General features: G+C 39.1%; 3 protein-coding genes, 1 long non-coding RNA gene, 1 other non-coding gene and 1 pseudogene across 12 annotated transcripts; 3 read left to right on the top strand and 3 right to left on the bottom strand.

Moving 5' to 3' along the window:
• Positions 1-43,579: 43,579 nt before the first annotated feature.
• On the bottom strand, positions 43,580-55,665 carry LOC123791976 (uncharacterized). The gene is made up of 5 exons (XR_006779564.2): positions 55,468-55,665; positions 53,230-53,360; positions 49,737-49,808; positions 47,987-48,216; positions 43,580-44,591 (listed from the first exon to the last, which is right to left on the bottom strand). It is a non-coding gene; the product is annotated as an uncharacterized LOC123791976 (long non-coding RNA).
• On the top strand, positions 55,086-192,163 carry SGCG (sarcoglycan gamma). 4 transcript variants are annotated; one of them, XM_045797102.2, is made up of 10 exons: positions 55,089-55,320; positions 80,647-80,927; positions 88,629-88,808; positions 103,834-104,028; positions 143,978-144,079; positions 148,471-148,558; positions 156,498-156,617; positions 166,135-166,207; positions 187,863-187,986; positions 190,195-192,163. In XM_045797102.2, the coding sequence occupies exons 4-10, from the start codon at positions 103,834-103,836 to the stop codon at positions 190,366-190,368; spliced, it is 876 nt and encodes a 291-aa protein (XP_045653058.1). In that variant the 5' UTR covers positions 55,089-55,320; positions 80,647-80,927; positions 88,629-88,808; the 3' UTR covers positions 190,369-192,163. The 4 variants fall into 4 exon arrangements, with proteins under 4 accessions (XP_045653055.1, XP_087721364.1, XP_045653058.1 ...); XM_045797101.2 differs by lacking the exon at positions 88,629-88,808 and having other exon boundaries at positions 55,093-55,320; XM_045797099.2 differs by lacking the exons at positions 80,647-80,927; positions 88,629-88,808 and having other exon boundaries at positions 55,086-55,320.
• On the bottom strand, positions 116,647-116,751 carry LOC148109388 (U6 spliceosomal RNA). The gene has a single exon (XR_015726002.1). It is a non-coding gene; the product is annotated as a U6 spliceosomal RNA (small nuclear RNA).
• LOC123791787 (protein SDA1 homolog pseudogene) lies at positions 149,797-154,019 on the top strand (annotated as a pseudogene).
• Positions 192,164-195,184: 3,021 nt separating the features above from the next.
• SACS (sacsin molecular chaperone) lies at positions 195,185-285,805 on the bottom strand. 3 transcript variants are annotated; one of them, XM_087865236.1, is made up of 11 exons: positions 285,698-285,805; positions 271,622-272,115; positions 242,158-242,308; positions 237,884-237,971; positions 236,856-236,941; positions 230,679-230,790; positions 223,984-224,130; positions 220,308-221,790; positions 219,590-219,681; positions 212,012-212,038; positions 195,185-208,075 (listed from the first exon to the last, which is right to left on the bottom strand). In XM_087865236.1, the coding sequence occupies exons 2-11, from the start codon at positions 271,639-271,641 to the stop codon at positions 196,518-196,520; spliced, it is 13,764 nt and encodes a 4,587-aa protein (XP_087721362.1). In that variant the 5' UTR covers positions 271,642-272,115; positions 285,698-285,805; the 3' UTR covers positions 195,185-196,517. The 3 variants fall into 3 exon arrangements, with proteins under 3 accessions (XP_087721362.1, XP_087721363.1, XP_045653053.2); XM_087865237.1 differs by lacking the exon at positions 212,012-212,038; XM_045797097.2 differs by lacking the exons at positions 271,622-272,115; positions 285,698-285,805 and adding an exon at positions 242,423-242,614.
• A 123,608-nt stretch (positions 285,806-409,413) lies between these two features.
• On the top strand, positions 409,414-495,513 carry TNFRSF19 (TNF receptor superfamily member 19). Of its 3 annotated transcripts, none has more exons than XM_045797095.2 (11): positions 409,414-409,859; positions 428,658-428,762; positions 430,165-430,275; positions 443,102-443,280; positions 452,453-452,538; positions 485,280-485,444; positions 485,893-486,018; positions 489,832-489,934; positions 490,530-490,926; positions 493,622-493,669; positions 495,375-495,509. In XM_045797095.2, the coding sequence occupies exons 2-10, from the start codon at positions 428,694-428,696 to the stop codon at positions 493,658-493,660; spliced, it is 1,275 nt and encodes a 424-aa protein (XP_045653051.2). In that variant the 5' UTR covers positions 409,414-409,859; positions 428,658-428,693; the 3' UTR covers positions 493,661-493,669; positions 495,375-495,509. The 3 variants fall into 3 exon arrangements, with proteins under 3 accessions (XP_045653051.2, XP_045653050.2, XP_045653052.2); XM_045797094.2 differs by lacking the exon at positions 409,414-409,859 and adding an exon at positions 418,057-418,251; XM_045797096.2 differs by lacking the exons at positions 409,414-409,859; positions 493,622-493,669 and adding an exon at positions 418,057-418,251 and having other exon boundaries at positions 495,375-495,513.
• Positions 495,514-513,838: the final 18,325 nt, after the last annotated feature.

Genomic DNA, 513,838 nt, shown 5'->3' with positions numbered 1-513,838 from the left:
ATAAAGACCATATATGACAAGCCCATAGCTAACATCACGCTCAATGGTGAAAAACTGAAAGCTTTTCTTCTAAGATCAGGACAAGACAAGGATGCCCATTCTCTTCACTTTTATTTAAAAGTGTACAACTTCCAGTAATACCGAATCCTAGCTGGAGCAATTAGGCAAGAAAAAGAAATAAAAGGCATTCAGATTGGAGAAGTAGTGAAAAAATCTCTGTTTGCAGATGACATGATTAGCAAATACAGAAAACCCTAAAGATTTCAGGGAAAAAAAAAAGTTGTTAGAAATAAAAAACAAATTCATGAAGTTGCAGAATATAAAATCAACATGTGGAAATCAGTTGCAATACTACACAAAATAATGAATAATCTAACAAGGACATTAAGAGAGCAGTCTCATTTACAACAGCATGAAAAAGAATAAAATACTCAGGACTAAATTCAGCCATGGAGATGACTGACTTGTACACTGAAAGCTACAACACATTACTGAAAGAAATTAAAGATGATACAAATAAATGAAAGATATCTCGTGTTCATGAATTGGAATACTTTATTTTGTTAAAATGTCCATACTATCTAAGGTAATCTACAGATTGAATGCAATTCTTATCAAATTCAAAATAAAAATTTTTATGGAAATAGAAAAATAATCCTATAATTTATATGGAACTACAAAGGACTCCAAATAGCCAAAAACAATATTGAATAAGAAGAACAAAGCTGGGGGCCTCCCACTTTCTGTTTTCAAAATGTATTATAAAGCTACAGTATTTAAAACAGTATGGTACTGGCATAAAAACAGACATCTAGAGCAATGGAACAGAATAGAGAATGCAGAAGTAAACTTAATGCACGTATAGTTAAGTGATCCTTGATAAGGTTGCTAAAACTACGCAATGAGGAAAGGATGGTTTCTTCAACAAATGGTGTTGGGAAAACTGGATACTTACATGCAAAAGAATAAAATTGGACAGATCTCTTACCACCACACACAAAAAAATGAACTCGTAAGGAATTAAATACTTGAAAATATAAAACTCCCAGAAGAAAACAAGGGAAAATCTTTGTAGAATTGGTCTGGCAATGATTTTTTGGCTGTGACACCAAAAGCACAGGCAACAAAAGCAAAAATAGACAAATGGGACTATATGAAACTGAAAAGCTTCTGTACATCAAAGAAAACAATCAACAGTGTGAAAAGGCAACCTATGAAATGAGGGAAAATATTTGCAAACCATGTATCTGATAAGGGATTAATCTCCAAAATATGTATTTTTTATAATAATTTTTTAAAACTCCTATAATTTAATAGCTAAAAAAAACCCTGATTTTAAAATACGTGAAGAAGTTGATTAAACATTTGTCCAAAGAAGACATACAAATGGTCCACAAGTAAATGAAAAGATTCTCAACATCACTAACCATCAGGGCCCTGCAAATCAAGACCACACTAAGTTATCACCTCATACAGTTTAAGATGGCTATTATCAAAGACAAGAGAGAACAAGATTTCAAGTTTTAGTATGGATATGGAGAAATCAGAGCCCTTATACATTGGTAGTGAGAATATAAAATAGTGCAGATACTGTAGAAAACAAAAAATTTAAAATAAAGGTTCTTCAAAAAAAATTAAAACAGAACTTCCATGTGATCCAGCAATTCCATCTCTGGGTATACACTCAAAAGAATTAAAAGTATGGTCTTGAAGAGATATTTGCTCTCTGGTGTTCATTGCTTCATTATTCTTAATAGCCAAGAGGTGGAAAAACCTAAATTTCCATTAACGGATGAATGGATAAAGAAAATGTGGTATATGCATACAGTGGAATATCTTGAGCCACAAAAAAAATAAATAAATAAAATAAAATAAAATAAAATAAAATAAAATAAAATAAAATAACGAATAACGTGCATGCCACAACATGCAAGAACCTTGAGGACATTATGCTGAGTGAAATAAGCCAATCACAAAAAGAGAAATATTGTATGATTCCACCCATGTTTGGCCTCTAAACTAGTTTAACTCAGAAACAGAAAATAGAATGGCAGTTGCCAGGAGCTAGGAGGAGGGAAAAATAAGGAATTTGTGTTCAATGGGTAAAGAGTTTCTAATCACACAAGATGAAAAAGTTCTAGAAATCTGATCTAAAACACGGTGCTTATAGTTAACAATACTGTACATTCAAATTTTTGTTAGGATGGTAGATCTCATGTGTTTTTTACTACAATAAAGAAAACTTAAGGGATGTCTGGGTGGCTCAGTCAGTTAAGCATCTGCCTTTGGCTCAGGTCATGATCCCAGGACCCTGGGATTGAGCCCCAATATGGGCTCCTTGCTCAGCAGGGAGCCTGCTTGTCCCTCTGCCCCTCCCCCGACCCATGCTGTCTAGCTCTCTCTCTAACAAATAAATAAATATAATCTGGGAAAAAAAAACCTTTAAAATATTAGGTCAAGTCTCCTGTTAAAAAAATAAAACAAGTTATGTATATCAAAGTGCCCTGCTGATACCGTGTGCTGAGAAAGTAAAAATCAGCTGCATTCCTTGTACTTTTACGTATTAGTCTTCTACCTTTTACTAAAGGATTTTCCATCTCAATAAATACAGGAAACTCTATTGGAAATTTAGAAAAGATTTAACTAAGGTCTATTTTAATAATAAGGAGATTGAGGTTTAAATGAGCAACAGAAACTTCCCAAGAATGTGTAACCCTTTAACAGGCAGAGCACAGACTCAAACACAAGCTTCTTGATTCCACATCCTGAAAACTCATAAACAAAGCACATGTGTGGATCCGGATCTTTAAAGACACATACTCCTAAAAGAAGCTCTAATTTTTAACCTACCACATATGAATAATTCTTTACAACAGTAAGAGTTAGTAACAATTCTCTTCTTCATTATTAGCAAGATAATACCTCTGCTGATTTAGTTTGATTTATGTTCTCTCAGGATAAATTCCTTTCCCTCTTCCATTATGTTGTGATACATTACTCCAAGTAGTCTTTGCATAAACACATCAAGAGCCAATTTGGCTGGTGTGGGAAATTGTTAGGGCTGATAGGAGCAGAAATACCTGCTACAGTTCTTTCTAATGTGCCCTAATTTAAGACTGTCGGAATCTTGCCTCAGGTGAAATCAGACGGGAGAAATGTTCCAACAAATCCAATTGGGAAGACTGTCAACTGGTAATAGGTGAAAATTGTATCTTACATCTAGAGGAGTTGGACATCTTAATGAAGTACTCCAGGCACTTTCCCAAATGTGCTGTGACTGCATCATTATGCCCCTTGAACACATGGGTGACATCCTATAGCTCCATGGGCCCGTGGTTAATTTAGTGAATAATGCAAATGCTTCTATCAAGAAAGAATTCAGCTTTACTCCAGATTTCGAGTATTGAAACTTCTTAAGGTAAATCAGTACTTCACAAAAGCACATTTAATTTATTCTCATGATTTTAAAAATAACATCAAAATTGCCAATTTAGTAAAAGAGATAACCGGATGACAAATTATTTCCGTAAGAATTTTATTTCAAGAGAGTTAATAATACACCAGTGTAACACTTCAGTTTGTTCTGCCTATAGATTTGAATCCAAGAAACACAAAAATTTTTTAAAGAAGTTTTTTTTTTTTTTATTTGAGAGAGAGTGAGAGAAAGAGTGAGAGAGCAAGAGTAAGGGGCAGGGGACAGAGGCAGAAGCAGACTCCCCGCTGAGCAGGGAGCCCGATTTGGGGCTCCATCCCAGGACTCTGGGTTCATGACCTGAGCCAAAGGCTGACAACCAACTGAGCCCCAAAATTCTTTAATCTAAATAATTTGATATTTAGGATGATTTTTAGAAATATATGTTAGTAATCTAAAATTCAAGAAATATGGCTTTACATAAGTTGTTTAAAAAGTCACACTCCTAGAACCTTTTCTGAAAAAGCATTTTATACCTCAACATTCAGATGGAAAATGAACAAGAAGCAAGACCACACCAAGTGGCTAAGATGATGTCAAAAGGGATAAGAATATGAGCAACATAGGGCACCTCGGTGGCTCAGTTGATTAAGTGTCTGACTTCAGCTTAGGTCATGATCTCGGGGTCCTGGGATCTGGGATCTGGCTCCGCACTCAGTGGGGAGTCTGCTTCTCCCTCTTCCTCTGCCTGCGCCCCCCCCACCCGTCCTGTGCTCGCAGGTGCACTCTCTCTCTCAAATAAATAAAATCTTTGAGAAAAAAAAGAATATAAGCAACATTATGAGAAATCTAAACTCACATAAGAACATGAAGTCACTACATCGAAAATTAATGCTGTACTGTATGGTGAATAACATAACATAATTTAAAAAATTAAAAAAAAAACAAAAAATGAAGTCGAAATATAAATTTGGGTCATCTCTTCTTCCCTCAACAAGTGGTTTTACATAATAATTCTACTTTTATTTTCAGTGCATGCAACGCTTGAATCCAAGTTTAATGCCTAATAAATTTTAAAATGTAATGAAATCAAATTATTACCCTGCTAAATGTTAGGGGCAATTAACAAAAACTTGATATTGTAAGTTTTAAAAGGAAAATTTTCACTTTTGTTGGGGCTATATGAGAAAATAGGAAAGTAGTACTCATTTGTTGTATCTTCTTTTTTTTACAATAAATTTTTATTATGTTATGTTAGTCACCATACACTATATCCTTAGTTTTTGATGTAGTGTTCCATGATTCATTATTTGCATATAACACCCAGTGCACCATGCAATATGTGCCCTCCTTAATACCCATCACCGGCCTATCCCAATCCCCCACCCCGCTCCCCTCTGACGCCCTCAGTTTTTTCCCAGAGTCCACAGTCTCTCATGGCTCATTCCCCCTTCTGTTTATCCCCCCTTCATTCTTCCCTTCCTTCTCCTACCGATCTTCCTACTTCTTATGTTCCATAAATGAATGAAACCATATGATAATTGTCTTTCTCTGCTTGACTTATTTCACTTAGCATAATCTCCTCCAGTCCCATCCATGTTGCTGCAAATGTTGGGTAATCGTTCTTTCTGATGGCTGAGTAATATTCCATTGTATATATGGACCACATCTTCTTAATCCAGTCATCTGTTGAAGGGCATCTCGGCTCCTTCCACGATTTAGCTATTGTGGACATTGCTGCTATGAACAATGGGGTGCATATGGCCCTTCTCTTCACTACATCTGTATCTTTAGGGTAAATACCCAGTAGTGCAATTGCTGGATCATAGGGTAGCTCAATTTTTAACTTTTTAAGGGACCTCCACACTGTTTTCCAAAGTGGCTGTACCAACTTGCATTCCCACCATGAGCTGATGAGTTTTTCTTCCATAGTAGTCTAGTCTGGTGTTTATCTCATCCAGTGAAATTTTTATTTCAGATTTTTTTTTTAGTTCTAGAATTTCCATTTGTTTCTTCTTATATATTTTATTTCTCTTGATATTATATTTTTATTTTCCTTTAATTTGAGCATATCTTTAATAACTAATTTAAAGATCTTGTAACTAATGTTATTATTTGTTTTATTTCTGGATTTGTTCCTATTAACTATTTCTCTCCTGTATGTAGGTCACATGTTCATATTCTTGCAGTGTCTAACAGCCTTTTTTGGAAAATGGACATTTTATATATTATTTATCCAATGCTGGATGTTTTTATTTCTTCATAGAATGTTGGACTTCTTTCTGGCAAGCAATTATATGATTTACACAGCAAGTTAACCCCTGACATTTATTAATCTTTTAAAGGCAGGTTTAGAGTATCATCTAGTATCTCCCCTGAGTGCCCTGGGTGTTCACTCTGATTTTTTAAGAGGAAAGTTATTCCCACTTTGTGTGAACTCCAGGAATTATTCAACTTACAGCTCCCCAGTCATTCCTGGAGCTTCACCTTACATATGTGCATGGCTTACTATTCAGTAATAGGATTCAATATACAGGATATGTGGTTGAAGAATCCATTTTTGGTTTGCCCAGAAAGAATTTATTTGTGGATATAAATGGTCTATAGAGCTATTGGGAGGACTTCAGAAACAGACTCCAAGGTGAGCTTCCAGGAACAAATCCTTAAAATGTCCTTGGCCTGCCCTCCCCATGAGAAGGACAATTCCTCAAGTCTGAGTTATTCAATCTGGAACATGCATTTTTAATGGAGTGATATCATCTTCAAAGAGGCAAAAAGTGGGTCTTGTGGGGGGGGGAGGCAAAACAAACCTTGGATATTACAATGTTTTTGTTTCTGCAAAGCTCACACCTACCCAGCAAATCTTATCCCTCAGAATTTAATTTGTCTTAACTCCATTTTTCTCCATAGGCAGTGATAAAAAGGTGTGGGAGAGTTGCAAAAACTGACTTAGAATGAATGTTGTCTGTGCCATGTGTTTTGTACTGTTTCATGAGTTAGTGAGTCAGGGGTAGCCACAAGAAGGTATACAGAAGAGGCACAAGAAAACAAAGTTTATTTTACACAGAGGTCCTAAGTAATACGGTTTAATGCACAGCTAATATAACAAACTATTTACAAAGCAAGAAGTAGGATAAAAACATCGTATTCAGTAAATAAAGTGTTTATGAGTATGAACTCTAGGGTTGGCTTTGGGAATAATGGAATAATAACTAAATAGAATAACAAAAATATGAAAAATATATCAAATACTTTAGGTAAGTTTTAATAGATTTTTTTTCTGTGTTTTTACTGAAAGAGAAAGGAATATGATGCAAAAATTTATGAGTCCAGCAATTAGCACATTCCACATGACATGTTCTAGTAACCAAAAGAATATACCACAATGGGCAAGGGGAAGAAGTCCTCAATATGAGTCTGGGCAGATAAGCAGGGCCACATTCTACAGGACATTATAAGCCATGTTAAAAATGTTTATCTCTATCATAAAAGAAATGGAAACATATTGAGAAGATTTAAGTAGAGGAGTGGTACATTATATTTGTATATTTTAAAAGTTCCTTCTGACTAATAATCTTGGAGTATCAAGCAGAAGTTGATAAGAATAAATGCCAGGATTTTTTCTGAGGTTATTTAAATAAGAAATGATAAAATCTCAGGTTAAGGTGGTAAAAGGCGAGGTGACAGAAATGAGCATTTAAATATTTAGTGGAAGGACTGCTTTTTGGAATACAACGGTGAGCTCCAATCACATGTTAGAGATCACTAAAGTCATAGGAGTAGATTAAACCACTAGAGTGTGTAACAGGTGGGGCCCAGGACAAGCCTCCACTATTCCAAGTGGTAAAGGAGAATGCGAGGCATGGTGGAAAACCGGGCAGAAAGCTAGGCGAGTGCCATATCCTATTTACCAAGGAAAGTTGTTTGTAGAGAATTTGGTAGTCAGAATGCTGCCGATAAGATAGCAGGAAAAAACAAAAGCTGAATTCTTGTGTTTTTTCTTTTTTCATTTTTCTTACTAAGTAGGGAAAACAGTTAAAGGCATACATTTTCACTGGAGTCCAATGTTTGCTCTATCCTATAAAGTTTTATATGCAGTATTCTCCTTTATCTTATTAACCCTCCATGATTGTAGTTACTTCTTCTCTACCAAATCATTATTTTAGAGAATATTATATTAATTTTCCAGTGATTGTATTTTTGTTTCACTAGACATCATTGTACAGGAAGAGGATTTGTAGAATTCTTTTGAGGTCCCTTGATTATATGATTAATTTTTCCTTCCTATGGCGCTGTGAATTGGGTTGACTTTTATTTCACACTGACTCCACCTAGATCTTAAGTTGAAGAAATTCGGCAAAACTCAATGTCACATTTCCCCTCTCTCTAGTTTCTAGCACTAAGATGGGGATTCCTTTATTTTCAAACTTCTTTCATTATTTTAGTCGGAATCCGGAAACACTTAGGTGTGTGCTCTGACTATATGACCTGGTTCAGAAGCCAATCATAGATACTAGTTCAGTTGCCTGATGCTTTAGCTCTCTTACACTGTAAACTACTGTATTATTTTTGTTCTCTTTGCTCTCTCTCCAACACAGTGTTTTTGTGATCAGAACAATGTCAATGTCAGGGACATTTTTATTTGTTTGTTTGTCTGTTTGTTTGTTTTTAAAGATTTATTTGTTTGAGAGAGAGTGAGCAGGTTAAGGGGAGGGACAGAGGGAGAGGGAGAGTCTCAGGCAGACTCTGCTGAGCATGGAGCCCCACATGGGGTTTGATCTCAGGACCCCGAAATCATGACCTGAGCCAAAACCAAGAATCAGAGGTTCAACCAACTACACCACCCAGACGCCCCATCAAGGACATTTTAAATTCCTTTTGAAACCACTATCTGCTTAGAATTTAAGTTGAAAACCAACAGCAAATTTCCATTTGATTCAGCCATGATTTTCTTTTCCTACGTAATGTGATTACAGCACCCTCTGGCAACAATAACTCAAGAGTAACTTGAGAATATGTCTGTGTAATTGCTTTGCATCCAGAGTCACATAGTCGATAATAACACCGCAAGAGATGTGAGAGATCCTCTAGTTAGTATACCCCCTTGTTTCGTAAAGGAGGAAAATGAGTCATGGCTAAGACCTTGCACACTGTTATTTAGTGGAAAATTTGCATTCATATTTACACAAAGAGCAATGTCTGACATAACAGAAAACTAACAACTTAGTATGATTTGTGGAAATATAATTTTTAAAAGGGTTATCCATAACCTCGGGTTCTTTAGAAACTAGGTAGAATAGAAATGTCTTTTTGTCAGCCTTTTAAAATAGCTATTAATTTACTATTCTAAATGTCGGCAGGGAAGTTACTCAACAGAGTAGAGCACAAAATGCGCCCAAAAGATATGAGAAGGTTTATGGTTGAGATTTTATATTTCAAACCAAATGGAATTTCTTGACTATGAAGACATGTGATATTTGTAAAACATCTACTTATCATTTAAAGGCAGATACATTCTGACTTACTATGTGTGTTAATGTAGTCTCCACATAAATAATTGTCATTTACTGTGGACTCACCCATTTTGCTGTGATTTCTGATCTCCCCTTTCTTTATCTTTCTTCCAAAATTTAGACATGGGGTTTCACTGGTGGGCCTAAAGCCAGCCCAGTAATAATGCTAATACAAATGTTCATACTACTTATATCCTCATCCTAATTCCAATTTTAATTCTAATACTAATACCAGCTAATGGCTATTGAGTGCTTACTAGATATCAAGCTCTTTCCTAAAAGCTTTACATCTCTTTTAACACAAATAATAACTTATTACAATTATTTTTATTTTACAGATTAGAAAACTGAGGAACAGGGTGTTAAGTAACATAGCCAAATTGCAGCCCTATGCCATCTACTAGGCAGTCTGGTCTGGAGCCTGGAGTCCGGTTTTAAACACTGCTTGAGTTCTACTGCTCCACTGAGGAGCTCATGTGGGTATTCAGGTCATGCCCAGGTAAAAAGGAATTCAGACCCTTCCCCAGCTACAAATGGACATTCTCCATGGAACTTGTCTGTCTGATATAAGCTATAGGTAACCTGCTCACGTTTGACCATGTTTGCTGCAGAAGCCCAATGACAGTCACACACATGAGTAGAAGAGAGAAATGTGCTGCATAAATCATACCCTCCAGTTCATTTTTTGAGGAGAAAAAGACCCAAAAGGAAAAGCAGACTCTGTTCAGATGTTTTACATTTAACTAGTGCTATAATCCAGTGATGAAGGACAGAACCAAACCTACACGTGTTTTTTGCAGATGGTTATTTCTCAGAGGAAAATGATGGATCTTATTTGGTACTTTCTTCTTGATCTCATAACCTTCTCTTGCCTGCAATTCTGAGTAGTTATACCCATTGGTGTCAGATGCAGTTCATTGAATTTAACAACTAGAAGTTCATGAGTGGGGATAATTTCAGTGACTTTGTGAAGGCTGAAGCAGGAATCAGTGGACTCAGGAAAAGAACACTCTTTTAGACTCCCATTTTGTAGGAGATGGAGAAAAATAGCTCTTAGTTAACTTTGATAGTTAAATGAAGAATTAGATTAGAGACAAAGAATACATGTTTTTAAATTCTTAAACATAATTAAATAATAGTGTGACAAAGGCTGTAAAGAGGAAGAAGACAAAATAATCAATAGGGCAGGCTCTAAAGGAATCAAGGGCATATGGACAGGACAGGGAGAAGACATTTCTCTGACTGAAACTGATGGGAAGGGGATGACCAAGGGATAACATGGGTAAAAGGCTGAGATAAGGTCCCCCCATAGCCTTCATTTTCCTCTGAGGTCTACAGGGCTTGGGCAGTATTCACTGATTTCAGTGGTATTAACTGGTAGTTAAAATGCTATTTTTAATTTCAAATGAGATATCCTAAAATAAATACTAGAGTATGTAGAACAAAATTGGTCAAGACTTTGTCTGGGATGGGAAAGGACAGAAAAGTTAGAAAGGAAAAGGCAATAAAATGGCCCCATTTAAGATAATTTATATTTAATACTTTAAAAGAAACACAATTTGAAAATCTCAGTGTAAAATTATTAAGTTGCTTCATATGCTATACGTATGTTATATAACCATGTCAGATTATTGCTACCATCTGGAAGTTATTTTTGCTGTCTCTTTACTTTGATAAATTCAGATGAAAAAAGAAACACTTCTTCAGTTCCAATGTCCTGCAGTCCGGTGATCCAAGTTTAAAGTCATGCCGAAGATAAAAGAATACAAAAATCTACAAAGAAAGAAAAACGAAGGAAGGGAAGAAGAAATTGAAAAGAAACATTCCTTAAAAGAGTAAACAGAGAAGTGTATTAATATTTTTTTTATTTTATTTATTTATTTTGAGAGAGAGAGAGTTGAGGAGAAGGGGCAGAGGGAGAGGGAGAAGCAGAGAATCTCAAGAAGACTCCACTCTGAGCATAGGGCCCGACTCAGGGCTCAATCTCACAATCCTGGGATCATGACCTGAGCCGAAACCAAGAATTAGCACCTAACAACGGAGCCACCCAGGCTTTCCTCAATATTTTTGATATTTGATATCAATATAGCAATATCAATATATTTAATATCAGTATTTTTGCCCCATTATGGCATTCAAAACTTTTGACATCTTTGTGACAGATGAAAATAACATTTTTAAAAAGATTTATTTATTTATTTTAGAGAGAGAGACCATGTGAGCGAGTGGGGGGAGAGGCCGAGGGAGAGAATCTTCAAGCAGGCTCCCCACTGAGCACAGAACCCAAGGTGGGGCTGGAACTTAGGACCCTGGGACCATGACTAGAACAGAAAACAAGAGTTGTATGCTTAACTGACTGAGCCACCCAGGTGCCTCTGAAAATAACATTTTTAAACGTCTGAGTGTATTTTTTTCAAACATCAAAAGCAGCTGAATTTAATGGTGAAGCATGTACTGATTGAGGCTATAAGATCTTTTCCACTTTCAACTCTCAGACTAAGCCTGTATTCAAAGCCAGAACAGCTGCTTTGATGAGAGTACTTCCTAAATCTTGCCTTTCGGGGTCATCAGACAGAGAAATCTTAATCACGCGAAGAAATCTTAACTGCAGCTCTGACACGTTCATTTCAAAATACTTATAACGAAGACCTTCTAAGTGAAAACCAATATATAAACCTTTGCTTGACTTAAGTGAAATCTTGTTCATGACACATATGCACTCTTGTTTTTCTGAGTAACTTTCCAGATTATAAAGTTTTCAAATATGGAGACTCAACCAAATCCAACACACATTCATAGCTTAAAATAGACATTAAATTTTTTACACCTCTAAGCAAATGTTTTAACTAATAATAAATAATGTCTCTTTTCAGTTGGTTTTTTTTTTTGCAATCTGTGTGCAGTTTTATTCACACACTATTCCAAGAGTTTTTGAAATTATAATGTCCTAACAACTATCAGCTTTATCAATCCTAACACCATATATGTTTGAACAGATCCGATTTCCACCAAACCTCCCTGTTTACTCATTTCACTCTACTATAAACACTAATGCTCAGGCGCCTTCCTCAGCCCTGGTTTATGCCATAATGTGAAATTACAGAGCTTCCTCCTCAATGATGGTAAAGAAGAGGCTGTCTATTCACAAGAGAAAAAAATCTCCAGCATTTATTGTAGGATTATGTGCTAAGAACTGAGCTAACTTTTTTACACAGATTATCAATCTTTACAAAAACCATTAATAGTATCTTCATCCCACAGATTAGGAAATTTAGATACAGGGACACCCCTAGGAAGGCTGTATCCCCTCCCATACTTGATGACCTCATTGAGGAAATGAAACCATCCAATTGTAATGTTCCTGTCCACCCTTCATCTGTGTGCAAATGATCAGCCCTTCTCCTGATACCAAGAAAGAAGTTTCTCTGATCCTTTTTGAAACCAGTCTTTCTGCTTAAGCACTGGATCCTACCCTCCCTTCCTTTCTCAAGAAATATAGGCAGCCATTAAATTATTTCTCTTCTGCATCCTTTTTTACTGGATCATTCCCATCAGCATATAGACCTGCTCTCTTACCTCCCAGTTTTGAAGAAAACTTCCTTGGCCCCTTACTCCCCTCTGGCTATCTCATCCCATACTTCTGTTCTTTTCTATATCCAATTCTCAAGTGAGTTGTCTATGTTGAACACCTCAATTTCCTCATCTTTCATTCACTTTTTAACCCATACCAATCTGGCTTGTGGCCTTGTCACTTTTCAGACTCACTTATCTATAGTCTCCATGTAGTCCAAGTGCAGCGGGTGTCTCTCCTTACCTCAGTTTACTTGGCCTCTGGACCTGCCCTAGAAGCCAACCAACAGCAGAGTCCTGAGGATTCTCTGTTCCCAAGAAAGGCCTCTATATCATGTGTAGTGGCTATGAACATAAAAATGAAATCTTTGCACATGGAATATATTTTATAACTCTGTCTAATCATAGATTCTGGGTGGGTATTTTTTTTCTGCCTTTATAAAATCCTCAGTCTAAAACCTACTAACCCAAGAACTATGCACCATAAGCGATCTTTGCTTTTAAGTCTCTGTCAAAGACACTCAACATGTTGGGTGCATTCAGTCTGAAAATTATGACCATGTTAAATTTTGTTAATCCTTTTCCCCCAAAGGCCATTATATTTTTTACACCTAGAAGCAGGAGGAGGGGGTGTATATATATATATATATATATATATATATATATATATATTCTGCAACCAAATCTCACTTGGGTAACTACCCAGTAGTAGAATTGTTGGATCATATGGTATTTCTATTTTTAATTTTTTCAAGGAAACTCCATACTGTTTTCCACAGTGGCTGTACCAATTTGCATTCCCACCAACAGTGCATGAGAGTTCCTTTCTCTTCATATTCTCAGCAACGCTTGTTATTTCTTGTCTTTTATATTGTAGCCATTCTGACTGGAGTAAAGTGATATCCCATTATGGTTTTAATTTGCATTTCTTTGATGCGTGATGATGAGCATCTTTTCAGGTGTCTGTTGGCCATTTGTATGTCTTCTTTAGAAAAATATCGATTTAGGTCCTCTGCCCATTTTTTAATCAGGTTGTTTGTGTTTGGGTATTGAGTTGTATAAGTTCTTTATGTATTTTGGGTACTAACCTCTTATATGCTTGAATGAGTCCTGGGAATAAAAGGTAAGCATACGGAATATAGACAATGATATAATAATAGATATAATAATAGCTACACTGGTGGTGTGCATAGCGTAATGTATAGAGAAGTTGAATCAGTACATTGTATACCTAGAACCAACGTAACATGTGCCAACTATATTCAAATTTAAAAACTTTAAAAAATATCTCACTTGGATGGGTATTAAGGAGGGCACATATTGCATGGTGCACTGGGTGTTATACGCAAATAATGAATCATGGAACATTGCATCAAAAACTGGGGATGTACTGTATGGTAATATAACAAAATAAAAATTATTAAAAAAATATCTCACTTGGGACAAAAATTATACTTCCCAGCTGGAGCCTTGAAATACCCTATTTTACTTGTTAAAAGCAAGGCAAAAATATTTATCATTTAGGGCAAAGATCTCCAAGCAATGACATTTTTTTGGAGTGTCCTTTGTTTCGATTGTGCTTAGTTTGGCATTGGCTTTTTGGTGCATCCCACCTTCCAGCCATTCTTATTTGCATTTCTATGTTCAGGTTTCCAGAACGTTAAGCCCAGACACTGAAAGTCTCCTGTGGTTACGAATTCTTTGAAGAATAGTGTGTGTTCGGCTATGCTATTGGTGCTCAATATGTCAATATTAGAACCTCTGTTGTCTGTAAACACGGTTACTTTCCCTCAAATTTACCCTGAGATCATCACATGGGGCATGATCTTGCCACTAGAAAATAATCTTCATACTTTCTTCCAGAGGAATTGCGGAAACTATCCTAGAGCTGCTAACTTAGGATGATGCGGGTTGTAAATTGCTGGAATACAGGAATACTTTCCTAACATATAAAATTTACACAAGGAAGCAAAGCAAATAGATGGAGATGTAAATAAAAATCCTTGCCCTCATGGAACTTCTAGAGAAGCTTCTGGTGAAACATAAAGATGAGTAAATACATAAAGCCATATATAGCAATAAGTGATACAGAAGACACAGTCAGGGAAGGGTTAGGGGGGAGCAGTGTGGATGTTTGAGAGCGTTGCCTGGGAAAGCTTACTGAGAAACTGCGTTTGAGGAAAGACTTCAGTGAAGTGAGGGGTCTGTGTGGATATTGGGAATTGTTTCAGGCTGAAGGCATGCAAATGCAAAGGTATACAAATGCCCTGGGAGGGAGCAGGCCTGGTGTAATCAAGGAACTGCAAGTCAGCCGCTGTGGCCACAGCACAGTAAGTAAGGGAAGCACGGTAGGCCTGAGGTTTGACAGATCACCTAGCACAGGCTCACACAAGGCCTCATGGTCCCATTGGAATTACTGGGCTTTACTCTGAATATAGTCAGAAGCTACTGTCATGATTCAGTACAAGGATGGTGTGACATGACTTAAGATTTTAAAGGATAACACAGACTGCTGTGCTGTGAACAGACCACAAGGAGACAAGGACAGAACTTACCTGTTGGGAAGCAATTTTAATAATCCTAGCAGAGGGGAAAGGAACAAGAGGGCAAGAGAGAAGGGACAGAATTCTGAGATGGATTCTGAGTTAGATTTGCACCAGACTGGATGTGGAGTATGAGGAAAAATTCCAGGATGACTCCAGCAGTGGTGGTGGCTTTGTGTGTCTTCTCTTGCTTGTTTGTCTTGTTTGAGTGGCTAGAGGGATGGAGTTACTATTAATTAAAATAGCTAAGTATGCAGAAGGAAAAATGAATTGCTAAATGTGCTGGTAAAGTCTTTCTCCATTCCATTAACTCAACAAATAAAAGTTTATTGATCGTCAGTTTCACATGATGCTTTGTGATGGATATCAGAGACAAAGCTGTCCTTTCCTCGAGGAATTCACAATCCAATGGAAGACCAGACGTGTAAGACTGTGTTTCAAATAATGTATCCTCTATTAACAGGAAGAAATTTGTTACCATGGAAGATAAGTGAATGTATTACCCCACAGAATATGACTAAACAAAACCATTCCCCTGCCCCCATTTACTAGGACAAAGTAATATAACGAAGTTCTATAATGTTAAGTGGAAAGTTAAAATGTCATCACCCTGAGCAGGTCCTAAAGCTAAATTCTAAGTTTGGGTCAGCGTTCACATCACCTCTTCCCTAAGCTGGGAAGCAGACGAATCTGCATGAAGAGAGCCAGGTTGACAGAACAGCTCTATGTTTCTATTTTCAAAATTTTCCTTTATCTTGCAGCATCAACTCACTGTGAGAACCCAAGAGGACAAAAGAAGATCTAGGAGTAAATCAATCTAGAATAAATGGACATGTTCTTCTGAACACAGAGCTTTGGCAAATTGGAGGGAAAGCGTCAACTGTGAAACTCAAATACCTTATTATCACTCTGGATGCATTGTTGGTTTTGGAATCAAAAGATGTTAAGATTTTAGACTGGAGAACATGAGAAGTATGATCACACTGTTTCATTTTGAATCACTTATGCATGCCATAATCTTTTTAAAGTTGTACATACAATATCATACATTGTAGACATTCTTAATTTTACCTGCAATTTTCAGAAATCTATCTTTTCTTTCCAGTGCACATAGACTGTAGACTTCAGTTTATGTATCTTCAACCTGAGTTGAGTGATTTTGTGTGGATTGTGCAAATACTTTGCATCTTTAATTCCCTTCTATTGCTAAATTTGGTCTATTCTAAAATTTGTGATATCTCTGCATGTACACAAAAGAGGACAAAATCAAATTCAATTTATAAATATTCTTAGCAAAATGATTTAGCAGGTGGAAAGTGGAAAGAACTGAGCTGTTACAGATTTTTTAAACTATACGAGTTCCTGATGCAGTCTCCATGCACTCAAAGAAATTCAAATTTACCAAGTCCTTCCTACCTGTAGCAAAGGAAGAAAGCTTTAAAGGGAAAAAATGTTGAGGATGCTAGTGAAGTTCCAAGATGCAAAAGGTACCACATTGTTGGCCGGAATGATGGACAGATTGCAATGTGATCTGAGTTGTCCATTCATGTTGTTAATTAGCAATGTAAGCTTGAGAAACTTCCTTAACCTTTCTGAGCCTAGGATTACAGATTATTAAATGGAATGTGGTAAGTATGAGATAAGATGTTTATAAAGACCCTATAATTAGAGATACAATTGGTAGCTATTGTCAATACTTTGGTGTACATGTTGGAACAATAGTGATCGTTTCTGGGCAAGAAAACCTTCAAGTAAGGAATGTAGTTTTTGAGGGCTAAGCAATTCCCACGTTCAGTTGCTAATTCTAGAGGAATGAGAGATATTTCATGTTTGTCAAGGACTCTGCCTCTCTCCTTTCTACTTTCCAAATGCAAGTGCTTTTTGAATCCAGACATGGAAGAATGTAGTTGGTGATTCACTAATTACTCTCACCTACTACATGACTTTTCTTTCACATACAAATGTGAGCAGAATAATAAATCTATGTTCTAAATGACAGAGGATCAACAAGGCCATTTGGTGGTTTTCTACAGTATGCTGTATGCAAATCACCACCAGGGTGGTCCTGTCTGGAGGCCACCATATTCATACTCAGTCCGTTGCCTCACCATAGAATCTGAAACCCCACTCTCTATCCAAAAGACACTGCTGTCAGCTGAAATCCAGGTTTACTCAATACCTATACCCCATTTAATTTTCTTCCCAACATTTATTACTCTTCAAAATTACAGCATCACCTATTTAGTTGTCTGTCTCCACACACTAGCATATAACTCCAGGAGAACGGGCGCTTTGCTGGCTTGTTCAGCACAGTATTTCTAGAACAGCACCTGATGCAAAGATGGGCATCATGTCACTTACCTATCCGTGCCATCACCTACAGTGTGACACTTACAGACACCTCTCCTTTAGTGGTGAAACCACAGCAAAGACAGAGACAGACTGACCTGCAGACTCTTGGGATATACTATTGATTCATGACGCATATGTGCATCACAAGCATTGGATAAGGTGATGTTTCCAGCTCGGCTCAGAGGATGAACACAGCTCAAGCCCTATGTTACTGAAACATCACTCTCAATTCTCTCTCATTTTTCTCTATCACATCACTATAGTAACAACATCCCATAACAATGGGGGGTCTTAACTGGGAGAGAGGGAGATGGGCTCTCCTGTTTGTCTTGATGAGGGGTCTCTTTTCTTGATCTCTGGGTTTCTTGCTGTATGGAGGTGTTCAGGATCAGAAAGTCAGCTCTGAACACCCATATGAAGCATGGTGCTTTAGATATATGGAGACAACAATTCATAGATCCTATGGAGAAACATGGAGAAGGTGAAGAATTCCACTCTGTCTCTTCCCTGACTGCTACTTATCTAAGTAGAGGCCAAGTTATCCTGGCTCCAGCACATGTTGCAGGCTCAGGAATTTAAAATGTTGCCAGACCCCTCTCCCTCCCGCACAAGGATTTCTGAGAGTCATGGAGGATGTTTCACCTTCTCTCAGAACTGGGTTTCCACCATAACCATCTTCCACTCTTCCACTCTGCTGGGCACTGCACCTGCTGGAGTTGTCATGACCCTGGTCTCAGAGGGTATGGTCATCCCTGTGGCTGCAGCCTGTGCCCCACGAGACCCACCTGCCTTGGACCCTGACATTCTTTGCCAGAGGCCACCTTGGCTCTGCCCAGCCCTGTGGACACCAGACACATACAGGACTAAAAAATGTACAGGAATGGGTTTGTACATCTCTTTGGGATCCACCCTTTGATGTGCCATTAAGATCCTGCTGCCACTGTGCCATCTGCTCCCCCACTCCTACCCCACCCTGAGCAGCTGGTGTGCACCTGTCCGACTGCAGATACCCCCTGTCCCATCCTTCTCTCACACCCCAGAGCTGGCATCCTGTGCCTCAGAGCTCCTGAGTTCAGTATATCAGTTCTTTCCATTTTTTAACAGACCTCACTGTCCCCTGATCCCAGATATGTCTTTGGCTGCCTGGGGACACTTTCAAGCAATCACCAGCACTCTCGGACTTCTTACTCCGTTCACCCATGATGTTGTACTGCATCATTCTCACAAGCCTGGATCGTTTTTGGTCAGGTTCTCCCCTTGAAGGTTTTACAGCCAGACCCTCCCTGCCCACAAACAGACCTCACAAACTCAATAACCCACAGCAACGGGCATGGCTTGAATTCTTTCTTAGGTGGCTCCTCAGGGCTTCCACAAAGCAGTTTCTTCCAGAGATGACTGTGCCACCATTTTGGCAAAAATGCTCGAGAATTCTTGAACTCAAGCAGTGAGCATTAAGAAGTTGTGTTTCAGTCTGGGAAACTCACTAGGGAGATTGGAGGAAATTCAGGCTGGAACAGAGCATGCCCGAGTAGTTTCCCATACCACTGGACAGCCAGCCTCCTGACAATCTGACATATGTGAGAATATGCTTCTGAAAGTCACCCTCTATCTCTAAACATCTTGATTGAAAATAATGTATCAGTTGCAGGACATTAAAGGAATAAAGACTTTGGGGAAAGAAATTCTGAGGTGTGTGCCCCACCAAGAGATAGCAGAGTAAAGGGGAAGGAGGGAGGGAAGGGGCCACAATAGAAAGGTTTTTGAGAAAACACAGTAAACTGCATTCAGGCCAAAAGTTGCAGTAGGGTTAGGCCAGAAATTACATTGCATTTCAAAGTACTTTGATAAATCAGACAGCAGATAAGAGCAATAACTAAACTTACTGTCATCAGTAATATATTAATTTTACTGTACAGTAATATATTACTGTGATATATTAATATTATGTCAGTAATATAATAATAATATACATATTATTAAATTATTCTACTATTCTATTGAAAAATTCCTTAGTTATTTATAGTATCATTATCTTGGGCCAGTTTTCCCAAAGCTCCCCTAGGTTAAGCTGATCATATTTCATTTCTAGGATGAATTAGAAACAAATTCTAAGAGCAAACCTGTGGTAAGAGCAAATTTATGCCAGTAACCCATTTCCGGTGCACATCCTTTTTATGCTAACATTTCTACTGTGCTTCTAAAAATGAGTGTGGCTAATTCAAGTTGAGGCACAGTGAGTATTTGGACTAACAGTATCCAAGCCCCTACTCTACTTAAAGTATAAAGAAAAGAGAGGGATTGATTATACCAAAAAGTAATAGCTATATGTAATTTTGAATGAGGCCACTTATATCTTGGAATGAATACCCTTTGGCTATGCCTGTCCTGCCATTGTTTTGAAATGAGTGTGACTATGTGTCTATGAAATGATTTCAAATAAGCAAATAAAGACAAAAAGTGAGCATTGAGGAATCTATGAAACATTGTAGATTCTCTTCCTCGACTTTATGTTTGCATCTGACCATGCTGGCAACAGAAAACATAACTCTCATGCTGAGGCAAAGTTTCAAGCAAAGATGTGCTCCCTTCTCTTCAATCTATTCAAAACCTAGAAGCTATTCCCTGTCCTCAAAAGCAAAGTTCAAGAGGAAAAGAACCATAATTATTCATTTTTATATCCTGGTGTCTGATACACAGTAAATCTTCAACAAATGTGAGCAGATAAATAAAGGAATTAACCAAGTCATTATTTTCAGTTTGATAACTAAATAATCTATAGCTAAAAGGATTTTCACACAAGTTAAGGAATGACCACCTGATGTATGAATGAAGCAAAAGTGATCAAAGGAAATAACAGTCTTAGGTAGGAGAAACTTCTTCAGTTGATAATTACTCTAATACATATATACCAGAGAATAACTTAGTGAAATCTAAACTTATTTGATAGTAGAGTAAAATATTTTAGATGCCATTTGAGAAATACTTGCAAAAGAAAAAACCCTATAATTCTAAAATGGATAGATTTGTATTAGAGAAATCAGGGTACCTCATTTAGTATGATGTTTTGAGGGTTAAATGATATAATACATGTAAACCTTATAATAGTGAGTGAGATCTAGTAAGTGCTTTCTGTATGTTGAGTGGTAGTAATAGTAGAGGGAATACTATCAGCACTTAAATTGATCAAACCTGGAGAACTATCCATTTGAAATTGTAATCAAAGAAACATTTATCAATCACCTGCAACTTGCCAATTCTGTTCAAAATACTAGAAACCGAGAGATGAATGAGACATGGTTTCTGCTTCTAGTGTGTAATGGTGAGGTAATCATAAATAATTAAATGGAAACACAAAAGGAGGTATCTGGGAAGGGCTTTCAGAGCTCTTGACGACAGAGGAAGATAAACAACTTGACTATTGATTCCTAGACTCTAACCCCATCTAGAAGGGAACAGGAAGACTTCACAGAGCCTTGAATACCAGAGCAGGGGAGGACTGAGCTTCCAAACTAACATAATATAATAAAAAAATATTATTATAATTAAAAAAAAACAAGCAGAAAAAACTGATTCATTTTCATTTGAACATAGAAAACATAGGACAATGGCCTTCAGTAAGATTAGGAAGATAGCAATGTTAGAGTGTGAAAGGCCCTGCGGGTTCAAATTTTTCTTTTTGTTTTCTGTGTTTTCTTAGAAGATTTGATTTATTTATTAGAGGGAGAGAGAGAGCACACGTGCATGCTCACGAGCAGGGGGAGGGGCGGCGTGGGGCAGGAAGAACAAGCAGACTCCGCACTGAACACAGAACCCAACTTGGGGCTCAGTTTCATGACCTGAGGTCATGACCTGAGCTGAAACTGAGAGTCAGGTGCTTAACTGACTGAGCCACCCAGGTACCCCTAGAATTTTTCTTGTAGGTAATGTAGAACCCACAAAATTTTGAAGTATACCATAGCCTGAAATATATTTTAAGATGCATTTGATTAAATACTTTGGAAACCTTATGTGACCTGAGCCATTGGAAAAAATACAGAACGGAGAGGTCTGAAGTGTTTCAGAAGACAGACACTAGCCCGGCCGGTGTCACTCCCTGGGAGGCACTTGAAGAAGCTATAATGTTAGCAGTTGCACTCCAGTGAATTGTAAGAACTTAATTTAGTATCAGGGACTAATTAAGGCATTGGAAGGAATCTGGCTCATTGCCCCTGACCAAGGTCATTAAACAATGCTATTTTTGCATATTATATACAAAGCTAAGATTAATCCTGATTTTCTTATATTTTAATGTTTCATCTCATAATTGCATATGCAGAGGCAAGAGAAAAACTGAGCAAACTCCAAGGCAATTAACTAGAAATAGGAAAAACTCTCCTGATTTCTTTCTTTCAATACTCTATGGAAGCTCTACTGACAAAGTGTATGATGGGCTTCATGTGTGAACCCTTCTCTCTAGAAATGAAAGTACCTATTAAAAGTTTAAAAGTACTGACTATTATGAATATAAATGGGATTTCAAATACTACGGGCTTCAAAATGATTCTATCCTATGTGATAAGAAATGAAAGCCTCTGAGTCCAAAAGTTACGTTTCGGAGGCAAGCATTTTATACTTTCTATATCCATTATTACATTTTATTATGGGAGGAAGTCTGCTTGGAATAATGCAACTCTATGTCCTACATTTGGTAAAAAGCTGTATCTAGATATTGATAGGGAGTTGTTTCAATAGATCTTTATTATTATAGATTTTCATGACAACTACTCTGAGTTCATTCCGGATTCTCTCTAGTACATTCAAATTTGGTGACTTGGCTGGTCACAGCATTAAATGTGTCTTCCCTTTTCCTCAAGAAGATTTGTACATGTTTTGATGGACCCTTAGTGTCATGCTGAAAAATAAATGGTCTATTTTTCCTCTCCAATGTCAACAGTTTTGGATGATTATATCCCTTCTGAAATTGCTGTTGTTCTGTGGTTGTTTTCAAGGTCCACTTAAGTACCTAAATCTGTTCACATTTTTATCCCTGGTATTGCAGTTTGGAAAAATGTAAAACAGTACACAGCAAAATGAAGGCTGTCTTTAAAGGAAAATGGCAATTTTTACCTCCACTTAAAGGAAAGTTATAGAACTTTTAAGCAGCTTGGAAGCCTAGGGAGGTTAAATAATTTATCCAAGGTCACATAACTTGTAAAGGGCAGATCTGCCAGACCCCAAACTTCAGCCTCTGCTGACATCCCAGGGCCTCTGTTCATATGACTATTAGGCTAACTGATGTTTCAACATGTGTTTCCTGAGCACCTGGACTCAGGCAGATGAGGAATTAAAATGTACTTCTCTATGTTTATTCATTCAAATGACTTTTTTCAAGCACCTGGTGCCGGGCCTTATGTTTGCCAAAAATAAATTAAACATTGTTCTCGGCCGGAGGAGTGCTTAGCCTAATTAAGGGGGAAATCTCATGAATTAAAGAAAGAAAGGAAAAAACACTGTTATGTTAACTGCTGTTAAAAAGGAAGGTGAAGAGGAGAGGAGAAGGAACAGGATCTGCATCATGGTCACAAGGCGCAGTGGTAGGGCAGAGGAGTGGGTCTGGGGACCTGGCTGCTCCCAAGATATTTACGGAAGAAGCAGGCTGACTGAGGAAGAACGGCTCACTACTATCAAGTATGCAACAAAATTCAAACTTTTCTTTTAAACTTAAATCCTGGATAGAACTCAGACCCCTGATGTTCATTTGACCTCTCATATCTGATAAGCTACCTAGTCCTACCCAGATTTCTCAAATCCCACCTTCTTTTTCAATTCTCAGTTTCACCATCCGAGCTAAGCCTCCAGGACTAATGAAGTGTTACAAGGATGGAAATTACCTGGCCCCCCAGCTTTTAGTCTCAAACCCTACTTCTAGCTACTAGAGCTCTTTTTGGCAGGCATACTTGGCCAGATTACTCCGAAAACTTTTTGCAATCCACCCAATTTTTGCAAGTGAAATCTTAAACTTAGATCTCCAATAACTAAGGCATGTTAAAACATAACTTATTTGCATAAGAATTACTCCCAACCCCATGGGCCTCTGGGAAACATAGTTTAAAAATACTTAAAAGATCATGGGGCACCTGGGTGGCTCAGTGGTTAAGCGTGTGCCTTCAGCTCAGGGCATGATCCCGGCATTCTGGGTTCGAGCCCCACATCAGGCTCCTCCTCTGGAAACCTGTTTCTTCCTCTCCCACTCCCCCTGCTTGTGTTCCCTCTCTCTCTGGCTGTCTCTATCTCTGTCAAATAAATAAATAAAATCTAAAAAAAAATACTTAAAAGATCAAGAAGCACCCCATGGCACAGCCTTCATAGGCATCGTGACTACTAACTACAAGTTGGAGTCTTGCCACAGGCTGGAAGTATGGTGCCACCTGGGAACACATGATAAATGCTGAATCTCAGACCCACCCCAGAGCTCCATCAGAAGCAGTACCTTCAGGAATGCATATGTACTTTCAAGTTTGAGAAACACAGTCTCAAAGTACTGTAGCATTTTGCAGTGTTTGCCTGATAATCCTTGAATGATTTCCACCATCCACTCTCTTCCTGAAGGGGAACATCTAACAGCATTTGTTTGCTACTTCATGCCTCACCTCTGCAGGTGCAATGGACACCCCTCCCACTATGTCATTTCACCATCGGGGTTTACCTGCTGGGCCTATTTCCTACCTTCAGCCTCTGAGAATCAGAACATGATTGTCCTTGAACACGGCACTAGGGTTCCCACACGGCTGGGGCCTTTCCCATCCCCCAAACAGATGTAATCCACTCTCTTAAGACCCTGTAGCACTCAGTATCATTCTCACTCAATGAGTATTCCATGCTTTGTTTTCCAGCTAACCTGGCTTTCGTTTTCTTTAACACCAGAATGAAAGATTTCCAGGGTTTGGGGACTATAGATTCCTTAATACTTATATATAAGTGTGAAAAAAGTATGTCCAGAGTGAATTAATGATTGTGGTGAGAGAAATAGATAAAGGGGAGTGAGTTAAGTCAAATGACCCAAGTTCTATTTTCACTCTGCAGAAAACCAATGTACCTTAGTCAAGACACTTATGCTCTGCAATTCAAATTTCCCTTCTGTTACATGACGAGTCCCTTCCAACTCTCAGATTATATTATTTGTGGGTGGCGGTGGTGGTGCTGGTGGTGGTGGTGGTGTGTGAAACATCTGCCAAGACTATAAATTTCAAGTGATATTCATTGGAATTACAAAACTGAAATCCATTACATATGTAGGCTTCTTTAATTCCTTAGCATTCTACAAGTACACCCTATACTATAAAAAATGTGGAAAATAAAAATTAAGAAAATCAGCACTTCCAAACAAAATTCCATGGAGTTATTAGATTTCAGATGACATAAAAATTCATCTTTAAAGGAAGAAAATTTACTCATGAAATCAGGATTTAAATTAGATTATTTTATTTATTCTCTTAAAATTCTCATTTCAGAAAAGTTTATAAGAAGTTTATAATAAAAGACTTAAAATACCACAAAATGATGAACTAAAGTAAAGAAAAATAAGAGCAGTAATATGAAATGCAACAGAATGAGGCCCAAAGGTGAACTTTTAAGGCATTTGCTTTGCCTTTTCCTAATACACAAGTAGACAATGGAGATCCTGAAGTTATTCTGTGCTAAGCTTTCAGCAGCCAACACAGAAAGGAAAATTTTCCCAGGTAAATGACTCATATCTGCCACATAGTATGGGCTGTGTCATTTTTGTAGTCAAGATTTGTTGAATATTGGAAAGGCAGTTAGAAAACATTCTTCCAATAAATGTTTGAAAAAAGTGCCTATTTGGTAGGCATTTTTTTTTTAATTTCAGCTTTATTGAGGTATAATTGACGTATGAAACTGTAAGTTATTTAAAATATACATAGTGGTGATTTAGATACACATACATACATTGTGAAAAGATTCTCTCCATTTTTAATTAACACATCCATCCCCTTATTTTTATGGGTGTATGAGAGGGAACGCTTGAGTTCTACTCTCTTAGCAAATTTCAAATATACAGTACCGTTTAGTGTATTGTATAGTTGAGTGAAGACATGTATGTCTGAAGAGACAATAGATCTGTGGTTGCGTTGGCCACCTTTTGTGAAAGGCAAAGATTCTATTAAAACACTGTAACTTGCCCAAATATAAAGCCAAAAGTGTATTAAGACAATTACTTTGCATCTTTTCAAAGGCACAGACAGACAATGAGAACCTCAAAGTTATTGTTCACTGTGTGAGTCAAATAATTTTAACCTTGAAAAATTTAAAGGGTATAACACAGACAAGCACTGAGTACAAAGGGAAAAAGAAATGTCTCAATACATATAGGGAATAAAAGAATTTTATTGTACCTAGATTTAACTTAAATAAATGCTTTTAACTGTCTCCACAATGACATTTGTCATTTGGCTAGATGGAATGCTGAATGGAAAATCTTAATAGAGACAGTTTTAAAGGTATAGAAAAGAAAAAGATGGTGCACAAATACATTAAAATGCTAGTAATGTTGGGGTTATAGCTAGTGTTAATTTTTCTTTATATCGTGTTTTTCACAATTTTTACAATGTATGCAAATTAGTATCACAATCATAAATACAACAACATATATTAAATAATGATAAAAATACAAAGGAAAAAACCATGCTATTCCATTGCAAGATGAATGAAGACTGCTTTCAAAAGAGTTACCAGATGTATAATTCTGCAGTCGGCGGGGAGTCTGAATTTCTTGGCCAAAATATCCTGGCCATTTTTGTAAATTAGTAAAGATAAATTGCCTAGAGATAGATTTTAATGAAAGTGAACAAAGAACAGCGGCATATTTATTACCTTGAATTGGTGATTTAACAGAGGCACATCTGGGACTGGAATACATACTGTTTAAACTTTCTCAGCACATCTGGTCTTATTAAACAAATAATGTAAATCCAAGTATAATTGAGGACCTCTTCATATTCATGGGAACTATGATGAAAAAAAAAAAAAAAACCCTTTCCAAATAGCAACACATGCAAGGAGACACAGAAACACCTACAGAAAAACGCATATTAATATTCAAATTAAATTAGGCATGTGTTGGACCATGGATAAATCTGGAAAATGACAAGCACAATTCAAGACATATTTTGTTTCCAAAAAACAATAGAATTGTAAAATGGAAAAGAGAAAAATAAATGTATAAATACATTCTAAAAAGCCAATTTTAGGTTACAGATCAGACAGGATCATACGTTTACCCATGCCTGCATGTATTCATTAGCTAAAATTGCATACGTGCTTTTATGTGCCAGTTTCAGTCCTGATGGGGCACCGGTGATCAAGTGCTGACCCCAACAAGCACAGAGCTTCAGCTCAAATGGGGGAGCAGAGAGCACACGTATGCATGACTTGTGCCATACAGGGAAAGCATCTTAATATTTCAGAGAAACCCCCAAACAGAGAGAGAGAGAGAGATCTGTCTAATTTTAGACCTCAGCTGCAGCTGAACTGCTAATAATCCATATGCAGCCCCCATAAGTAAAATCAGTCCATTATGAACTCTCCAGTACACTAGCAAGCAGAGGTTTGTTCAATTGAGATTTACTAAATGAATTAGTTGATGTTGAGCCCTTACCTTTCTCTATCTTGTTCTTCACTCTATCTGGCCCACATTAACATTCAATAAATAATTGTCAAGTGAATGAATTAACTGTTCGGTAAGGGATAGTTTATTTGAGGCCTTAATGTTACTTTTCAGTGTTTCTCTTTAAGAGATTCACAACAAAATTTTCATATATCCAGAAAGCTTCAAAAAAGGTCTAAAATTTGCCTTGGAAATGAACTTAAATTGTTTAGGCCGTTGGAATCATACAAAAATCATCACAAAATGTAATTAAGTAATTTAAATCATTAAATTACAACTCCTATAAACATCACCAGGCATGCTGACCCGAGTATCACGCTGCCAGAGGGCACTCCATCTTGCTGCATCATGTTTTGTTTGAATCTGCATTGTATTTTTAGAATAAAAGCATACTGTAATTACTAGGAATGTTGTGTTGACATTTGTTCAGAAGCGTTTTTCCCGTTTTCTGTGTGATTTTATTTTATAGAGCAACAAAAATATTCCAGTGAAACACATCTCTAATTTAATATTATGGGAAAATCTTTTAAAGAAAGATTATTTTTGAAAACTGTTGAAACAAATTATTCTTCAAAGCAAAGAATCATCCATACAATTTATTTTAAAAGTGTTTTTTATTTCGCATAAGCAAAATATCTAACCAAAACCTTGACCACTTCTTATCTCAATGTTTTTAAATATTTTATTTATTTATTTGGGAGAGCGAGAGCATAGGAGAGACAGCAGCAGGCTCCCTGCTGAGCAGGAAGCCCAACACAGCTCTCAATGCCAGTGTACTGGGATCATGACCTGGGCTGAAGGTTAACACTTAACTGACTGAGCCACCCAGGCGCCCCTCAATATTTCTAAGAATAAAAAAATTAAAGGCATGGTTACTGCTCTCAGTGAATTCACAACCTAGCCAGGTAAACACATCAAAAGAAACTATTAATATAGTAAAATTGATGAACTACTTTGTGAAATATACAATAAAGTCTATAATAACAAAATCACATGATGGAAATAATTAGTAAATTGCTCAGACGTAAGACCCTCAGGAAGTGCTAGAGGAATCCAAAATGATTCGGTGGAGGGGCTTGGATCTGGGAAGAGCTTGAAGGGGCGGGATTTCATGTGAAAACACAGAAATGGAAAAGCCTTCTAGACAGGAGAACGTTCAAAGTCAGTACAGGGTGGTGGATGGAAATTTCCTAGGAAACTCTTTATTGCCCCTTCCAGCTCTGTCTAATCAGACTAAAAGAGCTATTCTATGCAAAAATAGAGTTCAAAGGAGACCTATACATAAATACATAGGACAGTTACATACAAAATGCATATCAGAAGGATATATATATATATATATATATATATATATATATATATATATATATATATATAATCCAATGGCTATCTATATGTTGTATCTGAGGAATATATATTATGGCATATATATGTATTATATTATAACAGGGGGACTCAAATCCTATCTATGAACACAGATTGCTCTAAGACCTAAATTCCTAACCCTCAAAGTTTGCTTTTCCAAAAAAGCCCTTCAAAGAAAATGGCATCTATCTTTCACATCCACAGATTTCAGTCCCAGTAAGTAAAATCATCCCATAACCAGCCAGTTACGAAGCTCCAGGATGCAACTTCTCCCATAATCTGACCCATTAAGCCCCATCACCTCTTGCCTGAACTATTGCAATAAACTTCTGCCACATTGCCCCTGTTATTGCAATCTATGGGTGGTGTAAACAACAGAAATTTATTTCTCACGGTTCTGGAGGCTGGAAGTCTACAATGAAGGGGTCAGCAGGTGTGGTTTCTCCTGAGGCCTCTCTCCTTGGCTTGCAGATGGCCACCTTCTCCTTGTGTCCTCACATGGCCTTTCCTCTTTTCCTCACACACCTACTGTCTGTCCTATGTTCTAATCTCTTCCTCTTATGAGGACACAATTAGACTGAATTAAGGCTCCACTCTTAGGACTTCATTTAACCCAACTGCCTCCTTAAAGGCCAAATCTCCAAATATAGTCACCTTGACAGTCAGAGCTTCAACATGTGAATTGGGGCCGGGGAGGGGGTGCACAATTCAGTCCATAACTGTATCATTCAATGGTTTCCCATCACACCTAGAGAACAAGCCAATGTCTTTTTGGTGGCCAGCAAATGGTACTTGATCTGGTATCTTCATTTCCACGCTCTCCTCAGCTACTGTGCTCAAGTAAATTGGCCTATTTGCTGTTTCTAGAACCAACAAGCACCCTCTTACATTTGCTACTCCCCCTTTTACACAGTAATCTTTCTGGTAGGTTTTTATTAAAAGGCCACTTCTCCAGGAGACCTCCCTACCTAATTTACAATCTTGATCCTTGGTGCCCATCTACACATCATGACCACCTTTCCTGCTTTATTGTCTATCAAGGCATTTACCACGATCTCTCCCAATATTGACATGACATATATTTTACACATTTATATGTTTATTGTCTGTCATTAAGCTTCATGTTGGCTGAGGTCTTTGTTGTATTCGGTGCTATTCTCCATCATCTTAAACAGGAGCAAACATTCCCCTATCAAGGTGACAGAAATTCATGACTGTTTTCAAGGGTATTCTGCTGATGGGAATTATAAACTATTTCTAGAACATACTTGGTCTTGACCAATAAGTGACCTCCACTTTCCTCTACTTATTAATAAACTTTTACTGGTTCTTGGACATCTTTCTGGCTGCTGATTTTGCACAGCTACTCAAAATCCATTATTATTTCTTGTTTCCTTGCTTGTATACTTAGAACATGCTGAAATCAGCACATATGAATTCATAAATTCAAACCTTAAGGGCTTTTCTATGAAAGCCCATGGTTTATTGAGGTGTTAACACAAACACTAGTACTGCAAACAGAAATTCTAGATTAAAGAACAGAACATTTATTGAGAGCCTCCCATGCACCAGACACTTAATAAATACACAATTTCATTGAATCCTTACAAGTCTACACATTTCTAATACACTAGTATCAGGTCTAATGATTTGATTGTCTCCTTTCAAACACAAAGGCTCTCTATTCCTTTAATATAACAAAATCTGCATTTTGTTTCTTCTGAGTGTGCCAAATTTATTTACAACCTTTGAAAATTTTATATAACTCAATCTATATTTTACCTTCTCAAGCAAGCTAACATTCTCCTGCCCAGATGCCCCTCTAGTCTCACGTTTGTACACTTGAAAACACCCCAGACCTAGAGGCTCAGTTTAAGCAGGAACTCAGGAAGAGAATAACAGGCACGTACCCTCATCCAGCTATCTCTGGTACAGAGGTTTGCAAATGGCATTCCTCAGGAGGATTCCTTGGAAGTCTTCAATAATTTTCAAAATGCAGCATAAAGGAGTCATTAAGAACATGGACTGTTGAGTTCAAATCTCCACCCTTCCATTCTCCAGCTGTATGTCTTAGGAAAACACTTCTCTATAAAACAGGATGATGTTGATGAGAACGATAGACAGTACTGACAGTGGTGTTAAGAGGATTAAAATGAAATAATACATGGAAACAACTTAGAATTGGGCCCACAACATGTAAGAGCATTCAATAAATGTAAGTTGTATTTTGTAACTTGCTGTTCTCATTTCTTCAAACACATCACAAATTTTTCTTTCTCCTGATGACAAACATTTAGTTGATGTCTAATCTTTTACTTTAATAAACAGAGTCACGCTAAACATTCTCACAATGTTTCCACAGGTTTATGTGGAAATTAGTCTAGTGTGTACACACAAACAGAGTTTGCTGTTTGGGAAGTGTTCATATGCATATATCTGGATATTCCAAAATTGTTCTCTAATGTGTTTGTATCAACATTTATTGACCCCAGTGGTATGGGACACCCTCACTGTCATTTGATATTGTCAGGCTTTATGAATGTGCCTCTCTGATGTATGTGAAATGATGTCATCCTTCCACTTCCATTTCTGTGATCGTTAGCAAAGTTAAATATGTTTTCATGTATCAGACTTTCAGATTTCCTTCTCTACCAATTGCTTATCCACCATGATTTCTGCTGCATTTTATTGGTCAAGGAAATTCATAAAACCAGCCTACATTCAAGGGGAGAAAAAACAGAGTCCATCTCTAAATGGGTAAAGCACCACACACACACACACACACAGATGGAAGGAAGGAATGAGTGGCCATGTGTCACAAACTATATGGCACCTTTATTGGTTGTACTGTTTGTCTTTTTCAAGTTTTTTTTTAGCTAATTTAAGAGGCGTTATCTATATCTTCTAATTAATCATTCTTTGTAGGTTATGCATCACAAATATTATTTCCCCACACGTGGCTGTTCTTGTCACACTTCACAGTGTCTTTGACTCATGGAAGTTTTCAGTGTTGCTGCTAGTACCCCATCTTTAATTATTTTTTATTTAGGAAAAAGTTACAGGATTCAAGTTAGGTCTCAAAATATCTGTACAACTCCTTCAGCTTACTCAAGATCAAGCTGAGTAATACCAAACTGTTTCATGACCATGTCCCAGTGAAAAACACAAAATTACCTTGAAGTCAAAATCTACTCCAAATCTGACATATTCAATACTAAATCTAATCATAGTCAATGTCCTTTTTACTTTACTTTTTCTCACTGCATAACATCCTAACAATATTCTTTTAAAAATTCCTTATAGGAAAGCTGACAGCACCTCTCATTTCCTTATGCTTCAAAGTGAGCTCTTAATTCAGCTTTAAGAAGTTCTTCATGCAGAATGTCTTTTTGTTTTTCTTCTCCTGGCTGGCACATTTCTTGACATAAAGTAGGCACGACTTGACTGTTTGCTTAATTGTATTTAATTGAATATATAAACCCAGGTTAAAGTGGTTATAAAAGTTTATGAAGGATTTTTTTTAAGATGGCTCCTTTTTTTTTCAGTACTATCTGTGCTTTTATCTTTTTTATTTTAAATTTTATTTATTTATTAAAGTTCCATGATTTATTACTTGCGTATAACACCCAGTGCACCATGCAATACGTGCCCTCCTTAATACCCATCACCAGCATATCCCATTCCCCCCCCCTCCCCTCTGAAGCCCTCAGTTTGTTTCCCAGAGTCCATAGTCTCTCATGGTTCATTCCTCCTTCTGTTTACCCCCCTTTCTTCTTCCCTTTCTACTCCTACCGATCTTCTTACTTCTTATGTTCCATAAATGAGTGAAACCATATGATAATTGTCTTTCTCTGCTTGACTTATTTCGCTTAGTATTATCTCCTCCAGTCCTGTCCATGTTGATGCAAATGTTGTGACATCGTTCTTTTTGATGGCTGAGTAATATTCCATTCTATATATGGACCACAACTTCTTAATCCAGTCATCTGTTGAAGGGCATCTCTGTTCCTTCCACGATTTAGCTATTGTGGACAATGCTGCTGTGAACATTGGGGTGCATATGGCCCTTCTCTTCACTATGTCTGTATCTTTGGGGTAAATACCCAGTAGTGCAATTGCTGGATCATAGGGGATGTTTAACTTTTTAAGGGACCTCCACACTGTTTTCCAAAGTGGCATTCCCACCAACAATGTAGGAGGGATCCCCTTTCTCCACATCCTCTCCAACATTTGTTGTTTCCTGCCTTGTCATTTTTTGCCATTCTAACTGGCATAGGGTGGTATCTCACTGTGGTTTTGATTTGAATTTCCCTGATGGCTAATGATTTTGAACATTTTCTCATGTGTCTGTGAGCCATTTGTATGTCTTCATTGGAAAAGTGTCTGTTCATATCTTCTGCCCTTTTTTTGGTTTGTTTATTTGTTTCTTGTGTATTGAGTTTGAGAAGTTCCTTGTAGATCTTGGATACCAGTCTTTTATCTGTAGTGTCATTTGCAAATATATTCTCCCATTCCATGGGCTGCCTCTTAGTTTCTTTGACTGTTTCCTTGACTGTGCAGAAGCTTTTTATCTTGATGAAGTCCCACAAGTTCATTTTTTCCTTTGTTTCTCTTGCCTTTGGAGGTGTGTCATGAAAAAAGTTGCTGTGGCCGATGTCAGAGAGGTTGCTGCCTATGTTCTCCTCTAGGATTTTGATGGATTTCTGCCTCACATCGAGGTCTTTCATCCATTTGGAGTTTATCTTTGTGTATGGTGTGAGAGAGTGGTCAAGTTTCATTCTTTTGCATTAGCTGTCCAATTTTCCCAGCACCACTTATGGAAGAGACTGTCTTTCTTCCACTGGATGTTTTTTCCTGCTTTGTCAAAGATTAGTTGCCCAAAGAGCCAAGGGTCCATTTCTGGGTTCTCTATTCTGTTCCATTGGTCTCTGTGTCTGTTTTTGTGCCAGTACCATGCTGTCTTTTTGATCACAGCTTTGTAGTACAGCTTGAAATCCAGCAATGTGATGCCCCCAGCTTTGTTTTTCCTTTTCAACAATTCCTTGGTGATATGGGGCCTTTTTTGGTTCCACACAAATTTAAGGGCTGTTTGTTCCAGTTCTTTGAAAAATGTCATTGGTATTTTGATCGGGATGGCATTGAAAGTGTAAATTGCTCTGGGTAGCATAGACATTTTAACTATGTTAATTCTTCTGATCCATGAGCATGGAATATTTTTCCATCTTTTTTTGTCTTCTTCAATGTCTTTCAAGAGTGATTTGTAGTTTCTAGAATATAGATCCTTTACATCTCTGGTTAAGTTAATTCCAAGATAACATATGATTTTTTATTATTATTATTATTTATTTATTTATTTATTTTATTTATTTATTTCACAGAGAGACAGGCAGCCAGATAGGGAACACAAGCAGGGGGAGTAGGAGAGGAAGAAGCAGGCTTCCAGCGGAGGAGCCTGATGTGGGGCTCAATCCAATAATGCCAGGATCACGCCCTGAGCCAAAGGCAGGCACTTAACGGCTGTGCTACCCAGGCGCTCCAACATATGATTTTTTTTAAATCACTAAAGTTGAAGCTGATGAAGTGAGAGTTAAGACTGTAAAACATCTATTTTACTCCATCTAAAAAATTCCTAGTTATTCTGTTACAGATTATTGCAAAGTATTTTAAATGATTTAAACAACAACAGCAAAGAGCACAAGGGTGAAATTTTTAAGTATAGACCAGGAATTTGAGCCAATTCAGATTTTATTTTATCGCTAAAGTTAATGAACCTTTTAGTCTGTAGTTTCAGTATGAAATTATGATACTATTCTTGAAATCTGGTCATGACTATTCATGGTGAAGAAGTTTTAGGTTCACTGAATTTACATGTTGCAGAAAGTCACAGCTTGAAACCCCATAGCTAAGAAACCTTGTGACTTCTAATTCAAGTTAATTTATGTCATGAATTTCTAGATATGTAAATCTGTAATGGGTATTTTTATCTACAAAGACTGCAATAATGAGAGTGACAACTGTTTGTTTTCTACCTGACTAGTGCCAGTTTCTGGGTTAGCACATTTAACAATGTTTTTATACATTAACAAAATAGTTTAGGGCCTCTTTATGTTTTCTCCAGTGTCCTAAGCCATGACTTCTTAAATTTCCAGCATAGTCCAGGCTCCAAAGACTTTAATATATTTAGTATATTTTTTAAAAGGATTATTAGAAATGTATCTGAAAGATAATCTGACACCGTGGATATGAAGTTATGGTAATCAAGGAAGCTTTTTGAGACTCTTATAAAGGTCACAGACACTGTCCAAACCCATGAACACCTACACAAAATTTTGTTTATAATCAGGAATTTCAAAGAATACTGAGGTCCAGCTCTTAGAACCCAGGTTAAGAATGTTTATCCTAGTCTAATCCCTTCATTGGGAACCAAAGCCCAGAGAGAAACAGGACCCAACAGTTCAGTGGCCGAGGTGGACTGAAATCCAAGCCTTTGCTGCCTGAAGTCAATACTGTTTTTTTCTGCACTGCACTCAGACTTAAAGGAGGTTACTAGAAACAAGTCACAGGATTATAATTCAAAGTTCTCATTAGCTATGAAATGAACTCTAAATGAGATAAAAATTATTGGTGTAATCACTGTAGCATAATATATTTAGAAGTGGAAGATGACCAAAAAAAAAACTATCAAAAGTGATAGCCTAAGCATGAGTGGCCAAAATAAATCCCACCAGCCAAGCTGGGGTTATCAATAAAGGAGACTGATGGAAGGAAGGAAGGAGAAGGGCAGATTAAGGAAGAGAAGGCAAAAGGAGGAGAAGGGAGGGGAGGGGAAGAGAGGGCAGAAATAGGAAAAAAAGAGGAAAAACATGAGGTGCCAGAGAGGTGGCAGAAGGACTCTGTTTCTTGTAGTTATCTCTTCCTCACAACCATTATATCTTGAGATGGTTCTAAAACTCCCAGAATGTTTACCATGAGTGGTTGCTTTATGGAAACCATTGGATGGACTAAATGCTTTTTCAGGGCGATGTAGGGGTCAAAACAAAACTGTAGGGTATAAGAAAACCTTCTCTGACAACAGCACATAAAACAGTCCCCCATTATCTATGAGGATATCTTCCAAGACACCCAATGGATGCCTGAAACCATGGATAGTACCCAAACCTATATACACTATGTTTTTTCCAGTACATGTCTATGATAAGGTTTAATTTATAATTTAGGCATTGTAAGAGATTAACAATAATAAGAAATAGAGCAATTATAGCAACATATTGTATGAAAAATTATGTGACTTGGTTTCTCTCTCTTTCTCAAAATGTACCATACTGACTCTTATTGTACCATACTCACTCTTCTTCTTGTGATGATGTGAGATGATAAAATACCTGAGTGATGAGATGAAGTGAGGTGAATAATGTAGGCATCGTGATGTTACTATTGACCTTCTGATGATAAATCAGAAGGAGGATCATCTGCTTCAAACAGAGGTTGACTGGGGATAACTGAAACCGTGGAAAGCGAAACCACAAATAAGGGAAGACAGCTGTATTTCCAAAGAAAGTTACAGAATCTTGTCTCGCAATGTTAGGATTAAATTAGTTATCCAAGACATTGAAACGATGTAGGAATAAAACTGACTGAAGTCATCAAAATCTGCTAAATATTTCTTCAGTATCTTCTAACCTGTGGTTCTTTGGTTTTTATTTGTTTTCTTCAATACCCTTCATGTTTTAAAATATTAGACACCATTAGAAAAAAGAATTTCAGGTACTGAATTTAAATATATCTGTGAAATTCACTCATGCACATGGATTTCATTAAGTTCAGTGAAGCAAATAAAATCTGTTGTTATGAAAGGGGCCTCTGACAGCTCATAATTACATAAAAATAAATGCATCACTTGAAGAGTAGAACAAAATTAAGATGTCAGCATTGATGGATCTCATAACTAAAATTTTCAAGAAGCGCATTAAATCTCAGTAATTTCTTCCTGTTTTGTGTAGTTCTATTAAAATGGTAACAATTTTGCAGCAACTTGACAGTATTTAATTCTTAACACATCATGAAAGTTAATTTTTAGAAATGATAGACTAAAATATATTATATTAAAATCTGCTTAGTTAATTAAGCCATGAAAGACTAAGATGGCAATTGCGACAGGAATTCAACTTAATTCAAAACCTGGGCTAAATGTATAGATTATAAGTAAGTGATTGGCACTAATACTTATAAATGAAGATTACAATATTAAAACTTAAAGTGTCATTATATAAGTTAAATGTTCATCAAAGAAATGGAAATTGATATCTTCTAATGAGCTGTTCTAGTGGGTCAGTCAAGTTTGGGTGGGAAATTTTATAGACAAAGAACTTGAAGACTTGATGCAATCATGTCAGTGCAGTAATTCAATGATTTTAATGCAATAATTCAAGTCCTACCACCAAAGAATAATGTAGGAAAATAGAGGAAATGCTTGGAGTTGACTTAAACAATCATCTAACTTTAGATTCTGTTTACGCTGAGCTCTGATTAGGAATCCGAATACTTCAATTGTGAAACTAAAGTCCACATTTCGGATCAACAGTTACTGGGGTGACTCTAAGCTTTGACATTTTCCCCTTCTTTCCCCTGCTTGTACACTTTCCCCATGCCCACATCTTTCTTGTTCAGAATACCTTCTTCCATTCTTCTGAGGCTAATTTGTTGGCCCTTGTCAGTCAGCTGTCAGGAGGCCTGATTGGGAGGTAAATTAATTTCTAATCCATAAATAATTCTACCCAAACCCAGCACATCCCCCCTTTGTAACCCCACAGCTGTATCTCAGAATGTCACAGACACAAAAACAGCCTGATGATGCTTGAACTTAACTGAAACCTCTGGGGAAATAATGATCTGAAAAACAAATAATTTTCAGAGAATGAAACTTGCTGAAGACAAATTTAAAACATGACTCATAATATTTCTATATTTTTATTTTCAGAAACCAGTACCCACTATCTGTAAAATGATTATAAGCAAGTAGCCTTTCAGGTATAGATTTTATAAACATCAATTAATTATATATTTTGCTAACATTTCCACGACACTATCAGGATTAGATTGGATTGGATTAGATTAGATTATCTGTGCATATAAACTTCAAATGCATATTTTGTTATTTAATCTTAATGAAATTATCACCAAAGTTATCATTAGAAACATTAATTAATGTTCTTTGTTGTTTTTGCTACAAGTCTTCTTTCATACTATGTCTTTTGAGTGACTTGAAGGATAGGTAGGATTTTCCCAGTTCAAGAAGGTAGTGTAGGATATTCTAGGTTGTCATAGTAGCAAGATTCTTTTTGGTAAATATTGGTAGCCAGCAATAGTCAGGATAGATAAGTATTATAGGTTTCACTTAAAACCTAGTCTCAGATCAAAATCTGTCACACATACATTCATTACAGAATAGACATGAAATGGTTCTATAGCCAGGTCTGTAAATTATTTGAAGTTTGCAGCACCTTTCACAAAGGTTCACCCAAAGCAAACGTGACAATATTCTCATTGTAGAACGTTGTTAACCATATTTCACAGTCAGGCATAGATTATCTTCCAAATTGGTGGCTGAACATGAGACCACTTAGCAACCCAATCCAAAATTCCATTCTTGGCTACTTGACTTTCAACATTCTAGTGTTCTCATGCGATTCTGCAAATATGCTTAAAATGTTTCTAGTCGATCTATATATCTTAAGCAATGTGAATTTCACTGGTAAACACCATTTCCATAACCCATTTCTCTTACCAACAAGCCACAGTTTTCACCAATAGAAACCCATTTCTAAGACCCATTATGTTACCTTACTGGCTGAATAGAGAGACAGCTGAAACACCGTGGTAGCTACTTCTTAAATGTGATAATTCGGGGGAGGAAAGAAACACAGTGAAGGAGGACAGACAAAAAAGCCAGACCTCTCTAAATACCCCCTTAATTTATAGATTTGGCACTGGAATTGTGAATTTGATTTACATATTTGGTAAAAAAAAAAAAAAAAGAACCTGCCAAAGAACCTTACCCTGTTCTCAGTAACCATGCTGCTGATAAAACAATCGGTACTAGGATCCTGAAACTGACATTATCCTGTATAAGCCAATGATCACAATCTTTGGTACACGTGCCACAGAAATGCTTGCACAGTGTCCCAGAAGACATGTACAAGATTATTCATAACCAAAAGGAGGAAACAAGACAAATGTCCATCAACAGTAAAACAAATTGTGTTCAAACTATCCAATTGTAATACAAAACAACAAAAATGAACTGCAGCTATATGCGACAATACAAATGAGGTTCATAAACAGTAATGAGCAGGGAAAGCCAAACACAAATCTACCTATCATCTACCTATCTCTCTATCTTTCTCTCTATCATCTCTCTATCTATCATCTATGTGTCATAGGATTTCATTTAAAGTTCCCAAGACAGAAGGAACTGAACTTTTTCTTCTTGTTAGAAATCAAGATAGTGGTTGGCACTAAGAAGGAGGGAGCCGTACCAGAGAATGAGCACAAGAGAGTTTACTAGCATGCCCATAAACTTCTGCTTGCTGGTCTGAATGTCGGATATGTGGACATTCACAATGTGATAACTCATTGAGTTTTACATTTATGCCCTGTGCTCTTTTCTGTATTTTATTTTATTTAAAATTCTTTATAAGGAAACAGCTGCATTGATTTACATTAAAAATGTTCAAATTTGTTATAATATAATAAAAAATATTATTAAAAAATATGTAAAATCAGAAAGTAACACAATGCTTTACACTACAGTTTATGCAGCATAGTCATAACCAGCCAAATCAAAACTGGAGTTGTTTGTCAAGCATGAAAACTGCATGTTGTAATTAAAAAAACAAAAACAAAATAAAAATAAACAAAATTTGATTTAAAAGAGATTGTAGATTTTAAAACCAAATTGTTAGAGATTTTAAGATAGAATCTACAATATTATCAATTCATACTCTCATCAGATGCAGCTCTGAGAATTTTCTAAAGGAAATTTCTAAAGAAAATATTTCATCACCTAAGGAAGAGCATATTACACAATCACTGCCCCAACTTCACAATGCAGTGTATTATACTTCTCCTGGATGTCTACTTAACTAATATGATTATTTAGTTTAATGACCTAATAATAACAATAATATGCAAAATTTGCTGCAGCTTATAGCCAATACAGAATAGAAAAATGGAAGCAGTTGTTCAAAGTAAAATAGGAAGAATGAACTCTGGCCAGGGTTACTGTCTGAAAAGTAATATACAAGAGTCTTGTTCACTTAAAGGGTATTCTACTCTAGGCTTGTAACTTATAGACATATCTTGGCAATTTTACTTCTTATTCCTATGAAAATAAATGAATAAAAAACTGAGAATCTTAACAGAAAGTTTGGTGAAAACTTTCGAAGTTTTCCATTAAATGGAGGAAAGACGCTGCTCAGAGACTCTGAGCCACTGGGTCTCCTCTTTTCTTGGTGAAAATGTCACCTTTCTGACTTTAAGTTTGGTTCAAGAAACAGGATAGCTTAAAGTTTATTTACCCTAAAAGGTAAATATTAGGTAGAGAGAGGCATTAGTTCTTCTTGAATAGTGCAGAAAATCCACGTTGAAAGGATTATGGTACAGCTCAGAATGAAGCTTCTCCATTCCCACCTCACCCAGATGTCCAGCCACCTGCATCTGTGCCCTCACCTGTATTTCAAACACCCCACCTGGGACCTTGGGCAGCAACGGTTGGAAGAAAGCATGCTGAGAGCCACAATACATATGCCTGAGTTCTGTGGTTGCTGCACTTTTGTCAACTTCCAATAGGATGAATCTTACAACACATGATGGGGTGAGTGGGACCTCTTCTGTCTATCTCTGTCTACCTCACAAGTCAGCAATTACCACAACAAACTGAGCCTTGAATAAAACTCACACAGTGGAGAACGTGTATTAACAAAACTTTATTATCTCCCTGTTGCTTTAAAGTACCCATGGAAACAACAAAACATATGATATTTGACCAGCTGTCTAAAGGTCTCAAAGCTGTGACCTTTTGAGTATTAATTATTTCTTACATGATTTCATGTTGTAGTTCTTCTTCCATAACAAACGAACATGGCTCCTACTCAAAGTGAAGATTACCCAGGGAATCCCATGTTGAGGGTGTAAGTAAGGTCAAGCTCATTGTCAGCGCAGTGATGGACTATGAAATACATACCACCTCTATATACAAAAAACAGTGGGCACTCCTGCAATTTTTCCTCTTTGGATTGTTAACAAATGTTACTGATGAGATTGCCTACAACTGTGATCTTGGTAGTTATAACACTTTCAATGGAAATGAAAGATGGAATTATTGCCTAAACCCTACCAATTCATTTTTTTTTTCTGGCTGAATTCAAGACTGGTGGAATTGCTTCCTGGTGTGAATGGTGGCACAGATATAAAGTTGAAGTACTCACATCTTGCCATCACTACAGTGTTAATCTATGTGGGAAAAGGAAGGACATTTCTCTTTTAAAAAATTATTCTAGATAGCTGGAAAAATTGGGTTCATAATAATAGATATGCACACAAATATTTAAACTCTGGAGAAGTCTACACAGAAGAACTAACTAGAATGAAACTCTGAAAACGCTAGCAATGGTTGTATTAGGTTAATGGGTGTTCAAATTTGTTTCTATGTCTCTATTTTCCAAACACCCTATAATAAGATTAACTTATTTTAATGATTTAAAAAATAAATATGCTAGGAGATATTATATATGAAAAATATATTCTAAGAATAATGGAATCAAAATTACATGTCTATATGCCCATATATATAAATATAAAAATATATGTAGTTAGTATGTTAACATCATTTCACCTGAATAGTAGAAAAGCAGGCAACCTTTTCTACATGAACAAGTAGAATCAGTATCCTAATTTTAGTGCTATCTTTGATAAGTCATTTTAGCTTTTGTTTCAATTATTTATATGAAAATAATTGCTTCACATATCCACCTTTCATAATCATCTTTTAACATTATATTGATGTTTTGTTATATCTGATGAATTTAATTGAATTGGTTGAGTTTTTAAATTTTACATTATTTTAAAATATGTAGTATAGTGATTTATTTCCCAATAATGTATAGATAGAATTCTGAGAATTCAAATTGTATCTCACACAATGATTTAATAACAGGAAGTTGTTAACTAGTAACTTGTTTTTTCAAAAGTACTAGAAACTTTTCCCCTTATTTAACATTCAGAAAGCAAAGCAAAGAATAAAGAAAAATTATTTGACTTCACACACCCAAGAAAATAGTTAGTTGCATATTCTTCAAAACTTTTGGACTCACTGAAAAAGGCATATTTATTTTTTAGATAAAAGTTATTATTCTATAAGACTGCTGTATATTTCCTTTTTTAAATCAATAATAGATCATGGACACATTTTTAAGTCAACATAAACTTACCTCATAATTTTAACAGATGACTGATGTTTTACTGTACAGGTATATAATAATTTATTTAATCAATGCCTTATTGAATAGAAATTTCAATTGTTTACTAATTTTCAGTACAATCAACAATGCTATGACAATCTCAAAGTTCATCTTTTGCAACATTGTCTAAATGTTATTTTAAGAAAAAATTGTAGTAGCAGAATCATTGTTCCAAATGAGCATAAAGTTTTTAAGTTTTTGACAGCGAATACTAATTTGTCTTCCAGAAATCTTGTGCCAATAAGAAACTCTCATTAGCAGTTTATGAGATTGTCACTTATCAAAAACCTTTATAACACAGAATGCTGTATTTTTTCAGTATTTGCCCATCAGAAGAAAAAATACCTTTTTTTATCCTCAATTTATTTGTTATTAAATGATGGAATATTTTTCCTTACAGTCATTGACCATTTATGCTTCTTTGTGTATATATTGCCTATTAGTGTTCTTTGCTGTTATATATATAGTTTATGATTGCAAATTTAATTTCCATTTTTAGCCTTATTCTTTAAAAATCCCAAGTGTTTAGGACAGTGTTTCTCTGGCACCCAGGAAGACAAGTCTTCATTCAGAAAGATCATTTACGTACTTCAGGATATTTATCACATGAGGACCTTAAATACCACCAGTGCTCCAGGCTCCCTAGCAACCAAAATGCCCCCACTTACTTCCAAATACTCCCCAAGAAGGAAACAGTACTACCCCTTTTGTTGAAAATTATTTAACTGGATACTTCTGCTATCCTTTTACTTTTAATTTCTAGTTTTATTCCATTTGTATTGACAATTGTAAATAAGATTCTTATTATTACTGTTTAGCTGTCTGTGAAAATGTGGGTTCATTATTGAATTCACCTTATAGCCCAGTACAAAAATAAATTCAAAATAGATTAAAGACCTAAACGTGAGACCTGAATCCATAAGATTCTTAGAAGAGAGTACAGGCAGCATTTTCTCTGACAGTGGCCGTAGAAACATTTTTCTAGATATGTCTCCTGAGGCAAGGGAAACAAAAGCAAAAATAAACTATGGGAACTACATCAAAATAAGAAGCTTTTTAAAAAAAATTTTTTATTATGTTATGTTAGTCACCATACAGTACATCATTAGTTTTTGATGTAATGTTCCATGATTCCTTGTTTGTGTATAACACCCAGTGCTCCATGGAATACATGCTCTCCTTAATACCCATCACTGGCCTATCCCAATCCCCTACCCTCTCCCCTTTGAAACCCTCAGTTTATTTCCCAGAGTCCATAGTCTCTCATGGTTCATTCCCACTTCTGTTTAAAAATAAGAAGCTTTTATCATATGGTTTCACTCATTTATGGAACATAAGAAGTAGGAAGATCGGTAGGAGAAGAAAGGGAAGAAAAAAAGGGGAGGTAAACAGAAGGGGGAATGAAGCATGAGAGACTATGGACTCTGGGAAACAAACTGAGGGCTTCAGAGGGGAGGGGGGTGGGGGAATGGGATAGGCTGGTGATGGGTATTAAGGAGGGCACGTATTGCATGGTGCACTGGGTGTTATACGCAAATAATGAATCATCGAACTTTACATAAAAAATCAGGGATGTACTGTATGGTGACTAACACAATATAATAAAAAAGTATTATTAAAAAAAATAAGAAGCTTTTGCATAGCAAAGGAAACCATCGACAAAACAAAATGGTAACCTGGTGAATGGGAGAAGATATGTGCAAATGATAGATTCAACAAGGGGTTAATATCCAAAATATATAAAGAACTTTAAAAACTCAACACCAAAAAATCAAACAATCTGATTAAAAAATGGGCAGGGGTGCCTGGGTGGCTCAGTTGGTTAAGTATCCAACTCCTGATTTTTGCTCAGGTCATGATCTCAGGGTCGTGGGATCAAGCCCCTTGGCAGGCTTCCTGGAAAGCTCTGCACTCAGTGGGGAGTCTGCTGGACATTCTCTCTCTCCCCCTCCTTCTCTCTGCCCCTCCCCCTGCTTGCTCTCTCTGTCTCTCTCTCTCTGTCTCTCTCAAATAAATGAGTAAATCTTAAAAAAAAAATGGGCAGAAGGCCTGAGCTGACATTTTTCTGAAAAAGACATACAGATGGCCAACAGACACACGAAAAGATGCTCAACGTCACTAATCTTCAGGGAAAAGAAAATCAAAACTACAATGAGATATCACCTATACCTGATGGCTAAAATAAAAAAGACAAGAAATAAGCGTTGATGAGGATGTGGAAAAAAAGAAATCCTGGTACACTGTTGGTGGAAATGTAAATTGGTACAGCCACTGTGGAAAACAGTATGGAGTTTCCTTGAAAAAATTTAAAAAAGAAATGCCATATGATCCAACAATTTCACTATTGGGTATTTACCCAAAGGAAAAAAAAAATCCTCTTTTTTTTTTTTTTTAATGATCCATGAGCATTCAAAAGCATGTGTATTTTCTGATGATGGGGTATCACTTCATCAAATACATTATTCAGGTCTCCTCCCATGATCCATGACAACAAACCAAGTGGCCTGGGTCCAACTTCTTTCCTCAAGTGGCTGACTCAGTGCCACATCAAAGATTCTATGGATGACTGCACTTACATGATTATTGGCACCTAATCACATTGAGACACCAGCTTCAGCATAGTATGGAAATCTAATTTTCAGCTTTTCCACATCTCTGTGAGAGAAGAGGATAGGAAAAATGTGAGTTTGCAAATCCAGAGTCCATTATATCCTCATCGTACTTTTTTTGTTTCTGTTAAATTACATTTCTCTTTTAATTAAAAAAAAACTTTAACATATTTAGTTTGTTTCATTATTTCCTTCACTTTTTCCCTCAAATAGCCAAAAACAATCCTGTTTTTGGTGATTTAGGATTTTGAAGTTATACAGCTAATTTTATTCTAATGATTTTATCATTATAAAAAATTACCTTCTCTGTCACCATGAGAAACAAATAGTTTTTGTAGACTCTCCCATAAGAAACAGAAGTTTATCATATTTTTATTCCTTTCATTACTCCCTTTCAATATATAATATTTTTCTTAAATATTCAATATTTCTAGAGATAAGACATGGTGGTATAGTTTTATAGTCCTCACACATTTGAAAATATTCCTTTTGCTGTTTGACATAAATGTTATATTAGCAGAAGTCAAATTCTACTAAATCATAAATCTGAAAATGTGTTTATTATCTTCCAATATTTAATATTAACAAAAAAATTCTAAAGCTGATTCCATCTCCTTACTAGCCATTTATATTTCTTTCCAGATATTGTCAATAAATTATCTTTTTCGTTGAAGTGTAGTTGACATGCAATATTATATTAGTTTCAGGCATACAACACATTGATTTGACATTTATATACATTATGAAATGCTCACCATGATAAATGTAGTCACTATCTGTCACCATACAAAGTTATTACCATATTATTGACTATATTCTCCATGCTGTACTTTATATCCATGCAGCTTATTTGTTTCATAATTAGAAGTTTGTTTTTGTTATTCAATTTTTTAAAAAATTATGATCTCTTTAATTCTGCTTTATTTTTTTAAATAATTTTTTATTATGTTATGTTAGTCACCATACAGGACATCCCTAGTTTTTGATATAATGTTCCATGATTCATTACTTGTGTATAACACCCACTGCACCATGCAATACGTGCCCTCCTTAATATCCATCACCGGCCTATAATTCTGCTTAATTTTTTTAATTTTTTTTAATTATGATATGTTAGTCACCATGCAGTACATCATTAGCTTGATGTAGTGTTCCATGATTCATTGTTTGCATATAACACCCAGTGCTCCATGCAATACGTGCCCTGCTTCAAACGTGGTAAAATTTTAAGTAAATATCCACAACTTTCTTCATTTTAAGAGAAATTTTCTCACTTTTCCCCACTGCTACATCTCTCCCTCCATCAGGCCCATGTTCTTTCTCTTACTCCCATTATGGACTTATTGTATCTTCAGAATCTATCTCCTAAGAAGTTTGCCTTTCCTTCCCAAATTACTCTTTATTTCTTTTATTTCTATGTTATGAGAAGAATTTTTCTCTTCTTTTGCCATACATTTTTTTGTCCTTTTTACGTAAGTGCTGGTAATACTTGGATTCATCACTTATTCAAAGACTTTAGGCCTCTCTTTTGGTCTGTTAAGTTTTATTTTTTTCAGATGGGCATAACTGAGACCTACTAATGTTCAAATCATTCCTCATGCTAGATGACACAAAAGAGATTTTGATGAATTGTTTTGTGGAATTAATAGTGAATGATTGAAAAAGAAGAAAAAAGAAAATTTTAGAAGTGAAAACATCAATTAAAGAAAAAAATCTGAAATGAAATGAGATGAGTAAGTAGAAAAGAAAAACAGATGTTGGACAGAAGCAAAAGAAGAAAAGTTGATGGAAAGAAAAAGAAAGTGAAGAGAAATCACAAAGTAACACAAAACAGAAAAGAGTAAGATAGGGAGAGAAAGAGAAAGTTGAAATAAAAATGTCTGTTAATATAAAAAGGGGAAAGAGGAAAGAGAAGAGAGTTGAGAAGGACCGGGAATCACATTTAGTGTATAACATTACTATGCCTCTGGAAATTACTTTATTACAACATTTTGTAAATTATATTAAAATTGATTAAATTAGGAGTTATTGAAGTTTCATGGTGATACAAGATGATGGTCATCATTTTAACTATTCTAAATTAAGGTTATTAATTCTAAGAAATGGATAGGAGTTTCTTCTGTGAAAAATTCAATGAAAATATACAGTGAATAAAGGATAAGAAATGTAGAAAGCTAACAGGAAAGGGACTAACGATCTATTATACTATTAGATAAATAATCGTCAGGAATAACATATTCTGTCAGGCTGAAATTATTACTTTTAGACACTGAGGCACACTTAATGTACTGAAAGAATAATACACAAATGATATTAGGGGCATAAAGAGTCCATTGCATTTCAGAATATGCCTGACCACTCCCAACATGTTCATGCACTGGAAAAAATCTGGGCCATTAACTTTTATTATCACATAATCAAAATGATTTCAATAAAGTGAAAGCAAATAGAAGAGATTTAAAGAAATGTCAGGGTGCATTTCAAGGAAACTTCAAAGTCTATTGCTACATAGCAAATCATTTAACAGACCATCTCTCATGGATGTTATGAGATTAGAAATGAAAAAATAGATGTGAAAGCTTTGAAAATGAAAATCATCTATAAAACCAAATGTTACTATGGCTAAGGAAATAAATTTCAAAGAGAAATTGGAAATGTTCACTACAGAAAATAACTGAATTGAACAAAAGAAAAAAGCAAGTGACTATGTGATCATTGCACACAGTACTTGTTATTAATGATAGCCTGTTGGAATGCCGAAACAAAATTCCATTGCATTGCTCATTGATTTCATTAATGATAGTAAAAAGAAATATTTCGAAATAACTCAAGTTTATAAAAATTAAGAGTATGTAAAATCATCTGGAATATCCATCATCTTTGATAGGTGCAGCAATATTTTTTAAAGTATTCTTATTTATTGTTTAATATGTTTGTTATACCAATAAAATACTATAGAAATAGTATTTGACTTTAAAGAGACATCTGTCCCTGGGAATCATGATTTATAATGTGATATGCAGATTTAACAAGATTATCGTGCAGAATATACACATAGATAGTCATGAATCAATTAGGGAGCTGTGTTTCTGAGTCGGTACCAAGTGATCCAGAGTTAGGGGAAGCATGCCCCAGGCTAAAAACCCAGTGTCCCAGCAAAAGAAAGAAAGTGTAATTGTTGTAAATGTGAAAAAGTGTCATTCCACATGAAGTCATTTAATCAAATCACAAAGCATAAGTCTTTTTGTTTTGAAATTATGTAAAACTGGCTGAGTTTTTAAGGTAGAAAATGAAAACTCAATAATAAAATCGGGCACTGTTAAATTTTACTACGTCTTAAGTTAATCAATACTCTACCTGTGTGGTAGATTGCATTATTGTTCCAAACTATATGTTTTAGACTTTAGACTCCAAATAATGTAGGGGATTATGCACACCCACCTATGAGCAAGTGACCTGCAGGGTTTTGTGAGGCATAAGCATATGCATTGAGGGTCCGCTGATGTGAGGTCTGGGCAGGTGACTTCCTTTGGAAGTTGAATGCACTTGGGTTGACATGTGCCAGGTTGAGACAGGAGCTTTGAGATACATTGCGTGTTTCCGTCAGCTCTCTTGATTTTTTCCTTAAGGACGGCTTGCCTCCAATAAGGGCTACTCCTCTAGCCAGGATCCTGGAATGAGAAAACCTATGAGACACAAGCAGCAGCGGCAGCCCAACTACAATGCTTGACACACAACATGAGAGAAAAGTAAATATTTGTGTAAGTCACTGCCTTACAAAAATAATAACAATGCTATTAAATCCCACCACTAATATTTCTGGGTCCTCCTACACACCACTGACCACTTTCTCAAACCACACTTATGCCAAGTATCCTGGACAAAATAACATGAAAAGAAGCATCTTAAAAGTACCCCCACCTTCTTCTTTTGAGACTTTTACAAATACACAGAAATTTCAATCAGAAACATGAGTGGTAAATACTCTGATCCAAGAATATACGGCCCAAATATGATTGGCTATGACTTGTATCAATGCTTAAGCCCCCTTTCCATCTGCCAAGATTTCTTGGACACTTGGTCCGACTTGTACCTATAAAGCAGTGTGTCACCTGCAGTCACTGTGATGCACCCAGCCTGTTTTCCCCAGCTTGCATTCAACCATGTCAAGGGACATGCCTCTGACTCTCCCTCAGCTTCTGGTCCTTAGGGCTTCAGGATATCAGTGGGACCCCCCCTGCAGGAAGTTGGTCAACTTTGGGTCACTTAGTTACAAGGCCCTGGATTGATGGTCTTTGGGCATAAACCCCCAGAACGTCTCTTTTGAATAGTTTTATCATCTTTTGCCTTGAGAAAATTTTTGACACTACATGAATAAGGGAAAAAAAATCAAGGGAAAATATTAATTTTTCTAATAGTCTAATATTAAGTTTAAGGAATATATTTTATTTTGAAATTATTTAATGTAGTTGGATATTAAAATAACCTTCTTAATGAAATATTAGATAGTAATACAACAGAAATTATTGTTTTAATGATTCTTTTTCACAAAAGAAAAAATATAACCTCATACATAGTCCTAGATTGTTGAAATTGAAATTTTACTGTCAAAACTCCGGCCCACACAAGCAGAGTCCCACAGTATTATATGTGTCTAACCATTTTTTCTCATAAGCTCATTGAGTGTTGCAAAGATCCACTACTCTATTTAAAGCATACCACATCACATGTGTATTTTAAATTTTATGTTATGTGAGTGTGAACATGGTATTTAAATATTATATACATATGAATATATACATACATATGAACATGAAGCAATTTACAACAAATGTCAGGTAGTTAGGACATTCAAAAGTATCTTCCTTACTCCTAACGTTTTGTGGAGTAGCCAGGGAAAAGCGGCCCATCTTAGCATTGAAAAAAAGAAAAGATGGCCTACCTAAAAAATAACTTCCTAGATGCTAGGAATCGTGCTCTGTGTTTTATAAACGTTAACTCATGTATTTCTTACAACATTCCTATGACTTAAGTTCTAATTTTTACCCTCATACTATAGACTAGGAAGTGGAGGTGTAAGACTTTACGTAACTTAACAAAGGTCTTACAGTGACCAGCAGAAAGAGATCACAGCCCATGATCTCTGGGCCCAGATAGACTCTTCACATGACACGAGACTGCCTTTACGTACCCAGGTTAGGGATGTTCACAATCAGTCACTTGTAGAACAATAGTGATTTTAGGTGCAGGGAGGGCACATGGCCTACAGGGAAGAAACACAGGCACATTCAAAACTCTAGCCTTTCTTGGGACACAATCATCAATACAGAAAATTGAACATTTAAAATAAAACAGAAAAAAGCACTTTTAAAGATTAATTTAATTTTATTTCTTTTTAAAGATTTTATTTATTTATTTGACAGAGAGAGCAACAGCCAGCAAGAAAGGGAAAACAGGCAAGGGGAGTGGGAGAGGAAGAAGCAGGCTCCCAGTGGAGGAGCCTGATGTGGGGCTCAATCCCAGGACTCCGGGATCACGCCCTGAGCCGAAGGCAGACACTTAATGACTGAGCCACCCAGCCGCCCTTAAAGATTAATTTTAAAAAATTTTAGGGATCATTTTGTGCAATAGTCTCAGTCATAGATGAAAAGCATTGGGCCCATGCAGATAGCTCTCACTACAGAAAAGATGGCTGGGTGTAGGAATTAAATTTAAATTAACCAGGACCCTTGGCACAAAGTTCAATGTTCTTTTATCACATCATGGTGTCCCTCTGAATTTTAAAGTCACAATTGATAATTCTGACACATACACTGTACCAATTTACACATAAACACAGTCACAGAAAGAACCCTTGGCTTACAGTCTGTCTTATGAAATATAGTGCAAAGAAAAAAAACCAGGGACATTATCATAGAAGTAAATATGTCAGAAAGGGAATGGATTTTATAGAAGTGACCTGAAACCTTATTCTCATTTAGTTTTAATTACAGAAGAAAAGGTAAAAGCAGAAACAATGGCTACTTGGACCTGTCTCTCCTCTGACTTCTGCCCAACATCATGGAAGTGTGTTACTATTTTTATTTTTAAGCACTTTGTTTAGTAGCTTTATTCAGATATAATTAGCAGATCATATACATTTACCTTACTTAAAGTATACAATTAAGAGACTTTTAGGGGTGACTGGGTAGCTCAGTTGGTTAAGCATTTGCCTTTGGCTCAGGTCATAATTCCAGGGTCCTGGGATGGAGCCTCGCACCAGGCTGCTTGCTCAGCGGGGACCCTGCTTCTCCTTCTGCCTGCCTCTCCCCCTGCTTGTGCACTTGTGCAAGTGTGCTCTCTCTCTCTGTCAAATAAATAAATAAAATCTTTAAAAGAGAGAGAGAGAGATTTTTAGTATATCCACAGCGGTGTGCAATGATCACCACAATCTCAGTAACAGATGATTACCCCTCAGTGTCTTTTCCAGACATTTCACATAAGTCGAATAACACCGCATGATGTTTTGTGACTAGTTTCTGTCAGGCTGCATGTTTTCAAGGTGCATCCATATTGTAGCACGTATCAGCACCTCATTCCTTTTTACAGCCGAATCACATTCCATTGTATGGACAGACCATATTTTTTAAATGCATCCATTAGTAGATAAACATTTCCGCTGTGTCTGGATTTGGGCTCTTCTGAACAATGCTGCTGTGAACATCTGTATACAAGTTTTTGTGTGAAAATATGTTTTTATGCCTCTTGGTGTACTAAGAATTGCCCCACATCCTTGCCAACATTTGCTATTACTTGTCTTGTTTTGTTACAGCCTTTCTAGGGGATGTGTAGTGGTTTCTCATTTTGGTTTGTATTTCCTTAATGCCTAGTAATGTCGAGCATCTTTTCATGCACTTACTGGTCATTTGTGTATTTTCTCTGGAGAAATATCTATTCAGATCTTTTGCTTATTTTTTGTCGGGTTGTCTTTTTCCTGCTGAGCTGTAAAAGTTCTTTATATACCTGGTTATAAGTCTCTTGTTAGATATATGATTTGCAAGTATTTTTCTCCTGTATATGTTTTTTTTTTCAGCTTCTTGATAATATAATTTGCAGGACAAACATTTTTAATTTTGGTGAGACCAAATATGTCTATTTTTTTCATTTGTTGCTTGTGATTTGCCTCACCCAAGGTTACAAGGATTTACTCTGATGTTTTCTCCTGAGAGTCTTTTCTTCAAGCTCCTGTATTGAGGCCTATGATCCATTTTAAGTTAACTTTTGTGCATGATTTAAAGAAGGTAACACACTTCATTCTTTCATATTTGTTTGCATATATCATGTATATTATATAATTTGTCAGCATACAGTTGTTCACAATATTCCCTTATAATCCTTTCCTCTAAGGTTGGTAAGGATAGTCTCTTATTTCCAACTTTGGGAATTTGAGTCCTCTTTTTTCTTTCTTGGTCAGTTTAGCCTTGGAGACTTTTTTCCCTGACATCCCTATTAAACTTCTGCCTGTTCACCTCTGTGAATATCACACTCAGTTCTGAGCCTCCACTAATTGCTAGTGGATTTCTGTGTTATTTTTACCAACACCTGGGCATAACTATTTCACTGTTAGATCCAATTACAGTCCAGCCCCTTTGCAAGTCTCATAGCTTCTTCCACCCCAAGAGGGCTCCTTTCTCTTTCCTGGTTTTCTCTGTTAAATTTCTAGCTGGTCTACCACTTATTTAGCTTTTTGCTATCAGGGAGCTACCATCCTTCTCTTAATTGCTTATTACCAAGATCTCCAGTGTTTCTGACAGTGCCCTTAGGTATGAACTTCCCCACTGTCTCTTCTAAATAAAATTAGTCTTCCTAGGGAGAGCTAGGGGGGTATGGTACAGCCTGTCTTTCCCACAGCACAGAACCTCTGCCCCACTACCCCCAAGCTAGAGCTGCTCTCTGAGCAGAGGTCTTAGATTGGGGTCTGAAGCCCTTGGTATTCTGTTCTCCTCTCCCAACATGGAACCTCCACCCTATGAGTGAGCTATGGCGGGGACAGCAGTAGTAGCCCGATGTTCTTAACTCCTCTACACCTGGGGTAGAGTTTCTACCTCACAGTGGTGGCTGGGTAGGTGGAAAGCCCCACACTTCTCAGTCACATCTGCCTGGAATAATGTTTATGGGGGATTGGGGCTGAAAATGGAGGACTGCCCCTCCCAGGGAGAAGCCAATATCCCAGACCCAGAACTGGGGAAGAGAGGCCATCTTCTCAGCTGCGCTCATTCAGACTGGAGCTTCCTTGCGTGACATTGAACTGGGAGCTGGAAGAGTGGGTTGTGGCCCAGATTTTTGCTCTCTTACCAAGATTTAGTAGATTTTCATGAATAAATATTTCTTCATTTGATGTACGCCCTTGGGGCAATTTCCAGAGACTTTAATTTTTTTTTTTTTAATGCTTTCACCACTTATGGTTGTTTCATTGCGGAGAGGGTGAGTGGAGATTCTCATTTCATTCCAATACTTTTCTTATTTGTATGTACATTTATCTTTCCTTTTAAATTCCTATTTGTTTTATAATGTAATGTTAATTTTATGCATACAATATAATATATTGTCAGAAATGCATATAATTTACAAATAAATATCCATGTACTGGGTTGCTCGAAATATTTTTTACTGATAAGGTGCTCAATCACACTGAGCCTTCATACCCTGTACACACTCCTGGTTTTTTCCCCTGTACTGCTTTGGATATATTTCACTTTTCTGCCAGGAGAATTATGGCAAGTGCTCTGGATCCTCGGTGTTCTCATCAGCCACAGCATTGACCAGTTACTTCTTTCTAAATCAACAAAAGAGAAGTCCTGACTCAGATCATGCTAGTTTTGGCAATTAAAATACATTAATAGGCTGGTGATAGGTAGTAAGGAGGGCACGTATTGCATGGTGCACTGGGTGTTATACGCAACTAATGAATCATGGAACTTTACATCAAAAACCAGGGATGTACTGTATGGTGACTAACATAATATAATAAAAAATATTATTATAAAAAATAAAAAATAAAATGCATTAATAACTTTTGAATTCTTTGACACAAATATATACATGGAAACCTTTACTAGATAGTAGGGACATTTTTAGAGCAACAAGTCACAGTTCTTTTCATTATGCTGCCTGTAAAATAGAAAATGATTAATGCATCCTTAAGAGTATATCTCAACCTATGTCAGTCTTATCTGTCCTTGTGAGAGTAAAGTTTTTGAAAGAAATAGTTGTCACTATCACATATGAGGTAGAGAATAATTAATGAAGGTTTTCATTGGACTTCTCTGGGAAACTGACTTATCCCCTTTTGACTTCTACCTTTGAAAAAGTTTGCTTTGATGCAATCTAAGCGTTGTAAACACTTATGCCTTGCAATTATCCATTTCGTTACATGAAAAACATGTGTAAATTCTCCAGCATTTTTATGTTTCCATTTGGTTTCAAACACAGTAGCATATCTCCATCTAAAAAATCATAAAGTACACCAAAATGATCCTTTCAGGAATGAGAGAATTTACCTCCGAGCACATTCACCAAACATGTTCAGATACCCGTACCATTCTGCAGACACAAAACTGCTAAAACCAAGTCACTCTCCTGTGTAGGTGAAGGCGTCCAAGTGTACATGTGGATGTCAACCAAAAAATAAACAATTGGAATACACAAGCACTAATAGGATAACTATATGCCATATAAACACAGTTGAGCGAACCTCTTCAGGCCTTGAGAAAAATAGAGTAAAAGAGGCTTCTTAAAAGTAATGGGTCAGCACTCACTACTTCGGAGCCTGATTCAAAGAGCTAATAAAGTGTGGCAATATTTTTGCCACCGCCAAGTTTCTGCAAATCCCGAGGGATGCCTCCTAGCGGCGGGACCTCGCCCTTGCTTTGCAAGAGTCTCGGAGGAAACCGCGCAGCTTCTGAAGCCCAAGTGGTTCTTGGCCAGACTCTAGAACCTCGTGAATGGAACCATTCCCTCAACAGGGACGCCCTAAAACGCCTCAAATTAGGAAGGCGCTGACTGTTTTAATTGCAAGGGACTAGGAGCCCAGGTGGGAAAATGAGTTCTTCCCCCGAGCTCCAAGCCCGGGATGTATTAGGCAGACGCAGTTGGACCGAAGGGGAAAAGATGCAGGCGCCCCCGCGGGCGGCCAAAGAGGAGCCGATTGCGAGCCGGCGTGTGCGAGTGCCCTGCTCAGCGACCCGCGCGTGCGCGACCGTGGGGGCCGAGCAGAGGGCAGGGAGGCCGGGGTGGACGCGAGAAGAGCGCGGAGACAGGAGGTCCTGGACATGGAGGGGCGTGGGACGGAATGGGGATGCAGGGATCGTAGCGGAGCGCTGGACGGTGGGACGCGAAGGACGAGGGAGTCATGCAGGGGTGCGGGCCGTCGTGGGAGGGGCAGAGGGGCGTGGGGGGAGCGCGGTGATGGGGCTGGAAGGGGGCGCAGCAGAGGGAGCCCGCGGGGTTGCCCAGGGGCGGTGCCGTAGCCGGGCCGAGTCTCCCCCGGGGTGTCTGGCCTCCGCCTCCGCTCGCGCCCGGGCAGTGGCGCCCGGAGCCCGGGCGGGGATGTGGGCACCCGCGGCTTGGGGGAGCGGCTCCCCCGCCCAGAAGCAGAATAGTCGCTGCGGTCGCCGAGCAAGGAGGACGGAGCCGAGGCCCGCGCTGTCGGGAGAGAAGAGAGTGGTCTCATCCCGTTGGGAATGAAGGGAAATACAGTGGCCGTTTGCTCACCCGGACCCCAAGAAGTACAGCAGGTAAAGAGAACGGTCACGTACCACCACTTCCTTCTCAGTTCCCCCAATTTCCGCGTCCTTCCTTCTCTTCCAGCCCCCTAAACTAACTCCTCCGTTGTTAGGATCCCCTGTCTCCTCTGCAGCCTATCCCCAACACCCCAAACCTACCTTCCCACCCTGCGTCCTTTCCCTCTGCATCTTCTCTGCCCCAAACAGGGTTTTCCTTCCTCGTCTGCCGGTCTACAAGGGCTCTGGGGCAAGTATGAAATGTAGTTTAGACAGTCGGCCTTTCTTTGCCGGAAAAACTTTGCTAACTGATCAGCACTCTGACATAACACTTGAATAACTTCGTCTTGTGGGGAGTAAGGGTAGGGACGGAGGGAGGGGGTGAGGGAGAGAGAGGAGGGCAGGGGGGGGGGTGCGGACGAGAGAGAACGAAAATAAGAATGAGCTTGTTTTCTGTAAATTGATTTTGCCAAAAACATTGCCCTGGATTGCTGACTACTCTGTCCGTTGACATTGAGTGAGCAGAGTGGCTGCACCAGGAAGTGCAAAGTTGCACAGGGTTTACTTGGGCATTTTAGAGGGGAAACAGAAATCCTTAAAATCACCGGCGGCTCACACAGTCTTGTGTGATATAACTTGATGATCTCCCCTTATACCCACTACCCTCTAAAGTTCCCATGGTTGGTATTTATGTCTTTGCATGTTATTTGGTTAAACCAGAGTCAGGCAGTTGGTAAGTTTTAAATCACTACTGGATGGTCTGATGTTTATAAATAGTGGTACAATTACTTACAATTTTTCCGTGAAATAACTCAAGTGATACCAAATGTTGTACAAGGAGATTTTTAGTGATGACACGCTATATATGTATGGTATTTTTGCATGAATGCTGCTGGGTGTTCCTTAAAACAGGTAAATCTGTGTTTGTAAAGCCATGGAATTGTGTTTATTTTTCACTTAAAGCAGATCTTTTTATATGGCTCTCCTTGTGCTTTTCTTCCTTTAATATGAGAAGGCTATAAAAAAAAACCTGAAAAACAGATTTTACAATATTACTCAAAAATATATGTAAGCTGATCTCTTGGGTTTTGGTAGTGGAATATTTTACCAAAAGGTTCAGTGTCTCTGGTATGAGAACTTCCTCTCTAGAAAAAGGGCTTCCAAAGTGATTAGCAAACTGACATCCACTCCACATGTGTAAAAATATCATATAGTAAATTTTTAAAGTTATTGAATCATGTTTTCAAATATCTTTCTGTGCAAATCCTTATGCTCTTTTGATGTTTAATGTTTATTATTACTGAATCGTTAGGCACAATATTTAGTAGATATTACACCTAAATCATTAATGCACATAGTATATCTCTACTGTGGGCTTACAAGTAGAGAAAAGTTGTCCTGCACCATAATCATAATCTGTAAGATACCTCTTTAATCTTGGGAAAAATATAGTGATGAACAATCCGTTTAATAAATTAGACATGCATAAGTAGACTATAAATCAAGAAACTTTGACATTTAACAATTTGTTTGTTTTTTTAAAACTATTAAAAAAACACCTCTCTCAGTGTTAATGAGGATAATAATACTCATTAATTGTGGCTGGAGGATATTTCATATGTATATATGTACAGTATTACATTTTAATCAGCATCATTTCATTATCTTGGGTATGACTTTCATCAGACCCTCATTCTGATGTTTAGTTGTTAAGATTGTGTCCTTCAAGATCTCCTAATGTTCTTTTGGTAAAATGGACAGATATCTATGGACATAGTTATAGTTAAGCAAAAAAGTAATGCTAATTTTATTTCTTTCTCTAGAGTTGTACTGTTAGAAAGTGATTTATATGGACATGATGATCATAGTATAATAACCCAAACATTTAATTTCCTAAGGACTTAGGTGATGTTGCTTTGTGATTTTTCAAAAAATGCCATTTCATTATGTCTTCTGCAGTTGAATTTATGTGAAGTAAACACAACTGGTTATGTGTTGTGAGTGGTGCAAATACAGGGTTATTTGTATAGTATCCCTTCTTTGAAGTGTATTTGCATATAAATTTCTGAACATACCTTCTAAATTAGGAAATGAAATAGCTACATATGACAACTTGTCTTTTTAGCATATCATTTTGTTAGGTATGAGGGAAATATTTGTGTTGGAATAGGAGACAGCAGGAGAAGGAAAGAGATAGTAAAATAATGCTTCCTAACTATCTTAAGGTCATGGATTCCTTTGAAAACCTGGAGATAGTTCTAGATCTGCTACTTGGACCGGATTTCAAGAGGTTAACAGTTCTTGAAGCCAGATCTGGACCCCTGGCTGAGGTCACCTAAATTAGATTCTCAACATGTAGGTGAGCTTGGTTGCTGCACATACAAAACCCTGAGTCAGTCCATTATAATAAAGTATGATGACATTAATACTTACATTAATAATAAAACAATGAAAACTTAATTGGAAAAGTAACATGAGCCAGGTATTAATTTATAGAAATATGCTTGTGATATTTTGTCTAGTAGACTTTAATATTTGTTCCTAAATTCCTTTTTAAAAAATAACGTACAAGTGAACGAATGAAAAAAGGGAAAATTTAAAAACTAGGAAACCTTAACTAAAATCATATTGCATTGAAGACAAAGGCCCTTAGTAACGGGTATAAAAAGGCGAAGGCTGTAAAAAAGTTGTGTTTTTATAAAGAATGTCTTTATGAGTCACTGGATTATTTACATGGAATTCTGTGGGTTGGATTATAATTGAGGCTGTCTTGCATTTCGAAGGCATGAGGTGCAGCTGCCCTCTGTATATAAAGGACCGTTTGCTTTGTTTTTCCTCCCAGCTCCCGCTAGGCCACGCTGTCCTGACCAATGGCCGCTCTTGGGAGCCATGGTTCCTCCTCTGTGTCCTTCTTCCTTAAGATTCTTGACTCAATCTGTTTGTTTATAATCCCCCTTAATCCAAAATGATTTGAGGTAAATGTCTAACAAATTATTCTCCAGAGAATTTCCTCCTCACATGTGGAGCTTGATACTGTCCACCTGACTTCTAGCACCTGCTCTCAAAAGGAAAGTGCTGTGTGCACCCCATTGACTGAGCTCCTACTTAAAGCCTGGCATGGCAGGCATGCGTTACGTTTCATCCGTCTTCACAAACACCCTGTGAGGGGGGACCCACTTAACACAGATGGAAACTGGGCCCAGAGAGGCTATCATTTGCTAAGGTGATGGCTCAGCAGACCTGACACCAAACCCATGCTTCCCACCGCAGCAGAGCGCCCAAGAAGACTGCTCCAGTCAGTCCTGCCTCTCATTCTTCTTGTGAATGCAAAATAGCTCAAATGAGTAGACCACATGACTAGTGCTGGGAATACTTCAAATCAAGGAAAAAGAAGGCCATCACATTTAAGTTTAACATTAACTCGTGTAAAGCATGAGCACTGGGAACCTTGGTGCCCTTAAAAAACTCAGAATTCTTTGGAAACTCTGCGGCGAGTCTTCTTGAAGGCAACTCTGATGTCTTCGTTTTTCTAATTAAATATTTTTCTCTGACTTTTTACTAAATCGGGCAAATACAAAAGGCCAATAAAATAGATAAAATAGTATCTTATGAACACAGTATTCCACTAGCAAGTCTCGAGATGTGTTATAGTGAGATGTTGACTAGCCCACTGGTACTTTCTGTTTTATGAAGATTTTCATTGTATTCATACTTACCTGAAGCAACAGTTCTGTCATCCTTCACATATCATCATATTGTACGGCCTCATTTTTGCCTTTCTGCCTTTCCCCCCCTTTCCTTTTTCTTTAAATATTTTTTTATTATATTACATTAGTCACCATACAGTACATCCCTGGTTTTTGATGTAAAGGTCGATGATTCATTAGTTGCATATAACACCCAGGGCACCATGCAATACATGCCCTCCTTACTACCCATCACCAGCCTATCCCATTCCCCCGCCCCCCTCCCCTCTGAAGCCCTCAGTTTGTTTCTCAGAGCCCATAGTCTCTCATGGTTCATTCTCCCTTCTGATTACCCCCCTTTCTTTATCCCTTTCTTCTCCTACCGATCTTCCTACTTCTTATGTTCCATAGATGAGAGAAACCATATGATAATTGTCTTTCTCTGCTTGACTTATTTCACTTAGCATTATCTCCTCCAGTGCCGTCCATGTTGCACCAAATGTTGAGAACTCATTCTTTTTGATAGCTGAGTAATATTCTGTTGTATATATGGACCACATCTTCTTAATCCAGTCATCTGTTGAAGGGCATCTCGGCTCCTTCCACAAGTTAGCTATTGTGGACAATGCTGCTGTGAACATTGGGGTGCATATGGCCCTTCTCTTCACTACGTCTGTATCTTTGGGGTAAATACCCAGTAGTGCAATTGCTGGATCATAGGGTAGCTCAATTTTTAACTTTTTAAGGGACCTCCACACTGTTTTCCAGAGGAATCCATCAAAATCCTAGAGGAGAGCATAGGCAACAACCTCTACCTCGGCCACAGCAACTTTTTTCATGACACATCTCCAAAGGCAAGAGAAACGAGAGAAAAAATGAACTTGTGGGACTTCATCAAGATAAAAAGCTTCTGCACGGCCAAGGAAACAGTCAAAAAAACTAAGAGGCAGCCCACGGAATGGGAGAAGATATTTGAAAATGACACTACAGATAAAAGACTGCTATCCAAGATCTACAAAGAACTTCTCAAACTCAATACACAAAAAACAAATTGCCAAATCATAAAATGGGCAGAAGATATGAATAGACACTTTTCCAATGAAGGCATACAAATGGCTAACAGACACATGAAAAAATGTTCAAAATCATTAGCCATCAGGGAAATTCAAATCAAAACCACAGTGAGATACCACCTTATGCCAGTTAGAATAGCAAAAATTGACAAGGCAAGAAACAATTGTTGGAGAGGATATGGAGAAAGGGGATCCCTCCTACATATTTGGTGGGACTGCAAGTTGGTACAGCCACTCTGGAAAACAGTGTGGAGGTCCCCCTTTCCTTTCCAATATCCAGACTTGGAGGTGTATGTAAGTGGGGAATGGTGAGAACGACCCAACTGAAATAATAAAAGAATGATCATCAGTCCCTTCATTTGACCTGTCTCAAGCCCCAGGTAACTGTCCCACAGTGTCTGCTTAGGGTTCTGCATGATTCTTCCAGCTGACACTTTGTACATGTCTGGAAAAGTAGATGTCACTATCTCTTTGAAAATTGCTTCAATCTTGTTTATTTCTCCTTCTCCTTCTCGAATTCCCACTAGAGGCATTTTGGCCTTTCTCATTTCCATCTTCCATTTCTTCTCGGGCTGCTGATTGCATCATTCCACATCATGATAGTTCGATTGCTCCCGTGATTTGTAATTATTTTGTGTGAGCTCATCTACACTGAGAATTATTCTTAGGACTTTCAAATGCAGCAGGCGTGAAAGTGTCTCTAGGAGTGGTTCCGCTTGGGCTTCTGCTGGGATACCAGGGGTTTTATGGGTCCCAAAACAGTTTTTATGTAAATTTCATGGTTGGGGGTTGTAGCAGCACATATTTGTTATAAATTTGGACAAACTGTCACCTGTAAATGGTACAGGTTTGTGGCTGATGCAAGCTTATGATTTTGCTTTCTATGCAGTGGTTTGTCTTTCTGTCCACAGCCTTAGAGAGGGAGGGATCTCTTTTTGTACTTCTTTTGTATATGGGAGCTCTGGCTTTGCTCTAGACAGAGGCCAACTCTCCCATCTCTGTCGGGCATTAAGATTCAGGCTCAGTCTCTAGGCCCATAAATGGGTCTAATAACCTGCATACTATGTGTAGCATGACCCCCCAGTTATCTCTGGCTTTCGTTTCCATCCTTTTTTCTAGGCTCGAGAATGTTCCATTCTTTCCTGTAATTTTGACTACATATTTTTAAAGTATTACATTTTATGCAGAACTGTATCTTGGTGGTACAAATGGGGCTCTCTCATGTCTTCTCAGTCCTTTATATTAGAAGACCTCTCTATGTGTGATACTTTTCATTATTTGGGGGGAACATTTCCTATGTTTCCTATTTTTAAAGACAATTATGAAACAATAAAAAATACATTGTACGTCATACTCTGAGATAGATTATAAGAGAGCTCCATGACATTCATTTATCTAAATTTTAAATAAACCAAATTTTAAACAACTTCTGGAATTTTAAAATGAGCAATAAAGTCATTATATAAATTAATTGGTGTATTAAATGATGTTATATTACAATGAAGATAATTCTTATTTATGTTAATTATGTAATCTGTGGATTATTTAAATTGGCTATCTAACCCATTGATTATTTATTCTTGGGCTGTCTATGTCTTTACTACTAAATTTTGTTTTTATTTATTAATATCTCTACCAAATATTAGTTGGAAAGTAAGGATAGATATCAGGACAGTTTTGTTACTGATTAGAGTTTGAGAGATTTGTTGCTTGAAACTAATAAATTGAGGTTTGAGTATTTTATTTGTCTTGTGACATAAAACTCAGAACTTAAATATGAATTTGTAATCAGAACAGGTACTCAGGGAAGTACCAGTTGATTTCAAGGCTTTTTTTACTTTGCAACAGGGAGTGAAAGGGACATAAGAATGTAATATAATTATCAGATTCACCTCTTGGATTAACAATGATAATGAGACAATAAGCTTATTTTTAAAATAGTAAAACCTAACTAAAATATGACTTGCCTATCTATAATATAATCTATTTCCAATGAGATATATCAGGAGTAGGCAAACCTCATCTATAAAGGGCCAGATAATAAATATTTTGGACTTTGTGGGCCGTAAGATCTCTGTCACAACTACACAACTGGGCAGTGGTAGCAGACATAGACATTGGTAAACAAGTAGGCACCGCTGTGGCTTAGGAACACTCTACTTGTAAGAACAGGTGAACGGTCTTGACACACAGGCCATCATTTACCAAACCTTGATCTATACTAATGAAAGCAAGCAGTTATAAAGAAATAACTTTAGCTGTGAAAAATTTTCCACATAAATTGATACTGTCAAACTTAAAAATTAACAAAGCCTACCAAGCAGCAAATTAGTTTACTTGAGAATAGAGAAATTGCAATTTGGGACACGTAAACTATGGGGAACCATAGGCAAGTCCGGAGAACAGGGAAGAACATCCTTTTGTAGAAGAAAGAAGGAAGTTGGGAGGGGTTGTTTTGAACGAATGTTCCTTGGAGGAAAGTGAGAGTTTGAAGTCGTAGTGGCTTCTCATTGGCTGCAGGTGACTGAATTGTGGCAGCTTCTCATTGGTTGCGAGGAAATCTTACTCCCTCCTGCTGGTCTGTGTAGGCTGTGAGGAGCAGTAGTGCAAGAGAGCCCCTGCCCAATGACTTCTGACTCCTTTTTGAATGAGGTTGCCTTTGTTCATTTTCCCAACAGATGCACAAACACTATTTATCACTTCATACAAAATACTGATCCATTCATACTCAAAAGTTTTAGGAGAGAAGGAATTGGTCCCTTTTTATTTTTTGCTTCACCATCTTTACTTCGGGCAATGACATAATTCACAAACTTAAAAAAATGTTGCTTTCCTCTCTGGAGCTGAAATTTCAAACTGAGTATGTGACTGTAAACTACCTTAAATTTATAAAAAGTAGAACAGTGAGATTTTTTTAAAAAAAATATTTTAATATATGCATCACCATGAATATGTTGTATACATTACATTACATTTAAGGATCATCCTTGAATTTTGTCACTATACAAAACTGCTGCAACAGCCCAAAATATAAAAAATTAGAGAAATGTTTATATGTAACCCATATTTTAAAATGGAAATTGTAACCCATCAGTAAGCCATGATCACCTGGTTTATGATTTTGTTTCTACATACAGTAATGAAATGGAGGTGAGCCAGAAGGGTCATTTTCCTTTAAGAGATAAGAAGGATTTATATAAATTGGAAATAAGGGGAAAAGCCTAAAAATTATTTTAACAAGTTTGCCTCTTTTGGCATGTAAATATTTTACAGTTTCCTTAAACTATGTAGTTTCATAAAGTATTCTTAGTTTCATACTGGGAAGGACTCCAGATTTTTCTATGTTGCTTATTTTAAAAATATTAACTACATATTGAAAAGTGATGTTGTCTTTTATTTGCTACACATTAAACAGTCGATTTTCGTTATTTGTGGATAATTTTTTCAAATAAAATAAAAGGTGGCAATCATCTTGCAGTGCATCAAATCAACATGTTGTACCCCTTAAGCTTTTACAATGTTATCTGTTAAACAACTATCATATGATTTCTCTCATCTATGGAACATAAAAACTAGGAAGATCAGTAGGAGAAGAAAGGGATAAAGAAAGGGGGGGTAATCAGAAGGGGGAATGAAGCATGAGAGACTATGGACTCTGAGAAACAAACTGAGGGCCTCAGAGGGGAGGGGGGGGAATGGGATAAACCGGTGATGGGTAGTAAGGAGGGCACGTATTGCATGGTGCACTGGGTGTTATACACAACTAATGAATCATCAAACTTTACATTGGAAACCGGGGATGTACTGTATGGTGACTAACATAATATAATAAAAAAATCATTAAAAAATAAATAAATAAATAAATAAATACACCCCAATAAAGCTGGAAAGAAAAAAAAATTAATGGAACCCTTCTCATTCACTTCAAAAAAGAAAATACTCTTATATTGATGGTTCTATATCACTATATATGTGTCCAAACCCATAGAACATAAACACCAAGGGTAAACTCCAGTTTACTGAAAAAATCACTTTCAGTGATTATGATGTGTCAGTGTAGTTTCGTCTTTGATAAAAAATGTACCGTTCTGGTGAGATATATTGGTAATGGAGGAGGCTGTGCCTGTGTGGGGACAGGACGTATATGGCAAATTTCTGTACCTCCCTCTCAATTTTATTTGCTCTAAAAAAATAGTCTCTAAAAAATTAAGAGTGCATACATACCCCACATTTTCTTTATCTGTTCATGTGTTGATGGACACATAGTTTGTTTTCATACCTTGGCTATTTTAAATAATGCTGTGGTGAACATGGAAGTGAAGATATCTCTTCAAGATCCTGATTTATTTCCTTTGAATATATACCCAGAAGTGGAACTGCTAGATCATGTGATAGTTCTATCTTTAAACTTTTGGAGGAAGCCCCACACAGTTTTCCATAGTGGCTGCATCATTTTACATCCTCACCAATAGTGTGTAAGTGTTCCCATTTCTTCACATTCTTGCCAGCACTTGTTATCTCCTGCCTTTTTTTGAGAATACCACTATAACAGGTGTGAGGTATATCTCATACTATTTTGTAGACTTGAAATTTGCTAAGATGGTAGTATTTAGGTGTTCTGACCAGGGAAGGAAGGAAGGAGAAACAGTAACTATGTGAGGTGATGGACGTGTTAATTAACTTGACTGTGGTGATCATTTCACGATATATGTCAAAACATCAAGATGTACACCTTAAATGTATATAGTTTTAATTTGCCAATTGTACTTCAATAAAGCTGGGGAGGGGAAATGGGACTGTGGAAAATTTTCCATAGGATATGCTTTTGATATGATTTCTGTGTTACATCCAGAATGTGGCTGACTCCTGCCCCCATTAAACAAACAGATTTTTAAAAGTTAATCTGCTGCATTTGGAAAAGAGAGGGAAAAATTCAAAGGCCAGACTTTCATTAGCAATGGTATGAGTTGTAGCACTGCAAACTTCTTATGGCTCCCTAGCCCTAATCTCAAACTGCAGACGAAGTACCTCCATCCAGTAGTTGCACTCATCCCACATTCTTCGTCTGTCCAAAATGGGTGCTTCATTATTCACTTCAAACCATTCCCGCTCTGGTTGCTTTTCATTCCATTGATTCTCCCACACAGCCAGGTTAAAACCTTTCCCATGTCCATCCAAGTGGATGCTAAGTTCCATTAAAGGCTCGCTCGACACGGCTTCCCAGTTTCCTGAATCAGGGTCCCGTGGTCTCTGCTTCCTTGATGCTTAGACAGCAGCTTGGTGTCTGCCACCATCTGGGGTTGCTCAGCAAATTATTGTGGAGTTAGGCTTAATTTTTTCATCCTCTCAAGTTTGAGCACAGAAACCTGCCTTGAACTTCCTTTGCACGTAAGAAATGTCATGAAGAAGCCCAGGCGGGCCCTACCCCTCCATTTCTCTCTTGGACTGCTGTCCGTCAGCCTCCTCCTCCCGTTGGCATTTCCCTTCCCGCACAGCTGGACTCATGTTGATGGCCTGAGCTTCCTTGGCCTGACCAGCATCGTCAGCTTCCGCCTATCCACATGTATCTGCTCTGTCACTGAGAAAATTCCTGCCACAGATCAGTCCTATAGTGTGATTTTCCTATTCTTATCCCAAAAATGTTTTTAAAATCCTGTAAGTGTTCAGTGCTGAACATTCACAACCTCCAGCCTCAGCTGGAAGGACCCTTAGCCTCATGCTGTGATCATTCACCTTCTCCCATCCCATTGGGAGCCATTCCAGACTTCCTCTGCTGTCTTTACCACCCTTAGCAGATGACCTCTCTCCCTCTCAGCTGAGACAATGAGGCATTCAGGTATGCACTGCCTCAGCTTCCTGTTCTCCCCAGCCATAACATTAACCATGCCCCCATCTATCCTCCCCTCTTCAAATCTGATTGCCTTGGGTCCTCGCCTCCTGCTTTCTCCTTCACCTTCTTCAGGTCATTACATTTCCATGACCCTCCCCACCATGGGTGCCTTCCTCTATTTATGAATTAGTGCAAGATTAAATGCATGTGTAAGACTTACGTAAAAGAAACACCTTTATAGAGAGATGGTGGCTACACATATGACTGGTTTATTAAAGACAGAAAATTAATTATTATCAGCCTACTTATGAGCTATTTAAAGCAATCCTGCCTGTTTTGAGAGAGTTTTTGTTTGAAAATTTTAATCAATGTACTCCATTACAATATGAAAAAATTGGGGCAAAAATGATTTAAGATAGTTTTTGAACAATGAAAGAACATAAGATGAATATTATAGCATTATCTTCAAATCAATAATTATGTTATTTACTAACGTCATCCAGTAAATACCTGATATTTCTTGGACTAAATATTGAAGTACAAATGTTGGTATTTTAAAAAGGAATAAAATGATAGGGGATGAAAGGTAAAAAATATTTATTTTTTAATATATTTTTAAATTTAAATTCAATTAGCCAACATCATTAGTTTCAGATGTAGAATTCAGTAATTCATGAGTTGTCTATAACACCCAATGCTCATCACATCACGTGCCTTCCTTAATGCCTGTCACCCTGTTACCCCATCCCCCCCACTTCCCATCCAGCAATGAAAGATAAAATTTTTAAAAGACTAGAGAGAGGGGGAAGTTTTAGGTTCACAGCAAAATTGAGAAGAAGGTACAGAGATTTCTCATATTCCTCCTGCCTCCCCCACAGCCTCCCCACTATCAACATCCCCTCCTACAGTTGTTACAACACTGTTAACCCCCAAAGCTCACAGTTTACATCAGAGCTCACTCTTGGTGTTGTACATTTTCTAGGTTTGGACAAGTGTGTAACGACATGTATCCCTCATCATAGCATCATAAAGAATAGTTTCCATGCCCTAAAATTCCCTGTGTTTCACCTGGTCAGCCCTTTCTCACCAGACTCCTGGTGAGTGCTGATCTTTTTATTGTCTTCATAGTTTTGCCTTTTCCAGGATGTCATATAGTCGGAATCACATAACCTTGTCAGATTGGCTTTTTCCACTTAGTAGTAAGCATTTAAGTTTCCCCTACATGTTCTAATGGCTTGAGAGCTCATTTCTTTTTATTGCTGAATAATATTCCATTGTCTGAATGTACCAGTGTGTTTATCCATTCAGCATTACTTAGGTTTGTGTAAAACCTTTTTCTTAATTTTTTTAATAATTTTTATTTTGTTATATTAGTCACGATACAGTACGTCCCCAGTTTTTGATGCAATGTTCCATGATTCATTATTTGCATTTAACACCCAGTGCACCATGCAATATGTGCCCTCCTTAATACCCATCACCGGCCTATCCCAATCCCCCACCCCCCTCCCCTCTGAAGCCCTCAGTTTGTTTCCCAGAGTCCACAGTCTCTCATGGTTCATTCCCCCTTCTGTTTGTAAATTCTTTTTAAAGGCAAAAATTATATGACTTCCTTTTCTAAAAGCATTTCTAAAAGTATGTTTTTTCATACCACCAAACTTTTTTGTATTATTTATGATGTGGGAAGACAAAGACCTAGATTTACTTCTTCAGAGCGTACAATACAAATAATTGGCTGTGTTCTAGAAGTTTGTTTGCAAATCTGAGTATATTTTCTCAGAAATGTATCTTATATCTGTTATGTTGTATGAATGCTTTGCAAATGCTTCTTTAAGCCTAATGCAGTTAAATAATAATGTTTCTTGTTGCACAAAGCCAAAACATTATTCAGAGTATCAGTTCTGTGTTTCAGTTATTAAAACCAAGAATACATCAGAATAAGTGATGCTTAGGATATGCCCAAAGAATAAGGATTCTTTCCTGGGCACATAAGTGGGATGAGTTTTCAGTGACAGTTTCAGCAGAAAGGAACCAAGTGTGGTCCTGGGAAAGAGGAGGATTCTGCACACAGCAGGGTGCAGGAAGATTCTAGACATAGTGGGGATGAGCTCACAGCCACTTGGGGACATGCTGACGTGTGAACCCGAGCAGGAATTGTTACCAGCCATATCTATAAACCAGTCGTAGACTTTATGTTCACACAGCATAGTCTAGATGTGAAGAAAGCTTAACTATTTCTTTCAAATATACAAAAAAAGAAAAAATAGAAACAAAGAGAGAGACAGAGTGAAAGAAAGAAAGGAAAGGAAAATTCTCACTTTGAGAACCTAAAGCAATTACTTCATTCTATTGAGTTGAAATGAAATGTCAAAAATGACTAAGCTTTCAGTTATACTCCTGGGCATAAAGGTGAACTGAAACAGAATCATGTTCCAAAAGAGAGCTCTCACATTGCCAGGGATCGAAAGTGGGGTAAGATCTGTAGAGGAACGGGAATCCTGAGAGTCGGGCTCAAACCAAGGCCGTGGAATTGTCCTCGATTCTGCGCTCTGTTTAAGCTTTTACTGAAGCTGAATTCGCTATTTTCCTCTTCTTTGGTTATCTAAGATTGTGTGAAAGACCAAAATTCTTTCAAGACAAAGGATCCACAGAAGGATACCCATGGTGCCTACCAGTAGTTTTCACAAGTAGCTAACAACCCTCTGAATCCCACAGTGAAGACACACATGGGTGACAGACTTCCCCATTGAAGATGGTAGTGCGAGGGTAGTATTTACACAGCACCCTCCTGAAAATCATTCAAAAGCAGCAAGGCGAGTGAAAAACTCAAATTCTATGGTAGGCAACACCAGGAGACAACCAAAACCGAAACCACAAAATTCGTGGAAAGTTACCCAAAAGAGTGGGGATTGAACAGGTGTGTGTCTGAAAGAATACTGAGAGAAGTCATCAGAGCTGCAGGCTCAGAAAACCCATCTCTGTGTGTGTTTCAAAGGTGAAGAGTGTGCCCTGTGTGGTACAGTCTGCACATCTCACGTAGTGGGAGGAGGAGATGAACGAGCTGACAGCAGGGGAGCATTTGCACCAGGCTCTGTGCCAACATGCAAAGGTAGGCAGATGAGGAATCACACAGATAAGTCCCATGTCAGGAGACAGTCTGTCTGTTGACGCTAGGCATAGGACAGATCTTGTGTTATGAAAGAAAAGGGAAGGGGGGCAAGAAGGGAGGGAGGGAGAGAGGGAGGAAGAAAGAAGAAGAGGGAGAGGAAGAAACCAAACAAACAAAAAACCTGAGAAAGGAAAACTAGACAAACACAAATACTTTGGGGTAATGAAGAAAATTCCAGTCAGACCAGAACATACCTCATCCTGGCACAGACCTCCTGAGAGTAGCTGGTCAGAGAGCAGAAAGGAGAGGCAGAGAGTGACAGCTCTATGGAAGGGGCTTGTTAGAAGAAATGAGAAGTATTTCATGGATAATGTCAATGCTTTTCATGTAGTTCTACATCTAGTGTTTGGAATAAGGTCTTCTTCTCTTACAGGGGGCTATTGATATGTTGTTTTGCAGCTGTGATTATCAACCGTGGCGGCCCATTAGAACTGCCTAGGGAACTTGACAAATACCTATAGCAGGGCCTGTGTCATACCAAATACATTGGAATTTCTGGAGAGGATCCTAGGCAATGGTATTATTTTACCCATCTCCTGGTTGGTGCTAACGTGTGGCCACAGCTGAGAACCACTGCTCTTCACGCCTCATTCTCTCTGGCCTCATCTGGCCTGTTCCGTGTACGACGTTGCCACCCCCTGGGCTTTGCTTGTGTCACTTAAACATAGATCATTCCTTCCCCAGGACCATTAGATGGGCCATCTCCTGCCTGTATCACACTTTGCCCTGGTCTTTTCATGATTGCTTCTTTCTCATTCAGGTCATCCCACAAAGGCCTGCCCTGACCATGTACTTAAAATAAGTCTCCCCATCCCCTGCTTACTTTCTTAGTAAACTTGCCACTGTGAGAAATCTTCTTGTTTATTGTTTTCACATTGATTGGCTGTTTCCTGTCAACTAGATATAAACTCTGAAAAGGTAAGACCTCCTTCGTCCTGTGCACTCTGCTATCCTCAGCATCTAGAACAGTGTTTGGCACAGTTTGTGTTCATTGGATCAAAAACAGCAGAAGTGGTTTCAGCAGGATCCTGGTAGCCTTTGTGTATAACCGGTTCATATGAGACAAACCAACTCAGCATCCCAGAAAAACAGTTTCAGAGAAAGTCAATCATTAATTCCATTAAGCAAACTCTATATACAATAAGAAGCATTTCCATACAGCTACCTAAAAAGGCATTGCTTTTCTTAGGCAATTATGGAGACAAGAACTGAATTTCTCATTTATTCTAGCAAACATAAAAACAAGTCAACAAAAGCAACTCATGTGCATGACAGAGATAATCCTTGATGAATATTATTTAAATAAATCATGAATGACAGATAACTGCTATTATCATTCAGTTCATTGTGCTGTTATCCTATCTTGCCAAATCTACAATGCCCATTTTTTACATCTTAATAGCTCTTAATTGGGATGCATATTATCATTAGTGCCAGATTATAGTTTAATTTGCAGAGGTACTCCTTACTGACACAAAAACAGTGGTGGTCTTAAAATCATCAGTCTTAGCTTTGATGAGATAATAGTATATGAGAAAGTCAGGGCTTTTTCATGAGATTTCCTTGAATCATTATTATGCCTATCTTTTTTTTTTTTTTAATTTAGAACTACCATCTTAAATCTTCCCACTGGTCTTCTCTTGCCAAATCAAGTTATCTTTCTCTGTCCTCATCTTTGACCTCCCCAGAGCATTTGGTAACCCTGAATAGCCCCATCATTCATGTATGCCAGCACAGAGAACATGGATTTCTGTAAGCTCCAAGTTCTGTTTCACAACTGCTGGTAAGGAGTTGTTCACGTTTGTGTTCATCACCTCTCTTCATTTTTTGAAACTTTACTCTTGGTACTGTCACCCCCTCATTCTTTCACACCAGGAACTAAGTGAATTCCTCCTCCACCACCACCACCACCCACAGGGAAAAAAAAATTAAAGCAAGTTCTTTATTGCATTGGTTTGACTAAAACTTATGTTAGATTTTTATGTTGCAAATTATCAAATACCAACTCCACAGTTTTGAATGGAAGAAAGGCAATTTATTGGCTGATGTAATTAAAAAGTACAAGATTAGAGCTGATTTAGGCATGCCTTGATTCACGGGCTTGAAATTACCATGAATTTGACATCATCTCTCAGCTCCAACCTTTGCTACGTTGTGTTGTGTTCATGGCTGCTCACTAAGCAGGCTTGATTCGCTATCAAATTCAAGTCAAGCAGAAAAGAAAATCTGTCTTGTCAGCCACTGAAACAAAAGTTGTGGGATTGCTCTGAGTGAGGCTGGTTGGCTTGGATGGAATCGTTCTAAAATAACCTCTGGCCAAGAGAATGCCACGCTGTGCTCAGCCTGGCCTAAATCACGTGACCTGCCACTCAACCTGGGAATGGCGTTGATCTGATGACCAAACATACAGACTGAAAGCAAGGTAGGGGTGAGTCTCCAAAAAGAAAATCCAAGGGTCGTTTCCAGAAGTGAAGTTAATGATGTTGAGAAACAAAAAGCATGTATTCATATACTTTTTGGAACCAACATGTTCATTTTTGACATTTTTTAAGTTTTTCATCTCTCATCTTTAAATGAAAGAACATTTGTTTCTTCTTTAAATATTAGTAAACCAATGGGATTTTTGTGCTATAGTGAAGAAACCGGATTTTGTGCTATTGTGGAGATGCCAGATTTTCTTCTTGTTGCTGAAATTATACAGAATCTAATGCTTGATTATCAAACAGCTTTCTTTCTTTCATGCTAAGTAACTGGACTCAGTCATACATAGGATGTGCTTAGGCTGGTGTCCCTCATTTTTTTTTCCCTTTAATTGTAGCCTTCCTTTTCCAAATAAATTTTTTTAAAAAAAGGACTTTTTGATCATTGGCTAATACACACACTACTTGAAGTAATTTACATGAAGCTATGGAAAGTTTCTGCCACGGCCAAATGGCAAATGACAATGTCTTTAAGCTAAGAAAGAGAACAGAAGAGAAGTTTTGGGGAGAAGTGGGAGGAGTAATTAAAATATGTTGAGTTTGCAACATGATGACTTTGAAATACCCACACCTATAAGTCATGAAACGCAAGGGACCCAAACCAACTTCACTGTTACATCTCATCTCTCAAGGTCATTGTCTTCACCACTGTCTTTTCTCCCAGGCCTCAGCATTGAATCTTGATGTCACCTCCATGACCTCATAACACAGCATTTGTGTTGTTATGAGCCCTCTAGCATCCAGCTTTCACATTTTCAGTGGAAAGAAGGTTTTTGAAATAATAAGATTTTGAAAACTTTTCAGTAGATTAGGTGAAGGTCAGAGGTCAGGAGCTCAGGAACCTCAGGAGGACACAAGCAGAACAATGGTCAGAAGCAAGTCAAGTTCAGCTTCATGGGATCTCCAGTATCTTTAACTTTCAGACTGTAGAGTATCCCTGTGTGTTTGTCAAGACTATTAAACTGTAAATATCATATACAAGGCAAGTTGCTGGCAAAAGACATGGATACCAGAAAACTAAACTGTAAGAAAAAAGTGATAATAATGATTGTGTGAAAGTGCTATTACTATTAACTTTCACTATTACTGTGAAAGTTAGTTACTAGCTGAGCACATTAATGATTAGGCATAACATCAAGTCAGAATGTACCATGAAGTAAGCGAAAATATGTTTGTTGTAAAGGCTGCATATGTCATAATCTGTGATTCATGTATTTTATTTCATTTTGAAAAATTCACTCACAGCATTAAGAAATAATTATAATAGCTGCCATTTATATGTGTTTTCCTATGTGCCAAGTGCCTTTGGTACATTATCAAATTTAATTATTTTACTAGCCTTAAGCAGGGAGTTGATATTATCCCCAACATTAATAGCAGAAAACAGACCATTAAGAAAATAACTAAGTTACCTAACATTATACAAGCTATTAGTTGTGAAAAAGCTGAATTTAAAACTCAGTTAATTCCAAAGCCTAGAATTTGGGGACATTTGTTTATATTCTTTCTAGGGAAAGAATAAGTAAGGAAGATTTTTAAATTAACGCTGTGTACTGTTAGTCATAATCAGACTACAGAATACAGGACTTTCGCCAAGCTCTCAAACCATAGAGGCTATCAGGTATCTGCACCTGATTTGGGGAGGTTTAGGGGGTTGAACTAAAGTCATCAATATTGTAACTGTTTCAAGGTTTTGGTTCATGGTCTCAAAACTTATTTGTGAGTCAATAAAAAAAACATAGCACTTAGGTCAGTGACAGGTACATATCTCAATATGTGTTGACTCATATACATTTACAAATTATGTTCACACACTATTATGTCAATATATTGAATACATTTGAAACAGGCACAAATACTGGAAATTTCAAAAGACTAAAGTAATGTTTATTTCTGCTGTTGGAGAATCAACTACCACTAATCCAACTACCATCTCTTCCAAATACAATTAATTTTTCCTTTATGTGCTTCCATAACCTTTGGCTCATACCTACACTGTTATGCTAACCACATTATTGAATATTTAACTATCTGCCCTCTAAGCTGGAAAGAAACCTACATAAGCACAGAAACTGTGGTTTACTTGTTAAACTCATTGATTTAGCAGATATTTAATGAGTACCTAGAGGCTAAGGAAATAGAGGTATAAAGACTCAACCCCTGCCACCAAAGTTATGATCAAATGAAGGATAAACAGGATTTAGGGAAGTAAATAAGCAGTGACAGATTGGTCTGCATTGAATGCTGTGAGGACCACAGAGATATTTAGGAGGGTCCCAGGCTTGCAAAAAAGAGGAAGTTGGAAGAGAAGAGTTAGGGAAGTCTCGGTACTAATACAGAATAGCCCCTGCTGTGTACTAACTCCTCAGAAGAGATGTGTGGCTGTTAAATGCTGATTTTTTTGAGTTTGAGAAGATTGAGAAAAATTACTTCTCTGTTTACTGCCCCAGTTCTGAACCACCTGAGAGACAGAGAGATAAGGCAAATGAAGGTCTAAATGTCATTTTTATTACAAATAGAGCTGTTGGAGGATGTGTTCTAGATGCACAGCAACAATGGGTTTGCTAATGGTTACATCACATCTCCAGCAAGAACTCACCCATGCCTTAGGCAGCTCTAGACGATCACAGGTCCTTCCCAGGGGCTGAAGGATCAGTGTCAAAAATGTACTCTCTGCAGACGTGAACGTCCCTGAAGAGGGAGGAAATGGACCATACAGACCCACTTTCCTATTCTAACTCATCAACGAGGAGAATTAATCCACTTTCCTTGGGATGAAATGAGTAGAAACTAGAGAGAGAATCTAGAAATGTTACTACACTAGGAGAAACCTTATAGAAGGAATAAGTGTTCCTTTGTAAGTGACTATTCTTACAAATTTCAATGTCTGGCGTACTTTTCAATGTCCCTGGGCACAGATCTTCCTATTCCCCCGTCTACAGATTTCCAATATTCTCGATTTTGGTTTTTTTTTCCCAACCAATTTATTTTATATCACATATCTTCCTTTTCATAAATCACTTGCTCTCTAGTTCTGGGTCAGAAATTTCTAATCAGGATAAAGAGATTTTAAAAACATTCATGAAATACATCAAGTATTCTCACTTGATGATCACTTTTCAGTAAGAACAAATACACTTACATTTTATAAATGGACAGTACCTTCTCTTTGATCGAATCGGATATATGAAATGCTAGATGAATGCAACAGGAAATAAACTAGCGAGACTATTAATTTTACCAAAAAATACAACGGGTACCTTTAAATAGTAATGTACATTACTCAATGTAAACTAGAAACACAAATCAGACTAGAATTACATTTCTCTGCAGGAACTCTTAATGACAGATGTCAGTGGAGCAGGGACTTCAAAGTTTAGTCTGAAATTATTTCAACCTAAAATTTTATACTAAATGAAACGATTAACCAGTTTTGGAGCAGAATAGATATATTTTCAGACATAAAAGGACTCAGACAATCTACTTCCCGAACATTGTTTCTGAACGATTATTTGACAGTGCAGTCCATCAAAGCAAGGGCTTATATGAGGAGAGGATGTGAGAGCTGAGTCAGGGAAGATTCACCCAGCTCAGGAGAACAATGAGATCTAAGGAAGACAGCACCTGTGTGGGAACCTGGCTCGGCAAGATGGACTGGCATAGGAGAGGGGGAGCCTGGAGTACAGGGTGCTGAAGAAAAATGTGATCCTATACAATGGGTATTAATATCAGAAACTCAGCAGAAGTTTGACAATGTGGTAGAGGTAGAGAATGAAAGAAACAAAGACCATCGGAAAGTAAGGGGGCTGAGGTGAGTCCTACAAGAAAACCATGATATAAACCACTTAAATTAGAAAGGAACAGTGCGTTTCAAGAAGAAAAATGACATTAATTCCAAATAATAGATTAAAGGAATAAAAATAAGAGACAACCAGGATAAGCCGAGGAAGGCAAATTTAGCAAAATTTCTTAATTTTACAACAACAACAAAAGTGGTATTCAGGAACTCTAACAACAATAGCTGTCTGGGAAAGGCACAATGTCAGTACGAAGCAATTAAAATATTTGGAGGAATATTTTTTTTAAAAAGATTCCATTCCAACTGATAATAGAAGCATTGAGGAGCACAGATATTTGTCTCTGAAAGAGAATATAATTAGATCATTGGGTAGCTAGTTGTAAAAAGGTGAACGCTGTGTATTGCATTCTTTTTTTAAATCAACCTGATCAAATCACAGGAGATACAGGAAATTATAGTTTCAAAGTGGAAGGTAAATATGACCACTTTGAGCATGTACAAAAAGTACAGGGAAAGGACAAAGGGTTGGAGATAAGAGTGGCAGGCACTGGGGCGCTGCATGGCTCAGTCTGTTGATCTTTGGACTCTTGATTTCGGCTCAGGTTGTGATCTCAGGATGCTGGGATCACGCCCCGCGTCAATCCCCACATTGGGCTCCACACTCAGTGGAGGGTCTGCTTGGGAGTCTTGCTCCCTCTCCCTGTGCCCCTCCCTTTCCCCACCCTTTAAGATTAATAAATAAATCTGTAAAAAAAATGTATGATGACCCAATACAGTGATTACCAATGAATAACCTTTGAAATTACAGGTAGTCCCATTTTCTCTTCTGAAATGTAAGTTTTCTTTTTTTTTAAGTCTTCTTATTTTTCCAGCATCCCACTGTTTTCTTTCCCGTCATCCCTGAAAACACTGAATTAGCTGTTTATACTAAACAGTGACTCCTAAATCTTCCCCAACGTACCACAAGAAACCACAAAATGCCTACATTCAGTAATCTAGTGATCAATTTAGTTATTGGTACAGCAACTCCGAAGGGAACATGAATTATCTTTCTAAAATGCATACAATTGCATGATCTCTATCTAAAAATAATCAGAGAATTTGTGTGGGAAGCATCCAAGTGCTTACGTTAATTACATTCCAGATTTGAACTGTATTTTCATTTGTGTAGAGAGTCATTTCATTTTGCTTATGTGAAAGGTCTATGGCCACCTCTCTGGAGGAAGTTGTAGCTTTGATTGGAGGGGCAGATCATTGATGTGGTTATTTTTTAATGCTTGAAACTTTATCTCTCACAAAATATTTTATTTGATTTCACATTTCATTTGCCCAGAAAGCAAATACGTTTATTACTGTTATACTGACCTCTTCTGGAAAAGTCTTATAATGTCATCCTGATCATATGTTAGCTCTTTTTTTTTTCTTTCTTTTTTTCTTTCTTTCTTTCTTTCTTTTTCTTTCTTTCTTTCTTTCTTTCTTTCTCTTTCTTTCTTTCTTTCTTTCTTTCTTCTTTCCTCTTTTTTTTTTTGTTACAGTGCGCTGTGGAATTGATATCATAAAAAACATTGAGTTTGGTGTGACTATTCAGAGTTCAGTTAATTGAAGGCTAACTACATGCGGGTGCTGAGCAAGGAGTTCATTGTCTAGTAGCAAGAATATGTATATAAAGCAATGTTGGCGATGCAAATACAAATAACTATAAGTTTATAAACACATATAGAAAGCTGATAGTGAGATATGAACAGACTTTTAAAAGTTAAAGACTCGTTAGAAAGAAAAGGATGGGAGGTAACTCGAGTCAGATTTAGTCAGGCACCCAATGGCATTTAGTTTCTTACAGAACCTAAAGGATGGGGCAGGGGAGACAGACAGGGCCCAGTTGTAACGGTGTGTGTACCCTGTCAAGAATGTGGTACCCCATCCTGAAGGGTCGTTGAAGGTCTTTAAGCTGGGGCGTGAATGGGGCAAGAATGACCTGTTCTCGGCGTTTTTCCGGCAATCCCAGGAGTCTAGAATGGAACGTGGCAGAACCTGAAAGCAGGGCAGCAGGTACTGAGCACCAGGAGAGACCTGCTGGTGAGCCCCCCAGTCAGATGGGGACCCAGAGAGAAGGGAGCAGGCAGAACAGGAGACACCGCGGCTTAGTGACTGGTGGGCTGGTTAGTCAGGGAGGTTCCCAAATCTAGTGAGCGGTAACTTTGTGGAGGATGGAGTCCTAAACTGAGAAAGGAAGGATGAACAAAAGAGCAGGTTTGGGGAGGATGATGAGTTTAGTTTGGGAGGAAAGTGTGAGGTGGTCTGGGGGGATTTCGTCATAGGAGCTCACATCTACAGTTAGTATCTAAAGTCTCAGAAACTATTAAAATAGGACCACTGTATATTGATCAACTTGGGCTGGGTCCAAACATTGTCTAGTATATTTCACTAGTACATTTACTCCCCAGCTCTTCACTATTTCTCTCTTCAAACTTTCAACTGTCTCATCCCCCATTATCCCCTATATCCTTCTTCCAGAGGCAAACTTACCTTTCACTTCAAATCAAAAACAAAAATAATTAGTCCAAAATGAACGGTATCTCTACCAGAAATACCTTGTTTTCACTAGATCTAAAAGTGGTCTCCCCAACCCAGTGTCTTAGGCAGCAGGACTGTCTGCCCCCAGGCAGAAGTGAGGTAAGAGGGCAGCATTGCTCACTGAGGAAAGGGGGAAGGATAAGAGTGAATCCCAGAAGGATCCTATAGTTATGTAAGACCTTGCTAAACTTAAGAGCCTAAGGACTTTCTTCTTTTTCTGTTTTTTTTTTTTAAGATTTTATTTATTTATTCGACAGGATAGAGACAGCCAGCGAGAGAGGGAACACAAGCAGGGGGAGTGGGAGAGGAAGAAGCAGTCTCCTAGCAGAGGAGCCTGATGTGGGGCTCGATCCCATAATGCCGGGATCACGCCCTGAGCTGAAGGCAGACGCTTAACCGCTGTGCCACCCAGGCGCCCCTTTCTGGTTTTTTTTTTATTTATTTTATTATGTTCAATTAGCCAACATATAGAACATCATTAGTTTTTGATGTAGTGTTCAATGATTCATTAGTTGCGTATAACACCCAGTGCTCACCACAACACGTGCCCTCCTTTATACCCATCACCCGGTCACCCCATCCCCGCACCCCCTCCTTTCTGTAACCCTCAGTTTGGTTCCCGGAGTCCAGAGTCTCTCAGGGTTTGTCTCCCTTTCTGATTTTTTCCCATTCAGTTTTCCCTCTCTTCCCCTGTGGTCCTCTGGGCTATTCCTCATATTCCACATACGGATGAAACCATATGATAGATGTCTTTCTCTGCTTGACTTATTTCACTTAGCATAATCCCCTCCAGGTCCATCCATGTTGATGCAAATGGCGGGTTATTCATCCTCTCTGATGGCTGAGTAATATTCCATTGTATATAGGAACCACATGTTCTTTATCCACTCGTCTATTGATGGGCATCTCGGCTCTTTCCACAGTTTGGCTATCGTGAACATTGCTGCTATGAACATTGGGGTGCAGGTGCCCCTTCTTTTTTTTAAATTGAAGTACAGTTAACACACAATGTTACATTAGTTTTAGGTGTACAACATAGTGATTCAACAGTTGTATACATTATACAGTGTTCACGGAGATACCTGTAGTCACCATCTGTCACCATACATTATTACAATAGTACTAAATATATTCATTATGCTGTACTTTTCACCTCCGTGACTCATTTACAACTGGAAGTTTGTACTTCTTAACCCCCTGTACCTATTTCAGCCACCCCCCTCCTCCCCTCTGGTGACCACCAGTTTATTCTCTGTAGGTATGATCCTGTTTCTGTTTGTCTGCCATGCCCAAATCAGCTCTATAACCTTGAAAGAGCTATTTTACATCCAGTGGACTATTTAACTAGATTGTTTCCTTTAAGGTCTCTTGTAGATTTAAAATGCTATGAATCCACTGAAAACATATACACCGAGATGTGTATAGGTGAGTTATAAGCTAAACCTAGCCTTACATTAAAAACTTTGAAGATCTTGTTTTAATAATTTCAACTATTCTATAAAATGAAAGATGATTTTCTCTAAGCCCTCCCCCTGAAGGACTGAAAAGAAAAGTTGGTAGTATTAAATGTATCTGTAGATGTGAATGGAGATCAAATCCATAACTTGACTAACATTTTTACAAAGCAGTCCACAAAACATTGAAAAGTTCATCGCTATAAAACCAATTTACTGATTGATGAAAAGGTCCCTCAATATGTAACCTTTAAATGTGTGACATTTCAACCAGAATATTGAGTTAGGAGTTTCAAATTTTGACTTTTCAGACACCTACTGATACAAACATACATCTCATATCATCATCGTTAAGTATTATATATATATTATATATGTATATGATAGTTGTGCTGTAATTTTATATCTAAATTGCTGTGACAGGGAAAATATTAATGTGCAGAGAGTTCATGAAAGATTTTTTAAAGTCTTATAAATAAATGTGTGATTAGTTGAAGCTGTATCAGCTTTTAATTTAAGGCCTGCAGCTGTTGGTATGAGAAGCATCAAATGTCAAAAGAAGTTAGAGTTATGAATAAATAGATTAAGAGAAAAGGTCTCCTGAGAAGAAAATAAAATAAATATTAAACATGTGGATTATCATTGCACTACTTCTCCTATTCAACGTTTAGTGTTAAAATACAAATTTCAAATGTATCATTTAATCTGTTAATTCATGCTGCTCACCAGGCTATATAAAAATAATGCAAAATAAAAAGATGATTAAAAAGCTTGATATTTCTTTTTTTTTTACATCTTATGAAAATGAATGATCTGCTATTCTTTTTAAATAAAGATAAAACATCAAGATTGCATTGTTACAGTCACATCCTTTGTTAAACATAATATAAATTTGATTTACTGGAAAAGAACTGTCATAATTTTAACAGGCAGAATTGATTTACCTTCTCTTTCTTAGATGATCATTACTTAAGGCTTTCTTCTCAACTATTAAAGTTTTTTGCTTAAAAAGAGGCCTAAAGAAAGTAATTTTTAAGGAGTGAATTTAAGGAATTTAATACTAATAAAGTCCTAAGTTCTAAATGTTGCATGTTGATTTGAAATGATTTCCAAGAGACTTTGTCAACATTAAATTATACTGGAAGCTAGTCCGGTTTTTGCTATTCATTTAAGGTAAAGTTTATTTTAGAAAGTTATAATTACATAAGACTATCATGATTCAGGATTTAAATGTTGGTTTTGTAAGAACTTTTTTTTTTTTTTTTGGCCCACTTAGAGCTGTGTCCTGGAATTGGTGCCCAAACAATTTTAAGTGTGGTATGAGCTGTTTATGTCACTGAGTAAAATTAGATACGCCTGTTGCTAATATGAGGGGATGAAACATGAGACAAGGCCAAGCACGTGAGAGCCTTTTCTTCCATGCATAGTCCGTGAAGCCTGAAGCCCCAGATCCTTCACTCATTCTGCAAGTACGGGGAAACTTGGAAACATTGTGTCTCTGGTAGAGCTGGAGCTGACTGTGGCTACTTCCCCAGTGGGCTTTTTAATACCTCTAAGGTAAGTCATCAGTTTTAACTTGGATTTTAGATCATTACAATGCACAACTTAAAAACCAAATAGGTACAAGAGTTCTTGGCTTTTTTCTCTTCGTAGGTGACATAATAGTTAATAAATTCCATTTAAAATGTTGAATACATTTCTCTCAAAATGATTATATAGAAGTATCAATAAAATTTAGTATAACTTCTCACTTCCACTCTTTGACTACTAACATGCTATGTATTTTTCACACAATTTGTATTTCTAATGTTTCTAATTTTTAGAATTCCATGATAGCATTTCTCTGTTATTGGGCATTAAATTGTATACTATAGTTAATCTAGAGAAAATATAATCTTTAAGATGACCTGTTTCTAATTCTAGTTTAAACTTTTGTGGTGGAACCACATTTCATTTACATTTTGCCTACGGTTCTGTCACAGGCATTAAAAACTAGATTAAAATGAATGAGAGCAAAAGTCCCAGTCGCTTGATAAATTGAGAATAAGCAAAACAAAAGCAAATTACCAACTTCGGCTTCCCAGCTATTCTTGGAGTAAAAAAAGGAAAGAATAGTTCTCTCCTAAAACCTGGAAAACAAAGTGTTGCTCAAAATCCATATCAAAAAGTTAATATAGAGTAAAAGGTAAACATGTGCCAACACTTCGGCCTACTAAAGTTGTCAGCTCTTTGTGTTTCCTAATATGGAGCAATTGGAAAACAAGTTTAAAGGGAGACACAGAAGAAGATAATAAGGGAAAATAGAGCTCAACTGGCTGAAAGATGTGCCAGCAGGATGGAGTAACTCACTAGTACAAAATGTACTGTTTAGTTTTACTTATTTTCTTGGAAACATTTTGCAGAAATAGGTACAAAGAGGCACACTCAGAGAATTTCAAGACTAATGGTTCAAGTTGGTGTTAGTTTTATAGGTTCTAGAATTTATCTAAGGTTTTATTTCAAAGCCAAATGAAAAGTAATATTTCAGCATATTTAAATGTCAAATTCCAAAGACTGACAAATCCAAGTTTCCAAAAGAGGCTGGCTAAGCTTGCAGTTGTAGGTGCCAAGGGCAGGCCACCCCCAAATGTAAGAGTCACTTAAGAAACAGCCAGTGAAAAAACAATCTGACCCCCCACTCCCCTGCATTTGTCTCCTGAAAGCAAGAAATCAGTCTCCCATGTGAAAGGTGCCCTCCCTGTAGCAGGAGATAAGGAGACCTCCTTATCACCAGAGGCGGGGAACTGAAATCCAAGAAGTCTGTACAAAAAAACCCTTATTACTTTCTACTAATTTACTCCCCCAGCCCAAATTCTGTTTAGAATTCCTTAGTAATGGAAGCTCCCAATGTTCAGTTTTCTTTGTCCTGTCAATTCCCTGCAGATTTATGGTCCCTTTCTCTAAAAAGTATAGAAACTGCCTGCCTGGGTTGTTTGTTTTTCTTTAAAAAGATTTTATTTATTCATTTGACAGAGAGCAAGCACACAAGCAGGGGAAGCAGGAGGCAGAGGGAGAAGCAGACTCCCTGCTGAGCAAGGAGCCTGATGCGGGGCTTGATTTCAGGACCCTGGGATCATGACCTGAGCTGAAGGCAGATACTTAACCCACTGAGGCCACCCAGGTGCTCTGGGTTTTTTCTTTAGTTCTCCACCTTGTTATTGGGCCTCCGTGTGCATGTAGTAAACCTCGGGCTTTGTTTTGTTTTTTCTGTTAATATGTCTCATATCAATTTAATTCTTAAACCACCTGGAAGACCTTAAAGGGTAGAAGGAAAAATGTTTCCTCCCTACACAATTAAAATGCCGAAAATAAAATGGCTCCATATTGCCTGTGAAAATACACACTTTCTAGTCATTGCATTGCTGTTGACTATGAAAATCAAATAGTAATTGTAAATTATGAATGGGTGTCCATTTAGTTTAATATTGCATATTATGTAGGACCTGTGGTTCTCCCTTTGCTCCCTCTTCTGCTTGGCTTCTCACAGACCCTTGCTGCTTCTCAAATGAGCCCAGCCCAGCTAAGGGCTAAGCCCTCCATTGGTATGGTTTCCTCATGAGAGGGAAAAAACTACAGTCCCAAGGATGATTTTGCTACTTGTCCATTCTTCAGAACCTGCCTCTACTCTTCTGCCCTTCCCTCCCCCTCTTCTTCCCCACCTAAACAGCATCTGCCTTGCTTTGTGCTTCTCTGGACTTACTGCGAAACCAGATATTTCCATACTGTCCCCATGAGTGTTGTGGTTTTCCTCATCCACTGGACTGGCCATTTCAGACTGCAACTTCATTTTCAATTTTATATGTGTTTATGCCCTAGCAAAATTTATGATACAGAAGTATTTAGTAATTTGTGGCTTTGCAAAAGTCTCAAGACTTCTCTCAAAATCCCTCAAAATATCAAAGTCTACTTGACGTGGGTATGACAGGTGTGCAGCGTACTATTGATGAAAAATCAGCTTGGGATGGCAGGAGGGTTTGCTTACGCCCAACGGATGTGTGCTTCATCCTAAAGCCATGAGGTGCCATTTGAGCATTTACAACAGAAAAGCAGCAGGGACAGATTTATTCTTTGGGACACTCACTCTGGTTGCCATGGAGGGAGGAGTATGGAAAGTCCAAAGACAGCTTCTACCGAGGACTGAGGAATGAAGGGAGCCCAGGAAGAAGCCATTGCTGTGGAGATGGATACCTTGAAACCTACCCTCACCTTTGTGACTATGTCAACTCTCTTTGGCACATTCTCAATTGGTTTTGCTTGTGAAACGTCCCTGAAAAACATACTATTGATGAGGAGGCAGTGAATACAAGTTCAGGCTGTGGAGTCAGAATGCCACTTTCCAGCCATATAACCTTGTTTGTGTGAATTGCTTAACTACCCTCAGTCTCAGTTTCCTCATTTGTAAAAATAGGAATAATCAGTTTCTACCTCCTGACATTATAATGAGTATCAAATTCAGCTCATACGAAACATGTAGAAAGTGTCTGACTTGTTGGTAAGCAGTAGCTCTCCTCATCCTCCTCCCGCTCTCACACCTTCTCAGCATCACCAATAATGAGGAAACACATCATCTCTTATGCTCACCCCCACTAACGGGGGGTCAGGGAGGAACCTCAGAATGGTGAGTATTGGGATTTCGAACCTGCTTCTCCTGGACCCCCAGCAAGTCACCACAAGCCCTCTATAGAAGATACCAGACTGAGGCTGTTACCCCAGTAGGAAATGTTCTCTACACACAGTCAGGGGTGCTAAGGAGGAAATGTGCCTTCCAGAACACAAATAGAAAACCCTCCCTGATACTCTCACTAATTTACTAGAAATCCTTGCTGCCTTTAGTAGTTCTGAAGGAAAAAAACTCAACCGACTGTTTGGGTTTCCTATGAACATTTTCCTTTCATAAAACATTTTAGATCTTAGTGAAAATTGTATATAAAATATTCTAAAATGTTAATCTTGGTAAAACACAGAAGTCTGCTGTCCCTGTACTGGCCTGTATTTGAATATCACTTTAAATCCTCACATTTCAATCCTGAAGAAAAGGTGTCTACAAAGATAGAAGTGAATCGTGACCTTGAAGTTCTCTGAAACTTCTTAATGAACTGTCAAAGCAATCAGAAAATTGCATATACACCACATTTGATAAGAAACTTAATTAGGTCTACCTCAAGAATCCCTTTTTGCCCTAAATCTTTCATATGGAGACTTGTAACTATAAAGTATCTCTGCTTGATTGATACATTTAAATAACTTTCTTTTCTTAAAATTTGTCGTTAATTTTGTGTGGCTATTTCTCAGAGTTAGCATTTAGTTAAATGCTATTTTTAGGGACTATGCAAATAGGTTTTGAGGGGAAGGGGTTATAGAGCTTCTTTGCCTGAAATTTTCAGTTCAGTTATAAAACTCCAAAGACTTAACAACATAGATGACAGGCTTTTTTATTCTGTTTCGTTAAATGCAGCTTCCATGTGTAAAATTTAAGAATATTCTGAACTCTGTATTCCTTTGTAAACAATGTCAAACTTAAGAGTCCTGACTATACTAGGGTGAACTGAGGTCCCCCTCACAGGGCTGGCACAGGGACTGGCTACTAAATGGCTAGTAAGTGTTTGCATACTTCTCTAGGCCATTGCCCACATCTCAACCCAAATCTTTGTGTCTAGCTTCTTCTCCCACCCTAATCAGCTGCTCTCATTGCCTGACACATGCCTCTCAGAGAACATTCCCTTAATAAATCACTTGTATGAGAATCCTCACCTCAGGTTCTACTCAGGGAAACTGACCTAAGATAGATAAAGTTGAGCAATGTTCTACTGAGAAATCCATCGGTGTATCTGACTGTTCACTTGTTAAAATCCCAATTTTTCCAACAGCCGTTGTTTAGACAGGCTTCCCCAGGAAACACTCCTGAGCTGGAGATTTACATGCCAGTTCACGCGAGAACATCTTCAGTAAAAACACCTGTAGGAAACTGAAGGCAGCCAAATTGGGGAGAACAACTGAGTGGCAATGTAGTTGCCACAGAACTAGGATGGCCCTCAGAGTTGTCCTGGAATTGAGGAAGGGGCCTCGGCTTTTGCACCCCTGCTGTGATCAAATAGTAGATGTGGAACATATGGTAGGTGGGGCGGCTCAGTGCCATCAAAAGTAATTCTCATCATCCGTTCTCACTCCTGGCAACTGGAAGAATGAGGGCCTTGGTTCTGGTGTGACCAGGGTGTCACACCCCTATTGTTCACCCTGGCATCACTCAGATTACTTCATGTACCTAATTTTGGAATAGCCCACCCTCCACCCAAGATTCTAATCAGTCTCTTGCCCTGAAGGAGCATCAGTGGGATGAACTACAGGCTCTGTGGCTGCAGCTGGTCTCCAGATGGCAACTGATACTCACCGTCTCTCCTCCCACCCCCACCCACCCATTCATCCCCACCTAATACCTTTGTCAGTCTATGTAGCCAACCTTGTGTGATGACCCTGACATTCAACTCTGAGGGGTCTGAGCCATTGGTCATCATGCCCTTCTTTATCAGCCATTGTCTGAGCACTTGTCCATTTATTATCAAAAATGGTCAAGGAATACCAAGAAATGTTCTGTTGGTCCTTCTGCGTGACAGTCTTCCCAGCCAGGAATGGTGCATCCTTTCCTTCTAACTGCTGTCTTGATGTGAGGAGCTGAAGTGAATGGATGGGAGCTTGAAGATTAATGGGAGTCACATTGTACTTCCTGGTAGAAGCATTTCCCACTGGGAACAGACTTCTAAGTCCACAGAGCCCATAGTTGTGGGGATGGGAGGCACAGATTTCCCACCCTCATCATTAAAAGTGATGGAGAGAATGACTACTCCAACTCTTACCCTTGGTAGATGTGTTCTACCCATTGAGGAGTCAGGGTCATAATGGTTGTTGATAGGAGACATACAGACAGCATCCTGAGGCATTACCCACCCTCACAAGGAATCTCCAAGCTGGGGCCTCAACAGCAACATCAAAAGCTTGTCCCATCCCCTTCTCAAGCCAGTAGCTTCTGGGACATAGAATCAGTGATGAGAACAGTAAACCCATAGTCAAGTGCCACAGTGCTTTTGCTGTGAAGTGGATCATTTGATTCACTGAAATGTCATGGGGAGTCCCATACCAATGGATTCAACATCTGTAAGTCCTCAGATGGTGATGCTGGCCACAGCCATGCAGGCAAAAAAGAAAAGTCCATACCCAGCCTAGATGTCAGTTTTGGTCACAATAATATAATTGTCCTGCCATTGAATGCCTGCTTGGGCATGTTGGGGGATGGTGCTATATTGAGGTTCAGCATTGGTGTCTGTTGTTGGCAGTTTAGACATTCAGTAGTGGCACTAGCTAGATCATCCTTGCTGAAGGGGAGCCCTTGTTGGGCCCATTCATGGCCTCTATACCAACTACTATGGCCACTCTGTTATTGAGCCCACTATGGAAGCACTAGGGTGGGTAATGATGAGCTGGTTGGTGTCAGCTGGTCATTCCGGATAGTCATCCAAATAGTCACCCTGGCTATTTGGTGCCTTTTGCATAGTGGACACTCTGGAGGATGTGAATGTGTGAAACAAAAGTCTTTGCCCTTTGTGCCCTAAAGGTCCACCCACAAGCTCTTTCACAGATCTCTTTGTCCTCCCTCTTCGAGACTTCCCCTTCCAGGTCCTAATGAACCAGTCAAGCCATTCATCTCCATCAATGAAACTGTATATATTCCAACCTCAGCTGATTTCTGTTTCCATGAAAAGTGGATGAGCAGGCACACTGCCTGAAGCTTTGTGCTTTGGGAAGATTTCTTCTCAGCACCTTGACTGAGCTGTGGTCCACAGCAGGCCTTTTGTGGCTTGCATGAACATATTCAGCCAACCCACCCCAAAACCAAGTTTGGCCTTTTTCCTCTTCTGCAGGCTGGTCATAAGGAACAGCCCGCAAAGGCCAGAGGACTGAGGTGGTGGGTGTCATGGAACTATGAGTCACTTGTGTAAGTAGCCTACTTGTGCCTTCTGCCTGGCCCTAACTTTCTAGGAGAAAGTTCTAACTTTCGGGAGATTGCTGTTGGTTCCTGACCTTGTTATGCCTTGGTGTAGGTCTAACAAAATTCAGGTCATGATGGGAAATGCTGGCTACATGGCCACTTGGTGTCTCATGGTCAAGTGCCTTATCTGCACGAAGGCCCAGTAGTATTTAGAGAAATGTTTTTCAGATGGCATATAATTTTCTGCTACAGATGGCATGTCCTTATTCCAAAACACTAGAGGTCTACATTGTGATTCTTTCACAGGCTTGCTGTTTCCTCATTGTGTGGTAGCCCAATTGCATGGCCTTGGGCTCTGTTGGAACAGGACTGGCTGAGTCCTTGCTATGTACCCTTGTTCTGGTGTTGCAGGTGCCTCCTTCTGGGGACTGAGCCTCTCTTCAGTCAAGGGTTTCCCCATATGGAACTTGAACAAAGAGTTGTGATTTTTATAGTGGCCAGTGGCCTTCAGCCTCCTAATCATCCATCCTTGATGTCTCTTGTTGCATAGATGGAGAGAACTCCCTTGGCGCTTGCCCATCTATCTTCATCCTTTTCAACGATTAGTCTGGCACTTCTGGCTTTTGTCTTTCACTATATAAGCCATCACTTTCTCCGAGCTTTTGAGGGCCAACCTAGCAGTGTATTAATGCCATCTTCCGAGACCCTTTGTCATGGTGTTAAGTTCTGTATCATCAGAGGATGCTCTAATGCCAAATGCTTTTTTTTTTTTTGTGTCCACTTTGTATCTTCCTTGATCCATCCCCTCAGGACTCAGTTCCAGTTATGATGTCACCTGCTGACACCTGGGTAGGACCTTCTGGCCCTTTGGATATGGTCCCTTTATTCCATTAACAGGCCCTGCCTTTCCCTACCTGGTTATGTGGTGATTTAACCCCACTATTGGTCAACTGGCCTGGAGAGAACAGCCAAGTGGCAGGTTATTACAATATTATCAAGTGGGAGGGAGGAATGGGCCACTCTGCAGACCCAGACATTCCAGGGGCATCTGGAGTTTCCAGTTCCTTAAGTGCATTGGCCCAAATGTCTCATTTCAAGTCTCACAGCTCCACTCCCACCCTGCTGGGGCTCTGGTTCTGACAGAGCAGCCTTGCCCAGATTGAGAATTCCGTCTTCTTTGGTGCTCCATGACTCTTACAAAGACTGGATCCTCTGCTCACTCTACCCTTCAATTACAGGAAACGAAAGTCTCTTCAACAAGTGCCAGAGAGGCCCTCTGATTTTTACAATTTGCCTGGCACCATCTCTGTCTCACATTGTCTTTCTCCAGTGCCTTGAAGAAGAGCCATCAATTCCATGGTCCTTATGATGATCGCTTCATCTGAAACCTTCCAACCCCTTATGCATTGCACCCTCAAGTAAGTTTCCTCCCACTGGTGTTCCATCCTGTTCAGCACCAGGGGCAATTTTAACAGTGATGCCACCAATGTGTGCCGTGGCATAGCTGGTATTCCATGAACTGCCAGAAACAGGGTCCTTGTTGCCAGTGATTGACAGGTGATCCAGCTCCAAAACACCATTTTACATTTTCTTCCCCAGACTACTTCTGGCCACCAGCTCTACTACCTGTGCTTTGATGGGGACAAGGGGATGGGGACATGGGGATGGGGACAGGAGACTGAGATTTGCATAGAGGAAGTTCATTAGAAAGTATTTTTAGGAAGAACAGCTTTATGGGAGTGGAGGAAGCAGGAATGGGCAGAGGAAGAAGCTCAACTGTGATGCAGTGAAAACAGAAGCCTCTGTGATCCCACAGGGCTGGCTGGGGAGAGATGAGGGGTGGGGGATGATCTCTGAGTCAGACTGACCCTTCAGAGAAGACGTGAATGAAGGCGGGGGCCAAGCCCTCACGCCCCCAGACTGACAAGTCCTTAGCTGCCCTGGGAGGGGCATTGCTTCAGGCGAGTCTGCCCTCTTCAGCCAAAGACAGTTCCAGGGCAGGGACTCAGGTGTGAGCAGGAAGCAGTCCTTGGTGGCTGGGAGAGTGAGTTTCTTGGTGATGAGGAGAGGTCTGCGTGGCACACCACAGCATCTGCTAGAGTCATCTTCAGGTTTTCTGTTATGATTATCGACTTGAGCATGAATTTTTAAAAAATAATTTTTCTTTACATGTTTTACTTTTATAGGTATGACCAAAGTATAATCCAGTAGAACAACTTAAAACTAGCATTTAATGGAGAATTCATCTTTGCATTATATCCATCCATTCGATCATCAGATATTGGCAGTGTTCTAGGCAGTGAGACTGGCCAAGAACTCACAGAGGGGAAAAAAAATCCTGCCCTTGTGAATATGGGACAAATAATATGGGAACATGGATGCAACATTTTTTGGATGTTGAGTAAGCTAGAAAACTGGAGACAGGAGAGAACAATTTGCCTTTCAGATTAATTTGCTTGGGTTCCTAAGTAGGGGGATAAGTTAAAGTTTCCACAGAACCGCCAGGATAATTCCGCCTTAAATAGGGGCTAACTTCAACTAATTATCCCTTTACTCTCAATACAGACAAATTAGAGGTCATTATTATTTTGGAGATTACTTTGATTAAATCATATTCTGTTATCAAAACATTTTAAAGGAACAAAATCATAAAATATTTCACGGAAAATACATAGATAAGTCATTCATATAGTAATTTTAATAAATAGGTATTTGAGTTTTGATTGATTCTATTAATAACATAGAGCTTTTCTGATATGATATGCGTTGTATCTGTAATAATAGTTTCCAGAACCTTGTTAAGGTATGGCACCATCACATTCTATAAATACATATTCTTCAAAATACTAGTATGATCTGGCTTCAAAGTCAAAAGACCATGAATTTTGTACTTAGTGTATAATAACAGCAAGTATAACACTGTGTGCTAACCATTTTTCTAGAACAGTGCATTTTCCCTTTGGAGCTATGATGGCAAATTTCAGGGAAATACAGGCCTCCACATATGTAAGATTTATAAATATATTTGGGGATATATTAGAGCAAATGTTATAAGGTTAACAGGATTGATTGTGCATGTTAGGTGTCCAATGATATTTAAATGGTTTATTTGGAATAATAGTAATCAGAGGCATAATAACCTTTATGAAACTTATAATTTTCATGACATCAAATACATGTAATTCACCAATAAGACTTACACTCCACCTGTTGTGAGAAAGATGCCAGCGGCTCAAGGTATTAAGTGGTCCTTAAGAACCCTGGGAATCTCAATTGTAAGCAGTAGGGGACTTAGAAGAAAACTACTACATTACCCACGATATTAGGAAAGCATTTATAAGTTAGGATGCCAATAAACAGCACAGTGAAAACTTTATGTGTTAAAAAAATTTTTTCTTGAGGCGCGCCTGGGTGGCACAGCGGTTAAGCGTCTGCCTTTGGCTCAGGGCGTGATCCCAGCGTTGTGGGATCGAGCCCCACATCAGGCTCCTCTGCTATGAGCCTGCTTCTTCCTCTCCCACTCCCCCTGCTTGTGTTCCCTCTCTCACTAGCTGTCTCTATCTCTGTCGAATAAATAAATAAAAAATCTTTTCAAAAATTTTTTTTCTTGAAAAACTGCATAATTAAACTCTATGTTTGATGATCCTTTTGTGTTGATATAACATTTGGAAAATGCTATGTAATGAAATAGTCCACACATTTGTTGGTAGTTTACGAATGATTTGACAAAACACAAACTCAACAACAAGAACTTGGGGGAAGAAAAGATAACCATATACTATTTCCTAAAAGACTACATATTAAATCAAAAAATAAATCCTCATGTTCATTTTGGATGAACAAAATCAAAGAAGTATATATTTTAAAGACAAGCAGATAAGCCACAATCAAATAATATCATGCCTTTCTCCTCCACTTTTGTTCAGGAGTCTTAATTGTAAGAAACTAGGAGTCTCCAAGTAAATCTTGTCCATGATTTCCTTAGAACTTTAGTGGGATCACAGGTTGGAGTAGAATTTGGGGAAGGAATGCCAGTGCAAAGAAGGAAGAAAAGATAAAACAGCAAGGGGAACTCCAGTCTCCAGGGAGTAGGTGCAAGGATTAGAAAGTAATGTGGGTCTGTGGGCTGCATGTCATGGACAGAACCAGGTGTCAAAGCCACAAAGCCCCTGTCACAGAGCTCTTCAAACATATTCCACCAAAAGTCAGGACTTGTCCTGAGACTACGGTGATCAGGAGTCTGCTGTGAGGAGAAGCCTGCTGGGCCAGGTGAGTTGACCAGTTGACAGAATTGATCATCATGAAGTTTTCATCCTAGAACTAAGTAAGGCATGTCTTTAGAACTCAGTCTGGTTTATATGAAAGCAAAAGGGAAATACCTAAGATACTATAGTTGAAAAACAAAAGTAGAAACAGTGCTTTTTTGATACTAATCTTCCTCCCATACTCAACTCATTTATCTTATCAGGGTAGAACTTTATATGATCTTGACCCTTAAAATGTGCTGTTCAGACACAAAAGAGTGCTTATGATTAACATTCATGCTGGCAAATGGAGTCATATGCAGGATCGCTGAGATGTGAAATGAGGGAAGTGTCAGCCTATGACTTATGACATATGCCTCAGTCATCTCATTACGCCAAAAAAAGGGTCTGGAAAATAAGGATGTGTAAATCTATCATTTCCCCATTTTGTTTGATACATTCCAGTTCTCCTAGCTATTCATGGAGTTTCTGTTGAAGTCGGTAGGATCTCAGTTAAAGAATGGGTAAGAGAGATAATAGGATGTATGGATAAAGATGGAATGACTTACATTTTCAATCATAATGCTGTTTCCTAGACATGGAAATCTATTTCACAAGTACATTATAGGTAAGAATGTATTTTATTTGGCCTGCCTGCTGGTAACAATCACATATAACTGAGTTCCTGCTCTGTCGCAGATACTACTCTAGGTTCTGGATATATGACAGTGAACAAAGTGTCCTTCCTGCGCTCATGGAGAGGAGAGTCTAAAGAGGAATAGACAATACAGAGTAAACAAATAAAGGTATCCTTATCCACCCTGAGAAATACTAGGGAGGAAATAACTAGGACTCAGTTGTAAATTAGGAAAAGACAGAAGATAAATGGAAGGGGGCAGGTTGTTCATGAAAGACCATTTAAGTCAAGACAGAAGTGGCTGCCACGTGGTATGGACCAAATTTTCAGTCAGAAGGAACGATATGTACAAAGGCTAGGAGATAGAAAGAGCTTATTCTGTTTGAGAGATGGAAGGAAACCAGTGTTGAGAAGGACAGAGTGGGATGAGATGGGATTAGGAAGGCTGGACATACCAGTGGAATGGAGCTTAGTATGAAGTGCAGCGGTAGGCCACTGAGTGACCTTCAACAGGGAGACATGGGGTCACTTTTGGGCTTCCAGTGGCTCCTCTGTATGGCATTTTGTTAACATTTCCTTACCTTTCACTGCAGCCAGCTACTAATCTCTCTCCACTTGATGTAGGTGCACTAAATCAGAGGTTAATAGTAGGTCTAAACCATGCCAAGAACGGGAGCATATTTGGCGTCAAATAACACCGGGTTTGGGTTAAGAAGCCAGGTCTCCAAATGTGGCGGTCTTTGTGGTGCTGCTTTAATGCGCGCACTTCGAATTGACATCAATACTGCTCTTGCTCAACCACTATTCTGTGTCTGATCTCTGCCAACTTCAATTTCTGGATGTTAATATTACTCCTTAGGCAAATGCTATATAATGACACCGTAAAAGTCTCTGATTTCTGAGTTTATTTAATAAAAACAATGACAAGACACAAAGAAAAATGTTTGAATTGCCAACCTTTATAAACCTTACAGTTTTAAAATAAGCTTACATCCGAACTATGAAACCAAATATGATGTTTAAAACCACAGTTTTATTACCTAACATTTGTATGACCATGGGTTTGAGGTTTTCTTTTTCTTTAGAGTCATTCATTCATTTAATTAAAAGTTTCTTTAGGTCTCTTAGCTACTTAAAGGACATTTATTCTCTTGGTTTGGTGTATTTTATAAAGAACTTTTTTTTTAATGGCAGAGTTTGCCATTTTATTTTAAAAGTCAATCCTATTGTAGAGAAGAGAGAACAATCCAATGACCCTTCTGATCTGCGTGTGTGTGTGTGTGTGTGTGTGTGTGTGTGTGTATTTATAATGTGGGAATATGGGCATAACTGATTGTAATTTTGGATGAAATTGATAATTATAATCCACATACCTTGCTGTATTTACGTATCCAATTCTGAGCTGAGCAGCTTGTGCTAAAAGATAAGGCAGATCTATTCTTACAGTTATTTTATCATCCTAAATGTATTCATAAAGTTGGGATGAGTATGGTAAATTTATTACTAACTTCAGTATTATCAAAAGAATATATATATATATATATGTATATACATATATATATCAAGAGATAGACTTGTATAAATTTTGTAAATCTGAAAAATACAGGAAAACATTTGGGGAATGCAATTTTCAATGAAAAAAGTAGAGTATGGGGTAAATTATTATTAACTATTTTTAAATTTCACTCTTTTTTCTATGCATATACATTTTGATATGTATTTCAATATTCTATCTTCTTCATTTAGCACTGTCATTAGCATTTCCCTAGGATATTGTTTTGCTTCCAAGCAGTTAATTCTGTCATACTGTAAGGATCCAATAAATTCATTACTCCTCATCATTTATTTAGTGTCCAGTTTTTCACCATCATAGATAATGCTACAATACATATCCCTGAAACATAAATCTTCATTTTCATTCATAATTGTTTCTTTGAATAAGTTTCCAGAATTGAAAGTGATGTGTTTGTTTGAGGTTCTGGGTACATAGCACCAAGTACTTGTCTAAGAGGATTGTGTTCACTTTCACACTCACCAGCAGAGTGGTACCATGCTCATTTTTCAAACACTTTGCCAATATTGGCTACTATCGCTTTTTAAATCTCCCATAGTCTTTGCAGACTGCCCCAGCACTTGTGTTTATCTACATTCCTTTGGTCACAGTGAAGTTGAACTTTTTTCTATGGGTGTTATTGGTCATTTATGTTTCTTTGATGTATGTGCAGGGCTTTGCTCAAGTGTTATTGGATTATTTATATTTTTTAAGGATATCAGCCCTGCCTTATCTTTAAGGCAAATGTTTTCCTCAATTTATTATCAGTCATTGCAGTCTCCTCCACATTACCCTTTGTTTTCCTAAATGTGTCCAGTCAGAGTGATGCAACTGGGAGGCCAGAAATACAGTGGGATTAGCTATCTTTTGGAAGTCTGAAAGCAAATGGAGAGAGAACTCTTCCATCCCATGGTTCTCAGTGCTAGCATGACCTAGTCCCCTTTAACTGATAAGCACACTAACTTCTTCCTTCCCTGGAAGAGTGGCCCATGTATACTGGATATCTCTTATTTCTCACTTTCCATTTATTCACTTATCACCTCTGTGTGGGGTTTTGTTTTAGACTCTATTCACCTTTCTCTATTTGTTCTTTTGTAATGATCTTGTTTTTCATACTGAAGCATAAAACTATGCTTTATATCCAGTAAGGCCCAGTCTCTATACATTCATTTGTCCAATGCATACTCAGTGATTGCCTGTTATGTATGCATACCTCCTACTGGCCATGGTTATATAGCCTTGCAGTTGACTACTCTTGTGAGTTGTCTTGTCATTTTAATGGATGGTATAACATGATAGTACCTGCTGCGTAATAAGAAATTATGCTGCTTGGACATCAGAGCTATGTCCCACATTGTGAAAGGCAGTTTTTGAGACTGTCAAAAATAATTTTCCTGCAGTTTTTCAATTGACATGATGGGTGCTATTAGAGGTTTGGAAAGCCCCCGGTCAGCATGCCTTGTGGCCTGGGAGGACCTAACTCAAAGCAGAGCTCCATCTTTAACATTCAGATGAATCTCCCTTGGAGAAATGAAGGATGGCTGGGGAGCTGTGCCCATTGGACCTCCTCCACCCCTTCCTTGTGGTTGTGGCAGGAAAACATAATCTGAACCATCTGTGTGTGTCTGAGTGAGCGTGATCATCAAGCCTCAACCCCACGCCTCTTAACATATTTCAAAGACTTTGGTTTTTGTTTTATCCATTATTGTGTAATGCACTTCTAATTTTACTATATTATCAAAAGACCTAAGAATTTGTATGAAACAAATCCAGTGGCATTTCTTACTTCCTTCTGAACTAGTATGTTATCAGATTTTGCAAATGTTACATGTATGCTGTAAAGAATAAGCACTTCCCAGCTGGGCTCCATACATGTCCATTTAAGCACATTTCAATTGTATTGTCCAAGTTTCATATAGCACCACTCATTTTAGAGGGCTTGATCTATCAATAGAGGTATGCTAAAATCTTCCACTGTGATAATGGCTTTCTTCATTACTTTTTGAACTTATTTAGTTTTAATTTTGTGTATACAGATGAGTAGATATACATAAAAGTAGATAAATCAGGATGTTTGTTAGATGCATACAAGTCTAGCATTTCTACAGCCTCCTGGTGAATATAATTGTATAACTATAGTGTTACAGCAATACCCCACCATAATGTGCCTGTAATTATGAGAGTTCAGATGTAACATAAAACGCAGATGGTGCCTGTCCTCTGCTCCTACCCCATTGTTGAGAAATAGCTGAAGTTTTCATCTCCTTTGGGATAAAAGGATGGGTGGTGATATGTGTGTTGGGCTGGAAATAAGCAGGACCAGTAAATGGGGCCCCTATCACCAATAATCTAGATTACTCTTCTGAGAATAGGTTTACTGGGAGATTCTTGGAATCACTGCTCCTTCTTCCCCCTCTTCCTTTTTGGAATCACTGTGCAGGCCCAAGGGCTCCAGGGTCATTCCCAGCAGGTGCCCTACCAAGAAGTGCTAGCTGGTAAAGGATGGATTTGAACTCTGCCAGACCCTCCCATATATAGGCCCTCACTGGGGTGAGTTCATTAATTTTGCAGCATGACTACATTTGCAAGGTTGTGCTCTGGGACCCATACTTATCATGAGGCTTCTCTGCTTTTGGTGTTCTCCAGATTCAGAATTATTTCATACATTTCAATTAATTTATCCAGCTCAGGAGTCAGTATCTGTTTTCAGCCTAATTTATCTTCAATTAGAGAAAATTCTTCACAATTACCCTTTAATCATTGTCTTTCCTACATTTTCTCCAGTTACTCCCCTGGAGCTCCAGTAGGACATATTTGGACCCTCTCAGCCTTCAGATTTCCCTTCACATTTTCCATATCTTTACCACCCTATCACATTTTCTAAGATTTATCTTCTGACATCTCTGTTAGATACATATAAGATATATACTTTATCTGTCTGAAAACTTCAAGCTATATAACTCATTTTTGAATTTTAAAATAGAACCAAATTTCTCATTTCTAAAGGGTCTGATTAGTCCTTTTCAAACCTACTTTAAAAAAAATCAAATTGGCTCCTTTTCAACATCATCCATGTGTTTATGATTTCTGTACCTCAAACTCCTGGCAGTAGCCTATCCAAATTAGGCATGTCGATAAATGACCCTTGAAATCAAGAATATCATTTAACAACATCTGTTTAGTACACACATTGCTCAATTCGCTTTATTATGTCCCATGACAAGAATCAAAGAATATAGAAGACAGAATTCCTATATCCATAAGGCATTTTTAGTTTAAATAATAAATAGGGAACCATGAATTCAAAGCATATAAAAATTGATACTCATACAAAAATGTATGAATCCCTGTCTATTAAAATGTTGATAACTATGTTTTAGAGAAGCATTTAAAACCCATCAAAATTAAGTATATCACCATCAACAACTTTGAGAGATGTTTAACAGGAAAAGAGGAAAAGGTTTTAATGATAACATAAATTATTTTATTTTATTTTTTTAAAGAAAGTTACTTCCTTTTATTTGTTTGTTTGTTTATTTATTTATTTGACAAAGAGAGAGCACAAGCAGGAGGAGCGGCAGGCAGAGGGAAAAGGCAAATGCTTAACTGACCAAGCCACAGAGGCACCCTAATAACATAAATTATTTTTAAAAATAAAGGGTCTCTAAAGGTAATTTTTACTCAACATATAGTAAGACTCAAAATTCTTTATCTTGGAATACAGATTTTAAGTTCTAAGATAAAGCATTATTTTTGTTAATTTTTTGGTAAAGGGCTTATAAATAGATCACAAAGTACTCTGCATTTTTCCAGTGCAATTTCTTGCCAGCATGAACGCTACTTTGCTGTTTTCTGACTTCAAAGTGCTGAAGAATTGGTATCTTTCCCAATGCTGATGATAATAAATATCTGAAGGAAACTGGCTGAACCAGATAGCCTCTGAAAGCATCTTCTAGCAAAAACATAATACACAGTATCAAATAAAAATAAAAGCCAGCATGAACTATGAGGACTATAAGCTAATAATTCATTAAATAACAAAATTGACTTTTTAGAAAAGAATTTAAATTGAGTGTTCCACCTACAGATTTAAATCATGCCCGTCCAGAGTAAAATCTTTGCTTTATGCAACATAATCAACATTGAGAAATAGTAATAGCAGGTTAACCAAAATACGTAAAGTGGGCAGTCGTAAAACATGATAGAGTAAGAAATACAACTGGGGGAAAAAAAACAGACGTGGGAGCAGAAGTAATGGTAACTAGAGCTCAAATCTGGAAGGACAAGAAAGCAAGTCATTAGCTTCTGAAGGTGAGTCTGGAGTTAGTATGTTCAGCTGAGGAAACGGGACATAGGCTCTTACTTAGGCAGTCAGCAAAGTAGGTGCACAAAAGTAGGGTAACTCATGGGGTGCCTGGGTGGCTCAGTTGGTTAAGCATCTAACTCTTGGTTTTGGCTCAGGTCATGATCTCAGGGTCTTGGGATCTAGTCCTGCATCGGGCTCTGCACTCAACACCGGAGTCTGCTTGAGCTTCTCTCTCCCCCTCTCTCTCTGCCTATCCCCACTATGCACTCTCTTTCTGTCTCTCAAATAAATAACTAAAATCTTTAAAAAAAAAAAAGCGGGGTACCTCATAAACTAGACAGAGCACTTTCCCCAGTTCTCTTCCCTGGGAGACCCTCCGCAGGTTGCAGTGGAGCCTGCTGCCTCTCTCACAGCAAACAACTGATCACACTAACCTCGTCCATTGTGAATGGGTTTCAACTTATTATAAACTGTTGAGGAAACTCTGAATGAATTCCCAACTTATTTTATTTTTTTGTTATTTAAATTTAAATGATATTATCTGGGTATATGTACATTCAATGTTTATAATTAATCAGCAAATATTTATTGAACACATACTACGTGCCAAGTACTGCTCTAGGTGCCAGGATGATACAAAATAACAAAACAATCAAAAACCCTACCCTCTTGGGGCTTCTATGTGCAAAGGTGAGCACTTAGAGTAGAATAAGTCAGTAAGATACATCATATGTCATGTAGAATTAAGCGCTATAGTGAAAAATAAAGCAGGGAAGAGCATAGAGAAATATGCAGCAGCCTTAGTGGAAAGTTGTTCTTGATAAATGATCTTTGAGCAGATAGTTGAGTGATGTAAAGGAGAAGCCATGCATTATCTGGGAGAAGACTGTCCAGGCTTCTAGGTAGAGGAAATTCCAAGTTCATGCTTGGAATATACATGGATGAGTAAGGGGTGCCTAGGTGGCTCAGTAGGTTAAGGGTCCAACTCTTGGTTTCAGCTCAGGTCATGTTCTTACAGGTTGTGAGATTGAGGCGAGGAGTCTGCTTGAAGATTCTCCCCCTCTGTCACTTGCATGCTCACTCACTCGCTCTCAAATAAATAAACCCTTGGGGAAAAAAATGGTTGGTTGAGTAAGACCAGTGTGACTGAGCAAGGAATAAGGAGGAGAATGGCAGGGGATGAAGTCAGGATAGGCCATGCCAGTCAGGCTAAGGATTGTGAGTTTTACTCTGAGTGGAATAAAAAGCCATAGGAGGGTTTTATGGAGAGGTGATTGGTGATCTGATTGACGATTTAAAAGGACCTCTCTAGCCCCCATGTTGGACATTGACTGCGGGAGATTTGGGGTGAAAGCAGAGAACAGTTAGGTGGCTGTTGCAGTCAGATGAGCGACAATGGTGAAACTCAATCAGATTTTGCATTATTGGTAGTACTTTAATTTGATGATTTGTTGATGGATCGGATGTGGTATAGAGAAAGAAAGGGATTAAGAACAACTTAAAGATTTTCGACTTGAGTATCTTGAAGGATGAAGTTGCCAGTTAGTGAAATGGGGAAAATTTTACAAGAGCAGGTTGGGAAGATGAGATCCGTTTTGGTTGGGACAAGTGAAGGTTGAGATTTCTAGCTGTGTATAGGAGTCTTGAGTTCAAGGTGAGTCTGTGCTAAGACCTGGGGAGTCCTCAGCTTAAAGATGCATCCGCGGGGCACCTGGGGGCTCAGTCGGTTAAGTGCCGAACTGTTGGTTTCAGCTCAGGTCATGATCTCATGGCTGGTGAGATTGAGCCCTGCTTCAGGCTCCCCACTAAGTTTCTCTCCCTCTACCTCTCCCCCCACTCATGTTTTCTCTCTCTCTCTCTGTTCCTCCCTCCATCTCTCTCCCTAAAGTAAATAAATAAATCTTAAAAAAAAAAAAAACAAGATGCATCCACAACAGTGGGTAAATGCAAATAAAGAGAAGAAGTACTCTAAGGACCAAGTCTGAGGCTGGGAGATGAGGAGGAAGCAGCAAATGAGAATGAGAAGCAATAGCCATTGCAAGTAGGGTTTCTGGAAACCTAATGGAAATGGAGGCAATGACTATTTGGCATGTTCTGACCCTAGGTCATGTGAACACACTTTGCTTAGCAACATGAGGTCATTGGGGAGCTTACAAAAACAAGTTCAGTGGGTGGTAGGTGTGAAAGCTTGTCTGTAATTGAGTTCTAGAGAGAAGAAAGACACATAGATAGAGAGACAGTGGGTAAAGTCAACCCACTCAAGGAGTTTTGCTGGAAGGAAGAGTGGAGCCTGGGCTGTAGATATTTGTGAAGTTTCTGCTGTCTGCCAGGGCATATGGTGGTAAAAGCATAATCGCTATCCTCAGGAGCCACAGACTGTTTTTCTAGTCTTATATAGTTTGTTCTTGTTAGTATTCTTTCAGTAACAAAATCCTAGAGACCTCATATTTATACGCTACTAGTCCTCTTTCCAATAGGTCTTTTCTGAAAATGCTTTAACAGAGACAGCATGTTTTATTTTGTTTTATTTTTTTTAAAGATTTTATTTATTTATTCGACAGAGATAGAGACAGCCAGTGAGAGAGGGAACACAAGCAGGGGGAGTGGGAGAGGAAGAAGCAGGCTCATAGCAGAGGAGCCTGATGTGGGACTCGATCCTGGAACGCCGGGATCACGCCCTGAGCCAAAGGCAGACGCTTAACCGCTGTGCCCCCGAGGCGCCCCAGCATGTTTTATTTTTATCTACTTAGCCTGGATCCCCTTTGGAATTAGCTCCTCATCCACAATCATTGTTTTCTAAGAAGACTGTTAGAGCACAATTACTAAATCTTTTCTTAATGGATTCAGTATGTGCTTAAGTCATAGAATGTTTTATTTAATCTGTAACTCAGGGGACTTACTCCATCTATCTAGTCCCATTTGCTAACATTGTCCCTGGCTGGTAGATAGCTCAATTAATGTTTGTCAAATTCAGTAGTTCTTTCTTTCTATTTTTTCATTCGTTCCTTCACTTAAGGCTTCTATTATATGCCTATTATTTGTCAGCTACACTATTTTAGGGACATTAGCAATGAACAAGGCTCATGTAGAGTTTAATTCTAAAGGAGGGGTGGGCAATAAACAGGTGAATAATCAAAACAGATTCCCAGGACTGAATTAGAGGGATTTAAGGGCTACCTTCATAATGGAATTGCTACCAGCTCTCCTGTAAGCCACAACAAAATTGTCTTAAATCAATATTAAGGTTTTTCCCATTTTATGTAGGTATGAACAAAAGCTTTCTATGAAAGGTAGAATCATAACCCCCAAATATCTTCCTGTCCTAATCCCTGGAATCTTACATGGTAAAAGGGATTTTGTAGTTGTGATTATGTTAAGGCCTTTGAGAGGGAAAGATTATCCTGGATTCCCCAGGTGGGCCCAGTGTAATCACAAGGCCCTTATGAAGGGAAAGCAGCAGGGTCAGAGTCAGAGAAGGAGCTGAGGCAACATAAATAAAGGTTGTAGCCAAGGAGTGTGGGCAGCCTCTGGAAGCTGGAAAAAAGAAGGAAGAGAATTTCCCTAGGCCCTCCAGAAGGAATACAAACCTGCCCACACTTTGATTTTTTAGCCCCCAAAGACCCGTTTTTAGACTTCTGGCCTCTAAAACTGTAAGATAATAAAATTGTGCTGGCTTAAGCCATGAGATTTGTGATAATATGTTACACCAGCTATAGGAAACTGTATATAGGAATAGAAATAGGTAGCAGTTGGAAACCGTATGTACACACATTCTTGGAAAGCTGCTGTTTTTACCAATCTGTAGCGATAGTATAAAATAGTGCACTTGCTATAAATTCAGACTCCCCGTCACCCTTCCCAATGCAATTGCAGTCTCTCAGCCTGTGCTTCACAGAAATTCTGGAGTTGCCACCATCATTACAGATAATGATAAGCACTGTGAAATAAATGTAATAGCGTCAGGCAATGGCAAGTGACCCGAGTGCCCAGAGAAGACTTCTTTGAGGAAATGACATGTGAGCTGCCACTGAAAGCTAAGAAGGAGCCAGCAGAGTGTTTCAGGTGGAGAGAATGCCCAGGACCGAGGTCCTGAGGTGAGTTAACCTGGTCAATTAAAGAGTAGATGGAGCATTGCAAGCAAAAGACAAAATGGTGGTAGATGATGTTAAAGAAATAAGCAAAAGCCCTTCATTGAGGGTCTGGCAGGTGATAGAGGAGTTCAGATACTCTCAGTGTGGGGAAGAGCCTCTAGAAGGTTTGAAAGAACAGAATGATAGGACCTTGCTTACATTTTGCACATTTGGCAGCTGGGTAGAGAATGGTTTCCACCAGGAGAGAAGGGAAGCCAGTTTCACAGTAGTGCAGGTAAGAGAGTTCGTGGTGGCTTGAACTGATGTGGGGGCAAGAGGAATGGACACATTCGGGTACATGTTAAAGCAGAGCCATTAAGATGTGGGAGGTTTGGAGGGAAAAGAAAAGAAGCAAGGATGACTCCTAGGGCTTTGGAGCAACTGTGTGCTTGAGGTGGACGCTGTTAGGAAGACACAGGAGTTTAGGTTTTGAATAATGTAGATTGTCTGAGTGTTTGAAAATCCTATGTGATGAATAGCACAGTTTTATATAATCAAATTAGAACATAGGAAATTCTAATTGTTGAGTTGGAAAGAGATTTAAAGAATTATTTCAGACTATTACTTATTTTAATAAGGGCACCTCAAACCACTCCTAAAAATAGACATAAGACCTTTGCGTAAAAAAAAAAAAAAATCTCAGAGGAGAATATTTTATGTTCTGAGTCATCGTTTTACTGTATTTACAATCAGGAAAGTCTTCATAATCTCTAATCTTCACTTTAAAAATTAAAACCACTTTCTTCTTTCTTCTGTGTAAAGCGAAATACTGAATAATTCTTCAAAATATCCTCATAGAGTTGAAATTGTTACGAAAACTCTTAGTCTAATTTACATAAAACAATGACTACTTGTAAACATTTGTACACGCATGCACATTCTGATTGTTCTTGGAAGTAGGTTATACTGGGGAACTTTATTATAGGCCAAAATTAGTGTGGTAGGTATCTTGACGAGAGCCTTAATTCTGAGTAATTTAGCAACTGGAGAAAGATGCAATTTAAATATTTGACATGAAAACTAAATAATTAGATTCCATTTTTAGAAAGATATATAGGTATCAGCTTGATTTTTCCTCTCACTGAATCTTTTAAAAACGGTAAGTCAATTATTTTGGGTTGATGCTTCAATTCCAAGTTTAACCCTGCAGAATTTTGAAAGTTGTCTGCATATATTAAATGTATTGATTAAAATCTGAAAATATGGCCACTGGATTTCAGATGAATTGGCTGTATCTAAACTGTGTTGAGTGATAGATTAAATATCATTCTGTGCTTGCAATAGTGACATGTTTCAAAGTAATATTCAATTCTTTTTAAAACTGATCTCAATTTTGGAAATTTATTATTGGGGTAAAAAGTATTATCTTCTTGGACTTTCAGTAATTCAGTATTGACAAGTTCTCTGTTTCTGTCTCTGTGTTCCTTCCTCTCTCCCCCTCCTTCCTTTCTTCCCTATCTCTCCACGTTCCTTCTCTCCCTTTCTCTCTCTCCTTCTCTGTCTCTGTGTCTCTTGGACCCTCCCTCACTCCCTCACCCTGTCCCTTCTCCCACCCTCCCCCCACCCCGTGGCAGATGGTCCGTGAACAGTACACTACAACCACAGAAGGGACCCACATACAGAGGCCAGAGAACCAGTGTGTCTACAAAATTGGCATTTATGGCTGGAGAAAGCGTTGCCTCTACTTATTTGTTCTTCTTTTACTCATCATCCTCCTTGTGAATTTTGGTCTTACAATTTGGATTCTTAAAGTGATGTGGTTTTCCCCAGTAAGTAGCTTCCTTTCCTGGTAAGCATGCTCTTGTTCTGTATCACTTCATCCATGTTGTATTGGTAGAAGCCTCCTTTAATGGAATTAATGTTTGTTTTCTGTCCGGATCAGAATTCTCAGTACCAAAATATTCATACATTTACTCTTCTTAACTTCACTATGAACTATAGGGTATAGAGTTTTTTGATTTTCTATTGAGATTTTTTATGTTAGTCATTACCTCTATATGTGGGGAAATTCTAACAATCTGGAGTTTGTGGTTGACTGAGTCAAAATTGTGTAATGATTATTTAATCCATTAATTTGTAAAATTGTACAAATCATGTTTTCCTAATCTCATTAATCCACAAATAGTAACCATCCAGATGCTACATTCTCACTTTTTTTTAAAATTTCATTTTAATATACAGTAAATTCATGTCCACACTCAATATTTAACAAAAGATTTGAGTAGATAAAATACTAGTAGTTTTAAGGAATTCATAGTCTATTTTAAACATCCTCATGTTTTCAAGATAACTGAGTAATTTTATATGGTTCGATAATATTTTCTATACTTCTGTTTTGTTTTGTTGTTGTTGTTTTAAGATTTTATTTATTTATTTGACAGAGAGAGAGACAGCCAATGAGAGAGGGAACACAAGCAGGGGGAATGGGAGAGGAAGAAGCAGGCTCCCAGCAGAGGAGCCTGATGTGGGGCTCGATCCCAGGACCCTGGGATCATGCCCTGAGCTGAAGGCAGATGCTTAACGACTGAACCACCCAGGCACCCCAATATTTTCTATACTTTTTGAGAAAATATATTCACTTAATATAAAAATGTCTTAATCTTGCTAGATAGTCATAGTGAGAAAAAATACTGGAGTGAACACAGGTAGGTCAATTTGTTCCTTACATGCATCTTGAAAGTGTGGATATAGACATGGGCTCTTTCCAAGAACAATAGTTGTAGCAATCAGTCTGAAATGGCTTCCTTTGATGAGTCTCCTTCACTTTCTATGCAAGTATCTTTCCTGCCATTGTTCTATAGCCAGTAGGCACATTATTTATTTTGTTGACATAAATAAGTGTTTACATTTTCCCATATTCAAAGAGGTAAAATACTAATCCAATCAAAATATAGATTAAAATGTGGTACTTAATATATTTAAATATATATATATTTAATATAAACACATATTGTAAATTGTTATTTTAAATTATATTTAAATACTTTAAATACATAAATATAAATTAGCCAAATATAAGTTGTGATTTCTTCTTTAAAATTTACAAAAACCATATTTTTACAGTATCACCATAGTATTTAGATCCACTGGACACCTTTACTTAACTAGCACAGCATATAGTATGCATGTGTTGTACTTCATCTTCATTTTATCTCTAAATTTAAAATATTTTAATATTTTTTGGAGAGTGAACTGAGATTGAAGTCGTCAAGTTATAAACTATGGAATCTCTCAGGGATGCCTCCTGACTAAAGGGCCCTGCACCCACCCCCAGTGTGCCCCTCAGTTCTGCAGAATGTGGAGAGAAAATTGACTGGGAAAAAGACCCTAAGAAAGGCCAGTGAGAAAGAAGCCATCCCAGGGTCCTACAGGTGTGGAGGATGGCCAGATTTTAATAGTCCCTAGGCACCACGGGCCCTGAGTTCTATCAGTCACAGCTTGGCATATGGTTGGCACTCAGTAAATGCATCTTAAATGAATGCAGATGTGCATTATGTTAGAAGTGTATATGAATTAATTTTATAAACTGAATGTGAACGTAAGGTGATAATATACTTACTTTGTGCTCTTGTCTTATAGTGTAGCACTGAAAATAAGTTTTGGATATTATAAATTTTGATTACATTAAACTAAATTGTGCCAGCAGCTGAGTCCACATCGACTTAAGATGGCTACTCACAGAGACCAGCAAATGTTCTCCTGCCACTGCTGCCCCTGTTCAGAGCCTGTGCTTTCTAGTGAGATACGGTCGGCACTCAGGGTGTGACCTTCCACCTTAGGAACCTGTTGCTAATTCGGGGTGCTTTAGAGCTGCCTTTCAACAAAATAAGATGAATACACACTTATATTCATGGATCAAAAGGGAAGATCCACAAAAAGATTATTCTGCCAGAAATGCCAAGGTTTGATCAAAAGAATGACTTGGGATCATTCTTCTCAAAGTGAGATGATATAGATGATGTAATTCTCATATATGTGTGAGCTTGATCCCCTGCTTTGGGAATGTTCCATACATTAGGAGGCTGGATGGTGCGAATTAATTTATGCTCTGATTTTTCTTAGTTTGAAAGATCTCTCTATATAAGAATTCAGTTTTGTTTTTATTTTGCTCATATATAAACCAGTATCATTTCTTGAATACATACATGATAAGGGAGCAACATGACTATACAAGAAGATTTCAGGAGCTTTGGCACTGAAATGATAAAATCAGAGCTCTCAATATTTGCAGAGAGATATAGAATTTTGAACATGTAACAGCTAGTATATAATTCTCTACATAAATTCAGTATAATCCTATCTATCACCTATACAATCATTAGTCAAGATAGACTGAAAATTCTAACTTCCCAAATTGGCAAAGTTTAGAAGACTTCCTCTGCTTAGATCCCCAGTGTAGAGCAATGGCAGGTTTATTAACTTCCACATACTATCATTCCAGCCCACTTGTCCCCTCATCATACTTTAATATTTTCCTATAGAAAACAGTTAGGCAACCACCAGTAACATATCTTAAAATACCAAGATCAAATTACAAGGGAAAACAAGTAAAACATCACAAAAGGAAAACACAAGGATGCCAAAGAAGATGGAGACTTCAAACAGAGGTTAAATATTGACAAGAGAACTAATCTGAATGCAATGAAACCAAACCTTAAGCAGCTTTGATATGCCTGGCATGGGCTCCAGAGATGCCAGATCATGCGTAGCTCACCAGGGTAGCTCTACTCTTAGAACTGCAACTTCACGTAAGAGAATTTTAGATAATTTCTATGTATGACATCCGTTTAATATGAAGTCATATTTAGGAAATTGTAACAACTGGCCCATACCAGTTGTTACATAAACATAACATAAAGGTCAAACATAAAGGTTCTAGAATATTCTGTGTTGGTCATCATAATAGCTAAATCCATTAGTCAGGAAAATGGACATTAAAAGAAATCAGGGTAGTAAAGTGGCTGATTTCCTTTTTCCTTTTTATGCTTTCCTTCTATAAAACTAATATACAATATTAGTTCTAGTTATAGCATTCATGGTTATAAAATGGCATCCATGAGTCTTATCAGTAAGTATGTTATAATAAGGCATCTTTAATTTTTAATGACCCGGATAGATTTTTTTAAAAACTTTTATGGCTATTTATTTACCTGCATATAAAATATTTTAGTGCATTTAATGAATGTAACCTTAACAAGATAAGATTAATGATTCTAAGCTAAAAAAACCACAAAATGTTGAAAGTTAAATTTCTTTAGGTACTTTTGTTTTGGGGATGGGAGAAGGGTATAAGTAATCAAAGCAGAAGTGTAATATTGAATATCAGAATTAAGCTTGTAGTTCTCCTGTCACGGTTCTCAACCCTCTCGGGAACTCCCTGGGTGAAATCTGAAATTGGTCCCCAAACACAGAGGCAGGGAGAGACCAAAAGAAGAGGCAGGCTACCCCAGGTTGGTAGGTGGCAGGCTTTTGTTTTTTGTTTTGTTTTTTGGGGGTTTTTTTAATAGTAATATTTTTTATTATGTTAGTCACCGTACAGCACATCCCTGGTTTTTGATGTAAAGTTCGATGATTCATTAGCTGCATATAATAACACCCAGTGCACCATGCAATACTTGCCCTCTCCACCACCCATCACCAGCCTATCCCATTCCCCCACCCCCCTCCCCTCTGAAGCCCTCAGTTTGTTTCTTAGAATCCATGGTCTCTCATGCTTGTTTTTTAATTTAATTTAAAAAAATTTTTAAATTCTGGTATAATTAACATACAGTGTTATATTAGTTTCAGGTATACTATATAGTGATTCAACAATTCTATACATTTTTCAGTGCCCATCACAAGTGTACTTTTAACCCCCTTCACCTATTTCACCCACCCTCCCATCTCCCTCCCTTTTGGCAACCATCTGTTTATTTTCTATAGTTAAGAGTCTGTTTTTTGGTTAGTCTCTTCATTTGTTTCTTAAATTGAACATATGAGTGATATCATATGGTATTTGTCATTCTCTGACTTATTTCACTTAGCATTATATCCTCTAGATCCATCATGTTGTTGCAAATGGCAAGATTTCATTTTTTATGTCTGAATAATATTCCATTGTATATAGGATGTTTCTTTTTCTCTACATCCTCACCAAACCCTGTTGTTTCTCAACACCATGTCACCATCTCAAGACTAGGTCATTGGAGCAGCATCTGGCAGTGGAAAAGGGAAGTAGAACCCACATTCCAAGGACAGGGGAGGAGTTGGGGAGCCTTCAAGTGCTTGAGTCCAGCTCATGGGTCAATCAGTGGTCATGTCTTTTCAAAGACCTTCTCCAACATCCTATAAAGTGCTTTGTAGATAAATTTTGTTTGTTTTCCTTTAATTTGATAACAGACAACATTGCTCCTTTTAAGGGGTCAAAAACCCTGAGCACATTTATCCTTAAAAAGGATTTAAAATTAATTCATTTTGGAAACCAGCCATTAGAAATCTTCCATCAAGGACTTCCCCATTAAGAAATTTTCATTTAGTGAAAAAATAAAGCCCTAGAAGACTGCCTCTGTTCATCTTTCCTTAGATCAATGTTTCCCCATTGAGGAGTCAGGGACCATTCATAGGAAGATAGGAAAATAGTATTAGATGGCATCTCACTGACATTTATCTCAGCCCTGGGATTGTATAATCATTTGAAGAGGATTTTAAAAACTCAGGAAAGAATGCTGGTATGCAAATGACTATAGGCTGTCTTTGAATGTACACTGGCCATTTAAGGGCATTAAAATATAACCTTTTTGGTGATATTTTCTAACACCTCCATTAGTTATTTCATTTTATAAACTCAAAATCTGAGGAAAATTTATGGGTACTCACTATATATGAAAACTTGAATATACTGTTATCTCAATGACCTTTATTTTCTTCATCTCTAAAATGCTTGATTTATATCCGATGATACCCTCATCCTTCCTGATGTAAAATTTGATGCCAATATGCTTTACTCATGGATTTTCAATAAATACTATTGTCTTATTTTGGAAGATCAAGACTCATGATCTTGCTTTCCTTGTTTTGGATATGTACTGAATGTAGTATATGGCATACTAGCTGCATGGTCATCTAGACCGCATTATGAAAACTTAATGAAGACAATCATTATAATGCCTTTATATGATTCAGTATCTTTACTATTTTTTTTAACTACCTGGTTTATGTTTGTGGTAGGCAGAATTCTAAGAAGGCTCCCATGACCTCCAGCCCCAGTGTTATGTTCTGTGTAATCCCCTCCCCTTGAGTGTGGGCAGGACCTGTGAGCTGCTTCTAAGATCTGTGATTTGGATAGAATATGGCAAAAGTGGTGGGATTAAGTTACATTATGTAGCAAAGGTAAAGGGACTTTGCAGATGTGATTAATGTTCCAACTCAGTGATATTGAGGTAATGAAGAGAGAGATTATCCTGCATAGGCCTGCCTTACTCAGATGAATGACCTTAAAAGAGAGACCAAGGCCTTTTATAAGGGAGAGATTCTCCTGCTGGCCTTGAAGGCATGAGGTGCCATGTTGAGAGAGTCTGTGAGGGGCCATGTGGCAAGGAACTGAAGGCAGACACTAGGTGCTAAAAGTGGTCCCTGGCAGAAAGCCGGCAAGAAAATGGAGCCCTCACTCCCCATCTTGCAAGGCACTGAATTCTACCAACAACTACACGAGCTTGGAAGAGAACCCCAAGTCCAGAAAGGAACCCAGCCTAACTGCAGCCATGCAAGACCCTGAGCAGTGCCCAGAATCCTGGCCTGTGGAAATTGCGAGAAGAAATGTACATTGTTTTAAGCTGTTATCTTTGTGATAGTTTGTTACATAGCAATAGAAAATGAACACAGTGCTATCCATTATGCAAAGAGTGTTTAATTTCTCTTTTACTAGATACTGTCAAACAGAGAAAACAAAGAGAAAAATTCTAAAAGTGCCTAAATGAACTTACCTGATGATCTATATTCATAACCATTTATTATTAGATAAATATTTAATTTTTTAATCTTTATGTTGCTGGACATTGATATATTTTAAGTAACTAAGGAAACAGCAATAAAATAATATTTTAGCCAAATCTAATAATGTATGTTTTAACCACTTACTACCTGAGAAATTATTTAGCAAGTAAGTTTCTTTTTGAAAATATTTTTATTATGTATGCTTATTTTTTCACTTTAATAGCAAAAATGTTCTTGCCTGCATTATTATGATAGGTTGATAATTTCATCATAATTGAAGAAATCATTGAATATATGTATTGATATTTATTATCATGAAAAAAGTTTATATTTAAGAGGCTAAGTCTTTTTTAGCTTAAAAACTCCTAACTGATGTACGTAGATTGCACAATCCCTTTATGTCCATTAACTGAGTTCATCCTCCGAATTACCCTATGAACTTGAATTTTTCAGACTATAGGATTATATATTTTATTTTGGTGATATCCGTGATAGGCTTATCTTAACAAATACCAGGATCCATGAAAATCAAGAACACCTAAGCCAGGTCTTCAGAGCTTTCCCATACCCATTCTGAGGGTGGTACCATGAAGACAGTACAGATTTGGTGTTCCCACACAGTGTCCAAAAAAAGCCCTCTTGGGGTCTTAGGAGACCCAGCAGATAACACTTTTTCCCCACCCAAGTTTGGAACCAGTGAAAGGAAGAAAAAAGAGGTAGGTAGAGCTCAAAATAACATCTGTATTACTGATAAAAGCTAAGTGGAGGGTACAGTTTGGCTCTGCCTGAACATCTCATGCCTCAGATTAGAGAGGTCACCCGGCAAGTCACAGGTGGCATGGGGACACTTTAGACACCTCTGCAGGGGCAGGGACCTGATCATCGTGCTTCCCAATGTGCTTTACTGTACCAACCGGACCAGAAATCTGGGGGCAGGTACATCCCCAGGGAAGGAGGCTCCAGGCCAGTGGTCTGCTGCATTTCCAAACTCGCCAGCCATGCCCGGCACTCCTCCTGCTCTGGGGTGCCGAGAAGGGCCAAAGTGCTTCTGTTGGAAGGTTGCTCCTGCATACCCTGTCTAAGTGATCTAATGTTGATTTTTCAGACTGCCAGAGAGGGGAAATCAGTCAGGATGTCAGTTAGAAGTTGTGGAACCAGAAATGTGGAGGAGAGGGTAGCCCGTCCCCCCACCTTGGGGACCAGTGATCCCTGATCCTGGTTATACCATCATGCCTCTTCCAGCTGCTTTAAAAGCTCTGTCTGTAGCAATCTGAGGAGATGCCTCCAATGTATTCATCCACTCTTATTATGGAAAAGTCAGTAAGTGCATTCCCTTCCTAGAGCACTGAAACCTACATTAGCTCTTAAAATTCTGTAAATAGTTCTCTTTTGACTCAGTGTTGTTGCATATGCTCTTCCCTCTGCCTAGAATAGTTGCACACGTGTATCAGTAGAGTCTCAGCTCAACTGACGCTTTCTTGCAGGGGTGTTCCTCAACTACTCCTATCCACACGCTAAGACCAGCTCCTTCTATTATTCCCTTTTCTAGGACTCTGGTTTATTTTCCCCATCATAGCACACATCAAAATTTGGAGATATATATACATTTTTGTGATGGTTTAACATCTGCTCACCCATTAGGATCATGTCAGCTGAGCTCAGTATACCCAACATCTAGCATAAAATCAACCCTCTGTAAATGTTTCTTTTTTTTTAAGATTTTATTTATTTATTTGACAGAGAGAGAGACAGCCAGCAAGAGAGGGAACACAAACAGGGGGAGTGGGAGAGGAAGAAGCAGGCTCCCAGCAGGGCAGGGATCCCGATGTGGGGCTCGATCCCAGGACCCTGGGGTCACGCCCTGAGCCGAAGACAGACACTTAACAACTGAACCACCCAGGGGCCCCTCTGTAAATGTTTCTTGAATAAATTATTGATTGAATGACTGAATGAGAGCATTTCCCCTATCCCCTTTAATTAAACTGTTGTTATATGTTCTTAACAAGTGAATAGAGAAGGAGTCAAGGCAACCCAGAAAAAGCAAAGATGATTAAGGAAGAGCAGATTAATCCAGTCCCTAAAGCACAGATTAGAGTGGAAGCTAGTAGAGGGGAAGTACAACATGGGAGTAAGAAGAGCGGCTCTCATGCTCTCGTGCGCACGACAGTGATCTGGGAAGGTTATTAGAACCAGATATTGGGAAGCTACTTCGCAAAAGATGCTGGTTAATGGGGTCTGGAGCGGGGCTCAGGGGTCTTCCAGAGACCCGAGTCTGGGCTACAGACCAGGTTCAGGAATGCATTGTCTTAGGGTCATCCAGAGTATAAATTACTTTCAGGGAATACAGTGTTACTTACATATGGTCATTTATCCAGATTTCACATTGTTTCCTATATTACATATTCCTAATGGTTTATGCTGAGATTCTGAGATGCATTGTAATGTAGAGACATTCTACTCCTTAACTGATGAAATGAAAATAGAAGGAACAATGTGTCTGAAAGAGCTAATACAGAACAAGATGTTGAAACATTGCCTAAAGAGCAGTTAACCTCATTACCCATATCTCATTGCTGGTCTTACTAGCAAATATGTTGAATAGCATTACATTTCTAAAATGAAATTAATTCAAAAAGAAAAGATGACATGTAAACTACTGAAATTGAAATCATTTCTGTTTGCCTCAATCCCTGCTCATTTATTGAAGAGATCAAATTTAGCCAAAACAAATCACTTGTGCTAGAATACTTTCTGCTAGAATGTTTCAATATTCGACAGATGTGAGCAGGGGTTTTACTTAAAAATACCTTACTGCAGTAGAAAATGAAAAAAGACTTTCCAGCATGTGTTTAGCAACCATTACAATGGTATATTTTAAGATGACTCTGTTCTTAGATCAAAGTATGTTCAGCAGCAGACTTTGCCTCTCGGAATCCCTGAGAGGCAGGCTAGGCAGGTGCCCACAAGGGCCAAAGTCTGTGGAGGATCCTGATCTCAGACTCGCCTTTTGTTTGCTCAGCTCCCTCTGGGCTCCCTCTGGCTGCTTCCTCAGACAAGGCAGGGTGTTGTCAACTGCAAGGACCCCTAACAAAATCGGTCCTGAGCCAAAGGAACGCAGTCTCTGCCCACAGGAGAATAGCACATAAGAGTGAAAGCAATGAAATTTTATCTGACGCATAGATTGCAGAAGAGACGTTCACTTCTTCGCTGTACCTGTCTACCACACTTGACACCTGCACTTAGTGATGTTTTGCCATTTGTCTTCTGCTTGCCTTTACAGAGACCCGTGCTTGTGGCCCAGGAGCAGGCCGGCAGCCCCATGCGCTCCATCCCTGCCTTTGCCCAAGCCTGGCCTGCGTGGCCATCACATCGTCAGTGATCTGATACTGATTGCTTATGCTGCCTCCCTCTCTTTGCCATCCATTTTTCACACTAATGGAAATTAGGATTAAAAGAAAAACATGACACGGTGGCATTTTAAAGCAGTACCTTGACATTTTCTCAAATTATTTCTATCTTTCTAAAAAGAATTATATTACATCAGTGCTTGCCAGTCTAAACACCAAATTGAAATGTTTGATTTATGTCTTAGTCATAATAGAGTGGGATTGATCCAGAGGTCACAAACGGTAAGAACACGTACTAACTTAATGGCATTTTCTTTCTAAGAAGACAAGATATTATTAAGCCTGAGTTGAGAGGAGGAAGATAAACCTCGAGCTATTCCAAGTACATGGGAATTTCATTATCCTTGGTATCAGTAACACAAATCCTGTTATCACTGGTGTCCAGAGATACAAATAACACCATAGTTTTAATTTTCATCTCAAGGATATTCCTTTAATTTTCCTTTTTATTGTAATTTTTCTGTAAGTGATTTAAGCATATTTTAACAATTGGGAAATACAGAAAGCAAAAGCACAGTCTCACAAGCCAGAGGCTCTTGTCGTGCGTAGTGGTAGACATCAGCTTAACCTAGATACGCGATTCAAACTCCTGTCATGGGGGTATTATAACAAAGTAAATGTGCTCTAAATGTAAATGTGGTCGCTTGTTTCCCTTTTCCACCAATAATATAGAACTGATAATGTCTTTGGGTAACAATTTGTTTTTTCTCACAAATGCTAATGAAGATAGTATCTTGTGATTTATAAACCAACCTCATTTATTTGTTAAAATGTTACTTCTTTAAAAAAACAACAACCAAAAAAACCCCGACTTTTAGAGGGACTGTAAGATAGTGGAAAGAACATTAGGTTAGGAGCCAGACTGAGTAAGCATCTTGGTTTTAGTTAGGATTAGGTTCAATCTACAGTTTTCTAGTGATGTACACACACACACAATTACTGTTTGCAATTATTTATGTTACTTAGATGCTCAGTTTAAACTTGGCACAAAATTTTGAACTCCTTTGGCCAAAGTGTTCTTTATTCTGTGTTGAGCGTAAAATGAAAGTACTTGTCATCCCATGAAACTGCTCACTGTAAAAACACCAGGGAAAGTCAAACTGAGACAAAAATCATCACTCCCTTGGCCAAATATGTGTCTCTGCATGGATGATGTAGTTGATGTTAGCATAATGAGCACGGAATTAAAACCATAACTAAAAAACAGCTAAAGCTCTTTGGTCACTAGTCACCATTGCTATATAGCCATAGGCTTGAACTGTATGCAAAGGTCAAATGTGGAAAACCAATTTCAGATATTCTATCTGCACAATGTATGAAATAACAGAATTTCAAAAATGACCTTACTAAAAAAAAAAGAGAGAGAGAGAGACCCACAGAAGTGGACTATTCATCTTAAGACTTAATATTAGACTCTTCAAGGTCTTTCTCCATAGTAATTTTTCTATGACAAAGCTCATCATTTCCATTTCATTAAATAATCTAAAACTCTTAAAAAGGGAATTTAAGTCCTACCTTTCTATCTTGGCCCAGATCAAATCCCACACTCTCTGAGAGACATTCTCCAATTTCTCTGACACACTTTAATCAGGCCTTAGTCTGAACTTTCAAAGCTATCTGTACTATTAGTGTATCTTTTTATGTCAGAAAAATTTCTTGAGGGGCCAGTAGAGCTTCATATTTTTTTTTTGAATCCACAGCCATATCACAGTGTCTTGCACATAATTTAGGTACCGAGTAAATACTTTATGTCTCTAAAAAACGAGAAGAAATGAAAGAGAACTTTCACATATGTGTATGAAATTAAGAATGACCAAAGAGGAATGGCAAAAATTCTGTACTAGGTTGATTACACAAATTCCTGTAGGATTTGCAGATGGGTGGATGGATCCAAGATTACTAATAAAAAGTTTGCTAATCCAGTATTTTGTTCGTAGAATCTGATACTGAATGCACCATGACATTCCCTCACAAATTCTCAATTTCTTTGCAAATGCACTTGAATAAATTTTGTGTCCTTAAAGTTGTTTCCCCCAATTTTCTGAGGTGTAAATGTGGTTTGTAGAACATTGACTTTTCTTTGTATGCAAATGTCCAAGTGAGTGGCAGCAAAAGCATCTGATCTCTAGCATAGCTCTCAGCTGTTAGTTGCCTAAAACAGTATGGACTAATCGATTTAATGTAGGCTCCTCATGCCGGTCAACCTGATGCTCTTACTTTAATCCCCAAATACATACTGCTTTAATCACCTAGTCTGAGTCTCACCACACTATCAGTGATATATGGAGGAGCGCATTCAAATAATTTTGAAATTTGGATTTAATGTCTGGGTAGTAGAAGGCAGTGGTGATTATAATAGTGATGCTAACTTTGTGTAGTGCTTTCGAATGTGTAAAGTACTTCCAAATGCATAAAGCATTACAAACGTGTGCATGTATAACATCTCTTTATAATGCCATCTTTTCCAAGTAGCAAGTTAATGGACTACCATTCAGATTATTTATGATATGAGGAGAGGTTTTAACTTGATTCCTCTCCCCACACACCCAGTTTTATGAACACCATTTATAGAATAATCTGGGTTTTTTTTGTTTTGAAAACTTTTATTAAATTTAATGTTTATGAATTATGTATGCATTTCTGAAAAAAAAAGACTTGAGAAAGAAACAAGATATTACCCCAATATTACTATCCAGATGTAACTCTGTATCACTTTTGCTGCGTATCCTTCTAATTGTATAATCCTGTGTTTCCCATTAGTTACTATTCTTCCTTTATCATATAACAGCTCTTATGAGTTGAGTCTACTTAAGAGCTATATGCTTCATCCACCTGTTTGTTACTTCTTTTGACAGCTTTTTAGAACCCAATTTTAATCATGCTAAATTTATTATTGTTTTCATACATATAAGAGGACAAGTCATTCCTCCTTCCTTTTAACATTCCAGGTGTTCTGAGAATTATGGCCTGATTACTGTTTTTGTCTTTGCTGTGTATTATGAATGATTTCAAATAACAAAACTCTTCATGAAGTTGCATGTCATCTTTCTAAAGTACCATGCTAATCTTTTCTCATTTTTTTCAGTTGTATTACTTGCGCTGCTAAACGAACATACCATCTCATAATTCTTGAGTCTTTTATGCTCCTTCATTCTCTTCCTGTCTCTCAAACTGCTTTCTCTTATGGTGGCTTCTCTCCTATTTCCTTCCCTGGGTCCTTTTATTAGCTCTACTTTACAAGGTAGAAAAGAAGCCAGTCTATATATTTTCTTCTAGTACTTTGTCTCCTGCTACCACATAATAGGCACTACTCTATAAATATAGGTGTACCTTAGCAGAATTGTCAGAAATTTTAAAATTTTCTGAGATTACAGAATGAGAAAATAAGAATTAGAATTTGCATCTATTTCATTTGATTTGAAATCAGCCCTTTTTTCACTTGACCACACCACATGGGATATCATATATGATGGTTGTAAAAAGACATAGTTGACCAGCATTCTTCCCTAACAGGATAAAGAATATTTACTACTAACCAGCAGCCAAAAGCATACTTACTACTGAAAACTTAGAGGCATTCCCATCGAAGACAAAAACAAGAAAATTATGTCTGATAGCACTACTGTATTCTATTTTTTTTTCTGAAAGTTTGACAAATGCGATAAGACCATTTGTTAAATAAGGGATAGAAATAGCTAAACAGCAGATGATTTGAGGGAAAAGAATTACTTGCAAATAATTATTGTGTTATAAAATCCAGAAGAATTAAATGAAAAGCTACCAAAACAAATACAAAAGTTTACAATATGTTAGGTAATAAGATGAGGTACAAAATGTTGTGTTTAGCACACACCTATACTCTAGTGCAAACTACTTAGAAAATGTATTAGAAGAAGAATCACATTTCATACTGCAATAATATGCAAATTCCCAAGGACTCTCAATTTGCTGAAATATACTGTCCTGGCAGTCCTGAAAGGAATCCTGAGTTAAAGGATATACAGTTGGATGAAAAGACTTCATATTAGCTTCATTAATAACAAAGAATAACAAGGGAAAGCTTACTCTAGCAAATATCAAAACATTCTATAAAACTAGAATAATCTAAACCATGTGGCTCATAAGACACCAAATAGACCCATGGAACATAAAGAGATGTTATAAACAGAATGTAGATTGGTAAATTCTGTACAATTATAATTTGTTATAATTTGTTCACTTTTCTAAAAAGTTATAAATTAAAATGTTTTTAAAAAACAAGTTACATAATTTGCAATGTTTTAATTTATACTTTAAACATTAAAACATTACAAATTATGTAACTTATTTGTAAAATTAATAATATAAATATATTATTAAACTGTTAAATTAAAAATTTTGAACTTGGTCAATGAAAAAGTAGTAAACTCAAATATGTTCTATCAACTTCAAAGTCATTCTCGGGCAGTAACCAATATTTTGTCATACACTGGGATCACTTCGCTGCTTAAATGAAGATTGAACGTGTCATACTTATTTGTGTTTATTTCCTCTCGTGAAAGATATTGCACTGATTCTGTTGTACAAATATGGCAGTACATTTGAAAAATGTAAGTTAATGGGGACGTGGGGGCATTACTTTGTGAGTCTATGGAAAACTCAGGAAACTTATTCTGCTTTTAGGTATTGCAATGATACAGTGGGAAAATTATGAGCCAAAAGAATGTGGACATTGTAGAATTGCCAGAGTATCTGTGTATTGTATACTTTCATTTATGAAAGGTTTTTATTAGGTCGTACTTTGGATCATTCCTAAGATTGCTTTTACTGCCTAAATGGAATTATCTATCTCCATCAGAAGACAAATTTTCTATCACAGAAGTTATTTTCAGTGGATTTTTGCTTATTTATAACTGTAATTATATTAAGGGGATTTTTCTTCTAGGACAGAATATATTTTTAATTTTGGAAATCAATAGAAGATATAATTCAGGTGAAATTAAATTTATTCTACAGCAAGATGCTGGGAAATATGAATTTCATTAAATGAAGTATAACTAGGACTAGTTTCTATACATATTTCTAGAGGCTCACAGTCTTACTCTTGACAAGTCAGAGAATCAACTTGACCAAACTTTATCCTTTCTTCTGCTGAACCAAAACAAAAATTTATTATCTAATCCTCCCCATGATTTAGAAGGAACAAAGATCAAAAGTCATAAGATACAGAAAATTGAGAAGTGAGTCTCTTTGTGGGTATTTGAAAATAGATGAGATCATCACTGATTATTCTGGGACTATTCCCAGAATCCATCTTTACACAAATATACATACATACATACATACATACTTATTTATTTATTTATTTATTTATTTATTTATTTATTTATTTATTTATTTTAGAGAGGGAGAGAAAGAGCACATGAGTGGGCAGAGGGGCAGAGGGAGAGAATCTCAAGCAGACTCCCTGCTGAGAGGGGATTCCCAGCTTGGGGCTAGATCTCATGACCCTTGAAATCATGACCTGAGCCAAAACCAAGAGTTGGATGCGTAATTGACTGAGTCACCCAGATGCCCCAAATATACTTACTTTAACTTCTCATTAAATTCTAGGAACCCCCTGTCTGCAATATGAAAAATCAGTATCACTGTAAAATTGAGAGAAAATTTTATAAAAATCCTATCACTTGAAGAATAAATTTATGTCATTGATCTATCACTATGTTTTAGGATATAGTCAGATAAAAATACTGTAAATATTCATTCATGAAATAATTCTTCCTGTTTCTAAGTAAAAAAATTCTTATGAACTAGAACAACTTAATTTGATGCCTAAGTTTTTACTAGCATCTTAGCAAGAAAGAAAAGTTGTGTAAAAAACTATCAGAAGTGACTGTAAAAAAAAAAAAAGCCTGAGGTAACCAAAGACTAGTTATAAGAATAATTAATGATAAAGAAACTTGGGTTTGATTTTATGTTACCTCTCAAGTGGTGGCCTGAAGTTATGGAAGCACAACAAAGCTAAAAGCTTTTTTAAAAACTATTTATTTATTAGATAGAGTACAAGTTGGGGGGTGGAGGGAGAGGAAGAGAGAAAGCAGACTCCATGCTGAGCATGGAGCCCAACTCTGGGCTCAATATCATGACATTGAGATCATGACCTGAGCTTAACTGACTGCACCACCCAGGAACCCCTAGGTTAAAAGCTTTTTAAAATCATTGCAACATCCCCCAAAATGCAAAATTTCTTACTATGCACCACTTATCATCCTTTACTGTGAGTACTGAAATAATACCAATTATTAGCCTATTAATTTTTTAAACATATACTGAGCAGCTACCATAAGCAACATGCCGTGTATCATGGATCTTGCGGTTGCAGAGGCCATTCAATCATTGAACACATTGTTGGTTTCTACTGCATGTAAGGTACAGTGCCAGCTGCCAAATACAGATTGAATTTGCAAAACTCTCAGTGCAGTAGAGTCTAGATACATGTAACAATGTGATAAGGTTTCTATGAAAGACTTGGTCAAACTTTTGTAGAAATCCAGAAGAAGGACTTACAATGGCCTGAGGAGGTCAGAAAAGGCTTCAACAGCACTTAGATGATTTGGGGATGCAATATGAGGATGAAGAAAGGTTGCTGAGTAAGAAGTTTATTGTCACTAAAACATAAGGTTCAGATAGGAAGGGTGGAAGATAAAGCTGTAAAAGTAGCCAAGGATCAAGTATAAGAGCCTTGTGTACCAGTAGCTCATTTGTATTTTACTGTGTACACCAGTTGAAAACCATCACAGGTTTTTAAAGAGGAAAGTAAACTGTTAGATTATTATTATTATTTGGGGGGAGGGGGCAGAGGGAGAGGGAGAGAGAGAATTGTAAGCAGGTTCCACACTCAGTGCAGATCCCAATGCAGGACTCAATCTCACAGCCCTGAAATGTTAGATTAGTATTTAAAGAAATTATTTTGGGAACACTACAGAGGGGTACTGAAGTGGAAGAAGATGAGTATGAGGGCTTAACATATATTAAGTATACACATGATGCCAAGGATGAAACTCCAAGAAACACCAACATTTAACTAGAAAGCATAGGAGGACATTATTGAGAAATAAGTGCCAAAGTGATGGTCAAAACTCTAAGATAATAAAATAAACAGAATTGTCCTGAGCCTCAAGGGTACGTAGAGTGTTAAGAATTATGGGTTGGTCAACAGTCTCAAATACTACAGAATTTTCCAGTAGAATGAGAATTGAGAATGGGCATTGGATTTATTAATAACAAAGTTATGGGGACTAGAGAGCAATTTCAGGAGAATGATAATGGTGCAGAGACTAAGTGGGAGTTGAGGCAGTGGGAATTGAGTGTGGACTCTAATAGAACGGGAGTCATACATTATGTGTATATTCAGCTTTAATAGAAACTACCAATTTTTTCAAAGTGTTTGTACCAACTTATACCAGCAAGATATGAGAGTTCCAGCTGCTCCGTATCCACGTGCTCCTCACTAACACTCAATATTTTCTATAATTTTTTCAGGCTTATTGAGGTAGAATTGACAAAAATTGAAATATATTTGAAATGTACAGTGTGATGATATGATGTACACATACATCAGGAAGGGACTCCCCCAAGTGAGTTAATATATCCATCACCTCCCATATTTACCTTTTGTGTGTGAGAGAGAATAAGTTCTACTCTATTAACAAATTTAAATTACAGAATACAGTGTTAACAACTATAGTCACTATGTTAACAGTAGATCCTGAGACTCTGTTCAGGTCTTTTAACCAAAAGCTTGTACCTTTTTACCAGCCTTTTTCTACTTCCCCCCAACACCCCAGCCCCTGGCAACCACTTTTCTATGATCTGTTTCTATGAATTTGATTTTCCCCCTCTTTAGATTTCACATAAAGGCAAACTATGTGATATTTGCCTTTCTCTGTATGACCTATTTCACCTAGCATAATACCCTCCGAAGCCATTCATGTTGTTACAAATGACAAGATTTCCTTCTTTTTTAAGGCTAAATAATATTCCATTGTCTTAATATACCACATGAGAACAATGTATAATCTGCTGCTTTCAGATCGAATGTTTATCTGTTCTAATGTACAATTAGGGTAACTTCTCTCTTATTGATTTTCTGTCTGAATGATGCATCCATTGTTGAAAGTAGAATATTGAAATTCCCTGACATTATTATATTGCTATCTATTTCTCCCTTCAGATTTATAGGTATTGCAATGTTGGGTGCATATTTACTAATGTGATATCCTCTTGATGAATTGACCCCTTTAGCATTATATAATGACCTTCTTCATCTCTTGTTACAGTCCTTGACTTACAGTCTGCTTTTTCTGATATAATAATAGCTACCCTTGATTCCTTTTGGTTTCCATTTTCATGGAATATCTTTCTCCATCCTCCAATTTCAGTCTATATGTATCCTTAAAGCTGAAGTGAATCTCTTATAGGCAGCATATAGTTGACTCTTGTTTTATTGTGTGATCCATTAAGCCACTCTGTGTCTTTTGATTGTAAAATTTAGTCCATTTACATTTAAGGTAATTATTGGTAGGTATGGATTTAGGATTGTCATTTTGTTGTTTTCTGGTTGTTTTGTAATTCCTTCGGTTCCCTTACTCCTTTCTTGTTTTCTTCTTTTGTGATTTAATGATTTTCCATAGTGTTCTGCTTAGATTCCTTTATCCTTTGTGAATCTATTATAGGTTTTGGCATTTGTTACCATAAGGCTTACAAAAGCATAGTTATAGCAGTGCCTGGTTGTCTCAGTCTGTTAAGTGTCTGACTCTTGATTTCCGCTCAGGTCATGATCTCAAGGTCATGAGATCAAGCCCTGTGTCAGGCTCCATGATGAGTGTGGAGCTTGCTTAAGATTTTCTCTTCCACACCCTGCTCATGCTCAGTCTCTCTGTCTCTCTAAAAAACAAACAAACAAACAAACAAAAAAACATATAGTTATAATAGTCTATTACTTTTTTAAAATAAAGTTAAGAGTTTTATTGGAGCTCAAGTTAGGCCAACTGCCTCTGATACACAGTCTTCAGAAAGAAGTGGGTGCCCTAGGGAAGGAATATTTGGTACAGAGTTATATGTATTTTTTACGTAAAGAGTTACAAATATCAACATGATGAAGGACAGTCCAGAAAGTTACAGATTTTATCTTTTCTTAAATTTTAATTCCAATATAGTTAATAGGCAATGTTATATTAGTTTCAGGTGTAGAGTATGATGATTCAACAATTCTATACATCACCCAGTGCACATCATGAAACTGCACTCCTCAACCCCCATCATCTATTTCACCAATCCCAGCACCCATTTTCACCTGGTAACCATCATCTATAGTTAAGAGACTGCTGCTTGGTCTCTCTCTCTCTCTCTCTCTCTCTCTCTTTCTTTCTTTTTTTCCTTTGCTCATTTGTTTTGTTTCTTAAATTCCACATATGAGTGAAACCATATGGTATTTGTCTTTCTCTGACTCACTTATTTCGCTTAACATTATACTCTCTAGATCTATCCATGTTATTGTAAATGGCAAGATTTCATTCATTTTTGTGGCTGAATAACATTCCATTGTATATACACACCACATCTTTATCCACTCATCTATCAATAGACACTTGGGCTGCTTCCATAATTTGGCTATTGCAATTAATGCTGCTATAAACATAGGGGTGCATGAATCCCTTTGAATTAGTGTTTTTGTATTTTGTGGGTAAATACCCAGCAGTACAATTACTAGATTGTAGGGTAGTTCTATTTTTAATGTTTTGTTTCCATACCATTTTGCATGATGGCTGCTCCAGTTTGCATTCCTACCAGCAGTGTAAGTGGGTTCCTTTTTCTCCACATCCTCACCAGCCCTTCTTGTTTCTTGTGTTTTTTATTTTAACCATTCTGACAAGTACGAGGTGATATCTCATGGTAGTTTTGCTTTGCATTTCCCTGATATTTATGAGTGACATTGAGCGTCTTTTCATGTGTCTGTTGGCCACCTGGGTGTCTTCTTTGGAGAAATGTCTATTCTTCTTTTCTGCCCATTTTTTGATTGGATTATTTGTTTTTTGGGTGTTGAGTTGTATCAGTTCTTTATATATTTTGGATACTAGCTATTTATTGGATATGTCATTTGCAAATATCTTCTCCCATTCAGTAGGTTGTCTTTCAGTTTTGTTGATTGTTTCCTTCACTGTGCAGAGCTTTTTATTTGATATGATCCCACTAGTTTATTTTTTATTTTATTTCCTTTGTCTCAGGAGATATATCTAGAAAAATGTTGCCATGGCCAATGTCGAAGACATTACTGCCTGTGCTCTCTTCTAGAATTTTTGTGGTTTCAGGTCTCACATTTAGGTCTTTAACACATTTTTAATTGATTTTCGTGTGTGGTGTAAGACAGTTTCATTCTTTTGCATGTGATTGTCCAGCTTTCCCAACACCATTTGTTGAAGACTTTTTCCCATTGGGTATTCTTTCCTGATTTTTCAAAGACTAATTGATCATATAATTGTGGGTTATTTCTTGAGTTTTCTATTCTGTTTTATTGATCTATGTGTCTATTTTTGTGCCAGTACCATACTGTTTTGATTACTACAGCTCTGTTATATAACTTGAAGTCTGGAATGGTGATGCCTCCAGCTTTGCTTTCCTATTTCAAGATTGTTTTGGCTATTTGGGGTCTTTTATGGTTCCATATACATTTTAGGACATTTTGTTCTAGCTCTGTAAAAAATACTATTGGTATTTTGACAAGAATTGCATTAAATATGTAGATTGCTTTGGGTAATATGGACATTGTAACAATATTGTTCTTCCAATCCATGAGCATGGAATGTGTTTCTATTTCTTTGCGTCAACTTCAGTTTCTTTTTTTGTGTGTGTTCATCAATTTATTTTTTTTTTATTTAAATTCAATTAACGTATAGTGTATTGTTTGTTTCAGGGTACAGGTCTATGATTCATTAGTCTTATATAATACCCAATGCTCATTACAGCACATACCCTCCCCAATGTCCATCCCCACATCCCTCATCCCTTCCAACAACCCTCAGTTTGTTTCCTAGATTAAGAATCTCGTGGTTTATCTCCCTCTCTGGTTTTGTCTTGTTTCATTTTTTTTCTCTGTTCCCCTATGATCCTCTGCCTTTTTTCTTAAATTCCACACATCAGTGAGATCATATAATTGTCTTTCTCTGATTGACTTCTTTCACTTCGCATAATACCCTCTAGTTCCATCCACATTGTTGTAAATGGCAAGATTTCATTTTTGATTGCTGCATAATATTCCTATATATATATATATACACACACACACATATATACCACATCATCTTCAACCATTCATCTGTCAATGGACATCTAGGCTCTTTCCATACTTTGGCTATTGTGGACATTGCTGCTATAAACATTGAGGTGCGCCTTAGAATCACTACATTTGTATCTTTGTTTCTTTCATCAATGATCTATAGTTTTCAGAGTACAGGTTTATCACCTCTTTGATTAGATTTGTTCCTAAGTACCCTATTATTTTTATGTAATTTTAAATGGGATTGTTTTCTTAATTTCTCTTTCTGGGACTTCATTTTTAGTGTATAGAAATGCAACAGATTTCTGCACATTGATTTTGTATCTTGTAACTTTAGTGAATTTATTTATCAGTTCTAGTAGTTTTCTGGTGGAGTCTTTTGGGTTTTCTATATATAGTATCATGTCATTTGCAAATAGTGACCATTTTACTTCTTCCTTACCAGTTTGAAAGCTTTTAATTGTCTGATTGCTGTGGCTAGGACTTCCAGAACTATGTTGAGTAAAAGTGGTGAGAGTGGACATCCTTGTCTTTTTCCTGACCTTAGAGGGAAATCTCTCTTTTTGCCCCATTGAGCGGGAAGTTCATTGTGGGTTTTAAATATATGGACTTTATTATGCTGAGGTATTTTCCCTCTAGACCTACTTTGTTGAGGACTATTACTATGAATGGCTGTTGTACTGTGTCAGATACTTTTTCTGCATCTATTCAAATGATCATATGGTTCTTATCCTTTCTCTTATTGATGTGATGTATCACATTTATTGATTTATGAATATATCAGGGTAATGCTGGCCTTGTAGAACGAATTTGGAAGATTTCCTTCCTCTTCTATTTTTTTTTTTGAATAATTTGAGAAGAATAAATATTAACTCGTCTTTAAATGTTTGGTAGAATTTGTCTGTGACGCTGTGTGGTCCTGGACTTTTGTTTGTTGTGAGTTTTTCATCACTGATTCAGTCTCCTGGCTGGCAATCAGTCTGTTCAAGTTTTCTATTTCTTCATGCTTCAGTTTTGTTAGTTTATATGTTTCTAGGAATTTATCCATTTGTTCTAGGTTATCTAATTTGTTGGCATATAATTTTTTATAATATTCTCTTATTATAATTGTATCTCTGTGATGTTGGTTATTATTTTTCCTCTTTCATTTATGATTTTATTTATTTAAGTCCTTTCTCTTTTTTTTATGTTTCTGACTAGAGGTTTATCAATTTTGTTGATCTTTTCAAAGAACCAGCTCCTGGTTTCATTGATCTGTTCTATTGGTTTTTAGTTACTATATCATTTACTTCTGTTCCATTCTTTATTATATCCTTCCTTCTACTGATTTTGGGTTTTGTTTCCCTCTTAGAACTGCTTTTGTTGAATCCCAAAGGTTTTGGACGGTTTGTTTTCATTTTTGATTTCTTCGTTGTTTTCCAGTTTGACCCATTCATTTTTTTAGTAGCATGTAATTTAACCTCCATTTATTTGTGGTCTTTCTAGATTTTTTCTTATGGTTGATTTTAGTTTCATAGCATTGTGGTTAGAAAAGATGCATAGTATGACTTTGATCTTTTTTCATTTTGTCAAGCTTCTTTTTTGCCTTATATGTGATCTATTCTAGAGAATGTTCTTTGTGTACTTGAAAAAAATGTGTATTCTGTTTTAGGATAGAATTTTCTGAATATGCCTATAAAATCCATCTGGTTCAAAATGCCATTCAAAGCCACTATTCCTTGCTGGTTTTTTGTTTGGATGATCTATCTATCAATGCAAGCAGGGTGTTAAACTCCCCTACTATGGTTCTATCACTATTGATTAGTTCCTTTATGTTTGTTATTAACTGTTTTATGTATTTGGGTGCTCCCATATCAGGTGCATAAATATTTACAATTGTTATTTCTTCTTGCTGGATTGTCCCCTTTATTATTACGTAGTGTTACAGTCTTTGTTTTAAAGTCTGTTTTGTCCAATATAAGTATTGTTATTCTGGCTTTCTTTTGACATCTCTTTTCATGATAAATGTCTCTACATCCCCTCACTTTCAATGTGCAAGTGTCTTTAGGTCTGAAACAAGTTTCTTGTAGGCAATATATAGATGGGTCTTGTTTTTTAATCCACTCTTTCACCCTATCTCTTTTCATTGAAGTGTTTAGTCCACTTCCATTTAAAGTAATTATTGACAAATATATTTTCAGATATGTATTATTGCTATTTTTTACTTGTTTTGTGGTTGTTTTTGTAGTTTTTTTTTCTGATACTTTCTTCTCTTTCCAGGTTTGCTGGTTTTCTTTAGTGATGTACTTGGATTCCTTTCCCTTTATTCTTTGCATACCTATTAGTGGTTTTTGATTTGTGGTTACCATTAGCTGTGTATATAACATCTTCTGCATATTGCAGTCTATAACAAGTTGATGGTTGCTTAAGTTCAAACCTGTTCTTTATTCCTCTCCCCACCCCAACATGTTTTAGGTACATAGTGTCATATTTTACATTCTTTTATTTGGTGAATTCCTTGACTGATTTTTTACAGAAATACTTATTTTTACTGCTTTTGTGTTTCCTACTTTTCAAAATCTCTCTTATGATCTTTCTTTTCCTACTTTAAGAGTCCCCTCTAATATTTTTGTTAGGGCTGTTTTAGTGGTCACGAACTCCTCTAGTTTTTATTTGTCTGGGGGATCTCTTTCTCTCTCCTTCTATTCTGAATGAATACCCTTGCTGGATAGAGTATTCTTGGCTGTAGAAATTTTCCCTTTCAGCACTTTGAATATATCATGCCACTGCCTTTTGTCTTGCAAAGTTTCTGCTGACAAACCCAGTGATAGCCTTAAAGGGTTTCCCTTGTACGGAACTGTCTCCTTTTCTCTTGTTGATTTTAATTTTTTTCTTTATCATTACTTGTTGCCATTTTTATTACTATCTTGGTATGGACCTCTTTTGGTTGATTTTGTTGAGGGATCTCTGTGCCTCCTAGATTTAGATATCCATTTCCTTCCCCAGATTAAGGAAGTTTTCAGCTATTAATCCTTCAAATAAGTGTTCTGCCCCCTTTTAACTCTCTTTTCCTTCTGGGATCCCTATAATGCAAATGGTATTGCTCTTCATGGAGTCACTGAGTTCCCTAAGTCTACTCTCATTTTGCATAATTCTTTTTTTTCTCTCATTTGTTCAGCTTGATTACTTTCCATTACTCTGTCTTCTAGTTCATTAATTCATTCCTCTGCTTCTTCCAGCCTGCCAATCATTCTATCATGTATATTCCTAATTTCATTTATTGTGTTCTTCATCGCTGATTGATTCTTTTTTATCTCTGTATTAAAGGTCTCAAGAATGTCCTCCACTCTTTTCTCAAGTCCAGTGACTATCATTATGATCATTATTTTAAATTCTTTGTCAGGCATGTTACTTATATCCATTTCACTCATGCTGTGGTTTTGTTCTATCTTTCATTTGCAACATATTCTTCTGTCTCATTTTGCCTGACCCTCTATGTCTGTTTCTCTGTGTTAGGAAAGTCAGCTACACCTCTTGCTCTTGAACCTAGTGGGAAGAACATTCACTTTTAACTAGGTGGCACTGTTCTTCTTCCCCTGGGGAGACTGGCCGGCAGGGGCTGCTCAACAAAGCATGCCTGGGCAGGGGTACAGTTTTAACAAGGTTCATGCATCCACTGCAGAGGTCAGGAGGTGCAGTGTTGGCAAGGTTTGTGTGAGTCTTCTGGGGGAGGGGATCCACAGACCAAGACTGAGGCAGGTCCGGTTTCTAGGAGTCAGGGTGCAGTATAAGCAAGTTAGGTACTAAGTGCCCACATCATGCCTGGTCCTACAAGTGGTTGTGTGTTTATGAGAGGCAAAGGAGGGAAATAGTGCCTGTCAGCCCCTTTGTTCTGGAGAAGTCCCTCAGCAAAGTCTGAAGTTAGTAACTTAATCTCTCTCCCATTAACCCCAGGCACCTTTCAAACTGCTACCTCCAAGCTGTGTATATCCATGGGCTCTTTGCTCTGCTGTCTCTTTAAAGACAGGGGCTCAGCTTCGTATCATCCTCTGGGCTCTCTCAGAGCCACCAGCTGATTTTTAAAGTTCCAGGCTTTAAGTCCCACTGATTGTAAGCACTCACAAAATTCAGGCCCTCTGATTTTCAAAGCCAAATGCTATGGGGATTTCTCGCTCCATTGTAGGCTCCCTGGTGTGCTAGTCTGTTTCTTGCCCATCTCCACACCTGTGGCTCCCTTCCTCTAGTGATCAGACCCATGATGTTTAAGTTCTTACTGAGTGCTCACCCTATCTGCCTTCTTTGATGTGGCCTCTTCTCTACATTTTAGTTGGGGAATTTTTTTGGCCAGTGTTTGGGTCCTTTTCTGAGTTGTTTGCTCTGATTTGAATGTTACCTAGTTGTATTTGTAGGATGAGGTGATTTTAGGGTCCTCTCATTCTGCCGTCTTCCCCAGAAGCACTATCTATAAGTCTTGTTTCAAACTAATCACAACTTCAATGCATACAAAAGCTCTACATTTTACAGTCCTCCCCCAATATTTTATCTTTTTGATGACACAATTTACATCTTTTTACATTGTGTGTTCATTAGCAAATTATTCTAGTTGTAGTTATTTTTACTTCTTTTGTCTTTTAACCTTCATTCTAGAGTTATGTGATTTACTCACCACCATTATATTGGACTATTTTAAATGTACCATATATTTACTTTAGCAGTGAGTTTTATACTTTCATATATTTTCCTGTTACTAATTAGCCCCTTTTTGTTTCAGGTTGAAGAACTCCCTTTAGTACTTCTAAAAAGTCCAGTCTAGGGCTGATGGACTCCTTCAGCTTTTGTTTGTCAATAAATTCTTTATCCCTCCTTCAATTCTGAAGAACAACTTCACCAAGAAGGGTATTCTTGGTTGGAAGTTTTTCTCTTTCAGCACTTTAAATATATTATCCCACTCCCTTCTGGCCTACAAAGTACCTGATGAAAAATCTGTTTATAGTTTTATGAGAGTACCCTTGTATGCAATAGGTTGCTTTTCTCCTACTTTTAAGATTCTCTCCTTGTCTTTAACTTTTGACAGTTTAATTACAGTGTCTCTCTATGTGGGTCTCTTTGGATTCATCTTATTTGGTAATTTTTGAGCTTCTTGGATCTGAATGTCTGTTTCTTTCCTCAGGTTAGGAAAGTTTTCGGCCATTAGTTCTTTGAATAAGCTTTCTGCCCCTTTCTGTCTCTCTTCTCCTTCTGGGATGCCACTTGATGATGTGCCATAATTCCCTGAAGCTATCTTCACTCTTTTTAACTTTTTTGCTCCTCTGATTAAATTAATCCCACTGTTCTGTCTTTGAGCTTGCTGATCTTTTCTTCAGCTTGATCTAGTCTGTTGTTGAAGCTCCTCTACTGAATTTTTTTAGTTCAGCTATTATACTCTTCTGTCTGTGACTTCTGTTTGGTACTTTTTAATATATATATATTATCTCTGTGTTGAAATGCATTGCTTTCCTGACTTCAGTGAGCATCTTTATAATTTACTTTGAACTTTCTATCAAGTAAATTACTTGGGGCGCCTGGGTAGCACAGCGGTTAAGCATCTGCCTTCGGCTCAGGGCGTGATCCTGGTGTTATGGGATCGAGCCCCACATCAGGCTCCTCTGCTATGAGCCTGCTTCTTCCTCTCCCACTCCCCCTGCTTGTGTTCCCTCTCTCACTGGCTGTCTCTATCTCTGTCAAATAAATAAATAAAATCTTAAAAAAAAAAAGTAAATTACTTAACTGTATTTCATTAGAATCTGTTTCTGGAGATTTATGTTGTTCTTTTGTTTGGAACATAATTCTATTTTTCTTCATTTTCTTCGAGTTTCTGTGTTGAATTTCTGCATATTAGATAAAACAGCCATCTCTCCCAGTCTTGACAGAATGGTCTTGTGTAGGAAACGAACCTTGTCAACCAACACAGCTGGAGCTTTTAGCTGTCTCTCAAACTTTTGTTATTGTCCAAATAACCATCAATGTTCTTATTAGCTCTTGGTAGTTGAGGATATGCCAAAACCTATCAATATCCTAAAGGGGAAAACTTTATTTTTTTAAGATTTTATTTATTTTATTTGACAGGAAGAAAGCACAAGGAGGAGGAGCTGCAGGCAGAGGGAGAGGGAGAAGCGGGCTCCATGATGAGCAAGGAGCCCCATGTGAGTCTTCATCCCAGGACCCTGGGATCATGACCTGAGCCAAAGGCCGATGCTTAACCAACTGAGCTATCCAGGCACCCCATAAAGACTTTAGCACCTAAATACATGTTGATTAAAAGCTAGACCCTCAGGTAGCAGCAGGGAAAGTATGTAGTTAAACCCTTTCCAGGGAGAAACTGGGAAATGGGCATTCTGGTCTGCTCCCTCTGTGCGGGTCTAGGTGGTTAGCCATGGGAGGGCACTCCTGAGCCCCTTAAAACCTGCTTCTTTGTTTGTATGGTCCTCCAAGATTTTTGAATGCAAGCCCTTTTGGCTATCAGAGCCAGGCAATCTGGGGGCTCATCCTGGGATAGAAATCATAGAATCTGGGGAGCCAAATGTGTATATAAGTTCCTTCTGAGATGATACTAATATCTTGCTTTTATTATTTTGGAAGACTTGAGGAAGAAGGTAGGAGAGGTGTCCACTGGCTTCGCTGCTGAACTCTGGGGAAAATCATGGCCAGACCCTAGATGTGTGCTAAATTAGAAGCCTGGCTCTCAGGCAGTAAGTTTTATTTTTTTTATTTAAATTCAATTAGCCAACATATAGTATATCATTAGTTTTTGATGTAGTGTTCAATGATTCATTAGTTGCATATAACACCCAGTGCTCATCACATCACCAGCCCTCCTTAATACCCATCACCCAGTTATCCCAACCTCTCATCCACAACCCTCAGTTTGTTTCCCAGGGTCAAGAGTCTTCCATGGTTTGTCTCCCTCTCTGATTTCTTCCCATTCAGTTTTCCCTCCCTTCCCCTATGATCCTCTGTGCTATTTCTTATATGCCACCTATAAGTGAAACCATATGATAGTTGTCTTTCTTTAATTGACTTATTTCACTTAGTGTAATACCCTCTGGTTCCATCCAAGTCAATGTAAATGGTAGGTATTCATCCTTTCTGATGGCTGAGTAATGTTCTATTGTATATATGAACCACATCTTCTTTATCATCTGTTGAAGGACATCTCAGCTCCTTCCACAGTTTGGCTATTGTGGACATTGCTGCTATGAACACTGGGATGCAGATACCCCGTCTTTTCACTACATCTGTATTTTTGGGGTAGAAGACATGAACAGACACATCTCCAAAGAAGATTTGCAAATGGCCAACAGACACATGAAAAAAGGCAGTAGCTTTTAAAGCATGCAGATGACTCTCTTCCAGGGAGAGACTGGGAAATGGGCATTTTTGCCCATTTAGTCCTGCTGCAGTGAGCCCTGGGGGATGGTCATGTTGAATGTTCATGCACCTATTAAGAACTGCTTCTTTGTTTGCTATAGTCTTGTGAGGCTCAGGGATGAAGTCCCACTGGTTTTCAGAGATAAGTATTTTAGGGGGCCCATCCCTCACATGGGGGTCTTAAAATTTGGGGTGCTAGATGTGGGGTCCAGACCCTTTGGTCCTCAGAAAGAAGACTGATTATGGCTGATAAATCAGGTTGGAACTGGAAAAAATAATTTTATATTATTACTTTTGATCACTACCAATGACTTTAAGTTGTCTCATGCATTCAGTTTAAAAAGAATAAAATTTTAAAGACTAGTTCAATAATAAAAATGTATATTTGGTCTTTAGCATTTTTAATAAATTGTCTTATTATTAAAAGTCAAGTTTCAGATGTTCAGAAAAACATAGACATTTTCATTCTTAGTCTTTAGAGTGTTGGCATAAGTTTATTGTTTCACATCACATTTTCTGCTACTTAAAGCTGGGAAGGGGATTTTATTCAAAAGATATTTGGACCTAATTTGTATGTAAGTTAGGACTATGTGTGATGGAGACTAGGACCTAACTTTCTTAAAGTTTTAGTGACTTCAGTTTTCTGTGTGTGACTGCAATAGAACCTAGAATATAATAGATCCTGCTGTTTCTTTCTTTTTTAATCTTTCTTTTTTTATAATAATTTTATTATGTTATGTTAGTCACCATACAGTACATCCTTAGTTTTTGATGTAAAGTTCCATGATTCATTACATGCATATAACACCCAGTGCAACATGCAATATATGCCCTTCTTAATACCCATCACCGGCCTATCCCAATCTCCCCATGCCCCTCCCCTCTGAAGCCCTCAATTTGTTTCCTAGAGTCCATAGTCTCTCACGGTTCATTCCCCCTTCTGTTTACCCCCCCCCTTCCATTCTTCCCTTCTCTCCTTCCGATCTTCCATTTCTTATGCTCCATAAATGAGTGAAACAATATGACAATTGTCTTTCTCTGCTTGACTTATTTCACTTAGCATAATCTCCTCCAGTCTAGTCCATGTTGCTGCAAATGTTGTGAAATCGTTCTTTCTGAGGGCTGAGTAATATTCCATTGTTTATATAGACCACATCTTCTTAATCCAGTCATCTGTTGAAGAGCATCTCGGCTCCTTCCACAATTTAGCTATTGTGGACAATGCTGCTATGAACACTGGGGTGCATATGGACCTTCTCTTCACTACATCTGTATCTTCGGGGTAAATACCTGCTGTTTCTGAGTCAGTCTACATAAATTAAAATTTATTGAACCAGGTAATTTTTCTAATGTATTTGATTTTGTTATCATCTCATAAACACAAAAATTCCAATATTTTCTTATTTTATTCCTACACTGTTTAGTTGAAGAGCCACTCTAATAAGGTACAAGTCTAAGCTCCTCCAACCCTACACTGCTCTCTATATGATACATCTGTTATTATGTTATACTTATCTTCTCCACTGAATTGTGAATACTTCCAGATAGAACTATACAAATGAGTGGGCAGAGGGCTCATAGACTAGGCTCCCTTCCCTGAGCACAATATGTGGAATATCTGCAAGGACTAAATCTCATTCATCTTTGCTTGTAGCCCAGAGCAAGTCTTTTTGTTTTTTAAGATTTTATGTATTTATTTGTCAGAGAGAGAGAGAGAGCACACACAAGCAGGGGGAATAGCAGGCAGAGGGAGAAACAGGCTCCTCACCAAGCAAGGAGACCAATGTGGGACTCAATCCCAGGACCCTGAGATCATGACCTTAGCCAAAGGTAGATGCTTAGTCAACTGAGCCACCCAGGCATCCCTAGCCCAGGGCAAGTCACCAGGTAGCCAGATGTGCAAAAACATGATAATCATCCATCAACCCCAAATTCTAGCCAGTGGTAAATGTTACTAATTAACAATTGCACCTTTTCCCCCTCAGCCAGACTTAGACCTAAGGAACTTCTCACACAACATTCAAGGGTCTCAAGCTTCTAAAAATCCCAATGCCAAGGCCATACACTACAGCAAGTTAAACACAGCTTCTAAGGGGAGGGACTGGGCATCAGCAGTTCTTACAACTCCTTGATTCCAGTGTGCAGCCAAGAGTCAGAATCATTGTTCAACTCTTGCCATTCAGTGTGGTATCTGGAGCAGTAGCAACAGCATCACCTGGGAGCTGGTTACAAATGTACACTCTCAGGTCCCACCCGAGACCCACTGGCTAGTAGTTGCCTTTTAACTAGATCCCAGCTGATTTAAATACACATTAAAGCTTGACAAGAACCGCAGCAGCTTCTACCACTTAATTCTCAATTGCTAAGTGTGGTAGGCTGAATAATGGCCCCAAAGATGTCTATATCATAATGCCCCAAACACGTGAATGTGTGACCTTACATAGCTAAAGAGATACTGCAGATGTGATTTAGTTAAGGGTCTTGAAATGGAGAGATTATCCTGGATCATCCAGGTGGGCCCAGTGTAAGAGGGAGACAGGAGGGTCAGAGTCAGAGAAGGGGGTGTGATGACAGAAGCAGAGTCTGAGTGATGTGGGACATGAGCCAAGAAATGCAGGCAGCCCCTAGAGGCTGGAAAAGGCAAGAAAAAAGATTCTCCCCTACAGCCTCCAGGAACAATGCAGCCCTACCAACCTCCAGAACTGTAGGATAATAAATCTGTATTGTTTTAAGCCACTAAATATGTAGTAATTTGTTACAGCAGCTATAGGAAACTAATACAGTAAGCAAGATGAAATTAATGTGCCATCCAGCCCCAGTGCAAGATAATCGAAAAAATATATATTGGCCCTTTCCCCCAGTTCCTGGCACAGAACTCCTAAAACGCTTGTAATTCTCTGGGTGATTAGAGCACTAGGAGCATCTTTTGTTCTGATGAGGTGACTCTGGGTGAGCTCCTGGATGACTCCCGCATGGGGCTAGTCACCAGAAACACCCAGCCATAATTAGAAGCTTAGAATTTTCAGCTCTACCCATCCCCCCATCCTCCAAAGAGGGGAGAGGGGCTGGAAACGGAGTTAATAATTGCTCATGCCTACATGAGGAAGCCTCCATAAATCCCACTAGCAGGGGTTTGGGGAGCTTCCAGGTTAGCAAAAACATGCACACTGGGAGAGTGAGATACCCCAGCTCCACAGAGACAGAAATTCCTGCACTCTGGACCTTCCCAGACTGCATCCTATATATCTTTTCATCTGGCTGTTCATCTGTATCCTTCACCAAATTCTTTAATACACTGTTAATATAAGTGCTTCCCTGAGTTCTATGAGCTGCTTTAGCGATTCAGTCAAACCCAGTAAGGGGATTGTTGGACCCTCTGGTAAATAGCTGGCTAATCAGAAGCACAGGTGACAACCTGGACTTGTGACTGGCATCTGAAGGTGGGGGGGACAGGACAGTCTTGTGGGACCAAACCCTTAGTCTGTGGCGTTTGATGGTATCTCTGGGTAGATGGTGTCAGAATTGAGTTGAATTCTCTGACACCCTCTTGTGTCTAACTAAGGATTGCTGGGTGTGGGGAAAACCTCCACACATCAGGTGACCAGAAATGTTGACAATGAAGTGTTCTGTGTAAAGTACAGAAGCCTCACAGGAAAGAAAGCCGTAATGGGGAAAGCTTAGTTTTTCCATACACAGGAAGAAAAAAACTGAGTTTTTCCTTATTACACCCAGCTAGTCTTTAGAAGGTGTTGAGTGGGGACAGTGCTGACCAGAGAAGGAAGACAGAGAGTAATTTATTTCATACAAAAAAGGAAAATTATCAAAGTTAGTTACTTGAAACAAAATTAATGTGATAAATTCAAAAGGATATATAAGTTAATTAAACTTTAAGAAATGAAAGAAAGTAAGAAAGAAAGAAAGAAAGAAAGAAAGAAAGAAAGAAAGAAAGAAAGACTTGCAGAACTATCAAGTATTTTGCAATCTTTTGACCTCCAGAATGAAGAAAGTCAAAAACAATAGGAAATTGACCAAATGAATTTAAGTTCCAGGAACAGCTGATTAAATCATGTTCTACTTGGATTATTCTAGCTGTAAATGCTAAGCCTACAACTAAGAAAATGATGATTAAGGGCCAGAGCAACACTCGACCTGTTAACGCCAGTTTGGGGAAGATGAAGAGTGATTTGGAAGTGGTTTGGAAATTCTCCCTCAACTCTTTAGGGGGAAGAATTTGAGTCATGACATCGTCCTACTCATTCTACCTACTGACATTATATGGAAGGGACTTAGGGTTTTTTTTTTTTGTTTTTTTATTATAATAATATTTTTTATTATATTATGTTAGTCCCCATACAGTACATCCCCGGTTTTTGATGTAAAGTTCGATGATTCATTAGTTGCGTATAACACCCAGTGCACCATGCAATACGTGCCCTCCTTACTACCCATCACCAGCCTATCCCATTCCCCCACCCCCCTCCCCTCTGAAGCCCTCAGTTTGTTTCTCAGAGTCCATAGTCTCTCATGCTTGTTATGGAAGGGACTTTGAACTGCAGAGTTCATCTTCCTGGTGTTCCTATAAACTACCTGAGGATTTAATCAAGCCATCATCCTACTGGGACTGCTGTCCCTGCCCCTTGCTGTTGCTCAGAGGTGTTGAGCCCACTTGGAGTGAGTGGTGGGAGCAGAAAAGAGTCGAAATCTGGCACTTGGTTGATATTTGCCAAAAGCATGAATGTGTGATGGTACGGTCACGTTGGAATTGACAGCAGAGGATACACCAAAGGAAGGAAAGCCAGAGTTGAGATGTCATATAAACATTAAGCTGAGAGTGTGGCATAATGTAGGACCTAAATGATACTGAGTTTTATCGGCTGAACTTCTGATATTTTTCTGGAAACAGATCATTTAATAGTTCAACCATGTAATAGGCACTTCCATGCATCAGATATTAAATCAAGAGGTGAGAATAGATGTGGTTAATCCCTGCTTGCAAGAAGTATTCCAGGTATCTATTGCTATAAAACATATCACTCTAAAAATGAATGGCTTAAATCAAAAGCTGTTATCATAACTTTTGATTTTGTAGGTTAAAAAAAATGGGGCAGGGGTCTGCTAGGTAGTCCTGCTCCTCATGAGGTCAGTTGAGGTCACTCATATAATTAACTGGTATTAGGGCTCGTTTGAAGGGTTCAAGGTGACTTCATTTATATATCTTGTGCCAGTGCAGGGATGGCTAGAAAGCTGGACTCAGTTGGAATTGACAACTAGATAGTCTGTTATTAGTCTCTCCCACATGTGATCTCAGGGTATCTGGACTTCTTACTCTACTTCTGAAAGTGGAGTAACCGATATTTTGTGTAGAGACAAGCAGGCTCATGTATTAGTAACTATATATGTGCTAATATAGAGCTATGCACAGGGTACTATGTACAGGAATAACTGAAATGAGTCTTGAAGGATTAATAAGAATTAGCTGTGTAAGTTAAAATAAGAACATTATTAGTCACCAACATGAGCAAATGCATGGAAGCATGAAAGAGCACGCTGCAATTCATAAGATGCAGTGGAGTAAAAGTGAAGGAACCACAGTGCAATCGGCAAGACTCGAGAGAGAGCCCCAGGAATCCAGAGCAAGTCTGCTCCATCTCGCAATGGTCAGGAATGGGCCCACACAGAGTGCATAGAGCTTATGGCCATGCTGCTGCAGACCCTTCCCTCATAAACAAGAGTCAGTAGGGAACATCAGGCACTCACCTTCTTACTGCCCCCTCACTGTCACAGATATACTTCCACCATCTGCCTCAAGTCCACTGCAGTTCATGCCCATTTTCCTTTCATCCCAATTGATTTTGGTCACCATGAGAAACCCTTGCCTCCCCATTGCTCATTTCCTGCACTCAGATGCTCTGAGGCCCTGTTCATGCACTATCCTGTTCCTACCTCATCCTTCCCCAACTCCAGAAACCCTCTGTTCCCACCCTCTGGAATTCAGGACTTTCAACAACGCAGCAAATTTTTGCTTGGCCTACAACTTTGAGCACTTAATTAAAGGGCCAGGCTTCTTCACTGTAAAATTGCTATTTTCCCATTTACAGTTATGATTAATTTGTAAGGAGACAGTTTCAAACTATGTAAAGATCTTGTTTTCATCAGCCCTTTCATTCATTCATTTATTTTTGCATGCCTGTATGGACTCACAATTTCTAATTTTATATAATGGGCTTTCATAATCCATTACTGTCATTTCCTTTGATTTTCATTTTGAATCTAATTTGGCTTCTGGGAGGCCTTTTTAGCTGGTTTTTCTGTCTTTTGACCTATCCTCATTGTTCTTTGAGCCCTTCCTTGTCTTCTGGCGCAAGATCTTCCAGGCCCATGATGCTCTTTCCTTATTCTGGCCCTGAAATTAGCTGTCTCTCCAAGGAGCTCTTGTTCCTTTAAGTGGGGAATGGTATTTAGAAGCTAAGAGTCAAGTGTCAAACATGCTCGTTGCTGTTGATGTGCTGCTACTCCCAGACCCAGTCAGAGGATGTAACACACACACACACACACACACACCTTTGTATGAACATTTATTTCTCTACCTACCCATGTACACACATGCAACACCAGGGGTTCATACAAATTTTAAATTCAATCCAATATGACGGGGTTTAACTTGATTTTATATATATATATATGTGTGTGTGTATATATATATATATATATATATATATATATATATCCCTTGACATGAGGAACTTGGTTCCCATTACTCTTTCCTCTACTTATTCAATCAATCCCCTTCATGTTTCCACTCTCATACTTCTACCACCACCTTCTCTCCTACACAGATGCCTCCCCATTCCACTTGAACTTGACACCCTTCCCTGGGAGCTTCAATGCTGAGAGGTACTATTCACCCTTCTGGGACCTGATACCCAGTACTGGCTCACGCTTCTTCAAAAGTGCCCTCTTCACCCAACTGGGGCATTTTGTTTAACAAGAACAATTGGCCTTAATGGAATCGTACATCTTTTATATTCTTAAAACCACGACATTCTTGTAGGGCTTTGTTATGGGTGTCAGAGCTCAAGAGGCCATTTTACTGACAAAATGATTGGCAGGTCATGGGAGATTGAACTCCATAACCAGTATAAATCATCTTAGAGAAAAATAAGATTGTAGAAGTCCACCAAAATATTTCGGTAATTTCACTGACTGTGGACATTAAACTCTTCTGTTAATAGACAATTTCAAGTTGTATTTTTAAAACGATCATCTATAATCTGCTTACAAAAGACATAAAAGAAAAAATTGAGGGACTTTGAAAATAAAAGAAGGAAAAAGCATAAACCAGAACAATACTGACTAAATGGAAGCTGGTGTGAAATAAAAATAATATCGTTTGTAATGGCACCAAGAGACATGAAGTATTTATGTAAAAGTCTAGCAAAATATGGATAAGATTTGTATGCTGAGAATTACAAAACACAGATGAAAGAAATTTTTAAAATTAAATAAATGGGGTAATAGGGTTTATGCATTGGAAGATTTGATATTGTTAGGATGTCTATTCTTCCCCAAATTGATACTTATATTCAATACATTGTTAATCAAAATCCCAGAAGAAATTTTTGTAGAATAGACAAGCTGATTCTAAAACTTAATATTTAAAGCCAAGAAACAAGAATACAGTAAAAAAAAAAAAAGACAAATGTATGTGATTCCACTCAAATGAGGTATTTAGAATAATCAGATTCATAGAATCAGGAAGTAGAATAGTGGGTGCCAGGGGCTGGGGGAGTGGAAAATGGGAAGTCATTGTTTAATGAGTACAGAGATTCAGCTGGAAAAGATGAAAAAGTTATGGAGATAGACCGTGAAGATTGCACAACAATATGAATGTACTTAGTACCACTGAACTATACAATTAAAAATGGCTAAAATGGCAAATTTTGTTAAGTATACTTTATCATAATAAAAATGTTTTAAAAACAATTTTGAAGAAGACAAAATTAGTAAACTCACACTATGTGATTTCAAGCCTTTACTGTAAAGTTAGAGTAATCAGTACAGTATAGTAAGTATAGACACATGGGTCCATAGAACAGAATAGAGAATCCAGAAATACAACCCCACATGGTTAATTAATTTTTTACAAAAGCACAAAAGTAATTCAGTGAAGAGTGGATAAAATTTTCACTATATTGTGCTGAAATAATTGGATATCTATACACAAAATAATCTTTATCTATACCTCACACCATGCCTAAAAGTTAACTAGAAATTGGTCATGGACCTATATGTATATTCTAAAATTATAAAAATTCTAGAAGAAAACATAGGAGAAAATATGCCCTTGGTTTAGGTAAAGCTGTCATATAAAATATCAAAAACATAACCATAAAAGACAAAATTGATGAACTTCTTGAAAATTAAAAACTTTTGCTCTTCGAAAGACACAGTTAAAGAAATAAAAAACCACAAACTGGGTGAAAATATTTGCAAATTACATATCAACAAAGATGTGTATCCAGAATATATAAAGAACCCTAAACCATCAATAATAAGAAAAGAAACCTACAGGACACTGTAGGTTTAATTTTTTAAAAATTAAACAGGCATTTTACCAAAAAGAGATGTGGATAGCAAAAAGCACATTGAAAAACGCTCGAGTCATTAGTCATTAGGAAAATACAGATTAAAACCACAATATGATACCATCATATACCTGTTAGAATGGGAAAAAATACTGACAATACTAAGTGTTGACAAGAATACACTACAACCAGAGCACTCATATATTGCTTATGGGAATGCAAAATGGTACACCTGGAAAACAGTTTGGCAGTTTCTTATTTCTTATAAAATTAACCATAAACCTACCATACAACCCATTACTAGGCATTTTTTCAACAGAAATGATAATTATATTCACACAGAAGCCTTTTTAATAATCATCTAAACAATCTGAATGTCCTTCAACTGATAGATTTTATCCATCTAACAAATTGTTATATATTCACCCCAGGGAATACTACTCATCTCTAAAAAGAAACAAACTGCTGATATACACAAGAGCATGGATGAAGGTCAGATGCATTAGTCTAGTGAAAGAAGGCAGTCTGAAAAGGCTACATACTATATGATTCCATTGATGTGACATTCTGTAAAAGGCAAACTATTGGAACAGAAAGCAGTGTTTGCCAAGGAATGGGAGTGTGGGGGTGGGGAGTGACTTCAGGGAGGCATGTTTTATGGTCTCTAGAACTTTTCTCTACCTTCAGTGTGTTGGTGTTTTGTACTTTGTGAAAACTTGCAAAAATGTTCACTGAAAAAGGTAAATTTTATTATTTGTGAATTATACCTCAACATACCTGACTAAAACAAAAAGAGAGAGAGAAAGAGAGAGAGAGAAACTAGACAAATAGGTATATTCTTTTGTTTTCAGGCACTGAGGAGTGATTGGTGGTTTGCAGAGGTTTGTAATTTATTTTATTAAAACTATAGAATATTACAAGTGAGAGGAGGCTTGGGTCACCTCACGTCAATTTTCTTATTTTTCAAGTAAGGAGACAGAAGAATAGCCAGAGGAGGAAATGACACATGACAAGGAACAATTAGCTTTTGCAATCCGATTATGTAAATTAGCTACTTCAGAGGCTAGAGTTAGCATTACTTTTTATTGGTGTTTTCTTCCCCAATATAGCAAAATAGAGTCCAGAAGAACTCCTGGCATTTGTTTAATTAAACACAGAAATTTAGCAACAGATTTTCAGATTAGAATATACAATCTTGGGGGCGCCTGGGTGGCACAGCGGTTGAGCGTCTGCCTTCGGCTCAGGGCGTGATCCCGGCGTTATGGGATCGAGCCCCACATCAGGCTCCTCTGCTATGAGCCTGCTTCTTCCTCTCCCACTCCCCCTGCTTGTGTTCCCTCTCTCGCTGGCTGTCTCTATCTCTGTCAAATAAATAAATAAAATATTTAAAAAAAAAAAGAATATACAATCTTGAAACTTCACTTTGATAAACTTTAGGACAAAAAATTCCTGATGGAATTGTTTGCTAAAAATTGGTTTATTACCCATACATGATGGAGTTCATAATATTGCTAATGTTGGCTTAATGTCATAAACTGTGCCTTATAATTGCATGGTTAGATTTTGTGAGAAACTGTAGAACAGTAGCTGTCAACCTTTTAGATTTTGATTCCTTTCTTTAAACCAAGCTACACACTGAATCACACGTGTCTGAGAGACTCAGGAGAGCTTCCCTGTCTGTAGTGGGGGTTGACCTAAGCCCAGCAGCACTGAGGGACTTCCACTAAGCACAGTGCAGACTCCACTGCTCCCACACCCAAGTTTAGGGAGAGGACCATAATGGTGGTTCACAGACAGATAATCAAGCAGAGTAATTCTAGATTGAATCTAGTTCTTGTTAGTGGGGCTTATCAACCAGTGGAGTTCTTTGAAAGAGAAGTCTATGGCATCACTTCAGAGTAGCATATCTCTGTCCTGGAAATCACCTGTCACTGTATAAAATTGTCCTTAATGTTTCTGTTTCCTTTTCCTGACCATTCTGCTCTCCCTTTCTTAAATCTACCTCTATCCTGGGGGAAGAGAGGAAAGATCAGAATTCAATTTGTTGTATTTAGGTGCTCCCAAGATACTCAAAAGGGAAGTAGAGATAGACAATCAATATATGGGTCTGGAGCTCAGAAGAGAGAATGTAAACTCCAAATAAAAACAGGTGAGAATTTCCACACTGAGATGGTAATGGAAGCCAAGGGCATGGCCAGGGAGGGATCACAGAAAAGGGCCTGACTGAGCTTGAGGAGGCCAGCAGTCAAAGGCTGAGTAGAGGAGGATGAATGTATATGGAGGCCAAGGAGAAAAGCTAGGAGAGTGTGGTATCCTGGAAACCAAGTGAGAATAGTGCTCCAACAAGAAAGAGGTCTGGTGCTGAATGCTGCTGAGAAATTTTAAGGGAATGAAGTTTTAAAATGTCTACAAGATTTAACAGCATGATGGTCACTAGTAATCTCCAGAATTAAGTCTTCTATCCTTTGTGGTCATTCTTCATGACTGAAAATTCTTTGAGAACAGACCTCTTGAATAGAGCTCCACATCCTCCTATATTGCTTTTCCCTTAAGAAATGGCCAATGAACATTTGCTATATTGTAAACTTGCCGGATACACTTGAAGCTTTTAAGGCACAGTGGGAGTGGGGGTGATGGAACCGTTCTATACCCTGTGGACCATTGTTAAAACTCATAGAACTGTACACCTCAAAATAGTCTGTTTTATTGCATCTTAATTTTTTAAAATGTTTTTAAATAGTAATGGTAACAAACTTTTACATCATGGTGGGCTCTTGGGGGTTTATTATAAATTAGTCACCATACAGTACATCCCCAGTTTATAAATTGAATCTTTAAATCTTATTTGTATTTCCTAAATAGTCCTTTGTGTTAACAAGAGTTAATGAAATACTGATAATTGAATAAAAACAACTAAATTTTTAGAGTATTTAAGAGAAATACAGAAAAGTTCCAATAGAAAATTTATGAAAATGCATCTGTAATCTTAGCTGATACTAAAAGAAAGGAAAAAGAAAGCAATAACAAAATCTCTATTGTCTCACCTTTTTACCAGACAGGAATGGGTCACTTGCGTGTTACAAAAGATGGTCTTCGCCTAGAAGGAGAATCGGAATTCTTATTCCCATTGTATGCCAAGGAAATACACTCCAGAGTGGTAAGAAAATGATGAAACATTTAATTATTTTGTGTTTTATGATAAATAATTGTTAAGCACAGAAATTGAACATATTTCAGAAGAGGTTTTTAGAATGTATACATGTACACACATTGATGTTATACTTTATAAAAAGCTTGGCTAGAAGGTTGTTAAATATATTTCTGACATGTAATATCAGAACAGACACCTTGAATAGAGCTTTTCCATTATCCAATGGAAAAGATTCCATTTTCATGTGCTTCAGATCTGAATTTGGTGGCCTCGGTAATTTAGGCCATAATAAAAAAGGTTTGGTAATTAAAATCTTTATCGAAAATAATCTAAACTTCTTTTAGTGCAGGTAATTTAAATACACTTTTTTGAGGCATTTAAATTTATCTGAAAAGCTTAGAAAGAAATTAGTTTCGTAGTAGTGTGTTCTGTACTAATTATGCTAACTACAGATTATGGTCCAGTAGGATTCTCCATAAATAGATTAGACATCCCCATTAAATAATTGTGTGCCTTTATAAATAAATCTGCTTCAATATTATCTTCATTTACTTCCATGGAATTTATAACAAGTAGAGCCAAGCATAAAATACAGTCAGTTTTTGTAATATGTTCTATTTTGCTTTAAATGATGCTCTGGACTTTGTAGTAAAAAACATTTTGCTAAATTACTGATTAGGTGGCATTATCCCAACAAAATGTTAAACTTCAGCCAGCTATAACTTACCAATTGTATGAAGAGGGCACTTTTCATTTTCCTGTCATATTTCTAGGTATGAAAGGATATGTCAATATCTCTTACATACAGAGACTCTTCCAGCTACTCTAGGGCAATTGGAAAGGATGCAAAAGTCCAACCACTGAGAACACATGTGGTCTTAGAGGTGAACCGCACCCCTACATGGACATCAGAACAGTCACCAAGCTCTACTACCAAATATGGACTGCCAAGGAGAGAGTCTAGAAAGTGCAAAGCACATAAGTAGCTCTTAGGCACTACTGTAGTACTTCTGATAATGTCTCACTTGACAGTGGGAGCAGGCAAATGACCTGGAATGTGACAGGCTGATGCATGCATAAGCCCAATTTTATGAGCTTCTTCAGATAATACACTTACATTGATCGTGATGGCATTTCAGTGTATAAAATATCCCTGTCATATGGAAACGTGACATATGGGAATGAATCCACGCTTTTGTAAAAGGGGAGGTCAGATGTGAGCAAAGAATTTAAATATTAGAACTTAGCCATTTTCCCCCCACAGTTATGTTGGCTGATCCCTTATCATATTTTTGAAGATATAAGACTGGTAGAATAGCCTGGTGATTGAAACCAGATGATTGGTTCATAGCAAATTTAATATTCTGGATTTAATAATACTTTTAGTTATACTTAACAGATTTTTTTCATCTCCAGTATACTTTAAAAAAAACAGCAAAATTGTGGAAATTATTTTAGATAATCGTGTATTAAAGTCTTAGAACAAGGTGTTGATGCAATATGTCAATTGATACATATAATTACAGAAACATTTGGAATAATATTATGTGATCACAGAGATAGTATATGGTAACAAATATGGCTTTCCAATAATAGGATTAACTGAACAAAATTATGTTTTGTATTTGCTGTATGCACTAATATATTAGTTACATTTCCTTTTCAAAAATGAGTCTAGGAAGTAATTTTCCATAAAACTACAGAAATGAATTTGTAAAATTTGACACATATTCATTTATCTATATTGCTGAGGTGAGAGAATGTCTTTGTTATAAATACAGTTCAACATGGTACTCTGGCTTCTAACATGTGATTACTCTTCACAATTAATGCATGAAGTCCTGTCAAGATCGTGCTTGGAGCTCATGATTTAAAACCATCCACCCTGCCCATTGACCTAAACACATAGCAATTCGATATTCGATAAAACAAAAAGGTTGTTTTAGAAACATATAGAAATAGTCAAAGATGAAATGAGGCCGAAACACACAGTGGTAAAGCTTTACTTGAAATGATTGTCTTTGAAGTTTACAATCACAGAGAGCAGCAGAGGCAGCTTACCACCAAAGCCCACAGAGGAACAGAGACCAAAATGTCACCTGATGGGACTGCTTGGGACTCCAGCCCGACCTACTGCATGAGACAGCAATGAAAGGCAGAAAAGAGTTGCACCTACTGCCCAGGCTTGAATAAAGCTATATATCTGTGGGATGGAATCCATAAAGATGCCAGACCAAGACTCAAATGTCACTGAGGACACAAGCCTTGAGCCACCATAAAAGACTGAGAAAGATGGCGGTCTGAATGAAAATAATAGTAAAGCCTTTAGACAGGCTGCATGAGTCCAGAAGTTAAAATGCATCACACGGGGAGCTTGAGACTGAAACTTGAAACCACATAAGGAAAACTCCGTCTAAAAAACGGATACCAACTAAACTCTACAAAAAAGAGAATTAATTCCAACTAAGTAAAAATAATCATTCTGAAACTGGCTGGAAAAGCACGCCTAAGAATCTCACAGAGATAAAGCTAGTTTTGAGTAGCTTTTATTAAAAGAACAAGAAATTATAAAATCAAAACAGGTAATACAAGACAGAAATAATAGGGAACAGACTTACCCGCTTTTATTAAACAACTGAAAAACTTGAGAAAGTATACGAAACAATGGTTTTTGCTGTGGTCTGGAAGTCACAAGTTAAAATCTAACCCCTAAGGTGATGGTACTAGGAGGTGGGGCTTTGGGGAGATGAGATCATGAGGACAGAGCCCTCATGATGGGATTAGCGCCCTTACCAGAGTGGCAGAGAGAGCTCCCTCACCTCTCTTCCACCATGTGAGCTGGAAGGCACCTTCTGTGAAGCAGAAAGTGAGTCTCATGGGACACCACATCTGCCGGCACCATGATCTTGGACTTCCAGTCTCTAGAACTGTGAGAAAGAAGTTTTTATTGTTCATAAGCTACCCAGTCACTGCTATTTTGTGATAGAAGCAAAATGGAGTAGGGTGGTTTTCAAATATTGGACAGTGGCAGTCAGGATAGTTATCTCTGAGAGAAGGAACAAAGGAGATGAGCCCTAGGACTGCCCGAGTTTACTGCCTCGAGAGAGTTTGTAAGGCCACCGTGAGGGAGGGGACCAGTCCAAAGCCAGGTGTTCTCCCCAAGTTAAGAAGATACGGTTGGGAGTCCAAGGAGAAGCAGCTAACCTGAAGTTCACAGGGTAGAGTACCAGGGAGGAAGGGGCTTCTACCCCTGAGAGACTCCAGAGATTGTAAGAGGTGCCCCCCCTTCACCACCCTGCACACTGAGGCTAGAGGAAAGAAATGGGTAAACTGTTAACTCTTACTACACTAGTTATTTTTGAACAGTGCAAAAATAAGGATTAAGGTCACATCATTGGATAAATCATGAGTTGCTGATAGATCCGTTCCCCAAAGCAATTTGGAGAATTTCGAACATGCCCGAGTTACAAAGCACTCCTGAAACTTCTTCCCTTCTCAAAAATCACATTATTCGCTGCAACTTTGGAAGATATTTGATTCCCTCTGAATGGAACATAAACCCATCTGAATCCAACTGCCAAATTGTTGCATACTTTTTGAAGAAAATTGTTTATTTAAAAAAAAATGATCTATAAAACAAAACCACCCAAGAGCCGTGATACCTAAAAAGGCACTTATGTGCACATTACACCATTTTATCTTTCAACAAAAAATTCAAAAAACGCAGGCATCTGACAAATTTTAAAAGCTCTTTTGAAATTGTGAAAAGACTTTACAGTTTGAAAATAAATGACGTGGTATTTACTGTAGATGAACTAACTATTCTCTGATTTATCTTCCAAAACTATATCATGTCTTGGACATAAATAATAAGAAATGAAATTTTAATTCCTTGGGATAGAAAAAACACTGATTAAAACTTGATGATTTTAGATCTTCACCTTGAGAATGAATTTGGTACATAGTGGCCAGTGCATACAAGCAGCAGAAACCCATAAGAGTATTATAATTTATGGGAAAAAAAACTTAGGACAGTAAGGAAATGAATTTTGCCACCAACCACATGAGCTTAGAAGAAGATCCTGAGCCTGGACTGAATCTTCAGCCCTGCAGTTCCCCTGAGATGCTGAACAGGGAACCACTGGTACGTTCTGCTTGGACTCCTGACCCACAAAACTATGATATAATAAATGTGTGTTGTTTTAAACCTTGAGGGGGAAGTACATTTATTTATTCTTTCAACATAATATAATCCAGGATTTGAAAATACTGTATAGGGCCATAGGATCTGTGACAATGGAGAAATTATCTCTTATAAATCTTAAATTTATATGTGAATATAAAGATGAATCATTTTAAATAATATGTACTTGTCAACTTTTGTAAACACCTTTTAGGACTCATCTCTGCTTCTGCAGTCAACTCAGAATGTGACTGTCAATGCACGTAACTCTGAAGGAGAGGTCACGGGCAGATTAAAAGTGGGTGAGTCCAACTTCACAGTGTTTGGCATGTGTGTGGTCCGTGGAGAGCTGTAGTGAACGGATGCATTTTCCTCTTTTAAAGTATTCAAAGTTATTTATGAACAATTAAAGCATGAATTTTCTAAATATCATGCTGTGTTGACCACAGAGAATAATTGGCATCACAGGGGAGACAGTCTGAAGTATTTTAATTAAAGTTATTTTGATTCTAAGAAATAGAGGACCACTCAAGGTGGTAAAAGAAACATAATGATTATTGCAGAATGCAAAAGAATCTGAGACCAAAGGAAAGGAACCAAAATAGCTGGCCTCAAAAGAACAGAGGGGCTCTTGGTGACTCAGTGGGTTAAGCATCCAACTCTTGATTTCAGCTTGGGTCATGATCTCAGAGTCATGTGATCGAGCCCTGTGTCAGGCTCCATGTGCAGCAAGGAGTCTGCTTGTCCGCCCATCCAACCAGCTAAAACCAGAGAGTGAGCTCACCCAAGAGTGAGATCACATGGAATAAAAAGGATCAGAAAGAAAGAACATAGATGGAAGAAATGACAAAAGAGCAAACCACCTAGTGAAAGGAATATATATACATTCTCTACGCTATCAGCAGTCTATAGATGTGCCAAATCTAAGAAATTGGGTGGCCCTTTGGGTTATGGGAAGACAGAAGAATAGTATCCAGCCAACACAAACTGGTAATTTTCAGTGTCTCTTTTTTAATGGCTGTTTTTACAAAACAGAATGATGTTACATTGGGAACTACAGCCATATAATTAGCCTGATGTTTCTCTTTATCATGCTAATGCGGGAGTTCCATATTTTATGTTCTTTAATCTTTATAACTTATTCTAAATAATGGATCATATTTCTCTTTTGCTTAGATGTTTGTTTGATCACTAAATCCAGTGAAATTTTCAGTGGGTATAGAGACAAATCTGAGTTTATCCAGCATACATGTTCTTGAAACTTGTCTAAATCAAATCATATTTTCTTGATAAATTATGTAGTATTATGATTTATTTTTTACCATCATTTCATAAAATTCTTTGACTGTAGCTTTTAAGTGTTTGAGAGATTTTTGCTCATCTTTGTCATGTGTTTGACATTTATTGGGTGCCTATGTGCTACTTTCTAGATGATGTCAAGTAAGTAATAACATATAAATACTATGCATGTCTCTCTTAGGAGCTCCAAAAGTAAAAGATTGCCTTTATAGTCTTATAAAAATGATTTAATATAAATACCTCCTCATCTAATTCTTTGTTGAATGTGGATTTTCATATATCGTACAAGAGAGTTAGACATAATATAAATCTCTCTCCAATTGCATGAGTGAAAAAACTGAAGCACCAGAAAGTGCTCAAGAACACGCAGCCATATAGCAGAAAAAGCCAAATCAGGGGGTAGTAGAAATTAGCAGTTAGCAGGAATTAGTCGTTAGTAGAAAAAGCAAACCCCGGGACTTAATTCCCTCAGCCAGGAGTATAGCACTCCCTCTCTCCAATCAGATTTCCATAAATTATGGCACACCAGTAACCACCCTAGTTCCTGCAAATACCGTTACCATTTTTGTCACCAACAAATGTACTTAAAAAAAAAAAGAAAAAGATAAAAACAAAAAACTTTCCCATTAGAATTTCATTAGTTTAAACTGTTAACCTTAAATCTCTAGTTTTAACCTTGGTGTTTCATGCTTGGTATAGTGTTAAAACTAGTGATTTCTTAATAAACTTTGGTTAGAAAACCTCTGTTATATTAAGGACCTTGAACCAGGGAATATGACTCAGCTCAACAAGGTTGTTTTCAAGAAAATGATTTCCCACAGTCACAGTCATTCCAGCCTCATATTTCCTGGAAGACACTAAATTTAGACAACATGATATTAAAATGTAATTTATGTGAACAAGCCAAATTAATCCCACTTAATTAAAATAAACAATTTATTACTAAACCACTGGGGGAGGGGGGAAATGGCAACCAATACAGTCAAAACCAAAAGTCTTAAATCCCAAAAGAAATCAAACGTTGACAAGCAAGCAATAATAGCTAGCATTTCAAATCCTTGAACTGAAAGATACCAATCCATAGCAACCGTAATGGAATCTTCCTAATTAGAAGTGCAGCTCTGGTTACCACAGTTAATTTTCTTTTGATTTCAAATAACAGAAATGAATTCTGGTTAACTTAATAAGACACGCCCAGGAAGTTTGCAAGCTGCACTCTGATGGGAAGGTCGGGTTTGGCAGTTGGGTTTTCTGAGAACGTAGCCAGGCTGCAGCCAGTGCATCCTGCGAAGCACCAGCTTTCCGGAAACTAGCAGTAGGTACAGAATTTGAGGAGGAGCCCTGACCTCTACCTTGAGGGATCTCTATAGCTTTCTAGTCCCTACCAATCCAAGTGGAGCTTTTCAAAAATCAACCAAATAAACCCAGTGGGGAAGCTGATAACGTTTATGGCACCACTTGGTCACTGCCACCCAGACATCAAGGTCATTTTCCTGGGTGCTGAAAGACACCCAATGGTACAATCACACTGTCTTAGATCCAGGTCTTTGAATAGCAAAGCGGAGAAATAAGAATCTCATCAATCCATCAAGTTTGTTAGGGCTCTTGGAACTTCTGCATTGCCATGATAAACCTCTGCAAGAGACTTTATATACTCAGAACATGACTAATATAAAGAATAAAATGAAAAACAGAAGAATAAAGTGAATATAGTATTGCTGAATTTCATGCATGCTCTATTACGGGACAGTGGTGCACCTGTAGCCAAGCTATCTTTGGATGTAATGATTGAACTCAGGGGAAGAAACATTAGAAATGAGGCCAAAAATACCAGCGTTATCCCAGGTGCATCTTTCTCTGAAGTCACCAAGACATTGCTGCTTTGAAATCCTTCCTAGGGAAACAGGAGAAGGGGGGCAGTGACTCAGAATCTGAAGATGAAGGACCCTCTGGTGCAGTGTGCCTCAGGGAAGAGAAGCTTCGAACACAAGGTTGCAATAGGCTGTGAATGTAAGAGTGGACTCACAAGACAAAAGCAGAACAATAACTGAGGTGTTGGACTTTTCAGCCATTCACTTGATTAATGATCCCCCAGGTTTAGCAAATAAATTACTAAAGCACACAGCATGTTCTTAGAAGACATTTGAAATGAGGGTGATCCTTAGGGACCTTATCTCCAGATTGGTGGAATTCATGGGACTTTTTCTCTTTAACTTTGACCCTTTGGTGCAGAGGTTTCTGCAACCCCTTCAAAGAGAAGTAACCAAGAGTCTTCTGTTTGCCACACAAGCATATCATCATTGCTCAAAACTGAGGCCAACAATTTTGTAACTGACAAAAAGTCTAGGGAAGTCATGACAGTAGTAAGCAATGCTATTAGAGATAGCAGCTCGATGTCCTCTGGCCGAGACCCCTCCAAGATCTGGCCCAGTGTAAAACACACAAAGAGAAGACTGTGATGACATCTCTTAGAATTTGATTCAGCTCTCTGAGCACTATATCCTCAGATGTTGCAGAAGAAATTCTGGGGTTAGCCTACAAAGGTCTTGAGAGAAGCAAGAGTGCAAAGGAGTGCCTGGGTTGGCACAGTCGGTTGAGTGTCCAACTTTTGATTTTGGCTCAGGTCATGGTCTCAGAGTTGTGAGACTGAGTCCCACATTGGGCTCTGCACTCAGCAAGGAGTCTGTGTGAGATTGTCTCCTTCTCCCTCTTTCTCTTCCACTCTCATGCTCTCTCTCCTCTAAAATAAATAAATCTTAAAAAAAAAAAAGGCAAGAGTGTGAGAATATGGAGAATTCAATACTAGGTTGCATTTCTGGAACAGACATTCTAGAATTGAGAAACAGGAAGAGAATAACAAAGATGGGTGGGAAAGTACCAGTCTTGGGGAGAGGAGGATGCTTATGGTGAATGGGTTAACATGCACTATTTCCTGAAGAACAGCAGGAACTTGCCAAGAATCTGCCCAACATGCTCACAGAGGAGCAGAAAGCCAAAAATGCTGCCCTCAGAACTAGGCAGATTCTAACCCAGAAAGACTTCCAGAAAATCCACTTGGATTTTCCTCCAGCTGAGGAAAAAATACAGTGCTGCCCCAGGAAACTCAAAAATGAAATATACTGAAATACCATCATTGGTCCCAGAGACAAGTGACTTCCACTTCAGGACATTGAAGTTTTCGTAAGAGCCCAAGTCTGTAGAGCAGACAAGATTAGCAACTGCAGTGGCTGGAAAGACAGACAGGGAACAGTATGTTAGGAAGAAAACCCAAATGAACCCACTTTCTAGTTCCACAGAAGAGAAAAGAAAAAAGACAAAGGAGAAGACTTTTATGACAAGCCATTATAGCCAAAGTGCCCAGTCCAAAAAATAGGTGTTCCCTCAGAGAAAAGCTGACGCTACAAGATGCACGTTTGAAAAAGAAGAGATATGAATGAATTCCTTCCCAAGCAAGTTTCCCATCCTGGGGATAATGTTAAATTTATATAATTTCTCTGAAAAATACTAAATCAAAAAATATTTATGTTTTAAAGTCCCAAAGTACTACATTTTGAAAACTTTATAGTAAAAAAAATTTTTAAGGAACTTTTTGAAGGAAAATACAATGTTTATTTGGGAGGATGTGCGGAGGGGTGAAGGATGCCTGCAACATTACTGCGTCAGAGCTATACAAAAAGATATAGTCAGAGACGTGTCAAAATCTCACGAAGGTACATATATACACTCTTGTTGACCCAGTAATCCCACTTCTAGGGATCTACCCTGAAGATACCACCCCAACCAAACAAAATACATGTGTAAAGTTTATTCTTTGTGGCAATATTTCTAATAACAAAGCATTGGAAACCACTTACATATCCATATGTCTGGACGAATGGCTGGATAACCACAGTACATCCACGTGACAGAGGACCGTGCATCTGTAAAAAAGGAGGAGGAAGTTATCTAAGAATTGATATGGAGTAACTTCCAGGATGTATTGGTAAGCAATAGAAGTAAAGTGCAGAAGATTATTGTATGCCACCCTTCATGGAAGTAAGAATGGGATATAAAAAAAAAATACATGTGTTTACTCATTTATAAGCAAGAGAAATGAAGGAGAAACCTGAAATGCAGAGACTGGCTCCTTGCCGGGTGTGCGTGGGAAGAGGGTGGGGGATGAGCCTGAGGTAGAAAGGTTGAGGAAGAAGTCACACATCCAATTAAAGCTATCAAAGACTCTGTATGTCAGGAAAAACTTGGTTGTATTTTCACTTGCAAAAACCCACCAACATAACTGGTCAGAAACAAAAACTTCCTTTATTTATTTCCTTCATTTTTCACCTCCTTCTTTGTACCACAGTCTTTCATTGAAAACTTTACTTTACCAAATAGTTATTTTTATCACCAAGGCAGAACATGAATTTTATTTCTTAAAGAACTCTGCTGCAAAAGAGGATTATTTGCTTAACTCTAATCACTGTTCAGCTAGGTCAATAAAAACTAGTAGAATATTAATAAAATTTAAAAGACTACTTAGAAAATCAGTGAAAGAGATGATTATCCCTGTGATTATGGGCTTGTCATCACTTGGAGAATAGTGTTTTCTGAAGTGGAAACATGTTTAAATTTAACGTTCAATGTCTCTTTGTTTTTAATAAAGCAAGGATGGAATTTTATTCACCTCTGTGCCTTTGCTCAAGTATTTCCCTCTGCCTGGTGTGCCTCATTCTCCCTTCATCAGGGAAACAGAAACTCTTTCTACAAGTTCAGCTCAGACATCATTTCCCAGGATACCATTCCTGACCCCCAAGGATAGACCAGGGATTCCTGTTACGGTTCTCATTGAACGCTGCCTTCCTTGTATCACAGCACTTCCCAAATTGTCCTGGAACTAAGTTCATATGCTTTTTTCTTCAGTGGACTAGGAACTCCTATAAGTTGTGAGCTACATCCCACTTGTTTATCTATCCTCAATTCTTAGCACAGAACCTTGAACATAAAAAAACATGCCATAAGTTTGTGCTGAATGGTACAGACTCACTTTTTTACATTTTCTTTTTTCTAATGTTTGTTTGTTTATTTATTTATTTATTTATTTTAGTAATCTCTACACCTGATGTGGTGCTCAAACTCATGACCCTGAGATCAAGAGTCACATTTTTGCCTTTTCTTTGCCTTGAGTAAGGGTTTATATGTCTTTGCTACTCATGAAAATTATTTTCCTAAAGTCATTGACTGTTTCATCACCATATAGGAACCAGTGGTTACAGAAAAAATGTCAGTCATGTAGTTGAACCCCTTTTACTTAATAAAGCCTCCTAGAACTGTTACATGAATCTCCAGTAAGCTCAACAGTGAAGTCTGACTGGATAAATTATTCCAGGTTTTTTTCTCCTTGTCAATTTTAAACAGCCATAGCTTCATATTTGTCATGTATTGCAAAGCAGCATTGATATGATGACTATGTAAAATATAGCAGTGACACAGAAGAGGTGAATGGTGATGCTGAGTCCCTTAGTGACTGAGTCTGGGTGAAAGTGCAGAAGAGCAGAAATATAGGCAACTATCCAAAAATAAAGTACAGCTTCCTTAAGGGAAAGAAGATTAAGACATAGAGGAAAAATAGAGGAAAAATGAGTTCCATTTTATAATGGCCTCTCACACACATACACACACACACAGAGATGTATTTAAATGAAGAATCACTGAAGGCTTTTGCAATAACAGTTAATGAAATAAACTAAGAATATGTTGGTAACCATACCCAAAACTGGTTAATGTATTCACTGAAGAACTTCTATTTAATTTCTGGTTAGGTATCCATCAACTCTAATGAGAACTGGGAGTGATGTAAGGAAACACACACAAAGACTCTACGATATGCATTTTCTCAATAAACTACTCTCCCAAGTAAGACTATAAAACTAGCATACAAAAGAGTTAGGGAACATGTGTAGTTCTTGAGTGAAAGCAGAGAGCTGAGTTCTGGAGAGATTAATCCATTATGCTGCCAGGGTTAGAAAGATTGGAAGCACAAAGATGAATTAGGAAACAAAATGGTGTACACCTGAAAGTGGGCAAGGAAAATTGAACAAGGTCACTTTTGCTCTTGAGGGCACAGTATCCCCAGTGCCCAGCACATGGGAGCACCCACTAAAACTTTGCTGAGCAAATAATGAGTTGGCAGGCATTGAGTCTAAAACTCATCTGATAAGATGAAACTTGGAGGGGAAAGTGATGTCTCTGTCACTGAAATACAAAGAAGGAAGGTGTGAAAGAGACAAAAATGCCATAGGGAAGGGAAAGGACAGAAGCTTGAAGATGTTCTTCCTTGATGATATCTGTTTTCTCCAGGGGTAAGAGGTGAGGACCTCTCCTGAGGATAAGGGCAGAGGAGGGAATCTGAGTATGATTCATCTTCTCGGTTGACTTTGGCCATTGAAGTGAGCCATTCATAAAATGGTCTTTCACAAATCTCGTGTTTCCAGAATATAAAATCCTTAGTTGGCTAATACTTGAAAAATTACAAATTTAAATAATCTGAGTAGAAGAAATATGTTATTTTGGGCAAGTTGTAAACTTGAAAAAATTAACTTTTAGATGACTTATCCATTCGTATACTTGATCTAGATTGACGCATTTTTTTGGTTCTGTTTTTTTAATTTTTTTATTTGAGTATAGTTGACACACAGTGTTGCATTCGTTTCAGGTGTACAACATAGAGATTCAGCATCTCTATACATTATGCTTTGTAGATTAGCACATATTTGACACAATTTTAATACAGATTTAGGCTTAGAACTTAAAAAGTTTAATCACAGAATTAGAAAGAACTATTGGTAACAGATTTTATATATTTAGCAATTTGGTGTTGCTGGGTGACATGACATGTAAAAATAGAGATTTTGAAACTACATATAGTAAACCCTTCATAATAAACTGTTTTAATGAATTGTTCAGGTCCCAAAATGGTAGAGGTCCAGAGTCAACAGTTTCAGATCAACTCCAAGGATGGCAAGCCACTGTTTACTGTCGATGAAAAGGAAGTTGTGGTTGGTACTGATAAACTTCGAGTAACTGGTATGTGATAACTTTTTTTAATTGAGATATAATGAACATATAATATTACATTCGTTTCAGGTATACAACATAATGATTTGATATCTGTATCTATTGTGAAATGATCACCACAGTAAATCTAGTTAACATCAATCACCACACATAGTTACAGATTTTTTTTTCTTGTGAGGAGAACTTTTATTTTTTTTTATTTTAATTGCGGTGTAGTTAACATACAGTGTTATATTAGTTTCAAGATCTATTCTTTTAGGAACTTACAAATATGCAATACAGCATTATTAACTATAGTCACCATGTTGTACATGACATCCCCAGGACTTATTTTATAACTAGAAGTTTGTACCTTTTGACCCCCTTTACCCACTTTGCCCAGCTCCACCCTCTGCCTCTGGCAACCACCAATCTGTTCTCTGTATCTGTGAGTTTGACTTCTTTTTTATATTCCACATGTAAGTGAGATCACACAGTATTTGTCTTTCTCTGGCTTATTCCACTTAGCATAATGCCCTCATAGTCTATCCATAGTTGCAAATGGCAAGATTTCCTTCTTTTTATGGCTAATATTCCTTTGCTTATATAAATATCACATTTTCTTTATCCATTTATATGTAGTTACTCTTGTAGTAACAATATTCCATAGAATACACTTCTACAAAAGCATGCTTTTCTTTTGGCAAGTTTACTCTGGAATTTTTCAGGCAGGTAAGAAAAAGCAGTTTGAATTTGTTGACTCTTCTTCATGGCATTTTTTAAAAAATTCTTGATACTCTCCTAGAAGAATGAAATCCTCCTCACAGATCTTTGCTCACTCTTTTCTTCCACCATATTGTAACCCTTTATCTCTTTCCAATTGGTGTAACTTATCATAAATTCCTCTAGTATCTCTTTCCCAAATGCCTTTTGCAAGAGAATCTTCTTCCAAGTGTCTTTTATTCTTATTGAATGAGGCACTTGGAGTCCCTCTATCTCTATAAAAACTTATTTCTCTTGGAAATAAAGACTGGATGGGGATCTGATAGAAATCACTTTTAGGACTGAAAAGAAGTTTTGTGAAAAAAAAATGTCCAGAACATGTTTGAAATGTACTTGCTAAGCTTCTGTCAAGATTATAAAACATTAGAAAGCAGATACCTGTTAAATTGATCCCAGTACTTTTCTGTACTATTCTGAAAACCAATGGCAACTTTATTCTTTCACACGGTATTACCAATACTCATAAATAAAAACTGGCTTAAGAAGTATGTTATCTGGCTTAAGAAGTATGTTATGCTGGACTAATAAATCATTGAACATTATATCAAAAACTAATGATGTACTATACCTTGGCTAATTGAATTTAAATTAAAAAAAAGACTCAATCTTCATAAAAAGTTTTATGTGATATATAATTCCTAACAAAACAAAATATAAGAATCATTACCTGTGTTGCAACATAACTAAGGCAGTAGGATCTGTTATTTTCTTACTAAAATAAAGGACACTAAGAATCTATTTAAAGGAAATTGATCATTTTCTTAAAAAAAAATGGCTAGCTGGCCCAGCAGTTTTGGTCATCAGAAATCTATTGCATCACACAAAGCTTATTGGCTTTCTAGATCTAGACTCTATTCCTATCTCAACAATTACTAGCCACATGACCACAGCAACTTCATCTCTTTTGGCTGCTTCCCCACTTTTAAAAGTGGATTGATGAGGTCTACTGTACTAGTGTTACTGAATTAAGTGGATTAGTATATGCAGAGGACAGCAGAGGTCTTGATAAAGTGTTATTGCACTGCAGGGCAATGAAATCTGTAGGGGACAGTCTAAGAAACAGGACAGATTGCTACAAACCCAAGCCATCCTACACAGGGCATTCCTTCAGTGAAACTTTTCATTGCCTAAGGCTCCTTCCAGACCTTGATGCTAATTTTAGTGGAACAGGTGAGAAAAGTTGATAAGCAACTGTATTATTTATTACCTGCATGTATGTATCAGAATCATCTGGAGGGCTTATCCCTAGAGTTTCTGATTCAGTAGGTCTGGAATGGGACATGAGAATCTGCATTTCTTATAAGTTCTCAGATGAGTGCTAGGGACCTGGAGAATCAGACTTGCCAGCGACTGAAAGAAGTGAAAATGAACAAAGAGGATGACTTGAAAGGTACTTCAAAGACCAACAATTTTGCTATCCCAAGATTAAAATATTCACCTTTGGGAAGATTGCCAGTGCCATGGATTTGACTGTTACGGTGGTTTTACTGCATATGTTAAAAATCACGTATGATTTCATATTGTGCCACTGTGGTAGGCAGGATTCTAAGAATGATCCCCAATGACCTCTGCCATTATAAAGTTCCCTTACCTCTGAGCATGGAAGGAATCTGTGAATATGGTGAGATATCGCTTCCATGATTATGTTATTTCTGTGGCAAAAGGAGTCTGTCCATCTGAGGATTCATTCTCAACGATCTACTCTAATCACATGGGCTTTATAAGCAGAGGGTATTCTCTGGCTGGTAGTACAAAGGGAAATCAGAGAAATTTGAAGTGCAAAAACGATTTTTTCTCTGTTGCTATATGAAGATGGAGGACAAGAAATGTGATGGCTTCTAGAATCTTAGGCACTAGACTGACAGCAAGAAAATCGTGCCTCACCCCTCAAACCACAGGGAACCGTATTCTGCCAATAATCTGACAATGTTTGGAACCAGATTCTTACCCAGACACTCCAGAAAAGAGCCCCGCATGGCTGACACTTTGATTTTGGCCTTGTGGTACCCTGAGCATAAAATCCAGCTAAGCCCACTGAGTAGGATTTCTGACCTAGAGAACTACGAGCTAACAAGTAGTTACTGTTTTAAGCATTTAAGTTTGTCATAATTTGTGACACAGAAAATTAATACAGCCATCACACATTCCAGCTGTTGGAAAAATTGCACTAAAAAACAAAACTTGATTTATTCTTTGTTCATTTTATATGATTTCATAGTTGCTATAATTATAACTAAGTTTTGCTAAATATAAAATACAATAAGAATATTTTTATAAACTTAAATTTTTAAAGATAAATTTCCATTAAAGCTTTTTTCCACTACTTACTATAAAAGTTTGGTCTTGATTTAAATGGATTGACTCCAAGTAGCCTTTGGAGTTTCTTGGAGCAGAAGCAGCAGCAGTTGAGAGCCAAGGATAGAAGACTTGATAAGAGAGACACAGCCAGTTTCACTCTGGGGACTGGGAAAGAAAATTAAATGCTTTGCTTCACTTTTCTCCTTCCTGGTTACTTACATAACTGCCCTAAGCATGAGATGTAAGAGCAGGGATCAAGCAGCTCTTTTTTTTAAGGTGGTGAACTCCAAATTCTTGACTTGTGCTAAGTCCTAATCTTGACTCTTGCATAAATAAATGTTTTCTTGTCATTATCTTTGTCTTAAGTACTCAAAGGATAAAATGAAACCTCTTTAATTCTTAAGCAGATTACATTTGCAGATGATATGACTTGTATGTAGAAAATCCCTTAAAGATTCAACCAAAAAACTGCTAGAGCTAATCAGCAATTTCAGTAAAGTTGCAAGATATAAAATCAACATGCAACAATCAGTTGAACCTCTATACACTGATAATGAAACATCTGAAAAAGAAATAAAACTATCCTGTTCACAATAGCATCAAAAATAATTTAAAAAATGAATAAATTTAGCCAAGGGACTAAAAGATCTATACAATGAAAGCTACCAGACTTTGTTGAAAGAAATTGAAGAAGGCACAAACAAATGGAAAGTCATCCCATATTCACGGATCAAAAGAATCAATAATGTGAAAATGTCCATACTACTCTAAGCCGTCTATAGATTCAACTCAATCCTTGCCAATATACCAATGACATTCTTCACAGAAATATAAAAAAACAGTTCTGAACCATAGAAGATCCCTAATAGCCAAAGCAATCTTGAGGGGAAAAAACAAAGCTGGAAGTATCACACTGATTTCAAACTGTACTACAAAGCTGTAGTAAGAAAAACAGTATGGTACTGGCATACCATAATAAATACAAAATAAATACATAGACCAATAGAACAGAATTGAGACCCCAGAACTAAACCCCCACGTATACAGTCAACTAATATTCAAAAAGGGAGCCAAGAACACCCAATAGGGAAAGGATGGTGTTGGGAAAGCTGGATAAATAGATGCAGAACAGTGAATTTGATATCTGTCTTACGCCGCTCACAAAAACTAACTCAAAATGGATCCAACACATGAACATAAGAGCTGATGTTGTACAACTCCTTGAAGAAAAACATAGAGAAGATTCTCAACACTAGGCTTGGCAATGATTTTTTGGACATGACACCAAAAGCACAAACAGCAAAAGCAAAACCCAACAAAAGGGGCTATGTAAAACTTAAGGCTTCTGCACAGTAAAATAAACAAATAAAATGAAAAACCAACCTACAAAGTGGGGGAAAGTTTTACAAACCATGTATCAGGTAAGGGGTTAATAGCTAAAGTATATAAAGAACTCATAAAAGTGAATAACAGTGAGAATAACAAAAACCTCATACAACTCAAAAATAAACCAAAAAACTCCAGATTTTAAAATGGGCAAAGGCACTATATAGACATTTTTCCAAGAAGACATCCAAATTTCCAAAAGGTACATGAAAAAATGTTCAACACCATTACTCATCTGGGAAATGCAAATCAAAACCATAATGCAATATCACCTTACATCTGTTAGAATGGCTTTTATCAAGAAAATAAGAGATAACCTGTGTTGGTAAGGATGTGGAGAAAAGGTTGTGCACTGTTGGTGGGAAGGTAAATTGTCTCAACCGCTGTGGAAAACAGTACTGAGGTTCCTCAAAAATTAAAAATAGATCTATTATATTATCCGGCAATTCCATTTCTGGATATATACCCAAAGGAAATAAAAACAGGATATTAAAGAGATATTACATCCTGTCCCCATATACACTCCCATGTTTATTGCAACATTATTCACAATAGACAAGATACGGAGACAATTTAAGTGCCCATCAATAGATGAATGGACAAAAATGTGGTATGTATATACAATTGAATATAATTCAGTCGTGAGAAAGAAAGCTATCCCGCCATTTGCAACAAAATGGATAGATCTTGAACACATTATGCTAAGTGAGGTAAGTCAGAGAAAAACAAATACTGTATGGTATCACTTATATGTGGACTCTAAAAAGGCCAAACTCATAAAAACAAAGAATAAAACAGTAGTTACCAGGGGATGGGCATGGGGATAGGACAGATGTATTTGAGGGTACAGATTTGCAACAAGTAGTAAATAAGCTCTAAAGAGCTAATGCACAGTGTAATGAATATAGAAAACATCATTGTATAATAGTCATCAAAACTGCCAAGAGACTAGAACTTAATTATTGCACTCACCAAAAAGAAAGGACCATTCTGTAACATGATAGAGATGCTAATTATCACTACAATGACAATTATAATATATAAACGTATCAAATCAACATGTTCTACACCTTACATTTACACTGTGTTAATGTCAAATATATTTCAATAAAATAGAATTCTTTAAAAAGTCTTAACTTCCATTTAGACTTTAATCAGACTAGCTAGGAAACTGAAGAATTGTTTTTAAATCATATTTATAGAGGAAATTAAATAATTTCACCAACTCACTTTGAAATTGACCAAGGCCTTTAAGCAGTCTCATTTTCCCCTCTAAAAATAGAATTGGTCACCAAGTAAACAGAGTTAGCATGCCCCCTTTGTTAGCTGCAATTATAGAACATATTACTGGAGTAGCATCAAAATTTCATCTTAAAAAAAAATTTATACCATTGCCAGAATGGACTTCTGGCAGAAAACATACTTTAATTCCTTGGCAGTGATTTGCTAGGCTGGGTTCATTCCCCAACATTTATTAAGAAAAACATATCCTGTAATGTTATCCAATTTCCCTTGAGGAAAACAAGATTTAATGATAAGCCAGTTCAACTTCTTTGCACCTGTGCAGCTAAGCAGGCTTACATGAAGTCAGAAGTGATGGAGTAGAAATGCTGGAGTCACTCACAAAGCCACTGACAAAAGAGGATCTGGAGAGTAAGATCTCAACAGCTGAAAAAGTGAACATAAACAAAGGTAATAAGTCCAGGTCCCTTAAAAAGACACTTGACAGATTATCTAGAAGATGGTAAGAGATTACCATATGCTTTAAGAACATACCCAAGATCTCCAAACACTTTGTAATGAAGCTCTGTGAACAGTTGATGACCTGGCCCATTGGTTAACAATCTTCTGCAGAAAGGAACAAAAGACCCAATTAAATCTGGCTTAAATGACAAGAATATATATTATCTTCCATGAGAAGTCTGGAGGCAGGGTAGCTCCAGTTTGATTAATTCAGTGGTCCAGTAATATTTGCTCCAGAAGCTTTGCTTCTCTTAACTGTCAACATTCCCCTTTTAATTGCAATATGGTTCCAACAATCCTAAGCATCACTTCCCTGGGGGTTGACTTCTTTAAACTTATAGAAGAGGACCTTGATGGCCTCTTTAAATTACCCTTCCAACCTAAATTCTCCTCATAGTAAATGATTTACATGTCTCTTGAAAGTGAGGTTTGGCTGGGATTATTTTTTTTAACACAGTCTAATGACTTTGGTTTTTAATGAGGAGTTTAAAACATTACATTCATTTTGATAGCTGCTCTATTTGAGCTTATCTATGTCTCTTATTTCATGATTTTTATTTTTTTAATCATATTGAATTTAAATCTGCAACAAGCCTGGTATAAGGGGAGATACAGAGAAACCAGTTCACGCATGTACTAGTTGGCCATTATAAGGATTTAGGATTTGTTTTAAATGCAATGGAAGATCATTGAATTATTTCAAACAGGATGCTCTTTGATTTGCTCCACATTTTAAGATCAATATGATCATTATAAGGGAGGATTGATTGCTTTGGGGAAAGAGAGGAAACAGTAAGACCAGTTAAGAGGATGTCAACTGTAGTTCAGGCAATATCTATTGCCTGGTGACCTGGACTGGGTGATAACAATGATCATTGAGGGAAGATAATGATTCCAAATTAAGAACTGACAACCTCTATGACATTGGCTACAGCAACCTTTTTCATGACACATCTCCAAAGGCAAGAGAAACAAAAGATAAAATGAACTTGTGGGACTTCCTCAAGATAAAAAGCTTCTGCACAGCCAAGGAAACAGTCAAAAAAACTAAGAGGCAGCCCACGGAATGGGAGAAGATATTTGCAAATGACCTACAGATAAAAGACTGGTATCCAAGATCTACAAAGAACTTCTCAAACTCAATACACAAGAAACAAATAAACAAATCAAAAAATGGGCAGAAGATATGAATAGACACTTTTCCAGTGAAGGCATACAAATGGCTAACAGACACAAGAAAAAAATGTTCAAAATCATTAGCCATCAGGGAAATTCGAATCAAAACCACACTAAGATACCACCTTACGCCAGTTAGAATGGCAAAAATTGACAAGGCAAGAAACAACAAATGTTGGAGAGGATGTGGAGAAAGGGGATCCCTCCTACATTGTTGGTAGGAATGCAAGTTGGTACAGCCACTCTGGAAAACAGTGTGGAGGTCCCTTAAAAAGTTAAAAATTGAACTACCCTATGATCCAGCAATTGTACTACTGGGTATCTACCCCAAAAATACAGAGGTAGTGAAGAGAAGGGCCATATGCACCCCAATGTTAATAGCAGTATTGTCCACAATAGCTAACTCGTGGAAGGAGCCAAGATGCCCTTCAACAGATGACTGGATTGAGAAGATGTGGTCCATATATACAATGGAATATTACTCAGCTATCAGAAAGAACGATTTCTCAACATTTGCTGCAACATGGATGGGACTGGAGGAGATTATGCTAAGTGAAATAAGTCAAGCAGAGAAAGACAATTATCATATGGTTTCACTCATTTATGGAATATAAGAAATAGGAAGATCGGTAGGAGAAGGAAGGGAAGAATGAAAGGGGGGTAAACAGAAGGGGGAATGAACCATGAGAGACTGTAGACTCTGGGAACAAACGGAGGGCTTCAGAGGGGAGGGGGATGGGGGATTGGGATAGGCCGGTGATGGGTGTTAAGGAGGGCACATATTGCACAGTGCACTGGGTGTTATATACAAGTAATGAATCATGGAACATTGCATCAAGAACTGGAGATGTACTGTATGGTGACTATTATAACAAAATAAATATTATTAAAAATACATATAAGGAAATGAACAGGAAAATAAAGGTTAAACAAGTAAACTTAAAAAAAAAGAATTATATAAAATTTTTAAAATGTGTGTGGACACATATATGTACCCCTATGTTCACATATTCACTCACTTCGATGTGTGTATATTTTGCTATGAAAAATTGATAAAATATTTTAAACAAAGTGTATTTGTTTAAATTTTAGACTTACATATGTATGCATTCAAAGAGAAAAGGATATAATTTTTTTTGTCTTACAGAGGTTTATTTACATAGATCTTCAGTTAATGAAAGGTGATATCAAATATCTGTGGTACATAAAGTATTGATTATATTTTTATTGATTACATGTGGTTACTTTTTCTTTAGAGTAACCATATTTAAAATATATTGGAAATTATTTACTTGTAACTTGAATCTCATAATAAAAACATCTGATGACAAAAAAAAAGTTAACATTATTAGATGGCTTTTTTATTATTATACTTTCCTTATACAATTAATATTTATACAGGATCATATTATAGTTATTTAAGTGTGTTATTTATATAATGATATTTTATTATGGAACTTTTTCCCTGTCTAAAATTTAGATTATATGACCCCAAACAATATAGTCTATTTTCTACAAGAAACAGTTGTTACACCAATTATATATTTTCATATAATCATAGTTGGGAATATTAAATATGAATGCATACATAAAGGAAATATAGTTATACTAAAAAGCAATGATTTATTATTTTATGAAGCCATTTATGAAGCATCTATTTTAATATATGCAAATAGATTCTGAGGAATATTTATTTTGAGGCCAAATAGTAATAATAGAAGTAAGTTCATATAATTTGAACATTGACAATTCCAATGATAGAGAAATTGCTGCTCTTATTTAACAATAATATGTATCAGTTTATAGGCTTTGTGTCTGTCTTGTACTTATGTGCATTACAATGATCATATGTCACTATAATATCACTAAACGGCTCTGTTAAGTAATTGTCATACATTTAAAAACCAGTTACAGAGTTATAGTACCTTCTAAAAGAGTGCCACTGACGCTCTTAGAATTATTTCAGCTCACTGGAACAGTTAAAAAGTCCTGTACATTAATTTCTATACGTCAACTACATTTTCTTTCCCACATCTGTGAGCAGCAAGATCAGCAACAAGATCAAAATCTACTTGTGCTTTAATATATAGACTAAGTGTTTAATTAGTCTGATGTCATTTGTTTTACTTTTGTAAAGTGATGCATCTTTGGCTTCGTTTAGGGCCTGAAGGTGCTCTTTTTGAACATTCAGTGGAGACCCCCCTTGTGAGAGCCGACCCATTTCAGGACCTGAGGTAAGAATTTTGTTCAAACATAAACTCTCTTATGGAAGATACCCGGATATGTGCTGGAATAATATTTTAGCAGTCATTACCAGATCGTGGTAATTAATTCCATTAATTAATTGTCTTTATTCTCATCATGTTCTACTTATTAACTAGTCATCACTTACTAAAATCCAAAGGGAGTAAAAAGTCCCACTGATTCCCTGTGTTTAATCCACCCAACACAGAAAATTTGCCATCTTAACCACTTTTAAGTATACAGTTCAGAAGTATTAAGTACATTTCCACTGTTGTACAATCATCACCACCCTCCATCTCCAGAATTCTTTTCATTTTGCAAAACTAATACTCTGTGGCCAGTAAACAGTTCTCCTCTCACCTCTACCAACCCCTGGAAACCACCATTCTACTTTCTGTCTCCACAAATTTGACAACTCGAGGCATTTGTACTCTGTGACTGGCTCATTTCACTTGGCATAATGTCCACAACCTTTGTTATATCTTTACATAATGTCAGAATATATAAAATCACCTAGTACCAGATTGTAAATGTATTCTTTATGAGTCTCTGTGTGCCTGTGTGTACTTCACTTTATTCATGTACTACTGAATGAAATTTATTGCTGTAACAGTTTATTCCAATATTATATCTGTATTTTATAACAAAATCAAATACTATTTTTTAAAACAAGTGCCTGAAGTCTAAGGTATCACTTAAAATTACATTCAGTGTTTGAACTTGAAATACATGCATAACAATTAACATCCTAATATATTATGTATAATAGAGGAAATTAAGTATAGTAAGAGTCCCAGCTTTACCCAGAGAAGCCTTATGACCTTGGGCAAACTAACCTTTTGAATCTATTTTTCTCATCTATAAAATGTTGATAGTAATGCATATCTCAGTGTATTCTGGGAAAGATTTAATTAGCTATTAGGTTAAAAATATTTCGTAAACTGAAAGTTGAGTACAAATAATCATTTTTATTATCATTATTATACCAAGTAAATAATCACACTAAATGAAATAAAAGTTAGGAAATTAGCATTTCTCTTATCCTTAATATCTAATTAAATATTAATCAAAAGCAAATGAGGGTTCAATTTATTTTACCCTCTTAGAGAACATTTGCAGCATGAAAATAAATTGTGACTCTAATTATTATAGAAGAATTTCACTAATTTTGATAAAGGATCCTAAGATCAATATTACGGAATTATTATAGTTAGAGAAGAACAACATTTTACTTTTCTAGGATAGAAAAATGATTCAATATCTTTAAAAATAATCCCATTAAAACCAATCTGAAATTATAAAATAATATAAACTGTAGAGATGCCAGACTCCTTTTTGCAGTAATTTACTTCACTGTTTTAAAATATATGGATCTCAAAATTAAACCAGTTATTTTGTGTTGTCCTGCCAAGGCATAATCTGCTGGTTATACAGCAGGCTTTTGCTAAAAAAGAAATGGCAGGAGAGTATCCTCCTGCTTTCTAAAAGCTGATACTAAGCGGGGGAGGATCATAACCCAGGTGTTACAGGCAAAGTGATTAAGAAAATAATGAAATTGCAAGAAATTCCTGGAGGAATGAGGTGAAGATGGAAGGCATGAACTGACAAGCACTTAATGTCTTCAACTGCCAGGATCTGTACATGGTCCCATGATTTTTCTCATTTAATCATCAACTCTAAAATGACAGTGTTTAAAAATAAGCAACTTTATTTCCATTGTATAAAAGACGAAAACCGAGATTTAGATAGCGGCCTATTCTAAGTAAAGATTAAAAAGTAGCCTACTGTATGGTGACTAACATAATATAATATATATAATATATAATTATAATATAATAATAATATATAATATATATAATAATTAATAATATATATAATTAATATATATATATATGCAGGTAAATCCCCTGCAACCCAACATAATATAATATATATAATTTTTTTATTATTATAAAAAAAAGTCGGGGCGCCTGGGTAGCGCAGTCATTAAGCGTCTGCCTTCGGCTCAGGGCGTGATCCCGGCTTTCCAGAATCGAGTCACACATCGGGCTCCTCCTCTGGGAGCCTGCTTCTTCCTCTCCCACTCCCCTGCTGTGTTCTCTCTCTTGCTGGCTGTCTGTCACATAAATAAATAAAATCTTTAAAAATAAATAAATTAAATAAATAAATAAATAAATAAATAAATAAATAAATAAATAAATTTTTAAAAGTAGCCTAAATAAATAAATAAATAATAAAAAGTAGCCAACGGATGATTCAAATTCAGCTCTGACTCCAAAGTCCATGTTCATTTGGGTGTATTCTCTCCACCACCTAAGTGGACCCTTGAGTGATTTATTCTTTGATTTACGACCAGACTCCTCTAAATGATTATATGATATTCACATTTTCTTCTGTAAATTCTTACCATAAAGTGTCTTGCACTTTATATTTTTGAGTCCAGTACCATTACTATTCCTGGCCTGAGTAAAGTGAAAATAATTCTAGAATATCCTGAAAACAATGAATGCGGAGTGGATTTTGTAGGGTTGAGATCATTAGGCATTTATAAATATATCTCTGAAATAGACATGTTTAAATATCACAAGTTTTAATTTTGATTATTGTTCAAATGGTAGTCATACAAGGGTGATAATTATTATTTTCCTCAAGAAGAAAGGAAATTAACATGTATTTAAACTAGATTTACATTTCTTATAGCAAAATCATTCACAAGAAAAATACGAAGTCTGATATGCTGCCTTCATTCTGACATACTACTTCTCATTCATACATGATATAGTTCATTCCCTTTTAAAAATTCACAAAAATATACTAAACATGCTTGTGTACCAAAACAGTTGCTAGTTCTACAGTGATAAAATGTGTGGATCCTGCACTTAATGGTTTTAAAGTCTGTTGGGAAAGGAAACATGCAAACAAGTTAGAACAATATAATTCCTTGCTATGATGAAAGTCCAAAATAGAGTGAGGGCATAGGAGAAAAAGCATAAAGTCTTCCCAGGGTAATCTGAGATGATGTCACAGAGAAGGAAGCATTTGAACTGACACTTAAGGAAATCAGTAGACGTTAATATCACAGGGTAAACGGTAAATCCCCTGCAACCCAATAGGGATGTGGTGGCGATTAAATAAGTTATTATTTGCAAATTGCTCGAAATGATGCCTAGCACGTAGTCAGTAATATAGATGTGTCTTCATTAGATAAGTAAAATAAGAGAACACGGAAACATTTGCTCCTGTTTCAAACACTTGTAAATACTAAAACTTATGAATGAATGAACAAATATTTATAAATGTACATTATATACATATGTAATGTATATATATTATAATATTGCTCAAATATTTATAAATACTGCTCAACTAGACACCAAGCCAAGCTCATTCTTAGGTCCCAGTAACAAAGAGGAAATTCATTATCAGAGCAGAGTGAAAGCTAAAGCCAAGGTACTCATGGAGATATCAGGATGTCATAGAAATTAGGGGCTGGGACTTTAATATATTTTAGGACTGTGATACGAAGCCATAGCCGTGTGTGTGTGTGTGTGTGTGTGTGTGTGTGTGTGTGTGAAGTGCTCAGACTGAAATACCTTGTAAACCCTGGGCCCCATGAAAGATATTCGAAACAATTTGCCTAATAGCCTGAAGATGCTGCAAACTCATCTTGGGCCATGGGTTGAGTTACCTACAAGAAATTGTGAACCACAGGCCTTTGCTCAACAAAGATCAGAGGACTAAATCCACACTACCTCATTGTATGAGCTCAAAACTGGAGAATTAGTGTCAACTACACTAAAGTCAAACTACAGCGAAGAAATTATCCCATTGCCCATGACAAAAACAATTATGGAAAACAATCCTTTGCTGAAAATGAGTTTGACTCGTATCAATGTGTTATCACCACAATGATAATAATAATGAAAAGACAAAAAATCAGCAGCCACTACAAGTTACCCCCTAAAACTCTAAGTAGTAGAGCAAAGCGAGAGATTTTAAAACAGACATGAATAAAAATACTCAAAGAGGAAAAAAATTGAATATAAAGATGAGGCAAAGTCAAAATAGTAGGAAAATGGCAGATTTGGAAAATAACAAAAGAGAAATTCTAGAAATGAGAGATCAAGTAATCCAAATTAAATCAGTGGCAACCAGTACTTGGTTTCTCACACCATTCTGCAATAAAAGGAATCCGGATTCTTCAGAGAAATGCTCATTCTAAGACTGGGGCAGCGAATGTAGAAGATAAATTTGGAGCATTTTGCAGTACCAGTGAATAAGAGGTGCTCAAAAATCAAAACAGCAGGGGTATATCAAAAGGACACAGGAGCCAAATGAAAGAGTTTCCAATCAAAAAACGCCCAGTCAAAGCTGGACAAGTTAAGCAAAACATTTTTAACATATTGGATTGTAACCCAAAGTTGGTGGGTATCAACTCTCTGTGGTTTTTAGATTCCATCAAATACACTGTAAAGTGATGAGTCTTCTTTCAAAATGACAGTGTTTATAATGCACCAGAAATGGTATCTTTTGCAAATACTTAAATTTATATAAAACACAATGTTAACTTAAAAATTGGTGATGGGCACCCAGTTTTCAGACTTCTTTTAGGACAGCCATGAAGAGCACTGCTCTGGGTTGGCTGTTCTACCAACTTTTACGAAGTGTGTGTATCAGATGTGAACATATTGAACTTTGCCAAACTTGGCCAGCATGCCTCTCCAAGTGCTTTGTGCTGATTTATAACTCTGTAAGCGGTGTGAAAGTCTCTTTCCTCACCTCTTACCAGCATTTCGCACTGTCAGACTCTATGATCTTTTTCATGTTGATGAGTGTCATCTTGTGTTATTTTACATTTACTTCCCTGGCGACTGGCGTAGTTAAGCATCTTTCATATTTTTATTCTGTTATTAAGGCTGCTGCTGCTTCTGGAATTGACTCCATCTGCTCTGCTTCTTTAATTACGTTTTAAAACAGATTTATAGGGATTAAATATATATATATTCTGAATATTAACATTTTAATGTTTATATAGTCAAAATTATTAATCTTTTTTTTTTTCGTTAACCCTGGATTTTAAACCGTAGTTTGAAACTTTCTTTACAGAAAGAGGAAGTTGTCAGCCCTTTTGCTGGTCTGGCTTTCCCTTTTATATCTAGATACATTGTAGATCCCTGATGCATTTTTTTTTTATGATTTACATTTTATTTTTTTTGTTGCCCTGTATTTTTTTAAATTTTATTATGTTATGTTAGTCACCATACAATATATCATTAGTTTTTGATGTAGTGTTCCATGATTCATTGTTTGTGTGTAACACCTAGTGCTCCACGCAATATTTAGAGGTTATTCTTGTGTGAGGTGTAAGGTGTGAGGTCTGGGTCGAATTTTATCATCTCCGATCAGCCAACCAGATGTGCCAACAATTAGATTATTAATTAGAAATTCTACCTTTGCCACTACAATTTTAAATACAACCTTTATCATGCATTAAATTTCCCTAAGCTCATGGGTCTGTTTATATATTTTCTACTCTATTCCACTAGTCTGTCTATTCAGGGCCCAGTACCAACCTTGTTAAACAGGATTTAGAAGATATTTTAAAGTCAGATAGGACTAGTCTCTCTCTCTCTCTCTCAAACACACACACCCTTGTACTGACTCTTTCAACATTTCTCTGTCAATTCTTGCTTATTTTTTCATATGATCTTGAGTGTTACCTTGTGTAGTTGAAGAAAAAGCATATTCTTTTGTTAGGATTATGTTAAATTCATAAATTAGGGAAAACTGACATCATTACGACATCATTTATCCAAAAACATAGGGTGTCTTTCCATTCTTTAAAGTCCATTTTTGTCCTTTCAGGAGTACTTAAAAGTTTTCTTGACATATTTCTTGTTAAGTTTAACAAGAATAAGTTTAATAAGTTTACATATTTCTTGTTAAGTTTATCCCTAAGCATTTTCGCTTAACTCTGTCTCAATTATAAATGAGGTTTTATTCTACCTACTATTGTATCTTCTAACAAGGTATTGTTTTGGATATGAAAGCTACTGATTGCTGTGCATTAATTTTATATAAACAACCTTACTGAACTTCTTATTCTTTGAATCAGTTTTATGTTGGCTAATTAGGATTTTTCGGGTATGCTGTCTCATCATCTGCAAATAGATATACTTTAACACCTTCTTTTCCAACTCTGTGTCTCCAACTGATTTATCTCACTCCATGTACCAGTATCATTAGAGCAGTTGAGAAACAAGTGGAGGTATGTGCATCCTTGCTTTTTCCCCATCTGAATGGAAATGCCACTGGTGTTCCTCCATTAAGCAAGATGATGTGAATGTGTATTTTATAAAAAATAAAAAACAAATATCAGTTTCTATTTTGTGTTGAATGTCTGTTAGATTTTGTCAAAAGCTCATTAACATTTATGGAGATAGTCATATTTATGTGTCCCTTAGATATATTAATACAATGTATCATGTTTTTTTAATAATGATTTTTTATTATATTATGTTAGTCACCATACAGTACATCCCCGGTTTCCGATGTAAGGCTCGATGATTCATTAGTTGTGTATAACATCCAGTGCACCATGCAATACATGCCCTCCTTACTACCCATCACCGGCCTATCCCATTCCCCCACCCCCCTCCCCTCTGAGGCCCTCAGTTTGTTTCTCATAGTCCATAGTCTCTCATGTTTCATTCCCCCTTCTGATTACCCCCCCTTTCTTTATCCTTTTCTTCCCCTACCAATCATCCTAGTTCTTATGTTCCATAGATGAGAGAAATCATATGATAGTTGTCTTTCTCTGCTTGACTTATTTCACTTAGCATTATCTCCTCCAGTGCCGTCCATGTTGTAGCAAATGTTGAGAACTCGTTCTTTCTGATAGCCGAGTAATATTCCATTGTATATATGGACCACAACTTCTTGATCCAGTCATCTGTTGAAGGGCATCTCGGCTCCTTCCACGATTTAGCTATTGTGGACATTGCTGCTATGAACATTGGGGTGCATATGGCCCTTCTCTTTACTACGTCTGTATCTTTGGGGTAAACACCCAGTAGTGCAATTGCTGGATCATAGGTAGCTCAATTTTTAACTTTTTAAGGGACCTCCACACTGTTTTCCAGAGTGGCTGTACCAACTTGCATCCCCACCAACAATGCAGGAGGAATCCCCCTTCTCCACATCCTCTCCAACAATTGTTGTTTCTTGCCTTGTCTATTTTTGCCATTCTAACTGGTGTAAGGTGGTATCTCAGTGTGGTTTTGATTTGAATTTCCTTGATGGCTAATGATTTTGAACATTTTTTCATGTGTCTGTTAGCCATTTGTATGTCTTCATTGGAAAAGTGTCTGTTCATATCTTCTGCCCATTTTTTGATTTGTTTATTTGTTTCTTGTGTATTGAGTTTGAGAAGTTCTTTGTAGATCTTGGATACCAGTCCTTTATCTGTAGTGTCATTTGCAAATATATTCTCCCATTCCGTGGGCTGCCTCTTAGTTTTTCTGACTGTTTCCTTGGCTGTGCAGAAACTTTTAATCTTGATGAAGTCCCATAAATTCATTTTATCTTTTGTTTCTCTTGCCTTTGAGGATGTATCATGAAAAAGGTTGCTTTGGCCGATGTCGTAGAGGTTCCTGCCTATGTTCTTCTCTAGAATTTTGATGGATTCCTGTCTCACATCGAGGTCTTTCATCCATTTGGAGTTTATTTTTGTGTATGGTGTGAGATAGTGGTCAAGTTTCATTCTTTTGCATGTAGCTGTCCAATTTTCCCAGCACCATTTATTGAAGAGACTGTCTTTTTCCCAACGGATGTTTTTTCCTGCTTTGTCAAAGATTAGTTGCCCAAAGAGCCGAGGGTCCTTTCCTGGGCTCTCTATTCTGTTCCATTGGTCTATGTGTCTGTTTTTGTGCCAGTACCATGCTGTCTTTGTGATCACAGCTTTGTAGTACAGCTCGAAATCCGGCATTGTGATGCCCCCAGCTTTGTTTTTCCTTTTCAGCAGTTCCTTGGAGATTCGGGGCCTTTTCTGTTTCCATACAAATTTAAGGACTATTTGTTCCAGTTCTTTGAAAAATGTCCTCAGTATTTTCATTGGGATAGCATTGAAAGTGTAGATTGCTCTGGGTAGCATGGACATTTTAACTATGTTAATTCTTCCGATCCATGAGCATGGAATATCTTTCCATCTTTTTATGTCTTCCTCAATGTCTTTTAAGAGTGATTTATAGTTTCTAGAATATAGGTCTTTTACGTCTCTGGTTAAGTTAATTCCAAGGTAACGTATGGTTTTTGGTGCTATTGTAAATGGGATGGATTCCCTAATTTCTCTTTCTTCGGTCTCGCTATTTGTGTACAGAAATGCAACTGATTTCTGAGCATTTATTTTGTATCCCGCCGCGTTACTGAATTGCTCTATAACTTCTAATAGTTTGGGAGTGGCTTCTTTTGGGTTTTCCATATAGAGTATCATGTCATCTGCGAAGAGAGACATTTTGACTTCTTCTTTGCCGATTGGAATACCTTTGATCCCTTTTTGTCGTCTGATTGCTGTTGCAAGGACTTCTAGTACTATGTTGAATAATAGTGGCGAGAGTGGGCATCCTTGTCGAGTTCCTGATCTTAAGGGAAAGGCTTCCAGCTTTTCCCCATTGAGAATAACATTTGCAGTAGGCTTTTCATAGATGGCTTTTATGAGATTGAGAAATGTACCTTCTATTCCTACACTCTGAAGGGTTTTAATCAGGAAAGGATGCTGTATTTTGTCAAATGCTTTTTCAGCATCGATTGAGAGGATCATATGGTTCCTGAGTCTTTTCTTGTTGATATGATGTATCACGCTGATTGATTTGCGAATATTGAACCACGCTTGCATCCCAGGTATGAATCCCACTTGATCGTGATGGATAATCCTTTTAATGAACTGTTGGATTCTATTAGCAAGTATCTTGTTGAGGATTTTGGTGTCCATATTCATTAGGGAAATCGGTCTGTAATTCTCCTTTTTGAGGGGGTCTTTGCCTGGTTTGGGGATCAAGATAATATTGGCCTCATAGAATGAGTTTGGTAGCTTTCCTTCTGTTTCTATTTTTTGAAATAGCTTTAGGAGAATAGGTATTATTTCTTCTTTGAATGTTTGGTAGAATTCCCCAGGAAAACCGTCCGGGCCTGGAGTTTTGTTATTTGGGAGGTTGTTTATCACTGACTCAATTTCTTCATAATTAATTGGCCTGTTTAAGAAATCAATTTCTTCCTGTTTCAATCTTGGTAGTTTATAGGTTTCCAGGAAGGATTCCATCTCTTCCAGATTGCTTAGTTTATTGGCATATAGCTGTTGATAAAAATTTCTAATAATCCTTCCAATTTCAATGGTGTTTGTCGTGACCTCTCCTTTTTCATTCATAATTTTAATAATCTGGGTCCTTTCTCTTTTCTTTTGGATAAGTCTTGCCAGTGGTCTGTCAATTTTATTGATTCTCTCCAAGAACCAGCTTCTAGTCCTGTTGATCTGCTCTACTGTACTTCTGGTTTCTGCTTGATTGATTTCAGCTCTAATTTTGGTCAACTGCTTCCTCGTGTGTGGATTAGGCCTGTCCCTCTGTTGCTGTTCAGCTTCTTGAGGTGAGAATATAAAAACTGCATTTTAGATTTTTCTATTCTTTTGAGTGAGGCTTGGATGGCTATGTATTTCCCCCTTAGGACTGCCTTTGCAGTATCCCATAGGTTTTGGACTGTTGTATTTTCATTCTCATTGGTCTCCATAAATTGTTTAATTTGATTTTTGATTTCCTGGTTTATCGAGTCATTCCTGAGCAGGATGGTTCTTAGTCTCCAAGTGTTTGAGTTTCTTCCAAATTTTTCCTTGTGGTTGAGTTCCAATTTCAGAGCGTTGTGGTCTGAGAATATGCAGGGGATAATTTCAATCTTTTGGTATCGGTTGAGACCTGTTTTGTGTCCCAGAACATGGTCTATTCTTGAGAATGTTCCATGGGCATTAGAATAGAATGAGTATTCTTTGGTTCTGGGGTGTAGTGTTCTATATATATCTATGAGGTCCAACTTGTCGAGTATGGCATTCAAAGCCTTTGATTCTTTGCTTAGTTTTTGCCAGGGTGTTCTGTCTATTTCTGAGAGTGGAGTGTTGAGGTCCCCTACTATTAATGTTGTCTCTTTATTCTGGTTAAGAGTGGCTTGTGTATCTTGCTGCTCCCCTGTTGGGGGCATATATATTTATAATTGTCATATCCACTTGTTGAATACTTCCTTTAAGAATAATATAGTGCCCTTCTGCATCTCTAACTATAGTCTGTAGTTTAAAATCCAATTTATCTGATATGAGAATTGGTACCCCAGCTTTCTTTTGAGGTCCATTTGCGTGAAAGATGGTACTCCATCCCCTTACTCTCAGTCTGAATGCATCTTTGGGTTTGAAATGAGTCTCTTGTAGACAGCAAATGGATGGGTCATTTCTTTTTATCCAATCTGCAACCCTGTGGATTTATGGGAAGGTTCAAACCATTCACATTAAGACTGAGTACCAAGAGATGTGATTTTAATGATGCCATGTTGCCAGTAAAGTCTTTGTTTGTATTGGCTGTGACTTTCTGTTCTGTATCACTCTTGGGGCCTTTTTACCTTTATAGAACCCCCCTTACTATCTCCTGTAGGGCTGGTTTCGTGGTTACGAAATTGGTTAGTGACTGGCGATTCTGAAATGTCTTTATTTCTCCATCAATTCTGAATGACAGCCTTGCTGGACAAAGGATCCTTGGCTGCATGTTTTTCTCTGAAAGGGCTTTAAATATGCTCCCCCAACCCTTTCTCTCATTCCAGGTCTGTGTAGACAGGTCTGACGTAATTCTGATGCCTTTGCCTTGGTACGTGAGAAATTTCTTTGCCCTGGCCGCTTTCAATACTGTATCCTTGGATCTAATATTTGCGAATTGCACTATGATGTGACGTGGCGTAGGTTTGTCGTGGTTGAGCTTGGGAGGGGTCCTCTCTGCCTCTTGGACACGAATGTTTGTTTCCCTCGCTAGATTAGGGAAGTTTTCAGCTACAATTTGTTCAAATATCTCTTCTAGACCTCTGTTTTTCTCCACCCCCTCGGGGATGCCGATGATTCTAACATTGGATCGTTTCATTGAGTCAGTAATCTCCCGTAACCTACATTCGTGGGCGTGGATTTTTTTAAGACCATCTTCTATTTTCATTTTTTCCTCTATTAACCCATCCTCCAATTCACTAACCCGTTCCTCTGCTTCTGTGACCCTGGCTGTCAGAGCCTCTAGTTTTGCCTGCATTTGGCTCATAGAATTTTTAATTTCTGTCAGATTCGCTCTCATTTCCACCCTTAGGGATTCTATATTCTCAGTAACCTTTTCGTTAATACTTTTTTCAATTCTACTCATCATTTTGACCATCGTTACTCTGAATTCCATTTCTGATAATTTGGTTACATCCATATCCATTATTTCTGTGGCAGAGGCCACAGACTCACTGTCTTTTCTTTGCTAGGGGGGCTTTTCCTTCTTGTCATTCTGATGAGGAGAGGTTGCGGGGTTGTCCAGAGCCCATCATTGACTGGGTCCCAGGCCGTGCCCCTTGTTTTATAGGGATGTTAGGGGATGTGGGCTTCTTCTTTAAAGATTTTATTTATTTATTTATCTGAGAGAGAGAGACAGACAGTCAGCAAGAACGGGAACAGAAGCAGGGGAGTGGGAGAGGAAGAAGCAGGCTCCCAGCGGAGGAGCCCGATGAGGGACTCCTTTCTGGAACGCCGGGATCACGCCCTAAGCCAGAGACAAGCGCTCAATGACTGTGCCACTCAGGTGCCCCGGGTTGTGGGCTTCTTGATTTTTCAGCCTGCTTTCTGTGTTCTGGGGGAGGGGCCTGCCGCGCCGATACTCAGGCAACCCTGTTTGGGTAGAGTCTCCGTGTCCCCTGCGAGGGGTGATGGGGGTGGGCACGCTGTGAGCCAGTATTTCCAGGCTTTTGTTCTCTGGTGGCTTTCTCTGGTGGTCTGCTGTGCCTCTTCTGAGAGTCAGAGCAGCAGAGGCTGAATTGTCACAGAACAGAGGGATTGCGGCCCGTTCTCCACTGATGTTCTGGCCACTTTAATTCTATTTCTGTTGGTGCTGCTCAACCCTGCAGCGTCCCGGGATGTGCGCCCCACACCCAGCGTCCCTGCCCTCACTTCCAGGGCCAGCGCGTCTCTGTCCTTTGTGTTTCTAATGCCGCCAGCCGCCAGCCGCCCCACGCGCTCCCGGATCTCCCGGTCTCAGTCTATGCCCGGTGAGCACACCTCGATTCCGGAGTTCCGTGAGAAGCCTGGTGGCACACGCACCCAGTTCAGGGTCTCAGTCTGCTGTTTCACGGGTGCCGACCATGAGTCCGCCCGCTCCCCCATGCAGGTGGCTGCTGCTTCCCGGTGCCCGAGCATGTCGGCTCCCTCCCCCTTCTGTTTATCTTCCAATATCTGTGCACGGTTTCACAGCTCCCCTCTTCGTACCTCAATACTCAGCGCTAGAGATGTTCATTTGTAGAGATCCAGATGTATCTTCCTGCGTCTCAGGCTGATTCTGTGGATGTTCAGGCTGGTCTGGTACCTATCCAGCTCGACTCAGGGGACCGGCTGAAAAAGGGTTCCCCTACTCCTCCGCCATCTTAACTCTTACAATGTATCATGTTAATGGGTTTTCTAATACTAGACCAATTTTGCGTTCATTGAATGAATTATCCTTAGTCATGGTGTATTCTTTCCTTACAATGATGTTCAATTCTACCTGCTAATATTTTATCTAGAACCTTCACATTTATGTACATGAATGATATAGGTCTGTACCTTTCTTTTTTGTGTGTTTTTGTAAAGTTTAGGTAACAGTGTTATTCATGCTTCAAGAATTAGGAAGATTTCCTTCATTTTCAATGTTCTGGAATAATTTGTGGACATTTGGGAAGCTTTGATTTCTAAAGGTTTTGTAGAATTCTCCCTTGGACCATATGGACCTGATGAATTTTTTAAAAATAATTACTTAATAGTGTAAATCTTCTTTTATGGAAATTTGTTTCTTAAAACCTGTACATCTAATAAGGGTCAATTTTGATCACCTGTATTTTCTCTAGAAATTGTTAATTTAATCTTGGTTTTCAAATACATTTGCATAATGGTCTGAAAGAGGTATCTTGGGAATTTAATTCCTTCTGTTTTAGTATTTTTTGAAACAACTCATTGATAAAAAAAAAATCAGTGTCTATAAATGCACAGTTAACAAATGAATCATTGATCTCAGCTTGCATAATCACATTTCTCATCCCAAGTGTTTATTTCTCATTTATCACAGGTTACCATCTTGAGTCTACTTAAACAATGAAAGCAATTTGTGCCTCATGGTAATTGACAGTTGATGGTGTGGCTGGTTTTCCTTAATTCTAGCAGTTCCAAGAAAAAAGTAAAAATCATAAAATATCAAAACAAAACATTTAGTCAATTCAGCAAGTAAAAACAGTATGAAGAGTTGAAGGTTTCATCCAATAAAGGAAGTAAATGGTGGGGGACTGCCTTGGCTGGCTCAGTTAATAGAGGTAGGACTGTTAATCTCAGGGTTATAAATTCAATCCCCACATTGGATGCAGAGATTACTTAAAAAATAAAATCTTTTTTTTTTTTAAGGAAAGTTTCATCCAATAGCAGAATAGTGCAAATAAACCATTAGGAACTTGGGTATTGGAAACCACTGTTTGGGCATTAGTGAAGGGAGTGAATTCTTTCAAAAACACTTTCAAGGCCCCGAATCGCCAAGGAACTATTGAAAACGTAAAACAAACCTGGGGGCATCACATTGCCGGATTTCAAGCTGTACTACAAAGCTGTGATCACAAAGACAGCATGGTACTGACACAAAAACAGACACATAGACCAATGGAACAGAATAGAGAACCTAGAAATGGACCCTTGGCTCTTTGGGCAACCAATCTTTGACAAAGCAGGAAAAAACAACCAGTGGAAAAAAGACAGTCTCTTCAATAAATGGTGCTGGGAAAATTGGACAGCTACATGCAAAAAAATGAAACTTGACCACTCTCTCACACCATACAAAGATAAACTGTAAATGGATGAAAGACCTCGATGTGAGACAGGAATCCATCAAAATCATAGAGGAGAGCATAGGCAGCAACCTCTTTGGCATCGGCCACAGCAACTTTTTTCATGACACATCTCCAAAGGCAAGAGAAACAAAGGAAAAAATGAACTTGTGGGACATCATCAAGATAAAAAAGCTTCTGCATGGCCAAGGAAACAGTCAAAAAACTAAGAGGCAGCCCACAGAATGGGAGAATATATTTGCAAATGACACTACAGATAAAAGACTGGTATCCAAGATCTGCAAGGAACTTCTCAAACTCAATACACAAGAAACAAATAAACAAATCATAAAATGGGCAGAAGATATGAACAGACACTTTTCCAATGAAGGCATACAAATGGCTAACAGACACATGAAAAAATGTTCAAAATCATTAGCCATCAGGGAAATTCGAATCAAAACCACATTGAAATACCACCTTACGCCAGTTAGAATGGCAAAACTTGACAAGGCAAGAAACAACAATTGTTGGAGAGGATGTGGAGAAAGGGGATCCCTCCTACATTGTTGGTAGGAATGCAAGTTGGTACAGCCACTCTGGAAAACAGTGTGGAGGTCCCTTAAGAAGTTAAAAATTGAGCTACCCTATGATCCAGCAATTGCACTACCGGGTATCTACCCCAAAGATACAGATGTAGTGAAGAGAAGGGCCATATGCACCCCAATGTTCATAGCAGCATTGTCCACAATAGCTAAATCGTGGAAGGAGCCGAGATGCCCTTCAACAGATGACTGGATTAAGAAGATGTGGTCCATATACATAATGGAATATTACTCAGCCATCAAAAAGAACGATTTCTCAACATTTGCTACAACATGGACGGGACTGGAGGAGATTATGCTAATTGAAATAAGTCAAGCAGAGAAAGACAATTATCATATGGTTTCACTCATTTATGGAACATAAGAACTAGGAAGATTGGTAGGAGAAGGAAGGGAAGAATGAAGGGGGGGTAAACAGAAGGGGGAATGAAGCATGAGAGACTATAGACTCTGGGAAACAAACTGAGGGCTTCAGAGGGGAAAGGGTGGGGAAATGAGATAGGCTGGTGATGGGTAGTAAGGAGGGCATGTATTTCATGGTGCACTGGGTGTTATACGCAAGTAATGAATCATGGAACTTTACATCAAAAACTAGGGATGTACTGTATGGTGACTAACATAATATATTAAAAAATATTATTAAAAAACTGCATATATAAAAAAAACACTTTCACTTTTCATACATTGATCTTTAATCCAACCAGATTTGCTTTTTCATGTGGGGTGTATCATTATGTTTCAGTTGTTTCTCTAGGGGTTAAATTTCTGGATTTGAGATTTAATACCCTACAGGAAAGTTTCTAACTTTTAATAGGTGAATTTAACTATTTATATTTATTATGATCACTGATTTATTTGACATATTTCTGTGGTGTCATGTTTTATTTACTGTGCTTTTTCTTTTCATTTTTTTCTTCTTTCTAACCTTTGGTTGGATTATTAAACTTCTCCTTATTCTCCCTGCCATATTTCCCTCTAGGTTCTGGTTTCATTCTTTTAAGGATTACCCTTTATATTTTATATGCATAGAGATAAATTAATACTTTCTGATTAAGTTTGTCATTATCATTCTCTTCTCAAATTATACCAAAAAATTTAGAAAGTTATTCCCATCCAAACTTTGCTTTGTGTGTTGTTTTGTTTCAACTTTGCTTTTACTCATCTCTCTGGTTATGTTTTTCAGGTAATAAGATTTGGCTTTACTCACATAGTGTTGATTTTTCTGATGTCCATCACTTCTTTTTCCAAAATATTCATTTCTTCTGGTGTTAGTTTCTATAAGTACTTTCTTCAGTGACAATCTGCATAGACAGTAAACTTTTCCCTCTGGGCCTGAGATGTCTAGTCCCTCCATAGTTGAAAGATGGCTAAGTTAGGATATATTTCTAGACTGACAATAACTTTACTATTCATTACTTTTGGGTCTTTGCTAAGTTAGCAGTTTGATTTTCATTCTGAATGAATGAAATGTCTTAATTTGTACTTGGGTATTGGTGTACTTCTTCAGTTTTGGGAACTCGTGTTATTTTTCAATTCTGTAAAATGATTAAACATTACCTCTTCATATCTACATTCTCTAGAGTATAGGGGTTCTTAACTTGTGGTCTGTGGATCTCCTGGGTGTCCAAGAATAGGATTTAGTGGGTTAATGATTTTGAATGTGAAAAAAAAAATCCTTCATTTTCACTGACCTCTAATTGAAAGTTAGCATTCCTTCAATTATAAATGAGAGGCAAAAAACCACAGTAGTATTAGCAGTTTCTTTGACTGTCTCATCTGTAGAAGCCAGAGATACTTCAATATCACATAAAGGTTATAGCAAGTATCTCAAAATACATTACATGCTCCTTATTGCTTTGAAATTACTCTAGTTGTAAGCCCTCTGGCCAGATCCTACTTAATTAACAAATAAGCTTATAAATTACTATAACACCCATTTAGGTAATTTTTACATTTGTATTTAAAAGTCACTAGTTTCCTTTGAAATTCTATATTTTATGCATTTAAAAACATTAAATGTGTATTTCAAATTTTACATTTCTTGTTTTCCCACCGAAATACCAAATCTATATTACAGTGTCCTATTCTCTTTGGATATATGGCATGTCTACTATTCAGTCTACCAGAAGACTTTAATTTTTTTATTTCATGATTTTCTACTTACCTAGTTTTTGAATCTTTCTTTTTCTATTCTGGTCTTGTTCTATGAGTGTTAATTTATCCTTTCGGGTGATCTAAACTTAGTGTTAGTCCCTTCCTGAATGCTCTGTTATCTCTAGTTCCTCATGTTGACAGATTCTCCCATTTGGTTTGAAAATTCTGTCTGGGATCTCATTCTCCTTGGCTCTTCATCTGGGAGCAGTTGTCATGGAGACTCAACATTTGCCCTTAATGTCAGTTTCACATTCACTTCTGTCAGGGCCCTGCAGGGGGCACTGTTCTGAAGCCAGTATTCACAGATATTTCTCGGGTTGGGCTTATAGGAGGCCTGAATAGCGCGTGGATTTGGGTTCTACAATAATGAATCATTTAAGACTTTCTGCTCCCATTCCAGAATGAGCAGCCTGCTTTAGGGTTCTTATCATACTGTGTTTCAACTCTCATCTGTATGCCCAGAACCCATTTCCAAACACTCCTTCCCTGCCCCCTACAGTTGGCTACAACTTCTAACCTGTAGAGATTTAAAATACCAGCCCACAAGGCATTTACCTGCCCATTACCTCCAAGGGCTCCAGCATTTCAGCTCCCACTCATCACTCTGGTTAGGAGTTTCTTCTGTTCTGACACTATGAAAATGCCCTTTGTTTTTCTGTTTTTGTTTTTGTTTTATGCCTAGTATGTGTTTTAATGTTTTTGATTGTATTTTATTCAGCATTTATATGTAATTGGTGGCTGAGGGCAGAGCTCTGCATCTGTTCATCTGTCTTGACTGGTCTTTATAGAGTGATATTTTTAAAGCAAAAATGGAACCTTGTCATTCCTGTGCTTACATCCTTTAAGCTGCTTGAATGTTAGATTCCTAAAGGCAGGAAGGTCATCTGCCTTGTTTGCTACTGTTTTTCTACAAATCTAGGCGAGCACATAATAGGGACTTAATAAATAAGAGTTAAGTGAATAAATACATTACTCCCCACACTTTTAGATTAAAGACCAACACAGTTAACATAGTCTAGTGGTCAGCATGGCCTAACAGTGGACATAATCTAGTCCTTGCATGATTTGACCAGTGCTATCTCTAAGCCAGCTTTTCTTGTAGATTTGTATTTACGCTTCCCGGTCTCTCAACCTATTTACAAAATTTAGGCTTACTATAAGCCTGAAAGAGCTTAAAATCAAAACATTTTCCATAAATTTCAGTAACTTTTCCCCTTTGTTTGAATGGCACTAACATGACATAAGCAATAAATATTACAATCATACATGCTTGACAAGTTATATTCTCTAAATTCAAAAGTGAATATGGGCAAACACACACACAGCTTATTTATCTGGTATATTTCTGGGTCAGTGTTCAAAATCTTTTGTTCCTCCTATAAGTCACGTATGTAAATATTTACATACTCACATATTTGAAGAAAGGGGTGGATATCTAACTAGCAAACTAAAATGTAACAAAAGAAAAAAATTGAGTTGTTTTGTATCTGACTGCTGTTCAGTGTGTTCATGGAAATATATACTTCAGAGCATTCTAATCACAGCCTTTTTTGGTAAAATGTGTCCTAACTTGTGCTGAACTGACACATTTCATCTTCAAGGCTGTAAATGATGCAAAGGGGAGGAAACTTGCTATTCCAGAAGCACCATATTGTAATATGGTTAACGAGTAATTGGTCCTATTGAGGTCATTTTGTTGTTTGATGAATGATCTTTGAAACAACTCGCCTTCCTTAGGATCTTCAAAATCACAAATGGATTGCCTGAAATGGACCAGACCTCTGCAAGTTCCTTACATGTCATCCTCCCTTCCTTTCCTTCCCCTATCAAACCCCCCTTTTTTTCCTATCAATCTAGACAGGAAAAATGTAGACGACTAGCAGACATCAAACAGCAAAATGGGCAATCAGCAGACCAAATCATCTAGGTATATCTGAGTGTTTCCCCATAACCTAAGCTTAACATAATTTGACCAATAAATTCTATGAATGTCTCTGTTTCCTTGTACTCAAAGTAAATATAAATTTCCCTCAAAATGTGTAACACGTCAAATTTTCATATTGATCTGTACTTAAGAAAATGAAACTTCGTTTTCTACAACAAATAGTGGTAGACAAAAACTTTCCAATTAAAGGCAGCAATTCCTCTGAGCTAAACATCTACCAAATAAATATTGTCAGTTCAAATGCAAATTAATGACCCACATACTTCTTTCCTCTAGAGCCACTCCCCTTTCTCTTTCCTGCCCATATCTATCTACTCTAATCGTACCCTACCGTGGGAGGATTATAGACCATTTTGTATCCTGTTCCACTTCTCATTGATCTTTAAACATTTCAATCACATCAGCCTTTCAGACTGTCGGGTTGGGTTGCATTGGGCTGGGTTGGGTTAGAGTAGCTGAAAAATCTTTCAAGTGATCATGTTGTGCCACCTGGTGGAAATTTAGTATTTTTCAGGCAGAAGCAAATAGAATTTCTCTGGTTCGTATACTCTTGGTTCTCTTGTTTGACTTAGTCACAAGGAGATTCTGATAAATTATACAAAAACAAAGCCACCTGAGGCCAGTCTCCATTCTGTCTCTCAACCCTACCAGGTCAGTATTTTCCCAAAAGACATCTTCACATCTGCCCTGTAATCCTCCTAAAAAAACAAAACAAAACAAGCCTGCAAACAAAACCTAAAGGCTAAGCTTACATTCTACTTTACGAACAGGCAGCAAATGAACATGTTACCCTTAAGTTTGTCTTTTTCCCAGACGGGTTTGTGTTTTCACTAAAAAGATAGTTTTACAAAGTTATTCACAAATAGCATTTTCTTCTGGTGTGATATACAGTGTTTAACCCTGCCATCTGAAACTACTATGTGGGGGTAGAGCTGTGTAATGTTTTTATCTGTTTTTAGAGGATACTAATTTTGTAGACACTTACTGGTGGGAAGTTAATTTCTTTACTGCACATTATTTCTGGATTTATCAATAAAGAATGTACACTATATTAGCATTCGAGAATAACATCATGAGAGATCTCAGTCTGCTTGACCACTCTCTCACACCGTACACAAAGATAAACTCCAAATGGATGAAAGACCTTGATGTGAGACAGGAATCCATCAACATCCTAGAGGAGAGCATAGGCTGTAACTTCTTCAACATCAGCCACAGCAACTTCTTTCATGACACGTCTCCAAAGGCAAGGGAAACAAAAGCAAAAATGAACTTTTGGGACTTCATCAAGATAAAAAGCTTCTGCACAGCCAAGGAAACAGTCAAAAAAACTAAGAGGCAGCCCACGGAATGGGAGAAGATATTTGCAAATGACACTACAGATAAAAGTCTGGTATCCAAGATCTATAAAGAACTTCTCAAACTCAATACCCAAGAAACAAATAATCAAATAAAAAAATGGGCAGAAGATATGAACAGACACTTCTCCAAAGAAGACATATAAATGGCTAACAGACACATGAAAAAATGTTCAACATCATTAGCCAACAGGGAAATTCAAATCAAAACCACATTGAAATACCACCTTATGCCACTTAGAATGGCAAAAATCGACAAGGCAAGAAACAGCAAGTGTTGGAGAGGATGTGGAGAAAGGAGAACCCTCTTACACTGTTGGTGGGAATGCGAGTTGGTACAGCCACTTTGGAAAGCAGGACGGAGGTTCATTAAAAAATTAAAAATAGAGCTACCCTATGACTTAGCAATTGCACTACTGGGTATTTACCCCAAAGATACAGATGTATTAAAAAGAAGGGCCGTATATACCCCAATGTTCATAGCAGCAATGTCCACAATAGCCAAACTGTGGAAGGAGCCTAGATGCCCTTCAACAGACGAATGGATAAAAAAGATGTGGTCCATATATACAATGGAATATTATTCAGCCATCAGAAAGAATGATTACTCAACATTTGCATCAACATGGATGGGACTGGAAGAGATTATGCTAAATGAAATAAGTCAAGCAGAGAAAGACAATTATCATATGGTTTCACTCATTTATGGAACATAAGAAGTAGGAAGATCGGTAGGAGAAGGAAGGGAAGAATGAAGGGGGGGTAAACAGAAGGGGGAATGAACCATGAGAGACTGTGGACTCTGGGAAACAAACTGAGGGCTTCAGAGGGGAGGGAGTGGGGGAATGGGATAAGCCAGTGATGGGTATTAAGGAGGGCACGTATTGCATGGTGCACTGGGTGTTATACGCAAGTAATGAATCATGGAACTTTACATCAAAAACTAGGGATGTACTGTATGGTGAATAACATAATATAATAAAAAATATTATTAAAAAAAGATTATGCTAAGTGAAATAAGTCAAGCAGAGAAAAACAATTATCATATGTTTTCACTCATTTGTGGAACATTAAGGAATAGCAGGGAGATTGTTAGGAGAAGGAAGGGAAAAACAAAGGAGGGGGGAGTAAACAGAGGGGGAAATGAACCACAAGAGACTATGGACTCCTGGAAACAAACTGAGGGTTTTAGAGGGGAGGGGGTGGAGGGATGGGCTAGCCCAGTGATGGGTAGTAAGGAGGGCACGTATTGCATGGAGCACTGGATGTTATGTGCAAACAATGAATCATGGAACACTTCATCAAAAACTAATGATGTACTGTATGGTGACTAACATAACATAATAATAAAAAAATAACATCATGATACTACATACTTTATTAATTGTATTTTCTATGCAAAGCCATTCAATGAAGGATTCCTGTGGCGGCTTTTTTTTTTTTTAATACTATTTTTTGTTGTTTCTTTCCCTCATTTCAGATTAGAATCCCCCACACGGAGTCTAAGCATGGATGCTCCAAAGGGTGTCCATATTAAAGCTCATGCTGGGAAAATCGAGGCTCTTTCTCAAATGGATATCATTTTCCAAAGTAGTGATGGAATGGTGAGTTTGGTGTATGAAGCTCCTGTTGTACATCCTGATAACTTTCAGAGTGGTCAGAGACCATCATTTCTGCCATTACCTACCGATCCAACTTCTCTCAATATGGCGGTCACTGGGAGTTACCTGTAAATGACAACCATGATCAGTTGTTGCCTTGAGTGCTATGCTTGCTCACATCAAATTGTTTAAATGAAAATTAAATATGAAAATTAAGAGCTTGAAAAGTCAACCACAATAAGGATAAAATCTTGAAATTCAAGTCCAGAAATAAAACATCACTGATATAAGCCAAAGTCATAATGCGGCGGTAGAGCACTCGCTACTCAACATTGATTGTTCTAGTACTAGACCAATTCATGAATTACCTGTTTGAATTCAGAAAAGTTGACAGGCCTCCCCAGACCTGGACTATCTTCTCATTTGTCAAACAGGGAAAGTACTATTTCCTTAACTATGTCACAGAGCCATGAGATAGTAGTGTGGTACTATGAGTGGCAAGATTTTGAAATTATCATATTAATTTGATATTAAGAGAAAGGTGTGGTTGAGGCAGCAAATGGGGACCATGAGAGGCAGCTCATGAGTGTGGACAGGACCCGTCCAATGGCAGGCTGCTAGTGGAATATAAAAGATATCCAGTGAAGCTCCTTCAAGTTGTAACTTGAAAAGTTATGATGCCAAGAGCAGGTAAATGCAAAAACGGAAGTCAAGGATTTTGGAACCTCATTACTAAATTATAATGTCACAACATACTTAAAATGTATTACCTTGGAAAAATATACTAATTTTAATTTTGAAATAGTCTCACTTATTTCCACAAATAAGGCACCATTTTTTTAATAGCACATAGCCTGACTCATAAGTTGATATCCCTTATTACTGGGAGCTAGTTCAAAGTGAGGGGATAGCTGGCCTCCCACAAGATACATTCCCATAAAGATAAACGAACGCAAGCAGGGAAGGGGTATGTGGACTGCCAGGGTCTTAGAGTTTGCTAGAAGAGCAAGAAAAAAATAACAACTAGAAAACAAATTCACTGATTAACCATAAGAAAGGAGAGCAGAGAAACCAACAAGGAAAAGCTAAAGCACATTAGGGAAAACCAGGTGGCCACAGACCCAAAGCACTGGACAACAGCTTAAGTAGGTTCTGTGTTAAAAAAAAAAAAGCAATACACATTTCATTTCTTTTACTCTGACAGTATCCCAGACCACAAGGTAACTTCTAATACTGTTCCACCCACTGCTTCCCATGCAGTGGTCAGCTTCCCGAGAGGGGTTACAGACTGCAAACACCAGGTTATGAAAAAAGTGGAGTTCGTGGGTGAGAGTGCAGAAAATAAAGGAAGAGTCCAACTTGTTTGCAAGGAAAAACATTTTGCCCGCCCATGACATGCTTTAATTCCTTCTAATAAGTGAGGACCCTGGCGTGGGTAAGATTGGGCTACTCAGTGGGACAGTTCTTCGTTCCCAAAAAGATTTCCAAACCTCAATTAATGGCCATCTATTTACATCTCAGTGTAACTAAACTGTCACAGGAACAAAAACCCCAGTAGCTTTCGTTTAATTTTAGTTGGCTTTGGTCTGTGTGTCTACTGCGTTTCCACATCTAAGAGAAGGCAGCTGAGTTAGGGATTTTTAGAATATTTTAGAAGTTAGGGAATATTTTAGAATATTTTAGAAGTTAGGGAAATGGTTGGTAGCTAATAGAATGAAGTTAATTGCCTCTTATAGGGAAACAAAATCAACAGAAATTCCAACATTCACAGGTAGAAATTATTAAGATGAACTTATTTCTGTGGCTTCTACTTTATCCTAATGGGGTAAAGAACGTGATTTAGCATAAAGTCAAAATAGGTCACAAGATAAATGTGAATTAAAAGAACATTTTTTTCAGATAATTCTGAAGGTATTTTTAGTATAGCATCATAAATCTTCCTAGCTCAACTAGCATAATGGGTTTTAAAAAAAAAAGGCTTCTCTTTAATTTGGAGGAGGAATTATTAAGCCCCTGCCTGAATGGGAAAAAAAAGAAAAGAAAAGAAATAGGCTTTAAAAGACTCTGATAATGTCTTAAGTCAAGTCAGGTGCCTATTTCATTTTCTATGCAGAGAAGAAACTAATCTGTTTGGAGCATTTTGAGATATGAGTTTCACGCTATCATAGTCATTCTCCTTTACCACTTCACCTCTCCTTTTCTCCCAAACAGCTTGTGCTTGATGCTGAAACTGTGTGTTTACCCAAGTTGGTTCAGGGGACTCGGGGTGCTGCTGGCAGCTCACAAAGACTCTATGAAATCTGTGTGTGTCCAGATGGGAAGCTTTACCTGTCCGTGGCCGGCGCGGGTACCACGTGCCACGAAAACAGCCACATCTGTCTCTAAACCCCCTGCATCTTCCACGGAGCACCTGCCTCATTTCAGTGAGCTTTACAGATGCCAACCTCAAGCCTTCACACCAAGCAACTTGACAGTGGGTGGGAAGTAGGAGGGCACACTTTCAAAAGGAACTCAAAAATGTACCAGTGAAGGTGTTCTGATGAAAATACATGATCTCAGAATGGTGTGCACATTTTAGACATAAAAGTCTAGCAATAGCAAAAAAAAAAAAAAAGAAAAGAAAAGGAAAAGAAAAAGAAAAAGAAAAAAAAGTCTTTGTTCCACTAGGTTTATTTTCATCAAAGCCATTGTGACTTCTCTTTTTCTTTCTTGTGGATAATCGATCTACAACGAAATATTGAATTGCTGTGTGGAATTAATTTATGCTCTTCAACTGTGAATATCTAACTCCCCATAAAAGTAGCTTTGGTCGATACTAAAATGCCCCCAAAGTTCTATGTGGTGTTCCCACTATATCACTCAAACCCACAGGTTCTCTCATTTTAATGCAAAGTGTGTCCTGTTTCACAAGAAATCAGGTTTTGAGGGGACTTGGGTTGATCTGATTTTCAATATGTAGTCAAAGGAATAAATTATACAAAATTAATCATGTTTTCTTTATACATAGTCATAAGCAATAAAAATCAACCTACATTTTTCACAAACTTCAGTTTGTCTTCCTTCCTTTAATCCCCACAACGGTGCTTTGAGGTAATATTTTCCTCCAAGTTAACTGGTAATTAAAAAAAGGTTCAGCTAGGACAAGTCAGAAGGTCATGCAGTAGCTAATGAAATTAAACTGAAATGTGACCCTACATGTGAACAGCTGTTTTCACTTTGAAAATCTCTGGTGTGTTGTCTCATTCTATCCAAACCCCAACCTACGTGAGAATTGTGGAGATGGGATGATACTCTTTGACAAGTGAAGAAACCAAAGTCCACTAGGATCAAACAGCTAGTAGGTGGTGGGACTCATTACTGTGTTTACCTCTTACATGTCAGTAACAGACCGGATGTTACTTCATAGAATCAGAGTCTCTTCATTTTTGAAAGTAGGTCTAGTACCCGTTGGTTGTATGTGTTGCTATGTAAGTCAAATAGGACACACTGAACCTATGAAAATAGGCTAGTCTTGTGTAAGCCACTCACTCACTTTGTAAAATGCCAGTCGTCACAGACTGGTGGGTTTGCTTTGGTTTCATTTTGTGTTTTACCAGTTGTTATAATTAGGATCTCCACGTAGCACAAGTTGTGGTAGGACCAACAGCATTGCAACTTTCTATTTATAGGATTTATAACTGTAAACACGAGTTCAGATTCATTTTCTGCTGTCTCAGAACTGAGAGAAGAGTGAACTCTTGATTTCTCATGCTGTTTTAACAAGATGTTCATTTAACAGCATAGCCCGCTTATAGCAAATCCTGGATTTTCAAACTGCTATGTACATCAACACTTGAAATTACAAAATAAAAATTAGGTGTGCCCCGGGCAGTTAAGAGCAAACTCGACTCTAAATATAATGCAGCTAAAGTTTCACAGGGGGTGGGTATTTTTAGGTAATAAATTGGTATTCACCTTTTCCATTTAGTTAAGTCCTGATTTCTTAAGCTAATGTCGGCTGTCTTACTATAGCATTCCTACTGTCCTAGTAAGTAGTGCTGCCTTCGTTCTGTCATGTTTACTCTCTTGTTCCGTGTTTGTACAAAACAAATGTCTAAGCTCGATTGACACAAGGTCAAGAAAAAGAATCAAGGAGAAATTATGGAGGATAGAACCCTTTAAATAAAAGATGTAAATTAGATTTTTTTTTTTTTTTGGCTCCTTTGCTATTTGGAATCGTCATGAAAGAAGTTGTTGTAGATAGCTGCATTCTCTAGAGTGATTAGGAATTTATCCTTGGTTAGTATCAAAACTTTTAGATAGGCTGTATTATAAAATGTAATACATAAATCTGTCTTTTTAAACACATTATGCAATTTAAATTTTCATTAAAAGTCTAAGGTCATGACTATGAATATACCTAATAAGCTATGTACACTAACTGGTTGTAGACTATTGAGTATTGATATTTGAGTGACCTCAAAAAAATAGCCCTTATTTCTTTTTCAATTTCCAAACCAGCTGAGTAGGCACAAGTCAGAAAGATGAAGATCAGGGGCGCCTGGGTGGCGCAGTGGTTAAGCGTCTGCCTTCGGCTCAGGGCATGATCCCAGCGTTCTGGGATCGAGCCCCACATCAGGCTTCTCCGCTAGGAGACTGCTTCTTCCTCTCCCACTCCCCTTGCTTGTGTTCCCTCTCTCACTGCCTGTCTCTGTCAAATAAATAAATAAAAATCTTAAAAAAAAAAGAAAGAAAGATGAAGATCAAAATGTCAGCTTTAATAGTAAAAAAAGTTTGATTTGCAGCAAAATGGATTCCACTAAGACCTGACTATCATAGGAACCTCTCCCGTTCCAGGGAGAACTGTGGGCGCCTGACTCTCCAAGCTCACCACGTGGAAGAGGGTGGACAGGTGCACCTGTTCTGAAGGCAGCCAAATTCAAAGTAAAAGGAAGGGGTGAGCTACACATGTTCGGGTCCTTCCCCCAAATCCACCCACCAGGTCAATCTCCACCGCTTTGGGTATAAGGGAAGGAGAGCAGAAGCTGTTCTGAAAGGCAGAGCCCCTCACACCAAGGCTGTTAGTTGGTGTCTATCTAGTTTTCTGTCCCTTCCTTCCCTGATTTAAAACATCAATTCCTACTCAGCTTTAGAAGTTTGCCATATTTAAAATGCCATTTCAGATTCAATGTTGTTTCAAAACCAAATAAGCTTTTGTATCTGGTGTAAACCTGCAGGCGAAACAAGAGGATCTAAGGGCACCGCTAAGCCAAAACCCATCTTTAACTGAACAGACAGCGCAGCTCCACTTCCAGGATGGAGTGCGCACCTTCATGTCCCCAGCACCTGACAGACACCTGCACTCGGTGCTGGGGGCGGTTTTCAAATGAATGAATGGCACTGCTTTAAGCCATATTTGTTCAAACAAGGTAACAGAAAAAGCCTTTGGGAGCCAAAGCACGAGGACACTCCACGGGCAGTCTGCAGCTCCAGCCCGGCCGAGGGTGTGGAGCGTGGATCACACGCCCGCTGGGTCACACGCTTGCCCACCCCGCAGCCACCGGTCACTTCCGGGAAACAGATCTCTCCGTGTGTCTGTATCTGGACGTCTCCTCCTGGATCTGTTTCCCTGGGAGAACCCTGATTAATACAGGACTAATTAAAATCGTCTATAATTGCTCTTTTCTACCAGCACTACACATTTTATCCTTGAGAGCTACGGAACACGTGAAGTACAGAGGATGTTGACCGGCCCCAAGGGAAGAGAACCCCACACACCCGCACGTCAGACCGTCACACCCGTGAACAACTGCTCCTTATTTTATTAAACACTACTTGAACTTTGTGCCAATGTCGTCCTCAGGCTCTCCGCACCACCACCCCCAACTCCCCACTGCTTTTCATTTTATTCATTCATTTATATTTTTTATACTTAAGATTTTATTAAGTAATCTCTATGCCCAGTGTGAGGCTCGAACTCACAACCCGGAGATCAAGAGTCTCATTCCCCGCCGCTGCTATTCAGACTATCCGGGCTGCACAGGTTGTCCCTGAGCTTCCTTAAGGATGCTGTGACAGTCCCGCCAGCCCGTGGGGGATGCTTTTAGACCTTGCTCATCTGGCAGCACAGCACCTGCTCCCCAGTGCAGGAAAGCCTGTTCCAAATATTTGTAGACTGTGGGCTACCCAGGAACTCCAGACACAGGCTAAGTGTCCACTTTCCTTTTAATAAGAAAAGCGAAATGGTGGGTAAGCATAAAATAATAAAATTCAAAAATTAGTTCACATCAAAAATTCCTTACCCTGAATTTCAAAATCTAAAAAGCTCCAAAAATAGGAACACTTTCCAAATATGTCTGCTACAAACTACTGGTGGCGAGATCTGACCAGAATTTGGGTGAGGTATTTATCAGCCTGTGTATTAGAGTTAGGGCGAGTATTCATAGGTTTCACGGCAGAAATATGAATGTGTTTAAGAGTGCTACCAACCCAGATGGGAATGCTTGTATATAAGGGATTGTAAACCTTTCTTTTTTTAAGTATGGGGGGAGAAAAAGAAACACAACTCCAACTAGATCAACTAGCACAATGGCCAGACAAGGTTTTCTGGGTAAATTTTAGTATCAAAAAACAATAAAATATATTCCAAGTGCTGAATCTGAGTTTCAAAGTGGCAAGCACTTCTTAAGACATCCCAGAAAGCTGAAGACCCAAAATTTGGTAAGCCCCAGAACAGAAAACTCTTCACCCTGATCTGCCTAGTTTTGAAGACCTGTGCCTCAGGTATAAAGATGAACATTTTTTGTTAGGGCTCAAGCTTAAATCAGCCCCAGACATGCAGCCCCCTCCTGAGGCAAGGTTAATATCAATTCAGCCTCTGCCTATGGAAGAACCATAATATTTAATGTGTCTACATCCAAATGCACACACCATCTGTGTATGTGTGTGTTTGTGTGTGTGTGTGCGCGCGTACCACATATATCAGCTAAGCTTATTCCCTAAAAAGGGAAAATACAACTCTTAACTAAACCAATGAACACCTAATAAACCCAGTATATATCAAGTACTTTATATTCAATCATAAAAAAAGTACTAAAATTCAAGTATAAAATATAATAAAAAAATTCTATCCTAAATATTGTCAATAAATACACACATATAAATGTTATATAGGAAGATACTAAGTTTGATTTTCAGGAAATACCAGTTACAATAATTTGATATGTACATTTGCTTTATTAAAAGTATGGCACTTAATATAATAGCAGAAATAATTACATAGCTTCACATCCAGAAGCAATACAATAGTCGAGGCACAAACATTCCTTATTACCATAAAAGTAAAAAAGTTTTAATATGTTCCATAAGCCCTTAATTGCATAAAATATTATATTTAGCATCATTTACAGCCAGCACACTTATATAAACTAATTATCATTACCTTTTGTTTATATTCTGCAAAAAAAAAAAATATGCCAAAGTAAGTACAGTATAGTAGGGTACTCAAACAGGATAAAAATCAAATGTCAGTTCTGAATCATTCATGGGGAAAATGCAAGCTGACAATTCCTCTTTTATAAACTACTGGATATTGTCACAATGATTTTACACTTTTTTTTTAATGTTTTCAAAGTAAAATCCAAAAAACTACACTAAGTGCCATGTTGAAAGAAGAGATTTTTTTTTAAGTGCAGCACCTTTAGACAACGAAAGATTGCATCCTGTTCAATCACGCTATATAAATTATGATATTTGTGGAAAATATATACAAACAAACAGAAAGCAAAAGTTCTAACCGTTGATAAACGTTGTTTTGGTAAGCAGTTCTTGGGCGCAATATTAACATCTGGTGATAAGAACTGCCACCATTTTGAGTTTTCCATATGTTACCTTCATGAAATAGGAAGCCTGTAAACATAACGTGTAAAAAACCATTTAAAATAAGGATGTAAAGTGCACTCAGTGCACCCTAAGTACTATCTGCATACTCTTAATCAAGTAATATTCAGGATTAAAATACTGTACCATTTTTTAAATGTACTGAGTATTTAAGATGTAAAATTGCAACAAATTCATAATCAGATCCAGCTGATAATAATGCATCCAAAAGAGGATCCAATTAAAGAAGTGGTCAACGCCAAAGACTTAATTCCCCTCACTTGTTAAAACCAATGATATGTCCAGTGTTTCATTAGCTCCTTCAAAAACACCAAGTCAAAAACAGAAAAGTAACTCCATCCTGATGCAGACATAAACAGATTCTTATCTAACAAACCACTAAGCTTTGGTTACTTAAAGTGCAGTTCAGTATGTGCCACCCTAGCCATTCAAAGACATCGAGCAATTCTGCAGCTCACCATCTTCAAAGTGGTGCTCTTTTAGATTCCGTCAAGGTCCTCCACTGATTTTCATGCTAACAACTCCGGAGTTCTTCCCAGCGATCTGCAATGTGCTTTACAATTCTTAAAGAACTGGCAACGAAGCATAAGGAAGTACAGCAATTCAGATTTGTGCTACGACACAGTCAAGCTCTAGCTCTGTGTTTTTAAATACCTTCACACTTTTTGTTGTATAAAATTTTCAAGTTTTATGATGATACAGGCAGTACATTCCATCACCCTCATAGCAACTTCAGAAGTGAACCTGTCATTTGGGATCTGTGGGAAAGGAAGCAAATCAGGGTATCTTGTTTTCAAACTGTCCACACCATAAGCCTCCAACGTGTGGACGTCATTTGTCAGTCCTTCGAGTTGCTGACTGTACTCCTCTATTTTTTGTGCAAGTGCAGTGGGCTTGACATCCTTATCGGACTTCCCTCTCACAGCATAGTCAGCGGCGATCAGAGCTAATTTGGTAGAGAGGTGACACTTAAAGCACACCCACTCATTGGCATTTTTGTGAAGGTCATTCCTGGCAGCCGAAAAATTGGCTCTAGCTTGTCTTAACCATCTCCGTGCTTCAACTGGATTACCAACTGACTTGAAAGTGGGGGGAACGAAGAACCTCTGAGAGTAAGGCTGGCCAGCTGCAGGTGTGCTCTTTTCTTTATTTTGTTGTTGCCTTTCAGATTTATGGCTTGTCGCTTCTTGATTCCATGAAGTATAAAATCTCTGAAATGAGTACTTCTCTGACTGAAACCGGGATGCTGAGGTTGAAAATGTCCGCCTTGAGGCTCTGTCTGCATTTTGATCCAGAAAAGCCTGTTTCTCTAGTCTGTTGATTTCATTCTGCAAATGTTTAAACACTTCATTAGCAATGTCGTGATTCTCTGGATTTTTGTCAGGGTGCCATTTCAAATACAACCGCCTAATAATCTTTTTTCTTTCAGATTCTGGGAGCTTCCAAGCTTGCTCCACCACTGATGTCACTTCTTTTAAGATTTCTGGTAAAGAATTCACCTTGAGCTTTTTTGGGGAAGGATGTTTTGAAGAGGAGGTCTTCTGGCTCTCTCTACCGGAGAAAAGAGGAGGGATGCTTCGTAGACCAGGGGCTAGGAACTCAGTAGGGCTGGTGGGCGTAGAAGGGGCACTGTCTCTGCTCTGAGAGCTTTCCTCGGGCCTTGAAAACTTATACAGATCGAGAGAGCTAACTATTTTATATTCACTATAGCCAATATCAATCTGATATATCTTTCCCAGGAAACTAGAATTATCAGCATCTTCTCTTTCAACTTCTTGTACAATAATTGCGTATGTGTATGTTGGCTGGTACGACCCATAGATATCACCACCTTCAGCATCAACAAGGTACCCAACGTACTCTCCCGGGTAAAAAACGTTCATTGGATCCATAAGCAGTGTATAATGGATTTCGGCAGGTATTGGGGTGCCGGGCATTGGAAGTTCAAGTTTTGATGGTTCTGAAGAGTCATACTTTACCCCTAAACTGTCAAGCTTCTCACTGATCCTGTAAATATCATTGCATCCCAGCATTGCAATTAAATACGAGGTGTCAGAAATCAGATTGTCCGTTGCTGACTTCAGCGTCATTGCCAACGCTAACAAGAAGTTAATGTCCTTACTGTCTGAGTGCTGTATGTACAGCAGAATGACTGCATTACCAAATCTCTTCAGAAAAGCAAAAGTTTCACTTCTACTGTGGGGAATAGGATTAAAACCTTTAACTCTTAATGTTGTTTGAAGCTTTTCAAAGCAGGACACTTTCAGTCCTTCTCTTAGGGCTTTGCAAAGTCTTATGGCTTTTTCTTCATTGGCCAGGAAAGCATTATCGTTTTCATGCTTCATAATTCTAATCAGTCCCGTGATGAACTGTTCAGAAGACAAGAGTAACTGTAATCTGCCCTGAAGAGAACACAACGCTCCAAACTGACAAACTTTGGGAGTCTCTTCATCTAACTGTTCTTCAAGTATGCTGCTCAGCAAACGGGGTCTAAGTTTTTGAGGAAAGAGCATTATCAATTTAGTGTGAAAGCCATGGTCCTTCCCTAAGTAGCACTGGCTAAGGTCAACCAGCATCTGCACACCAATATTCCCCTGGATTCTACTTTTGTAATGCGGTGCGTCATCAAACACTAAGATGCTCGACTTCACCAGTCTGCCATCCTGGCTTGGAAGGTAAAGTGCGAGGTCTCGTACATTCTCCAGATCACCCCTCACCTTGACTGAATCATTCTGCAGACTCCTGAACAAGCCAGAAACTACTCTCTTAACTGTGCGCATTTCATTAGGATCTAACTGTTTTCCTTCAGAATTTTTGAATATGCGGCTCAACACTTCAACATATTGCTTGGTTGAAATAATATCTTCGGTACCTAGATGTTTGAACAACTGGTGAAATGTGCCCAGTTCTAAAGGTAGCTTGTACAAGTAAGGTTTAAAATCAGATTCATATTCTAGATTTATCACTACCTCCTCGGGCTTTAGGAGTTTCCAACCATCTTCTACCATCACAAAAGCAACCCCCCGCAGTTGAAACCGAAACTCCCTTTTTTCTGCACTGAGAAATTCGTATATGCTCCTCAAGACCTTTGCTCTAGTTTTTACCATCTCTTCATCCAAAGTAGTTATGTTGCATATGTTTCTGCAGTTATTAATGACCTTATCAAGAGGAGGATCCAGGTTCACATTAAGCATACTTAAAACTTGTTCAAGTTGTTCTTGTGGACCAAGCTCACTACCTTCTTGTTCTCTGATACTCAAGGGTGTGGCTTTCTCTGGAAGAATAGGGCAGGATGTCCAAAGGAGCTGGAGCACATCACACTGCTTGAATTTGGGGTTTACCTGTGCTCCATTGAACTTTATGAGAGGAAGTGTTCCATTGACCTCTTGGTATTGAGGATGAAACCTAATGAATTCAGCAGGGGCCCGCTCAGGACACAAGAATGGTATTAAGGAAAGTTCTTTCAGAAAATTTCCAGATAACAAATCCATTCGTTCTTGGAATATATGATGGAGCAGGATATCAACTGTATTTTGCAATGCTTCCTTGGACCAGTTTTCCGTATTAGCTCTCACACTGATTTCCTTAGCAAACTGCAGCAACTGCTGCTGAGAAAGTATATATTTCAGTCCAATGTTTCGTAAGAATTCCACCCACGAGGTCATAAACGTGGCTTGATTTTTGGGCTTTATAAGTTGTTCCAATTTTTTAAAGAAGTCTTTAGGAATAAACAATTTTTCGGGAAGCATAACTTCAAAAACTCTCACTGTTCTATCATAGAAATGCTTTGCTTGCTTCAGTCGACTGTTAGCATCATAGATTATCAATAAACTTTCCAGTTTTTCAAAAAGTTGTTCCTTGATTTCTGACAGTTCCTCAATACTTGATAATCTATTCTTCAGATAGATCAAGTGCTCTAATTTTGCATCATATGAGAGATTTTCAATTTTTGGTAAAAGGTGTTTCAAGTATACCTCAAGATCATCCACAGGTACACAGCCAAGCATCTCATATAATTCTTTTAGGTGTATTTTTTCTTCAAGAAATGCAGACGATGAAGATTGTGTCCATTTTTCCACTTCAGCTGAAGGGATACTTTTTGTGAGTACATAGCATGTTCCAAATTTTGCAATGCTCATGTAACGACCACTGATGGATTTGTAGCATGGAAGGGACTTCAAAATTTTTATGTCATCTTGGGACATCAAGTGACTCAAATTGCAGTTGAAATACATCAAAAGTGCTTCAAAGTCATTTTCTACTAATTTTTCAGTTCTAAATGTTGAAGTTTGAACCATATAATGTACAGCCTTTAAAATGCTTGTGGGGCTCTCTATGTTTGCTGTGTGACATGACAACAGAGGAACAAATGCACTGTCTTTGGAGCAGATTTTGTTCAAAGCAAGTTGAATACAGCCAGCTTTCATGAGAGCATGAAAAACTTTATCACTTTGCGCATTTGGAAAAACTGCAATGTGCATGAGACTCAAAGGAAGCAGAACGTCACCTTCAGGAACTACAAGCTGGTTAGCTGAAACGGTAAACTTCGTTCCTGGAAGCAAGGCCCAGTCTTTTAGGGTATCAACAACAACGTCAAAGGTTGGTTGTGTTTCTTCTTGATCTTCTTTCACATTTACAGACTCGCTGATGAAATGCCATGCATTCTTAAGCCAAGACTCACTTGCAAAATTATCCTTCCACTTTGTACAATTTTTGGTTTTATACTCACGAGGCAACACAGAGGATAACAAATCTGCAAAGCTGGAAATGTCGAACACTTTTGCCACCTTACAGTTCAATAAAATATTACTGTATTTCAAATATAGCGTATTCATGAACAAGTCTTTGCGGGATGGAATCAATTCGTGGTATGTTGTCAGAAACTTGGGTCGTTTCGCATCAAAAGTTTGCAAAACACTGTCCAGTGTAATGAGAAGGGGCAGTCCCTCCATTTCAATCTCATTTTCTTCAGCGTCCTTAAAACAATAATCCACTAAAAGTTTTAAACTATGAAAAAGCTTCAGGTTGGTCTGCTGGAGACGACAAGGCAGCTTCCCAATGTGGCAGTTCGTGTCAGGAGAAGAAAAGGTCATTAAAAAAGCCCTCACATCAACAGGAGTGACATAACTGACAGGAATATCCGCGTCTATAAGACAGTGGTATAGATTAGCAGTCTCATCACAGTTATACACCAAGTTGAAACCAATTTCTAAAAGTAGGTGTTTCAGTCTGTAGACATTCTCCGCTACCGTCTTGCGGGTCGTGATGTTATAATCTGCATTTTTAAGGTGTTGTAATTCATCCTGCAGTAAGTTGTCAAAAAACGGTCTGGTTTTATTTGAAGTAGACATATTAATCCAAGTAATTATAACTGCAGAGTGTAAATCAGAGCCATCAATATTTGGAGCCCGTACAACGGGGAGAAGACGTTTCATGTCTTCATGAATACAACTGTAAAGCGCTTTCACTAGACAATATAAATCTGGTTGTAGGTCAAGCCTGTTAACTGGGAAAAATGATAAAAATTTCTTTAAAGTATCTTTTACAACATGAATAGGCGTGTTCTGTAAAACTGATAACGTTGGGTCAGAACCAGGGAAATAGCGCTTTTTCAGCTGGATTAGTAATTCCACATATGCAGGCGCTATTAATGCTGTCATTAAACTGTTATTCCAGTCACTGCGAACACCAACTCCATTATCATCCCGCCACAGATTTCTCCTGGCTGAATCTAGAGCAAAGTGGCCATTCACATGAAACGGTAATCCTGTCTCTAAAGAGAGGGGCAAGAAACAGAAGGCCCTGTGGGGTTTTTTATAGTTGTGAGTAATGCAAGCAGCTACTCCGCCACGTGGAAACAGAGTGATATCTTGGTTCTTGTGAGCCGATATAACACTCTTAGACACTTTCTCCATACTTGAAAAACCTGACCTATTACAAATGAGCCATGTGGTAAGATTTCCTTCAGAGTCTTCAGTATCCATAGTATAGGTTATCTGTTGAACTGGTATGTCTTTGAGCTGTCTCTTTTTAGTAACACTATCGATGACAGATGCATGAAATTGCTTCCTTTTCAATCTGTCCCCGTCAGTGATTTTGCCCTTTACAGAATACAGCACGTTCAGAGCTCCAGTACCTTTATCTATTTCACAAATAGAAATCTTTTCCATGTGGTTAAGAAACATTAAAAGTTCTGCCCCATCTGACCGCAGTTTGTCCAAAAGATTCTGGACCATTCTATCTGATGATGGAACTGAAGAAATTTCTGAAACCTTTGCCATTTCTGCATTACGAAGAGGAAATCTAAACATTGTGCAATTATCCAATTTAAAGTGGGTTCCCAGATAAAGATCCAGAACATCTGAGAACTGTGTCCGAAAATCTGCATCCAAATCTCTAAACATGCGTCCGGGACTAACGGATGTGGCTCCTGGTGCATATCTGGCATGAGGATCAAAAATACACAGGATGTCATTGCCAGAAATAAAAGAAGGGCAGTCTGTAATATGATACACAGAATTGAATCCTATCCCATACTGTCCAGTTTTACAAGGATTTCCTTCTTTGGTGCCTTTTCCAAGATTCTGAATTCCTCTAACATCATCTTCTGTAAAAGGTTGGTTGTTGTACACACAAAGTGCCGGCCCTTGCAGTGGGGCCCACTTATCATCAAATATCCTATCGACTGGATGCTGTCTAGGATCAAACACAAAACAGATTTCTGTGGCCTTTGCATCATCAGCATTTTGAAGGAGTTCCTTCAACATTTCCTTTTCTGAAGGATAGGCATTAAGGATACTCTTAATTCTGCTGGTCAGTTTTTCTTTCTGCCCAAATTCCGTGCCAAGTGTGGTAAAACAGATGTTGGATGCATACCGCTCTAAGGCTTTATGCCGCTTTGGGACTGCTCCTAGTTTTACAGCTACTTCCCTGGGTATGTCGGCATGACAGTATTTTACAGTGGTGTCCTTCACTTTTATCCAGGGACAGTCGTTGTAGCATAAAGATTTAGCAGGGAGAAGCTTAAGATTAGTATCTGGCAGCAATATCTTGCCATAATTTTTCTCACAAAACTCTTGTTTCTTTTCTCTAATGAGACTCCATATTCCTTCACTAATTATTCGCCGGCAAAGCTGGAAATTCTCTTCTGTTATTTGCTTTGTTCCCTTCTCTTGATCAATAGATTCCAAAACAAGGGCAAAATCTTCAACAGTAAATGACTGCCTCACACCCACACTTTCAAAAAGTTCACGGAAATTATTTTTGTACTTATTAGGCAGTTGATAAAGATATGGTGCCGCTTCAAAATTCAAATGAAAAGAAACTTTCTCTGAATCAACATAGGCATTCTCCACTAGAATGAAGCTAAAGGGTTTTAACTTTTCAACAATTGATATCTTAATGATTTCATTTTGCATCATTGCTTCATGAAGGTATTTGTAGCAGGCATTGGTGATGTTCTCCTGGTACAATGTAATTCCATCATCCACTGATTTTGCAACTTCTTTCAATTGGTTCACAACCAGATCAACTGTTGGCTTCCTTAGTAGCCCCAAAAACTCCTTAACAGCCAATGACACGGAACCACAACCTCTGAAGGAATGTGAGTTTTCATTCAGAATTGGTTGCAAGAGACAAACTATATCTTGATGCTCAGCTGTATAAAGGTCAGTTGCTGCAAACATGGTTTCAGGCTTAAAACTGTTCCCCTTCCAGTCCAAAGAAAATCCTGCTGGCTTTGTGAGAAATGGAAGGAAAGGGATTGTTTGATATTTTGTGGCAAAATCCTTTGCTCGAGGATCCCTTATTTTCAGTTTTTCGTCGATGAGACTTAACAGGATACTACTTCTTAGACAAGCAGCAGCATGATCACTTTTATTAATTTCAGCCACGGACTGTGCCCGTTCCAGCATGTCATCCCATAAAATGTCATCTTTTGCCATGCCTAACTGAACCAGCTTAATCAAAATAATAGGATTAAGATAATCCTGAGTGGAACCATAAGGAAACCGTCCATCTTTAGTATCAAATAACTTTGCAACTCGTCCTTCAGGGTGGATTAATCTCGATGGTAAAACCAAAGGATGCCCCTCCAAAGAGCATGGAATACATGGAGTAACACGAAGAATTCCTGAGAATTCATCAATTTTTTCATTTAGAACAAAATTCATTAAAGGATCTCTGAGTTCTGCTTCAATTTCTTGAATATTTGGGAAAAACACTTCCGAAAAAAACTGCTTCTCTGAAAATGTATTTTCAAGCAGTATCTGTTTGCAGCCAGCTTCTTCAAACCCTGATTTCACTGAAGAAGGAAGTTCAACAGCACAAAGGTTTTTTGACCCAGTCTTCTTGAGGTATTTCAAAAATATCTTGAACGCTGCTGGACCAACATCTTTTCTTTTAAGTATAGAGTCATCTAGAAACCTCACATTCTTCATGGAAACCCATGTGGATCCATCAGAGAAGACTCTGGTCAATTCTTTCCCTTTTCCATGAGCTATATCTTCATAAAATCCTTGGCAAATTACAGAAAAATCATCATGAACTAACTCAGGATCAGGCCATACAGAGTAGTAAGTATAATCCATTAGCTCCCCATTAGTGGCCAGGTCACGCAGGACACTGAGTGCCTCCAAGTAAGCTTTCACAATAACGTGCCTCATGAAGGTGGTGTTCCATCGTCCTTTTGTGTCTGTCTTCCAGATTTCTTTTCTATTTGAAGTAACAGCAAAACACCCATTGATGTGAACTGGCAATCCTGTTTTGATTCGTAAGGGTAAGTAGCAAAATACTTCTCCACCATGTGGTTTCACAGCCCACTTCTGGTCCTGGATTTCAGACAGCAGAACTCCCACTGCCCCACAAGGAACCAGCCCTAGTCTTCGCCCACTTTCATTCAGGGAAAACTTTAGAGCCTCTCCTGTATCCATGCAGGTACATATCAGCCACGTGGTACACTCTACTGTTTTTTGTGGCAGCTCATCTGATGGCTTTTTCAATTGGCCAGACTTAGCCATCTCAAAGAGAGCAGTTAGGTCGTCATCTGGACCTCTGAAGAGTGGCGACTGTAAATCAGCAATCCTTCTGAACACGTGGTGAAATTCTTCAACTGTGATCTGAAGAATGCAAGATGACTTTGGAGCATCAGCAGGAAGCTTTTTATTACTACTGCTGCAAGTCTTCATGAGCCTAGCAGCTTCTTTTAAAACACTTAAGACAGGTGCGCTCAGTGCTTTGGAAGAGCAGGGTTTTTTTTTAATTACTACCGTATCTTGTGCCAAGCTAGGATTGGTTTCCTCAATTTTCAAGTACTTCAAATACATTGAGTTCACACTCTGAGTGAAAATGATAAGCCGGTGTCCACAGAGACTAAATTCATCCACAAGAGAGTAAATATCTGCTGTATTATAGCAGGTACTACTAACTTCACTCACTTTTGCTTCCTGTTGAGTTCTAAAGGACAGTCGGAAAAGAGTTCCATTGTAGCTGTAAGGTGCTTCTACAGTCAAAGGTAACTGACAGCCAAAAACATCTATAAATGGTTTAAACTGATTAGGAAATTTCCTTAGTCTTTTCTGTTGTTTACTCCAATTAATTTTGATCCCAGGATTAGATTTGTCTTTAATGTGTTTACTGATATGGTTTATGTTTGGATCGAACATTATCATAAATTCTCGACTCATGATGATGGGAATGTCGGTGATATGGTACACGGAATTAAATCCAAGACCAAATTTTCCAACTTTATCAACCTCTTCCCTCTTTAAAGATTCTCCTAGCCTAGTGATGTTCACAAAATCTGAATCTGAGAACTGAGAATTATTGAATGACCACAGAGCTGGTCCATGGCAAGCCGCCATGCCGGGGTCCAGCAGATTCTCTCGAATGTCCATATTTCTTCGCATATCAATCATGAAACTGCATTCTGTTGCATTTGCATCATCCGCATTTTGAAGTAGTTCTTTAAAAATATCTGACACTGAAGGGTATTCTTCCAGAATATTTTTAATTCTTACAGTAAGTGGTTCCCTCTGCCCTGACTGCTCAAATCCCATGTTTTCAGGATTGATCAGTCTTGTGCTAAGGCATGGAACTTTCAGCCATTCTGCAGTTTTCATGGGTATGTCCTCATGCACCAGAATGATTGGTTCCACTGAATCTTCCAGTAAGTCATTGAGGTCATCAACTTTGATGTCGCAGTAACAGCATTCATGAATTGGCTTCATGATAAGTTTAGAAGGATTTTTGCTATGATATATAGGAACAGGCGTGTTGGGGCTTGCTGGAATCTGATTGCTATAAAGCCATCTGATGATATTCAACATAAGGTGAAGATTTTCTTTACTTTCTTGATCACTGAGATCTTGGTCACTTTTGAGATACACCTTCTGAATGACCATGGAAATATGATCTGATGTCAACTCCTCTATTGAACCACATACTTTAAAGAGTTGGTGGAATTTTGCCATGGTTTTAGGCACACTATGCAAATAAGGCTGAAGGTCAAGATCATGGAATGGTTTTATCACAGCTTGGGCAAGGGGACAAAATTTTTTGCCAGTCCAAACCCATGGAAATTTCAAGGCTCTGAAAGCATCCTTCCCTTCATTTAAATGATCATGCATGAATCCATAAATTTCAAGCAAAATATGTTGAAATTGATAGTAGTCTTCATCACTAAAGGTTTTTGAAGTATACCAATCAACAACAATTTTAAAGTGTTTTAAGACAGCACTGATGCTAGGTTTGGTGAAGATCCCTAAAGCTTTCTCCAAGTTAACATGGACACTCTCAACAAGGGGAAGTGACGAGCCAACCAGAATCGCGTGGGCTCCATCGCACATATCTGGCGGGGCACAAAGGTTACATACATCTCCCTTCCAGACTAAAGAGCCTGGATAGTTTGGTGGCCTTTCCTTGCAAGCTGGAACCCATTTTATTTTCTTCAGGGTCATCTTTCCTTCAGACGACTGCAACAGCGTATGATTCTTGTTTAAAACCAGTAACAGTGTTTTGGCTTTCTTTAGAAGAAGATCTTGATTTGGACAAGAACTGACCTGTAAGGCTTCAATTTTTTTTGCTACTTGCACAACATCATTCTCTTTGAGACTGGCTTCATTTTTTAGACCAATTTGTCTTAAAGAGTGAAGAATATCTGGTGAGGTAAAAACTGAAGGTGGGAAGCAAGTTTCCTCTTCACTGTAAAAGAGATCCTTTAGTATTTCTATATCAGGATCAAAGAGTTCAGTGGCTGACACCATCTGTTCCTGTGAAATCTGAATGAATTTTAATGGCATTAACCAATCAAGCACATTCGGATTCTCATTTTTAAGAGAGGACAGATTCTCAAGGGTCCATAACATAAGCTGTGTTACCTCATCGTGTGAATAAAATGCATTTTCAATATCTTTTAAAATGAGCTTCAAGCAATTAGTGCTCTTTAACTTCTCTATTTTCAACATGTTTGCCAAGCGAATAGTTGCTTCGTCACTACTGTCTATTACTGAAATAGAGAGTCGCAGATCTGGTGGAAGTTTGGCAGTATGGTGCAAGACCTTACAACCTTTTAGTTTTGTGTAAGAGGAAATTCCCTGATCGGATAAATGGTTAATTCGCTTGAATATTGGCAATTCCTGAATTATTCTTTTCTCTTTTTCACTGCTATCAGTTAAACTAGCTAAAAACTTCCTCAGGGCATCTTTGTGTGTGGGAAGTAGCGAAGCTATCTGATTACACAATTTCTGCAAAGGCATCTTCTCCATTATCTGTAGAACAGCACTCGGTAATGGTGAGTGAATGTATTTTTTAATAAGTGGATGCTGTATGGAGGCATCTAATTTTTTAAGGACAATCCCTCCAAGTTTTTGTACAATGTCTGCTAAAAATTCAGGAAGCTGTGCTTCAGATTCATCATCTAAAATGACTAATGATGGAATCCTGAGTCTAATGAGTTCCACACACGTCTGACCTTCTTCTAGTGTAGTTCTGGGGATAAGTGGCATCTCATCAAATAAAGTCAAATCCTCTGAAAAATGTATATAGAGATTCTTCCAAACCATTTTAAGCCATGAAACAGATGGGTGATTTTTGTCTTCATCAAATGGATACCACTGAACAATCAACTCTCTGCCAGGCCAGAATGTATTCATTACTTCTTTGATAAGACGTGCAAATCGTTCTGGATTTAGAAGCTGCAGCTGAGTACATGGTCTTCCTGTAAATCATATACAGAAATGTTACAAATACATATAACTCTACTGTAACTTATTTAGCTTTCTATTCTTGCAGATTAGATAGTACTACGAAGCCATTTTTAGAAGATTTAAGTACACTATAGAAATGCAAACATTCAGCATACCTGGGCTAAAATAATTTTTATGTAATGATAGAGAATCTACATATACACTTATATTTACAACGACTTATGGGAGAAATAGTTCTCTTTGGAAAGTGCTTATTTTAAATAAATATATAAAATGCATTTGCGTATATTTTTAAAAATTATCCTATGATGTTCTACAAATGGAATCAACATGGAAAATAATTTTTAGTGGTTGTCCACAAATAAAAGCACCAAAGAAAATGTGGGTATAGCTTAACTAAGTACCATTCTATTTAAGGATAAGCAATTTATAAGCAAACCCGATATGAATTTCCTTTCTTCCTGTTTCCAGTATGGAAACGTGGCTGCATGGGAGGAAGAGAGGGGCAGGAGATTGGAGTCCCTGTCTCAGATGACCAACACTCTCTGAAGCTGAGGCAGCGAGAACACTTATAGACTTTCCTTCCACTCACTAAAACTAGACGTGTAAGGTAGGTGTCACTTAATCTTTTTAGGACCTGATTTCTCTCTGGAAAAAGAATGGGGATGAAGTTCTGGTCCCAAGACTGCTCCATTTACATGCTCAGGTAGGGACATATTCACAGCTTGTCCAAGGAAGCTTTTACCTGGCTATTTACTACTTATTTATTAAAGTGTGTTCTTCGGAGCCCTGGGATTTTGCAGAAATGCCTCAGGGACAAGGAAACGGGAGTAGCTCGGCACTGCTGCAGAGACAGGGCTTGTCCTCCACCAAGCAGCTCTACTTCTAGATGTTTTATAAGTGAGGAAACTAATAAGATTTCGTCTAGGGAAAAAGATTTTTGCTGATTTTTAACCACTGGTCCAGAAAATAACATTATTTCTAAGTATATTTTACGATTCAGAGTATTTAAAATATCAATAGGAAAAGAACACTATATACCTATAGGTATGTGTTAGCCCATATAGAGAAATAAAAAGCATCTCAAATTCAATCTTGTGGAAAACTAACAATTTTAACTTCCTATGTACATACAATTTCCAGACTCTTAAAAAGACTAATTTAAAAAAATTATGAAAGAGGGTCTCAAGCCCTTTGAAACTTGGGTACATCACTATTTTTTAACCAAGAAAGGACACGCTTATTTCACAGTCTTACACGTCGGGAAGATAACTTTACCTTCTACCAAGAAAATTATCTTTCGTGCTACAATAAGACATTTTAAAATTACTGCCACAGAAATTTAAGCAAGGACACAATTTTGCAACTTTTGGAAGATGTCAATACCCAAATTCTGAATATCTTCAGTTTCTACATGTGTGATTTAGGGTAAATCCAGTAGTAACATTTAGGAAATCATAAAATCTTGTCAGTAGTCTGACTAGTACAGTCTCCTTGACCTGTGAGTCCCATTAAAATATAATTTTTAATAATTAAGTTTTAACAACAATGTTCTAAAAAAATGCTTACTGAATTGAATTAGTAGAATATCCAAATCATAAGAAAGGCAAGGATATAATACCAAAGATACAAAAAAGAGTTAGAAATTAAAATTCAGAACACTCTGAAAACAAAACATTAAATGTGCACACCCTGTGCTCTACGTTAATACTGGCCACATGACGTGCATTTGGTAGATAACGTTGTCTAGTATCCCTGTGTGAAACTGGCAATTTATAAAACTATACCCACCTTCAGGAAAAATATCTAATATCAATGGATAAATAAAATACCAAGAAAACACCCACACCACATATAACATGCAACTAACACACCAGTCATGCTCAACTGAAAAAACGTAAGGAAAAATAAAGGAGAGAGAAAATGAAGTTAAGACACAATTCTAAGTACTTAGATGGGTTCAATCTGAAGTCCTGATTTCTATTTAGTTTGTATTTAAGCTTTCAGCTTTTCACCCTGAAGTATAAATGTTAACACAGAAAAGTCTTCATGTCTTAGGTTAGAAAGCCACTGAAATGGTAAAGCACCTCCAACAGCATTGGCAAAATAATTTTTATAGCATTTTAATAAATGACTGTGTATTTGTTGTCCTAGCCTTAAAAATCATCAGCACTGTCAAAAGAGGTCAACTCGACAGTACTGAAAGTGTTCCTGGAGACAGAAATGTTTTATCTAAACTATTATCAGACATGATTATTTCAGAAATAACCCTTCTAAGAGTAGTTTTTGTTTTACTAACGATCTGTTCAAAATAAAAAACATCAACACACTGAATCACTCTTTAAAGACTGAACTATGTTTTTTGTTTATATTTATTTGCATGTTTATATTCAGTAGTAACTTTGAGAAAGATTTTTGACAGAGATGAAGCTAGGATATTATAGATTACTTCAACATTTACTTAGCCAAGAAATCTTAGTTCTGAATGCTTTCACTGACTGGGGGCTCACTATACTTGACCAGACTCCTTTGGAGTCGCAGACGGCTGACTCTGAGCATCTGAGGCCGTAAGCACAGCAACAGCTCTTTACGCTTTTCTTGTACAGAAAGGGGCAGTGGCAGCTTTGATGGTTGATGAGTACAAAGAGCCAAATCTCTTTGTAAATACATGTGTGACAGAGTGGAAATCCATTCAATGGTAAGCTACACGAGTCAAATCTTCCCAGAAACAGAAAGAAAGATGGGAAAAGAAAGAAACCAAGGAAGGAAAGGAAAGCGCGTGTCTGCCCACCAAGCACTCCATCTGGCACCGGGCATTTCTAGCGGCAGCACCGCGAGAACCATGGGGGTGCAGAAGAAACATCCACTCTAACGTGGAGCCTGCCAGTGTGGTTCAAAAATCCACTGGTGGCCAAATTTCTTCTCAAGAAGCTCACACTGGCATCCTGCCTTCCTAGTGTCCCTAGTGTTCATCTAGAAAAGGAGATGCCATGAGACAAGGGGAGAGGTCACTGCCATTACCCAGAGCATCCCCAGGGCATATGATAACTACACAGCCTACTCCTACCACCATTTTGTTTTCCTCTTTGATTATACCTTAAAATCTAGGATACATTGGAGTTTAAAAACATATACTAAAAGTAACGAGCTAGAAACCAAATTTAGTATTAATAGGAATCATCAATATAACAATGACTTGGTTTCTCAATTAATTTGAATATGGGTACAGCTTACTTCAAAGAACTGACTGACTCCAAAAATAATATATACCATAAAAACAATTTCCGTAAAGCAAATCTTACATCCTCTCATTTTCCAAGTGAAACATGAACTGGGGGAAAATAATACCAGCTGAGTCAAAATATTTTTATTTAAAAAAAAAGTCAACAAAATGACACACTAGGCACTGTAAGAACAATCAGCCGATTGTCCCGAATGAAAGCTGTGTTAGCCACTTTACTTTCCTTAGTGTGCCAAGTAAAGGGGCTGCCATTCCCACCTGCGCCACGGTAAGCCCGACACCACTGTGGGGCCCAGAAAGCCTCCTCCCTTCACGGTCACAGATCCCAGAACTGGGTCCCCTCTACACTTTCTAATCTCAATATTTATGTGTATCATGTAAGAGAGGTGCATTCATTCACACTTTCCCATTAAAAACCACAGCTTAAAATACAAATTTCAGCAGAATTCTTTGAGACCAAATGTTCTATGAAATGTTTTCAAATCATTTAAATATGGTTTTATTGTGGTATGTACAACCACCACCCATATACCTATATTGATATAGTTTCCTCTCTCCTTTAATCAGCACCAGAGAAAAAAAAAACAAAAAAAAAGTTAACATAATCTCTAGCTACTTCAATAAATGAAAAAACAAGATCCAAAGAATCAAATGAACAAAAAACATCAGGCTACAAATAAATACAACATTTAGTCAGTTACCATACCTGAATATCCCCAGAGAAGTTGTTGTGCTAGAATATAATTAAATCCAATCTTAGAAAAAGCCAGAATTGTCACAATTTCACATGATGGCTACAGAAATTATTCTACATCTTAAGATAGCACTGTCTATGGAATCTTACACACCATTATGTAAAAGAAAAGCCATAAACAAAACTCCAAATATAGCAGAATATACATTTAAGATTTAAAAATGTATTTCAATGCAAACTAAATCCAAACTACATAATGGGTGGGAAATCTTAATTCAGAAAGAAAGCAAAGGAGAAAGGAATATGAACTTTGTATGTATAAATTACATTTCAACAGCAAAATAAAGTCATTTGATAAGCTCCCAATACGTTTTTTGTACAGATGATTATCATGTGATATTCAGATATTCCAGATAAGAATTAAGAAAGTGAAGGGTGCCTGGGCAGCTCAGTCAGTTAAGCATCTGACCCTTCATTTCAGCTCAGGTCATGATCTCAGGGTCATGAGACTGAGCCCCACTTCGGGCCTTGCACTGCATATGGAGCCCGACTGAGATTCTCCCTCTCCCCTCCCTTTACCCTTCCCCCCTGCCTCTTAAAAAAATAATAATAATAATTAAGAAAGGGAAGACAGCTAATTTACAAAGTAAATCACTCCATTCTACAAAGTAAGTCCTCAATTTTTGGAGTATATCTATAAAGTAAGTATAATTCGGACTCTATGATAAAGAAAGGGAGGTTTTCTCATATATTTCCACTGCTTGCTTATGGTAACTACCTATAATATCAAACATCAAAGACTCCTCCATGGCCATCTAACCTCTCCTCTGCCTGAAGCAAGTCATTTCCTGGCTCAGGTACACTACTCCATAGCTCTGTGTGATGTTTGTGTGTTTGGCTACATTAGGTTACCCTTGGCAGCTAACACAGAGCCCATGCTCTTACCAATGGAATTTAAACTCTTCTAATCTGAACATCCTTCCAATTACTTTAGAGACATTCTGTCAGTCAATATTGACTCAGTGCTAGAGACAGAAATAAACACGATACATGACCTCAGACCATGTCTTATAGTCTAATGGGGAAGGCAGGTATTAGATAAATTATTATAAATGATGAAACAGGTACATGGGTGGGGCACAAGTGGTATGAGGGGCTCAGTGTACCATGAGGACACATGGGCCAAGAGACAGATGAGCATGAGAGTGCGATAGGCGGGCAAAGGAAACGAGGCATACAACACCTAAGGGAGGAAAAGAACAGGCCATCTCCCAAATATGAGAAGGATCAAGGGAAACAATAAAAGAGATTATTAATAATAATCACAATAATAGCAAATACTGATATATCCTTTCCATGAATTGGATTCCAGGCACCTTTTAACACCCAGAAATGGAGCCACATAATGAAGGCCCTCATAAGAAATGTTAAGGATTTTGGCCCTTATTCCAAGGAAAAAGGGGAAGCCTTTGAAAGATCTTCAGATAAAAAGCAGGACAATATTTAAGAAAGATAATCATAGCAGTACTGTTGTTGTGCTAACTAGAGAGGCAAGAATGGTTGTGGGAAGACTTTCAAGGTTAGTCCCGTACTCCAGGTGAGACATAATGGCCACCTGAAGGAAGGCAAGGGTGCGGTTGGGAGACTTCCTAAGACAGGGCCCTTCTGTTAGACAGGTGGCTGTGAAGTAGTAACCCAGAACATCCTCATGGAACAAATCTTACACCAAAATCTTTGGATTATTGCTCATCTATGTACCTGAGGTTGGCACCTGAAATTGCTACTTCTGAAGATTTACATACACCTATGAGATCGTCTCTGCAATGAATACCGTAAATCATCACAAAGTAGTGTCAGCATGGACAGGTGAACATGCCATCCCTCCAGCCATGATGTTTGCGGTCTTTCCCTTGAACATCTGAGATAGAACACATGCCAGCTCCTCTGTGAGGGCCCCCAACCTGCCACCCCCTCCTCATACAGACCCTATTCTCAGTATTTGACACAGGACACATCCCACTAAATGGCAGTATTATTTACATTGCTGTCCCCACTGGACTGTAAGCCCCTTCACTGTTATTCTTCACATTATCTCCATCTAACACAATGCCTGGTACACACGGGAAATTTATACAAATGATTACTAGAAGTCTTTGGTCATGAAACAGAGCTGGGGGGGGGCATATGTAATAAGTAAATATTAAAAATATTTCAAATATAAACAGGATCCTGGTGCTAACCTATCAGGCACTCCTACCATTTGTCTGATATAACTGTTTTTTCTATTTATTTCCTCCCAAACCCATCTACCCTCTCTTCTAACTATTCCCCAAATTCTGATAGTCAAGCATTTGTTCAAGTAACTTAACACTCAAATAACTCAAATGAAGAGGACAATATATACTCGATTGTCTCACAGTTATGGAGAACAAGTAAGAGGACAGAAGATACTCATCTGAAAAGTTAACAGTAAATCACAGGCACAATCCCAGGGATTTATTTCCCTCTTCATCTTTGTGCCCCTGTCCCCTGCAACACCATCCCCAGCCCAGCATGTGGCAGCATGAACATGTCCAACCAGACTTGTCAAGCAGGCACTGGAAATACAAAAACAAAGTAAGAGATGGTCCCTCCTCTCAAGGATTTTACAGTCTAGCAGAGTAAAATTATGAGCATGATAAGTCAGAGAGGACTGAATGGACTATGTACTGAGAACCCTGAGCAAAGCAGGGGCATCTACCTCAGAGGTGCAGGGCAGGGGTGGGCGTGAGGCAGCCCACGTGAAAGGCAACCTCTTGGAGAACATGTGTGGGCTAGAGTGTAAAGGATGAATCCAAGTCAGAGCAGCAAAGTGGAGGATGGAGAGAGTGTTCTAAGCAAAAGGAACACCACATACAAAAAACAGACATGAGAAAGCTTTCATTCAGATAAAAACAATTACCAAGCACCCACCCTGAAGCAGTTCCCGTGCTACATGGTCGTGACAAGTGTCTCTGCTCTCATGAGATGGATAGAGTGGTAAGTTTATCAATCCACAAGTGCTTGCGATGGCGAGTACAGGAGGAGGACATTGAATCAACCAAAGCCAACGAGATGGCGAGTTCACAATCACAGAAAGCCCTGTCACCCACAGGAACAAGACCAAGTCCAACCTGAAAGGATCAGTGTCCTCTGATGCCGAGCAGGGGAGGGACATGATCGGGTGAAGAGTGAGTACTGGAGCGAGTGAATCTGTGAGGAGGGACCTACGCTACGACAGAGGCAGCACAGGAAGAGAAAGCCTAAACCAGAGAGCTGGGAAGCAGGGGAAAGAGATTTAAGAAGAGGATGAGGACTCAAGTCGTGAAAATGTTGATTTCGAGACACTTACAGAACTCCAAGTGCAAAATAATAGCAGCCATTTCGTCAGTGTCCTTATGTGCCCATTATCGTGTTGAACTGTACATATGACGTATGCATCATGTGATCGCCAAAGTAACGACCACCATGAGTAACAATACAACAGTGCTTTTCGATAATCTGCCCTGCTGCGATATGGCAAAACTGGATAAAACTCAATTAGAAAGTTGTGACTGCCTGCCATCCTTGACTCAACCCTTACTCTCATTTCTTTAACCTTGTAATAAAGCAATCTTGCACTGGATATCATTGAATCTTAAGGGCTTCAGACAGACTCTCATGGAAGGATGTTACTGTATTACCTTGTTACTGATTGGGAAATACAGGCTCAGAGAGGCTGGCTAATTTGTCCAGAGTCACACAATGGAGAAGTCAGGTGTCAGTTCAGATCTGTGTGACTACAAAGTCTCAGGCACGTAACCACTACACTACACCACCCCTCCTGACACTGGGATGGCAACGGGAGATGCAGTGGTCCTTCCACAGGCATGGCGGCAGGTGCCTGGGCTGGGTGGGGATACTCAAAGAAAGTGAAAGCAAAATGGAAGAGGTGAGTGAGGGCTCCTACACTAGCCCATACTCAAGGATAAACTCAGGAATAGGAATTCACAAATAACTCTGGGGAGCAGGCAAAGAAGCATAAGGACACCAAAAGAGAATGATGCCATAAAAGCCAGGGCGTTCAGAAAGGGCATGAGCAATAGCATCTAAGCTTCAGAGGGATCACATAAAAGCAACAACAAAAGTCCACAGAATTTAACAATAAAAAAGTCATTAATTGGTGACCTCAGCCAGGCAATTTTATTGCAAATCTAACAGAAGCAAAGGTTCATTTGCAATGATAACAGATGATGAGCAGGTGCAGCCCATAAGCATATCCTACTCTTTCTAGAAGATGGACCAGGACAGAATGCAAGAAAGGAAATCAAAAGTCAAGTTTGTTCTGTTTTCCCCAGAAAGGGAAAGACTGAAACAATGTTTAAAGCTAACAATAAACGGGCAGTAGAGGCAAACAGTGAAAATACAAGCAGTTCTTGATATTTAGCTCAGTATTCTAAATGCAATACGAGTAAAACTCTCAAATAATAAGACAGATTTTACCCGAGCAATGAAATTAAAGACGTACCCACTGCAGAGAAAAAAAACCTCATGTTTCAATTCTGGGCAGCAGTACTTTCAAAACTGGGCAATCTGTTGTTACTGAGAATCAGTAAAGAGAAGTCCACAGTGCTCTATGCCAGCGAAACAGCCACATAATCATTATTTAGAGCAAAAAAAGATAAAATAATAAATAAAAAACCAAATGTTGTATACGTATGATGCTCCCTACCATATGAAGGGAGCTCCATAAATAGCACGTGGCCTCTCTTCTCCCACACTTACTAATGCCCCCCGACTGCTCATGCCACCAGAACATGGAGTAGCATATCTGATTGGTCACTTCAGAAAAGGACCTGCATGTTCCCAAGAAGTCATCAGGGGTGGCTCCTCCTACACTGTGCTGTGCAGGGGCAGCCCGTGCAGGGCAGCTGGGGTCTCCCACGCTGCCTGTGTCTAGACCAGTGAGCTAATCTGGATGATTCTGGAGCAAGGGCAGAAGCAAGCTGCCTGCCATCAGTCATGATCTCCAACACCATCAGGATGTCAGGGGTGATCTGTGACGTTTATCTGCTGGACTCCTCTCTGGGCATCTCTTCGCCGACTCAGCTCTCAGAAAAGCAAAGCAAGGGTGTCACTTACTGGGTCCTCATCAGCCTCCACATCATAATGCTCCCAAAACATTAAAACTGTTCAAGGAAACAAATGAATATCAAAAACTAATTTTTTCCTGGAACTAATAGTACAAAAATAATAGGGAAGATGCCCAGGAGGCAGTTACCCATTACCCATATGGCCAGATAGAATACTGAAAAGGTTAGAGGTCAGGATTACTAAATAATCATGAGAATGGTAGCCTAAACTTAAACTGAGATAAAGAAAAGTGACCTTGAAGACAATTTCTGGGAGAACCGAGCTACACATTATGAGTGACAAACAAAGAGTCAACCCGACCCATCCAGTGTAACAGTCCAGAGAAAATTAACCAAGAGCCAGAAACAAAACAGTGCTTATGGTATAATCCCAAAATAACAAATCAGAATCCATAGTAGATGAGAAAATGAAAAGACACACAAAGTGGGAAGACTCAACTTTATAAAAATGTCAAATTATCTAAGTAAATGTATAAATTTAACTCATTCCTAAACATATAACGACAGGTACCCCCATCCCCGTAAGGCTAGACAAGCAAGCTGTGGCCGTGCCCTGTGCCACAGGTATCTGAGAAGTTTTGAGTAAAAGCAGTATTATTCTGTAGGACTTGTACCCTTTGCACCTGATTTGGTTCTGAATAACTTGAATAACTGGGCTGATTTCCAAATCTACATCCACCCGAGAAACTACTGGCCATTAACAAAAACATTCTCTTCAAAAGAAAGTAATACATCACACGAGAAAGAAGGATCTACAACTCAGACAACCTGGATGGATAAGAGCAAGTCAAAGACACAGACACACCACACCCACTGCATGATTCCCCTTCCAGAAAGCAAATAACCAGCTCAGCTCCTCTGTGCTACTCAATGCCAGGATCACGGTGTGAGCGGATAGGACTGGAGAAGGCCTGAGATGGGGTCTGGGTGTGGGCAATCTTCTGGGTTTTGACCTAGGTGTGTTTGTAAAATTGTATTGAGCCTACATTTATGATATATGTACTTTTCATTATTATATATGTATGTGCATTATATTGCAATGTAAAGTTTTTATACAAGACTATAATACAGATTTTGAAAAATAAGGATTTCTAAAATTTTGGAACACAGAACAGCAGAGTTATAGGAATCTAAGGTTAGACTTCCAGAAAAGGCTACTCTGAAGACGACCATTCCCAACTAAGTGAATCATCTAGCTAGTGGAAAGATCAATATCCACTTCCTAGCTCACAGTTACAGATCCTTATGGTAACAGCACTGCAGACTCTTCTTCCTTTAGTCTTACATGGGCTCATCCTTAGTTCACCTCCCCCATTCCAACTCCTTTCACTTTTATTTAAATGAATAAAGATGTATAATGATTAGCAACTTTTCCTTTAGTCATTATCCTTCAAAAGAAACAGCATATGCTATAAAAGACACACCACAAGAAATATGCTTTATAACCTTAACCGATGGGACAAATCCAGAATTTTTCAGGACAGTATCTAACTTAGAAAGAGTTCAGACAATGGTTATATAAGGGAAAGGATGCTCACAAAAGTTTAAGGATACTATTAAACTGAGACCCATGCTGGTTTTCCCCCCAGACCACTCTGTCTTTCCCTAAAAAGATTCTCAATAAAGGACATTCATCCCTTGCCAAGACCTCAAGAGTCCCCTTTCCTGACACTGCCATCAGTCTGCAATACCCGGAGCTGAGCCAGCACTGCCACACGAAACTCTGAAGGACTGGGTGGTGTGGGCAACACAAGGCTGGCAGGGGCAAGCCCTGAGCTCCAGGCACACACTAGCTTCTGACCTTGAACCAATCCTCTTTCCCTCCTTCCTCTGTCCGATCCAACCAACAACAGCTGTGCTCACTATTACATGGGCTACAAGATATGAGACTGGGGGTACACATGAGAAACGAAATGGGAAAGCATTAAAAAGCTGTGTAAGGGATGTCTGGGTGGCTCAGTCAGTTAAGCATCTGCCTTCAGCTCAGGTCATGATCCCAGGGTCCTGGGATCAAGCCCTGAGTCAGGCTCCCTGCTCAGCGGGGAGTCTGCTTTTCCCTCTGCCTGCCGCTCCCCCTGCTTGTGCTCTTTCTCTCTCTCTGTGACAAATAAATAAACAAAATCTTTAATAAAAAAAAAAAAAAAAGCTGTGTAAGAAATTACCGTAAATGCATACCACCCTACCCTGACAGGAGAGGTTTTGAAATACAACACCTACCTTTGGATTCTTTTAGATGTCAGAATCTAGCAATGAAATGCCTTAGAATATAACAATTACATTAGGTTGAACCATCTGAAAGTGTTGACTTATAGGTCTAGAATAGATAACTCCTGGCAATTTCATACTGGTTCAACTTCACAGAAAACTTATAAAAAATATTTATATTTTTAGCAATAGGTTTATTGTGGGAAAAAAAAAAAAGACTAAGCAACTATAATACCTCGGGTTTGGGCAGCTTCCTTTAAAGCAGCTATAAGGTGAGGCTTCAAGCTGTCCAAAATGAACCTTCCTTCAAGACCTGGGAAAAGGGACCTAAAAAGTGAAAGAAACACAGCAATCGTAACCTTCTAACAATTCTAAGATAAAGAAATTCTATTACATAATTTCAAATCAGTTAAATGTACTATATTACATAAATTATAATGCACGTACCAAATCACACTACAATACTTTTTGATCGAATATTATCTAGGCTTCACTTTAAAACACGGTAGCATCATGTACCATATCCAAGTCCAGAATAGTCTAAACATCTTAGAATGCAATTAACTTTATTTTCTGAGATGTCATACACATCCTCAGTTATCAAGAGTTCCTTAATGTACTATTCCCATTAAATTCAATTTCATCAAAATAATTCATTATTGACTTAATCTTACTTCATTATTAGCACTTTAGAACTGTTTTCAGTGTTCTGTTATTGAGATTTCCAAGAGAAACAACTGTTCGATAACTTTCTGGCTCATTAACATCTGAATGCTTTTTCACTTTAGAATGTAAAAATATACCCTTTCATATTTTAACAAAGTATTTCTGCAAAAGTTTTCCTGACTATAAAATCTACACTGATGATGACTGACGAATTTCACAATAAAGGACTCTAGACGTATGTGGGGGTGGGAGGAGGGAAACAAGCACTGCAGAAGCGTGAGCTCTACCTTGGATAGTCTTCTGAGGTAATATAAATAACATCTTGATCTGATACAGATGAGGAGAAGGGCACAAAATTTCCGTTTTGTAAAGGTAGCAGCTCCAACCCCAGGAGTTCACTGTAGGCTTGGTCAGAAAGCACAAATTCCAGAAGGTGAAGCTTGTCTTGGGCATCACCCGGGTGCGCAGACTTCCTCAGCACCTGCCGCACCCACGCGGGCGTCACCTTCCTCACAGGTTTGGGGCTGGAGGCAGCGAGCTGAACGGCAGCAGCAAGATTGGCCGGTACCTTGACAATCTGCTTCCCTGAGCTCTGGAGGTAGTTGAGAACGGTTTTTGTGTATTCCAAACTTTCGTCCAGTTCTGAGAAGTAGGCCTGCTCCAGCTTGACCCAGTGGTTGCTAATGGAATACATCACTGCATTCTGGAACAGCTCGTTAAACAGAGGCTCTAACACCGGCTGCCAGTGCACCTTGACTTTGTTCGCATCGGGCCAAAGCTTATAGATGATGTCAACCGACAAGGGAAAATCGGAGCTCTTTTCTGTCTCCAGACGTTTTATGGAATCTAAGATCAGAGTTGCGTAGGCTTTAGGGACAACGTTCACAACAAGAAATTCATTCCACAAAGCTGCCGGGTCTCTCCACTGATCCAGCTCTCGCCACTTTATGCTTCTGCGATTGTCAGTCAGGCCAAAGAACCCACTGATGTGAACTGGGAGGCCTGTTTTGCTTTCCTCACCCGGCGGCAAAGGAAGAAAGCAGAAGGCTTTTCCTGAGAAATCAGCTATTGCTCCTTTTTCTTCATCATCTCCTGACAAAGACATGGCTATTCCAATGATTGGGACAAATTTCAATTCATCAGCTAAAGAGTCAAGTTTACCACTAATCCCTCGCCCACCCACACTGTTACACACAAGCCAAGACGTTTTTTGTGCGTCCTTAGTACTCTCATCTTCTAAAACTATATTTATATGATATGTTACACAGGTTATGCTATTGCTTGGAATTTTTTTACAATAATTACTTATAGCAGTTTCCAGGATCTTTACAGAATTGGGCCTCTCATGTTTCAGGGCCTTATTCTCACTAGCAGTTACCCTAAACACCAGTCTCTCGGTTCCATCGGCCTCTCGGACGTGTAAGGAGACATCCTGCACACTTTTTAGGAAGAGCAGCACTGTGTCTGCATCTGCCCTGAAAGACTCAAACAGCTCAAGAACCTTCTGCTTATTGTAGAGGTTACTACTAAGCTGGGAAGGTTGTAGGCGAAGAGGGAAACGGAAAAACGTTCCTGGAAAATTGGCATTTACAAACGTTTCCTTGGTGCTTCCAAAAATACCAATAAATGGTGCAAACTGGTCTGAAAGTTCACTAATTTCTTTGCTGTCATCTTTGAGGTTCCAACATTGTCCTGATTCATGCGGACCAAAAAGTGTCTGATGAGGATCTAGCATTCCAATCTGGTCACCACTAAAGATACAAGGAACATCTGTGAAGAAAAATTCAACAGTCACGATCAACTCTGAAATTTAATGGACAATTATAATTACAATGTATAATTGCTATCAAAATATTATATGTGGAAAAGCATAAACCGTAAAGTGACTCAAACACAGATTTATCTAAAATCAAACTAAATTTAGCTCAGAAATTTGATTCTCTGAACATGAAATCTAACGATTCTCTTTTGATTCAGTAAATACAAGGCAGAGAAACTTTAAATGCTTACTGTGAAAACGTAAGCTAAATCTTCAAACACCTACTAAACAATTAACATATGTAAAGGGTATCTGGATATTTATACTCGGCCCCCACAGCCACCTGAACTCAATTATACAAAGAGTTGCATCCTACACTCAAACATTTCAACCACAGATCCTCTGCAAAGAGGGGGAGAGAAATCACCGCACAGGTGACTCTGCCCACCGTGTTACTTGGTGAGCAAAAGCCCTGGGGTGAGTCTACAACAAGCCCCCCCCCCACACCACAGTTCGCCTCCACCCCTGTGCCTCTCATGCTGAGCACACCTCACCACACGGAACCTAAGCGTAATGCTGCAAGAGACAAATTTTTTATGTAGCATGGCTCCTAAAACCAATAGCAACTGTTTCACCTGTTTCTCAACCACAGAAAGAATAATATTTCCACAGAGGCAGAAAAACTAGGAATGTCAGATGCTATGGACTTCAGCAGGCTGAGCTGTCACAACCACGGACTCCTAAACTTCCAGGTATTTTAAGTAGGAAATGTAACATCCACCAACCCAGCCGCTAAATCCATCAACAGTGGTGGGATGGCACTCTCGTCTGCACTCCCTTTACATCACATCTGCACTCCCGTTACTGAAATTACATCAGAGAGATTCCTGACAGTTGTAAAGCATAATGCATGACCTTCGCAAATCCTCAGATTAGAGCACAGCACTCCAGTTAATACCGTCCCACATAACCGTGCTCATTCGCAAACAGGGAACAAACAAATCCACAGTGATTTGCAGATGCTGGCAGTCAGCTAGACTCTCTGACTAAACAATTCATTCCTGTACGACAGTCTCCATGCTTATGCAATTCACCTATGTGCCCCCATAAAATTTTAAAACTTCCACACGTCACAGGCCTGAGGGGTAACTCATAAATAAACACATCAACATTAACATTCGTGTATAGTTGTTACACAATACTGTGAGATATGATTTAACATATAATTTACATTACACAATATATTATAATAATATAAATGCAATCAAAATAGACGCTTACTACAACTGGACTATAGTGAGGGTGACCCAACATCCCACTTGCAGCTCCAATTCAGACGAGCAGTTTGAGAATGATACCACCGTCTTCCACTCTGCTGAGTGTTCCAGTGTGAACAGTTAGTTATATGGTTACCCTAGCTATAGCTATAGCTCTGCCAGCTAGCTCAGTCTCTCCTCCTGCAAGTTCAAAATGCAAACAGAGTTTGAAACTAAACCATAGCAAGTGCCAATCCCATTAAAAAAAACTTCTTAGCACAAACTACAGTAAATAAAAACTGAGAGCTCTGACTCTGGAAGAATAGCCAACTACTCTTAGAGATGTCTACACCAAAAGTTTCATGTACTTCCTATTGTACCCATGAACCAGAATCCTCATATTCTGTCTAGATTCAAAACATGATTTCAAAGTAATCTTTAAAATACTCAAAAGTTAAAGAAGAGCAAAATTTTTATCAGGAAAATGTTGAGAAACCAGAATCAAAGATCTTCACTTTGTTATTCAATTCTACTGAGTATTATACTTTCCTCTTTAATCTCCTAATTAAAAATATGTACAAGAAAATCTGTGAAAATGTTTGTCTGACTCAAAGATATTCAGTGTAAAATTTTTTTAGAGTAGGAACAATTTATATAGGCATTTCAAGAGCTACATTTCAAACCTCATGTAAGATAACATACTATATAATATTACACTGATCCCATCGGATCACGACATTAACTTTTAGCATCACATGATGAAGCTCTGGTGTATCGACCATGGTAACTTTAGAAAACATGGATAGTTCACTGGCATATTTCTGGCTGCCACCAGAAAATTTGGAAAAGATGAATTTCAAAGTATCATCTCCAAAGTTAACCAAATAAATTACAAAATATAGGTTAAAATAATTTTCACAACCGTGACTCAAAAACTAAATACTATACCTGTTATATGATAGACAGAATTAAACCCGATTCCGAATCTTCCAACCTTCAGGGGGTCGTCCTTTTTCCTGCTTCTGGCTATTTCCTGAATGCCATGCCAGTCCTCTGGGGTGAAAACTGCATTGTTGTATACATACAGAGCCGGCCCTGCGTGTTAAAGCGCACATGCAGTATTCAGAAAGAAGTAAGCTGTGGTGTTCAGTCCTCTGTCAAGAGCTTCCTCTACATAAAACTGCTTATTCCATGGGAAGATAGAAAGAAGTGAATGGAATGACTGAATTCTGCATGATAATTCTGATTTTCACAATAAAAGTAAAAACACAAACTAATGGTAAAAAATAACTAGCAGGAAAAAAAAATGATTGCTGGCCAGAACTCCAAAAAGGAAAAATGAAGGATTTTATGATACTTAGACATCCAAACCACAGAGCAAATGAGGAAGTTAATCAGAGTATAGTATTACTTTATAAAATTTGTTCCTAAATGGCATATTTAAATCATTTTGTAAACAGGATAACCTATAAATGTACTAAGGAGACTTGCTATCTAAAAAAACCTTGTTAATATATTTTTTCATAAAGAGAAAAATAATCCTTTAGTCATGTTAATAATCACCTTGTTTGTTTCTGTTTTTGTCAGCCTGTGGATTTTTCTATACAAGGCATTACCTGTGTAACTAAAATAACCATTAATGTGACAAATTTTAAAATCAGCACTTCAGAATACTACTACCCTGTCTTCAAAGTAGTTCTTTTAAAAGGTTATCTTTATAATTCAAAATATTTGCATTTATAATGTGACTTTATCATTCAAAATATTCTTGGAACACCACTTTTTGAAACTTCAGAATCTCTAACATTCTTTGACTATGTTCAACTATAGTAATTAATTATATTTAAAAATAATTTATATAAAGTGCAAAGATCTTAAGTGCACAGCTTGATGAATTCTTACAAAGCAAATAAACCTGTGGAAATGTCATCCAAATGAACACAGAGAACCTTCCAGCACCCCCAGAAGCTTCTCTTCACGTGCCTATAAATTCAAGCTCAGATATGAGGATGCTGGCCATCCTTTGTTTTACAAAAAATGGCCTGGTGCTGTGTGTAAAATAGTCTAAGGATGGATAGGAAAGTAGCCAAGACTGCCGAGGCCTTTCCGAGGAGGAGCATGCAGGGGCTGAAGTGGACTCCAGATTTCTGACCCAATTCTACCATTACCAACTCATCACTTCGGGCAAACGAAAGTCTTTAAGGCTCAGTCTCCTCAACTGCTAGTCTGTAAAATAAGGATGAGAACAATGTCGCCTCGCAAAGTGTGGAGGCTCAAATGACACAGTACAAATGAGGGCCCAGCACAATGCCTAGCAGAGTAAAGGCCTAAACAGTCAGATACCGTGACTGTTGTAATCATTAGTGGGATATGACATGTTAAGTACTTATGATTAGCAAAATATTATTATAGGAATCTTAATAAAATTAGTATCTTAATCATCAACAGCTAACTATAACTGGGCCAAAAGGGCATCTGGCGAACAGTGTCTCGTTCTGCCTACTCCAAATGTCCATTAAAAATACCTATGAAGACACAGAAACAGGGACCACAAAACTTCACAACACTGAACACCAGGACTGAGAGTGAACCTCTGCCAGAATCCAGAAAGAACCTGCATAACTAGAAGGTCTACAGAAGGGAATTAGAAATCCAGCAGGGAACACACGAGGTAACCCCGGCCGGGAGCAAAGCAGAGCTGCCAGCCTGGAGGAAGACCTCCCTTCCTTTCCACTGTCAACCCAAAAACCCTCTGAGGCCCAGCTGCTTTTAGAAAACACCTGTCAAGTTACAGAACAGATGCATGTTCTTACAAATTCAAACAAAATAGTCCTTCAAATGAAAAAGAATTTCCTCCTCACATCCTCACTCTCCAAGGTTTACGACACACCAAAACTGTCTCCCATCGGACCCATCACTGAGCTACTAGAAGGAAGGAGACAGGCGACCAACACCCCCGTGTGTGGAACTGTCCTATACACTGGCTTCCTGACGGCGCCTGACACACGTGTACGCCGCCTTCCGGAGCACGCCCTGACACATGTGTACGCCGCGTTCCGGGGCGCGCCGGACACACGTGTACACCGGCTTCCGGGGAGCGCCAGACACACGTGTACGCCGCCTTCCGGAGCACACCCTGACACACGTGTACGCCGCCTTCCAGAACACGCCCTGACACATGTGTACGCCGCCTTCCAGGGTGCGCCGGACACACGTGTACACCGGCTTCCGGGGAGCGCCTGACACACGTGTATGCCGCCTTCCGGAGCACGCCCTGACACACGCGTACGCCGCCTTCCGGAACACACCCTGTCACATGTGTACGCCGCCTTCCGGGGCGCGCCGGACACACGTGTACACCGGCTTCCGGGGAGCGTCGGACACACGTGTATGCCGCCTTCCGGAGCACGCCCTGACACACGTGTACGCCACCTTCCGGAACACGCCCTGACACATGTGTACGCCGCCTTCCGGGGCGCGCCGGACACACGTGTACACCGGCTTCCGGGGAGCGCCGGACACACGTGTACGCCGCCTTCCGGAGCACGCCCTGACACACGTGTACGCCGCCTTCCAGAACACGCCCTGACACATGTGTACACCGCCTTCCGGGGTGCGCCTGACACACGTGTACACCAGCTTCCGGGGAGCGCCTGACACACGTGTATGCCGCCTTCCGGAGCACGCCCTGACACACGCGTACGCCGCCTTCCGGAACACACCCTGTCACATGTGTACGCCGCCTTCCGGGGCGCGCCGGACACACGTGTACACCGGCTTCCGGGGAGCGTCGGACACACGTGTACGCCGCCTTCCGGAGCACGCCCTGACACACGTGTACGCCGCCTTCCGGAACACGCCCTGACACGTGTACGCCGCCTTCCGGGGCGCGCCGGACACACATGTACACCGGCTTCCGGGGAGCGCCGGACACACGTGTATGCCGCCTTCCGGAGCACGCCCTGACACACGCGTACGCCGCCTTCCGGAACACACCCTGTCACATGTGTATGCCGCCTTCCGGGGCGCGCCGGACACACGTGTACGCTGCCTTCCGGAGCACGCCCTGACACACGTGTATGCCGCCTTCCAGAACACGCCCTGACACATGTGTACGCCGCCTTCCGGGGTGCGCCGGACACACACGTACGCCAGCTTCTGGGGCGCGCCGGACACACGCAAACGCCGGCTTCCAGGGCGCGCCCTGATACACGGGCTAATCGGTGCTAAACCTTGTGGCGCTCAGACAAGCCCACTCAGCCAGCAAACAACCCGGTGAGGCAGCACTATGCATCGCTCTTCACTGACTTCTGTATCTAGCAGGCATAATCCAGTTATTTCAGATTTTAATCACGGTATTATCTGATTATACTCATCTTTTTTTTTTTTTTAAGATTTTTTTTATTTATTTATTTGACAGAGAGACAGCCAGCGAGAGAGGGAACACAAGCAGGGTGAGTGGAAGAGGAAGAAGCAGGCTCATAGCGGAGGAGCCTGATGCGGGGCTCTCGATCCCATAACGCCGGGATCACGCCCTGAGCCGAAGGCAGACACTTAACCACTGTGCCACCCAGGCGCCCCTGATTATACTCATCCTGAAATCATACTCATCCTGGAGGTTTAATCTCATATCTCACTGAATCTCCACCTCTATCTTGCAGGTCAATTTTAAAATACCCCAATCAACCCTGATTGAAAAGGTGCCTCTTGGTTCTGAGAGTGAAATAACAAAACAATAAACCTCTTGAGACAATTTTCTCAGACAGAAGTTAGTTATCTGGGAAGGAAAGGTGAGCAGCAGCCCTGCAATCTACTTACTCCTGAAAGGGAATAGGGGGAGAGAGAGAGAGAGGGAGAACCCAGCCAAATCTCCTTGTAAATATGCTGATGACAGATCTCTGGGCAAAAACACTATCTGCTAGCAGAGGAGTCCAGGGGATACTTTTTTGAACTTGCTTATTATAAGTAAACCTGGAATTTACAGATTTATGAAACAGAACTCCCTGAAAAAGTCACAAGCTATTTAATTATCAGAGAAAAACATTAACATGTTTAATCACTGAAATAGCTCCTTTTGTGTAGGTGATGGCCTGCGTGCATCACTCAGAGGCCACCTCCGCTAACTGTGGGCCCAGGTGTGTCCAGCACAGCATGAACGGACCTAGCAGGAGGTGCTGGGAGTCCAAGACTTCTCCATACTTCCTTCACTGTGTCTCTTAATTAACCACATCCTTGAAATCCTTACTGGTGTGAAAATGGGTGAGATCTCCTCATTTCTATGCACCTGATTTGACAGATTGAGTCTTCTGTCACCTGATTATATAAAAAAGAACAAAAACAAGGTGGACTGAAGAGTTCTCTTTTGCAAAATTAAGTATCAATAAAGGGAAACAAAACTAAGATCCAAGACAATAATACCAGCTAAGACAACATTTATATCTGAACATAAGAGAGAGACATTCTCAAATATCCAAGAGCATTGAGCAAATATTTGTTATAAATAAAGGTATCAAAGATGATTTCTTCCTACTTTAATGTGTCCAAGTTTGTTTTAAATCAGCTCATCTGATAATAATTTAAAGACCCTATCTCTAAGTGTATAGCCGACCCTTGAACAACACAGGTTTGAACTGCACGGATTATACACGAATTTTTTTTGGTAAATGCTGTAAATGTATTTTCTTTTTTTTACAATTTTCTTAACATTTTCCTCCCTCTAGTTTACCATATTGGAAGAATACAGTACATAATACATATAGCATACAATATATGTGTTAACTGACTACGTTACGGATAAGATGTTCTGGTCAATAATAGACTGTTAGTAGTTAAGTTTTGGGGAAGTCAGAAGTTATACACAGATTTTTGACTGCACGGGGGTTGGCACCCCTGACCCCCACATTCTTCCAGGGTCAACTGTACTTATGCACAAATTAATAAATCTGTTTTTAACAAACAGTTAAATAATCTGGTTTTGATATGTATGTGTATGTATATATATATATATATATATATGTGTGTATATACACATATATACATATACACATATATATATATATTTTGTTTGTTTGTTTGTTTGTTTTTTTAAATGAGGTGAAGTCAAGGCTGGAAGCAAAAAATCCTAGACTTTAGGTAGGAGTTTGAAGCAAAAGACTTCTAGGATCTTCTCACACTGTTGCCTTTAGGCTCTACGGTACATACATAATAATATCAGTATGACACAAGACATAAAATTATCACACAGATAAACCCATTTAATCCACAAAATAACTTGGAAGCAGGAGCACTGGGTAGCTCAGTTGGTTAAGTGTTCGCCTTCTGCTCAGGTCATGAACCTGGGGTCCTGGGATCAAGCCCTGCATCAGGCTCCCTCTCCCTCTGTGCTCACTTGTGCTCTCTCTCTCTCTCTCAAATAAATAAAATCTTTAAAAAAAAATAACTTGGAGGCAGATTTTGTTCTTATTACCATTTACAGACGAGTGGACTGAAATTAAGCAGGGCGAGGCCATCTACTTAATCATGGTGAGTAAATATGAAGATTGGAGCAGTCACCGGGCAAACTGGTGCCCAGTGGAGACATGCCTCGTGGTGGGCCTGTGCAGGACCAGGACCTAAACAAGAGCCTCCTCTCCACATCTGGTATCTTTCAACAGTAGTTAACAATAAATCAAGGAATCCTAGAACCAGGACACCTGACTTGTTACTCCTCTCATTATAAAACTGGAAGACGGTAGAGAGACAGCCTGCCCCCATCACCAAGGCAGGAGGGGTCAGGTCTAGAATGGCAGCCTCCTGGTATGTTAGGTCTCACTGTCTTCACACAACAAACAAGTACAACTTGCCCATCACAAATCTGACCAAAGAATGAATATATCAGCTCTAGTAAATGTTAAATATATAATGTTTAAGTATTTAACAATTAATGTTGATTACTCTCCTAAATCATAAAACATCTTTTCAAAAATATATGACTTACACCTCTTTAAAAGTCTGTTTAGGGAAGTCTGAATCAATCGTTCTCATTTTCAATAACCCTCCATTATATATAGTCATTCTATTATATATAATCATATGTAGTTTGTATGTATCATATATATCATTCTATTGACTTTTAAGTTCCACTAAAAGTTATGAACATTCTTTTGAGCACAACACGTCAAAGAGTAGGCCAGTAGTTGATTGGTTATGGTTCTCTTACTGTCTTTCCTTTCATTGTCCTTCCTTATTCTCTTGTCTCCTTCAATCCTTCTTCCCAACCCACATCAAAACACGTCAAGGGTACCCTAAAAGTAGAAAATAATACTTCTTTCTAAATGCAGAGAAGTGTTACATATATGGAAAGGGTGTCCTTCTGTCTTCCTAATAATATAACTCACAAGTTCACTGAATAGAATAAGAGGCTTATGTATTTACATTGTTACTTTGACTTTCAACATTTTTACTCTTTGTTCTCTAAAAATACTGACTTAGCAGACTCCTGCCCATCAAAAGCAGAGAAAAACATCCAAAAAAGTGGAATTAAGTATACCAAGAAGTACAGTATGCATGGTAATTAGACTGTTCATCAGAGTATTGTAAATCACTATAAATGACCTGTTCACACATAAAACAAACCTTGTTCCTAGCTAATTATTGATTCTTACCCTGATATTGTGCCATATCTTTTGACCAAAGAGTCTCTGTTCCATATTGAGTTTCATCATATAAAAATTTAACTTCTGTGGCCCCCGCATCTTCTGCGTTCTGAATTAATTCCTAATCAAGAAATACACCAAAAAATAATATTTAATAATAATACAGTAACCTGCCCATCTTCAAATTTATGTATAACGTTTAAAAAGTAATTACATTTAAGTAACAGGAACCCACTATTGGCATCGTTACCTTTAAATCCAGTGGGGATGTGATTGCATCTAATTGTCACAAGCATTGAGAGTCTGGTTGAAAGCTTGTGAGTCCTTCTCCAATTATACACCTAAAATGCGATTTTTAACTTGCTATCTCCTCGCCCCAAATACAAATCCTGAGACTATAACTCTCTTATTTATAATCTACTCAAAGCCTTCATTCAAAAGAAATTACTCCATTTCTGAAAGCTGCATGGATTGTTCTGCTTCTGGGACAGGTATCTTCTTCCCAAGGTAGTTACCAAATACAGACCTTTATTTATCACTTTCTTACCAAACTTACTTTCTTTTAGGAAAAATGTATGTGTGTACCAATTAGTATTCTGCATTCTTGAGAAGTTGGGTTATGAACCTGTCTTTCCACTGCACTAAAGCTGAAAGCTTCTTCACAGTCAGGACTGACTCATTCCTTTCTCACAAGGAAGGTAGTAGTGTTATTTGTTTGGCAGATGGGTGGTCACACCTCTGCAACACAGAAAGGAAAGAGCAAACTACAAGATTTACACCCATCGGTAGCCACAAAAAAATCCTCAGTCTCAACAACCCCAATCAGTTTTGCATGCCTACCAAAAACAGGCTGGACTGTGGTCCATTTGAAGGGAGCACCAGACTCTGAAATAAGAGTCCAACTCTTAAAGTCAGCACCATAATCATCAAACTTGAACTCAAGATATTATCTCTTGTTTATTCTGGACCTTGTCGAAAGTAAGGAAAAGTCAACAAAGGATAACTGCGTGGAGAAGCTCTGACTTAGACCAAACCAAATCAAGTGGTTATATTTTAAATGGATGGGTCTTTAAAACACAATAATTTACCCTGTATTATTCACAGTAAATGAGGGGAGAGAGCGGTGAGGACAGACAAGAATTAAGGAGAGCTTATACTGATCCTATGGCAATGCCAACAGCAAAACCTACAAGAGACTCCTTTTAGACCTAAAGACACAGATTGAAAGTGAGGGGGTAGAGAAGCATCTATCATGCTAATGGCCACCGAAAGAAAGCCAGAGTAGACATACTTATATCTGACAAAAGAGATTTTAAACCAAAGACTGTAACAAGAAATGAAGAAGGGCATTATATCATAATGAAGGGGTCTATGCATCAAGAAGATCTAACAACTGTAAATATTTATGCCCTCAACTTGGGAGCACCGAAACATATAAATCAATTAAAAACAAACATAAAGAAAATCATTGATAATAATACAATAACAGTAAGGGGACTTTAACAACCCACTTACATCAATGGACAGATCATCTAAGGAGAAAATTAACAAGGAAACAGTGGCTTTGCAAGACACACTGGACCAGATGGACTTAACAGATATATTCAGAACATTCCATCCTAAAGCAGAATACACATTCTCTTCTAGTGCACATGGAACATTCTCCAGAATAGATCGCATACTGGGTCACAAATCAGGCCGCAACCGGTAGAAAAAGACTGAGATCATACCATGCAAATTTTCAGACCACAATATTTGAAACTTGAAGTCAACCACAAGAAAAAATTTGGAAATACATGGAGATTAAAAGAACATGGAGATACATGGAGATTAAAAGAACACCCCACTAAAGAATGAATGGGTTACCCAGGAAATTAAAGAAGAAATTAAAAAATACACAAAAACAAATGAAAATGAAAGCAAGACAGTCCAGAACCTTGGGGTTATAGCAAAGGCAATCCTAAAAGGGAAATATATTGCAATATAGGACTACCTCAAGAAGCAAGAAAAGTCTCACACAACCTAACCTTATACCTTAAGGAGCTAGAAAAGAACTGCAAAGAAAGCCTAAAGCCAGCAGAAGAAGGGAAGTAATAAAGATTAGAGCAGAAATAAATGATAAAGAAATGAACAAACAAAAAAACCAGATCAATGAAAATAAGAGCTGGTTCTCTGAAAGAATTAATAAAATTGATAAACCCCTAGCCAGACTTATCAAAAAGAGAAAGGACCCAAATAAATAAAATCACAAATGAAAGAGGAGAGATCAGAACCAACACCACAGAAATATAAACAATTATGAGAATATTATGAAAAAGTATATGCCAAAAACTCAGCAATCTAGAAGAAACGGACATATTCCTGGAAACATACAAACTACCAAAACTGAAACAGGAAGAAATAGAAAACTTGAACAGACCCATAACTGGCAAAGAAACTCAATGAGTAATCAAAAAGCTCCCAACAAACAAGAGTCCAGGGCCAGATGGCTTCCCAGGGGAATTCGAACAGACATTCAAAGAAGAGTGAATACCTATTACTTTCAAACTGTTCCAAAAAATAGAAATGGAAGGAAAACTTCCAAACTCTGAGGCCAGCATTACTTTGATTAAAACCAGACAAAGACCCCCATTATAAAAGAGAATTACAGGCCAATATCCCTGATGAACACGGATGCAAAAATTCTCAACAAGATACTACCTAATAGGATCCAACTGTACATTAAAAGAATTATTCACCACGATCAAGTGGGATTTATTCCTGGGCTACAGGGGTGGTTCAATATCTGCAAATCAAGCCACATGATATACCACATTAATAAAAGAAAGGATAAGAACCATATGGTACTCTCAATAGATGCAGAAAAAGCATTTGACAAAATACAGCACCCATTCTTGATAAAAACCCTCAACAAAGTAGGGATAGAGGGAACATACCTCAATATCATAAAGGCCATTTATGAAAGACCCATAGATAATAACATCCTCAATGGGGAAAAACTGAGAGCTTTTCCCCTACAGTCAGGAACAAGACAGGGATAGCCCCTCTCACCATGATTATTTAACATAGTACTGGAAGTCTTAGCCTCAGCAATCAGACAACACAAAGAAATAAATAAAAGGCATCCAAACTGGCAAGGAAGAAGTCAAACTTTCACCATTTACAGTCAACATGATACTCTATGTAGAAAACCTGAAAGACTCCACCAAAAAATTGCTAGAACTAATATACGAACTCAATAAAGTGACAGGATATAAAATCAATGTAAAGAAGTCTATTGCATTTCTACACACCAATAATGAAGCAGCAGAAAAAGAAATCAAGGAATCAATCCCATTTATAATTGCACCAAAAGCCATAAGATACCTAGGAATAAACCTAATCAAAGAGGTAAAAGATCTGTACTCTGAAAACTAAAGAACACTTAGAAAAGAAACTTACGGGAACACAAAAAAATGGGGGAAAAAATCCACGCTCATGGATTGGAAGAACATTGTTAAAATGTCAACACTACCCAAAGCAATCTACACATTTAATGCAATCCCTATCAAAATATAACCAGCATTTTTTTAAGGTTTATTTATTTTAGAGAGAGACAGTGTGTGCACACATGAGTAGGGAGAGGGGCAGAAGGAGAGGGAGAAAAACACAAGCAGACTTCCCCATTGAGCTTGGAGCCCGAGGCAGGGCTTGATCTCACAACCCTGAGACCATGACCAGAGCCAAAACCAAAAGTTGGACACTCAACTGACTGAGCTACCAAGGCACCCCACCATCAGCATTTTTCACAGAGCTAGAACAAACAATTCCAAAATTTATATGGAACCACAAAAGACCCCAAATAGCCAAAGTAATGTTGAAAAAGAAAATCAAAGCTGGAAGCAACACAACTCCAAACTCCAAGCTCTATTACAAAGCTGTAGCCATCAAGCCAGTATGGTACTGGCACAAGAACAGACATACAGCTCAATGGAATAGAATAGAAAACCCAGAAACAGACCCACAGCTATATGGTCAACTAATCCTCAACAAAGCAGGAAAGAACATCCAATGGAAAAAAGACAGCCTCTTTAACAAATGGTGTTGAGAAAACTGGACAGCAACATGCAGAAGAATGAAACTGGACCACTTTCTTACACCATACCCAAAAATAAATTAAAAATGGATGAAAGACCTAAAAGTGAGACAGGAAGCCAACAGAACCCCAGGAGAGAACACAGGCAGCAACCTCTTTGATCTCAGCAGTAGCAACTTACTAGACACATTGCCAGAGGAAAAGGTAACAAAAGCAAAAATGAACTATTGGGATTTCATCAAGATAAAAAGCTTCTGCACAGCAAGGAAATGATGAGCAAAACTAAAAGGCAGTCTATGGAATGGGAGAAAATATTTGAAAATGACATACCTAATAAACAGTTAATATCCAAAATCTATAAAGAACTTATCAAACTCAACACCCAAAAAACAAATAATCCAGTTAAGAAATCAGCAGAAGGCATGAATAGACATTTTTTCCAAGAAGACATCCAGATGGCTAACAGACACATGAAAACATGCTCAACATCACTCATCAGCAGGGAAATACAAATCAAAACCACCATCTCACACCTGTCAGAATGGCTAAAATTAACAACATAGGAAACAACAGATGTTGGCGAGGATGTGGAAAAAGAGGAACCCTCTTGCACTGCTGGTAGGAATGCAAACTGATGCAGCCGCTCTGGAAAATAGTATGGAGGTTCCTTAAAAAAGTTAAAAATAGAACAACCCTATGATCCAGCAACAGTATTACTACTATTTACCCAAAGGATCCAAAAGTACAGATTCAAAGGGATACATGCACTCTGATGTTTACAGCAGCACTATCAACAATAGCCAAACGAGGGGAGAGAGCCCAAGTGTCCATCGACTGATGAATGGATAAAGAAAATGTGGTATATACATATAATGGACTATTACTCAGCCATCAAAAAGAATGAAATCTTGCCATTTGCAACATGGATGGAGCTAGAGTGTATTATGCTAAGCAAAATGAGTCAGGCAAAAAAAGACAAATACTGTATGATTCACTCACATGTGAAATTTAGGAAAGAAAACAGATGAATGTGTAGGAAGTGAATAAAAGGAAAAAAAACCATAAGAGACCCTTAATGATAGAGAACAAACAGGGTTGATGGAGGGAAGTGGGTGGGGGGATGGGCTAAACAGGTAGAGGGTACTAAGAAGGGCGGGCACTTGTTATGATAAGCACTGGATGGTATATGTAAGTGATGGATCAGTAAATTCTACTCCTGAACCCAAAAAAAGAAATAAAAATAAAAAAATAAAAAATAAAAACAACAAAAAAATAAAATCACTAATGATGGAGCAATCCCCCCAATCAGCACCTATCAGAGTATGACTATTTAAATTCAATTAAACACACCTAATCCTTACTCTCTAAAAACTTAGCATCTAAACCAGAAATATAATGAGGGCCAAGATGTTAAAGGCATCAAACACTAAATAAATCAACAAGAAGAAAAATGCAGGATAGTTGATCTACTCTTACAATTAATTGAGGAGTTTCCTCATTAGGCTTAAACACAAAATCTAATTTTTGCTGTTATCTTCTACTATTGCTTTCTTTTATGGTTGTTCAGTTTTTTGGGTTGTTTGACAGGTATTCAATGAGTATATTCAAACTAAAAGAATACACTGAAAATAGAAACAAATAACTAAAATCATTATCCTATTAAATAAATTCTCCTAAAAGGCAAATCTCTAAATCCAGGGGTCAAATGTGTTCATGGCCCCTGAATGCAGGTTTTGCATTATTTTGTTCATCTAGTCAACAGGTTGTTTTGTAAAGTATCTGCAAGATGTTTCACATAACATTTATAAAATTACACTATATACTTACGTAAAATGACAAAAAGAGTGTCCCTAGAGCAACAGTGTCTTGATCACAGCACACAACAACTTAGTGAGTTCCTCTGACTCTGAAACCTCAAGTATTTACAATGGCTGCATTTTCAACCCATCCTATCCAGCATATGCACTGCAGGCACAGAGGGAAATAAATACTGCTATTTAAATATAGACAAAATTTTTAAAAAGTGAAACACTACTAGGACTTCCAATTCATTTTACTCCATCTCATTTTTATCAAAGTAAATTCACACATGTACACAACACATGCCCTACCTTAAGAATCTGTCCTCCTTCTGGATATCTTCTTAAAATGTCCTTGAGAAAATCAACAAGTGGTGGAGTTGTCTGACCAAATCGACCTAAAATCCATAACACATTTAAAAAATGATTTAGAAAAAAAAAATCCCATGACTATTACCACTGGGTTATTTGGTTCTAAGACATAGTAAAATTATACAAGTTATGACTTTATACATTTTACTGCAGCACTCAGGTATGGAAATCTACCTAAGATTGAGTAGAAAGCAAAGCGGAATCAATTTATCGACTCTCAAGACTTTTAATTAAACTGCAAAATTCAGGTTTTAAAAAAATGTTCAGAAATAGACTATATATCACAAAAGATTATTAATTCAAAAATAAAAAGCATGGCAGGGGGTGAGGGCAGGGATTGCTGCCATTTTCCAAAGCAAGTGAAATAATGGCATCATTTTGTAGGTACTTTGCCACTAAACAATAAGCCAGAGATAGCGGTGTCTAGCATGACATTGTTAATATTCTCAAACTCAACCAATGTTCTGATTATTCTGAGATCGGCATAGTCAATGTCCCTGTGGCGGTCCAGTTCAAATAGCCTTAGGCATTTCCTAACTGAGAGAATCATAGAACTGACTGACCCGGTTGCCTTCAGAGAGGTGGTGACAGGCAAGTATAGAGAGGATGGGAAAAGAAAAGTTAACTTTTCAGATGCACAGAAAAAAAAAAAAAGAAAAAAAATCTGTGTATCATTAAAAAAGAACTCTGTGCTTAAAACAATGAAATCATCACTACAAATTTATCGACATCATTTTGGCACAGTGCCAAACACAGTGCCAAGAGGAGCAAGCCCCAGCAAGATTCTGCTCCACAGGGCATGATACCCCACACATTCTTACAATTCACCAGCTCCATCTACCCTTGCTTTCCTCCGGCCCGGATACCCCCTCATTTCATCCCATGGAATATACTTTCATTTCACTTTTAAAATATAATCTTTATGCAACTAAAAATGGCATACGCTCCCAGTAAAATCAATGTAATACCTCCCCCTTTCAAGCCTTTTGATTGAAGGTTTACAAAAAGATGACAATTTTTGAAAGTCAGATCTCCAATCTTGATCCAGTCAGGTAACTGAAAAAAGAAAAGAAAATGTACGAAAAGCATTATTGTTCCTAAAACTGTACATTAGAAACTACCTCATCTTTTTTTTCATTTAAGAAATAATGTTTGTTAACCATTCTCATCAGGAAATAAGTTGCTCTGGAGAAGTGAATATTTCAAAAAACAGAAATTTAGTCAACAATTTTATTTAATTAAAGGATTTTTCTTAACCTAAAGGATTTTAACTTAAACCTAAAAGATTTTTCCTTAAATAATTACAAATAGAGACCTGCTTCAAAAGAACTTAAATTTTTTATGATGAATCAGAATCATTAAAATAAACAAAATTATTCTTTTCACATTTCCAAAGTGTACCACTCAGAAGCCAAAGCCAGATCGACATTCTCCCGCACTCAAGTGTTACTATGGAATGACCTCTCACAGGTCAACGGTCTGCAAATCATTACTCAAAAGCTCACCTGAAGAATCACCTTCATAACTTACACTCCTCAACAAGGTGTGAATGACATCATTTACCATATCAAAAATTCATTATTTCCCACTGTCTACCACCCATACCACACTGATATCCTTCCTAAAGCTCAAACTGTCAAAAGTGACCTCACTGGATTTCCTTCCAAACCCTTATCTCTCATCTTCTACCTTGTATCTCAATTAACAGGGGCACCTCCTAACTGTTCACTGTAGAGGGAACCGTGGGGAGAAGTTCTCTCTCTCTGCAAACCACACATCCAATTACCCTCCAGTTTCCAGCAAGTACATTCCCAATTTCTCTCAGACCTAACCTGTTCTTCTCCCATTTCCAATTGCTCAGACTCCTAATATTTCTTGGATTTTTATAATGATCTCACCTCTGGTTTCCTTACTTTCTGTGTATCATCATTCTAGCCCCCATTTCTAAAATACATATCTGAGCACATTGTTACAGCTCCCAGCTTATAAAGCACTTTCATATACATATTCCCACTGAATCTTAAAGCAGGCCCGAAAAAACTCCCTGCATAGGAGATATGGATAAGAATAGTAATTATTTTGTGTTGTTAACCACAAAAATCTCAGAAACAACCCAATTCTATGACATATTAATATAGTGGAATATCATACAGCAGAGAAAAATGGATTAACTAAACTGTACATAACTTTGCGTGAATATTCATAACATAATATTGAGTGAAAAAGCTAATTCCAGGTTACTACATATGGAATAACAAACTTTTTATAAAGTTCATAAACAAGTAAAAGTAAACAGTATATCATTCAGGTTATATATTTAGGTTATACACATACACGTATATAGATCGATACATACATAGGTATATATCATATACACACACACATACACACACTTATGATAAAACTATTAAAACAACTACAAAAACAGGCAACAAAATAATAAACACGAAGGGGTAAGGGAAAAAAGATAGGCACACAGGCTGGGGAGGAGAAGCACAGAGGTAAATATAAACTATTAACAGTGTTCTCATTCTCCAGTTGGATGATGTCATCTTGGTTGTTCATTCTATTGTTAGTTAATTAACTAACTGATTAGTTACTAAAAGAGAGCCATGCATAAGCAAGGATTACTAGTCCAATTTAGTAATAGCCAAGGTACATCTGAAGGAAGAAAGGCAGGAAGAGAGGAAGGAAGGAAATTTTTTAGGCAGGAAGAAGTTTGCAGGTCTTAAAGGAGACTTCAATTGAAAAGGAAGAAGACACAGTAAAATGTTAGTAAAAACAGATGTAACCGACTATGTGAGTCTGACTGTGAATGCTTTCGGTGGACTGTAATCAGTGACCTATCTACAGCGAAGTGATTCTCCCAGAGAGAAATCAAGCAGCATAGATAACTGACCTCAGCAGTGCTATCAGCTTTCTCCTCCTGAGTCTGCCAAGATTAAAGGATTTTGCTTGGGCCTCTCTCCTTCCTAGACCCAAAATCACTCCAACCGACCAAAGTCGCACTGGTCCTATTCATCTCCAGAGGCAATGAAATAAAGTTGCCCATTTAAGTCCTTACACACGTATTTTAAAACAGAGTGATTGTAAAATGATTTGAACATCTGGATTTCCGTCCATGTCAGCCTCAACCTCCCTCAAAAACCTCAGACATGCTCATTTTCATTTACCATGAAACAGTAACTATTTCCAAATTACAATGCAAACAATACAATATTGATTACAATTGGATCTCCCAACACCTCTTCCTTTGTTCAGCGGTCAAGGACACAAGGAGGTTCTAAGATTCAAGAGTTGACAGAAAGGACATTTTTGATCAATTAAGGGACAGGAAAGTTAAGTAATATTTCAAACCTCCTGATTTGAGGCTCGACCACATTTGGTACAAGAGGAAAAACGATCAGGGAGATACACAGCTATAATGAATAGTTTCCGTCTCTGCATGAGACAGGAGGTAAACTTAAAAATTCCACTTCCAGGCCAGGAAAACAAAAGAGAGATAAGGAGAAAGAGGAGAGTAGATGCCCCAGAAAGACAAAGTACTGAGTGCCTACTTCTTACTATGTCCAGTACCAACCAAAACCAGTGAGTGACAAGGAGTCCTCAACAGCTTTTGTTTCCTTCCTACCCTGACATATTTAGAATTCCATTATTTCTGAGTCTGTCTCAAGGCTTGTGAACATCCTTGGCAAGACCTTCTGTCTTATTTTACATCTACCCCATTACACTACACACATGCACACAAGCACACACATGTGCACACCCATTTGTTACCAAACTGCCATAATCATACTTTTCCGAAGTGTGCTGTATATTCTTTCTTTCCAGTTTCACCTCTATAGTCAGTCATAGTCTAGAACTCCCTAGCTCAGGACAACACAAGTTTCGTAACCAGAACCCTACCCACCCATCCACTCAATCTGAAACATTCCATGCACCATAGCCACATTCACCATCCACTACCAATGCTTTGCAGACACCTCCAAGAACACTGTTAATGGCAACACTGGGCCATGACTGAGCCTCTTGGTATGAACACATGTAAGGGACAAGATGACAAAGCAGACCCAGGGGAGTAACCAAAGAAGGAGGTATAGAACCAGAAGAGTATACAAGGAAGGCTAAGAGGCAGAGATGGGCCCAGAAAAAAGAGGTAAGAATGACAAACTTTGCTCCTAGATTCTGTCCAAAGTCCTCAATCAAGTCACTGTCTGAATGCCACCAAACACGGTGGGGAGCTGGTAAGGAGGGCTGAGCTGTGGAGGAACATAACAGCAGTTTAACTGAAAGTCTGTGTCTAAGTGGTCAAGAGACCATGGTGTGGACCCAGGTACACAGAAGGTCAAGATTACATTGAGGGATTAAAAATCACAGGTATCAAGTACTTCCCCAATGTTTGTACTGGGTACAAATTCAACACCTGAAATGTCATTCTGTATGGCTCAGTGTCCTTATATATTTATTAACATTTTTACCTCTTTAAAACCTGGAAATGAACTTTTATCACATAAAATTTGAATAAATTTTAAGGATCGAAGAACAAGTTAATTTTCAGTAAAATGCCTCCATTTAACTCCTCCTTTGAGAAAATTTAGCTTTTTCACTAACCTTACAGTATATATATGACAATATGAAATATTGCTATCTTCCAAAGTTTTGCTCTCATTCATTTGCAACTCAAAAGTTTTAATGAGCATGTATTCCTCAAAATAACAGCTTCTATAATACAGTCCGAAGATCCTTTCAGCCCTAAATTTCTATGATTCAAAACTGAGGGGAACCTCTAAGACATTAAAGGTGAAAATACTCCAGCTAAAAGTACAACACAATTAGGAAAAACGTGAGTAATGGTTAAGTCACTTCAAAACAAGTAAACCACAACAACAAAAACCCTCTGACTATATAAAGCCCATTGAAAAAGTATCTTAATTTCAGGAAGTGAAGATTCAGACAAAACGGCGGGCAGGGGGCAGGGTGACACAAATGTTGAAATGGTAAATCAATTAAAATTACAAGTAATGATGAGAACATACCCGTTTGATGTTGTTCGTGTTATGTACAAAGCATTATTTCCAGGGTGACCATTAACTGAGCATCTATCTGCCTTCCACGACATGGGAATAAAACCCGTTCAGTTTCACTCTCAGCGAGCCTACTGATAGCTAGTGGACGCGCTACAACCCGGAGCATAGAGGCGGGCCCATCGTCCTACTAAGGAGAGGGGATCGGCGGGCCATACCTCCCTGTCGCCGAGCCACAGCCGCTGCTCCGACACCGGGAAGCCCGTCTCGGTCAAGATGCGCTCCTTGATGTCGCGCACCGTCCAGGACGCCTGAACGGCCACGGTCCTGCAGCCCACGCAGCCGGGGAGGACGGTCACCCGGAGCCACCTGTGCAAAAGGCAAAAGGACCTTCAGTGGGGCCACGTGGGGGCCCTCCCGCCCAGGGTCCCGGTGGCGGGGAGCCTCGAGGCCCTGGGCTCGGCCCGGCCAGGGCAGGGTTACCTGTCCCCCATCGCGAGCGTCCTCGGCGAGCGCGGGCCCGCGTCCGCCCCAGAGCGCCGCGCCTACTCACGGCCGACGCCGCCGCACCGAGAGGCCCGGAGCGGGCCCCGAGCGCGGGATCCTCATGGCGCAGGCGGGCGCCGCCCCGGCCGGGCTCAGCCGCAGCCTCGGGGAGCAGCGGCACCAGCCGAGCTGGAAATGCGAGAGGAAGCCGCGGCCGCGGGGGCGGGACCAGTGCCGGCAGCAGCGGCGCGCTCCCGGCCGGCAGGGCCCCTGGAGGAGCCGCCCGCGGGCACGCGCTCGCCCGCCTGGACCGTTAGCAGCGTGGGCGCCCCGCCCCGCCTGCAGGCCCCGCCCCGCGCCGCCCGAGCCCGCCTCCGCGCAGGGGCCCGGGACGACCTGAAACACTTAATTGTATATGCAGAACATACATTGAGGGAAGACGTGTATTTTCCCTGGTGGAGTTCAACAGTACCAGGAAATGCAGAAGTAGACATTCCTAGGGCCTACGTCTCCTTCGCCTCTAAAGACTTTTTAATCTCTGGAAGCGTCTGCAAGTAAGATCTATGGTGGCCTCTTGGGCACAGCGGGAAACGTGATTGCAGAACACAAGCGTCTTTCACGGCTTCCCCTTTGTTTCTAAGGCACAAAAATAGGATCAGTGGTTCAGTTTGCTAGAGGTAGGAGTGCCAATAAGAAAGTAATAGATGATTATACACATGAACGTATCCTATGACATGTTAAAATACATGTAACTTATTTTGGCAACATTATCTTTCATTGTTGGTAGCCTGTTTTCCCATCACACCTGCAAGCTCCTTGAAATCAGAAACCCCAGTCTTAAAGTTGATGGAGTCACCCCAGAGTAACTAACGTTGCCTTGTAATTTGAAAGTATACGTAGCTGAATGAGCCTTCAGAAAAGATCAGTCTTTGCCTCTGGCTTATTTCTCATAGGTATAGATGAGACAGATCGAAAAAAGGGAGGGGGGCAACATCTGTTAAGACAATTCAAATGCTATGTCCTGAACAAGTAAACTTGGGTGCTTCTTGCTTAAATACCCAGAATAGAATTAAATTTTAGCGTTGGCACAAAAAAATGATACTAATTTACTGTTTTTCAATTATCACTTCTCCCCCTCTTCCACAAAAAAATATTACTCAGAACTCATTATCAGTAATAATAAAGCACCCATACAGCTATTCCACCCCTTCCTATAACCGTATTTAAAAAAGAAAGTCTGTAAATCATGCAGCTCTTTCCCTACTTGGAACAAGTGAGCACAAACAATTAGAGAATAGCTAATTCAGTATAAGATTAGGCCAGAAAACCCTAATGGATAAATATTTACTCTTTCAGTCAGACAAGACTATACATGTAAATGCATTAGAATATTAGCAAGTAGAAAGAATGAACTCTCACCCTTCTACTATATTGTCACAGCACAACTCCTCCAGGACAAATCCTCCACACCTAAAATCCTTTGATAACCCCCAGGTCTACCTGCTTTCCTTATGCTCTCTCCTAGGGGGCCAGCAAACATGATGTGGTGCAGAGGTGAAGCCTTGAGAGAAAGATATGATCTTAATGGGAGGATTTCACAAGAAGTGAAGCAGATTTGGCTGGAAAAGGGGACTGATCATGAATACCTTTGCATATCTGGAGTCTGAAGTATATTCAGGATACACTTTAAAGGGTTAGTCCGTATGAGAAATACAAATAAATCTCAAAAGAGATTTCAAAGCTAAGGATATAGATTTAGAAATCATTTGTTTAATCATTCAGATAATATTAAACCTCTCCTATTTCCTAGAATAACTCATTTCTAAATGACAATAAACAAAACAAAGTCCCCATCTCAGGCTTGCATTCTAGGGGAGGAAGACAACAATAAACAAATAGATAAATAATATATAAATCCATCCTATGATGTCAGCCTAGTAGGGATAAGTACCATTTAAAAGTGGGGGGAGGGAGTTGGGGCAGGACACGAGAAGAGAAGAAAAGAACTAAGATGGTCCTAGAACTCCTTTCTAAGAGCTGACATTTGAGAAGAGGCCTGAATGAAACAGGAAAATGAAGTTATCCATAAAAAAGTTACATGAGAAGAAAGGGGGATAGAGCAACAGTTGCAATCCATGTGTCCGTCATCTTTGACCTGGATTTAGTACCATCCCCTCCCACTTGTTGCCCCTCCTCAGCTTTTCTCCTCCCCAACCCACCAGCAAAAGCAAAGTTGAAACTGACGTGTTTTCTGTTTGCTGATGGCTTCCCAGAGCCTGAACAAGGTCCTAACACAGAATAGATGTTCAATAAATATGAGGAAAGGAAGGAAGGGAGGGAGGGAGGGAGAGAGGGAGGGAGGGAGGGAGAAAGGAAGGAAGGAAGGAATAATTGAAAAAAAGAAAGTGGGGCCAAAAGAAAGGGAGAAAAAAGGAATGATTAAATATCTGGAAAATACAGGAAAGTAGATAGAAGCTCAAACATTACACATTATTCTAACACCTCAATACAAACAACATTTTTCCCCATTGCTATTAATTTAAGGGTTTTTTTTATATGATTACAATAATACTATGGGTGCATTGTGTTTTTCCGTATTTTTATCACTGTAGAAATTGTATTTCTAATAACTGCCTAATTTTCCATTGAGAAGAAATGTCTTAGGCTGCTCAACCCTATTGATACTTGCAAAAATATTTTAATTTTTCAAAAGTACACTGACCAATAAATATCTTTGTTCGTGAACCTTCAACCCCAATTTAAGATGAGAAAGAAATTTGCAAAAATGATGTATCGTTTTTTAATAATATTTTTATTATATTATATTAGTCACCATACAGTACATCATTAGTTTTTTATGTAAAGTTCCATGATTCATTACTTGCGTATTAACACCCACTGCACCATGCAATATGTGCCCTCCTTATTAGATGTATTCTAATAAATGTGTAACTGAGCCTTAACTCCTTCTGTAGGAGCACATTATAAAATGCAGAACAGCAAGAAGCCAAAACTTTAGTCTCTTCTTTTAGAATGAATGAGCCCAGACTCTGTAAAAAACAGGGAGTCATGGGACCACCCTTGGAGCCTATTTCGGTTGTAGAGATGAATAAAATAAAATTATTTTATTGCACAGCCAGACTCAGCAGAAAACAATGTTATTCCTTCTCAGGAGTCCCACTTTAATTTACCCTGGTGCTTCTTTCTTTCCCTTTCCCTGGATGACAGAACCAGTACGACCTGGGCCCTAGCTTGCCCGTCACTCCTAGATCATAAAAATTATCCAGTCCCAGTCGGTCCCTCAAATGACTCATCTTAATAATTGAAAACCCTACCCAGGGTAACAACCAAAACTCCAGTCCAATCCAATGTAAAAATTTATAAACAGTAACTGGGCTTCCTTTATTCTAGTTCATTCTCACCGTGTGGACTGTAGTCTCGAAGTGTAGCTCAAGGCTGAGAGTTAATTTCCCCTGAAACGACGCTTCGTGATTTTATGAAATGGAATGTGCCTAATAGTATGTCTTTGATCATTGGGAAACAATAAATTAGTCCCTTCTGGAGAATGTTTGCCAGTTATATAAAGACAAAAGAATGACAAATCATTATTCCTTTGTTTAATGAGTCAGCGCAAGGCTGTTTAGCTTGAAAATAAAAAGATGAGGATATTGTGGGCAGGCTTTAGGACACTGAAGTCCTAAAAATTGAGTAAAAATCATAAGCCAAACAGAAAAAGGAAAAAAATCTCTCAGGGAGAGCAAATAGCACCTACGAAATCATGGAGTCAAAAAAATAGCCATAAAGCTGAGGAATTACAAGTAGCTCCATATGACAGGGTCAGAGGGTAAGATCCATGTAAAGGTACAGGAAATGTGATCCGAGAGCAGTTTGTGGGAATATGGTCATGAAGTCTCCATTATGTTACCTCCGGAGTTATGTGGGAGCCACTTCCAAATTTTAATCAGGTTAGGTGATCATAGTTACACTATAAAGATTCCTCAGGTGACAGAACTGAGGATGACTTGGAAGGAGACAAGACTTAGTACAGGAACAAAACCAAGAAAAAAAGGGTATCTGTGAGATTAACTAAAAACCTTCAAGAAAGGAATCAGCAGTGCCAAGGATCACGTAGGGAAATTGCCTGTAGGATTTGACAACTAGTTAGCCCTTATTTGTCTCTGTGCTCCAGAACCTGCAAGAATTTCCTGATGCCTGTAGGATCAAGTTCAGGTTATTATGCATGACATATAAGGCCCATCACAACCAAGTCCTGGTCAACCTTCTCAGATTCTTCTGAGGCACCCCACCGTCTGTCCCCACGACCAGCTTATGATAATGCGTAACCCTTAGTGAATACTTACAACGTGCCAGGCACCTACTAAAATCCTTATGTGGTTTAACTCATCGGATCTTCCCGACAACCCCACGAAGTACATAAAACCTTCATTTTCAGATAGAGAAAATGAAACTAAACATTTTACTTGTACCTCCAGAGCTATCAGTGGGAGAGCCAGTAGGACAGCCAGGATCTGTAGTCCAACTCCAGAGCCTGGGCACTATTAATATTAAATTATAATATTCACAGAATACAATCACTTCACATTGCCTAGCTCCCCCATGTACCCTGCCTGTATTGTCCTCACCTACCTGCACTTCCCTTCCCATCACTTTCCATCTGACATATCCCTAGGTCCTCCTCCAAGAATGACCACTCGTCCCAGCTTTCCCTGGGATTCTTTCTATCTAATGTGTACATTGTATATTCACTGTTGGTATTATAGAACATGTCACATTTTTATTGACTATTGTTAATTTTTATTCATTGCAACCCAGAGCACCTTTGCATTCCTCTTTGTACCTGAAGAGCTGAGTACAGAGTAATATTCAATAAATGTTGCTAAGGTGTTTGAGAGGTGAATGAATGACTGCATATAGGTCGATGGCAACTTCACTCCTAACATCAGTCAATGAGGTTTTGTTTTGTTTTGGGGCCTGTTCAAAATGCTTTGGGCTGCAAGTAACTGATTACCTAACAGTAGCTAAACTGATAAAGGTTTGTTTTTCTCACATGTCAGAAAGTCTGGAGGAATGCCATTCTTTGACAATGTCAAGACCTGCTTCCCAGTGATGTTTTGGGGCTCTCCTTGTCAGAAAATGGCTCTACAGCTCTAATATATCCATATTCAATGTAGGAGGAAGGGGGAAAGGGAAGAAAACATTTCTACCTGCTTTAGCAGAAAAACAAGAATTTTCCCAGCAGACTTCTATTCTCTCTCATTGGCCACCCTGAGCTGCAAGGAAGGCAGGGAAAACCAAGCCTCTATGATAGAAGGTTCAAGCAAGAGAACAGGGTTTTCCGAGTGACTGCCTGATCAGTCTACAACACTATCTACAACATTGCTCTAATATACATGGCAAATTTATTTTTAAAGTATCTACAGAAATATTAGAAAACAATGTAACGAGTAAGTTTTTTAAAGCCTGATTAGTGACATATCAAGACACATTTTTTAAAAGGATAGTTGGGGGAAATATTTCATGCAAGTAATCTTTCTTTGCCTTGGGATGGCATGATTTGGGTAAATTCTATGATTTTTTTCTGCTCACTTTTATATAATGACAGTCCTGAGGTCACTTTAAGTTACAAAATATAGTTTCAGTTCTCTAACAGAATAAGTTCCAGGCAAAATCACTAAATAAAGGTCAGCTTCTCCTTGATGTTGCCATCAACGCCCCACACTAAGTCCTGTAGTCAGATGCTGCCTGCCTTCCAGGGGGAGGTAGGCAGTCTCTTTTCTCTCCCTGTTCCCCCAAATAGTAGTTGCGATTCAACCGCATGCAGGCCAAAGCTGTGGACACAGGAAAGATAGGAGGATGGGCTGCTCCTTGGCTGGGTGGTTTTGAGCCCTGTGGGTCTGGCAGGCGATTAAGCTCAGCACTTCTCCTGTGGGACTCTTTGAAAAGTCCTGTCACTGAGGACCTCAGCAGAGAGGCAAAAGCATTTCTATACTGAGTGATCACTCATGAATCCATCCACAACCTTAAGGAGCTCCATGTCACCTCCCACCTCTGGTTGCTCTGGCCCTATCTCAAGCAGACCCTATGGAAGAAGCCCCAACCTGATGCTTTCCACTTAGTTCAGGTGTCTTCTATGGAAAATTCTCTCATGCCCCTTGCCCAGCAAGCTTGGGCAATGCCATTGCCAATACAGCCACCACCCTCCTGCTGCCTCAGAGTTCTTGGGCCCCAGGCCTGAATTGGCCTCGACCCCAGTTCCAAGTTCTCGCTGTGGTTCACCAAGCTTAATGCAAAGGAGGTAAACCCCTTTAATCCTGTCCACGTGGCAACATGTCTATCCAAAAATCCTCTACCAAACTTCTCTCTCTGTCCTCTGGCTAAGCGGGGATCTCAGTCACAGAATGTGCTCTGAGGCTCTCTGTAACTGTGTATATGTGGGAGGGTCTGTCCCCAAACACTTGGGTATTCAATATCACCATCAAAACTGAGGTAGGAAGCACTTTATTTTAGCACCTTCTTACCTTAGATACACACTAGCCATCAGAATGATTCAAATTGGGTTCTCACAAAGCCCAAGAGAAGAAAAAATACGATTAGCATGTAAAGCAACAATATATATATATATATATATATATATATATATATATATATATATATATATATATATATATATGTGAGGTATATATAATTATATATTCATTAACTCAAAGTTCAGACACCACAGTATACTAGAATTACAGCAGTTAAACAAAACAATACTCAGCTCCTATGAGGCTCACGTTTTCATAATGGGGAGACAGAAAATAAATAAATACACAGATAAATGATACGCAAAGCAGAAATCAGTCCTGTGATGAACCATGGTGGGCAAACATGGAACGTGACATGGGCTGGGATACTGTTCATCTTGATGTCGTCTGAGAATGGAACCAAATATGCAAAGTGAGAAAGCATACTGAAGGAAGCTTTAGGATAATGTTGGTGATTGAGAAAACAACCCTTACGCAAAGGCAAACTGTAAGGATATGATTTAAAAAAAAACAAAATTTGCTATTCTAGTTCATTCTCCTTAACTCACCTCACCTTATTACCATAACTCTGCTTAAAATATTTAAATTTAAGAAAGTACTCATCAGAATCCTATACATTCTACCCACTACAAATTTCTAAATGAAGTATCTCAACCACATTAATAAAAGAAAGGACAAGTACCATATGATCCTCTTAATAGATGCAGAAAAAGCATTTGACAAAATACAGCACCCATTCTTGATAAAAACCCTCAACAAAGTAGGGATAGAGGGAACATACCTCAACATCATGAAGTCCATATACAAAATACCCACAGCTAATATCATCCTCAATGGGGAAAACTGAGAGCTTTTCCCTTACAGTCAGGAACAAGACAGGGATAGCCCCTCTCACCATGACTATTTAACATAGTACTGGAAATCTTAGCCTTGGCAATCAGACAACACAAAACAATAAAAGGCATCCAAATTGGCAAGGAAGAAGCCACACTTTCACTATTTTCAGACAAAAAGATACTCTATGTAGAAAACCTGAAACACTCCACCAAAAAATTACTAGAACTATTACATAAACTCAGCAAAGTCACAGGATATAAAATCAATGTAAGGAAGTCTGTTGCATTTCTACACACCAATAATGAAGCAGCAGAAAAAGAAGTCAAGGAATCAATCCCATTTATAATTGCACCAAAAACCACAAGATACCTAGGAATAAACCTAACCAAAGAGGTAAAAGATCTGTACTCTGAAAACTGTAGAGCACTTAAAAAAGAAATTGAAGAGGACACAAAGAAATGGGGGAAAAAAATTCCATGCTCATGGATTGGGAGAACAAATATTGTTAAAATGTCTATACTACCCAGGGGCACCTGGGTGGCTCAGTCAGTTAAGTGTCTGGCCCTTGATTTAGGCTCAGGTCCTGATCTCAGGATCCTGCATGGGGCTCCACACTCAGTGCAGAGTCTGCTTTTCCCTGTCTCTCTGCTCCTCCCCCTTGCTCATGTTCTCTCATTCTATCTCAAAAAAATACATAAACTCTTAAAAAAAAAATGTCTATACTACCCAAAGGCAATCAACACATTTAATGCAATCCTTATCAAAATACCACCAGCATTTTTCACAGAACTAGAACAAACAATTCCAAAATGTGTATGGAACCACAGAAGACCCCAAATAGCCAAAGTAATGTTGAAAAAGAAAACCAAAGCTGAAAGCATCACAGTTCCAAACTTCAAGCTCTATTACAAAGCTGTAGTGATCAAGACAATATGGTACTAGCACAAAAACAGACACAGAGATCAATGAGATAGAATAGAAAATCCAGAAATGGATCCACAGCTGTATGGTCAACTAATTTTTGACAAAGTAGGAAAGAATATCCAATGGAAAAAAGACAGTCTCTTCAACAAACGTTGTTGCGAAAACTGGACAGCAACATGCAGAAGAATGAAACTGGACCACTTTCTTACACCAAACCCAAAAATAAATTCAAAATGGATTTAAGATCTAAAGGTGAGACAGGAAACCATTAGAATCCTAGACGAGAACACAGGCAGCAACCTCTCTGACCTCGGCGGTAGCAACTTCTTACTAGACACATCACCAGAGGCAAGGGAAACAGAAGCAAACATGAACTATTGGGACTTCATCAAGATAAAAGCTTCTGCACAGCGAAGGAAGCTATCAACAAAACTAAACAGCCTACAGAGTGGGAGAAGATATTTGCAAATGACATACCTGATAAAGGGTTAATATCCAAAATCTATAAAGAACTTATCAAATTCAACACCCAAAAACCAAATAATCCAGTTGAGAAATGGGCAAAAGGCACGAATAGACATTTTTCCCGAAAAGACATCCAGAAGGCTAACAGACACATGAAAACGTGTTCAACATCACTCATCAGCAGGGATATCAAAACCATAATGAGCCACCACTTCACAACTGTCAAAGTTGGCGAGGGTACGGAGAAAGGGGAACCCTCTTGCACTGTTGGTGGGAATGCAGACTGGTGCAGCCACTCTGGAAAACAGTATGGAGGTTCCTCAAAATGTTAAAAATAGAACTTCCCAATGATCCAGCAATTGCACCACTAGGTATTTACCCAAAGGATCCAAAAATACAGATTCAAAGGGATATAGCGCTCCGATGTTTATAGCAGCATTATCAACAATAGCCAAACTATGGAAAGAACCCAAATGTCCATCGACTGATGAATGGATAAAGAAGATGTGGTATATACATTTGATGAAATATTACTCAGCCATAAAAAGAATGAAATCTTGCCCTTTGTTATGATGCAATGCTATGGATAGAGCTAGAGTAGATATTATGCTAAACAAAATGAGTTGGGCAGAGAAAGACAAATACTATATGATTTCACTCATATGTGGAATTTAAGGGGAAAAAAAAGATGAACATATGGGAAGGGGGGAAAAGGAGAGAGGGAAGCAAGCCATAAGATATTCTTAACGATAGAGAACAAACAAGGTTGATGTAGGGAGGTGGTGGGGGGATAGGCTAGACGGGGAATGGGTATTAAGGAGGGCACTTGTTATGATGAACACTGGGTGTTATATGTAAGTGATGAATCACTAAATTCTATTCCTGAAAACAATATTATACTATGTGTTAACTAACTAGAATTTTTTTAGAAATTTGAAAAAAATAGTCATTTAAACTACCTGTTTAATTGAGGTGTTCTTCCAACTGCTGAATATTTTGTTTAGTATTGGTTTTCAATTCATTCAGTGAGTACTACCGCTTTCAGGGGGAGCACTCCATTTTTGTTTATATTCCTACAAGTGTGCACTAGGTTGTGTGTGTACAAGTACGAGCATGCATGTTTGGGCATGTAGAAGGCAACTGTCACTGTTCTTTTAGCATGGTATAGGTCTTTATGCATCTGAATGATAATGAACTACTCTCACCAATGGAAGTAGGATTTTCAGCTGTCTGTGCCCAGAGACATTCTGCACAAGTTAAATGAGGAAATTTCCACATTCCTGCTTATCTCCTGCACATCCCAGAAGACCCTGTGCAGTTATGGCAGGATATACACAGCACTCGTGGGAGAGGGGTGGCAGGTAGCACCCAGACCCGTGACATCCGGGCAGGACAGGATGTTAGGCAGTGTCATTAATAACACTTTTCCTGCAGCTAGGAGAAAGCCACACATCTCTATGCTTATCTCTAGAGCCTTCTTCCTTCTGGCCTTCTTCTCTTCCTTACCCCTGAGTTACCGACCTTGCTGTGTTTGATAAGCGCCCCTCCAGATTCTGTCAGACTGACCTTGGTAAGTACTTTGCCTAAGTCAGGCTTGTTGGCGTTCCACCAGCTTTCTCTTTATGCTCCTCACAGCATCCACACACTTCCTCCTCTACCTCGCCTTATCCCCTTCCCCCAGCTGCTGTGGCAGTACCACCCCCATCTTCTCTTCCCTCTTCTAGGCTTTTCTAGAACTAACTATTCACATACAAATCCTGTTTTGACAATTCTGAGTTCAGTACATGACTGCCTGTGAAATGAAGCGGTGACCCAGTATCCGTACACAAACATGCAAGAGCACTGCAGGGGACAGTGAGGGTTTTGGGGAAGCACAACTACAGAAAACAGGGGTCAAATCAAGACAAAATGGTGGGCTGAAGATGCAAATTCCTGTATCAATGACTCTTCTGTCACTCAGAGGAAAAGTCGGTGTCCTTAGCATATAAGGCGTTAGTGGTCAAGCCCCCCATGTCCCAGAGCTCATATCCTCATCGATCATTGTCCCCCTGGTCCCTGTCTCATCTCCCTCTGGCTCATTCCACCCCAGCCACACGTGGCACCCTTCAGTTCTGAACATCAACCACACTCCCTGCCCCAGGGTCTTTGCACTTGCTATCTCCCTGTTTGGCATGATTTCCATCCAGATGCCATTTCTTACTCCCTCTCCCCCTTTATGTCTACACTCAAATGTCATCTTTCTCAGGAGGCCTCCCCAACCACCCTGCACAAAATAGCAATACTCCCAATGCTCTCCCCCTTAGGTTACCTAATCTTTCTCTACAGCACCTATGACCATCTGCTACATACTCGGTTACTTATTTGTACAATATCTATGTCAACACACCATGTTTTCTACTCCATTAGGGCAAAGCCATTATCTGTTGAATTCACTGCTCTCTTCCCAGCATGGGACAGGGTCTGGCGTGCCACAGGCACCCAGTAAACACTGTGGAATACGTGACTGGATGGATGCTCACTCTGCTGGCATCCTGGACCCCTGGGGTACCCGTTCCTCCATACCCCTCCCACCTTTTTCTAGTCTTGGTTTCCAGCGTCTGACCCCAGGGCTCCAGCACTGCCAGGCTCCCTTAAGCCACAGTTGTGGAGTGGTTCTCGCTGTGCCCTGCTAGACGTCGGTTGTCCCCTGGCTTCAGCCCTCTGGCCAGTGGCTCTCCATTGTGCTCCAGGGAGCCTGTGCCTGTGCCCACACTCAGTCTGCAGGTGCCAGCTGACCCCAACCCACAGGTCATTTAGCAGGATAGGTCCTGCCACTTTGGCTTCCTTCCCAGGACAAGCAACCACCAGCAGATCGGGAGAACAAGGTCACAGTCACATTTTACTTCCTTAATGAAGATTCTTAAATCTCGGTGAGAACTCACAGCTGAAACATTCAGAAAACCTGCGTTTAGGGTTTAAGATTAAGAACATACATTCTGAGGGTGCCTGGGTGGTTCAGTCAGTTAAGCATCTCCCTTTGGCTTAGGTCATGATCCCAGGGTCTTAGGTTTGAGCCCTGCGCTGAGCTCCCCACTCAGCAGGGAGTCTGCTCTCCCTCTCCCCTTGTCACTCCCCCAACTTGTACTCTCTCTCTCTCTTTCTCAAATAAATAAAATATTTAAAAAAAAAGAAACTACATTCTGATGACTCTCGCTGAGAGATGTTCCTAAGACATGCACCTGTGCACAAGAGACTTCAGTTCTGTTGCAGCAGACACTGCTAGAATGGCCTCATGACTGCTGTGCCCTCCCCAGATCCTCCTAGGCGGTCCCCGATGCCCTTCTCATCTGCAGACACGTCCTTCTCTTGCCCCTGTGCCATGTCCTGCCTAAGGTAGGAAGTCCCAAAGCACCCGGGCATGTTAATACCCCCCCTGCAGTGGGTGTATCACTAAATCACACTCTTTGCTCCCCAATACTGCAACTTAGACTGTAACAGTCTCAGACAGTGTGACCCCTCCACCACTGGTTTGCATCCCCCCACAGGCCCCTTCCCAGTACGACATCTCTCCATCTTGTGCTGAAAACTTCCAAGCCTTGAAAAATTTCCGAAGTGAAATTAGTCGAGCACTCAAGACCACACATGTTAGGCTTCCACTTGTATGAAATGTCCGGAACAGGCAAATCCATAGAGACACAAAGTAGACTGCTGGCTGCCAGGGGCTGGGGAGAGGGGACAGTGAGCAGTAACTGCTAATGGGCTTCTTTGAGGGATGGTGAAAATGTTCTGGAATAGTGACACATACTGATGAACATCGGCAAAAGCCACTGAATTGGATCCTTTGAAATCGTGAACAGTATGGTATGTGAATTATGTCTTAAAAAGAAAAATAATAACATCGTAGTTGATGTGAATATATCACCGTACCGCCTTGTGTAGATTCTCTCTGGGCACAAACATTTTTAATGTGGCTACCTTGACCTTTTTTGGTGAATCAGGTGGTTTATTTCACTATCTTCTTAAGAGATTCTCAGTCGTTTTCCAGAATGGTCAGAACTGACAGCTTTGTCCCAAATACATACACAAATAAGACAAAACGCAAACTCCTTATCAGAACATCCAAGTCCTACTTTCATCCTGACCTCTCACTGACTCCGGTTTACTTTCCCCACCTCCCACCTACCCTTGCAAGCTCCTCAAATTAACCCGCTGAGCTTGGTCACGTGGCCTTTGCATCTGGTCTCCTTCTGTCCTCAGTGTCCACTGTGCCTTCAGATTCAATCCTCTTCAGGAAGCCTGACGCTTCCAGCCTGATGACACCATGGCCAGGTTTCCACCTCCTTGATCACTCATCCCATCTGCGTCTCCTCCCCAGGCTTGCTGATAGCAGCAGGGCACCGCACAGGGATCCTGAGCTCCACTTTCAAGGCCTTGTGCCGAGCAACCTCTTTAAGGGAAAACGAGGTCTTCAACCAGAAATGCAGGAGGCTCAGGCAGTATTTATCCAAGAGGTCACATTTAATAAGCAATAAGTCAGACAACTGACAAAACTTCCCTTCTCTTTGTGCTAATGTAGACACAATTGCTTAACTTTTATTTTTAGTTCCATTGAACGTGCTTTGGGAAATGATGTCATGTTTCTGAGTTAACATCCCTGCATTTTCTACTACCAACGAGGGTACTATGAATTCCCTAAAGTGCTGTAAAAATTATGAGAAAATAGGCTTGCACAGACTTTACACGATGCTTTTGAATCTATTGTTAATTTTAATAAGAGTTAGTTGTTTGGTTGCCAAAAAATCCTAGATTATTCAAACACAGCTTTGCCAAAGCAAAATTAACCAGTAGGGGCCTTAAGTGTAGTCATGCTTACATATATCCATTGACTAATCCAAAAGGACTTTGCATTAGAAAGGAAACAAAATGACTCAGCCCCTGGATATTATAAAGCTGATACATCTTAAGCTATACGTATTAGCCATTTCAAGGAATACTAAAACCACATGTGAATTCCTCTGAATTCTGAATCTCCCTTCCTTTTATAGTGACCTTTGATTAAACATCCTCTCTTGGAATATTTTATAGAAAACATGGAGACAGAGTGAGCTGGCTGTAGCTGTATGTACGTTAAAATATACTTGCTGCTTGCTAATAAATAGAAAGTTTGAATGGAGTTTCAGGCCTAGACACAATAGTAGGAAACACATGATATAAACCCATCCCACCATAAAACTGAATAAACTGAACATGGAAAAGGAAATAGTAGGAGCAACAAATATCATAATACATTTCTTCCTTTTTTTCTGCTTCTCCTGCCTACTGTTATTCTTCCAGTCAGTTCATTTTCCTTCTATTTATCCTTTATTTTCCCGATTTGCTGTTCTTCACCTTCTGCCCTTCTCCATCCTCTGCCCCTTGTGTGGTAGTGAATGAGGGTGTGACCCCCCCCCCCCAATTCTCACACCTCCCAGCTGGGGGGATTGTCACTGTTCTGAGCTCACATTCTCACCTGTTTAACTGGACTGATTGTCAGGTTATTGTCAGGTGAAATGGGGCAGTCACTGACCTGGAAAGTACTCATTTATTCATATAAGATGTGTAATACCACTATGCGCTGGGCACTGGTACCGTGAAAAAAAGAGCACAGTTCCTGCCTTGGGGCACATCACCTCGCAGGAACAGCAGCCAGGCAGGAATTGCAAGATGGTGGCCTCCATACTCCTTTTTTTCTCACTCCCAGTCTCTTCCTTCACCCTACTCTCTTGCTCAGGCATCTGAACAGGTAAGATCAGTGCCAAAAAAAAAAAAAATGAGAATCAAACGCTAGGTGTCTTGGGTACTCTTGAACCCCTTTATCTCAACTTCACCTCCTCCTGATGTGCCCTACCCTTTTCTCCAGCACTTCCCCAGCTCTGTGAGTGCAGTGAACAATAACTGCACATTTTCTGTGTGAAAGCACTCTACCAAATCAGAGATGATGGTAATAGTAACAGTCCTACCGCCTGTAAGGAACCTGAAGAATGGAACAATATGCAAACATAATCAACATAATTTTCATATAAAAGGAAAAGTGCTAAAATAAAGAAAACCTACCTAAGTCGTTAGTGGCTACAAATGCCAAGATACTGTCTTCCATTAACAGGGCTTTCCTGGACCAGCGCCATGGCTCCACGAGCCCGTCAGGAAAGAGACTGCACTCCTGGTTGATTTTATATGTGGAACGAAAGCTGTTTTTCTTTCTTTTTCCTTCCTCCATTATCCTTATGCCCAAGCATACTGCAGGGCTCAGCTTCCAGGCAGATCTATCTAAGTGGTTCTCCTGCCGGTCTAGCGCACACATCAGCTCCGCGGCATCCTCACTCCAAAGTGGCCCTGGCATTCCCTTCTTGTGCATCTTCATGTGTCTGTGTGTGTTTAGAGAGAGAATGTGCCTTTCCACCTCTTTAGACCTTCCCTAGGAAGGACAGTGCAGACCAGGTAGCTGTCAGGACACACCATTCTAGGTGGCCGTGGCGCTGTCCTTTGATCGCTGCTTGCTTCTTCACACAGGAAGGCAATGAAAGGCTACTCTCCACAGCTAATACCTCTCTCTCCAGTATACCTGTATACTATCTCAAGTGTACCTGTATTTTAACAGGGGATTTTCATTCTGGTGCTGTGCGGGAACTGGGTTCATATTTTGGGAAGTTTAGTCACCCTACTCCCTCTGAAATCATATCACAAAGACAGTCACTCATTTTAAGCAGCAATGGGGATTGCAAGAAACTTGAAACAACGCCTAATAATAATACCTGTCATTAATTACTTACCAGGCACCAAATGCTTCTTATTTAATCTTCACAAAAACCCTATGAACCATTCTTATTCCTATTTTATTCTTATGGATGATGAAAGATTCAGAAAGGTCAAAACTGCCCAAGACTACACACAGGGTCAAGATCTAACCCTTCTCTGAGCAAATCCAAAACCTGGATATTTAATCACTGCCCACATCCCCATATGGGGTTGTTACTGACGGAACTAGAAATGTTTATCTAGAGAAAAAGACGACTCCAGGAGACCTCTTATAGTATCCAAATGTGGGAATGGTTTTCAAGTATAAATATTTCTGTGGCTCCAGAGACAGACAAATTTGGGGCACACTCCGACGAAATATATCCCAACAACTAGAATAATTCTCATTTTTATACACTTACCACCAACTACATGTCCAATCTTTCACATCCACTATCACATTTAGTTTCCCAATGAAGGAGACATTATCATCCACACTTAGAAGTCAGGACTGAGGGGGTGCCTGGGTGGCTCAGTCGTTAAGCATCTGCCTTCGGCTCAGGGCGTGATCCCAGAGTCCTGGGATCAAGCACCATATCAGGGTCCTCACTGGGAGCCTGCTTCTTCCTCTCCCACTCCCCCTGCTTGTGTTCCCTCTCTCATTGGCTCTCTCTCTCTGTCAAATAAATAAATAAAATCTTAAAAAAAAAAAAAAAGAAGTCAGGACTCAGGACCCAGAGAAGGTAAATAATCTGTCTGAGGTTTCCTTGCAAATGCCAAGTGTCAACATTAGAAATCAGGTCTCTGTTCAACTTCCCTTATTCTGTGCTGCTCTCCAGAATCGAGTAAGGGGGAAACACATTGCTTGGGAAGTTCAGTCACCCGACTCCCTCTGAAATCATATCACAAAGACAGTCGCTCATTTTAAGCAGCAATGGGGATGGCGAGATAGTTAGAGTTGCCTTAAGGACAACAGTGAACAGTGTCCTAGGTTCTCTTCTTAAAAAAAGAAAAAAAAGACTTATTTACTATTTCAGAGAGAGAGAGAGAATGAGAGAGTGGGGGGAAGGGGCAGAAGGAGAGGGAGAGAGAAAATCTCAAGCAGACTCCCTGCTGAGCACTGAGCCCAACAAGGAGCTCCATCCCAGGACCCTAAGCTCATGACCTGAGTTGAAATCAAGAGTTGGGCGCCCCCTAGGTTCTCTTCTAAGGGCTGATCACAGTCTTGTATTTCAAACATGGCAATTTTATTGGCTGGTGGGATGTAGGTACGTGCAAGCTCTCACACACACACTGGAGAGCACTTCTAAATGTATGTGGTAAATATACAAGCATGAATTATGGAATAGAGGTACAGATATTCAGTCAAAAAGGGGGAGACTTTACAATTAACTACTTCTATTTAGTTAATGATAGTCAATTGAGTCCCCTTTATTTAGCTTTGAAATGGTATCTCAAATAGAATCCCAAATCACAATTTGATTAAACTAACATCCTCTAGTCACAAGTACTTAAGAAATATGAGTTTATTTATGAAAAATAAATGGGAATCTTATTTATTTTGTCATAATTTGTTTTGAACATTTCTTGCTTAAATTCACTAAAGATTTTGAAAAATAAAATATATGTTCTTATGTATCCCATTTCTAAATACCTGGACTTGGAGTGACATTAATGAATAGTTCAAAGGGTGAACATTATTTTATCTCTGCACAGAGCCAATGCCATAAAAACTTGGAAATATGAATCACGTAATATGAATTCATATAACTGTGAATTTGTGAAAAATAATACTGTATTTTTTTCCTTGCTTTAGTAGAAGAGGAGCACGCCACAGTCTTCTTCACACAGAAGGGTTTATAAATGGCTGCCCACACATGCTGTCTTGGGGAACAATTATAGTAGTTGGCAGGCAACCTCCATTGGAGGGGACACAAAGAAAACACTAGATAGAAATAGGTCAGGGGAGTTGTTTAATGAAAATTGAGAGTGAATCCATTAAAAAACAACTGGACTTTACATGAGTAGTACAATTAAATAGAGCTTAACCTGTTAAAATCCTACATTTTGCTCATTTCGCAGACCATTTCAAATTTTCTTTTGACAGGATTTCATTGGATAAACTAAATAGGTGTAAATTGGAAAAGGAAGATGTCTATTTACTCACTGCTTATAAAAATGAATATTTCTTAAGTACCAAAGACAAAATTTTTAAATAAGGAAAGCATAGATAGTATTCAAATGTACATTTCTTTTCAGAATTTACCCAAATCTGAAAATAAATCACCCAAAATGAATCATATGATTGCTCATTATTTCTATCCTCTTTATAAATACATTGGCTAAACAATTGACATAAAAAACTCATCAATTAGAAAACTACTTAGGGCAATTGAATATAGTTCAGAAAACATTTTTAATTTCATTGGTAATTAAACTTTTATGTGTGTTTGTCATTTAAACTTTGGTCACTTTCCTGTTCTCTAAATATTTTCCATTTTTGATTAAATGATCTGCAGATATTTAAACATAAAACAAATATTCCCAAAAGGAAATACTGGTTATTCTCTACAAACCATCTACCTACACATGCAGCCACCATGCTCACTCTCCCTCGACTCCATTCCTTCCTCATGTTCATAGCAGTTCAAGCTTTACTGTTTCTTGCTCAGACTATGAAGTCAGGGCCCTAACTCTTCTCTCTGCCCCAAATCCTTTCTCCTTCAGTCAATCCTACATGTTGTCACTGAGTTATTCTCGAATGGAGTATGACTAAGCCTCTGCTCATCATCACCATACTCAGTACTTCAAGTTACCCACATGATAAAGTTCAAATGCTTCAAAAACAGGCTCACTTTCCCTCCCCTCCTTCCTGAATATTCCCCCAGAGCACTGCAGGCATGTTCATGTCTTTGCACTTTTTTTTTTTTTGCACATTTCTCTGCACATTCTGTTTCCTCCTGCAGCATCTGCTTCCTCCCTACATGTTAAATGCAATACCCATCCTTGGTGGCCCAGCTCAAATGCCACTTCAGTTGTGAAACTTTACCTCTCTCCCCATCACTGTTTAAAATGGAAATAGGTCCATGACAAATAAACCTTGTGTGCCCTTTCTTATTCTCTCATAATACTCTGCATGTCCATCTATCCCAACTCTTCCCACATTACATAAACCAGGACATGGCTGAATGCCCCTCTGCAAACTGGGGACCTTCTAGGAACAGGAAATAGGTCTCAATATCCCTTTTCTGCACCCCCGGGGCCTGACACACACCTGATCAGTGCTTATGGAGTGAATAAGGACTGAGATAGGTAGGCAAAGTAATTACAAGATCTCTTCCTCTGAAGAGTGGTGAAAAGCTAGAGCCTCAGACTCGAATCATATATCCAGGAAGCACTGGTCTTATATTTAAGTGTTAAGTGAATGGGAAGTTGGAAACCCTCCTTTACATATCAGGAGACAGATATAAAACATCTCGTGGATGGGAAGAACCTGATAAATGATGTTACTGACGTCCTACCCATCAATCAGCACCCAGACAGAAGAGTAGAAGGCTTCCTCCAACCGAGCCAATGAGACAAAACCTCTATCTTCTTGAACATCTCCAGCACTTAACTTTCACTTATGAATGATTGAAGAAAGCATCTTTATTCATAAACTACTGAAACCTCTCTTGCTTATAATCTCTCATATGTTGTTCTATGTCCCATAATGTTTACAGCTGAAAATGGGAATGCTGTAGTCTTCACATACTTGGCTTCTGATGACTGTTCCCTACAAGCACTTTGCATCCTGTATGCAAAGTAAGAATTAGAAGAAAAGTGGGTCCTTCTTATCTTTTTTTCTTTTCTGTAATAATTCTCGTAATGGACAGATATTAATAAACTGGCATTAGATAAAGCTGTGAGCTTGTCTAGCCTTTCATCACAAACTCCAAAGTAACTTTTCACAGCTTGGGAAAAGGGGCGCTCCTTCACAACACATAAGTCTGAGAGAAGCAATAGTAAAAAAAAAAAAAAAAAAGCAACAGGGCCAAAGGAAGGTTGGGATTCAGCCTATGGATGATCAGAGGATGAAGTGATTGGCATTTGTACAGAATCTAAAGAATTTTTTGGTCAATGTTGTTGGCATTTACTGATCACTTACTGTTCTTAGGCCTTCCTTCAGTTACTGAAAGACCCCTACATGTCAGCTGGTTCCTCTGCTCACCCTGTACATTTTTTTAAGTAATCTCTTTTTTTTATTAATAATTTTTATTACATCATGTTAGTCACCATACAGCACATCCCTGGTTTTTGATGTAAAGTTCCATGATTCATTAGTTGCATATAACACCCAGTGCACCGTGCAATACGTGCCCTCCTTACTACCATCACCAGCCTATCCCATTCCCCACTGAAGCCCTCTGTTTGTTTCCCAGAGTCCATAGTCTCTCTATACCCAATGTGGGGCTCAAACTCATGACCCCAAGATCGAGAGTCACATGTTCTACCAATTGAGGCAGCCAGGAATCCCTATACATTTCTTTTTTGTCTTAATATATGGGTGATATCAAACCATTTACCTGTGCAAGTACCTACCATTCGTATGTGTAGGATGTTGGCTTGAGATCTGGTGAAGCAGCTGCTGGGGAGAATCTTTGGAGCAGAAGTCCCTTTTTGGGCAGCTCAAGTATGCTCTTCTTCACTACGTACTTGCAAATGAATTTGTTCCTTAAATTTAAAATTCCTTAAGCTTAAAAATTCCTTTTATTGTGAGAATAATGAATTTTAAAACTAACATCTTATAACATATGACTACCCGTGAGAAAGATATTAACTTAAAAAATGTTAGTTATTCCATTTTAAAGACCTTAAGGTGGAAACAAAACACCAACAGCTAGGCGTGGCTTCAACAGTCAACTGACTAGACACAGGAGGTTCAGAAGACAACTTAATTCCTGGAGAATCCATTTACTAAGGAAAGGCAAGGGCTAAAGATCCTTAACTTAACCCTGAGAGCAGTCTTCACTAAATAAGTTTAAGTAAATTGGTAACAGCCATGGTACTTACTTCCAAAACGCAAACTGATAATTACCTGTTCTAGAATAGGAAAGAAGGGTTTTTAATAAGCTCTTACTGTGACACTGCCTATGGATCCAAAGAATATGATGATAAGGTACCATTAAGTAGCAAAATGTAGCTATGTTTGCCTTTTTCAGTGACTGATCAGTGGGCAGAGAGAAACAATCAGTTGCGTCTGCACTTAATATGATGTATTCAAAGCACATGTTGTCCTTGTAAACCTGTCCTCTCCTTCTAAAACTCAACTGAAGTTTTGAGCTAAGCCTTCCCTAATTAAAAAAAGGAAAAAGGGCAGTGAACGTGTACAAAGGCTCTGTAGTGCATTCTCTTGGAAGAGCACGTTTACTTCCATTCTTCTCCATGCAGATTAAAAGAAGGAATAAATTACAGTGTCTGAAATCTGTTCCTTGGACTCTGCATTGAGCCAGCATTTTCTTGCAACACGAGAAGGGACAGTTCCTTTCTTCTGTTTTTTTTTTTTCTTCTTCTTCTTTTGGGGAGGAGGGAACAAGTGAATTTATGTCAAAATATCAAATTGTTTGGCTGTACCTACCTATGCCAGAGGTCACAAGATTACCACCACTTTTCTACAGCTTTTCTGTTTTTTATATTTTCAAAGATTTTTCAAGGGATTTTTTTTTTCTATTCATTCTATGTGGGATTTTATATAGAACCTATTTACTTGGTCAAGGAGCTGCTGTAGACTTCAAATTGTTTTCAGCTCTGAAAAGAATTAGTGTTTTGTTTCTGCACTGTTTTTCTTATGGCTATGGCTTTCAATCATAACAAATTAGAAATTAGAATCATTTGTATTAAGGATTCATATATAAAGCCTTTTTCCTACTGTTTAATTTTTTAAAAATATATCTTATGTCGGTTTGACTCTAAGTTATCATTTCTATATGGATTTTTTTTCCTCTTGGGAGAGTCAGTAAATGAGATCATTTAAAACCCTAATGTTTCATGCTGGGTAATAAATTAACTATATTCTTCTCAAAAAAAACCTATCAGATGATTTTTAGTGAAGAGGGCCTACCTAAGTAGTGTTTAAGGGGTAATGATTCAAGTACCTCTAAATATTAAATAACGAATGTATTTCTTATTTCTACTGTGTTACCACTCCCCTTTCTCCCTTCTGATAGCTTTGGGTGATGGCAGTGAACTTGCTTTGGCCCCGCACACGGAACACCCTCCTTCGACACACACCTGTTGGGAGTGGAGAAGCCTTCAGGGCTCCTTCAGGGTGACCCCTGCAGTTAGAGAAATGCCACTGCACAGTGCACCCCCAAGGGCCTAGCCACCAGCACCAGCACAAAACAGAGTATGTAGGATCTGCTTTAACAAGCTGAAGCAAAGGGAAAGAGGGGTATGAACAAATTCGGCAGAATTTCAATAAGTATTTAATTTTATGGGTATTCATTGTAATGGTTTCTTCTACTTCTATGTATGCCTAAAACTTTTTATAATAATATTTTTTAAAGGAGGTAAGGGGGCACCAAGGCCAGGCATAGGATTTCTGCCAATCATGGGTGAAGAGGGTGAAAGCCCAGGCTTCTTTGCACATATACTAAGTACCACTCTGCCCCTTAGGTCCACTCTCCACCTTGCTCACCTGGGCCAACCTGTCTGGACTGCATCAACGGGGCCTCAGGCCACTTTTGCTGCATGTAGAGTTGACCAACAGAAGCCTCATCAGAGGGTGGAAGAGAGGGATGAGAGTGATGTCAAAGAATTTATTCCCCCAGCACCCACCACACAGCCTCACCATGGTCTGACTGTGTTTTTCAACAAAGGTCACTGCCCTTCTCAAGAGATGTTGCTCCAAGGTATGACATTTTGTCCTTCAAAATTCGAGCAATTGTTTCTACCCTAGTCCTTCAGGTCTTGGGAGGTAACAGTGCGTCAGCTGCCAGGTTCCTTGGCAATTTCTCATTCCTTTTCACCTTTGCATGTAAACTCTTGGCTTATCCTAAGTTGACTGTGGGGACCCTGTCTATAGACCACTCATCACAGCATGATTGCCAATTCGATCCATGAAGGAGAGGGTGAATCAGACTTACTATTCTGAAAAGCAGCAGTGTGCCTGATTGGCAGACAAATACCACAAAGCCTTCATCAGTATGTCTTTCCCTGCTTCCCTCACCAAATTCCTTCCCTTGATTACTGAAGATGGATTTCTTACTGCTCTGAAGCCGACAGCAATGGTGAGTCACACCAGACCTAGGCTGTGAATACTCCACCAAAGGGATTAGAATCACACATGCAGGCTGAGTTTTCCTTCCCCTAGGAACCAGGAAAATGGAAATTGCTGCAGAGCCCACAGTAGGAAACTGCAGGGAAACAAGTTGGCCTTTTCATTATCACTTGGTGAGGACCACCAACTGTCCCAAATCACCTTGCTGCCTTTTGATGATTCTTTCCCTAAAGATACTATGTGGTGTTCTCCAAGATTCTCCCCAGCCCTCCCTTTGCATCTTGTGTTTCCTATTGGATGGCTAGACACTGGATAAGCCCCTCCCCAAGCAGACCTTGGCACACATGGACACACTCAGGGGATGACAGTGGCAGGAAGGAAAATCCCCATAACCAACCAGGAGGGGTAAGACAGACCGGTTTACAACCGCTCATTAGCTGGAATGGTGGTAGGCAACACCATCCCTGTAACATATGCGTGATGGTGGAAGCTATCACTGATGGCTAGACTTCATGCTAGTTTCTGGATGACAGACTGTGGGAAAGAAAATCCCAAGCCCAAAATGGAGTCATTTATGTTAAGAGCATCACATCAGCAAACCAAGACTTAATACCTAATCCAATTGCAGTTTCACCCTCCCCCAGAATGTAACCTTTAACCAGTCAACATGGAATTTCCTGGTCAGTACTAGGAAACATACTGATAGACCCTTTCCGTTCCCCCTTAGGAGGGTGACCTTGCCTCAAACAATGCATTCTTCACTAATAATTTCCTTTTTTCCACTCCATCTCTGCCTTTAAAAACCGGTCCTTTCCTGCAGCCTGATGAACCTACTTCCTATTTGCTAGAAGGGGTGCTGCCTAATTCATGTATCACTCAACAAGGCCAATTTGAATTTTTAAATTACTCAGTTGAATTTTTGCTGCTTAACAGAGGTCATCATAATAAGTGTTACCTTTTCTTGGGCATTCTGGGTCAACTACTATGCTAAGCGTTTTATATTCATGATCTCTAACCTAACATTACTGTAGGCATTATGACCTCGTATTAAGAAAAAGTAACCTATTCAAGGCCACGTAACTAGTAAATAGCAAAGCTGAGATTCAAACCAAATATATCTGGTTGATGTATTTGATATATTTGATACTCTTTCCATTACACAATTTGTTTTCTCAGAAAGGAGGTGGAAGGATATTTGCTCTGAGTTTGTTTTGTCTCGATGCAGAGGTATCTAAGGAGAAGAGAGGAGAGAGAGGAGATGTAGAAAAGGCTGGGCAGGACCCATCCTCCCCTTTCTTCCCATATATAAGGGGCTGGTTTTGAGCCTATGAGGACAGAAACTCAGGCACATTGTTTATGAAACATGGGACAAGACTAAGTCCATGAAACACTGCTTCCCTCCGAGAAAACAAAATCAGCACAGGCTTAAGGAGAAGCCATGCATCTCCCCTTACTGCCCTCTCCTCAGGTTTCAGAGTCATTTCAGGCTCAGGGGATCCATTGGGTGCAGGGGATAATGTCTTACAGAAACCCCAGCTTCAGAGGATCAAGAGGAAAGAACACGAGCAAATTCATTCTTGAACCCATATAAGACGTCACCATCTTGAGGATACCCAGAAATAGCTGGGGAAGAATTTAAGCAGCCTAGTGGGGCATGGGGGTTAAGGTCTTGTCCAGCAGGTGAAGGCTTGGAGCCATGGAGATACAGATGTAAATATTAACTGACCTTATTTATACTCTGAACTACTGAAACTAAGGAGGTATGGAATAATTGCTAATCCACTTGTTCTCTCTTTGGATCCCAATCACCCTGGCTCTGGTTCTGGATCACTGCCATTAGACCCATGACTTCAAGTCTGAATCCACTCCTGCCCCTCATGAGTACAAGGTCTGGCTTGTTTTCCTGGCCTTCTATTGCCTACTTGATCTTCCCTGTCTGGGCTTAGTTTCATACACTTGGACTCAGCTTATATTTGCCTGTTCTCCTGCAGACTGAATTCTGCTTTCCTGTCTGAATCTTTCTTACTCCTAGTGTGCTATTGTAGAAAATATATATTTGGTCTTTATCTTCTTGGGCCTGGCACAGAGCTTTTAAATTTCCTGAGGATTGTAGTGTCTTTTGTATACTGATGAAATAACTCAGAGCAGGGCTCCTAGGTAGCTTCAGGATCAGTGGTTAGAGGTAGAGGAACCAATCATTCAATTAGAGGATTGGAACTTTCAGCTGTACCCCCTGACCTCCAGGGAGGGGAGAGGGGCCAGAGATTCAGTTCAATCACTGATGATTTATTCAACCGTGCCTACAGCATCAAACTTCAATAAAAACTCTGAAACAACAAGGCTAAGTTCACCAGATTGGTGAACACATCAAAGTGATGGGAGGGCATGGAAATTCTGCACATCCCCTGCCCCCAAATCTTGCCCCGTGCATCTCTTCCAAATGCCTATTACTGAACCATATCCTTTATAATAAACTGTAATCGTGAGGAAAGCGCTGAGTTTTCAGTTGTTCTAGTGAATTATTGAACCTGAGGAAGGGGATCATTGGAATCCCTGAATTTGTAGTTGGGTTGTCTGAAGATCCCATCTGTGCCTGGCCCCTCAAGTGGTGCAGTCTTGCAAGACAGAGACCTTAACCTCTAGGGTCTATGCTAACTCTTGGTAGTTAATGTCAGTTGGAGAATTAGGGAATTGATCGTTTTTGGGAAAATGGCCCAACACCCATCATAATTAGGTTGTTGACATTCATCTTAAGTGTATTCAACATTCCCACACTGCCAGATGGTAAGGATATTCTCACAGCTTTGGTGAAGACACCGACAAACACGTGCATGAACCACCGCAGAGCCATCAGGTAAGAAGTACCTCCAACACCCTTCCATCCTGCCCAGAGCCATCATCATCTCTCATCTGGATTGTTACAACAACCCATAATGGGTCTTCCCACTTCTACATCTGGCCCTCTTCATAGCAGCTAGAGGGATCCTTCAAACATGTAAGTCAGAGCATGTCACTCCTTAAAACCCTGCAATGGATTCCCATTTCCTTCATGGTGACCTGGTGCCCAGTCTCCTCCTCAACCGCACCATCATCTTGCCTTCACTCCCTTCACTCCAGCATGCCCACCACCTCCTTATTCTTGTAATATCCCAGGCAGCTCCCACCTAGGCGCTTTGCATAGGTTCCCCTGTCTAGAACATTCTTCCCCTATATGATTATGATTATTCCTTCCCCTCCTTCAAGTGTTTGCTCAGATTTCATCTTCTCCATGACGTCTGTCCTGACTTTCCTATTTAAAATTGTGACACACATGCCTATACAATCCCATCAGACTCCCACCTCCTTTTCTTAGCCTACCATTCCTTTTGTTCCATCATGTAAGATACTATATAATTTAATTATGTATTACATTTGTTATTTGTTTTCTGTTTTTCCTTGCTAGAATGTAAGATTCACAAAGTCAGTATCTATATCAGTTTCATTCCCTGGTGTATTCCAAGTACCTGGTACATAATAAATGCTCAATACGTGTTAGTTGAGTGAATGATTTTAAGAGCAGAGGTTTATTTGGAGGATCCTAACTGAAAGTGCTCCTCTATACTCCCCAGGTTAGATGTAGAGCCAGACACATTGGGTAGACCCTGGAGGAAGATGGGAGAGGAAGGTCAACCTGAACCAGGTTGAACCTGGACTCTCTCCATGACCAAACTTTAGAAGGCACTTCTGAGCCCTCTTTTTAATGAGGCCTTGCCCTTGGGCTCTGTTTCTGACCTGCCTAACCCAGTTTTAACAAGAATCCTGCTAAATCAGTTTAGCAAAAATCTCCCTACCCTTAATATCTGATATTTAACCAAAAACCCTGATACCTGGTCACCCTGGTCTACCTTCAGCAAGAATTCTATCAACTTGGGTCAGCCAGAATCCCCTTATACTGGATATCTCCTCTTATTAAGTTTCCATCCCCTGTTCCCTCACTCTGCTCATTGGCTATAAAACCCCACTTGCCTTTGCTGCATTCAGATCTGAGCCCAATCTCTGCCCCCTTTTGCAATAGTCTAGACACCTCTTGCAATAGTCCTGAATGAAGTCTTCCTTACCCTTTTAACAAGCGTCAGAAAATTTTTTTAACTAACCCTATGAGTTTGAGCAAGTCACATAATTTCAGTTTTCTTATCAGACAAAATCCATAAGAAATTCTCTCAGACATCACCAACAGCCTGAATCAATACGAAATCTGCAAAGCTCTGTAGCACACTGTACCTAGAACTGATTCCTAGGCATCATAGGGGACAATTTCCCCAAACCCTTCCATATCCTGGATTCTGCTTCTACACTGGCATGTATTGAAGCTCCAGACTCTTCCTGATGGCCATGGAGAGAGAACCAATCCCAAAGCAGCCTTCAACAATGGAGATTAAGTCTGAGCTTTTAATTTAAATATCCAGATGGTAGATCTAATAATACATCTGCCTTTACTTGAGCACCACACTTGATATTGCTTATTGGATAGACGATCTAACCTCAAAAAAACCATTTACATAAAGGCAGTACCCTCAGAAGGGCCTGAGTTGTTGATGCCATGACTGTGCGAGCCCCCACCGCACATGCACACCTCCCGGAACTCAGGATACAATGCCCCAGAGTTCAAGAAGCCCGGACTAGATCTTTTTCAGCTTTAAAAATCACTACCTTGCCCCAGGAACAAGGAGACCAGGCAATCAAGTTTTATAGATTTATGGTCTTAATAAGATAGGTTTTAAATGCCTTAATAAAAGTGTGTACTTACAAAAATGACCTTAAGATTGATGTTTTGACCCTCAACCCATGTACTCCACTCTGTGTAGTCACACACTTGCTATATCCAGTCACTGACATTCCGGCTTTAAGTAAATAAGTAAATAAGCTTTGAGTAAAACAAATGCACCTGTTCTGAGGAAATTCTACAGTACCAAAGCCTACGTAATCTGCAAAGACACACTCAAAGTTAATATACTTTTTTTTAAGCTATAAATAGAATTTATCAGCCAGTGACTGCAGAGACAATTGAATCTTCTGTTTTTTCAACATCCATCAGATGCTTCAAATCAATCCTGATTGTTGAAAAGTTATACTTTAGTGACAACATCAGTGATTCTGCTACATAAACACTGCCCTGGAAAATAAATTTATAAATGATAATATGTCTAACAAATCAGTCAACTGCCAAGTTGTATGAAAATGAATTCACATTTAGTTTGAAAAACATCTACTTTCACAACTGAGAAGGCATTATAGAGAAGCACTTTAAAAGATAAAAATAGAAAAATCCAGAAATAGCATGAGATAGTATGTATGGTGCTACATAAGTATGTTTCTCTCATATTTAAATAATTTAGTATCAGTAATATTATCTTAGATGACTTACATGCCTTATTATACCTGAAAATACAGAAAATAGACAAATATCCCAATTGGCCAATAAAAACCAAATCCATTAAGCAGTCGCAACACTTGTGTGCATTCACGTATTTAAATAACAAGCAGTCACAAAAGTAATCCTCATTAGCTAGGAAGCAAGTTCCATTGAAAAAGTTACACTTACCTCCTCTGTCTAATGAATAAAGCATTTTAAAATTTTTATTTCGGAAATTTTTAAAAGATACAAACAAATACTGGGTTTTTTTCCCCAATGTTTCAAATTTGGCAACCCAAATTTGAAAGCCAAATTTGAAAAGTCTTTTTATCTGTTGATATCATTAGGTTACAAGATGTGAAGTCTTACCTGGTCTCTATGGCACTAAAATTTTATTTACTAAACATACTATTTGAATACAGCATTCAAAATCAATAAAAGAATGTTTTGTTATATGCTTAAGAAAAAAAGAACACATAGAGATTTAAGGGGTAATTGTAAATACTATATTTTTGCTGAAATCCTCAATCTTGTACATATTCTTATAAAATAACAACTAAATTCGAGGAAAGGAATGAAATTCATTGTTACCAAAGTTCACAAAGTAAATGCAGACTGCTCTCTTTCTCTCCTTTCCCAGGGCATCTGATACAACATCAGGTACTTCACAGTTTTTTATTTAATATTTTCTGAATAATCACATGGCTAGTAAGAGGCACTCGCATATACACTTGAGGAAAGAGAAAATGGGGTTCATCTAATCAACCACCCATTACAATAGGCACACCAAAAGAGAGAAAATCCAAAAACCATCTAGAAAAAGGTAAGGAATGATTTTCAACCCTTGGCTTGAATTTTTACAGACATAATTCCAAGTTACAGGTGAAGTATCTACAGTTGATTCACTTTTCTCTAGAAGTTTTCATCTGTTTTTGCCTATGTATGTTTCATTTGGGAAAACCCAATAAGCCTTAAAATACCGTGCAAATTGTTGTAATTTAAAACATTAACTCATTTACCTATTATCCTGGGTCTGCATTATCACTTCTGGCACATGGGTCCACGAAAATCATGAAACTATTTTTCTGTCTTCTAAGTCTTTCATTCGTGTTTCCTTTAAATGTGTACTCCAAACACGGCTCTGCCTGGCCGGTGAGAAGCCTGTGTTCCCCTCAGTGTCCATTCATCATCTGATGCCTGGAAGCATTGCTGCGTTCTGTTGCGTTCCTCCACGCAAGACTCTCCAGTCTGAGAGTGGTTGCCTCCTTGGGTTATGCCTTCTGATCTGGCCACTCACAGAAGTTCGTAAGGTAAAAGAGTATTGAGTAGGTAATGGTTTGGGGCTTTTCTCCACAGCAGAAATAAGCTATTTTCATCTGAGAATCTCCTGTATTTCTTTTTGAAGCTCGCGGGCTCCGTGATTCTCAACCTCATCTCAGATGTGAAGCACTCGCCGGCGAGAGCTCTTCTTCTTGCTCTAGCGATACCTGCATTGCCGCATCACTTTTGGATCCTGAAAGAAAAACCAAGGAAGGTTCAAGGAAGGAGTAGGGAAAAGTACTCAGAGTAAATGCACTGAAAATGGAATTCCTCATGGAAGACAGCCATGGTTCTTATTCCAGCGGCTTTCTAATTATAAACTGCTGGTTGCACTAGAGCCCTGCCAAATCGCACGGCATTTATCCCTCACCTCACAACCAATAAATGCACATGTGTAACTACACATGGCGGGCTCTATAAATAAAAAACATGTCTACTTAATTTAGTTTCATGTTCTCACTGCCCACGCGTTTCTTCTCATTTCTCTATTTCCCTGGCTCCTTTCTTTGTTGTTGTTTGATTCAAATTTTTATTTACATTCTACGTAGTTAACATACAGGGAAATATTGGTTTCTGGAGTAGAATTCAGTGATTCATCCCTTACAACACCCAGTGCTCATCACAAGTGCCCTCCTTAATATCCATCACCCATCTAGCCCATCCCCCACCCACCTCCCTCCAGCAATACTCAAGTTTATTCTCTATCTTCAAAAGTCTTTTATGATTTGCTTCCTTCTGTCTTTTTTTTTCCTTCCCATATGTTCATTCCCTGGCCTTTTTCAAAAGGAAATATGTACTTCACATGATGTGCCTTTTTCCAGAAACATACCTTTAAATCCAAAGCTACAACTTTACATATAATATAACTCATGTTTGAAAGCAAAACATCTACCAGAAAAAGAAAAGAAAATGTGTCTATCCTAAAGTCTTTTTTTTTTTTTAAGTAATATTCCCAATAACCACTGGTGATTGAGAACAGTCTAACATTTTAAGAAAAAATATATGAAGATAAAGGACATTTGGTGACAGTGATAAACCAGAGGGACACATGAGATTGAATTTTCTACCCATTCACACAACTCTCCCGCATATAAATATTTGATAATTTTCAAGGTGCTCTCTTAGCACCACACTTAAATGGTTCCTTGAGGTGGATAGAACAAGAGAAGTAGAGTTGCTAGTATGCTCAAGAAACTTGAACCTTGGACACAGGAAGGCGAGGAGCCGTGTTCAAGCTTACTCAGCTAGGAACTGATAAACTGGAAACTGGAAAACCAGCTCCTGAATTTCTGTTCTCCTTGTGTTAGCCGACAATATTTCACTGTTGACAAACACAATTTAGAGATGGTAATCTAAGCTAGACTTATAACACTAGAGATTCTTGGTTTCATGAAAACCCAGGAAAATAACTCAAAACTCACTGTAAACTATTTCCTGAAAACACTTCCCCAGTAACTTGTTATAATAAAAATATTACCAGACACCAGGAGTAAGGTTAATTAAAACAAACCAATCCAAAATCTTAATTAGTCTTTCATATAAAATCATATATAATGAAATTTGATTGCCATGTGTCAAGAATTAGAGAAATTCTAGATTTAAATTTATAATTAATTAAAATTAAGTTAAGAAATTATATAACAAGATGAAAGCCTTTCATATGACAATGGATTTCAAAAATTAGACTCTTCAATTTGAAATGTTTGAATTAAGAGAAGTTATGTGTATTAAAGTGGAAGGTTAGAATCCTTTTCTTTGTCTATAAAACAAGGGGTTGGAATAAGTGTTCTAAGTTATTAACACCTGTAAAATTCTATGATTCCAGACAAGTAACACTTTTAAAATTCTATGATTCGTTCTGTGATCTAACTCATAAACAATTCTGAGAATAGGGGGTGCCTGGATGGATCACGTGGTTAAGTGTCTGCTTCTTGCTAGACACGTCTCCAAAGGCAAGGGAAACAAGTGCAAAAATGAACTTTTGGGACTTCGTCAAGATAAAAAGCTTCTGCATAGCAAAGGAGACAGTCAACAAAACTAAGAGGCAACCCCACAAAATGGGGAGAAGATATTTGCAAATCACATTACAGATAAAGGGCTGATATCCAAGATCTATAAAGAACTTCTCAAACTCAACACCCAAAAAACAAATAATCAAGTCAAAAAATGATCAGAAGACATGAACAGGCACTTCTCCAAAGAAGACATATAAATGGCTAACAGACACATGAAAAAATGTTCAACATCATTAGCCATCAAGGAAATTCAAATCAAAACCCCACTGAGATACCACCATAAACCAGTTAGAATGACAAAAATTAACAAGGCAGGAAACAACAAATGTTGGTGAGGATGTGGAGAAAGGAGAACCCTCTTACGCTGTTGGTGCAAATGCAAGTTGGTACAGCCACTCTGGAAAACAGTACGCAAGTTCCTCAAAAAGCTAAAAATAGAGCTGCCTTATGACCCAGCAATTGCACTACTGGGTATTTACCCCAAAGATACAGATGTATTGAAAAGAAGGGGCACATGCACCCCAATGTTCATAGCAGCAATGTCCACAATAGCCAAACTGTGGAAGGAGCTGAGATGCCCTTCAACAGATGAATGGATAAAGATGTGGTTCGGATCTACAATGGACTATTACTCAGCCATCAGAAAAGATGAGTACCTACCATTTGCATCAACATGGATGGAACTGGAGGGGATTATGTTAAGTGAAATAAGTCAAGCAGAGAAAGACAATTATCACATGGTTTTACTCATATGCAAAACATAAGGAATAGCACAGAGGACATTAGGGGAAGGAAGGGAAAACTGAAAGGGGGGAAATTAGAGGGGGAGATGAACCATGAGAGACTATGGACTCCAGGAAACAAACTGAGGGTTTCAGATGGGAGGGAGTGGGGGGATGGGGTAGCCAGGTGATGGGTACTAAGGAGGGCACATGTTGTAATAAGCACTGGGTGTTATATGCAAATAATGAATCACTAATAAAAAAAAAACAACACTACGATGGTAATCCTTTTGTAATATGTATCAGATCAACACGTTACATAACTCAAACTTACACAATGTTATACGTTAATTATACCTCAATAAAGGTGGAAAAAGATAGGTTAAAAAATAATAAAATAAAAAGAGGGTTAATAAATGTATGAGGACACTTATAGCCTTTAATGATTTCATTTAGAAAGACGGAAGACTGAAAATTAAGTGTCCACTTTAAGAATTTAGAAAAAGGTAGTGGGATAAACCCAAAGAAAATAGGAAATAATGATGATAGCAGAATTTATGAAATGGAAAACAAAGACACAGAGGAAATTATCATCAGAGTTCTTTATTTTTTTTAAGATTTTATTTATTTGAGAGAGAGAGCACAAGAGAGCACGAGTAGTGGGGGAGGGACGAAGGGAGAGGGAAAAGCAGACTCCCTGCTCAGCAGGGAGCTCTGGGACCCTGGGATCATGACCTGAGCTAAAGGCAGACGCTTAACCGACTGAGCCACCCAGGCGCCCCAGCAGAGTTCTTTAAAAAGACACATTGACAAACTTGTGGCAACGCTGATTAAGATAAAAGCAAAGTTACCCACACAAAGAGAGTGTTGGGAGTAAAACTTTAGATGCATCAGAAATTTAAAAGAAGAGATTATAAAACCTTTCAGGTAATGAATGCTTAAATTTTGGAAATGGACAAATTCCTGGAAAAATATAAAGTACGAAAATTAATTCAAGAACTAAGTCCATCCTATGAAATAGATTCAATTGCTGATATTGAAAATCCCCTCACAGAGAAAGCAAAAGGCTGGCCATTTTCACTGATGAACTGTACCAAACGTTCACTAAACAGCAAATTCTAATATCTTACAGATTCTCCCAGAGAACATAAAAACAGACAGTATGTCCAAGTAATTTCATGAGGCTGAAAATATTTTCAAATTAAATGATCGACACCAAATTGGGACAATATGAAAAAGCAAAATTCCTGGCTAATCTCACTCATGAACATAGATGCAGAAATTGGAAATACATATTAGCAAGTTGACTCCAGCAGTGTGTAATAAACATAATATCTTATGATCAAATTTATTGGATTTATCAGAAGATAAAATTTAATAGCCACTAATGACCAAAAAAGGAAAAATTTAAAAAGGGAAAGGAAACAAAAAACTTTTAGTCAATGAGAAGTAGATGAGAACTTCGCTAAAGGGCAGACATACTTTCCTGTTTTTGTTTCTAGTCCACATTTTACTGAAAATGCTAGCCAATGCAAGACAGCAAAAGGGGGAGCAGAATGAGGAGTGAGGGGAGCAAGAGAGGAAACAAAACGTCACTATTCACAGATGGAATATTCAAAAAAAATTTTAGACAAATTACCAAAGTTAATAATAGAGTGTATCAAGATTACTGATATAAGTTCAATTGCATTTTTACATACTAGCAAGAGTTGTGTTTCTTTTTTAAGGTACTTTTTTAAACAGTAGCCATTTATGATAGCCAGAAAAAAAATAAGTTACCTTGGGACATTTATAATGAAAGAGCTTGTATAAAACATTTAGGAAGAAAAATCTATAAACTTGAACAAAATACATTAAAGAGGTTCTTTTAAAAAACAGAAGTAATGAACATAATGAAAAGGAAGGCTCCATATCATTGAAAGGTCAACTCTCCTCAAACTGGTCTTCTCATTCAAAGGAATTCCGACCAAAATCCCAGTAAGTTTTTAAAATAAAACTTGACAAGCCAATCCTCAGAGTTTTATGGAAGAACAAAGGAACAAGAATTTCTTTAAAAAGACACTCCTTCAGAATAGTAACGGAAAAGACTTGCTTTTCTAGATGTTGAATCTTAATGTAAAACTATTATAACTAAGTTAGTAGGGCATTCACACAGAAACAATCAGAATAAAAAGCTTAGCGACAGAGCGTGCATTCATGGAAACTTGATACGTGACAGAGGTGTTTGTAGAGTTCAGTGGGAAAGCGGACCATTCAGAAAATGTTACTGGGACAAGCGGTTATCTACATAGAAACAAAATGGGTCTGAATCTCCCATTGTGCACAAATATCCAAGCCAGACATAAATGAGAAAATCAAACCTTAAAATTTTTAGAAACATAACACAATATCCTTATGACCTCAGAATAAAGATGAATTCTTTGAAGAACAAATAGAAGCCACTAACCATAAGACAAAAGATGATTAGATTACAGTCAAATCACATTAAAATTAAGAACTTCTGTTCACCTAAGGCAGGCTACAAAAATCAGGAAAATGTATTTGCCACACAGATAATTGACAAAAGTTTGTGTCCAGAGTACATAAAAAACTCTTGAAAATAAAAAAAGAAACAACGTTAATAAAAAACATAGGCAAAGGACACTAATTTATATATATTCTTTCATATGCACAGTATTTCCGTTTGAAAATAATAAAAATTAAATTTGTACTATAAATTGTGTCTCATACATGGGATAATATTGAAAATAGGTTTATAAAATGAAGAGCATACAATGACATGCTTGCTTAAAATAGTCTTTAATAGCTTTCATTTATTATTATAATAGCTGTTAATTAAGAGTAAGGTACAGATAGAAAAATAGAGTCTAGGGGCGCCTGGGTGGCACAGCTGTTAAGCGGCTGCCTTCGGCTCAGGGCGTGATCCCGGCATTATGGGATCGAGCCTCACATCAGGCTCCTCCGCTATGAGCCTGCTTCTTCCTCTTCTACTCCCCCTGCTTGTGTTCCCGCTCTCGCTGGCTGTCTCTATCTCTGTCAAATAAATAAATAAAATCTTTAAAAAAAAAAAAAAGAAAAATAGAGTCTAGGGAATAAGGTTTTTATACAAGAGGAGGGAAGGAGAGGAAGAGAAGAGAGGGAGGGGAGGCGAGTAGAAAAGGTGTTTGTAAAAGGGGTCATATCCTCACTGCATAATCTCATTTTTTTTTTTTTTGTGCCTATTTGAGTAGCATCTTCTCCTTTCCTAAACACCAACCATCCCCTCTGTTTTCAGGGCATGTGTCCTCTACCTTGCGAAACACTCTGTGAGAACCCACTCCCCAAGCATTCTAAAGTATTCGTCAGAGTTGCAAAGATCCACATGGTACCCATAAACCCTTCCTAATTAATTAGAAATTCTGAGTGTGGTATTTAAATGATAGTACCTTATGTTTCTGTAGTCCTTTACAATTCCATATATGCTGTCGTGTGATCCTTAAGACCACTTGATAAAAGAGGTAGACCAGATAGTTTCTCCATTTGACAGGCTAAGAGATTGAAGCTCAGAAAGTTAGAGCATGTGCACAAGCCACAAGGGGACAGAGAAGAGCACAATGTGACAAAAGTCTCCAGGGCTGGTTTATGGCAAATGTTGTACATGGTAGTTTACAGAGATGTTAAAGGCAATGTCAAAGGAAGGGGAGAGAATGTGCATACCATCACGGTGTCTCTTGGGGCCACTAGGGCACTACAAGGTCGCAGTGAGGAAGTGACACAGCTCCAGCACGAGCTCTAGACCCTCAGCTCAGGTTTCTCCAATAAACCAGACTGCTTCTCATATAATGATATTGAAATGTATGGAGAGCATCAGCATTCAAAAACCATCTATCATATATTCTTTTCTTTATTCTCATGATGACTTTGTACAAATACAGGATCAAAATATATAGGCAAAAGAAATATTAACATGTCTTTTTTGGGAACACCTGGGTGGCTCAGTCTGTTAAGCGTCTGCCTTCCGGCATGTCATGATCCCGGAGTCCCGGAATTGAGCCCTTCATTGGGCTCCCTGGTCATGGGGGAGTCTGCTGCTCCCTCTCCCTCTGCCCCTCCCCCATTCATGTGCGCGCTCTCTCAAATAAACAAATAAAATCTTTTTTAAAAATGTTTTTTTTATTCCCAATTCATGATTGTGCATGCGCACGCGCACACACACACACTCATCTTTATTCAATTCAACAAATATCTATTTCTTGGTATGCCATAATTTCACATTTTAAATATGCAGATATATGAACACATCTCTGCTTGTAATTAAATATATATTTAGTTCTATTTCACTTTCATTATTTTAAACTACAGAAATGCTTTTTGTTCTTTACCGATTGTAAGATTAACATTATACAGGATTTTTATATGTTTAATACTTTTTTTATATCTGATACTTTTTTTTATCTGATAATGCATCCATTTTTGAGTGCTTCAGTATATCCACACATTTACTTTTCTAAATCCTCAACAAGGATATTGCAGGGAAGAGAAAAGCTCCTAGCCTTTTTTGTGGCGCTAATCATGATTGAACAGCAGTCTAATGCAATTTAAAATATAAGAAATGTGAGCAAACTATCTATACTAATACATTTAAGTCAGTTCCTCAAGACAACCAAATTAATCATGATATGATAAAGTCTGTTATTTTTTACTGCTTTTATTATAACATTGTGTTAATGTAGTCCAGTGACATAACCAAGAAAATTAGTATATCCTAAATTTTTTATATAGTTGAAATAATGTTAGTGATAGTAAAATTATGATGCAGTATAGTCAGGTTATCTTGTAGACATATGGTATTTTTAATTTGTTGAACTGATTCCATAGACATGATCTTAGTTCAGTTTCGTAACAGCCTGGTAATTCGGTAGGAAATGGTTAATTCTACTTCACAGATAAGGAAATTGGGGGACAGAGAGTCAAGTGACACCCCATGTGGGGACTTAAACACAGGTTCTTTGGCTTCTCTCTCTTTCCTTCTTCACCTAACACAATGTAGGCACTCAAATATTGTTTCCTTCTCTCGCTATATTTTCCCCAAAAAGGAAGATGGCTGCTTCCACCATATGGTGTTAAGGGTAGTGTGGTACGATGAAGACCGTGATTGGGGAGTCACATAATGTCTCCGTGCGTCATCTGTGAAGCAGGGCTAGCCTGCCCCATCCGTGTGCAGATTCTTCACAATGACCCCCTCCCCCGAACTATGTCTGCAAGTACTTAATAAACTGCAGAGAATTTTTGCAAACATCGGATGTCACTCTTCATGTTCACGTAATATTCTTTAACACATGAAGTGACATGAAACGCATTTGTGATGTTCTCTGCCCAGTGACTCAGGTCCTTGTCTCACGCACCGGGGGCCCAAACAATCACTGCTCTATCCTGGCGATTCAGGAATGGGGCTTGGACATCCATCCCCGCCAGCCATGGAATCCGTTCATCTGGCTTGGAACCCTGAAGCCGCTGCCCATGGCTAATATAGGCACAGTGTGCCATTCAGTGACCTCTTCTCCTGCTCAGCAAAAATACCCTGTTTTGGCAACCTGGGTTTTCCCCGCAGCGGGTGAATTTGGAACTAAACATGATCTCATTTAAGGAGTAGGAAAGAAACGTGCCAGCTCCACTTACTCACTGAGCTGAAACTCTCTTTGAGTTACACTGCTTGAAACGGAAACAGCCCAGAGACTCAGGGTGTAAACCATGACCCTTGTGTAAGTAAGTGGTGACGTCCCCAAAAGCTGTCCTTTGGTAGGTAGGCAGGGGGGAGCGTGGGAAGATGAAGGGATCTCTAAGGCAGAAGAAAGGAGACTTCACCAAAAACAAAGAGACAGAAGAAATGTCCCAGGAACTAGAGCAGACACCTGGCCGTCACTCACGGGAATGAAAAGAAAGGTCTCTCCTGTGGGGATGAGATAAAAATATAATCAGGAGCTACCCCTGAAATGTTATCTTCAATATGGTGACCCTTCTCTCTGATTCGTGTGTCCATTTAATTGCAGAACTGCATGCTTTTTGCAGAAACTTAGGAGTAAAACCCCTCCTCGTGGAGAGGGAGGAAGGGGCCTATGGCCCTGGGGAAGCAAGTATGTCATGGGTGACCTCTCCCCCTTTCCACTGTTCTCCGTGCTGCCAGGACGCACAAGCACCACCCTCTGCAGCTTTACCCATCCTCATAGCTTTCGTTTCCCTAGAAACAGCCTTTCAACCCATTTACAGCAAAGAATCGAGCCAGAATTGCCTCCAGCAATCTCCTGAGAATGGCATGCACATTCATCTAAAAATGGGATTTAAAAAATCAACATCACTTTCTCATAGGTAGCTAAATCCTCCGTAATGTGGTGAAAATTTACCCTTGAAAGTCCCTAACATTACAACAACAGGGGCTGAGTACAGACATATTTTGAGCCCACAGAAAGCCTCGACTGGAATTACCCTCAGAAAAATTGTCTTGCCCCCCTTAATGTCAGAACAAAACATGAGTCAGCAAAGGCTTTAAAATGGCATCTCTGCAAAATGGAGAAGTCAGATTAATTCACCCTATAAATCAATAGAGCAAAATTAAGATGTTAAGACACAGCAAGAATTGGGAATGTCGTTCATGACGGAGCTGTATTGGCACAACCTGTTGTAGAAAAGGTCATGGTCACTACAGCCCTTATTTGACCCCAACTCTGTGTCCCTGTAATTGAAGAGGCACATAAATGTACTTTGTAGAGCCCCGAAAACAAAGTTAAAGATGAGTGATGCTTAATGGGTTGGTTGTACGTGTGTGTGTGTGCGTGTGTGTGCAATTAAAGATTTCCATGTAAAATATACAACAGAGAAGATATTCTATTTAAGATGTAATACAAAAAAAATATACATTATTCCCTCAACATTCCGAATCTCCTCTGTGTTATACAAATCTTCCTCTACTTTGCTGAATGCTCCTCAGGAATGTCTTGTTCATCCTTGACTCTCCTACTTGGTCAGATTGAGGGCCACGGATACAGAAGGTATTCAATAATGATTGAATAACTGAGTCACTTCGGCCAATTTCCAGGTGATAAAAAGACACATACTTTCATAGCACATCTTGGATCGAATTGGAACCTCTGCTTTCAGTCTTGTCCACTACCAGAGCTCCTTGTCGAAGGCACAGACTTGGGGAGGGCTAGAACTGGAACAGGAGCTCCTCAGGGTCTTGGGTTTACCTTTAAAAGCTCAATTTAGCTTCGAAGATAACATTGTACACAAAAACAAGAGACCATGTAGATGAGTTACATGGTATATGAATTATATGTATCAAAAAAGCTTTTAAAAAGCAATAGATGAAAAATAGATTATCTGATTAAAATACACCTCGTTTCATATTATCTAATATTATCATCTGGCTTTTGGAAGGGAAAAATAATATTCACTCATTCACTTAAAAACCAGCCTTTCTTTGGGGAGCTTGCCATAGAAAGCCAGGCAGAGTCTTTACTTACCTGTTGTCTGCTCTCTGAGGTGGGGGTTATTAATATATGATGAGTCCTATTTAAGAAGGAGAAAACTAAGATTCCAAGAGATGAAGTATCAGGGCTAGTATAATGTACAGTCAGTTTTCAAAACCAAATTTATCTGACTTCGAACAAATATATTTAAAATCTTGGGTATGTTTTTTTCATTCATTAGCAAGGTCTCCGGGGAGTATGAGGTATGTTGGACATAATGTGATCTTTAGGATCAGGATTTTCTTAGAATGGTCACTTAGCTTAAACATTTGATAAAAGCATCGATAAATAATATCAGGGAGATGTTTGCATATGATGAAAAACTGATAAAGGTTGGATTTAATTTATGTTTTAGGCTTTAAAACTTAACAAATTAATATCTTCACGCTCAAAGTAAATGATTATCTAATTTATCAGTTAAGGTTCTGTTTATATAAGGTTGCTAGCTTTAACAAATAAAAATATACTTAGTTAAGTTTGAATTTCAAATAAATAACAAATAATTTTTTAGATTATGTTTATTTTATGCAATATTTCCTGTAATTTATCTGGTAACCCTATTAGGACTTTTTTTAGTGATTAAATTTATCATTGCATTAAAAACAAGGAGAAAGGGCTAAACCTTTACTACTATGTAAATTAGCACACAAATTCCGGATACCTGAAAAACTCAAATACATATGCTTCTCTTACACTTACTTCTTGAATGAAATAAAGAGATCTATGAAGTTTTAGTGATCACCCACAATATTATTTGGGTGTCTTTGACTTCTTTTAAAATGTTCGAGTTTCAGGACACATGAAAAGGGATACATGGATTATAGAGCCCGCATTTTCTAATTTTCTAATCCAGAGCAGACTGTTTAAATCAAATGTTTGTCTGGACGCAATGTTACTCCAACCAGAACATAAATAGATGTCACCCAAGCAAGAACTGGTGTGGCTTGGGCTTCATGTGCTGTGAGAGGGGACACTGAGGCACAGGGACCAGAGCTCAAGGTTTGCAGTCTGAGAACTCACTGATGTTCAGCAAGAAAAGCGAACTTAGATATCCTCTAGTCAACCTCCTCTTTTTACAAATAAGAAATAGCTGGGGCTGTGCTCTCTCTTAATTTTACATTTCATAATCTGCAAATGGCATTGCCTATTCTGCGAGATTATTGTGAGAATGACAACAGACAACGGGTGTGAAAGCATATTATTCAACCAAATAATTGTTATAAACCAAGGGTACTCCAGAGACGGGCTACCTTAATTTTGTACCCAGCACTCAAAGGAAACTTAAAGAATATCTACTTCATTCCTCTTACTCAGAGATGAAGCTAGTGACTTTCCAGTTAGCACAAAGAGAAGCCAAGGCGGAGCTAGCCCCACACCCCTCGATTCCCACCCAGTGCTTCTTCCAATTTCATCATGTTCCCCCTTAGGCCTTGGCACAGTGGCTCCATCCTAGGTGTTAAAGTCAGACATGTGTGCTAAGTGTACAATTTAAGGAAAGAAAACGTGGCAAGGTGAACAGAGAAAAGCACATAAAATAGAAATTAAAATAGTAACAGGATTGGCAATACAAAAAGCAAATTGCTCCCCAGGTTGTCCAAGATCAGAATAGCAAAGGGAATTGTGCTGGTTTCAAATTGGCACCCTTTACGCCAATCACATTTAGCCGTCCTTGCTTGGACTCATGGCAGGACAGTCAATATCGTCATCTCTTCTACCATCACAAAGGATTTGGTAGGAGCTGTGCAAAGAGAGTTGGCTTTCCCTTCTCCAATAGAACACTCTTATGGCAACGTGGAAATATCAGTGTTACTTTTATAGGCAAGAGATCTTTAGCAAGTACTGAATATATGTTTTATATTTAATTAGAGCTGATTAAGATGCCCTTAGTCAAAAGATCATTTCAGAATTCCTTCCTTTAGGGAAATGGTATGAGAAACCACTTTAGCCTTCCTCCTCCTGGTTGAGGGGATAGGAAGGTGGGGAGACAGAATGGGAAAAGTCAAAACTCCTGCTAAATAGCAACATTGTGCCAACTTCTGGGCTGGTGCCTTCATTTGCATTACCTCATACCAACCCCACAACAGTTGTGTGAAAAACAACTGCCAACATCTCTAGCAGAGGAAGGAACTGAGACTCACAGAAGTCAAGTGAGTTTTCAGTGGTTGCAGAACTAAGATGTGGCAGAGCTGAGTGAGATTAGAACTCAGAACATCTTCTGAGAACAAATCCAGCAGAAAGCAGCATTACACTAGAGGCTTCTGATGTAAGCGAAACTTGGTTTCAAAAAGCTATGATCGGGCTTTTCTTCCTATCATAGAAGAATAGAAAACACCATCTAAATCATGGATAGGATCTTACAAACCAAGCAAGACACAAGCAAAAGATGGGAATACAGAATGTCCTGCTCGGTGTGTTTGAAAGGCAAACTGGAGGAGCCTTGATCTCCATAGAAGAGATGGGGGAAATTGGCCAGCCCAAAAACCAGAGAAGGTAAGGAAAGGATGAAGTAAGACTTTGCGTCAGGTTTAGGGAAAGAAAGCTAGTTAGTCATAAGCAAAACCACTGGGACATCCTAATCCTGCATTAACCTAACCGGTTATCAATGGGTAGCTTTAAAAAACAATCTACGAGATTCACTTTTCATGTGACAAATAAAATGGGATTAAGTGTCAATCATTTTATCTGCATTGGTAGAGAAATAAAAGAGCTTCCTTTCCATATAACTTCAGGGCAGCTCATGCTTGGGAAACACATGGAATTAACCTGCATTCACTTTTACTTACACAGAGCAGGATAAAATTAAAACCAAAACAATTAGGATGTCTTTACTGAGGTATTAACCTTGTTTTAAGAAAAAGAACAAGACAGAGATTCTTGTTGTTAAAACTGGGATACTCTTTCTAAGAATGTAATGATCACTTATTAGAAAAAAATTGAATAACGAAGTAAAATGCTTTTAACTAAAAGCAGGATTTTCAAATATCATTGTATAAGGTAACTATAATATGTGGAATAATTTAAGGGCATGCTGTTTGAAATGAGGACACTCACCATAAATTAAACTATAAGCCACTTTGAGAATCCCACTTTCTTATTCAACAGGGCTCTTAACCCCACACTCGGTTTTACAGCAATAGACCCATTGTGACCAAACCCTGCAACCCAGGGTGGAAATTAAAATGACAAAGCCGGGGGTCTGAGCATCTCGACCACAGCGGATCTCTAGTAACAAGGCAGCTGGCGCCTCCCCCACAAACCCGCAGGCTGCCAGCCCAAACTGTACATTTTTTAAAAGAACCCATTACTCACGGCTGCACGACACGTTAGAGAAGATTCTCTATCCTCTATGGAAGGCGGGTGCCTTGGGAAAGTGGTCAGTGATCTCCGCAAACAACTGCAGTGACTGACCGACCTGGTTCCAGCCCAGCTCTCAGAGGATGGAATAACCAACCAAACCGCGGGCCTGCCGATTTCCATAAGCTTCTTCCTTTTCCCTTCCCGTTAGTTATCGAGCTGGATGCTCCAATACCTACCGGTAGCTGTCAGCGTCCGTCTGGGCGCCTTTGTCTTCCTCTTGTCACATCAGCAGTTCCAGTGTGACTGCCACCGCAGCCCGCACTGGGTCTGGCGGACTGGACGCCGTTGCCGCAGTCAGCAGCAAACCCCCGCCCCCTCCACAGCAGCCTTTTTTTTTTCTTTTAAAGAGATAGGACCATCATCACCTTAGGTTTTACTAATGCTGCACAATGCAGCATGGTTGCTGAAGCTTGTGGTGCAAAATGACAGCAAGCGCAGTTTCAATTCTCACCAAACTGCAAAGATGAATTTTAGGTGGTAGGCATGGTAACAAAAGACTGGCTCTGTTAAACACTAGCCGTGTGACCTTAGACAAGTCACTCGTGGGTTTCCCTTTAGTTCATGGAAACTGAGGAGTTGTGACCAGGCAATGCTCAGTCTGGAAATCCTGTCATACTACAATGAGATACAAAGACATCAGCCACATACTCACTGATAAAATACATTAACACACTATGTGTGCATTGCAGGTTATAGTTCACGAAGTGGTTTTTGTATTTTATTTGGATTTGGGTATGAAGTTTCAAAGGTTTAAAAGAAAAAGTATTTACCCAAAATGTTTTGTAAGTTGTGAAATGTTGCACAGCTGTAAAATGTTCTAAGTTTGCGTTGTTACTGTCCGTTCAGTAATAAAAATATTGTAACAATAAATTAAATAGAGTTCTACCTTCTTGCTTCCTACACATGGGGGTATGAAATACACAGAGTCTGGTTTTGTAAATAGCTCTTCCCCTGTCGTCCTTGGGTGCACCATATTCCTCATAGCCTCCCAGCAGACCTGCCTATGCCAGTAGAAACCTAGAACGGAGGCTTATCTAGAACTACTACTAATTTGAAGCTCTTGGTTGCTTCATGTCTGAGCAAAATACCTAACTCAGCTCTACCAACTCCAGATCTGAAAGGCTAAACTGATCTCTCCTGGGAAGACCAATGCGGGCCCAAAATGTCAGCACCCACTCCAGGAGCCATGCCACCTGCCTCTCTGCAGCGAGGGCTTCCGTGAGGCTACCACTTAAGACACCAAATCTAATTTCCTTTGTGTCCTAGACTCACGAATTCACGAATATATATACATATATATGTATATATGTGTATATACACATATATACATATATATATAAATTCTATGAAATAGTAGGGAAATGTGTTATTCTGATAAAATCGCTATATAACAACAAGGGAGAAATAGTGTCCCGAGGACCTTCTATCTGATCTTAGGGGAGGCCACCAGCAGTCTGGCCTTTAGTGGGATGCCCCCGTGGGGGTGAGCTTTGCCTCTCCAGAGGTGTCTCAATTTTAAGAACACCACCTTGGTCGTCATCAAATTAATAAAGCCCACATCTATGGAGCACTGGCACTCGGCTAGGCACAGGGACTGGGAGACACATCTGTTTCTTCACACAACGTGATCATCTGCATACTTACAACTTTGAACTATTAGAACCCTGGGGGGGCGGATGTTATAAATTGTAAGTATTTATAATTCCCCATTCCTCCACCTTCCAAGGAAAATGGGTCCCTAATGAGATCATTTTGTTTTGTTCAGTGTAGCCATGCTGGGATGCAGGCAGAGGAAATAAAAGAATCATGACACTACTGTTTTGTGCTAATTAGAAAGACAGTGTGTGTTTATTTTAGAAAATATGAGAAATATAACCCATCATCCCACCACCTGAAATAGCTGTTATCTTTTGATATTTGATACTTGTGTATATATACACATCTTATACATATATATAAGTTTAATATCTCGTTTTCCACTTCATATTGAAAATATTTTCCTCTTTCATTCTTTGAAGTCCCACTTTTTAATGCCTGCATGAAAACCCTTCTTACAGTTATACTGTGGAGTCTTCAACAATTCCCTACTGTTGGTCCTTTAGATTGATATATATTATTTTCAGAAAGGTGATACCATTTTGCCCACCTACTCACACCGCATAAAAGTGCCCAGTGACATACTGGTTATGTAGAAATGGCCAAATGATACAGAGGTTAACACATCAGTTCCTTCCTGAGCAGGGCACATGGCATGCCTTTGTGCTGTCACAAGGATTTGCACGTGTGTGTGTGTGGTTACGCACACACTCGGAAGGTGGTTTCATGTGAAGTACAGCACTGGGCCTTGCCACTGTCCAGACACTCTAGCACACTCAAGAAGCCTCACGGGTCACTTCAATCTGTGGTATTATTTATGGTTTTGAACATTGTTGTCACAAGATTTAGACTTTGTCCTAAAAATGGTAAGAAGCCAAAGGTTTCTAGATAATTAGTGAATCACAAATCTCCCATGTTCTGGTCAAAGATTGACTGTTGAGGTACACAGTTTAGAGGTCTGCACACCGTCCTCACCCTAAGCTGACCCTAGAGAGAGAGTATGATCTAGTACCTCCCTTAAGTGAAGACTTAGCCACTTTTCTAGAGCTTTTAAAGAGCTGGCACAACCAACCCTCTGGCATCTTCTCCTGGATGACTCCCAGCCATGGCTTTCGCCATGGCCCACACTTCCTTTCCAGCCACATCATGTAGCCTGGAGTCCACGTGGCCTCTGTGGCCCTCTTCCATAAAGCTGTATGAGTGTCAGATCTTCATCAACTCAGGAATGGCCATTGTTCAACCTGAACAACGGTCAACTCAATCTCAGCATCTACTCACAATTCTAGAGTCTTAGCCTTAATATCTTCATCACAGTTTCTGTTAACGCCCTATGTATGGTGCCAGAACTCTCTCAATCTCAATACCTGCTTTCAGCAGTTTAGTAGGGCAGCATGGATTCAGTCCCTATGAACCAGGGAATGTCTAGGCAGAAAGCACCTATGCTTTTTGACCTTCAGTTTCTCCTTCTGTGAAAGGGCGATATTACCTCCCAATACGGGAATACACAATGTTCTTGGCATATAATAGGTTTCCAAATTAGAGAGGTTATTCATTTTTTGTAATATTTTTTCTGCTTTAAGCCTCTTTCCCCATTTGAGAAGTATAATTTTGGAGGTGAGAGCCAGACACTTGCCCTTAAAAGCTACCTATACAACCTCAACTCAAGACTTCCAGAAAATCCCCAGCTACATTTCTAAATCACAGCACCAATAGGATCCCATGACATGGCCTAAGAAGGACACATAGAGTCTGAGTTATGAAAATATGGAAGGCATCAGGTAATAGCTAACAGAACTATGACCTCATAAGCACTGTGGATCCTCAGTACAAACGAACAGGCCCAGTAAAGGCATCTGCCATGTTGTAGATTTTTTTAAAATCCCCACAGCATCTAGCCCAGGCTGGGCAGGTAGTAGGTGTGTGGCCAATGTTAGCTAACAGAAAACTTGGGGCAGAGCCCCACTTCTTTCTTGGGCCAATTTTGTTTTCATATCCCACTGTCATATTTAGGGGACCAGAATATATGCTGCCCTAAAATATGCTATTTGGGCCTAAGGATTATTTTTCACTGAAAACAGTTGAGAAACAGCAGGAAAAAAGCTCTTCATCTTCCTCTTAATCACCAGAGAGGAGCACAGCTATGTTATATACATAACATATCCTGCTAAAACCACCCTTACCTCCCCATATAGTCCCCACAGTCTGCCACCCCTAAAAGCCTAAATCCCTTCTCCTTTGTCTTGTCCCATCTTTACAAACGTATTGTTCTTTGTGAAGACCCTACACAGAGCCCCAAGTTCTAAGCCCCCCTCTGAGTTCCTGCTCATCGTTGAGTTTCTCTGGTGTTAATGCACACTGCACATATTATTAAAATGTTTGTGCATTTCTCTTGTTAATCAGTCTTTTGTCAGTTCAATTTCCAGAGTCCTGTCTGCAGAACATAGAAGGATGGAAGAAAAGGGTTTCCTATTCCCTTGTCTATAGTTACAGACTTGTCACTGGTTCCCTGAACTATTTTTTAAAAAGTCAGTCCCTAGAGCTTAGCTCTGACAACATTCCCTGCAGTTTTGCAGTCCTGTGGTGTTCCAGAAAAAACAGGTTTCCTGAGGCACAGTCACACAGACAGGTAGACCAACATCACACTGCGTGGCTTCCTTGCAAGTAGCTTTCTGTACAAAGGCAAGGTGGTATTCCTCCGTCTTTGCTTCACAATGTAACGATATTACAATGAGGCACTGCAGACTAGGTGCATCTGAATTACAAGGTACCCAGTTCAGCCACAGGATGCAGTGTAGGCAAATAACAATCAATTTTTAAGGTGATGCTTAAAGTCATCCTGGTCACCTAAGAAAAAAAATTTACAGGATCATCAACTCACTATAAAAGGAATACTGTCATCAATAACCCAAACCTCACTGAAACCACAAAACAGAGTCTAAACAAGTAGGAGTTGTCTCAGATGAGCCTCCCTGCTCCCACATTTAAAAAAGGGGTGCCTGGGTGGCTCAGTCAGTTAAGCGTCTGCCTTTGGCTCAGGTCGTGATCCCAGGGTCTTGGGATGGAACCCCTGCTTCAGGCTCTCTGCTCAGCGGGGAGTCTGCTTCTCTCTCTGCCTGCCACTCCCCTTGCTTGTGCTCTCTCTCTTTCTCTCTCTCTGACAAATAAATAAATAAAATCTTAAAGAAAGAAAGAAAGAAAGAAAGAAAGAAAGAAAGAAAGAAAGAGAGAGAGAGAAAGAGAGAAAGAAAAAGAAAGAAAGAAAGAAAAAAAGAAAGAAAGAAAAAAGAAAAAAAGAAAACCTTGGTGGTACCTGGGTGGCTCAATCGGGTAAGCATCTGCCTTTGGCTCAGGTCATGATCCTGGGGTCCTGGGATCCAACCCTGCATCCATGGGGCTCCCTGCTCAGCGGGGAGTCTGCTTCTCCCTCTCCCTTTGCCCCTCCCCCTGCTCATGCTCACTCTCTCTGTCTCTCTCTCGCTCTCAAATAAATAAAATCCTTAAAAAAAGAGAAGACCTTGAAAACCAACTCATTTTAATATGTAAAAATCAAGCATCCTACCATTCAGAAAACACACACACAGTTGGTATATTAGTGGGTATAAATCATTCCATATTATTTCGTAGACATTCGTGTGCATCAACAGCATCTTATTAATTTCTCAATTGGCTTCTATATGTACAAGGCCCTTTCCACCTGCTACAGTAAAGAAGTGGCAGAAAACCAAACAGACAGGGGCCCTTCCGTGAGGAGCTTACACTGCAGCGGGGAGAGACAGAATAGACACAAACAAACATGTACATGCCGAGAGGTAAAATCAGTTACCAAAGAAATTAAGCACTGTAGGAAGGTAGTAATGGTATTGGAGAGGTGCTACTTTTTTTTTTTTAAGATTTTATTTATTTGAGAGACAGAGAGTGTGTGTGTGCACAAGTTGGGAGGCAGAGGGAGAGAGAGAAGCAGACTCCCCTCTGAGCAGGGAGCCCAATGAGGAGCTTGCTCCCAGGACCCTGGGACCACAACCCAAGCTGAAAGCAGATGCTTATCCAGCTGAGCCACCCAGACACCCTAGAGAGGCACTACTTTAGACAGAGAAGGAATCCAATCAAAAGTTATCTACCAAACATTCATCATATGCTAGAGTTAAGAAATACAGAATTTTCAGGTTTAGAACCAGAGCTACAATTCTTAATTTAATGAGATTGAAGTCAATAATAACTAAAGAAAAACATCAAAAAAAGACAACCACTCAACATTTTCATATATTTTTCTTTTTTTTCTTTAATACTCAAAGTTAGTTTATTTTTAATTGCACAAGTACATACAATTGCATTCTTCTTGGATATGATTTAAACACTGCAGCTAAAATGAATTTTCCATTATAACCAGCTCATCCTCCATTTCTCATCTCAGAATAAGTAGCCATTATCATATGTCTCCTTCCAGAGTAAGTCTTTCAATAATGCATACTCATACAGACATAGCAACATATTGTATTGAATCTTCAAAAGAACATAAATTATACTTTCCTTCCTGCAACTTGTTTTTTGCACCTAATAATCTATCAGTAAATATTCTTGTATTTCCATGCCAGCACCCCATTCTTTCTAACTATTGAATAATATTCCATAGTTAAAACATATCACAGTGTATTTAACTCTTCCATTTTGGTAGATATTAAATTGGCTTCCAATTTGCATTATTAAAAAATAAAACTGTACTTGCCTTTTTATGTCCATGGGACTCAGGCAGATAAGATGGAGTGGAATTGCTGGATCATAGGATTTAAATTTTATTTACTTACTTATTTATTTATATAGTCAGTCAGTTATTTTAAAGACGGAATGAGAGAGTGCAAGTGGGGAGGGGCAGAGAGAGAGAGAATCTTAAGCTGGTTCCACGCCCAGCATGGAGCCCAACTCAGGACTTGATCTCACGACCCCAAGATCATGACCCTGAGATCATGACCTGAGCCCAAATCAAGAGTCAGACGCATAACTGACTAAGCTATCCAGGCACCCCAAATTTTAATATATACTGTCTAATAACTCTAGCATTTAAAGTGCTTATATTGGGGATGCCTGGGTAGCTCAGTTGGTTAAGCTTCTGCCTTCAGCTCAGGTCATGATCCCAGGGTCCTGAGATGGAACCCTGCAAAAGGCTTCCTGCTCAGGGTGGAGTCTGCTCCTCCCTCTTCCTCTCTCTGCCCCTCCCTCTGCTTGTGCTCTCTCTCTCTCAAATAAATAAATAAATAAATAAATAAATAAGATCTTTAAATAAAAAATAAAGTGCTTGTATTGGTTTAAACTTCCACCAGAGATGTACCCTTTGCAAAATTAGAGCCACAACATACCTACCATTTAAGACTACATTTTCTCCCATCTAACAAAACACCGTGAACACTTTTCTATGTATTTTAGTGTCTTTTTAAATGACAATTTTTAACGGAAGTGTATTATTCTATTTCAGTTGCATTAAACTTTTTTTAAATCAATGTCCCTACTATTGGATATTTCAGATATGTTCAATTGCAGCTATTATCTTTGTATGCATTTGGGATCATTTCTTTATGCCACATTCTTTGAAGTTAATATTGGGCCAAAGAGGATGAATATGTTTAAAGCGTCTGACACAAGAGTTGCCAAATTGCCCTCCAGAAGACTTCCCCAGTTGACATTCCCACCAGCAGGTGGTCAGAGTAACCACAGGTGCGTTTGATGAGCATCTCAGGGGTCCGTCAGGATTTACGTGGTATGAGAAGTCACGAAGGACTTTATGAAGGTGCTGAACTGCCCACTACGGACCTGAGGACTGGTCCCCCACCACAATATGGGGTGACGTAGCAGAATGAGTGAGTGAATGTGCCATCTGTGGGCAAGCCCTGGCTTCCCACTGCCCACCATGGGCCCTAGAAACACGACTTGATGTCTTCCTGCTTCAGCTTCTTCGAGTGTAAAATAAGAATGTTAATAACACCCTAGTGGGTGCATGTGTGGAATAAATGAGCCTATGTATACAAATCTTTCAGCACAGCACCTAGTTTAGCTCTCTCATAAATATTAGCAGGAAATCTTTATAGCTTTGCTGTTTTCCAGGTTGTCCAATGCCAGCAGTATAAAGTCCAAAATTCATTTGTCCAACATATGTATTGAAAAATTCCTATGAACCAGACTGGGATAAATAAGTATCCTTGCCCATGTGACAAATCTAAGTGAGAATTTATTAGGAAGACCATCCACTGGAAGAAGCACCATCTCTTGTGAACAATAGCAATCATATACACATGTGTTTTCCTTCTTGCCTTTGTTCTTGGGAAGTTCAGAGCAAAATTTAACTCTCTATTTTGATAATACTGATACTATTGGTTTATGGATTTAGTATATTGACTTCTTTCTCATTCTGATACTTTTCTCACTTTCCATTTCATGATCATTGGCCTTGCTTGGAGTAGCTTTTATATTGATATATAACTGTATACTTTTACTTAAAGAACGGTACATTCAAAGTTATGAGTAAGGAAATTTCTCATTTAAATGGCTATAGAGCTTTCAGGTAGAGGACCAAAGGCAGAAAGAATAACAAAGAATACTACAAAGAATACTAAACTACAAGAATACTAAATAAAAGGAGCCAGAGCTGATTTTTGTAATGGGTCTTTATATATATTTGGAAAAGACAAAAAAATGGGGTGGGGGGCTTGCAACTCCAGAGCTTTGGTTTCCTGGGTCCCTGAGCCAGTAAGCAGTGGAAACTGATTTTAAGCAGGAAAGGAAACTCACGTTTATTTTGCATCTGCAGAGTTCCAGGCACTATGTTCGTTATTCTAATGCTTGGTCTTCACAAAAATAGTCCCTCGGGGTAGGTATTATTCCCCAACTAGATGAAGAAGCTGATGTCTAGAGTGATTCATGCCCAGGTCTCTGTAATTGCCACCCCCATTCTGAGTAAGGAGCAGCATGCTGGCTTCTCCTGTCACACCCAGGGCTGGGGGAGAAGACAAGGACAGGGCTCTCTTGAAGTAATCCTCTTACTGGCTTAAAAGAAGTTGGTTGTGGAATACTTTTTTTTATAAGGAATATAGGGAAATGTAGATATCATATCAGAATATAGTGATATGAGACATGAAGATGTACTTGCTGTGGTCCATAAAATCCACAGCTAGCATTTATCCTGATTAACAAAACAAAACTCCATAGACATAAAGATACTTTTGCAGCATTATCTGTAGTCGGTACAGCTTAAATGAACATAGAGTAAATTATGAAATGATATAGTCATCAAAATAAAATAAAAGAGAACCTATGTAGCCCAGCTACATAACTTGCAGGTCCTACTACCAAATAAAAGCATCAGTCACTTTGCTCAAAATTATTAAGAATTTCAAGATGTTGACCACAGATCATTAAACCAGGTCCAGGACCCTTCTGAGCATGGGATTCAATGGGACTTCATCAAGCTGACCTTGACAGAAACACAGAAAATGTTTACAGTATGTTACACAGGAAACAAAATACATGAAGCAAACACACCACAATTGTAATCACATAGAACATACATGCACAGGAAAAACATTTGTGAATTAACTCCAAATAATCAAAATTGTTGTTAAGGTGGTAAGATCATGGAGGAAAATCTTCCTTAATATTTTCACTATTTAATTTTGGGGATAAAAATGGTTGTTGTTGTTTTTTTTTAATAAAACAAATAGGCCAAGGGTTTCATATCTACAGAAACAGGACAATGAGTTATAAGATACGCAGCCTCTGTAGAACTGTGTACCTCCTCTGACAGTTGCCTTGCCGTCCCCACTCAGGTCAGCGCAGTGTGGCCTGGGGCCCCAGGAAGAGACAGCATGCTGGTGCCATTCCACCATGGCTGCCATGTTTGTGACCATGATTGTCCTGAGCTGTCTTGGTCATCAGGAGCCTACCTGGTCCAGGTTCCTATCTGAAATGCTACCTGAAGGATTCTTTTCACTCATGTCCAGTAATACAACAACCAAAAAATTGGTTGAGAATGGTTAGGCACAAACTATAAAATCAACAAAGGTGATTCATAAGATATAAACTTAATATCTCAAGAAAATGTCTCAGCCCTGGTCCTGACCCTCCTGGCGTGGTGTCGTCAAGTGCTCCTCTGAGTCTCACACAGTTCTGTCCCTTGTACCACCTGTGTCCAGGCTTCTCCGGGTCTCTGTGTTCACCATAGAGCATTGGCCCTGTGGCATCTGCAGTGGCACAAAGCTAACTAGTAGAGGGTATGGTGATGGGTCCCTGGATGGGGGAGCTTGTGTGCAGACTTGCTGTCACCCACCGGATGTGAGCCTGTCGGGCCACTTACCCAGAACGTTCACCAAGAATGAGCAGAACCAGGGAGGAAAACCAAACACACGGTCTGTTGGGAGGGTCATAAAATAAGACTGAACTGTGCATGAGACTGTGGAGGCAAAAATTTTTTCCAAGCAGCAAGAGTGGTACCCTGGGGGTTAATTGAACAAAGTCTTTGATACAGGGCAAGTGGGGTCAGTATTTCAGACCAGACCAGCCTTCCCCAGAGCATTCCGCAAGACGGCTTTCTCCTCAGATGTTGGCCATTCCATGCTTTAAGAGTCTGAAAAAATAAGAACTGCCAATACCTACACAGTTGGAGCCTGATTTTGACTTTGAAGGCGATTTAATTTTTACCACATGACATTTCACAAGGTGAACGCAACACAACCAAATGTGTGGACCCAGCCCAGCTGCTTCCTAACAGCTGACAGTGTGCTCACTGCTCTGCTCCATCAGAAGTATTCACAAGCTTGCCCAGTTTACAAGAGCACGCAGAGCCAGAGCTCAGACCCTCAGCTGGGCAAACAGCATCTATCAAAATCAGTCACCATTTCTGCCCATGGATTTTGGACACTGCGTCATGTCTCAGAGCCTCAAGCTCCTCTTTAATGATTGTTTATGGAATATTCCCATTCTCTTTTCCTGCAGTGGGCACCCCATTGAAGTGAGACATTCAAGATCTATTTAGGGTCTCTGCCTTCCCACCCCTGACACCCGTCCAGCTGACTGAACTGAGTCACTACCCACTGAACGGCCATCATGGCCAACCGACTCCTTCCAGGACTCTCTCTTCCACCATCCTCTCATGTGGCATGTGGGTGGGCCCCCCTGGTAAAACTAGTCGGTTATTCCTGGAAGCCACTTCCAGATTTCACAGCCACATCATAAACACTTCCCATTTAATCCTTAGCTGGGTCTGCAGTCACATAAATTGGATTTTCCACCTTTCATTAAGAAACTGCTGACTCAGAAACAGGATAACTTTCTATTGCACGTTTTTGAGAAATCTTTATCTACCTCACTTTAGGCTTCCTCAGGCTCACTATTGTAGAATCATAGGATCACAAATCTTTTAATATTATGGACCTAAATATGAGGCACAGAGAGGTGGAGTGACTTCCTATGGGTAACACAGTTAATAAGGATCGAATAGTAACTATCCAAAGAGCTCAAATTAGAACCTTTACCTTGTGATTGCTAACCCAGGACAGTTTTCTTTTATTCCTCCAGGATGCACCCCCACCCCATGTAATGAAATAGACAATGTTAGGTATTCACTGCGACCTCTATTGTCCAGATTTACCTGAAACACACTATAGTGTTCCTTTCGTTGTCATTTTTAAACTGTGCTAACACTTCCAGTCATGAAAGTTTCCAAATGTAGTTGCATACAGTTTTGCAAAATAGTTCGCATATTTTTTAAAACATTCTCTGTATCTTTGTTTATTCCCTTGACTTGTTTCTAGTTATGTTATATTCTGGTAGTTTGGATGAGGTAAAAAAAATCAAGAATGAAAATGATCCTTGAAACCCACTGCTGAGCAATGGTCACTGATGACACAGAATAATGATACGGGGCAAGCTTTGGGGACTGCAGGATACAAACAATAGAAGGAGCCGCGACTGCTTTCCTAGAGGCGGAACTGGGTGTTTTGTTTTTACATTGTTGCTTTTCACTTGTTCATGGTTGAATTTCATCATTGCCAATAAGGTCCTTGTTTTTCTCCCACCAAGCTTTCTGAAATTTTGGCTATTTTCTGCCTTTAATTAAATAAGCAGTTATCTTTACAACCTTAAATGGCATGCCTAAATGTCTGTTTCTCAATGTGTCAGCTTTCAGATAGATGTCAACAGTAGATATCTGCTGTAAGAAATGGATAAATTACATCACTTTCCCTCCATTTTTCAGGAAAATGGTGTCCCCGCTGTGGGGGCGGGGGGGAGCAGGGAAGCTAATGGTAGAACCTAGTGAAACTTGAGGGCATCGTCAATTGCAAAACTATAAAGGGTAATGAAAGTCTCTCATCCTACACATGCAGGCTCAGATCCCTCAAAAACAAAGGTTTGAATAACTCAAAGTAGGAAAGAACCGCAGCTGTTGAGATGCTGGCTAAAGACAAAGGAAATCCAGAATAAAGAGCAAAGAAGGAAACTCTTAAATGCAAGTTAGAGCCTTGGGACCAGTCGCAGAAACAGGGACTGTAACCTCTACCCATATTTAGTATTAACACATAGGATGTTGGTAGTAATGGACCTTACAATTAAATCCGCAAATTGCAGGTCATAAAAAGAGTTAAAGAGAACTTGCAAAAGAAATTATATCAGCCAGACATACAGGACCTGGGTCTGAGTGGACTTATGAGAGTTTGGTTTGTCTCCCTTTACAAAAGGTGTGTCATTCTGGTCGTATGACCAATAGTAACACTATATAAGGAGAAAATGTTTCTTTTTGCAAACTAAATATGGAGCCTCCGAGCACACTCTTTCACATGCTGCTGGCTGGAGCCTCAGGTCCTGCCCATGTGGACCTTTCCGTAGGCTCTTTGGGGTTCCCACAGTGCATGCAGCTGGCTTCTCTCAGAACAAGCAATCCAAGAAAGGGAACAAGGAGGAAGCCACAATGCCTTTTGTGTCCTAATCTCAGAAGTGATACACCATCACAATCATTCTATTCGTTAGACACAAGCCACCAAATACAGCCCACATCAAGTAGAACGGCTCACCTTTTGAAGGGAGGCAGGTCCAAGAGTTTGCTGATGTATTTCAAAACCACTGCAGGGTATGTGATCTGGACATCCTCTCTTTCCTTTCATCTAACCAGCATCTCACCAACATGCCTACCTGGGGATGCACTCCTTGTGGGAAGACTTCCATCTTGGACCCTGGCAGCTAGGACACGGGCCCATCACCTAACCATGGCTATTCAAATCTCTGCTTTGGGTTTTGAGCCCTGATGGAGTGCTTCACAGACTTGGGGATCATTGAGGAAGTGGTTTCCTGTGATGAAACCCTGGCTCTTCCCCCACCACCCCGCCATCCTTGGTTCCTGCCTGTTTTTTTAGTCTTCCCAGCATTGCAATGAGCTACCCAGTATCTTCCGATAATTTTATTTTCTACCTGTTGGTTAGACTGAGCTGGTTTTGCTTGGCACATGCTCTTGGCAAACACAAATATATTAAAGTCTCAGCAAAATAGTTTACTCGGAACCCCACTGGAGAACCAAGGGCAATGAAATGCCTCAACACACTGCTAGACCTTGTTTATATGTCTGTTTACTTGTGTGTTGTGCATGTCCATTTGAATACCAGCTCTGTAAGAGACGGTCTTATCAGTTTTATATCTTTTGAAAAATAATTTTATATTTTCAATTATTTATGAATCACAAGAAGCTGCAAAAAAAAAAAATGGTAGAGAGAATTCCTGTGTACACTTTACCAGCCTCCCCAGTGATCGCATCTGCATAAGTGTAGCACATACTCGAAACCAAAGAACATGACATTACTGTCATCGGTATTGTACTATCGACTCAAATGCAGATCGTTTTCTTCTTTCTTCTTTTAATTGAAGTATAGTTAACATGCAGTGTTGTCTTAGTTTCTGGTGTACAATATAGTGATTCAACAATCCTATACATTACTCAGTGCTCATCATGATAAGTGTCCTCTTAACCCCCTTCATCGATTTCATCCATCCCCCACCCACCCACCCTTCTGGAAAACATCAGTTTTTTTCTCTGTACTTAAGAGTCTGCTTCTTGGGATGCTTGGGTGCTCAGTTGGTTAAGGGTCTGCCTTCAGCTCAGGTCACGATCTCAGGGGTCCTGGGATCGAGTCCCGTGTAGGGCTCCCTGCAGGGAGCCTGCTTCTCCCTCTGCCTGCCACTCCACCTGCTTCTGCTCTCTCGTTCTCTTTCTCTCTCTCTGACAAAAAAAATAAAATCTTTTTTTAAAAAGTCTGTTTTTAGTCTGCCTCCTTTTCCTTTGTTTGTTCATATGTTTTGTTTTTTAAATTGCACATATGATTGAAATAATATGATATTTGTCTTTCTCTGGCTTATTTCCCTGTCTTTCTCTGACTTATACCCCCTAAATCCATCCATGTTGTTGTAAATGGCAAAACTTCATTCTTTTTTATAGCTGAGCCGTTTTCCATTTATACCACATGAAAAGATGCTCAATACCACTAATCAGAGATATGCAAATCAAAACCATGGTGAGATATCACCTTAACCTGTCAGAATGGCTAAAATCAAGAAGACTGGAAATACCAAGTGTTGCTGAGGATGTGGTGAAAAAGGAACCCTTGTGTACTATCAGTGGGAATGCATTTTGGTGCAGCCACTGTGGAGAATAGTAAGGAGGTTCCTCAAAAAATTAAAAATAGAATTACTATATGATCCAGCAATTCCACTACTGGTCATTTATTTACCTAAAAGAAAACAAAACCAGTAATTCAAAAAGATATATGTACCCTATGTTTATTGCAGCATTATTTGTGATAGCCAAGATATGGAAGCATCCCAAGTGTCCATGCATGGATGAATAGAAAAGCAAGACGTGGTTTTCTATCTTCAAGAGCTGGTAGTAGTGGTTGGCACATGACAAACACCCAACCAATTCTTGCTGAGTGAACAAATAGGTGAATAAGCGAATCAATTATAGCAGTGCTTGGTGAAATTAAGTGGACGCTTTTAATTCCAAGTTGCAGGACGCAACCTTCACATGGAGAAAGAGGAAGGGCAAAAAGGCATGGAGGGGTCATGGAATGGAAGGTGGTGGGGACAAGAAGTGAGATTTTTGAGCAGCCTCCGAAGGGAGTGATAAATTACGAATGTTTTCCTATTGGATGTACTGTGCAATCCCTTCAAAAAAACCCTACAATCATAGTCTACATTATTCTTTGAAGTCATATTTGACTTTGAGGGCCTAGAGGTCATATTTGAATTTCATTTAAGCACATCAACAAGTAGAGATGGTCCTCGAGGCACTCCAGATACATTTGGAGTCTGTTAACTTTACTAATAAAGCTTGACACTGTAACTTCATTGGAGAAGAAGATAAAATGAAGGAGGAGAAGGAACGTCCAAAATACATTGGCTCACTGGACTGCTATGCAGGGAAGTGGGGCAGAGCCGAAATGGAAGGAGGGACCTGCCCCAGCTCATCCTCATGGGGGAAGGCCTGTGGGGGTAGCAGCAGGACACAAAGAGATCCCAAGAGACATATAAAGCCTTCAGATCACAATCAACCATCACGCTATGACACTGGTGAAGTCAGCTGGGACCCATAGAACAACAGGGAAGAATTTGCAATCGGTAAGAACAGAATGAAGTTAAAATTAGGTTGATTAAGTCACAGATATCAGATTTCACTCTTTTTACAATTGTAGACCCACCAGGAAATTATTCCAAACTGGAAACTTACTTGGAAAAGGGGTCTTGCAGATATAATTTAGGATCTTGAGATGAGTTCATCCTGGATTATTTGGGTGGACCCTAAATCCAATGACAAGCGTCCTTATAAGAAACAGAAGAGGTGGTGACACAGACACAGAGGAAAAGACCATGGGAAGACAAAAGCAAAGATGGGTGTGATGATGTACAAGGAGCAGCTGGAGCCACCAGCAGGTAGAAAAGGCAAGGAAGGATTCCCCTAGAGCCTTCAGAGGGGGCACATCTCTGCCAACACCCAGATATGGAACTCCTGGCCTCCAAAACTTCTGGCCTTCACACAGCCTCCACATGAGAAAATAAATGTCTTCTGCTCTAAGTCAAAAAGTCTGGGGTAATTTGTATTGTCAGCCCAAGGAAACGAATACACCACATGAGAACAAACATTGTCAGATTTGAAAATGTGGGCTAGTAGAGCTTTCAAGACATTGAGTAATACCATCTGTATCAGTCAGGGTTCAACCAGTCCCATAGGAGATAATGAGATCTGTTGGAATGAACTGACTTGTGCAATTGTAGGGGCTGGCTAGGACAGTCTGAAACGTGGAGGGCAGGCTGGAGCCCTTGGCACATGCAGACACGGCTGTCCTCAGGCTGAGTTCTTCCTCGGCTCAGCTCTTAAGGCCTTTCCACTGAGTGATCAAGGCCCACCCAGATTACCTAGGACAATACTCCCTTACTTAATGTCAGCTGACTTTGGACTTTTATCACATCTACAAAATACCCTTAGAGCATCACCTAGATTGGTGTTTGGTTGAATAACTGGAGATGGTAGCCTCTCCGCATTGACACATAGACAGAACCACCACACCATCCCTGAGCTACCACTTCATGGGCCGCTGTGCTGGAAGTCTGTACCCTCAAGTTGGTCCCATGTTTTCTAGTCCAGAAGCGACTGCTCCCACCAACAGTTCTGACCATGACCTCATCACTCATTGTCCCCATAGCAGCAGACCTAGAATCCAACACAGAGCAAAACGTGGTTAAGAATAGAGATGCTGTGTCAAGAAACATCCGACAAAGCTGTAGGTTGAAAACTGAACAAAAATCTTCTGGTTCTTTTCGCCTCCCACTAGAGCGGACTTTTCAACTAAAAAATAAAAAGATCCTTTTTCCGCTTCCATCTCACGGGGAAAACCGTCTTGTGTAACTGATACCCTGGATCCATGGACAACATAACATTTTTATTTTCAGAGCTATAAATAAGGAGTTGTTGCTGGGAGGAAGGGGTCAGGCAGAGTCGACTCCTGCCAGGTTCTCTGTGGAATTTAGACAAGAGGTTCAAGTTGGCAGCAGTAAGGCTGGTGACGAGCGCCAGCCCAGCGAGGAGGGCACAGCGGAAAACTGGAGACGGCCACGTCCTGGATGGTGTCACTGAGCGGCCAGACCAGTGCCCGCCACTGCCGACCCCAGACCCCTGCTTATGTGGGTAAAACACTGAGATCTCCTTGGGGCATGCCGATTTCTGTGAGTTTTCTCTTATTTGCACAACAAGAAATGTGGCTGATGGGACAAAAACAGTATTTACCACACAGTCTCTCCTGCCTGCCTCAGCAGGTTATTACGTGAATTAAATGAGCTAATGCATCTATAAACAAGATACTAAAATAAGGCCTTTTAATATAGTGCCCAGCAAGTGACAGCTGACCAAGAAAGGTGTGCTTGTTTGTCCTCAATGACACCACAACACACATGAAGCAAATGGCTTACTTGTAAGGTTTGTTTGTCTCTTCCCTACATGAGAGCAAATGAACAAAAGCACAGGAAATCACAAGGGATGTTTTGATTCAGGAAAGCAATAGTAAATTTTATTTTTCACAAAGAGGAGAGAACGTTATTGTTTGTGAATTTCCAATTTGCATCTAAGTGTACATTTCCACTTAATCACAGATTTTGAAAGATTTTGAGCAAGTCGAGAAGTTATTCACAATGCCACACTAGCCCATCTAACTTGAGAAAGGCTCATTTGCTGCCTCGCTTTGTGTGGACCAGGAGGAAGCTATGGATCATGAGATATGGAAACTAGAAAAAATTATGTTATGCCCCTAGTGAACCTTGGAAGGTCATCAAAGACCATCTCTCTGTGTCGGGCCAGCCAAAATCTAAGCCACCCATGGGAGATGTGTTTGCCTAGCCCGTCATGCCACCTGCTCCCCATTAATCAGGATGACATCTGGAGTCAAACGTGCCCTCTTAAATTCTGGAAAGCATTCTGGTGCACGATGACGACATTTTTTCCTTGGATCATGAAAGTGAAATGTATTTAGTCAAGTTGCAATAGCACACTATGTCTTCATGTCAACCTCGGAAAGTTGTCCCTATTATAGAAAGGGCAGACGAGAAATAGGTGAAGGTGGTTAAGAAAGGGATCAAACTTCCAGTTTTATTTATTTATTTTTATTTTTTAAAAGGTTTTATTTATTTATTTGACAGAGAGAGACAGCCAGCCAGCAAGAGCAGGAACACAAGCAGGGGGAGTGGGAGAGGAAGAAGTAGGCTCCCAGTGGAGCAGGGAGCCCCATGCAGGGCTTGATCCCAGGACCCTGGGATCACGCCCTGAGCCGAAGGCAGATGCTTAACGACTGAGCCACCCAGGGGCCCCTGAACTTCCGGTTTTAAAATAAGTAAGTCATAGGGGTGTAATGTACAGCACAGAAAATAGAGTTAATATTGTCATAACTTTGTGTGGTGTGATGATAACTAGACTTATTTCGGGAATCATTTCATAGTATATGAAAATATTGAATCGCTATGATGGACGCCTGAAACTAATAGGATATTGTATATCAGACTTCAGTTAAAAAATAAAATAAAATAAGTAAGACATCTCAAAATCCCTTCCCCCAAACCTTTACTGGTTTGTATAGAATTGTTCACCATAATAAGCAAACTCTTTCACTTTACCACTTTTAGAAAGATCAACATTAACTGGGGAGAGTTATCATAGTGGTTAAACACAGAGACTGTTCCTTGATTGAATGTCCAACTTCTCCACATAGCTGTGTGGCCTTTTGCAAGTTACTTACCCTCTCTGTGTCAGAATTTCCTCCACTATCAAAAGGGATATATATATATATATGTATATGTATATATATATATATATGATATATTATTAATATATATTTTAAAATTTTGTGTATTTTAAGATGCTTTCACATCTTGGGGTCCTTGCTGGCCAGAGGAGTGACTGCCCCTTCAGGAGTTAACAAGCACCTTGCTTGAGAGCAGGCCTTTCATATGCAAACCCACCAGTCCAAAGCCCATAATCCCAAGCGCCTCCTTTATCTGACTCTCTCACACCAAGCTGGTATTTCCCTGGCCAGTATCATCCAAGGGCCAGGTCCTGGATGATTGGAGACCACCTCTATAGAACAAGGCCCACTAAAATTATTCAAGGTGTCCAATCCTAAATCTGCTCAAACTTGACTACACTCCCTTATGCATTGCTTCTTGTTCTCACGGAAACCACACTAAAGGCTCTGGGCCATGCTTTCTCTTTCATACTCCGCGTCTTGATGCTGGTACTTCTCTATGTGGCCCTATGTGGGGTCGAGTACCCCTCCTCTTGGAAACTGGGAGGTATAAAACTTCTTTCAGTACCATCCATTTCTCTGTTGTCACTTGGTCACCTCTATAAATTAAGCCCTGGGTACAAATGAAACAGGACAATATTGAAGGTTCCCATCTCTAAGGCCAGTATGAACATCAAGCAGCCGAATGCCTATTAAGCATGCAGGACAGCACTGGTGCTTTGTATGGCCACCATGGGTTAGCTGTTACTCACCGGGCCCACGTTGCTCCCTGTCTGCGGATGGAGAGTCTAGCATGGCTCCTCACCACTGGCGCCCTGGAGAGGTTCCACTCATTCCCTGTCTTGCGACTGCAGCCTCCCTGCCTTCAACACCGTGTCTTGCTGCCCTGTCCTCCTTAAAACAGGCCTCTTCTTTCTCTCTGATTTCCAGACTCCTCCTAAAAGCATGCTGTCTGGTAGATCAAGACCAAGAGTACACATTTCTCCCCAAGAGGGCCTGGGCTGGCCCAGGCACCCAGGCACCCATCTCCTCCTCTGCCCAGCACACACACCTGTTCAAGGTGCCCTGATGGTTCAGTCACAGGCTCTCCAAGAAATCAACAAATGTGTGGACGATATTACTCCCCATCGTAACAATTTGAACATAATAGCCAGAACAGCTACTAACAATACCTATTAGTCTCCTATGAGCCAGTGTTTAGTCACCTTCATTTAAATCTTACTCCATACAACTCTTGAATACAGGTATCACTTTACAAGCAAGAAAACCATTGCGCAGAGAATTTCAGTAATCTACCCAAAGTAATGACCACTGAAGGGCTGTGCCAGATTTCAAATGTGTATCTACCTCACTCCCCTCCACCCCCTTATCACATCGCTTGTGCGAGTGGCTTTTAATATTCTTGGGGTACTGTTTACTGTTATTGTTACACACTTTGTTGTTCTTATCATTACTGTTTTTTTTTTTAAGATTTTATTTATTTATTTGACGGAGAGAGAAACAACCAGCAAGAGAGGGAACACAAGCAGGGGGAGCAGGAGAGGAAGAAGCAGGCTTCCCAGTGGAACAAGGAGCCCAATGCAGGGCTCAATCTCAGGACTCTGGGATCATGCCCTGAGCCAAAGGCAGACGCTTTAATGACTGAACCACCCAGGCGCCCCTTTTATCATTACTGTTGACTCTATATTACTGGCCAACATCATAGAAGTTTTTATCTCTCCAGTTATCCTTCCCACCAATGAAGAATCAAACTTCTAGCATAAGCAACCAAGGCCACTTTGTTTGGTACACTAGCAAGCCAGAGTTTTCTTGTCAGCCTTGCTTCCATAATTTACCTCTTCTCTAGCTCATACTGTTTATTGTAAAATCATGCTTAAATACCATTTTTTCTTTGATAGAATAATTTTGGAAACAAAACAGCAACAACTCTCTGTGTTTGAAACCAGGCTGAGGACTATTTGTTAGCCACTTCCCAAGAGGAAAAAAATCTTCCCATTCTATCATAATATTTTCCAGTTAATTATCTGGTTCAATGATCAATTATCAATTGATAAATATCCATTATCCAATTAATTGTGGAAATTGAGTGGTCTGATTTATTAACTGGATTTTCTAGGCAAAGCTATAAAATTCTATGGGTTTTCTAGGCATATTTATTCATTTTGTATAAAAGCAAAAATAATTTTATAATAATAAGACTGACTATAAGTTGATTAAAGCATTTTCACATATGGCCAGGGTTGGGGTTTGAACCTTTATTGAAGCAATTTATTTCATTTAGAAAATTATCCTGCTCCATAGGAGCATTTAGGACCCCCAACCCACACGAAAGCATTGAGTAGATGAATAAGCAGTTAAAACTCTAAGATAAGCTGTTAAGACTCATTATGGTTAGAAAGCCCACAGGACTCTGATACAGGAATTTCTTTAATCTTTTTTTTCCAAGAGAATAAAGGAAAACTCAGAGATGTTGATGCATCCTAGAGCTCATGGCCAGATGATGTGTAGTATTGTCTTTAAATACAAACAACACATTGTTAAGAATACTTAGCATAAACAATGTTTCAACAGCAACATTCACCCAACTGTATGAGGGCCTTCAATATGCCAGGTGCTTACCAAGTTTTGGGGTTAGTGAGAGTAGAGACACGTTGCTACGTTGAAAGGATTACAGTCTCCTGGGGGAGCCAGGCATGCAAAAGTTTAAAATACAAGGTGTTAATGATATATATGTTAGAGGGACCGTCGGGGTGCCTGCCATGGGAGTATAGGCAGGTACTCACTCTGTGTGAGTGGCTGAGAGCTGTAACCAGGGCAGTTCTTACCCACTAAAGATTCTACACGAATGGGTCTACAGACCTAGGAGTGACAAATGATGCATTTTCCTTTTCAATTGTGTAAAATTCCAGCCCTGCACACTGTCAAATGTGCCTCTCCAGCCTCAACTCTGAGCACACTCACTTGCCTACGTCTCGCCACACTGACCTCTTCTCCTGCCTGGGCTCCATATGTCCTGCCTGGGCTCTCTTAAGCATGTTCTCTCACACCTGCCCTCCTCCTTACATGTCCCTTTTACCCCATCTTGGTCTCGCCTAGAGGCCACACATCAACTCCCACGGGAACAAATGGGTCTCTGGAGACTCTTGGTCTGGGAAATCATCTCCAATTTCACCAAGACCATGTACGGATGCCCTCTCTCTGCTTCCTTAGCTCCTCAGTGACCTGGCCCTCTCTCCTGCCCTAGCCCCTTCAGGAATGGATTCAGGGCCCACACCACTGTGCCCAGGAGAGATTCATCCTAGGCATTCAGCAAGTCGGAATAAAAGCAGTTTTTTGATAATTTATATCAAAATTCTGTTTCCACTTAAAAAGTGGCAGAAACAGAGTGGCATGTCCCTTGAACTCCATAATTCTTTATCTAAAATGCACATTGCCGAGGGGTGCACCTGGGTGGCTCCGTCAGGTAAGCTTCCAACTCTTGATATCAGCTCAGGTCATGTTCTCAGGGTTATGAGATCGAGTCCCATGTCCAGCCCCATGTTGGGCTCTGCACTAAGCATAGAGCCTGCTTAAGATTCTCTCTCCCCCTCTTACTCTGTTCCTCTCCACCCCCTGCTCACACTTGCATTCACTATCCAGAAATAAATAAATAAAATGCGCATTGCCAGAGAATCAGGTTTATTCACATCTGTAAGCTAGAACTCCCAAGATCCCAAGTACGGCAGGATCTCAAGGGTGACTCTCAGTGTAGTCAAGGGTATGTTTGGGGTTTTTATGTCTCGACTAACTTCTGTGCTATATTAGGTTTAACATACATACAAAGCATTCAGATATCAACAAACCTTTTTGTATGATGGCAGTAATGATTATGAAATGAGACAAAATGAACTGTCAACTGTGAATCAGTATCTGAATATGAGGGACCATGAGCATCTGGACTCTTCCAGGCCTAGGACCCCTCGGATGCCCCCCCCGGCTCTGGTTCATTCCAGGCTGTTCTCCCTCCTTCTCCCCAGGCCCAGCCTAACCTAGCTGAATACCTGGCAGTGACCAAGAAAACTGCCCCCAACCCAAGAATGGCTCCAACTTCAGCAATAAACATCAAGGCCACTGTAAGCTTGGCACACTCCCACCCTCTCCAGCGTGATGACTGCTTATATTTGGGACTCCCCAGCAGCCCCCACCCACCAGCACTGTGAGCTAGAAGATGCTCCCAGCATAATGGGGGCGCATGGTGTCCATCACAATCATCTTCAGGCGCTAGCTCCCAGAGAGGTAACAGTACCCTGGGAGGACCTTGTTTTCGAGCCAATTCCCTGAGCCGACTCCAGACTTTGCCTCTTCCCAGCTGTGTGAACTTGAACACGTAAGCTAGCTTGTCCTCATTCTTCATCTGAAAAATTCAACAATAATAAAACTTCCTTTGTAAGAGTTTTTGTGAACACCAAGTGAGATAACAGTTTTCGGGATTAGAAAAGTGCCTCTCATGAAGAAAGCACTCAATATTATTATTATTAGCACCATGGTCATTCTGCTGGTTTTCAGGAAACTAACTCAAACTACTTTAGCCAAAAAGGGACCATTCTGGCTTCAGGAGTGCACAAACAGGGGTTTGAAATGCCACAAGAACTCTCTCTTTGTCCTTTGTCTCTGTTCCTGTCTTTGGCCAGGTTAATTCTCTTCACTGGAAGCATCAAATGAGAGAGACGCTCCCCGCCAGGGCTCCTGGGTTGGTCTGGCCAATCCCGTGGACAGCGCATGGGATTTGAGGAAGGTGGTAGCTCGCACTCAAACCTGAGAGAAAGGAGCTCCTTGAAACAGGGGCACTCTTGCACAGAGATAAGGAGCGCTCACTGCCGGCTTCCACAGAAGCATTTCTATAGAGAGCAACCCCTTCCTTCACAGAACATTTTTCTTTCTCATTCATTCATTCTCACACCTGTTTAAACATTTAATCACACGTCTGTAAGGTGCCAGGTGCTGTGCTCCAAGGTGGAATCAGAGATGAAAAAGACACAGCCTCTCAAGACTCTAGATTTCCTTTTATCCTTACAGCCGCCTTTTAGGCCAGAACAAATCCATTTGTTGATGAAAAGAAATCGCTTCTGCCCAAGGATTGACGCCTGGCCGTGCTCCCCCTGAAACAAAGACGACAGCAGCTGCTGCCCCAGAGCGGCCACCTCGTCCCTGAGACAGCGACTTTGAAGGCCCAGGAGCAGCTGCCTCAGCGCGCGGGTGACACGTGACATAATTCAGTGAATCCCTCCACAAATGACGGCGGGGCAAGTGTTGGTATAATCTCCCCGTGAATGAGTGTTCGGAATGTGGAGAAGAGCAATGGGCGAAAACATGGAGCTCAGCTCTAGAACACGAACAGCTGCAGAGTCACGCGAGCCTGAGAGACGCGTGTGAGAGGCCAGGCTGGAAAGCCAGCGTGAGGCCGACCCTTGACCCCCTTCCACAGAGTGCCCCGAGTTCATCCTGGGCCGTGTCCTTCCCCCAGCTCAGACTGTTCCCGTCTATTTATCACTTTAGTGAACATTTCTGGAGGTCCCGTGCTACGGACTGAATGCTAGTGTCTCACAAAATTCACACACCGAAGCCCCAATCCCCTGTGTAGTGGTATTGGGGGGAGGTAGCTTTGAGAAGCGATTAGGTCACGAGAGCTCCATCCTCATGACAGGATTAGTGCCCTTCCAAGAAGACATGCGAGAGAAATGATCTCTGTCTTTGCCATGTAAGAACACAGCATGAAGGCTGCCATCCCCCAAACAGGAACTGACCTGGCAACCTGATCCCAGACTCCCCTCTGGAACTCTGAGTAAGACGTTTCTGTTGTTTAAGCCTCCAGTGTGTGGCATTTGTTATAGCTGCCCGAGCTGACTGACGTGCCCCCTAGTGCCAAGGCTGCTGTGGGTTCCGGGGATAGAAAGAGAAGTGAGAACGGTCCCTGCCCCAGAGGAGCATAGATCCCCCTCAGGAGAAGCTCACACACTGGCAGCGACTGCTGTGTGTGCACAACGGGGTGCGTTACCAAGTGTCGGGGGAACGGGACCGAGAAGGATTCCATGACTCTGCCCCTGGGACTCAGGTGCCAATGAAAGATTGTGTGAAATTCTGAAGAGTGGTTTTTATGCCCCCAAATATTACCCAAGTGTGATTTTCGTTCTAAAAAGTAATATTTATTTCATTAAAGTTACAAATTTTAAAATTTAATTTTCCTTTAATTTTTAATCCAACTTCCAAATCTTATTCTACAGCCATGAATTACAGGACTCTGACAACTTCTTGAGATTGCCATAAAGAGCTCAAATTTATTTATAAATGCAAAATCTTCACTTTTTTAAGTGCTACAATTTAATAAACAAAATCTTCTTGAGTAATTCAATAGCTCCTACAAATTTAATAAATTTACGAATGTGATGAATCTTCAGTTATCCTAAATGTATATCATGTTAGTAAGACTTCAGTATAAAACAGCAAGCCAAAGTGAACTAGTCAATAATACATTTTTAATAGAATCACAAGGCTAATCTGTTGCTTCAAAACACCAAATTCTTTTAAACATTACCAATCCTTAAGATGGTCAAACATACACAATTTATTTTCCAACACTCAACTATAAATACCACATAACTGATGGATTTCATCCCCTTAAATATTTCTCTATCTCATTCACAACTTTCTCAGGATTAAAAGATGCTTCCCCAGTAAGAAGGCAATCCAACAATTTTGGACGTAACTCCTCTGCTTGCTGAGGGTGCGTAACAAAGGAGATGTGACCTGAGTCTGAGCTCAGAGGCCTCACACATCCAGGCCTATTTTTCTAAGACCTTGACCACCAGGCTGAGTCACATGAAGACGGACTCTACACCTCACAGAAAGGGTGTTCAGGAAGCCCACATTCTTGGACTTACACTTGACTCATCCCCTTACCTAATTATTTCGATCACTCGTGAAAGTCTACAGTTGCCAGTCAGGATGCTACATCACCCAATTAGGTTTTGTGTCTGATGTCCTAATTGATTAAGATAGAATAACAAACATGGAGAAGGCCTTGGAGGGAGAGGCACCTGGGCTGCATTTAGGGGAACCTCCTCACATCATTGTTCTGGGAAACTCGTGCCTTTTTGCTCTTCTATGCGTGGTCCAGGGCCCCACTGCAGTGGCCCCGTGGATGCTGGAGGTAGTCGTGGGCATCTCCTCCCAGTCCTGTGTCCAGTGATATCACACTGGTAGCTTGAAATCAACCATAGTGGGAGTGTTTACACCATGAAAATAGGCAGATGCTACAAACGAGGGCCTTCAGGAAGCTAGTTGTGAAACACTTACCAGCACACAGTAGGCTCCCGCCTTATCCATACCTTAGCCTTCCGTGATTTCAGTCACCTGCAGTCAACCACAGTCCGGAAGCAGACGATCCTCCTGTGACTTACGGTCAGAGGGTCAACAGTAGCCTAACACTATGTCCCAATGCCTGTCATCCACTTCACTTCATCTCACCATGTAGACATTTTATCATTTCACATCATCACAAGAAGAAGGGGGAGTACACTACAATAAGATATTTTGAGAAAGAGAGACTGCATCCATATAACTTGTATTACACTATATTGTTACAATTGTTCTATTTTATTATTTATTAGTTATCATTGTTAATTTTTTACTGTGCCTAGTTTATAAATTAAACTTTATCATAGGCATGTATGGATGTGTAAGAAAAAAAAATAGTATATCTAGGGTTTGGTATCATCCACGGTTTTAAGCATCTGCTGGGGGTCTTGGGACATACCCCCCATGGATAAGAGGGCTACTGTATGGTTGGTGGTACTCCAGTCAAGCTTGCAACCTCTGGTCAAACTCTGTATTCCGAACTAAACAGTTGATTATTCTCTTCCTCCAACCAAATTTGGTCCAGGCCAAGTTGGAGTATTCCGGAACTTTGTACTACTTTCTTTAATGGAAAACACTAAACTAATGATGGATAAACCAAGTCACATTAAGATATCAGTAACAGGTGTTAAAGGCAAGCAGAGAGAGGAGGATTCTTCCCTAGCATGATGGGAACAGAGTTATAATTTAAGTGTCACTCTTCGAGGACCCTCTCTTGTTGTCTTGATATCTAGCTCTCCATGGCACTTTCTCTAGTATCTGTTTGGTTTTCTTGTTGATCATAATTTTAAGAACCAATGTGTAAACCTATTACTACCTTTTTAAAAAGGCCACTTTCTAAATGAAGAGAAAGGAATCTTGTAAAATCGCTTTCCAGAAACACCTACTGTTCATATTTTTGGTTTCCTTCCCTAACTCTATTTTCCAGCCATACATATTTCTACATAGTGTTTAAGTTCTAGACGCAGTTATGATGCTTCTCACCTAGGACTCCTCCAGCCTAAGTGGACATACCTTATGCCAAAGTGACCTGAGCTCTCTGACTACCAGATTCCAGTGTAGCCTGTTCTTAGACTGATTGAGGACCCACGAGCTGTGGTCGGACTCGAAAAGACAGGCTGAGCCAATCAGTCTAGGAATTTGAATTTGGGAGACCAAGAGCTGAAGCCAGTGAGAAATGAAGCTGAGATGAACAGATACAAGATATAATAGAAGCTAAGAAAAACACTTTGAGCTATGTGCACACTGAAGTCCTAAGACAACAAAAAATATCTTTAAGGAGAGGAGGTTGGCATGATAGAGAGAGAAATACAGAACAGGAATGCAAGGAGAAGGCTCAAGAGGAGAATCCAGTAGCCCAAGAAAGGAGCTTATGCTCAGTGATCTTGCAGATTCAATTTCCAAGAGATCTATCTGTCCTTGATTCCAGTGTTTTGATTCTCTTGAGATTTCTGGAACAGACTTAAAACCCCTTTTTATCTAAGTTAGTGTCAATGATACTGGCAACAGAAAGACACCCTACTCAAATAATTTAAATTTGAATTGACATTTTTGTATTGACTATTCTAAAATATTTCTCCAAGTTATTACATATGCTTTAAATATATAGGTTTTAATGGCTAAATCACATTTCATAGTATGGATACAATAAGAAACCTGAATGGCAAGGAAGTTGACTGTTGACACTATTAAAATTATTCCATAGGTGCTAAGAAACCCACGCTGTGGCTGCCCAAATGATTCTGGAAGGGCTCCAATATTCTTTTAAAAATCTTTTTACCTTCTTGAGTGGCAACACACACGTACATACCAGCTTAGTTAGCAGAATTTAGCATGGAGAAATCTAGCATGCCTCTGAAAATTCCTTGAATACCATTTTCCTAACTGAACTCATTACCCATGTTTTTATGAGGGCACAGTGGGTGTTTTCAGATTCCCCATGCTATTCTAACTCAGAATAATCAGCCATAGCCCCACTCTAACCTGGTCTTAGTCATGGGATAAGAAATTCTGGAATAAAGACCTTTGTGAAGACCAGATGAAGATGAACGTGTTAGGCATGCAGAAACAACACATGTACCCAAACCCTATATATACATTTTTTAAAATAGAAAGACTGAAAGAATATAACAGGCCACAGTTGTTTTTTACAAGAAAAGTTGAAATGGTATCAGTTCATGGATTGACATCGATTACATAGTAAACCGTTGGGCAAGCTGTGAAGAATCCAGGCTCCCTTCTCTGTTTCAAAGTAGAATTCTGTAGCCCTCTAAAAAGAATATTCCAGGTTCATATTGATAATTTAATCCACATTCTTTGGGTATTATTTATAATACATATTAATAATAACTAACTTCTATTAAACACTTACCATTTGCATGTCGTAAGCATTTTTTAAAAGATTTTATTTATTTATTTGAGAAAGAGAGCATGAGTGGGGTGGGGGAGGGGCAGAAGGAGAGGGAGATACAGACTCCCAACTGAGCAAGGAGCCCAATGTGGGACTTGATCCCAGGACCCTGGGATCATGACCTGAGCCAAAGGCAGATGCTTAACCCACTGAGCCACCCAGGTACCCCAAGCATTTTATATGTATCACCTCATTTAATCCTCTCAACTCTGAGAGGCAACTATTGTCATCCCTGTTTTATGATGAAGACACTGACGAAACCATGTATCAAGAAGCATTCCCAAAGTCGTACTGCTGGGAGTAAAGCCTAGATTCCCATCCCAGGAGGACTTCAGCGTCCTCACTTGTAGGTACCTCCTTATATAGTCTTTTGGTCTCTAACCCTCTACTTTATGATCAGATCATAGGAGATTGGGCTGGCAATGGGTTCTGGGGAATTGAGAAATACATTTCTCAAACCTTGGTGGGGTATCACTCAGCTAAAAGTAGTCATCATGAAATAAAATATAAAAACACATTGGAGAATGCCAGACAATATGGGTTGAGATACTCACCACCTGTATAACCTGGGGCCAACTATTTGAGCTCTCTGAGTCTTGGTTTTCTCACCAGGGAAATGAGGACAAAAATGCTGACTTCACATGGTTGTTGCAAGTGTGCAAAGCCCCTAGCTCAGCATTAGCCAGCTTCAAGAGATGTTTGCTCTCTTCCTTTTTTTAGGCAGAAAATGAGGCTGGTCTGACACATTGACCCTGTGGTCCTTGAGCATGCTGGGCTCTGCACTCACGCCCAGACCTCCTTGCTATAGACTACATTTTGTGTTCATAGCATTCCCTCTTTCTCTGGCCACTGCTGAGTTTTATTCTGACTGTTCAGCTCGCTCTCTTTAAAAGAAAATGCAATCCTCTTTTTCAGCTAGCTAAGTGACTGAAAAACAAAATTGGGAAGGGAAAAACAACAGCAAGGAAAAAAACATTTTGAGAATTCTAACTATGATAGGAGATGGAAAACTCATTCTCCAATTTTGGAAACCCCTCCATCACTTGACCCTAAGTTTAGAACTGAGCTCACCATTTGGCATGCGGCACTGTGGAACTCTGCCATGCTAGATCTGAGTAGCTTCATTCTAACCAAATACCAGTAGAGGTAAAGATGACTGTTACAGGGTTTAGTCCTGAAAATTCCAAGGTAGATTACCAGCTGCGAGACCTGGAATGAGCTATCCAATCCATCTGGACTTCCGTTTCCTTATTTGTAAGACAGACATTGGGCATCACAACAATACCACCCCATCCAATGGTCGTGAGGATTGAAGTGCCAACGCCGAGGGAAACCTCAGCACACAGTAAACTCTCAAAAAAATAAAATAAAATCAGTTGGAAGTATCATTGCTAGTAAGATTTTATTCAATTAAATATGTCTTTGGAACACACTTTTTAAAAATCTGTGTAAGCATTGCTACAGCAACCTAAGGCAATGCTATAAGAAATGTAAGAACGTGGAAATGGAAGTCATTGATCCTCACCTGTAACTATTCCTGCTTCGGTATCGTAAAATGCTCTTCACTTCCTTTCCCCTTCTACCTCCTCTCTCTCCACTTTCCCTTCCTTCTCTTCACAGCAACAGGAGTCTAATTGGCTGCTAAGGAAGGTCCACAGAGAGTTGATAAACAATAGGATATTGACAGACTATTAAATATCTCTCCCCAAACACTAAACAAATACAAAGTGCAAAACAGTGACTTTACCATGGAGGAACTGGCAGACACCAACCTGGCCATTTCATACATATTAGCATCACACAATTGGGTTGAGGTGACCTCTAAGAAGAATGATATTTCCACCCAGAATTTGTAGACTGAATCTAGCCATGAAAAACATCCGAGAGAACCAAGTGAGCATCATCCTACACAGTGGAGAATGTATACTTCTTTATTATTACTATGGAGATATAATTGGCATATAATATTGTTTTAGTTTAAGGTGTACAACATAATGATTTGACATATGTATATATTGCAACATGATTACTACAATAAGTTTAGATCATTTCCATCACCTCACACAGTTATATATTTTTTTCTTGTGATGAGAACTTTTAAGATCTATTTCAGGCCTGTACTTTTTAAGCCTCTCAAAGACACTGTGATGAGCTGAATTGCATCCCCCCAAACATTGATATTGAAGTCCTAGCCTCCAGTACCAGAAAATGTGGTGGTTTGAAGACAGGGTCTTCAAAGAGCTAATTAGGCAACAATGAGGTTATTAGGATGGGTCCTCATCCAATCTGACTGAGGTCCTTATAAGAAGAGCAAACACAGACTCACCCGGAGGAAGCTCGAGGAGAAGACAACCACCTGTACACCGAGGGGAAAGGCCTCAGAAGAAACCCACTCTCCCAACACCTTGATTTCAGATTTCTGGCTTCCGGAACTGTGAGGAAAACATTGTTGTTCAAGTGTGCAGCTTGGTTATGATTGTGCAAGTGAACTAATACAGTCAAGAGAGGGGAAACTGAGGATGTTCCAGACAGAAGGGAACTAAGGACACGGGACAGCTAAGTGCAAGATGCGATCCTGATTCTGGACCAGAAAAAGACAAGAAGAAATGCACTGGTGGGATGAGAATGGGGTCTGGGGCTCAGACAGTGCTGCACAGATGCTGATTTCCTGGTTGGGAGGCTTGTGCCTGGGCATGCGGGAGAGTGCTCTAGTTTTAGGGAGGAGCGCGCCCTCCAGGGAAGTGTTTAGGGATGATGGACACCGGGTGGGAACACATATACTCTGGAAGTAAAGAGAAAGACTAATGGAGCAAATGCGGTAAAATGTTAACCACGGGGGAATGTGGGTCAAGGAAATATGCACATTCTTTATGCTCTTCTCAAAGCTCTTCTAAAGATTTTATTTTTTTTAGGTTGGAAATGGTATTTGGGGAACACTTGTGCACAGTTAATGGGAATGCAAAGTGGTACAACGGCTGTGGAAATCGGGATGGTAGTTCCTCACAACTCAAATATAGACTTCCCAGACGATCCCACAATTCCACTTCTGGGTATACGCCCGCAAGAACTGTTCAGATTGTTGTACACATGGATTCTTGCACGCTCGCGTTCATAGCAGCATTATTCACAATAGCCAAAAGGGGAAAGCACCCCAAGCGTCCACCGATGACTGAGGGATAAACAAAACACGATGTACACATAGAGTAAAATTCAGCCTTGTAAAGGAAGGAAAGTGACACAGGCTGACATATGGATGAGTTTTGAGGATATCGTGCTTAAGGAAATAAATCAGTCACCACGGAGACACTGAACTGTACCAGAATATGCCACCCCAAAATATGCCTCTCTGGCAATGGATTCTTTCCAGCTTAAAAGCCATTGAGAACCAGCAGATGCAAGGAAAACTCTAAAAACAGGGACTGATTTTCCTCCTGTAAAGGGAATTTGCATTTATAAAGGAAATTTCCCTTTGTAAAAGGTATCCTCTTTCCCAGACCAGGAAGAGGAAAACTGTTAACAAATTTTATCAGTGGAGAAAGTAAGATCTGTATAACCAACTATACTAAACAACCCTTCTTTACCAGGCTTCCTGGCTACCTTTCCATAATTTGCCTCTCCCATAAAGAAGCTCCAAACCCATTTCCCTTTGCTTAGCCTATGATGGGATGGAAGCCCAAGCTGGAACCCCTGCTTCGGTTACTCATTGCTGGGGGCTTTCATGTGTCCACGTATGATGCGCGTGTTATTAAACTTGTGTTTGTTTTTCTCTTGTTCATCTGTCTTTGACTGGTGTTTTTTGATGGGAGCCAAAACTACACCTCAAGCAAAAAGGACTGCCCTGAGCCAGGAAGATCCCACCCATGATTAACCTCAAGACAATGATGACTTGACCTTCACTGCCCACTTGCCAATACTCAATGACCTTTGTCCACATTTTTCTTACGTAAACCTGGAAATATTTTCACCTCTTTGGAGACAGTCTTTGAAGACATTAGTCTGTGGTCGTCCCAGTGTTGTCCTCACTGTAATAAATCCCTTTCTTGTGTCACCACCACTCTGTCTCTGCGTTTGGATTTTGTCAGTGGTGAGTGGCCGAACCTGGCCTGTTTGGGACCCCCAGAGCCAGGTGCTCCTGCACCCTTGGGTCCTGGCTACAGAAAGGTAGCAGGAAAAAGGAAATTTCTCCCCTTACTAAACTAAGTAGAATGTTACCAGGAGCTGGAGGAAGAGAGCAATGCAGAGTTGTTATCTAATGAGTATAGAATTTCAGTTCTGCAAGATGAAAAGTGTTCTGAAGACTGATAGCACAACCTTGTGAACGTTCTTAACAATACTGAGTTTACAAATAATTAAGATAGTAAATTTTTATGTTATGTGTATTTTAGCGATTTAATATGTTTTAAAAGATATCTTGAAACTCTTCAACCTTGGCTGCAGCAACTTCTTGCTAGACACATCTCCAAAGGCAAGGGAAGCAAGGGCAAAAATGAGCTATTGGGACTTCATCAAGATAAAAAGCTTCTGCACAGCAAAGGAAACAGTCAATAAAACTAAAAGGCGGCCTACAGAATGGAAGAAGATATTTGCAAGTAACATATCAAATAAAGGGCTGGTATCCAGGATCTGTAAAGAACTTCTCAAACTCAACAACCAAAAAACAAATAATCCAGTCAAGAAATGGGCAGAAGACATGAACAGACATTTCTCCAAAGAAGACATCCAAATGGCCAACAGACACATGAAAAAACGCTCCACATCCCTTGCCATCAGGGAAATACAAATCAAAACCACAAGGAAATATCACCTCACACCTGTCAGAATGGCTAAAATTAACAAGACAGGAAACAACAAATGTTGGCAAGGATGCGGAGAAAGGGGAACATTCTTGCACTGTTGGTGGGAATGCAAACTGATGCAGCCACTCTGGAAAATGGTATGGAGGTTCCTCAAGAAGTTAAAAATAGAACTACCCTATGACCCAGCAATTGCACTACTGGGTATTTACCCCAAAGATACAGATGTAGTGATCCGAAGGGGCACCTGAACCCCGATGTTCATAGCAGCAATGTCCACAATAGCCAAACTGTGGAAAGAGCCCAGATGTCCATCTACAGATGAATGGATAAAGAAGATGTGATATATGTATATACACAATGAAATACTACTCAGCTGTCAGAAAGGATGAACACTTACCATTTACATTGATGTGGATGGAACTGGAGGGTATTATGATGAGTGAAAGACAATTATTATGTGGTTTCACTCAGATAAAGATAATTATCAGAGAAAGACAATTATATACCACACTCAAATGTGGAATATAAGGAATAGTGGAGAGGATCATAGGGGAAGGGAGGGAAAACTGAATGGAAGTCATCAGAGAGGGAGAAAAACCATGCGAGGCTCTTAACTATAGGAAACAAACTGAGGGGGTGCTGGAGGAGAGGGGGTAAGGGGGATGGGGTAAGTGGGTGATGGGCATTTTTGAGGGCACATGATGTAATGAGCACTGGGTGTTACATGCAACTAATGAATTATTGAACACGCCATCTGAAACTGGTGATGTACTGTATGTTGGCTAATTGAATTTAAATTTAAAAAATTAGTAAAAATAAAAAATAAAATAAAAGTTATCTTGACTATTACTTCTTTCTTTATATATCTCTCTCTTCCTCCTTAGCTAGAATATAAATCTCTTGGAGGCAGAAAACGTGTCTTAAACGTTGCATCTTTCAGAGTCAAAAGCCAGGTTCCAGAAGCTGACCAGAACAGATGTACTTATAGGAGTCTACAAGTGACTGTCTGAACTTGCAGCTGCCTTGGAAGATGTGGGATATGGGGTTTCCTTACTTTTAATATCCCCTGACATCTATCACAGTGCCCTGTATATAGTAAGTGCTCAATAAGTGTTCACTTATGACAATGATAAGGACCCAAAAAGGGTTCTGTAACCCTTTCTCACTCTCCTAGGGGCAGGCATAGGGACACAGCAGGTTCTGGCTGAGTGACCTTTCTTCTCACGGTCTAGGAATGTGTGTGCTCGTCACATCCTGCAGAAGTTATGTAGACTTGACTAGAAGCCAGTTCTTCATGTGCCTTTTTCCCCCACATGATGACTTAGGCAAATGCCTCAATTTTTACCAACTTTGTAAATCCAGGGTTCCACCAAAGGAATCCAGAAATATGTCAGAACACCTTGAGATGCACAAGGGGACCGAAAACGCATGCCAGAGACTTTACATTTGTTATTTCCTTTCAGCCTCACAGCAAACCTCACCATGAAATCAGGCTTCTAAATGAGGAAACGGAAGCTCACAGGGGTTAACTTCGCCACCAAGCCCCACCTGCTGAATGAGAGCCCGTGCTTTCTCAGGCACAGCACTAGGCCTCCAGAGCTCAGCGTGGCCACTCTTCCCGACAGAGCAGGTGAGTCCACGGCTCCGGAGGCAGCCAGACCAGGAAATGGGGGTATTTAAAAAGCCCTCAGCGGACTCTTAGTTTCCGTGTGGAGAAGGCAGCAACCCTGGCGAAGGGGGAAGGGTCGTCTGAATACTCGGTTCACTAGGAAGAGAGGATGATTTCAGAAGTGCATCTGAGAGATTCTTGGGAAGTAACTGACAAACACTCCATTTCCTACAATCCCAGCGAAAGTGGGGCTTCAAATTAGGATCGGTATCCCCAGACTGGTGACACCTAAGGCTTCTCAGTTATACTTGGCAGCCGGTCTACTTGGCAATTCAGTGCTTTCTGGAATAGTCGGTTTATACATACACGGATCTTTGTTACTTTGGCTGCACTTTTGGCCTGCCCACATTTCCCCAGAGCCAGCTTGACAGCTTTACTTTCAACCACAGGGGGGCGCAGTGGGATCATTTAAATAAATTTCCCCACCTCAAAGCAGCAGCTGAGGCGATGGTTTTGGGAAGAGTCATTTGGGTTGGGAGGGGGGTTCGGTTTTGGTTTTTACAAAAGATTGTTTTAATACAAATGTAAATGAAGTTGTTCAAAACAGAAGCCTGTTCCTGCTGCCTCATTTTGCAAATAAGAAAACTAATCCCAGAAATCTCTAGGCCTTCCATCACCCACTACACAGGTGGACCAAGTGGATCACTCCAGGCTCCTCCAGAGAATCTGACTATGATCCCGCTGGGGTACAGTGATGGCGGGGGGGGGGGGGGGGGGGGGGGGCACTCACAACTCAGAAAGCACAAAAGAAAGCTCGGGGACAGGAACCCCACTGTGTGTTGCAGAGAATTGCCAAGGAAAAGTCAGTTTCGTTTCTAGAAGTGAACTTGTGGCATAATGGGAGAAATGAGTGAGTACACCACACAGGAAGAGCAGATCATGGGAACACACAGAACCCAGACGTGCTACTAATTGCCGCTGCGCCGTGCAATGTAAAGGCTGCCTGAGGGTGAGCTGAACGTGGCTGGCACCCACGCCCACAGAGATCTCCCCGAGAGGGCTTCGCAAACCTTGTCTTTGATTGATGGATAGCTCCTCCCCCTCCAGTAGCTGACGAAGAATGGTTCTGTTCTTGAGTATCTGACGAAGAATCCAGTGTAAGTGCTCATTAAGACAGGAGAGGATCATGAGAGATGAGGGATGGTAGCGGTCCTCTTAGACAAAGACACATCAAGGAGTGGCTGCGGAGTCCTGTCCCAAATTGTGTAAGATCCATCCTTGTGTTCAAGCGCTGAGCTTCTGTGTCTGTTGGTGGCAGGACGCGGTCGACTTCAAGTCTGAGCTCCTCGGGCAGTGCAGCACGCGGAAAGAGCTCTGTATGCCCTTGGGGGCTAATGTTGGAGGCTGCTGGAGCTAAACCCCCCCGCGCCCCCCCAACCCCCGGCGGAAGGAGCCTCAGACACGTGGGCTAGCACGTGTCCAACGCTCAGAGACACATCCCCATTTTTCAATTCCATTTTATTTACACCTTTGCTCAATTTAGTCATGATCATTCTAACTTCATTACTATTGTCTGTGTAATTTTATTAAATAACTGTTCTTAGATAAGAACTTTGCATACCTTTCCAGAGGAATGCAGTACAGAGGACCAAGAACAGGAGAGACTAAAGGTACTGAAAACGGGTAAGAAAAGTTTTCTGGTTATCAAATGTACTGCAGCTCAGGCCTTAGGCGTCTTGATCAGTGTGGATGCCGAACTCACAGTTAACCTCCGAAGAAGCAAGCTCTCTGCTTCTTGGGTTTTTAAAGAGATACAGTCTGTTTCTTCTGGAGGCATAGAATCTAAATGAAAGAGGATTTAGCAGGACAATAAAAGATAGTTATGTTTTATCATTTATAGAAACCTTGCCTTCCTCCAAAATGGTTTTGATATAATTTACAACAAAAAGCGTATGACAGGCTTTATAAAAGAAGAATGGAGATGTGAACTAAGAAGCAAGAGGAAAAAAATATAGTAAATAAATAATACTGACATGTAATGTAGTTTCTATAATGGAGTATGAAACATGGCTCTGAGCTTCGTGTAAGCCGAGCCAAAAGTGGACACAAGAGAAATGTATAATAGCATAGACAGGGGCACCTAGGTGGTGCAGTTGGTTAAGTGTCTGCCTTTGGCTTGGGTCATGATCTCGGGGTCCTGGGATTGAGCCCCATGTCAGGCTCCCTGCTCAGCATCTGGCTCCTTGCTCAGTGGGGAGCCTGCTTCTCCCTCTCCCTCTCTGTCTGCCACTCCGCCTGCTTGTGTACTCACTCTCTCTCTCAAATAAATAAAATCTTTTTTAAAAAAATAGCAGTAGACAGAAGAAAAAATATGGGTTTTTAAAAACAATTTTTTCCTGGGAATCAAATCTAAAAAGAACTGCTGTGTGCAAGGATTCGTAAGCATGGCCTTAAGTATGGAAATGATGGACGACGCCTCCACAAGAGTTTCCACAAACTGAGGCAGATACGAATTGATATTAAAGCACAGATTGGTGAAGGTTCTCCTCTCAGGGGCTAGGCTCACATAAGCAAACTTCTGAAGAAAAACAGGATTCCAGCGAACGGAGGCATGGAATGAAGGATATCTATTCATTCCGCGTCGTTGTGTGTGAGGCCAGGCTTCAATGTCGATGACAGCTGATCCCACATAGACTCAAGTGGGTTGTTCAAAACAGGAGTCTGCAAGAAGTCAACATCTCTGATGTGCAATTATGAATGATTTTCATCAACCGTATGTCTGGCCCCTGAGCAGGCACCCCGGGCACAGACACCAGGCTGTGTGAGCGTGTCTGCTGGCAGGGTCGGTGCACAAACAGAGGATGTCTACACTGCACATATGCAACACGGCTTGATTTCATCCTCTCATTTCTGGATTGCATTTTGAGCAGATGTGCCTTGCTCTCTTTCTTTTAGGGTAAAAAGAGATGAAGAATGCTGTGGTTTTAAAATTAAGTGAGCACTTGAAAAATATTAGCTCTGTTTGGCTTCAGATTTTGTTTTTTCCTATACTCTAAGGTTCTCTTCTTGGCAGCAAAATGTCCAGTTGAAAACGGCACACCCACTGCCTCCCCATTCCTTCAAAATAAAAAGCCTGTGGAAAGTCTCCATAAACTGAAAGAGAGAAGTTCTTCATAGTTTGGTTTTATTTTTAAATGACAGCCTTTACTTAATTTTTAAGCACCTGTAATAAATTAATCAGTTAACAGCAGTGTATCACTTCCTCACATGCCTAGTACCATGTTGGACTACAAAATAGGATCTCCTATTTCTTGAATATTTCTCATGAATACACTCTTGTCAGAGAAGAGAAACTAAAACCCATGAAACAGTTAGAAGGTAGTAAGTACTAATATGTGTCAAATTCTCAAATCCGAAGAAGGAAAGACCATTGTGGGGAGAAGTGAGCAGGGAGGAATGTGTGGTCTTTACCTGTCACAGTAATGTTCATGCCTAAGAGTTAAGAAATATCTAAGTATCTTACAGCTCTCAGCTCTTCTCCCCTCTGACAAATATCTATCCAGATCCAAGCTGATGCCCCAAGTTTCGTTGTGGCTCATCATTTCCTGGTAGATCTTAAAAAAAAAAGAAAATCTGCTTAAAATGTGGAAGGCTGAATGAAGAAAATATTGCATGTGAGTAAGACACCGAAAACTGCAGAGAACCAGTGTCAGCTCCCAAGCTCATCGCCTCCCACGTGGACCCCTGAGCACATGCTCACATTTTGTCTTTGAATCTTCCCTTGGCAACCTTCCGCTCAGACATCACCTTTTATGCAGAGAACCAGGCCCCTTTCTCAGCACCATGAATCCTGTTCTCAGCCAGGTGTGTAGCCACAGAACACCCAGCAACAGAATGAGGTGAGCGCCCCAGGATATGAATCCGTGTGAAGCACTCGCAGCCCAGCCTTCTTGCACAGCGGGGACATTGGCCGCATCACGCATGTACAACCGAATTATACATGAGCTGTTTTGAGAATTGCAGGTGTGTGTCTAAGTGTGGAGACATACACAAACTTGAACCCACATGCACACACTACTCACACACATGCCACGCACAATCAGGCTGGTTTGCAATGGTTATTAAGAGGAAAGGACAATTAGAGCTTTTATGACCACAGTCTTGTTTAAACTTTTGCCTCATCAAAAATGTAAGAAACCAAAGAAGAAAGCCCTATTTTTATACTAGGGTAGCGTAGTTTTCTTTTCTCAAATTTTTATGATCACTATTGAGGAAAGGAGTACGTTCTGGAATTACCAACACAACGTGTTGGTGGCAGTGTGGCTACCAGCTTCACCCACCTCCCTGTAACATTGAGCACCGTCCCCCCGCCCCAACAAGCCAGGGGACAGAGCCTGGGCAGCAGCGGAGACTTCATTTAATAGGTAAGATCTGGTGTTCAATCCCTGATATCAGCTTGCCAAACCTTTGTTAAATACCAACTGTGGCCTTGCTCTAGGTGTGTGGGATGATTAACAAAAGGTTGGTGCCCTTTGGGCAGTCATTGTTTTATAGGGAATTCTGGAAGCAGGAAGGAAGGAAGGTCTCAGGGGGCTAGCCTTTGAACTCAATCAGTCTTTAAAGATAAATTGGTCAACAGAATTATGGACTGGAAAGGAAAAGACCGTTTTGGAAGGGGGGCCTTTCAGAACAAGCAAATAACTTGAGCAAAAGCATGGGCACAAAAAAGCCAGAGCATTTGGAGAATTTCAAAACATTTTGCATGACTGAGTATAAGGAGCACGAGAGGGTCTTTTGAGAAATACGGCTGGAGAGGTAATGAGGGGCCAGATCTTGTGTCACACAAAGGACCTCTTATGCCACACAAAGGAATTTGGATTTTTTTTTTCTCTTTAGGCATAAGGAAGCCATTGAAGGGCTTTAAACAGGCAGCAATGTAATCAGATTTACTCTTTGGAAATAAGACCTCCTGATTAGTTAATGAGCTCGTATTTCTTTTCTTGTGTGTCAACCATTGTTTTATTGCTTGGTCTTTAGACTCTATTATTGATTGAAATAACAAAATGATGGGAGTTAAAAGGCCATGCCACTTAACCTTCCAAAGTCTGTTTCATCTGCTTTCCAAATAGTGATTATACTATCTGCTTTACCTTACTGGTCTGGTGTAAGATTAAAATAAGATACAGACAGAAAAACTAGCCAGCGTACTATTGCTTTGATATGCCTGCTGAACCCCATCAGTTAGCTGGTACAAAGCAGAGTAGAAATGAATCAGTATTTACAATTTGGACCAATTATGAACAAAATCAGAAAATATTTGAGCTAGCACAAATCTTATAAGCCACTGAGTCTTTCATTTTATTTTGTATTTTAAAATGTTGATATTGGGGTGCCTAGGTGGCTCAGATGGTTAAGCATCTGCCTTCGGCTCCGGTCATGATCCTGGAATCCTGGGATCGAGTCCTACATAGGGCTTCCTGCTGGCCGGGGAGCCTGCTTCTCCCTCTCCCTGTACTGCTCCCCCTGCTTGTACTCTTTCATTCTCTCTGGCAAATAAATAAAAATAAAATAAAATAAATGAAAATAAAATGTTGATATCGAGGTCCCAACTGAGAGATTCTGATTCTGTTTATTAGGAGCATAGCCTTAGGCTGGTATTTTTGAAAAGCTCATGAGGTAATTTGAATATGCAGTTAGATTGAAAACCCCCGTTCTAGCCTTATGTGGCTTTACGAGTAGGTTTCTTTAAATTCTCCACTAATATATAATACACATGCTATAGAGACTGTACTAAAACATACAGAAAAAACAAAGAAATCTATTGAGTTCATTTCATGAAGCAAAACAGTCCTAATAACAAAAAAGTAAAACTTAAAAAAATTCATCCAAAGACATTAAACTATAAATTTATCTTTCTTATGAATATAGTTCATAGAAATAATAAATAAAATACTATAAAAATATTTAAACTGTATTTTAAAGGAATAGGCCAGGTAGAATTTATTTCAGGAGTTGAAAGATGGCTTAATATTAGGAAATTTGTATTGTAATGCATCATCATTTAAATAATATTTATTGAGCAATATAAGGTGGCAAGTACCGAAGCAATGGGTATATAAGATAAACATTGCCTCCATCCCCACAGAATGTATGTTGTAGTATGAAAGATAAGTATTAAATTAGTTGTATACAACAAAAGGCAAAATAAGAAAAATATTAATAAATACCAAGTGGTATTGGATAAATTTAAACACTGAAACACTGTTAGAGTAGGAATAGGAAATACATTTTTAGCACAATATCATAATGAAATATACTCCTTTCTAGTATCCAATATCCTGTGAAAATCAGGAACAAAAAGCTGCCTGTTGATGTCATAATTTTCATTGTTCTAGGATTTCCAGCCTACAGAAAAATAAGTAAAAAATAAGAAAGGATATTATTTAGTATTTAAAAATCATTTGGAGAAAACCTGATTTTCCACCTATAAAAACAAGGTGAATCATCTGAAAATTATTAAAACTATTTTTTTAAAGTTTAGTTTAAAAGCTGGATAAGAGATAAACATACAAATCCAGTAACTTTCATATATGTATTTTAGAAATTAAAATTATTTCTTTCACTAAACTCTTTCTTTATACTCCCACACCTGATTCTCAGAAGAAAAAAAAACCCATGTCCCTTTCTCAAAGAGTGTACTTTAGTGATTATTCCCTCATTTGATAGGACAGCTGGCTATATGACCCCATCACTCAGACCATGAAATGATATGTGATCCCTTCTAATTTTTACAACTAGGTAGTGAAGTGAGTTTTATGATTATAGCATTTTACACATAAGGAAATGCTGCAAGGTCATACAGCTAGCAAGCAGAAGTGATAAGACTCAAGCCAAATCTGACCCTAAAGCTCATGTTTTGTGAATTATGTCACACAATTCAAAGGGTAAATGTTCCAGTCAACAAAAAGAGAAAAATCATAAGCTTAAAAAAAAGAGAAAATACAAGTTTAAAAGCCATACAAAGAATTACAAAGTAAAAGATCCATGCATTTGCTTGTATAAACATTCTGGAAAACTTGATCGGTTCCTCAAATTGATAAAAAGCATCCACAAAAAGCCTACCACTGACATTATACTTAATAGCAAAAGACTGACTGCTTTCCCCTAAGAATGGGAATAAGCTAATGATACTTCTACTCTCACCACTTCCATTTAATATTGTACTAAAGTTCTTGCCCATGCAATAAGGCAAGAAAAGGGAAATTAAAAGCATACAGATTGGAAATGGAGGAGTAAAACTGCACAATACTTGTAGACAATATGATCTACTATGTAAAAATCCTAAAGAATCTTCAAAAAAACCTACTAGTCCTAATAAGCAAGTTTAACAAGGTCACAGAATCAATACACAAGAATACATTTGTTCCTCTCTACATAGCAGCAAAAAACATGCAAATAAAATTGAGAAAACAATTCTTTTCAAAATACCATCAAAAAGAATAAATTATTTAGAAACAAATTTAACAAAAGTACGAGACCTATGCACTGAAAATTACAAATGAAGAAAATTAAAGTGGACCTAAATAAATGCAGAAATATGCCATAGTCATAACTTGGAAGATTCAATATTTTTAAGATGACTGTTCTCCCCCCACCTTGATCTATAAATTCAATGTAATATCTACCAAAATCTCTGCTGGATACTTTATAGAAATTGACAATCTGATCCCAAAAGTTATAAGGAAAGGCAGAGGATTTAGAATAGCCAAATGAATGGTAAAAAAGAATAAAGTGGGAGGACTTACACTACCTGATTTCAAAACTTTCAAAACTTACTATATAGCTACAATAATCAAGTCAATGTGGCATTGGCATAAGCATAGATGCATAAATCAATGGAACAGAAACAAAAGATCATAAATAAACCCATTAATTTGTAGTCGATAGGTTTTGAACAAATTTGCCATGACAATTCAATGAGAAAAGGATAATCTTTTCAACAAATGACACTAGAACGATTGGATATTCACATGCAAAGTATATGTGTGAAATGAGATCCTTACCCCACACCATATATATAAAAAAGAAGTAAAAAAAAAAAAAAAGTGCTGCAATAGTAATGCTTGAGAATTTATTTTCTCTATGTTCCTTTTCTGTAAAAAAAATATTTAGGGCAAAAATATTAAATTCTAGCAAAACTAACTAGTGAATATATGAGTTTTTGTCCCTTTATTCCATATACTCTTCTGTGGGCTTGAAGTATTTTATAATAATTTTTAAAAGTTATAATGCTATCCTTATTGATATTTTGTATACTTTATAAAATATTAAAATGAATAATGCTTCCATTATATTTGTTGTCATATTTCCTCTGCTTGTCTTTTTTCATTTTGCAACTTTATTGAGGTATACTGTACATAAAACAAAATTTTTTTAAAAAGTTACCTTTCAAGGAAAACCTTTAAGGATATCAGCTAATTTTTCAGCAGAAACTTTGAAAGCCAGGAGAAAGTAGCATGATAATTCAAAGTGCCAAAAAGAAAAAATCTACCACCAAGAATACTCTACCTGGCAAGATTATCATTCAGATTTGAAGGAGAAATAAAGAGTTTTTCAGAAAAACAAAAGATAAAGGAGTTTATCATCACTAAACCAGTCTTACAAGACATTTTAAAGGGATATCTTTAAGTGGAAAAGAAGTGGTTATAATTAGTCATAGGAAAACTATGAATAAAAAAATGTAAAATATGACAACATACACATAAAATGTGGAGAAGGGAGTAAAAAGGGAAGTGAGGGAGAAAAAGAAAAAGAATTGTTTTCTGCTTTTAGTTTAGGTTTGTTTTTTTTAAAGTATTTGACTATAAATGACCATCAAATTCATGGACTGCTATTTACTAAGGATGTTACATATGAACTTCATGGTAACCACAAACCTCAAACTTGTGATAGATACAGAATAAATAAAGAGAAAGAAAGCCAAAGCAAACAAACAAGAAAAAGAAAAAAAAAGGAAAAAGAAAAACACTAGAGACGCTCATTGATCAAAAAGAAAGAGAGTAAAAGAAGAAGGGAACAAAGAACTATGAAAACAACCAGAAAACAATTTTTTTAAATGGCAATAAGGACATACCTATCAATAATTACTTTAAGTGTAAATGGCCTAAATGCCCCAATTAAAGGATGTAGAGTGGCAGAATGGATAGAAAAACCAGCTCCTTCTTTGTGTTGCCTACAAGAGACTCACTTCTGACCTAAAGACACATATAGACTGAAAGCGAAGGGATGGAAAAACGTTCATCATGCAACTGGAAGTGAAAAAAAGCTGGAGTAGCAATACTTATATCAGCCAAAATAGATTTAAGACAAAGACTATAACAAAATACAAAGAAAGGCAGCACATAATGATAAAAGGGTAGATCCAACAGGAGCATATAACAATTGTCATCTACATACCCAAAATTGGAGCACCTAAATACACAAAGCAAATGTTAGTGGACATAAAGAGAGAAATTGATGGTAATACAATAATAGTAGGAAACTTTAACACTGCAATTACATCAATGGATAGATCATCCAGAAAGAAAATCAATAAGGAAACAATGTCTATAAATGACACATTGGACCAAATGGACATAACACATATATACAGACCATTCCATCCTAAAGCTACAGAAGGCACATTCTTTGCAAGTGTGCATGGAACATTCTCCAGAATAGATCACAACTTAGGCCATAAATCAAACCTCAATAAATTTAAGAAGATTGAAATACCAGGCATCTTTTCTGACCACAGTGCTATGAAACTAGAAATAATACATTAAGAACATCATTCACCATGGTCAGGTGGAATTTATTTCTTGGATGCAAAGATGGTTCAGTATTTGCAAATCAATCAATGTGATATATCACATCAACAAAATGAAGGATAAAAATCACCTGATCATCTCAACAGATGCAGAAAAAACATTTGACAAGATTCAACATCAATTCATGATAAAAACTCTCAACAAAATGTGCTAAGGGGAACATACCTCAACATAATAAAGGCCATATATGAAAGACCCACAGCTAACATCATAATGGTAAAAAACTGAGAGCTTTCCCTCAGGAACAAGATAAGGATGTTCACTCTCACAACTTTTTTCAACGTAGCCACAGCAATCACACACACACACACACACACACACACACACACACGCACACACGCACACAAAGAAGCATCCGTATTAGTAAAGAAGTTAAACTGTCACTATTTGCAGATGACATGATACTACACATAGAAAATCCTAAAGACTCCACCAAAAACTACTGAAAGTAATAAATGAATTCAGTAAAGTGTCAGGATACAAGATCAAAAGCCAGAAACCAGTAGCATCTCTATACACTAACAGTGAGTTGCAGAAAGAGAAATTTTTAAAAAAAGAAAAAAAGAAAAAAAAACACATATTACAATTTTATCAAATAGAATAAAATACCAGAAATAAATTTAGCCAACGAGGTGAAAGACCTATACTCTGAAAACTATAAACACTGATGAAAGAAATTGAATATGACACAAAGAAATGGAGAGATATTCCATGCTCATGGAAAGGAAGAATTATTATTCTCAAAATGTCCACGTTACCCAAAGAAATCTACAGATTCAATGCAATCCCTATCAAAATAGCAACAGCATTTTCCATTAGCATTTTCCAACAGCATGTTCCATTATTGGAACAAATAATACTAAAATTTGTATGGAACCACAGAGGACCCCAGGTAGCCAAAGCAATCCTGAAAAGGAAGAACAAAGCTGGAGGTATCACAATTCCAGATCTCAGAATATACAAAGCTGTAGTAATCAAAACAGTATGGTACTAGTACAAAAATAGACACATAGATCAATAGAACAGAATAAAATTATCAGAAATAAACCTACACTTATATGGTCAATTAATCTATGAGAAAAGAGACAAGAATATACAATGGGGGAAAGACAGTCTTTTCAATAAATGGTTCTGGGAAAACTGAACACCTACATATAAAAGAATGAAAGTGGACTACTCTCTAACACTATACACAAAAATAAACTCAAAATGGATTAAAGACCAAAATGTGTGACCTGAAAACATAGAATTTCGAGAAGAGAACACGAACAGTAATTTCTCTGACATTAGCTGTAGCAGCATATTTCTAGACATGTCTTCTGAAGCAGGGGGAATGAACTAAAAAGGAACTACTGGGACTATATCAAAATAAAAAGCTTTTGCACAGGAAAGGAAACCAAGAAAACAAAAAGACCATCTACCAAATGGGATATATTTGCAAATGGCATATCCAAAATATATAAAGAACTTATACAACTCTACATCAAAAAAACAAATAATTCAATTAAAAAATGGGCTTAAGACCTGAATAGACATTTTTCCAAAGAAGATATACAGATGGCCAACAGACATATGAAATGATGCTCAACATCACTAATCATCAGGGAAATGCAATCAAAGCCACAATGAGGTACCACCTCAGACCTGTTAGAATGGTTAAAATCAAGAAGACAAGAAACAATGAGTATTGATAAGGATGTGGAGAAAAAGGAACGCTTGTGCCTTATTGGTGGGAATGTAAATTGGTATAGCCACTGTGGAAAACAGTATGGAGGTACCTTAAACAACTAAAAAAGAAATACCATATGATCCAATAATTCCACCAATTTTTTTATCCAGAGAATTGAAACAGAGAATTGAAAGCCACTGTGGAAAACAGTATGGAGGTACATTTAACAACTAAAAAAGAAATACCATATGATCCAATAATTCCACCAATTGTTTATCCAGAGAAAATGGAAACACTAACTCAGAAAGACATATGCACCACTATGTTCATTGCCACATTATTTACAATAGCCAGAGCATGGAAGCAACCTAAGTATCTATCAAGAGACAAATGCGTTAAGGAAAATGGGGTGTATATATACAATTGAATATTGCACAGCCATAAAAATGTTGGGATCTTGCCATTTGAGACAACACAGATAGATCTAGAGGGTACTATGCTAGGTGAAATAAGTCAGAATAAGGAAAACAAATGCTATATGATTCTACTCACAGATGGAATCTTAAAAAAATGAGTAAACATAAAGCAGAATCAGAGTTATAAATGCAGAGAATAAACTGATGACTGTCACATGGAAGAGGGCTGGAGGTTGGTCAAAATGGGTGAAGAAAAGAGGGAGATACAGAACTCTAGTTATGGAATGAGTAAGTCACAGGAATAAAAAACAGAATATAAAGAATATAGTCAGTGATATTGTAATAGCAATGTAATGGGAGAGATGGTAGCTATACTATGGTGAGCATAGCATAATGTATAAACTTGTTAAATCCCCTCCCAAAAACCCTCAAATTTTATTTAAAAAGTAATGACCAAAACACCTTATAAATGTGTGTTCATGTGTACATTTGTATTAAATCTAAACATAAATAATCAGTGGGAAAATCATGTTAAATTTCATTGGTCATAAAAAAATAAAAATTGTAGTAATAATGATACAATATGCCATTTCTCACCTATCAAATTTAAAAGCTTTCAAAATAAAAATAAATGATTCAGGAAATGCTTTTATGAAGCAGAAACTCTCATGCACGGATTCTGGAAATATAAATTTGTATAATCCTTTTGAAGTACAATTTGGAAATATTGCTTTAAGAGCCTTAACAACATTATTATACTTTGACACAATAATTTCAATAGTAGACTCAATTCTTTAAAAATAATTCAATAAATACACAACAATGTTCATTATAGAAGTAAATATAATCATCAAAAATGCAAACAAAAAATTTTTAATAGAGGACTGGCTAAATAAATTTTTAAATGTATAGTAATTATACAGTAATTACATTGTAAATTAATGTACATTTTACGTACAGTAATTTAAATGAATGACAATAAAGACAATAAAGTTATTTGTAATAACTTCAAATCCTGTTTCTGTGATAGTGTTAATTAGGACAAAGGAACACAACTATACAAAAAATATGATATAAACTAGGCAAATAACTTTTTGAAGACAATAAGGAATACTATAAAAAGGTCACAGAGGTGGTTTCTGAGCCTTGGGATTATAGGTTACACTACAGATTGGAAATCACTGTAAATGGTTGGTAATATTTCTCTGAATTGATAAACTTATGCTCCTCTTTATATAATGGTACCAACCTCCTCCACCAGTTACTTAATATCATCTTGTTTTATTTTCTTAGTAGTACTTTTCCCTATCTGAAAAATCTTATATAAGTCACTCAACTTATTTGTTGTCTCACCCTTTATTAAATGAAAGCTCCGTGAAAACAATGAGCTTTTCGTTTTCTTCGCAACGGTCCTCAGCACCTAGGACAGTGCCTGTCCATAATGCACTCAACACATATTTGTTGAATGAATGAACTATGTATAAAGACAACATTACAAATACCAGTTGTGACTTTTTCAAATGAGGGAGAGAACAATGGTGATGTCTCCATTAGCCAAGTGACTCTCAAATGAGTTAATCCAGATAGTTTACATCAAGGAAAGTTTCTAATCTAAAATATTTATATATTTATTATATAAAACTGGTAAATTTCTTTTTTTAAAAAAAGATATTATTTATTTATTTATTTGACAGAGAGACAGCCAGCGAGAGGGGGAACACAAGCAGGGGGAGTGGGAGAGGAAGAAGCAGGCTCCCAGTGGAGGAGCCTGATGTGGGGCTCGATCCCAGAACGCCAGGATCACACCCTGAGCCGAAGGCAGACGCTTAATGACTGTGCCACCCAGGCGCCCCAAAACTGGTAAATTTCTTATTCAATTATCTGAATAACATCTCAACTTGAGGGGTGTTACGCTGTGCTATTTTATATTGTAGTTATTAAAAGAATTTATGTATGCTTCGATGATTCAGACCTCAGGCTAATCTAGTTCCGGATCATACTGAACATGTGTATTCACCTCCCATTTCTCCTGAGAGCCACGAAGTGACAACACAGAAGCACCAAGAGGAATGAACTCATACAACAAAGAAAGCAAGAAAGAGGGATCTCAGTAGATGAAAAACTTCAACAAATTTCCAGAGGACAGAAAGCAGATAAACAGGGCAGCAAAGGAAGTTGGAGCCCAGAATCTAACTCTTAGAGACACTGTAGGAGGAAGCCAGTCTCCCCTCTGGAGGTCAGAAGAGTATTGGGCCTCAGAAATGTCAGGCATAGTGAGCAGAAATAAAAAAAGAAGGCAGGAAACCAGAGGGAATGATTGAATGTCTGCACAACAGCTATGCCAATCTCCTCTCTTTCATCCTCCCCCTCCAGAGCATGTGGAAGGCCAATGTTGTCACTATTCAAAATAATAGTAAGGGAAGTTTTCATAAAGAAAGCTGTACAAAACCTGGGAAGCTGTAATCTGTTGTAGATACTTCATTACAGAGTACTCCTTCTAGCATTAATGAGCTAGGATGGACTCCAATGCAGATGCCCCATGCTAGGGCTTCCCAAGCCATCTGTGATGAAGGACCAGTTTCTTTATAAAAATTATTTAATCCATTACAGACTGTTACTTTTTAAAATACAATAGAAAAGAACTATTAGAAAAATAAGATTTTAAAGGCAAAGATATACAAAGTAGAAGCCCAAATGTTTTAACATCCAAGAGACATAAGACTGCATTTCAACATAATCAGAATAAACTTAAAAAAAGAAAAAGAAATAATTACAAAAATGGTACACATTTATTGAAAGTGTGCCTATAAGCAATCAAAATAGAGAATTATTATTTAATAAGTTTTTGTCATTCTGCAGCTGTAAGTAGAGTTATGAAAGAAATAGTGATAAAAAAGAAGGGTCCCTGGGGGGCTGAGTTGGTTAAGCATCTAATTCGTGATTTTAGCTGGGGACATGATCTCAAGGTCCTGGGATTGAGTCCTGCATTGAGGTCCATGCTCAGCAGGGAATCTGCATGAGGATTCTCTCTCTCTCTCTCCTTCTCCTCCTCCCTGATTCCTGCTTGCTTTCTCTCTCTCTCAAATAAAATAAATAAATCTTAAAGAAAAAGAAAGAAATAGTGATTGCCCATCCAAAAAAATAATGTCTGGGTCCAGCTTGTATGTCTAAAATATAAATATTAAAAAGTATAAATACATATAATTATTAGAAATACACATTCATATATAATATTTGTGTATATATTACCATGTAATAATGTATATGTATGTATAATGTATATATCTATAGGTATAATTTTTAATAATTATAGGGGCGCCTGGGTGGCACAGCGGTTAAGCGTCTGCCTTCGGCTCAGGGCGTGATCCCGGCGTTCTGGGATCGAGCCCCACATCAGGCTCCTCCGCTATGAGCCTGCTTCTTCCTCTCCCACTCCCCCTGCTTGTGTTCCCTCTCTCGCTGGCTATCTCTATCTCTGTCAAATAAATAAATAAAATCTTTAAAAAAAATTTTTTAAATAATTATATGCATTTATAAATAATTATCAATAAACCAATTATATATGACATAATATATATTTATGAATATGTGTGACATATATCATAAGATTTACACACAAGGTTGTATAATATATTTTGCTTTTTAGAAAAGATTTTATTTATTTATTTTAGAGCGAGAGAGAGAGAGAGAGAGAGAGAGAATGAGCAGGGGAAGGGGCAAAAGGAGAGGCGGAGAATCTCAAGCAGACTCTGAGCTGAGCATGGAGCCTGATGCAGGGCTCAATCTCATGACACTGAGATCATGACCTGAGCTGAAACCAAGAGCTGGAGGCTTAACCAACTCAGCCACCCAGCCACTCCTATTTTGCTTTTTATAAAGAGGTATATTGCTGTCTATTTCTCTCTTTAGGTCTGTTAATATTTGCTTTATATATTTAGACACTCCTATGTTGGGTTCATAAATATTTACATATATATATGTGTGTGTGTATGTATATTTGTATAGTATATATTTTATATATAAAGGAGAAACAAATAGAAATACAATAATAGTTAGGGACTTTAATTCCCCACTCTCAAAAATGGATAGGTCATCCAGATGGAGAATCAATATGGGAACAGCAGATTTAAACAACACTATAGAAAAATGGACATAGACATATACAGAACTTTCTATCTGACAATAGCAGAATACATATTCTTTTCAAGCACGCATGAAATATTTTCTAGGAGAGATCCTATGTTAGGCCACAAAATAAGTCCGAGCAAGTTCAAGAAGTTTGAAATCATATTGAGTATCTTCTCTGAGCACAATGGTATGAAACAAAATCAATAAACAGCAGGAGGATAATTGGAAAACCCATGAATACTTGGAAATTAATGCTCTCCTGAACAACCAATGGATTGAAGAAGAAATTAAAAGGAAACAAAAAAATATCTTGAGACAAATGAAAATAAAAATGAAAACAAGCCATACCAAAATTTATGGGATGCAACAAAAGTTGTTCTAAGAGGGAGGTTCATAGAAACAAATGCCTACATTAAAAACCAAAAAGGATCTCAAGAAAATAACTTAATTCTACACCTCAAGGAACTAAAAAAAGAACAAACTGAACACAAAGTTAGCAGAAGGAAGGAAATAATAAAGATTAGAGTGGAAATAAATGAAATAGAGAACAGGAAAATAATAGAAAAGATAAAACTCAGAGTTGATTCTTTCAAAAAAATAAATAAAACTGACAAACCTTTAGCTAGACCAACCAAAGAAAAAACAGAGAAGACCAAATCAACAAAATTATAAATGAAAGAGGAAATATTACAACTGATACCACAGAAATACAAAGAATTATAAGAAGTTACTATGAACAGCTATACACCAACAAACTGGGCAACCTAGAAGAAATGAAAAAATTCTTAGAAACCTACAACTACCAAGACTGAGTCAGGAAGAAATAGAAATTAACAGACCAACCACTAGTTAGGAGATTGAATTAGCAATCAAAAATCTCCTGATGAAGAAAATCCTGGGACCAGAGGGCTTTACTGGTGGATTTTACCAAACATTCAAAGGAGAATTTACATCAATCCTTCTCAAACTCTTCCAAAAACTCAGAGAGGAGGTAACACTATCAAACTAATTTTATGAGGGCAGCATTACCCTAATACCAAAGCCAGAAAATCACATTATCAGAAAGGAAAACTACAGACCAATGTCCCTAATGAATATAGATGCCATATTTCTGAATAAAATACTAGCAAACTAAATTCAGTGGCACGTTAACCAAATTATTGGAATTTGCATCTAGGATGCAAGGATGATTCGACACATGCAAATCAATGTGATACATCACATTAATAGAATAAAAGAAAAAAATATATGATCATTTTGATAGATGCAGAAAAAGCATTTTACAAAATTTAGCATCCATTCATGATAAAAACTCTTAACGAATTAGGTACAGAAGGAATATACCTCAATATAAAAAAGGCCACATATGCCAGCCCTTGGCTAGCATCATACTCAACGGTGAAAGGTTGAAAGCTTTTCCTGTAAGTTCAGAAACAAGACAAAGGTGCCTATTCTCACCACTCTCATTTAACAGAGTACTGGAAGTCCTTGCCAGAGCAATCAGACAAGAAAAAGAAGTAAAAGTCATGGGAATTGAAAAGGAAGAGGTAAAATTGTCTCTTATTTCCAAATGACATGATTTTACATGTAGAAATCCTAAATAGTCCACACACACAAAAAAAAAAAGAAGGAAAAGAAAACCGTTAGTAACAATCAACAAATTCATTTAAAAACAGTCAACAAATTCACTAAACTTGCAGGATACAAAATCAATATACAAAAATCAGCAGCATTTCTATACATTAACAACAAATTATCTGAAAAACATAAAGAAAATGATTTTTTAAATTTTATTTACAATAGCATCAAAAACAATAAAATACTTGGGAATAAATTTAACCAAGGAGGGGAAAGATCTTTATACTGAAAAGTACAAGACACTGATGAAAGAAATTAAAGGAGACACAAATAAATGGAAAGAAATCCATGTTCATGGATTAGAAAAATCATGTTGCTAAAATGTCCATAGTACCCAAAGCTATTTATAGATTCAACACAATCTCTAGCAAGGTTCCGATGGCATTTTTTTTAACAGAAGTAGAAAAAACAATCCTAAATTTTATTTGGAATTATAAAAAAAAAAAAAAACCCAAATAGCCAAAGCAATCCAAAGAAAGAACAAAGCAGGAAGCATCATACTTCCTGATTTCAAGCTATATTATAAAGCTATTATAATCAAAACAGTATAGCAATGCATAAAAACAGACACATAGACCAACAGAACAGAATCAAGAACCTAGAAATAAACCTATGCATATACAGTCAACTAATATTTGACAAGGGAGCCAAGAATATTCAGTGGAAAAAAGACAGTCTCTTCAATAAATAGGGCTGTTAAAGTTGGCTATTCACATGTAATATAATAAACTAGACTCTTATCATACACCAGTCACAAAAATTAACTTGAAACGGATTAAAGACTTAAACGTAAGATCTGAAACCATAAAACTCCTAAAAGAAGACATAGTGGATAAGCTCCTTGACATTGGCCTTGGCATTTGGTTTTGACACTAAAATCAAAGGCAACAAAAGCAAAAATAAAATATGTGGGACTATGTCAAACTGAAAAGCTTCTGCATGACAAAGGAAATGATCAACAAATGAAAAGGCAACCTAGAGAATGGGAAAAGATATTTGCAAATCATATATCTGATAAGGGGTTAATATCCAAAATAGATTAGGAATTCATACAACAGAAAGAACTCATACTCAATAATAAAAAACAAATAATCCAATTTAAAAATGGGCAAAGGACCTGAATAGACATTTTTCCAAAGAAGATATACGAATACATGATTATATATGAAAAGCCAACATAATCTATTCTACCATCCCAGAAAAAAAAAAAGAACCCATGAATTTCCTTAATAATATTCTCATGCTGACTACAATACAAGTTGGGGGAGGGTGTGGAAAGACAGTCTTAAAGACAGAAAGCGGAAGGTGGGTTAGTATTTGATGAGTTCCATCATCATGATCCATTAAAAATTAAAACGGACTATTGCTATAGAGCCTCCATAATATTCATTATGTGGAAAATGAGGAGACAGACACTTGTGCCTCTGTAGTTTAAAAAGTTTTATAAACTTTTTATAAACCCAAACTGGTAGCTAACTATAAAATGATTTAAAGCAAACATCACACACTATGGAAAAACATGAGAAGCAGTTCCTTTAAAGTCAAGAAAAACGTAAGAATGGCCATGATCACCTTTGAATTTACCATTGCAATAGATACCTTAACTTGTTCAATTAGATAAGGAACATATGATATAAAGGATATTTTAATAATGTTATTTTTATAGGTACTTTGGATATAATTATGTAACTGCAAGAACAATTACAAACAACTAAAACCAGTAAAAGTTCAGCAAAGTTGCTGAACATAGTGGTAAAAAGCTACCTTACTGCATAATCAGTGGCAAAATGTAACATTTTTAAAGCTCATTCACAAAACACAAAAGCATCACTTATGGAGAATTATAAAAGAAATACAAAATACAGAAGGAGAAATGCAAAAAACTTAATTGTAGGACCTAAGAAAGATCATTGGTATATACGTTCATCATTTAAAAATTAAAAATAACAAAATATTTCTTCCCCCAAATAAAAATTACATGTAATTCCAATTTACGTGTTTTTTCATTAAATTTGCCTATTCCCACAATTAAAACAGGAGGATAAAGAATAAAGAAACAACATTAGCCAAAGCAATTTGGATGGAGGAATGGAAGGAACAGATTCATTCATTTTACAACCTATCAAGACTTATAAATAGAATGACTAAATTACAGTGCAGTACTCACGTGGGATTAATGAACAGAACAACAAAATAAGGAGCACCTGGGTGGCTCAGTGGTTAAGATCTGCCTTCGGCTCAGGTCATGATCCCAGAAATCTGGGATCGAGCCCCGCATCAGGCTCCCTGCTCAGTGGGAAGCCTGCTTCTCCCTCTCCCACTGCCCCTGCTTGTGTTCCCTTTCTTGCTGCCTCTCTCTCTGTCAAATAAATAAATAAAATCTTAAAAAAAAAAAAAGAACAACAAAATAAAGAAAATCAGTAAATACATCCACGCATATTTAAAAGCTCTGTGTATAGCACAGTTAGAATTTCAATTCAATGTGAAAAGAATGGATTGATTGTTCAGAAAAAACAATATCAGGATAATTGGTTATCAGTATGGAGAAAATAAAATGGCACTGAGTTTTACTCCAAATCCAATTTAATTTCCATATTATGCAAAAAAGGTGAAAAGAGACTTTTAAAACATTCAAAGTGCATAGGAAAATATCTTTATTTCTTCAATAGCAGAGAATGATAGTTTAAACAATGCAAAAAAAGGCATACACACATACAACAAAATAAGACACAATTGATAATTTTATCACATTAAAATGAAAATATATTATCTCAGTAAGAAGTTCTTAAGATAATCCTTTTCCCGGAGCTTGGGTCCTTCGTGCAAATTTATTGTAGTAATCATTTCATAACATATTCAAGTCAAGTCATTTTGCTCTATACCTTAATCTTCTATGTGCTGTATGTCAATTATATCTCGATAAAACTGGAGGTGGGGAGATAAGCAAGAGAAAAATCTAAAAAATAAAATGTATTTTTAAAAAAAGAAAGCTATAGTATACTGATCTATATTCTGTCATAATCTCCTTAATGTGGGTAAAATATTTTCCTATCAGTATAGCAGAGTCATCCAAATACCCTCCTATGCAAAATTTAAATGCAAAACCACATTTGCTAACATTAAGCATGCCAGCTTGGGTTTCTCAGCAATGTGTTAAAATATTACAAAGGTCTATGAGCATTCTAAATATTCATCTTTATCTCACTGTGATTAAAAAAAAAGGAGGACTTCATTTGGTTAGCATGATAGAGAAGCAGATAAATTTTAGGTTACAGCAAAAGTATATTATGCCTGTTCCAAGAAGAAGGATAAAAAATAACTTAAAACCCTAAGAGAAAAAAATGAAAAGGTATCAAGGGATGGCTCAATAAAACAATTATACTACGGTAAGATATTGAACCTTTAGCGCAAGAACAGAAGGCGGGTTCATGACTCTGCCATGAGCACATTCCCCCGAGTGCCACCGCCCCCTGCATCAGACACTAAGGGAAGGAAATGTCCTGTGGGCCGTCTGCCCAGATGTGCGTGAGCAATATTTGCAAATTCATAAAGGTTGCTCTTAGCTTTCTACTTTTAGAATCAACCTGTAGACATCAAAAACTTACAGTTAAAATGATACAAGGTGAAATGTTATCAGCCTTAACAATAACGAAATAAAGTCTTTATTGTCAGAAGTTATCAGAAGTGTCAGTGAGCAAGGGTGAGGAAAAAAGATCAAAAGGGAGTGGGAAAGGCAGTTCTATACGTGAGAACTTTTGTACTGGAAAGTTAATAAGTATAGTCTTCAACTGATTGATCACTTCCACTTCCAGGAACTGTCCGGAAGAGGGACATCCATAGAGATAGAAAATAGAATAGGAATTGCTTGGGGCTGGGACTAAAAATGGGAAGTGGCTGCAAATGGCCAGGAGGGATCTTTTGGGTGTGATAGAAATGTCTAAAATTAGATTGTGGTGATTTACACAACTCTGTAAATTTACTAAAACTCATTTTATTGTACACTTAAGTGAATGTTATATGTACATTATACATCAATAAAACCGTGCTTAAAAAAAAAGACTGATAAAAAAATTGATGGGTCAAAGAATAGATGTAAAAGCATAGCATTTAGACCTATGCAGGTAACCAACAGAAGTGAAAGCAGAAATGTTCTCCAGAATTATCTAGGAGCAGTGGGATAGGCTGAGAAAGAGTGAAATGGAGGCTGATGTAGACCAATTATGGTTTTTCTCTACTGTTTTGATTTTTTTGATCAACGCAAGTATTACTGCAATACTTTATTAAAGTTTTTTTAAACATTCAGATTCCCTGATGTAGAAAGAAATTATCCTACTTTGAATCTTTCAGAATGTAAATGTGAGTAATAATGTCATCTGGGTAAATGAGCAGAATTTATTTTTTCTCCTAATGACCGAGGCCAAGCAGCAGACTTTTTATAAGCCACCATTCCCAACCCAAGGGGGCAAGAGCTCCACTGAGCACAGTCCAAAGTTCATACCACTCCCAAAATAGAACAGTGTAAGGGAGAAGCAGCAACTGTCCCGGGAACCACATTTGGTACCGTTTGTGTTGGTGGTTGCCATGGATTAATAGATCAAACATAAATAATTTTCAGGGAAGCAAGTGCCCTCGAAAAACGAGATGACAAGTGAAGTCGCTAATGTTATCAGCTGTCTTCATCTGTTTATGTAAGAACCCTGCCAAAGTAACCATGTCTCTGCTCGGGTGTAAGTCTCACCAGACAGCCTTCCTAATGTGAGCCGAAACTGATACGGTGGCTGATGAGAGACTGCTGACAGTGGAAACAAATATTAAGCACTTTTGGAGTTACGAAGTAATGTGGAGCATCGTGAGGGCTTAAAGCTACAAGCTGATGGCCTTGCAGTTGATTTAGTGACCAGCACACTCAGCCCCAAGGTCGCCACAAAGTGTGCGGGTTATTTCTGTATCGGTTCATTGAGTAACCAGAAACTTTAGACATGCATTCCCTTTAAAATAAAGTGGTCCATGAACAGTGGTAATAATAATAAAGCAATCAGAGTGACCGCATACAGCCAAGCAGAAACCGCTTACATAGTTGCTCTAAACGTGAGAGAACAAGAAATGGGAATACGCACTCCTTTCTGCCAACTCCATCCACAACCAAATATTTCCATGTGAAAGTGAAACCAGACCTTTCATGGGCCCGTCTGTGGCGCGACTGCCCTGAACTTACTTCAGAATTTGGCTCCTGGAGCGCCTGGGTGGCTCAGTCATTAAGCGTCTGCCTTCGGCTCAGGGCGTGATCCCGGCGTTCTGGGATCGAGCCCCACATCAGGCTCCTCTGCTGGGAGCCTGCTTCTTCCTCTCCCACTCCCCCTGCTTGTGTTCCCTCTCTCGCTGGCTGTCTGTCTCTGTCAAATAAATAAATAAAATCTTAAAAAAAAAAAAAAGAATTTGGCTCCTTACCGGGGTGCGCCAATGGGGAGCCCTGCAGGGAGTGAGGATAAGGTGGGTGGGGTTGCCCTTGTCATCTGCATGCCTCCAGGTCCCTGCTCCAGGGCTGAATAAACAACAACCATAAAGATCCGTGGCTGGTGGAGAGGCCCCTGTCAGACACAGTGAGGTTGAAAAGAGAAGCATCGTGTACAAGTGGAGGAAAACACCACACTCCCCACCCCAAAGGTGGAAGTGATTTCCTAACTATGATTCTGACACCAGTTCTGATGTGTATGCCCTTTTTACCACACCACCAAGCAATCAACTCAGTTCGGATACTATCTACCTGGAGGTAGCATCCCACCCCACAGGTTAAGGGTTCAGTGGTCCCTTCGACTGTCCCCTTCCCCCCATTGCACCTTCAGATGCCCAAGCCAAGTCCAGTTAATCACATGTGCTGCAGACTCACTGGCTAGAGAATGGAGGTTCCCACAACCTTCTCTTTCAGTTGATGAATTTGCTAGAGAAGCTCACAGAACTTAGAAACATGTTACTTGCTAAAAAACTGGCCAGCTGTAAAATGATGTAACTCAGGAACAGTCAGATGGAAGAGGTGAATAGGGCAAGGTATGTGGGAAGAGGCACTACTCTCCCCAAATCTCCATGTGCTCACCAACCCTGAAGCCCCTGAACCCCATTGTTTTTTAGCTTCTAGGTCTTTATGAAGGATACATCATCCAGGCATGATTGATTAAATCATTGGCCACTGTTGACCAACTCAACCTTCACCCCCTCTCCCTTCTCCAGAGGTAGGGGGAGGGGCATAGGACTGAAAGTTCCAGCACTCCAATCTCAAGGTTGGTTTCCCTGGCAAACAACCCCCAACCTTATGTGCTTTACAAAAGTCACTTCATTAACATAAACTCAGGTGTGGTTGGAAAGGATTTGTTATGACTATCAAGACACCTTTCTCACTCTTATCTCTTAGGGAATTCCAACAGTTTTAAAAGTTCTGTGCCAGAAACTGGATGAAGACAAAATAATATATTTCATATTATAAATTACAATATCTTGATTACTATTTACTTGATGTTAAACCAAATCAAAACAGAAAACCAAATGGCCTTTTCACTAAACCAGTACTATTGTTGAGTGAGATTTTAAAATGCACTAACCAGTCAATGGGAGAGAGAGCATCAGTCAGACAAGCATTATAAGATAAAGAGCTAAATATAAAATTAAAAATATAAAAAGGCAATCACATTTGCAAGACTGTATACTGCTGTCAATAGTTGCTGATCGGTAGCCACCCAGATAAGTCAGATAAAAATCTTTTATATCTTACTATTTCAGGGCGAAAGAATCCTGCAAGAAAGAATTTTTTGCCAATAATTAAGTCCCATTTCCTGAACATTTCTCATTGTGTCCAAATAGTCACTTTTTATAGTAGAAATATAAGCAAGATTTCTTTCATTCTGATACCATCAAAAAGTTTTTGGCAGACAGACACCTCATGGTGACCAGATTCCACTAGTGCTTCCTGTGGCAGAAATGCAGATGGCAGAACTCTTGAGTCTTCGTGGGGTTGACTAGTGTTTGAGTGCGCTCACACTGGACTCAAGCACACTCAGGGTTGCTTACTAGACTAGCCCCTTACTCACTCTGGGATTTACTTGAGGTCTGTAACATTGAAGTTTTCCTCTTTTCTGTCTCCATCCCTTCGAGGGCGGCCATGAGCTCGAGTACTCATAGCATGGTGCTTGAAACATGTTATGGTGGATCATGTTACAAGTATTCCAATTTTACAGTTGAGGCAACTGAGGCCCAGAGAAGTCAATTGGCTCAAGGCCACAAAGAGATGAAGGTTTCTTTCACAAAGTCTGAGGTTGCAAAGCTGAGATCTGAAGCAAGGCTGTTGATAGGAAGGCTGTTGTGCATATTAAATGAGTGAATTTAGAAAAATCCTGGTAATGAGAAAACACTCGGTTAGCTCTTTTATTACCACTTAATTTGCTTTCATGCTATTTAAGCCTTTCCCTGTATGTTACTCCAAGAATGAGAAGCTGGTATGTGTATTCACACAGTCTATGAGAATGATGATATTTTGAACTTATTGCATGTCTATGACTCAGATTTTTGAGAAAGCTGTATTTCCTGGAGGCTGTGAGAGATAGCATATAGTAGAAATACACATATAAAAATAACTTTTCCAGGTGGGTAAAGTCATTGGTGAAGGAACAGATCTAAAACCTTAAAAGCCTCCTGGGCATTCTAGTTGCTTGCTGAACAGTTTTTATGAAAACTTGACTATAATTATTAAATTTCTGAACCATTCCACCTAAGTTGTGGAGTTCTAAAATCACCCAGGTTATTTACTTGTAAAAAAGGAGAAATGATGTCTGGAAATGACAATTCAGAAAAAGAATGAGAGCCTGGTTGTCAATTTGAACATTGATCTCAAGATTTACATAAATGCTGAAAGGAAAGAACTTTTGGGGAATTGGTTATGAAAAGGACAGAGAATTCCTTTCCTGTTTCTCTCACCACTGCAGGGGCACAACTAATGCTGTTCCCTGCCATTCTGGGAGGAGCTATAAGGAGCAACTCAGGGGTCTGTCATGCTGAAGTACAATGGGGCGGTCCCGCCTGTGATCCTAGCTTCAGAACGAAGATCCTAGTCCCAGAACGAAGCTTTGGGACTTTGGACAAGTTTCCTCATCTATCATATGGGGATAATGATAATATCAGCCCCCTAATTTTTTTTTCTGGACCTGCTGCTTTTTTTTTTTTTAATTGAAGTATAGTTGACCCACACGGTTACATTAGTTTCAGGTGTATGACACAGTGACTCGACAAGTCTATGCTACGCTCACCACAAGTGTAGTTTTCGTCTGTCACCGTACATCACTACCACGATATCATCGGCTATATTCCTTATGCTGAGCCTGTCATCCTGGTGACTTATTTATTCCATAACCAGAATCATGTACCTCTTGCTCTCCCTCACCCATTTTGCCCATCTGCCCCCTCTGGCAAGCATCAGTTTATTCCCTGTATTTATGGGCCTGTGTTCTCCAACCTCCTAAATTTGTGTGAGAATTCAACAAGATGTGAGAAAACATCTTAAAGCTGCCTAGTACAGTGATGGCATACTACCTATCACAACTACCTACCAGTATCCTCTTTTTTTAAAGCACCTTAACAATAAACTATTACATTTGAAAAGACGAGACCACCACAAGGCAAATAAAGCAAAAGTGAAAAAGACTATGGCGACCTCCAGTAATCTCAGTGGTGGGAGGCAGGCTCTGTGCTCAAACTCTGAGTCGGCCGGGTGCCCATGATGGATCAGCTTACAAGGGCTGCCAATCGAGGCGACGCAGATTCCAGCTCCATTAGCTCCATTTCCTTTGAACTAAAATTTGGAACATCATGCTATAAACTTTCTGAAACCAAGCATTTCACATTAAAATGGTAATTGTTTTTTGAAGCTAGTTTTGAAAATGCCTATTTTCTTAGGGGGGAAAAAACCCTATTTTAATGTGGTTCAAATGAAATAGCAGAGCTTTGTTCAGTAAAGAAACCATCAGAATTAAAGAACAGTGTTCAATTATGATACACCATTTTGCTCAAAACAGTCTTTGTTTGCTTATTTTTTCAGAATCCTATTTCTATTTAAAATTGTCCTTCAACCAGTTTGAAATTGAATTCTAAGAGAAAGCGGACTGTGAACCAGAGGAGCTGGAGCCTGATGTTCTTCTGGGTCTATTCATGAACGCTGGGGTGCCTGCATTCTTTCCCCTTCTTTTCAGGGCCGGAGCTCTATACACAGGGGCTCCCTTGGCTTCCAAACAAGCCCCTGGAATGCAGGCATTCAGCATCTGCTGCTGTCACTGACAATCCCTCTCGGCCTTTCTGGCTCACCCCCACCTCTCCTCTAACTGCCTGGGTTACTTTTTATCTGTTTTGAACTTTCCAAAGGGAATTCTTTACGTAAGCAGACTCTTGAAATTGTTTACTGAAGTCACAGACTGACTAGTCAGTGAAAGTCTAGAAGAAAATGCAGGAGAAGGGAATCTAAGAAAACAGTATAATGAAATGCATGGGAAATCTATCAACTCACTTCCTATACTACCATCTCTATAACAACATTCATGCAGCTAAAAGGCATTTTCTCGCTTATCTTTGGATACCAGCTTCTGCTCCTCAGGGCTGACTGCTGGGAAATCTGGATGACACACAAATTGAGCATTGCTAGCTCCTTCTGATTTTCTCTCAGACATAAGGGGAACGACTATGGGATCATCATCCAGTAGACATGTTTATGAGCACGTAAGGGGCACATGCCTGACGAGGCAAGATGCAGAGCATTTTATGGGGCATAAAGCAATTACTTTGCTCTCAATGGCTTATTGTATAGGGTACATTAATGAAATGACAAATAACAATAGAAGCCAGCATATTAGTGTCAAATGTGTATGTGTTGTGTACATTTTACAGATATGTGTAGATATGTGAGAATGAGTTTCATGAGTTTGGTTCAGTTTCACTTTGATATTGGTACTTGAGCCCCTCAGTGTGTGTGTAGGTGTGTGTTGGACAAGATGTTGATGATATGGAACATCTTACACATCAAATTAGGAAAATATGAATAAGAATAAATGATTAGTGTTGCTTCTTTCTCACTCATTTATCCCCCTTTGGCCAATCCTATCTGAGGACACATCTCTTCATGTTAAGCCCCAAGTCAAGGTAATACTCAAAGATACTCAAAGATACTTTGAACTCAAAGATTTAATAAGCTCACCACAATTCCAGAAGGCTTGAACTCCTTGACAATTCACCCAACCCAGTAGCACCCAAGTTCCCTACTGGAACACATGTCATGTGGCTATACAGCCCCAAATGCAGATGAAAGAGATAGTTTTCTTTTCTTGCATCTTCACTCCTCTGTGCCCCAACAGAAAGTTACAGAAAGACACTACACATCTCTCTTCACCTTTATTCCATCCCAATCGCTTTATTCTTCCAAAAGGAAAAGAATTGGAAGAATTATCATGATTTTCCTTGACCCTATTTTTCTGTTGTTATTGTTGACTTTCACCGAACACACATCTTCTGTCCTACCATTTCCTTTTCTTGACGTTTCTAAACAGCCAGACTGAAGAAGGCATCTAATAAATCTCTTATTTTCTCTTTCTTTTAAAAGTTGGAGCTCCACAAAAAGTCAACAGAGAAAATCCCTGAAGGGGACTCATCAAAGAAATAATGCAAGAATCTTTCTCGGAATTAAGAGTCACTAGTTTCTGTATTAAAAGTACCAGCTAAGTAGCCAAGGAATTAAAAAGCAAAATCATATCCAAGCACATTATCAAAAATTTTCGGAATGCCAGAACAGAGAGAAAACCCTAAAAACCTATAAAGATAGAAAAAAGAAAATACCGCATTACTTCAGACATCTCAGCAAAAACAATGGAAGTTAGAAGGCAGTGGAGCAATGCTTTTGAAACTCTAAAAGAAAATATTTTCATCCTCGAATTATATACCAAGCCCAACTACAAGTCAAGTATAAGCACATGATAATCATATTTTAAAATATTCAACTTCTCAAAAAAAATGTTTTGTGTGCCTTATAGCTTCTCACAAAAAGTTGTCAGAAAATGAGTTCCACCAATAAAGAGGTAGATGTGGAATAAAAGAAATCAGAGATTAGCAAAGGAAGAGGCAAAGTAATGGTTAAGAGAGATCCTAGGGTGGCAGACAGCTGTGTACCAGGCATGGGTGATAAGCAGTCTAGGTCAGAGGAAATAGAAAGTTTATAGAGGAGAGTTAAATGAAATTGATAGAATGCTTCATGTGTCTGAAAGTCTTGAAGGAAGATGTAGACAGTTTGTGAAGAATTTGTGGTTAAACTAGCAAGAGGACAGAAAGTCAAGGGGGAAGAAAAGGTAACTAGCTCCAGAAAAAATAGAACTTTGCAGATAAAGGAAAAAGTAATCATAGTTTACCATATAGCTCCCCTATAAATAACATTTATACAGTCATAATGACATAAATATCAAATATTGAGCTAATTATTTTACAACATAACTATTTGGGGAGTTGGGAGAATAGGAAAAACACAGGTAATAGGAGGAAACATAGTTAAATGATCATCTTTTGTAGTAGGAAGATAACCTACAGCTGAAAGATCGAAAAGGAGAAATACAAGCATGCCATTTAAAGAAATTGAAGGAAAGCAAGATTTAGCTAAAAGAGGTTGTCTCAGAAAATGAAGGGAAAAGGAGGTGGAGCCTGTTGTTTTCCACAACCAGCTCATTGGCTTAAACTATGGGCATGTGTAGCTTTGATAGAAATTACAGCCAAAACAAACATATATACAGAAATAATGGGTCAACTTTCAGAGGGGTTGGCACCAGGAGGATTTGCCTCTGATACCATAAACTATGGAAACCTGGAGCTTCCATCGACAAAATAATTATCCAAACTGCCTTCAATTAGGGAAAAAAAAAACACAAGATTTTAGATATATATGTTTAAAGTCATTGTAGTTGGAAATTACTGGGATTTTCTGGAGTTTTCTGGAATTACAAACTTCTGGAACTAATAAGAAATAAGAAAGATATTAGAAGTAAAAAATAGAGTGGCTCGTATTTTGAAACAGAGTTGACTTATTTTATGAAACACATATCATACTTTTAGGTTTATGGCTTCCGTGTCTATGCAGTGTTTTCTCCTAAGGCAAACCATGCTGTGGGTTACTGTCTATCTATGGCAGAAGATGACCTTCGCCCACATAATAATGGGTGATGTTGAGACTGAGGCTATACTTGATTATTCTCCAACTGACTTTGAATAAGTGAGTGGAGATTACCTAAAATCCGGGGGTGTGCAGGAGTTCCTGATCTCAATTTTCAAGAAAAGATTCAGTGAGGAAACGGTATGGAGGGAGTCACAGACTACTGGGAAGTTTCAAGAAGAGCTGATCTGGGAAATGCAACCACCTGATGGTTGAGAAGAAACCATCAGTACCAAACTGGAATCCAAAATAAAAGATCAGATTTGTAGTCCCTTATTATAAGACAACAGAAACAAGAAACGATTGGCATAAACAAAAGCTGACCTTATGTGGACTGACAGTGCATTTTGCTCCCATCTGTTTGGGTTTACTGAATGGTACTGTGCCAGCAAAGTTGGGGAAATGTATAAAAATAATTCCATCCCATTTCAGCTAAGCAGTATAATCACAAAGAAAATATAATAAACCAATTCATGGAAATGGTGGGGGTGTATCCTGTAAAAATTCAAAGCCAACATATCCAAGCCAGGATTGACTTCTTTGATAAATACTGCCGAGTTTCCCAAGACAGCATGTCTCCTCCCCCTCCCCCAAACATCCCAACCCAAAAAGCTGCTGGAAACAGTATTCTGGGCCAGTTTCCTAATTCCAAAAACTCTACAGCAGATTATCCTAAAATAATGTCATTAGAAATGCTAGACTAGATTCCTGATTGATTTCATTATAAGTCTGATATAAAATCAACTGCAACTATAAAATAGGATAAGAAATCCTAATCCTGCCCCTCAAACACTGAAAAAAAAGGGGAGGTGGGACAAAATGTCTTTAGTAAAGCATAGTCATCTTAATCTTTTACTAATCGTAACATGTGTGCTCCTTAATTAAAATAGGAAGCTTTTCTGTTCTTCCTTTCACCCTACAAGCCATGGAGGCATTCACAGATAAAAGACACAAATCTAACCCCTTGTGTATCAGTCAGAGTCCCAGCAGGAAACTAGAGTTCACACAGAGGGCTCACGTCACATAATTTCAATGTGGAATTTCTCATAGATGTGGGCCCCATGAAGAGACCTATTAAGGATGCTGAGACACCCAGAGGTTAACAATGTTAGGGAGACATCATGGCCCCTAAGGTTGAAGGAGTGAAAATGGAGTAAACAAGGGGGGAGGTATTAAGAAAGGGAGAGGATGTAAAGAGGTAAAGAGAGGAGTTCAAGAGAACAAAGACAGTTTCTAAAGGAACCAGAGGGAAAAAGAAGGGAGAAGATCGGGGGCATAATGAGAAATGGGAGTCATAAATGTGTGTATGTGTGGTTGGTTTTGTATTAGAAGTCTTATCTAGGATCAATTTAAAACCTTTAAAGATTTAAGCACTGAAAAGAAGTTCTGAAGATATTGACACCATAGGAGCAATGAGCACCCCCAGAGCCCAGATTTTGGTTTGGAAATACCATTCTGCAATTAAAGAAACAGGGTTTCTTGGAGTAATAGCTAGGACTGAGGCAGGGAATATGCAACATGTACCTGGAACATCATGTAGTGTTAAAGGGACACAGGATCCAACCTGAAAGAGCTCCCAATGGCCAAATCTGGAAGAACTAGAGCAACAGAATAAATAATATAGAACAGGATTATAACCCAACATATAAAATAAATGAATACGCATGAATATACATGATTATATAAATAATACTGAATAAATAAATGAGGGAGAAGAGACAAAGTTTTCAAAGAAGAAAAGGACATCAAAGAAGACAAAGTTTTCATAAAGAAGAATTCCAAATAATACATGTGGATACTTCCTTACCAAGAAGGTGGAGTTTAACTGCCCTCCTCTGAGGATGGGCTGGACTCAGTTACTTGCTTTCAGAGAATGAAGAACTGGCAAGGGAAAAATCATAACTTTACAAGGGAGAAATCTGATAAACACTACCTGAGCTACGTGATGAAGGTTAACATCGCCAGCAACGTCATGTAGATATCACGGGCTCCCAACATAACATATGAAAAGAACACTCATCTGTGATATTCTTTCCAGAAATTCATAATTCCAGTGCAATTATGAGGACATCAGAAAAAAATAAAGACACGTTCTACAAAATACCAGATTAGTATTCTTCCAAACGTTCAAGGTTGTGAAAAATAAGGGAAGACTGAGAAGCTGTCACAGACCAGAAGAACCAAGGAGACATGATAAATAAATGCAGTGTGGCATTTGGGATGGGGTCGTGGAATAGGAAAAGGACATTAGTGAGAAAACATGTTGAAAGTTCAATAAGGTCTGGAGTTTAGTTAACAGGAATGTAACAATGTTAAGTTTGAAGAATTTTAAAACCGTAACACCTATAACAAATAAGAGGGCATGCGTCCATTAGAACTATTGATACTTTCTATAATATCTAAAGCAAAGTTTTAAAGACCTTGGCTTGAGTCCTAACTTAATTGAATTAAAAACCATTTTTGGAAAACTGATATTGCACAGAACTTCATTTCATATTGCTTCATTTTATGCACAGTGAACATCTGGATGTTTCCATTTACTTTACTGAATTAAAACCAGCTCACCTCCAGGAAGCAAAAAGTAACTACTATATAAGCTCACTGGCCAAAAGTTGCATAAATAAAAGCTCATGTAAAATTTCTGAAATTTTCCTTAAACTAAAAATAAGCAAAATGAGTTATTGATGACGAGATCACTGATAAATTCACCCCAGGAGACATTCCAGAAGCTCTGTAGATAATCATCTGCTTCCATAATAAATGTCAGCCTGCTGGCCCATGGGAAATTTCAGTCTCTAAAGTGGTAACAGGTTTTGATGAATGCCAAAAATTATCTTTAAAAGTTCCAATAGGAAGCAAAATTATTTGGACAACTCTAGGTACTCTGATAAATTAGGTATTATAATAGATAAGAAGTTCATATGCTGGTGAATAAGAATATGCTCAAATAGTTTACAGTATCTTTCTCCTGATAAGTCCCAAGGTCCTTAACACATAGTAGTGAGAAGTTGCACACTTTTGTTAGTTACCTCCCTCTGGAGACAATTAACTGATTCAGAATCGTTCTAGCTAGAGTCATTTATGCAGGGATAATATTTGGTTATAAGTCTTTTTCTTCCTAGATGATTCTCGGCAGCACCAATTTCAAGAAAATGTGCTAAGCAAGATATTTTCCGAATGTGTTGGAAAATGGTTTTGGGGTGCCGGGGGAACACTTCTATGTCCCTGGGCATCAGTCCCACATAGTGACCAATAAGATGCAGTGACAGCAGCTCTTTCTCTATGCAAGGGCTTCCTGAGTAGTAAAGGGCAGAGAGGGAGAGAAGGTGAGGGAAGGAAGGAATGAGGGAGAGAACCAGACCTAACGTCCAAAAGTACTAATCCACCACCAAGAAGCCAAAACGTTTCAGTTGTCACAGGGCATCTTGTGGCATTCGTTTTGTTTCATTTTTACCAAAATACAGGTTTTTTAAATTTTATCCTTTTATTTTTATCCATTTTTATTTTACAGACTTTATATTTTAACCAAAATATTGACTTTAATTTGTTCTTTTTTTTCTGTAAAAGAAAGTTTCAAATATGAATTTATTACATTGCTTGAAAAAATCCTAGTTTTTACTTGTAGAGGTTTTTTTAATGTTATGCTACAAAGGAATGTTTAAAGAGAAAAGATTTTCCAGGTACATCAGTTTCCTGCTCATATGACAATCTTCACTTAAATTCAAGGAAATCATGAAAACATTCTTTTTTTTTATTATTATGTTCAGTTAGCCACTTTATAATACATCATTAGTTTTTGATGTAGTGGTCAATAATTCACTAGTTTCATATAACACCCAGTGCTCATCAGAACATGTGCCCTCCTCAATACCTATCACCCTGTTATCCCCTCCCCGCACCCGTCTCCCCTCTGAAACCCTCAGTTTGTTTCCTGTGGTCCATAGTCTCTCATGATTGATCTCCCTGTCTGATTCTCCCCCTTCATATTTCCCTCCCTTCCCCTATGGTCCTCCGTGCTATTGCTTATATTCCACATAGGAATGAAACCATATGATAATTGTCTTTCTCTGCTTGACTTAATTCACTTAGCATACTCTCCAGTTCCATCCATGTTGATGCAAATGGTGGGTATTAATTCTTTCTGACGGCTGAGTCATATTCAATTGTATATTTTTACCACATATTCTTTATCCATTCATCTGTTGAAGGACATCTTGGCTCCTTTCACTCTTTGGCTATTGTGGACATGGCTGCTATGAACATTGGGGAGCAGGTGCCCCTCGGATCATTACATCTCTGGAGTAAATACCTAGTAGTGAAATTGCTGGTATAGATTCACGTTCCTATTCCCCCCACCCCTTGCCTTCCTTGAGTCCAACAGCATGCATTGGAAGCAACAGCCAGGGATCTGATTCTTTGCCGGAGTTCACATACCAATCAGACCCATGACCCGGGCTTTATTAGTACTGTTCCCCCGGCACCTGGAAAACCAGCCACCCTGATGTGATCTCGATTACATGACAGGGGAGAAGAGGTGCCTCCTACAGTTATCACTTTTCATATCAGGGTTGTATTTTGGCAAGATCTCATAAATTCTCATAACAGAATCTTTGACCCACACAGTACAAATCATTTTAGTAATAGAGACAAATCATTCTAGTAATAAATATTTAGTCATTTGATCAATATAGCCAATCCACATAATTTAAGCCTCCATGATATTAGCTCTCTAGAGTTACCATGAGCTTGGTTTATATGAATTAGTATATAACAGATGGCTACTTTTTCTTGAGCTTTATTAATCAGGAAAATATGTAATGAAGTCTATATGCAAAATGAAGGTTTGATGTCTTCCTAAAAGTTATTTTTTCAAACTATAAAGACCACTATAAATATATCTTGACCAATAACCAGCTTTCTTGCTGTCTTTATGTTTCTGTGTTAACTTGTCCTTGCATGGTTACTGTTTCTGGGTGGTGTTATATCAGGCCTGGAAAAGGAAAACAAAATGTCCGTTTGAGCTACCGTAATACTGCAGTGTGATTAACACCAGCTTTCATTAAGTAGCCTGAAGATTGTACCAAAAAAAACCAAAATCATATTGTTTAAAGTTTTGAAGCAAGTAGTCTTCAGTTTAAATAATGGCAGATGACTGTTTTTTTCCTAATAAAAAGTTCAAAATACAGTTACTCTGTTATAGGGGCCACATGCTACTACTCTTTCTGAAGTAATTTTTTATAGTTTAAATTACAAATACCAGAAGTCAAATGTTTATAATCAAAGCCTTAAATTCTGGTTTCACAAATCCCAGACTGCCAAACAGGGAGCACATACCTTTTTAATTGAGTATTACGGCCAGAGGCCCTGGGCAGAGCTAAGAGGAAGACTTGCAGTAAGGGGGGCGGGGTGCTTCTACCAGCAGGATCCCCCAGGGGATCTTCCAAGAGGGTGGACCTGTGTCCAACTCGGAGGTGATAGATTATTCCAGAAGAGCAGGATGGGAGGGATCATGTCTGATAGAAAAAGCATTCACTTTTGAATTTATGACTCTGCGCTAGTTGAATAGAGCGAAAGTCTGTCTGACTTCTTATGTACCCAGCTTAGTGAGTTTTCTTTTGCAGTTAAGAATGACAGAGCAAGCAGCATGTGTTTCTGGAAGCCAAGCTCGTCCAAACCTTTCTCTGGAGAAGAGATGAAGAATAACTATATCTAAAATGAAAAGATCAGCCAATCATTTGTTAGATTAGAAACACATTTTTAAGAAAAAAAAAAGCCAGATAGAGCGGCATTTTACCTCAACCAAACTATATGGGAAAGTATAACTTTTAGACAAGGATATTAGCTTTCTTTAAGCATTTGTAACAGATCACCCAATTTTGCAATCTCATTTCTTATGCTAACTCTTACCAATTCGCTGACTGTATATTTATTCTTTCATGATAAGAGTTATTTGGAATATAAAAATTTTTTTAATTAAAATTTTCTTACAGGTCTTTCCTCAGGTTTCTCATTCATTTCAAATCATTTAAGATTTTATTTGATCAGAGACTTTCTAACTGACAGAATATAAAATGTATTCTGAGAGAAAATATGCTCCTTGCAATTATTTAATTCAATGTCAGAAAACTATTAAGATTTTCCATCACCTTGCTTTGTTCAGATGTGTATAAGCTATTTCAAAATCGCTTCACTTTTTATATTAGTTTCTTTGTTTTAAAAGGATCTGAGGATGACTTCATTTACTGAGGACAGAATCGAAAACGATCTTAACAAGATCTAATACTACAAACCGAGACATTGTGTCTAAAGGAGCCACTCATGCTTCTAACGTGGCCAGTTCACATTGGCGTCTCTTCAATATCCTTTAGCCACATCTGTTTCATGGATTGATTTGGAAAACAAAGGGGTTATGAGAGCCTGGAAGACATTGATGTTGCCACCAAACATGAATTCAACTCCTCTGTCTTTGAAAGAGCCTCCCAAGACACACACTATGCATTTGGTTACATGTGGAACAGCTTAGGCAATTCAAAAGGACTTCACTATTAGATCAAAAGTATATTTCCAGATGCCACTTTAAAATAACAAACAGAGCTTTATAGTTTACTTCCCAATAGAGGCAGCATGTGGAACAATGCTTATCATCAACAGCTTCTACGGATTAAAAACAGTGATCTGGTCTTTTGAAAAGGCTACCAAAATATTTTGTACCAATCAAAAGAGCGTTTAACAGAGTCCACTAAATACCCACCCTCTCTCATCCCTCTGCTAAGGCACAGGGCCTGTACTTCCGGAGAAGGAAACCAGCAACATGAACAGGTAAGAATTTGTTTCTGGAAAAACTACTTTCATTAGGAAAAAAAGAGAGAGACAAATGAAAGTCAGTTAAAAGCAAGAATTCGAATTTCAGGTATAAAGTTTCCTCTTCAGTATTTCTGCTTCATTCTTTTGCTAGGCCCTTCTCTAATTCACTCAGCCAAAGTCACCTGTCTCTCCACGGCATTTCCATGGGACTTGACTTCAGTGATCCTCTGAGGAGAGTGCTATCGCTGTACTCAGGAGATTTCTCTCCCAAAGTAGGCGCCAGTTTCTTTGAGCATCTGAACCACATCTTCATATTTGTGTCTCCCCTACTGTCTTCCAAATACAGATCCCTTACTGAATAAATGTTGAGTTGAAGTAGAATGGAATGGAATGGATGAAAGGGACACTAAAGAATGAAGATGGACAAAGACATTAATTCCAAATCAAAAGAAGTTCAAAAAATGTATTCAGAGAATAAAGAAATTTGTTCTAATTTTTCAGTGCAACTGAAAGGGAATGGACGAGTTATTCTTTTTTTAAAAAGATTTTATTTATTCGAGAGAGAGAGAACACAGAGGGAGAGGGAGAGAGAGAAGCAGACTCTCCTCTGAGCAGGGAGCCCAATGCAGGGCTTGATCCCAGGACCCTGAGATCACGACCTGAGCAGAAAGCAGCCACTTAACTGACTGAGCCACCCAGGAGCTCCAGAAGAGCTATTCTTTTAAAGGAAAGTATTTTCCTTTAAAGTTCCATCACATCTACTCATAAACCACTTCTCCCTCTTATGAACTGAGGTTGCATGTGGAGCAGGGAGGAAGCGAATGCGCCTGTTCTGAACAGCAGGTGCAATTAGACCTCCACTTATATTCCTGTTTCCCAACCTAGGTGCCCAGCTGTAGAACATCAAAGAACAATGGTGGAGATGATTTGAATCTGAAATAGTTATGGGTGAAGTCTTCAGTCCGTCTTGCCCCTATTAATTTAGCTTTGACTTTTTATCCAACCCTATAGAAAAAAAAAGAGATAGAAAGAATGAAAGAATAGCCAAATTCTTTCCTGAGTGGCAAGAAGAACACAATGAAAACGTCTTCGTATATTTTTCAAAATCTCATCCCGGTAAGCCACTTTAAACACTCAAGGTAAAACATAATACTCTTGGATTGTTCCAGAAGTGTTGTTCAGTCACAAATATCTAAATCGCTCCTTGTCAATAAACAAACAAAACTATAAATGATGTTGCTTCTGCATTTTTAAATGATGGTAGCCTGGAAATGCTTCCTCCCCCCCACAAAAAAAGATTAGTCTGCATGTTAGACAGGTGTACTGGATAGACTGTCTTTCTTAAACACTGAAAATAATATTCCCTTTCTCACTAACTTAATCCAGAATAATCTTCTCATATTATTATGACACTTTCAGAAAGAAAACACCTGTGTATATCACCTGGCACAATTTAGAGCTTGTTAGCAAGGTGGTGACAAGGAATTGGATGCCATTTAGCAGTGGTAGCTACATGTTTCCAATAAACAAAGTTGATTTTGATCTCTGCAACACCTTGCTCACCAGCACTTTAAATACGTGCCTTTCCTTTAGTGAGAGGTAGGATCACTGCTCTTTGCCAGCAGGTGGTGCAAAAACCATATTGTAGAAAATATTCACAGAAAAACAATAGGATATCACAAGTTGGGTATTCATGGTACCCAAGAGCATTGTTTTTGGAAGAGGCAATTGTAGAGCTCCTTTTTTATCATCAATTTATATGCTACTTCCACAGTGCATCACCTCTTCCCAACACGAACCACCTTGCTAATTCCACACATTTGGCTGGACAGAAAGTTGATTTATTTTAACCATTATGACAAATTTCATTATTTGTTAGATTTCACCGAATTTCTTCTTTCCCCAACTCCTTGAAGTTAACTTCAGGCCTGCACAGGATCATCAGCTCTTCCCAAGAGAGGCAAGTTATTTGTGATGTGAGCCCAAGAGCTTCACACTCTTCTTCTTACCCTACCTGGTAGGGCTCAAGATTAAATCAGGGTCCTGAGATCTGATGGATCCTGTCTACTAAGCTTGCGTATCCCATTCTCTGCCTCACTCTCTGCTTCCACTCAGGGATGAGATCCCATACAATCAAGACTGGTCCAAAACAATCTACTATTGCTATTATTTAGTTACAGAAATATTGAACCATGAGATGTACTGTGAAGAATAAACAAAATCAGCTCAAAAATGTAAAGCACTTTGTAAATTAAAATGAACACAGAACTTTTGAACAGTTTAAAATCTGGTTGATTATTTCTTATATGACCTCCTTCAAATTCCTTAGCCTTTCTATGCCCCAATTTATTTATTTCTTTATTTATGTTTGTCACGTGACAAGGGAAGGCATAGGGTGAGTCTAATGAGCACAGGGAAAAAAAGAATAAACTAGACTAAAATTTAATTCTTATTTCCCTGTTTCAGGCACTGCGCTTTCCACTCTCACAAACTTCAGTGAAACAGCTACTAAGGGATAGTTCTGGAATTCAAATTCAAGCCTTGGCTCTCCCAATGTGTTTCTTTTCATATACTGATCCATAAATGCTAATTCAATCTTAGGTTTCAGGCTCTAGTATTCAGACCCAAGAAAGCCCACAGGTCGTAGGTGACACTCAATGCTATGGTCCTCCCTCTGAGAATGCCACTGTTACAGGGACACTGATCAGAGGAAAATCCCCCTTCCAGACACACATACACACACGCACACGAGTTCACTTTAAAATGGACTCCAATTTTACAAATGATAGAATGATCCTAGAAAGACTGGACCTCCTGCCATGTGTCACAGAGACAGATGGCTGCCTTAGAATCAACTATCTGCTTCCTTTCAACTTGTATCAGCATAGGACTAAGTACTCAGACTCAAGTAGGAGAGTAGACAAAGTTTCCCTCATTCCCCACTCTTCCGTGATAGTCAAAGATATCCTTGGGTAACCTAGACAGGCCTTAAATGATCTCATTGCCACCTGGACCAATTCCAAGATCTGCCCCTTCAGCTTCAAAGCTCATGCTTACGTTCCCTGCTAACTCACTTCTCTTATCAGCACCTGCATTCCACAGGGGCTGGCTGGCTCCTAGCAAACTCGCTCAACCTGCCCTCCTCCACTTCTCTGTTCTCACCACCAAACCCTTATAAAGGAGCCACTCTGGGGACCTAAACAGTCTCCCAACTCTAGCCTCTAAGCCTCCTAGGTTCTCAGATGAACCCTTATTTAGTTATGGTTGTGTTTATGTGCATTTATCTTTCACAAAAATTTTAGGGCAGATTAGAGTCATCCCCAAAAGTTATTTTCTCCAACCTAATTCTATCCAACCCCAGAACTTTATATGTTCCATAAATGTTGGATTTTTATTTACCTATTATGGTAATATAGGTTTTCTATATAATCCTATAAACTTGCATTAGACAGAATATTTTGTATGATTCACATTACCCACTGTCTCTCATTATATTTGCAGATGTCTTACCTTCAGACACATTCTGATCCTAATATGCGCTGACTTCACTTTAGAATCTAAATATTTGATATACATTTTATCCTTTTCATTGCTAATTCTACTTGTGCCTAGTTTTTCTACTTTTGTGTTAAGTTCATCAAATGAATGATCCAGATTATAGAGAGCCCATATATCATTTTTTATATTACACATATTGTTCAGTAAATGTTTACTAAATATCAACAAAATACAACACACAGAGCTTAGTCCCAGGAAAGAAGAAAAAATTTAAAAGGGATATCTCAAGGGCGCTTGGGTAGCGCAGTGGTTAAGCGTCTGCCTTCGGCTCAGGGCGTGATCCCGGCGTTCCCACATTGGGCTCCTCAGCTGGGAGCCTGCTTCTTCCTCTCCCTCTCCCCTGCTGTGTTCCCTCTCTCGCTGGCTGTCTCTCTGTCACATAAATAAATAAAAATCTTTAAAAAAAAGGGGGGGGATATCTCAGCCCTTCAGGGGTTTATTACCTCGAAAAAGGAAAGGATTAAGAATGTACACACAGCTCCACTAAGAAGCAGAATGGAGTAAACCTATCTCAGAGGCATAAACAAAGTGGCCTAGAAACATAGGGAGGGAGGGATTTTTTGGGTAGAGTGTAGGCTCTGATCCATAAATGCTAATTCAATCTTAGGCTACAGGCTCTATCAGAAAATGAATCAGCGAGGAGATAGGGGCAAGGCGGTCTGTGCCATTTGAGGATAATGGCATTCACATGGCTGAAATGAACAGAAGGGACATTCAAGGCAGGGGAACAGCATGGCCAAATCAAAGACGAGAGGACACGGCATGCTGGGGAGCCACAATGAACTTCTTGCTGAAGCTACCACTGGTGAGGGAGAACAGAGACAGATGATACCAACAGCCTCTGGATTGTAAAGGAGGGTGTGGGTTCAAGAGTAGTTAAAGAACAATCCCCAGAATTTGGCATGTCACTGAGTAGGACAGCTTGAGTCCATAGTACCCTTTCTAAGCACTGGGCAATGTTTTAAATGTGAAACTTTTATCAAACCGTACTGCATTTGTTAACACATATATTTTACTCCTTACTTACATTTTACTCCTTAAGAAAAGGAACAGGGTCTTGTTTTCATCTTTGCATTTATGTTCATATTTGGTTGCATTGATAAAGACATATAAATATCATCTTTAGAGCATTACTAATCTAAATCAGAGATCTATGAGGTGTCAAGGGAGAGAGGAAAGAGAAGACCAAAGGTAGATCTCCCCTCCAGGGAACACCTTCATTGAAAGGATAGGAGAATGTGGAAGAAATAATTGAAGGAAGGAGTAGAAAAAGGGAGGTGTGCCAAAGAGTAGAGACAGCTACATCATACAAGCTGTGAGCTCAGGGGTACCTATGGCTGAGAGAGACAGAGAAGAAAAACTCTCATAAATGCCTAAGGGCCCCCAGAATGCTTGGTGTTGGCCATGTGAGATAGAGCAGGGGAAGCAGGGACCATGGCCTCATCTTAAGGTGTCAGCTCCAAGGGAATGTTGACTTAGATGTTGACATCTAAATCTTCCACGGTTTTGATGGAAACCAGAATGCAGACAGACATATAAATATTAAAGCTTAGCAACTAAAGTTTGAAAGATAAAAATATTATGGCCAATCATTACCTTCATCCCAAAACCAGACAAAGCCCCACCAAGAAGAATTATAGACTAATATCCCTGATGAACGTGGATGCAAAAATTCTCACCAAGGATCCAATGGTATGTTGATAGGATCCAACAGTACGTCAAAAAGATTATTCGCCATGACCAAATGGGATTTATTCCTGGGCTGCAGGGGTGGTTCAACATCCACAAATCAGTCAATGTGATGCACCACATTAATAAAAAAAAAAGTATAAGAACTATACGATCCTCTCAATAGATGCAGAAAAAGCATCCTTTCTTGATAAAAACCCTCCATCATGTAGGGATAGAGGGAAAATGCCTCAACATCATGAAAGCCATTTATGAAAGACCCACAGTGAATATCATCCTCAACAGGGAAAAACTGAGAGCTTTTCCCCTAAGGTCAGGAATGTGTTCACTCTCACCACACTGTTGTTCAACATAGTACTAGAAGTCCTAGCCTCAACAATCAGACAACAAACAGAAATGAAAGGAATCCAAATCATCAAAGAACTCAAACTTTCACTCTTCACAGATAACATGATATTCTATGCAGAATACTCAAAGGACTCCAACAAAAAATTGCTAGAACTGATACAGGAATTCAGCAAAGTCGCAAGATATAAAATCAACGTACAGAAGTTGCATTTCTATACACTAACAATGAAGCAGCAGAAAGAGAAATCAAGGAAATCATCTCATTTATACTTGCACCAAAAACCATAAGATAGCTAGGAATAGACCAAACTAAAGAGATAAAATATCTGCTCTTTGGAATCTATAGAACACCTGTGAAAGAAACTGAGAAAAGACAAAGAAATGGAAAAACATTACATACTCATGGATCGGAAGAAAAATATTGTTAAAATGTCTATGCTACCCCAAAGCAATCTACACATTCAATGCAATCCCTATCAAAATACCATCAGCATTTTCCACAGAGCTGGAATTAACAATCCTAAAATTTGTGTGGAATCAGAAAAGACGCTGAGTAGCCAAAGGAGTGTGGAAAAAGAAAAGCAAAGCTGGAGGCATCACAATTCCGGACTTCAAGCTCTATTACAAAGCTGTAACGATCAAAACAGTATGGTACTGACACGCAAAAAAAGACACATAGATCAATGGAACAGAATAAAGAACTCAGAAATAGACCCTCAACTTTATGGTCAAGTAATCTTCGACAAAGCAGGAAAGAATATCCAATGGAAAAAAACAAAAACAACAACAACAAACAGTCTCTTCAATAAATGGTGTTGGGAAAATTGGACAGCCAAATGCAGGAGAATGAAACTGGACTATTTCCTTATACCATACACAATAATAAATTCAAAATGGATGAAAGACCTAAAAGCAAGACAGGAATCCATCAGAATCCTAGAGAAAAACACAGGCGGCAACCTCTTTGACCTCGGCCATAGCAACTCCTTGCTAGACACTAAGTCTCCAGAGGCAAGGGAAACAAAAGCAAAAATGAACTATTGGGACTTTATCAGGATAAAAAGCTTCTGTACAGCAAAGGAAAAAATCAATAAAATTAAGAGGCAACCTACAGAATGGGAGACGATATTGGCAAATGTCTTACCAGATAAGAGCTAGTATCCAAAATCTATAACGAATTTATCAAACTCAACACCCAAAATCAAATAATCCAGTCAATAAATGGGCAGAAGACATGAACAGATATTTCTCCAAAGACGTACCAATGGCCAAAAGACACGTGAAAAAATGCTCAACATCACTTAGCATCAGGGAAATACAAATCAAAACTACAATGAGATACCACCTCACACTGGTCAGAATGTCTAAAATTCACAACTCAGGAAACAACAGATGTTGGTGAAGATGCAGAGAAAGGGGAACCCTCTTACACTGTTGGTGGGAATGCAAACTGGTATAGCCACTCTGGAAGACGGTATGGAGTTTCCTCAAAAAAATTAAAAATAGAACTAACTTACAACCCTGCAATTGCACTACTAGGTATTTATCCAAAGGATACAAAAATAATAATTCAAAGGGGCACATGCCAAGGAAGTCTTTCCCTTCCCCAATGTTCATAGCAGCAATGTCCACAATAGCCAAACCGCGGAAGGAACAGAGATGTCCTTCAAGAGATGAATGGATAAAGAAGATGTGGTATCTACATACAGTGGTATATTCCTCAGCCATAAAAAAGAATGAAGTCTTCCTGTTTGCAACGATGTGGTTGGAACTAGAGGGTATCACGCTAAGCAAAATAAGTCAGTCAGAAAAAGACAAATACCATATGATCTCACTCATAAGTGGAATTTAAGGAACAAAACAGATGAACCTGGGGAAGGGAAAGAAAAATACAATAAGATAAAAACAGAGAAGGAGGAAAACCTAAGAGACCCTTAACTATAGGGAACAAACAGGGTTGCGGGAGGGGTGGTGGGAGGGGGCGTGGGTAACTGGGTGATGGACATTAAGGAGGGCACGTGATGTAATGGGCACTGGGTATTATATGTAACTGATGAATCTCTACATTCTACCCCTGAAACTAATAATACACTATATGTTAACTTAATTGAATTTAAATGAATTTTTTTAAAGGATTAAAAAAATATGATGGCCAACACTATGTGGATCAAACAAACCTTACCTCACCAGGAGGCAGCCAGCGCAGGACGTCCAGGCAAGAGTGAGAGGGTAGAAGTTATGTTCAGTGGTGAGTGATCATGGAGACAAGACAGGACACAAACCCCATTACATGGGGCTAAGCAGTGAGTTGAGTGCTGAGGAAATGCAGGCACAACACACCGTGAGCCACTGTTGTGAGTCTCTCGACTTCCTGAGCCATGAAGACCAGCCATCGTGGGAAAGCCTGCCTCGAAGGCACACGATGGGAGTCACTTGCTCAGAACAGAACTAAGTCCATTTCCCTATTTATAGAAAGCTTGGTGCAGAGGGAAAATAGAAGTTATTATATGTCTAAAAGCCTTACTACAATACCTGCAGGGGCCAGAGAGCTGAGACTGGATTTAATCAGTTAAGGTCATACCCATTAGCATCCATTAATGCGGTTGCTATCTTGGTGCCTTTTGAAGTTCCACATGGTCCAGGCAGATTCTTTGAAACCCTGAGTGATTTTGTTTGGGCTATTGGGCTGAGAAGCCAAGATGAGAGCCCCAGGAGACTCTGGATACAATGTATAAGCTGGGTCACTGCCATCACTTAGCAAAGCCTCACAGTGGAAGCAGGCAGCTGAATCTATTCAGTGAGGTTAGTCTTGCCTTTCAGAGGGCCCTCGCTTGTCAGGACACCTGGGTTTTAGCTCTCCAATGAGGACTGAGTAACCAGGGCAACTTGCTTGTCTCTTCTAGAATTTGCTTACCCCATCTATAAAATGGAAATAATGGTAACAAGGCTAAGATCTGGTCCAGGAGGTTGCCTGCATTTATCATAGAGCAACATGAAATTGAATACATAATAAATGTGTGTGTGTGTTTAATGGAGAGCTTCCACCACAAGTGAAAAAAATTTTTTAAAGATTTATTTGTTTATTTGAGACAGAGAGAGAGTGAGTGAATGGGATGGGGAGGGCCAGAGGGAGAGGGAGAGAGAGAAACTCAAGCCAACTCCACACTGAGCATGGACCCTGACACAGGGCTAAGATCAGACCTGAGCCAAAACCAAGAGTTGGACCCTTTAAGAGACTGTGCCACCCAGCCACCCCCAAATGAAAATAATTTCTAAACTGAGATTTTTTTCTCTTATTTTAGTCCATTATCTCCAAGTCACAGAATAGATAGACGTCACAGACACACAGCCAATGAGCCATTTACAACCACATTCTTCATCTCATTAGAAATATTCATATTTGTTTCATTTCAAAGACAGTGCTGTTTCAAGGTTATGAAGTATCTTATTGGAAAGCTCTAGTAAACGTATCTTATTCGCTGAACATTTCTGGAAAGTTGCTTCAGAATTGTCTAAGATGATACAGAGCAGTTCTGCTTCTCTCAAACCAAGCAAAGAGTAGTTTAGTAGCTGTAGGTTGAAACCAAATTATGTTGCCAAAACAGTATCTCATTCTGGACCTTACTTTAACCAATGGGATAATTCTCATTTTCATGAAAGCGAAGTGCAATTTAGGGTTTCTGAAGTTCTCCCTAAATGTATAGTTGGTTCGCTTAATATTTAATCTTTCCCATCGCTTTGATGTATGGATTTGTTTATTTTGTAATCATTTTGTTTAAAGGCACTCTGTGATTATTTGACTGCTATGCCCATTCTTGAAATCCTTGGGATTTTCAAAACTACCTGTCATAGTCGATCACTAGGACCATCCTGCCAAAAGAGAATAATGGTATTAAAATACCACACACATGCAAGGAATATCTAGGAATATTGTGGAGTCAATTTAAATATATACTAAATAGAGCATAAATGCATTGGCTAGGATACAGATGTAAGTTCATGCAGACTCAAGGCTTGTAAATTCAAAGTGCCTCTTTCCGTCAGCTAGTGCTGCTGGTGGCAAAGAACTGGCTTTTGGGTGGCCCTGGAGACATCTATCTCCTTTCGGATAATTCTACCCCAGGACAACAGCTGGGTGAGAGCCTCAGGCAACAACACACTGTTTGGGCTTTCCACATACAAAGAAATATTCTTGCAGGCTTAAGAGAAAGTTGATGTGATGTGTTTCGTCACAGCAAAACTCTTTTGCCCTTAGGACACCATTTTCCACCTTCACACACACCAGTTCGTCTGTTTCGAAGCAAAGGAATGCCTTCACGGTGACTGAGGATGCTCTGGGAAGGGGTGTCAGGTGAGAAGGCGCATGGAGAAGCTGGTGAAGTTTGCTCCTGAACAGTGACTGGCCTTGGGAACTTGACACATTTCTCATTTTGCCACTTTACCAACTAAAATGCTTGCTATAGATTAAATGTTTGGGTCCCCCCAAAATTCATAGGTTGAAATCCCACCCCCAAAGTGATGGTATTAGGAAGTGGGGACTTTGGAAGTGATTAGGTCATAAAGGTAGAGCACTCATGAATGAGATTCGTGCCCGTTTAAAAGAAACTCCAGAAAGTACTCTCACCCCCTCCACACATTCAGGATATCTTCCCTCTTTTTACTGATTTACATTCCTATGCTGAACAGAAATCTCTCGTAAGCTGTGGGCATCATTTTGAAACTCTGGTGTGCCCCTGATATCTCTCATCACCGTCTTTTTTCTGTAATGTCTTTGCCGCGGTTCAGTGACTCTACAAGATTGCTGTTGTGATTCTTTACTAAGCTGCTTTTTGAAAGGCAAACTGCCCCTGTGTGTTCAGGAAAACAAAAAGTAGCAAGTGGAGTGACTGGGTTAACATAAACTCCAGTGCTCATGGCTTCCACAAATGTTTCTTGAGCTCCTGCTAGAGCATGTCTATACAGCTACTTAATTACAGTGTAGCTTTTCTTGGTGGTCCTCCATAACAACAATCTTCCTTCCGTAACTCATTGGTTCCCTTGACAAACAGTTTTGAACCATTATTTTATATTCATTCTCCATAGAACAGGATCAGATATATTATTTCGTGGGCCTAATCTGGTATATCAGGAAGTTAAAGAACAGGATCTCCAACAATCCTTCCAACTCTGAAGATTAGGGCCAGTAGGGAGGTGAAGGTACTACTTATGATTTGAAGTTGTTTCATCTAGAGAAAAAAGAAAAACATCAAAGGGATTACTTAATAATTATTGGCAAGGTCTGTAAAGCATGGCATGCCCTTAGTGATGATGATTTAAGATAGAAGAGGATGAGAGGGTCTAAAGTCCGCGGTTCTCACAAGTGAGGGTGCTTTTGCCCCCAAAACACACTTACAATGTTTGAGATATTTATCACTACTTCAGCAGGAGTTCGGGAGCAGCTACTACTCTCATGCAGCGGGTAGAGGCCAGGGATATTGCTAAACATCCTACAAGGCTGGGGACAGCCCCACCCCCAAAACAAAGAATGTCCGTAGTGTGAGACTGACACCTAAGGAGACTCAAATTAGGTTGAAGGAATAGTCTCCGGAGCACAACTTACTAGACTGAACCACACGATTAGGGGGGTTTTCCCAATCTTTTTTTTTTTTTGAAGTATAATTAAAATACAGTGATACATTAGTTTCAGGTGTACAACATATCGATTCAACAATTCTATACATTACTCAGTGCTCATCACAGTAAGTGTAGTCACCATCTGTCATCAAACAGTGTTATTACCATCTTATTGATATATTCCCTGGGCTGTACTTTTAGTCGCTGTGACTTATTTATTTTGTAACTGGAAGTATTTCACCCATACCCCCCTCCTCTGGTAACTACCAGTTTGTTCTCTGTGTTTAAGAGTCTGTCTTATTTGTCTCTTTTTTTCTTTGCTTGCTTGTTTGTTTTGTTTCTTAAATTCCATATGAGTGAAATCATATGGTGTTGTCTTTCTCTGTTTGATTAGTTTACTTGATATGGAAGATACAGAAGCAACCATAGATGAATGGATAGAGAAGATGTGGTGTCTGTATATATAATGGAATATTACTCAGTCATAAAAAGGACAGCATCTTGCCATTTGCAACAACACGGATGGACTGAGAGGATATAATGTTGAAGTAGTTCGGGTTTTCCCAATCTTCTGATCTAGAGCAAAGGGATGGAGATGTGCTGATGATTATTCACATTCTTTTGTCCCCAGTTGCTGATGCTATAAAATCATTATAAACTAACAAACATCTTTACGTCATGCTGACATGTAAGTACGTCAATCCCTTCACGTGTTGCTCTCCCCTTTTGACAAGATTTGGGGGAAACCAGACTTGTAGAAGGTTTTCTGAAGACCTGTCTAACTAGACATTTTGATCTGGACTTTTTTTTTCTCCTCTTCATTTTCTGAACTGATCTAACTGTGTATTAATGTTATCTTTACTCTGCTGTACGGGGTTAGAAGACATTTAGGGCATAACATATGTCATTTAGGTTAATAACCCCAGTCATCATTAGATCTGAGATGTGTTCTATCTGCCCACCATGCCTTAAATTGTAGACTCCATAATAACTAAATTTAATGTGGGAATGTTTTCTGTTGAGTTTATATAACACGTTTTGACCTGCTCAGTCCTCAGGAACCCAGAAGAGAAAATTGTAAATAGAATTTTAAAAGCTTTTCAGTTCAGTGCAAATAGTAATCCATATTCAGGGTTAAACCTTGAAATTCCAGAAAGATTTGAAGGTTTTATAAGGCTTACCCACCCATTATGTTAACTTCTATCTCTTTTTTTTAGTATCTACCTTACGTGATTTGAAAGACAATTATCACAGTGAAAGATATTTTTAAAACCACGATTTTGCCAATATATGTAGCTCATTTCGCTAACTCTCAAATAGTTGCTGCCTTTTGGGGCTAATATCTGCCAAACTTAATTAGATAGCAGTAAGTTGGCCAGGATGCTGTCTTAGGTGGATAAGAGTTCTCTGGTGGAGGGGTGCCTGGGTGGCACAGTGGTTAAGCGTCTGCCTTCGGCTCAGGGCGTGATCCCAGCGTTGTGGGATCAAGCCCCACGTCAGGCTCTTCTGCTATGAGCCTGCTTCTTCCTCTCCCACTCCCCCTGTTTGTGTTCCCTCTCTCGCTGGCTGTTTCTCTCTCTGTCGAATAAATAAATAAAATCTTAAAAAAAAAAGAGTTCTCTGGTGGAACTAAATATCTAGGACACTGTGTGACATAGCATTTAAAATCCAGAAGCAAAGTTAGACTGCCTGAGTTCAAATCCAGCCTTACTGCTTCCTTTGGAGGATGGCGGCAGTGTAGCCATGTTATTTGTTTTCTCCATGTCTCAGTACCCTTTTGTGTAAAATGGGGATAATAACCATATCTCCCTCATAGGTATTTGCTAGAATTAAATAGGTTAAACCAGCGATTTTCAAAGTGTGACCCACAAACCAGCAGCAACAGCATTATCTGGGGGCTTATTAGAAATGCAGATTTTCTGGCCCTACCCAGACCCACTAAATCAGAAGCCATCCAGGTAGTTCGGATGCATGCAAAAGTTTGAGAAACCAACTTGAACTATGTAAAATGTAAAACAGTGCTGGAACATAATATGCACCCAATATCTGTTAGGTATTGTTATCAGCAAATCTTTGTAAGCTTTTCTAAAGTATTTTAGTAACTCCTTATTTATTTTTAAACATCTTTAAAACATCTATTTTTTGAAACACACTGGTTTTCATATACTCCTGGCTTTTAGTCAAGCATGAAGTAATTCTCTCCTTCCACATCCTTCTCCCTTCCTGGTTTCTGGGCTTTCCTATCACTCTGTGCTGGCCTCCTTTCCTCTGTGAATCCTGTACAGGTCTTGTCACTGTGGGATGAGTTCTCATTGCTTTCCCCAGTACCAATGATTATGTAAGAAAGGGAATGTACCCCAATGCCGGAACATGTGTATACATTTTAATAGTTTCCTCTAGGAAAAAAAAAATAGTTTCCTCTAGGAAACAAATCTGCTGCTCTGTGGTTTATCACACTGCACAACCCCAGGAGGTCCCTTTCCTTCTCTATTCCTATATAACCCTGCCCAAGGTGTCGTCCTAAAGGACATTTTTAGGACAAATAAGGAGGAAAAATGATGAGCCAATGGCACCGAGATGAATATTTTTGGGGAAGTGAATCCTTTTGGCACTTCTCCTCAAAGTGCTAACCTTACTCATGCAGCAGGGCTGGAAAAGCTCATTTGGGACTTAGACACCATGTAAAAAGCAAAGAGGCAATGTCATCACTTTAGTGAAGGACTTCTGATGAGAAAGCCTGGTATGAGGGGCTTGGATACCAGTGGGATTCCTATCCTCACTAGGTTCACAAAGTTCAATTTAACTGATAGAAAAGAGAACAGTGAGCTTCCTTCCAAAGAGCACAAAATAGAGGAAGGAGAGAGAATGCCTTTACAGTGGAGAAAACTGACAAACACCACCCGAGCCAGTGACCTAGGTCAATATCAACAAACACAGCTCACGTTGGTAGCACACATCCTTGATTATATATTCTTGTATTTTAGACCCAGCCTATACTTCTAGCTTTACTTCTTCTATTTAAACCTTATATGTCAGCCAACATGACTCTAATTTTCTTAAGGTCATGTTTTACTATGTTTATTCTCTACAGAGTCTTGTATATAGGATGTGCTTAATTCTTTGAGAAATAGACAGAAGGAGAGAAGAAGAAAGGGGGAAAAATAATCTTTTGGAAAAATAAATGGATTTCTTAGAAGACACAATGGATAAAATTGAGGTCATAAGGTACATGTTAAGGAAAATTTCTACTTGAGGAAACTTACCAAACAGACATGGTGGTGAGGGAAAGTCGTGGTGTTTCAAATACTATAAAAGATTTAACTAATCAATTGGCTTTTAAAGGCTCTCCTTCAAGATATGCATACATTGTGAGGCCTCGTGGTACTGATACCCACCTATAAGTATTAAGCCAACTAACTAGAACTCATCAATTCAAGTAAAGCTTTATTCGTAGTTATCTGCAGAATGCTTTTCTATCATCTCCTTGGCTTATCTCTTTAAACAAGCTCTGAAATAGTCTAGATTTTCATGCAGATATTGCTACTCACCCGATAATCATTCCCTCACCTTCCTTGCAAAGAATCCTACTTGTTCAGGTATCTCAGAGTGCTCAGGAAATCTGTCGTGATAATCCACTGTCATTCCTAACATTGGTAACTTGCCTCTTTTCTTAACCATTCTAGTATACTTCCTTTCACTCCATCTCATTCTTTGAGCTACTGCTGTTATGTATTTTACTTCTACATTTATTACAAGCTCCACAGTAAATTATTACTACTTCTTTTGCTTATTTGCTTATTTATATATTTATTTTTAATTTCAGTATAATTAACATACAGTGTTATATTAGTTATTACTTCTTCAAAGTAATTGTCTGTTACCTTTACCTACACATTTACTATTTCTGGTGCTTTTCTCTCCTTTTTAAAACCCAAGTTACTGGTATGATTTTACTTCAACCTGAGGAATTTTTTTAACATTACTTATAGTACAGGCCTATTGGGGGAGGAAAATCTTTCCAGATTCTGTTTGTCTGAAAGTGAATATTTTGCCGTCATTTTTGAAGAGTATTTACACTAGACACGTACTTCTAGGCTTTTACTTTTCTTTCAGAAATTTAAAGATGTCTTTCCATTGTTTTCTGGCTTTCACTGGTCCTGAGGAGAAGTGTGGGACATTCTTAATTTTGTTCTTGTGAGTGTAATGTCTATTTCCCCCCACTGGTTGCATATAAGATTTTTTCCTGCATCATTGGTTTTTAGTAATTTTAGTACAATGTGCCTTGGTGTGCTTTGCTTCCTGTTTTTTTTTAATAATTTTTATTTTGTTATATTAGTCACCATACAGTACATCCCCAGTTTTTGATGCAATGTTCCATGATTCATCATTTGCATATAACACCCAGTGCACCATGCAATATGTGCCCTCCTTAATACCCATCACTGGCCTATCCCAATCCCCCACCCCCCTCCCCTCTGAAGCCCTCAGTTTGTTTCTGCTTGGAATTTATTAAGCTTCTTGGATCTATTGATTTATAGTTTTTACCAAACTTTTAAAAATATTAACTTATATATTTCTTCAAAAATATTTTCTGCCCTCTCCTCATTCAAATGATACATTGAATCATTGGATATTTTCCCAAATGCCACTAAAGCACTGTTCATTTTTGTTCAGTCTTTTTTTTCTCTTTCTGTGCTTCAATTTGGATAGTTTGTAATGTTATGTCTCCAGTTTTACTGACTTTTTTCTTCTGCAGTGTTTAATCTGCTGTTAATCCCACGCAGTGAATTTTTCTTTTCAGGTATTATATTTTTCAACCTTACAAGTTATGAATATGTATTATTAAATTTGATGTCTTAACTATGTACAAGATTGTATTATTATATATCATATACAATTATATATGATACATAAAGATATATAGATGTAGAGATAGATATCTTTATATAGATATCTTAAATTTCCCTTCTGATTATGTGCATGTCTTCCTTTAAGTCCTGAACGCAGCTTTAAGTTCTTCCAGGTCTCAAGTCAGGATGACAGTAGGTCTCACACTGTCTGTTTCCCTTCCCTCAGGAATTACAATCCCGTACACTCTGTGCTCCAATGTTTTTAAGCACTTGTTTCATTATTTTGTCCACTTTTCTAATTGTCCATGGTGGAAGAGCAAGTCCAGTGACAATGACTACAACTTGGAAGTGGAAGTTATTTATAAGCTTTGATCACCCAATCTAAGTTCATCTTTACTCCCCCTGCCCCCTTTCATTCGGTTTCTCTTACTAGAATGTAAGTTCTATCAGGTCGGGGACTTTGGTCTGTTTCCTTCCTGCTGCATCTCCATTACCTAAAATATACCATAAATACTTGTTAAAGCATTGAATCAAATATTTATTTTATCCATAATCTAAAGTACAGTAGCTAAGAAAGAGTGATAGTATATTTGTTCCAGTAAATTCAAGTTTCAACATGGCACAATTTTTATAATCATGAGTCCACATTTAGGGGTGTTTAGCTAGCACATGAGAAATTACTAATTAGCATAATGTGTGTGAAAAATGTGCTCTCCTTGATGGAATTAAATATATTTAGAGAATGGGGATAGACTAACATATTTCAGAGATATTCTTCACCCTTGAAGGACATAAGAATTCAAAGAACCTATAGTCTGAACCTAGAGAGATGCTTTGTGGCTTAATCTTTAAACGAAATACCTTGGAATTCACCATTGGTCAAGGCAAATATCTGTTTGTCTGACACCAACCATGGAATGTTGTCATGCATTTCACACCAAGTGCTACTCAAATGCGCAGACAGCACCCAAATGTCCAGAGAACTGGGATTTCACCTAGATTAGAGAACTAGGTGTATGAATAGTTTTATATCCATTTTCTAACCAATTAGTAAATGTTAGTGTGTGCACAGAATTTTGTCTAAGATATGCTTTCATTATAGCTCATAGGGAGATTATGAGGGAGTAGCTAACCTTCTCCCACCTCAAACTTTTCAGAGGTTACTGCTGTCTACCAAACAATAACTACTTATGCAGGACCAAATTTACTTAGATTAGTTTGTAATTGGCCAACTTGGGTTTATTCTCAAGAAAGTCAACCTAAGAAAATTCTATTAATGGTATTCATCTTATTAATAGACAAAAGGAGGAAAATCTTACAATCATGTTAAAAGATGCATCACAGTCTTGATATATAATTTCAAACAAATTCATTTTTTAAAAATTTAGCAAACAAGAAATGGAAGAGATCTTCTTGAACTTGACAAGTGTTGTACCCAAATCTAACATTAAATAGACCTATGGAATAAAATGAAAACCAAGGAACAGTTTATTTTATGTATAACACATACGCACTACTCTAGAGGCAGCATTATGAGCCAGTGAGGAAAGTCTGAACTTCTCAACAAATTGTGCTCCTGTTACTGCCTGGAAGGAATTTGACCTTTGTTTTTTTCTGTGATAATCTAGAAGTCCTAGCAACCTTTGATAAAAAGTCTGAATTACTTTAATAAAAAGTCAAAATGACTAAATACCTAATCTCTTACTAATAGTATTTCAAATATAATCTTATTGTGTGCAATTAGTTTTATTGCATATACTGGAACAATTAGCTGTCCCCTGGGGGGAAAATACTCCATCTATTTCACTCCATACACAAAAATAAATTCCAAATGCATTTAAAAATCAAAGTGTGGGAACGCCTGTGTGGCTCAGTTGGTTAAGCATCTGACTTCAGCTCAGGTCATGGTCCCGGGGTCCTGGGATCGAGTCCTGCTTTGGGCTCCTTGCTCAGCAGGGAGCCTGCTTCTCCCTCTGCCTGCTGCTCTCCCTGCTTGTGCTCTCTCTCTCTGACAAATAAATAAATAAAATATTTTTAAAAATAAAAAAAATAAAAATCTAAGTGTGAAAAGCAAAAGATTGGAAACTAGGAGAAAAAATTATGGAATGTCTTTGTGACCTTGGAACAGAGAAATATTACTTAAACAAGACAGAAAAAGTGAATACCTGATAGTTCATCAGAAAAGATTTATGAATTTTATTATGTTAACAGTATTTAACTTCAGCATAAAAATGTACCTTAGACAAAGATAAAAGGCGATCGCTGCACATACAATCAGCCACAAATTAGTATCAAAATTTACATGTAACATTTAGCAATTCCGTAAAAGACAAACCAAGGTGGAAATTAGTGAAGTATACGAATGGGTAGTCCAAAGAAGAAGAAATATAAACGGTTAATAAGCATATGGAAAGACATTCAAACTCGCTGGTAACAGGGAAATGAAGCTAAAAATAATAAAATATTATTTCATACTCAGAAGCTGGCCAAAGTTTAAAACCAAGCATTCGGTGGGGGTTGCGGGGGAATGAGAACTCAGGTAGCACTGAGAATCAGAACAATCACTTTGGGAAGCCATTTGTCAACAGCTAGCAAATCCCTAACTGCTGTGTTTAGTACCCTTGTAAAGCTCTCCTATATGTGTGCAGAGAGTGGCATACCAGTTCAGCGGACGTCCACTGCAGCACTTTGTAACAGAAATGCCAGAAACAACCTAACTACTCATCGTCATCAGGGCAATGAACAAACATGAAATGTTAAGATCCATGTGGCAGAGATGTTTGGCTCTAGCCCTTTGCTGAGGCTCAGCACCCGGAACAATGCCTGGTTCTTAGCAGATGCTCAATACATACCTGCTACATATATGAAAGAATGCATGTTCACACCATGTTATTCATACAGCAGATAAAATAATCCACATGCTTCGACACTGATGAATCTCAAAGAAAAACGACCTGCAAAAGAATTTGTGGAGGATAAATTTGTAGGTATGCATATTTTCAAAGCACACAAAACAATGTTATGTATGCCGATGTCGATGTAAGCACTTTACACAAATTCAAAATCCACCTGGAATTCAACCAGTCCTGCCCACGTCCACGCTAACTAGCAGGCCAAACCATCGCCAGCTCCTGCTGGATTGTTATTGCTTCGCCCTCCTAACTGGTCTTCCTGCTCTGCCCGCCTCCTGCCTGGAATCTCCTCTCCAAACAAAAGCCAGAATGGTTCTGTTAAACATTCGTCTGCTCAAAACCCTCAAATGGCTCCTGTCTCAAAAACTCCTTACCATGGACTGCAAGGGTTCACCTCGTCCCCAGCCCTTGGCCCCCTAACCTTGCTCATTCTTCCAGAGCTGCCCCAGCCTTGCTCCTTGAACTTAGGCTCCCTTGGCCTGGAATGTCTGTGGCCCTGATATCTGATATCTTTGCTCCTCTTCTTTCTTCAGATATTCCTAAAATGTTACCCTCTCATTGAGGTGTTCCCTGGAAACCTTATCCAAACTTGAACACCCCCCCCACCCCTCCGTTTTCTTTTCCCGCTTTGTTTTTTCTTAGCACACCTTCTCATCTAATACACCATTTATTTTATGTAGTTTTTGCTCACTGTCTATCCCTACACTCTTTCAAATGTCAGCCCCAGGAGTGCAGGGACATTTGTCTATTTTATTTGCTACTAAATCTTTAGGAACTAGAACATTGCCTGGTGCAGAGTCGGCTCAGAATGAAACATAAAAGCATAGTGGTCAGGATGCAGACTTCTTTCAGAATAGTGAGTGATTGCCTTTGGGGACCAAGAAATGTAGGTAGAATGTGGGATGGTTCCAAATATATCGTATTGTTGTATACTCTAATCAACAAAAAATGAAGCAAATATGGAGAATGCTAGCATCAAAAGAATCTAAGTAATATATATTGTTGTCTATTATATTATTATTTTAAGATTTTATTGATTTATTTTTCAGAGAGAGAGATAGAACATGAGCAGGAGGGGAACAGAAGGAGAAGCAGGCTCCCTGCCTAGCAGGGAGCCCGATGCGGGACTCAATCCCAGGACCCTGGGACCATGACCTGAGCTGAAGGCGATGCTTAACCAACTGAGCCACCCAGGCATCCCTTAAGTGTACAACTTTTTTAATTTTTTAAATTTTTTTAGAGAGAGAGAAAGCATGCGAGTGCAGGGAGGCACAGAGGGAGGGGCCAGGGGAGAGGAGAAAGAGAATCCCAAGCAGGCTCCACACTCAGTGCAGAGCCAGACCAGACATGGGGCTCAGTTTCACCACCATGAGATCATGACCTGAGCCGAAATCAAGAGTCAGAGGTCTGACCAACGGAGCCACCCAGGCGCACCAAGTGTACAAATTTTTATATATGTGTACACCCACGTGACCCCCAGCTAAACTAATAACCAGAAAATATTTAGCACTCTATAAATGTTGCTTATGCTGCTTCCCAGTTTATACCACTCTGCCCCAGATAATCGCTATTCTGACTTCAATTATCAGTTATATTTGCCTATTCTTGAAATTCATACAAATGGATTTATACAAATACACTCTGCTGTGTCTGGCATCTTTTACTCAACATAATGTCATTGAGATTTATCCAAATTGTTGTACGTACCAGTAGATCACTTTTTTAAAAATTACAATATTCCACTATATGAATATACACAATTATTTATCTAGCTTCGCACTGTGGGCATTTGATTTTTTTTCTCCCCTTTGGTCCTTATGCATAAATCATCTATAAATTTCTCAAACATATTTGTTTACAAACATATGCCCTCATTTCTCTTGTTTGTATTCTAGAACTGGACTATCTGAATCTTAGGTTAGGTATATGCTTAGATTTAGTAAAAATTGCCAAATAGTTTTCTAAAGTGGTTGCTAGCTCCAACAAGGTCGGAGTTTCAGTTGCTCCCATCCTCTCCAACACTTGTTATTATCAGTCTTTTTAAATTGTAGCCATTCTTGCGGGTGTGTGGCTCTATCTCATTTCAGATTTTAATTTGCATTTTCCATATGAGCAATAATGTAAAACACCTTTATTCCTTTGTTGGCCATTTGGATATGTTCTTTTACAAGGTGCCCACTTTAAAAACTAGGTTGTTTGTCTTTGCTTATCATTTGTAAAAATTCACCTGTTCTGGAGAAGTTTTCTTCAGATACACGTATGGTGAATCTATGGCTTGCTTCCGTTTCCTTAATTAAGTTTTTTGGTGAGGAGAAATGTAAAATCTTGATGAGATCCACCTTCATGCTTTTGGATATTTAAAATATTGTGTAATTAAAAATTTTTAGTTAAAAAAGAGAGAGAAAAAGCTGTCTTTTCCCTTCCCTCGTGGTTAGAACATGTATGGTTGGAAGGATCCTTTTTCTTCTTTCCTTCTCTCCTTCCTTCTTCCCTTTTACTCCTTCTTCCTTTTTTTTTTCTTTCTTTATTCCTTTCTTTTTGCTGTAATTTGTACTAACTTACCTAACACTGAAATCAACGTGGGGCGTCATTTTTAAGTAGGTAGGACCCGCTCCCTAGCCCCTCTGGTTCTCCTGAGCTCTTACCCCCACTCGCTGTGCCCTGTCCTGTGCTCACCTTCCTCGCAGCGCCACCCTGCGGCCAGAGGCGACCCGTCCTCCCCTGTGGCTGGTGACCCGTGGCGAGCAGGCGTGAAGGGGCCTGGGGTGAAGGGCCTGGCAGCCGCCAAAGAAGGTAGGAGGGGAGTCCCTTCCGCGCAGCCAGGTGGCAGGTGCCGCTGGAACAGAACCGTGAGCTGCACAGAGCAGGCGGCAAAGATTTCTGGGGCTCCTGCTTCATCAGGTTTCTTGAAAATCCACCTGGCCAGTGCTGTGTTAAACGTGCTGTAGAGCGGGGCGGGCCCAGACTCACTCACGTTCTAGGATAAATAGTTCAGATTCCACTTGAGACTAATTAAGTCAACTCTGCTTCATCAGCTTCAGGAAGAAACGAAGGGAGTGAAACGAGATTCTCCTGTTTGATCAGTGTGCTGAGAAGCCTGCCGCTCACACAGAAGGAAGAGGGCGGAAATGAGCCTTATGGTGCATGAATTTCATGGGCTTCACGTTCGGCCAGATTTACAATCTAAATGATTGCCTGGACAACACTCGGGAGCTAGAGGTTGCAATTCTATTTCATGAATGCAGGGAAAATGTCTTCCAAGATGAAAACAGTATCTCCAACCACTTGGAATAGCCACCACTGGGTAGACTGCTAAGCCGCAGCATTTCAATTTGGACTGGGAACCCTTCCTTATTCCACACTGAGCCTTCATTTCCATACTTTCTTCCAACTCCCTATGTTTGCTCAGGATTCTCTGGGCACGCATCTGCCTCTGTCACCAGGTAGGAGCTTCTTTAAGGTCAGGGCTGTGTTTTATGCCCTTTCTCACATAGAATGTTGCTTTTATAAATAATAATAATAATAATAATAATAATAAATACTTTTTAACTGACTAAACTTCTGGTCATCTAGGCAAAGTCTGTTCCTAAACATCGCGTATACTAAGAAAGCTTCTTACTATTTCTTTTGATGTTACACCCCCTTTTTAAATTCATTTATTTATTTATTTTAGAATTTTGATTCCAGTATAGTTAACATCCAGTGTTATATTAGTTTCAGGTGTACAATATAGTGATTCAACAATTCTATACATTACTCAGTGCTCATTGAGATAAGTGTCCTCTTAGTCCCCTTCACCTATTTTGCCCATCCCCCTAACCCACCTCCCCTCTGGTCACCATCAATTTGTTCTCTATAGTTAACTGTGGTTTTTTTGGTTTCTCTCTCGCGCGCGCGCTCTCTCTCTCTCTCTCTCTCTCTCTCTCTTTTTTTTTTTTGTTGTTGTTGCTTCTTAACCACTTTAAAAACAAGGACTGATTCCTTCTGGAAAATGTTCCTTGTTCCAGGGCTAGCATATGACATTGCAGAGTAAATATGCTAGGATAGGAGGAAAACAAAATAGATCTCTAACTTCAAAACTTTTTGAAGCATGAGTCTATTAAAACTCCTATTGTAGATGCCACCACAGCACTGGTCCCTTTGTAGTTTCCAGCAGGAAGGTTTCTTTGAGAATTTTTCTGCATCTTAGATGCAAACTTCAACAACTGCTTTAAGTAGCAATGTCTGCTTTGGAAAGCTAGTCACGAAGAATTCTGGATTCTCTGGCCTCTAACAGAAGGTTTCTATTTTACTTCTTAAGGTAACTCAAAAAGACTGGTTTCAGTCTACAAAACTCTATTGTCTAGATCTCCTTAGAGATCTCTGCTTTCCCTTGCACACTTTTCATGGTAATTAAGATGCTGGGCTGTGTTACTGCTTATGATGCAGAGATACAAATTTCAGGGAACATGAAATTTGGTCTTGGAGAAGACAGTGTTCTCTGAATAATCCTCTTATTGATTCACAGTGGATTAAGCAAGCGCAATTCTGAATAACATGGAATCTGTCTCTTTTGGATGATAGAAAATAAAACTAGGTAGGATGGTGAAATTTTCACACCAAGTTGAGGAGCATCATAAAAAATAAATAGATTTTCAGAATAATGCTCAAGAATTTACAGAGGAAAAGATAGAGATAACATATTATAAAATAAGGCAGAGCTTAGAAAAGAGAATACGTGCAAATCCACCCATTGACAGAGTAACAAAATCAAGGAGATAACAGAGTATTTCTAACAGAAATTAGTCATTTATTTACTCAATCACTCTTTCTTGGCCATATGAGATGCTAAGAATGGCTGCCAACTTATACAAGGCATGGATCCAGTCCCTAAAGGAGCCCTAAGGGCAGGATTGGCCCTAAGCCAAATTAAGAAATCTACAACATATTATTTATCTTCAGTTTTTCTTCTCTTCTTTTTGCAAACTTCTCCCTGCCCCTTTCCCTTTCTGTGGTTAATTTCCTAATTCTAGGCACCAGAATTAGAAACATTCTAGGAAATATATGTAATTAGTATAGTTACAGCTTCCTAGGAATTGAGATCAATGTCTCCTCTCACAGTGGAATTTGTATTTTAAAGCTTATCTATTTCAATAGAAATGCTTGACTGGCTCCAGTAAAGCAAATCAAAGAAGATAGATCCAAATTCATCAGCAGAGAATGACAATAAAGAGCCCTGTTACCCCCAGGTAAAGCCTTCCCACATTTTATTATTGTGAGGAACTAAAGGTTAGATTGTTTAACTATAAACGTGAAATAACTTTATTTAGTCAAAAAGAAAATCTTGAGTTGCGTCAAATGCTTCAGGGATTTACATCATGGAACAGTAAAGGAATATTCTCTCTGCAATCTGCTTCTCCAAAGACTATGGTTGGACTGTTCGGAGCAATATTTGTTAACAGAAGTAAGTTGATATAGTTGAGAGGGTCCAGAGCAAGGCACTAAAATGATCAAAGGAGTGACTTGTGCATTAAGATCAAAAGACCTGGCAATGTGTAGATTGGCCAAGTAACGGTGGAGAGGGGGTACCTGGGTACTCGATAAGCGTCTACAAATATTTAAAAGGTGTTAACACTAAAGAAGGCAAGTTCTTATTTTGCCTGCTTGGAGGTGAAACAGTAAAGGTAAAACTAAAGAAAGAACAATGTACCTACAATATCAGGAAATACTTCCAGCAAATAACAATTGAGGTTTTGCAAAATTAGACCACGTGAAGCATTAGGTCCGCTATGTTGGTAGCAGAAACTAAGCCTGAATAACTTTCTTTGTGAATCATTATATTTCACTGTATTTCTTGCCTCTATGACCCATTATTTAATACTTAGTAACTTATCTTCTTCTGCCTATTGCCCAAATTCTTTCACAGCCTTATAGGTCCCACCGGTGAAACTGTACCTACTTTTTGGCACAGTATGATTTGTGTAGCGAAATCATATTGACATATACAAATAGGAAAGCCTTCGAATAGTTGCCATCGTGATACGTGCTCCTTATGCAGCCTCTTTGTTAACGAAGGAATGCCTAGTTCAGAATGACAGAATTTTAAGAGCCAGAAGCAAGCTTGAGGTAACCATTGTCATCAGAGAGGCTGAGTGACTTCTCCAAAATGTACAAGTCTGATGACCCAACAGGGGCTACAAATAGGTCTACACCACAGTGGATCCTGATTCCCACCATATGGCAATTCCTATATCTTAAAAAAAAAAAAATTCAATCCTTTCTGACTCCATGTGACCATTTCGATTTAGTTTTTCTTAAACCTACGATTAGCAAATTTTAGGGATGTTTTTTCCTCTATCAGATGTCCAAATTCTCACATTTTTATTATTGTTTAGAAGAGATTCATTTAAAACTGCAAACTAGGTGCATAAACAGCACAGCTCTTATCCTAATGGGAAAATGATGTCGGGGCAAAACCTCACTGAAGGTAAACCCACCCGTTGCCCTTGACACATCGAGGTGCTTGAGCTGAGAAGGGAGGTCTTCTTCCTCACGTACAAAATGAACAGCCCTGCTCACTGCAACTTCTCTACCTAGATCAAGCCTCACATTTCACACTCATTCGAAATAAAGACCTTAAGCAGTGAAGAGTCATGATAGCCTTCTCACCACAGTCTGGGACAATCTTACCAAGTGGAAGTGAGGACTGTATCATTTCTTTTTACCTAAAAACTTCAATAGTGTTAAGATGATTGTGGGGCATGAGCTGCAGCATACGGTAATGAATGATGTGTTGCCCCCTGGCCTGACTCTTCATTGACTTCCCATTAGGTTCTCAGCTAGACTCAAGGGATATGAGGATGTGCACAACGTGGATCCTGCCTTTAAAGAGCTCAGGGTCTGATGTGCCGAGTGGAAACAGAAACCACTTTGGAAGACTGTGGGAATTGCTATGATGGAGGCAGTAGGTGCTGCAATGGGTTATTCAAGAGGGAGAGACAAGGGCACCCATTCCTGCTGACGTTGGGGAAAGCTTCCTGAAAGAACAGTCTATTTTGGTTATTAAGCATTCTTCCTGTCCTATTTCTCTCTACATGTACACAAATATAGAATATTCATATGGAGAGTTTTTAATGGTTTTATATCATAGACTGTTATGCAACTTACTTTTTAAAAAAAACACAACAAATATCATAGATGTCCTTCTATATATGTCTACTTCACTTTTTGAAATAGAGAGTATGTATTTTCATCATTTATTTAACCAATGCTCTGTTTTGGACTGTTGGGTTGTTTCTAATTTTTACTAACTACTAATGTGATCTGGATGACAGCCTCCCTTTCATTTTGGTCCCACAGAGTGTATCTGTCTGTCCCCTGGGCTCAGGATGGACCAGGGAGGGTATTCTTTAGCTCCTGGAGTTGGGGTCCTCTGCTGGCTGGCTTTCCCCCCATCAGTGCCCCACAGCAGAATGACTCGTGCTCTTCAGAAGGCAGTAGATGAGGGGCTGCACTCTTTCAAAAAATCAGTACAATCTCACGTCTTTTTCAGATCAAATACACATTGACTTCCCAGGGCCCTGTTAAGTAAAACTTCCCCCGCAAGAATAAGTGAGCTGAATATCCTAAGATATTTCAGCTTTGTGGGCAGGAGGGGAGGAACTTGAGGGAGGTGGGGGTCAACAATTGCTCAACAACAAGACCCTCTATTGGTCCAGGCAAGATGGGAAATGTGCCTCTGTTTCATTCTTGAGAGGGCATTCCAGGTGGATATTCCCTGATTCCCTGGTCCTCTCTCACCTCCCAGTCCTCCTGAGTTCTGACATTAAGTCCTCCATCTGCTGCCCCCACCCCTGGCTCAGGAAAGTTGGCCCCCACTGGAGGATAACAGAGGAGGCCTCAGCCAGACTTCAGTGGAGCCTGTCTCCGTTAGGCTTTTGTCTCTAGACATGGACAGAGAATAGACAGAAACGGGCATCTCTTGGTGTCTCCCCACCAGCGAAGCTGAAACTGATTAACTGCCTGAAGTACCTGAAGAAAATATAATTTACTACGAATCTATGTGAGGAATTTGTGATCTAGCCTATTTCTCCTAACACCTTGACTCTGATCGTATTCCTTACAAGATAATGACCTTGGCTGAACTATGGCAAAGATACATCAACCTCTCTCTTGGCCCGATTACTATTTCTTTTTTTTGAAGAGTTTATTTTTTTATTTATTTAGAGTGAACAGGAGGGGCAGAGGGAAAGGGAGAGAGAATCTTAAGCAGACTCCGCACTGAGCCCAACACAAGGCTCAATCCCATGACCTAGAGATCATGACTTGAGCTGAAATCAAGAGTCCAAAGCTCAACTGACTGAGCCACCCAGGCACACCTGGCCTGATTACTATTTCTAATGCCTCCATATTAACCAAGAATGCTTCTGCATGAGGCATCCGGGCAAATGGCACCATGAGCAATAATTTTTTTCTAGTCTCCAAGTTTCTCAACTGAGAGTAGGGGTGAAACTATCATTTCACCTGCCACACAAATAATGCAGGGATGCATACCCCTGTCAGTGATCTTTGCACACACATGGGTGCATTCCCAGTGCTAGAATGGATCAGTACGCCAAGTAGAAATTATGACCTTGATTTTGGCTCAAGTCATGATCTTGGGGTCATGATCTCAGGGTCCTGAGATGGAGCCCCAAGTCCAGCTCTCTACTGGGTGGAGCCTGCTTAAGATGCTCTCCCTGCCCTTCTTCCCCAACCCCATGCCCACGCATGTGCACTCTTTCTCTGTCTCTCAAAAACAAAAAGGATACTCTAATTCAGAGAAAATAGCCTTTCCTAATCATAACACAAAGTCCAGAAATCAAGAAAAAAAGAAAATACTGAATTGTTTCTGTGTGCATTGATGCACAATGGTGCCTACTGGGGAAGGGGATAGAAAATGAAATCAGAAATGAGGATATGGGGCACCTGGGTGGCTCAGTTGGTTGAGCGTCTGACTTTGGTTCAGGTCGTGAACTCGGGGGTCCTGGGATGGGGCCCCATTTGGGCTCCCTGCTCAGTGGGGAGCCTGCTTCTCCCTCTCCCTCTGCCCCCTCCCCCGGTCTTTCTCTGTCTCTCAAATAAATGAATAAACTCTTTTTTTAAAAAAGAGTTTATTTATTTATTTAACAGAGATAGAGACAGCCAGCGAGAGAGGGAACACAAGCAGGGTGAGTGGGAGAGGAAGAAGCAGGCTCATAGCAGAAGAGCCTGATGTGGGGCTCGATCCCATAACGCCGGGATCATGCCCTGAGCCGAAGGCAGACGCTTAACCACTGTGCCACCCAGGCGCCCCTAAATGAATAAACTCTTAAAAAAAAGAAAGGATAGAAGGGAAAATATACAAAATAAAATGAAGTAAAATACAATTCAATAAAACAAAATTGAGTAAAATAAAATAATAAATCAGAATAGTCTCTACATAGATAACAGTATGCCACAAACTAAGAATAACTTATTTAATTGATTGTGTTATACCCATATACAAACACAGACAAGTCTAAAATATAAGTAGCAGGCTTGGCGACAATATTTGCAACATATATAATAGATACATTATTATTTATAATATAAAAATCATTGTTTCAAATAAATCAGAACATGTTAAATAATAGAAAAAGATAGCAAATCACAATAATGGAAATACAAATTGCCAAAAATCTCTGAAAAACTGCCTAACTTTACTTATACTCTAATTAAGGAATAAAAATTAAAACAGTGAGGTAATATTTTTCACCTATCTAGTGGATCATAAAAAAGGAAAATACTGACAAAATTCAATGTGAAGCAAGGTGAAAGTTGGAAAAAACAGTTAATTTTCACATACTACTGGCAATAATGTTAATTGGGACAACTTTTTTGAGAGTAACGTGGCAATACCATAAAACCATAAATGCATATCATTTGACCTAACAATCTTCTACAAATCTTTCCTAAAGAAATATAAGCACATGCCGGCAAAGATATTAACTATGGTATCATTTACAATAACAAAATAATTAGAAATAACCTAATATCCACTAATAAGGAATATCATGCTAGCATTCTGATATATTTAGGGTACAAAAGTAAGTTTTAAAACAATACAGCAGGATACGGCATTGCCACCTTTTTGTTTAAAAAAAAATCTGTGTGGGCACCTGGGTGGCCCGTTGGTTAATTGACTGACTCTTGGTTTCAGCTCAGGTCGTGATCTCATGTGTCGTGATATCGAGCCTCACATCAGGTCCGTGCTCAGTGGGGAGTCTGCTTGAGAGTCTCTCTCTCTCCCTCGGCCCCTCCCCCCACTCACACGTGTGTGTGCTCTCTCCCTCTCTCTAAAATAAATAAATCTTTAAAAAAATGTGTGTGTGTGTGGTGTGTATGCATGGCGTGGGGTGTGGAGTTTATGTGTAGAGGATGTGTTCACGGTGTGATGTGCGTATGACATAGGTACAGTGTGTGTGGTATATGACTTGTATGCAGTGTGCATAGTGTGTATGTGTGGTGTGTGCGTGGTGGATGAGCGGTGTACTGTGTTTGTGCCTGGTGTGGTGTGCAGTTTGGGGTGGGGAGGGTGGTGTATGTGCAGTGTGTATGATGTGTGTGCATGGTGTGATGTGTATGTGAGGCATATATGGTATGTGTGTATGGTGTGGTATGTGTGTGGGTGTGGTGTATGTGCAGTGTGCATGGTGTGTGCGTGTGCACGGGAGGCATGTGTGTGTGGCCCCTGTGTAATGGGATTGGATTGGAAGTAAGGAGGGAAGCAGTGCATTTCCACTCTACACATTTTGTGTCCTTTGAGCTCTTATTACAGACTCCTGTACTGATGTTCTAATCTCTGAGTCATGTTTCTCTTTTCATGCTAGACCTTTACAGAGGAAATGGTGCAATTTCTATTCAAATTCCAGCACAAGCGACCTTTTTCTTAGGAACCTCATCTGAGGACAGTGTCTTGTTTTACAATCTCTCCCCCAGTGTCAGAGACGTTCCCAATAAAGGGACTGATTGTCAGAGACATTTGTTTCATAACGCTTTGCACGTAGATACAATTGTGAGATAAAGCAGCAGTAACGCATTTCCTGTATTAAATATCACACTGAAGCGGTACTTAAGATACCAACCAGAAGGTTAAATAAATAAGAGAGAAGAACACCTTTGGCAGAAACCAGTGTGTTAGCTACCTTCTCTGTTTGGTATTTGCCAGTAATGAAAAAGGCAGCCGCACTAGACGCAGCAGTGGGAGTGGCCTCAAATCAAAATGATATCTGACTAAAAGTATGTTCAATGAGCTGTTGACAGGTGTTAGTTCTGGGGGCAGGACGAGGATTTTGCTTCTTGCTTCAATTATTTAAAACCATGTAATTTTTTATAAAAAAGAATAAATCAGAATTATAGATGACTGGATTTTTTTACTTTGTTTTCTTTAATTACACTATTTTCTATAATTAATACATGCTGTTTTTGTAATCAGAAAAAAAAATCCCAGTACTTAAAATTTAACATTTTTCAGAGGTGGACACGTAAGCCTCCTACTGGGGATTCCTGTGGCCCAAGAAGCTTAGATTAATTTACAGAGGCTATTAACACTTAAGTTGGCAGGAATCCCTACTTGTGAGAACAAAAACAGCATTTTAGAAAGATATTTAATTAACAGAAAACAATAGTGAAATAGTGTGATCTTGTAAAAGAGCACAGTTTTAGAGTCATACACTCTTGACGTTGATTTTAGGCATGGGACCTTAGAAAGTGACATCACTCTTCTGACCCTAGTCTCCTGACCTTTGAACTGGGGGATTTGGTATGAATCTAGCAAAATGCCAGCCTGAAGGGAGATAGTTAACCAGGAGCCATTGTTATCAGTTATCAGCAGAATGCATTTGAAAACAGAGTTCCACTATGTTCCCAACCTCTCAGAGACCCCAAACGAGCTGTCAGATCATCATCATCATCGAGACTGGAGGGAGGGCTGGATACTTTGTTGCTTCTGATTATTAAGCCTCTCCTGCCAGGTCCCATGTGCATACCGCCCCAGAGTCCTTCACTTCTGGTCACTCTCCTGACTTTACCAGTTGGATACCTCCACCTTTTACTGGCTGAGGTCCTCACTATTCACCCACGTCATGTACAATCCTGCAAGACCACATCCTTAATCTTAGCACAAGAATTCTTGTTTCTTCCCAGAGGTTTCTGCCCCTTTCTTAAGAACGCCCACACCACACCAGGAAAGCAGAATCACAAAATGCTGCCCCTTCCCCAACCCCTGATATACGTAGACCACCTCTATTGTGTTCCCAGTTATTCCTCTCCGTCTCCATGGAGACCCTGCTCTTCACCATACCCTCTGCTCTTGCTCTTGTGAAGGACAAAATATCCTTCTCTGTTTTGGGTCACTCTGTCCCTGGGATAGTGGAAGACTCACTCACTGTCTAGCTGTACCTGTACATGAAAGTCCTACCAATCATTAAAGTTTATACACACTTCATTTATTGTTTTGAGACAATCTTATTTATAATCTTATATGTTCACCTAAAGAATGGTGCATCCTTAATCTTGAATTCTAACATGAACAGGAATGAAATGAAGTATCCCCTCTAAAAACTATCATAATACACTGAACTTTATGGTTGTGTAATACAGAGATTCATAGTAGCAATTTCTAAAAATCAAAGTTGTCCACTTTCAAGTGCTATAAAACATGTTGCCTGCCAAAATGCAAAATATCTTTTGGCTTCAAAATGAGGAATGCTTTTTAAAAGGGGAATACAGAATGCTTTTCTCTTCCAAAGAGAAACAACTTTTTCTCACCTGTTACAGTCAGAAATAACATGTCTTTTTTTCTAAGCAATGCTTTAAATAGTTGAGAGCTAACATGTGTTCCACACTTAGTATATGCCAGTACTATTTTAATGTTGACAAGAACTAAGGAGTAGGTACTCTTATTTTCCTCATTTTAGAGATAAGGGATCTGAAGTTTAAAGTGACTTATTCACCCTCAGAAATTTACACTGAAGTACTGGACTTCAAGCCAAGGCAGCCTCATGCAAGAAACCATTCACCTAAGTTGTATGGTTCTAACTAGGACATTAAAAGGTAGAAATGTGACAAAAGCAGTTTCCTTTTCCAAACTCTTTACATTTACTTCCAACAGTATAGGTATCTTTTACTTGCTTTCAGTAATCTATGAAACTAGAAGATAAAAAAAAAAAAAACCAAATCTAAACTCTGAGAGTCATACAATCCATAGGGACTTGAATAATGTCAGAAAAGTTCCATAATGTAGTCATTTTCTATAAGTTATAAATAGCAAAAGTGCCATGGCATATGCTTTATAGAAAGGTAGTTTTATATCTAAGGAAGAAATAATACCAGTTTTACACAATCACTCCTAGAAAAGAGAAGATGAAGTAACCCATTCCCAACTCATTTTATGAGGCCAGCATTACTCTAACCAAAGACATTACAAGAAAAGAGAACTAGAGATCACTATTCATCATGAACATATATGCAAAAAAAAATCAACGAATTGAATCCAGCAATATTTTAAAAAGTTCATATATCACAACCAATCCCAAGAATGCAAGACTAACCCAACATTCAAAAATCAGTGTAATTCACTATATAAACAAACTGAAGAAAACCATAGAATCATGTCAATAGATGCAGAAAAAGCATATCCTACAAATCACCATCCATTTACAATAAAAACTCTCAGAAAATTAGGATTAGAGAGGGCCTTCCTCAATTTGATAAAGATCATGTATATAAAAAAAAAACTCCTATAGCTACCATTATACGTAATGGTGAAAACTGTATGCTTTTTCTTTGAGATCAGGACAAAGGCAAGGGTGTCTTCTCCATTTACTCAGATTCAACATCTTAATGGAAGTCCTAGTTAGTGCAATAAGGCAAGAAAAAGAAACAGAAGTCATAGAGATTGAAGAAATGATAAAACAATCTCAATTTGCAGATAGCATTATTTGTGCAGAACATCCCAAAAAACCTTTTAAAAAATTCTAGAACTGGTAAGTTAATCTAGCATGGTGATGGAATAAAAGGCCTGTATGCAAATATCGATTGTATTTCTCTAGATTAGTAATGAAAAAGTGAAATTCAAAGTTAAGAGATCAGCATAATTTACAACACCAAAAAATTGAATACCTAGGTATAAGTTTAGCAAAATATGTGAAGAATATTTATAACAATAGATATAAAACACTGATCAAAGAAAACTGAGAGAGAGAGAGATCACATTCATGGATTGGCAAGTTTTACAATGTCAGTTTGACTTTGACAAGTCCTACAATGTCAGTTCTCTCAAATAAGACCCACACATTCAATGCAATACCAATTAAAATCCCAAAGAGCTTTCTAAAATAGATTTTAGTAAGCTTATTCTAAAATTTGTATGAAAGGTCAAAAAAATTAGAATAGTCAAAACAATCCTGGAAAGGAAAAAAAGTTGGAGGATTTATACTACCTGATTTCAAGACTTATTATAAAGCCACAGTAATAATTACAGTGTGGTATTGGCAACTTAATAAGACATGGGTCAACAGAAGAGAATAGAGCCCAGAAATAGATTCACACAAAATATAGTCAACTGTTTTTTTGTGGAGATTTTTTTGTTTTTTTACAAAGTTACAAAGGCAATTCAATGGAGAAAAGATAGTCTTCAACATATTGTGCTGAAATAACCGGATGGTCATAAGCAAAAAAAAAAAAAAAAAAAAAAAAAAAAAAAAATTAACCTCAATCTATACCTTATACCTTACACAATATTTAACTCCAAACTGGTCACAGATTTAAATGTAAAGTGTAGAACTATAAAAATACTGGTGAAAATCTGTGTGGTCTTAGGTTGGTCAAAGAGTTTTAAAATGGGACATCAAAGGTATGCTCCATTTAAAAAAAGTACTGCATTGGTCCTTATTAAATGCAAAATGTTTCCTGTGGAAAAGACACTGATAGAAGAATGAAATGATAAGCCACAGACTGGGCGAAAATATTTTAAATCATATTTCTGACCAAGAACTCTAAAAACTCAACAATAAGAAAACAAAAGGTGATATGTAATGAATAAGTCATGAGGATGAGAGGTACAGCATAGGGAGTATAATCACTCATACTGTAACACCGTTGTATGGTGACAGATGGGAGCTACACTTGTGCTGAGCCTAGCACATCTAGACTTGTTGAATCACCATGTTGTATACCTGTAACTAATGCATATTATGTGTCAGCTATACTTCAATAGAAAATAAATAATAAAATAAAATAAAACACATAGTCTGCAAAAAATATGTATAACATTAAAAAAAGAAAAATATTAATTTTTTTAAATGGGCAAAAGATCTGAACAGACACTTCACCAAAAATATATACAGGAGTAGCAAATAAACATGAAAAGATTCTCAGCATCATCAATCATTAAGGAATTGCAAGTTAAAACCACAAGATACCGCTACATAACTATTAGAATAGCTAAAAATGTGTAAATAGCAATCCCAAATGCAAGTGAGAGTGTGGACCGACTAGAACTCTAACACATTATTGGGAGGGATACACAATGGTGCAACCATTTCAGACAACTGCTTGGGAATTTCTTGTAAAACTAAACCTATCTGCCATACGACTCAGAAATCCCACACCTCGCTATTTACTCAAGAGAAATGAAAATTTTTGTTCAAACAAGAACTTGTACATGTTTACATTTAGCAGGTTCATTCACAATTACCAAAATTTGAAATAACCTAGATATCCTTCAACTTGTGAATGGATAATCAAACTGAAATATATTCATTCAATGGAATCCTATTCAGCAATAAAAAGGAACAATCACTGATCCATAAAACAACATAAATACATTTTAAATGCATATTGCTAGGTGAAACAGACCAGGCTCCCAAGATAGCATATTGCATAATTGTATTTATGCGATACTGTACAAAGGCAAAAAAAAAAAAAAAGTGAGAGAAAAAGATTAGTGGTTCCAGGGGTTGGTGAATACAGGGAAAACCTAGAATATAAAGGAACAGTACAAGCATATTTTGGAGGTGATAAAACCATTCTGTATGGATCTGAGGTGGTGGATATTTGGCTACAAATTGATCAGAAACCTGTATGCTATCGAGCAAATGTCCTGGAAGAAATTCTTTTGTTTAGTTGATAGTATCGTATCCAGATTAATATTCTAATTTTTGAAGAAGCTGGCTTCGGGACAAATGGGAACTCTGTACTATTTTTGCAATTCTGTAAACCTAAAATTATCCCCAAATAAAAAGTTTTTCCAAGGTAATTTTATATTACACTGGGTATGCTACGCTGAATACAATCTCTCATACAATTAAACTCTCCTTTATTTTCTATTGAATATATTAGAAAAAACTAATCTGGACTTAGAAATTTTGTTTTAGAAATGTAGTACAAACTATGTTTCCAAACATGCTCTTAACGTATTCCTACTGCCTGAAAGTGAATGAAAAGCTGAAAGTCTAAAATGTCTGAAAGTCACCATCTACTCTACCTACCACTTTACTTTGCAATTCTATTTAGCAGAACAACTCTGTTCTACTTTTTCCACCAAAATTTTGTCTTTTTCTGATTTTATCAAGAATTATAACTGTTCTATGTGTTTTATGTCCCCAATTGTGTGGTAGATGCTCTCACAATTTCACAAATGGTTGCGTCATTAAATATTTTGATTTTAGATCAGCATTGCTTAAAGTACACCTTAGGGCAAAACTGTGTTTATCTAACATTGTACTTTTTGATGAAGCCAAAATATCACCCTCTGTCCCCCTCTCTCTCTTCTGTGGTATTATTCTGAAGAAATTTCTTTCTTTTTTTTTTTTTTAAAGATTTTATTTATTTATTCGCTAGAGATAGAGACAGCCAGCGAGAGAGGGAACACAAGCAGGGGGAGTGGGAGAGGAAGAAGCAGGCTCCTAGCAGAGGAGCCTGATGTGGGGCTCGATCCCAGAACGCCAGGATCACGCCCTGAGCCGAAGGCAGACGCTCAGCCGCTGTGCCACCCAGGCGCCCCTATTCTGAAGAAATTTCTAAGTGTGTCTTTCCCCATTTTCTCACCATTCCTTTTGCATTTTTGTTAGTATTGTCAAAATCCTGGGAACCAAGACTCATAATTAGTTTGGTGTATTAATCAGCATAAATTCTGAAAAGGTGGAAAATGAAATGGAAATCATTTAATTAATTGTAAAATGCAGGTTTGATAGCTAATCTGAAAGCTAGCCTGAACTCAGAGAAGTATGTGGAGGGTAATACGGTGGATAACAATGATACTGTAATCTCTTAAACACTCAATCTCTTAAATTGAAGAACAGAAGGGAGCAAGGCCACAGTTGGGTGGTTTGAGGCAACTTCATTGTGAATAAAATTCCTTTTGATCACTGACGGTGCATGTGTCTGTATGTATCTGCTGAATTAATTTGTTGTCGTTTTATTAGAATCAGAACCACTGCATTGCAGATAGTTTAATCAGATTCACTATTGATGGGTCATGACTTTGGAGCAACTTGAATTTGACAGACTATTTAAATCACTAGCTATTCTGTTGTCTTGTAGTTATGGATAAATATTTCTAATTTCCAATTTTATATGAGGGACATTTAAGAATTAAAAGTAACAGTGCTACAGCATCCAATGTAAAAAATTGTAAGACTTTGAAAATTAAGTACTAGTATCAATGAAATTAACTTTATTGCTCTGATAACAGAGAATGCACCTCTTTAATTAGACCCATGGTACAATGATATATTATTAAAGTCACAAAGAAAATCAAAAGAAACTAATAAATATGGAAACAACATAATTCATAGTATCTACTCATACACTTTCAACATAAAGAGCATCAAAATAAGTATTAACTACTTGGAAATGGTGAAATTCTTTTTTAAACCACAGATGGTTCAAAGAAAAAACTCAAAACCAAAATTATGGACTTTTTTTTTTAAGTAAGCTCTATACCTATTGTGGGGCTTGAACTCACAACCCCAAGATCAAGAGTCACATGCTCTACTGACTGAATCAGCCAGGCACCCAGAATATTTAGATAATAATGATTACTATTAAACACTATACAATTCAAGGTAATTCTGATTTTAGCTCCAACATGTGAAGAGATTAAAAGTCATGACTCCTATCCTTATAACAAGGAAAATACTGAAAATCAGTGACTTTTCTAGATCCATCAGGAAACTGAGGTCACAGGTCAAACTGCCACCCCAAAACCTGGAGAGATGGGGAAATACGGAGAATTAAAACAGAGATCTGCTTACCAGAAGCAGAAGCCACAGGAGCCAATTACTATCAGGAACACTTAAATAATAATTTTGATGAGTTCTTGGAGACTGAGTGTAGACTTGCAAGAAATTCTGGGGGGTCCAATCTTTGTGGAACCACCACACTTTCTTAAATATTACCTCCAGAAACTCCATCATGTTCTTACTGTGATGATCAGAGAAAAAAAAACTCTTGTGTTTTGGTCAAACGGAGAGGGATATTAACCACTTACAAATATGCCCAGAATATTCTCCACAACAAAAGCCTGCCCTCCAGAGGAAACTACTTTACCAGAGACTTATCTGGTGTGGGGCAAGAGCAACAAGTCAACTCCAGCCCCTCTGGAATTCCTCCCTTATAAAAAAGAATTTTTTTTTTAAAGGCTAAGAAATATTTCTGAAGTCCATAATTCAAAGACTCAGGCCCTGAGAAAAAAACTGAGATTTAATCATAGGAGCATAAAAAGCTTTCCCTCCCCAACACTTTGCCCCCACATCAAATGAGCTTTAGTAAAATAATAATGGATTACATTGAGATAACTACAAGACACAGACTCTATTTAAGAAGAAGTTCTTAGGGAATTTAGGGAAGGCAACAGGGGAGAAAAACAAAAGAAGAAAACTAGAGGAAACCGAAACATTTGGCGCCTACAGTTACAACAAACAATAAACACAGCCTAGATCCGAGCCAGATTTACATAACTCTAACTTCATGTAAGAGATTAACCTCATAAAAAAAGTCTAATTATCTCATATGTCATTTTCAGGTCTCAACAAAAAATGACAAGAATGCTAAAAGGGAAGACAAAACGCAGTCTGAAGAGACAAAGCAAGCATCATAACCAGACTCATATGTGATACAAATTTTAGAATCATCACACAGAGAATTTAAAGAAACTACGATTAATATATTAAGGGCTCTGATGAAAAAAAAGTAGACTACATGTAAGAACAGATGTGTAATGTAAGCAGAGAAATGCAAATTCTAAGAAAGAATAAGAGAGAAATGCTACAAATAAAAAACACTGTAATAGAAATGAAGAATGCCTTTGATGGTCCTCTGGTAGACTAGACACAGTGAGGTAAAGAATCAGTGAATTTGGAAAAAATATCAATAGAAACTTCCCAAACTAAAATGCAAAGAGGAGAAAAGAATTTTTAAAAATCTGTGGGACAATTACTAAAGGTGAAAAATACAACTAATGGGAATACCAGTAGAAGAAGAAAAAGAGAAAGAACAAAAGAAATATTTAAAATAATAATAGCTGAGAATTTTCCAAAATTAATGACAAACACCAAACTATAGACCCAGGAAACTTGAAGAATACCAACCAGGATAAACATTCAAAATTCTACAGGAATGCACATCATATTTAAACTATAGAAAAGCAAAGGTAAAGAGAAAAATCTCAAAAGAAGCCTGAAGGTAAATAAATAAATACATACATACATAAATAATAAAAGCACTTTACCTATTTAAAAATAGGGATAAGAATTATATCAGACTTCTCATAAGAAACCAAGAAAACAGAAAGAGAGTGGAGTGAAATATTTAGAGTGGAAAGAAATAAAAACCCTCACTAACCTAGAATTCTGTATCTGGCAAAATTATCCTTCAAAAGGATATAAGAAATTCATTCTTGGAGAAGAAATAAACTCTCTCAGATAAAAACTGAAGGAATTTGTTGCCTTGCAAGAAATGTTAAAAGAAGCTCTTCACAGAAAAGGAAAATTATATAGGTCAAAAACTTCAATCTACAGAAAGGAAGAGTGAGTAAATGAAGCTATAATAAAATCTTTTATTTTTCTACTGTTTGTTGATCTAATAACTGTTCTGAGCAATTATAGCAACAATGTGTTGGGTGATTGTGGCCTATGGATAAATGAAATAAATTACAATAATGTTATAAGAAATGGGAAAGCAGAATTGGGAATGTTCAGTTATAAGGTGCCTTATACTACCCATGAAACATTACAGTATTATATAAAAGTGGATTTTGATTTGTTCTTAGTGGCTGCCCTAGAGTTTGCAATATACTTTTACAAATAATAAACAAATTGAGAAGAAAGAAATTAAGTTTTCTTTGCTCACAGGTCCCGAAGGAACTGACCAAGAAAATTCTAAAACTAATATGTGATAATAACAAGGTTGCAGGATATAGGGTTAATATACAAAGGTCAATTGCTTTCCTATATATCAGCATTAACAACTGAAATTTGAAATTATAGATGCAATATCGTTTATATTAACACCTACACCCCCCTAAAAAACCCTAAAATATTTATGTATAAATCTTAAAATATACAAGATCTATATGAGGAAAACTACAAAATTCTGGTGAAAGAGATCAAAGATCTAAGTAAGTGGAGAACTGTTCCATGTTCTTGGATAGGAAGACTCATTATGGCTAAGATGTCGAATTTTCCCACTATGAGCTATAGATTCAATGCAATCTCAGTTAAAATTCTACCAATTCAAGATGGCGGAGGAGTAGGGGACCCCTTTTTCAGCCGGTCCCCTGAGTCGAGCTGGATAGGTACCAGACCAGCCTGAACATCCACGGAATCAGACTGAGACGCAGGAGGATACATCTGGATCTCTACAAATGAACATCTCCAGCGCTGAGTATTGAGGTATGAAGCGGGGAGCCATGAAACCCAGCACAGATATAGGAAGACAAACAGAAGGGGGAGGGAGCCACCGCGTTCGGGCAACGGGAAGCAGTAGCCACCTGCAGGGGGGAGCGGGTGGACTCACGGATGGCACCCGCAAGAGAGCAGACTGAGACCATGAGCCAGAACGCGCGCCACCAGACTGAGGGCCGGAGCTTCGGAGCGCGTGGGGGCGGCTGGCGGCTGGCGGTATTAGAAACACAAAGGACAGAGACGCGAGGGCCTTGGAAGTGAGGGCTGGGATGCTGGGTGTGGGGCTCACATCCCGGGTGCTGCAGGGTTGAGCAGCACCAACATTAACAGAGAAAGTGGCCAGAACATCAGTGGAGAACGGTCCGTGATCCCTCTGTTCTGAGACAGAGGCTAAGATTTGGCTACTGCTGCTCTGACTCTCAGAAGAGGCACAGCAAACCGCCAGGGAAAGCCGCCAGAGAACAAAAGCCTGGAAATACTGGCTGACAGTGTGCCCATCCCCATCCCCCCTCACAGGGGACACAGAGACCCTACCCAAACAGGGATGCCTGAGTATTGGCGTGGCAGGCCCCTTGCCAAGACGGCAAGCTGAAAAATCAAGAAGCCCACATCCCTAAGATCCCTATAAAACAAGGGTGCACAGCCTGGGTCCCGGTCAATAATTTGGGCTCTGGACAATCCCGCAACCTCTCCTCATCAGAATGACGAGAAGGAGAAGTCCCCCCCAGCAAAGAAAAGACAATGAGTCTGTGGCTTCTGCCACAGAACTAATGGATATGGATATAACCAAATTATCAGAAATGGAATTCAGAGTAACAATGGTCAAGATGATGTGTAGACTTAAAAAAGTATTAATGAAAACGTTAATGAGAATATAGAATCTCTAAGGGTGGAAATGAGAGCGAATTTGGCATAAATTAAAAATTCTATGAGCCAAATGCAGTCAAAACTAGAGGCTCTGACGGCCAGGGTGAATGAGGCAGAAGAACATATCAGCGAATTGGAGGATGGGTTAGTAGAAGAAAAAGCTAAAATAGAATCTGGACTCAAAAAAATCCATGCACAGGAATGTAGGTTACGGGAGATTACTGACTCAACGATGCGTTCAAATGTCAGAATCATCGGCATCCCCGAGGGGGTAGAGAAAAACAGAGGTCTAGAAGAGATATTTGAACAAATTGTAGCTGAAACCTTCCTTAACCTAGTAAGGGAAACAAACACTCGTGTCCAAGAGGCAGAGAGGACCCCTCCCAAACTCAACCACGACAAACCTATACCACATTACGTCATAGTGCAATTTGCAAATATTAGATCCAAGGATACAGTATTGAAAGCGGCCAGGGCAAAGAAATTTCTCACGTACCAAGGCAAAGGTATCAGAATTAAGTCAGACCCATCTACACAGACCTGGAATGAGAGAAAGGGTTGGGGGGGGGCATTTTTAAAGCTCTTTCAGAGAAAAACATGCAGCCAAGGATCCTCTATCCAGCAAGGCTGTCATTCAGAATGGATGGAGAAGTAAAGACCTTCCAGAATCGCCAGTCATTGACCAATATCGTAACCACGAAACCAGCCCTACAGGAGATATTAAGGAGGGTTCTATAAAAGTAAAAAGGCCCCAAGAGTGATACAGAACAGAAAGTCACAATCTATAGAAACAAAGACTTTACGGGCAACATGGCATCATTAGAATCATCTCTCTCAATAATCAGTCTCAATGTAAATGGCCTAAATGCTCTCATAAGTGCCACAGGGTTGCAGACTGGATAAAAAGAAATGACCCATCCATTTGCTGTCTACAAGAGACTCATTTTGAACCCAAAGATACATTTAGACTGAAAGTAAAGGGATGGAATACCATCTTTCACGCCAATGGACCTCCAAAGAAAGCTGGGGTAGCAATTCTCATATCAGACAGATTGGATTTTAAACTAAAGACTATAGTTAGAGACACAGAAGGGCACTATATTATTCTTAAAGGATGTATCCAGCAAGTGGAGATGACAATTATAAATATATATGCCCCCAAGAGGGGAGCAGCAAGATACACGAGCCAACTCTTAACCAGAATAAAGAGACATATAGATAAAAATACGCTAATAGTAGGGGACCTCAACACTCCACTATCAGCAATAGACAGAGCACCAGAGCAGAAAACCAACATAGAAACAAGAGCCTTGAATGCCATACTCGATGAGTTGGACCTCATAGATATCTATAGAACACTACACCCCAGAATCAAAGAATACTCATTCTATTCTAATGCCCATGGAACATTCTCAAGAATAGACCATGTTCTGGGACACAAAACAGGTCTCAACTGATACCAAAAGATTGAAATTATCCCCTGCATATTCTCAGACCACAATGCTCTGAAATTGGAACTCAACCACAAGGAAAAATTTGGAAGAAACTCGAACACTTGGAGACTAAGAACCATCCTGCTAAGGAATGACTCGATAAACCAGGAAATCAAAAATCAATTTAAACAATTTATGGAGACCAACAAGAATGAAAACACAATGGTCCAAAACCTATGGGATACTGCAAAGGCAGTCCTAAGGGGGAAATACATAGCCATCCAAGCCTCACTCAAAAGAATAGAAAAATCTAAAATGCATTTTTTATATTCTCACCTCAAGAAGCTGGAACGGCAACAGAGGGACAGGCCTAATCCACTCACAAGGAAGCAGTTGACCAAGATTAGAGCAGAAATCAATGAATTAGAAACCAGAAGTATAGTAGAGCAGATCAACAGGACTAGAAGCTGGTTCTTTGAGAGAATTAATAAAATTGACAAACTGCTGGCAAGACTTATCCAAAAGAATAGATAAAGGACCCAAATTAATAAAATTATGAATGAAAAAGGAGAGGTCACAACCAACACCAATGAAATTGGAAGGATTATTAGAAACTTTTATCAACAGCTATATGCCAATAAATTAAGCAATCTGGAAGAGATGGAGGCCTTCCTGGAAACCCATAAACTATCAAGACTGAAACAGGAAGAAATTGATTTTTTAAACAGGCCAATTAATTATGAAGAGTTTGAGTCAGTGATAAACAACCTTCCAAATAACAAAACTCCAGGCCCGGACAGTTTTCCTGGGGAATTCTACCAAACATTCAAAGAAGAAATAATACCTATTCTCCTAAAGCTATTTCAAAAAATAGAAACAGAAGGAAAGCTACCAAACTCATTCTATGAGGCCAATATTACCTTGATCCCCAAACCAGGCAAAGACCCCAACAAAAGGGAGAATTATAGACCGATTTCCCTAATGAATATGGATGTCAAAATCCTCAACAAGATCCTGCCTAATAGAATCCAACAGTACATTAAAAGGATTATCCATCATGACCAAGTGGGATTCATCCCTGTGATGCAGGGGTGGTACAACATTCGCAAATCTATCAATGTCTTAGATTTTATCCAGAAACAAAAATTCAGAAATCATATTATTCTCTCAATAGATGCAGAAAAAGCATTTGACAAAATACAGCATCCTTTCCTGATTAAAACCCTTCAGAGTGTAGGAATAGAGGGTACATTTCTCAAGATCATAAAAGCCATCTATGAAAAGCCTAGAGCAAATATCATTCTCAATGGGGAAAAGCTGGAAGCCTTTCCCTTAAGATCAGGAACACTACAAGGATGCCCACTCTCGCCACTATTATTCAACATAGTACTAGAAGTCCTTGCAACAGCAATCAGACAACAAAAAGGGATAAAAGGTATCCAAATCGGCAAAGAAGAAGTCAAAATATCTCTCTTCGCAGATGACATGATACTCTATATGGAAAACCCAAAAGAATCCATGCCCAAACTATTAGAAGTTAGAGAGCAATTCAGTAATGTGGCGGGATACAAAATCGATGCTCAGAAATCGGTTGCATTTCTATACACGAATAATGAGACTGAAGAAAGAGAAATTAGGGAATCCATCCCATTTACAATAGCACCAAAAACCATACGTTACCTTGGAATTAACTTAACCAGAGACGTAAAGGACCCATATTCTAGAAACTACAAATCACTCTTGAAAGACATTGAGGAAGACACAAAAAGATGGAAAAATATTCCATGCTCATGGATCGGAAGAATTAACATAGTTCAAATGTCCATGCTACCCAGAGCATCTACACTTTCAATGCTATCCCGATGAAAATACCAATGACATTTTTCAAAGAACTGGAACAAATAGTCCTTAAATTTGTATGGAACCAGAAAAGGCCCCGAATCTCCAAGGAACTGTTGAAAAGGAAAAACAAAGCTGAGGGCATCACAATGCTGGATTTCGAGCTGTACTACAAAGCTGTGATCACAAAGACAGCATGGTACTGGCACAAAAACAGACACACAGACCAATGGAACAGAATAGAGAACCCAGAAATGGACGGCTCTTTGGGCAACTAATCTTTGATAAAGCAGGAAAAAACATCTGGTGGAAAAAAGACAGTCTCTTCAATAAATGGTGCTGGGAAAATTGGACAGCTACATGAAAAAGAATGAAACTTGACCACTCTCTCACACCATACACAGATAAACTCCAAATGGATGAAAGACCTCGATGTGAGACAGGAATCCATCAAAATCCTAGAGGAGAACATAGGCAGCAACCTATACGACATCGGCCAAAGCAACCTTTTCCAGGATACATCTCCAAAGGCAAGAGAAACAAAAGATAAAATGAACTTGTGGGACTTCATCAAGATAAAAAGCTTCTGCACAGTCAAGGAAACAGTCAAAAAAACTAAGAGGCAGCCCACGGGATGAGAGAAGATATTTGCAAATGACACTACAGATAAAAGACTGGTATCCAAGATCTATAAAGAACTTCTCAAACTCAATACACAAGAAACAAATAAACAAATCAAAAAATGGGCAGAAGATATGAACAGACACTTTTTCAATGAAGACATACAGATGGCTAACAGACACATGAAAAAATGTTCAAAATCATTAGCCATCAGGGAAATTCAGATCAAAACCACACTAAGATACCACCTTATGCCAGTTAGAATAGCAAAAATTGACAAGGCAAGAAACAACAATTGTTGGAGAGGATGTGGAGAAAGGGGATCCCTCCTACATTGTTGGTGGGAATGCAAGTTGGTACAGCCACTCTGGAAAACAGTGTGGAGGTCCCTTAAAAAGTTAAAAATTGAGCTACCCTATGACCCAGCCATTGCACTACTGGGTATTTACCCCAAAGAGACAGACGTAGTGAAAAGAAGGGCCATATGCACCCCAATGTTCATAGCAGCATTGTCCACAATAGCCAAATCGTGGAAGGAACTGAGATGCCCTTCAACAGATGACTGGATTAAGAAGTTGTGGTCCATATATACAATGGAATATTACTCAGCTATCAGAAAGAACGTATTCTCACCATTTGCTGCAACATGGATGGCACTGGAGGAGATAATGCTAAGTGAAATAAGTCAAGCAGAGAAAGACAATTATCATATGATTTCTCTCATCTATGGAACATAAGAACTAGGAAGATCAGTAGGGGAAGAAAGGGATAAAGAAAGGGGGGGTAATCAGAAGGGAGAATGAAGTATGAGAGACTATGGACTATGAGAAACAAACTGAGGGCCTCAGAGGGGAGGGGGGTGGGGAAATGGGATAGGCTGGTGGTGGGTAGTAAGGAGGGCACGTATTGCATGGTGCACTGGGTGTTATATGCAACTAATGAATCATCGAACTTTACATCGGAAACCAGGGATGTACTGTATGGTGACTAACATAATATAATAAAAAACATTAAAATAAAAAAAATAAAAAAATAAAATGACTTGTTTCTACTAAAAAAAAAATTCTACCAATTCACTTCATGAATATCGGCAAACCGATTCTAAAGTTTATATGGAAAGGCAAAAGACTGAAAACTGCCAACACAAGACTGAGGAACAACAAAGTCAGAGGACTGATATGATCTGACTTCAATATATCCCATAACCATAACAATAATCAAGGGGCGCCTGGGTGGCACAGTCTTTAAGCGTCTGCCTTCGGCCCAGGGCATGTACCAGGGTCCTGGGATTGAGCCCCGCATCGGGCTTCCTGCTCTGCTGGGGGCCTGCTTCTTCCTCTCCCACTCCCCCTGCTTGTGTTCCCTCTCTCGCTAGCTGTGTCTCTGCCTGTCAAAAAAAAAATGATAATCAAGACAATGTGGTATTAGTAAAAGATGAGATGGATTGAATAGATCAGTGGAACAGACAAAAGAGTCCAGAAATAAACTGCATATATAGTCAACTGATCTTTGACAAAGGAACAAAGATAATTCAGCGGAGAAAGGATAGTCTTTTCAACAAAGGGTCCTAGAACAACAGAACATTCCTGTGCAAAACCATGACTCCAGAAACAGATTTTACACCTTTTACAAAAATGAATTCAAAATGGGTCACAGACTTAAGTGTAAAACACAAAACTACAAAACTTCCAGAAGGTGAGATAAGTGACCTTGGGTTTGGTGATGAGTTTTGGATACAATACTAAAAGCACAATTCATTAAAGAAAAAATGGATACAGTGAAGTTCATTAAAACTAAAAATGCTCTGCAAAGATATTGTTAAGAGAATAAAAAGGTAAGCCACAGACTGGGAAACAGTATTCACAAAGCACATATCTGATATAGGATTTGTACTCAAAATATACAAAGAACTCTTAAAACTCAACAATATGAAAATATACTCCCCAATTTAAAATATGCAAAGGATGTGACTAGGCACCTCACCAGAGAAGATATACAGATAGGACGTAAACATGTGAAAAGATGTTCAACGTCATAAGTCATTAGGTAATTGCAAATTAGAACAATGAGATACTGCTAGACATAATGGCTAAAATCCAAAAAAACTGACAATACCTTGACAAGGATGAATAGCACCTGAAACTTATTCATTGTCGGTAAGAATGTAAAATGATGCAGTAACTTTGGAAGACAGGCAATTTCTTAAAAATCTAACCATCGTTTCACCATATGATCCAGCAGCCACGCTCCTAGGCATTTATTCAAGTGATTTGAAAACTTACATCCACACAAATTCCTACACAAAGATGTTTAGCAATGTTTCTCACAATTGCCAAAACTTGGGCGATACCAAGGTATTCTTCCTTATATGAATAGATAAACAAACTATGGCACATCAGACAATGGAATATTATTCAGCAATAAAAAGAAATGAGCTATTAAGCCATGAAAAGACAGGAATGAATCTTAAATGCATATTACCAAGTGAAAGAAGCCAATCTGAAAGGCTACATACTATATGATTTCTATTATATGACAGTCTGGAAAAGGAAAAACTATGGAGACATTAAACAGGTCAGCGGTTGCCAGGAGTTCAGGGCAGGGGGGAGGAGCAGGTGGAGCACAGAGGACTTTTAAGGCAGTGCAACTATCCGGTATGATACTGTACTGGTACGTACATGGCATGATGCATTTGTTAAAAACTATAGAACAGCACAACACAAAGAATGTGTTTTAGTGTAAACTGAGGACTTTGGTTAATGATAAATAGATCAATATTGATTCATTATTACAAATATATAACACTAATGCAAGACGAGAATAATAGGGGAAACTGTGTAGGAAGCATAGGGGTTAAATGGGAAATCTCCATATGATTTAATTTTTCTGTCAGTCTAAAACTATTCCATAAAATGATGTCTATATATATAAAAAGGTTAAGCACCTGAATCAGCAAATTGCAAATTAACACCATCATGAGGCACCACTGGATGCCATTTGAATGGCTAAAATTATAAAGACTGACAATAACAAATGTAGTCAAGGATGAAGAGCAAATGGGAATCTCATATATCGCTGACGGAAGTGTAAAATCATATAACCATTTGGGAAAACAATTTGGCAGTTTCTTGTAATGTTAAATATATGCCATATAACTCAGAATTTCTACTGCTAGGAATTTACCCAAGATAAATAAAAATATATACCCACCCAAAGATTTGTATACAAATGTTCATAATGGCTTTATATGCAATAGCCGAAATGTGTGCTTTCATTCCTCTCTCTCTTTAATTACTTTCAGCAATACCCCTGAACTGACATTTCGGAGAAGAAAGAAACTTTTTTCCCACAGGGGGAGGAAGCAGTCCAGCCAGGGCAGGCGGTGTCCACAGGAGCTGAGAGGGATTTTTAGGAAGCAGGTTGGAGGCTTTCTGATAAGAATATAAGCTTTTTGAAATTTTGGGCGGGCTCTGTATTAGGTTGCTAGGGCTACTGTAACAAAGTACCTATTATAGACTGGGGAGTTAAACGACGGAATTGACTGTCACAGCTCTGGAGGCAAGAAGTCTGAAATCAAGATGTTGGCAGGGTTGGTCCCTTCTGAAGGCTGTGAGGAGAATCTGTCCCAGCCTCTCTCCTTGGCTTATAGATGGTCATCTTCTCTCTAGGTCTATTCATGTCATCTTCCATCTGTGTGTCTCTGTGACTAAATTGCAGCCTTTTATGAAGAAACCCTTTTATGAAGAAGTGGGTTAGAGCCCACCCTAATAACCTCATTTTAAGTTGATTACCTCTATAAAGACCCTACCTCTAAGTGAGGTCACATTCTGAGGTACTGGGGGTTAGAATTCCAACCTATGAATTTTGGGGCTACAATTCAACCCATTATAGGCTTGAAACATTTCTTTTTAAGGTCATGCAGTGGGTAACCAGATAATGTAAGCGTGGTCCCCGGCCCCTGAAGACGTGAGGACATTGGGTTACCTCAGACTCAGATTAACTGGACCAGGGATCTGTGCGATGTTGTGTCCTGCTCCTTTGGAATATTGAGCCCAACTCAAATTTGAGTTTGATCACTCAAAGAAGTGTTGGTGTTTCACTATTGTTCTTTAATTCTCACCGAGAAAGAAAATGAAACTTGGCTTTTCTGTTGAGAGCTTTTTCTGCTTGATTCTCAGTTTTTCTCCATCTTAAAAATTTTAGTAGAATACATGTAACATTAAATTTACTATTTAGCCTTATTTAAGTGTACACTTCAGGGTATTGTATACATTTATATTTTTGTGCAACCAGCACCGCCATCCATCTCCAGATCTCTTTTCGTCTTGCAATACTGAATATTTGTCCCTGTTAAACAATAACTTCTAATGACCCCCTCCCCCAAGCCCCTGGTAACCACAATTCTTTGTTTCAATCTCCCCTTTCCCCCCACACCCCAGCCTCTGGTAACCACCATTCTACTCTCTGTTACTATGAGTTTGGTGGAGCTCTTTGTTTTTGTTTTTGTTTTGTTTTGTTATTATAAGATTCCTCATATAAGTGAGATCATGCAACATCTGTCTTTCTGTGTATGGCCGACTTCACTTACAGTATAACCTCCAGGTTCATCCACACTGTCAAAAATGTTAGTGTTTCCTTCTTTTTTAAGGCTGAATAATACTCCACTTTGTGGAGATTATATATATATAGTTTGGATATATTCTCCTACACACACACACACACACACACACACACATACATTTTCTTTGTCCACTTGCCTGTGGATGGACATTTAGCTCATTTCCCTATCTTGGCTATAGTGAATAACACTGCAGTGAACATGGGAGTACCGAAGCTGTTCATTCTTTGTTTTCATTTCCTCTGGATACATACCCCAGTGGGATTGCTTGATCTGCTTTGCATAAGCTCATCTCAACACTGAGGATGTAGAGGTTGTCATCTTCTTGCAGTACAGGAAAATGAAGCTTTGTATCTTGCCCAAATTGTTCAAGCTGTTATTAAGTTACAATAAAAAAGAGATTAAACCCAGGCCTCTCTGACTCCAGTGCGCATGCTCTTCCCATAGCATCACGATACTTCACACAGGCACGCGAAGTACGTCAACAGAACAAGTTCTAAATTTACTCTTCCCGGTTTACGCACATACAGCTATGTTAGCCCATATAAGCCAGGATGTATCTCAACAAAAAGTTGAGAAAAGAGGGCATTAGAAAAGAGCTCCAAGTAACTCCAAGAACTTTGAAACTTAATGGGAAAAAAATCTCTTACCTGAACCCGTATCTCACAGTTGTAGGGATGGGTGCGATTCTCCCATCAAGGTAGAGAAACAAAGGAAGCATGTTTCGCTGTTGGGAAGAGGCTAGCCCTCAGTGGCCATGGATGGGTCGGTGAGGCGCCCTATCAAGAATCTCAGGAAGACCCGCCATTCTTTGATGTGGCAAATGGAAGCGTCCTCAGTTTTAAGTGCAATGAAACGCAGCATCAAGCTCCTCGCTGGGGATCAGATTGCTGTCCCAGCGCCATTACACAACCCGGTGGCTGAAACGCAATTTGGCGAAGAGAGTAAACTAAGCCATTTATAAGTGACGTGGCACCAGGAGTCATCGATAAGATGTTGTGACCTGGTGTTATTGAAACAGATAATTAAGTAGAGTGGAGTGACATATTTCTCATCACCATGGCATCAGATTTAATTTCACTAATCTAAGTTTCTGGGAGAGAAAGAGAAAAGCTTTGCAGTAGCTCCCCTTCATGGTGCCCTTCAGAAATAACAATGGTCCAGGTCACATCTCTACAATGAAGGGAGCTCCGTGGGCTAAAGCACAGCACTAATGAGCCCCGGGTCAAGAGGTCACCCCTCATTGGAGAAGGGCCTTTAGCTACACTCTGCTCCTGGCGACAGATGGGGCCCTAACCTCATTCGCCTTTCATCTCACACGTGGGGTGAGGGGGAGGGTTTTGGCCACAAGAGGACCAATTCATAGTAATTTTCAGTGACTTGGTGAATAAACTCTTCCATTGGAGATGATATTGCATTGCTAGACGTATTTCGAACAACACATCTTCCTTGGTGAGATTTGTATAAATCAAGGATCACTTGACTGGGTTTCATGAGCTTTCTTGCTTTCAAATGCCTCATGTAAGCTTCCAGTGAAACTGCAAGAATCCTAATTCGGTCCCTCACCTATTTCCACTGGTGTTGAACTCTATCAACACACTAGGATTACTCTCTGGTGCAGAGAATCGTACAGAGCACTTTGTTGTGGCTTCATCTGTCAGCGTATCGGGAGACCCTATTCCTGAGTGTAGCGTGATGGAATATGGATTTCATGCTGGTCGCAGGGCTGGACAACCTCCATGAAGAAATGGGCACTTGCCTCCTTGGAAATATTTTGTACTTTTAAATCTTTTCATTGTATTCAAAGGAGCCCTGGAAACGTTATGTGGAGTCCAGGTAGCACAGGATTTTTCCTGCCCTACTTTCCAGAAGTCATAAAAAAAAATCACACCTGCACTTCAAACACTATCTGAGCTCTGTGCCTCTTTAAGAAATGATGTATGAGGTAGAAAAATTATAAAAGAGATGTTGAGAAATAAGTGTGACTATATACACGTTATATATACCAAGCTCATTAACTGTTCAAACCAGTATTTTGCTATTAAAATTTGTTCAAGATTCATAGAGCACATTATAAACACTTTCGGGAAAAATTAGACAAAACTAATCAGGGAGGGAAGTTTTATAAAGAAAGATGAAATTCTACTGTCTTCTCAGTTTTGCAAATGTTTTTAACCGTCCTTCCAAAAGTTGGCAAATTTCCATTATAAAATAGAAAATTTCCTTTCATTCCATGAAAGAGTGCTCTGGGATTCAGAAATGCACTGAATGCTGGATTGTAATGAAGGTGAAATTTCTGATTATCTTCTATTTTTGGTAAGTACTAAAAATAAAATAATCTTATTGTATTGAATCTGCCAATGTGAAGGACCAAGTAAGAAAATTCTAAATACTGTGCAACAGGCTTGATTTTAAATAATGGAGAATTAGACTAATGTGGTGATGCTTTATGGGTTAAGAGTGCAAACTATGGATTTGGGAGAAACAGTCCTAAAGGCACACACAGCTTTGGGGCTATCACAGTGCCTTCCTCTACCTAATTCTTTTCTTTTGCGCATTTAAAAATGTTCAACAGGAGTTACTGAATTATACCTATCTAAGAACTACACGTTGTTTTAAAATCTAATTTTCAGAATCCCTGACGAAGAACAAGAGTAAGAGCAAGTGTCTGCCCAAAGGCTTAAGTGAAGGGTGGCAGATACCAGCCGCTGATTAATTGTTGGTTATCCGCTGAATAATTACTTTAATTGAAATACCGCTGTTTAATTGACAGTCAACTTCTAATAATTTAAGTTTCAAGGAAAAGACAGCTTAGTTAAAATTCTTAAAGATGTGTCACATTTAAAACAAAGACACATTTTCAAAATATTACCTTCACCATGTGTCAGAGCCCCAGGGATGTTTTCTGGAATGGTCTTATAGTGATATTTAACTACTCTGAATATTTGACACCTAGTCTTTGTGAAAAATTGTGATTCTTATCAATGAAGAGGCAATTAAATGCTGTCATTTGGAACCCAGATGGATCAGGGATCTTATCACACTCCAACTGGGAAACAGATAACAGAAACAGTACTGCATGAGGCACAATAGCCTAACGTGATTAGAAATCAGGCAGACTCTGGCTTCTCTGGAGCTGTACTCCCCCACAGGCTGAATTATAGCTCTCCTACCAGTCCCACGGCGCTGAATGATGTCATGGGATCTGCAGTTCAGCAAGATGAAAGGGATAAAGCAGAACCCGCTGGCACTAGGCAAAGCTTCCAACACACAATCCACAACACAGCTTGGGAACCGAAAAAGCTACAGATCCAGCCACTCAGCCCAAGCTTGGGAGAGCCACCAGGATTGCCTGGTTGCAAAGGGGAAAGGAAAAAAAGGAAAACAACGTGATCCGTGTTAAACAAAAGAATTTGTGGACTAGGAGGCGGGAGGGTGACTACCTGCCGAAAGGGAACTTTCTTGATATCCATGCATATATATAAACTTAGCTCTGCCTTTGATGTTCTGCAACTGATCACCGATCAGATTACGGGCATTTCATCTCGCTATTCCTCTGCCTTTGATCTGCATGGTTAATTTTATTTTCCTGGATTTGAAGTTTCGTCTGGGCTTGTGCTGACATAGATTTTTGGGAAGGTAGAAGCATTTGGCATAGAAGTGCTGCCAAGGAGAAACTAAGCTGCTGGAAGGGTGAGTACTGGAAAGAGTTCAGCACATTGCAGGTACAGCATTTTCTGTTTTGTGTAGCTTTCGCTTCACTGTTCCTGTGTGTTCTAAGAAAAAGATGGCCTTAATCAATGAAAAGCAGGCATTTCTCTACTCGACTGCTATATTATGTTATATGAATGTGTCAGAGCAAATACGTTTCTCAATGCCATTTTAATAGTTCATACAAAAGGGTTTGCAATCTGTCATGCAAATTTTACTTGGAAATGAGCTGTTCAAACAGGAGAGAGCAGAGTGCTAACTTTAGCATACAACCCGCCTTCAGAGCCTGAGATCTGTAAGCTGTAATTGCTCTAAGTATTTACAGGTTGCTTTATTTAGTAAACAGGCAGGGGAACTTTACTGGCTGCCAATGCTTTCCTTGTTTTCTTATATAAAAGAGTACAGTGCATCGCCCGCAATACTGTTCCTTTAGTTTATTTATTCTCTCACCTCCAAGATGTAAACCTATCAAATACATTTCCTTATGCAGTTTGCATCCTCAAGGGAATCACTGAAAAGGCATTCAAGTATAATTAAAGACTTTTATGTGTAAAACTGAAGAATTTTTAAACAGGGAGGGTAAAGTTGTGCCAAGTTTGGTTAAAAAAATTCTCTAGTGATTTTCTGTAACCTTTGGAAATAGCACAAGCCTTATTTACAGAAACATTCCCGACGTTAGTATTCCTAAATTAACATTTACTTTAAATTTATAGTGACAGCTGTTGTAAGTTAAAATTTGCCAACTGTTTATGAAAACTATCTGAGTAATCAACAGTTACTATGCTACATAGAGTTTTTAGTCACATTTTCACTTTAGTTTATACTCAACTTGGCAAAACCAAAATATATATCACAGTGCCGAATTTGAAAGTTCACTGTTGGGTTTTTTTGGTCAATTCAATGATCACACACACACACACACACACACACACACAGAAATCTTTACATTGAGATGCAAGAATTTAATACAGTGCAAAAATAAGAGCTCCGTGTTCATATTAGTTCACTTTAATGTTCTAGTCTTAAGTTTAATTTGGGTAGAATAATTATCATCACAATGGTCTATTTTATGCTAACTGAACCACAAAGAAATTATAAATGATAAGACTAGTTATCCTTTAGTCTGAAATTCTGATGAAACAGGAAAGGTCTAATGAGCCTCATTTCGAATGTAATTAATTTTTCAGAGCCAATTAATTTAATTACTTTCTAAACTTTCTTCCAGATATTAAAAGGAGGGTAATTAGCACTGTTTGCTTAATTTTAAAACTTTGATAGCTGTTAAGTGGAGATTATTTAAAACCGTTCTAAGCTGACTATATTTTAGAAATGTGTCAGTAAGAATTTAATCTAAAAGACTTAACTGTTGTTTTTCATCATGCCAGGAGAGGCATTTAATTTTTTGTTCTACTGACAATGTAACAAAGCACATTCAAAATATCCTGGGGTATCAGTTTAGGTTCTTTCATTTGTTTGCTTAAAAAATCCTCTTTAAATCACAAAAGCAGTATTAATATTCACATTCCAATAAAGAAAATTAAGCTTTTAAAGTAATGAGTAGAGAAGATGCTTGAAGAAATAACGTGCTTAGGAATTTGATCATTTAGTTTAGATTTGGGATTTATAAAAATTGTAAATGATTGTTTATTCTGCTACTAGGTTCATTTTTAACCGCTACAGACTCTCTTCAGCACAAAACAAAAGGGAGAATTAGCAATTATCTGATTAATTTAGGCTTTGTAGAAAACTAGCTTGGGCAAGTCAAGTCCTTGAAAATCCACTTCAGTGTCTGAATTAATTCAGTTAATTGTTTACTTCTTGTGTCTTGGTTGAGAAATGGAACAGATCGTATTTGATTTTAAAAGAAAGATGGCTGTTACTGAATGTACAGGTACAGTCTCAAAAGGCATTTCTTAGTTAATTGCCACATGATGATCTTGATTGTGCCTTAAGTAGCTATACTCCATGATACTTCTATGAAGGAAACTCTTATGTCACACTTTTCAAAGCACTCTCCTATCTATGGCTTCAATGGCAGCTTTGTTACTGTAGAAGGTCCAAGTCTTCAAAAGACTTTTATTTCCAGTCCTGATTCTGTCACGAAGTCGCTATGTGACCTTAAGAGAGTCGCTTCACTACTCACTTTTCTGGAGTGTGAAATGAGGGAGTTGACTCTAACATTATGAAAGAAGCTGGGTGGAATTTTTAGAGCCATTTTACAGATGAGAAAACTGAGATTAGAGAAAAGTTAACTTGACTACCCTAACCAAGGTCACATGGCCGGTTTTTCAAGTCTTAATCCAATGTTCTTTCTAGCTCACCACGCATAGTCTGTTTTCTAACAACTGCACAACGAAACAAACGCACTGTGTAGCTGAACAGGGAACAATGTCAGTTCAAAAGATAAAGATGGCCACTTCCTATGGGAGTGTGTATATATATTTTTTGTTTCCACGATAGATAAGTCGGTTAACTGGATTAGTCTGGTTATCATCCCACTGTTCTTTTTGCTTCTGCATTTCTAAGCAGTCTGAACACAATTATTGTTACACATAATGTACCAGGATGTTTAAAATAATTTTTTTTACCAAAACTTAATATATCAATGTAACATGGAATTACACAAATGTGTGTGTGTCTGCCTGGGTATACACGTATATACAAGCTTGGCATTATATAGGCACATCTTTGTGTGTTTTCAAGGAATACATATTTTCTTAGAAAATGTCAGTGGGGTCCTGGAGAAGTTTAGTAGTTAATGTAAAGTTGTTATTCAACGAGGGAGATTCCCAGTGGGGTTTTTGTGAGATTTCACTTCATAAATTTAATAGGGTTCTTACATGGGATGTGTTCCATACTACATTGGATCATGTTAAGAATCCTTGAATACATTTCCATTAACTCTTTTTGTTTCTTTTTTCCCTAGGGGGGGAAAATTTCTTGTGAATAAGTTTAATTTATTTATGGACCAAAAATTTTGAACATAGACACACTCTTGAGGCCAAATAGCTATCCCTCATGTCTTATCCTCATAAAGGTTTCATGTGAAGCTTTACAGATTATTACTCAGTAACGTTCACTAATATTTATTAATTCACTAATTATTAATTAATTCACTAATGCTTATTGAGTACTTGTGTGTCAGGCACTCTCACAGTGTTTTTTAAAACACAATCTCATTTAAATTCACAACGATTGTTTGTCATCCCCATTATACAGATGAGGGAAGTGAGTCTCAGAGACGTTAAATAACATATGCAAGCTGACAAGGCTAATTAAGTGGCAGCACTAGACTACATCTGATTTCAGATCTTGGGTTCTTTTGTTCTAGGGCTGGGTAGTTAATTCTTTCCATTACAAGAATTCCATAGAACCCAAAGCAAATATTAGAACCAAAATTTTGGCCAAAAAGAGGGTTCTGTATTTTTTTTTCTTTTGATATATTTTATGAGAACTTTTAGAAATTTTTGATAGAGTTTTCCATCAGCTAGAATCTATAGCTACACAGGACCTCAAGACAAAAACCATTCTTCTGCTTCACAACCAGACAGAACTCAAGAATTGGCCATTGGCTTGGTCAGAGTCTCTTCTCTGTGATGGCAGAGCCAGTCCAAGACACCCCAGAAAGATTAATAATTTGGTGGCCCTTGAAAGAATGATTCTTTATAATTCTGTCAGCCCAATCTACAAAAATGGGCAATGAAAAGGAGCCGGGCAGAAGGAGGCTCCTAAGTGACTGTACTTAATTTCCCCTCTACTATCACAAGCCATTCAGCTTTGGCTCTGGAGTTGTTCCTCAAACCCACCCACTTGTTGGAATGACCAACAGAAGTTACCAAGTCTCCCATCCTTAGATTGAGAGGGGGTTTAATACCATCCATGGTGAGTTCAAAAAGGGAGGGAGAGGTGAAGTAGGTAGGTGGGGCTTTCCATTGACTTTATCAATAAACCATTCTCTGCGAGAAGAGTTCTGACAAGTACAGCTTTCTCCATCCTGCTAAATGTCCCCAGTACTTGGGCAGCCCTAGCAGAGCATCAGGGGCTGCTGCCCAGCTAGCCGGTTCCTTCATTAAGGCACACACAGAAGAGTCTGCCATATTTATCGGAAAGAGAGGAGGAGAGTCAAGGGTCCGTTTCTTCTCTCATTAGACACATGAAAACTCTAGCCAGTGGGGTGGTCATAAATTCACAGAAATCAGTGCAAGTGCTATAACTTATAACAGCTTTGTTCTATAAATGTCATAAGTTTGACATTACATAAACTAAATAAATAACCTCCTTGGCCTTTTCATGTATACTGGTTTATGCACTAGTAGTATGGTAAAGATTATATTAAGATTCAGGGAGCCTGGATTTTGATTCCAGCTCTATTATGAACTTGGTGTGTGTCCCTGAGCAAGTCATTCAATGTCTGGCCCCAACCCTACACTGATAATCTAGAATTGGCAGCAATGGGTATCGGGATATGCATCTTGACTATTTTCCCCCTTATTTTCTTAACTATATTTGACAAACTTGATTAATCTTTGAGATCTTCATTCCCATTTATTAATTCATTCAACAAATTTTAATGAGTACCTATTATATGCCAGGCACTGTGAACTGACAGAATTCAATATTCTCGTGTAGCTTGCATTCTGTTACATTCTCCCAAGGAATAGTGATTTACAGTAGAAATTATTAGAAAGTCAGTTTTCCTTGAAGTTTGCTTCTAGTGAGCTGACTTATCACTGGAACTATTTCTAAAAGAAGTCAGTTTCATCATTAGTTCAATTTGGGGGGTGGGGTGGGGAATATCCTAAACGATACACTTTGTATCAGCCTAGATAGTGCTAAAACTAGCTTCTGGGAACCAACTCTTAACAACATAATCTTAAAAAGCATGAAGATCCTCATGACAATTTGGCTTTTCCTGTAAAAACTTCAACCCATTAATGATATTCAGTGTTTTAAAGGGAGAAAAATGCTTGCAGCCCTAATTCTAAGCATTGACCTCATTCTGAGTGGGCCTAGAAATCACATAATTCTTTTTGTACTTCTGCTGACACTCAGTTGTGGGTCTGGGTTCTCATTCAGATACTGGAAGAGAGTATCTGAATGAGTGTGGTAAAGTGGGGAGTACTTATTTAACTTAACCGGCCTCTTCTTTAGAGAATAAGATGTGTACAATAGTCAGAATGCAGAGGTTCATTGCTCTTTGTCTCCACTGTCAAATATCATTTCAATGATCATCTATTTACTGACTCTAGGCATTGGGTTCCTTACAGAAGATGTCTTGCTACTAATAATTGCTGCCATTTAGTGAACATTAACTATGTGCCAAGCATGGTACTAAGTGCTTTAAATACCTTATTTTATTTAATAACCACCAATGAAACAACACATTTTACAGATGAAAAAAAAATGGAAATTGAAGGAGGTTAGGTTCCTTTTCCAAGGGTATGCAACTAGTGAATGGCAAATTGGCATCAAGTCCAGATAATCCGGTGCCAAGGCCCCTATATGTTAAAAATAATGTCTTTCTCCATAGTCAACCAATAGGCTGACCGGGTAGATCAAATACACATGAAATAATGCAAGAACTAATGGACTAAATAATGTCTACTGTCTCTAAGTACAAAGGGAGGCCAGGGAATAAAAGAGCACTTGGCTGAAGTCAAAGAGGTAGTTCCTGGCTGGCAGATTATATTCCACTGAGAAATTTATTGAACATTATTGAACATGTTTGATATTACCAAAGATTCAAGTTTGAACAAAATATACCCCTTCTCTGAAAGCATTTTTAACTCCCTAAGGAAGAAAGCTAAGTCACAGACACTTAGGACACGAGGGAGATGTGGCAAATGCTATCACAGTAGTAAGAAGTCCACAAATCTTGGATAGGTTCATGAGAGCTGTGACTTCTGAGCTGGTTCTGAAATAGGAGTAAGGTAAGTAAGTAAGGAGTTAGCGCAGTAAGGGAAATAGGTGAGTATGAAGAGTAAGCTCAGAGAGCAAAGGGAAGGGGAAGTTCAGGGCACATTTAAAGCAAGGCATGCAGACCAGTTTGGCCAGAATGTAAAGTGTGTGGTCTAGAGGGAGAAAGATAAGGCTGAAAATGTGGGTGGAGCCCAACCGTGGCAGTCTTTTGATGCTAATTTAAAGAGTATGAAAGCCATTCTTTACAATGAGGAGACTCTTGTAAATCTTTTAATTGGATAGTGCCAGTGATGAAAGGCCAGAGGAAGCAGGACCGCTGGACAGACCAGCAAGGAGCAATATTCAAGTGAAACGTAGGGGATGCCTGTACCATGGTGGAGGTAGTGGGGCCAAAAAAAAAAAAAAAGAGGAAGAAAGGATGAGTGTAGTGGGACCTTACAAAGGAAAAAGCAATAATTCAGCTTAACAAAGACACTGAGTGCTCTATGTCCTAGACTCTGAGATAGCAAGAAAATAAGATGTGCCTTCAGATGATTGAAGTCTAGGTGAGGAAAGGAGCTCAGACAAACAGATAACTTCAATGTAATCTCAACCATGTTAGTGCAGGACATGTGGTAGTAGTATGGAACAGCACAGATAGGCTAGGGAAACTCTCCTCCTCTTTCCGGATTGTACTGCAGATGGCTCTGTGTGTGCCTTAATGAAGGAACCGGCTAGCTGGGCAGCAGCCCCTGATGATCGGCTAGGGCTGCCCAAGTACTGGGGACATGTAGCAGGATGGAGAAAGCTGTACTTGTCAGAACTCCTCTCCCAGAGAGTGGTTTCTGCTGGAGGGACTGGGTTGGTCAAGTCAGTGAAAAGCCCCGCATCCCCGCCTCACCTCTCCCTCCCCTTTTCCATCAGAGAGCAAATTGAACTTACCATGGATGGTGTTAAACCAACTCCCAATCTAAGGATGGGAGACTTGCCTTGAGGTTCAAATAAGATAGTGCATATTATTTGTAAATTGTTTACAAAGAAATTGCTATTGGGGTTTATGTTCTGGCCGGGTTAGATTTGAAGTAGATATCCTTGAGGTATGACACTTGGGAATGATCAAATTTTCAACGTATGTTCCACAAGAACCTGGTCTAGCACTATGGTGTTCTCAAGATCACAAGGTCTGCTATCAGAAATTAACTAGAACAAGTTATTCATTCATTTATTCATTCAACATGTATTTGTTGAGGGGCCACTATGGGCTTTGAGTTATAGTAAGGCAACATAGGCTATCCTTCCATCCAAAGAGCGGTGCAGCTGTGTCAGGAAAACAAAACCAACACACGAAAAATGGATGCCTCTTTGTACCAGAGTCATGCAGAGTATCTTGCGTTTGAAGGAACTTTCGCCTTTTATTTACTCACTGGACAGATGAAACAGTAATTGCTTACATTTCCATAGCATTCTACTGCTGAAAAAGTATTTTTTTTTACATACATGATTCTTTTATTCCTTTCGACAAATTTTCAAACCGGACACCGTTAGCTCCGTTTCATAAATGCACAAACTAAAGTTCGTAACTTTCAACACCTTACACAAAGCAATAGTAGAGGTATGGAGCCTGGACTCTGTCTGTGCTCCCGCACACGGCCAGCGGCTTTGAGTTTATTGAGCAACCCTATGGGTTGGATTGGGCTAGTGCTGGTGTGGAGGAGGTGGACACAGGTGTGTACAAGGATTGACCTTAACGGACCACTAGAGGTTTCTGTGGGGGGCGGGGGGCGCGCCTTGGGTGAGTATCTGCTGGAAAAATGCATCAATGAATGAATGAGACGGTTATTGACGAGCTAGGTCATCATGATTTTGATCAATCAGAGTAAATGTGCCACATCGTTTTCTGGGGGGCCTTTCCTCCTACGTAGAAGCAGGCGCTGGTAGAATGTGACCCGGCAAAGGAAAGGCACAAAGGTCTTGGGAAAAATACGTCTAGGGTAGAAACGAAGCCTCTCTCCCTTCGCGGCAGGCAGTTCCCCTAACACCACCAAGCTCTTGCTGGTCTTGGTGTCCGCGTTTCTATCCCCCTCCCCACCGCCCGGGTCTGCTTGCCTGACGCATTCACCAGCTCCCGCAGCCGCAGGGGGCGCGCCATCCGCGCCTCCGACCTCTGCAGGGAGAGCGGGGCTGAGCCGAACCGAGGCTGCCCAGCGCCGGGGGCGGGCGGGGCCCCGGGTGGGCGGAGCCCTAGGTGGGCGGGGCCCGGGAGGCGGTGGCCGTTGCCGGGCTACCGGAGAGCGCGGAGCCAGCTGCGCCGGGAAGCGCTCGGCGTGCGCGCGGTGAGAGGACCCCCCGACCCGGTTGCCCGCCCAGTAAGCTGCACCCGGCCCTTTCTGCGCGCCCCTTTGGCTGCTAGTCCAGCCTGGACCTCCAGGGCAGGACGGGGAGTGGGGCCGGTGGAGCCTACCAGGTGACAAGCAAGGTAGGTGCCCGGCTACGCCGGGGGCTGCGCGGCGGTCCCTAGCCCTCGCCCCGGGTGGATCCCCGAGGAATGGCAGCCCGGGAAGAGGCGGCTGCCTAACGGGAGCGTCGCTAGCGAGGGCTGCTCCTGTGCAGAGGAGCGGGGCGGGCGGACCGAGCCGGGCGAAGGCGACCCCCGGGCAGGGGTGACAGCCAGGGCAGGAGGACTGACGGGGGAGGAGGCACCGGAGATGCTGGAACCTAGGAAGCCGCGGCTGGAGGGACGCGGAAGGGTGAACGCCTCCCCGTCTCAGTTGGCGATGGGAGTGACAGGACTTAGTCTTTTCGGGCAGGGATCTTGTAAATAGAAAACCTGCTTGTGAGGCAAACGTATGAATATGTAAATAAATCTGCGCGAGGCTTAACCCGGGCCTTGAACGGTGGCGCTGCAGGGTCTGTCCTGGGCACCTCGAAGCCGCGCGGCGCCCCTGCGTGGACTCGCGCTACTCCGGAGGAACCGTGCGCAGACCTGGATTGCCTATACCCACTGTGGCTGGGGAGGTGGAAAGAGAACACTCGCAGCACTTATAAGTAGTCCATAAACATAGCATTCTGTGGAAAAAGAACGTTTCGCAAAAATCAGCAATATTAGTACAGTGATGGGTAGAGCATGTAATAGATTAGAGAGAAAGGTCAATGCTCACAGTCCTTGTCTAGGTTCTGATGCCATTCCATGGAATAGAAATTTACTAATATACTCTTGAAGATGAAATTTGGAAGGATTAAAATTCAAGGATGATCTGTTTTGATGGTAGCCAACTATTCATCAAACATACATTTAAGAAATCCATGTCACCTTTTGCATTTTCATAAAAGGACTCAATTTGCAAACAAAACCATAAGCCTTGTTCAGTATTTCTTGAATTGAAACAACTAAACTGAAAGTATTTATGAAGGTATAATTTTTACTTCATTAACAGTTTTCCTTTACTAGAAGACACTTTCTTCACATAAACGGGAAACAGTTATTGTTAAACATGACTTTTTCAAACAGAAGATTTTAATATGCTGTTATTTCGTGATCAAATACTTCTCTTCAAAAGGGAAGATTATATTGCATTAGTTTAGGATTTACTCGATATGTTTTCTGTTGCACAGTTTCACCTTAGGCATTTTTGCCAATGCTACTTTCATGTAGTTTACAAATATTTTCTTATCTCAAGCACTGCTTATTCTCTAACTTAAAGATCAGTAACTTGAAGGGGGAGAGAATTGAGTCCCACTGTGGAATAAAGTGTTTGACATGAATTATTATTCACAGAGATGTGGGTACTTGAAAAGAATTTATCTTTGGGTGATATCCATCAAGTTGTTCTGAAAATAATACAAAACATAGAAATGCAATTTCATTACAAAAGTATTACCTTGACATCAATACATAGAACATTATCATGAGCTCTGTAAATTCTTTATTTTTTAATCTATGAAAATGTCTATGTCTTTATGAAAACATCTACTTTACTGCTGGAGGCCACATGACTTTATTGACTTGAGAATTTTCTCCATAGTTAGTGTCAGTATTTTCTGGGATGTTGATGGAAGTTGGCTGTCCCTTTGATGAGAGTGTCTTTTGATTCTGAGCCCAAGGCTGCATTTTGAATTTGAAGTTAAGGACATATGAAGACTTTTTACACCCTTGAAATTGCAGTATTAAAGTACTTTTCCTATCTAGAAACTTGAAAAAGGAACACTGCTAATATATAAGCAGCTATAACAGGCTTTTCAAAAGAACAGAAAATGAAATTTTTTACTTCAGATAATCATTAGCTTTAGTTTATACCCACCTACACACACATACAAATAGAAAATGAATGGAGATATGCAACTGTCACATGCTGCCCTTAATATGTTAGTTTAATTTACTAGTTATAGCTCTAGTACATGACTCTAGGGCATGCTGGGGACTTTTGAAACATAAGTGAGACAATGAAGACAATTTCATTCTCCCTTTTCACCTATTTAGATCTTTGAACTGAAGCTTAACCCAATCCCCTGTGACTAGTTCCATCATTCAGAAATTAACACAACAGACACGAAAAACTGCAGGCATCTTGAATATATGAAGAAAAAGCAAGTCCTCTTAAATCTGATGAGTCAGTATTTAAGTCAAGCATTTAAAATTTGGGAAAAGGCTAACATGCCCTATCTGTGTTGACTGTAGGTTGAATGAGAATACCCACCTTGAATAAATGTACACTCCAAATAAATAGACAGCTGCTCATGTGATAAGAGAGCCAGGAACAGTTCAACAGTGATGTACATTTGTCTCATGGCAGCTGATTATTAAACGTTCATAGCTTTTTTAAAGTAACTTTCTAGCTGAAGAGAAAAGAACAGTAAAGCAGTATGAACATAATTTCTTCTCATGATTTACGGGTTAAGAAGTGAGTTCATTCATCCTATTTTATCCGGCTAAAATGTTTACATTTAAAAGTAAGATGTTTAAACAGTATTGGGCTATCTTTTAGTCCACACATCACAGAATATGTACCTTTTAAACTGAAGTTTTAAAACTTGGGTTTTAAAAAGAGACCAAGGACCCATCAGCAATTAGATAAAACAAAGGAACTTGTATATCTAAAGATTAAATATTATGTAGCCACTCTTCAGTGGGCTTGGATAGGTCTAATATGAAATCTAAAAGAATGGACACTACTTACACTGGAAAAGAGCACTTCAGATGTTTCAAAGAGAGGTTTTGGAATTGATCCAGACTTCTAAAATAAAAATTGAAACAGCTGTGTTTTAGAAATGGTTATGCACAGTTCTCTTAAGATACACTGTGTGGGCATTGGAGGTCCCCACAGTCCTTGATGTTACAGTTGTTCTACTTGTATTTTGAGATCAAGAAACAATTATGAATTGGGGGGGGGTGGCATTTATGAATTGCCAGGGTTATAATATGCTACATTTTGAGAATACTGACAGTGATTTTCTGAATGCAAGAATAATAGAGTCTACAACTCAGAGAAACAAAAAGAATTAGTCTCCAAAAACCCTATCCCAGGTTAAGTTCTGTTTAGAAAAAAAAATGTTATAGAAGCCTGACAGTGAGTGGCCCCTAATGTTTTTGAACTTTGGGGGAATTGAAGATATTGTGTTTGGCAACAGAACATTGTAAAGCTTGTTGAGTTTTTTAGTAGAAAATATTTCATGATTTGAAAAAGGGAAATCTTTCTCATTCCCCAGCCAACAACAATATGTATGTGCTTATTACCACATGCCTTTGTGAGCTTCCTAGGCTACAAAAGAGGCTGCCAACTCTATGATGTAGGAAGAATGATTTTCAGAACATAATGAAATTGAAGGCTAAGATAGAGTAAGCCAGGGGTTATTGTCCTGTTTGGAAATAGCAATACCTTAAATTTCTAACTGATTTTTTAATTCCCTTAGCGTATGGGACTGACATTATTTCTAAGCCATATATGACTCTGTTCCACCATTAAAATGTAAAAGACTGTCTGTATAGCATTGGCTTTATTTCAATGCTGATTTTATAAATTGTAAGCCTGCCAGTTTACTTTAATGTTGATTTTTAAAAAAATATTTCAGTTTATTGCATATTGAAAAAATGTATGAGTTGAATGTACCTTTATTACATAATGGTGATACAGTTTTATGAGATGAAAACTGTTACCTATTGCATGCACGTATGTTAGATAATAAATCAAGTAACTTTAAAAGGATGAAAAAATGGAGAATTCATTTATTCTGGAAAAAATACCCGGATTATTTGAATTATTCTGAAATTCATCTGTTTTGGTCATTTGTAAGATAAAAAATAAAGATCATTCTCAGAAAGCTTACTGAATTAGAGGGCACCTGGGTGACTCAGTCAGTTAAGCAGCCCAGGTCTTGATTTCAGGGTTTTGAGTTCAAGCCCCATGTTGGGCTCCATGCTGGGTGTGGAAACTACTTTAAAAAAAAAAAAGAAGAAGAAGAAAGAAAGGTTACTGCATTGTTCAAATTAGAAAAATATATAGCAGATTCTTCTTTAGTGATCTTGTTACTATTACAGCACTGTATTCAAGAGGTGGGGTCCTGAACTGAATTGTGTTCTACTAACTTATATTTTAATCTCAAGTCATCGTTGCACATATTTTCCACATATATTGCTTTAACCCTTATAACATTCCTAAGAGCTAAAATGCTATCCCTAATTCGTGAATTTCTTCATTCGTTCAGTGTGTATTGGGCACATATTGTGGGTGAGAAAAGGTTCTAGAGCAAAATCACGGTTTTTGTCATTAAGTCCTCAAACCATAATTGGTTTGGTTGGTGCTGGCATGAAGGAAGGCTGCTCAGTGTGACAATAGGGAATGGTGGAGCCTGGGGCACTAGAAAGTACCTGTTCTTCTGTGTAAGGGACAACTGATGCTCAGCTCTAGCTCATGGTGCCTTGATGTGGGACCAGACTTTCTATTTTTTCAGGAAAATTCTTTATATTTATATTAAAAACTTACTTTAAAAAATTAAGCGCTACAGTGACTGAAGAAAATAATGTCGCTGGCCAGATGCAACACATGGCCTGCAAAGAGTAAAGCAACTAGGTAATTATGTTGTGGGGTAGAGACGAGCCCAGGGTGCGATGGAAACACAAAGGAGAAGTGCCATGCGAGACTTAGGAAAATCCCAGAAGAATGCTGACAGGTTGTGGGGCAGGTATGATAGATACAGGAAGGCCCCAAGGCAAAAAAGGGGGCAGCAGTTGGGCAAACTGCAGGTTGAAACAACCACTGTGGTTTGGGATCCAGTGGTCTGCCGGCCAATAAGAGATGGAGCCTAGAGCTGCTCCTGCCTAGCGGCCTCCTGCGAAGGGCTGCCTGAGACCCTGCTTCTTTGCCTGCTGACACACCAGCACAGGGTTTCAGGATTTGGACAAGTAGAAGGGGTGTGCATTTCAGCACCTGTTGGATTTATCCCCTTTAGAGGCTGACCGATCAGGACACGTCATATTAGTTACCATTCATTCAAATAAGCAGGCTGAGCAGCTTGATTTGATAAGCAGCCACTTTCTGTGCAGCTGAACAGAATGTTTGCCAGCTCGATGCTTCCGGCTCCTCTGTCTTCTTTTTTGCTTGCCTGTTTCTCCCGAGACTGCTGCTCTGTTTGATGCTGTGGAATAGCAGTCAGTGAGGCAGAAGTTCCAAACTCCTAGAAGACAGTGAATCGGCCATCAGTAGTCTTTTCCTTATTGCTTAGCTAAAGCCAGTTTCTCTGCATGCATGTTGTAAAACTGGTTGCTAGATTGTTAGTAGATAATATCTAGCCTGGATTTTTTTGGCAAACTGTGAAAACCCATAATCCCAATAATTCGCATGTCTCATGGTTGATAAGTCATCTCCAAATAAACAGAATGCTGAAGTATATAAAAGTGTTCTTCTATCTGGGCCAGACCCTGAATGCTCAGCAGTCAAAAACTTCAACAAATATCTTTTTATTGCCTTATTTTTATTTTAAATATTATTGCTTGCACGCTTGTTATTTCATTAAATTTTCATTCTTTTTATGAACGCCAAAGCATTTCACAAGGTTATTTCATTTTCCTCCAGGAAATGCAAGGTCACACTTACAACACTCCACCAGCTACATTGTTTGTTTCTAAATACCCCCTTGCTGGGCTATATTCAAAGGTGTTGAGGAGATGCCACCACCTCTGCTAAGCTGTGAGCTTCCTCGAAGTGCACCTTTGTGGTGCCCTGCCCCACTTGGTACTGCCTCCTTTCAAGCACCTAATAACTATTTAATCAAAGTGTGTTGAACAAATGGATAAGTCACTAAATGTATCATCTTGTTCTGTAGTTTTGTTTTTGTTGATCATTGTTGTTCCCGTTATTCTCCTGTGCCATGGGCCACTGGATGTAGCGACCTAGGATGGTACAACCCTAAGTCAGCGTGGAGAATGCCTACGCGCCCCATTTTGGAGTTACTAGGCATGGATTTGATTTGGTTTGAACCATTTCTATTACATGCTCTTTGACCCTCAGTTTTCTCTCACATCGGACGAAAGTAAATATCTACTTTAGAGAGTGGTAGTAAGGAAAAAATATATACTTTTTATAAAGCCTTAACACAGTACACAACATATAAATGCTTAGTTCAGACTTTGAATTGATTCTTCGTCTTTGAATGTTTTCTGCACACCCTTAGGCCCAGAGGTCTATAACGTTACCAGCCACTGGATTGTGACCGTCTGAGTCATGTCTCCTGTTGGTCTAACAAGTTACAGTCTTCAAGGACCATCACATACATTGGATCATTTGATTTTCAATACCAGTGTCATTAATTACAACAATAACCATCACCAACATTTATGTAGCACTGATTATGTGCCAGAAATAATTTGGATCATTTCACCCTCCTGGCAGTGCTTTATGAGTGCTGTTAAACTCACTTATTCCTTAGTTTCAAGAGGCAGGTATTATCATTATGCCCAATGTAGAGATGAGGAAAGTGAGGCTCGGGTTAAGTAACTTGGCCAAGGTCACATGCCAGTAGGTGGTGTTCTCAAAGGCAACTGCCACAATAATCACATCGGCCACAGTCATCCATTAAATGTTCTAGGCCCTGGGGTAAGCACTTGATATGCATTATCTCAGATAATCCTCACAATAGCCCTGTGAGATAGGTTCTATTGTTATCCAGACAGATGTGTAGTTTCAAAGTGACATTGTTAAGAAATGGGGCTGAAAGCCCAGGTGTTCTAGTGGAGATTTCCCCCTGACAGTTGACCCAAAGAGCCAGGTTTTTTTTACCCACATTGGGTTTACATGCAGAAAAGTATTTGAACTTGGACTTTAGATTATCCCATGTGCTGTCAGGACAATCTACCCAGGCTAAATTATTTCCCAGCCTCTTGGTATAAAAAAGCCAGGCTAAGAAAGAAGTCACAGAAAAGAGAAGTGACATATTCCAATGGTGCACTTTTGATCTCTAGCTCCCAGGATAAGAAATCTGTAAAAAACTCACATTTTTAAAAAGTAAATTAGGATTTTTAAAAATACATCACCGTATCATTCAATCCTGTCTTCTAGTTCAATGCACTTAATGTCTTGTAGATATAATGACATGCTAATAAGATATATCTGAGATAGAATGTTTATTCTTATTCACTACAGAAGAATTAAGTGAGTTATGTGCAACCAAATTTCACTTGTTTTCCACAATATATTCTTCATTGTTTTGTGCTTCTTTATTCACTTAATTAATTCAGCAAACATTTATGTGCTTATATGAGCCAGGTACTATGCTAGACACTGGGAATACAAAGAGTAATAAGGTGCAGTCCCTATTTTAAAGGAACATATAGTATGGTGAGTAAAACTGGTATACCAATAAACGTAACTGCTATGCCATATGATCGATTCCATGTGAATATAGAAAGGCCTATTGGGCCATAGGGAGCAAATCTCTTTAGTGTGCTTGGTCATGGACAGCATCTCAGCAGGGTGAAAGTTGGGCAGGTTCTTGGAGGGATTTAGGCAGAAAGGCTCTTGAGACCAAGGTTACAGTCTGTGCAAAAGGGCAAGACCACGGGTGTTCAGGAAAAATGTGGGCATTGGGCTATGGCAGAGCCGAATGGGCGTGAGAGCAGTGACCAGTGATGACACTGGGGGGGAGGGGGGACAGGGGGACTAGCAGGTGAGTTTATAAAGGGCACAGGTGCCAATCTAAGGAGTTTAAAGGATAATTTCTAAAGATAAACCCACTCGAACTATTCAATTTAGCATATGTGTTGAGAGAATAAGACAAGTCAGCACGTAGGGTATAGTTCCATTCAGTTTTTTCTGCCCTATCATCTAAAAAAACAAAACAAAACAAAACAAAACAAAACAAAACAAAACAAAACTCCTTCTGATGCAAAAGTCATGGCACTTTAATTTTTTTTCCTTAATAGTGTTTATGTGGTTTTTATTTCATCACCTCTTTTAATTTATTGACCTTTCTTTTTTTATTATTTTTATTTATTCATTTGAGAGAGAGAGACAGAGAGAGCACAAGCAGCGGGAGAGGCAGAGGGAGCGGGAGAAGCAAACACCCCGCTGAGCAAGAAGCCCCATGTGGGACTCCAGAACCTAGAGATCATGGCGAGCTGAAGGCAGACACTTAATCATCTGAGTCACGCAGGAGCCCCATAATTTATAGACTTTTCAAGGAGGACTACGTAATTTACCTTTTTGCCCCAAGAACATTACACGCATATTTTTTTTCATTATTAATGAAATACTTACACTAGAAAAAACTTTTAGGAAAAAGAGGGGAAAAAATTTACCCAGAATGCCCCAATATGAAACTAACTACTGATGGTATTCTGACTTACTTATTTTTGTACATAAAACAGGTGTATCTTCTAAAGTCAAAATCATATTGCCACAACGTCTAACTTGGTGTGCATGGTAGTGATTGCCTTTACAAGAAGATGCTACAGTGTTTGTGTGCCTTCTACTGTAATTAGCACAGAATTCCAGTGTAGTGGTCTGTCCAAACTGGTTGCTTGATTGGGGTACGCACTGACTCTATCGATCTCTTTTTTTCTCATATTTTGTGTAAATGCTTTGGTATTTATATCCTCTTTTCCCTATTAGCTTAATTCAACAGATTTTATGTTATTCTTTTAAGAATCAGCACATTTCAAAAAAATTAGGACCATGTTGAGAAAGAGAGAACCTGAAGCATACGTTTCAGGAAATGTGATTTTATCTTCTCATCCCAATCCTGTGTCTGCGCAAGCAGGAAGCTGCATGGTTGGGTGATGGCTGGGTCATTTTGAGATATGCAAGAAGGAAAAAGAAGCTATGACCAAGAAGCAGGAAAAGAAAAAAAAAACTTTGAATTTAGTCAAAATGGGTCATTCATTCAAGAAACATAAAAATGATTTTTCGCTGCACTGATAATTGGAGCTACGCAGGCAGCTGGACTAACCTTCTGGGTTGTCCATCTCCAGGCTGTGTTCAGGCTCACCCTGGGCTGGCTGCTTGGCCAGCAGTGAGACCACAGCATGCCAGCCCTGTTTCCTTTGTTATTTTTTGCTATTGTTTTTCTTAAGGTCTTTGGCCCACCGTTCTGGTTCTCTCCTCTGGTTTCTTTCTAAGTAGTCTCATTGTCTGCTCTGGGGCTCTGTTAGTTTTGGAAGATTCTACTTTGGAGAGAAACTGAGCCTTTGTTTCTCTACCTAATAGATGGAGCCACCAGCTGAGTCCCCCCCCCCCCCTTTTTTTTTAAATTAATCACTTCTCTGGACATCGTGTGGATCTGAAAAAAAAAAAAAAGGCAGCCATGATTGTTTCTACATTTTAGGTCATTCTCATAAAGACACGGAGGTTTAGCTTACCTTTTATTGAAAAGTGAGTGCCTCCAATTTCATCATTTGTAAATGATTTTTAGATGTTTTAAAATAAATGCTCATTTTTTTGCTCATAGATTATTTTCACTGTAGTGGTTGGAGGAGGAGCTCACGAATGCCAAACATTAACCATATCTGCTTCTTAGTGGAGCTGAAGGCCCAAGACCTGAGCGTAATGTCTTTATGAAAACAGAGCAGATTGTATTGCATGGTATATGCTACTTGGGAACACTGGAGCCAACCCACCTGGATATGCATCCTGCTCGGCCTCCTACTAGCAGTGTGATCTCGAGCAAGGGACTTGGCCTTCCCTGAACCTGTTGTCCCATCTCTAAAATGGAGATAATGATAGTATCTACCTTCTAGAGTACTTGTGAAGGTAAATGAGTCAATACGTTGGAGATAGTGCCTGGCACATAGTGCTTAGCACGTGTTCATTGTTATTTTATCACCATTATTGCCCTCTTAGCACTGACTAAACCCATGTACGTGGAAGGTTTATGCAGTCACTGTTTGAATATAACTCTCTACTGGGTGGAGCAGTCGGACACTCTAGAGACTTGGGTAGAAAATAAAGGCAATTGTAGGGGCGCCTGCCTGGTTCAGTCGGGAAAGCATGCCACTCTTGATCTCCGGGTTTTGAGTTTGAACCCCATGTTGGGTGTGGAGATAACTTTAAAAAGTAAGATCTTTAAAAGAAGAAGAAGAAGAAGAAGAAGAAGAAGAAGAAGAAGAAGAAGAAGAAGAAGAAGAAGAAGAAGAAGAAAATAAAGTTATGTATAGCCTAGGAATTCAGAGCCAGTAGGAGTTTTGCATATAATGTGTAGGGAGACAGAGCTTCCATTCTCCAAACCTAAATTGTGAAAGGCTTAACTATTATTTGTCCATATATCCTTTACAAAGTGACTTCCTTTAAAACGTAAATAGTATGACCTAATATATACATTAATGGTAAACATTCTAGAGTAAATACAGAACACAGTGACGAATGTCATCCTGGTTAACTAGACCTTCTTGTCTTTTAGGAAACTCTTCGACAATAAATACATGTAATAAGAGCCATGGCTTTAAAAGTGCTCCTGGAACAAGAGAAAGCATTTCACACCATTGTAGTTTTACTGGTCTACTTGGTAAGTCAAGTATTTCCTTTCATAAGAATGTGGTGGAAGAGTCATCTAAGTAGTGCCGAAACTATTTTTTATTTCTAATCCCATCTTTTAAATTTTTATTTCAAATTGTATTTTATCAATGTTGCATTTCATTAATAAGCAAAGATTGCTGCTGAGTCTTGACATTTGTAGCAGTTGTTGATATTATTTTATTTACACTTAGATGAAGTAATAAAATCATAGCGTTACTCAGAGCCCCATGACAATGGTTCTCCCTTGGGTGTATAGACATATGTTTCTGTAACACACCCTAGACCCTAAGAAGACCAGATTCTGTTTGGAGCCCATGACTTACATGGTTTGTGAAGAAACTAGAATGGATTTTTACAAGAGCTATTCTTTTTATATGATTATTTATATCCTTTTTGGTTCCAAAAAGCTTTAAAGAGAGATGGAGAATTTTAATGTTTGAAAGCTTGACACAAAAGATCTATGAAGGTGTTCAAAAGGATTGAAATTTATTTAATCTGGAGATAAGATCATCATCTGCAAGCATAAAACGAATTATTTACCCTAGAGACAGTACCTGAAGTAATCTTGAAAGACAAAGTAAGAGGCAATGGGGTCACATTGGAGTCTGAGATTCAGGTAGAGGAAGGAAAATGTCCTTTCTTTCAATGGAAGCTGTTACACATTCAAATGAATGGTCTAGGAGGGAGGCAGTGGAATTTTTTTCTCAAAGAGATTCAAGTCTCTTTGTGGCTGAATGGAATCTCCTACCGCTCCTTAATAAAATCAAACTCCTTAAGATGGGTAGTCAAGGGGAATTAAGAGATGCGGGAAGAGATTATTACGCCTTTAGCCCCAGATCTTTTTCTAGTCCTGAACCCCACCTTGAATTCTCCCTCCTGCCTGCTGGAGAGGTTCAGACTTTGATTTTATTTAGTTAGTTTGCAGGACATCATTACACACACTCCCGCTTCAAGGTGGAGGTAGTTTGTATTGAAATAATTACTCATCATTACAACCATCAAAAACCATTTCCTGTGCCTCTGGTGTAAAGTCATCCTACAGAGCAATAGTTTATTCACACAGTGCTTCTTACTAGAAAAGAATAGGTCCTAAGTAATTTTCTACCTCCGGCACTCAGAAAAGTATCAGAGCAAGACAGCCATGAATTAAAAAAAAAAAAGAGCCCTCATTCAGGGAATGCAGAGGAGAATCAGGCTTATTGATTTATTTGTTCCACTGACTTATTCAGAAAGTGATTTTTTCTTCCTAAACTGAAAATTAAATTGGCCTCACTCTGAATTAACGTTTACATTCAGTGATCGAGGAAGAATACTGATGATGTTGTTCCTTTCTCACAAAAAAATGTAATTAACTTACTTTAAAAATAACATTTGGGAAACTTTTTTTTCAGGCATGTGAAGTGATTTGTGAAACTGGAGACTGTAGACAGCAAGAATTCAGGGATCGGTCTGGAAATTGTGTTCTCTGCAAACAATGTGGGCCAGGCATGGAGTTGTCTAAGGTAGATATCGTATGCGTGGTGAAGTTGCAGATCTCTGGCTGGGGGTTTTTATTTTTATTTTTTTAAGATTTTATTTATTTATTTATTTGAGAGAGAGTGAGAGAGCGAGCACAAGTGGGGGAGAGGGGCAGAGGGACAAGCAGGCTCCCCACTGAGCAAGGAGCTCGATGCAGGAATGCAGGACTCATCCCAGGACCCAATCATGACCTGAGCTGAAGGCAGACTCTTAACTAACTGAGCCAGCCAGGTGCCCTAGATCTGTGTTTTTAAAATACATTGTTTTTGGCTAAATTCCTTTAGCTCATTGCTAGTGAAAATTCTTGGCACATTATGTTACTTTAGCCAAAGATTATACAATTCTCTCTCTAATACCTTTGGTTCATATGTCTTACTGAGCTAAAAGGAGTAGGTTCTAATAATCAGGATTTAATAAATGTCATTTTGTGTAATTCGTGTTTATTGTATTTCACTGAAAGAATAAAATTATTAAGATGTATTTGAATGAATTAAAAAGAATCAGTGCTCTACTAAAGATTTAAAAATAAAGCAGCAATAAGAGAAAATGCTATGCTACCTTCTTCTACTGGGACTTCTTTCTCTTAAAATTTTCCCATTGCTATTCAAGAAGTAGTGCCTCCAGTACCCACGCTCCACGGTGGCAGTTCCTTTCCAAACCAGGGTTCTGCACATTCTTTTGACGATGCAATCACTATTATTGATCTCCATGTTTGGTGTATGGTATTCCCGGGAGTATTTTAAATGTATTCATCTTACCCACTATTTGTTAAGAAGCAGTGTGTTTCAGGAGAGCATATTTCAGTCTTGGATATTCTCCAACCTTTCTTTTTTGTGAGCATGTTCAGAGCTATACATCCGTTTGCTTTATTTTCTGACCGTTTGAAGATGTTATTTGTTGTGGATAATGGATATATCATTTTGTTCTAAATAAAGCATCAAAGTCTGCCTGTTAGAAAAGGAACAAAAGATTTTTCTTTTTACTTAAAGTGACTTTTAAAAGAGAAGTCCTTTTCCCCTAGAGACTGCCATTATTTAAAGTTGAGTCTTGTCATTCATAGATTTTTGATCAATGATCCACAAACAGCAGGAAACAAAGCATTCTGCATTCTGCAAGTAATTCCTGGTGGATGGCTTTTCTCTGCTGGTTGTGTTCAGTAAGTGGGGCCAGTTAGCATCCTGAGCTTTACATTTGGATTGAAACGGGCTGACCTTCCCTGTGTTGAGTGTTGAGTTAACTATAGCATCTCAGCCCGGTGTTTTTCAGTCCCTATTGATTGTAGTAAGGTGCATTTTCAGACATCGGTTTTGTGGTGTTGGGTGTAAAGGGATTCTTTAGAGCAGACTTGTAGATCTAGGATCAGTGAACAGAGCAGTGAAAAATGCTAGAGTGCCCAAGAGGAAAATAGACGATGAAGTTGCTACCTCTCCAAAGTTCCTCTTTTCCCAAATCTCGGTGAAAATCTGAGTGAAATTTCACAGATTCTGAGGAATGAGTAAATCATTTTCAAGAAGTTATTCCTTCTCCTTCATCCTTTGAATCTAGAGAATATAACCTCAGAATAATTTCTGGAGAATCAGACCGGGAGATGAAGGTCCTATGAGCTCTAGTATCTTCTTTTAGTCGGTATTTATATCTAAGCTTTTTTTACTAAGAAGTTTTATTTAAAAAATCTAACTTTTTTATTTAAAAAATAGGATGACATTCCTATCATCCCTAATATTTTTTTAATTTAAAAAACTATCAGCTAAGATTATCTGATAATAGTTTTCTATTTCACAATTTTCCATGGATTTCCAGAAGAATTATTTTTCTCTAGGTAGTAATTTTCCCCAAGTATTGAAACAGATGTTTACCCCTATGACACTGGAAGCAACCAAGGGAAGCAATCTGAATAATTCTGCCTTTATTATTTATCTTATGTATTAATATTTGTGTTTCAATATTTATTATCCTTTTCTTCATTAAAAAAAAAAGATCAGGCCAAATTGAGTGAGAGAGAATAAAAGTAAAGGTAATGACGTCACTGAAAAATTAGGGTAAGACCCACTCAGGTGCACAAATGTTACAAATATAAATACCATGTTCCTGCATTTCCTGAGGTTCCACCTTGCGGTGGACATCAAGTAGAGCCGCAGGGTACGCCTTTACCAAAGGAGTGAACAAATCAGTCAGCCTCAGAGAGTTTTTAGGGCAAAAGAAGTGCCATTTAAATCTTGTCATATAAAAGTTAATAAATGTCTGTGTGTGTGTGTGTATGTGTGTTATAAATTAAGTATTTTGCCAAGTCTTTTATCTTGGTTTTAGCTCCTAGTAGATAAAATTAGTAACTTAGCCTTGCTCATGCCCTAAAAAGAGCAAAGGAATCTAAAATACCAATGGAATATATATATATATATATATATATATATATATATATATATATATATATATATATATATATATTAACTATATATATAGTTTCCTAGTTAAGTAATCGTGGCAAAGAACTTGAGTATTTAATAAATGATTACTTTAGGGCTAGAAATTTCTAAACTGTCATTTGTGATTTTACAGTTTCTTCTTTCCAGGCTGCCTTGATTAAATCTTTAGCAAGAACATATATCTTTCAGAGGAAAAAAACCTAAAAACTAAGTTCTGAGTATTTTAAAATCAGAAAAATCACTTAAATTAGAAAATTTACTCAACTGGTTAATTATGACATCCACGTTTTACAAATCAAGGGGAAGTTTACTTTTTTGGCTAAGACTAAGCTTTAAAAAAAAAAACGTAGTCAGATATTTATAAATAATTGAATTGCTTATTACTTGTTATACTAAACATATAATTTGGAGGGGGGATGCCTGTTAATTTGTAATGAAATTACTGAATTCAGTAGTCCTTACCTTCTTAACTGAGGCTTAAAATTTTGGTTACCTGTGGTGCTTGCTATTTTGAATGCACGATAAACAGTAAATATTTTAAGGTGGGTTATTAAAAAGCAGAAAAGCTAAATCAAATTATTGGTAACCACAACTAAAGTTTTCTTTATATTAAGGGTAAAAAGAAAGTGCATTTTCACCAGACGTGAGAGCTTTCAAATAACCTTTATCCTAACATTATTAAGTTACTTCTTTTGCTGAGGTAAACATAACTTAAAACTTATGTTCATTTTCAAATATCATGTCTCTCACCCCAAAATAACAAATGCTGGGTCATGAGGTTCTTTGCATGACAAACGTGTTATCTGTGTCTTAAAACTAAAGCCTGGAAATACTTTGGGTAAGCAGGTAGAGTTAAAATTTCCATCTGTGGTTTTATTACTCCTAATGATTATTTTCTTTGGAAGGCATTCAATTCTATTTTTTTCTAAAGGTGTCTGGGCTTACTTTCCCATTGTTAGGTGTCTGCCATTTCAAACATGTAGTCGGGTTTGGGGGAGGTTCCCGGAATAGCATTCCTGGAGACAGTGTACACTTTGGCACACCTGTTGTGCATGGCCAGTGGTCCCTCTGACCTCTTTTCACTTCCTTTCAATTGTTAGATAGTAAGAAGTCTGCACAGAAGCTCCAGGGTCCATAATAACCATTGTAGTTTGTTTAGGTTGAGACCCTTCCCTTCATTGGCCACTTTTTAAATGATTACTTATTTTAACCTTTCACCCTAGATACTTTGGGTTATGTGTGTCTAAAAGATGTCTCCTTTTTCTTTTCTTTTTTTTTATAATAATATTTTTTTATTATATTATGTCACCATACAGTACATCCCCAGTTTTTGATGTAAAGTTCGATGATTCATTACTTGTGTATAACACCCAGTGCACCATGCAATACGTGCCCTCCTTAACAAAGGTGCACTACCTCTCAAATATGTCTTCAGGTGTTATTTTGTAATATAGATCATGCAACCAAAATAGATATAACATTCGTTATAATGAGCCAGGTTCTATGTGACATTTGTACGTTAAATAATGGAGTCCTTCTAGCATATGTCTTAAGTAGGGGGTATAACTCCTCCTGTTTTATAGATGGGGAAGCAGACACGGAGATGGTTAGTTGGTCTGTCTGTTGTCACCATTAGTACGTGCTGGGAGAGGGTGGGGGCCACATGGGAGTATGGTTTTTTTTTCTCATTTTGCATAGTGCTCATGTACGGGGCTGTCCGATAGAACTTTCTGTGATGATGGAATGCATCTGCGCTGGCCAAGATGGGAGTTACGAGCCACTTAAAATGTGTTCTTGAATCTTGAAAGGTGGCTCGTGCCACCGAAGCACTAGGTTTTACATTTTAATGAAATGAAATTTAAGTTTTGTCACATGAAGTTGTGGCTGTTGTATTGGATGGTGCAGCTCTAGAATGATGAACTTCCCTCCAGAAATTCTGGCTCAGGACCAACTTCTAACACAAAGAGATAGCCAAATCCTGTTGACCTGATGCTTGTGCATTCCAGCAGCTGCCCCCCTGGTCACCCTCTTGCCTCTCCTTCTCTGGCTGAGCCTGGCCACTGGTTTCCAGACATCCATCTGCTTCTGTTCCTCCACCACTCCTGTTTGGCCCAGCTGAGTGGGAGCCGTGGCTGTGGCCCCTCACACCGAGTGGCGTCCTCTGCGTCCCCTCCTGTGCCATCTGAGCCGTCTCATGGCATTAGTGCTTTTGGTTTCCAGTTGTTTCCCTGAAAGCCCCAAGCATCCTGTCTTCTCAGTCAGGTTCTCTTTGGTTATTTGGCTTAATGGGTAGTCTTCCTGTATCTTTGGGAAAATATAGGATAGGTCACTGAGCCATCTGGGCTCTGTTTTGAGGATTTTCTATCACTGAGCCATAGCTAGTCTCTTTCTCTTCTACTACAGGGTTTAGGTTTTGAAAGTTTATGAGAAAGATAATTGATAATGTCTTGTTCCTATTTCTGAGGCAAAAAATACAGTGTTGTTTACATAGCTCCACGAGTGGTACATGGCGGGCATTTGGGGCCACAAATGTGCGCAGGAGTGTTACACAGCCGGCCCTTCGACTCGCGAAAATAAACAGCACTGCGATACGTGGGAGAGGATGACTTTTGTTTTCCTGAAGTGACCACATTAGCCTTTTAATTCTTAGTGTCTAGAATCTGCCCAGCCACAGCCCCTCCTTCTCACTGAGTATTAATGCCAACAATGTGCTTTTAAACATGATCACCTCCCAGCAGTAAACCAGGAAACTAGTTTTTGCATGAACCACTTGAAACAGTCTTCAAGTCTCTGGCACGGTTTTCAAAGTAAGCTTTTCTAACCAATTATTGGGATGACTTCAGTTAATGTGAAGAAATTAATTCTCGTAAACAACAACACACTTTCCTCCACAAGGGTGCGTGTCTGGTTTCCCCTTTTTAAAGATGTCTACTTTTTGGAAAGCTGTTTTCATCACTATGAAGAAAGTCACACATGCACACACAAAATTAATATATAATTTGCAAGCATGAAAAAGATTCATTTATGCCATTTAATTACAGTGTTGCTCACTTTATTTATGTTTAATTATACCTAATCGAGCCCAGTGATGTTTGGCAGATATTAGCAAGCTCTAGCTTGTAATTTTTCTTTAAAAAACTCAATTACAGATTTTCATAAACTGGAAGTTGGTGGGGGAGGGGACTATGTCTTTGGTGTTATTTTATTAAAGGAAATTAAAAAGCTGATTTCTAAACACCAGCTACATAAATCTAATTTGTCATTTCCATTTGCGTGCGCTAGATTTTCTCCACAAATAACTTCTCTGTCCAAATTTGAGCTTTTAAAGTTCAAAGAACCAAAGTTAATAACTTATTGGCTGTACAAATAAATAGTGCTTTAGACCCAAGGCCCCCAAATGTGTTTCCTGGACAATTGATGGTCTGTGAGGATCTCCCCTGTGGTCTGGGGAACGGCTCCTAGAACATGTAGGTGGGATCCACTTGTGTTTTTGCTAAGTGCTGAATTTGCAGAGGGGGAAAAGAGAGAAGGGGATTTGAGGACTGTTTACTTTGAGTCATTTTGCCATTGGAAAGCCACCAAATGTGGCTTAAAAATATTGGGCAGAGTGTCAGAGCTACTGCTGCCGCCAGCTTGGGTGGAAATGGCCCAGCTGGAAGCGGTCCTCTCTTGCCTTGGAACCAAGATAAGGAAGGCCGCTCACAACTTCACCCCCATCCCACACTGACCCCCACCCTCATCGCCCACCGCCTGCCCACCTCCACCGGCCCATGAGAGTTATCTGGCCTTACCAATCGGGACATTGTTGTGACCCTCATAGGCTTTTGTTTCCTGGAATAAAGTAATAATGATACAATAAAAAAAACAATAACAACTTCAGGAAACACTGCCTTCAATGCTATTTGTTCATCCATTTGTTTAGTCAGCAAACATTTATGTGTTACTCACCAGCCTGGTATGTATGTTAAAGAAAAAATATTCAGTGGCACTTGTTAATAAGGATGGCAAGTTAGGTTTTACTCGCTAGGTAGGGAGGGGGACCACCACAATGGGATGTAATAGTGGGAGAAACCACTGGGCTCCATCCCAATACAGCATGGGCTCATGGGAATTTATAGTTGGGAAAGGGGTCAGTGGGTGGAAAATTACTGAGGGGTCCTGGCTGAAACCAACCTAACAATTCTTTGCTAAAGACAAGCCGGGGTGATTGGACTGCAAGGCTCCATGAGACTTCAAGTGGAGGATGAGGAACCCGAGCAGATATTGAGGGTGGGTGGTTCTGCTTAAGCTGACTTAGCAGAGGACTTGCTAAAGCTGGATTTCACAAGCAGGAGAACGGGTGGGTCTGGAAGAAGGTTAAGGAGCCTGGTAAAGTTTGGTCAAGCAAAGAATCTTTGTAAGTACCAGGTGCCCTGATAGGCTCTGGAGAAAGAGTGGTGAAAGGAGGCGTTAGATATCAGGGATTGTTCACTTATTGTAGGATTTTGGGAAATCACTAAGAATCCTATGGCAATGTTTTTTTAAAAAATCGGGTTATTGTTTTATGCATGTGTGTATGTTTGCACCTTGAAGCTTATTAATCAAAAGGTCTCTTCAGGGATTCAGGGAAGTTGTAAGTATTTCTTTTAAGGTTTTAAGGTACCAGGTCATAATTTCAAGAACAAAGACTCTAGGATTATTTAAAGCCTAAATGCATCTCTACCATTGGTATTAATGGCAGACTACGCTCCATAAAAATAAAATACATATCTAATTCTGACGCCCAGGCCAATGACTGACTAATGCCCCCACTCCTGGCCCAGTCTCCTCTCACATATCCTGCTTCACCAAACACACACGTACAGTCCTTCCAACAAAATGATGAGAGGGAGAGCTGTAGCGTGTGTAACCTGAAAAGTGTCAGAGAACCAGAGTAGGACAGAGGTGAAAGCTGTAAAAACAGATTTCACTCAGGGACTATTGCAATGGGGGAAGAGAGGCCTCAGTATAGAACTGGGCTCAATTCCAAATACAACATGGACAAGTGGGGATTTTAGCCAAGGAGCGGGGTGGGGGGCAGTGGATGGAAAATTCCTAAGAGGAAACATCAGGGCGGGGGGCGGGGGGGGCAATTCTGGCTAAAGCAGACCTAACAGGATTCTTGCTGAAGGCAGGCCAAGGGGATCAGAGGACAGAGAGGCAGGAGGGAATTTGATCAGATATTGTGGGTGAGCAGATAGGAAGGTGGGGGGTTCTGGCTTAACCGACTGCTCGGGATTCTTGGACACCTGGGCTCTTGAGGACAAGGCCCAAGGCTGGGGCCTAATTGTGAAAGTAGCTCACAGGAGCCTGTGGACGTTGGTCAAAAATGAGGTAACCCTAACCACAATCAGCAAGGCCAGCTGACTGTCCTCTTTAAGTACCCTTGTTTTTTGTTTTTTTTAAATAATTTTTTATTATGTTATGTCAGTCACCATACAGTACATCCTTAGTTTTTGATGTAGTGTTCCATATAACACCCAGTGTTATATAGTGTTGCCTATAACACCCAGTGCTCCACGCAGTATGTGCCCTCCTTAATACCCATCACCAGCCTATCCCGATCCCCCACCCCCCTCCCCTCTGAAGCCCTCTGTTTGTAAGTACCCTTGTTTTATCTCACCAAAAAATCCATTCCTACCATTTCTCTTATTTCCAACCGTAGGATACTAGCCTGCTGTGGGAAACCATTTGCCCAGGGAAATTGCCCATTTTATATTCGAAAGTAATGGGGGGAAGACCCAGAAGATCCGACACTGTTTTCACTAGACGCACGATTAGACCATGTGATCCATGCCAACGTACTTCAGCAGACATCCGTGGTTGCCCCCTGTGTCCCTCATTTGGTAGGCAGTGATGACCAGGCTCCAGGGGCGTGAATTCAGCCGGAGCCACGCAATGGCACGCCCTGTGTGTGCTGATGGCCAGCACGCTCCAAGATGCGTTGAGTGGGCAAAACTGGAAAACGAATTGCGGAACAGTGTGTTAACACACACACACACACACACACACACACACACACACACACACACAGAGGATATTAGGATATTTCTGGGAGGTTTTCCCAAAACCGGGGAACAGTGTTTGCCTGTGTGGAGGGAACAGGAAATGAAGAGACCAGGGATAGGAAGGAAGGTGTACTGTTTGACTTGTTCATAAAAATCTTGTGTGTAGTAGTAGTTTTTCAGTATAAAAAGTGATAAAGAGAAAAGGGACTAGACATCGTGGCTGGCCGTAGTGGGGTGGACGCGAGTTTCAGAGGCACAGTCTCTGCGCATGCTCAGCGGTGCGACCCTGACCGGGAGGCTGTGAGCCGCCTGCCCTTCCAGCTGTTCAGCCTTTTCATTTTTGCCCTTGGTAGGTAGTTATTGAACTTCATGGAGAAGGTTTCAAGGCATTTTAACCTCCTAGTTTTACTAAATGAAATAAAGACATCAAAGTAGACATTTATATTGGGGTAATTTAATGTTTATATGCTGTTTACTTTATAGCCTGTATTTCAAATAATTACAGCATCCCTGTGTTTATGGTGCTTTAAGAATATGACAATCCGTGGTTGCTGCTGTGGACGCTGTGCTGTCACTCAATTCCTTGGAAACATCTTCTCTGACTTTCTAGTTAATTTAACATCTAGAATGATCACCTCATAAATTTCTTAGACTATCATGAACTGCAAGCATTTTTTAAAAGCTTAAAAATAATATTAGGTTGGTGTTTTGATATTATCTTTTTAAAATGACAAATACTTTAGAGAAAATGTATTTTAAACTAAATTCCCCCAAATAATCAGTCTCTATAAAAGTTCCCAGGAGACTATATGGTTCACAGTACCTGTTTAATACATTTAGGTATTATTTTGTGATCTTAATGGACACACAGCCTTATCTCAACCTCTAAGTTAAATCTACTCTGAAATTACTATTGTTGCCACTAAAACATATAAACTCTAAGTAGAAACAGTAAGTTAATATCCAGATAATGAAGGCAAAATATGATGCATTTGGAGCCTGGCTTTGTTGTTTTTTCTTTCCTTTTTTTTTTAAAGATTTTTATTTATTAGAGAGAACAAGAGCACAGGCGCGTCTGCTCATGGGAGTGGGGGGAGGAGCAGAACGAGAGGGAGAAGCAGGCTCCCTGCTCAGACATAGGGCTCCATCCCTGGACCCTGAGATCATGACCTGAGCCGAAGGCAGATGCTTAACTGACTGAGCCAACCAGACATCCCTGTTGTTTTTTCTGTGCATGGTTTGGTCCAATATAGAATGGAACAACAACAAAAAAAAAGTTTCACGAAATCTTCAGTCTGTGAAGTATGGTGACATATAAATGACACGCAATGATATGTGGCAAAAACACGGTGGTCAAATCAGTGCTCATGTATGTGCAATGCAAACTCTAAAATACAGTCAGGAATTAAAAATAAGCACGAAGATCTTCCCAACACTTACATACCCCTTATTTTTCAAAAGAGATGAGTCTGTCAATTCTTTCCAGTCCATGTCTGCTCAGATATTCATCTAGTTTCTCAGAAATGGAGAGAGGAAGTGAATTGTTGGAGCAGGAGCAATGAATGAGAGTTGACTGCCTGGCAGGGGCATTAAAACAGCAAAACTGCCTATATAGACACAGGGGTTTCCAAGGTTCTTGTATTACAACACAACGCAGTAGTCGATTCAAGCAGGTATGGTTAAATTATATTTTATGTACCATTTTCAAAAGATAGATAATTGCAAATCATTGTAGACATATTTTTATTCTACAAAAATAATTTAGATATAAATTGATGTTTCAAGTAACCCAGAAAAAATTGGAGACTAAAGGTCCTCTTGTTCCCCAGTGAGGCTTTTTATTATACTTGAATCTGGAAAGTTGGTTTGTTGGGTTGTAGAGAATCTAAAAAGATACCATTTATTTGGTGACTGCCCACTCAGTGTTTGATTTATAGGTTACAACTTTTATATTTTTTTTTCTTGTTTATTCCTCAAAACAACTCTGTGGGGCAGGCATGTACTATCTGCCATCTTGAAGATGAAGAGACTGAGGATCAGAGAGTTCCCAAAATAGCTTCGTGGAAAAGTGACAGAAATGGCCTTCAAACTCACGTGTTTTTGGTTCCACTGTAGGAAGATATATACTTTTTCTCCTATGTCAGCCTTGCTTGAAAAACAGAATTTCAGACATTTATTCCCAGTTAGTACACCTTCTCATTCTCATTTCTCTTTCCCTTTGTATTCCCTTCTGCCCTCTTCCTTTTTCCTTCCTTTCTTTGTTGTGTTGTAACTTGCATATGACACCCTTACAATCCAAGCTGCCTACATCAAAGTATGGTTTTGAAACTTTGCTCTCGCGTGAAACGTTGACACGGAGATGCTGAGCCTGTGGACAACGAGGTGCCCATCCCCCTTCCGAATGTCACGTGCATCACACTTTGATCCTGGAAGATTGTGAGAGGGCGGATCCTGTCACACTGAAGGAGAGTCTTTGGATACACTCGGCTCTCTCAACAACTACTTAGCAAAGACCCACTTCTGTTCCAGTACAGAAGCACATTGCCCATGTACAAAGCACCCAAAACAGCGGGAATCTCCCCGCAAAGATCTAGTCCAAGCCCCAGACAATTCTTTTTGAATATGTATCTTTGGTGTTTTCCTCATTGCGAGAGTGAATTAAATGATCGCAGAATTATAAAAAATTCAAAACACCTCATGATTTCACTACCCATCCCCCCAAAATAATCCCCCGCTAACAATTTTAAAATTCTAATTGTGAATTAGTCCAAGTCATTTTTTTTTCCTTCTGCTGTCTGTGCCTTGGTTTAAAACATTGTCTAGTTAGAGCACGCAGGATTCCGAAGGTTGGCGACCTTCTGCCTTTTCTCCTCCCCCACTCTTCGTTTGGCATGTTCAGGGTACACATTTGAAAGCCTGGCTGAGTAACTGAAATGAGGAAGGAGAGTATTGCTCCTCCAAAATGTGAATGAGTTAATTAGTAAAACTAAATTGAAGTGTTAGTATGAATCTCTTTTATTCCGTGGTTTGTTGAGTACAGGGAATACTCTCCTTTGTGTTGGTTTTGCTTAGTTGACTGTGCATATAAATACAGATAAAGGACTTTAAGTATATAAATTTATAGGCTAGTGGGAATTTTGAACTAGCGGGGGTTTGCTTTCTGCATCCGAAGTTGACAGGTGAGGAAACTTAGAGATTCTGGTGGAGCCCTTCCCCCCTCTGCTGCACTGCGCTGTGTTCTTGGGCTTGCTCAGCAAGCTCTCCACGTGGAGGGATAAAGTACTAGACGGGTCCTACAGTGTCGGGGTACAGAATCTGACTCCAGAATTAAACAGTGTAGGTTCAAATCCTGGTTCTGACATTAAGCTATGTCACCTTGGTTAAGGTACGCTTCTGGGAAGCGCCATACCCCCATTCATGAAATGGGAATAATGATCGTGCTTCCCCCATTTGGAAGACGTATGAATTAATGAGATAATGTGTACGAAGTTCCCAGCACAGAGTAAGCACCCAATAAATGTTAGTACTAGTTATTAATATTTTTGTAAGAGATGGGATCACACTTCTAATTCTGTATTACAACTTTTTTTAAGCTACCATGAACACATGTCCACATCATTCTTCTTACAGTTGCATTGTATTTACATCATATGATAGGCTATGATTTATTTGGTTCTGGACCTTGTGGAAATGATCATATGTGCATCTGTTTTGCCCATCCATGGAAAGCAGTACTGTGTTCTGACGTTCAAATCTAGAGAAGCTTGAGACCTTTAGTATCACACAGTTTAATCCACACAAGAATTTAGTGTTCTTTTAAGAAATATGTCAGAATCTTCCTGCTCTCACACGATAATATACAGCTAAAGATGTCAAGATGCGTTCTACTGCTTAGATTTCTAAATTTGTCAGCTTAGGAAATTTCTCACGCAGTTAGCCACATTTCTAAAATATCACTGTTGATATCAAAGTACTTATTTTCTGCCTCGATAAGTGAGTAAGTGTCTGGATATTTCCCTGACTTTAGTTTCTGAACATGCCCATGACTGGCTTAATTAGAAAAGAAGAAAGTGCCATAATTCTGCCATAAACTAGCAATAATGCAGCAGTGGGGGTCCTGGAGAACCTTTATTATTCAAATGCTCATGGCTTCTTGAATAAAGTGGGTGACTAAGTATACTTATCGTAGTAAGAGAGATTATTAGCCGTGGGAGACAGAGTTGAACTTGCTGAAAGAGCCGCCTTTGTATCCAGGAAGGCCGGCACTCGGTAATTATTAGACCTGGTCTTCCTTTTATCCCAGCCGTCTTTTCCCGGCTTGCCTGTCTGACTAGCATTCTGTTGCCTGTTAATCCCTGCAGGAATGCGGCTTTGGCTACGGGGAGGATGCCCAGTGCATGGCATGCCGTCCGCACAGGTTCAAGGAGGACTGGGGTTTTCAGAAATGCAAACCGTGCCTGGAGTGCGCCGCGGTGAACCGCTTCCAGAAGGCCAACTGTTCTGTGACCAGTGATGCCATCTGCGGGGACTGCTTGCCAGGGTATGTCGGGCCATTTCTGTCCCTCGTAATTAGGGAATTCTTTTTCAACAGGCCTTTCCCTTGTTCCCTCCCAAATGTGAACGCACACCACAGGAACCTGAACCCATTTATCGGGTGGTCGTGATTTCCTCTGTGCCCACCAGGGACTGTGCGCTGTGACGGGCGCTGGTTACAAATAAAATGAATACGCACACCAACAAAGGATTCGAGTCACGAGACTCTAAAGAGTTTCCTATAAATCGACAAAAAAGAAAAAGTGGACAAATGGACAAAAGAGGGAACGGGCAGTTCACAAAGGAGGAAACGCATGCGGCCTGTGATCATATGGCCATGTTCATCCTCCTTAGCGATCAGAGAAATGCAAATCACGGCCATTCACTCATTTCCGTGGTGTTTGTGAAGCAGCTAGGAGGCATTGCTTTAGCAGAAGCTAGGAGTAAATTCTGCAGAAAGGTAGCAGAGGATGGTTTCTGTGGAGGAAGGAGAACCTAGAGCAGATAAGGCGGGTTAGGCATGCGCAGTGATGGGTAGGCAAACGGCAGTGTTTGGGTGGGTCACCAGGGTACGTGAGCTCTGAGCAAGACTCGGAGGAGTTGAGGCAGTTTGCTGAGTAGATGTATGGGGGAAGAGCTCTGTGGTCACAGGGAACTCAGAGACAGGCCCTAGCATGGACATGACCCTGGAGCTCAGGGACGCTAGGAGTCTAACACGGGAGTCCCAGCTCTCAGTCACTGCAGAGGCAGGGCTGTAACTAGACTTAGCCAGAACACGCCCAGACATGCCCACAAATCAGAGTAGGTCTGACCAAATAATAGCACAGTGCTAGTGCTGGGGCTCTTGTTGAGGGCAGAGGAGAAGACAAACCTGTGGGCCTGAAGGGCCAAAACAGGGTAAGAAATAGCTTGATGGGCCAACTGTGACCCTATGCAATGACTTAGCACCTGAACAGGTGCGAAATGTAGTGGTCTAACACCAAAAGCACAAGCAATGGAAGAAAAAAATTTCCCTTGCACTTCACCAAAATTAAAATCTTTTGTGTTTCAAAGGATATCATCAACAAAATGAAAAGACAACCCACAGAATTAGAGGAACAATTTATAAATCACATATGTGATAAGGGACTGTCTTATCTAGAATATATAAAGAACTCTTATAACTCAATAATGAAAAGACCAATAGCCCAATTAAAATATGGACAAAGGATTTGTTTTTTTGGGGGGTTTTTTTTGTTTTTGTTTTTTTAAAGATTTTATTTATTTATTCGACAGAGATAGAGACAGCCAGTGAGAGAGGGAACACAAGCAGGGGGAGTGGGAGAGGAAGAAGCAGGCTCATAGCGGAGGAGCCTGATGGGGGGCTCGATCCCATAACGCCAGGATCACGCCCTGAGCCGAAGGCAGAAGCTTAACCGCTGTGCCACCCAGGCGCCCCCTGGACAAAGGATTTGAACAGACGTTTTTCCAAAGAAGATACACAGACCGCCAATAAGCACATGGAAAATGCTCAATGTCATTAGCCATCAGGGAAATGCAAATTAAAACCACGTACTTCATGCCAACTAGGATGGCTGTGACCAAAAAGACAAGGACAAGGGTTGGTGAGGGTGTGGAGAAACTGGAACCATTGTCCACCATTGGTGGGAATGGAAAATGGTGCAGCTGCTTTGGAGAACAGTCTGGCAGTTCCTCAAAACGTTAAAATAGAGTTATAATGCGACCAAGCAGTTCTGCTCTTTGGTATATAATCAAGACAATTGGAAACCTGTCCACACAAAAATGGATACACAAATGTTCATAGGAGCATTATGCACCATGGTCAGAAAGTGGGAAAAACCCATAGAAAACATCATGCTAAGTGAAAGCAGCCAATCACAAAAGATGTATTATACGATTCCACTTGTATACGATGTCCAGAATGGGCAAATCTCTAGAGACAAAAAGTAAATGAGTGGTTACCTGGGACTGGTCGTTGCAGGGGTGCTGGGAAGAGTGAGGGGAGACTGCTTCAGGGTATAGAGTTTCTTTTTTGGTGTGACAAAAATGTCTAAAACTGATTGTCCTGATGGTTGCACAGCTCTGTGAGTACACTAAAGGCCATTTAATTGTATGCTTGAAATGGGTGGATTGTAATATATGTGAATTAGATCTCACTTAATCTACTTTAAAAAAAGGAATGGTCTATAACCTCAGGTGATGCTGATATCTGTGAATATCAGTACCCAGTGTTGACCTTATGCAAATGTGATTGAGGAACATGAGCCAAGCATCTGACACATCTCTGCTGTTCCTACTCCACAATGCTGATGAAAGCATGTCAGCGTCCATCCGCTCTCTTCTTCTGTGGGGCAGGGAGAAGAGGAGGTCCACAGGAGATTCAGGGGCAGAGAGAGTGGGGAAGAGCACAGGACCAAAGGATCTGGTTTTTCAAGGAGGGAACCCACAGGGCTATGCGGCTGGAGTGTGAGAGAGGGCGCGTTCTCCCCACGACCTCCCACCAAAAGCGCTTCCTCATGCTTAACCTCTTTCGTTGTCATCTGAGCCCGTGGCTTTAGCTTCTATAATGTTTGCTCATTCTTTAAGTAAATGCTTAGATGTGGGAAAGTCATATATAAGTGACTAGACATTTGAATGATGTTTCATAGTTTATTTATATGATTAGTTTAAAATTACATCCTTTCTAAGCCAGCATGAATGTATGAGGCAGGCAATAATTACATAGTGACTTTTACCCAGGCCTTCCAGAGTGTTTTAAAGGGCTGGCCCAGCTTCACTATATTTGTGTGAAGAGGGTAAATAGTTGAAACCGATTTTATAGACGAAAATTGAGGCAGAAGGAAAATAAGCAAATTGCATACTGCTCCCAGAAAAGTGATGCGGAAGTCAGGCCGAGGGTGGGCGTTTTCATTTCTAGCGCTACTCCTGTCTTCTGAAGCCTCAACCTCGCCCAAGTTAGTCTTCTGTTGCCCAGAGGCTCAGCCCCAGCAGGACAGCAGTGTGGTCTTTTTCCCAGTAGCGGTACTGTGTGGGAATAGTCTGTCCTCTACGCCCTCAATTTGAGTGATTGGAGACAGCCGGCCCCCTTGTTACCAAATATGTTCAATGACTAGGCCAATTCCTTAATTTCTCTGACACCCATTTTCCTCACCTACAAATGATCTAATAATACCAACCTGCAGAATTGCTGGAACCACTGAGAATTTGATGCACGCCAAGTGCCAAGCAGAGTGCCTAATCCACGGTAAGCACTAAATACAGATTTGACCTCGTCACCAATTAATGTTACTGGGAGCCAGTGAAAGCTTTACATGACTGTTTCATTTTGTGCTTTGTTTTGTTTTGTTTTGTAGTGGGCCTCCGGCCTCCTCCTCTGGTTCCCATGTTCCCATCCTTTCTCTGCTAAGGGGACCTGCGGCCCGGCCTGAGAGAATAACTCAGCCCCTGCCAGTTCTTTGCGCCTCTACTAACGATGATAGCTAACATTTATTGACCATTCACTATGTGCTGAGCACTGTATGCAGATTAGTTTATTTAATCATCAAAAGCATTCCATAAACCAGGGATTAATATGACACCCCCTTTACAGAGGAAGAAGTTGATCTTTGGAGGGGATAAATGACTTGGCCAAGATTGCCCAGCTTGTCATTGCACTGTTGAGCCCCCATACCCAAACAGGGTCTGGTTTCACAGGGAGATCTCCCCTGGAGCCGCTGTGACTGATGACTACCCATGAGGGCTGCCACTGCCCTTCTGCGCCCCACCCTCACTGCACCCGCACACCCCATCAGCCCCCTTGCTCCTGAAGGTTGCTTGAATTGCTGTGGTGAGCTTTCTCATCTTGGCACTTGGTCCCCCCTTGCCTGTGCTCCAAGTACACTCCAGCAACCCCACACTGTGCTTGGCTTTGACCCTAATGATTCATCTCTTCATTAGTTCTTGTTCAGTTTCAACAAGCGGGTATTGGTGTGGATTGCTGAGGAACATAAACAGTAGGCTGTCTGTCAGTATGAAACCTGGTACAAATAAGAGTATGGGAGGGAAGAGAGTGGTCATCCAGTATCTAACATACACTGCAGAAAATGTTACCTGGGCTTGACTGTAATACACAGGACACACTAACTGCCTTCCCAACGGAATTAAGTGAGAGCATTATAAAATCCAATGTAATTTCCCTTTTTTTTTTTTTTTTTGCATTAGCTATCTGAATGCCCAGAGTAAAATTTGAAGTTCAACTATAGAAGCCGGGTTAGCCAGACACCTGTATATGTCCCTAATCCCTTTTATTTTATTTTTTAAAAGTTATGCCCTTTCTCACTTGGTCAGAAAGCAGAGTTACAAATGTTTCTATGTCCCCCAAACCATGGCAGTCTAAGCAAGAAAAAGTAAAGTAACATTTCAAGATTGATACATTTATTTATCCACTTAATATTTTCAGTTACATGTTAAACTCTAATGTCTGTACCTTCATCTTCAAATTGGAGGATAATTTGAGGCAACTCTTCTAAAAATTAAAAACACAATGTCTATGATGGTTAGTATATAATTTATAATTTAGTAAATATTCTGTGTTTTAGGCTTCTGATTTAATCTCACTTTATACAAAACAGAAAAAAAGGAGAGTCGTTTGATGGTTTTGAAAATTTTGTTAAAAATTTTTTCATTAAAAAATTACATTTAATTAAATTAATTAAAATTTAAAATTAAATTTAAAAATTAAGTAAAAAAACGACTTAGAGTCTGCCATCAAGCCATTGGCATAAAGAAGCTGACAGATCAGATTCAGAATGCTTCTGTCCAGTCTCCGTGCCACTGAAGATAGTTGCCCTCAGAGTAACGTCTAAGCATCATGTCTCCTTGGGAGTAGTGGTTACACACACGGGAGCCTCGTGAATCAGTGTACCCCCTCAACCTCATTCCCAATTAGAATTTCAAGCCATTTCTAACTTTGTATTTAATGATCATTCAAAACATGATGTAATTTGCTCACCTTTCTAGCCTCATTTCCATGATGGCTCAAACCCATATTTTAATCAATATATTTTTGGCAAATATATTTTATTCAGTTGTCAGGGAAAGCTCAGACCTCAAGACTGTGCTGTCACTAGATTTTCTTATTTTAAAAATGTTAAATGTCTGTGTTTGTTTCCCAAGAAGTTTTAAAGTATGTATTTCTATATCAATAGTTGATATAGAAAATGTTGGATATTACATTTTTTATTTCACTCTTTGTTCTCATTATATTTATATAGAATGAGTGTTTATGTATAAAATTATTTTAGATTGTGTCAATGTTCAATTACTTATAATTTGGCAAATTTTCTGGCTGAAAGGATAAATAATATTAGTTTGCATATATTCAATGTTTAGTAAGAAATACGTCCTTAATAAGAAAGCTCTCTTACATTACCCTATGGTTTTTACCTTATTTTAAATTTTTTAATGCATTTTTGTTGTAAATAACACAAAATTTACCATCTTAACCATTTTTGAGTGTACAGTTCAGTAAAGTTACTTAACTTTAACTTTCACAACATTCACATTGTTGTGAGCAGATCTCCAGAACAGTTTCATCTTCCCAAACTGAGATTCCATACCCATTGAGCAATAACTCCCCTTTTCCTCCTCCCCTCAGCCCCTGGTAACCTCTGTTCTACTTTCTGTTTAAATGAATTTGATTACATACCTACTCTGAGTGTAATCATGTAATATTTGTCTTTTCTGACTGGTTTGTTTCACTTAACATGTCCTCAAGATTCATCCATGCTGTAGGATGTGAAAGTACATTTCTCCACGGACATTTGGGCTGCATTCACCTTTTGGCTATTGTGAATAGTGCTGCTAGGAACATGGATGTGCAAATATCTCTTCCACACTCTGCCTTCAGTTCTTTTGGATACAGTGCAGGAATGGAATTCCTGGATCATCTGGTAGTTGTATTTTTAAATTTTCAGGAACCGCCATACCGTTCTCCACAGCAGCTGCACCATTTTCCATTCCCACGAACAGTGCACAGTGGTTCCAGTATCTCTCCACAGCCTTCCCAACGCTTGCTATTTTCTTTTTTTAAAAGATTTTATTTATTTATTTGAGAGAGAGATATCAATCACATAGGCAGAGGCAGAGGGAGAGGGAGAAGCAGACTCGCCACTGAGCAGAGAACCTGATGCAGGTCCTCAATTTCAGGACCCTGCGATCATGACCTGAGCCAAAGGCAAATGCTTAAGTGACTGAGCCTCCCAGGAGCCCCAACACTTGTTATTTTCTGATTGGTTTTGCTTTAGCTTTTAGTAGCCTTCCTAATCATTGTGATTTTGATTTGCATTTTCCTGATGATGAGTGACTTTGGCTGTTGGCCATCCTTTTATGTGCTTATTGGCCATTTGTATATCATCTTTGGAAAAATATCTATTCAAGTCCTTTACCCTTTTTTTAATCAGGTTATTTGATTTTTGTTGTTGAATTGTAGGTGTTCTTTATATATTCTAAACATTAACTCCTTATCAGATACGTGATTTGCAAATATTTTTTCCCCTACTGTAGGTTCATTTTTCACTCTGTTGATTGTATCCTTTTTCATAATCCTGGAAAAAAATATTATTTTACTATCAGTTAGTACTTTTTTGATATGACAACTTTTTTTAAACAACTTTATTAAAGTATAATTGACATGTAAAAAGCTGTACATATTTAATATATACAACTTGATGAGTTTGGGGATAACTATACATTGATTGTATCTTTTGATGAGTAAAAGTTTTAATTTTCATGTGTCCAATGTATCTTTCCTTTTGTTGCCTGTTTCACATATGCCTTTCAATTGCCTTTTGGTGTGTCATACCCAAAAAATCATTGGCAAATTCAACGTCATGAAGTCTTTTTCCTGTTTTTTTTCAGGAGTTTTATAATTTTGGGCCTTATGTTTAGGTCTTTAATTCATTTTAAATTAGTTTTTGCATATGGTGTTAGATAAGGTTCCAACTTTATTCTTATGCATATGGATATTCAGTTTTCCCAACACCATTTGTTAAAAAGACTATCCCATCCCCATTTAGTGGTCTTGGTACCCCTGTCGAAGATCATTTGACCATATATGTGAGAGTTTATTTCCAGGCTCTCTGTTTTGTTCCATTGGTCTACATGTCTGTCTTTATGCTGTACAGCTTGTAGCTGTAACTATTTATTATACTGTATTGTCTATTGCACACTCTATTGTATATTGCACGCTACATTGATTATTATAGCTTTGTGATATGTTTCAGTATCAGGAAATGTGAAAAAGGAAGGCTGAGCAAGTACTGAATGTATCTGGGCACTTGAGACAATTTACCTAGTTTTATTAAATGCAAATTTTGCATCAACCATAAATCATACAGAGTTGCTACTACAATATCCAATTACACAAAATAATTGCTTCTACCTTGCCCTCGATAGACTTGGTCTGCAAATTTACTCTCCATATCACTGTTTCATCATAGAAAAATAGATTCTCAAATATGTTTAGAAATAATCACTGTTAATATCTGGTATATAATAGTCTTCTAAATTTTTTTCAGTGCAAATATATATATGTAAATTATCTTAGCTGCTTTGGTTAAAAAATCTGAAAGGATCTATATACCAAAGTGTGTGCTTGTGCAATATATAGTTATATTACCCACCTTTCTTTTTTTTACTTATTGCTATTTCATGAGTTAAAAAAATACATATAAGAGGGATGCCTGGGTGGCTCAGTCTGCCTTCAGCTCAGGTCATGATGCCAAGGTCCTGGTATCCAGCATCTGGATCCCTGCTCAGTGGGGAGCCTGCTTCTCCCCGTCCTCTTCCCCCTGCCTCTGCTCCCTCTCTCGCTGTGTCTCTCTCTGTCAAATAAGTAAATAAAATCTTAAAAAAATATATGTATAGGAGATCTTCATCATTGTTTCTTAAAGGCCACTTTGTATTCCATTGCCTTGGGACTACCATGGTTAGTCATATCTACTGTTGTATATTGAAATTGTGCTAACTGCGTTTTCCCTTGTATAAACAATACTGTGATTGCATTGTTATACATACAGCTTCACCCACTTGATTGTTTCTTTAGGATAAACTTCAAAAAAATGATAGGACCGATTAAAGGGTATATAAACAATTTTACTGGGTTCTGATGGCATATTGCTACACTGCCCTCCTACAAGTAGCAGTTGATAATGCCACTGGCCTATAGACATGTGCTTATTTTGTCTCTGCTCACACCAACACTTTCCCAGTTTTCTAAGTAAAAATGGGATCTTTCCATTGCCACGTGACTTTACTCGATTAGTTTAATGAGGTTAAACATTTCAGTGTTAAATTTTTAAAAATTTAATTGCATCATGCTTTCTAGTTTTAACTATGAAGTTTTAAGATTATGAAATGTTCTTTTCTGGGGAATTAATGTTCTTTGCCTGTTTTTCCATTGCATTGTTCACTTTTACCATTATGATTTTTAAGGTTTCTATTATAGACTGAAGTTATAGACAATATTATGATTAGAAGTATTTTTCAGTTTTCTTTTGCCCATTAACTGTGCTGCTGATGCTTTATTTTTGCTCTTCAGATGTCTTTAATATTGTGTGTGTGTGTGTGTGTGTGCCTGTGCATCTGTGTATATGCGTGTGTGTGTACGTTTGGGTGTGCACGTGTGTGTGTATGTGTGGGTGTGTGAGGGTGTGTGGTGAAAACTGTTGATTTCCATTCTCACTGCTGGGTTTCTTATTATGCCTAGAAAGATATCCCCATATGAAGACTGTACAAGCATCTCCCTACATTTTTCCATTGCTTTTACAGTTTGCTTGGTTTTTTTGGTCTCTGCATTTCAAGTGTTTAAAAACTGGCACTTGATTTAGGAGGGATTTTGTCATTTAAATGACTATAGAAATGCCAAAGACCCCTGATTTCCTATTCCCTCACCAGCACCACCTCAATATATGGGGTTGAGTACAATTTACAAAGTTACGTGTAGTGGAATTGATGTTTCTCAGATGGTCACTGCATCTAAGGATGTGTCTGTCTAAGATACTGTTGTATTTAAGCCTTTGAGTTGCTTTTTTTTCTTTAATAAAACTGGTAATGGAGATAACTGATAATTTACCATGAATCTGTTTGCTGCAACTTTGAGCTGAGAAGAAATAGCTAACAAGGATTATTTTCTCTTCTAGATTTTACAGGAAGACAAAACTTGTTGGTTTTCAAGACATGGAGTGCGTCCCTTGCGGAGACCCCCCCCCTCCTTACGAGCCGCACTGTGAGTGAGCGTCACACACACAGCACAAGGGCTCTCGGCCTCTTTTAGAAACCTTCCTACAGTTAACAAATGGAGCCCAATCGCTCTCTCCACTGTGGGGCTTCTAGTGGGCCTGCTTTTATCAAGCTTCCAGCAGGATATAAAGCCCTTTTGTTGTGTGCCTCAGTCAGCAAACTGTGTCCCTTGATTTGAATCTCAGAGTGAAATACAGACATTTCGCTGCTGCTTGTTTCATTCAAACTTTTATCTTTCATTCTAGATGTATAACTCAGGCGACTCCACTTAACTAGGTGATCCAAATCCTAAAGCATAATGTCTTTGCCTCAGCCCCATGAATTCCTGTGTTTTCCCTTCTTAGTCCCCAGTACTGTCACGTGGTGGCTTCCCTGCCTTTCCAGAGACATTCCTCTCCATGAATCACCTGCCCTAATTAATGTATTTAAATTAAATATTGTTCACTTCCTTCACTCCTTCATTTTTCTCATTTAACAGATAAACAGGAAGAGAAAACCCATTGCATGGTGGGAATACAATTGTAAATGAGAAAATTTGGCCTTTTCTTCTTCGTATTTAACAATGATCTTTTTGATGATATTTTTTCCTTCCATATAAAAGGTATTTGTTACAAGTTACCAATTCGCATTGATGTCGAATAGGAAGGAGAGTAACTCCTCACTTTTCTTCATCCTAAGTACAGATCTGGTCAGTGGAAACTCACAAGTGATGGATGGGGAAAGAAATCAGCAGGTGGGCTCCCCCACTGTGCTCAGGGCTTGTCTGTGCTAAGCAGGTCTGCAGGGAGCTGTGCTGCTAGTACACAGGCACCCAGGACACAGGCGCCAGCGAAGTCTGGGAGGGAGGAAGGAGGTGCTTGATCCCGTGCCTAGGTTGCTCATGGCTTTCTGGGGAGCATTGGCGATATGGATGTGTCTTTTTAGGGTTGCTTTGATGTTCTTTTGCTTCTTTCTGTGACAAAAGCCTCCTCTGAACTAAGTGAAAATTATCGCATTATTGATAAGGCCACACAGTTTCCAAGAATGTCATGGAATTTGCAGTCCATATTATTATGTCCTTTACCAAATGCATTACTTTCTATTCTTCATTTGATGTAGTAGAAAGGCAAAGGAAAAAAAAAAAGATTCTTTCTAAGTTTTACAAAAATGTGTGGCAACCCTCTTCTTTATAATATGCAAGAATTTGCCAAATAATTCATTGCATTTAACAAATGCAGTGTCAAATGTTACGTATCAGTCATAGTAGGTAAACTGTTGTTTTACTTAATTTTCTCACTGTCCCATGATCAGGTCCAGAAAGGTTACAAACTTTCCCCTTTTGGCTGGGAAATGGTGGAGATACAATTCTGACCCAGGTCTGTCTAAACCCAAACATTGTGCTTTTGTCACCACACTCTTGTCTCCCTAAGAAAAACCAAGTTGTCTAATCTGTCCTCTGTTGGCTGATGTAATCTACTATACATTCAGTTTTTGTTTGTTTTAATATTCCTTTTTTTTCTAAAGAAAGAAGTATATCTTTTTTTAAAAGATTTTATTTATTTATTTGAGAGAGAGAGCATGAGCAGGGAGAGCAGCAGGCAGAAGGAGAGGGAGAAGCAGGCTCCCTGCTGAGCGGGGAGCCTGACCAGGACTTGATCCCAGCACCTTGGGATCATGACCTAAGCCAAAGGCAGACACTTAACCGACTGAGCCACCCAGATGCCCTGTTTACTTTAATACTCATCATTTAAACAAAAATTCTAAAAATCGAACATAGTCTACACAGTCTGTAAAAGGACATGTCCTCTTGCCAATTAAAACAGGGCGGTGACCTGGGCTTGCCTGTGGGTCCGCTCGGCCATCATTTCGTCCAGAAGGCAAATTAAGATCATACACTTCGTCCCAAACTACCATTAAAAGATTTAGTAAAGTAGCTGCTATTGCCCATTGTAGAGTTGGAAAGTACTAGGATTATTTTTTTTCTCTTTAATTTACTCGGTTTAAATTTAATATGATCTGGTCATAAGTCTGAGGCATTGGAATTTTTTGCCTTTAGGGATCTGGCTAAGCTCAGACGTCATAAATTAGACTTTAAACATAGTTTTCACATTTAACTTTCAATGTCTTGTAAAGCTCTGAGTAAGTTACAGTTCGAAAAGAAAATTAACTAGTTTAATTTATATGTAGAGATCTATTTCTCCATACATGAAACTCTTTAGAAAGCGAAGAAAAACAAATTACTTTTGTTAAGTCAGAAATGCAGTGCGCAAGGTAATAGCCTTTCAAATCACAAAACAACAGTCCAGGGTCTTTAGTGAGTGTTAATCCTTATCTCTGTAAAAGAAAGTTTGCTGCCTTTGGCACAGTTCTTGGGAATAATTCCAGGGCACAACTAATCTCCTCAAAAGAGATCTTGAAGTCTTTGGGGGGAATTATGTAAGGCGCCTTATGTTTTCATTTCTTCTACTTTGAGTATTTCAACTCATCCACAAAGAACTACTTCTCCAGTGATTTTTCCCTGCTGAGGAGTTCCTGTTTCATTTAGACTCAGCTGTAGGAAAGTGACACCACTCAAGCTGCCTCAAGTAATGGGGTTTGGGGCACCTGGGTGGCTCAGTTGTCTGCCTCAGGTCACGAGCTCAGGGTCCTGGGATCGAGTCCCATGTCAGGCTCCCTGCTCAGTGAGGAGCCTGCTTCTCCCTCTCCCTCTCCCCCTCCTCCCGTTTGTGCTCTGTCTCTCTCAAATAAAGAAATAAAATCTAAAAAAAAAAAAAAAGTAATGCGGCTGGTTTCAAGGATATACGTAGGAGTGAGAGGCTGGAACTTCCCTGAACTTGGGGGCAGCCCTTACTTGGAACCTGGGGCAGCCCTGGAGCCTGGGGACTCTAGCCCCCTGCTGCAGGAGGCTCTGAGTTCTGCCCTGAGCTCTGGTCAACACCACTGATGCTCCCTCAGCCTGCGGGACTCTGTTTACGTCTCCTCCTTTCCCCTCATGCTTCCAAGGGGCTGGTCTATACTTCTCAGTCATGCTTCTAGAGGAGAGAATCTGATTGGCCAAGTAAAATACCATCATCCTGTGAGACAGAGCCTTTTTCATTTAGCTGTTGAACAAATATTTGAGTGCCTACTGGGGGCCAGGCACACAATGATGGACAGATAGACCCCAATCCCTTTCTTCTTGGAGCTTATGGCATAGTGGGGGGGTTGTCAAATAACTACTTCAAATTAAACACTATTCAGATACTACCCACACAGATGCAAAAGTGTGATTGGCCAGTCCTGTGCCTGGAGGGATCTATGGTGCTCTAAGAATGTGTAATGGATAATGATGTAGGAACACTGGGGAAGACTTTCTAGAATCATGACTTTCGAGCTGTGATTTAATGGATCAGTTAGAGGAGGATGAGCCAGAAAAAGAGACCAAACCAAGGGCCAGGGAAGTCAGATGAAGCCAGAAGAGTATGAGAGGGTCCTCTCCTGTGCAAGTTGGGTCAGTTGACCATGGAAATTTCCTTTGCACTTCACACCCTGGACGTCTATGATGACGCTGATAAACACCATTTTAGTGAGAAATGGAAATGAAGCCAGATTATAATGAAATGACAAGCTAACATAAGGGGAAGAAGAGAGACGATTATGGACAATTGTCTAGAAGTTTGTCTGTGAAGGCGACATGGGAATATGCAGGCAATGGAGGAGTTTTGTTTTATTTCATTTTTGAGGTAGGAGACTCATTTGCTTGTTTGCAGGTTGAAGGAAAGGGTCCTGTTGAGAGAGATTGACTACTTTATATGAGAGAACAGTAGAACGATCAGTCCTATAAGGATTGCTGGAAAAGGATCCTCAAACACATTTGTTGGGTGGGCCTTCTCTGGAAAGAGGGAGTGCTCCCTGCTATAACCAGTGAAGGAGGGGAGTGGGGCAATGAACATGGACTTCTGCATTCGGTGGTAGGGGGTGAGGGGCTCATAGGCTTGGCTTGTATGTATGTGAAGTAGGAGGCATTGTGTTCTGCCACGTCAGGCAGGAGCCAAGGAACTCAGAGGCTGGAGAAGCACAGGTCTTTGAGATTCTCATTACAGAGTGTGGGAGGGAAGTTGATTCGAGAAAATAGTGGGTTTCCTGGTAGCACCAAGAGTCCAAATGAAGTTTGTGGTCATAGCAAGGCATTGTTTGCTTCTCATATGACGTCTGTAGGTACTTCTGCTGCAGGGATGACTCAGGCCACCTCTGATGCTGCCCCAAAACACACGTAAATTGTGCCCTAAATGTGCAGCTTACAGCAAGCTATAAACAACTCTTAAAAATATTGTCTGTATTGATAAGCAAGAATAATTTTAAATAAATGTTAATACATTTTCTTATATTTATATAATACCTGAAGTAAGCCAAAGTAATGACTTAACAGAAACACAAGAATTGAAAACTTCCCACATTTGTCAACTCTCCTTGGGATCACATATCACACTTTCTTTATCCATGCATCCATCGATGGACACTTAAGTTGTCCCATATCTTGGCTGTCCTAAAAAATGCTGCAGTGAACATGGGATGCATATATCTTTTTGAGTTAATGTTTTCATTTTCTTCAGGTAAATACCCAGAGGTGGAATTCCTGAGCTGTATGGTTGTCCTATTTTTGTTTTTTTGAGGAAACTCCATACTGTTTTCCACAGTGGCTGCACCAATTTACATTCCCAGCAATGGTGCACAAGGATTGCTTTTTCTCCATGTCCTCACCAACATTTGGTATTTCTTGTCTTTTTGATAATAGCCATTCTAACAGGTGTGAGGTGTTAGCTCATTGTGGTTTTGATTTGCATTTCCCTGATGATAAGAGATATTGAGCATCTTTTCATGTACCTGTTGGCCATCTGTATGTCTTCTTTGGAAAAATGTCTATTCAGACCCTCTGCCCATTTTTTAATCAGATTTCTTTTTGCTATTGAGGTGTATGAGTTCTTTATATATTTTGGATATTAACGCCTTCGCAGATGTATGATTTGTAAATATCTTCTCCCATTCAGTAGGTTGCTTTCTCATTTTGTTGATGGTTTATTTTTCTGTGCAGAAGCTTTTCGGTTCGATGTAGTCCTACCTGTTTATTTTTGCTTTTGTCAACATTGCTTTTGGTGTCAGATCCAAAAAATCATCACCAAGAACCAATGACAAAGAGTTTACCATCTATTTTTTTTTCTAGGAGTTTTATGGTTTCAGGTCTTACATTCAAGCCTTTGATACATTTTGAGTTGACTTTTGTGTATGGTGTAAGAAAGTGGTCCACTTTCATTCTGCATGTGGCTGTCCAGTTTTCCCAACACTATTTATTGAAAAGACTGTCCTTTCCTCATTGTGTATTTTTGGCTCCTTTGTCGTAAATTAATTGACCTTCTATATGCGGGTTTATTTCTGGGCTCTCTATTCTGTTCCATTGATCTGTATGCCTGTTTTTATGCCAATACCATACTGTTTTGATTACTATACCTTTATAATATAGTTTGAAATTAGGAAACATGTTACCTCCAGCTTTGTTCTTTTGTTCTCAAGATTGCTTTGTCCATTCATGGGCTTTTGTGGTTCCATACAAATTTTAGGAAGTTTTGTCCTATTTCTGTGAAAAAAAAAAAAAAGCCATTCGATTTTTGATAGGGATTGCATTAAATCTGTGCATTGCTTTGGGTAGTATGGACATTTTAACAATGTTAATTTTTCCAATCCATGAGCATGGACTATTATCTCATGCAGATTTTGAATAGAACTAAATGAAATCCTATCCAGAAACATACTAGCCCTAGAGTTAGCTCAGTAATGACTACCTACCTGCTAGCCTGCTTTCTTCTAAAGGGTAACTGCATCTGCCCTGCCTCTCCTACAGTCCCACCCCAACCCAGGTGTGCTCTTTGGAGGATATGGAGGTTGGGACTTGTCCCACATGGGGAGGATCTCCTGATGCAGCTGGCTTTGATCTTTGTCTTGCTGTCCTTCACCCCCACTGGCAGGTGAGCAATGAAGGATACCTAGAAAGGGGCTGCAGTGGATTTTTGTGTTTGATTGCTCGCATGGCTAGAGTGCCTAGAGTACCAGGCCAAAGAAACCCTACTCAGGCTGGTCTCTTTCCTCTGTGTCCCACTGCCTCAGGCCTCAGGCCTCATGCCCAACTAGCATGAGCTTGAAGCTTCCCTCCCCTCAAAATAATGATGAATGTGTGACTGTAATTGATTAGTCCATTCATAACCTCTTGGTCAGGCCACCAATAGCATTAATTTATGAGAATGACTGGTTGGGCATGGAGCACAGAGCTGATTAGTGACATCACTGTGAATTGCAGATCATTATAAAAGATACCCTTTACATAAAAATCCCTGTTCCAGGCTCTGTTCCTCATCACTTTATCTTCACTTCCTAAAAATGTGCACCCATTTAGAGCATTAAGGGGAAATCGAGAAAAACACACTGGAAATTCTAGAAGAACTATATCCTGCCCTAGGCCTGATAAGAAATGCAGATTTTGTATGATTTCTTTTAGCAATGTTTACTTAATTTGGAACAAATACCGTGGTTGGAACAAATGGTTTTGAAAAAATTCAAAGCGGTTTTTCATCCGAGTACAGCTTTATTTAAGTGTGTTTAACCTAGATGTTTGCTTTGTTCTTGGGGGCTTTGTAAAACAAGCCACGTGATCCCGAAGAGATAAGTGACCAGATAAGTCGCTGGGGGGAGGGGGAGGGTTCCTGGAGAAAAGCAGGAATGCTGTTGGCCTGGAACTATTTAGGAATTCTACATGGCTTACTGGCCTCAAAGAACAGCAGGTCTCTGTGCCAATAAGGAATAAATGACATTAAAAAAAGGATTCTTTTCCAAAGGAAATTGAAACTACCTTCTAAGTAACAGATAAAAGCAACATCAAAATAAGCTTTTAAAAGAAATATCTGCTCATTAAAGATAATTTTTAAATTTTCATAGAAAAAAAGAAGGGAGACTACCATAAGCAAAGCATTTCCCACATTAGAGCTTACAAAACAAAACCAGCATCTCGGTGGTTTTCTTTCATCCCTTTCCTGTCTACGCTGCTGATTTTTGAAAAATGGGTGTAATTGTGCTGTACATGCTACTTTGCTTCCTTTTTCCACTTGCGATATAATTTTTTTTCATCCACTATCTAAGTATTATTTTAATGATCTGAAAGCACCATGTGGGTATGGGCTCCAGTTGGATTTTAAGGCTGCTCGGTCACACACGTTACTTTTCGCCTCTCTGTGCAGGAGGGAGCCTTCCCTGTCTCCGCACTAGTGCATGGGTGCCCATAGCTTATGTGTCCAAAGGGATTCATATTCAACGTGCAATTATTACAAGGTTATTTTAAAGTAAGTGTGCTGGGTAAGCACCTCTTTTAAAGAAAATACAACACATTTAAAAGGAAATACATTGGGAGTGTTTGAAATCAGTACCAATACGAGTCTTCAGGTTTTCTCTCAAAGCGGAGCGGGAGGCAGAGGAAGATCTTGCGTTTGGTGAATTACAAGCAAACTTCAGCTGTTGCCTGCATGTTTTAGCCAATAGACTGGTGAGGTAAACACCCAGTTCCTGGCATTCTTGCAGCACCCAGTACCCTACATGCTGGGGCACTTACACATTTACTGAATCTGATCAGAGAAATGGCCATGTGAGGGGATGCCGAAGAGATGCATGTAAGCCTGGAGTGTTGGAAACATGATGTGATTTTTATTCCATCTGTGGATGTTTATCGTTTCTGCAGCAGAGCTCTTGTGATGAGTGCACTAATACTTAGTGGCCTGACTTCCCAGGGTACTCACTGGATCCTCTGCAGGATGGGGCCACAAGGCCACAATGTGCTAATGAAGGGTTCCCTTGGCTGACGGTTTTCAAGTAGTCCTTGGTCCTCAGGCCAAGACTTTAAGTGTCTGGCCAGGGGACTGCTGCCATGGGTTACCTGGATGGAACCTGGCCTTGGGGATTGTCGCAGAAACAGACGGTGCCACCGGGCACCTTGAGCAAGTCGAGAATGCAGCAGAGAAGGTGAGCTTCTCCAAGAGTCTTACCAGTTTAGCTCTTTCTGTTAAACAGAACTTTCAGGGTAGGGGATAGAAGACAATGAGATCAAAGAGAATTCAGCGCAGACAAAACAGCCCCTGGCTTGTGGCTGATGGATTACAGAGCCAGCCCTCCCCTCTGATGTGGGAATGGGAGCTTGCCTCTGCTATGCACTCACTGATTTGTTGGTTTAAGGGACTATCGATCTTCTCTTCTTGCACTCTCTACAGTTCCCTGCTCTTCCCTAAGACCTGCCTTCCTTCTTGTCTGTAGGATGCAATTTCAATATTATATTGGAAAAGGATCTAAAACAGCAGTGGTTAAAATTTCTTATGTGGAAACCGAAGAAACAGGTATCAACCAGTCTCCTCATAGAACCCCAGCAAGAGAGCTCCCTGCCAAGGGGAACACCTTTTCAGCTCTCCCGCGGAATCCATGTACTTTTTTGTCACAAGGATTGCTATGCCAAATGAAGGAGCCACAGTGGAGGGGAGAAGGGAGGGAAGGAGCTAGCAGAGGCAGAGATGGAGATGTCAAGAAGCCGAAGGGCAGCCTGCAGTCCATTGGGGAGGAGTCCCAAACACGCACAAAGCAGCCACAGGAGCTCCAAACCTGCTGAGATTCGGTGCCATTTAGTTTAGCGCAAACAGACCTACGCATCCCAGGGACTGACCGCTGAGGGTTTGTCCCTAATACCACCGCTTCCAGTAGTCCTTGTTCTCATTATTCTTTCTGGATCCCACAAAAGGGGTGGGGAGACAATCAAATTATATTTGTTGAAATCTTTTTTTTTAGAGTTTTTATTTAGTTGTTTATTTTTGAGACCGAGAGCGCGCACAAGTGGAGGGAGGGGAAGAGGTTCGAGAAGCAGGCTCCTCGCTGAGCAGGGAGCCTGATGTGGGATTTGATCCCAGTACCCTGGGATTATGACCTGAGTCCAAGGTAGACACTTAACCGACTGAGTCACCCAGGCGCCCCTGTTAAAATCTTTTTAAGAAAACAGAAAGCCATTGTAATTGTTTTAGACTGTTTTCCATAGAAAATGATTAATCCTTCTTTCAGTTTATTTGCTTACTGGGAGGCGAACAATGGTCATCTACAAAGAGGTTAAAAATGTGTTATGGCAGATTCCTCCTTTCCCAAGGATGTGGGAAAAATAGCTGGGCAGTTTAAATGTGTTGACCTCTTTAGAGGGAAAGTGTGCTATAAATGCTACTGCTTTGTATGATTATGTCGCTATTTCAAATATTTATCTTAGCCCTAGTTTCATTCAAGTTCTAGAAATCAAAACTTCTTTTAAAAAAAAAGGTTTCTTAACTCTACATTCGTCCTTTTGCTCCAGTATGAAAGTGCTAAAAATTTGTAAGCTACTAACTGTTCCAAGTGAAAAAAAAAGGAAAGGAAAGTTTAAATGGCTTGACTTGGTCAGGTGACAGTGTCCCCTGAACGTGGAGACGCTCTGGAGAAGTTCTGGTGTGCCTGCGACGTCAGGGAGGCAGGGGTGTCCTGAGCTGGAGGCAGCAGCTGCCCACGGGCTTTGATCCCGCCCCCAGAACGGTAGCTGTTGATCATTACCCCGTCAGCTATAAATCTGACTTCTGGGCCCTTTATCTTCAGTCTCTTTGAAACGTTTAGAGTCAGTGAGCCGGTTTAAATATTTACTCATGAAGAAACAGGTTGTGGTTTGTTAAAGGCCATCACTAAATTAAATGAATGTTAGATTAAGTACAGTTTATTTAAAAAATATAAAATCCAACAGGCCTGTTTCACTAAGTTACAGATGTTTGCAAATGGAACGGTGATTCGTGTGTGTGCTCATTAAATGCTTAACATATAAATAAATGTGGAGAAAGCATTCTAACAGTTTATGCCAAACCTATAGTGGAAATACTCAGCGTTCAAGCTTAGAATGCCCCCCCCCTTCCTCCAGCAGGACATTTATTCTCGTGAGGTAGTATATAAGGGCTCACATTGTGCCAGGAGACCAGCCTTTGGTCCCCGGTGGGCTCACATTCTAGAAGGGACTAGAATATGTCACCTTCACCAATGGATTGAGATCTTTTTGTTTTTAAACAAGGGTGAATGCCTGGCCACTTCCTACATCAACGACTTCAGGAAGGGGATTTAATTTAAGGCACATCATTTTGAGGAGGAAGAAAAGAAGAACCAGGAGATTTTAAAATAGCAAATCTTGAATTCTGAAGGGGACCAGACATGTCATCTGCATTTCTCAGCCTGAGCTTGCAATAATTAGTATTTTCTGAACATGTTTCATTTTCTGTCATGAGACCCAAGAGTTTTGAAGTGAAATGTTAAATTTTGTCTTTAACTGAGCAAAATCTTCAGTATCAAACTTAAATATGTCGTTGAAAACTAATCATTTCTGGAAAGCTTTCCAGTGGTCATAGGAGACATGCTTTTCTTTAAAATGAGAAAAATCACTTTTTGGTATTAGGCTATTTAACTCAGGAAGCACGTCAGGGAGTACTTTTTGAGTGCCTGATGCTAGTCTAGATACAGTGGAATGATCATAAAGACATCTCTGAAATGTTGTAAATTACCTGAAAATCAGTCTGTTCACACGTTCATTGACAAATATATTGAATGTCTTCTCTCAACACTGATGTGGGCACTGGGGACCCCGCAGTGAAAAACACAGATGAAATTCTCAGTCTCAAGGAATTGACATTCTAATGCTCCAGAGAAAGGATATTTTTAAAAATATGGTAGTCACAGAAGGCCTCAATGAAGTGATCCTAGAGCAGGACCCAGAAGGAGAGGAGGAGGGAGTGAGCTGAGTGCCGGGTGTTGGGGCAGCTAGAGTCCCCTTGAGTGGGGCGGATGGACGTGGGGAGAGGGTAGAAGCCAGGCAGAGCTGGTAAGCCATTGTAAGGACCCCGGTCTCACTACAGGAATGACACTCCCTGACTTAACTTTTAAAAAGTCCATCTGGCTACTGTTAGAACAGACTTTAGGGGAGCAAGGGAAGAAGCAAGAAGACTAGTTAAACACAGTATTTTTAGCAGATACAATAAATGTATGCACTTTGGGGGATAGGCTTTCCACCCTTTTCTCTAAGATTTAATTATTAATGTATTTAATGTAATCAATTTGATTTAAATACATTTAACTAATTTAATGATTAGTTATATTAATAATATAATATTTGTTATATTTTTCTTGCTCTGTGTGATACCAAAGTAAATCACAGAGGAATAGCATTTGATTGATTTTTTTTTTCCCCCTAAACTCGGGGAAGCCACAAATGTGGAAGAGGCTAACTGAAGATTTTACATCAGTGCCATAAGATTTTAGTTTATCACAACTGTTTTCTATTACTTTAGGGCCTAGGGACACAGATGAAGATCTGAACAATAAAATTGCGGGACTAACTTCCAATACTAATTAGCACTGAAAGGACACTCTCATGTAACTACCCGCTTTGATCATCCCAGGACGAATGGAGACCAGTATCTACTTGGTGTTTCTCACGCATTAGCTCATGTAACTTTCTCTGTGAGGAGGACATGATTTTGAGTCCTGGTCTGAGCACTCTCAAACCAGTTATTTAACTTTCCTGGGACCCAGGTTTTTCATGTGTCGAATGAAGATTCTAATGATTTTAAAAGAGGAAATAAGTCATCAGTTGAATTCCTGAATCTGCTTCATGTTCCAAGCCTCCAAAAAGTGGGCTCTTTCCAACTTCACCCAGAGTTTTGTTCTTTACCGTAAGTTATATCAACTGTAGAATTATAAGTAAAGGAGTGGCAGCATCAATTCCGCTGGACTAGGAGATAGCAAGAAACACGATCTAAATCCAGATTTCCTTTTCAGTGTAGACCCAGCCATATGAGGCTGTGCATAAACATATGTGCATTTTTTTCCTGGTTGGAAGTTAATGGGCAGAAATAATTTTGAGTTTCATCATCTTAGAATAATTTCACAGGAGATTACTTCTTTAAATACTGCAGTGAGGTAAATAAAAATTATCCACTTTACTAATAACAGGGAACCTGACAATTATAGGTTGCAGAGTCCTTGAGTGAAAGCATGCCTATTTTGATACTGTCTTCTCCACTCGGCGGCAGAACGAACAAGGTCATACTTTTACAATGACATGGCGCGCGGGCTCCTAAATGGAGCCTGGCACTCAAAGGGTTAAGCAGTCCTTGTAGCAAAGAGGGAGGGCAAGGGCCTGATTGCATATCTTTGTTCCAGTTCCCAGATGGCAGCCCTGTCTGTTAGTCCCAATTGAAGCAAAACTATTTTTGAGCTTGTGTATCCTTCAGCACAGATGTTCAAGGCCATAATAATGTGTTTCTTTTATGGTGTCCTTTCTGTTTCTTGGTGTAGAAGTTTCAAAGCTTCATTGTTTCATCGGTCAGATAAACACAGCAAGATCTTATAGGACTGTGGGATAATAAAAAGAAGAAAAACATCCTTGAAAGGAGGAAAAAATTGTTTCACTTTATCATATGTGCAGAGAAATACTGTAGACAATCTGCTGCGATTTTGTGGCTTATAATTTTTTCAGTGTTAATTATGGTGTTTATCGTAATTAAAGTACCAAATAGTAATGCTTATAATCTACCCAGCACTGAAGAGAAATTTAAAGTAATGAGCTCGCTCTTGGCATAACAGACTTTCTCTGAACAGCACAGGGAGGTAAAAGTCTTGAATCAACCGTGTGGGTCAAAGCGTGGTCAGTGAAGGCCTGTTGTTCACCTCTCTGACCAGCCAGCTGGTCTCCTGTGATAGCTGCCTTCTCTGCTCCTCTTCTTTCTTTTTTTTCCCCTCAAAGACATGCACGATAATATTTGTCCTATGCAATCCTGGTGAGAAACAGACCTCTGGGCCAAGTGATCTGGAAGCAAGATTAAGAACAGAACCGGAGTCTAGTGAAGCAATTTACTAAGTCCCAGCTACTGTGACATCAGCCTCTGGTCACAGTCTCTCTCCCTGGGCTCTTCCCCCTTCCGGGGATGCTTCTTCGTGTCATGATGGGGCCTCAGGATCCCCTCTGACCTCCAGCCCTTCAGAGAACTCTCTTCCCGCCTCCCAGGCCTTCACACATGCCTGTCTATCTGTCGCCAGCCTGAATCCCTCACCCACCACCCCCAGCACCTCTCTTAGCAACACTCCTGACCCCTGGGCCTGCTTAACCCCACATCACACTTACTCCAGTCCTATAGCTGGGCTGCTGAGTGCCTGGATAACCTAGGTCTCTTTAATTTCACTGTTGCATTTCTGATAGTGCATTCCATGACATATGCTGCTTAAAGAGTAAAAAATCTGTCTTCTTCATCTGTAATTCTCTTTTGTCCTGTTGAGAAGAAATACAGCTGTTCAGTTCAATGCCTTATAAATACAGTTAATTTTCATTTTCCGGGTAGAAACATTCACATTTTGGACTAATAAATAAAATCCAAAGCCAGGGGGTGCCTGGGTGGCTCAGTCAGTTAAGCAGCTGCCTTTGACTCAGGTCATGATCTCAGGGTCCTGGGATCGAGTCCCACATTGGGCTCCCTGCTCAGCGGGGGGGGAGGGGAGTCTGCTTCTCTTTCTCCCTCTGCCCTCCCCCTGCTTGTGCTCACTCTCTCTCTCTCAAATAAATTAAATCTTTAAAAAAAATCCAAAGCCAAATTTAATGAAATTTAAAAAAATATCTCTGCACTCGCTGTTGGTAACAGAGTCAACAGTGATGGAGTAAGACCCCCACCACATCCACACCCTGGGTGGATCTGTCCTCCGCTTCGCTTGCTGTCTCCCCACCAGTGCTAGGGAGCAAACCACGGAAGATGATGGCTCTGAGTCCACACTTCGTCTTCATGGCTTCGGCAGTTCCCCAGCCAACACTGTGTGGTCCAAACCAAACAGTCTCCTGTGGCCGCCCAGGGGTCTGCACGGCCCGGCCTGGCAGGACGCACACCGTTTAGGACGCCGTGGTGTGCGGCTGAGGAGGCGGTGATAAGGGAGAACCAGGGTCGTGGCTGATAGGGAAGAAGAGGGGAAAGATACACGATTTTCAAAGCAGTATGCAGTGCCGGTGTGAAAGAAGAGGCTAAAGTCACTCTTTGTTTTTCCAGCAATTTAAATACAAAGTACTTATTAGAACAGTCAGAATGAATGATGACACTGTGGGCTTTGGCTTAGGAACAGAACAAAGCTCTATTGGCACGATAGCGCTTTGTACTTGAGCTGTTAAGTAGCATCGACTTCCTTTGCAGTGTAGGTCGGTGTCTATGCCAGTCGAAAACATCTGTGTGGTGATGCCCAGAGCAGGGGGAGGATCTGGGTGGTGCTGCCAGAAAGGAGAAAGCAGCTTGGCCGCCCCAAAGACTGATAGAATGTGCTGTCGGAGGCTGTGTACTTAGTTGGAAGAGGTTTGCAATGGAAAATAATGGTCTCCGTTGAAAGGGGAACCAAGCCCATGTCGACACACACCAAGTACAGACTTGGTGACTTCTGCCTTATTTTTTAAAATCAGTTTTTGTCAACACACAGGTTAGCAATTCAGGTCAGAAAATGTGCCAGGCTGTGTTGATGAGAATTCGAAACTGCCAAATCTCTACTTAATTTCCTCCCGCCTGCTTATTGCCGCACAAAGGCTGCTGCAGACTCCCTTGACGACTCCAACGTACCCAACTTTGAGGGGGAGTTTGACTCTCCCGGTAAAAACAAAAAGGTAATTGGAGGAAAGAGAAGAAGCATAGGATAAAATATCGCCAACATGGGCTAGAACTTTCTGTTGGTCAGTGTATCTGTTTGCTTGCGAATGCCCTGCTGTCCAAGCATCTTTCTCCTTACCATCTCTTTCCTTTACTCCTCTCAAGTGCGAGGACTTCCCTTCCCATGCTGACAACCCAAAATGTCCAACGGGTCCATCTGAGTGTCACCAGCCCACCCTCAGGAATGAATAGAGTCAAATGACCATGTCCAAATAACTGGTCTTTTTTGCTGCCATAATTTTGCGGTGAGGGAAGACCATTTAAATATTGGCAAGAGAACCAGGCAAATGTACGTATACGTGAGAAAACGGAGACTTCTCCTATGTGCCTTCCTTTCAGACATCATTTCTATTTGTGGCTTTTCTGTCAGTACCCCTTTTTTGCATGGAATTTAAATATGTAACGTTTTTGCCTAGTGCTTGTTTGTGTTTCTGTTTGTCCGTCACCATGTAGTTAATAAGTCCAAATCACGGTCTCAGTGCTCAAGGAGCTAGGAAGAAAGAAGAATCGTAGTGTTTTAGTTCATTCTTTCCAAATATCTATACCAGTACCACTTAATATAAGCCTTTGAAAAACTTTGGAAATCTTGTACAAAAATTGGACTCAGTTGTAGAACTATCAAGGTGCGTCTCATCTGCAGAATTCTCTACAGATGTATTTAAAGGAGTGCAGGTTCTAGACCTTGTCTTCCATGTCCCTCGAGTGAGAACATGAACCACGGGGGTGGCTTTAAACTCTTGGTGTGTCTGAGCTCTGTGTCGCCAGAGCTATCCCTGTAACTGGTAGAAAATTAACATTTTTCTTATTTGCTTATCAAAGGATTTTCTTAGTAATAGTTTTACCATTTCGGTCACAATATTCCTTGAAGTTTAGGTATTTGGTTAATTGTTGCTTATTGTTATATGACATCGCTTAATGTTACCAGTTAGAGGGAACTATTTGGTTTGTTTTTATTGTTAATTTTCCTTCTGAACTTTCCAGGGCTTTAGGGATGTGTATGAGGACACATGCACACACAGTAGTTACAAGTCGCTCATCCTGTCGATTTAGTCAATGGCCTATCTACTACGTAGGTGGTTTCAACTGGGTTAAAAGACAGTCCAGGGGCGCCTGGGTGCCTCAGTTGTTAACCGTCTGCCTTCGGCTCAGGTCATGATCTCAGGGTCCTGGGATTGAGCTCTGCTTCGCATTGGGCTCCCTGCTCAGCGGGGAGCCTGCTTCTCCCTCTCCCACTCCCCCTGCTTGTGTTCCCTCTCTCACTGTGTCTCTCTCTGTCAAATAAATAAAATCTTAAAAAAAAAAGACAATCCAGATTCTGACATAATAATAATTACAATACAGTGTCTTATTCTGAATAATAATGGGGGAAAAAACATGGCTAACATTTACAGAAATGTTACTGTGAATGAGGTACTATGCCAACCCTTGAAGTGCATTACTTCATCTAGTTCTCAAAAAAATCCCGTCGGGTTGATACCATTATATCCTGATTTCACCAATAAGGAAACTGAGGCAAACAGCTGTCATTGTTGGTTGTAAGACTGCTGGTAAATGGCAATGGGAAGGTGGGGATTCGAACGCAGACTGCTTACCACTCAGCGCTTAACCATTAGAATGTGCAGGGCTTTACAGTAAGTTTTAAAGCTGGAAAAAGACAGAAGGCAGAGAGGATGAAGACGTGCTGATATATATGTATGACATACGGACCGGTGGAGGGAGGGTTCTGTCTCAGACCTTTTTCAAGATTTAATCTATGGTCCTTCAGAAGCAAAGTGATTAAATTGGTCAACAAGCAATGCTTCCAGCTCTGTTAGTACCTGCCAGCAGAGCTCCAGGAAAAACTGCAGGTCAGCCCTTCAGAGTATGTGTGTTTGCTATTTTAGTTCTCGCTTCGTCAATTCAGGTTCATGTAAACACAACTTGGATATGCTCTTGAATATTTGAAAGGTTTGCTGCTAAAATCTGCTCATTCGGTGTGTTATTATGTATATTAATTTAGCTGGATGGTCATTGGTACCATTTTCTGCTTTATCAGTGGGTCTAATTAAAAGCAACTATTCTATATAACTAAAATAGTGATGCTGCATTCTTATCTTTAACCCTTTGATTCGTAACAATTTCTGACAGTACCAAATTATTAACATTCAATTACCTTATTTTACTTTCCGAGAGATGGTTTAAAACCGCTGACTTTAGTGAAGATCTTCTACGAGCAGAGATAAAGTTGCAAATAAGAACTGATAACTGATGACCTGTTATTTAAAGAACTTCATACTTTTCTAATTACACACCTGTTCTAAAAAACTTGGTGCAGTGTTTTGGTGAAAGCTTTCCAGAAGGCAGTAAAAGGCTTCAGTATTCATATAACTGACGTTTTAATTGCAATATTTGGACCTTTCCTTCTATAATTCAAAAGGTAATAATGGAATAACTGGAATCATTTTAGAATATTGACTATAACCATATATTTTTAAGTGCCTTGTGACAGAGAGTAATGTTCGTTGATAATCTAAGGGAAAATCCTATTTAAATGACTTCTTACAAGAATATGTCATTAAATGTAAACGTGAAGGACACTCCTTAATTCTTTAAATTTAAGAATGGATATATTTTCCCCTCCCACCCTGCTCCCTCAAGAAGGGCAGTTCATATTTTCTTCGTGGTTTCCTCCCAATAAACATGGTAACAGGCTGACAATAGTAATAAAACAGTGATGGGCAGGCAGCCCAGAGGACGAGAGGAATTGATCAAGTCAGAGCTGGCAGATGAAGAGACGGCTCAAAGATCCTTCATGGGAGCTCTCAGGGTCACCTGCTCTGCACTGCTCTCAATAACAGATAGCCTCCATCCCATAATGCCACAATCAGAGAGCCTGTCGGTGCCATTGCAATATATTAGATTTCATATAGATGGGGTTTTTTTGGTTCCAAGGATATCCTTTCGGCTTTCACATTCCATTTTCTTTATATTCCAGGGCCCTTAGATACAACGTGGCCAGGTGGGAAATAAAGATAAAAATTTTCTGCTTAGGGGTGCGTCCTGTTTATAATACAGCCATATTTGTGAATCATCTGTATTAGTATTAAAAGAAAGCAAGCTTGAGGCCCCTATGGGACCTCACTTGATTCACTTGCATTTAAATTATGAAAAAGCCGGTAATTAGTGCAGTGCCTAGAAGGGAAGTTACAAGAAAGAATCAAGCTCAGAAGTTCTGTATTTATCAATAGATGTTAGTTACAATATGACTCAACAAAGGAAAGGGGCTTGCAAAGCTGCACTATTTTTGATGTGCTCTCCGTTCAAAAAAGAAAATCAATAAAAACGTTGAGGGCACTACCTTGGAAACTCAGCACTTGGAGCATGTTTGAAACTGGCCTGACATGACGAACTTTTGGTTTGTGTGCATACAACTGGCTGTCCTAGATACAGGTGTGGAATGATACTCTGCCCAGTGTTTACTAGTATCAGATGCTGGTAAACAGATGTCAAGCTAAAAATATATATAAATGGATGATGCTTCAAAAGTAAAGTCAGAAAGATTCTTTAGAAAAAGATGCAAATCCTAATCTGATCCTTCTATCATTCATTTGAAAAAAATAATACTTTTTTAATTTAAATAATCTTGCATAAGTAATGGGATCTTGCTTAAGTCCTGATTACTATTTATTATAAACTGCTGAGCTTTACTCCTATAATTTTACTTTGTGACATCATATTTTTAAATCACATTTTTTTTTCATCTTAATTCAAAAATTCACTCAACAATAAATTTGTAAGTGGCTACAATGGGCAAGGTCACTAATTTTCTTAAATCACAAACCTATTTAACTTTCTGCCGGAATATTAAAATTTGCTTTCTATAATTTGTCCCTAAAATAAAATATCGTGATGCAGCCTAGTTATTTAAGAATCAGAATTCATCCCATTAAACTTTGGTTTACTACTTCCTTCTTGAAATGCATCTTTTCCAGGCTACCTCGATGCTGTTCCATCTCATTTTCTTCTGATCTCAGAAGCTAGCTCCTCCTCTTCCATCAGATTTCCTAATTTCAGAGTGTACCTGGCTTCTGTGCTAGGTCCTCGTCTTTACATTGTACAAGGAGGGTCTTTTAACAGTCCTTTAATTTTGGGTATTATCTGTGCACTCATGGTTTTCAAATTCATATCTCCAGTTACTATCTCTCTTCTGCCTTGTTCATATAGCCACCTGCCAACTCAACAGTTCCACATGGGTAGATAATAGGTATCTCAAACTTAACATTTCAAAATAGAATTTTTTATTCTTTACCTCCCCCCAGCCCCCCACCATCCTTCAAGTTTTCACTCTCCCAAAAATTGATAAATGGCACCATAATTTGCCCTATGGTTTACAGAAACCTAGGCATCATTCTTGATTCCATCTTGCCTTGCATCTAACTCACATTCAGTATATCCAGTTGCTCTTATAACAAGTATTTCTCAGATAAGCCAGTCAACAATATCTTCCTGGCTATAACTTAACTTGAGCCATCATCATCATCATCATCATCATCATCATTTGAACCACTGCAGCCTTTCCCACCGGATGCCCTTCTCTCTTTCCCTCTGCAGGTCATCTTTCTAAAGTGTAAGCTAGAGCTTGTCATCTTCCACACCAAAACCCTCCAATCACTTCCTGTTCTTCTTTTTTTATGGTGATAAAACTTGTCATTTGTAAATGTATAGTGGCATTAACTACATGCACAATGTTGTGCAACTCTCACCACCATCTACTTCCACAACCCTTCGTCACTCCAAACAGAAACTCTGACAATCAAGCAGTACATCTCCAACCCCTTGCAATGTCTGATCTGCTTTCTGACTCCATCAACTTACCTATTCTAGATATTTCATATAAAAGAAATTATATCAATATTTGTTCTTTTGCATCTGGCTTATTTCACTCAGCTTAATGTTTTCAAGATTTCCTTATGCTGTAACATGTATCAAATTTTCATTTATTTTTAAGGCTGAGTAACTTTCATTTCATGTGTATACCATATATGCGTTACCCAATCATCTGTTGATAGATGATTGGGTTGTTTCCACCTTTCAGCCATATGAATAATATTGCCATGAACATTGGCATAGACGTATCTGTTTGAGTCCCTGTTTTTTATTCTTTTGAGTATGGACCTAGGAGTAAAAGTGCTGGATTGTACAGTAATTCAATGTTTAACTTTTGGACCAACTGCCAGACTGTATCCTCCAGTAGCTGTATCACTTAAATTCCCACCCACAATGTACACATCTTTACCAATAATTATTTTCTGTTTTACCTTCATCATCATCCTAGTAGATGTGAAGTGGTAGCTCATTGTGGGTTTTTTTGTTTTTGTTTTTGTTTTTTACATTCCCTGATGACTAGTGATGTTGAGTATCTTTTCTTGTGCTTATTGGCTGTTTATGTGCATACCTTCTTTGGAGAAATGTCTATTTAAGTACTTTGCCCATTTTGGATTGCTTGCCTTTTTGTTGTTGGGTTGTAGGAGTTCTTTATATATTCTGAATATTAAACATTTCTTAGATATATAGTTTTCAAATATTTTCTAATATTTTATGGGTTGTCAGTGTCCTTGACGGTGTCCTTTGAAGCACAAAAGTTTTTGGATTTTGTTAAAGCCCAATTTATCTATTTTTTCTTTTGTCACCTGTGCTTTTGGTATATATTTAAGGGACAATTGCCAAATCCAAGGCCATGAAGATTTCCCCCTATGTTTTCTTCTAAGAATTGTATAGCTTTCACTCTTAAATTTAGGTCTTTGATTCATTTATTAATCTTTTAATATGACATGAGATAGTATCCAACTTCATTCTTTTGCATGTGGATATCCAGTTTTCCCACCACCATTTGTTGAAAAGACTGTTCTTTCCCCTATTGAATGGTCTTGGTTACCTTGTCAAAAATCAGTTGGCCATAGTTGTACAGGTTTATTTCTGGACTCTCAATCATATCCCATTGATCTGTATGTCTATCCTTATGTCAGTACCATACTTTTCTGATTACTATAGCATTTATAGCAAGTTTGGAATTTGGGAAGTGTGAGTCTTCCAACTTTTTCTTTTTCAAGATTGTTTTGGCTATTTAGGTTCGTAAACCTCATTCAATATGAATTTTAGGCTTTTTTTTTTAATTCCTGCAAAAAAAAAAGCCATTGGGATTTTGATAGAGATTGCATTGAGTTATGCATATCACTTTGTTATTTTTTAAATAGATTTTTAATTTAAATCTGTATTTTTTTAAGTTAGCTCTATGCCCAATGTGGGCCTTGAACTCACAACCCCGAGATCAAGAGTTGCATTCTCTACTGACTGAGCCAGCCATGCAGCTTATGTGTGTCACTTTGGGTTGTACTGTCATCTTAACAATATTAAGTATTCTAATCTATGAACATGGGATGTCTTTCCACCTATTTTGGTCTTCTGTAATTTCTTTCAACAATGTTTTATAATTTCTGGTGCACAGATTTTTACCTCCTCAGTTAAATTTATTCGTATTTTAATATTTTTATGATATTATAAATGGGATTATTTTCTTAATTTCCTTTTTGGATTTTAGTTCTAATAGGGTTTTTTTTGTGGAATCTTTAGGGGTTTCTACGTATAAGATCAGGTCATCTGTGAACATGGAAGGTTTTCTTTCTTCCTTTCCAATTTGGATGCCTTTTGTTTCTTTTCCGTACCTAACTACCCTGGCAAGGACTTCTACTACTATGTTGAATAGAAGTGGTAAAAGCAGATATCCTTGTGTTCTTCCTCATGTGAGGGGAAAAGCGTTCAGTCTTTTTCCATTGAATATGTTGTTAGCTGTGGGTTTTTGATATATGACCTTTATCATGTCATATAAGGAAGTTCCTTTGTCTTTCTAATTTATTCAGTATTTTTATCATGAAAGGGTGTTGGATTTTGTCAAGTGCTTTTTCAGTGTAATTGAGATGATCATGTGTTTTTTTCCTTCCTTTCATTTCATTACTGTGTATTACGTTGACTGATTTTTGTATAATTAATCATCACTGCCTACCTAGGAAAAATCCTACTTGGTCATGGTGTGTAACGCTTTAACACATTACTGAATTTGATTTGCTCCTATTTTGTTGAGGGTTTTGTGTCTATCTTTACAAGAGCCTTTGATCTGTAGTTTTCTTCCTTTGTAGTGCCTTTGTCTAGCTTTGGTATCAGGGTAACGCCGGCCTCCTAGAAAGTTTGGAGGTGTTCTCTCTTCTTCATTTTTTTTAGAAGAGCTTGAGAAGGAGTGATGTAAATTCTTCTTTAAATATTGGTAGAATTCAGAGTGCCTGGGTGGCTCAGTCGGTTAAGCGTCTGCCTTCGGCTCAGGTCATGATCCCAGGGTCTTGGGATCAAGCCCTGTGTCTGGCTGACTGCTCAGTGGGGAGCCTGCTTCTCCCTCTCTCTCTCTCTCTGCCCCTCTCCCCACCTAGTGTGTGCTCTCTCTCTCTGTCGAATAAATAAAATGTTATAAATAAATAAATACATAAATATTGGAAGAGTTCACCAGTGTAGCCATCAGGTCCTGGGCTTTTCTTTGCTAGAAGGCTTTTGATGACTGATTCTGTCTCCTTACCTCTAATAAGTCTCTTCTGATTTCCCATTTCTTCTGTTTTGTTTTTGTTGGTTTGTATATTTCTAAGAATTGTCCATTTCATCTGGTTTGTCCGATGTGTTGGTGTACATTTGTTCATGGTATTCTCTTACAATCTTTTTTATTTCTGTAAAGTCAGTCTCAGTGTACTCTCTTTCCTTTCTGATTTTAATAATTTATATCTTTCCCCTTTTTTTAGTCAATCTGAGGTTTTGTCAATTTTGTTGATCGTTTCAAAGAATCAACTATTGGTCTTGTTGATTCTCTCTATTGTTTTCCTATCCTCTATTCCATTTATTTCTGTTCTCATCCTTATTATTTCCTTTCATCTGCTAGCTTTTGGTTTAATTTGCCCTTCTTTTTCTAATGTCTTTGAAAGCTGAAATTTAAGTTGTTAACTTTAGATCTTCTTTTTCAATGTAGACATTTACTGCTATAAATTTTCCTCTAAACATCGCTTTTGCTGCATCCCATAGGTTTTGTTATGTTGTGGTTTTGTTTTCATTCATCTCAAAAGTTTTTCTAATTTCCTTTGCAATTTCTTCCTTGACCAATTGATTATTTAAGGGTATATTTTTAATTTCCTCGTATTTGTGGATTTTCCAGTTTTCTTTTTGTTAGTGATTTCTAGTTTTATTCCACTGTGATTAGAAAAGGGACTCTGCATAATTTCAGTTTTTAAAAATTAATTGAAACTTGTTTTGTGACATCACATATGGTCTATCGTGGATAATAATACATGTGCACTTGAGAAGAATGTGTATTCTGCTATTGTTGACTATATCCTATTATTCTTAGAATAGAATCCAAACCCCTCACTACAGTTTCTAAATCCCTACATGAACTGACCCTGAACAGTTTCTCCAACATCAACTTCCTCCACTCTCCTCTTAGTTCTTGCTCAAGAAATACTTTTATTTCCTGAAATATTAATTAACTTAAAGCTTTAGTGTAATGATAATGTGTCTTTTGATAGCATGTGAAACAATATATCTTTGTGAAAGGTTTTCAAATATATAGGAAAAGCTTATATGTGAATCTGCATAGCAGCATTATTCACAACTGACAAAAAGTGGAGACACCCCAAACATCCATCAGCTCATGAATGGATAAACAAAAGTGGTATATGCATACCATGAAATGTTATTCAGCCATAAAAGGAATGAAGTTCCTATACATACTACAAAATGGTTGAACCTTGAAAACATTATGCTAAGTGATAGAAGCCAGACACAAAAGGCCACATAATATTATATGATTCCATTTATATGAAATATGCAGAATAGACAAATCCATAGAGACAGAAAGCAGATTAGTGCTTGCCAGGAAGTGGAGAGAAAGGAGAATGGAGATTGACTGCTTAATGGGTATGGGTTTTCCTTTTGAGGTGATGAAAATGTTCTAGAATTAGTGGTGATGGTTGCACAATATCATGAATATACTCAATGTCACTAGTGATAAATGTTATGTTATATATATTTTACCACAATTAAAAAAATCAGTCCAGTTTAAATATATTTGGAAACACACAGAAAAAGCTCATTTTGGAATAATATTTCTATCAGTTCCTAAAAAACAAACCACATAGTTCTAAGATCAAAGCCTAAAATGAAAAAAAAAATGATGAAGGCTCACTCTTTACATTTATCCAGTGTTAGAAGGCTTGGTATAAAGTGGATTTTAAAAAATCCAGCTATTTTGTTTGGTGACAGACTCTTTTGTGGTACATCTGGAATTCATATGTTGAGTGTTAACATAGATATTTTTGTTTAGCCTGTTTAGATTAACAAGATTAAACTTACACTCCAAAACTGTATCCTTGCCTCAGTTAACATTACAAAGAGCTCTTTGTTAATATTTTTTTTTATTAAAGAACGTTACTAGAAATAGATTCATTGGGTTTTATTTTGTTAAAACTTTATTTGATATGGGATTTTTATTGATGGTGGTAGAAGAACACAGAAAGAAATGGATCAATTATAGTTTACTTAAAACAAATGTAAAAGTCAAAGATGAGATATTTCAGTGAAAATTATTAGGAAATGTCTAAATTGTATGTTTTTATTTCAGAACTAATTGTTAATTGAATTGCCTGTCCCAGAACATGGTCATCAATGCTCACACTTTCAATTCCATCAGAGTGACATGTCATAGGGCAGGAAACCTGATGCAGTATTTGCACGCTCTAAACTCTGTTGAAAACACAAGGAATTATTGAAATCTTGAAAACAGAAGCTCAGAAAGCACAGTTCACTTACAACTTGTTCTTCCCTACTATATTTATTTGTTACTTATCTGATTATATCATAGAGACCTTAAAAATAACATTTAAAAAGGTCAGACATTATTTTTCCCTACAAAAAAATATAAAAGCCTCTTTAATCTTTGGGATAAGACAGTTTGAATTTCTGAAGCTAGATTTGTGTTTTTAAATTAGGTTATGTTAGGGGTGCTTGGGTGGCTCAGTTGGTTAAGCGTCTGCCTTCAGCTCAGGTCATGATCTCAGGGTCCTGGGATTGAGCTCTGCTTCGCTTTGGGCTCCCTGCTCAGCGGGGAGCCTGGTTCTCCCTCTCCCCTGCCCCTTCCCATGCTCTCTCTCACTCTCTCTCTTTCAAATAAATAAATAAAATCTTTAAAAAATAGGTCAAGTTATATTGTATATGTTGGCAAATTGTCTAGAATTTACTGGTCCATACAAAATTTGAGCCAATAATCCTTCACAGCATAGTAAATTTTTTGCTCTAAATGGCTAAGAAAAGCACAGCATAATTTACAAAAAAAAAAAACCCAAGCAAACATGAGTTTTAGAGTCAGACAAACAGGGCTCAAATCTAGATCTAACCTTCCAATATTTGTTTGAAATGAAAAAACATATGTAGGTATGTACAGTCTTCTTCATGGACAAAATCCATGAATCCACTGTAAAGGATTGTTATGACATTTCAAAAGTGAGTAAGTAAGGGGATGGTCCCCTGTAGGCGTTTGGCCTATGGAAGCTGTGATGAGGTTGCCATAATCTGGGTAAATGTCCCCCCAAAATAATTATGGATTCTTGTCATTAATAGTTCTTTAGATGCTCCTGTCATTTTCTCCATACTTCTGCATAGTTTTAGGGGGAGACACTCAGTAAAAATGTAAGATTAGTATGCCTGATTTGATAAAATGATAAGAATACTTAATCATCCCCTTTATCTAATTCAGCTAGTGATCAGTTTCCAAAATTGACTCCCAAGTGGCTTTCTCTGCAAGATGTGGTTGGCCTCCCGAAGGTGCTCCCCTTTTCTAGCCTCTTTGGTTATTCATTATAAATTAGTCATCATGATGTATGTATTGTTAACTAAGATTACATTTGGCATGTGATAACTAAAATAAGATCCTTTGTGATGAGTTCATGGAGTGATAATTAAAATTGACTAGAGAAGGTGAAGTTTTGGTTTCATATTCATTCTGCGGTTATACTCAGTAATCTTCAAGGTTTGAGTGTTGATAAACCCGAGCAACCCTTGCTCTTCCAGCTGTGGTCACATTACCATCACATAAAGAGCATGCCAGGGGACTGTTATTTGCCGCCAGCTATTTCCATCTGCAGTCACCGGCTGTGTAGCCAAGGGTGGAAGCAGAGGAGGCAAACACATTGTTGGCAGAATCTCACCTTGTTCATTAGGGAGGTCCCCGTTAAGTAAACTTTTAGATACTTCAAGTTTTCCAGTTTCTTTCACAAACACTCGTTCATCCCATCATTGATCAAATACATATGCGCACCAACTTGTGCCAAGAACACTTGTAGGTGTTATAACTCTGGTAGTGGACAAAACTGATGAAAATCCCTGCCCTTATGGAAGCTGGATTTTAGTGAGAGATGAAATTGATTAGGGTGAAGGCGAGGTTGTTGTTATAAGAAGACCCCAAAATATGGCCACTTAAGCAAGAGAGGTGTTCCTGTCTGCATTCTGCAGTCCTGCCTGGTGGAGCGGGTCCGCTGCAGCGTGTCATGCAGAGGCCAGCCTCTTGGGCCCTGGTGCTTTGCCAACCTTTGGATATCTTCCTCATCTATAGAATCTGGGCATAATTCAGCCATACCCCGCTTGCAGCCCACAGTGAAGGGGCAAGCCCACAGATGGCTGGGGCAAGCAATTTGTCCCTAAATCAGAGATGACAGGTACTATGCACATCATTTCCATTCAGCCCCCCCCCCCATTCCCTATTGATTCTAACTTCGACATAACATCATGCCTAGCTACAAAGGAGGCTGGAAAATTTGGCCTCTGGCTGGGCCCAGCTTAAACACAAGCCCAGGGAGTGTGTTTGGGGATGCAGCACGGGTTCTTTCACCCCCACCAGAGAGGAGAATGACAATGAACCAAACAAGTTAAACACATAAAGTGCTAGATGGCCATAAGTACTGGGAAGGAAAAGCCAGCAGGGAAGGGGGCAGGAAGCACTGGTGAGATACTGCAGTTTTTTGTTTTGGGGGGATTTTTTTTAGATTTTTATTTATTTATTTGACAAGAGAGAGACAGTGAGAGAGGGAACACAAGCAAGGGGAGTGGGAGAGGAAGAAGCAGACTTCCCACTAAGCAGGGAGCCCAACGCGGGGCTCATCCCAGGACCCTGGGATCATGACCTGAGCTGAAGGCAGACGCTTAACGGCTGAGCCACCCAGGTGCCCCAAGATACTGCAGTTTTAAAAGAGTTTGGTGGAGAAGAGTCACTAAGTAGGTGATGTTTGCAGAAGGGCAGCTGAAGGAGCGATCTGTGCAGCCTGGACGAGCCTTGCCAACAGGCTCAGGTGATGGGCAGGAGAGGTCTGTGGGGAGGGAGGGATTGTGGAAGGAAGCGACGAGGTCAGGGTTGTCGTAGGTTGTAAGAGGCGATCTTTTGGATTCATTTTTGAGTTTAAGTTGTATCTCCATCCAAGTGTAAATGTTCAATAGGTTATTGGATAGATGCATCTAGAGTTCAGGGAAGCAGCTCAGGCTGGAAATAAAAATTTCAGAGTAGTGAAATACAGCATCCTACTTAATCTTATTCTTTGATGTGAAGGTCATGGTCATTTCTGTAGGAAGAAATCAGCCAGGCCACAGATAGATCACGAGACTTTCTTCCTGGCCATCATGTCCAAGTGTGCCCGGCAGCTAGCTCCCCAGGCGCTCACTTATTTGACCCGAGAGACACTGTCGCTGAGCCCTCAGCCTCACTGATGGTGGGTCTTGGTGTCACATTATGAGCCACTATCTTGTCCATGAGGAAACCAAGCGTCAGAGAGGGGGAAAGTCTTGTCCGTGGCCAGGATGGAAAGCAGGGAGAGCTAGAACTGGGGACTAGTTTCCTTCCTCCCAAGCCAGCCGCCCCTGAACAGGGCCCTTTGCCAGGATGATACTCTGGGAAGAAGGATCTTCTGTTTAGCAGGCTTTGAAGCAGCCTGCTAGGAAGTTGGCATGGTTAAACAAGTGCGGACATCAGGAGCAAGCACAGCTGTGTCATTACCAGTGAAATCTCACAGAGCACGCGTAGGAGCCTGATGCCTCCGAGCCATCCCAGACTCAGTCGCCTCCATAAACATTCCTCTCCTCCCCGCCTCAGTGACACTCAGGTATTGCTCTATGTGCCCACCACCAGCGTGCAACACCAAGATCCACGCTGAGGCCGAGGGGCCCTGAAGTACTGCCCCAGGGCAGTACACTGGTGTGGAACTGGCTTCATGCACACCGGAACAGTCTGCTGTTCAGAAAGTCTCCCTATGTCTCCGGGGCCTGGCTGGTTTCTCCCTGCAGAAACAAGCATGGCCTTCACATAGACATGAACCACATTTTGCTCATCTTCCCCTGGCAGAATGTTTTACTCGCTTACAAGCTACATGTATCCACAGACCAGTGAGGCCCACTGGAAAGGGTCCCAAGGCCTGGTTTCTGGTCTCGAGCCATCTCACTTTGCTGTATACTCTTGAGCAAACTACCCAAAGTCTTGGTTTCCTCGTCTCTACAATGAGGGTCATCAGTGCATTCTCACAGCTCTGCCGGGTCGTAAAGGGAGTGAAATCCCTGGAGTTATGTAAGCAGTGTCCAAGGCTATAAACGCACCCAGAAGGCTAGTGAAGCCCATTTCGGTCAAGTCTGTGGCCTGCACGTGGAGTCTCTAATTTGCAACTTCTGAGGTGTCCCTCTTCCAAGACTTTTCCATGACTCATCGGAGTCCAGGAACACAGATCTCTCTACTATATGCGTCTCTCCAGCTACATTCTGAAGTTGTTTGGGAGGTGAGATGTAAGGAGAGTATCTCTGCAATTAGGATATTTTGCACCTTGGTCACATTCCAAAGAAGGTAAAAGTGAACTTGTATAAAAACTCTTGCCAGACTTTGTTGGCAACATCTCTTTTCTCTTCTTCTACTCAGATTCTCATTCAACTTACTTAATGCCTCATAGGATGTCTTATTCACTGTAAATACTCAGTAAGTAATTGTTCCACTGAGCTGAACTCCTAAGGAAATATATAATATAAAATTGCACTTATCTAATGTAATATAAAATTTAAGCTTAGAAAACAGTTCTCACTCTGAAGTAACTTTGCCAGAGGGTAGTGCTAAGATTATAGTGGAATTTAATAACTTAATTAGGGTAAGAGATGCCTTTGTATTCCAGAAAAGTTCAAACTTTCCAAAGACTATGGACATTCGTGTTCCCAATTCTTCAGAAGTACTATCAGAATCCTAATAAGGTATGAGTAAAATTCCTTGCAGGCACTCAATACGCTTGGTCAACTATGGACAGGGAATTCAGTCGAGGCATGTGGGTGGAAAGAATCTTTAATCTCAGTATTATTGCAGTGGTCATAGGTCAGCAAAACAATACTTTTTAGTTTGTAGTAGATAAATCTTCTTCTGAGAAATTCTCAGGAACACCTCAATTAGCCAGAACTTGATAGAGTAGAAGCCACTTCATATAATTGGCACCAACCTCCTCTTCCCCTCCCCCCCCCTTTTTTACTACTCGAATCAAAAAGAATTATAAGGAAACAGGCTTTTAGCAGAAACTTATGTGAATGAGTTTCTGGGGTTGTTATTAAATCAAAAGATAGACAGCCCAATCTCCCATAGCGTCCACATAAATGTCTGCATTGTTGTGTGTGATGATTGAACCTAAAAATGATGAGCCCATTTCCTATAAAATAGATTGTTTGCTGTAACTGTTGTCATAAACTTGTACATATAAACAAAAATCCAGAATGTGGTTTCCAGAGCCCTGCTTCCTATGGAGACCTCTCTGAGAGGGTGTCTGAGTTAACAAGACACTTTTCTTACGTAGGTGTCAAACGTTGAGAGGTAAAACTAGTGTATTTTTCTTGTTCATCTTCAGATGTTACTTCCAGTGACATGTATAGAGAAGGGGCTCACTGAGTGCAATTTTTTTAAAAATTGATGTTATTATAGCAACTCAGTATCACTGAGATTACAATATTAGCACCCTACCATGGAAAGATATTTATTCCTAAGACTTTTACGATTAGCTTGGGGAAAATAATCCTGAATCACAAACCACCAGACTCAAAATCCTCATTGGGGGCATTTTAGCATGTTTATAAAGCAGAAACAGTTCCTTTCATATGAAGGTAAATAAATTATATACTCGAAAAGAAGTTCAACAAAAACTTAAAGAATTCTAATTGTGATTCTACTTTAACCCGAAGTCCCAATTCTTAGTAGGGTTTTCCTGAATATTCAATACTATGTGAATTGATGAGCTTAACTCAATAGTTACAACAGAGTTAGGAACTTTAAGATCTTCAGCTCAAATCATGTACTGTGTTTCATTTGACGACAGCTCTTGCTAAAGCCCTGCGTTGTGTGGAACTGGGTTATTTGATGAAGAGTTTCTGCTGATCTCACCCTGAAGTCAACCATCTTTCTCACAAACATAAACGAGGTGGCAATTTTCCACAACTGCACCATTTGGTCCAAAGAGATAAAGGTTTCATTTCCCAAATCCCTTACCCTGCAGTGTAGCCTACTATTTCTCTTGCACAGGATATAAATTCCTCTTTGGTTATTGATTCGTCAATGTTTGTACAGCTGTGCCTGTGTTCATACATCCTCTTGTGAATTTGTCCACTGATAGAGGCTGTTTCAGATTTAGATTTAATCTCAATCATGTCAGAGATGCAATCGGTCTAACTTGCTATATGGATGAACTTCAGTATGTGCTGTGTGATGATTTTAGGATGTCTATATAGCTATAAGTGGTAAATATTTTTTATGAATATTAAACATGTTCACGAACAAATATCCTTTAAAATGTATGATTGGATTATGATTCCTAATCATCCAAGCCCAAGGCATATAGCTTAGGTGCCTTTTGGGTGGCAATAATAAACTTTCATCAGTGTGGCCCAGAATCGTTGAGCCTACAAATACCAAGACTCAGTGTTCCCAGATGATCACTCCTGCTATCATATTTTTATGATTCAATATTACTAACCCAGAAGTTTCTCTCTGGTTCTACCCTTAAGGATCATACAGTGGAAATCAATCTTATGGGGTTGGGGGGATGTGTAGCCAGGGACAAGAAGAAAAGTACCAGGAACACCTGGGTGGCTCAGTCGGTTAAGTGTCTGCCTTTGGCTCAGTTATGATCCTAGGGTCCTGGGGTCGAGCCCCATGTCGGGCTCCTTGCTCAGCGGGGAGCCTGCTTCTCCCTCTGCCTGCCGCTCCCCCTGCTTGTGCTCTCTTGTTCTCTCTCTCTCTGACAAATAAGTAAATAAAATCTTTTTAAAAAAAGAAGAAGAAGAAGAAAGGTCCCAGCTGATGCATTAGCTTGCCTTCAGGTGCCACACTGCACAAATATAGATACAAACCTTTAATGTCTGGAGTTGTTATGTCGGTACAAAAGCCATTAGCCACACGTGGCTAATGAGCCCCTGAAATGTGCTTAGTCCAAAAGGAGATGATGTTGTCAATGTGAAATCACATTGGACTTTGAAATTTTTATACAAAATAGAGAATATAAAATATGTCATTAATAATTTTTATATTGGATACATGAATACATATTTTAAGATCTCTTGGGCTAGGTAAAATAGATTAATTTTACCTCTTTGTTTTTTCTTTTTTTAACATGGCTTCTAGACAACTTAAATTGCATGAGGGGTGCATGAGGTTACACTTCTCTCAGGCCGCAGTGGTCTGGACTAACCCTCAGCCTAGGGGGAGCTCCCACTGAGTGGCACTAAGGAGCTGAGAGCATCCGAAGGGGAGGAGAATGAGGGCCCACCTCACCTCAGGGGGCAGGTACCCAAAGGAGGAGAGAGAGTAACTGCCCCTGTTTAGGGTTCTTCTCAGGTTAGTTAGTAGGTTCTGAAGTGACTGGACTGAATATAGATTTCTGATCTAAATGAGTTCATACCTCCCAGTATCCTAAAGAAGTTAAGTGTTAATTATCATCATCATGAATAGTAAGAGCACCAATAGCTAATGATTCTAGAGCAGTAAGGGGCCGTTCTACCTGCTTTACCGGATAATTCATTTCCTTCTTGCAACAACCGGGAGAGACAGGTCCTATTAATACCTCCATAGAACCAAGGTACGGTTGATACTCCAAGAGATTAAGTGATTGGCTCAGGGTTACACATCCAGAGGTTAATCCAAGCAGTGAGATTCCAGAATCTAAGTCCTTAACCATGATGCAATACCTCCCTCTAAAATAGAATCTCTTTCTTGACACTTGAACATGTTAGTGGGCTGCCAGGCCATCGTATAGAAACAGTATTCATTTTTTTTCTCTAAAACTTAGGTGTTGTTCAGTCATTCAATAGCCAGGCCTAAAAAATGTTTACTGTCTCAGAAATTGGGACTTACTATTAGGTTGTGAATGATCCCACTCCTTATTTTTCCCTAAAGTTGCCCCCAAAAGCATCCCTTAATTCAGTGTGTTGGAAAATGTAGGTAGTCTAAGTCCAATTAAATAGCAAATATTCCATACCTACTATGTGCCAAATGCTGTGTCAAACACGGGGAGACAGAGAATGATGAGGAAGTCCAGCTCACCAACAGCTCTGGTCTAGCGGGCCTAAAAGCACATTCTGGCAACACAGTGTGTTGAGGGTGGTGTGTTCACAGTGCTGTGGGAAAGGAGGAGTGACACATCCACACGTTTTGGGTGCAAGGTGAAAGTGTGGTATTAAAGAAATCTTCTAAGAGGAGGGAGCACTGAGCCTTTTCCAAATACCTCCTCTTGTTTCCTGGGGTCTTACTTACATCGCATGAAGGCCACTATTAAAGTTGGCCACCAAGTTGGGGGTAAGAGTCTGAGTGTCTGGGTTGTTGAGAGCCTGCTGACTCCATTCCTGTGGTTTCCAGGTACCAGCAAGGTCAACCTCGTGAAGATTCCGTCCACGGCCTCCAGCCCGCGGGACACAGCCCTGGCGGCCGTTATCTGCAGCGCCCTCGCCGCCGTCCTGCTGGCCTTGCTCATCCTCTGTGTCATCTACTGTAAGAGGCAGTTTATGGAGAAGAAACCCAGCTGTGAGTATGGAGCTCTTTCTGTTCCTTAGCATTTGGGCGAAGCGTGTTTATCATCATTGTCACCAGAGGTTCCACGAGGCCTTGACCGAGACGACAGTCAGGAGCTATTAAACGGACAGAGCGCACATGGAAACACAGCTCACATTCACCTGGTCCCCCAGAGGCACCACATTATAAGGACGTCGAAAAGGCAGCAGTGTCCCGTGCCACTAGGCAAAATGAAAATCCTTCCAAGTGCTGGCAACGGAAGTACTCTATAATTTGAGCTTTGACAAATTCGTTCCTAGTTATGCCTCCACATAAGGAGACATATTTTTAAATGTGAATGATAGCCATCTTTTTCTTCAGAAGTGTTAAGAGCTAGAAGGGTACCTGTCTGCATCGTGGCGGTCAAGGGCTCCTTTATAGAGGCAATGGTCTTCACTGACAGAATTCTTGCCCCCTGTAGGGTCTCTGAGAGCACAAGACATTCAGTACAACGGTTCTGAACTGTCATGTTTTGACAGACCTCGGCTCCACGAATCTGCTCCCAGAGCATGTTGTCAGTGCCACCGGGACTCGGCCCGGACCTGTGGTAAGTGCAGCCGGCCAGGGGGCCATCAGGGGAACCCGAGGGACACAGACATGGCAAAGAATTGTCCCTGTTCGCCCCACAGCTCGGTTGCTCTGCTTGGTTTTCTAGTTAAAGCTAATCTCGTTAAATGATTGTCTGTCCCCTGATGGTTTAGGTGATTTGAGCCTCTTAAGTATTAAAAAGAAAAGAAGCATCTCATTAAAATTCTAGAATTGTTTGGCAAATTTTAAAAGCAAGTTTGCCTTTATTGTTTTGGATCCATTGACTGAAAATAATATCATCCTTTTGTAGAGTAAGAGCGTGTATTCTGTGTTGAATCCTGTCAGGATTCAAGCTGAGCTTTGATAGGTCTTCTTAATGTCTTTTTGGATTTCTTAAGAGCAGAGAGGGAGAGCTATGGCAGGGCTTTCCACCAACCTCAATTGCCTCTGGGAGTAGTGACAGAAAAGGAAGTGTAGGGAAGTCATGCAAATGGAAACTGGTTCCTCACCAGGGCAGAAAAGGGGCAAAGATAATACTTTCTCCACCACTTATTTATATTCACACAAGGCTCCCACACTTACACTTCCTTCTCACCTCCCTCTGTGAAGACCCCTCGCCTCCTCTGCAAAGCAGAATCTGATGGCAGCGCCCTTCCTAGATGTCTGCCCCTGTCTGCCTGGCTTCACAGCCTCAGAGCACCTTCGAAGCAATGCTGACGGCACCATTTTGTCTCTTTAGAGAGACTCTTCAAGTTGAGTGTTTCCCACTTAGATTGACTGACACTCATGGAACCGTCCAGTCTCTCCCACCAGGAAATTACAGGATTCCGTGTTCTGATCTGACATTTCGTACGTGGAGTAAGAAGTTTTCAGCAGACTGATTTTGCTGCTGCTCCTTACTGTCTCCTGTTCTAGGAATGGGTCGGGAACAAAATATCAGACTTTCTGTGGTGTGTGTGGATCTATTTTTGCCTTTGCCTACGTAGGGAATAGACTTCTAGACAGTAGGGACTATAACTGGGTGATCCTCAAAACACCCGCAGTGCTGGGGTTCCCAGACACTGAACTGGTTCACTAGGGTCAGAGGGAGCAGGAATCATTTCCTGAGACATGAACTCAAATGTGGTAAAGTACACCGTTGAGGAAACTCTGCCTCCTCTTCAATTCTACCTGAGAAGAAGGATTAAATGGGCAGATGGCCTTGGTGCTGTCCTCTTAACAGAACAGCACGCCGAGCCTGGAAAGAATCCGCCCGCTACTGCCCGGGTTCCGAATAACTTACCACTTATGTGGTTGCCTACCTCATGGCGGTGCCTTTGTTCTTCGAACTTTTTACTTTGACATCATTTAACACTTACAAAATGTTGACAGAATAGCACAAAGAATTCTCATACCTTCTTCCCCCGGATTCCCCAAATGCTAACATTTTATCTCATTTCCACATCTGCTTTATCACTTTTCTAAGTATGGTAGAGATATATGTATTTATACACATTTTTTTCATTTCCACTTAAAAATCAGTTGCAGAGATGATATCCCTTTACCCCTTAATACTACGGTATTTGCTTCCTAAGAACAAGAACATTCTCTTACAGAACTGCACAGTTATTAAAATCAGAAAATGGGCATTAAATCAAAGCTATTGTATAATCTATAGAGCGTATTCAGATTTTCCAAATTGTCTCAAAAATGTCCTTAAAAGAAAATCCCAGATAACGTTGTATTTAGTTGTCAAATCTCTTTACCTTATTTTTATCTGACACAGGTCCTTAATCTTTCTTTGTGTTTCATAACCTTATTGCTGACAAGCACAGGCCAGTAATTTCATAGAATGACCCTCGGTTTCGGTTTGTCCTATGTTTCTGTATGACTAGATTCCGAAATCCTGCTGGGGTGATGCCGTGTCCTTCCCAGGGTCCCACATCAGGAGGCACAGCGTGTGCAGCTGTCCCTTTCCTGGTCAGGTCACAGTTTGGATCCCTTTGTTAAGGTGACATCTACCAGGCTTCTCTGATGTAACATGATTGTTGTTCTCTTTGTAATTAATAAACACCTGCAGAAGACTGTCTGAGACTGTGTAAATATCCTGTTACTCTCCAAACTTTCACCCAAGAGTTTAGCATCCTCTGATGGTCCTTACCTGAACTAGTCATTACCACGATGGTTACAAATGCTAGTTTTGTAATTCCATCATTTTCTCCACATTTATTAGTTGGCTTGCTATGGTAAGAAAGAACTTCTTCCCCATTTATTTATTTTCTTGAATTAGCATGGACTCGTGGACCCTCTTCCACAGTTTCTACTCGTTGCCATCATCATTGATCTCGGTGCTAACGTTTTCCTAGGTTGGGCCAGTGTGGGTCCCTTCGCGCTGGCTCATGTGTCATTTTGACATGTCCTGATTATTCTCTTCGCACTCTCTTCATCTCTGGCACACAAAAAATGTTCCAGGCTCATCTTGCACTTCGGCTGCTTGAGCTCTAGAAAGAGCCATTTCTAAGAGGAAAGGCAGTGCCTTTCGCTTTTAAATAATTTTGAAGTGTCTCGCAGTGAGCATGGCACGGGCTTGCTGAGCTGATGGCCCCTAGATCTGGGCGAGTTCCCCGCGCTTACGACAGCGTGTATTCACACAGTGCGAGGTGGGGCCTGCGCTGAGAGAGAGCTTTAGGCGAAGGTGTGCAGGCATCCGTCCTGGTTGGCAATTGCATATCCATGCTTAGCATTCATTTTTAAAAAGGAAAATAATTTCACTCTCTTTTTTCCTTTTTATAAAAGTCAGGAGATCATTTCTCATGCAAACTTAGGATACACAAACATATACATGCATATGTAAATATATGATTTTTGCAAATCTTTTCTCTCTCTACATGTGTGTCTCCATATTTGTATGCTTTATTTACTATGTGCATGGTTCTATAAAATCAGAATTATATATGTATGTACGTACAAAGTTCACCAAATGTTGACAGTGTTCATTTCCAGTTTGTAGGGTTGGGTAATATTTATTTTTAAATTTCTTATCTGAATCCCTCTTTAAAAAAATTTTTTTTCCTTCCGTACACTTGTGTTATCTTTGTAACCAAAAATCGATGCTGCCTCAGTGAACAAAATGTTGTATAAAGCTGTGTTATAAAGAGGCGTGCACACCTCTAGTTATTCCTTACATTCCCTTCCTAGCAGGAAAACAGTAATAACTGTGTGTGTGTGTGTGTGTGTGTGTGTGTGTGTGTGTGTGTGTTGGGTTGAAGGGTTTGAACGTGTCTCTGTTGTTCTATACCGCTAGCCCACTCAGCAGAAACGTGCTCCTATTTCTACCGTCTCATCAGCGGTGCAGGGGAGTCTCATTTCACATTCTCTCTCACAGGCTGTGCTGTTACCTTTCATTATTATTTTTATTGTGGTAAAATATACATAATATAAAGTCTGTCATTTTAACATTGTTTAAGTGTGCAGTTCAGTGGCACTGAGCCCTTTCACACTGGTGTGCAGCCGTCACCACCCCCCATCTGCAGAGCCCTTCATCTTCCTGAACTGAAACTCTGTCCCCAGTAAACAGCGACCCCCCTCCACATCCCACTTTAGCCCCTAGCGCCCACAATTCCACTTTCAGGCTCTAGGGGTTTGACTACTCGAGGTATTTCATTAAACACTTCATCATTTTTGTGAGATAACAAAAAAAAAAAAGAGAGAGAATTAAACCTCATATTTCCTTTCCCCCAAAAAGTCACTCAAAGGGGAATAGCTGAATTTTCTCCAGCAGTGTTGAGCCAGTATTAAAGAGAAAGTTCCCAGAAGACAGGCTTGTGCTTCACACCTCTGCTGGCTTCCCTAGGGCCTGTTCACTTGATTCCGTCTCTGTGCTGTGATGAGGCCTGCAGCGTGGACCGGGTGACTCTGGGCTGTAGGGTGCATTCCAAGGCCACTCTTCAGGAGAGGTAACTCGGGTTCTTAATCCATGTAATGTCATATTCCTTTGTGAAAATATGCATTCTACTAATTTACTAATTCTCGTGTCAAACTATGAGACATCATGTAAAAAATATTATTGATGATGTTCCAGACATCAGAGAGGGACAAATCCTTGGCAAGAGGTAAGTGAGTCTCTCGGGGGTTACTGATATCCAGTGTGACATTCTTTATACTTAACACTCCATTAATTTTGTTTTTGTCTCATATTCATGATTCGTGACACTTCTGTCATCTGTAAGTAATTTGTAACATGTCATTTACTCTTAGAATTTTAGAATAGCCGTCAAGAAACTCAGTTAAGGCCCAGGAAACTGCCTGTTTTAGACATTGGGTTAAATATAACTATATTGATTAGAAGTAGGCACACAAATTCAGTTTGAAAGTAAGTGGAATAATTAAATTTACTGTATGGAAGCAAGTTTATAACAAAGGAAGCACTAGAATTCTAATGTAATCAATTGCTGTTTCATCTAGAAAACTTAAAAGCAGAGCTGGGTGTTGCTTTGTAGTGGTGTTTTTCCTCCCCGTAGATGACTTAAACATCTTTTGAATGTGTTTCAGACACACAGGTCCAGTGGCGGAGACCATGCCCACGTTCTTCGGGTCTCTTTCGAGGTCCATCTGTGGTGAGTTTTCAGATGCCTGGCCTCTGATGCAAAATCCCATGCGTGGCGACGACATCTCTCTTTGTGACTCTTATCCCGAACTTGCTGGAGAAGACACTCATTCCCTCAATCCAGAAAACGAAAGCTCGTCCTCCTTGGAGTCAAACAGTAGTCAGGATTTGGTTGGTGGAGCTGTTCCAATTCATTCTGAAAACTTTACAGAGACTATTGATGCCTCTAAACGTAACCACTCACTGACAGAGCCAGTCCTGACTCAGGATACACTGACCAGAAGCCAGCTGCGTCAGGAGAGCGGTGACATCATCAGCCTGACCACGCAGACGTCCCTCCAGGTAAGGCAGTGACTGGCCTCAAGAAGCACACAGCTCTGACTCATGGCAGAGCCATGGGATTGGAACTCCTCTCACTGTAGAATGTGGGGGGACCTGATGAGAAGGTTTTTCCATCTTTCATAACTTCTTATTCTTATATGTATGGAGAATATATTTTAAATTTAATTTCAAGAGTCTTTTTTTTTTTTTTAACTAACAGTTACTCTAGGGTCGTAATAAGCAGCTGCATTCTTTTACTCCTTGTAAATCCAAGTACTTAGCACAGCACCCCCTAGCTCCATTCCTGATTGACAGAGACAGTCATGGGATCATCTTGTAAACAGTTCCTCACCTTCATCTGCCCTGTGATGTTTTCTGCCCCATACTTAAATGCACTTCATTCACCATCAAGTTAATGGCAATTTAGATCTCCCGAAGCTTCTCTTTTCTCTCTCTTTTCCTGTTGTTTTCGAGATTGCTCTATTTTGATCAGTTTGCTTAGAAGTTGATTGTTGGTTGTGATCCAGGTCCAAATACTGCATAAGAACCTTCTAAAAAAAAGTGTTTAAAATCAGGTTTGCAAGGAGATGGTGACGACAGGGAGCTGGGGCTTTCAGGCACACTGCAAGAGGCTTGAGAAGCATCAAGGAAAGCTGGGCACCATCCCTGCTTTCCCCTTCCAGCGAGGATGTGGCCGTCCCTGAATTTGACTTAATGTCTATAAGCATTTCCTTAATATCCGTACATATACTGTTGGAATACATTCTTTTGGGGAAAAAAATGATACCAGCCTTTAGTATAAAAGGGCCGAATTCCAGCAAGAGTGAGGCTCCCAGGCCCCACAAGGTCCTGCCTGCACACGCAGCCTTTCTCTCACTGCTTGTGAGCAGCCAGCTCAGGGGCCCCGGGTCCTGGGGACGCGCTCTGGCACGTGCTGCATCTGCCCTCAAGAGGTGCCTCCATTTCCCACGAGGTCATGTATCCTTGTCTCGTGATGTTAGACAGTCTGAAGTCAAAGTGTGAATGGAGATGTGTTCCTTTCAAGAATAGCACGTAGGTTATATGTTGATCTAAATCTGCAATACTTTTTCTTTGAACTACAAAAAAATTCTGTAGAGAATTTATAGGGAATTCTATGCAGAAAGCATTTGTTGGCTTTGGAGACAGTTTTGTTTTTGCCAAAATAAAGGAAATGAAGGGAAGAAAAGCAAACAAATTAGGCACTGAAAATGGAAAATACAAGGGAACCTGGGTGGCTCATTCAGTTAAGCATCTGCCTTGGGCTCAGGTCATGATCCCAGGGTCCTGGAATCAAACCCCAAGTCAAGTCAGGCTCCCTGCTCAGCTGGGAGTCTGCTTCTCCCTCTCCCTCTGCTCCTTCCCCCCGCTCGTGTTCTCCCTCTTGCTCTCACTCTCACAAATAAATAAATAAATAAAATCTTAAAAAAAAGTAATAAAATGTAAAATACATCCCTTTGTAGTGGAGAAAGAGTCTTTACTGACCTTGTTCTTTCAAGCTATCCCAAAATTTTTATAACTTTATAATAGAAAAGACAAGAGTTAGTTGCGTAGGTCTCAGGAATGGACGGTGGCCCACAAGCCATAGCGGCTCAGCATGCGCGGCTGCCCGGAGGAGGGGGTCACAGGCCCTGAGAGCGGGTGAGAGGCCGAGAACAGGAGGCAGAGAGATCCTGCCCTTTCAGCAGCTAACGCCAACTTCCCAGTCAGACGCCTTGCCAAGTACTCTAAAATACAAGTCTTGGGAGACTCTTCAACTTAAAGCTGAGACACAATTTCATTACAAGATTCTGAAGTTTCTTTGGTATCGAGTCAATTGGTTTTGATCGTAAACTTGCTTTTACCTTCACAAATGTTGTTAGGGGCAAGTCTGAGTAGCTAGAACTGTGTTCCAGGGACTGTGTGCGGTTTTCCGAGAGTACTCGGAAATAGAATTACCACTCATCTTAATCGTGTAGCTCGTCACCAGTTCCATGATATAAATTGTACGACTAAGAGAGAAACATCTCGATGCCAAGTCATATCAGAACCAACTCATTCTCTACCTTTTCCTGTTTGTATTGTTGGTGAGGTGGGGGTGGGAATAAGCATTATTATTACTATATGAATGTTTACTACATATGAAGCCATATGAATATAAAATCGTTTAGTGTAGAAGATTGGTCTATATAATGGCATTAACTTCTTTGCAAAGACAATTGTCAAGGTAATCATGATCTACATAAAGATATTTTCAACTCAGATTATTATGAAAAGAAAGTTATAATTATATGTAAAATGAATGAGAAAATGTTACATTCAAGTTACACAATGTAATTTATTAGTGAAAGGTTTACTAGTTTTCTAAGATGTGTTGTCTTATAATTATTAGACAATTTGGTAAATATAAATGAGATGTTCTGAATTCAGGAAAGGAATTTTCAAAAAGTGAATCTTTTTGGTTTTCCCCCTATAATTAAAAATAACAAATAACATTTTGAGCCCATTTTAAGAGATAATCTTGTCCAGGTTCTGAAAAGCACTTTGTCTTTGATTGCGTTTACTGAGTATGTGATATTTAGTGAGTGAACCTTAATCTTTGAAAGCAAACAGGAGACAGACACAACTGTACATCTTTGGGAGATTGACCCCCTTCTTTGTGTCAAGGGTCAGCCAAATATTTAGCTCAATAGTTCTATTTTTTTTTTCAATCCATCAGATTCCAAATGGCAATTCAGACTTCCTCTTAACAGGCTGATTCTCTAAGGTAGGAACATACTTACTTCTCATAAAGAATTTGATTTCAGCAGCTTGGTATTATACACCAAAGGACTTTCAGTTCCTTGAGTTTGTGTTAGTTAGCTTGGTCCGTGGACTCATTCATAATTCAGGAAAGCACAGAATTTCTGTTTGAGAAATGCACAAGGGCAGCTAGAGCCATTATAGTGCCCCCCCTTTAGTGATTTATTTCTATTTATTTTCAATGGAACTTGAAATTCTTACCTAGGCATTCACTCATATTTTCAGTTTGTTAACCTCGATTCCCTCCTTTTATCCAGCTTTACTGAGATATAATTGGCATTTGCCATTGCGTGAGCTAAGATGTGCAATGTGATGATTCGTTATGCATCTATATTGCAAAATGCACAACGGCACTTTTGTCTTACAGGGTCATATTGCTAATGCATGAGGTGTTTGTTTCCAAAAACTGTATTTTTACACAGCAGTTTTCTTGTGGGTGGTTTAAGACCACCCAGAATCTGGTGATGACAGTTATGGTGCAGGAGAAAGCAAATAGGTGGGAGAACTTTCTTCAGTCTGAATGACTCAATTCCAGTCAAATTTTCCCTATACACACCTCCCCGGAAAGGAACAGAACAATATATTTGGGACATCATTTGCTAAGATACTTGGGAGAATGAGGCCAGCCTGTTTACTTACAGGAGAAGTTCTTTTTGGTGATGTTTTTAGCCATCACTGGAAATGTCAACATGAAATAATAGAAGGAATGGTAGAAAAGACATGACATGATCTGGGTTCTAGTTGCTCAGTCTTTGAAAATCTCTATTTTTTTTCCATGTTGGCAAAATGAGTACCATTTATCTCCCACAGTAGTGTTAATGTGGGTATTACGGTCATACCAATTGATCAACATATTTGATGAAACTATCTCAGATTATCGAGAGTTCTTTCGGAAGCTTCTATTTCTAGATTCTCTCCTTTGACCTAGGGAAAAAATCTTTTCCTGTGAATTTACCTGATATGCTACCAATGCCAAATTCGTGGTAAATAAGTGAATGAAAGGTTACTGCCTAAAATGAAGGTTTTATTCACTTGCAGTAACATGCCTTTGGCCGATGCCTCCAGAACTCAGGTCGCTGCCCTTCTGTGACAAGGGACAGATCTAAGGGCACCACTTTGCTGGGGATATTTGCCGTAGGAAGAGTCTGAGCCTTCCAGGGAGATCATTAGAAGAGAAATCATTTCCAAACTATCTCTAAACTTTCTCCAGCGGTTCAGCAGAAGTTTTAAATGAAAAGAATGAGAGTGTCACTATTCATTAATCATCTTTGTTCTTTCAAAGAAGGGACATAAAAGGATCCTGACATCTTAACCTACAAATGTTTCAAAAGAGTGCAACGTCGAAACTAGCTTTAAATGTTTGAATGGGGTCGAAAATGAGCAAAAAAACTGTTAATACATTTTGTTTCCTGTGGGTCACATTATCATCTCTGCAGTGTTATTTGCAAATACTGAGTGACTGTGAGTTGTTATAAAATCTTTATTTTATTCTCAGAGTACATACCTCCCTGGATGTTCAAATACTATTAATGAGCTGCTTATCCATATGTTATTAAAGACATGTGTACTACTAGTAAAAGTTACTTACAATAATTTTTAACATTTATAGCTCAGCAGCTTTCATTTGTAAGGTATTATTTTTCAAGCTTTCCCTTCTGTTGCTGTTTTAGGAAGCTTAAAGGACTTGCTTCTTTCTGCAGTAGAAGAATATGGTTGGAACCCAGCGGGCACTCACCCCTCCACTTAGGTTTATGGACTGAGCACAGTCTGGACCCTGCATGGCTTCTGGGGGAAAAAAAAATAAATCTGAACCAAACTGATGGCATTTTAAGCCTTTCAACCAGTTGCTTCTGAGCCAGACCAGCTGTAAGCTGAAACCTCAAGGAATAACAAGAAAAGACTCCAGGCACTCATGATACTTCGCATCTTTCCTAAACAAGAAGCTTCTATGCCACAAGCATAACTTCAAAGGCTGATGGGTCGAGTTTGCAGCCTACGAGATTATGAGCATATAACAAGAAACAGAAATGCATTCATGCTTATTTTCATGGCGAATGTGGTTTTACCAGACTGAAGACCCAAAGTATAAGTTTTCCTTTACACTTTCTATCCAGAAATAATTTCATATAGCCAATTATCCTACTAAAAGTCAGTGTCAGATTAGTTACCTTAGTCTTTATGTAGAGTGGTTCAAAAATGAGTGTTTGTATTTGATGAAGCTCACTTTTTCATTATCTGATTAGCTTAGGCAATTAGAATTGACTTCATACTGCCTGCCTAAATCAGGGGGTTGTTAGATGAAGTTAACTGGCCTAACTAGGAATCAGAGGAGAGCAAGTCTTTTCCAGAATCAACACTTGCAACCTTAGACACTGACTCGTGAACCCTTGCTGGAGCTAGTAGGGAGAGGGGTCGAGCAGGGAAAGTGGTGGGGAAAGAGCCCCCCACGACCCTGCATTAAAAACCACTTAGCACATGTATCCTAGAGACTTGTATAAAATGATTAACATATTTCTGTGAAAAATCAGTTGATATGGAAGCATTTGTTACTTCTGTCCCTGTGATTGAGCTAGGAAGATCCAGAATTCCTCTCTTATAGGAAAGGGATAATTTATAAAGATAATGTTTTTTTCCTCCACCGCCCCCCACCACCTCCTGCCTCTGACGACCACCAACCTGTTCTCTCTACCTGTGAGTTTGTTTTTGATTTTGCTTGTTTGCATCGTATCTTATACTAAGGGCTTTAGAAATTACCACGTCTCTGGTTCCCCTACAACTGAAATGTAACACCACGTGAGTCATCTCAGGAGACTACACTACATACTAGAAGGAGAAGAAAAAACACAATTTGTTGGCGGTCTATACATGAATAGTTCGTCACTGCCCTCATGGAATCTGACCAAGTAGCCCTCCGACCGTGCACATTTCGTTAGCACAGTAATCTCCTACATTAGCCAGTGATGCTGGGTTTAAGTGTGGTGTCAGGTGCCCCATCTCTGGTATTTACACACTAGAATTTTCTCTACGGCCAAGACAGAAATGAACCCAGTTCAGTCACGAAGCAGGGAATGGCTCATTTGCTCTTAATCTTTATGCCCTGGAGAGGAATTACTAGAGCAGGATTTATCTGCTTCCTCCTTGAACCCACATGATCAGCTCTGGCCTTTGTCTTTTAACTGATTACTATTAGCTCGGTCACATTTGCACTTACAGAAATCGAACATGACTGTGTTTCAGTCCACTAAAATACTTAGTTTCACAATCGCCCCCCAACCCCCAATCAGTGTCTTTTACCTAACATTATACTGAACATGCAAAAACTCTGTCTTCCGTAGGACATTTTTCTCTTCTCACTTATTAGACCATCCTTTTCTCTCTCTGTAGACATGAAGAAAATCTAATGAGCCCTCTTCCTTGTGGCTGGACCAGTTTCTCTCCCCGTAGTCTTAGGCTCTAATATATGTGGATTAGCTTGCCTGGGCTCGGTTCTTCTCGGGACATCAGTTCCTTGAACCAAAATAAGAAATTAGAGTAGTCCCAGCGTGTCTAGTACCCTCTTTTCTTTTTCTTTCTTAGCATTAACCAATGGTTTTTAAACTTTGCTAACTCGCCAGCTCTTAGGAGAGTTGCCTTTAGGAAGTCATGTGAAATACTTAGGATTTGACCACAAGATGTCTATGAAAACGCACACTAGAGTTTCCTCGAGTGGCTTCACTGTAATTCACATATGTATGCCATTGTTTGCAATCTGATCGTTTTGTTTTGACAGAGGGATGATCAAAGTCAGCCAGGGTTGTGCTCCTTCTGGTGACCTGAATATATTTTCCACATGTAGAAACCCTCCTCGACTTCAAAGACAAATACTTGCTGGAGAAAGCTAGATGGATGGGCATGAGACTGTGGCCCCAAACCCTGAAACATCACTTTGGAGCAGTAAGGAAATACTTAGGGTTAAAAGTCGATTTCATTTGATACTGCATTTGAAAAATCCTGGGCTGTTTTATCAAGATGAAGACATTTTACCACTGCCTGCTGCAGAAACATACAATAATGTTAGAGTCTATGCTCTGTGTAAACACTTGAGAGGGAAAGCCCAATCTGCCTTTCCCACAGTTCAAATACCCTACAGTGCTCACAGGAACTCAACCGCTAGGGTATGGGTACCAGGAAATCATCATCATCGGGTCTGGGAATGAGAATTGGTGTGACTTCGAATGTTGCAGAAACCCATCAACAAGAATGAGACAAGGATTTGGGGAACGACCATGTAAAGTCATGGACTTTCTCATTTTGTGTATATGGAATATATTTTTCAAATATAGATTTTTCTACTTTAGATAAAATGTTAATGTCGCTATTACCTAGTTGAGCTCTATTGTCCATGATAGTTAAAAAAAAAAAATTGAAAAGAAAAGGAAAAAAAGTCCATCATTGCTTAAAGGTCACCACCTTGAATCCATTTAGATTTCATTGTTACTATTTTGCATACCGGAATTTATAAATGTATAAATTTTCATTTTCTTATTCAAGTAGTTTTGTAATACCCTTTTTTATATGTGAATAAAATTGTTATCTGGTATTCGTATTGACATGTCCGGTAAGATGATTGGTGATGGGGTTTGTTTTCCTCTCTTGCTCTCCATAAGTTCTGATCCTTCCAGTTTAACCCTTCTGGTCCTTCAGATCTTATGAGGGGGGTTTGAAATCCTTCCTAGTGAGCTGATTATATTTCTCAGGCCTGTGAAGCAACTGAAGAATGCTCTGAGTTATTTGAGAAGTTGTGGCATCAAGATTTTATTATGATCTCTTCTTTTTCCTCCTTCATTTTATGGCATAAAGAGGAAAAGAACCAAAGGAGAGGAGGCTTGATATTCATTCTTTGTGGAGGTCAGTAGGGTGACCAACACCGGTCACTGTAAGAATTTCTTCTTCCTTCCCACCTTCTGACCTTCCTTCCCTTCAGTAAAGTTTTTCAAGCTATTATTGGATTTTGAGAGAGAACTTTAAACTTCCTGGAAAAAAAAATTGGGTAATTTTAAAGTGACACCATATTCTTTCAGCTGATTAGTCTGTGGTGTTAAACGACACTACGGATTCCCTGAGGGAAGGACATTAGCTTCTTTCCCCTTTCCACGCCTCCACCCACACACCAGCTCCTTGCCTCATGTACACTTTTCCTGTGTGCGTGCAATCTGGTTGGGCTTGTGGGTACCATTCACTCTCTGAGAAAAGTAACTCAAAGCTTCCGATGTTCTAACAGGAGGTCTGAAGTACTCTATAGTCACATAAACAACTTATTTTCATTATTACTGCTATTACTCTTTGCAGTTGGCTACTCGTCATTCTCAATTGGTCTATTTGTCCCATTTTAACTTGAGGAGGTATTGCCTGATTTTTCTTAAAAGGTGTTTGACACCCCATAAGCTTTGTACATGCAGCTTAAATTTATCATTCAGTCATCTTGAAACTAAACAACAGTCTGAGAATTTCCAAAATCTTCTATAATATCTAAGAAATTTCAGTATGACCTGGTATGTGATTCTAGTCACAGAATTATACAGAATCAAGTCAATAGCTCAGAGTAATGGTGGTTATGTCACATTGCAGCCAGAGGAAGGTCACAGGGTTTCTCCTGTAGAGATCAAGCAGCTCAGGGTCTGGTCTGTCCATAAACCAGCAGTGGCATTTGAATTAGTGTGATTTATGGCTGCTTTCAAATTACCCTCTCCAGAAGATTTGAATTTTAAAAACTACTTTCTCTGCAACCATGGGTGGTCTTGTGAGGCAGGTTTCAATTATTAGTCCATAAAGACAGGATTTTGTCTTTTTATCTTAATTTCTAATGACATTAACTAGTCCTACTTCAGACAGAAATAGCTGTGTTCTGTCAGTTTTGTTTGGTGTTGAATTGAGCCAGCAGAACTCTGCAGAGGGATTTTACTTACCTGGGTTGACTGTTTACAGACAACAGAAGATCTACAGAACCGTCTGTTGGCAATCCTTTAATAGCAGGTTAGGGAGGCAGGCTCCTCTCAGCCAGGCACATAACGCCTGCTCAGTGTGTCAGATATGAATTGTTTCCCTCAAAGTTCCAAACACAAATTCAGTTCCTCTTGGAAGCCTTGTTCTGAAACAAGCATGTCTCCTATGTCAGTCTGTCCTTCCTTCCTTCCTTCCTTCCTTCCTTCCTTCCTTCCTTCCTTCCTTCCTTCCTTCCTTCTACACATGTATACAGTAGTAGCATAGAGTATGTACTTGGTTGCAAATGCAATGCCAGGGTTAAAGCAAAAAAGGAAATATGAGGGAGAGAAATCTTTTGAATATTTATAAAATAGGTCTTGGCTATAAATACATCAGTGCAAATTCTCCAGAGGCGGGGGGGAGCAGTGACATCCCAGGGAAGTCCGCTGTAGCACAGCAGCTGGGGGAGGTTCTAGGTAAGCCAGGAAGGAGCGTGTGGTTCCCCCTCCAGGGATGGGTGGAAGGAGCTGGCATGTGGAGAAACCCAGCTTGCTCTGGGAGGGCAGAGAAGTGCAGTGCGGTGGGAGAGTGAGGAACAAGGGGGAAGTTGCTGAGGCCTGAGTGCCAGCTTGACAGGTGTCTGGTGTTTTCTGCCCTGGGCCTTGTTGAACTTGACCCTGTAGGGAATTTACTTCCCTTTCAACAAATGAGTGACATGACATAAAAACTCTAAAATCTCTGGTCTTTCAGAAGCTTGGATGTCATCAAACTAGGTAAGGTAGACCTCTTTTCAGACTCAGAAGAACCCCAGTCATGGACAGGACGAGGCCACCCAGATGGGGGTGGGAGGTGAACCGTCAGTCCTGGTTAGGAAATACTGAGCCTGAGATCTTTCTCCTGTCATCGAGGTCACCTTGGTCCTTCTGATTTTGAGGGGGATAGTGCTGAACATGAGATCTATGTTTCAGACTTGGCTGAACCACCTGCTAACATCAAGTCAACACTCTGGCCAAATCCCTGAGAAGACATAAGTCAGCGATGACGAAGCCACCCTGCTCATGCAGCCAGGGCCCCCCAGAGCCCGAGGACAGCACCACCCATCAACCATGGCCTTTCTGTCCTGAGCCTGTGGCTCAAACTCCTGGTTCTGCTTGACCATGAGCCCCAGGCACCCCTGTCATCACATCTGAGTGAACTTCTAGGGTGAAATGTGTTTGTCTCCCCATTTCTCAGTCTTAGCCAGGCACCTTCACCAGGGAGCTAAATCTTGCCTGATCATTTCTTTTCTCAGCTCCTTGTCCTTGTCTTAGAAATGCTGCTACTTCGCCATTTGTTCCTTGCATGGCCGAGCGACCTTCCCCAGGGAACCTAGAAGGAGGTTGGCCTGTGGGTCTGGGTGGCAGCAATTCTTGGAGGCCTGTGCCTGTCGCTTTTCCTACTTCTTCACCTTCTGTCACTTCCACTTCAACCACAAATAAGTCCACTGAGAGATAAACAAACGGGCCAGCTTGAGATGGAGCCCAAGCATACAGTTGTGAGAGGAGCTGCACAGAGAACCCCAGATCCTCCCCGAATCTGTTCTTACCCTTGAGGGAGTTCACCCATCTGTTCTTTAGGGACCAAGATCTAACAAGCAGCAGCCGTTGCAATCATGTGACGAAGAGCTGTCATTTTTCCATAGAATGAGGTGTTCATGCTAATGTCACTAAACCTAGTCTTGGGTCTCGAGAGAGAGTAGGATGTAGAGCGTTTTTTTCAAATGCAAGATTTAGGGAGTACAGTGCTAATGTGGGAAGGGAAGATTAGGATTAGCACTTGTAAAAAGAAAGTTTCTCCTCCTTCAGTCATTGCTTTCTTCTTTCCCTCATGTCCCTCATCACAAGACCTAAAATCTTGGCCTCCAGCCTTCCAGCAAATGTGGAGGCTGCCTCCCGTCTTGTCCAACAGCCCCTGGTTGGATGCCCAGAGACACAAAATGAAAGGAGGAGAGACAACCCAGGGCTGCTTTCAAGTCCTGTCTGACTGTAGAATGTGTCTCCCCTTGAGGACTCTCACATTTAATAAATCTGCCCAAGGAATCCCTGAGCTTGGCTGTCAAACCTGATGACAAGGCACCTTTGCAGATGCCCTTTCTCGAATTTAAGTGTGATGAGGGGGTTATGGAAGGCGAAGTTCCAACTGATGCCTCTTTGGAGAACATTTTCTTTCAGTTTACAAACCAGTCAACTCCCCATAACTCTGCAGATTCTAGGTTATTCTCTGAGTAGGTCCCAATTAGGTATTGTGTAGGAGAGTGTGGTGGTTAATTTTATGTGTCAACTTGGCTGAGCCATGATACCCAGATGTTTGTTCAAACACCAGTCTAGATGTTGCCATGAAGGCATTTTTTAGATAAGATTGCAATCAGTAGACTTTAGGTAGATCCGATTACTCTTCATAATGTGGTGAGCCTCATCCAATCAGTTGAAGGTACTAAGAGACTAGACTGAGGCTGTCTGAGGAAGAGGGAATTCTGCCTCCTTTCTGCCTTCAAAGTCAAGCTGCAACATCAGCTCTCCGCTGGGTCTCCAGCCTGCTGGCCTGCCCTGCAGATTTCAGATTTGTCAGCCCCACAATCGCCTGAGCTAATTCCTTAAAATATATTTCTTTCTACACACACACACACACACACTCTCTCTCTCTCTCTCTCTCTCTCTCTCTATTGGTTCTGTTTCTCTGGAAAACCGTGACTAATACAAAGACTAATCTCTCAACCCTGTCCCCCAAGCTAGATAGATACCAGTGACCAAACTGGTGAAGTGTCAATGTGAGTGAAGTGTTCTCTGTCAGGCAGACTAGTAGAATCTCATGGGACTCAAGGCTTTCTTTGTTTTCTTTTTATTTATTTATTCTAAGAGAGAGTGAGAGGAGGCGGAGGGGCAGAAGGAGAAGGAGAGAGAGAATTTCAAGCAGATTCCACTAGGATTGTGAAGCCCAATGTGGGGCTCAATCCCACTACCCTGAGATCATGACCTGAACCAAAATCAAAAGTCGGACGCTTAACTAACTGAGCCACCCAGGTGCCCCATCATGGGGCTCAAGACTCTCTTAAAAGCCCAAGTCACATAACTCAGAAGTCCTTGTTCTGTCAGACAGAAACTACCTCGACTTCTCATCTTTGTCTTCAGGCAGAGTTCCCTTTGTGCTCCTTCTCCTTCACTTTCCTCCCTTCAGTGGCTCTGATTGAGGTCTCCATCCTCCACTCTCCAATCTTCTTCACTCTGTGGACTTGGCCTCTCACCAGAGCAGACATCCCACATTAAGGGAAAGGCCTGGCTCTAGGTGGCTTTGATATGATGACTAGATATTAGTTCAGGGAGAATAAGAGAAAAAAACCACGGTTCTATTCTAGAAGAATGGCCAAAATGATTCTATCTGAAGGGAGCCTTTGCATTAAAACTCATGACTGTCATTCGTTGTGAGACATGCAAAGTAGTGTGTAGTATGATTTCACCCGGCTGAGAGCTACGGAGTTCTTTTAATTAGCCTGTCTCTGCAGCAGCCCAGGAAGTGGGAATTACTTTGCAGTAAAGAGTGTGATGCACAGAAAGAGCCTGAGGTCTTCAGTGAGTCAGAGACAGAGTCAGAGCAAGAGCCTCTGTCTTCTACACTTCTCAAGTGTCGTTTCATGAATCCAGTAGAAACGTGTTCCCCAAGACCCAAAGCAAAGTCCCTTCAAGCAAAACTTCTCCCATCCCCCAAAGCCAACCACACCTACATAATCGGATAAGTCACTCCAGGGGGAATGCTCTGTTTTCATTCTAAACACAGGTTCTGCATCGCTCTCTGGCTTTGGGATTTGGGGTCTCAGGAATGGCATCTCCAGGGCGTTTCTCTCATGGGCCTAAAGGTGCAGTAAATGGCATATTTTCTGAAGCAAACAAATTCAGTTGCCAGTTTCCTGCTCTTCTTTAAACAAACGATTGATTTTGTGAGTGTACAGCAGGAGGCTCAATTTTAGAAAAATCGTATGTTAAAAAGGACAATGGAATCTGCCACACAAGAAAACATACTCATGGCATACAAGGCATTCCTCATTTTTAAACACATTTTCTCTAGTTTGACCTGCTCCTCTATTCACAATCTAGAGCTCTCTGGGTATAATTATGGGTTTTTCACCAAAATTCAATCTGATGAATAAAGAGTTACCATCGCCAAGGATGTACCAACTTTGGAGACAGCTTCAAAAGAAGTCTTAAGTAACAGAACATTATCAGAATAACAAATTGCCCAACCAAGGGACATCTTTGAAGTTAATGGGGATTCAAGGCTTGTTTGCTTTTTTAAAAATCCCCATACTTGACAGCTAGACCTTGTACACTGGACATTTCTGTCAGAAGTGATGAATAAACTCAAAACCAGATTCTTTGCTTGGGGATCCACTGATGATAATATGTAACATTTGAAAGCAACTCCTCTCTTCCTGAGCACTTTTACACCATTATTTCATCATATTCTCACATCTGTCCTATGAGGGGTGTTACTAGCTTCATCTTACAGATGAGGAAATGAAGATTCAAGGAGACTAAATAACCAGCCCTGAAGTCAGTAAATGGTAGAAAGCATGTTTAAAAAAGAGTTTCAGCCAGTAAGTGGCAGAGCTGGGATTTGAACCCTGAATTTCTGATTCTGGAAGCCATGATTTTCTGGCCGTGCAATGCAGTTCAGAACCAACTTTTCCTCTTGAAGTGAAATAAGAAAAGATTGCATGTTCGATGACCCTATTTGTGCAGAATGAAGGCATAGGATTGTAAAACAGAGCAAAGCCTCCTTGCTTCACCTTACAAGCCTAACAGAGAGCTAGAAGGAACCTCAGCAACTGTCTGGTCTAGCAGTTTGGCACGGCAATCCGTGGATCCCCAGAGTTCCCAGGAGGCTGGGCAGGGAGTGAGAGAGGTGCCTGGCTGGGGAACATGGCGCTACTCTAAACGCAGGACTATTCACCTCTTCTTTTGGAAAATGGAGAGTACAAGGACCTGGAGAATCTCAACTTCATCCTTGGTCTCTTGGCTCCAAATCCACTGGTCTTCCTCCTCCTCCAGGCTGAATTCCATCCTAAATTTCTATCTTTTCAGTTAGATGGAATTTGAGAGCCACACCACCATGGCCCATGGCCTTCCTAATGACTGATAGGATCCCATCCCTCCTTCCCCAACCCTCCTGTGCCTCGCCAGCCTCACAATGTCAAGTCCTGACTCCTCAGCAGAACAGTGAAGGCTCTTTACTACCTGGGCCCGGTTCACCAATTCAGCTTCATGTCCCCCAATCTCCTGTTCCATCTCAATCTCTCACCCCACCCCATGCCTAAGTCTGAGCTCTGGGCTCGCTGAGGTGGCTGGGCTCCCAACACACCAACTCTACTCTCAGGCCTTCACACTGTGCCCCACACTGTGCCCCACACCTCCTCGTCTCCCTGGGGAATTCAAACTTCAATCTCAAATCATCAATGAATCGCTACAGAAGGTTGTCCCTAAGTTCTTTGCCCAGTTTAAAATATTTTTCCCCTAAGGATTTCATTGTTCTACCTTTATTTTAGCAATTGTTATATTATTTCATGATCATTTGTGTGTGTGTCTTTCTTCTCATTAGGCTACAGGCAAGGCATTTTGTCTTTCCAGTTTTATATTTCTAACCTGGAATAGTGTTTGACACATAGTAGGTATTTATTTACCCATGATTTATTATTGTACATAAACATTTATTTTTAATTATTATGTATCAATTTAAATAACTATTAATAAAACAATAAATATTAACATCAACAATAATAGACACTAATTAAAATTGAATTATTTCTTAATTATAAAATTAAATACAAAAATTAATTGATTAAATAAAATGTTAACAATATAAATATGCAATTATTTCATATGAATATAAATAAGTACATTTATTGCATGAATGAATGACTCTCAGACGCCTTGAAGCCCTACGGTTTTTAGGATAAATTCAAACCCTTTACCTTGGCCTTCAAGGCCCCTCCTGATTCAATCCATGCCCTCAGTCATCTCCTGCTGTTCTCCCGCTGGCCCCCTTCTTTTCTACACCTGGGTGTCTGCACTTGCTCTTCCCTTGAACTGTGATGGCTGATTCAGTCTTATCTGAGGACTTCACCTCAGGTGCACCCCCCTTCTGCCAAGAACCTTTCCCTGACCACTCTTATCTGAAATGCACACATTCCCACTCCACGCCCCAACTTATTTACTTCCCTCCTGATGCTTAGCATTTATTAATGGACAGCACTTACTAATTTGTTTATCATCTGCTTCCCAATATACTGATTACATTCCAAGTAGGGAACTTTGGTCTTTCTTATTCATCATTAAATCCCAAGACTGGAACATTATGTGGCATATAGTAAATGCTTAAATGTTCGTTGAACAAATGATTAAACGGGGTCATGCATCTGTGTGGTTGATGGAGTTGTTGGTTTCCCGTGACCCCCTGACTCCTGACATATTTATTCCGACCTTCAATCTGTTCAGCATCAGACTAGACAACATGTCATCTCTCATATTTGAGGATGAGGTAGTGACCTATCAGACTCATGGGGCTTTTTCCCCAGAAGAGGGGATGGATTTACACAAAGCTTGGGCTCTGAAGTCAGAGACTGAAGTGAATCCTACCCCACATTTGACGGCTAGGGGACACTGTCAGTGTTACGCAGTCCCTGAACACCTGGTTCTTCCTCCACTACCAAAAAAAGACAATAATTATCCCTACCTCACAGTAGAGTTGTGAGATGTAAATACGAACTTTATGCACCAAAGCCCATAGTTCACATTCAACAATCTACTATTATTATTATCAGACATATTTTCCAGGTCCCCAAAGACTATAGTCCAAATGTCCAAGAAGGGAGGATGAAAATGGACAGTAAGACAAAAACCAAGAGACTAGATTCTAGTCTGAGTTTTGCCACCAAACAGCTGAGTGACCCTGGGCACATCCCTTCTCTGGACCTCATTTTTCTTATTTTCTTATTTCTTAATCGGAATGAATCCGATTTCATATGCTCTCTCAGTCCTTTGGGTTCTGGAATCTGAGATCTTGGCTCATGGAAATTCTAACATGCCACATGCCCACAGTGGGAAAGCTGTAACATTGCCCAGCTGTCCCTGCTCTCTACCACCAAACTCATTTTCACACTCGTAACGTACCCATGGGTGGCAAGTGTCCAGTTCAAACTCCAGGGTTCCATCCCCCTTTCATTGTTATTTCAGAGAAACAGCAGGGTCTGGCTGTGACCTCCATTATTTCTGGGAGCAGAAGCACTCCCCATAAAAAGTTTGCAAATTACAGAATGCTAGAACTACCATGGCCCCTGCGAGGTCATCTAATCCTTTTTCTCTCTCCAAAATATCTATCTTATCCATCAACAAATGAATGTATAAGCAAAACGCAGCAAATACATTAGATGGAATATGTTTCAGTCATAAAAAGGAAGGCAATTCTGACACAGGCTAAATATGGATGAACCTTGAAGACATAATGCTCTGTGAAATAAAGGGTAAATATTGTATGATTCCATTTATATGAGGTACACCTAGAATAGGCAAATCCATAGAGACAGAAGTAGAATTGAGGTTACAGGGACTATGAGGAGGGAAATGGGGAGTTCCTTTCTGTTGGGGAAGATGGAAAAGTTTTGGGTATAGACGGTGGCAAAGGTTACACAACATTGTGAATGTGTTTAATGCCACTGAATTGTACACTTATGAATGGACAACATGGTCAATTTTATTTTATGTATATTTTTCCACAATAATTTTTTAAAATGTAGTCTATTATCTAAATCAAGAGTCCCAGGGGCCCAGCCCAAACCCTCTGAGATTCTCCAGATGGACCCCAGAAGCTGCAGGTGCAACAAATTTCCCAGGTGATTCTAATAAAACAGAAGTCCAGGGACTACTCATCTAACCCTCTCATTTTACAGATGGGAAGTCTGAGGCCAGAGGCCTATCCCCTTTTCCTAAAACCTTGCAGCTGGTAGGAGAGGGAGCACCCACTCAGCCATACTGTGCTGTCCCTGGAGGAGGACACTTGTCACACATGCATGGCTTTAGGGACAGGCCCCAGTAAGGAGCAATAACAGTGGGGAAGGGCCTGCGGGACCACGAGGAGGTGGTGTGGAGCCTCATTAGGCGTGGCAGGTTAATGCCCAGGGGGCCACCGCTCAGCAGGAGGCTGCGTGGAAATCTCCGGCCACCTCAGCCGGTGGGAGCTACCATGCAACTCTCTTACCACTTAAACTTCTTCCTGGGACAGGGGAAGAACGGTCTCCACAGGAGAGGCATCACCTTTGCAAGGTGAACACAGGGCAGGAGGCGCCAGGAGGGCTGTAATGTGGCAGGCCACCTAGGGCAGGCCTGCACTGGCCACCAGGGGACAGGAAAGAGCCAAGGGGCCTGTAGTTCCTGCCAGTCCAATTGCAAATCGCCTTGGTCCTCTGTCTACTTCCGGCTAAGTTTCCCCCCACCCAACCCTGAAGATAAAAACAGATAACTTTTCTATTATGTTCATAGTCATGTTATGTGTAGTCATTGCTTCATTTGTTTGACTTGCATGCCAGGGTCTGCGCTGTGCTCTGAGGTAAAGAGGTGAGTGAAAGGTGAGTAGTAATATGACAGGCAAGGGATAGTTGGAGCGGTGGACAGGTGGCTATCTGGAAGGAGCCTGACATGGGGTCAGGCAGAGCAGGAGTCAAGGGCAGGCTCAGTCCCTCACCTGATGCAGAGACCTGAGCAGGTCATTGAACTCTGAGTCTTTTTTTTTTTAATTGTGGCAAAATATACAGATCCTACAATTTACCATTTAAACTGTTTCAACTGTCCTGCTCTGTGGCATTAGGTACGTTCACACTGTTTTGCAACAGTCAGTACTATCCATCCAGCCACAGACTTTTTTTCTCTTTCCACACTGAAACTCTACCCATTAAACAACAGCTTCCTGCCCCCCCCCCTTTTTTTCCAGACCTGAGCAACCACCATTCTTTCTGTCTCGAGGAATGGGACTACTCTAGATACCTCGTATCAATGGACTCATACAGTATTAGTCCTTCCAGACTGAGCGTAATGTTCTTGAGGTTCATCCATGTTGTAGCCTGTGTTAGAATTTCATCTTGGGTTTTTGTTTTTAATTACACCTGTGCAAAATGGTGATGAGTGATAATTCTCCAGAAAGAATATGGTAAGAATCAGAGATAAAATATGTAATGCTCTATCACAGAGCAGCTGCTCAGTAAGTGGAAGTGTCATTATTTCTGCCTCTGTTATCAGTATGATAAGGCGTGCAAAACGTCTGCAAGCAAATGGTAAGAGTCGAATCTGCCTGTGCATCTGGGGCTGTGAGGTTTGGGGAGGGCTTCAGAAGCCACCCACAGTAATACGGAGTAATCTGAGGTTGGGGGGAGTACTATGGAAATAGGAGGAAGAGGAAGGTGAGGTGGTGGTTTGGGAGCCTGGCCCCATTCTCTCCAGGGGTGGAGTCCTGGTGGAAGGAGGCAGGGGTTGTTTCATCCCCTAGTCTGTGAAGGTTTCCCAGCGCTGCTTTCAGAAACTCCACTGGGCCAGCATGGGGATGGAAGGCCTCTCTGGCGCTGAATGCAGAAATGCAGAGTGTGAAAGTAAAGACAGCAGGGAGAGAGGCTGTGGGAGGAAAAGGGCAGAGCTTCCCAGGGGAACCTCCCAGTAGCTGGCATCCAGGAGGCAGGTCCCAGCAACAGAAGGCCGCTGCCTTTGGGTGCGCTGCAGGCACCAGGTCAGCAGGTGTGGAGGAAGCAGCAGGAGTCATAGGCAGAGGCAGCAGAGGTGACAGCAGAAACAGGTATCAGCGTGTGGCCCAGGGTGTTTGCCATGATCCAGATGCTCTGTGGGAGCTGGGATTCTACCAGTCACTGTTCAGTAAAGCCAGTTCCCTATACTCCCTCATGGAATGAAGACTGGCTTGGGGAAAACCAGTTACCAGGAAATGTCAGGAATGGGGATGGCACCCGCCTCACCCCAAGCTGAGGCTCTGCCCATGCCAATATCTATACAAATCTGTTTGCAGGAACGGAGGAGCCTCTGAAGAAAGAGCAGAGGAGACAAGGAACGAGACAGGACAACTTAAGAAAGACAGACACGAAGCTGGCCTGCCCCATCTGCCACCAAAGTATCTCACAAGAGGAAATCAGCCACCATGAGCAAGAACCAGCAGACATGACAGAGGGCAAAACTATGTTCCCAGAGCCCGCTGTCATGGAGCCACAATCTGGAATAAGTTCTGTTTTATGATTAAAAATATAAAAGAAGAAAATAGAATTGTGTGAAAGAAAAATAAGCAGATTTGGAAAATAAATACAACTTCTAAAATGAAAAATATAATAATTGAAATTTAAAACTCAATAGACGCTTAAAAAGCAGAAGAAAAACAACTGAAAAGAAAATGAGTGGACTGGAAACAGGCTCTGAGGAAATGGAAGAAATCTGTGATAAAATGCATGAAGAATAAAATGAGGAAGTCTCATATATATCTAATAGGAGTTCCAGAAAGAAAGAACATAGAAGATGAGGGAAAGAAAATATAGGAGACCATTCTCCAGAACCAAGTGCATATGTCTATAGCGCCACCCTTAGACCTAGACGCGCATGTGCCCTGCCATGGGTCCTTACCTCAGAGAGCCACAGTGCTTTGGAGTGCCTTGCTTGCAGTTTTCTACATTCCCCTCCAAAGGCAAGGACTGAGCAGAGCTGACAGTGTTTAGGCAGGTCGCGCAGAGCCTGGAATAAGGCAATGTTCATAGCAGCAATGTCCACAATAGCTAAATCGTGGAAGGAGCCGAGATGCCCTTCAACAGATGACTGGATTAAGAAGTTGTGGTCCATATATACAATGGAATATTACTCAGCTATCAGAAAGAACGATTTCTCAACATTTGCTGCAACATGGACGGCACTGGAGGAGATAATGCTAAGTGAAATAAGTCAAGCAGAGAAAGACAACTATCATATGGTTTCTCTCATCTATGGAACATAAGAACTAGAATGATCAGTAGGGGAAGAAAGGGATAAAGAAAGGGGGGGTAATCAGAAGGGGGAATGAAACATGAGAGACTATGGACTATGAGAAACAAACTGAGGGCTACAGAGGGGAGGGGGGTGGGGGAATGGGATAGGCCGGTGATGGGTAGTAAGGAGGGCACATATTGCATGGTGCACTGGGTGTTATACACAACTAATGAATCATCGAGCCTTACATCGAAAACCGGGGATGTACTGTATGGTGACTAACATAATATAATAAAAAATCATTATAAAAAAAAAAAAAGGCTTGTGTGAACCATGGCCCTACCTCTACCCTACAAGGCACTCTCTGACTCTCTATCTGGTTTAGGGGGTCAACCAGATGCTCCCATAGAACTCAGGTCTTGCCCATATGGACTGTCCTGGGTCCCCAGAGACAGATACTAGACCCAGGGTGGCAGCCTCGTGAGTACGATCCCTCCCATTTGTCAAAGCGGAACATCTTTCTTGGGCTCACATGTGACTGAACTGCCAAAATGATGCTAACATGCTGATTTTGTTGACGCAAATGATTTGTATGGACAAGGGCCCACGAAAAGTATTTGCTCAGGGCCCCACACATCTTATCATTTATCAGCAATAACAAATACCCGTAAGCAGCCTGAGCCCAGGGGCTCTACAACAATAGAGGTCACGTGGCTTTGGACCAATATTTTCGAAATGCTGAAAACCCTCAACCTAGAATTCTGTATCCAGATTAAAATCTCGTTTCAATGAAAGGGTCAAATAAAGAAATCTTAGGAAAAAACCGAATTTGCCACTATTGGAGCTTTGCTGAGAAACCAAAGATTTTTATTTAAGAAGAAAGAAGGGGCGGCTGGCTTGCTCAGTTGTTTGAGCGTGCAACTCTTAATCTCAGGGTCGTGAGTTTGAGCCCCACGTTGGCTGTAGAGCTTACTTCAGAAAAGAAAAAGGAAAAAAATGAACCTGGATGGAAAGAGTAAAGTAAAAAAAAACAGTGGTGGGTAATTAAAAAATAATAAAAATAAATAACTAGGCAAATGATTACCTTTTTTTTAGATTTTATGTATTTATTTGAGAGAGAGAGAGACAGAGAGAGAGAGAGAGATTGAATGGGGCAAAGGGCAGAAGGAGAAGCAGACTCCCCGCTGAGCAAGGAGCCCAATGCGGGGCTTGATCCCAGGACCCCAGGATCATGACCTGAGCTGAAGGCAGAGGCTTAACCTACTGAGCCACCCAGGCACCCAGGCAAATGAATTATAAGATCACAATGATAGCTACAGCTGGAAGAGGGGTTGAAAACAAAATGGGTATTTATTCTCTTGAGTTTGGGGAGTGTGTAAATGCGTTAAAATAGACCAAATTTTACACTTTAAATATATCACTATTATTCTTGTCCATTACAACTTAATAAAGCTTTTGAATAAGGAAAGAGAAGTGGAACTGATATCTGTAACAGTAATAGCATGAAGGTTTGGAGAAGGAATCAGGGTTATGGCTGCTAAGATCTCCATTCAGAAGGAGATTAAAGATATTCACACTAGACTCTAAGACAAGTATGTAGTTTTAAAATTTAAGTGTAACTCACTTAAAAAAAAATAAAAGGAACCGATTACATAACTTCTAAACCACCAGAGGGGGAAAAAACAGGAATAAAGAAGACTGCAAAATCTTTTTCTTTTGAAAAACCCAAGAGAAAGCAGGAAGGAGAGAAAAAGAGGAAAAAAGATGGTAAATAGGAAACACAGAACCCCCTTATTAATGTTTCAGTGACCACAGTTAGTGCAAATTGCTTAAACTCAACAATAAAATCCAAAGACTGGCAAATTGAATAAAAGACAAAATCCAGCTATGGGTTTTTTCATTTAAAAGAAACATACATAGAGGTGCCTGAGTGGCTTAGTTGGTTAAGCATCTGACTCCTGATCTCAGCCAAGGTCTTAATCTCAGGGTCGTGAGTTGGAGCCCCACACTGGGCCTCATGCTGGATGTGGAGCTTACTTAAAAAAAAGAAAAAAGAAACATACATTTAACAGGAGAATGAAGAATAAGCAGATAAGCAGACAGGAAAAATTACCCAGGTAAATACTGCTCTAAAGATAGTGATATCAATACAAGAGCAAATGAACTTTAAGGCAAAAAATTAATTAATTAGAGTTATAAAGGAGGACCATTGTATAATGAGAAAAAACAACAGGAAACATAGCAATGTATGAACCTAATGGCATAGGCTCAAATATATAATTGGGCAAATAAAGTATGGACAAAATATAAAATATGGACAGAATTACACAATGAAATTGTTTAATTGACCTTTGCAGTGGGAGCTTTTAACACATTTCTCACAATAAATTCAGTGAAGCACCAATCAAAACACTGACAGTTTTTTAATTGAACTTGATTGTGCTGATTCTAAACTTTTTCTGGAACAGCAAAGGGTCAAGAGTAACCAAGACGTTTCTGAAGTTGAGTACAGTGAAGACCCTATAAAGAGAAGGTAATTATGCAGGGTCAGTGAGCAGCAGAAACCAGACGACAGTACATGAGAATGTGACATGTGACAGGTGACGCTGCAGGCCACCCGGGGTCAGGACGGTGGGTTACCTGAAGGAAAATTTTAAATAACGTTGAAGAGCTAGCTCACGCCATGCACAAAAGTAAGTCCCATTGTAAATCAAAGATCTAAATGTTCAAAACAAAACTCCAAACGTTTAGGGTAAAATCCATTTTGGCCTTGGGTGGGGAAAGATGGGTTTAAGAAGACATGAAAACACAAACTGTAAAGGAGAAGATGGACAAATTTGGCTGCAATTGACCCTTGAACAACGCAGGGGTTGGGCCACCCCCCCCCCAAGCCCTGAGCAGTCAAAAATCCACATATAAGCTATGATTTCCCCAAAATGTAACTACTGATAGCGTACTGTTTACTGACCACGTAAACAGTATGTTATGTGTGTTATATACTGTATTCTTACAATACAGCAAGCTAGAGAAGAGAAAATGTTACTAAGAAAATCATAAGGGAGAGGACAGTCCCGTACGTATAATTTGTTGAAAGAAACCCGTGTCTGAGTAGATCCGTGCAGTTCAAACCCAAGTTGCTCAAGGGG

This window comes from Ursus americanus, chromosome 10 (assembly GCF_024610735.1).
Source record: "Ursus americanus isolate L20-20 chromosome 10, mUrsAme1.1.p, whole genome shotgun sequence".
Classification (NCBI taxonomy): Eukaryota; Metazoa; Chordata; class Mammalia; order Carnivora; family Ursidae; genus Ursus; species Ursus americanus.
Note: the sequence above shows the minus strand (reverse complement) of the source record. Positions and strands in the feature narration are given on the sequence as shown.

Coding starts and splice junctions, on each gene's coding strand:
- SACS (XM_087865236.1), bottom strand. CDS start 271,641: ATGCAGACCCAGGATAATAG. Junction 237,972..242,157: donor TGTGGCTCGGCGACAGGGAG/GTATGGCCCGCC, acceptor TTCTTTTTTCAG/TTACCTGACTGGATCAAGAT. Junction 219,682..220,307: donor ACCTCAGAAGACTATCCAAG/GTAGAGCTCACG, acceptor TTCACTTTTTAG/GTCCCTTTTCCCAGGTCTTG.
- TNFRSF19 (XM_045797095.2), top strand. CDS start 428,694: ATGGCTTTAAAAGTGCTCCTGGAACAAGAGAAAGCATTTCACACCATT. Junction 430,276..443,101: donor CAGGCATGGAGTTGTCTAAG/GTAGATATCGTA, acceptor TAATCCCTGCAG/GAATGCGGCTTTGGCTACGG. Junction 490,927..493,621: donor CCACGCAGACGTCCCTCCAG/GTAAGGCAGTGA, acceptor TCAATCCATCAG/ATTCCAAATGGCAATTCAGA.
- SGCG (XM_045797099.2), top strand. CDS start 55,267: ATGAAGGGAAATACAGTGGCCGTTTGCTCACCCGGACCCCAAGAAGTA. Junction 55,321..103,833: donor GACCCCAAGAAGTACAGCAG/GTAAAGAGAACG, acceptor ACCCCGTGGCAG/ATGGTCCGTGAACAGTACAC. Junction 187,987..190,194: donor TCCAAAGTAGTGATGGAATG/GTGAGTTTGGTG, acceptor TCTCCCAAACAG/CTTGTGCTTGATGCTGAAAC.